General features: G+C 38.8%; 1 protein-coding gene, 3 long non-coding RNA genes, 3 other non-coding genes and 1 pseudogene across 7 annotated transcripts; 5 read left to right on the top strand and 3 right to left on the bottom strand.

The window, feature by feature from the left end:
* The first annotated feature begins 104,266 nt into the window (after positions 1-104,266).
* LOC123333576 lies at positions 104,267-114,516 on the top strand. The gene is made up of 2 exons (XR_006550953.1): positions 104,267-104,503; positions 113,788-114,516. It is a non-coding gene; the product is annotated as an uncharacterized LOC123333576 (long non-coding RNA).
* A 63,267-nt stretch (positions 114,517-177,783) lies between these two features.
* On the top strand, positions 177,784-177,855 carry TRNAW-CCA. The gene has a single exon. It is a non-coding gene; the product is annotated as a tRNA-Trp (tRNA).
* A 1,713-nt stretch (positions 177,856-179,568) lies between these two features.
* LOC112585255 lies at positions 179,569-181,342 on the top strand (annotated as a pseudogene).
* A 103,276-nt stretch (positions 181,343-284,618) lies between these two features.
* Positions 284,619-484,234, bottom strand: LOC112585116. The gene is made up of 9 exons (XR_003109513.3): positions 484,050-484,234; positions 482,880-482,970; positions 417,548-417,630; positions 340,000-340,064; positions 302,978-303,038; positions 293,065-293,120; positions 292,524-292,603; positions 291,059-291,188; positions 284,619-285,344 (listed from the first exon to the last, which is right to left on the bottom strand). It is a non-coding gene; the product is annotated as an uncharacterized LOC112585116 (long non-coding RNA).
* Positions 360,793-360,865, bottom strand: TRNAS-GGA. The gene has a single exon. It is a non-coding gene; the product is annotated as a tRNA-Ser (tRNA).
* Positions 439,998-440,070, bottom strand: TRNAW-CCA. The gene has a single exon. It is a non-coding gene; the product is annotated as a tRNA-Trp (tRNA).
* On the top strand, positions 484,194-513,868 carry LYPLAL1 (lysophospholipase like 1). Its single transcript, XM_006063750.3, has 5 exons — positions 484,194-484,348; positions 489,187-489,286; positions 503,913-504,082; positions 512,645-512,760; positions 513,545-513,868. The coding sequence occupies exons 1-5, from the start codon at positions 484,255-484,257 to the stop codon at positions 513,761-513,763; spliced, it is 699 nt and encodes a 232-aa protein (XP_006063812.1). The 5' UTR covers positions 484,194-484,254; the 3' UTR covers positions 513,764-513,868.
* A 369-nt stretch (positions 513,869-514,237) lies between these two features.
* On the top strand, positions 514,238-523,852 carry LOC123333722. Its single transcript, XR_006551205.1, has 2 exons — positions 514,238-516,745; positions 520,188-523,852. It is a non-coding gene; the product is annotated as an uncharacterized LOC123333722 (long non-coding RNA).
* Positions 523,853-576,716: the final 52,864 nt, after the last annotated feature.

The following is a 576,716-nucleotide window of genomic DNA, read 5'->3' as shown; positions in this document are numbered from 1 at the left end:
TTTCCTGGATGATTAACTAGATGGAATATTTATCTTCTTAGCACTGGCATGAGAATGATATGTGAACTGAGTCTAAAACACCTAGCAGCTCCTCTAGTTTATTAGTTCTCTAGCTTATTTCTGGCAAAGGTTATGTTTCTTAAATGAAGTATTACGTGTGTGTGTGTGTGTTAGTTGCTCAGTCATGTCTGACTCTTTGCAACCCCATGGACAAGAGCCTTCCAGGCTCCTCTGCCCATGGAATTTTCCAGGCAGGAATACTGGAGTGGGTAGCCATTTCCTCTCCAGGGGTTCTTCCTGACCCAGTGATCAACCTGGGTCTCCTGCAGGTCTCTTGCTGGCTGTTGCTGCTGCTGCTGCTGCGTCGCTTCAGTCGTGTCCAACCCTGTGTGACCCCATAGATGGCAGCCCACCAGGCTCCCCCATCCCTGGGATTCTCCAGGCAAGAACACTAGAGTGGGTTGCCATTTCCTTCTCCAGTGCATGGAAGTGAAAAGTGAAAGTGAAGTCCCTCATTCGTGTCCAACTCTCAGCGACCCCATGGACGGCAGCCTACCAGGCTCCTCCATCCATGGGGATTTTCCAGGCAAGAGTACTGGAGTGGGGTGCCATTGCCTTCTCCGCTTTTGCTGACAGGGAAGCCCAAAGGGTTATATAGATACAAATAGCACTTTTAATTAGGAGAGAGGTAATTGTAGAGATGAATTCTCAACATCCTTATTATTTCAGGATAGTTTGAGAAACAAAAAAATAGACATTAGGAAAGGTCATGTGATAACTGAAAGTTTAATGCAACAGTCCAGAGAAGGTAGCAGTCAGGCTCAGATAAAAACAGGTAGAACTGAGGTACTTGAATAGGTCGTGGAGGAGTTTTGGACATAGGACATTGAATAAACCAAGATGTGGGGAGAGAATTCTGGATGATTTCTTGGGGAACAATGGATAGATAATTTGACTCAAGTAGTGTTTTCAAAGAAAGGAACAGTGGCACATGAGGTTTAGAAATAGTAATGGGGACCAGATAATTCTTGTTATCTAATTCTGGGTGAAAGGTTTGGAACTTTCCTTAGTGGGGAATAGCATAGTTACCAAAAGCTCTTGAATCAAAGATTTACTCATAGAACACATATGGATAAAGTAACTGTCATACTCAAAACTTTGCATTAATTATGCAAAGAAATATCATGTAAGTTTATTTTGGCTACGATGATTCAATTTGTTTGGTTGGTGTAAGGAATGGAAACAGGGATCCCTGTCTGGAAACATATAAGAGGTGAGGTTAGAGATGATTAGGGCTGAGCTAGGATGCTGACAGTGACCAATAAAAAGGGAAGAGTAGGGACTTCCCTGGTGGTCCAGTGGTTAAGAATCCACCTTTCAATGCAGGGGACTTGGGTTCAACCCCTGGTCAGAGAACTAAGATCCCACATGCCAAGGAGTATGTGGCATGTGGCTCTCTCAAGCCACAACTAGAGAGCTCCAAGCACTGCAATGAAGATCCTGCATGACACAGCTAAGATCCCATGCAGTCAAATTAATTAATTAAGTAATTTTACAAGGGAAGAGTAGCTTAGAGGCACCGAAGAGCAAGAAGTGCCAGCACCTGTAGAATGAATGGATGTAGGGGGAGAGAAGGAGGACAAGGAGTGTGGGAGTTTATTTCAAGATGCTCAGTTTGGGTGATTTGAGAATCATGATGCCATGGACAGAAAGAGGGAAGCTGGAAGGAAATGGCTTGGAGAGGGAGATAATGAACTCTTTATGAGGTAGCAGGTGTCTGTTGTAGATGATAATTCAGAATGGAACCACAGAGTTCTCTTTCTATCCCTTCTCTGAGTGTTTTCAATCAGATAAGAAAGAATGACTTATAAATTAATGAGAAAAACAACTTATATATTGTTTGGCTTGCTTGTAAGTTAAAATCAGGATTTGTATTATTACCTAAATGTATTATTTTAAAACAATACATTTATTTTCAAAGCACATTTCATCACCTTCTAAATTTCAGCTAAGTATACTAATTCCAGATGATGATTCGTAAGGTCTAAGAAATGCTACTGCAATATTGATCATCCCTCCCACCCATCGTCATCTCTATTTGTCAGATCTGACCAGTGAGTATGCACTGGGTTTTACACGCATACATGTAATGAAACGATAAAAATCCCTGGAAAGGGATCCTGAGGATCACGTGGGATTTGGAGGGAGCCTTAATGATTATCAAGTGTTGGCCCATACCAGTGGCTTTGTGTTTTGGTTTTGTAAGTTCATGTTTTTTGTTTTGGGTCTAGATGGGTTTCAGTGATAGAATTCCCTTCTAAGCATACCACATTCTATGATTATAGCTTATCCTTCTGTGAGGTTTCCTCTCCTTATTCATGGCCCCTGTCTGGTTCTACTCTGCCAAACTATAGGGTTTTTATTAGCCCCAAATCCCCCAACTGTGATTTCCCCCTCTACACATGCCTGGTGACAGTTATTACTGTCCCAACAGAGAAATAGCCTTGTCAGAGATGCCTCTTTCAAAGCGAGAGAGGAAAGGAAGATAAAGGGAGTAAAAATCTTTACCCCTTTCACAGGCATTTTAACAGTTCTTTAATAGTCTTTTCTTGATGTATGCATAGCATTCAAAAAAGCTATGGCAAATCTAGACAGCATAGTCGAAAGCAAGAGACATCACTTTCCCAACAGTTCTGTATAGTCAAAGCTATGGTTTTTCCAGTAGTCAAGAACAGATGTGAGAGTTGGACCATAAAGAAGGCTGAGCATGGAAGAATTGATGCTTTTGAATTGTGGTGCTGGAGAAGACGCTTGAGAGTCCCTTTGACCGCATGGGGATCAAACCAATCAATCCTAAAGGAAATCAACCCTGAATATTCATTGAAAGGACTGATGCTGAAGCTGAAGCTCCAATAGGCCACCTGATGTGGAGAGCTGACTCACTGGAAAAGACCCTCATGCTGGGAAACATGGGCAGGAAGAGAAGGGGGCAACAGAAGATGAGATGGTTGAATAGCATCACCAACACAATGAACATGAATTTGAGCGAACTCCTGGAGATAGTAAACGACAGGGAAGCCTGGCATGCCACAGACCATGGGGTTGCAAAGAGTCAGACATGACTTAGTGACTGAACAATAACAACAATATTTTGAGAAGGAAGAAAATATTTCTTGTTTGTGAAAAAACCACAAACAGCAAAATATATTTGCATCCTGTTATCTTGCCTCTTTAGCTTCTCTAAGAGGTCAGGGTATAAGTAACTCAATAACATTAGTGTGGGGAGTGCATTGAGTTTGTTATAAGTGGCAACAGGTGGAAACATGCTATAGAATTGAACTGGGTATAACCATGCCCCTTAAATTTCTAATAAAAATTCCATATGTACATTTGATCTCTTTAAATGTGGTGGAATTTTTGCATGTCTCTGAGACAGCCTGAGAGAAAGATAAATTATGTATTTTATGATTTTTTTTTAAAAGATAAAATTTAGTCTTAATTTGATTTAGAATGAGGGATAAGATGGGGAAAATACTGTTTTTCAGCTTCATGGTCATATGATTTAGAAATGCCATGCCATGTGGATCTAAAAGCTTTACCAAAATGATTATTTCACTTTTTTCACATTGGTTAACTTGGGCTGAATGGCTTTTTTGTTGGTTTCTGCCTCCCCTCTCTTTCCCTGGGATTCTAGGGCCAAATGTAAAAAGAAAACTAAGTTCCGAATTAGGATATAAAAGGGAAAAAATGCAGATAGGTTTCTGGCACCCGCTGCCTTGGAAAGTCAAGCCAGGGAGTGCTTTGCATTTTGTTCAGAATATTTGGAAGTGGACCTAAATTTCAGAGATGCCTACCTCTGGGAACCAAAGCACCAGGCAAAGGAATCTGCCAATACTTGGGAACGACTCTGCCTGGAGCCAACAATGTTTTTCCTGTGAAATGGTGAGGGTTGCTCAGAGTTGCCCACCCACATCGCCAACTCCCACGCACAGCACTGCAAACTTATTTCTGAGACCCGAACAGAATCAAAACTGGGCAGGGCCCTTTTCTTTGGCAGAGTTGAAAACACATGATGAGGTGCTTTCTGGTTTTTGGAAGCAGCGAGGCTTGGTGATTTACAGCTGATCTAAGACTGGGACCAGGCTCATCTTTTGGATGGAGGGCATAAACTGTGTGTCCTGTCTGCAAGCAGAAGGCCTGACAGCGGAGGGTGAGGGCTGAAGACAGCGGGCAAAAAGAGTGTTGTCTTGGTTGCTTGGCTTGTATCAAATCGGCACTGGGATCCCGAGAGCAATTTGTCTTCCGGTGCCTTGGTTTCCCAGTGCATAAAGTCCTTGGTGTCTCTGAGACATGCCTGGGAAATAAAGCATGGCTTCAATTTCACCTCCGTTTGTTGTTTCTCTTTGCTTCCTGTTTGCTCTTTTCCTCTGCATCCTAGTTTGGCTTTAGAGGTTTATTTTTAGGAGGGAAACAAGGAACCACATGAAACAAAAGGATGAGGAAAGGTGTGGTGCCAAGTTTCGAACCCACTCAACCTTGTGGGTTTGGAGTTTTTCAAGCAACCTCCTGCCTCTTGAGCTTTCAGTTTGTTTATTCTTGGCAAAAATGCAGCTTCCTGTTTTTAAGAAAAACAGCTTATAAAAATGCTTGAAAAGTCTTCTTGGACATCAAAACACCCTTCCCAAATAATATCGTGATGATTTATCATGTAAATGAGTCAAAACAATGTGAGCAACATTTCCTATAAAGTATGTGTGGGTTTTAAAAATTAAGGGGATAGTGCTTAGCTAAACATACTTGGGTTATAGAAGATCAAAAGCATTGGAAAACCAGCTTGAGATGTTTGCTAAGTCTAAAATGAGGCCAATCCAACCACTCTCAGCTGAAATGCAAGCAAACAATTTATTATTAAAAGAGCTCATGGATGTGATTACTCTTCAGTCTCTGGGTTTGTGACTCTTGCAACCAAAATAATCCCCAGGAAGTGATTGTACTAATGTTCTTGGGTAAGCCTGGGACCAGAGCTCCCGTCCTTATATATGAAGGTGAGGCAGGACTCAGGATCCAGCAGCTCAGCCTCTAGGCCCACTCATTCTCAGGTTCAAGGGCTCATCTTGGAGACATGATATTCTCATCACTGCTAATTTGAAGTGAGTTGTTTTTGTCGGACAAGAATGTATTTGTCAGCTCTCAGACTCCTAATTCAAATCTCTACGTCTACTTCTAGATTCAGAAGCTGAGAAAGCTAATATTCTACTGGATGGATGATGACTCTGATATGTAATTTCTCCCATTTGGGATTCTGCATGTCCATGGATATACTGGGAAGTACCCTACATCCACATTATCTCCAAGAACATAGTGACAAGTGCAGAGGTTAACAGATTTAGGTTTTGAGCCAATCCACAGATTTGATTAAACATCTGCTATAGATCATTATTATAATAGGTAAAATTCTGAATAAAAACATGAAGGAGTCTTCTGACCTTGAAGAAGCTGGAATCTATCTGAGGGAATTCTGTGACAGTAACAATAAGAGACTGTGTGATAGAACCTCATGGAGAATATCTAGAAAAATCTAGAATTTTTCAGATGGGAGAGAAATTTCTCTCTTGAGAATAATCACAATTCTTTTGGAATATATGGCATTGAAAATAGGAAGGAGGGGTGAAGTTTAAGCATTTAAATGGAATAAATTATAGTCAAAGTCATAAAGAAGTGAAGCACATGGCAAGTTATTGAAAAGGTTTGAAAAAGCTGGACTAAAGGTCAGTAAAATGATTTCCAACTATGTTCCTCTGAATAACGTATGATCCTGGAGGAAGGAAGTTATATGATTTAATTTATTTGGGAAGTTTGTGTCAAAACTAACATCCAAAAAAATTGCAGGATTTTGGGGTCATGTTTAACAGACTTCTCTCCAAGAGAAGGCATAAAAATGCAATCCATTGGACAGAGATATGTAGCAAAAAGACAGTATTAATAGATTGGCAGATTAGAAAAATCTGGTAGTTGTAGGAGTTATTGTAGATTTCACGAGCTTTAATATGTAATTTGACATTATTTGTTCTTAAGCAGAGTGCCTGGCACAGACACAATAAATTTTTGTTTTTGTTATAGTTGCGTTACTTGGATGAGGAGTTTGACAAAGACATCCATGATATCTTTGTAGACAAAGTAAATACACACCATTTGAATGATCTAAACAATGAAGGGGCTTTGTAATGAGTTGAAGGGCTAGGTTTAGAGAATACTCACAACAGATGCTGTGAACTCAAAAGGGAACCTTTAATCTTGTGCCAAGGGCTTTAATCATCATCTTTAACCTAGTCAACATATTAATTGATGACTTTTAAAAACTTTTTATTTTATATTGGAGTACAGTTGATTAACAACTTTGTGATAATTTCAGGTGTACAACAGTGATTCAGTTATACATATACATGTATCTATCCTTTTTCAAGTTCTTTTCCCATTTAAATTATTACATAATATTGAACAGAGTTCCATGTTTTATACAGTAGGTTCCTGTTGATTATCCATTTAAAATATAACAGTATATACGTGTCCATCCCAAACTCCCTAACTATCCTTTCTCCCCTGTAACCATAAGTTCTTTTTCTAAGTCTATGAGTCTGCTTCTGTTTCATAAGTAAGTTCATTTGTAACATTTCTTTTTAGATTTTGCTTATAAGTGACAGCATGGTATTTCTCTTTGTCATTTTGACTTCCTTCACTCAGTATGACAATCTCTAGGACCATCCATATTGCTGCAAATGACATTATTTCATTCTTTTTTAGCGGCTGAGTAATATTCCATTGTATAAGTGTGCCACATCTTCTTTATCCATTCCTCTGTCGATGCCCATCTGTTGCTTCCATATCCTGGCTGTTATAAAGAGTGCTGCACAGAACATTGAAGTGCAAGTATCTTTTAAAATTATGTTTTTTTTTTTCTGGATATATAAGTTCAGGAGTGGGATTACAGGGTCATATGGTAGCTCTCATCTTAGTTTTTTAAGGAAACTCCATACTGTTTTCCATATTGGCTGAACCAATTTACAGCCAATAGTGTTAATTGATAAGAATGTAAAAAAGTGTGTTAATCAAATTTGCAGATCATGGGAAGCTGGGAAAGTGAGTTGTATTGGTTCACAGGATCTTAATACAATAGTCTCAACAGACTGAATAATGGTCTAAAAACATATAGAAAGGAAAAAATATAGTCATATTTGAACCTTCAAATCAACCCACATAGAAATAAGCAAGAGGGGCTTTGCCAGGAATAAAGTAGAAAAAGACTTAAGGGGTTTGTAGAAGACTATAAGCTAAATATCTGGAAACAAGAAAAGGTGGTTCATGGAAAGTGTAATGTAATTTCAGGTTGTATCAATAGATATATGGCATATAAATTTAGGGAGAGGGGAATCCTATTTGATCTGCACAGGTCATATCACACATTGTAACATTTAGTGCATGCAATATTTGTAAGCGATGAAGACTAATTAGAGCTAACTGAAGGTCTATGACCCAAATGGGGTGTAGACTTTAATAAAAATGACCCACCCACAAATAATAGGGGCACTGGGAATTTTTAGTCTGGTGAAGAGAAGATTTAAGAGAGGGTAAGGCTAAGATCATGGCATCTGGTCCCATCACTTCATGGCAAATAGATGGAGAAACAATGGAAACAGTGACAAACTTTTTTTTCTTGGGCTCCAAAATCACTGCAGATGGTGACTGCAGCCATGAAATTAAAAGATACTTGCTCCTTGTAAGAAAAGCTATGACAAACCTAGACAGCATATTAAAAAACAGAGACATTACTTTGCCAACAAAGGTCTGTCTAGTCAAAGCTATGGTTTTTCCAGTAGTCATGTATGGATGTGAGAGTTGGATCATAAAGAAAGCTGAGCACTGAAGAATTGATGCTTTTGAATTGTGGTGTTGCAGAAGACTCTTGGGGGTCCCTTGGACTGCAAGAAGATCCAACTAGTCAATCCTAAGGGAAATCAGTCCTGAATATTCATTGGAAGGACTGATGCTGAAGCTGAAGCTCCCCTACTTTGGCCACCTGATGTGAAGAACTGACTCATTAGAAAAGACCCTGATGCTGGCAAAGATTGAAGGTGGGAGAAGGGGACGACAGAGGATGAGATGGTTGGATGAACATGAGTTTGAGCAAGCTCCAGGAATTGGTGATGGACAGGGAAGCCTGGTGTGCTTCAGTCCATGGGGTTGCAAAGAGTTGGACACAACTGAGTGACTAAAGTGAACTGAAGGCAAAGTGTATTCAGTTATTTGCTGGTCTTGCATTTGAAAGAGTTTTGGTTTCTGTAAAACCATATGGTAGAATTAGGGCCAATAGTTCTATGACATTTTTTTCATCAATGTGTGCATGTGTGTGCATGCCAAGTTGACATGCTTCAGTCATGTCAGACACTTTGTGACCCTATGAACTGTAGCCTGTCATGGATCCATGAGATTCTCCAGGCAAGAATACTGGAGTGGGTTACCATGCCCTCTTCCAGGGGATCTTCCCAAACTGGGGATCTTCCCAAACTAGGGATCAAACCCTGGTTTGATCTTATGTCTTCTGTCTCTTGCATTGGCAGGTGGATTCTTTACCAATAGTGTTACCTGCAATGCCAATTCTGGGTCAGTATGCTAAGCAAGGAAGCAAACACAAACAAAAGGAGCTCTTGCCCCTACAGAGACCACAATCCATTGGAAGACAGAAGCACAGACAGCTACACCCCAGCACCATGTCTGGGACCCTATCAATTAACTTTGCCTAATGGTGATTTTTTGGACCAATATTATACATCACATAATTTAAACATCTAAAAGTCCAGCATTTTGTACCTCTTGTCCAGTAGTTTTCTCTTCCCCAGAGGCAACCACTGTCACTTCTTGTAACCGAGTGTTGTATTATTTATCTCCACGTCTCTAAGTGGCATGGTTGTATCGTGACTTCTTGAGTTTTCAGTCGCAGGCTTTATCTGTTGACTTTCCCTTACGGAAAACGAGGATTTAGCTTTCTCCTTCCATCGCACATGGCCACCCTTACAGCCTCCTCCGTTCTCTTAATATAAGCATGTTGTGTTTTTGGTTAAAGCCAATATTCTGTTATCAAGGCTATGAAACTATTCATGGCTGTGTCTGTGGAAAATATGGTCCCTCTTCCTTTCCTACATCACTTTTTATTTTTCCTAGAATTCATATTTTTTCTTATTGTTAAATTTACTTCATTTTATATGTAGCTGCCACTAATTCAACCCCAAACACTTCATCATGTGTCTAAAGCTTTACTTAAGACATTCAGGGCCATTTGATTGCCATTTATGTTCATCTTCCAGAATTTCTCACAAAGCCTTCTCGGGTACTCACACTGGCCTGGTTGTTCTGTTCCTGCATCTCCATCCTGCAATCTCCCTGCACAACTACCCAGTAAAGAAACCAGTGAGTTCCTTTCGGCTTTCTCCTCTGTTGGGTCTCCTTAATGCCAGGATCACATGTCTTCTCTTGGTTAATCTTTTTTGAATAAGCCCATGTTCTAGTCATTTTCTATGTGTGAGAGACTGAGAAGATTTGACAATATTTTTATTTTATCCTCATGTTTGATTGATAGTTTATCAGGGTCTAGACATGTAGACTGAAAATCATTTTCCTTCGGAATGTTGAAGGCATTACTTTATTGCCCTTTACCTTTCAGGGTTCCTGAGAAGTCAAAATGTTATTCTGATTCCTGATTCTTTGCCCAGAATTTTTTTTTGTTGTTGTTGTTGAAAACTTTTAAGATTTTTCTCTTTGCTGAAATTTCATAATCTTTTTCCTTCAAATGGGTCTATTTTTGTTTATCTCACTGGACAGTTGGTAGGCTTTTACAATCTTTTCCTTTCATTTGGGGAACTTTTCTTGAGTAATTTTATTGATATTTCCCTCCTCTTTATTTCTTTATTCTTTCTGGAACCATTGCTTTTTGAATTTGGAACCACTTGACCCTGTTATATTTACATTTTTATCTTTTATTTATAACTTCTTTCCTTTAGTATTTTAAATCTCTGATTCTTATTACACAGTTGCATTTATCTTTTATTTCCTTGATAATATTTAATAAAAACTTGAAATATGGGTGTTTTCTTAGCAAACCATTGTCTCAGCTAAGTTGCTTTTGTGTGATGGGATGAGGGAGTTTCTTCTATTTGGAGGTTTTTCTCAAAGCTCTCATAATTTTTATACGTAGGAGTAGGGCACCCATGAGTTGATTTGCTGTTCTGAGTGTATGAATGGGGACTGTTAACTGTCAGCTTCGCTGTAGAGTGCTTTGGCTGGGTGCTTTTTAGTGGAGTATCTCTGCTGTAAGTACCTTTATATCCCTCTTTTTGGCAAAGAAGTATTTCCCATGGAAGATTTGTTTTTCAATATCCAGCCTGGGAGTCAGTGTTCTGAGAGCCAAGTGGACACAGAGAGTAGAGGATATTCACTTTCAGTGTGCTTGGGATTACTTCTTTCAGTAAGAAATCTGCATCATCCATCCTGCCTGCTGCTACTTAAGGTCCTAAGTTTTATGTTTTCTAGACATAAGGGGAATGACAGTCTAGCATAGTGATCTAGGGAACTGGTGACGGGCCTAGTTCTTAAAAAATACTTCCCCCTTTTTTTAGTCTACTCCCTTCACTCCTACTTCTCAAGGTACTTGATGAGGTCACATTTTGAGCCTTTAGGGGTTACACAGTATAAATCTGGGTTTGTTTTCAGTTTCCCCTACTGCTGGCTTAGTACTTCTACTCCTTGGGTGTCTAAGTCATTTACTTAGCTAGAAATCAGATGTTCACCCATCTGCTTTCTAGCTGCCAAAATTATTTTTTCCCTCTTGTGAGTGATCTGGGATGTTTGCAGAAAACAAAACAAAACAAAACAATACTGTTGAAGATACTTTCTGACAATAAGTCAGATTTTTCCAAATAGTGGAAACAGGAAGGAAGAATGACACAAACAACAAAAGAGATGTGAAAATGTCCCTGGACAATTCAGAAGATAATGAATGAGCCTAGGACGCTGGGTAGTTTGGGAGTAGGAGGAGGCAGGAATCAGGAAGACTGGAAATGAAGAGTAAAGGTGCGTTGTGATTGTGCAGAGATGAGGGGACAGTAGAGAAGTCTAAGGTGATTCTGCAGCTTCTAGACTGGAAAAAGCGGGTAGCCAGCAATTAAGGAAACCTTAGAGAGCCATTTTTGGGCCACACACTATTGGCCATATGTATCCCACCATGCACTAGGTTCCCTCAAGTAGCTGTTAAGCCCTTAGGTGCAGCTGTTAAGCCCTTGGGTGGACAGTGGTAGGAAAGATTCCAGATTGCTTGGCCTGTGAAAAATGCCAACAATTTTCCAGTATATGTATGGGCCTCTTGATCTTAGCTGAGTTTTGAAAAGCACAGGAAAACCAGGGAAGAGAGGCAAAGGAGAAACAGAGGCTGAGAAAAAAAGAGACATGAAGAAAAAAGCACACGGTGATGACATCAATGCTGTGCTATAAAACTGAACCTTAAATCTGTAAGATTCATTTCTGTTCTATCTCAATAGGGAGAAATGTGCTGAGCTCTCGGGGTCATTGACTAACATGTCTGCCAGATGGATCCTGGGTTTGGCTTCTGGGCCAGAGCATTCCATCTCAGGCTTTAAGATACCACAATGTATTATTAAACCTGTTTGTAACACAATGTGCAAGATGACATCATATCCCTGGGTGTGTGTGACCTCACCAAAAATGTGTGCCCTGCTGTGTAGGAAAAGTGGAACTCCGGGATACAGACAGTTAGGTAGAAGTTACTGTGGAGACTTACAAAGAGCTGCCCTTCCCCCAGTCTGGTTCTCTTTTCTCTCAAATCCAAAACGTTCTTTAAAATAGGAAGAGCAAACATTTTATGTAATCCTACATCAAAAAAGATGTAATAAAAAATATTGAGAAAAAAATGCATCTGAAATGAATGAAAAACAGAGATAGCCTCAGGAGATGGTGATTTTTAGCCTGGGATCTCAGTCATGGTCATTCAGGAAATAAAAACCACTGAATATTTACAACGGTAGGACCTTCACATAGGGAACTGGTTATACTGGAGATAGAAGAGGTAAGAAGTCTGGAGACAGTGAGACCATTCTGATTGGTAAAGGCAAAAAGATGCCACCCCCTATGAGCTGGATGCAGGGACTATGTGGAGCCAGTTAGGTGGGCAGAGGAGATGCAGCTGCTGCCAGAGATGCTACAGGAGGCAGAGGAAGAGGTACCTTGGCCTCCCTTCCCTTCCCTGCAGCCTCCAATCTCTCATCAGTGTTTCTTTCTCAAAGGCTGAGTCCAGGGGGAGATTGGTTGACTTAGGAGCCTGTTCAATCCCCTGGCAAGCAAAGCAGAGCAGAGGAGCATGAAGAATAGATCTAAAAACAAAGAGATCCAGAATGAGCACACATGGGAAGACAAATGCTGCCTTCAAAGGAAGATGATCACTGTCTGCAAAATCATCACAGATCTGTGCACAGTGAAGAGATGAACATCCATCAGATTCAACACCAGAGGTGGAAGAATTAGGAGCTGAGTTGAAATGAACATCACAGAGGGCAACCACCTCGACCTCCTTCATAGCCAGAACTTTGGATTGGATGTCAGCCATAAGCCTACCTAGTAGGACTTGATGTCTTTTAATTATCATTCACTGATAAAATTAAGCATGCACAACAGTAATAGAAAACATGATTTTGGTAGGAAAAGTTAAAATGTGTGTTTTATAGGTGTGGTTTTGGTCACTGATGTTGTTATTGCTAATAACACTGATATCCAATACACACTCATTTATTTATAACTCAGAAACTCACTGCTGGGTGATCACATTGTTTTCCCAGGTCAATCCTGTTCTGGAACATTCCTACTTCAAGATTGAAGTAATTTCTCCAAAAGTTATATTCAACAGTTGACTGTTGACGCCATGTTCTATTATTAACTAACATGCAATTAGTTCATTAAAAAATACCTCAGCTGAATAGTGTGTAACTTAATACAATCTACCCAAGTGGAGAAATCCACAGTTTCTCACAAATGGGAGCAAAATTACAGTGCAGGGAAACTGGAAACGAGAAGATGCCAGCTGGCAGGACACTAAGTGTTTCAGATTACTGTGTGTTTATGACCTCTGTGTTCTAGAAAAAAAAAATTAATTAGATTATGCTATTTGAGAATCTTGGAATGTCGTGGCTCCATGCCAGGCTTATCAGAACCATACATCTGAAGTTTAATGAAGCTGTTTTAAATTTCACCTGTATTTCTAAGCTTTGAAAAAGCAATAAATGTAGGAACTAATAAATAACGGTGAAAGAATGCTGAGATTCTCTCACATGGCATCATTCAGTGTAAAATTATGGGCTGTTCCAAAGTACGATACACTTGTTTGCTTGAAAATGAACGTGGTATGAAGCAGGGCTCTTGCTTTAAGAATATTTGGAAAATAAACATGTGCAACGTGGGAACTCTAACTGTTGAAACTTTGCAAGTTGTTTTGGAAAATACGAATTATTTGTTAACAGTGTACCTGTATCTCAGGCTGGGGTCAAGATGGAGAACACCATTAGAACTACAGCACAGGGCAAGGGAAGCAAAGGAAAATTCACTTCTCATTCACCTTGATTCGGGAGTCCTCCTGACTGACCTTCCAGCTGGTAATCATATGAGTAGGCCTCATCTTTTTATTATTTACTTTTTAATGATGTATATTTGATTTATGGGCTTCCCTGGTGGCTCAGACGGTAGGGAATCTGCCTGCGATGTGGAAGGCCCAGGTTCGATCCCTGGGTCAGAAAGATCTTCTGGAGAAGGGAATGGCAACCCACTCCAGTATTCTTGCCTGGAGAATTCCATGAACAGAGGAGCCTTGCGGGCTACAGTCCATAGGATCACAAAGAGTCAGACACGACTGAGCGACTAACACACACACATAGTTAATTTACAATGTTGTGTTAGTTTCAGGTGTACAGCGAAGTGTACATATACTGATTTAGTTATATTTCTATTAACATCTAATGGAAAAATCTGAATGAACTTTTTGGCCAATCCAATATATGCATTCTTTTTTCAGATTCTCTAGATATTGAGTACAGTTATCTGTGCTATACAGAGGGTCCTTGTTCATTATCTATTTTGTGTATAACAGTGTGTATCTGTTAATCCCAAACTTTTAATTTGTTTACTTGTTAATTGTGGTTAAATATACATAACATAAAATTGACCACTTTAACCATTTTTAACTGTACAGTTCAACTGCATTTAATACTTTCACATGATTATGTAATCCTCACCACCATCCATCTCCAGAACTTGGCTTAAAGTTCTTTCATTGACTGATTTCTCTAGGGCTCTTTGGTCACTTTAGTCAAGGGTTGAAAATGTGCAGTTCAGTACATCTATGCCTGCAGGTGTGTGAGCCAGAGGGTCCTGTCCCACAGTCCCTCCACTGAAGTGCCCAAGGAGTGCCACTGTGGCATCAGATGAGTTGTGACTGAAGAAAACTACTGTTCACTCAGACTTAATAGAAGGAGAATATTGGCTCCTTTTCAAACAAGCAGGATAAACCAGAAACTAGTATCACTTTAATGAAGCTATTTCATTAAATAATTAATGATTAATGAATATTCAAAAATTCTTATTGAACACCTACTCGTGTTAGATGTTGTTTTAGGTTGTGAGGGATTCACAGTGACCAAAGATTAAGACCTCACTCCTACAGACCTTCTATTCCAGTCAGAGAGGCTGTAGATACACAGATAAAGGTGGAACACACAGGTGAAAAGTGTGGATAGGAAAATAAAAGCAAGTTTGGTTTCCTTTTTCCTATTTATTCCCACATAATATTCCAGAGACAAAAAAGAATAATGAGACTTCAGAGAAGAGAAGGTCACAACACAGAAGAGGTGACCCATATGTCCATTGCTGAAATATTCAGGAAGAAGAAGACTGAGAAGAGTCTGGTCACAAGTCAGTGCCCTTTGAAACGGTTTCTGTACGGTCGGGAAATACCTGGCAGAAAATTAAAGTTCAGTAAGTAAATTGTTTTATGTGGTGGTGGTTTAGTCACTAACTCATGCCTGACTCTTTGTAATCCAATGGACTATAGTCCACCAGGCTCCTCTGTCCATGAGATTTCCCAGGCAAGAATACTGGAGCAGGTTGCCATTTCCTTCTCTAGGGGCTCTTCCTAACGCAGGGATCAAACCCACGTCTCCTGCATTGCAGGCAGTCTACTGCATTGCAGGTGGATTCTTTACCCGCTGAGCCACCAGGGAAGCCCATTTTATCTGTATAACATCAATTCACATATTTGACTGATTTCACCACTGGATTAAGCTCATTGAGTCTTTCAACAGGTATTAACGAATTGCCTAATTTGTGTCTGTCCTGGGGATACACATATAGTGAACAAAACAGAAAAAGCACCTGCTCTCTTGGAGCTTTACACTCTGAAGGAGATAGATTTTGAACATTGCAGTATATATGGTACATTCCAAATAGTTTACGACTGCTGTGAAGAAAGGAAAGTCAAGTACCACAGAATGGAGTCTTTACCCTGAATACAGAGTGTGCCTGGCATCTACAAGGAACAGAAAAGCTCTATGTGACTAGAGCAAGACAGCAAGATGGTGAGGACAGAGGACATGGTCTAAGGAATCAGGGATCAGATCTCGTAGAGCCCTGTTGTTACCATTGTTCAGTTGCTAAGTGGTGTCCAGCTCTTTGTGACCCCGTGGAGTACAACCTGCCAGGCTCCTCTGTCCTCCACTATCTCCTGGAGTTTGCGCAGATTAATGTCCACTGAATCAGTGATGCTATCCAACCATCTCATGCTCTGCTACCCCCTTCTCCTTTTGCGTGCACACACAGTATACACACACACACACACACACACATATGCATGCTTGGTCGCTTCAGTCGTGTCTGATTCTGTATGACCTTATAGACTATAGCCTGTCAGGTTCCTCTGTCCATGGGATTCTCCTGGAGAAAGAGAGGGGAAAAAGAGAGAAAGAGAGAGTGCTTTTGTGATTGTGGAGCTGTCTAGACAAGCCCCAAATCCCAGGGAGGGCAGGCAGGCTGTCAGGATGGGCAGGGTGGAAACTCTAGGCAGGAACTAATGCTTCAGTTCACAGGTGGAATTTCTTCTTCCTGAGGGAAACCTCAGTTCTGTTCTTAAGACCTTGTAATGGATTGGATGAGATCCACCCATATTACCCAGGAATCTCCCTGATGCAAAGTCAACTGTTTGTAGGTGGTAATCATATCTATCACACACCTTCAGGGTAACACTAAGATGAGTATTTTGATTGAGGAACTGGGTACCAGAGTACCAGAGCGTAACCAGGTTGCCACATGAGTGATCATCACAGATGACTGATCAATTTTTATCCAGTTACAAGCTGACTGGCTTTGTATAGACTATGACAACTCCTTCCTCTACCCTCGGCTTTTTCAACGGGCTCTTTTGAATTATGCAGACAGCCTGAGAGTTGCATTTCCTGTCTGATAGGATAGAATCAGGTTCCACATGACAAAATATTAATTAGGAGGACTGCTCTTGTTTGGGAACTCACTAGCACTGGGAGCTTGGCTTCTGCAGCTAAATGTTTCAGTGCCAACCGGGTTCAGCCCCAAACAGAAACCACCTAGATCTTGTGTCCAATGCCCAGCCACCATCCCAATCATCAATTCTATTTTTTTTTTAATTCTATTTTTTTTTAATTGGAGGATAATTGCTTTACAATGTTGTGTTAGTTTCTGCTGTACAACAGTGTGAATCGGTTATAAATATACCTATATCCTCTCCATCTTGAGCCTCCATCACACTCCCACCCCCTAGGTCTTACCCCTCTAGGCCATCATAGAGCACAGAGCTGAGCTCCCAGTGACACACAGCACCTGGTGTACATATACAAGGGCTTCCAGGTGGCGCTAGCAGTAAAGAACTTGCCTGCCGATGCAGGAGATGTAAGAGTCACAGGTTTAATCCCTAGGTCAGGAAGATCCTCTGGAGGAGGGCACAGCATCTCACTCCAGATTCTTGCTTGGAGAATCCCATGAACAGAGCAGCCTGGCAGGCTGCAGTCCATAGGGTGGCAGAGAGCCGGACATGACTGAAGTGACTTTAACACACACACAGTGCACACATAATCATCCACTCTTTAATATAAGAAGGTACTGCTGCTGTCCATGTTCAATATTCAAATACCTCTTTTGAGAACAAAACAGTGCCTGTGTGACTTTGTGTGGGTCGTGGGTAAATTCTAGGCCTGAGGAATAACAACCCTCCAGTTCATCCCATTGACCCCAATGAACTCCACTCAATAAATATTTGCAGAATGACTGAAGGCCAAAGCAGGCCTTGAGTTTATGCAACTTGGTGACATTTCTACCACGAAAAATGTGCTACTACAAACTTTATCTTGGAAAACTCCTGATAGGTGGTAAAGTTGTTCTGAACCTAGGAAGCTGCCGTTGGCCAAATTATGTGCTCTTGGAGAGAAACATTTCCTGTGTATTAAAAAAAAAAAAAAAAAAGACCCCAGCATGACTAATATGGTAAGAATGTTCTCACCTTCTCCAGGAGAAGAAAGGAGTCAGGTAGAGCTTTGCAACAATCCCTGGTCGCAAACCTCAGTAGACACCCGGTCATTAGCTAACCACACGCATGTGGCACTCAAAATGGAACATCCCGGGCTCTGAAACCACAGGCATCTATCTGCTGGATTAAAGGAAGCAGTTTCACAGGCCTGGACAGAAAAAGGATGTGGTGAATTTTCAAATGCTTCTGATTTATAGGCAAGAAGGTGCAAGGTTATGGTACACAGAGAAATGAACCGTTACATTTCTCGTCACCACCCCCTTCCAGAAGCCCCTGCTGCTGTGGTTTCTAGGAAGATACCAAGAGTGTCTCTATGACAATCATCAGGCCTGGTCCTGTTCCCATGGTCCAGTCACACATCCTTGCAGTGATTCTTTGGGAATAGCCTGAAACCTCTGCCTTTGGTGACCGGCCAAGCCAGGGTGTGATATTTTTTTCCTGTTTAATTAAAAAGAAAGAAAAAAATAAAGCTTACCCATTTGCTTTCACCAGCTATCTGAAAGTTCAAAAGGTAAAGAACATTTCCCTCTGCAAATAAGCTGTGGAATGTATTTGGAAGTTGAGTTTTCATCAGCAGTCGCTGTTTTTGATCCACTTATTCCACTGCCAAGGAAGGTGAAATAGGCAGTGTTTTCCTGAAAAAAAAAGAGCAACATTTTATTTATAATTTGACATCAATGGGAGGGGCTCCAGGAATTTCGGGTCATCTTTCAGACCTTAATAGAGGCCAGGAACACCCTCAGATGGGAGGGACTTGTTATGTCCTCTTGGCACAGGAAGAGTTCAGGTTTCCCTTAACAGGAAATAATAAAATGAATCGAGGCTCACTTTGAGGCTTCTGATGATGGGTTATGATGGCACTTTATAAACTAACCTGTCCTTAGTGAAAGGTTCTTTTCATAAAATTATATCCTTAATTTATTACAATGCAAGACTGAATGTCATATTTACTGCATTGGGCTGCCCACAAGGTCCCACAAAAGACCAGGGCTCCTGTCCATGAAATTTTGTAGGCTAAACCCCCAAAGGATTCCCTTTCATGCTGACCCAAGGGCGGACGTGAGTTTATGGAGGAAATGATATTTGAATGGGGGCTTGAGGCAGATGATCTGAACGATAGAAAAGGACTTAGCCTAAGCACGTGATGACCATCTGATCTCATCTTCTCACTTGCTGGGCTTATTTTTCAGTTACTGAAGGAAATTAGCTTAAATTCCTCCCCTCCATACTGTGGAGAGTTGCACCCTTCTCAGTCTGTATCCCAGGTCTTTTGGGGTTTACTTTCTCATGATCACTTTCCTACATTTTCTTGCTTCACTGAATTCTCAATCTCTTCTCTGCGTCTCATTTGATTCTCCAGATATTTTTCTCTTTCTTCCCTACATCACTACTACCCTTAACTTCTCAAAATATCACTGATATAAGGCAGCTCCATATCTAGATTTTAAGATAACCAAGAAGAAGCACAGCCCGGGCCACAGCTGGTAGCATTTTAAATTCTGTATCAGATATTCCTCACCCAATTTCTGTGGTCCCATTAGATAGGAGATATCTAACTAGCCATTCTATGTGGGGTGCCCCTTATCATTAATCTGGGGCCACGGCTAGAGGAAGGCAAAGCTAATATAGAAAGAGATCCCCTGATATTATGATGTGAAGAACCAAGAACTCTTTTTTACATAGCAGTGTGAAGTTAGATTTCCAGAATTGCCTTTGGTCCTGCTCCACATGATCATTCACGTATCTGGTAGGGAACGAGATGTTTCTTCCTTGTCCTCCAGGCCTGTATTCACGTGGCTAAGGCTGCCACATGCTCATAGTTGCAGCCACAGGAAAGGGGAAGTGAATAGGAGAGAAGGTCCACTTCCTATGGCTCTCAACCAGGACTGGCACTGGCTACTTCCATCAGTGCCGTGGGTGAGAGTTCAGCCTTCAGGCCAAAATAGTTGCTGGGAGCTAGTACAGTTACTAACTACCCAGGTAACCACGCACCCAGCCCCATCTCTTTTACTATGAAAGGAGGTGAGAACCATTAGGTGAAAAATGAGCAGTCTCTGCTACACCCTCCTTCTACTTTTCCCCGTACACCCATCTTTCCTTCTCTACTTCTCAGCAGTCAACATTTAGATTTCTGCCACATTTTTAAGGAAAAACAATGAATGATGCAAACAGTTGGAAAGATAAACTGTGGTCTTGGATTGGAAGAATCACTATTGTTAAAATAACTACACTATAGATTCAATGCAATCCCTATCAAAAACCAATGAACTAGGACAAAAAAGTTTATATGCAAATGCAAAAGCCTCTGAATAGCTAAAGTAACCTTGAGGTTAAAAACAAACAAACAAACAGAGCTGGAGGAATCAATTCCTCCCAGAAAAGACTAAGTGGCTTCCACTTCCATCACTAAAACAACCTGCTAAGCTCTCTGCACCAGAGAATCCGATGTATCTCAGATAAATGCTCCCTGTTTCTGTATTGCATCCACCCAGCAGTTATTTCACTGTGTGCACATGTGTGAGCCCACTCACGTGCAAGCACATGAATAGGGATTTCTTTTTTCTGGTACATGAAGGATTGAGGGTAGGGCGGGTAAAATGGGACATATTCTCAGAGAAGGAAACACTGAAGCTAAGTAGAGGGAAGAGGAGGGCATGATCACTTCCGGGTAATGGATGATCAAGTTTTCTTGGCTCATAGGTTATAGGAAAGGGGGTAAGGGTCTTAGCAGGGAAGCCTTCCAGTGTCAAATAAATAGAGGCCAAATGCAAACCAGCACCATCTAAAATAGGATGGTTACATAAGAGGTCATGGCTCCATCCAAGTCTCCAAAATGTGTCATCAAGTCTTCACCTCTATCTCTGAGCCAATTGGTCTCTGTCTTCCTATACAGGCTCTCTTCAGAAGGACCTCAATATCTCTAGGCCATGTATTATCTGGAAAATGTTTAAGTTGATGTTTCTAGCAAGTGGCTAAGGCAAAATAAAGGTGCAATTCCAGAGTCAGGTCATCCTGTGCAGAATCTACCAGGTAAAGGATAGAGGGCTGGTTCCGGTGCTCCTGGATTCTCCTGACAGAATGAAGATTTTTAAAGTGACAACAGTACACAGTGGGGGAAGGTTCTGAAAGTGAGAGGGGAAGGATTCTTTTTTAATTTCTCTGGAGACAGCTGCTCTCCATAACCTTTTTCATGCTGTGACCTCCTCATGTGGGCCAACTTTTACATGTCAAGCTTACTGAAGTGGTCTGTCCGTGGACCACTCTAAATGAGGACACATAAATAATGGATGTCTGAGTCATAGCTGACCATGACAACAGGCTAGAGGAGCTGTCCTGGGGTCAGCCAAACAACCCAGAGCTTGTTGAGACAAGAGATGCTTGAGTGTTTCTGATAGACTAGAGGTTGACCAGTTGAGAGGCAAGTCAATGTGGGCTCAGCCTGAGTATTGCCCAATAAGGCCACCAAAAGGCATAGAGGGAACCTTAGTAACATGAAACTGGAAGTGAATGGTGTGTTTTGGGGGCACTGCAGAAGGACTCACAGGAAATCTATTCTAATGGGTTGGAGGAGTTGCAGGAACTAGGTCTCCAGTAATGGGCATTTCCAGAGAACCCCTACAAGAGGTAGGGATAGTGTTATACACTTGCCACCCAGACAGCATGAAGCCAGCTTAGGAGAGGATCATTTTAAGTAAGAGTTTTTCTCACTCTTTAACATCCCTCCTTCTCCCATAACTCTGATTTCAAAAGGATCAGAAATTTAAGAGGTGGACAGATGGGATGAACTGGGAGATTGGGATTGACATATATACACTATTGATACTGTGTATAAAATAGATAATTAATAACATACAGTATAGCACAGATTACTCAATGCACTGTAGTGACATAAATGGGAAGGAAATCTGAATAAGAGAGGATATACATACATATATATATATATATATATATATATACATATAGCTGATTCACTTTGCTGTACAGCAGAAACTAGACCAACCTTGTAAAAGCAACTATACTCCAGTAAAATTTTTAAAAGGGAAATACGTATGTGGTAGAGAAATAGAATCAACCATGTCATTCTTATTCACCCCAGCTGCCTCCCAGCCTGAGGCAGCTCTAAGTCAGGGGATGGGAGAATCTGACTTAAATCAGTTAAAAATCTTCATTAAAATCTTGGATACCAGGTTGCAATTTCTAAAGTGTTTGTGACTTAAATTGTATTTGTGACTTAAATGGACTCTAGTATCTAACTATGAATAAAAAGAAATGGCCTATAAGAATTTTTATCTTGGTCAAATAAAATGTTAAATGGATAGTAGAAAACAACAAAAATTTCATTTGCTTGCATTATAAATTCTGTTTGTTCAATGTTTATATCTCCCTACACATCATGATCAGGGGGGAGGGGGGGGGGATTCTCACTCTTCCAGAAACCATAAAATTCCCTAAAAAGACTCCTAGTGTTCTTTCTTAAGTCAATGCCTGCACCCCACCCCAACCAAACCTGAGACAAAAGAGTCATATGGTTATGAACAGTCTCATCTGGGCCACATCTGTGAAAGCAAGGGGCAGAGTCTAAAAGGAGAGGATGCTGGCAGGCATAGACACCCATTATGACAAGAAGTGATGGTATAGGGATTCTGAAAGCTTACAAGAGGAGTCATTCCAGTGAAAAAGAAAGCCTGTGGTTAAAGCAGAAGCTCAAATTCCATTGCATAGACTGGGGTACAGTATGTTGGGAACATTCCATTTGGAATGCCAGATCTAAAATGTTAGAAACCTAGCGACAGGAAACAGTGCCTGCTAGGACCTTCACTGTGACCCCTGTCATTCCCATGCCCTCCATGGCAACACTCAAGCCCTTGTCGCTAGCCTGGTCATGGGGGTTGTGCTGTCCTCCCTGATACACCTATGAGTCAGGTGCTGAGTTGAAGCCACAGTGGGTCCTTAGATAGGCAGCAGGTAGGGGTAAGGTCCATAATATTCTAAATAGTATTTTAGGAAAAAAAAAGAAATGGAAGCAGTTATATGACATTTAAAAAGCTCACTCTGGATAACAGTATGGAGGCTTCTCAAAAAATACAACACCACACATGCGTATCAAGTTGCTTCAGTTGTGTCCAAGTCTTTAAGACCCTATAGACTGTAGCCCACCAGGCTCCTCTGTCTAGGCAAGACCCATGTCTCTTATGTCTCCTGCATTGGCAGGAAAGTTCTTTACTGCTAGCACCACCTGGGAAGCCCAGAGCTACCATATGACCCAATTATTCCACTTCTGGGGGTATAACCAAGCCACTAATTTGAAAAGATAAAAGCACCCCATGTTCATAGCTGCATTATTTACAATTGGCAAGATATGGAAGCAACCTAAATGTCCATTCACAGATGAAGGGATAACGAAGATGTGGTACATGTATATATATATATATATGGATATGTGTATGTATGTATGTATGTATATATATATATGTATATGGTGAAAGATAAGCTACAAGGATGCTACAAAGGTGTAATTATAGCCAATATTTTTTAAATAACTAAATGGAGTATAACCTTTAAAATCAGTACAAAAGTAAAAATTATAAAATAAAAAAATAAAAGGCAGCTCACTCTTCATAAACCATGAAGTTACAGGTTCTTTCACTTATTCAAAACATATTTAGGTATTTTTTACATGCTGATTATATGACAAGCACAGTGTTTGAATCTGAGAACATAAAACTACTTAGGAAAATGTTGACAAGTTGTCTCCCTCACCAGAATTAAGTTCCACCAGAGCAGGGGTCTTTGTCCTGTTCACTCCCTGAGTCTCCAGTGTCTGAAAAAATATCTTATATGCAGAGTAGGAGCTCCATAAATATTTTTTGGATGGATAAAGTCGTATAATCACTGCCTTCAGGAAGCTTAAAGTCCAGTGGAGGAGAAAGTCAGGCAAGCACAAGATAGTAAAGTTCAATGACACAGGAAATCATAAAACTGTCTAACAGCAGAGGGTGGGGGTGAGTGAGAAGGGAATAAGGCTTCCAAGGGATGATGCAACATGGGACAGTAAAGAATAAACAGAGCATGGCCCCTTCAGGCTGTTGTTTCCCTTCTCCTTGAGGGTTTCTCCTGTTTTGTCTCTTCTTTTGATGGGAAGGAACAATGGCAAAGAGTGAGAACTCCGGACTGCCTCCTTCCTGGGTGTGGTCCTTTCTGAAGCTACGCCAGGGCAATGACTTTACAGGATGTCAGCACGAAGGCTGTGGGACTCTGGCTCTGTGGGATTTTGGCAGAACCTACCCCAGCGCTAAGGTCGGACCCGGGGAAAGATGTGGTAATGGCTGTAAAGGCACGTGGGCTCAAAGGCAAAGCCGGCGAGGGGCAGAACTCTTCCTACAAACTGCACTTGCAAAGAAGTGCCGGGGAGCTTTTCTTGTGTGTGGCCAGTTCAGTGGGGTTAAGATATGATTAAGCCTAAACGTGTAAACAGCAAATTCCCAAGTTAATGATGATGTAACCTTCTGTTAGGGTTAGGCTGGATTAGCGCTGACTGTGTTGCCTCATGTTGGAATCCGGTCCAAAATGTTGATTCCTTTTATAAATCCTGTAGTCATCCTCAGGAATAACAGGAGCCATCAAAGAGAAGCCTTTCTACGGTTTCTAGAGTTTCAGTGAGACATTCCTTAGCATCACCTGGGAAAACCCCAAGCAACACGGGCTGGCTCTTAGGGCCTGGGGAAAATGGCACAGGACTGGAGAGGAGGACCGGAGTGTGGTACCCTGGGCAGGAACACGGACAGTGCAGGCCTGCGTGAGGCATGCTCTAAATCACATCCTGACAGAGCCATCGAAAGGCAGTTCCACATAAAGGAAAAATAACACCCCCCTTGGTTGAAATCACATCCAACTGCGGCTGGGGCCCAGTGTGCAATCCTTCATCTTTTCTGGTATTCATTCAGCTGCTATCGCCGCCCCCGGGACAGATTCTTCCTCCAGGGCAACAAATGCTCAATTCATCAGGGAACAGAAGCACTGCTCCTGTGCGGTTGCTCCAGGATCTTCAAAAGCTTTGAGTAGAAATAGAAGCCAAAGACAGATTATTTTCAGAAATGGACATATTTTCACTCTAGTTTAAGCCTGTTGATGATCCTTATCGCTTCCTTCCACATGAAGAGTGTCCCTGCTCTGTACTACCTTCTCCGGTGATTTTAACGTGAGCCTGTAAGGAGCCCCAGAAGGTGGGCTACTCGACTCTGTTCCAACCACAGCCTTTCTGAAGGCAGTTAAGTGCGAAAGCAAATGTTTCATCTAGGTTAGGATCTAAAATAATGAAGCTCATTTTTGTTTTCTTTCTCTCTGTTTTTAGCTCCCAGAAAGAAAAATGCTTGGGGAAGTCATAACCATAATAGTTATCACTATATTAATATGCAACCTCTAGATGTCTAAGGATGATAACAGGCATGGCAGTCCTCCTAAGGCCCTGAAAATGAAAGTCTTAGTCAGTTACAAAGTCTGACTCTTTGTAACCCCATGGACCGTAGCCCTCCAGGATCCTTTCCATGGACTTCTCAAGGCAAGAATACTGGAGTGGATAGCCATTCCCTTCTCCAGGGGACCTTCCCCACCCAGCGATTGAACTTGGGTCTCCTGCATTATAGGCAGACTCTTTACCATCTGAGCCATAAGGGAAGCCTAAAGCCCTAGACACAGTTATATCTCAAATCCGGATTAATGAAAAAATGAAACACAGTTCTTCAAGCTTGAATCTGAGTCAGTTTTTATTAATAACACTTTGGAATTGAATGAAAAGCTGGTAAACCATCCCATATTAATAAGTGAACTGTTTTCCTATTTTGTAAAATCAGACAGTAGACTCTAAACACCTGAGTTCAATACAAGAAAGATTTCAGAATGAAATGCTTATTGTTGTCAACACCATTCCCAGACTCATCTGGGAAATTCCCACCCACATAACTTCTCCCGTGACCCTGTTCTCGTGGCTAACGTGTCTCTCAGCTTCCCCGAGCCATCAGCTCCCTGGCCTGCGGTCAAAAGAATAATGGAAAAAACAGGGGTCTGAAGAATGGAACTCGAGTCACCCTCTCCCCCTTGCTGATTACCTGGTGACAGGTTAGTTGGCCCTGTCAACCTCAGTGACTTCATGAGAATAATAATATTTTGCCTGTCTGAAGGCAGGAGGTTAGACAAGATGAATGATGTATCTCAACTTGATGCATATACTTTATCTATTTTACCTTAAAATACTGCCTTGAATCAACCAAATGATTATGCTCTGAACACAGAACTTACATACACACACACAAAGGTTAGAACTCATGCAATTTTGCTTACACCCACTTATTTTCATTTGAGTAACTTGATATTTTCTCAGTTGATGGTGAGGCTTCTTTTATCATCAGATGGTTCCTTGAGGTTTCATCCAGCTGAAAGGATCACAGTTCTATTTTTTTTTTTTCCAGAGGAATTTATAATAAATGTGAAAACAAATGGGCTTTGTATGGTTAGGCCACTCAAAATGGCTGTTTTCTTGTTCTTTGTACATTCTCTGTGGGACCAGTGCCTGCTTCATCTGCACTCCACTCACATGATAGATCTTCCCATATACTAGTCCCCACCCCAGCTAGGGACTATTCTTCTCAAAGAGGCAGGGAAGGGATTGCCCCTCTGCTGGTTTCCCTGGTAACTGATAAGCCAACCTGAGTCAATTTCCCCTGTAACTGGTAACCTCTCTCTGCCCCCAAGGGCTAAGATTGCCCCACATCTTGCCCACTGTCTGCTGCCTACGGATGGTGGGGTGTTGCTCCAGGATCCTGCTTCAGATGTGTAAGCTCCCTCATCCACTAAACCAGGGGTCCCCAACCTCTAGGATCTAATCCCTGATGATCTGAGCTGGAGCTGACATAATAATAATAGAAATAAAGTGCATAATCAACATAATGTGTTTGAATCATTTCAAAACCATTCCCCAGCCCTGCCGAGGTCCATGGAAAAAATTGTCTTCCTTGAAAGCAGTTTCTAGTGCTAAAAATGATGGGGGCCACTGCATTAAACTGTTGATGTCTCTGTCTCTGACTCCTGGCTCTTTCTTGGCTCTTGAACCTTGGCAAATATAGGCCTCTTAGGCCTGTGGGGTGCAGTCCAACAGGCCAAAAGTCAGGTTGGTCACTAAAATGTCTCTGGAGGTCACCCCCTCTTTTTTAGTTTTTATAGCACTTCTTGCCTTGATGAATATTTTGTTGTTGTTTAGTTGCTTAATCAAGTCAAACTCTGCAATCCCATGGACTGCAGCATGCCAGGCTTCCCTGTTCTTCATTATCTCCCAGAGTTTGCTCAAACTCATGTCCATTGGTAATGTTATCTAATTATCTCATTCTCTGTCATGCCCTTTTCCTCCTGCCCTCAATATTTCCCAGCATCAGGGTCTTTTTTAATGAGCCAGTTCTTTGCATCAGTTCAGTTCAGTCACTCAGTGAAGTCCAACTACTTGCAACCCCATGAACCACAGCACGCCAGGCCTCCCTGTCCATCACCAACTTCCGGAGTCCACCCAAACCCACGTCCATTGTGTTGGTGATGCCATCCAACCATCTCATCCTCTGTCGTCCCCTTCTCCTCCTGCCCTCAATCTTTCCCAGAATCAGGATCTTTTCCAGTGAGTCAGCTCTCTGCATCAGGTGGCCAAAGTATTGGAGTTTCAGCTTCAACATCAGTCTCTCCAATGAACACCCAGGACTGATTTCCTTTAGGATGAACCGGTTGGATCTCCTTGCAGTCCAAAGGATTCTCAAGAGTCTTCTCCAACACCACAGTTCAAAAGCATCAATTCTTTGGCGGTCAGCTTTCTTCACAGTCTAACTCTCACATCCATACATGACCACAGGAAAAACCATAGCCTTGACTAGATGGACCTTTGTTGGCAAAGTAATGTCTCTGCTTTTTAATATGCTGTCTAGGTTGGTCACAACTTTCCTTCCAAAGGGTAAGCGTCTTTTAATTTCATGGCTGCAATCACCATCTGCAGTGATTTTGGAGCCCAAAAAAATAAAGTCTGACACTGTTTCCACTGTTTCCCCATCTATCTGCCATGAAGTGTTGGGACCGGATACCATGATCTTCATTTTCTGAATGTTGAGCTTTAAGCCAACTTTTCACTCTCCTCTTTCACTTTCATCAAGAGGCTTTTTAGTTGCTCTTCACTTTCTGCCATAAGGGTGGTGTCATCTGCATATCTGAGGTTATTGATATTTCTCCTGGCAATCTTGATTCCAGCTTCTGCTTCTTCCAGCCCAGAATTTCTCATGATGTACTCTGCATAGAAGTTAAATAAGCAGGGTGACAATATACAGCCTTGACGTACTCCTTTTCCTATTTGAAACCAGTCTGTTGTTCCATGTCCAGTTCTAACTGTTGCTTCCTGACCTGCATATAGGTTTCTCAAGAGGCAGGTCAGGTGGTCTGGGATTCCCATCTCTTTCAGAATTTTCCACAGTTTATTGTGATCCACACAGTCAAAGGCTTTGGCATAGTCAATAAAGCAGAAATAGATGTTTTTCTGGAACTCTTTTGCTTTTTTGATGATCCAGCAGATGTTGGCAATTTGATCTCTGGTTTCTCTGCCTTTTCTAAAACCAGCTTGAACATCTGGAAGTTTACAGTTCACATATTGCTGAAGGCTGGCTTGGAGAATTTTGAGCATTACTTTACTAGTGTGTGAGATGAGTGCAATTGTGCGGTAGTTTGAGCATTCTTTGGCATTGCCTTTCTTTGGGATTGGAATGAAAACTGACCTTTTCCAGTCCTGTGGCCACTGCTGAGTTTTCCATATTTGCTAGCATATTGAGTGCAGCACTTTCACAGCATCGTCTTTCAGGATTTCAAATAGCTCAACTGGAATCTTTGCATCAGGTGGTCAAATATTGGAGCTTCAGCTTCAGCATCAATCCTTTCAATGAATATAGGGTTGATTTCCTGGTTTGATCTCCCAGTTATCCAAGGGGCTCTCAAGAGTCCCTCTCTTCCAGCACCACAGTTAGAAAGCATCAGTTCTTCAGTGCTCTGCCTTCTTTATGGTCCAACTCTCACATCCATACATGACTACTGGAAAAATCATAACTTTAACTACAGGGACCTTTGTTGGCAAAGTGACATCTCTGCTTTTTAATATGCTGTCTAGGTTTGTCATAACTTTCCTTCCAAGAAGCAAGCGTCTTTTAATTTTATGGCTGCAAATGATTACAATAGCTCTCTTATCAATCTAACTGTTTGGGGACCACCTCCCTTCCATTCATTTTATGCTTCTATTGTGTATTTTTCTAGACATGAAACTAACAAGCCACCTGTGCTCCACCCTGCTTCACATTCCTGAGTGAAAGCAGCTCTGATTTGACTTTCTCATCTCACTTCCTGTCATTCCCCAGCATGAGATGTCTCACTGGCCATCCCACCGTATCCCACATGCTTTCTCTCCGCCAAGTCACCTGTGCTACTACGTCTCTGTAGGATTCCCTTCTGTTTTCATTTTCTTTTGTGGTCAAGGCTTAAAACAATACTCTATGGCTTTGTGGTTAAAGCAACACCCCCAAGATTAATTCATGAAGGCCAAAAGTCCAGGCGCAGCGTGGCTAGGTTCTCTGCTCAGTGCCGACAAGGGCTGAGATCAAGGGCATCCTCTGCTGAAGGCTGGACTCGGGGAATATCTGCTTTCAAGCTTTTTCAGGCTGTTGGTAGAATTAATTTCCTTGTAGCTGAAGGACCTGGTTCCCCTAGCCTTGCTGCTGTTGTCTAGGGGCTGTCTGTTGGTCCCAGAGGCTGCTGTCATGTCCTGGCCTGATGGCCCCCTTCACAGACTTCCAAACTCTCTGACTTCAGAAAGAACCCAGTTCTTTCTCAGACAAAGAAAGACCAATACTGTATATCACTTATATGTGGGATCTAAAAAAAAAAATACAACAAACTACTGAATATACCAAAAAGGAAGCAGATTCACAGATACAAGGAACAAACTAGTGGTTACTGGTGGGGGAGGGAAGGAGAGAGGGGCAACATAGGAGTAAGGGAGAAAGAGGTACAATCTATTAAATACAAAATAAGCTACAATAATATATACTATAGACTTCCTTGTAGCTCAAATGGTAAAGAATCTGCCTGTGAGGCAGGAGACCAGGGTTCGATCCCTGGGTTGGGAAGTTCCTCTGGAGAAGGGGATGGCAATCCACTCCAGTATTCTGGCCTGGAGAATTAAATTTCATGGACAGAGAAGCCTGGTGGGCTACAGTCTGTGGGGTGGCAAAGAGTCAGACATGACTGAGCAACTAACGCATTCACAGTCACATATATTGTACAATACAGGGAATATAGCCATTGTTTTATAATAACCATAAATAGAGTATAACTTTTCAAAATTGTGAATCACTATATTGTACACCTATAAGTTACATAATATCATACAGCAACTATACTTTAATTAAAAGAAAAAACTTACCTGATTAGGTCAGACCCACTCTGATTAAAAAGCCTCTTGATGAAAGTGAAAGTGGAGAGTGAAAAGTTGGCTTAAAGCTCAACATTCAGAAAACTAAGATCATGGCATCTGGTCCCATCACTTCATGGGAAATAGATGGTGAAACAGTGGAAACAGTGTCAGACTTTATTTTTCTGGGCTCCAAAATCACTTCAGATGGTGATTGCAGCCATGAAATTAAAAGACACTTACTCTTTTGAAGGAAAATTATGACCAACCTAGACAGCATATTAAAAGCAGAGACATTACTTTGCCAACAAAGGTCCATCTAGTCAAGGTTATGGTTTTTCCTGTGGTCATGTATGGATGTGAGAATTGGACTGTGAAGAAAGCTGACCGTCAAAGAATTGATGCTTTTTAACTGTGATGCTGGAGAAGACTCTTGCGAGTTCCTTGGACTGCAAGGAGATCCAACTAGTCCATAAAGGAGACCAGTCCTGGGTGTTCATTGGAAGGACTGATGCTGAGGCTGAAACTCCAATACTTTGGCCACCTCATGCAAAGAGTTGACTCATTGGAAAAGACCCTGATGCTGGGAGGGATTGGGGGCAGGAGGAGAAGGGGATGACAGAGGATGAGATGGCTGGATGGCATCACCGACTCGATGGACATGAGTTTGGGTGAACTCCAGGAGCTGGTGATGAACAGGGAGACCTGGCGTACTGCTATTCATGGGGTGGCAAAGAGTCGGACACAACTGAGCCAGTGAACTTAACCCTGATTAATCTCCTTTTGCACCATACACTGATAGGGAATTTGATTACACCTGCAAAATCCCTTTTGCCATATACAGTTATACAATCATAAGAGTAATACCTTATTCTAGTAACAATTTCTACCCATACTTAATTGGAGGGAATTACACAAAACAAAGATTATGCGGATCATCTTCAAAGTCTACTGCATTGTCCTGTGTTTTACTCCTAGGCAAACTATTTATCATCTAGGAGCTAGTTTAAATGCATTTCTCCTGTGTTAAGAAATTCTGACATCCTAAGGCTAATGTGCTGGCCCCTTACTCACTGTGAGTCCTTATTTCTCCCCGTACTGTTGTATTTATCACCTCATACTATACCTAGCTGTATATGTATCTATCTGGATGAAGATTAAGAAATAGAGATGCTGTGGAATTCTCAGCTTCATATTGTACACTGTAAAGTCCACATTTCCAATAGTGTGTTCTTTGTATCAAACCCTTTTCTAGTTTTAATTTTATATTGGAGTACAGTTGATTAACAATACTGTGTTAGTTTCAGATGTATAGCAAAATGATTCAATTATACATGTGTCTATTCTTTTTCACGGAGAAGGCAACGGCAACCCACTCCAGTACTCTTGCCTGGAAAATCCCATGGATGGAGGAGCCTGGTAGGCTGCAGTCCATGGGGTGGCTAAGAGTCAGGCACGACTGAGCAATTTCACTTTCACTTTTCACTTTCATGCATTGGAGAAGGAAATGGCAACCCACTCCAGTATTCTTGCCTGGAGAATCCCGGGGACAGAGGAGCCTAGTGGGCTGCCGTCTATGGGGTCGCACAGAGTTGGACACGACTGAAGCGACTTAGCAGCAGCAGCAGCAGCATTCTTTTTCAAATCCCAAACTCGCAATCTATCCCTCTGCCTCATCTTGCCCCCTGATAACCATGTTTGTTCCCTAAGTCTGTGAATCTGTTTCTATTTTGAAAGTGAGTTCTTTGTGTAAGATTCTGTGTATAAGCAATATCATATTTGTCTTTCTCTGCCTGATTTACTACATTTAGTATGATAATCACTAGGTTCATCCATGTTGTTGCAAATGGCATTATTTCGTTATTTTTAATGGCTGAGTAATATTCCATTGCGTATATGTACCACATCTTTATCTGTTCACCTGTTGATGGACATTTAGGTTGCTTCCATGTTCTGGCTCTTTTAAACATTGTTTGTACCACTTGAAAGGGTGGTGTGTCAGGTTGTCTAGTAGGAAGCATTTTTTCCAGGTGAGGGTAGAGGCTTCATGCCAGGTGATTCTTGAATCCTCTTCACCTTGCACTCTAGCTTGCACATTCAATAACTCAGGCCCTTCATTCCAATAGTACAGACACAAGGATTCAAATGTAAGATTAGAACTGCAATTCACACCCATGACACATTCATACTTGCTCATAAAAGACTAGATATAACAATAGTCTTAGTTAATTGGATACAAACTTGCTAAAAAGAGGTTACGTTTAAAAAATGAACTAAAATAATTAAGCAAGAGCACCTTGGTATTCATATAAGAACTTCAGAATGGCCATTAGTTACAAAACATTCCTTTTTCCCCTGGAAATTTTATTTCATAAAGGAAATAGACAGAATTCACATTTAATGTGTTTTATTCTTCCACCTGGGAGCCAGTTCGGGTCTCATCCAGTCTTTCTGGGACTAGTGAATCTAGTTTTTTTTTTTTTTTTGGTATTATTTTCCCTAGGGGCACATAGCAGAGATGAAAACCACACAAGATTATTGGATGGAGCACAGACATCAATGTGTATTCAAGATTTGGAGGAAACAACTGCTTTTTACCTATTTAGCAATGCAAAATATATCCTCTCTGTCAATTTTCTGGAAAGAAAACTGGAGTTTGAGTAATTTTATACTATAGGCTGAATTTCAGGATTCTTCATTTCTAAAAGAATGAACATGGGAAATTATCCAGAACCACAGCTCTTTGCTATGAGTCTCTGAAAAGAGCTGGAACTTACCCCCCATATATTCTTTCATGGAGGACAACCCTACTCAGTAACTATTATGAGTTCAGATTTTCCCAGATAACAGTCAGGAGAAAGAATAAAGAATAACTTCTTACTTTTAACCATGTTTGCAGAGAATTGGGTTCGAAATTCTGCCCATGGAATGCTGGCAATAAAGGCACCCGTTAGGATAATATTTAATGAAGCATCTTGACGTGGCACCAAGCTTCCATTGATGGAATTAAGAAATATCTGCCAGTGTTCCGGGGAAGATGATTCCCACACTTCCCCTCCAAAATGTTTTCAAATATGCAGGAGAAAAAGAAAAAAAAAAAAGATGAATCAAGCAGAATACCTCGTGGACAATTTTTCTAAGCTGGGATGAATTATGTTAGCTTCTGTTCCCTGATCATTCCCTTCCCTGAGAAATGTATGGATATTTCCATTGCCCTAATCAGCAGAGACAGTTTCAAAATTGATCTGGAAAATCGGCAGTTGACCCCATGATCCTGCACTTTGTCGACACATTCGATCACATCTGGTCTTGAACTGTAAAATTGTTGGCCTCTTCCCCAGCATACTCCTCTGACAGCTGCAGGCATTTTGTCCGCAGAATAGCTTCTCTCCCAGAGACTTAGGAAACCGGGACAACACAGCTTTCATTGCTAGATCCTCTAACCACAAAGAGAATTTCAATAAGTTTCTACGGAAAGGCCCTTTGGCTTAAGAGTTTCAAAAAGAAGAAGTATTAGGAAGGCGCACAGGCAATGGCATGTAATTGGGTGTAGGCCATCTTGATTTAAATTCTGTCTCTATCTTTGACCCTCAGTTACCCCCAAAGGAGTAAGAGATTCACATTCTGTCCTCTGAAAAAGATAATATTGTAGGGATTGGATTAAGGTGCCATGATTTTGAAAACATTTTTTAAAAATTATGTAAGTTGCACTATTTAACTCAGCAGCATTGTAAAGCAACTCTTCTCCAATAAAAATTAATTTAAAAGTAAAAATAAAAAGCTCAGCAGCATTGTACTGTCCCTCTAGTCAAGAACAACTTGGTATTTTATAATAAAAGATATATATAGTCACTAAGTTTACAAGAATTTGCTCATCATCTCCCCTGTGTCAAATTCATTTCTAAAAATATGTGCTATGCTTATATGTGGAATCTAAAATATGACACAAATGAACTTATCTATGAAACAGAAACAGACCCACAGACAAGAGAACAGACTTGTGGTTGCCAAGGGGAGATGGTTGGGGGTGGGAAGGATTAGAGTTTGGGATAAGCAGATGCAAATGATTGTATATAGGACTGATAAACAACAAGATCCTACTATATAGCACAGGGAATTATATTTAACATTCTGTGATAAACCATAATCAGAAAGAATATGAAAAAGTATATGTATATATATACATATATATGTGTGTGTGTATATATATATATAACTGAATCAGTTTGCTCTATACTGGAAACTAACACAACATTATAAAGAAACTATACTCCAATAAAAATTTTAAAAAAGAGAATGCATATATGACAAACCCACAGCAAACATCCTCAATGGTGAAAAATTGAAAGCATTTCCCCTAAAGTCAGGAACAAGACAAGGGTGCCCGCTCTCACCACTACTATTCAACATAGTTTTGGAAGTTTTGGCCACAGCAATCAGAACAGAAAAAGAAATAAAAGGAATCCAAATTGGAAAAGAAGAAGTAAAACTCTCACTGTTTGCAGATGACATGACCCTCTACATAGAAAACCCTAAAGAATCCACCAGAAAATTACTAGAGCTAATCAATGAATATAGTAAAGTTGCAGGATATAAAATCAACACACAGAAATCCCTTGCATTCCTATACACTAATAATGAGAAAATAGAAATAGAAATTAAGGAAACAATTCCATTCACCATTGCAATGGAAAGAATAAAATACTTAGGAATATATCTACCTAAAGAAACTAAAGACCTATATATAGAAAACTATAAAACACTGGTGAAAGAAATCAAAGAGGACACTAATAGATGGAGAAATATACCATGTTCATGGATCAGGAGAATCAATATAGTGAAAATGAGTATACTACCCAAAGCAATCTATAGATTCAATGCAATCCCTATCAAGCTACCAACGATATTTTTCACAGAGCTAGAACAAATAATTTCACAATTTGTGTGGAAATACAAAAAACCTCGAATAGCCAAAGCAATCTTGAGAAAGAAGAATGGAACTGGAGGAATCAACCTGCCTGACTTCAGGCTCTATTACAAAGCCACAGTCATCAAGACAGTATGGTACTGGCACAAAGACAGAAATATAGATCAATGGAACAAAATAGAAAGCCCAGAGATAAACCCACGCACCTATGGACACCTCATCTTTGACAAAGGTGGCAAGAATATACAATGGTGAAAAGACAATCTCTTTAACAAGTGGTGCTGGGAAAACTGGTCAACCACTTGTAAAAGAATGAAACTAGAACGCTTTCTAACACCATACACAAAAATAAACTCAAAATGGATTAAAGATCTAAAAGTAAGACCAGAAACTATAAAACTCCTAGAGGAGAACATAGGCAAAACACTCTCTGACATACATCACAGCAGGATCCTCTATGACCCACCCCTCAGAATATTGGAAATAAAAGCAAAAATAAACAAATGGAACCTAATTAAAATTAAAAGCATCTGTACAACAAAAGAAACTATAAGCAAGGTGAAAAGACAGTCTTCAGAATGGGAGAAAATAATAGCAAATGAAGCCACTGACAAACAACTAATCTCAAAAATATACAAGCAACTCCTGCAGCTCAATTCCAGAAAAATAAATGACCCAATCAAAAAATGGGCCAAAGAACTAAATAGACATTTCTCCAAAGAAGACATACAGATGGCTAACAAACACATGAGAAGATGCTCAACATCACTCATTATCAGAGAAATGCAAATCAAAACCACTATGAGGTACCATTTCACACCAGTCAGAATGGCTGTGATCCAAAAGTCTACAAGCAATAAATGCTGGAGAGGGTGTGGAGAAAAGGGAACCCTCTTACACTGTTGGTGGGAATGCAAACTAGTACAGCCACTATGGAGAACAGTATGGAGATTCCTTAAAAAACTGGAAATAGAACTGCTTACGACTCAGCAATCCCACTGCTGGGCACACACACCAAGGAAACCAGAATTGAAAGAGACACTTGTACCCCACTGTTCATCACAGCACTGTTTATAATAGCCAGGACATGGAGCAACCTAGATATCCATCAGCAGATGAATGGATAAGAAAGCTGTAGTACATATACACAATGGAGTATTACTCAGCCATTAAAAAGAATACATTTGAATCAGTTTTAATGAGGTGGATGAAACTGGAGCCTATTATACAGAGTGAAGTAAGCGAGAAAGAAAAACACCAATACAGTGTACTAATGTATATATATGGAATTTAGAAAGATGGTAACAATAACCCTGTATATGAGACAGCAAAAGAGACACTGATGTATGGAACAGTCTTTTGGACTCTGTGGGAGAGGGAGAGGGTGGGATGATTTGGGAGAATGGCATTAAAACATGTACAATATCATAAGAAACGAATTGCCAGTCCAGGTTTGATGCAGGACACAGGAAGCTTGGGGCTGGTGCACTGGGATGACCCAGAGGGATGGTATGGGGAGGGAGGTGGGAGGGGGGTTCAGGATGGGGAACACGTGTACACCCGTGGCCGATGCATGTTGATGTATGGCAAAACCAATACAATATTGTAAAGTTAAAATAATAACAATAATAATATTTTAAAAAATAAAAATAAAATAAAAAAGAGAATGCATTAGAAGAAGGTAAGGCTAGAAGGAGACCACTTAGGAGTTGGTTGCAAAATTAAAGTGAGAAATGATGAATGCCTGAACTAAAATTATGGTGGGGGTGGTCAGTGAAGAGAAGTCAACAGCTTAGGGAGAAAAGGGGGACTGTTTTGATTTGGCAGGATGGTAAGTGCAAGTTGGCAAGTGTGGGAATGAATGACCAGCAAGGGTTCTTTTTTTTTTTTAAGAAGGAAGAAGTGCAAGTTTGCAGAGGGAAGATAGTAAGTTTATTTTAGATCATTTTGAAGTGTCTATTTTATATCCAGAAAATGGGTACTTATACCTGAGTAGGGCTAATATTGTTTTGGCAACTGTATATGGAAGCATGGCCAAGTTTTATACTGTTCAGTTTATTAAGGAATTCTTAACTAACGTAGATATATGGTATCCTTCCCAACCACTGAGCAAAGAACAGGAAGAAAGAGAACAGGGAGAACAGACAAGGACTCTATTTTTTATAGTAAACCAGAGTTCATAATCATAGCAGGATCCAATGATGCCCATAGGACTCTCCCATAGTACCTCTATTGGCAACCTCTTGTCTGATTTTTAGCACAGGACCTAAGAAGGGAGGCTGATCATGTGGCTATTTATTTTCTTACTGAAAGTGTACTTACTTCTCACTTTGTGACAAGGGAAAGGCAACACAGTTTTGCTTAGCCTCACAAAATAAATTGAATTTAGAAGTCTGCATTTATCTAGTGCCAATTCAAAGCATCAGGAGGTTCTGTGAAGTAGAGAACTTCTCCAGCATCTGGAGTTCTGTTTCCCTTCCCAGGAGGGATTATGTGTAACCTATCACTTTTCCTTCCCATGCAGAGGTTCCCTTCTCCTAGACCAGCTCTGTGTATAACCAATGAAGCAGAAGGCGGGTTATTACACCTGATGACTCAGACAAGGAAGCATTGACAAGTGAGAGGCAGCCACTTGATCATTCATCATGTGAGCTGAGCAATCCCCTCACCCTTAAGCTGAACCCCTGCTGCCCAATACAACTCAAAGTTATCCAATCACATGTGTCTTTGAAAACAGCCTGAGGTTCTCTGGTTTGAACTAATCCTTGAGCCAAAGATCCAGGCCGTTTGCAGAGATCTTGGCAATAGGAACCTCAGCTGTCAACAAGCAGAAACACTGAGTTAACATGAGCACATTCAGTGAAGTTAGGGGCAAGTCCATTTTCTAAATCCTACATCAAGAGGTCTGACATACTTGATGGTGCTTTGGACTGAATCTGGCTCGCTCAAGGATAAATCTCCCCAAAGAGTAAAACATCTTTGTTTTCGACTCCATTGATGAGAAATTCAGAAAGGAGAGTGACAGAAGTTTACTTTTGTATTATCTAAGAAAAAATACAAAATACAAACTATTTTGCTAAAAATAGTAATGCAAAAATAGTAATGTAAAATACTAAAAATAGTAATGTAAAAATAGTATTTTTGCTAAAAATAGTAATGTAAAAAAAAAATTGGGACTTACAATTAGAAGACAGGGGTGCACATTCTACCATCTGCTCCTAAGACAGGACACTTTGATGAAGTCAGTAGTTTACTGACTTCATTGTCTTCCTTGTTTCCTCCTTCCAAGCTCTTTCCAAGTTACCTAGGCCCTTATTATTTCCTTGCCTCCAGGAATCTTACAGGACAGAAAACAGGAGCTACACAAAGTCAGTGGTAATTTTTGTAAAACCTTAAAGTGACTGAAGAAAGGTCAGTCACAAATTCTAAATTGCTAAAGTTTTGCTTTAATTTTCCTAACTGTCTTATTCCCCTGCACTTCCCAATAAACCAGCGCTGAGCACAGAGAGAAAGCACATTGATATATGTTGGTAAATGTGAGAAAGTCCTACGAACATGATGACAAATGATGTTGGCAGAAATCTAACTTCTTTCTCTAAAAGAAACAAAATAATAGATTTGGTAAATAATAATCATGTAGCTTTGAGACTATTAACTTTGAAGATTTCTGAGCATCACAGAATGTCCAATGTTAGTACTATGTATACGGTAGCTAGTTCTTGATAGCTGTGAACCTGTGACTGGACACTGTAACACTGAGCATTGATCACTTCATGAATGGCTTTCTGAAGGACATAAATCTAGAGCCTGGGGAAGCAGAACTCTTGATGCAGAAAACCCCGCATGTCCATGGCCATGCTTGCTAGCAGAAATCAACCAAAACAGCAAGAGTCTCACTTCTGCATACCAAATTTTATGTCACTGCAACTCATTTGGTGGAAGTCAGTATATTACTTCTAGTTTGTTAGCTTCTATAGTACAGGAAGACTAAAAAGGGGTGGAAATGGATGGTAACCATCACCATAGTACTCAACTGTTCCCTAGATGTCTATTTCAGACACCACAATATATCTCAACTTATTATCTTTCTTTTCAAATATGCTTTTCCTCCTGGGTTCTCAATGACACTAATTCTGTTTGGTTTTCAAGTCTAAAACCTGTTTTTCATTTCCACTCTCTCTTTCCATATCACCAAGTATGACATAAAATCTTCCTCACCCTTTCTCACATGTGCCCCTTCTGTTTTGATTTCCTGTCCTCATTATTTTTCTCCTGGATTATTACAATAATTTCTTTTATCTTAATGTACTTTCCCCTCATGGATCATCCACCCTCTGTTCATAGAAATCTCTCTCAATGCAAATGTTACCATTTACATTTCCACCATTCAAAACTTTGCACTGGTTCCAAATTTCCAGCAAGGCAACATTTCCCTCTCTCAGCTGGTACCTGAATCCTTTTCCAAATTTATTTGTGATACATGCTGTTTGTCATATGTTGCAGTCAATTCTTCTGGATTAATTGAGATTCCTTGAAAATGTCTTCCATCAATTCATCCACTTTTTAAGTATCTGTTAAAATTCACTATTTATTGAAAAAATAATGTTTAGTGTTATGAAAAATATGCTTGATAACTGTCCATAGGAGTTTACAGTTATAGTTTAAGCATAACTGTAATAAATATTGTAGCAACTGTATAGATTGCTACATAGGGTGTGACAAATAATTTCCCTATACAAGGGAGGTGGATGTGATAGTCAGAGAAATTGTCCTTGTATTGCATTGATCTCAGTCTTGAGGGATAAGTAACACCAACTACACAAAGACACAGGAAAAGAAGAAATAGAAAGCACTTCCAGATCAAAGAGTAATTATACTCACAGGTAAAGAAGCCAGAAAAAGCAAGATGTTTCAGGGGTCAGGGCGTTGAAGACTGTATTTGTGGGGCTCTCCAGAAAAACAGAACAAATAGGAAGTAATGTGGAGGGACTTATTTCAAGGAATTAGTGCAAGTTTAAAATGCACAGGGTGGATCGATTGGAGACCCCAAGAAAAGCTGATGCTGAAGTACAAATTCAAAGTCTGTTGACCTGAAGAATCAACATTGTATCTCAAATCTAAAGGTTATAAAACTGGAGACTGTAGGAAGAGCTGAGCCAACAATGCAATTGAAGTCTGAATGCAGTCTGCTGGCTGAGTTTCTTCTTGCTTAGGGAAGGTTAGTCTTTTTCCAGTAAGTCTTCAACTGATTAGATGTGGCCCACCCACATTATGGAGGGCAATCTATTAATACTGTATTCAATGTGTACCAATTTGGATGTAAATCTTAGTGAAATAAGCCCAATACATATGGATGAAAGCTACATGATACATCGTATGTGGAGACTCTAAAGTACTTAAATGCATAAGGGCAGAAAATAGAATGATGGATATTAGGGACTGGCAGAGGGGAAACCAGAATTAGTCAAAGGATATTAAGTTTTGGTAAACAAGATAAATAAGTCCTAGAGACCTACTGTATAGCATAGCTTCTATAGTTACCAATTCTTCATTATATAGTTAAAATTTTGCTTAGGGTAAATCCTATATTAAGTATTCTTGTCACACAAAAATTAATAGAGTACAGGAGGACACTTTTGGAGGTTATGGATATGTTATGGCATAGATTGTGATGATAGTTTTATATATATACCTGTCTCCAAACTCATCAGGTTCTATACATTAAATATGTATAGCTTTTTATGTGTCAATCATGTCATAATAAAGTGGTTTAAAAATATAAATCTCATTCAAAACATTCCTCATGGAAACATCCAAAATAATGTTTGACCAAATATCTAGACACTAATGGACCACCTTAAAATAAAAAATTATTAAAAGACACTTACTCCTTGGAAGGAAAGTTATGACCAAACTAGACAGCATATTAAAAAGCAGAGACATTACTTTGTCAACAAAGGTCTGTCTAGTCAAGGCTATGGTTTTTCCAGTGGTCATGTATGGATGTGAAAGTTGGACTATAAAAAAGATGAGTGCCGAAGAACTGATGCTTTTGAACTGTGGTGTTGGAGAAGACTCTTGAGAGTCCCTTGGACTGCAAGGAGATTCAACCAGTCCATCCTAAAGGAAATCGGTCCTGAATATTCATTGGAAGGACTGATGTTGACGCTGAAACTCCAATACTTTGGCCACCTGATGTGAAGAGCTGACTCATTTGAAAAGACTCTGATGCTGGGAGAGATTGGGGGCAGGAGGAGAAGGGGACAACAGAGGATGAGATGGTTGGATGGCATCACTGACTCGATGGACATGGGTTTAGGTGCACTCCAGGAGTTGGTGATGGACAGGGAGACCTGGCGTGCTGCAGTTCATGGGGTCGCAAAGAGTCAGACACGACTGAGAGACTGAACTGAACTGAATGGGCAACTCAAATTAACATAAAGTTTCCCATCTTAGGATAAAGCTGAATTCAAGGTTAAAAGGACTGTATTCTGAATGCCATGCTTGGGAATTTGAACTTCCATTTGGAGATCAGATGGAATCATTAAAGAGTTGTAAGCAGAAAGTCACTTAAGCAGATCCATGTTTAGGAAAAATATGTTGGGAGAGTAGAAACAGAATGGAGTGATGACAAGAAGTAGGGGTGTAGTTGTAGAGAAGGAAAAGAGAGGAATTGGGAACTGGTGAATTAAACACAGGAACCTCCTATAGTCACATATGTAAAGAATCATAATCTTCCTTTACCTCTGTTGTCCCCAGCCTGTAATGTATTTTCACCCATTGTCTGCTTTGAAAAAAAGTCCCTATTTTTCTGTCAAAACCCACTTGCTGTAAGAAGAATTTGAAAAAGGTTTCAAAGAATCCCACCTCATATAACCCCCTCCCCTTGAGTGCTGTGTATCTGATGGAATGTAATTCCTATGATTAGATAATGGAATATTATTCCTTAGAATACATTAGATCATATGGCTGAGATGAAGCAGTTTTTACAGATATAACTGAAGTCCTTCATCAGCTGACTGCTAATGGAAAGTTAATGGAAGGGGAGATTTTCTTGGCTGAGGCTAATCTAATTAGGTGAGCTCTTTAATAAAAGGTCTAAATGCCAGAGATGGGGAGAAGGAATAGCAAATGTTCTTCAGTTGGCCTTGAAGAAACAAATGACCATGTTGTGGAGGGTATCACATGGCAAGGAGTAGCAGGTGACTCTGGTAGACAAGAGCCTCAATCTTTCACTACAAGGAACAGAACTCTGCCAACAAAGCCTCAGATAAGATTTCAGGTCTAGCCAACACCTTGGCATTAGTCTTCTGAAACCCTGAACAGAGGATGCAATTGGGCCATCCCTGGATTTCTTGACCTACAGAAAATAGCTTCTTAAGCTAGGAATGTAAGTAAGCTTCCTTCTGTTTGGTGGCACTATATAGAGACGTTTCCTCTTTCAAATGAGATGAGATAGGTGGTGATATGAGAAGTGTTTGAGCAGAGTCTGGAAGAATGTGAGTCATTGGATTTCATCTGAACAACAGATAACTGTCTCCATCATTTGAACTAGAAAATGAAAGGTGTAAGCTCTGACTGCCAAAAGTCATCATCTGGGGTCTGGAACTTTTTCCAGCTCCTTGAGTTATCCTTCAAAAGTACTTGAGCTCTGTGAAGGCAGGTGAAGATGAATACACTCAGTATGCTGACTGTAAAGTCAGATGAGGGTGAAAAGTTGAAGATGTTGCCCCATGAACTCACATGAATTCTAATTAGTGATCATGGTAATAAAAACATTGTTTCTGGTACTGAGGGAAAAAAAGAATTGGGTCATAAATGAGTTAAATGCAAAAAATAATTATTCAGACTTTATCATCTCTACAGTGCACCACCCTGCCTATTGGACCACAGGTATGAAGGGAGAGAAAAAATAAGGTGTTGTACTCAGTGGCAAGATATTTGAGAAAATGAATCCAGACACATTTACACGTTCCATTAAGCTGGTGTTTTAACTTTTCTAGAAACTCCAGGAGAGCAGGGCTTGGTTTATATGTCTTACCCTGTGTTCCCAGGGCCAAGCACAATGCTTGGCACATAATAGGCACTCAATAAATATTTGATGGCTGAGTGACTTTCTGGGGAAACACATCCTAAAGCTGAAAATAATAGCAAACTCTTAACCAAATGAAATCACTGAAATCTACAGCTGGCAAACCTCTTCTCCCTCCCTTTTTCCGGGAGATTAATTGCAGTACTTAACATTTGTAAAGCATTTCTGACACATCAAAATGGCCAGAGGGGAATTTGTACTGAAAATCTAATTCATTATTATTAATAAATTGCCTTGTGGTCCCAACTGTCCTCTAGTGATTTGAAGATGGGAGAGAAAGGGAAAGTCACTTTCAATGTTTTTCTCAATGTCTTAATTTGGAAAAACACAGAAGTTTTTTCAGTGGTTCATTCTGAGGTCCGGGCAAAGGTTCAAGCCCATTCCTGAGTTATCTCAACTGATTCATCCTCCCCCGTCCAAAGCCAACAATTGCGAAGGTTTGCAGCATACCCTGCCCTAACTGTACTTAGTGCTGAGAGGTTTTTAATCTTTTTCTTCTTGGTCTCCTTATCTTCTGGTGCTTCTCTGTCTCATCCCCTTTTCCAGAGGCTCCCAACATAATCAGCATCTCCTGCAGCTGATGACAGACACAAGAAGCAGATGGACTAAAAGGTTAATGGAAGGGGAGTGGTAAGTCCAGATACAGAAAAAGAAAAGGCAACTGGAAGTTTAGCTGGGTTACATGCAAGCACAGATAACTAGAAACGGCTTCCAAGAGCTCAGAAACAGGGCTGGAAAAAGGCTTTCTACAGGTCAGCGGGGCATTCTCTCCACCCAAAGAAAACTTACCATCTCAGCAAATTAAAAAAATTATACTAAAAAAAAAAATCTTCCAAAGTGCTATTGGGTCTTTCTTTCTGTCAATGTAATTCTAGTAGTTTGTCGGCTTCTTCAGTTAGAATATTTTAAGTTGTGATGGTCATTTATTAGTGTAATGTTTCCTGCCCAGGATCCATTCTTCATTTTGGAGAGTGATTTCTCTGCTTTTGAGTGCATTCTTGGTGAGACTGTCAATCAGAGTACCCAGGGCCAAGTATGTGATCTATGGTGACCCAACTGGACTCTTTCTCTTAGGGGCTGGATGATGGAGTGAAACTAGGTTTCGATTTATAAAATGATTGGAGCTATCTCAACCCAATGGTGGTACTCAGAGAAGGCCAGCAAGAGTTTTTGCTATGTAGAAAGAACCTCAGAATATTCAGTAAAGTTCTCTGTGGTGTAGAGTAAGTTGTTGATTATAACTTAAATGGGAAAAGCATCTGAAAAAGAATGGTTATATGTGTATGTTTAACTGAACCACTTGGCTGTACATCTGAAACCAACACAATATTGTGAATCCATTATACTCCAATGTAAAATAAAAATTAAATTAGAAAAGAAGAGTTGGAAGGAAAGAAGGAAGAAAGAAAGTAAGAAAGAATGGAGGAAGGATGGGAAGAAAGAAAGAAAGAGAGAGAAAGAATCTGAGTTGCCCTGGTTTCTTTCTGAGTTTGATTTTGTGATTATCTCTCCAAGTATGTGCTCACTACTTATCCTTCCAACAAATTTTCTTTCACTTAAAGGTTGTATGGAGTTATTCCCTGTTGCTTACCACCACAGATCCCTAACAGATAGTCATGTATCCAGTTTATTCTTGTTATGTGATATTCTTGCAAGGAAATCTGCCATGACTGATTACATGGGCATAGAATGTTATGATGGACCAAACTCTGTTTATTTGTGCAGTCCTGTATCATCACAAAACTCTCAAGGTGGAATGATTACAGCAATTTAAACACCCCCATTCTACACATGTATTATTTATGGTTCTTCTTAGTAAATTGAGCTTATATAGGTTTGTAATTTCCATGCACTTCTCCATTTTACAGGCTTACTTCTGAAAGAAAGTAGAGTGCAAATGTTTTCATTGAGACATAGGTTCTAGTTGCAATGGACTTGGATTTTTATGCCTAGGTCTATAATTTATCAGTTGTCACCCTCCACCCCCAGAATCAGTGAAATTAAATTAAATGAATTAAAAGATGCTTGCTTCTTGGAAAGAAACCTATGATCAACCCAGATATCACATTAAAAAGCAGAGACATCATTTTGCTGTTAAAGATCCATCTAGTCAAAGCTATGGCTTTTCTAATAGTCATGTATGGATGTGAGAGTTGGACCATAAAGAAGACTGAGCATCAAAGAATTGATGCTTTTGAACTGTGGTGTTGGAGGAGACTCTTGAGAGTCCCTTGGACCGCAAGGAGATAAAACCAGTCAATCCTAAAGGAAATTAGACTTAAATATTCATTGGAAGGACGGTTGCTAAAGCTGAAGTTCCAATACTTTGGCCACCTGATGCAAAGAGCTGACTTTTTGGAAAAGGCCCTGATGTTGGGAAGGATTGAAGACAAAAGGAGAAGAGGGCAGTAGAGTATGAGATGGTTAGATAGCATCACTGAATCAATGGACATGAATTTGAGCAAACTGGGAGATAGTGAAGGACAGGAGAGCCTAGCATTGCTGCAGTCCATGGGGTCTCAAAGAGTTGGACATGACTTAGTGACTGAACAATAATAGAGTCAGTGCCTGAGGCAATTGTGGAACTTACTGTATCCTTGGAAAATGGCATGAAAAACTTAATGGGTAAAAAATTAGCATATTGAATATTTTGAGAGAAATCTTTGTTACCTGTGATGTCCTAGGAAGATTTTGTGATCAAGGTACGTCTGGATTTGGAATTAAAGTGATGGATAGCATTAAAAAAAAAAAAAGTAGGAAGGCTTTCCAGGCATGAATGGAGTGAGTGAACACATTTAGGTAGAAAAATAAAAAGCAAATCTGGAAGAAAGTGTATAGTACAGGTAGCATAAAGAGCCAACGTGGAATAGTTTTTAAAGAAAAAATACAGAAAAGTATGTTTAGGTTGTATCGTCTTGAAAGTCAGGCTAAGGAGTTTGGATTTTATTAACAAGGTTCTAAGTTTCAGAGTACTAAAGTGAAGGGGTAGAGTGATACTTAGAAAGGTCAATCTAGGGTGGGATACAGAAGAGGTAAGCTTAGAGAAACCAAAATTAGAGATAGTTGGGAACTGTTTATAAAGGGTAAGGTTTGGAGGAAAAATATTATAAACCCAGGGTATTATTTATGATTGTCCTCTGTTTTGTTACCAAAGTCCTTCCACCAGTTGGTTTTCTGATGGCTCTCCCACTTCTTGAAGCAAAGGATGGAACAGTTCAATTAATAAAGGATTGTGATACCTTAATATCTAAATATTCAAGGTTTTACTTTACAGTAAGTCCCCATGTCCAAACCTTAAAGTTGCAAACTTCCGGAGATGCAAGTGTGGGTCTGCACGTCCCATCACATAAGTCAGATCACATCTGGCTACTGTCATGTGCGTGCAGCTTCTAAAGTGGTTGTGCTTCTGTGTACTTTGGGTACAGTATGTATAGGTTGAGGCTTCCCTGGTGGTTTAGAGGGTAAAGAATCTGCCTGCAATGCAGGAGACCTGGGTTCAATCCCTGGGTTGGGAAGGTACACTGAAGAAGGGAATGTCTACCCACTCCACTATTCTTGCCTGGAGAATTCCATGGACAGAGGAGCCTGGAAGGCTGCAGTCCATAGACTCACACAGAGTCGGACACTACTGAAGCAGCTTAGCATGCACACACACACTATACAGAGTACAGTGGTACATCTTTATTTCAAGCTCAGAATATCCAGAAATAAGCATAAAAACAGCGGTATATAGCTGATTGTGTTAGTTAGGTACCTAGGCTAACTTTGTTGGACTTATGAACAAATTGGACTGATGAAGATGCTCTCAGGACAGAACTCGTTCGTATGTAGGGGATTTGGTGTAACTTTTATTGTTTGATCTATACTGAGTCAAGATAGACCCCAGGTGCGACAGTGAACCTAAGCTAGCCCAGACGACACAACCCTGCCCTTCTTCATTGCTGTACTTTCAACATTTGAAAGGAAAGTCAGTAAAGTTATTAACTCTTTTTGGGTACTCTCTTAGCTTTTATTGGCCAGATGTCAGAAATTTACACCAATGAAGAGGAAAATAAATCTTGTCTTGCATGTAAGGCTCAGTCAACCAGTAGTACTGACCTGAGAACTGGACCAACAAGAATTCTAAGGGCGTGTCTGGGCTCAGTGAAAAAGCATCACGTCTAAGACCAATGTTGACCATAGGTGAGGACATGTGGCCGCTCTGACTTAGGGACTCTGTTAGGCTGGTCTTACACTAAATAAAGCATTATTTTTTCACAATGGAAATAGTAGGTCCCCCCAAAGCCCTGGTGTCCCCAACTATCCATTCAAACATTCCTGGGAGAACTAAAAGTTGAACCAATTCATCAAAAGCTAGGACAACTTAGACTTTCTCTCTTATGTGGATGACATGGGAGGTTAAGATCCCTGGGTCTGAGGAGGAAAAAGGATTAAATTGGGAATTAAAATGGAGTTGGACTTGCTTTGCAAACCAGTTTTTAATATGATTATCTTTTCTAGATCCAAATGTGGAGACACTATTTGACAAGGTATTTTTTAACTCAAAAATTAATTTACAATAACAATTTTTAAAATGATAGTGATGAAGTCCCACTTAGTGAGTAAAATAATTGAATAATATGCAGTTGAGACTACCCATGAAAATCAAACACATGTTTAACAAATGACAAACAAGTTTTGTTTGACACTATAAGAGATTTTGATTATTATCTGATGTGGATTTCTGAGGCATGTAATGATTTTCCTGCCCATTGTTTGTTATTTTGATGGATAGCCTGATTCATACTTTAGAATTCTAAGATCAGCAAGGAAAACCTATAGTTTAAGTGAAACTACATGTGGCCAGATGTAAGTACTCAGTGATACAAAAGGTTTAACTTTATCAAAAGCCAATATTATAAATCTTTCTAAAACAGACTGATTGGAACTGGAGATTTATATCATGAAAAGTACAAATTGTTACAAAAAGAACATTTTCATTTTTGAAGGTTAAGTTACATTCAAATGATTATTTGTTTGATACAGGACTTGGAATGAATCAGAGATAGGAGAAGGACATGCTGAACATTGAAATCGATCAGAAATGAGGAAAAAATGATCTTTACAAAGATAAAATAATTCTTTGTAAACTCAGGTTCAAGTTACAAATATTTGAGTAATACAGAACATGTGTCTGTTCTAATAGTTCAACCACAGTCTAATAATTCAACCACAAATCACAGGTATTGTCATTGTAGCAATATGGTTCTTAGAAGGCTACTCCATAAAGCAGCACTGAATTTTTTTGGAGACTTTCATCACAATAGCTTGCATTAATACAATACCTCACAAAATTAGTTATCATCATTATCATTATCAAGAAACTCCATTTATTCTTAGTTTTACAGGAGCCTATATACCTTAATGCCTTGTTTAGTTAATGCAAGCATGTTTTTAAAAATAAATCAGTCCGCAGTGAATAAGGGGAGAAATGCTGTAACATCCAAACCAAGATCAGTCCAGCAGATCATTCAGAGAAATGCTTCTTTTAAGATGATGTATACCATTCAGTCATGTTAAAGGCAGTCCAAAATGTTATTTTCCTAGGGTACAGTGGTTGGGCCACTTGGTTTTGTTATTTGACACCCTCTTGGCCTGGGTTCCGTATCCCCCACCCTCTTCCCACTCCTCGCTCTGCCCAGCTGGTGTCTGGGTGTGGGGCGGAGGAGAGAGGATTGCACAACACACAGCAAGAAAGGGACAGGCTTGGCAGCAGGGCCCCCAGAGATCCAGTCCAGCTGCTGTAAAAGGAATCTCATGGCATGTCCCCACCCTGCCCCTGACGAAATCACAAGTGATGCTGGAAAAGCTACAAGACCAACTTGCTGATGTGTGCAGATGTGGTAAACACAGGCAGCACCGCCTGCGGCATCCAGGGGAAACCTGGAGTTCTTAGGACCACCTCTGCCTCTACGGTGTTTCTGTGACCACGGGCAAGGTACAGAATCCCCTCTGCCCATTCTTAAATCAGAAATCGACACAAAAATAACACTTTCCATTCCTAGAGGACATGGTGAGGACACTCCAGGAATACGAAGGGAGTACCAAATGTCATAAATGTCATTGAACATTGTCATAAAGGAAAAAAACAACAACAACAAGAAGAGTTATGCATATTTCATTTGGTATATTTTAAATTCCAGGAAGCTTTATTTATTTTTTATTGGGGTACAATTGCTTTACAGTGTTGTGTTAGTTTCTGCTGCACAGCGAAGCGAATCAGCAATACTATACATATAGCCCCTCCCTCCCACCATCCCCCACCCCACCCCTCTAGGTCGTCACAGAGCGCTGAGCTAAGCTCTCTGTGCTACACGGCAAGTTCCCACTAGCTATTTGTTTAGCACATGGTAGTATATTTATGTCAATCCCAATCTCCCAATTCATCTAACCCCATTCCTTTCCCCCTTCACGTCCACACATCTGTTCCCTACATCCGTGTTTCCAATAGGGTCATCTGTACCATTGTTCTAGATTCCACATATATGTTAACATATGATATTTGTTTTTCTCTTTCTCTTATTTCACTCTGTATGACAGTCCTTAGGTTCATCCACGTGTCTACAAATAAACCAATTTTGTTCCTTCTAATGGCTGTGTAATATTCCACTGTGTACACAAACCACATCTTCTTTATCCAAAATACTAAAAGTAGAGCTACCATATGATCCAGCAAACCACTACTAGGCATATACGTGGAGAAAACCGTAATTCAAAAAGACCCATGCACCCCAATGATCGTTCCAGGAAACCTTAAAAATAAAGTGTAATAGGATGAATGTGGTATTAGAAATGTGACACTGTAAAATAAGAAATTCTGTCAGTTACTACTGAGGCACTTAATTAAATAATCCTTCAGTGTGTGTATCTGGTGGATTTCAAAGCACAGGCTCAGGTATCTCTGATTTGATCAATTGCAACCATGGGAGGTGAGCAAGGAAGCCAGTGATATTGCCACCTTGTAAATAAAAATACTGAGGCTCAGGGAGTCTTGGCAATGTAGAACAACCAAACAATACCAGGTTTAGAGTTAAAAGTATTTAAGGTGTTATGAGAAAAGTTAGGTTTCCCTCTTGGTTCACTGGTGAAGAATCCACCTACCAATGTAGGAGATGCTGGTTTAATCTCTGGGTTGGGAAGATCCCCTGGAAAAGAAAATGGTAACCCACTCGAGTATTCTTCCCTGCAAAATTCCATGGACAGAAGGACCACCTGGCAGGCTATAGCTCATGGGGTCGCAGAGAGTCAGGCATGACTTAGTGATGGAAAAACAACAACAAAGGAAAGTTGTATCAAGGATAGATCTGTGTCCTGAGGAATATTCTTGAAGATGCTATCTGGCATTTCATTCTAAGACATGGATCTGTAAGTCGGAATAAGGAGGCTCACTTTAGAACTGGTCAATTGTTCCTTCAGTTCAGTTCAGTTCAGTCACTCAGTCATGTCCGACTCTTTGCAATACCATGAACCGCAGCATGCCAGGCCTGCCTGTCCATCACCAACTCCCAGAGTCCACCCAAACCCATGTCCATTGAGTCGGTGATGCCATCCAGCCATCTCATCCTCTGTTGTCCTACTCATCCTACTTCTCCTCCTGCCCCTAATCTTTCCCAGCATCAGGGTCTTTTCAAATGAGTCAGCTCTTCATGTCAGGTGGCCAAAGTATTGGAGTTTCAGCTTCAGCATCAGTTCCTCCAATGAACACCCAGGACTGATCTCCTTCAGAATGGACTGGTTGGATCTCCTTGCAGTCCAAGGGACTCTCAAGAGTCTTCTCCAACACCACAGTTCAAAAGCATCAAGCCTTCGGCACTCAGCTTTCTTTATAGTCCAACTCTCACACCCATACATGACTACTGGAAAAACCATAGCCTTGACTAGATAGACCTTTGTTGGCAAAGTAATGTCTCTGCTTTTCAATTGTTCCTTACAGCACGTATTAGATTGCCAGGTTGAAATATATGTCTATAAAAATGGACCTTTTAAGGATATTTACTCAAGAAGAACTCACAGAAACAAGAACCACAAGGCCAATGGTAGTGCTTTATGTAAATAAGACACTAAGTATCTCTGCTAGGATGAGATGAAAATGAAGGCATGCCCCACAGAAAAGAAGGCAGGAACGTTCTTCTATTGAAGGCATTCTCTTCCATTGACTTAACTCCCACCCCTCCCCCAACCTTCTACTTTGAAATAATTTTCGGATGTACAGAGAAGTTGAAAGAAAAGTGTGTGGTAGCTTGTATCCTAACCTGTTTGTGAACTATTAGTAAATTTATTGTAGATAGTATAACATTTCACTTCTAAACATGTCAGTTTGTGTCTCTAAAACCCAAGACACTTTCCTATAATATATAATTTCAGTACCTTCATCACATCTAAGAAAAGTAACCATATTTCCTTAATATCATTCAATATCCTCCATATTCAAAAATTTCAGATTGTAAACCAAATCTTGTTACAGCATTTTTTTTTTCTGAAATACAATCCAATCCAACTGTACACATTAAATTTGATTATGTATCTTTAGCTCCTCTATATTAGAACAGTCCTCCTACCTTTTTGTTTTAACTTTGACTTTTAGAAGAGACAAAACTGATTTTCTTGTAGAATGTCCTACTTTCTAGACTTGTCTTCTTATTTCTTTGTGGGGTAGTTTAACTTGTGACTCTCCCTTTTGTTTCCATTAACTGGATGTGAAGTCCAAGGGCTTGTTTATATTTCAGTTAAACATTTTCAGCAAAAATAATCCACAGATGATGCTATGCCCTTTTTATTGCACAATGCCAAGGGGTCTTATTAGTGATGCTAAACTTGATCATATGATCCAAAGGGACCATGATACATTTCTACAGTAAAAATGCATTTTTCCCTTTGGATTGGCAACTGTGGGAAATTAGATTTTTTAAAATTTGCATTGGTGTATAGTGGCTTTACAACGTTGTGTTAGTTTCTGCTGTACAGCAAAGTGAATCATTTATACATATACATATATCCCCCCAAATTTTTAGATTTCCTTCCCATTTGGGTCACCACAGAGCACTGAGCAAAGTTCCCTGTGCTATACAGTAGGTTTTAATTAATTATCTATTTTATACATAATAGTGGATATATGTCAATCCCAATCTCCCAATTAATCCCACCCCCTCCTTCTCCCTTGGTATCCATACGCTTTCCTGTATATTTGTGTCTTTATTTCTGCTTTGCAAATAAATTCATCTGTACCATTTTTCTAGATTCCACATGTAAGTAATATTGTATGATATTTGTTTTCTTTCTGACTTCCTTCTCTCTGTATGACAGTCTCTAGGTTTATCCACACCTCTGCAGATGGCACTATTTTGCTCATTTTTATGGCTGAGTATTATTCTACTATATAATATGTATGTACCATGTGGTCTTTATCCATTCCTTGCTGATGGACATTTAGGTTGCTTCCGTTTCCTGGCTATTGTAGATAGTGCTATAGTGAACACTGGGGTGCATGGACCTTTTAAAATTATGATTCTTTCCATGTATATGCCCGGAATGGGATTGCTGGGTCATATGGTAGTTCTATTTTTAGTTTCTTGAGGAACCTCCATACCATTCTTCATAGTGTCTCTACCAATTTACGTTCCCACCAACAGTGTAGGGGGGTTCCCTTTTCTCCACATCCTCTCCAGCATTTATTGTTTGTATTTTCTGATGATGGCCATTCTGACCACTGTGAAGTAATACCTCATTGTAGTTTTGATTTGCATTTCTCTAATAATTAGTGATGTTGAGGATCTTTTTATGTGTTTGTTGAACATCTGTATGTCTTCTTTGGAGAAATGTCTATTTAAGTCTTTTGCCCAACTTTTCACTTGATTTTTTTTTTTTTGTATTGAACTGCATGAACTGTTCAAATACTTTGAAAATTAGTCCCCTGGTGTGCTGAGATTCATGGGGTCGCAAAGAGTTGGACACGACTGAGCGACTGATCTGATCTGATCTGAATGATATTTGACATTGTGAGATCATTTTGTCCCCTAACAACATTCAATCTGTTAGTTTTAGTAGTCTTTCTTGATCCTTGCACAATGGTGATTTTCTAATTTTGTCATTCCACTTGCAATTCAAAATTCACATTCTTTGTAAAGAAGCATCTTCTTTAAGATTCATTTTATAAAAAAGAAAATGACAGAATAAATGCTTTATTGTTTCCTTTAACTTTTGACTTTCAAGAAGGGGTAAAAATAAACTGAATCACTTTGCTGTACACCTGAAACGAACACAATATTGTTAATCAACTATACTCCAATATGGAATAAAAAATTTTTTAAAAAGAAGGGGTATAATAGTACAGTAAGAACATATTTTCATAATTTGCAATTAGATCAAAAAGGCAATATCACTGTGAGTAATGTTTAGACATATTTCATTAGAGATGCATAAAAGCCAGCCAGAGGAGGGTAATTATCTACAGTATACTTGCTTTAGAGGCCTTTGGATCTAGACAATTAAATAGTTTATATTCTATTTGGGAAGATGGAAGGGTGAAATCTAACATTATGCTTAAGAATAGAGAGATTAAAACTGTTTAGACACTGTAGACAAATTTGGCCAAAAGTCACCACGAGGTAAGCCCAATTGTACCAGATGGTGAGAATGTCTCCCATAGCTGGGTACTGGCGAAGAGACAGAAGTAGAATCTGATCTTAGTGACACAAAATGAAGCCACTTGAGATCTCTTTTACTCTCCACTGGACTCCATCCTCCCTATCTCCTTTGTTACTATTGAAGTCATTTTCATTCACGAAAACAACAGTATGAAGGTTCTCAAAGAATGAAATAATTATGGATTTAATCTTCCTCCTTTTAATTTATTTACTTTTACTGTAACATAAAAGGCATCTATTTCAACGCAGCCCACAATCCAGTGAGACATTTCCCAGGCTAGGGCAAAGTCATCAAAACTTCTGTGGTGCCTTAGAAGATAATCAGGATTGTTCTTGCCTTTTCTGCCCGTCTTCCTCTCCATTGCCTCCTCCCCTGAAGATTTGTACTCAAAGCATTGAGAGCTCATAAAACCTACTGAACGTTCTGTCTTCCGTTGGAAGGTGCCAGGCATTGATTTTGTTCAAAACACTGTAGGTGGTGGCTACTTATTCCACATTCTTTGTCAATCACTGGAATGGAAAAGTGTGTGAGAAAAGAAGCACCCAGGAGACCACAGTGGAGGGTGGGCAGGAGGTGGTGGAGCTGGGTCCTTGACTGTATGGTCTGTCCCATTACAAAAAGGCAGCCAGAACTGTGGTTTTCAAATTTACAGTTTTTTAAAAAATCCACTCCTACTGTAGACTGAGTGCCATAACCTTCTCTCCTTCCCTGTCTCATTTTGTTTTTTCATTTTTTTCCCCAAAGAAATGGCCAGTTGAAAATATCACACTCTGTTGGACCCAAAGAGTCCAATCAAACTTAACTTCCATGGATGTGGGAACGAGGCAATGGAGGGGCAGTGCAGGAGGATGAAGGTGGGCAGTCTGACCAAGGAGAGACCACCTCAAAGTTTCACTGTGGCAACATCACTCTGGAGAACAAGCAGCAAATGAGAGCCAGCACAAATGTTAATGTAACAGGATAAGTGGGGGAAAGCAGCCCTTGGCAAGAGAACTAAGCCTGTTCATTTTTATAATATAAGAGAGAGCAGGCGAGGGAGATTGTGGGCTCGCTCACCAGGTGCGTTTTGCAAGCTTTCCCAGTTCCCATTTCATTAGTTCCTCTCATATTATTGTAAGAGGCTTCAAAGCTATATGGAACGAGGCTTGCCATTCTGTTGAACTCATTTTGACTTCTATTTGCATTTCATGGTTTGCCTCCTAAAATAAAAAAAAAAAATTTTATCAGTGGAAAATGAGAAGCATATAGGGAATATATGTATACATACAACTGACTTACTTCATTGTACAGCAGAAACTAACAAGACATTTTAAACCAATTATTGTTGGTGTCTAGTCGCTCAGTCCTGTCAGACTCTTTTGTGACCTCATGGCCTGTAATCCGCCATATTCCTTTGTCCATGGGACTTTCAAGGCAAGAATACTAGAGTTGGGTGCCATTTCCTTCTCTAGGGGTTCTTCCCGACCCAGGGATCGAACCTGCATCTCCTACATTGCAAGTGGATTTGTTACCACTGAGCCACCAGGGAAACTAAATCAATAATACTAAACCAATCTAAACCAATAATACTAAAAAAAAAAAAAATAGCATCTTAGAAATTAGTGACCTTCAGTTGACAGGGGCTAGGTCTGAAAGCAGAGTTCTGGAGATATATTTGTGAATGTCTTCGTGCTTGCATGCTTAATGGCCAAGGATAATGGTACTGAATTTGTTGCATCAGTGTGATGTCATAGCTTTTATTTCCTATTGTTTTAAAAATTAAAGTTTCTTGGCATGATGTTGAGAAGCATGACACAGCTTCTTTTCATATCAATGTAGTGAGATAATTTTTTGCTTTTTGTTTTTTTAAATTTTTGGACTTTGTCCTAAAGAATGTGGTTTCTCTACAACATTTTTTGATACTCGCACCTTTGAACTTCACCCCATCCACAAAATGTGCCCCCCAACTCTCAACTTTGCCCAAATCATGAATTAAACTTTCTGCCTTCTTTTCCTCAGAGAAGACATGACATGAAATGGAGAAGAGTCAATTCATGGCTTTTGATCTTCAAAAGAAATTTTCAAGTTCATGGGAGAAAAAGTATAATGTGAAAGATCTAAAAGTTTGGAATTGAGGGATATCTAAAGCTTTTACTCAAGGGTAATTGGGTGCAGAATGATCATATTTTAAAAATCAGCCCTTTTTTGGATCTTAGTATATATAATGCTTCCATGAGGAAAAGAAAGCATGCAAGAGATCAATAATAGAGTTAAAAGTTGAGATGGGTCCCTGTGAAGTACCCTTGTGTCCCGGTTTTCCCTAATCTCCAACAATTCCCTGATAGCTTAGTTGGTAAAGAATCCACGTGCAATATGAGAGACCTGGGTTCAATCCCTGGGTTGGGAAGATCCCCTGGAGAAGGGGAAAGCTACCCACTCCAGTATTCTGGCCTGGAGAATTCCATGGACTGTATAGGCCTTAGGGTCGCAAAGAGATGGACACGACTGAGCGACTTTCACTTTCACTTTACAGCAGTTCCCAGTTGGACGAAATGAGAAATGTGTGACTCTTCAGGTAAAGCCCAGAGATGTCCAGACTCTAGCATCTCCCTTGTACAAATGGTTTTGGAACAGCAGACATATGTGGTGGTTCTGGACAAGGAAGACAGATGGCATGATATAGTTCCTTTCAATAAAGTATGGCCTAAACAGGAAGGAATGTTTTCAACAGGCTCCACACGAGTGCAGAATCAGCAGAGACAGTCAAGGTCAAAGATCTTGCAGTGAATTCTAGAAACCCACGACTGAAGTTAGATGGAGACTGATTGTATCAGCAATGTGTGAAGACTGATGATTTGTAGGAATGTTGTGTATCTTGATAAGAATTCCACAGTCATCTGTGGGATTTAAAAGTCAATTAGATAGCAAAGAATAAAGAGCATTCTCAACACTAAAATTCCAAGAGCTCTAAAAAGGATGGCACATTAAGCACACGCACACACACACACACACACACACAGGTTAGAATGAGAAACTAGTAAGTAAACACAGCCATCCATTCCATCCTTACCCTCACCTACCCTGTCTTCATTTTCAGAACACGTGGCTTCTATGCCAAGCACTTATACAACTGGTATTTATATGTTCTTATAGTACCCAGTCCAAAGGAGGCTTTGCTGCTTGAAAACTGAGGTATAAAAACTTATATCTGGGTTTACCAGAGATAGATCAATAAGAAGGCAATAAAAACATTCTTCTGGAAGACACAAATTGCAGGACCGAACAGGTGATGGTTTGATGCAAAGTAACTCTTTGAATTTGGGAGAACACACAGTCTTCTAAGAAAAAGTCCCTGGGAATTAATTTTCATCCTGAATGTTAATTCAAAATTGAACAAAGTATACGCCTATATCCATAAATCAGATTATCTTCCCTTGTCAATCTGTAAAACATGGAACTGGCTTTCTCGACTATTAGTGTGTGACCACAGGGGGAAACTTATTTAATATTAACCTCAGACACATATAGTTTTAAATGTAAACCTACTGCCAAAGGAGAGGGAGAAAACTATGCATTCTAAGGAAAAATAGAAAGGTTTTTGTTTTTTTAAAAAATCATCTTGTATATCAGACTACCTGACTCATCACTTGATTTTAATAGTATATAATAATTCTGTATGAGCGTCCCTGGGGCTCTCCTGGTGTCTCAGTGGTAAAGAAACTGCCTGCCAATGCAGGAACTGAGGGTTTGATCCTTGGGTTGGAAAGATCCCCTGGAAAAAGCAATGGCTGCCCACCCCAGTATTCTTCCTGAGAAGTCCCATGGACAGAGGAGCCTGGTGGGTTACAGTCCATGGAGTCACAAAAGAGTCAGACATGTCTCAGCAACCAAACAACAATAATAATGTTGTATATTATTCAATTCTCTGAGGGTTTAGGGTGGTATAGTGTGAGTAACAAAATATTATTTTTCTAGTTGCATTATAAACCAGGAACAGAAAATGAGATTAGATGATAAGATAATTTTAGAATAGATTTTAGAGTGGTTTGTAAAACCCCAGAAGGCATTTACAAGCAAGGCCATGTAATTCATTTAAAAAGGTATTAATAAATCACTGAGATGGTGACATAAATACTAACACTGAATAAACATTAGATACACAGCCTTCTGGGGTGATTGAAAAATCATTATTCCTGGAAGAGAATTGAACAAGTAATACCTCAAGACTTTCAGACTCCCATATTTCCCAGGACTAGGATCTAGTCTTTGATGTGTTAGAACAGCCTTAATGTGCAGAAGCCAATGACTTGGTGAACCTGTGAAATCTTCCTGTCATCAAATCTGTGATTGATAAGATAATACAAAATATTCTGAAAGTATTTGCCATATTTGCTGTTTTACCATCAGTGAAACTTTTGGTTGATCTTTTCACTAAACGGATGTTAGTAAGTTTAAAATAATGGAGATGTTAATGTTTTTACTCTCTATCTTCAGAGAACCTCTTTTGATCTTAACTCTAAAACTACCTTGTTCTTTGTAGAAACATATGATCTAGTAAAAATTTCAAAAAATAATATTCAAAAACAAGCTGACTTGGGAGAGTGAAATGCTTGTCCAACAACAATTTATGTTGCCTTTTTTTTTTCTTTTCTATAGATATGTTGCTATAAATGAGAAAGTTCAAATTGGTTGGAATTTGTTACTAAGAGTGTCAAATCTTGTGTGTCTAACTTCTGTGATCAAAATTCCCTGGGGAGATTTTTAAAAACTCAGATCCTGGACCTTGATCCAGACCTCTAATCAGAATCTCTAGAGGGCTCAAGGCTCAATAATCTGCATTTTTCAAAAGATTGCCAGATGGTTTTGCATATACTGAATTTATTTTAAAAAAATCTAATAAAAGTCGAGTTGGAAAAATGTTTAATCAGTCTCAGATCACATTTTAAATGAAACATGGAAGTGATAAAATTTTCTTTAATGTTTCAAATCACCTTATAAACACTGGGGAAAGATAGGATCACAGGTATTTGCATAATGCAGAGTGGTCTCTGAACTCTATCTATTGTGAAAGAGTTTTACAATTTGCACCCCAATCTTGAGAATAATCTTGTCCCCTCTAATTTGTCAGTCTTTGTGCTTTCTTTCTTTCTTTTTTTTTAAATCTGTTTTTCTTACTGATTTACCTTGATGGAATCTTTCCAAAGTATAAATTTAAATTTTTCAAAGGTTTACAATCCTAACTTATATTTTACTGGTTTATGTAATATTGGTAGAGATGTGGATGGACCTAGAGTCTGTCATACAGATGACAGACTGTCACAAAGAGAAAAACAAATATTGTATCAGTCAGTTCACTCACTCATACGTGTCTGACTTTTTGTGACACCATGGACTGCAGCACGCCAGACTTCCCTGTCCATCACCAACTCCCGGAGCTTACTCAAACTCATGTCCATCATGTCGGTGATGCCATCCAACCATCTCATCCTCTGTCATCCCCTTCTCCTCCCGCCTTCAATCTTTCCCAACATCAGGGTCTTTTCCAATGAGTCAGTTCTTTCCATCAGGTGGCCATAGTACTGTAGTTTCAGCTTCAGCATCAGTCCTTCCAATGAATATTCAGGACTGATCTCCTTTAGGATGGACTGATTGGATCCCTTTGTAGTCCAAGGGATTCTCAAGAGTCTTCTCCAACACCACAGTTCAAAAGCATCAAGCCTTCGGCACTCAGCTTTCTTTATAGTCCAACTCTCACATCCATACACGACTACTGGAAAAACTATAGCTTTGACTAGATGGACTTTTGTTGGCAAACTAATGTCTCTGCTTTGTAATATCCTGTCTAGGTTGGTCATAGCTTTGCTTCCAAGGAGCAAACGTCTTTTAATTTCATGGCTGCAGTCACCATCTGCAGCAATTTTGGAGCCCCCCAAAATAAAGTCTGTCACTGTTCCAATTGTTTCCCCATCTATTTGCATGAAGTGATGGGACCAGATACCATGATCTTAGTTTTCAGAATGTTGAATTTTAAGCCGACTTTTTCAGTCTCTTCTTTCACTTTCATCAAGAGGTTCTTTAGTTCCTCTTTGCTTTCTGCCATAAGGGTGGTGTCATCTGCATATCTGAGGTTATTGATATTTCTCCCAGCAATATTGATTCCAGCTTGTGCTTCATCCAGCCTGGCATTTTGCATGATGTATTTTGCATGTAAGTTAAATAAGCAGGGTGACAATATACAGCCTTGATGTATTCCTTTCCCGATTTGGAGCCATTCTGTTGTTCCATGTCCAGTTCTAAGTGTTTCTTCTTGACTTGCATGCAGATTTATCAGGAGGCAGGTCAAGTGGTCTGGTATTCCCATTTCTTTAAGAATTTTCCACAGTTTATTGTGATCAACACAGTCAAAGGCTTTGGTGTAGTCAATAAAGCAGAAGTAGATGTTTTTCTGGAACTCTTGCTTTTTCTATGATCCAACGGATGTTGGCAATTTGATCTCTGCTTCCTCTGCCTTTTTTAAATCGAGATTTTTTTTGTGGATTTTCTAAATCCACAAAGAGAAAAGTAAATATTATATATTAAGGCGTATATTTAAAATCTAGGAAAATAGACAGGTGAACCTATTTCTAAAGCAAGAATAGAGATGCAAATAGAAAGAAAGGTTGTGTGGACATGGAGGGGAAGGGAAGAGTGGGATGAACTGGGAGATTAGAATTGACATGCACACAGCTAGTGGGACACTGCTGTACAATACAGGGAGCTCAGCTTGCTGCTATGTGATGACCTAGAGGGGTGGGACGGGGATGGAGTGGGCAAGAGGCTTGAGAGGGAGGGCTTATATGTATGCATATAGCTGATTCACTTCATTGTACAGCAGAAGAAACACAATACTGTCAAGGAACTATATCCCAATTAGAAAAGAAAAGAAAACAAATTAAAATACATAAATACCTTAAAATCACAATGGGCATAAATGATTTTAGGAAAAAAATGAATCTGACCTTTGACAACTAAATTGACAGTAGTGGAAATGTGTGAGAAATTGGCTTTCTGGTGATGGGCATTCAGTTTACTAGTAAGTGTAGTTTGTAGACAGAATCCTTAGAGAATTAAACTGATTCATCTGATCATTTACAATCCTATAGTATTATGAGATCCAGTGAATACATGAGCATACCATGGTCCTGAGAGTAAACATTAGTACACATATTCTCCGTGTGACAGAGACAATTAACCAGGTCACTCTAAGAGCAAGATAATGCTCCTTTCCAATGCTCCCTGCATATGTGCCTCCTTCACTTTATTGTTTTCTCTAGTACATTGGAATAAGATTGGAATAAGATACTTCAAGCCTCTTGGGATTGGAGGCATCTTGCAGTCCTTCTAGCTAACATGCCTCCTCCTGTGGGTTCTACAGCACCTAAAATATTCACCTTTACTCAGTTCTTCTGGTTCTGTGACTGAGGGCCTCAAATGAAATGCAAAATACATTAGCTAAGAGGGTAGGAATACTATATCTTCAAATACAGAATGCTTGACCAATCAGCTAGGAGAACGCAGAGTTCTATGAGAAAAAGAACTTGCAGGCATATTTTGGTCACATTCAGTAGGCATGGAAGCACAGATGGTTGAAACCCTGGGTTCAGAGACATAAAGAGGGATCCAGGGGCCCAAGGAAAGGGATGAGAAAGGAAGGGAATGGAACAAAATCACTTTTATGCATTCCATGCTGAAAGTAGGGCCTGATTTTTGGAGCCTCAACAACACCTACTGTCTAAGGCTCTTGAACTTCTGCCTTTAATTGGTCAACCTAAAAGAATGTCTCTTGGCATTCATTTGCACAAAACCCCTATTGGCTGTAGAATTAGTCTAATCCTTTTGAACTGATGGAAAGTCTTCAGCATTATCTAATGCCATCTTTATTTTTAGCATCACCCTTCCTCAAATTCTCACCATTTCAGAATACAACAGGAGCTTGTAGGCCTTTGCATGGAGCTGTGAATATCTCCACTCAGAGACTTTTCCTGCAGAACTTGGCCCATCTGTTGCTTTGTCTCTTCGGTTGCTTAGAAATGAGTAAATGAATTGATAAGAGCTCTGGGCCACCAGCACAAATGATGCATGCTCCATGAGAATGAAATTATAGAACATCTACTCAGATTCTAGATCTATTGGGAACAAAATCAAAGCACCATGGTCTCACCTGGCAGCTATGACAGGCAGCCATTTAAAGGGGACAACTTCCCTTTTTAAGTTTTGGGCCCTGGGGCAGTTACCTTTTCCCCATTAGCAAATGTATTCTCTGCTGCAACTCTGCTTGTCTTTAACGCATTTCAAGAACTTTAACCTTGTACCACAAGACTTTGCATCTAGAATATACATGTGAATTTTCCCATCTATCTTTTGTGGGTTGCAATGCTTTAAGCCCTCTATGGAAGGGCTGTTCTGTTCACTGTCTCTTCAGTCACTTGCATCTTACTCAAGGGTATCAACAGTGCTACCCCTGTAGCAATGGTAAGTCAAAAACTGTGCTGGACAAAGTAGGCCTTTTCTAAGTTGAATGCTTCATGCATGAGAACAATTATAAGCTTTTCATTAGAATAGCAAATGGTGCCAGAGTATTTTTAAGACAAGTTATTGAATGTATAACAAAACAAGTTTCTGTATTTTTCCTAGGAAAAGCTGAATAATTTTTCTATAGCCAAAAAGCTATAAGGGGGACAAAGTTTTTAAACCCACTCATATTCATTTATCTTTTCTTTCATCAACAGAATTATAAACTCACAAGGAGTCTCAGTCCCTCTGAGTAAGGTTGGTGGAGGCTGGAGAAAGGAGACTCCAAATCAAAGAGAGGACAGTTTCTTTTATTTTTAATTAATTTATTTTTTAATTGAAGGATAATTGCTTTACAGAGTTTTGTTGGCTTCTGCCAAACATCAACAAAGAGAGGCCAATTTCAATCTGCAATTTCTCCAAGATTTGATTATTTTTCACTATAATTTTCCAGACAATGTCTAAATGAGTCAAATTCAAATCAATAAGCAAAAATCTCTGTAAGGCTGCCACATAGGAGCCCATGAGGTGAAGGCGATGGTTTTGTTTCTTTACTTATAAAATCATTATTTTGTACTTATTCATGTGATAGTTGCTGGTGGAAAGTGATCACAACTGGCAGAGAGTTTTGTATTTGCAGGGGGTGTGGCATGGCCCTGGCCAACACACAGGAGAGCAGAATTTCATATCCCAGGTCTTATTCCTCCTCCCAGGCACCAGAGCAGGAAAAGACTAGTCTCCAGACATGCCAAGAAGCCCAGACCAATGCTTTGAGAAAAGCAGAGGCCATGCAGAAACTTCAGAATTTGTCTCAAGTCCTATAGACTAACCAAATAGTTCATAGACTTCCAGGAGTCTTCAATAGAACTTGTAACTTCTACCAAAGAGCTGTTACCCATGTAACTAACTGAAGTCAGAAGTTTTTCTGGAAATCTTTTTTTTTTTCTTGAATGCCCAGAACTTAAACTTAGGACATTCCAAGATATTAAACTGTTCTTACTCAAATTTAGCATTAGGTTGAAGAAGGAGAAGAGCATGTACGTTCCTAGGTTTTGCTCTGTGCTAGTCACCATTAATCCTCAGAATCAACCCAATGAGGAAAACCTTTGTATTATTCCCAATCGACAGATGGGATCACAGAGGTTAAGCAAATTGCTTAAGGTTACACTGTGGATAAGTGACAGAAATGGGCTAATAGGAAAGCTAATAATTCAAAATTATATTATTTACGAGATTTCTTACAACTAAGATTTCCAACAACAGAGGGTGGGGTTGTTAGATGATAAACTGAGGCCTATTAAAATTTTTAAGAGTTTATTTGAACAAAAATAAAATCCAGTGAGCAGTGCCAAACTAATGGTAATTAGGAGTACTCAGCCTACAGGAGCTGGGGGAGGGTTTGGGGGGGGGAACCTACAAAGAAGGTACAAAAGCAAAGAAAGGAAATTACTTGATCTGTCTAGCTGCAATAAAGCCTAGCTATCTGTTTGTGATTGGTTGTCTTGTCCTTAACTTTTTGGCTTCTGTATCTCAAGGCAGTTTATAGGCATAGATTCTGGTTTGCCTATGTAGGTTACCAGGATATTGGTGATGCTGAAGCCTAATGGCCTACTTGTTTAATTAATGTAACTGGGTACATAAATTATGGCTCATCTATGCAACTGAAAACCATATAGCTAGCCATCAAGTAACATAGAAGTGTTCTAGTTAATATGGAGAGATAAAAAGAAGTTTCAAAGCCATAGAACAGTGTGCATCCATCTTTGTTAAAAAGACACATAAAATAATGTAATATATATATTATTAGTTATTATTACTTGTATGGTCAGTCATGTCTGACCCTTTGTGAACCCATGGACTATAGCCCACCAGGCTCCTCTGTTAACGGAACATTTTACCGAAGCATACTAGAGTGGGTTGCCATTTCCTCGTCTAGGGGATCTTTCTGAACCAGGATCAAACCTGCATCTCCTGTGACTCCTGCAGGCAGATTCTTTACCAGTGAGCCACCTAATATCTACCTATCTACCTATCTATATAAACATATGATCAATTTATAAATATTAATAAAATATAAAAGTGCATATACCAAAACTGTTAACAGTGGTTCTTTGTGAAGATAGGAGAATGGATACTTTTTCTGTTTGTTTGAATGTATTCCCCATTTATTACAATTATCACAAATTATTTAACTGCAAAAGTTATATAAAGCAAACATACAAAGGATGTCTTGAAAAATAAGTAGGTTTGTAATAAAAATGGAGGTTGTTTGTGTTAAAATGGGAGTAAACTTGGAGTTTATATTACAGAATTGCAGACTAATGACCTTGAGGGAAAATGCCCATGGGAAACCCAGGAGAAAGGCCCAGAAGTTGGGTGATACCCCAGCTATGACTGAGTTTCACAGACTTGCTGGACCCTGGTATCCCATGTAGGCATTCACTTTCCTAGACATCATATCTCAAAAGAGATGGAAACAATCATTCTAAATTTAACTGATTGGAAAACAGGAAGAAACTTGGACAAGTCCATTGTATAAAGAACTGTAATCTATGAAAAGCACAAAAGCCCATTTTATTATGGAATGCTCACAGTGGAATTTTTTCAGGGCACAAAAGTATCCTTGTCACTGACCCTTTACAATACACTGGAAAAAGTTTTTAATTTTCTCAACATAAAAAAACCAAAAAAACAGAATCAGTGCTTTTTGTCTTGATAGTTAAAGAGAGAAAAACTAATTAGAAGACCTGAGAGAGAGATTTATATGTGTAGTATATGAAGAGGTTGTTATATTGTTTGGCTACAATGGTGATGTGGTCTTTGACTTTATAAGGAATATTGGATATCCATAGGTTTGAAAAAATCCTCAAGTGAGAGAAGAAAGATGAATGAGGGTTCTAGACTGAGTTTGAATGTAATCTCAGTTCCATGTACAAACACCTTCCTAAAAAATGCTCCTCCCTTTTAGATTTCCAGACATGGCACCATCCTGCTCTGATTCATTTTTGCCTGTTTTATTTTCTCTTTTTGCTTCATCCCCAACGTATCAGAATTCCCCAAGGCCCTCTCCTCAGTCCCCTAATTCCTTTATCTCCTGTGAATTATATTTTACCCACTCTTGGCCTTCTCACATGCACAGGTATTCGTCAAATAGATGTTGTTAGTCCTGAGGCAGTCAAGGAATGCTTCCTGGAGGGGGAAGGTTTTTAGAGAGGATGGATTTCAGTTGGGAGGACATGGACAGAGAAAAGGGAATCTTAGATAAGAGGTACAGTGTTAACTGAAGCACAGAAGGAAAGAAATTCCAGCATGTGAAGGGGACTGATAGTTTGACAGAAAACTCATTCATTCACTCTTGGTAACATCACATTTTCAGAGAAGGCAATGGCACCCCACTCCAGTACTCTTGCCTGGAGAATCCCAGGGATGGGGAAGCCTGGTGGGTTGCCGCCTATGGGGTCGCACAGAGTAGGACATGACTGAAGTGACTTAGCAGCAGCAGCAGCACATTTTATTATTTATATTTAAAAATTTTTAATTTTTTATAGTACAGTTCAGTTCAGTTCAGTCGCTCAATCATGTCTGACTCTTTGCGACCCCATGGACTGTAGCATGCCAGGCCTCCCTGTCCATCACCAACTCCTGGAGTTTACCCAAACTCATGTCCATTGAGTCGGTGATGCCATCCAACCATCTCATCCTCTGCCATCCCCTTCTCCTCCTGCCTTTGATCTTTCCCAGCATCAGGGTCTTTTCCAGTGAGTCAGTTCTTCACATCAGGTGGCCAAAATATTGGAGTTTCAGCTTCATTATCAGTGCTTCCAATGAATATTCAGGACTGTTTTCCTTTAGGATTATCTGATTTGATCTCCTTGCAGTCCAAGGGACTCTCAAGAATCTTCTCCAACACCACAGTTCAAAAGCATCAATTCTTCATTGCTCAGCTTTCTTTATAGTCCAACTCTCACGTCCATACATGACTACTGAAAAAAACCATAGCTTTGACTGGATGGACCTTTGTCAGCAACTTAATCAACTCTACTCCGATATAAAGTAAAAATTGAAAAAGAGTTTTGCACAAGGTTTTCTAGGCAATGGGAATGTCATTAATGCTGGTTATGTGAATGAATGAGTGGACTTGGCTATCCTTTGTAGCTCTGGTACTTTGTCTCTAGATCCAAGGATGACAGAAGATGTACTTATGGGACAATTACTGCAAGTGATACCCAGCATCCCAGGTGACAGAGCAGATACTTGAAAAAGTCCACTAGGATTAGTAAAGAAAAAGAAAGACTGATGGCAAATTTGCCTGTTGAATGAATTTATAAACAGAATATACCTAGAAAACTCTCATTATTTCTGTGTCTGGGCATTGCACACCATCCCCCACATTGACACTGAATAAATCTGTGAATGAAAAAAACTGAATGACTCTGAAACAACAACAACCCTGGAGGTAGCAATGTCCCAGTGATACATCATATATTGCCTTATATATAATCCTTACTCAGCTTGTTTTAACCCATAATTGAACCACTAGGTTGGTTACATATTTCCCTTATTGTGTGGTTTTAGAACAAAATAATGAGCCAATTCATTGGAAAAGACCCTGATGCTTGGGAAAGACTGAAGGCAAAAGGAGGAGAGGGCAGCAAAGGATGAAATGAGATGGCTAGATAGCATCACTGACTCAATGGACATGAACTTGAGCAAACTCCGGGAGATAGTGAAGGACAGGGAAGTCTGGAATGCTGCAGTCCATGAAGTCACAAAGAGTTATGCATGACTTAGCGACTGAACAACAAGAACATAATACTCAAAGTGGAAGTGGAATTGTTACTCACTCAGTCATGTCCAACTCTGCAACCCCATGGACTATAACCTGCCAAGCTCCTCTCTTCATGGGATTCTCCAGGCAAGATGCTAGAATGGGTTGTCATTCCCTTCTCCAGGTGTTCTTCCTGACCCAGGGATTGAACCCCAGTCTCCTGCACTGCAGGCAGATTCTTTATGGTCTGAGCCACTAGGGAAGCCCGTCGTTTTGACTTAATGCAGCATTCTATACAAAACCAGGCTGAAATAGATATCTCATAGATGCCTTTTGACAGTTTCTATAATGCATAATCCAATCTGCATAAAGAACTTTCAGTTTCATAGGGAAAAAAAAATTAACCTTGGAATCTCACACTTGGGAACTTATTTTAAGGACATAGTTGGCGGGGAGGCAGGAAGGGAGAGGAGGAGGGAGAATGGATGGGAGGAGGGAGAGAAATTTCTTGAATAAAGATGTGCTCTAAGGAAGTTAAATATTTTCAAAAAATATACTTTTTAAAAGCTAGTATATCCTGAGTTCTTCTTAAGTGCCAAGCACTGTTTTCAATGCTTTATAAGCATTAGCTCATTTAGTCTTCCCCAATAACCCCATGACGTCAGTATTATTACTACCACTTTACAGATGAGGTAACTGGGGCACGTAAAGTTAATGCAACATGCCCAGGGTCATGCAGCTGGGAAAGGTTCAACAATGGTTAAGCACAGTATGTTACATCAACTCAATGGAACTGTTTTTAATGACCATTATAAAGACTAAAGAAACAAGAAATTCTTATAAGTTTAGTGAAAAATTCAACTATGATACTATATACTCATAAGTTGTAACATTTAAAAATGGTAGACCTAAACTGTATGAGTCTAGGAAGGAGAGAAAAAAAAGGATTGATACATTAGAATAATGGATTTGATGCTTAGTTCTTTTAGTCTGAGTTATTTTTAATGTAATTTTGTGTGATTTTTTAAAAAGTAATTACATATAGATAGGATAAATGTAAATATCGGTTAGCATATTCTGTGGGAGGCTTCTTGGGCTTCTGTAAGTTCTTAAAATTGATATTTTAGCATTCTAGATCTATCTCTTCTTTTTTTTTATTGGAATATAATTGATTTGCAATGTTGCGTTAGTTTCTGCTGTACAACAATGTGAATCAGTTATAAGTATACATATATGCCCTCAATCTAGAACCGTCTCCCCCCTCCTGTCCCATTCCTCTAGCTCATCACAGAGCACCAAGCTGAGCTCCCTGTGTTACACAGCAGCTTCCCACTAGCTATCTATTCTACACATGGTCATGTATGTATGGCAATGTTACTCTCTCAGTTCATCCCACACTCTCCTTCTGCACCCTCAGGTCTATCTTTTCTTAATCACTATGTTTATCCACTATGCACTCTTCTAGATATCTATTCCTCCTTACAAAATGGAAAAAGTGATTGAGAAGACAAAGGTTTCATCCCAAATTACATTTTTATTTTTCTAATGTCTCTGAAAAATTGCTTTGTTTACTATTTTGCTTATTTACTAAGAAATACAAGAACTTAGGCTATTACCTAAGGAACCAGATTGAGGTAGCTAGCCAGTGTAAGTCTTTGTCTAAAATGGACAGAAATACTACTTTTATCAGCCACTTCATTTTGCTCTGTAGATGCATTGTTTATTATGAAAGGAGGCCAGAGAAGCAACTTAGCTGTTGAAGCTTCAGTGTATGCCTGTTGACAAGTGATATATAAAATATTTGACATTCTTTGGGACAGAGATAATCATGGCTTTTGTTCCCCACAAACACAAAGGAAAAAAGTTTAAAGGGAAAAGTATCAACAAACAATAGTACAGAAATAGATTTTATATGATACCCGAAGGAAAATCTCCACTTACTTGTATTATAACGAGGCATAGTCCAAAATAACAGAAAAGCAGCATCCATAAATTGAAATGGGCAAAGACTCTGAAAAGGATAACCGCCATTTCGTAAGAGCCTTTAAAATAATTGAAGGGAACCGGGGTGCAAAAACAAACACTACACCCATGGCTGCAAATCTCTGGTTCTGCAGGAGAGTCGACCACATCTGTTTCCGCACACATCTGGACCTCTCCTACCTACCCCTCCACCCTCAGACTGACACACGCAAAAGCCATGGGAATAACCTACCAGCTAATAGGAGGCTTTCCTACTTACATGTCGTATGAAATCATAAATCCTACATTATTTCAGATGAGCAGTGAAAATGGAAACCTTTAAAGTTTGTACTTTCCACAGGAAATCTCAATCCTCTCTGAACAGATGATTTTGATTTTGGAGTACACAGTGGGCCTTTAACTTCTTCAGCTTCAGGGAGATGTTGAATTCCAAGACTCCCTCACTATCCTAAAGAAACAGCAATAAAATGTGTTTCGGGATTCAATTCCTTCAGCTTCAGAGGCTGAGATGGAGGAACTAGTTTAGGGGAAATGAGACATGACCCAACCCTTCACCTAAACAAAAATGACTCCATGGTGAACTTTTCACAAAGTTTATAATGCTGCGCAATAGAAACTTTCTTACAAAGACATCTTGATTTTACCTTATACATTATTCTATTCCATTGGTGGCTTGAAGTAGAAGATCTGAATTGAAATTGAAAGAATGGTTGAATTCTCTGCCTCTTTCTCATACTGGTCAACTGCCTTGGAAGACCAACCAGGAGCCATCACTGAAGTCATGACCGCTGAAATGTTGACCCAAACTGTTCATGAGCATTAATTCAGTTAAATATGAATCATCAGATATGTTGAAGCCTTTATCTCAATAGAGCCAATGTTCTGACTCCAGCTGGTAAATAAACAATGTTTTTACTGTGATTCCACATTTCGAAGGTTGGCTACTAGTTCTAACACCAAGTCATCTTAAAATTTCTTTTAATCTATAAAGTAAATCTTCAAGCCATTGGAATTGATCACATATGATCATAGAAAAAAGTGTTGCTATCAAAGTAAAGAAATAAAAACCTTCATAGATTATGCCTCTAAAGTTTTTCAAGGTGTATTATCATTGCATTCTGGTCTGTGAGCAAGAATCTGAATTATAAGACAAGAGATTTGTGCTATTGTTGGGGGTTGTAGAAGGGAGAAAAAGTTACTGGCTCTTAGGGGTGAAGTTACACATTCAACCCTTCCACTGAGGCAAAGACCACAGACCTGCCAGCTACTTAGGAGCTATTATCATACAGGAGCAAGCACATTTGGAGGCAGTGAGACTGGGAGTCAGTTTCCAAAGATATTCGTAGGAATCTGGACAAGCTGCTTAATTTTTGAACCAATTTTATTTTAACTCATAGATGTGTCAGATATCAACCTCCTTCTTTTAGAAAATGCCTGCATGTACTAAATACTCAGTTATAGAGTTTGTTGGCTCTATCAGATCCTGGTGGCCTAAGTCAGCCAGCTAGTGACAGTAGCAAGCCACCACTCCCCAACAGTTGTGTGTGTTTTAAGGAGAATGTCTGTGCTTCATTCAAGAAAGACCTTACTTCCCGGAGTTGTTTTTAAAGGTCTATCTTACATATCCTTTGGCAATAAAAAATTCAAAGCGTGTTCAGAAATGGTGGAGATAAGAAGAAAAATGGAGCCAGGGAGTAGAAGGCAGACACTCTTCAGGAAGTGATGGACTCACTGACAATGGGAATCTGTTTGTGGGTTACAATTAGAGAGGAAAGGATGATTGAGTGCCCACAAAGGGGAGACAGAAAAGGAGAGTCAGGAGGTTAGGGGTGATTCTTTGTAGGCGTCAGGAGAGGTAGGGATGTATTATAGCTTTAGTAGTCTGAGCAGAAACTATCTCATTATGAGGGGAGGAGGGTGTGGGAGATGAGTGATTCATTTAAAGTAAAAGAAGATAGTGTTTGATGTAGGGAGGACCAGGGAGACAAAGATGTAATACTGAGTATCTAAATCAAAGAGACCATATTACAGAAATCTCTAGAATCTGTCATACAGAGTGAAATAAGTCAGAAAGAGAAAAACAAAGACATGTATGTGGAATTTAGAAAAATGGTACAGATGAAACTATTTGCAGGGCAGGAATACAGATGTGGATGTAGAAAATGGACATGTGGACACAGAGCGGGAAGGGAAAGGTAGAGTGAATTGAGAGATTGGGATTGACATATACACACTACCATGTGTAAAATAGATGGCTAGTGGGAGCCTGCTATACAGCACAGGGAGCTCAGCTCTGTGCTCCGTGGTGACCTAGAGGGATGGGATGGAGGAGGGAGAGGTCAAGAGGGAGAGGATATATATATATATACATATAGCTGATTCACTTCACTGCACAGCAGAAACGAACACAGCATTGTAAAGCAATTATACTCCAATTAAAAAAAAAAAGAAATCCCCAGTAAAACTTCTCTTCCTTTCGTTTTAGAAAACAGAATGAGCTCACAGAGATGGTTCTAGAAAAAGAGAATAACAAAAAAAGGCAAAGGTATCGCTGAACCCAACCTATAAATTCTACACTGTTTTTTTAAAATTAACATATCTATCCAATGTCTGGGACCAATCTGATGCTTTCAGTAATCCTTATGTCAGATGACCTGATTACGAATTTGACAAAAAAGTAAATTTTAATAAAGCTGCATAGTAGTTACAATGCTGTTCAATAAATTATTCTCTGAGCTTTTCTAAAAGTTTGAGCTTTTTCAGATGTTTTTAAATATAAAGAAGAAAAGCAATGGTAAGTCTAAAAGACACACATGTTCTTGCAAGTTCAGACAATCCCACTGGGGGAGTGTTTAAGTAATTGATTTTGAGTAACTTTGGCCTGAAAGTGAAATCTTGCTGCTTTCCCAAGCAATCTGGGGACTGAATGGGAATGCAGATGGTGTGATGGAAAATTTTAAAGACTTCACCCAAAATGTTCTATTCTTTTATTTCACCTTGTTGACTTGAACAAAATAAATCTCCGTGCCTGTAATTCCAAGAAGCATCTGTTTCTTGTGGTTATACAAGGTCTAAAAATGTAGAGCATATGTTTGAGTTGCACCAAGAAATATGCCCACAGTGAACTCAGGTAAACCACAGACATACCTACTTCTGAGGGCTTACGCCTGCATATCTGCCTGTAACGGGCTGAGAAGAAACCACGTTCAGGCCAGATGTCATTAGTGTTGCAATTTCTACTCTATTGGGTTTGGTTATGTAGTCCTCTCTTGTTTTCATGAAGGAATGAGGAAGGAAGGACTCCTGGTTGGCTCTCAGTCAACACTACTTTCTCAACCTCTAACCAAGATTTTTACTGCATTTCAAGTAACTGTTTTGCTGCTTTGCGGACAGTATAGAGCAGTTTGTTTACTGTAACTCATATCTTCTTTTCCCTAACAAGTGACTTTTTGGTTCCCCCATTTCTGCACCTCATAAGGGATGACTCATAGCCTCCACTGGCCGAATCATTAAAAAGTTGTAATCAAAACCATATTATTGCAATGTGAGTCTACTGGGTTATTTAACTTTCTCAGCTTTATATATCCAGTTGGATGTAATCATTACCTAAGTAACCTACTCTCTGCACACGTAGGGCTAACTGTGCATTTACTCTGCGTGACTGTAGTCGCCTTCATTATGCTAGTTATATTGGGTTGGCCAAAAATTTTTTTGAGTTTTTTTGTACGATGTTACAGAAAAACCCAAACAAACTGGTCAGTACAACATTTTTTACATCCAGAAAGAACACATATTTCCTTTCAATACCTATGTTATAAAAGCCTGTTTTCTTTCTTTTTTTTTTTTTCAGAGTAAGTTCTTATCTCTCCAAAACTATTAAATGACGTGTTCAGAGAAAACACTGGAAATGTATTCTACTATAATCTTTTGGAATGTCAGATCAATAGAGTCTTCAATTCAATCCAGTTGAAATATAGTTTGCATACCTTACATCTCAAGTTACTGAGTTTTTAACAGTAGCCAACCTTCGAAATGTGGAATCACAGTAAAAACATTGTTTATTTAATCTTTCCTGGGAAGATTTAACAATTTAAGTGGATTTTTAGAAATTTTTAAAATATATTGATCCTTAATCTAAGAATTGATGCTTTTGACCTGTGGTGTTGGAGAAGACTCTTGAGAGTCCCTTGGACTGCAAGGAGATCCAACCAGTCCATTCTAAAGGAGATCAGCCCTGGGATTTCTTTGGAAAGAATGATGCTAAAGCTGAAACTCCAGTACTTTGGCCACCTCATGTGAAGAGTTGACTCATTGGAAAAGATTCTGATGCTGGGAGGGATTGGGGGCAGGAGGAGAAGGGGACGACAGAGGATGAGATGGCTGGATGGCATCACCGACTCGATGAATGTGAGTGTGAGTGAATTCCGGGAGTTGGTGATGGACAGAGAGTCCTGGTGTGCTGCAATTCATGGGGTCACAAAGAATTGGACACGACTGAGTGACTGAACTGAACTGAATCTATTTAATGAACCATTTCTGAGAGAGATTCAAGGGAGAGGTGGGCATGTAGTTCTTTTTTTATCTACTTTGCACTCCCAAATGAAGATATGCCAGCCTTCTATTCCCATCAGAACTGAAATTTTCCCAAGCATGGAAGCTGATGTCTTCACTTGTGCCATTTTATGGAAAGAAAAGAAAAAGGGCTTAGGAGAAATTTTTTTCTATTGCTGTTGTTAAAAAAAAAAAAAGAAAAATCACAAATTTAGTAGTTTAAAACAATACAAACTTAGGGTCTCATGCTGTAGGTCAAAAGTCTGAGTGGCCTGACTGATTTCTCTGCTCAAGTTCTCCCAAAGCCAAAATCAAGATACCAGCTGGCCAGTCCCTTACTAGGAGGTTCTGGGAAGAATCCACTTCCAAGATCATGCATACTGTTTGCAGAATTCAGTTCCAGGCAGTTGTAGGACTGAAGTGCCTATTTCCTACTGGACTGTCAGGCAGGGGTCATTCTAGAAAACAGCCATGCTCCTTGGTTTATGGCCTTTTTCTTCTGTCTTCAAGGTCAGCAACAGCGGATGGAGACCTCTTCATATCCAGTCTCTGTGACCTTCCCAGAGCCCTGTCTGTCCTCCCTTTCCCGAGGCTGTATCTCTCTGACCCTAGCAGGAGAAAGGTCTGTGTCTGCAAGGCTCATGTTGAAGAGGGTTAACAGGTAGGAAAGCCAGAGGTCCCCAAGCAGCAGGAGGAAATAAACCGCAAGCGGCAGACATTTTTCTTCCCCTCTCTACACAATATTAAGAGGCTTCTTTTAATTCTGTGCTGAAGACACCTGGTTCTACCTGAATTTTTCTCAAACCTTGGGCTAACAAATGCCATTTTTCTTGTAGAAATGTTTTTCTTAAGCTATGTTAATGAAACTATGTATCAGCTTTGAAATCTGCCTTTCTTCAAAATGGTTCTGCCTAAGACTAACTTTTTTTTTTTCTTATCTCAAACTCAGGGCTGATAATGGCTCAACAAACCAATATTCATGTCAATTGTTTTATGACTGGGGATGACATACCTTGGTGTACCATTCTATCTCAAAACAGCATATTGTGGGAGAGGGGCCTGGTGAAACCCCCTCAGCCTTGAGGTGTTCTCCTTATTTGATTAACAGTTTGCTAACAGACATAAAACACCTTGCTAAAAACTAGCAAGGGGGCATTTTTTCTGCTTTCCCCTTCTGATGTCTATGTCAGAAGCTTTCCCTATCTCTTTACTTTAATAAAACTCTGTTACACAAAAACTCTGAGTGGTCAAGCCTGGTCTCTGGCCCCGGATCGAAATCCTCTCTTCCAGAGGTCACAAGTCCAGCACAGCACATGGCTTGCAGCCACAACCTTTCAGTGTGATTGCTTACTTCCACCTGGATAATATGGGATTATCTCCCTATTTTAAGCCCATACTCTTAAATAGACAAAGTCCCTTTGGCTATGGAAGATACCATGTTTCCAGATTCTAGGTTTTAGGGTGTAGACATTTGGAAGGCAGTGTCATTCTGCCTAATACATTGGGAAATGTTTTCTCTTTCTGAGTAGTTTTGGCCCCAGGATAGAAGAACCTGAGAAGATTTTCTTCTGCTACTTTAGCTGCCAAGAAAAAATACCATATAGGTAATTTGGTGACTCTAAGGTTCCTAGGGAAATTCTCATGATGACATTTTAAGACACAGAAGCTCACTTGTGATTTTTTTGAAATCAAAATAGTTTTCATAATGCTTTCTCTTAATAATACCCTTTCTTAAAATACTGTGTTAAAATGTACCAGACTTATTTTTTGAGGTGTTAGGAGGCATTTGAATCAGGTGTGTGAAACCTTAGTAAATAACATTTATTCTTTGTGTATGGAGGGGTATTTTTTGATTCGAGGAAATTCATTTGTAGGCACCACATTTGAGACTGGAAGATGGTGGTACATGTGTCTGAAGCTGAGATCTGAGAGCTTTTGGATGGGCTTTGAAGATGATGGGAAGAAAACAGAAACACTGGTCAATTCTCCCTTAGCTCTTATCAAGCGTCAAGTTATGAGCATGGCTGAGGTGAAGGATACGGCTGAGCGAAACTGCCCAGTGTCCTCCCATGGATGCGCTCAGGGTGGAGATAGAGATCAGCAGTCCTGAGGATCTGGCACTGGCCTGTTTCGAAGAGGAGTCTGGAACGAGGAGCTACTTGGCTTTTTCTTTCCTTTTTTTCCCCATAATATTATTTATATATTTTTGGCTGTGCTGGGTCTTTGTTGCTTCACGGGCTTCTTCTCTAGTTGGGAGCAGGAGTTACTCTCTGGCTTTGGTGTGCAGGCTTCTTATTGAGGTGGCTTCTCTTGTTACGGAGCACAGGCTCCAGGGTGCATGGGCCTGAGTATCTGCAGCACGTGGCCTCAGTAGTCGCAGCTCCCGGACTCTAGAGCTCAGTCTCAGCAATGGTGGTGCTCGGGCCTAATTGCTCTGTGGCCTGTGGGCTCTTCCCAGATTAGGGATTGAACCTGTGTCTCCTGCACTGGCAGGCAGATTCTTATCCACTGTGCCACCAGGAAAGCCCTATTTGGCCTTTTCTTTTAGCAATATCAAACTGACTTTTACTGAACCTTAGAAACAATGGCAGGCAATGGGAATAGTGATGGAAATGTATTCCCTTCACACATTATGATATTCTACCACCGTCTTCTATTTGTCAGGCTTCAGGCTCACTCCTTCTAGTAGCTGGGCTCCAATACGAACTCTCTGGCCTTTATCTTCCCCCATGGTGTCCCTCTCTCCACTAGACTCATGTTCAGTGCCCACATCTTGACCTTCTTATTGTTTGTACTTAGGTAACTGCCTTTACCTGCTCCTGTACTGCAGGACCTCAGACTTTTCCATCTGTCTTCACTATGGGCTTCCCATGGGTGTGGCCTATGAGAAATCCCATTAGAGAACAGAAGTAATGATACCATTATACATGCATTGTTAGCAAACATCATGGAACTTTGTTTAGTTTAAAAATTCTTCTGATGAGGTTATGAGAAAGGTAATTGTAATTTCTTCATGAAGAAATCGAAATTCAGAGACAATCAATGTCTTTTTCAAAGTCACATACACATCAAATAGAACTGGTATAATTTGACCCCAGAAATGTCAGTGGTATAAGATTGCCTGGCATCCTTTCATATCAGTGATGTTCAAGAAAACTCCAAGCTTTAGGTAAAGAAAGCATTGCATTCATGAAAGTCCCTGCCTCATGCATAACTGACTTTTTTTGGACTTGGAAGCAGCCAAGATCTTTCTCAGCAGGTAAATAGACAAATAAACTGTGGTCCATCCAGACCATGGAATATTATTCCATACTAAAAGAAACGAGCTCTCAAGCCATGAAAATACCTGTAGGAACCACAAATGCATATTACTAAGTGAAAAAAGCCCATCTGAAAAGATTATATCTGTGTAATTCCAACTATATGACATTTTAGGAAAGGCAAAACTATAAATAGTAAAATAATCTGTGAATGTCAAGCGTTGTGGAGTGGGAGGGAAAAATAGAGAGCACCAAGACATTTTAGGGCAGTGAAAATACTCAGTATGGTCGCATAATGAAAGATAGATATATGATAGATAGATATGTCATATAGATAGATATGTCATTATACACTTGCCCAAATGCATGAAATTTACAACACCAAGAGTAAACCCTGGGACTTTCCTGGTGGTCCAGTGGTTAAGAATCTGACTGCCAATGCAGGGGACACAGGTTTGATCCCTGATTTGGGAAGATCCCACATGCCGCGGAGCAACCAAGCCCATTCACCACATCTACTGAACCTGTACTTTATTTTTTTTTATTTTTTTTTTAATTTTATTTTATTTTTAAACTTTACATAACTGTATTCGTTTTGCCAAATATCAAAATGAATCCGCCACAGGTATACATGTGTTCCCCATCCTGAACGCTCTCCCCTCCTCCCTCCCCACCCATTCCATCCCTCTGGGGAACCTGTACTTTAGAGCCTGAAAGCCACAACTGCTGAAGCCTGCACTCCTAGGGCTTATGCTCCACAAGAAACCACTGCAATAAGAAACCTGCACAGCACGACAGAGACTAGCCCCACTCGCTGCAACGAGAAAACCTGTGCATCAATAAAGACCCAGTACAACCAAGAAAAACAAAGATGGCAGAGGAGCAAAAGAATAATCTCTCTTCATCTCAAAATTTAAAAAAAAAAAAAAAAAAGAGTGAATGTAAAGTAAACTATGGGCATAACTGACGTTTTGTCCAGAATATGACCTGTGTGTGTATGGGTGCTAAGTCGCTTCAGTTGTGGATCACTGACTCTTTGCAACCCAGTGGACTATAGCCAGCCAGGCTCCTCTGTCCTTGGGATTCTCCAGACAAGAATACTGGAATGGGTTGCCATTTCCTTCTCCAGGGGATCTACCCAACCCAGGGATTGAACCCATGTCTCCTGTGTCTCCTGCATCACAGGCAGTTTCTTTACCACCAGCACCACCTACCTACACATTAGTTCCTTAGACTTGGGTCTCTGAGGCATTTTCTAAGATTCTGAGTTCTTAGTCCCCATAAATGTTAAGATACTACTTCCAGTTGAGTTCTATTCCTGGACACCTTTGGAACACCGGGGGTTAATCCGCTCCTTGGCCTACACACCTTCCTGTAGGGCAGTAAGCCTCTGTCCCGTCCCCCAGTAAGTCCCTCCACCCGCCAGGAGGGAGACTCAGTGATCCTACCGTACTACGGAGATTAACTGGGAGCTAAATGCAGGCAAGTAGCCAAACCAGAGTGATAAGCATCCTGGTTTTGATGGAACACTTAGAAACCATTTCAACTTTTCCAGACCTAATACAGTTAAAAGATGTGGGAGTGGGAGGTCTTCTTGTGGGTTATACAAACAGCTTCACTCCAGCAGCTCCTTTTAAGCTAAGATTAGAGAGAGCTGCACTAATTGGGGGAAGGGTCCCTATCCAACTTACTTTCAAAGAAGCTGTCTTTGCCCTTAAACTTGCTGGTTTCCATTGGTTTTGTTTTGGTGCTTACACAAGCTGGCTTATTTTTGCCCATCTATTAGAAAAGACACCCATTTCTCAAAGAAAGCCTATGTGGGCACAGTCTGTCCTGGCTTGATGCACCATCTTTGGCTGCTTTGTCAGGATACCATCTTACATTTGTCTTTCTGTTTACATGGGGGCTGTGATAAAAAGTGAGGCTGACAGAGTCCAGCTTATTTCTGCAGGTTCAGATGCTGAGCAGGAAACATTTTTGGAGAGGTCATCAAGACATGAGTTTTCTAAGAAAGTTATACTGATTGTGTATTTTTTAAAGAATTATTAGCTTTGGTTTCTATTGCTGTGGTTGGAATGAGCCTTAGCAAATGATGTCTGAGGTACAAGGCTCCTCAAAATCTGTCAAGGAGAACGGGAAGAGGGCGGGAGACTCAAGCCCCCAAGTTCCACTCATTACTTTGAGGAAAGCTATGAAATTCTTCACACACAGGCAAAATCCAGGGATGGCTGTGATCAAAGCAACACTAACAGTGCTTGTTATCCCCAGATTTCTATAGTGCCTAGACGATTCACTTTGATGTATGCAGAAACTAACACAACATTGTAAAGCAGCTAATCTTCAATAAGAAAACCAAACAAACCAAAAAAAGCATTGAAATGCTCCTATAGCTGGTCAACACTGTCTCTGATGGGGCATCTAAGTGTCTTCCCTGAGCACCCTGCATTCTTCCACTACTCAGTCATTACCCATCACTAGTCTCAACTATTTAAAATGTTGTCACTGGAGAATGGCAAGGCCTTTCAAGGTCTTTGGTGGATATGGGCAGGGATTGGAGAAGTAGCATTGAAAATTACTTCATCTAAACAAAGGAAAAGCCTTGAGCTGGGCTACACAGAGGACCATAGAGTGCCTTCCCAATGGCCCAAGAGGACACTCCCATGACAATTAATAGGTGTGTACTTATTGAGTTAAAAACAGAATTTAAAGGGAGCAGGGCATGTCCACAAGATGTTTTAAACCTGTGCCCTTTACATCACTCTGAAATGGTTACAGAATTCTGAGTCCTTATATTTTACTAATACTTAGGAAGGCCTAGTAGGTGGATAAAGCAGGTTTCAAAGAAAATTCCATGAAAAAATGTAACCAGGTGCCCCAATATTAGGCCAGCAATTCACATGAGGGTGCATGAAGTCAGGTGCCTGGATCAAATGTCAGAATGACTGCCTGAAGTTATTCTCTTGAGTGGAAAGAGCAACTTCTTGGAATGAGGCAGACTTTGGTTGGAATTCTGTTTCTCTCCATCACTAGTTCCAGGACTTTTGTCAAATTACAAAACTTGTCTGAGTCTCTGTCTCATGATGTACACAAGAGAATAATATATAGCTTGTAGGATTGTTTTAACAAGGCTGGGTTTTGGCTTTTGCTTTCTGTTTAAAACAGAAGAATCATCAGAGAATTGGGCCTTGCAACATCCTGGTCCTTCTACATCACACAGGAGAAGTGACAATAGCAAACCTAACTGCCCCAAGAATAACTGGTTCCTGTATCACAGTCTTGTCCATTTTTTAATCCATCCCACGTGGGTCAGATCACTCCATCATTCCCACTTTCTTCTTGGCACCTACATGTTTGGCATCACAGTTAGCTAGCTGTTCTACTTGATGAGATATATTTTTAGTGCTTCTTCAATCTTTCATGTGTTTGAGATCTCTTGCCTTTATGTTGGGAATTACCTAGGGCTGGGAGATGAGGCTTCCATAGAACTCTGGTTGCCCTTGGTCATCAGTGTTGGTGATCGACAAAGTGACCTATGTGCACTAGTCTGAATGTTTGTGTCCCTCCTAAATTCATATGTTGAAATACTAAGCACCAACATGATAGTATTGGAGTTAGGGGCCCAGGAGATGCCTAGGTCAAGAGGGTGGAGCCTATATGAAGGCAACTAGTGCCCTTAAAGAGGCTCCAGAGAGATCACTTGTCCCTTCCACCATGTGAGGATACAGGGAAAAGTTAGGAGTCTACCATGACTCAACCTTCACTAGAACTCAACTTTACTGGCACCCTGATCTTGAACTTCCAGTCTCCAGAAGTGTGAGAAATAAATTTCTGTTGTTTATAAACTACTCAGTTCAGTTGCTCAGACGTGTCCAACTCTTTGCGACCCCATGGACTGCAGCACACCAGGCTTCCCTGTCCATCACCAATTCCCAGAGTTTACTCAAACTCATGGCCTTTGAGTTGGTAATGCCATCCATCCATCTCATCCTCTGTCGTCCCCTTTTCCTCCTGCCTTCAATCTTTCCCAGCATCAGGGTCTTTTCAAATGAATCAGTTCTTCACATCAGGTGGCCAAAGTATTGGAGTTTCAGCTTCAGCATCAGTCCTTCTAATGAATATTCAGGACTGATTTCCTTTAGGATGGACTGGTTGGATCTTCTCACAGTCAAAGGGACTCTCAAGAGTCTTCTCCAACACCACAGTTCAAAAGCATCAATTCTTTGGCACTCAGTCTTCTTTATGGGCCAACTCTCACATCCATACATGACTACTGGAAAAACCATAGCTTTGACTAGACAGACCTTTGTTGGCAAAGTAATGTCTCTGCTTTTTAATATGCTGTCTGTGTTGGTCATAGCTTTGCTTCCAAGGAGCAAGCGTCTTTTAACTTCATGGCTACAGTCACCATCTGCAGTGATTTTGGAGCCCCCCAAAATAAAATCTGTCACTGTTTCCATTGTTTCCCCATCTATTTGCCATGAAGTGATGGGACCAGATGCCATGATTGTAGTTTTCTGAGATCTTAGTTTCGGAGATAAACTACTCAGTCTATGGTATTTCCATTACAGCATCCCAAAGGGACCAAGGCACCATAGATTCTGTCCAGCCTAGAATCAGCTCACCATCCTCTCGCCAGAGAGCACCAGGCTAAATACTAATATTGATCAGAGCTGCCATTCTTGGAACACCACCCAGAATCAGAAAGAAAGTGTTAGTCACTAAGTCATGTCCGACTTTTCCAACCCCATCAACTTTAGTCTGCCAGGCTCCTGTGTCCATGGGATTCTTCAGGCAAGAACACTGGAGTGGGTAGCCATTCCCTGCTCCAGGGGATCTTCCCGACCTAGGGATCAAACCTGGGTCTCCTGCATTGCAGGTGGATTCTTTACCATTTGAGCCACAAGGGAAGAACTGAGATCTGTTGCTTCATTTACTCTCATGTCACACCCAACAGCAGAAGATGTTATTGTCTTCACTTCATAGGTAAGAAACCTAAGCTTTGAGAGACATGTCACTCATCTAAGGATAGATGACAGAGGTTTGGGCCCTGTTTCTCTTGTCTCTAAACACCAGGCTCATTTGAATGTTCATCTTGGGACCCATAGAACCCCTGACATGTCCTTGTTCTCAAGCTGTGCTAATGGCACCTTGTCAATGGGCTAAAGCTCCGATGGATGATATTGCAGCCCATTGTTAGGGCAACGCATAATCCCTCACAGCCTGATCCTGATCACCTTGTTACCCAGAGTATTGCAAATAGTATCTTTTGCAATAGATACCCTTGAGAAGGGTAGAGATTAATGCACAGAGATTATATGTCTAATGACACCCAGTGGGAGTGGCTGGGAGATGCAAAGCAATCAGGTGCTTCCAGGAAAACTTCACATCACACTACAAGTTATCAAATGATGGCTTTGTGTAAGAGTAGAATCTCTCTTTTTTTTTTTTTAAGATTTTTTTTAATATGGGCCAGTTTTAAAGTTTTAATTGAATTTGTTACAATATTGCTTTGTCTGAAGTTTTGGTTTTGTTGGAATGATCTTAGCTTCCCAACAAGAGATCAAACCCGTACCCCTTGCATTGGAAGGTGAAGTCTTAATCCCTGGACCACCAGGAAAGTCCCTGTAAGGGTGGAATCTAACTGAGACCTAAGAGTAACAGATTTTTGTAGCTGAACTTTAAATTTCCCAACCAGTGTCCTGTGTGAGTCAGGCCTAGATTGAATACAGACACAGAGGGCAGTGAGGCAGGAAAAACAGACAAGGATTGGCCATGCTCTATTCTCGCTATGGATCAATGAAATGTCTGACCCTCAAGCAATGTGGTCTGAGGGAGGAGGCAAGCTGTGTCCCAGTCCTGGCCAAGTCATTCTTTAGATGGAAGATCTTGACAGCATCACTTATACAATCTGAGTCTCAGGTTTACTCATCTGTAAAATGAGGCTAATAATAGCCACCACTCCCTGAGTTATTGTGAGTATTAAACGAGTTTCTATTTACAGAGCACGGTACATACCCTGCATGGCTTCACCTACCCTTTATTCACATTCAGAGGCAAAAAAGGACTGATCACATGCTCTGTAGAAAATGAATTGGAACCAAACTCAAGACAATTGGTATGATTTTTTTAAATGTGCAAACAGACAAATACACACTCACAGAGCATATGACAGGATAGGGAACTGAGAATCTGAATGAGATTTTAATCCAAGGATAACAAGCTCCGTGTGAGTGTGGATACAAAAAATGTGACAAAGCTAAGTGGTTTACTTGGGAAAGTCACTTAGGGCTTCAATGTCCCCACTATATGATAATTTTGCCTTGGGCCACGGAGATCTGTACACATACCTGTGCAAGTTTCGTCACTCAATCGTGTCCTACTCTGGACCATAGCCTGCCAGGCTCCTCTGTCCATGGGATTCTCCAGGCAAGATTACTGGAGTGGGTTGCCGTTTCTTCCTCCAGGGTATTCTTCCTGACCGAGGGATTGAATCTGTGTCTCCTGCATTAGTGGGTGGGTTCTTTACCTGCTGAGCCATCAGGGAAAACCATACATGTATCTTAAGGATGGAATTTTCCCTGGCAATGTTGGAAAAAGACTTACAAATAAACTTGTTTCTCTATTGCAGGCTGCAGCCTTCTCTGTTCATTAAAGCAAGAGTGGTGAGCTTTAAATCTGTATGTATACTCCAGTCATTTTTCAGGAATAAGCAGTGAGGAGTTTGGAGCCAAATCTGGCAAGCCCACCAGACGTAGATTCTACTCTTCTCCCCCCATTATAGGATTCTGCTTGAGTTAATAATTTACATAACAGAAGAGAAAAACTAAAACTTAGCCAAAAACAACCCCCCCACCCCCCAACCGCCCCCAAGTCCACCCCCACCTCTGCTTCCATAAAGCTGATATAGCAACTGGGATTAAAATGTAACCTGAACCAAGAGGGTTTTTGCAAATAAGCTGAAAGCTGCCATTTAAGGTTTTTCAATGGCACCAACTGGATTAGATCTGCTCTGGAGACAGGCGTCTTTTGACAATCCCTGGGAACTGTGTCTGCTTACTGGAAGGCAGAGCTGATGCATGCAAAGTCAATTAAAAAGCTAAATGCGTAAAAGACAGTGGCTTGACACGATTCATGCTAGACATTTTCCAAACAACCCAGGCTTTATGTATCAGGGTTTTGATGCAGTGAAGTGGCAGCTCCAGTAGTGATTTGAAACTGGAGTCTGAAAATCAAGGAAGAAAAACAACCAAATTAATGCCTGACGGTAGAGGATGAGAAATTCTATACCTGCTATAGATATTTATTTCTATGAATAATAATTCAATCTTATGCAGGACTTCTTTTTTTTTTCAATGACGTCCTTTATATGGACATTTGAGTGGGAGTGTGTGCATGTGTGTGATGTTAAAATGTTAGGTTCTTACAATCTTACAACTTGGGTCACTTCTCACAAGATGCATTTCTTTCTCACAAATGCCAGGTAAGTAATTCCTTTGTTATGGAGGAGGAGGTTGAGCTGGTTTCTATCCATGACACTGATGAGTTTTGTTTTTGAGGATCTAATGTCTGCCTGTAGTGCCTACAGACTCAAGCCCCCAGACCACTGTCCCCCAGTATTACACACATTTAGAGATTCCTCATGTGCGTGCATGCTAAGTCACTTCATTGGTGACTGACTCTTTGAGACACTATGGACTGTAACCTGGCAGGCTGCTCTGTCCCTGGGATTCTCCAGGTAAGAATACTGGAGTGAGTTGCCATGCCCTCCACCAGGGGATCTTCCCAACCCAGGGACTGAACCCGCATCTCTTATGTCTCCTGCATTGGCAGGCAGATTCTTTACCGCTGCTGCTGCTCCTAAGTCGCTTCAGTCGTGTCCGACTCTGTGCAACCCCATAGACGGCAGCCCACCAGGGTCCCCCGTCCCTGGGATTCTCCAGGCAAGAACACTGGAGTAGGTGGCCATTTCCTTCTCCAATTCATGAAAGTGAAAAGTGAAAGTGAAGTCGCTCAGTTGTGTCCAACTCTTCACGACCCCATGGACTGCAGCCTACCAGGCTCCTCCATCCATGGGATTTACCAGGCGAGAGTACTGGAGTGGGGTGCCATTGGCCACCTAAAGCTCATTCAGAAGAAACTGTAACAAACTGCCCTTAACTGTTTTATGGAAAGAAGAAAATCTAGAATAAGCCAATTATTTACTGAGTGCTTTTTAAATATCACAGGGGTAGCCCACTTCTAGTTCTTTTACACATCTATTTCACAAATATCCTAGGGATAAACCATTACGTCTGTGTGACTAAGCTTTCAGTTCAGTTCAGTTTAGTCACTCAGTCATGTCTGACTCTTTGCAACCCCGTGAATCGCAGCATGCCAGGCCTCCCTGTCCATCACCATCCCCCAGAGTTCACTCAAACTCACGTCCATCGTGTTGGTAATGCCATCAAGCCATCTCATCCTCTGTTGCCCCCTTTTCCTCCTGCCCTCAATCCCTCCCAGCATCAGAGTCTTTTCCAATGAGTCAACCCTTCCAATGAGGTGGCCAAAGTACTGGAGTTTCAGCTTTAGCATCATTCCTTTCAAAGAACGCCCAGGGCTCATTTCCTTTAGAATGGACTATGAGCTTACCATAATCTTAATTAGTTATTTTGCTTTCAAAGGATAACTTGGCAAAGTAGTTAACATATTCAATTAATTTTAATTTGTAATCTTCTACTTCTTCAGATCAGATCAGATCAGATCAGTAGCTCAGTTGTGTCCGACTCTTTGCGACCCCATGAATCGCAGCACGCCAGGCCTCCCTGTCCATCACTAACTCCCGGAGTTCACTCAGACTCACGTCCATTGAGTCAGTGATGCTATCCAGGCATCTCATCCTCTGTTGTCCCCTTCTCCTCTTGCCCCCAATCTCTCCCAGTATCAGAATCTTTTCCAATGAGTGAACTCTTCACATGAGGTGGCCAAAGTACCAGAGTTTCAGCTTTAGCATCATTCCTTCCAAAGAAATCCCAGGGCTGATCTCCTTCAGAATGGACTGGTTGGATCTCCTTGCAGTCCAAGGGACTCTCAAGAGTCTTCTCCAACACCACAGTTCAAAAGCATCAATTCTTCGGCGCTCAGCCTTCTTCACAGTCCAATTCTCACATCCATACATGACCACTGGAAAAACCATAGCCTTCACTAGACAGACCTTTGTTGGCAAAGTAATGTCTCTGCTTTTGAATATGCTATCTAGGTTGGTCATAACTTTCCTTCCAAGGAGTAAGCATCTTTTAATTTCATGGCTGCAGTCACCATCTGCAGTGATTTTGGAGCCCAAAAAAATTAAGTCTGACACTGTTTCCACTATTTCCCCATCTATTTCCCATGAAGTGATGAGACCAGAGGCCATGATCTTAGTTTTCTGAATGTTGAGCTTTAAGCCAACATTTTCACTCTCCTCTTTCACTTTCATCAAGAGGCTTTTGAGTTCCTCTTCACTTTCTGCCATAAGGATGGTGTCATCTGCATATCTGAGGTTATTGATATTTCTCCTGGCAATCTTGATTCCAGCTTGTGTTTCTTCCAGTCCAACGTTTCTCATGATGTACTCTGCATATAAGTTAAATAAGCAGGGTGACAATATACAGCCTTGATGTACTCCTTTTCCTATTTGGAACCAGTCTGTTGTTCCATGTCCATTTCTAACTGTTGCTTCCTGACCTGCATACACATTTCTCAAGAGGCAGATCAGGTGGTCTGGTATTCCCATCTCTTTCAGAATTTTCCACAGTTTATTGTGATCCACACAGTCAAAGGCTTTGGCATAGTCAATAAAGCAGAAATAGATGTTTTTCTGGAACTCTCTTGCTTTTTCCATGATCCAGCGGATGTTGGCAATTTGATTTCTGGTTCCTCTGCCTTTTCTAAAACCAGCTTGAACACCAGGAAGTTCACGGTTCACATATTGCTGAAGGCTGGCTTGGAGAATTTTGAGCATTACTTTACTAGTGTGTGAGATGAGTGCAATTGTGCAGTAGTTTGAGCATTCTTTGGCATTACCTTTCTTTGGGATTGAAATGAAAACTGACTTTTTCCAGTCCTGTGGCCACTGCTGAGTTTTCCAAATTTGCTGGCATATTGAGTGCAGCACTTTCACAGCATCATCTTTCAGGATTTGGAATAGCTCAACTGGACTTGCATCACCTCCACTAGCTTTGTTCGTAGTGATGCTTTCTAAGGCCCACTTGACTTCACATTCCAGGATGTCTGGCTCTAGGTCAGTGATCACAGCATCGTGATCATCTGGGTCTTGAAGATCTTTCTTGTGCAGTTCTTCTGTGTATTCTTGCCATCTCTTCTTAATATCTTCTGCTTCTGTTAGGTCCATACCATTTCTGTCCTTTATCAAGCTCATCTTTGCATGAAATGTTCCTTTGGTATCTCTGATTTTTTGAAGAGATCTCTAGTCTTTCCCATTCTGTTGTTTCCCTCTATTTCTTTGCATCGATAGCTGAAGAAGGCTTTCTTATCTCTTCTTGCTATTCTTTGGAAATCTGCATTCAGATGTTTATATCTTTCCTTTTCTCCTTTGCTTTTCGCTTCTCTTCTTTTCACAGCTATTTGTAAGGCCTCCCCAGGCAGCCATTTTGCTTTTTTGCATTTCTTTTCCATGGGGATGGTCTTGATCCCTGTCTCCTGTACAATGTCACGGACCTCATTCCATAGATCATCAGGCACTCTATCTATCAGATCTAGGCCCTTAAATCTATTTCTCACTTCCACTGTATAATCATAAAGGATTTGATTTAGGTCATACCTGAATAGTCTAGTGGTTTTCCCTACTTTCTTCAATTTAAGTCTGAATTTGGCAATAATGAGTTCATGATCTGAGCCACAGTCAGCTCCTGGTCTTGTTTTTGCTGACTCTATAGAGCTTCTCCATCTTTGGCTGCAAAGAATATAATCAATCTGATTTCTTTTTTTTTTTTTTTTAATCAATCTGATTTCGGTGTTGACCATCTGTGATGTCCATGTATAGAGTCTTCTCTTGTGTTGTTGGAAGAGGGTGTTTGTTATGACCAGTGCATTTTCTTGGTAAAACTCTATTAGTCTTTGCTCTACTTCATTCCGTATTCCAAGGCCAAATTTGCCTGTTACTCCAGGTGTTTCTTGAGTTCCTACTTTTGCATTCCAGTCCCCTATAATAAAAAGGACATCTTTTTTGGGTGTTAGTTCTAAAAGGTCTTGTAGGTCTTCATAGAACCGTTCAACTTCAGCTTCTTCACCATTACTGGTTGGGGCATAGACTTGGATTACTCTCATATTGAATGGTTTGCCTTGGAAACAAACAGATCATTCTGTCGTTTTTGAGATTGCATCCAAGTACTGCATTTCGGACTTTTTTGTTGACCATGATGGCCACTCCATTTCTTCTGAGGGATTCCTGCCCGCAGTAGTAGATATAATGGTCATCTGAGTTAAATTCATGCATTCCAGTCCATTTCAGTTCGCTGATTCCTAGAATGTCGACATTCACTCTTGCCATCTCCTGTTTGACCACTTCCAATTTGCCTTGATTCATGGACCTGACATTCTAGGTTCCTATGCAATATTGCTCTTTACAGCATCAGACCTTGCTTCTATCACCAGTCACATCCACAGCTGGGTATTGTTTTTGCTTTGGCTCCATTCCTTCATTCTTTTTGGAGTTATTTTTCCACTGTTCTCCAGTAGCATACTGGGCACCTACTGACCTGGGTAGTTTCTCTTTCAGTATCCTATCATTTTGCCTTTTCATACTGTTCATGGGGTTCTCAAGGCAAGAATACTGAAGTGGTTTGCCATTCCCTTCTCCAGTGGACCACATTCTGTCAGATCTCTCCACCATGACCCGCCCATCTTGGGTTGCCCCACGGGCATGGCTTAGTTTCATTGAGTTAGACAAGGCTGTGGTCCTAGTGTGATTAGATTGACTAGTTTTCTGTGAGTATGGTTTCAGTGTGTTTGCCCTCTGATGCCCTCTTGCAATACCTACCATCTTACTTGGGTTTCTCTTACCTTGGGCGTGGGGTATCTCTTCACGGCTGCTCCAGCAAAGTGCAGCCATTGCTCCTTACCTTGGATGAGAGGTATCTCCTCACCGCCACCCTTCCTGACCTTCAAAGTGGGATAGCCCCTCTAGGCCCTCCTGCGCCTGCGCAGCCACGGCTCCTTGGATGTGGGGTTGGTCCTCCTGGCCACCGCCCCTGACCTCGGATGCGGGGTAACTCCTCTTGTTGCAGCCCCTGACCTCGGACGCTGGGTATCTCCTCTCGGCCGCACCCCTTGACCTCAGACGCAGGGTAGCTCCTCTCAGCTGTTCCTGCGCTGTCGCAGTCTGGTATTCTCGGCCGCTGCCCCTGACCTCGGACATGGGGTAACTCCTCTTGGCTGCCGCCCTTCGGGCATTGGGTACTGCCGGCTTCTGCCCCTGGCCTCAGACGTGGGGTGGCTCCTCTCGGCCACCTGCGCTTAGCGCGCTTCTTAAAGTACTGCATATCCCATCTTAAGTAGATTATGGAGTATGCTTCTTATAAAATCTGGTTCTCAATACTAAACTAAAACCTTTTAAATTATGACATTACCTGAAACAGTCCAATAAATCTCTGGCTGATGTTTTATGATATTCCTGGCCAGCTGTGATTTTCTGCAAATTTGTTCTCTTCTCTCAGAGCTTACAGCTCACTTTTGTACCTCTTAGCCTAGAACGATACAAAAAGCTTGGGAATAAGATGATTCTCTATTCAGTTCCATTTTTCCTGAGTTAGAGTCAGTCCACATTTTCCAGTTAGTCTTTTTCCTATCACTCAACGTGGTTAACAAATCTGAGACTACACAGCCATGTGAAACTATAGTATTCTGAAAGCTTTTCAGAACTCCTTCAGCAGAACTGACTTCATATGATACCACTGATTGAACTTGTGTCATATACTCATGTCTTAACCAATGTCTGATAGGAAGAATGAGATCATCATGATTGGCTTAGATTGAGGTATTATTACAGGGGAGGTGGACATTTGATCAGACTCAAAGTTCTTTCAACAGGGAGGAAGGGGCCAGATGCGTGCTATATAAGTGATCAACAGTGTCTGCTACAGATTTCTTCTGACTCAGGTCTGACCAATCAAAATTTAATATTTAGGGATATGTACAAATTCCTTCAGGGACTTCCCTGGTGGCTTGTGGCTAAAACTACAAGTTCCCAATGCAGGGGGCTTGGGTTCGATCCTTGGTCAGGGAACTAGATCCCACATACCACAACTAAAGATCCCACATGCCACAGATAAGACCTGGTGCCATCAGATAAATAAATAAAATAAATTTTAAAACAACTGTCATGATGAATGGATAAAGAAGCCATGGTGCATGTATTTACAATTTTAAAAATAATTTTATTTTTTAATTTTTTTGTGATACAATTTTGTGGTTAAATTATGGTACAATTTTAAAAAGAATAAAAAAAGAATAAATTCCTTCAGAGGCTGGAGATGTCATAAAAATGTGCTCAGATTTCTGGGACATTCAGTGGCCATTCTACCCCATTAGACAAGATCTGTAAAGAGCTAAGTTCTAGAGCTACTTTCATCAACTTGTCTCTGGGATGCCTCAGGCCAGATAATACTACTGGTTCCCCCTCAATGAGCACAGAATACGTATTCAGGCAGAGTTTTAAGCACTTTATGAATCTCAACTCACTTAATCTTCATGCTGCTCTATCATGTATTTTCATGCTGCGCAGCTCTTGTGCTGAGTTGACTTTCTGAACTTGTACAGTGAGAGGATGAATGGAGACAGAAACCACGTCCTGATGCCATTACTTGAGCTCTAAATTTCTCATGCCTCAGTGAGCACTTAGACTTCCCCAGGACATGTGGAAATAAATACTCTCTCATTTGGAGAGATTTTGGTCGATCTTCATGCCACTTACAACTGCAAAAGACCTAAATGACACAGAAAGTATGACCCTAAGCCTTACAACTAGGAAAACTGAGGCCGACAAAGTTTAATTCAGTTGCTCCAAATAACACAGCTAATTTGTCAGATGGGAACACAAGTTCCAGCCTTCTGGTCAAATGTCTTTTCCCTTTAAAAGTGATAACTGATATTTAACAATGATAACTTCCTTTGGGCCACATATGTAGACACACTATTAATTATTGAGACTAACAGGGATACAAAACTTGCCTGTGGTTGAATCAGACCCATCTCTGTGACTGGAGAGTCTAAGAGCTTCCCCAGGACTCTCCTGCTGCTTCTTCTTCGTTTTTTTTAAATTAATTAATTTATTTTAATTGGAGGCTAATTACTTTACAATATTGTGGTTGTTTTTGCCATACATTGATATGAATCAGCCACCAGTGTACATGTGTCTCCCATCCCGAACCCCCCTCCCATGTCCCTCCCCATCCCATCCCTCTGGGTTGTCCCAGTGCACCAGTTTTGACTGCCCTGTTTCATGCATTGAACTTGGACTGGTGATCTGTTTCACATATGGCAATATACATGTTTCAGTGCTATTGTCTCAAATCATCCCACCCTCGCCTTCTCCCACAGAGTCCAAAAGTCTATTCTTTATATCTGTGTCTCTTGCTATTTCGCATATAGGGTCATAATTACCATCTTTCTAAATTCCATATATGGAGAAGGCAATGGCAACACACTCCAGTACTCTTGCCTGGAAAATCCCATGGGCAGAGGAGCCTGGTAGGCTGTAGTCCACGGGGTCGTGAAGAGCTGGACACAACTGAAGTGACTTAGCAGCAGCAGCAGCAAATTCCATATATATGCATTAATATACTGTACGGGTGTTTTTCCTTCTTACTTCGCTCCTTATAATAGGCTCCAGTTTCATCCATCTCATTAGAACTGATTCAAATGCATTCTTTTTAATAGCTGAGCAATATTCCATTGTGTGTATGTACCACAGCTTTCTTACCATTCACCTGCCAATGGACATCTAGGTTGCTTCCATGTCCCAGCTATTGTAAACAGTGCTGTGATTAAATTGGGGTACATGTGTCTCTTTCAATTCTGGTTTCCTCAGTTAGTATGCCCAGCAGTGGGATTGCTGGGTCATATGGCAGATCTATTTTCAGTTTTTTAAGGAATCTCCATGTTGTTCTCCATAGTGGCTGTACTAGTTTGCATTTCCACCAACAGTGTAAGATGGTTTTCTTTTCTGAACACCCTCTCCAGCATTTATTGTTTGTAGACTTTTTGATAGCAGCCATTCTGACCAGCATGAGATGTTACCTCATTGTGGTTTTGATTTGCATTTCTCTGATAATGAATTATGTTGAGCATCTTTTCATGTGTTTGTTAGCCATCTGTATGTCTTCTTTGGAGAAATGTCTATTTACTTCTTTGGCCCATTTTTTTTTTTTTTAATTGGGTCATTTACTTTTCTGGTATTGAGCTGCATGAGCTGTTTGTATATTTTTGAGATTAATTCTTTGTCAGTTGCTTCATTTGCTATTATTTTCTCCCACTCTGAAGGCTGTCTTTTCACCTTCATAGTTTCCTTCATTGTGCAAAAGCTTTTAAGTTTAATTAGGTTCCATTTGTTTATTTTTGCTTTTATTTCCATTACTCTGGGAGGTTTGTCATAGAGGATTTTGCTGTGATTTATGTCAGAGTGTTATGCCTATGTTTTTCTCTAGGAGTTTTATAGTTTCTGATCTTACATTTAGATCTTTAATCCATTTGAGTTTACTTTTGTGTATGGTGTTACCAAGTTACCATACTGTCTTGATAACTGTAGCTTTGAGGTATAGTCTGAAGTCAGGCAGGTTGATTCCTCCAGTTCCATTCTTCTTTCTCAAGATTGCTTTGGCTATTCAAGGTTTTTTGTATTTCCATACTAATTGTGAAATTATTTGTTCTAGTTCTGTGAAAAATGCAATGGCACCCCACTCCAGTACTCTTGCCTGGAAAATCCCATGGACGGAGGAGCCCGGTAGGCTGCAATCCATGGGGTCGCTATGAGTCAGATGCGACTGAGCGACTTCACTTTCACTTTTCACTTTCATGCATTGGAGAAGGAAATGGCAACCCACTCCAGTGTTCTTGCCTGGAGAATCCCAGGGATGGGGGGCCCTAATGGGCTGCCGTCTATGGGGTCGCACAGAGTTGGACACGACTGAAGCAACTTAGCAGCAGCAGCAGGGATTGCATTGAATCTATAGATTGCTTTGGATAGTATACTCATTTTCAGTATATTGATTCTTCCGATCCATGAACATGGTATATTTCTCCATCTAAGTGTGCCATCTTTGATTTCCTACATCAGTGTTTTATAGTTTTCTATATATAGGTATTTTGTTTCTTTAGGAAGATTTATTCCTAAGTATTTTATTCTTTTTGTCGCAATGGTGAATGGAATTGTTTCCTTAATTTCTCTTTCTGTTTTCTCATTGTTAGCATATAGGAATGCAAGGGATTTCGGTATATTAATTTTATATCCTGCAACTTTACTACATTCACTGATTAGCTCTAGTAATTTTCAGGTGGTGTCTTTAGGGTGTTTTATGTAGACAATCATGTTATCTGCAAACAGTGAGAATTTTACTTCTTTTCTAATCTGGATTTCTTTTATTTCTTTTTCTTCTCTGATTGCTGTGGCTAAAACTTCCAAAACTATGTTGAATAGTAGTGGTGAGAGTAGGCACCCTTGTCTTGTTCCTGACTTTAGCGGAAATGCTTTCAGTTTTTCACCATTGAGGATAAAGTTTGCTGTGGGTTTATCATATATGGCTTTTATTATGTTGAGTATGTTCCTTCTATGCCTGCTTTCTGGAGAGTTTTTATCATAAATGTGCTCTGCATCTATTGAGATAATCATATGGTTTTTATCCTTCAATTTGTTAATGTGGTATATCACACTGATTGATTTCTGAATATTAAAGAATCCTTGCATCCTTGGGATAAAGCCCACTTGGTCATGATGTATGATCTTTTTAATATGTTGTTGGATTCTGTTTGCTAGAATTTTGTTGAGGATTTTTGCATCTATATTCATCAGTGATATTGCCTATAGTTTTCTTTTTTGGTGGCATCTCTGTCTGGTTTTGGTATTAGGGTGATAGTGGCCTCATAGAATGAGTTTGGGAGTTTACCTTCCTCTGCAATTTCCTGGAAGAGTTTGAGTAGGATAGGTGTTAGCTCTTCTCTAAATTTTTGGTAGAATTCACCTGTGAAGCTGTCTGGTCCTGGGCTTTTGTTTGTTAGAAGATTTTTGATTACAGTTTCTATTTCCATGCTTGTGATGAGTCTGTTAAGATTTTCTATTTCTTCCTGTTTCAGTTTTTGGAAGGTTATACTTTCCTAAGAATTCATCCATTTCTTCCAAGTTGTCCATTTTATTGGCATATAGTTGCTTATAGAAGTCTCTTATGATCCTTTGTATTTCTGTGTTGTCTTTTGATTTCTCCATTTTAATTTATAATTTTATTGATTTGATTCTTCTCCTTTTTTTCCTTGATGAGTCTGGCTAACAGTTTGTCTATTTTATTTATCTTCTCAAAGAACCAGCTTTTAGTTTTGTTGATTTTTTGCTATAGTCTCCTTTGTTTCTTTTTCATTTATTTCTGCCCTAATTTTTATGATTTCTTTCCTTCTACTAACCCTGAGGTTTTTCATTTCTTCTTTTTCTAGTTGCTTTAGGTGTAAAGTTAGGTTATTTATTTGATTTTTCTCTTGTTTCTTGAGGTAAGCTTGTAATGCTAGGAACCTTCCCCTTAGCACTGCTTTTACTGAATCCAATAGGTTTTGGGTTGTCGTGTTTTCATTTTCATTTGTTTCTATGCATATTTTGATTTCCTTTTTGATTTCTTCCATGATTTGTTGGTTATTCAGAAGTATGTTATTTAGCCTTCATATGTTTGTATTTTTAATAGCCTTTTTCATGTAGTTGACATCTAATCTTACGGCATTGTGATCAGAAAAGATGCTTGAAATGATTTCAAAAAAATTTTTTTTTTAATTTACCATGGCTAGATTTATGGCCCAGGATGTGATCTATCCTGAAGAATCTTCTGTGTGCACTTGATAAAAAGGTGAAATTCATTATTTTGGGGTGAAATGTCCTATAGATATCAATTAGGTCTAACTGGTCCATTGTATCATTTAAAGTTTGTGTTTCCTTGCTAATTTACTGTTTGGTTGATCTATCCATAGGTGCGAGTTGGGTATTAAAGTCTCCCACTATTATTGTGTTACTGTTAATTTCCCCATTTCTACTTGTTAGCATTTGTCTTACGTATTGAGGTGCTCCTATGTTGGGTGCATATATATTCATAATTGTTATATCATCTTCTTGGCTTGATCCTTCTTTGTCTCATTTCACAGCCTTTATTTCAAAGTCTATTTATGTGATACAAGTATTGCTACTCCTGCTTTCTTTTGGTCTCCATTTGCATGAAATATCTTTTTCCATCCCTTCACTTTCAGTCAGTATGTGTCCTTTGGTTTGAGGTGGGTCTCGTGTAGACAACATACATAAGGGTCTTGTTTTTGTATCCATTCAGCCAGTCTTAGGCTTTTGGTTGGGGAATTCAACCCATTTACATTTAAGGTAATTACTGATAAGTTCAATCACATTGCCATTTACTTTGTTGTTTGGGGTTCAAGTTTATAAACCTTTTCTGTGTTTCCTGTCTAGAGAAGATCCTTTAGATTTGTTGAAGAGCTGGTTTGGTGGCACTGAATTCTCTCAACTTTTGCTTGTCTGTAAAGCTTTTGATTTCTCCTTTATATCTGAATGAGATCCTTGCTGGGTATAGTAATCCCAGCAAGGGATTACAACCCGTAGGTTTTTCTCATTCATCATTTTAAGTATGTTCTGCCATTCCTTCTAGCCTGAAGAATTTCTGTTGAAAGATCAGCTGTTATCCTTATGGGGATCCCCTTGTGTGTTATTTGTTGCTTTTCCCTTGCTGCTTTTAATATTTCCTCTTTGTATTTGATCTTCATTAGTTTGATTAATATGTGTCTTGGTGTGTTTTGCCTTGGGTTTATCCTGTTTGGGACTCTCTGGGTTTCTTGGACTTGGGTGGCTATTTCCTTCCCCATTTTAGGGAAGTTTTCAACTATTATCTCCTCAAGTATTTTTTCATGGCCTTTCTTTTTGTCTTCTTCTTCTAGGACTCCTATGATTCAAATGTTGGGGCATTTAACATTGCCCCAGAGGTCTCTGAGGTTGTCCTCTTTTCTTTTAATTCTTTTTTCTTTTTTCCTCTCTGCTTCATTTATTTCCACCATTCTATCTTCCACCTCACTTATCCTATCTTCTGCCTCAGTTACTCTACTGTTGGTTCCCTCCAGAGTGCTTTTGATCTTAGTTATTGCATTATTCATTGATTGACTCTTCATTTCTTCAAGGTCCTTGTTAAACTTTTCTTGCATCTTCTCAATCCTTGTCTCTAATCTATTTATCTGTAACTCCATTTTGTTTTCAAGATTTTGGATCATCTTTATTATCATTATTCTTAATTCTTTTTCATGTAGACTCCCTATCTCCTCCTCTTTTGCTTGGTTTGGTGGGCATTTATCATGTTCCCTCACCTGCTGAATACTTCTCTGCCTTTTCATTTTGTTTAGATTGCTGTGTTTGGGGTGCCCTTTCTGTAGGCTGCAAGTTTGTGGTTCCTCCTTACTGTGGAGCCTGCTCCCTGTGAGTGAGGTTGGACTAGTGGCTTGTCAAGGTTTCCTGTTACAGAAGCTTGCTTTTGTCTTCTGGTGGGTGAAGCTGGATCTCTTCTCTCTGAAGTGCAATGAAGTGTCCACTAGTGAGTTTTGGGGTATCCATGGATTTGGTATGGCTTTGGGCATCCTGTCTTTTAATGCTCAGGGTTGTGTTCCTGCTTTGCTGGAGAATTAGCATGGTATGTCTTGTTCTGGAACTTGTTGGCTCTTGGGTGGAGCTTGGTTTCAGTGTATGGAGGCTTTTGGATGAACTCTTGTCTATTAATGTTCCCTGGAATTAGGAGTTCTCTGATGTTCTTAAGTTTTGGAGTTAAGCCTCCTGCCTCTGGCTTTCTGTCTTATTCTTACAATAACCTCAAGACTTTTCCACCCATACAGCAGATGATAAAACATCTAGGTTAATGGTGAAACAATTCTCCACAGTGAGGGACACCCAGAGAAGTTCACAGAGTTACATGGAGAATAGAAGAGGGAAGGGGGAGATAGAGGTGACCAGGAGGAGAAGATGGAGAGTCAAAAGGGGGGAGAGAAATCTAGCCAGTAATCAGTTCCCTAAGTGCTCTCCACAGTCTGGAACACCCAGAGAGATTCATAGAGTTACATAGAGAAGAGAAGAGGGAGGAGGGAGATAGAGGTGACCAGGAGGAGAAGAGGGAGGAGTCAAAAGGGGAAAGACCAATCTAGCCAGTAATCAGTTCCCTAAGTGTTCTCCACAGCCCAGAACACCCAGAGAGATTCACAGAGTTAAGTAGAGAAGAGAAGGGGGAGGGAGGAGATAGAGGTTACCTGGGGGAGAAAAGGGAGAGTCAAAAGAGTAGAGAGCAATCAAACCACTAATCACACCTCTTAGTGAAAATGGATACAGAAAGGTATTTAGATTCTTAAAGGCATAAAATTGATAATACCAAAAAGCAAAGATTAAAAATCTAGAGTAGAGGTTGCTGCTACTGCCACTAAGTCGCTTCAGTTGTGTCCGACTCTATGCGACCCCATAGATGGCAGCCCACCAGGCTCCCCCATCCCTGGGATTCTCCAGGCAAGAACATGGAGTGGTTGCCATTTCCTTCTCCAATGCATAAAAGTGAAAAGTGAAAGTGAAGTCGCTCAGTCGTCTCTGACTCTTAGCGACCCCATGGACTGCAGCCCACCAGACTCCTCCATCCATGGGATTTTCCAGGCAAGAGTACTGGAGTGGGGTGCCATTGCTTTCTCTGAGAGTAGAGTTTAGACTCTCAAAAATACAATATTAAAAATACAAAACAAAATCAATCACAAAAATTATTAAAAATATATATGAAATTTGCTTTAAAAATGGTATCTTTTTTTGCAAGTAATAGGTTATAAAAGTGAAAATTAAAGGAGTAATGAACTTAAATTTAAAAAATTAAAAAGTGATAATAGTAAAAATATATCTAGGAATTTCTCTGGAGCTGTTGTAGGCAGTGTGGGATCAGTTCAGTTTCAGATAGTTCCTTGTTTCAGCTTTTACTTGTTCTCAAGGTCTATGCTGCTGCTGCTAAGTCGTTTCAGTCGTGTCCGACTCTGTGCGACCCCATAGATGGCAGCCCACCATACTTCCCCATCCCTGGGATTCTCAAGGTCTATAGGCCCCCTCCAATGCTTAGTCAATGTTAACTACAGGGTTTTAACCTGTTGCACCTGTCACTTCCAGAGTGGTTCCCTCTTGTTTATTTTGGCTTCCTCTTTTTGCAAGTCGCTTTGGTGTCTAATTATTGCCCTGACACAAGGGGCAAAGGTGGTCACTTATTTAGGCTCATTTGTTCAGTTGTTTTGTGGGGAGGGAGGAAAACTGCAAACAAATATCATTGGCATGTGTGGGGAGTTCTTGCAGTGTATGGATCACAGTGGGTTTGCCCCAGCTCACACTGGCGTGTGCTTTCTGGGTCTACACTGCTCAGGCTCCAGGGTGCTCTGCAGGGCATGATCCAAAGCGGGCCCTGGGTTTCATGCACTTCCCAGGTCTAAGTCACTCAGGTTCAGGTTCTCTGGTACTCCACAAGGGCACAGACTTGGTTGGGCACGCGTTTTGTGCCCTTTCCAGGTCCGAGCACCTCAGGCAACCAGGTGCTTGGCAAGAGGACTGTCCCAGGTGGACCGTGTGTCTTAATCACCTCCCTGGTTTGGCCGCTCAGCTTCCCAGGTGCACCGGGAGAGCACTGTCTCAGGTGTGCCATGTATCTCCTCTGGGGAGCTGATCTCTGGCTGCAACCCTCCTGGCAGATGTCAACCATCCAGGGTCCCAGGAAGACGTGGTGAGCAATGGAGAGTCTGCTCACAGTTTGGTGGAGGATGCTGGTCTCTTGGGCCGAGATTGGTGCAGCTTCTTGCCTTCTGGCGCAGGCCTGCCTCTCTGCCTCTGGTGGGGGAGGTGGGGGGAGGGGCCTGTATGCAGCTAGCTATCTCTCATGTGGTATTCGCTCAATCCTTTGTTCTGTGAGTGGCCAGGCTGTGAGTTAGAGCCTTTCGCAGGAAAGTTCTCATTTTTTTTCTCTCTGCTGATCCTACAGTTTGGGGTGCTATCTCAGATTGGGTTAGCTCCCTCAGATTGTCCTCAGGGCATTCAGGCCCAGTCCTCACCCTAAGGACCGTTGATGCTGCCTACACCTCCCTGTCCAGCCCCCGCTCACTGGTGGCGGATGTGAGCGTCTGGGCTACTTCTCCACTGGCAGTTGCAGTTAGACACCTATTCTGTGGGGTTTTTTTTTTCCCTCCCAGTTATGGTGCCCTCTGAGATTCCAAAACTCCCCACAGACCCACCTGTGAGAGGGTTTCCTACTGTTTCCTTCTCCTCCTTCATGACTCCCTGCCCAGGATGGGTCTCCATCCCTAACTCTTCTGTCTCTCTTTTTGTCTTTTATAGTTTGTCCTACCTCCTTTTGAAGAGAATGGGCTGCCTTTCTGGGTGCTTGGTGCCCTCCACCAGCATTCAGAAGTTGTTTTGTGGGAGTTGCTCAGCATCCAAATGATCCTTTGGTGAATTTGTGGGTGATAAAGTGCTCTCCCTGTCCTATTCTTCTGCCATCTTGGAACCGCCCCTTCCTGCTTCTGAACATACCTCACCGCCCACTACCGGGTCCTTACAATTTGGGCATAAAGCAATGACCTTGACATTGATTTCACGGACTTGTCTGGAGAAGCATCCAGCCCTCTTTGGTCCTTTATTTTTCATTTAGTAGATAGGCTTTACATTCTAATCTAAATTTTAAAAAAATTTATTATAATTCCTCTAAAGAGTGCAAAGTTGCAGTCCATTGATGGATGTCTGATATTAATGTGGCCCTTCCTACCAGATTTTATTTAACTTTGATTCCTATTTTGCAAGAAACCAAATGCTTGAGAAGAGAGCTGACAGTACTCTTAGAATACAAGTGCTTCAGCCTTTGTTTTCCCAATTAACACCATCTTGATTTTAAATTGTTACATTAAATACTAAGACCTTTGTTTCTTTCCCTTGAATAAAGTGAATAATATGTTGGTCTTATCTACCTCAGCGTTGTTTTAAGGCTGTTTGAAAGCCCCACAATGAGTTAATATAAGAGATTATATTTTACTGGAAATTAGTTTTCTCTTTCAATTTTTGCATTGGCATATAAAGAGATAAATGCCTTATGGTTGTTTATGTGATGTGTGTGAGTTGGGAAGTAGAGACATGACATAAAAGAAAAAGAAAAATATCTTAATTTTTCCTAGTTTAATGAATTGCTAGAGCTCAGGCTTAGCATGTAACCGTATTCATGCCAAATTGGTACAAAGACAGTAAACATAATCATTTGACATTTCTCATTGGCACCAATTGGATTAAAGCAACTTGTCCAACCCTAGATTTTTTTTTTCCCAGAAGTGGGGTGTACCTCTTTCAAAAAAAACATACAAATATAGAACATTACTAAATGGGATGGAAGAAACAAATTGGGAGGTAATCAAAATGTCATTGATTGGCAATCCTGGAAGCTGTAGCTTTCTCTTCATTCACAAAAAGAAAACCAGTACCAGCAGACAAGAGCCCTTTTACAGTGTCCTTGCCACATATGGTATCCTGGTATGGTGTCTTATTGGTAGGGCCCCAACTGTGGAAATAATAGTAACATCAGCACAGTCTAGGGGCTCATAGTCAGACATGAGAATCTTTTTAATAGTATCATCATTGTTTTGCTCAATGTCATCATATTTGTCACCAGCCCATTCATTACCCATCATCATCCCTGATATTTCCAGAGTAGTCTTTTGTAGTTTATGAAGTGCTTTCTTATGAAATGTTTACAACAAACTTGCATGCTGAGTTATGTTATTTTCCCTGGTTTCATGCAAAGAGGCAAGAATTTCTAGTTAAAGGACCTTAGCTCAAGCTCTGGCTCAGCTCAGTTCAGTACCTGTGAATTAACCACATTTGTAACAGGACCCATGCTCAGTGCTGGGACTTCTCTGACCTGAAAAGCAGCTCTCATTCCTAGGAGAGTCCGTGACCTGCCTCTCCTTCTCCTCATGCTGCTGACGGTTTTTGTGGTTAAACAGATGGTTTTTACCCTTGGGTCCCAGGACCTCAGGTATTCAGAAAGGTAGAAGTAGGGTGATTCAAGTTATTGTCATTATTTCAAAATTATAAGCTTTTACCCTGAAAATTGAACCTTAACTCTGGGAAAGACTGCCCAGCCTAACTCACATATGGAAAAGATTGCAGAGGCTAACTCACATGTGAAATTGACTTTACCAAAGTCTGGTTTTGCAGGGAGACTGTCTATTGGGCCAGAATAAAGAGCACTTCATGTATCATGGGGCATGCATTTGAAGCTTCCTTTCATATGCCTGTCGGACCTTTTGCTGTGGTTCCATCCAGCTCATTACATCCTTAGTGCTAAGATTCCCCAGGCAGCACTTCCCTGAATGGCCACATCATGGTGGTGTCATGAGTCTGCTTTCTGCACACCAGCTACATCATTCTCAATTTTGTTTTCAATTCCAACACAAATGTGTTTGCAGAGCTAAATCCTAGCTCTTTGCAGCCTGCCAGGGATTTCTATTTAGGGAAGATGAGAGGCTTCTGTAAACTGAGGAGTTAGTGACAAAATTTCCTGGGAAGTTCACAAATATCCATTCTACACTTTCTCTTTAAGTGAGTAGTATTTTATTTGCAGAAGTCTAATAGTGTGATTGATGGGCTTCCCAGGAGAACTAGTGGTAAAGAATATGCCTGCCAATGCAGGAGACATAAGAAAACGTGGGCTCAGTCCCTGGGTTGGGAAGATCCCCTGGAGGAGAGCATGGCAACCCGTTTCAATATTCTTGCCTGGAGAATCCCGTGGAAGAGGAGCCTGGTGGGCTACAGTCTGTAGGATCGCTCAGAGTTGGACACGACTAAAGAGAATTAACACGCACAAGTGTGATTGGTGAAGTATGGGGGTGGGCATAGGATTCCACCAGGTTAAAATGGCAGGACCAAGTCAAGTACAACAGTGACTCTGTGTGGAAAAAGGCCCCCTAGCTCTACCGCAAACTAGGCAAGCTCCAGCCATAGAATGCATGTGGGTTTCCACACTGAGTCTTAGCTCAGTCACAGATATGAAGGATCCAGCTCCTGTGGAGCCAATTCCTTGCTTTTTGGAGTAAAAAATATATTTTAGCCACAATTAAGTAAATTCCTTATCGACTCTCAGTGGTTCACATAACTTGTAATAAAATGCACCAGGGGAAAAGGAGATTCACCCCAAGGGTGGCCTCATTCTGCCAATCCCAGGAAACTTAGAGAAGTTAATATAAGGCGACGACAACAAAGCTGGCTCACAAAGGACCCCACAAGAAGCTTTCTTCCCTCTTCACTGTCTAGGCTGGTGGCCGCGGGAGTAATCTCAGTGGCTGGACATCGCTGCTGCCTAAAGGTCTCTGAGTTCAGTACCTGATTCCTCATCTGTCACTCTAATGCTCACTGCTGAGAAAGATGCCAAAAAAATTATACAAGAGGGCTGCCTGTGTCCCCAGGGCCTTTTGCAGTCTGATGACTAGTCTGATTACTAGACCTTCACCTTACATTGTCATAAACTGATGGCAACCCACTCCAGTGTTCTTGCCTGGAGAATTCCATGGACAGAGGAGCCTAGCAGGCTACAGTCCATGGGGTCGCAAAGAGTCAGACCTGACTGAGCAACTAATACACATATGTACACAGTTGGACTAAATTATAAACAATTATCCAGAGGTCTAATGAATTCCTGTGTCACTCTCTTGTATAAGACCAGGAAAAAAGAAAACTTGTTCTCATCAACATGTAGGATGCTTTTGCTTCTGTTTCTTTAAAATATTAGACAAATCCAAAATTTCATGAAAAATAAATAATAGTATGCAAGGGAAATAGTATCCATAGTAACTTTTATTAATGACTTTTAAGATCTACTCCCTGAGCAGCTTTCGAATATAAAATATGGTATTACTAATCACGGTAACCATGCTGCTTCACATTACATTGCCATGGTTTACTTCATAACTGAGAGTTTGTACTTTTGACCACATCCACCCATTTTACCCCACCTCACCCCCTATCTCTAGCAACCACCAATGTGTGTTCTCTGTACCTATGAGTTCAGGTTTCTTGTTCTTTTTTCTTCCTTCCTTCCTCCCTTCCTCTCTTCTTTGCTTTCTTTCTTCCTGATTCCATATGAAAGTGAGATAATACAGTATTTTTCTCTGACATTTCATTTAGCATGATGCCCTCAAGTTTTAGTAGACATGAAAACAACCTATGTGTCCACCCGTATTGTCACATGTGGCAAGATTTCCTTCTTGTTTTATGGCTGGATGATATTTCATTGTATATTTCAATGTGTGTATACACACACACATACACACACATTTTCTCTATCCATTCACCTATCAATGGACACTTAAGTTGCTTCCATTTCTTGGCTATGGTAAATAATGCTGCAGTGAACATGGAGGTGCCTACCTATATCTTTTTTTGAGTTTGTGCCTTCATTTAATTTGGATCAATATCAAGAAGTGAAATTGCAGGATCAAATAGTAGTTCTATTTTTAGTTTTTTTGAGAAACCTACATCCTGGGTATTTTCTGATAATCAATTTTGCATATGTTGATGAAGTTCAATTTGCTAATTATTTGTCCTAGAAATCTTTGCCTAGTCAAGTTTTCAAAGATACTCTTCTATATTTTTTTCTAGAAGCTTCTAGAGATATTTAAATAACTAATCCTCCAAACTCAAGCTCAGAATGCAGGCTCTTCTACAGGCTGAGAGGCCAAGTGAAGTCTTGATGCACAAGGAGAATGTGGAGGGTTTAGTAGCTTTGCAGGTCTTCAGGACTAGAGTCTCATCATTCCCAGCATGGCCAGTCAGTGAGAGGAGTTTCAAGGTTCTAATTTTGGTGTTATTTTTGGAGATGACTTGGGTTTCTGTAGTCTTGGCTTCCTTGAGAATCAGAGTCATGCTTTGTAGCAAAGGCTGCCAAGTTAAACTTTTCTCTGGGTGAGAAAGCACGTGTTTACCCACGTGCAAACCTGAGCTTTAGTGTCTTGCTGTAATTGCATCTGTAAAACCTCTTCCTCAAATACTACTCTTTGCCTCCGTGGAAAAACAGCATCTTTAGCAAAAAAAAGGACAAGTGGGCAAAGGTTTCCCCCACACCACCAGAAGGGTAACATTTAAAAATGGAAATGGCTTGTGTAACCTACTTTTCTTTGCTTTTAAAATAACAGCTCCTAGATTTGCATTTGTTTTTAATTCTTGGCCCCCTGACCCCTGCTCCTGTTTGACTTGATAAATTCCATCTCTCCTTCCACAGGCAACTATTTAATCCTGAGCTTTTTGTAACTGCTTCATCAAAATGGTTTTAGGTAAGTTACCAGTTCTTCAGACAGGGAACTTTGTATTTGGAAAAAGAAAAGTATCTCCTAGTAATACTTCACCACATGGATTTCCAAGTTTAAATTATATTTTTTGCTGTCTAATATTAATTTGTTGTTGTTGTCACTAAGTCCTCCCCAACTCTTTGTAACCCCATGGATTGCATCATGCCAGACTTCTCTGTCCTCCACTTTTTTCTGGAGCTTGTTCAAATTCATGTCCATTTAGTCGGTGATGCTATCTAACCATCTCATCCTCTAATACTAACTACTATCCATAATGAGGCAGTATGGAGAATATAACACACAACAAAGGCTCTAACCACTTAAATGCACGTGTGTACACGTGTGTGTGTGTGTGTGTGTGCGTGCGTGCGCGTGTGTGTGTGAGCTCAGTCATGTCCGACTCTTTGTGACCCCATGGACTATAGGCCACCAAGCTCCTCTGTCCATGGGATTATCCCAGGCAAGAATACTGGAGTCGGTTGCCATTCCTTTCTCCAGGGGACCTTCCAGACCCAGGGATGGATCAAACCTTCATCTCTTGCATCTCCTGAATTGGCAGACAGATTATTTACCACTGCACCACCATGTGGATGCATGCACAAATCTTACAAGAATATAGAGAAAAGTCATGGTTTGAAAACAAAGTGATTTATACATTGAGAATGACTGCTGGAAATACAAGAAGAGACATTGTTATGTTATTTGCATTAGAGAGAAAAAAAGAGCACCACAGAAAGATTCAGGATCCCTGACAATGTGCTTGTGGTTACATGACAAACAGATAGAAATCAATATGCATGCACCACACAAACACTAATTAAACATGTCTTGCATTATTTTTCAACATATGAGCTTTTATTCATCCTATTTTTTCTCGATTACCAAAGTATACATAATTATTGTAACAGTTCAAGCAATATAGAAATGTATAAATTATAAAAATTAATGGCTCTTTTCCCCAGTAGTTCCATACCCAAGGAAATCAATGTCAAGAGTCTAGTACGTATCACTTTATTCCAACATACAAAAACATGTACAGACAGAATTTGTTTTGCTTTTTCTTTAAAACAGAAATTGAATACTATGCATGTATTACCCTGACATTTACTTTTGTCACTTATTAATGTATCAAAGACATTTTCTAGGTATTTGTGTATATGTACATTGTATAATATTTATTTATTTTTTCTACTTACATATCATGCTCAGTTGCTCCAATTGTGTTTGATACTAATTCCTTGTCAGTTGCTTCATTCTCGGTCTAAGATCAAGGGCCTGGCAGGGTTGGTGTCTAGTAAGACCTCTCAGCATATCCTCACCTAGCCTATCCTCTGTGCACTCACATTCCCAGTGTCTCTTCCTCCTCATATAAGGACACTAATCCTATTGGATTAGGACCCCACACTTATGACCTTATTTAACTGTAATTATCTTCTTAAACTCCCTGCATCCAAATACAGTCACATTGGGAGTTAGGGCTTCAACCTATGAATCTTGGAGAACACAATTCAGTCCATAATACTCACCGTTTCCTCTACTGGTTGGAACATCTAGTTTGTTTTTTGATCAATTTGACTACCATTTTCAAAATCTTACTTTTTATAAAAATGGTTCCCATTTATCATACAAATATATAACACAAAAAATACAATGAATAGAAGGGACATACGATGAACTAAATACTTCTGTGCCCAAATAATCACTGGTAATCTCTGGTAAACGTCATCCTAGACAGATACATGCAAATAAACAAAAGGACAGGTGGGTGGGTAAGTAGGTAGATAATTGGATGGATAGATAAAAAAATAGATAAGTAGATCTACAAGAAAGCACACACATGCTATTTTCATTGAAAATGCTAAATTTGCTATAACTCAAACTTAATTTAAAAAAGAAACATGAAAATATAAAATTCAATGAAATTTGGAATGTTGTTTCTTCACATCAGGAATAAGAGTTTCTAAAAGATTACTCAGATTTTTTAAACTGCTTGAGAAAGGTTAAAAGATTATGGCCATTATGTTTACGTATTTCAACCTTACATGATATTTGTTAATCTCTTATGAATGAAAAAAAAGAGAAAATTCTTGCTCTCAGATACCATATTTTCCGTAGTAAAACTTAAATAAAAATTGATATCCAATTCTGAATCTATACTTCCCACATTAACTTAGGTCCAATTTAAAAAGCTCACTAGCAATATTTTTGTTAGGGCTTCTCCAATCCTGAATTCCTTATGTTGATTAACCTTTGAGAGCAGGAATTTATCTTCAAGTATGTTTATCAAGGCATGCTCAGCATTCACTGAGTTCCTGCATGTCTGAGAATCTCTCTCTTTTGAAGAAAATTTGACTTGATGTAAAATTACTGGGGCACATTTTCTTTCCTTTATAAATTTGCAAGTATTGCTCCCATATCTGTTGGCATAAAGACTGGTGAACATTATTCTTTTCTTCTGCATAACCAGTTTTATCTACCCTATTAGTCACATACTTATTTCTATGTTTACTCTTAAAATTTAAAACTATTCAGGGGAAAACAGGAAAAACATTCTCTGACATAAACCACAGCAAGATCTTTCTGACCCACCTCCTAGGGTAATGAAAATATAAATAAAAATAAACAAATGAGACCCAATTAAGTTAAAAGCTTTTGCACAGCAAAGGAAACCATAAACAAGATGAAAAGACAACCCTCAGAATGCGAGAAAATATTTGCAAATGAAGCAACTGACAAAGGATTAATCTCTAAAATATACAAGCAGCTCAATATAAAAAAGCAAACAACCCAATCAAAAAAATGAGTGGAAGACTTAAATGACATTTCTCCAAAGACATACAGATGCCCAACAAACACATGAAAAGATTCTCAGCATCAGTCATTATGAAAAAAATGCAAATCAAAATTACAATGAGATACTACCTCACACCAGTCAGAGTGGCTATCATCAAAAATTCTACAAACAATAAATTCTGGAGAGGATGTAGAAAAAGGGACCCTTCCTACACTGTTGGTGGGAATGTAAATTGACACAATCACTATGGAGAACAGTACAGAGGTTCCCTAAGAAACTAGGAATAAAATTGCCATATGAGCCAGCAATCCTTCTTCTGGGCATATACCCTGAGAAAACTATAATTCAAAAAGCTACATGTACCTCAACTTTCACTGCAGCGCTATTTACAATACCCAAAGCAACCTAAAGGTACATCAACAGATGAATGGATAAAGAAGATGTGGTATGTAAACACAATGGAATATTACTTAGCCATAAAAAGAAGTGGAATTGGGTCAGTTTTACCAATGTGGATGAATCTACAGTCTGTTATACAGAGTGAAGTTAGAAAGAGGAAAGCAGCTATTGTATATTAATGCATATAAATGGAATCTAAACAATGATACTGATGAGCCTATTTGCTGGGCAGGAAGAGAGATGCAGAGGCAGACAATGGACTTGAGGATGTGCGAGTGGGGAGGAGAGGGTGGGTGGGACAAACAGAGAGTAGCACTGACATATATATACCATGTGCCAAACAGACGGCTAGCGGGAAGCTGGTGTGCAGCACAGGGAGCTCACCTCGGTGCTCAGTGATGACCTGGAGAGGTGACATGGGGGGAATGCTAGGCAGACTCATGAGAGAGGGTATTCTTGTACTGAGAGCTGATTCACATAGCTGTACTATAGCAGAAACTAACACAACATTGTAAAGCAATTATACCCCTGTTAAAAAATAAATTAAAAAAAATTTGATTACTCCACCAGCAAGTACAGAAATGTTAAGCAATATTCATTTTTCTCAGATAACACTCCCTCCATAGTTAACCATCAACTTTTTAATGGTTAATCCCTCCATATTTTTTTCTAAACTACATACATGTATGTAATATTTATGCCCCTCTTCTTATCTCTCTTTTAGAATGTTAGCATATGCTCTCTCTATGTTCTCCAACCTTTATTACTAAAAATTTAATAAAGTACCCTGGAGCTCACTCTGTAGTAGTATGAAGAGATAGTCTTTATTCTTATAGAAAAAAAAAGCAGTTTAATGAAATATCATGGACATACAGTAAAACCACATATATTTAAAATGTTCACATTTTCTAGATATTTGTATATATGGAATCATACAATGTGTACCTTCCCACCTCAGACTCTTTCACTCAGAATACTTATTTGTAGAGTCGTCATGTAGCTTTAGCATCAATAATTGACTTATATTTATTGTTGAGTAGTATTCGGCTTTCTGGATACACCATAAGCTGTTTATAAATGCACCTTTTGAGGGACATTTGGGTTGTTTTCTGGTTTGTCTGTTACAAATAAGCATTTGTGTATAAGTCTTTGTATGAATATACAGTTTCATTTGTCTTCCCTAGTGGCTCAGATGGTAAAGAGTCTGCCTGCAATGCGGGAGACCTGGGTTTGATCCCTCTAGATCCCTTGGAGAAGGAAATGGCTACCCACTCCAGTATTCTTGCCTGGAAAATCCCATGGACAGAGGAGCCTCGCAGGCCCCAATCCATGGGGTTGCAAAGAGTCAGACACAACTGAGCACTAACACACTCACATACCAGTTTAAATTCTCACCAGCAATGTGTGAAGAATCCAGTTTCTTCACACTGTCACCAACATGTGGTGTGTGAGGGCAGTTTTTCCAATTTTAGCCTTTCTAGATAGTAGTAGTAATGATTACTCATTATGGTTTTAATTTGCATTTCCATAATGACTAATGCTGTTGAGCATATTTTCATGGGCTTATTTGCCATCCATATATCCTCTTTTGGGAGGGGTCTGTTCAAGTTGTTTGCCCATTTGAAAAATTAAGCTTTTGATTTTCTTATTGAGTTTTCAGAGTTCATCGTATCTTCTAGATACAAGTCCTTTATCAGATGTATGCTTTGCAAATGTCTTCTCTGTCAATTATCTCTTCATTTTTATAAAAGTGTCCTTCAAAGAGCAGAAGCTTTAAATTTTGATCAAGACCAATTATCATTTTTTTAAATTTAACGAATTTTACTTTAGCTGTCATGTCTAAAAAATATGCTGTATCCCAAGATCACGAAGAGGTTTTTTTTTATGTTTTTATCCAGAAGTTTTACAAATTTAGGCTTTACATTGAGATCTAATTTATCCATTTTGAGTTAGATTTTATGTCTGGTGTATGGTGTGAATGGAAGGTTTTTTTTGCCCAAGTATATATATCTAAGATTTATTATCAAGCTTGATTTTTTTAGAAGACCATATGTTCTTCTCTTAATTGCCTTTGTCAAATATCTGTTGTCCATATATATTTGGATTTATTGCAAGAGTCTATTCTGGGCCTTTGAACTCATCCTCTATTGCTCTATCTCAACACCTAGGCCACACTCTCTTGATTACAGCAGCCTTATAAAAATCTTGAAATCAGGCAGTGTTCCTCCTCTATCTATTCTTTGCCCCAACACTATTTTGGCTCTTCTAGGTCTTTGCATTTTAATGTGGATTTTATAATGATCTAATTAATTTCTACCAAAGGAAAACTCCTGCTGATCATTTGATGGGACTTTTATTGAATCTAAAGACTTTCACTCACTCACTCAAAGACTATGTGGGGAGAATTGTTATCTTAATATTAAGTCTTCTGACTCATCATCAAGGTAGAAAACTGTTTAATTTTTTTCCCCTGATCTTCGATTTCCAATTGTTTGTTTCTAGTATATGCAAACACATTGATCTTACATTTAGAAAACTTAGTATACTAATTCATTAGTTCTAATTGCTTTTTTGTAGTTTACATCAGAGTGTCTATATACATGAGCATGTTGTTTGTGAATAAACATGTTTACTTCTTTCTTTTTGGCAATAGAAATACCTTTAATATTCTACTTATCAGGTAAAGTAGTTTTTTGTAGATTCCATCAGACATACATAGACAATAGAGTAGTCTGCAATAAAAGACAGTTTTACGTCTTCCTTTACTTGTCTTTCATTCCTGGCAGTAATTTCTGAGAAATCACCAAGATAATCTAATTTCTACATCTTTAAATTTTTCTGTAAATAGGTATCTTGTTAGAGTTGCTCAGAAGGTTATGTAGATATTCTGTTTTCTTATCAAAATGTAAAGCTGCGTGAGTAGGGAATATATTTTTTTCTTTCATTTAGGATCCAGGGAAGTTTTCTGGTGGAAAGAAATGCTCCTTGCACAGAAAATGATCAACCAGTCTAACCACTGCGTGTAGCATACCAACAAGCGGATGAACTTGCAGGCTGAAAAGCTAAATATAAACTACATATTTTGCTCATATTGCAGACAATTTTCTAAACACAGTTCTTGGTGGAAGCATCTATCCTATTATTTGTTTGATAAAGCTAACAAAATTATAAACATGGAGAAACAATATGTTTTGTCCCATCTTGTTTTTTTGTTGTATGTACAAGGTTCTAGAAAATAATGAAAGCAGCAGCTATAATTCAAACTTTCCATCTTCTGGGCTATTCTCTGTAGTGATGAACAGCAAAAACTCTGATAATATGCTTGAGTTTAGCATCTCAAGTCTTTTACTAAATAGAATTGATACCGAGGGCAAGTTAAACTCTGTGTGTCTCAGTTTTCTCATCTGTAAAATCAGAATGATAAGAGCACCGCTTTCACATTTAAATTGAGAAATGATTCTGGCAAAAGGATTATAGAAGGAAAAATTAATTATAAAAATTAAACGGTATATGTTTCTAATTTGAAGACTTAGTAATATCCTATAGTGAGGATTAACTTAATCCTCTGTGATTTTATAGATTTTTTTTTCTATTTTTCTATGGACAGGGAGGCCTGGCATGCTGTGATTCGTGGGGTCACAAAGAGTCTGACATGACTGAGCGACTAAACTGAACTGAATGGACTATACATCTTTTTTTAAAAATGTAGAGTTGATTTCTTTATTTTATTTTATTCATTTAGTTGGCTATGTGGGTCTTAGTTGTAGCACATAGGATCTTTCCCTCACTGCAGTACATGGACTTCTCTCTAGTTGTAGCCTGCAGCCCTGATGGCTTGTGGGATCTTATTAATAGTTCCTCAACCAGAGACCAAACCCATATTCCCTCCATTGGAAGGCGGATTCTTAACCACTGGACCACCAGGGAAGTCTTACCAATTTCAAATTTTTGAATGAGATAATATTGCCATAAAGGAAGACATCACATTTTAAAGTGAAGTCACTCAGTCGTGTCTGACTCTTTGCAATCCCATGGACTGTAGCCTACCAGGCTCCTCTGTCCATGGGATTTTCCAGGTAAGAATACTGGAGTGGGGTGCCATTTCCTTCTCCATCACATGTTAAGGCAATCTTAAAATATATGCAAGTCAGAGATATTTTATTTTTCAAAAGCTTATTTCTAAGCTGTGTGTTTAGAAATTGGACACATACCAACTATCAAAATATTAAAGATAGCTTAATCCATTCAATAAGTCTATATAAGATATAGATAATGGCATACATTTACCATAATAGTTGTCCTTTTTAAACAACCACAAAATATGTCAATACTTCTATGAGAAAATTCATCTTGAACACTAACTTAAATGATCCCTTTACATTGAACAAATGTGTATGAAGCTCCAACTTTGTTTCAGAAATGGTTTTAGATGATTTGTTTATATGTTCTAATTTAATCTTCATAATAACTGTGTAACATGTAAGTGGGATATTATTACCCTTATTTTACATATGAGAAAATGGAAGTTCAGAAAATTTAAGTAACTTTCCCACAGTTACTCAGATTATAGCAAAGCCAAGATTCAAACCAAAACCCCAATTTTTTTCCATGATACTTTGTGGTTTCTTTTTTTTGAAAACACACATACACACAGCCCTGGCAGCTGGACAAAGAACTTCTTTTTGCTTCAGACCCATGAATTTCTATAGAATCACATATATTCTTCAAGTTGCACCCCTTAATATGATTAATTGTGTTTTATGAGCCCATCTCTCCCAGTAGAGCAGGAGCACCTTTAAAGTAAATTCTATGTTTTGGTCATCTTCACGAACTCCATGGCAAACATTGCCAGTCACATATAGGTGTTTTTCTGTTTTGATTTTTTTTTTTTTTTGGAGTACTATTGAGAACAATATTGTGCTAGTTTCTGCTTTACAATGACAGGTACTATAGGTGTATATATATATCATATATATATATGTATATATATACATATATATATATGTGTATATATATATATATATGTATATGTATATATATGTATCATATATATATATATATATCCTCTCTCTCTTGAGCCTTCCTCCCACCACCCCCCATTCCACCCATCTAGGTCATCACAGAGCACCAAGCTGAGCTCTCTCTGCTACACATAGATGTTTTATAAAGGTCTATTATACACTGAAGAATTGATGCTTTTGAAGTGTGGTGTTGGAGAAGGCTCTTCAGAGTCTGTTGGACTGCAAGGAGATCCAACCAGTCCATTCTGAAGGAGATCAGCCCTGGGATTTCTTTGGAAGGAATGATGCTAAAGCTGAAACTCCACTATTTGGCCACCTCATACGAAGAGTTGACTCATTGGAAAAGACTCTGATGCTGGGAGAGATTGGGGACAGGTGGAGAAGGGGACGACAGAGGATGAGATGGCTGGATGGCATCACTGACTCGATGGACGTGAGTCTGAGTGAACTCCAGGAGTTGGTGATGGACAGGGAGGCCTGGCGTGCTTCGATTCATGGGGTCGCAAAGAGTCGGACACGACTGAACGACTGAACTGAACTGACTGATTATATTCAACTCTTATTTTTGTTCTTTCCTTGATAGAGTTTTTTAAAAGTATATCTCCTCTGTTCCTCTTCCCTCTCTACTTTCACTTTTTGAAATCTAGTAGGGAAAGATAAAGATCTATATTTGTTTTAGGGGGAGGCTTTTAGTGTGTGAAGAATAAAGGAAGATTGAGCTTAAGTTTCAAAGAAATGCATTGGAGAAATGGGCCAGAAAGATCAGAGAGGTTACCTGAGAAACCAGTCTCCAGGCTGAGTGATGAGAAGAATGAGCACATGTGCATGTTCCCTCTATTTCTTTCCATTTTTTTCACTTCTACCAATGTTGTTATTGAAAACCACATCCTAGTGAACCAATCAAGAATGTGTGTGTGTGTGTGAGATTGGAGACAAGTCTATAAAACAAGAGTAAATGAAATAGAGAAAAAAAAAAACCTGAAGTTGGATCATCTAATAAAGCTTGTGGCAGGAGTTGTTCCCAGAAATCTTTTTTTTTTTTTTTTTTTTTGCAGGTACCATCATGATGAAGAAACGACATGAAGGGCCAACATCTGGTTCATTAGTATGGACAGTAATACTAAGATTCAGAAGGAACTTGAGAGTTGATTACACCAAGAAGGCTTAGACAGGTTGGGATGTGGGGGCCATGAAGGAAGATGCTCCCTGGTTGATCCTGATAGCCAGGCCAGTATAGGATCCCCAGTCCCCACTCTCTTAGTAGTTCTTAAATATGTTACTTTGTAAAGAAATGGAGGAATTGTCAACATAGTAGCCAAGAGCTCAATTTCAGAGATGAGAACATGTATTGAATGGAGAGAAAAGGCAAGATGATACACTTGAGCATCCAGAGAGTCAAGAAAAAAAGGCAGAAGCAGCAGGCATGGCTCACTCGGTTACCCTACTGCTTTCTGATGATATGCCCACTTCCCTGGTATAGTTCCAGGTAGCTCTTCTACCAGAATTAAGGTTTGAAAAGTGAAAGTGTTAATTGCTTAATCATGTCCAGTGCTTTGTGACGCTATGCACTGTAACCTGTCAGGCTCCTCTATCCATGGACTTCTCCAAGCAAGAATACTGGAATGGGTAGCCATTCCCTTCTCCAGAGGATATTCCCAGCCCAGGAATGGAACCCAAGTCTCCTGCAATGCAGGCAGATTCTCTACCATCTGAGCTACCAATTGGTCCTAATTAACCTAGATACTCTACAAGCATTAAACAAATAAATTCAGTTTTAAATTCAACAGTTACAATGGTATTAACATCACTTCATGGGAAATAGATGGGGAAACAGTGGAAACAGTGTCAGACTTTATTTTTCTGGGCTCCAAAATCACTGCAGATGGTGACTGCAGCCATGAAATTAAAAGATGCTTACTCCTTGGAAGAAAAGTTATGACAAACCTAGATAGCATATTGAAAAACAGAGACATTACTTTGGCAACAAAGGTCCGTCTAGTCAAGGCTATAGTTTTTCCTGTGGTCATGTATGGATGTGAGAGTTGGACTGTGAAGAAAGCTGAGTGCCGAAGAATTGATGCTTTTAAACTGTGGTGCTGGAGAAGACTTTTGAGAGTCCCTTGGACTGCAAGGAGATCAACCAGTCCATTCTGAAGGAGATCAGCCCTGGGATTTCTTTGGAAGGAATGATACTAACGCTGAAACTCCAGTACTTTGGCCACCTCATGCAAAGAGTTGACTCATTGGAAAAGACTCTGATGCTTGGAGGGATTGGGGGCAGGAGAAGAAGGGGATGACAGAGGATGAGATGGCTGGATGGCATCACTGACTTGATGGACGTGAGTCTGAGTGAACTCTGGGAGTTGGTGATGGACAGGGAGGCCTGGCGTGCTGCGATTCATGGGGTCGCAAAGAGTTGGACAAGACTGAGCAACTGAACTGAAATGAACTGAACTCTGCACTTTTTTTTAACAGCCTGATAGATAGCCATATACATTAACACAATGTGATATACTTAAGAATAAACACCAAAGAGTATCTTTTATTTTAAGGGTAATTTGACTCTAAACATACACCACTGGAAGTCTAAATAAGTCCCTTCCTAGATAATTTCTTATACAAACACAAAAATTCAAAATAGTTGTGGGTGTACGGGTATGATTATTACTTTTATCAAATCTATGGATGTGCTTTTTAATGCTGATATATCTCACTCTCCTAAGAAATGAATTTTATTTATAGAGTGGGGGAATATGCTCTCTTGGGAAAATATAGGCATATAAATCATTAAAGAAAATAGTGAACTTTCTAAAAACCCAATCACTTATTCAAAGGACATAGCAAAATTAGAATACACAGTAATTGCTTTTATAGCTGAGGGAGTAATATCCAAGGTGTAAATAATAATTTTATGGGTCAGGCATCCACATAAATGACAAGTCCTTATACTTCATCTGCCCTCCACAGCTGCACTTGCCTTTAGGTTAATAAGCTGCTTTCTGAACTGCTCAAGTTTTCCTCCTAGAGTCATATGTAAGTTGTGATTTTCTATAAAGAAAATCTGTCTTCAACCTGAATGATGTTTAAGACTTAAGGACAGAACAACTAGCTTGATTCAAAATGCATGGCAACCTAAATGTTCTTTGATGGATGAATGGATAAAGAAGATGTGGTACATGTAGAGAATGGAATACTACTCAGCCATAAAAAAGAATGAAATAATGCCATTTGCAATGACATGGAGAGACCTATAGATTATAATACTAAGCAAAATAAGTCAGAAAGAGAAAGGCAAATACCATATAATATCACTTATATGTGGAATCTAAAAAAAAATGATACAAATGAACTTACTTACAAAACAGAAATAGAGTCAAAAATGCAGAAAACAAACATATAGTCACCAAGGGGGGAAGGGGGAGAGAGAAATTAGGAAATTGGGATTGACATATAAACACTACTCTATATATAAAAGAGATAATTAATAATGACCTTCTGTATATCACAGGGAACTCTACTCAATATGCTGTAATGACCTATATGTAAAAAGAGTGGATATATGTATGTGTATAACTGATCTACTTTGCTGTACAGCAAAAATGAACATAACATTGTAAATCGACTCTACTCAAATAAAAATTAATTTTATAAAAAGCATAGCCATAACCTAAAACATAAAGATTCATGAGTCCATACTGGTATAAATGATTGAAAAAAATAAATAGGACACATAGAAAAATCCCTTATGCAAAATAATTACAAATAATTTATATAGATACTTGGCTATCAAGGACTCAGATCATAAATATCTACTATTTAATTGTGGGCTGCACACAGTGACTTCCTCCCAAAGAAGACAGTATGAGAAGAAGGGGGAAATAACTTTACTCGAAGAAATCTGACAAACACCACCTCAGCCAGGTGCTCAAGCGACATCAAGTGTTAAGTCATGTTGATAGGATGTGTTCTTGATATGAAGTGATGAAACTGGAGCTTTTCCTTTCCAGTCTTAACCCCTGTCTAATCATGAGAAAAATATCAGACAAGTCCCAGTTGGGGACGTTCTAAAAAACCCCTGGCCAGCACTCCTCCAAACTGTCAAGTTCATCAAAAACAAGTCAGACAAACTATCACAACTAAGAGGAGCCTAAGGAGACATGACAACTAAAAGAAATGAGGTGCCCTGGATGGGACCCTGAAACAGCAAGAGGACACTGGGCAGCAATGAAGGGATTCCGAATCAAATACGGACTTTGCTTAAGAATAATGGGTCACTCACAATTCATTAGCTGTGACAAATGGGCCATGGTAATGTTGCTGTTGTTGTTGTTGTTCGGTCACTCAGTCGTGTCCGATTCTTTGTGACCCCATGGACTGCAGCACGCCAGGCATCCCTGTCCTTCACCATCTTCTGAAGCTTGCTCAAACTCATGTCCATTGAGACAGTGATGCCATCCAACCATCTCATCCTCTGTCTGTCATCCCCTTCTCTCCCTGCATTCAGCCTTCAAAAGGCCCAGCAAAAGGGCCTTTTCTAATGAGTCAGCTCTTTGCATCAGGTGGCCAAAGTATTGGAGTTTCAGCTTCAGCATCAGTCCTTCCAATGAATATTCAGGACTGATTTCCTTTAGGAAGGACTATTTTGATCTCCTTGCAGTCCATGGGACTCTCAAGAGTCTTCTGCAACACCACAGTTCAAAAGCATCAATTCTTCGGCACTCAGCTTTGTTCACAGTCCAACTCTCACAGCCATATATGACTACTGGAAAAACCATGGTCTTGACTAGATGGACCTTTGTTGGCAAAGTAATGTCTCTGCTTTTTAATATGCTATCTAGGTTTGTCATAGCTTTTCTTTCAAGGAGCAAGCATCTTTTAATTTCACGGCTGCAGTGACTTTGGAGCCCAGGAAAATAAAGTCTGTCACTGTTTCCATTGTCTCCCCATCTATTTGCCATGAAGTGATGGGACTGGATCCCATGATCTTAGTTTTTTGAATGTTTAGTTTTAAGGCAACATTTTCACTCTCCTCTTTCACTTTCATCAAGAGCTGCCTTAGTTCCTCTTCGCTTTCTCCCATAAGGATGGTGTCATCTGCATATCTGAGGTTATTGCTATTTCTCCCGGCCATCTTGATTTCAACTTGGGCTTCATCCAGCCCAGCATTTTGCATAATGTACTCTGCATATAAGTTAAATAAGCAGGGTGACAATATACAGCCTTGATGTACTCCTCTCCCAATTTGGAACCAGTCCATTGTTCCATGTCTGATTCTAACTGTTGCTTCTTGACCTGCACACAGGTTTCTCAGGAGACAGGTAAGGTGGTCTGGTATTCCCATCCTTTTAAGAATTGTCCACAGTTCTGATCCACACAAAGGCTTTAGTATAGTCAATGAAGCAGAAGTAGATGTTTTTCTGGAATTCTCTTGCTTTTTCTATGATCCAATGGATGTTGGCAATTTGATCTCTGGTTCCTCTGCCTTTTCTAAATCCAGGTTGAACATCTGGAAGTTCTTGCCTCATTTACTGCTGAAGCCTAGCTTGGAGAATGCTAATCTTAGATTCTAATAATAAGTGAACCTGGTGTGTGGGCTCTACGAGAACTCTTGATATTTTCATTATTTTCTATAAATCTAAAACAATTTTAAAATTAAAAAGTTAATTTAAAATATGCAGAGAATGATTAGGCAAAAATGCACAGTAACAGAATATAAATGATCCTATGAAATAATAGAAGATATATTGGCACAGTGGTAAAGAATCTGCCTGTCAATGCAGGTGATGCAGGAGACGTGAATTCAATCACTGGACCGAAAGATCCCTTGCAGGAAGAAATGGCAACCCACTCCAGTATGCTTGCCTGGGAAATCCCATGGACAGAGGAGCCTAGTGGGCTACAGTCCATGTGGTCATAAAGCATCAGACACAACTGAGCATGCACGCAGAGACCCTGGTTCCTGGCACAGAACTCCTAAAATGTGTGTAATCTGTAAAGTGATGAGAACACTAGGAGCAACTTTGGTTTTAATATCTGGTCTTTGACCTAATATCTGTCTGACACAGAGTTCTTAAATCCTTTGGGATTTTCTGGATGATGAGAGTGTCTTTTGTTCTAATGGGGTGATCCATGGTATGAATCTGGATGTGGCTTAGCCACCAGAAAGACCAAGCCATTATATTAGAAGCTTGGAACTTTCAACCCTGAACCCCAGGGCTGAGAAGAGGGCCTGGAAATGGAATTCATGATCGCTCATGGCTGCATGAGGAAGCCTCCAGCAAATGCTCACAAGCATGGAACGTTCCAGGTTGGTGAACATGTGGAGGTGCTGGGAGGGTGGTGTACTTGGAGTGGGTGTAGAACTCCTCACCCTTCCTATATACCTTGCCCTGTGAATCTGATTCATCTGGCTGTTCATCTGTATCCTTTATCAAATCTTTTTTTTTTAGTTAATTTTTATTTGGAGTATAGTTGCTTTACAATGTGTTAGTTTCTGCTGTACAGCAAAATTACAATGTGCACATATGCACATATCCCCTTCCTTTTGGATTTCCTTCCCATTTAGGTCACTGCAAAGCACTGAGTAGAGTTCCCTGTGCTATACAGTTGGTTCTCATTAGTTATCTATTTTATACATAGTAGTGTATATATGCCAATCCTCATCTCCCAATTCCTCCCACACCTCCCCCCTTTCCCTCTTGGTGTTCGTACATTTGTTCTTTACATCCGTGTCTGGAGACTGCCATACAGAATAAAGTAAGTCAGAAGGGGAAAATCAAATGTAGTATATTAACACATACATGTGGAATCTGGATAGAAAGACGTGAAGGAGAGACAGAAAAAGGAAAGTTTAAGTCTATTCTGCATCCATTTCTGATCTTTGATGCTGGCTCTCCATCATTTCTAGCATTGAAATAAAGGCCAGGTAGGTAGTGGCCTGATAATGCAGTATTCCCAAGTACTTATGATCCAATATTCCAGTCTAGTAATTGCCTCCTAAATGCAAAGATGGAGAATTTACATTTTGCTTTCTCCCTCAAGAAAGCTATAGGTATATTTTGTGAGCAAGTAAACATCAGAGATGGCTTCTTATTCTTATCTATATTTTACAGTCACCTTCGGTCTCCTCTTCGCACACAGCGATGGTATCATATTGCTGAATGAATGAAAGGATAGTTTTATCTGGATGCCGTGAAACCACTAGTTTTGTTACCTTGATAGATACACAATTTCCTCTTTGTGTACTTTTAATTTTTTTCACAAACAATATAATCTTCCAGATTATTAAAAAATTTCTCTAAAATCTTACATTCTGCCGTCGAGACAGTCTCTCCTCCCATGTGTCTTATTTTTTTTTATAAAAATAAACAGTAATTGAATACATAGGTGCCCAGCTCTTTATTCCCAAATGTTCACATCTCCTATTCACTTCTTAACCTCTACTGATTTAGATTCCATTCCTTGAACCATTCCTTGGTTCAAGTCTCAATTTTTTAAAGAATTTCTTCTCCCTCTTTCATGTTGATTAATGTTCTTTCTTCAATTCTTTCTCCTTCAGCTTTTTTGTTATTTATTTAATTAAATGAAAATTCATGGCACTAACTCTTAAAAAATCAAAATTTTGTAATATTTTATCAAAGTTATATTTACACATAGGTTAAGAAAAGAAAAATAGTTTTATAAGTCTCATATTGTAAAACAGTGTTTTTCTCTGTCCCTCCAGATCCTGTAAATTGACTGCTCATCAGAAGCAATCATTTATATTAAGTTTAGATGTCTCCTTTGGCATTTTTCTTTATCTTTCCAAAGTATTTGCAAAGTAGGGCTTCCCTTGTGGCTCAACTGGTAAAGAATCTGCCTGCAATGCAGGAGACCTGGGTTCCATCCCTGGGTTGGGAAGATCCCCTGGAGAGGGGAAGAGCTACCCATTCCACTATTTCAAGGGGCGTCCCTGATGGGTTTCCTTGAAGGGCTTCCCTGTGGGGCTTCCCTGATAGCTCAGTTGGTAAAGAATCCACCTGCAATGCAGGAGCCCCTGGTTTGATTCCTGGGGGGTTAGGGAGAGATCCCCTGGAGAAGGGCTAGTCTACCCACTCCAATATTCCTAGGCTTCCTTGTGGCTCAGCTGGTAAAGAATCCACCTGCAATGCAGGAGACCTGGGTTCCATCTCTGGGTTGGGAAGATCCCCCGCAGAAGGGAAAGGCCACCCACTCCAGTATTCGGGCCTGGAGAATTCCATGGACTGTATAGCCCATGGGGTCTCAAAGATTCAGACACAATGGAGTGACTTTCACTTCACTTTCCAAAGTATACAATATTTGTTTATATGGCCATTTAATTTATTTAAACTTTTTGCTATCATCTGTTGGATATCCATGGTGAAAAATGAGACATTATTCTCTTATCCCATGCACACTCATATTCCCTCACTTATCTTCCTAACAATTACACATTTTACTGACAATTTACAAAACAATGACACATTTTATTATATAAATACTTGTGTTTACATTGAGTACCTAAATATTATTTACAACTAATTCAAGAGATTTATTCTAATTATATACACTTAGCAATGTATCTTTTTTTTTAATTAATAATTGACTCTCTTTGTGGCTTGCTTACTCTGCCATGTTCTACTCACTAATTTAATACCAAACTTCCTGCCAGAAATTTAAATCTTCTGGTTTGTTTTCTAGGCTGCCTGGGAAGGCAAGTGTTAACAGCCAGTCTAAAACTTTCATTTCCCCCCTCAGGGCCACCTGAAGCAAGCCTGACCTTTGTCAGAAGACCTTGAAATAATGCCTGAACTATAAATGTAGCAAAAAGATATATGAGTGTTCTTCAAGAACCACCATATTATCAATCTAGGAATGCTTTCACAGGATACACCTAACATTCTTACTGTAAATAAATCTGCAATTCATTGATTAATGGGATACAGCTGCATGGAGGAATGAAAATTAATGTAATCATGTAATCAAAATATGACTTTGTGATAAACAAGGTTTATAAACTGAGAGACCCTAAAACTTGGCAGCTTGCCTGTGTCCACAGGGTCCTTGTTACTCTAAAACCAAAATGGAAAGGGAGTACAGGAATTTGAGTCTCAAAAATTTGGGATTCCCAGATATTGATATGATAAACCCTGTAAGTCCCTTCTTGGTGTTCCTTGCCAATCATTACTAATTCTTGTTGCTAGGTAGCGTTGCCTTTCCTCTGAGTTTGATCAGCCATTCAGAGTCTCTTTGATCCACACTGCTATACAGCCATTACCCTGTTAATTCTGTAAATGGGAATTCTCCTCATCTTTCCGCTGTACTGAATTCCAGCTTCCTGATTCTTCTTGCTACTTAGTCTGCTTACTCTCTCCTTGTAGAAATAGATTTCTTGGGCTTGAGTCCTACTATTTTCACTTGATAGGTGTTTGATCTTGGGGATATTTCTCAGTTTCTCTAGTCTCAAATTCCCTCCTCTATAAAATGAGGATAATAATATTTTCTATCAGACATGTTATGATAAATAAATGAAACATATATAAAGCATAGAGAAAACTGTATGGAAAAATTGACCTGCACAAGACTGGTTATTACTTATTATTATTATTGATGGAGCATATCCTTTAGTAGTTTCTTGTAACTACTTTGTATGCTGGAGGGAATTTTTAAAACCATCATACTGAAAACTTCATTCTTACATCCTACTTGACATGATGGTTTAGAGGAGTAGGGAATTTCAAGCTGAAAAACATTTTCCCTCAGGTTTTGGAAGGTGTTTCTCCATGGTTTCTAAAGTTTGTTGTTTTTGAGAAGACTAAACCCATCCTGATCCTAAAATTCTTAATAAAGACTTTAAAAAATTTTTCTCTAGATACATTAAAGTTTATTTGTGTATAGTGCTGATTAATTTTGCAATGGCATGTGCCTTACTGTGAATTCTTTTCTTTGGTCTTTTGAGACTTTGGTCAGATATTTTTAAATCTAGAACTTCAGGGACTTCTCTGGTTGTCCAGCATTTGAGAATCCATGCTTGCTTTGCAGGCAGCATGGGTTCGATTCCTGGTCTGGGAACTAAGATCCTGCCTACGGCAAGGTATGGCCAAAATACATATATACATAAATAAGTAAATCTAGTCATGTTCTTCAGTTTTAGAAAATTTTCTTGACTTATTCTTGCTTAGTTTTTGAATATTTCTTAAATTTGAGTTAGTCATACCCTGGCTTTCTAAACTGAGCTCATTTTCTTCTGTCTTTCATATTTTTCATCTGCCGTTTTCCCTTCTTAGAGTTCTTTTAGTTTAATTTATATCTCTTTTTTTTTTTTACAATTTTTATTTATCCTAATATATTTTTATTTTCCAAGGGCTCCTTTTTAATTCTCCAAATGTTCCTTTTTCTTGCAACCTGTTCTTGCTTCACAGTTGCACAAAAACTCTATGCTTGTATGCGTGTGTGTGCGTGTGTGCGTGTGTGTGTGTGTACTTAGTCACTCAGTTGTGTTGAACTCGTTATGACCCTTTGGACTGTAGCCTCTTAGGCTCCGCTATCCAGGGGATTTTTCAGGCAAGAATACCGGAGATCCTTCTCCAGGGGATCTTCCAGATCCAGGAAGTAAACCTGCGTCTCCTGTGTCTTCTGCACTGCAGGTGGACTCTTTACCCGCTGAGCCATCATATGTACATTTGTGTATATATAAAATAATCTAAATAATAGAAAAATATAATATGTTTATAAACATAGATACATATAGTTTTTCAGGTTAAATGTTTTCTCAAATGTTTAATAATCTTTGACCATCCATTACATTTAAGAATTGGGTGCTAAAAAAAAACAGTTGGAACTTGGAGTAATGAGCCAGTGGTGAAGATCATGGAAACTCTGGGAAGAGTGTGACTACAGTAGTTGGAAGAGAAAATGCAGGAGCTTCTCAGATGTTGTTAATGCTTTATTATTTTTTAACCTGAGTGATGGTTGGCTTAGTTTTTCCTTTGTTGTTACTGCAAACTCATGACTTGAGGGTTTTTTTTAATCTGTATTATATTTCAATATTAAAAAACAAGACAAACCAAAAAAACCTTCTACTGTTTCTGGGTTTTGAACCCACACTTTTCCCAGACTTCCTTGATTACATTCACAATATTAGCTCCAGATTCCAGTCCTTTGGCCTTGACCTCTCCAGAATTTCTAATTTGATATTTCAACTTCCCTCGGCAGGGTTCCACATAAGTGAACCAGGGGAGCTTCAAGTTCATCTTGACCAAAATAGAACCTATTATTTTACTTTTCCACTGCAAAAGATTAACAGACATTTGACTTTTTCAACTCCCACATTACTCCCCACTTTAATCCATTACCAAATCCTATTAATTTTGCCTTCATGATTTCTGGAAACTTTGACTTCTTTCTTTCCATTTCTATCATTCTGCCTCAGATCTGGGCAATCAAAATGGCCTCCTAAAGTTCCAGACTATTCTAAAAATATCTATCATGTTTTGATTACTTTGCCATTATGGGTAGAATCAAATTCAAACTTAACTTGACAAATTGAGATCCTTTGGGATTTCACCCTAGTATAATTTTCTCATCCTATATTTTATGATACTTCTCTTAACTGACCCACAAGCTAGTTGCCACCACAGAATGTCTGTCTCCACTGTATTGGGTATAACATTTAATCTCTGTTTCCCTAGTTGACTTCCATTTTTCCTTCAGAGTGTACCTCGGTTGTCTTAGTCAGATGTTTTTGTTTGTGTGTTCCTGTGCTGTGCTTTGTTTTGGTTTTTTGTTGACACAGGTTCTCCTAGAGATGGCTATTTCCCTTCCTTGAGAATACCTATCTCTCTGTATCTTTTTAATACTCTAATTACTCTGTCAAGGGTGAGGACTGAAGAGACTGTGGTTACTGTTAAGTTATGATAACATTCTTCTAGCAGTATTTCTTTCTTTAGAGAAATAAGTTTCAATGAACAATGAGGAGATATCTTACACTTCAGATTTATAAGTATCAGGGTTTAAAAAAGAGTGATTGAAGAGTAGGCAGGTAATTAGTAAATGCTGTGATTATAAATCCCCAGCTGGTCATAGCCTTTCTAAGTCATGTGAGAAACTCAGCATCTAAATCATATGGCAATGAAGTTACCATGAATGATCTTCTGACATCAAATCAAAAATACTCGTACCTGAGTGGGATGAAAATTTCTGAAAGAATAATCAAAATAAGACTAGAAAATACCATACCACAAACTTGGTGTCATGATGCCTTTACAATTCTTTATAAATATAAACCATTTAAGGTTCTTTAATAAAAGTTCAGAAAAGGCTGAATAGCATGCAATTTTCTTTGGCAAAAAAACAAAAACAAAAAAAGCCCACTTTAAACACAGTGAAAAGGTTTGTATGGGTTCAGAAGGGGTGACAAGGACACTGTTTTCTGCTATCATTGGCTTGCTATCAACTTTTGTGTCCAAAACAAATGAATCTGTATGGAAGTAGTTAAAAGACTAAAGTGAACTAGTCCAATTCTTTTTAAGATATTATTGCTACACTATCCTCCTCCATTTGAAATCTATGTTGGGAGATAGAGACCACTTCAACTCAATGAGTCACTTCTACTTCCTAGCCAGAACAATTAAACTTCTTTTATAAAACATGACCTGAAGCTTGCTCTTCACCAACATCATCCCACCTCAAAAACTCCCAGGGGTCCTCTCTGACATTTAACAGCTCGCAAATTCAATTTCTTAGCTCATGAGGCCAATTTCATGTTTTTTTACAAATGAATATTAGGTTATTGAATGAATATTAAGAAATTTTCTTCTTCAACATTTTAGGTAATATATAAAATGTGTTGTCAGTTTGACTGCCAGCCTGAATAACATTACAAACGCCTCTTTATCATGATGGAGATAGCATTTGTAAGTCAACTGCATGGAGAATGAGAAAAATCCTCCATCCTCCATGCCTCTATCTACACCTATTGACCCCCAAGGAAAGAAAGGAAAAAGGGAAGAAAGATATACCCCAGTAAGTAAGCTGTAAGTAAGTAATAAGTAAGCTGTAAGTAATACAGTAAATACAGCTGTATTGTCAGTCTAGCCAGTATTCCTGCACTATCCTACCAGTTGCTGAAATAGGTAATGCATTTTGCAAATTTGTTGCTTCTTTACTGTTAGCAGCTGGACAGCTTTTTCCCTCCTTCTCTCAGTTGTACTTGATCCTCTGCCATATTTGCCTATAATCCCCTAACAGAATTAGTTCATTTTTACTCCAGTTTTGCAGATTAGATCATCTAGGTTATGTTCTTTGGTGCGTTGGTGTTGAGTGTTGAATACATCTTAATTTTTCATTCATGAAGCATTCTCAACCATAACAGCTATTGAGTGAGTTTGATCTTCTTTTGCATCATGTGTTTGACCTTTTTCAACATCGTGTGTTTGGCCTTCATACCAGAAGGGACCCCCAGATTTTCATTTATTCATTTGTTGTTATCTATAGCAGGTGGTTGAAGCTGAAACTCCAATACTTTGGCCACCTGATGTGAAGAGCTGACTTATTTGAAAAGACCCTGATGCTGGGAAAGATTGAGGGTGGGAGGAGAAGGGGACGACAGAGGATGAGATGGTTGGATGACATCACTGACTCAATGGACATGGGTTCAGGTGGACTCCAGGAGTTGGTGATGGACAGGGAGACCTGGTGTGCTGTGGTTCACGGGGTCACAAGGAGTCTGACACGACTGAGCGACTGAACTGAACTGAACTGAACTGATAGCAGGTGGATTTACATGGAAAAGGAGAGGGGGTTTTAGATTACCTTCTTTTATTGCTCAATTGTTTCTGAAGCCCATTCTATTCCTGGAATGTATAAATGACATTACTGTAATGAAGGTTCCATTCCCATCCAGTTTAATATAACAAAGTCCTCTGCCACTTCATTTGATGAGAGCTTTTCCCCTCTTTAAGACAACTCACTTTTGTTTACACTTTATTCAAGTGCATTTTATATTTCCTATTCAGGACTCAAAACTCAATTTTAAAGACAACTAAATTTAGTCAGGACTTTACTGATTGGTAAACAATATTCAGTTGGTAAAGAATCCACCTGTGATGCAGGAGACCCTGGTTTGATTCCTCGGTTGGGAAGATCCCCTGGAGAAGGAATAGCCTACCCACTCCAGTATTCTGGTCTGGAGGATTGCATGGACTGTATAGGGGTCGCAAAGTGGGGTACCATGGGGTAGCAAAGAGTTGGACATGACTGAACAACTTTCACTTTCTTTCAAATTTAATCAAAGACATTAACCATAAGTTCATGAAAACATTGCAGCTTCCTAGCCCCAACCCTTAGCAATGTACACAGGGTTTATGCAGTCTAATTGCAAATTTAGTTACCACTCTTTAACCCCTCTTATCTCAATTTTAGATCTCAGAGTAAATAAAAGTCTAGTGTTATCCTGTTTTTGAGTTTTTTCTTTTAGATACTTGAAGCATTACCACTAGAGTTCTATCACTATTTCTTTTTCTTTTTTTTATCACTATTTCTATCTGTGTACTATTTGTCTTTATATCTTTATCTCCATCTGTGTCCATAACTGCATCACCATTTATTTACCTACCTGCAGTATGAATGTATAAGACTTTCTGGTTTACTAGCTACCTGGAAGGGACAGGGCAAAAAATTGGAGCAGGACTCAGATTCTTCCCTCAACAAAGGTTGAGAGTAAAAGGTTGTTTAAAAAACACACATTTCAATCAAATGGAGTAAGAGTGGGAATAAACAAAGGGATATGAGTACCAATAAGAAAGACTGATTAGCTCTGCTTATGAACTGGGAAAGGTTTCAGAGTGGGCAAAACTTCCTGACTAATGAGTAGGAGTTTACAAAAGAGAAATGGGGTGGTGGTATTAGAGGAAGAACCTAATGTGCAAAGGCCCACTTAGTTAAATGTTTGGTGAGGAGTTAAATGCTTCGGCAAGGGAGCTGGGGTGGCTGGAATTTGGGCTGTGTGGAATGGAATGGCACCAGCCCAGGCTACAGGATGGAAAAGACCTATGAGCTCATAGTCCCTTTTCTCCATCTCTTCCTTCTCTATCTCAAAGCCAAAGTGTCCATGGTGTTCTCATCCATGGCTGGCCCAGGAAAATGGATTTAATCTCTTTGAACTAAAAGAAAGGAGGTCAAGAATGGAGACAGGCTAGAAGCCAGGTCACAACCTTTCTTCTCAATAGCCAAAAACACTGGTTTTACATGTGAAGGCCTGTGTGCTTTTTAAATTTGAGTTACTCAACGTTTAGGTAATGTGCTATTTTTAATCTGTTTGCTAAAGTCTGCCATTCCTCATCCTTAACTCCATTTCTCTAGATCTAAAAAAGGATAAAATGTCATTTGATGTACCTTCATGAAATTGCACTTGACTTATTATTTGAAATTCAGTTCTGGCATTAGGATGAGTGATGAAAAACAAATTATTTATTGAGTCTTTCCTCTTTCCCCCTGAACACAGTCAAAACATTTTTCCCTCCCCAAGACCAACCAAACAAGCTCTATTATACCTCAACTAGGGGACAATTTAATTTCTTATTCCATTTTGCCCAAGCATGACTACATGCCTTTTAATTATAAAAGGTATTCCATTGCAGTGATGGCAGTGGAAATTACATAATTGTAATCCCAGATAATAGTCACTAGATTTCTTATTTAGGAAAACTTTAAAAATTGTGCTTCAAGAGATACCAAGAGTTTAGCTCATGTTATCAAGAGTCCTAGGAAATTTAAAGAGCCAAATACATTTCTTCTCCATTTGTAAATATGAAGTTAATTATTAAAAAGGTATTGTGCTTTGTGAGATATAAAAATTAATGCTAAGTTACCCTTAAGAATTAAGTGAAGAGCCACAGTTAGATTTAAAAAGTATGACAATAGTGTTGCCAGAATAATATAGTAATATGCATTGAAATAAAAAGTCCAATAGGAAAACTGGCTATTTGTTTCATTTTTGAAACTTTTATAATGGTAGACCAGTTGAAATGTGGAAAACCAGATCAAAATATACTAATGAGTCTTGAGTGTATAGCATTAAATAAAATTCATATTATAAAGCATATTTTGCCATATATGATAATATGTGTTGCAGAAAATTAGAAATATGAAGCAGAAAATAGTTCTTTAAATATAACTTTTAAAGTGTTCTCACTCATATTCTAATATGACATGATTCTGAATTTATTTTTCACATCAAGTTAAAGTTACAAATCTCAAAAGTATTTTTCATGATATATAAAATGCAGATGATACCACCCTTATGGCAGAAAGTGGAGAGGAAATAAAAAGCCTCTTGATGAAGGTGAAAGAAGAGAGTGAAAAAGTTGGCTTAAAGCTCAACATTCAGAAAACGAAGATCATGGCATCCGGTCCCATCACTTCATGGGAAATAGATGGGGAAACAGTGGAAACAGTATCAGACTTTATTTTTTTGGGCTCCAAAATCACTGCAGATGGTGACTGCAGCCATGAAATTAAAAGACTCTTACTCCTTGGAAGGAAAGTTATGACCAACCTAGATAGCATATTCAAAAGCAGAGACATTACTATGCCAACAAAGGTCAGTCTAGTCAAGGCTATGGTTTTTCCTGTGGTCATGTATTGATGTGAGAGTTGGACTGTGAAGAGAGCTGAGCACCGAAGAATTGATGGTTTTGAACTGTGATGTTGGAGAAGACTCTTGAGAGTCCCTTGGACTGCAAGGAGATCCAACCAGTCCATTCTAAAGGAGATCAGCCCTGAGATTTCTTTGGAAGGAATGATGCTGAAGCTGAAACTCCAATACTTTGGCCACCTCATGTGAAGAGTTGACTCATTGGAAAAGACTCTGATGCTGGGAGGGATTGGGGGCAGGAGGGGAAGGAGACGACAGAGGATGAGATGGCTGGATGGCATCACTGACTCGATGGACGTGAGTCTGAGTGAACTCTGGGAGTTGGTGATGGACAGGGAGGCCTGGAGAGCTGCGATTCATGGGGTTGCAAAGAGTAGGACATGACTGAGCGACTGAACTGAACTGATGGAGGTTGCAAAGAGTCAGACATGACTGAAGCAACTGACAGCAGCAACATTTAAAAACATTGTAACATACACAGTGTGATTCATCATTCAGTTCAGTTCAGTTCAGTCGCTCAGTCCTCAGTCGTGTCTGACTCTGCGACCCCATGAACTGCAGCACGCCAGGCCTCCCTGTCCATCACCAACTCCCGGAGTTCACTCAAACTCAGGTCCATTGAGTCGGTGATGCCATCCAGCCATCTCATCCTCCATCTCATCCTCATTATTAGTGCCCATAATACTGTACTAAGGAATGATGTTTTGCTTATCCTGTGTTCATTTTCTGTTAGAGATTTTATGTAATTATATATAGAGAGAAATTAATTTTATAAAGAGAAAAAGAGGAAAAAAATGAAACATAATAAACATAGATTCATTCATTGTTAGCCCCTCACAGGGTGAGGTTTAATAAACACACACATACATGTGTGTGTATGTGTAATAATTTATAATTTATATAACAATCATTTACTGAGTTACTACTTTGTGCCAGGCACTTTGTTAATTGTATACAATCATACATTCAATATTTATTTTCTTGGGCTCCAAAATCACTGCAGACAGTGACTTCAGCCATGAAATTAAAAGACACTTGCTCCTTGAAAGAAAAGCTATGACAAATCCAGACAGCATTTAAAAAAGCAGAGACATTACTTTGCCAACAAAGGTCCATCTAGTCAAAGCTATGGTTTTTCCAGTAGTTATGTATGGATGTAAAAGTTGGGCCATAAAGAAAGCTGAGCACCAAAGAATTGATGCTTTTGAACTCTGGTGTTGGAGAAGACTCTTGAGTCCCTTGGACTGCAAGGAAATCAAACCAGTCAATCTGAATGGAAATCAACGCTGAATATTCATTGGAAGGACAGATGCTGAAGCTGAAACTCCAATACTTTGGCCACCTGATGTGAAGAATTGACTCATTGGAAAAGATCTTGATGCTGGGAAAGATAGAAGGCAGGAGTAGAAGGGGACGGCAGAGGACGAGATGGTTGGATGGCATCATTGACTCAATGGGCATGAGTTTGAACAAACTCCAGGAGTTGTTAATGGACAGGAAAGCCTGGTGTGCTGCAGTCTATGAGGCTGCAAAGAGTCAGACACAACTGAGTGAATGAACAACAATATTTAATTGAATACATCCAATATAAGCTTTAAAACAGCACCAGGAGATAGGGAACATTAACTCTGCTTCACAAAGAGAAGAGAAAATGAGCCACAGAAAGTTTTAAGTAATCGGCTGAAGTTCAAAGCAGGAAACCTTGAATCTAAATGTGTCTGTTAAGGCTTATTTGTGCCCAAACTCTTAATCACTGCTGTGTATTACCTTGCTGCCATTGAGGGTTGGGCACTTAATCCTTAGTTGACACACATAGTAGTTTTCAATTTTTTAATTTTAAAATAAAAATAGGCAGTATTAAGTGGGTTACAGGAAGTAGAAACCAGTGTAGTAAGAAACAGGAAAAGTCAAATTAATGGCTTGCTGCTGCTAAGTCGCTTCAGTTGTGTCCGACTCTGTGCAACCCCATAGATGGCACCCACCAGGCTTCCCCATCCCTGGGATTCTCCAGGCAAGAGCACTGGAGTGGGTTGCCATTTCCTTCTCCAATGCATGAAAGTAAAGAGTGAAAGTGAAGTGTTCAGTCGTGTCCGACTCTTATTGACCCCATGAACTGCAGCCTACCAGGCTCCTCTGTCCATGGATTTTCCAGGCAAGAGTACTGGAGTGAGGTGCCATTGCCTTCTCTGAATTAATGGCTTAAAATATAGTAATTTTCTATTCTTAATTATTTCCTCAGATAAAGAGAAAATAATATATGGTCTTCATTGCATGTTCTAGGAAATTGCGAATCTAAAAGTTGTCTTTACCTTTATGTACCTAATCAAAGTCACTCTTGTTATCAATTTAATTAATTTAAAACAAATTTCATTTACCCTGCATGATTTGGGGAAGGAAATCAGTAATAATTGCTATCTATTCTCTATTCTATATGGTTTCATTTTAATTCTAGGATCATTACTATTAGTTGTGAACTTCTGAGTCATAATATCATTTTTGAAAAAGAAGAGATGGTGAACTATAGAGATGTAAAGCTCTTCAAAACGTAATATAAAGATGAGGTGTTTCAGCTGGTTAGCCATCTGTTTCATACATCCAGACTGAAAAACAGTAACTATTTTGTTGAAAACCTTAAGTGGGTTACATATTTCCCCATCTTCAGAAGGATAATATTTTGAACATAATTGAATGCTTTTTTGATTTGGAGCCACAGTAATAATATTGTGATGATGTCATCAGAAATGGGACTATTTTGCTTTATCTGATAGTCCTAGATTTTTATACTTTTAACATTTTAATGTTTCCTTTTCACTGCATTTCTCTATTCCTGTCATGCCATGGCCATGAACACTGTCTTGCTGTCATTGAGTATGAGATGAACTGTCCCACCCCCCTTCCAAAAGCCCGATAACCTATTCTATCTACATATGCATCAACAGATTATTAGAAAAGAAAGGAACTAACCCTCAGTAAGTACCCCAGAGGTGCTGTATACCATGATGTATAACATATATTATTCAATAGAAGCCTAATTACCTACCTAGGAAGTAGGGGTTCATTTCAGTTCAGTTCAGTCACTCAGTGTCGGACTCATTGCGACCCCATGAATTGCAGCACGCCAGGCCTCCCTGTCCATCAGCAACTCCTAGAGTTCACTCAAACTCATGTCCATCGAGTCCATGATGCCATCCAGCCATCTCATTCTCTGTCATCCCCTTCTCCTCCTGCCCCCAATCCCTCCCAGCATCAGAGTCTTTTCCAATGAGTCAACTCTTCACATGAGGTGGCCAAAGTACTGGAGTTTAAGCTTCAACATCAGTTCCTCCAATGAACACCCAGGACTGATCTGCTTCAGGATGGACTGGTTGGATCTCCTTGCAGTCCAAGGGACTCTCAAGAGTCTTCTCCAACACCACGGTTCAAAAGCATCAATTTTTCGGCTCTCAGCTTTCTTCACAGTCCAACTCTCACATCCATACATGACCACAGGAAACACCATAGCCTTGACTAGACAGACCTTTGTTGGCAAAGCAATGTCTCTGCTTTATAATATGCTGTCTAGGTTCATCATAGCTTTTCTTCCAAGGAGCAAGCATCTTTTAATTTCATGGCTGCAGTCACCATCTGCAGTGATTTTGGAACCTCAAAAGATAAGGTCTCTCACTGTTTCCATTGTTTCCCCATCTATTTGGCATGAAGTGGTGGGAATGGATGTCATAAACTTATCTCAACATATTTATTGAATATCAACTAGGTGCTATACATTTTTGCTAAGTGCTACATAGCGGATGATCCAGCAGATGGATCATTGAAAAAAGCAAGAGTTCCAGAAAAACATCTACATTTGCTTTATTGACTACACCAAAGCTTTTGACCATGTGGATCACAACAAACTGTGGAAAATTCTTAAAGAGATGAGAATACCAGACCACCTGACCTGCTACCTGAGAAATCTGTATGCAGGTCAAGAAGCAACAGTTAGAAATGGACATGGAACAACAGACTGGTTCCAAATCGGGAAGGGAGTACGTCAAGGATGTATATTGTCACCCTGCTTATTTAAATTATATGCAAAGTACATCATGTGAAATGCTGGGCTGGATGAAGCACAAGCTGGAATCAAGATTTCCAGGAGAAATATCAATAACCTCAGATACTCAGATGGGGCTCCCCTCGTGGCTCAGTCAGTAAAGACTCTGCCTGCAATGCGGGAGACCCGGGTTTGATTCCTGGGTCTGGAAGATCCCCTGGAGAAGGAAATGGCAACCCACTCCAGTATTCTTGCCTGGAGAATCCCATGGACGGAGGAGCCTGGCAGGCTACAGTCTGTGGAGTCACAAGAGTCGAACATGACTTAGCAACTACACCACCACCACAGATACACATATGGCACTATCTTTATGGCAGAAAGTGAAGAAGAACTAAAGAGCCTCTTGATGAAGGTGAAAGAGGACAGTGAAAACGTTGGCTTAAAACTCAACAGTCAGAAAACTATGATCATGGCATCTGGTCTCATCACTTCATGGCAAATAGAAACAATGGAAATGGTAAGAGACTTTATCTTTTGGGGCTCCAAAATCACTGCAGATGGTGACTGAAACCATGAAATTAAAAAACGCTTGCTCCTTGAAAGAAAAGCTTTGACCAACCTAGACAGCATATTAAAAAGCAGAGACATTACTTTGCCAACAAAGGTCCGTCTAGTCAAAGTTATGGTTTTTCCAGTAGTCATGTATGGATGTGAGAGTTGGGCTATAAAGAAAGCTGAGCGCTGAGGAATTAATGCTTTTGAACTATGGTTTGTTGAAGACTCTTGAGAGTCTCTTGGACTGCAAGGAGATCCAGCCAGTCCATCCTGAAGGAAATCAGTCCTGAATATTCATTGGAAGGACTGATGCTGAAGCTTAAACTCCAGTACTTTGGCCACCTGATGCAAAGAACTGACTCATTTGAAAAGACCCTGATGCTGGAAAAGATTGAAGGTGGAAGGAGAAGGGGATGACAGAGGATGAGATGGTTGGATGGCATCACCAACACGATGGACATGAGTATGAGTAGGCTCTGGGTGTTGGTGATGGACAGGGAAGCCTGGCATGCCGCAGTCCATGGGGTCACAAAGAGTCGGACACGACTTAGCGACTGAACTGAACTGAACATAGAAGATAATTAACCTTGTTTTTTATTCTGAACTAACCAAGTGAAAAATGCTGTGCAGAAATTCATGCTAGAGAACTCCAAAGGTGAATATGGTAGAGAAAGCTTAGATTATAGAAGTTGACAAATCTGGGCTCAAAAATCTGCTCTATCATTGACCCCTGAGGAAGCTGACTAAACTTTAGGCCTTGTTAGACCTTCTTTAGGCCCTGTTACAATTCAGGTAACAGGGACCTGTTTTTTGGTCAACTTTTTACTCAACTTTGGAGAGTTGAGTAAAGTATCTAAAAGCTAGGCACTTTAGCCAGGCCTGATATGTAGTGTCATTCAAACAATGTAACAATTCCATAATGATGAAGCAGATCATTTTGATGGGAAGAGATTAAGAAAGGCATCTTATGCAGAAGATGGGATTTGAGTTTGGTCTCTAGGTGAAGAACCCATTTTAGTGTCAGCTGCCTGGTATATATTAATATTCTGCTTGCTTTATTTATTTTTAATTCCATGATTAGTTTTAAGTAATTTAAGATTATTTAAGAGGTTGAAAGTAAGTTCATTCCAATTCCAAACGTCCAGGGACTTCCCTGGTTGTCCAATGGCTAATGAGTTCACGCTCCTGACACAGGGGGCTCAGGTTCAATCCTTGGTCAAGGAACTAGATCCTAGATGCAACTAAGAGTTCCCATGCTGCAGCTAAGACCAGAAGCAGCCAAATTTATAAATAAAAATATATATTTTTAATTCTTAAAAAGCAAAACAACAACAACAAATAATTCAAAACATTCAGATCCAAAAATTCAAAGTGGACTTCAAATAAAAAAACAAAATGTCAAGTAAATTGGATATGAGTAGAGTCAAATGGGAGAAGGCAATGGGACCCCACTCCAGTACTCTTGCCTGGAAAGTCCCATGGACAGAGGAGCCTGGTGGGCTGCAGTCCATGGGGTCGCGGAGAGTCGGACACGACTGAGCGACTTCGCTTTCACTTTTCACTTTCATGCATTGGAGAAGGAAATGGCAACCCACTCTAGTGTTCTTGCCTGGAGAATCCCAGGGACAGGGGAGCCTGGTGGGCTGCCGTCTCTGGGGTTGCACAGAGTCGGACATGACTGAAGCAACTTAGCAGCAGCAGCAACAGCAGAGTCAAATGAGATCCTTGTAGTCCTAAATGTATTTAGGAGGCCTTAGTTCCTACCTGGGGGAGCTCCTTGCTCATCTCACTGGGAACAACACGTCTGCCCAGCTCTCTCTGGCTGTGTTAAGAGCACTTGGCCCTGGTCAGACCACAGCTCTGCACTCTGGGGCAGAGAGACAGCAGGACAGGAGTTACAGGATTTCTGTGATTGATTTCTCCATAGTCTTTTTTTTTTTGCTTAAAAGGAGAAAAAAAGTGTTCTAAGAGAGACACAGGCTCGACAAGTTGAATTTGGGATTTATTCCCGGTATTACTTGGATTTTCAAGAATTTTTGGAAATCTTGCCTTTCGGCCACAGCACTCCTCAGCAGTATGCACTATTTGCCAAATTCATTTCAAGCTCTTGAATTCACAGTTAAAAGAGAAATAAAAAAGTCTTTCATTTGTTCCTAAGCTGTTTCTTTTGCTTGTAAAACCAATCATAATGTCTACCCAATAAAAAAAGAAATGCATGAAAGTTAGAACTCCAGAAAAGTTAACTGTTGAAGCCTAAAATTCCCCCAGGCAAAGCCAGAAGTCATTTCACCGAGTTTTCTCTTTGAACTTGGGAGGGCACAAGCAACAGGAGAAAATTCTCCTTTATCCTTCTTTAGACTTCTCCTCTTTAAGAAAAAGTGTGACTAAGCTTGGGATTGGAATGGCCACCTTTTAAGGCCTGAGCTGCAGAAAACTGGTAGCAACCTTCTATTACTTTCTAGCACCAGGAAAAGGCTTTGAGCCTAGTGTGCTGTGATGCTCTGTAATGCGGCCCAGTCAGGGTGGTGGCTTGGTACCCACTGTGACTGGGGGTGTGCTCTGGGTCCCCTTCAACCCCCTCTCCTTTCCCACAATCACCACCTCTCAGGATGGCTCATACATACAGTCCTACATGGCAGGCTGGCCAGCTATGAGTCTGCAACCACAGATCCTAAAAGTGTTATAAAATGAGCTTCTTTCTCTTCCTAAATGCCCAGAGCAAGGCTGACAGACACACTGAGAAGCACAATCCTAACAAAAATAAAGTGAAACACAAAAGCCAAACCTGAAAACTGCACCATCCTTTCGTTTCAGACCTACTAAGACCAGCACGGGCCATTTGGGATCCTGTTTTGCAGAAAATTTGAACACCAATCAAGGGTTTTGTTTCTTTGGGTTTAAAAACTTTTCATCACTTTTTCCTTCTAGCATGAAAATACAACACTAACTACTTTACCAGGAGAAGCAAAAGTGTTGGAAAAATAATTCCGCCCCTGCCAGTGCCTGCTATTGAGATCAGTGCCCGTTCCAATTTGTTCCTGACTCTCCAAATATATATTTTTTTCTCACTGGGAATTTTCTCCTTATGTGAATACTAAGGCAGAGCATCTGTGACAGAAACAAATCAGGAGATAAATGAACCGTACACGTGGAAGCTCTGTTCTTGAGGACTGCTTTCCTTCCCTACTTTCTAGTACCCTGTTTCATTGGGGTGAGGCATTTCACTGGTAGGGGCAGTGCACTTGTGGGGAGCCACTCTGGAAGGGTCTGGTAGCTCAGGGTTGGCTCTTCCCTATGCCCTCCTTCAGATGGGGCCCAGCCCATACGCTTGGTTTTATCATGAAATAACACACATGAAACACATTCCTTTTATCTTCAAAACACACCTTTAAGTCTTCATTCCTTAATCCTGCTTGTGGACTGGGTCGCTGTTATTACTGCTCCAACCTCCCCTGCACCCCACCACGTAACTCTTTTTACTACCCATCCTTCACTTGTCTCACCTCTTCTTTTACTGAAACTGAGGCATCAACTTGCATAAAGAAAAAACCAAAACACAACAAAAACTAAGAGTCAAAAGGAAAATGCTCTTATTACTGTCAGGTTCTTCTTGACTTTCTGTGTTGTGGGGGTCACTGGGGGCCCTCAGCTTCTTTGAATGTGATGCTCACAGTACAGCAGAGGCATCAGAATGGAAATAGTCTCCTGGAATGAGGAGGATGTATTTCTCCAGATAAGAATTTGGTGAAATATTTAAGGGAAGGACTGCGACATAAGGGGGATGGATGTCATATAACAGCAGAATGCCTCCAAGTCCAGACCTTGGCGCTTTTCAGGATTGACTCAAGTGTGTCCCTGGGAAAGTTACTTAACCACTCCAAGTTTCCTTGTGTGCAAAATAGGTATAATAAACCCCGTTACTTCATGGGTTTGTTGAGAAGATTTAGTGAGATCAAAGATGTAGAATGCTGGGAACTTCCTGGCAGTCCAGTGGTTGACTTCGCCTTCCAATGCAAGGGTTGTGGATTCAATAACTGGTCAGGGAATTAAGATCCCACATGCCTTGTGGCCAAAGAAAACAAAACATAAAACAGAAGCAATATTGTAACAAATTCAAAAAGATGGTCCACATTTAAAAAAAAAAAAAAAAGGATGTAGAATGCTTAGCACCATGCCTGGCATATAGAAAGATTCCAACAGACATGAGAGCTGAGGTTGGACGATGTTGGTGCCTTTTTGCAAGATAACCCTGGGATTCTTGAAGATCTGTTCACACTTGAACCCCAAGGCGGTGGGATAGAGCATGCATTTCACAGAAATTGATTTAATATCATTCCTTCACGTGTAGCAGGTCTACCTCCATGAAGAAATATGGCTTCTTTGAACTCTATCCCTCCCAAGGGTTATCTGGGGACTGAATGAGTAATATAACTGAATTGTTCAGCTGATAGTAGGCTCTAGTAAATGTGACTTTCTACCTTATACTTTTTATTCTTATATGCAGGGATAGTTTAGAAAAATCCATGACTGAAGAAGTTCTTTTCTGTATTTGCTTCATGTCATCTTTTTAAAAAATAAAAACCCTTTTAATAAACCAGAGCATCAATGACAGAAATCAATCATTTGATCAGAAACAGTGATGCATAAGCACTCCGGTCAATGGGATTTTCAAGGTGGGGAGGACAAGACTTACACAATCACATTATTGTGAGAACTGAATGGAATAATATATGGCAGATGCATAGAACAGTGCTTGATACACAGTAAATCATAAGTGCTATTACTTTTAATTTTATGATTAAACTGTAATATTAAAAATTTAAAAACCATTTTCATCACTTTTTCAACCATAATATTCTTCTATAATGTATTTTAGTACTTATTATAGTTTCTGATACATAATTATGTGATTTCTCTGTCTACACTTGTTTTACCATGTATGCTATGACAATTTTATGTGTTACCTTAGCTAGGCTACAGCACCCAGACGTTTGGCCAAACACTAGTCTGGATGTTGATGTGAAGGTACTTTTTAGATGTGATTAACATTTACCATCAACTGACTTTAAGTAAAGCAGATTACCCCCCACAATGGGTGAGTATCATCCAATGCATTAAAGACCCTAAGAGCAAAAACTGAGGTTTCCCAGAGTAGAAGAAATTCTGCCTCAAGACCGTAGCATCGCTCACCACTGGAGTTTCCAGCTTGCTTGCCTGCTGTTTGAATTTTGGACTCAAGACTGAGACACTATTACCTGAACTTCCAGCTTGCCAGACAGCTAATACATAGCAGATCCTATTGCCATGTGAGCCAGCTTTTTAAAATCTCTCTCTGTATTTCTACAACTATCTCTCTCTTATTGGTTCTGCTTCTCTGGAGAACTCTGACATGCACACACACACACACACTGTTTCCTTATTTTCTCAATTACAGCAGGGTTGTCAGACTATGGTCCATCTGCCAAATCCTTTTTGACAGCTATATTTGTACATAAGGTTTTATAGGAACAGAACTATGTCTGTTCATTTATGCATTGTCTGTGAATGGTTTTGTACTATAATTGAATAGGAGAATTAAGTAGTTGGAACAGGTAATAATGACCCACAAAGCTCTGTACCTTTACAGAAAAAGTTAACGGGCATCCAAATTAGACAATAAAAGAGTAAATGACATCAGGGGTATGTTATCTTTTTTGTAAGGAAAACTTTGTAGGCCTTAGGTATTGCTAAGTTGCTTCCAGAACAACTAAGAAAGTTATGAGGTCTTATTTCTAGAGAAAAAATTATGAAAATGTTGATTTCTCTAAATGCTGATCAAGATGTTTACCTGTTTGTGGACAAGTCAGCTAAACAAAATATTCTATTGAATAAGTAATCCTATTATTTTTCTTGTCATATATCTCCCTCAGAAAACCACAACAATATCTTGTACCATTAAGAATGTAATTTCCATTTAACCTTGTATTGTTTTCATTCTAGGAAATAATCTTAGGGCAATAAACCTAATCTTAATATTTCTGATCAATATGGTAGGCTGAGTTGATCTAAGAATTCTCTCTCAAATTTTGAGTAAATTCATACAAAAATGCTGTATAAAACATAACAAAATCATGTATATCTTTAAGCTTTAAAGCCAGAAGGAAAATTATCCAGATTTTATACACAAAAAACTTTAAAATCAGAGCATTGAATGGGAGTTAAAACTGAATGACTCTCAGGATCTCAAAACCTATGATGAATTTTAATGCCCACTTGTAGGAAAGTGCAGCATTACATCTGTGGAACTTATGCTCCTTGAAGAACTAGAACTGAGTCTTCCTCCCTAAGGCTGAGGGTATGGAATATCTCCACAGAAAAACTCTAGGAGGTATTTGAGAAGTCACCACCTACCTTTGATTATGGGCTGGAAAAGAATTACCCCCAAAGAAGTCAGAATTTTAACTTTAAAATGGGCATATGTCTCATATCCTCCTAATCCAATGAGGATGGACATGGCCTGATCTGAGAAATTAACCTAAATATTCTTTATAACAGAGAAAATCTGTAGGTTTCGGGTAGAAGTAAATCTTCTCAAATACTTTTTTTCAGTGATTATTTCATAAGGATTGAGATATAAAAGTGAAAGCACTGGAATTCTAATTGCAAATCCTCTTAGGAAAGATTTTTCTCCTTCAAGGTGGTCCAATTCAAATGTCATTCTATGACTTTCTGTCATAAAAACCATCTCCCCACTCCCAGTTTTCTTCACCTACATAAGCTTTTGCTCTCACAATCCTCTGTTCATCCCTTTTGACTAGAATTTTTAATGGACACGCAAAGGATTTTGTACTCTTTCATCTCTCTTCTATAAATGCACTGTTTGAGGTCAGGAATCATGTCTTATTTACATTTGTGTCCTCTGTAGGGAACTTTAAAATATCTCTTGAAAGTAACAGTAACAATCATTTCCACTAACCTTTGTAAAGGATACAAGGAAGTAAGCAACGTTGACACTGATTATTTTATGAATAGCAAAGTTTAATGAAGAACACTTAAGGTGTTTGGGTATCTAGCAAAAGAAATTAGGTAACAACCGGTGTCTGAAAACTATGTTTGATTAATGACAGAAAAAATTAGGATAGACTGTAAGTTCTGCAGGAGTTCAGAAAATCAGTTTAGCTAGCTCACAATGGGGAAGTGTTAGAAGGTAAGGTCAGAAAGTTTGGATGATTGAGTGGGGCCAGATTACGAATAATTCAGGAATTTGGACTTTAATCTGTAGCTAGTGGATGGGAAACCATGAATGCTTTCTGTGCAGCGGAGTTAACACAATCAAAGATCTGGTTTAGGATTATTAATCAGGCAGCAATGTGTAGGATGAATCAGATATGGGAAAGCACCCCAAGGCAAAGAATAGCTTGAAGGACTAATGCAATAATTTAGGAATGAATGATAATAGCTTAGACTGCGCAGTGGGGATGCAAAAAAAGGGGGGTGAGGAGAATTTTAGCAAGGACCACAAACGTTTTTTATAAAAAAGACGAACTGGTTTAATTATTATGGGAAATCATGATAAAATATGCAAATTCTTCACAGGGCAGGAATACTATCAGAGATCAAACATATTAAGAAACGTATGGGAGATGATGAAATTATAATTTTCCTTAACACTCCACATTCTTTAATAAGTGACAAAATAGATGTGCACACAGACCAAGTCAACATTTTTCATAGATATCCATGTAACATCCATGTAACATGATATACTTAATAATTCTTAGCCATCTTTTGTAAAATAATTATTTTTGTAGGATAGGGTTCTGAAAATGGGGAAATATGGAGATCACATACGGTTCCATTTGATAAATTCTAGGTTATAAGAAGTTCACATATTGCGAAGCAAAGATTTAGAAGCTCTAAACAGAGCAATGAAATTGATTTGTGATGTGATTGTCATTGATGCCAGATTAGCAACTGCCATAGTTAGGCAGAACTATCATATCATTTTGAAAGAATGCAAAAATCCTGAGTCTGTGTAAGAAACATGACATTCACTCTGTAGAAGAAACTTGGGCTTAGCCAAATTGATGTGGTTTAAGTCAACATTTAACTTAGCTAGTTTCTTTCTTCTTTTAGTTCATTGCAAAGCTTTATCTGTATCAAATACTGTTCTCTTTTCTTCTTTATCAGTTGGGCAATCCACGAATACCATTCTTAGCCTTGAGTAAGTTCCCAGTCATATATGGAAGCCAGAGTTCAAAAGCTTTGGTACATTATCATGAAATTCTGTTTTTCTTCCCCTGATATAGTATAACAATTTAAAACCTTTCTGCTCTAATCATTGTCATCATAAATTAAGAGATCATAATCAGTCTAGAGTATCAGGTCATCTACCGGGGTAAGTTCCTGGCATGACACACTCCTTAGTTAGAGTGAGAGCTATGATGAGTCAGCCCATAGTTAGTCTCCTCCTGGGATATGTGGTGAAGAGAGGCCCAGGTAAAGCACAGATGTTGAAGTCAAACGAGCTGAAGTCCCAATCCAGTGTAGATCATCTATGAGTCGTGTACTATATGCATTTGCTAGAGCCGTCATACCAAAGCACTATAATTTGAGTGGCTTAAACAGGAGAAATTTATTTTCTCATAGTCCCAGAGATTAGAGGTACAAGGACGGGGTGGTCAGAGATGGTTTCCCTAAGGCCTTTCTCCTTGGCTTGTAGATGGTTATCTTCCTGTGTCTTCACAAGGTGTCCCTCTGTAGCCACCTATGTTCAACTTTCTGTAACAACGATCCCAGTCATATTGGGTCACTCTCACACCTTCATTTTAATTTGATAATCATTTTAAAGATCTATCTCCATATGCAGTCACATGCTGATGTCCTAAGAGTTAAAATTTCAACACATGAATTTAGAATAACACAATTCATCAAGGGAATTCCTGAAAAACCATCTATTTCTGCTTTATCTACTACATTAAAGACTTTGACTGTGTAGATCACAACAAACTGTGGAAAATTCTTAAACAGATGAGAATACCAGACCACCTTACTTGCCTCCTGAGAAACCTGTATGCAGGTCAAGAAGTAACAATTAGAACAAGACAAGGAACAATGGACTGGTTGAAAATTGGGAAAGGAGTAGGTCAAGCTTGTATGTTGTAACCCTGTTTATTCAACTTAAATACAGAGTATATCATATGAAATGTCAAACTGGATGAATCACAAACTGGAATCAAGATTGCTGGTAGAAATATCAATAACCTCAGGTGTGCAGATGATGCCACCCTAATGGCAGAAAGTAAAGAACTAAAGAGCCTCTAGAAGAGAGTGAAAGAGGAGAGTGAAAAAGCTGGCTTAAAATTCAACAGTAAAAAAACTAAGATCATGACATCTAGTCCCATCACCTCATAGCAAATAGAAGAGGTAAAAGTGGAAACACAAGTAAATTTTATTTTCTTGGGCTCCAAAATCACTGTGATGGTGACAGCAGCCGTGAAATTAAAAGACACTTGCTCCTTGGAAGAAAAGCTATGACAAGCCTAGACAGTGTCTTAAAAAGCAGAAACACCACTTTGTTATCAAAGGTCCATTTAGTCAAAACTATGATTTTTCCAGTAGTCATGTATGGAGATGAGAGTTGGACTATAAGGAAGGTTCAGCGCCGAAGAATTGATGTTTTCGAACTGTGTTGATTAAGAGGACTCTTCAGAGTCCCTTGGACATCAAGGAGTTCAAACCAGTCAATCCTAAAGGAAATCAGTCCTGAATATTCATTGGAAGGACTGATGCTGAAGCTGGAGCTCCAATACTTTGGCCACCTGATGCAAAGAACTGACTCATTGTAAAGACCCTGATGCTGGGAAAGATTGAAGGCAAAAGGAAAAGGGGATGGTAGAAGATGAGATGGTTAGATAGCATCACCGACTCAATGGACATGAGTTTGAGCAAACTCCAGGAGATGGTGAAGGGCAGGGCAGCCTGATGTGTTGCAGTCCATGGGGCCGCAGATAGTCTAACATGACGCAGTGACTGAACAGAACAGAACAGTTCGGCTCATTGCATATACCTTCAGGCAAATCACTTAGCTATTCATGTCCTGTTTATTTGGAATAAATTTTTTGGATGTAGTCAAGTCTGAAAAACTCCAGATACTGACTGTGAGGTGAAGACCATGCCTGACATACTCAAAACAGAGATCACTGTTCCAGTATATGCACATTCAGAGCAATAAATATGCTATGCTTTTCACCTTTAAGGCTAAATTATATTGTTGTTTTAATCATGCTGGCTTATTTGACATATTGATATTCAGGTATATGATTTTTTTTTAAAATCTGTGTTTCTCAGAGGCACTGCAAAATCTAGCTTATTGTGAATAATGGGATTTTTTATCTAGGCTGAATTATAAGGATGTGAGATTTATTTAGAATTCATGTACTTGGAAGTTGTTGCATACCAAGATGGTACTGTGTTACCTTTGTTCCTGTATAATGATATTTAGTGGTTATTTCATTCCTTCATTACTCTCAACTTCCACATCAAAAATATCACTAGATCATTTACCATCAACTCGCTAAATATCCTGGTATCTTTTCCTCTCCATCTTAATTGCACCCAGCATAGTAAGTCCCCAGCAATTTTTTGGTGGCTGGAGTTTGGAGTCTGGACTGTTGCAAGAGCCTTCTCAATGGTTTTTTGAGGGTTTTTTTCCTCTACCTAGTCTTGCTCTGTAAAACTTCTAAGCACTACTGCCAAACTAATCTTTAAAACTGCAGATGAGACTACATCTCCAATGTATTTGTAATCTATCAATTGTTTGGTATTATACATAGCAGTTTAGCAGAAATTTTTCTTAGTCTGGAACAAAAATTGAAGATATAAAGATCAATATGTGAAGCATTAAAAATGCTATCAGAAGCTGTTTCATAACTAACATAGGCATGGCTGCTCTGTCATTCTGTTTTTGTTGTCTGTGTGAGTGTTCTGAATTATCTTTTTACTGATGAGAAAAATGAGGCTCAGAAAGGATAATTAATGTACTTAAGGCCAAAAAAGATCTTCACAACCAAGATAATCACGATGGTATGATCACTCACCTAGAGCCAGACATCCTGGAATGTGAAGTCAAGTGGTCCTTAGAAAGCATCACTATGAACAAAGCTAGTGGAGGTGATGGAATTCCAGTGGAGCTATTTCAAATCCTGAAAGATGATGCTGTGAAAGTGCTGCACTCAATATGCCAGCAAATTTGGAAAACTCAGCAGTGGCCACAGGATTGGAAAAGGTCAGTTTTCATTCCAATCCCAAAGAAAGGCAATGCCAAAGAATGCTCAAACTACTGCACAATAGCACTCATCTCACACGTTAGTAAAGTAATGCTCAAAATTCTCCAAGCCAGGCTTCATCAATACGTGAACTGTGAACTTCCAGATGGTCAAGCTGGTTTTAGAAAAGGCAGACGAACCAGAGATCAAATTGCCAACATCTGCTGGATCATGGAAAAAGCAAGAGAGTTCCAGAAATACATCTATTTCTGCTTAATTGACTATGCCAAAGCCTTTGACTGTGTGGATCACAATAAACTGTGGAAAATTCTGAAAGAGGTGGGAATACCAGACCACCTGACCTGCCTCCTGAGAAATCTATATGCAGGTCAGGAAACAACAGTTAGAACTGGACATGGAACAACAGACTGGTTCCAAATAGGAAAAGGAATACATCAAGGCTGTATATTGTCACCCTGCTGATTTCTTATATGCAGAATACATCATGAGAAACGCTGGGCTGGAAGAAGCACAAGCTGGAATCAAGATTGCCAGGAGAAATATCAATCACCTCAGATATGCAGATGACACCACCCTTATGGCAGTAAGTGAAGAGGAACTCAAAAGCCTCTTGATGAAAGTGAAAGAGGAGAGTGAAAAAGTTGGCTTAAAGCTCAACATTCAGAAAACTAAGATCATGGCCTCTGGTCCCACCACTTCATGGCAAATAGATGGGGAAACAGTGGAAACACTGTCAGACTATTTATTTGGGCTCCAAAATCACTGCAGACAGTGACTGAAGCCATGAAATTAAAAGATGCTTACTCCTTGGAAGGAAAGTTATGACCAACCTAGACAGCATATTGTAAAGCAGAGACATTACTTTGTGAACAGATGTCCATCTAGTCAAGGCTATGGTTTTTCCAGTACTCATGTGTGGATGTGAGAGTTGGACTGTGAAGAAAACTGAGCGCCGAAGAATTGATGCTTTTGAGCTGTGGTTTTGGAGAAGACTCTTGAGAGTCCCTTGGACTGCAAGGAGATCCAACCAGTCCATTCTGAAGGAGATCAGCCCTGGGATTTCTTTGGAAGGAATGATTCTAAAGCTGAAACTCCAGTACTTTGGCCACCTCATGCGAAGTGTTGACTCATTGGAAAAGACTCTGATGCTGGGAGGGATTGGGGGCAGGAGGAGAAGGGGACGGCAGAGAATGAGATGGCTGGATGGCATCACTGACTCGATGGACGTGAGTTTCAGTGAACTCCAGGAGTTGGTGATGGACAGGGAGGCCTGGCGTCCTGCGATTCATGGGGTCGCAGAGTCGGACACGACTGAGTGACTGAACTGAAATGAACTGAAGGTCACATAACTAAGTGGATATGTTGCAGGAAGGGGGACCCCTTCCAGGGCCCAAAACTGGGCTCTTGTCTAACACTCAGAAATGAATTTTCTGAGGAGATACAGAGATTTTATTGGGAAAGGACACCTGGGTGGAGAGCAGTAGGGTAAGGGAACCCAGGAGAACTGCTCTGCCCCATGGCTCATAGTCTCAGGTTTTATGGTGATGGGATTAGTTTCCGGGTGGCTTTGGCCAATCATTCTAATTCAGAATGATTGGTGGCGCACCATCGCTTGGCCAAGATGGATGCTAGTGAGAAGGATTCTGGGAAGTGGACGGACACATGGTGTCTCCTTTTGACCTTTCCTGAACTCTTCTGGTTGGTGGTGGCTTATTAGTTCCGTATTCCTTATCAGGATCTCCTGTCATAAAACAACTCATGCAAATGGTTGCTATGGTGCCTGGCCAGGGTGGGCGGTTTCAATCAATGTGCTTCCCCTAACAGATGCACCAGGATTTGAACCAAGTTCCCCTAACTCCCCTGAATGACACTGAATGGGGATTAAAGCCAGGAAAGGTGACATGATAAATTCATAATCTTCTTTATTTGAAGGACAGTGGATTTATAATATCATGTTAGTTTCAGGTGTACAGCACAGTGAATCAGTTTTATATATATATATATACACACACACATATATATAGATATATTCCTTTTCATATTCTTTTCCCTTATGGCTTGTTATAAAATATTGAATAGAGTTCCCTATGCTATACAGTAGGTCCTTGTTAGTTATCTATTTTACATAGTAGTATATATACATTAATCCTAATCTATCACACACACCCCCCCACCTTTCCTCTTTGATAACCATAAATTTAAGTCTGTGAGTCTATTTCTGTTTTGTAAATAAATTCATCTGTATCATTTTTAGACTTAGATTCCACATATGAGCCATATCATCTGATATTTGTCTTCCTCTGTTCGGCTTACTGCCATTCTGTCCCATTATCTCAGAGTAGTCTAGGCCAGCACTGGCCCAGAAAGTCAAGTCCAAGATCCTTGTCAGGACCTTCATCAGCAGTGATTGAGATTCGTCCAGCCAGGCTGTGCCTGCCCTCCAACGGTTTGGAAATCTCTGGCGTTCCCCTTGTTCCCTGTTGGAATTTCCTTCCTCTCCTTGTTCCTGGAAACATTCCATGAGCAGATAACTGTCTTCCTGTCTTGCCACAGCATTTCAGCGGTACCTTTCACACCACGGATCACAGCAAGCTCTAACGATATGCTTGCTTGTCAGTCTCCCTCCTTGCCTAGGACTTCCTCCGTAGTGTTTGCTCCACCCTTATGTCTCTAGTGCATTCAACAATGCTGAAGCGATAACCACTTCAGATGAAAAACTCAGTGAGGAAGTCAGAGATACTTTCTGTACCTAAATATTTTTCATTTTCACCCTGTTTATGGAGAGCTCCTTTTATTAAAAAAAAAAAAAAAATTCAGGATTTTTTTGATGTGGACCATTTTTAAAGTCTTTGTTGATTTTTTTTTTTTTTTTTTTTTTTTACCACATTGCTTCTATTTTATGTTTTGTGTTTTTGGCCATGGGGCATGTGGCATCTTAGCTCCCTCCCTGATCAGGGATCAAACCTGCACTCCCTACATTGGAAGGCAAAGTCTTAACCACTTGACTGCCAGCTGTGTCCCTCTGGATAGCTTGTTGAAGGAAACAGAATAAAGAAATCAAAGGAAAAAAAGAAAAAGAATTGAAAGAGAGAAAACAAGAAACAAGCTTGGCAATGGAGTAAGGAGGAGGGATGAAGGGAGAGGGGCACTCCCTGGAAGCCTATCCCAAGCTTCACCCACTTGCCCGCCACCAGGACTGCACCTCAAAAAGGTGATGCAGGCATCTCAATTCCACTCACAAAGAGAGTGCTGAATTACTCTGTTCCTCATGTCTTGTTCTATTTCAGAAAGCACCCAGCTCCAGTTCTCTTCCTTTTTGCCTTTCTATATTTGTCGTGATTCTGAACCTAATCGAGCTCAGTCACTGAGCCCCATTACCTGCTATGGCAGCTCAGCCATCAGTCCAGAGATGCCTTTGCTAGAAACTCCAAGAAAGAAGATGGGAAGGAGGGAGTGAGGGAGAGAAATGAGAAGTGGATTACGTGAAGGGAAAGGTTGTATAAAGTCAAGGAAGAAGGGGAAAAGAGCAAGGGAAAAATGAAAAAGAAGGAGAGATGAAAAAAGGAGAGGAGGAAGAAAAAGGCAAGGAAGAGGGAAAAGGGAATTAAACCATTTCATGGGGTGGATTGCTGGTCCTCTTCTGCAAATTATAGTATTTCATGTTCTCCTATTTCTATTTGGATTATTCGCCTGAATCTCATTCAGCATAAAAGCTGAAAAACTATTCCTTAAATGTCCCATAAGAATGGCTTTGATTCTGTACTTTTTGGAGATATCACAACATTGTGACTCAAATGAACTTGACTAAAATTGTTCCAAACAAGAATTATTATTACAAAGCTCTTGGCTGTGAAAATGACAAAGTGAATTTAGTCCAAAGAAGGATTTGCTGGGAAAACCACACCCTTCTAATGCCTCTGAATTGAAGGGACACAGAAACTATGACGATAAGATAGGCCACACAACTTTTCATAGAACATGGTGGCCCAAAAGCTAAGCAAATAACAGTCTGGAACAGCCAATCACATTTGTTTTGCTCATATGCAAAAAAAGAAAACAAAAAAAGATTTTAAGCACATTTTGCCAGTTCTTCAGCCCTGGGTCAGAGTATTGAGATAATCACATGGTAAATAAAGTTCATATTTTCTGGGTACAATTCTGAAAAGGATGTCAGAAGAAATTTTTCTTAATGATCCAGACAAACATTTAGCTTCCTCAATACATCTCCCACTTAATAAAGTTATTATCCCCTCACTGCTGCATTTCACGTAGAACTGACTGAGCAGGTCTTTACTTATAAGGAGAATGGTCTAACCTTAACATTCCAATAAATCCATTTTTTTTCCTATTCTATACATTTTCTATATATATTTTTTCTATTCTAAAGACATCCAAAGATGTCTCTTTCAGGCTTACAGACATAGAAAGCAAATGTATGATTACTAAAGGGGAAGGGGGAGGGGAGGGATAAATTAGGAGTTATGGATAAGCATATGCAAATTATATAAATTAGATAAGCAATAAGGTCCTACTGTATGGCATAGGGAACTCTACTCAATATTCTGTAATAACCTATATGAGAAAAGAATCTGAAAAAGAATGAATACATGTATATGTGTAGCTGAATCAGGGCTTTCCTGCTGGCTCAGCGGTAAAGAACTTGCCTGCAGTGCAGGAGACCCAGGCTGGATTCCTGGACTGGGAAGACCCCCTGGAGGAGGGCATGGTAACCCACTCTAGTACTCTTGCCTAGAGAATCCCATGGACAGAGGAGCCTGGAGACTGCAGTCCTCAGGGTCGCACAGAGTGGGACACAACCAAAGCAACTAAACGACAGCAGCAGCATAGCTGAATAATCTTGCTGCACACTTGAGACTAACACAACATTGTAAATCAATGATACTTCAAAAAAAAAAAGAAAGAAAAAAAGACAGAGATGGTTCTTTAATGTTTCAGCAAATGTGTATTAAGCACAAACCATGTAATAAATCCTATGCTAGGAAGCAGGGAGACAATCCTCTCAGAGATAATTAGAATAAAGTTAAAGCATTGTTATCATTCCTTTTATTCCAATAGGGAATCTGTCATTTTAAGAATCTAAGTTAATCAGGATCAATTTTGCATGTAAGGTTGGACAAACACTCTTGAATGTTTAGAAAAATATTCCTTTTTTTTTTAATTGGAGGAAAATTGCTTACCAATGTTGCATTGGTTTCTGCCATACAACAATGCAAATCAGCCATAATTATACATACAATCACTTCTCTTGAGCCTCCCTCCCCTCCCTGCATCTCAGCCTTCTAGGGCATCAGAGCACAAGGCTGAGCTCCCAGTGTTATACTGCAACTTCTCACCAGCAATAGAAAAACATTCTTTTTAGCCTCCTGCCAAAGTCAAACCCATGACCACCCAGTTGAAATGGACTTCCTATCTTCAGTTCTGGCAAACATTCTGGATACAACTTGATAACCATTTGAGGAGTCTACAGGTTTGCTACAGGAAGTACAAGATACTTCCAGTCACAGGTAAACAGGCTTTGAGTACAGCTTGTTCTTTGCCTATTATTACAAGAGTTCTCTTAACTGAGCTCTATTTACAAACTCATCAGATTAGTGATCTTTCTCCACCCTCTTTGTAAATCATGAAGACGGATAGCCATAGTTCACAGCTCTTGGCTCTTCTGCAACATTTCTGTTTGTGCCTTTGCGTTGTATCTCACAAGTCAGTTATGCTAGCTCCCAACTATGTTTGTGCCAAATGCACTTGTTCCTGTAACTAAGTAGGGTGTAAAGCAATAAAATATGAGCCTGGACAGCCGTGGAATACTTGGAAGAGGAGGGTCACTACAAATACTTCTGTTAAATTAGGTGTGGGCAAAATGATTGTAAAAGATAGGGATAAATTATAAACATCTAGAAGGATTCTGGATTGATAATACTTTGCACATCTCCATACTTTAAAGGAACCAAAACTGAGAAATCATAAATGATGCAATATGGGTGTGAGTCTATGAGGAGGACTAGCTGCTGCTGCTGCTGCTACTAAGTTGCTTCAGTCATGTCCGACTCTGTGCGACCCCATAGATGGCAGCCCACTAGGCTCCTCTGTCCCTGGGATTCTCCAGGCAAGAATACTGGAGTGGGTTTCCATTTCCTTCATGAGGAGGACTATGGGGAGATTTAAATCTGTTGACCATGAATAACAAAAAGGCATGGGTCTACAAGAAAAAGACTGGAGAATTAATGTGCCTTTATTAAATAAAAAAAAAAAAGTTGTAGGTAAGTATGCATCATTTTTATGATTGCCTTTAAAAGCCTTCTTCAGACAACCAGCCAACTACTGATTCAATTACTTCCACAGTAAAACATGGGAATGACTGAAGTAAGTCTATGGTACATGCAGCAAAAGTCACACTGGATTCTACTCTGATCTCCGGCACTTTGAACAAGACACTCACTCTTAAAATTTCTATTTCTTGTTTGCAAAATGAGAAAATACCTGTCTTCTTACTTCACAGGGTTTTTGTGAGAATCAAACGAAGTAATAAATGGAAATATTTTATAAATTTTAAAATGCTAAAAAATAAGGCAAATAGATCTAATATTAATGGTAGGGGAAATGTCTTATACAACATCGTGTTCTGCAAAAACGCATAGAAAGTTAAAACAATGTCTTTAATAAAGAAAGTAATAAATGAATGGCCCTGTGCTTCTGTCACAATGCTGCACATGGAAGCATAACCTTTATGCCATGGTATCATGTTGGCTTGATGGGCATTTTCAAATCTGTCCTCATTCTGACCATTTAGGGCAATGTCTACAGATGAAATCTGTACCAGCCCTCTTGTATAGGTTTATGTGGTACTTGATAGGTGTTTATTGAACAGTTCTTATTGTCTGACTCAATTAATGAATAAGTGAATGAAATGGAAGGTTTAGACCCTTTTCATGAGTCTTTATTTTTTTCACAGCTTACTCTGTCAAAGCAACAGGAACTGGTGGTTGTTCAGTTAACATAGTAGGCATTCAAATTGTTTACTGAATAAATAAATAAATGTGTAAATGCAATGTATGAACATGGAAATAAATCTCTTTTTTCCAGCTTTCTTGAGGTATTCTTGACATATAACATTGTCTAAATTAAAGATGTACAATGCACTGGTTTGATACACATATACTGCAATATGATTACCACCATAGCATTAGCTAACACTATCACATCACATAATCGCCATTTCCTTTTTTTTTTTTTTTTTTGCAGTGAGAACATTTCAGATCTACTCTGTTAGCAACTTTCAAGTATATAATAGAGTACCATTAACCATAATCACAGTGCTAAGGATTAGATCCCTGGAACTTAATCTAGAACTAAATCTAGAGCCCTAGAACTTAACTGAAAGTTTTTACTCTAACCAGAATCTCCCCGTTTCCACCTACACTCACTCCACCACAGGAAATCATCATTTTACTCTTTATGGGTTTGGCTTCTGTAGATTCTATAAACCTATATGCAGGTCAGGAAGCAACAGTTAGAACTGGACATGGAACAACAGACTGGTTCCAAATAGGAAAAGGAGTAAGGAGTATGTCAAGGCTGTATATTGTCACCCCGCTTATATAACTTAAATGCAGAGTACATCATGAGAAACGCTGGGCTGAAAGAAGAACAAGCTGGAATCAAGATTACTGGGAGAAATATCAACAACCTCAGATATGCATATGACACCACCCTTATGGCAGAAAGTGAAGAGGAACTAAAAAGCCTCTTGATGAAAGTGAAACAGGAGAGTGAAAAAGTTGGCTTAAAGCTCAACATTCAGAAAAGGAAGATCATGGCATCTGGTGCCATCATTTTATGGGAAATAGATGGGGAAACAGTGGAAAGAGTGTCAGACTTTATTTTTTGGGGCTCCAAAATCACTGCAGATGGTGACTGCAGCCATGAAATTAAAAGACACTTACTCCTTGGAAGGAAAGTTATGACCAACCTAGATAGCATATTCAAAAGCAGAGACATTACTTTGTCAACAAAGTCCGTCTAGTCAAGGCTATGGTTTTTCTAGTGGTCATGTATGGATGCGAGAGTTGGACTGTGAAGAAAGCTGAGCACTGAAGAATTGATGCTTTTGAACTGTGGTGTTGGACAAGACTCTTGTGAGTCCCTTGGACTGCAAGGAGATCCAACCAGTCCATTCTAAAGGAGATCAGCCCTGGGATTTCTTTGGAAGGAATGATGCTGAAGCTGAAACTCCAATACTTTGACCACCTCATGGGAAGAGTTGACTCATTGGAAAAGACTCTGATGCTGGGAGGGATTGGGGGCAGGAGGAGAAGGGGACGACAGAGGATGAGATGGCTGGATGGCATCACTGACTTGATGGACATGAGTCTCAGTGAACTCCGGGAGTTGGTGATGGACAGGGAGGCCTGGCGTGCTGCGATTCATGGGGTCGCAAAGAGTCGGACACGACTGAGCGACTGAACTGAACTGAACTGAAGTGATATACAGTATTTGTATTTCTCTGATGTAGTTCACAGCATAATGCCCTCAGGGCAACCCATGTTTTGGAAAATTGGTAAGATTTTATTCATTCTCATGGTTGAATAATATTCCTATATATATATATATATGAATCTTTTCTATTCATTCATCTGTTGATGGACACTTAAGCTGTTTTCATATCTTGGTTATTATGAATAATGCTGTAATGATCATGAGAGTGTAGATATGTCTCTGGCATCATGTTCTTCTTTCCTTTGAATATATACTTAGAAGTGGGATTGCTAGATCATATGGTAACTATTTTTTTCTTTTTTGAGGAACCTCCATACTGTTTTTTATAGTGACTGCACCAATTTACATCTTTACCAAAATGCACAAGCATTCCCTTTTCTCTGCATTCTTACTGACATTTGTAATCTTTTGCCTTTTTGATGACAGCCATTCTAACAGGTGCTATCTCACTGTGGTTTTTATTTTCATTATCCTCATCATTAGTGATGTTGAGCACTTTTTTTCATGTGCCTATTGGTCATCTTTCTGTCTTCTCTGGAAAACTATTTGGTTCCTCCATCCATTTTTTAATTGGATTGTTTGCAGTTTTATTATTGTTGTCAATGTTGTTATTGGGTTGTATGGATTCTTTATACATTTTTATATTAATTCTTTGTCAGATAAATATTTGCAAATATTTTCTCCCATTCTGTAGACTGCCTTTTCATTTCATTGATGATTTTCTTTGCTGTGGAGAAGCTTTTTGAATTTGACATAGTCCCACTTATTTATTTTTGCTTTTGTTGCTTGTGCTTTGGTTTCACAATCAAACTTTTATTGCCAAGATCAATATAAAGGAGCTGTTCCTCTATCTTTATTACCAGGAGTTTCACAATTCCAGGTTTTCATTTAAGTCATTAGTCTATTTAAATTTTTCCAAGTGGTATAATAATCATTGCATGTTAATTATTCAATTTTACAACACCATTTATTAAACAGATTATTCTTTCTCCTTTGAATATTCTTGCCTTCTTTGTTAAATATTAGTTGACCATATATATGAGAGCTTATTTCTGGGCTCTTGATTCTGTTTCATTGGTTTATGTGTCTGTTTTTATGCTGGTACCATACTGTCCCAAAGAAAGGCAATGCCAAAGAATGCTCAAACTACCACACAATTGCACTCATCACACACACTAGTAAAGTAATGCTCAAAATTCTCCAAGCCAGGCTTCAGCAATATGTGAACCGTGAACTTCTAGATGTTCAAGCTCGTTTTAGAAAAGGCAGAGGAAGCAGAGATCAAATTGCCAACATCTTCTGGATCATGGAAAAAGCAAGAGAGTTCCAGAAAAACATCTATTTCTGTTTTATTGACTATGCCAAAGCCTTTGACTGTGTGGATCACAAGAAACTGTGGAAAATTCTGAAAGATATGGGAATACCAGACCACCTGACCTGCCTCTTGAAAAACCTGTATGCAGTTCAGAAAGCAACAGTTAGAACTGGACATGGAACAACAGACTGGTCCCAAATAGGAAAAGGAGTATGTCAAGGCTGTATATTGTCACCCTGCTTATTTAACTTCTATGCAGAGTACATCATGAGAAATGCTGGGCTGGAAGAAGCACAAGCTGGAGTCAAGATTGCCGGGAGAAATATCAACAACCTCAGATATGCAGATGACACCACCCTTAGGGCAGAAAAGTGAAGAGGAACTCAAAAGCCTCTTGATGAAAGTGAAAGTGGAGAGTGAAAAAGTTGGCTTAAAGCTCAACATTCAGAAGACAAAGATCATGGCATCCGGTCCCATCACCTCATGGGAAATAGATGGGGAAACAGTGAAAATAGTGTCAGACTTTATTTTTGGGGCTCCAAAATCACTGCAGATGGTGATTGCAGCCATGAAATTAAAAGACGCTTATTCCTTGGAAGAAAAGTTATGACCAACCTAGATAGCATGTTGAAAAACAGAGACATTACTTTGTCAACAAAGGTCCGTCTAGTCAAGGCTATGGTTTTTCCAGTGGTCGTGTATGGATGTGAGAGTTGGACTGTGAAGAAAGCTGAGCACCAAAGAATTGATGCTTTTGAACTGTGGTGTTGGAGAAGACTCTTGTGAGTCCCTTGGACTGCAAGGAGATCCAACCCGTCCATTCTGAAGGAGATTAGCCCTGGGATTTCTTTGGAAGGAATGTTGCTAAAGCTGAAACTCCAGTATTTCGGCCACCTCATGGGAAGAGTTGACTCATTGGAAAAGACTCTGATGCTGGGAGGGATTGGCGGCAAGAGGAGAAGGGGACGACAGAGGATGAGATGGCTGGATGGCATCACTGACTCGATGGACATGAGTCTGAGTGAACTCCAGGAGTTGGTGATGGACAGGGAGGCCTGGTGTGTTGCGATTCATGGGGTCGCAAAGAGTCAGATACGACTGAGCGACTGAAGTGAACTGAACCATACTGTTTGGATTACTATAGCTTTGTAGTATATTTTGAAACCAGGAAGTAAGTGGCCTCTGACTTTTTTTCTTCTTTTCAAGGTTTATTTGGCCATTCAAGGTCTTTTGTGATTTTATATACATATTAGGATTCTTATTTTCTATTTCTGTGAAGAATGCCATTGGAATTTTGATAAAGATTGCACTGAACCTATAGATAGATTTGAGTAGTATGGATATTTTAGCAATATTAATTAGTCTAATCCATAAACATGGGTTGGTCATAACTTTCCTTCCAAGGAGTAAGCGTCTTTTAATTTCATGGCTGCAGTCACCATCTGTAGTGATTTTGGAGCCCAGAAAAATAAAGACTGACACTGTTTCCCCTGTTTTCCCATTTATTTCCCATGAAGTGATGGGACTGGATGCCATGATCTTCATTTTCTGAATGTTGAGCTTTAAGCCAACTTTTTAACTCTCCTGTTTCAGTTTCATCAAGAGGCTTTTTAATTCCTTTTACTTTTCTGCCATAAGGCTGGTGTCATCTGCATATCTGAGGTTATTGAATTTCTCCCAGCAATCTTGATTCCAGCTTGTGTTTCTTCCTTTCCAGTGTTTCTCAACATGTACTCTGCATATAAGTTAAGAAGGAAAGTTATGACCCACCTAGATAGCATATTGAAAAGCAGAGACATTACTTTGCCAACAAAGGTCCGTCTAGTCAAGGCTATGGTTTTTCCTGTGGTCATGTATGGATGTGAGAGTTGGACTGTGAAGAAGGCTGAGCGCTGAAGAATTGATGCTTTTGAACTGTGGTGTTGGAGAAGACTCTTGAGAGTCCCTTGGACTGCAAGGAGAACCAATCAGTCCATCTTGAAGGAGATCAGCCCTGGGATTTCTTTGGAAGGAATGATGCTAAAGCTGAAACTCCAGTATTTTGGCCACCTCATGTGAAGAGTTGACTCATTGGAAAAGACTCTGATGCTGGGAGGGATTGGGGGCAGGAGGAGAAGGGGACGACAGAGGATGAGATGGCTGGATGGCATCACTGACTCGATGGACGTGAGTCTCAGTGAACTCCGGGAGTTGGTGATGGATAGGGAGGCCTGGTGTGCTGCGATTCATGGGGTCACAAAGAGTCGGACACGACTGAGTGACTGATCTGATCTGATAAACATGGGTGATCTTTCCATTTGTCATCTGGTCCTATCACTTAATGGCAAATAGATGGGGAAACAGTGGAAACAGTGACAAACTATTTTGGGGGGCTCCAAAATCACTACAGATGGTGACTGCAGCCATGAAATTAAAAGACGCTTGCTTCTTGGATGAAAAGCTATGACCAACCTAGCATACTAAAAAGCAGAGACAATACTTTGCCAACAAAGGTCTGTCTAGTCAAAGCTATGGTTTTTCCAGTAGTCATGTATGGATGTGAGAGTTGGACTATAAAGAAAACTGAGCGCTAAAGAACTTATGCTTTTGAACTGTGGTGTTGGAGAGGACTCTTGAGAGTCCCTTGGACTGCAAGGAAATCCAACCAGTCAATCCTAAAGGAAATCAGTTCTGAATATTCATTGGAAGGACTGATGCTGAAGCTGAAACTCCAATACTTTGGCAATCTGATGCAAAGAACTGACTCATTGGAAAAGACCCTAATGCTGGGAAATATAGAAGCAGGAGGAGAAGGAGACGACAGTGGATGAGATTCTTAGATGGCATCACTGACTGGATGGACATGAATTTGAGCAAGCTCCAGGATTTTTGATGAACAGGGAACCCTGGCGTGCTGTAGTCCATGGGGTCCCAAAGAGTCAGACATGACAGACCGACTAAACTGACTGCTTGTATTTGACATCTAGTAGCTGATTTCTTCTTAACTCTCTCTTAAGAACACTAATTTCTCATTTGCTTCCCACTCTGATGAACAGTAACATTTCCCAATGACCCCTATGAATATCCAAGTCTTCACCCTGTGCACTGCCAGCCCTCACCTGCAGTGAGGCATGTTTCATCATGGAATAAAGCAAAATAGCTAACAAGCTATTTTGCTTTCCAACTTGTTTTGCTAACATTTTGAAGATGTATGCAAACAACAATGTGCAACACAGTATATAAAGCTCATTAATGAGGCAAAACAGTACACCCAGTGTGGAACTAAAGTAAACTGTTAGCTCATCCAAATTATAGAAATGCCTAGTTTTATTTATATTTGATAAATTGCATATTTGTCAGTCAGTCAGTTCAGTCACTCAGTCATGTCCGACTTATTGCAACACCATGGACTGCAGCATACCAGGCCTCTCTGTCCATCACCAACCACAGAGCCTACTCAGTGAAGCCATCCAACCATCTTATCCTCTGTTGTCCCCTTCTCCTCCTGCCCCCAATCCCTCCCAGCGTCAGGGTCTTTTCAAATGAATCAGCTCTTTGCATCAGGTGGCCAAAGTATTGGAGCTTCAGCCTCAGCATCAGTCCTTCCAATGAATATTCAGGACTGATTTCCTTTAGGATGGACTGGTTAGATCTTCTTGCAGTCCAAGGGACTCTCAAGAGTCTTCTCCAACACCACAGTTCAAAAGCATCAAGTCTTCAGCACTCAGCTTTCATTATAGTCCAATTCTCACATCCATACATGACCACTGGAAAAACCATAGCCCTAACTAGATGGACCTTTGTTGGCAAAGTAATGTCCCTGCTTTTTAATATGCTGTCTAGGTTGGCCATAGCTTTTCTTCCAAGGAGTAAGCATCTTTTAATTTCATGGCTGCAGTCACCATCTGCAGTGATTTTGTAACCCCCAAAAATAAAGTCTCTCACTGTTTCCACTGTTTCCCCATCTATTTGCCATGAAGTGATGGGACCCAGTTCCATGATCTTAGTTTTCTCAATGCCAAGTTTTAAGCCACCTTTTTCTTTCTTTCTTTCTTTCTTTCTTTTTTTTTTTTTTTACAACAAAGCAGTTTGTTTGTGATCAGTGTTTGAGACTCTACCACCTTTTTCACTCTCCTCTTTCACTTTCATCAAGAGGCTCTTTAGTTCTTCTCCACTTTCTGCCACAAGGGTGCTGTCATCTACATATCTGAGGTTACTGATATTTCTCCTGGCAATCTTGACTCCAGTGTGTACTTCATCCAGCCCAGCATTCCTCATTATGTACTCTGCATAGAAGTTAAATAAGCAGAGTGACAATATACAGCCTTGACGTACTCCTTTCCCGATTTGGAACCAGTCTGTTGTTCCATGTCCAGTTCTAACTGTCACTTCCTGACCTGCATACAGATTTTTCAGAATGCAGGTCAAGTGGTCTGGTATTCCCATCTCTTTAAGAATTTTCCACAGTTTGTTGTGATCCACATAGTCAAAAGTCTTTGGCGTAGTCAATAAAGCAGAAGTAGATGATTTTCAGGAACTCTCTTGCTTTTTTAATGATCCAAAGCATGTTGGCAATTACATACAAATTTGGACACCTTCACTTATAGGTATTACTTTGCTTTTATATACATTTTCATTTATTTTATTTTATTTTTTGACTGCAGTGTGCGACATGTGGAAACCTTCTGAACTAGGGATCAAACCTGCTCCCCCTGCAGAGGAAGCATGGAGTCTTAACCACTGGACCATCAGTGAAGTCCTACTTTGCGTTTAAAATGGAATAAACAGCAGGTTTCCAAATGAAAAAAAAAAATTCTGATAAATTTCTTGCTCAGGACTTGAATTTTGATAAAGTAGGAAAGTCAGAAAATTATTGCAAAGATGACTTTTATATCCCCCAATAATGTAATTCTTCAGTACTGGAAATTATTTTCTTTTTACTTGCTATGATCTTTTCCAGTCTCTCTCACAAATTACTTTCCATTGACTTTCTGAGCCAGTCTCATATGAAACCTCTAGGGAAGGTTCAGTTGTAATATATAAAGCAGCAGTTTTGGTTCATTATTGGAATTTTCCTTCCTAAAATACAGAATTCTAATAATAGAGGCACCCTAGGTATCACATGTCACTATGTTCATGAGAAAATTGGTAATGGTGACATTTAGTTAATTCACACAAACATTATTAAAAATACACACAAGTTAAAGTAATGAGGTATAGATTATTCCTATTAACTGCCTTTCCATGAGTAAGATGGTTCTTGTATTTCTGCCACTTTCATTCATTATTGAACATTTCATTCAACAATTAATGTTAGAGATATAAATTAGAGTTAGATACAACACTGCCCCTGCTCCACAATCTTGATGCATTTGCAGAGAAAGGCTTAAAAGGGATAATTTCAGCAGCTAAGTGTCATAACAAGTATGCACAAGTCCAGTGATGAAACTAAAATGCTGTTCAGTCGCTAAGTCATGTCTGACTCTTTGAAGCCCCGTGGACTGCAGCACACCAGGCTCACTTGTCCTTTGCTATCTCCCATAGTTTGCTCACACTCATGTCCATTGAGTTGGTGATGCTATCTAACCATCTCCTCCTCTGCTGCCTGCTTCTCCTTTTGCCTTCGATCTTTCCAAGCATCAGGGTCTTTTCCAGTTCTTCACATTAGGTGGCCAAAGGATTGGAGCTTCAGCTTCAGCATCAGCATCAGTCCTTCCAGTGAATATTCAGGGTTTTAGAAAATTAGGATTTAGGAAACTAAAATAAGCCCAAGTAATTGATTGGGAAGGTTTGAGAGGGGAATGTTTCAGGGAGGAGGAGATCCTTGAATTTAATAACCAACTAATTCTCTTCAAAAGTCTGATAAAATTTTTCAAATTTGCAATGGAATCTTCCAATTCTTCTCCCTAATACAAAACAGAATTCAATAGGAGACATGCTGTATAATTTCAAGTAATAATTTCTCTTAAGTACAGGGTTGGAAAATGGCATTTCATTGACACTTCACTTTATAAACAAGAATTTAAGTTACTGTTATGGAAGAGTAGGTAAATCTTTAAAAAGAAAATAAAAGCGTGTATCCCAAAGCTCCAATAAGTATTTGCTTTGGATCATTCCCTATGAGTCATGGCTTTATTTTGCAAAAGGATGACAATTTTTTGTAGGTGTCTGATGGTTAGGAGGGTATAACTCTGCCAGAAGTTTTTCCTAAACTGCTCATGTTCAGGAAAAAGGAAAGAATCAGAGCAAAACTGTTCTGATCCCCATCTGTACTTCTCATCACAGAGAATGAAGTTACCGAAAGTCTTGGTTAAAAGACTCATTTATCCCTCTCACCCTCAGCCCCACCCCTGATTTTAGGACTCTAGTTGGTCTAGTTGTTGTTGTCATTTCCCATGTTGAACAGAAAAATGAACACTTGCTGCCACAAGTGAGGTAAGAAGAAGAATTAATCCATCAATGAGAAGATAATTGTTGATCAAAACTTGTGTGAGATACAACAGAGGATATTCAAAATGCATGAGAAAAGGTATCTCTTTGTATGGTGACAGACAGCAACTAGACTTGTCATGGTGACATTTTGAAAGGTATAGAAATAAATTACTATGTTGTGTTCCAAGAACTAACAGGATGCTGTAGGTTAATTGTAATTCATAAACAAACAAACTCATTAATTAAAAAAAAAAAAGATCAGATGTGTAGTTACCAGAGGAGAGGGCGTTGGATGAAGTTACAAACTTACAGTTATAAGATAAATAAGGAATAGGGGTATAATGTACAACACAATAAAGATAACTAACACTGCTATATGTTTATGTGATAAATGAAAGTTATGGGGAGAGTAAATCCTCACAAGGAAAATTTTTCTTTTCTATTTCTTCAGTGTTGCAATTATATGAGATGATGTTCACTAGACCATTTCACTGGACCTTCACTAGACCATTTCATGATGTATTAAGATAAATCTTTATGTTGTATACCTTAAACTTACCCATGCTCAGTCACTTCAGATGTGTCTGACTCATTGTGACCCCATAGACTGTGGCCCGCCACATGAGATTTTCTGTCCATAAGATTTTCCTGGCAAGAACACTGGAGTGGGTTGCCAGGTCCTCCTTCAGGGATATTCCCCACCCAGGGACTTAATTTCCATTTCCTTTTTGCAGGTGGATTCTTTACCAGTGAGCCAGGGGGGAAGCCCTACATGGTGCTGTATGTCAATCATATCTCAATAAAACTGGGGGGTGGAAATATCCACTCTCAGTGAAGCATTGTTTCATGTTAAGAGGATATGGTTGGATGGCATCACCAACTCAATGGACATGAGTTTGAGCAAGCTCCGGGAGATGGTAAAGGACAGGGAAGCCTGGCTTGCTGCAGTCCACAGGGTTGCAAAGAGTTGGACATGACTGAGCAACTGAACAATGAACAACAACAAAAAGCAGCCTTATGGTAACTCTTTTAAAGGCTTGTATTTCAGTCTAGTAATTGTCAGTCTGTCCTCTTTATTCCTGGGACTGTCCTGCACCCTTGTGAAGTGAGGAATTCATTTATTCAAATTAATTGAAAAAATGAAAAAGAATGAAAAAATGGAAAAGAAAAATTAATTTTGAAGGACATTACATATTACAGGGGCTTCCCAAGTGGCTCTAGTGGTAAGGAATCCACCTAACAATTAGGCAATCCTATAGAACTGGACATGGAACAACAGACTGGTTCCAAATAGGAAAAGGAGTACATCAAGTCTGTATATTGTCACCCTGCTTATTTAACTTCTATGCAGAGTACATCATGAGAAATGCTGGGCTGGAAGAAGCATAAGCTGGAATCAAGATTACCAGGAGAAATATCAATAACCTCAGATATGCAGATGACACCACCCTTATGGCAGAAAGTGAAGAGCAACTAAAAAGCCTCCTGATGAAAGTGAAAGAGGAGAATGAAAAAGTTGGCTTAAAGCTCAACATTCAGAAAACTAAGATCATGGCATCTGGTCCCATCACTTCATGGGAAATAGATGGGAAAACAGTGGAAACAGTGTCAGACTTTATTTTTTTGGGCTCCAAAATCACTGCAGATGGTGACTGCAGCCATGAAATTAAAAGACGCTTACTCCTTGGAAGGAAAGTTATGATCAACCTAGATAGCATATTCAAATGCAGAGATATTACTTTGCCAACAAAGGTCCGTCTAGTCAAGGCTATGGTTTTTCCAGTGGTCATGTATGGATGTGAGAGTTGGACTGTGAAGAAAGCTGAGTGCCAAAGAATTGATGCTTTTGAACTGTGGTGTTGGAGAAGACTCCTGAGAGTCCCTTGGACTGCAAGAAGATCCAACCAGTCCATTCTGAAGGAGATCAGTCCTGGGTGTTCATTGAAAGGACTGATGCTGAAGCTGAAACTCCAATACTTTGGCCACCTCACGCAAAGAGTTGACTCATTGGAAAAGACTCTGATGCTGGGATGGATTGGGGGCAAGAGGAGAAGGGGACGACAGAGGATGAGATGGCTGGATGGCATCTCTGACTCAATGGACGTGAGTCTGAGTGAACTCCGGGAGTTGGTGATGGACAGGGAGGCCTGGTGTGCTGCAATTCAGGGGGTCGCAAAGAGTCGGACATGACTGAGTGACTGAACTGAACTAAACTGAACTGATAGAGGAGATGCAGGCATAGGGTGCAAAGAGTAGAACAGGACTGAAGTTACTTAACACACATGCGCATATTAGAAGAATAAGGAAAAACAAGAACACTTAACAAATCTAGACATACATGATAAGAGACAGACGAAGAAAAGACAGAGGTTTCAGGGTGAAGTGGTGTCATTGTCAGACACTATTTGAAAGAATAAAGACGTAATCTAAGAGATGACATTTTACTCACAATTTTGACAGGTGACTACATTGAAATATCAAGAGTTGTGTTCATATTATCTCTTGTTTTCCAATCAAAAGCCCCAAATGCCATCATTTGAAATCTCTGCATTTAATCAAGTCACAATTATTTGTGTCAAGGAAAGGAATAACTCAAAACTAATTTACTTTAGAATTGAAACAAAATATGTAGTCTTACTTGAAGTCTGTTTGTCCTTCTCCTTTTGGTTTGTTTAGGCTAATGGTAAAATAAACTTCTATTCTCTGAGCACAGAGAGAGCAGATACATGACTTGGCACTGGATGGGGGAATGGGAAGCCACCCTGGGATACAAAATGGCAAACGCCCCTCAATCACTTTCATGTTGTTGTGGCCAAACAGCCTCAGAACATCTGGGATTTCCTCATTTTAATTCCAAGTTGTCATATTTTCACACATTCTTGCTTTTTAGTTCTTGGGCTGAGGTATTATTTTCTAATTTGATTTGTGTCCTCTTGCAAAACTGTCAAGAATTCCCATCAAATAGGGACCTTAGATTTTCCCACATCAACTGTCTCTTATCATGGCAGCTGGTGTAGAAGGAGGAAAAGAAAGACTAAAGAGAAGTACAGAGAATTTCTGAGTTGAAAAACAACAACATCAACAACAAACTAAATTGTTAAAGAAAATCTCCTCAAATGTTTTCTTTCATTTCAAAGGGATCTGTAATTTGAAAGTGAGGGACATGGTAGCAAGACAACTTCCAGACCACTTTAAACCTCCCTAGAATTTCAAACTGCCCTGCCCAACTTTCACACTTTGGTCTCTCTCCTCCTCTTGAGGTTTTCCTTCAGCACTTCATTTTCTAATGTACAATATACTTACCTATTTTATCTTAATTATGCTTTGTCTTCACCACTTGAAGACCCCACTGAATATTCATTCACCACTAGAATGACTATTTCCACACTTCTGCACAGTGCAGGAAATCTGAGGAAGAACACTGGTATTAACTTGGTGAAAGGATGAACAGACACTGTAGTAAATATGTTTTAAGACTTGTTTACCCTGGAGTCACTTGTCTCCACTCTAGGGTCCTAAAAACTCTGGAAATTTCTCATTCCCCTCCCCAAAGATTGGATTATATTCCAGAGTGAAGGACTTTCTCTCTCTGAAGGGAGGATGGGATCTTGTGCTAGCCACATTATTTAAGCTTTGAGTCTCATAATTTCCAAGCTCCTCTTCTATGGAACAATCCTGATGAATGTTCAAGTGAACATCTGTCCTCATCGTGTTGTCCTGTGGGGGACTGGAAAACTAATGCTAAAATGCTCTGCGGGTAATAACAATCTGTCTTCTGATCCAAAGATTTTGGTTTCCTATCAGAATACCCCTGTCTATATCTAGCTAGCTATCATCAATCTATCTATCTATCATCTGTCTGTCTAAACTTAACAGACAAATGGACAGGAGGGAAGAAAGGAAGGAAAGGAAAAAGATTGGTTGAATATTAACGTGTCAGAAATTCCTTATACTCCTACATTGGATGGAAAACTCTACAGATAATAATGGAGGTCTATCCAACTTTTAGATATAAATTATTCCATAGTTCCTCAGATCACTCATGGTAATTTTAAGTGATGTTTTCAGTTCAATGCCAACAAATGAGCCAAATAAAATTCAATTTCTGATAAGAGTCAGAAAACTAAAGAGCATTCAAATGTTTGTTTTCAAAGTATTTACTAGAAAATGTGTGAATTGCTAAAAATAAAGAATGATTAATCATTTATACCTGACAGAAGTCTTAGTGAAAAATTGTTCAAGAAAAGGAATGGTAGTTTGAGGTAAATTAGTAGAGATAATAACAAAGAACTCCTTTCTGAGATAACACATAATTCCATAAAGATGATCCCTTAAAATAATTGGAAAGGGAAGAATCATTTGGTCTAAGTTTTCTTTGGGACACGCTCAAAATATAGTGAATTCCCCTCTGAACAGAAGAAATAGCAAAATCGATTAAACCAAAGATTCCAGAAACTTTTAACTTGCTATTTTGCTGACATTCTGAGTCTTAAGAAAGCTTTAGTCAAATGAGCAACTTGTCAATTTGTCTATAGGCATTTCAAGGGTTTTGTTTTTTCTTTTTCCCCAAGTTCATTTAGGGTATAAAGTGATTCATGAAAAACTTCAAAAGGATTGATTAATGCAGTTTAGTTTCTGTAGTTTCTGTTAAAATATCAGAAAGCTCTTTACTCCCCTCAAGTTTTATGGTGATTCACTAAAAAAATCTCTCATTGGCAGAAACACATGTTAGCTACATTTATACATTCAAGAGGAACACCATAGAGACCAAAATATTATGTTACTAAGTTAATGATATGCATATCTCATAGAATTTTCTGTAATCGATATCTGTGACCAAGTTGGCAACAGATCAAACAGTTCCCCAGACAAAATCCCTGGAAGGCCCCTCCTCTGAGCTCTTCACCCACTGACCATTGCAGAGCTTATTATATGGTTCACCTTCAGACAATGATTCACTGCCAGTGTATGATTACACTACAGCTGCTGCATTGGGGATTTCTATCTTGGTGCTCAATGTGAATTACATATAATATTTACCCATATGGTAACAAAAGCACTATGTTCCATATATTGCATACATTAGCTATATAAATATTCTTTTAGAAACATGCACAGATATCTAGTGACTTAAGCAAAAATTGTGTACCCCAACTTTGAGAGAAGATGGTACAAGGAGATTATAAAAAATGCTCAATGTCATTTTCTATATTTATCTGTCATGTCATTGAATGGTTTCAAAGCAGTTTCATTGGCATTTCATCTGATCTTCAGAACTACAAGGTGACCCACCTTCTGATTTTTAGGTCTGTCATGTGAGACTGGTTTACCCTCATTCTAAATGATCCTAGAAGGCAGAACCAAACCAACAGAAGAAATCTGTAGGGAGTCAATAAGGGAGCCTTTTCTGCTTATTAGATCTCTATGGGTACAATAGCTTGCTTTGCTGTTAATGTGTTTCTCAATGAAAATATCTAACACTGTGACCCAAAGAAGTCAAGTAGCCACTGAGTAGCCAGATGAGATGACCTTTCAAATAGCTTTTAATGTTGGTTGTTGTTCACCTGCTCAGTTGTGTCTGACTCTTTGCGACCCCATGGACTGCAGCATGCCAGGGTTCCCTGTCCTTCACCATCTCCTGGAGTTTGCTCAAACTCACGTCCACTGAGTTGATGATGCCACCTACCCAAATCATCCTTTTGTTTCCCCCTTCTCCTCCTGCCCTCAATGTTGGGATCTTGGGTAAATGCTCTAGGATTCCTTTAGTTAAGGATAGGTAGTAGCTTGCTGTCCTTCAGATCCTAAAGGGAATCTACCATCCCTTTCTTCCTTGTCTATATTCTTCAGTGCTACTGGACACATGCCCAGTTAAAACGAAGAACAGTTCAGCCATGGGCTGCAGCTGCTGTGTGGCTAATGGAAAAGGCAGCCAGAATCCTCACTCTCTCTCTCTGCTCCATGCCAAAGGCTTGCCTGATTTGAACAAAAATCCAGTCAAGCTGCCTGCTTGGCACTATGCGACACATCTGGGGGCCTCACAAGATTTCTAACTGAAGTGAGGGTCTGATTTCAAGCTATGTATTAATATTAATATCAATATTAAATGCTCTCTTATCCACTGGGTTGTACCATAAGCCAGTGAAAGCCGGGAGCATGAAATGCTTGGGATCTTGGAGCAGCAAAGGATCTCAGAGAAGATCTTCTGCTATATTTTTCAAAACATATTCCATGGAAACATTGCCTTGTGAAAGCCTCCTAGGGAAGAAAATGATATGATATCAAAGAAATTAAGTAAATATTGTACATTTGGATCTTCCTAGAAGATTCACAGTGCACATTAATTTATTAAATGTTCTGAGAAGTCTTATTGCAAAGAAACTTCAGTAAGTGCAGAACTGACCAACGCCATTTTCCCCCTTGCATTATGGTCACTAACATTCCATAGATAATACCCTGGGATACAACGAATATTTTAGTATCAAGCCTTTCTTCTTACATATGAAGAAACTTAGGTCCAGAGATATAAAGTGATATGTCCCAGGCTGAACAAACTGACAGTTATGATGAGACTAAGGATTCCCTGCTCCTAATTGTATGTTCTTTTTCCTGAAAGATTGTCCATGATCACATTCTGGACTTTCATACTTCATTTTATCATGCCTAGGTCTGGTGCTCATCTTTAGACTGATCAGCTCTGGCTATAGGAAAAGTCTGGGAAAAGCCTTTAGATAAATATCAGTTCAGTTCAGTTCATTTCAGTCGTTTAGTCATGTCCGACTCTTTGCGACCCCATGAATCACAGCATGCCAGGCCTCCCTGTCCATCACCAACCCCCGGAGTTCACTCAGACTCACGTCCATCGAGTCAGTGATGCCATCCAGCCATCTCATCCTCTGCCGTCCCCTTCTCCTCCTGCCCCCAATCCCTCCCAGCATCAGAGTCTTTTCCAATGAGTCAACTCTTCGCATGAGGTGGCCAAAGTACTGGAGTTTCAACTTCAACATCATTCCTTCCAAAGAACACCCAGGGCTGATCTCCTTTAGAATGGACTGGCTGGATCTCCTTGAAGTCCAAGGGACTCTCAAGAGTCTTCTCCAACACCACAGTTCAAAAGCATCAATTCTTTGGCACTCAGCTTTCTTCACAGTCCAACTCTCACATCCATACATGACCACAGGAAAAACCATAGCCTTGACTAGATGGACCTTTGTTGGCAAAGTAATGTCTCTGCTTTTCAATATGCTATCTAGGTTGGTCATAACTTTTCTTCCAAGGAGTAAGCAAGCTTCACCAAACTACAGGAGCCAAGAAGGAGTCATACTATTAAAAACAAAAACAAGAACAATAATATGTCAGATTGAGGAAAGATGTTCTGCCAGATTTGGAATTAGTCACAACTAAAGAGTTATTCATCATTCTATGACTTCTCTAACACATGTATTTCCTCATTTTCACACAAAATTCCTAATGAACTTTTTGCTTAACCTACTTTACCTGTTCCATGAACCTCAAGTCCACTCAACCCCACTCTACCAACTGTGAAGTAGACAATTAGAAATTACATCCTGTTAATGTTCCACCCTTATGGCAGAAAGTGAAGAGGAACTAAAAAGCCTCTTGATGAGAGTGAAAGAGGAGAGTGAAAAAGTTGGCTTATAGCTCAACATTCAGAATACGAAGATCATGGCATCTGGTCCCATCACTTCATGGCAAATAGATGGGGAAACAGTGGAAACAGTGTCAGACTTTATTTGGGCTCCAAAATCACTGCAGATGGTGATTGCAGCCATGAAATTAAAAGACGCTTACTCCTTGGAAGAAAAGTTATGACCAACCTAGACAGCATATTGAAAAGCAGAGACATTACTTTGTCAACAAAGATCTGTTTAGTCAAGGCTATGGTTTTTCTAGTGGTCATGTATGGATGTGAGAATTGGACTGTGAAGAAAGCTGAGTGCCGAAGAATTGATGCTTTTGAACTGTGGTGTTGGAGAAGACTCTTGAGAGTCCGTTGGACTGCAAGGAGATCCAACCAGTCCATTCTAAAGGAGATCAGTCCTGGGTGTTCATTGGAAGGACTGATGCTGAGGCTGAAACTCCAATACTTTGGCCACCTCATGCAAAGAGTTGACTCATTGGAAAAGACCCTGATGCTGGGAGGGATTGGGGGCAGGAGGAGAAGGGGATGACAGAGGATAAGATGGCTGGATGGCATCACTGACTTGAAGGACATGAATTTAAGTAAACTCCAGGAGTTGGTGATGGACAGAGAGGCCTGGCGTGCTGCAATTCACGGGGTCGCAAAGAGTCGGACACTACTGAGCAACTGAACGGAACTGACTGAATGTTTAAGAAGTGACATGATCATCAGTTCAGAAATTCAAGATTCCTTCTCTAGAGGGCTCCTTCAGGCTCAAACAAGGCTCTTGAGGTACAAAAAATATATAGATTTAACATTCTCCCCTAATATAACTCAAGGTTGCAGAGGGTGGGGTGGGGAGGGGAAGACAGCAGTAGTGAAAATTCCCATTTAAAGAATTAGAGAGGGGAACACACACCTTGGACACTTATAGATGGTGGTAACAAGATGGACATTGGATGTGTGACTAACTTCTTTGATAACTGACTAAGCCTCATAATTGGTCAATATGGACCCCAAGATCAGAGTCCTGGAAATATTTTCACTGTTTTTCAGGATCATCCATGAAAGAGGCATTGTAGAATCCCCAGGCTGTCCCAACTGAGTTGCTCAATTCTCTTGGTGGTGATTTTGGTGACTGTGAATTACTTAAGATGTTGAGAAATGTGATCACCTTTTTTCAGTCTTGAGGATATTTTTCATCAAATAATTGCCCTAAGACTATTTAAGTGGCTGCTGCTCAATACCATTATTGTAGACACTCCTTGCTAATTAATAATATAGAAAACTGTGTAGTCTAATGTAGACTGAACTACAAACTTAAGACATTGTCCATCTTTCTACCTTCTATTTAAAGTTATCAGCCTTGGAGCATAAACAAAACACAGTAGGGCTGACTTGGGCATCTAGATATTTTTTTTACATAAATGAATTTTAGATCAGAGCTATCTTATAAAATTTCCTCCAGTGATGGAAATGCTGTTATTTCATGCCATCCATTATGGTAAACATTAGGCATCAGGGTCTTTTCCAATGAGTCAACTCTTCGCATGAGGTGGCCAAAGTACTGGAGTTTCAGCTTTAGCATCATTCTTTCCAAAGAACACCCAGGACTGATCTCTTTTAGGATGGACTGGTTGGATCTCCTTGCAGTCCAAGGGACTCTCAAGAGTCTTCTCCAACACCACAGTTCAAAAGCATCAATTCTTCGGCGCTCAGCTTTCTTCACAGTTCAACTCTCACATCCATACATGACTTCTGGAAAAACCATAGCCTTGACTAGATGGACCTTTGTTGGCAAAGTAATATCTATGCTTTTGAATATGCTATCTAGGTTTGTCATAACTTTCCTTTCAAGGAGTAAGCATCTTTTAATGTCATGGCTGCAATCACCATGTGCAGTGATTTTGGAGCCCAGAAAAATGCTGGGAGGGATTGGGGGCAGGAGGAGAAGGGGACGACAGAGGATGAGATGGGTGGATGACATCACCAACTCAATGGACATGAGTCTGAGTGAACTCCGGGAGTTGGTGATGGACAGGGAGGCCTGGCATGCTGCAATTCATGGAGTCGCAAGAGTCAGAAACGACTGAGTGACTGAACTGAACTGAACTGAGGCATACATAGCCACTGAGTACTTGCTAAGTGGCTTGAGCCAAAGAAGAACTACATTTTTCATTTTATTTAATTTTAATTAATTTAAATTTATCTGGCCACATGTGGTTAGTGGCTGCCCTACTGGACTGCACAGCTCAAGAATGATGGAATGCTAAGGTTAATTTCCATCCAGAACTGCTTAATATAGCAATTATCAAAGGGTGCTTTGTGAGATAAGAGGAGTAAGAGACTATGAAACTGGTGTTCTCTGATTCATCTCTTTTTCTGCATATTCATATTTCAAACCACAACCCTGTGTTATCTTTAGTATCAGAAGTAGAGTTTATTAAAAAACACTATACTAATATCACAACTCAGAAAGACCAATGACAATTTGATCTTAAGCAGTTTAAGATATTCCCTATAACAAAGTTATATACTTACTCCATTATTTCCAATTCTATTTTTTTAGCAAAGTAACCTTGAACAGGAACTTGCCCTCTTGAAATGCATCTATGGAGGCCATCAGAAATATTCAGCAATTTCTGCTCATTTAATAAGTTACTTTTGTTGTTGCTCAGCCCCTAAGTCATGTCCTTTCTAATTGTGGTACTGCAGAAGACTCTTGAGAGTCTCTTGGATGGTAAGAGATCAAACCAGTCAATCCTAAAGAAAATAGACCCTGAATATTCATTGGAAGGACTGATGCTGAAGCTGAAGCTCCAATACTTTGGCCATCTGATGGGAAGAACTGACTCATTGGAAAAGACTCTGATGCTGGGAAAGATTGAGGGCAGGAGGAAAAGAGGGTGACAGAGGATGAGATGGTTGGATGCATCACTGACTCAATGGGCATAAGTTTGAGCAAACTCCTGGAGCTAGTGAAGGACAGGAAAGCCTGGTGTGCTGCAGTCTATGGAACAACAAGAAGTCATGTCCGACTCTTTGCAACCCCATAAACTGTAGCCCACCAGCCTCCTCTGTCCATTTGATTTCCCAGGCAAGAATACTGGAGTGGTTTGCCTTTCCTTCTCCAGGGAATCTTCCCAACCCAGGGATTGAACCTGCATCTCCTGAATTGGCACACAGATTCTTTACCACTCAGCCACCTGGAAAGCCCAATAATTTACTACAAAATTATTAAAACTTCAGCCTCAAAGAGCATACGATCTGATCTCAAGAGAAAAACCATTTATCGTTACCCAAAATTAATAGTTTGTCATTCTGTTTTTCATTCATTTTTGGAATGGGGAAATGGAAGCTCACTGCTTCCAGCCCTCATGAGTTAGTTCCATATTTTCTTCAAGGTTCTATTAAAAAAAAAAAAAAGAAACACTTGCAGGTTTAAGTACTAGTGTGCTTTTGGTTGCAAGTGACAGAAACCCATTTAAGATACAAAAATCAAGAAAGCATGTATATAGGAAAGCCTCACAGAAGGCAAGACAGGAATACTCAATCACATTTACAAATAAGAGCTATCTTCCAGACACGCAGTGACACCTGGTAAAAAGCCTGGCATCTTATAAACCCCATGCTGAACACAGAGATATAAACTGCTTTTCTTCTGTGGATAAATTTGCAGGAAGATTCCTAAAATCTTTGTTTTGTTTTTTATATAGACTGTATGTATTTTATTTTTTCTTAGTAGCTTCCAATCAAGAGTTTAAAATTCAGTTTTGATCCATATTTGTAGTTTACCAGGAGCTCTCAAGGACTGAACTTACTCTGTCACACTTTGTTCTCACTTGAGACTCACTTTATCTCATGAATCACATGCTTTGGATTCTTTGCTGTGGTTTCCTCCTCCATCCAATTACTTCTAGCTTCACTTTGTAAGACAAAAATTGCTCTTTCTGCCTGCTTTATACTCCTTCTTTTTGCCTTTTTACTTACATATGTTTTCCATTTCTGTTAGTATTCCCTGAAGATGCCCAGAACCAAAGGGACTGAAATAGCAAACAACATGTCAACAGCAGCCCCCAAACTTTGAGCACTTAGTACAACTTGGAAAATGAGGGAGAGTAAGAACAACATGAAGGTTAATGGGATTTAGTTTCTGCTACTGGGGACTGTCTGACAAAGACTCACAGCACAAGTGCTAAAACACATCAGCGAAATTTCATAAAATCTGAAGGCACTCTGTGGCAATTAGAACAACAAAGCTGACAGTTCTGTTCTTGGAGAACCATTTGCCTTCAAAAGAAATTGGTTTACAATAATGGATGGGCATGAAACCAGGTTATCTGAAGAATGATTGAAGATATAGGAGACTTCAGCCTAGCATCAGAAAATTGCACAACATAAGGGTCAAAATATTACATAACCAAAAGTCACTTCATCTAATCTTCTATACAATGTTTAAATTTCCTAACAACTACTTGCCCAACTAATGCTTAAAATGAGGAGTAGTTTCCTCATTCCTTAAATAAGCAAAGCAGCTTGTTGAATAGATATGTTTTGAAATAAGTTTTTACTGAGTTTTCACAAACATGCAAACATTTTACAAATTGTAAATGGATAGCTCAATGAATGTTCACAATGTGAACTTGCTCTCCTTTTTCTGTTCCTGAGGGTCATCTGTCTACTTGATTTATTTTAAAAAAATATTGCAGCATAACTGACATATTATATTAGTTTCAGGTATATGATATGATTCAATACTTGTGTACATTGTGAAATTATCACCACAACATCTAGTTACCATCCATCACCTCACAGATTTACAATTTTATTTTCTTGTGATGAGAATTGTTTAGATGTACTCTCTTAGCCACTTTCAAATTCACCATATAGTATTATTTACTATAGTTACCATTTTGTACATTATATCTGCATGACATTTATTTTGTATCTGGAAGTTTGTACTTTTTTATTGAAATAGAGCTGATTTACAATGTTGTGTTAGGTTCAGGTGTACAAAACATCTTGGAAGTTTTGTGAGCATGGGTGCCTATCCCATAAGTTCACTAAATTATGAAACATTAGCAAGATAACTACTGATATTAAAAGTTTGAGGACCAGTTGCCTAACAAAGGAGAATTCACTACTGGAAATGCTGCCCTAAGGGACCACTCAGTAGATGGTCAGCTGATCTTCCCTGGCAATATTGCGAATAGAGCCTGAACCAACCAAAATTTCTACGGTGAGTAGAGAGCTCACGCTTACATAGTACATAACCCACAGTGCCCTGAGTTCTTGCTTATCTTGTCAGCCACCAGAAATGTAGATGGGCTTCCTGTGGTGGGAATAAGATGGGCAGGTTCCCTGTAGTCAGACAACAGGTGCAGCAGGAGAGTAGATAGTGAGAGCTCATGTCTTAGATTCCTTCCCTCCTCAATCATCTAGTTTTTTCATAACTAGATTCTTTCCTTTATTTCCTTCCAATCAGCGGGACCACTTCTATGTGCATCTATGTCATAGAAATACAACATAAGTATCATTCTCACTGAATCCAGGAGTCCCCAAACTCTGGAATTACACATTTACCTAGTGTTCAATAGTCAAAAAAGATAAATTCCTTTTACAGGAAAATTATTTAAAAAAATTTTTAAAGGGCCTGATGTAGTAACTCAAATGCTCTGAACACCAAATTTTACAGAGCATGGAACAGTGAATCAGACAGGTAGATATTTGTTGAGATCAAATCTTTAAAATGGTGACTGGCCTAAATCTCTCCCCATTTTGTGATTACTCTCTAAAAATAAGGTTGCTGCAGGGAACTCTACTTAATACTCTGTAATAACCTATATGGGAAAAGAATCTTAAAAAGAGTAGATACATGTATATGTATAACTGATTCACTTTGACAGCAAAACTAACACAATGTTGCAAATTAACTGTATGCCAATGAAAATTAATTAAAAATAAAATAAAATTAAAAATAAAATGGTGACCAGCTTGCTAGTTACAGGTGGTTTGTTCTAGTCAACATCAGAACAGGACATGTCAACCAACAACACAGGGAGAGACCTATGACTGTTTGAGCTATACACACCACACCACACTTACTACACTATCCAGTGTGACTACAATGTACACAGAGCATAGAACCCTCCCTCCCTCTCTTCCTTTCATCCTTTCCTCTTTCCTCTCTTCTTTCTATAACTATTTATTGGGTTAACTATGTGGCAGGCACTTGGGCAGGACACAGAAGTGAAACAGCATGTTTCAGGTGATTTTTGAAATTTAAAATCTTATACGGTAAATGTGAATTCGTGAAGGGAAAGCTCTTGTGGGAATAGACCTTGCAGACCAGCCTGGGTAGCAAGGTGAAATTAGCTTACGTGGAAGGGAGGAATAGGAAAAAGTCTCACCCTTGGTTCAATGCTAATTCACCACAGCTTCCCACACACAGCCATTATTATGAAACAATTTACTGAAAACATAAAACAACACATCATAAATGTCTACATTTTTGTGCCATGAGGATACCATATCTTTGTGACATCTTGTTTGCTGGAATATTTAGGTGAGTTACAAATGTATCAGCACATTGTCCTATGTTAACAAAGCGTCTAAGAATACACATGTTTATACATTGCTCAAGGGCAAGGATATTTTAACATAAACTCCTCCTTCACCTCATTTAGCCTAGTAACCTCCAAATATATGCTGAAAACATGCAAGTCAAATGATACCCTGGTGCTGTCAACTAAATTGAAGAAGAATTTAAAATGAAACTGATCTCTTCTACCCTGTGAAATTTAGAGCTTAGGTATTTTTCTCATTTCCAGGCACCAGGATTCCAGAGTTCTTTCTAGAACATTAGGGACACATTATCAAGTTTACCAAAATAAGAAACACTTTTTTTTTTTTTTTCATATAGGAGAATATATATCTTCGGTTTTAATCTCAAGTACAGTCAATAAAATCATATGCTAATTACATTTTAAGAAGAATGATTCCAAGAAACGGATCAAATGGTCTCCACCTTTGTTCTTGTGGCATATTTCACGGTAGAGATGTGTTATCTTAGCCCCTGACTCTGCCCATGTTACTTTACTTAGCACCCGCATTTCTGGGAAAGTCCAGCCAGCTCTACTTGTGTGGCATGGGAGAGACGAACATTCTTAAGTAGAATGAATTATGCAACTGAACGGATCAGTGATAACTGTGGTTTAAACTAAATTGAAGAGCAGCCAAAAATTAAACTGACCAAATTTAGTTCCATCTCAGCCTTACTTGAACTTATTTAAGATGTCCCTGACTGTTTAACTCTCTGCCTTATAGAATAAAAATTAAAACTTTCTCTACTAGCACTGGGAACTATATTTAATATCCTGTAATAAACCAGAATGGAAAAGAATACAAAAAAGATATGTGTGTGTGTGTGTGTGTGTATCTGAGTCACTTTGCTGTAGAGCAGAAATTAACACAACATTGTAAACCAACTATAATTCAACAAAATTAAAAAAAAATTCTATAATAATAAGCAGAAAAGACCCAGAAAAAACAAAAACACTCTCCTAGATAGAATTCAATGAATTACTATTTACTGACAATGACTCTTCCTTCTAACTAGATTTTGATGCAGATTTGACATTTAAAGTCTTAAAGGTGCTTTAGGGTTTATATAAATATTAGTCCCTGACTCTGCCCTTGTTACTTTACTTAGCACCCCCATTTCTGGGAAAGTCCAGCCAGCTCTGCTTGTATGTTATCATGGAGGCAAAATTTTGCAAAATTATACTCAAGTTCATCACAACAACAGAATACAAACACACAAAAAAACATCTGGAAAAGAAGATAAAAAAGAAAGCATGGGTGGTCACTTTCCTAATCTATACTCTCCCTAATAAATCAGAGTTTGCTTCTATACAAAAATAATACATCATCTCTCACATCTTGAAAGTTGCTAGAACTATTTCGTGGAAAAATGACCTAATGCCTAAACCATCTCAATCAATCCTAGAGCTTCCTAAAAACACCCAATGAATGACACCTGTTTGGAAAACATTCGTTTGCTCCCTGGTACCATGCTGGCTACTTCTTGGCTTCCTATCCAATCTCTGATGTAGCTGGTAGATGACCACAGTCCTCAATTGTTTTTCTGCACATTTTACCATTGTTCCCTTATTTGTTTCTTTTGAATCTGATTTCTGCTATTATCTTTTGGATCTTTGGTTGAAATTCTTAGAAAAATCCTCCTGGAAAGCTATTCTTTTCACTCTCTTATTGGTGCCTTGGAGAGCAAAGCCAATAAGAGGCTAAGAATGAAACTAGAACAAATCATTTTATCTTTGAGTTGTGTGGCTACAATCAAAACCTCATTTGCGATTCATAATCATGCAATATTTTACTTTCCCTTGTCAAATTCAGAACATTCTCAAAACATTTGCACTGTCTGGCTTCATTCATTACTGGTGGTAATAGCGGAGTGGGGTAGAATGGAAAAGGGGTTGAGGAAATTGAAACTCTTATCCCCCTCGAAAAAGTGAATTGTTTTGGAAGCAACAATTGAATTCAGTCAAAATACGTAAATCTAGTGGGCCTTAAAATAATCTGCATTTTTTTTCAAAAAAGAGAAAGAGAACTGATAACCACCCATAAGAAATAACTGCCTGGGGACTTCCCTGGTGGTCCAGTGGTAAGACTCCACGCTCCCAATGCAGTGGGTCCAGGTTCAATCCCTGGTCAGGGAACCAGATCCTGCATGCCACAATTAAGACCTGGCATAGCCAAATACAATTTTTTAAAAGAAATAACTACCTAGCTCTCTCTAGACATAGCCAATCCTTCCTAGATATAATATGTCCCACTTGGTGAATTACATTTGCAGAAAATGCAGATGTAATAACTATATCAGAGTTTTTTCTAATTTTCCATACAGTGCTGGAAAATTCATATAATTTTATGCACTTGTGCTGTTGGGTCATGTGTGTGTGTGTGTGTGTGTGTGTCCTTTGAAAGTTGCTCAGTTGTGTCTGTCTCTTGGTGAGCCCATAGACTGTAGCCCACCAGGCTCTTCTGTCCGTGGTGCATCCTAGGCAAGAATACTGGAATGGGTAGCCATTTCTTTCTTCAGAGGATCTTCCCAACCCAGGGATCGAACCCAGATCTTCTGCATTTATGGCAGATTCTTTACTGGTGAGGGATCAAATGGCTGCCTTGATCCCATGTGTATGCAGAAGCCATGGGGAAAGTACTTCTTCCTAGGAGAATATATTGCATTTGAAAAACTGCACAAATGAAAACATCATAAAACTTCTGGGAAGCTCACTGAATGTGTGTTTGTATTCCTGGACACCCACGAACCCCTGTGCACATGGATATGAATTAACTGCCCTTTGCAGACAACAGTAACTGCTGGCTCTTTTGTGAAGAGGATGATGTGTCTTCCATTTTGGACACACATGGAAAATTTTCTTAAATTGCTTTCTGTTTCTCTCGTTAAATGTGGGAATATACCTAAAAACCACAGCAAAACTATTCTTCATGTGTGGTCTGAAACATTTATCCCCTTTTTCCTAGAGAAGTAAGGAAATTCTATATTTAGTCTTTTGTGGTAGAAGGTAATAAATGACTTTGAGATCTGAAAATTACTAGAAGGTTTATTCTATTAATAAACTAATAATCTTGGTGTTTAAGTTTTGCATGCTTAGGAACTTTTAATTAGCAATTTGGTCTTTGTACATTTAAAAAGCTAAAGCTAGACGCATGTTAACATATTATTTTATACTTTACCATTTATGAAACTGGACTCAAAGGCTCAAGACTTTTCTTTTTATTGGAAGGAAAATAAAGTCCTTCCTCTGACAAAATATACTTTTTTCTTTTTTTTAGAGCATAAAGCAATGGGAATAATGGAGAAAACTTAAAACGGAAGTTCAAGAGATTACAAATAAATGCTGAGTGAAAGATACTTAGTGGCTATTCCATTCACACAAACCATCATCCTGAGATTTAGCAAAAATTGTATGGCTACTCAGGATCGAATATTGTTCACTACTGGCTGGGCTTCCTCACTAACTCTTAGCCTCCTCCCTTGGCTCTCATCATAAATGCTTGATGCTCTGGTCATATCAAACTAAAGAAGCTCCTCTGTCCAACAAGAGAGGCTCCCATTGTCCTTAAGTCCAAAGAGAATAACATTGCTTTAGGCTCTTCTGTGAGGAACATCAACACTTCAAAGCTTTTAAATCCGCTGTACTTTCCTCCGTGCTGACGTATCATCTACTGTGTAACTTTTACTAAAATGGAGTTTTTGTCTATTTTGGAAATCATTAGGTAGATCATTTCTTCTCTGTTGATTTATCCAAAGCTTGTATACAACTTCTCATGTTCATTCTGTACCTAAGAGCAATAGTTTATGGTTCCAAAGGGTACTGAAATTGGTAGCAATCCCAAGGTATTGGATGCTGGACAAACTGACCAATGGACTTGCTCTTGTCCATCAACCAGTGGCCCCAGGCTGAGAGAATGCCTTCCCTTCAAAATTTTCTCAAGGAACAGACTGCAGTATTCTCTAACAGGAGATAAAATAACTCAGATATGCATGCAATTGTTCAATATGATTGATGGGCCAAGTCCACTGGGTTTATACTAGAGTGGGTAGCCTATCCCTTCTCTAGGGGAGCTTCCCAACTGAGGAATCAAACTGGAGGCTCCTGCATTGCAAGTGGATTCTTTACCAGCTGAGCCACAAGGGAAGCCCAAGAATACTGAAGTGGGTAACCTATCCCTTCTCCAGGGGATTTTCCCAACTCAGGAATTGAACGGGGGTCTCCTACATTGCAGGTGGATTCTTTACCAGTTGAGCTACCAGGGAAGCTTCATCACCATGGTGTTGTCTTTTCCATTATCTGCTCAGGAGCAGACCCTTCTCTGGAGTAGAGGGGTAGAGTAGGGAACAGAAGATGGCTAAGTGAGCAAATAGCTTTCCCTTTGGGGCCTGGGGACAGGAGAAAGTTTGGGAATACCCATATGTGAAGCATACTGTACTAAGTATAAACTAAGTATAGGCTCTCTACATGTATACATTTTTATTACAATAAAGCCAAGTTAAAGTTGAAAGCTTTATTTAGATACTAAAAAGCAACAAAATTCAAATTTACCACATGGATTTAATCTGAACATTAAAATTCTTTTGTTAAATCTAAGTTGACATATCACATCTGCTTAGTAAGTGACAGCTTCTAGTTTGTGAGATATACACAAGCACACACGTACACACACATATAATATACATATATATACACACACACACACACATATATATACATATCATACACTCAGTTATGTCTAACTCTTTGCAACCCTATGGACTGTAGAACACCAGGCTCCTCTATCCATGGGATTTTCCAAGCAAGAATACTGGAGTGGGGGTGCTATTTCCTCCCCAAGGGAATCTTCCCAACCCAGGGACTGAACCCTAGTCTCTTGCATTTCCTGCACTGGCAGACAGATTCTTTACCAGAAGCACCACCTGGGAAAACCTACACACACTCACGCATGCGCACACACACACAGACACACACACACACACACATATATATATATATATATATATATATATATATATATAATTAACCATGCTAGGAGGGAAAAGAAAGAGTAATAGATTGATGGCCAGGTCCAAATTGATATAACCTACCCTTCTGGTTTTTTTATGAATGTTATCAGCACTGACAAAACCAGAGAGAATTTCTCTGTGATCCATGCCACCAAAATCTCTGCTATTCATTGTATTATGTCCGAGAAGCCACATACAAGTTGTGCAGAGTGGGCACTAAAAGGACGATCCATGATGCTTACACGACCAGCTATCTGGATCCTTTCATCAAAGCAAGTAACAGACACCATTCAGATTGATGCAGAGACTGGTTAGAACACCAGTTTCATCCAGGTCCAAAGTTTGGTAACCTGATTTTGGTGATTGATGGTGCTGACCTGGTAATAACTGATATGATCACCAACAGAGAGACATCCTGGCTCTTGAGATGTGGTTGATGTGAAAGATGTCAATGGCAGCCGTTCTGCTAATCTGGCTTCCCGACATTTTTGGTCTTGGCAAATACAACAAACTATGGATTTCTCTTAACCAAGGGAAAGATGGCTATCTCCACTGCTGTAGACAGAAAGAGACTGGTCGCCAGTGATGGGGATGGAGAGCTCCTTGTGGCTAAGTAGAGATATTACAGCACAGAAAACAAATACAGAACCCCTTGAGAAAAGTGGTATCTTGCCATTGGTATGGATTCAAATTCATCCTCTTTGAATTTATGTAACCTTTTGTGATGAAAGCTTCCACCACAGCACTTTCACCAAAGACTTTAAATGCTCAAACTGCCAGCCTTTCCTTCAATTAATATTAGATCTGTGACTTTGATGCTAATCTTCTAGCCAGATACAGGAAACCTGACTTTCAGCCACAATCCTTGTTTGTCTTTGGCAGAAGAATTGTTGATTTCTTAGGTCCAGCCCTTTTTCCAGGCTGTTATTCTTTGTTGCTCAGAATCATACTTTCTGTCAAATGATTCTTTCCATATTCTACAAATATTCCTGATTTTCTCATCATTCCACAATAGGAAAGAAACTTTGCATTTTATTACAAGTTGATCACTAAAGTGATGTTGCCTATAAGCTTAAATTATAGATCATGACCCATCTCTGGAAACCCTTCCCCCCAGGTGGTGAGCATTAAGCTAAAATACTTTTGTTTAGCTCACAGGAAACATCGTGACTAGGTCCACCTATGAATGACTTCAGCAAGGAATAAATTAACCCATCTCCTCTGGAGGCTGACTGGAACCAGGAAATGTCTGACCTTATTTCCTCCTCTTTTAGTATAAAAGAAATCTGAATTCTAACACAGGGAAGATGGTTCTTTGGGACACTGGTCCACCATTTTCTCAGTCTTCTGTCTTTACAAATAAAGTTGCTATTTCTTACCCCAACAACTTGTCATTCAATTTATTGGCCTGTTGTACAGCAGGCAGGACTAGCTTGGACTCTGTAACAGTTTGTAATCACATTTAATTTCATTTCTGTTGTAGTCAGTACTTTTTTTTTTTTCTACTATTTTGTACATATTACTGATTACTATATTCATATAGTTTCTTAATATATTACCTGTACTTATTATTATAGCATTTTTAGCATTTTTACTATATATGCAGACCAGGAGGGAGAAAAACAAAAGTATGGATTTTGGAACACTTAAGCTTTCCTTTTCTTCATCCTTTTCCACCTCTTTTACCAAAATGTCTATCTTCTCCTAAAATGTCACCTCCTTTAGAAATCTTCAAAGACCTTGCTGATGTGAGAGCATTCACGGGCCACAGGAGTTGTACCCCAGAGCTGCTTTACCCCTAGCTTCTTCCTGAACCACACACTCTTCTTAGGTACCACCCCCAAATTATAGTCAGTTTGTCTTGTATCTTGTACCTGTATGCAGAAGTCTCAGAATGAGGAAGGCAGAGTGACAATCCAAAAAGAGCTTGGACCACTGACATTTCAAAATGGCCTTTTCAGCCCTGGTTTGCTTATTCCCAGACTATAACAGGGGAGAGAAAAAAACTCTAATACACGAGAGTCACGAACTTTAACAAAGCTATCAGTTCAGTTTAGTCACTCAGTCGTGTCCGACTCTTTGCAACCCCATGAATCACTGCACGCCAGGCCTCCCTGTCAATCACCATCTCCCGGAGTTCACTCAAACTCATGTCCATTAAGTTGGTGATGCCATCCAGCCATCTCATCCTCTGTCGTCCCCTTTTCCTCCTGCCCCCAATCCCTCCCAGCATCAGGGTCTTTTCCAATGAGTCAACTCTTCCCATGAGGTGGCCAAAGTACTAGAGTTTCAGCTTTAGCATCATTCCTTCCAAAGAACACCCAGGGCTGATCTCCTTTAGAATGGACTGGGTGGATCTCCTTGCAGTCCAAAGGACTCTCAAGAGTCTTCTCCAACACCACAGTTCAAAAGCATCAATTATTTGGCACTCAGCTTTCTTCACAGCCCAACTCTCACATCCATACATGACCACTGGAAAAACCATAGCCTTGACTAGACAGACCTTTGTTGGAAAGGTAATGTCTCTGCTTTTGAATATGTTATCTAGGTTGGTTATAACTTTCCTTCCAAGGAGTAAGCGTCTTTTAATTTCATGGCTGCAGTCACCATCTGTAGTGATTTTGGAGCCCCCAAAAATAAAGTCTGATACTGTTTCCCCATCTATTTCCCACGAAGTGATGGGGCCAGATGCCATGATCTTTATTTTCTGAATGTTGAGCTTTAAGCCAACTTTTTCACTCTCCTCTTTCACTTTCATCAAGAGGCTTTTTTGTTCCTCTTCACTTTCTGCCATAAGGGTGGTGTCATCTGCATATCTGAGGTTATTGATATTTCTCCCGGCAATCTTGATTCCAGCTTGTGCTTCTTCCAACCCAGCGTTTCTCATGATGTACTCTGCATAGAAGTTAAAAAGCAGGGTGACAATATACAGCCTTGATGTACTCCTTTTCCTATTTGGAACCAGTCTGTTGTTCCATGTCCAGTTCTAACTGTTGCTTCCTGACCTGCATATAGGTTTCTCAAGAGGCAGGTCAGGTGGTCTGCTATTCCCATCTCTTTCAGAATTTTCCTCAGTTTATTGTGATCCACACAGTCAAAGGCTTTGGCATAGTCAATAAAGCAGAAATAGATGTTTTTCTGGAACTCTCTTGCTTTTTCAATGATCCAATGCATGTTGGCAGTTTGATCTCTGGTTCCTCTGCCTTTTCTAAAACCAGCTTGAATATCTGGAAGTTCACGGTTCAGGTACTGCTGAAGCCTGGCTTGAAGAATTTTGAGCATTACTTTACTAGCATGTGAGATGAGTACAATTGTGTGGTAGTTTGAGCATTCTTTGGCATTGCTTTTCTTTGGGATTGGAATGAAAATTGACCTTTTCCAGTCCTGTGGCCACTGCTGAGTTTTCCAAATTTGCTGGCATATTGAGTGCAGCACTTTCACAGCATCATCTTTTAGGATTTGAAATAGCTCCATTGGAATTCCATCACCTCCACTAGCTTTGTTCGTAGTGATGCTTTCTAAGGCCTGCGTGACTTCACATTCCAGGATGTCTGGCTCTAGGTCAGTGATCACATCATCATAATTATCTGGGTCGTGAAGATCTTTTTTGTACAGTTCTTCTGTGTATTCTTGCATCCTCTTCTTAATATCTTCTGCTTCTGTTAGGTCTATTCCATTTCTGTCCTTTATTAGTTACTATTTTTTGGCACTTTGTTATAGCATCTGACACCTATATCATAATCAATACACAAATGGAGTGGGATCTTGAAATATAATAGAGAAGGAAATTGCATCCATTTATGGAAAATAGGGCTATGATTCTTGGACTTCTTAACTAGTGGCCCGAGGTTCATATCTGCTACATGTAATTTAAAATTCTGGTAATTTCTAACATGGAAAAAAGCAAGATACTGCAATAAAGGATATCAGAGGGTAGATATTGTTATCAGAGGAAATCTCTCTAAAGAAGGGATGTTTAAACAGTGATTTAAAAGGTAGGAAGGAACTGGCTGTGTGAGGAGCAAAGAGAAAAAAATCTTCAAAGAAGGTAATCTGCATGGGTGAAGATCTTGGAAGAGATAAACATTTAGATTACTAAGGAAACTGAAAGATTTCCAGATGACTAGACTTTGTAGGGAGTTGGAAAGTGAGATGAGGTTGGTGAGCTAGGCAGGGGCCAGAACATGCAGGATCTTGCAGGTCAAGATTAGGAGTTGAAATTTATTTTTGGTACAATGGTTAAGCTACTGAAGGGTTCTAAATAAGAGCGTGATATGGTTTAAGTTTTGTCCTAAAAAGATGAGTTTGGTTGCTGCGTAGTGAGTGGATTGAAGAGAAGAAAAATGTTAGAGTGGAAGCAGCAGGAGCAGTTATAGAATCCTGATGAGAAATAATAAGAACTTTATGTAAGATCATGGAGGTGATATAGAACAGTGGAGAGAAATGGTCAGATCTGATGCGTTTTGAGATACACTTCCAGAAGTTAGGTAAGACTTGCTGAAGTTTTGGATTTGGGGAATAAAGAAGAAAGAAAACAAGTGTTGCATTTTGAATATATTAGGGACGAGATGATTGTCAGCTGTTTTTATGAGTCATCTTAGGCTTCTGTAGAAAACAATCCCCCCAATCTGTGGTTTATCAAAATTAAAGTTTATTTCTCACTCATGCAACAGACCACCATGGGTCTTCCAGGCCACATAGGTCTTCTGGGAAATTCTTCCCTAGGTGGTGGCTTGGGGATCTTTTCATCTTGTGACACTGCCTTCCTCTAGGTCCTTAGGGTGTTGTCCATTCAGCCTGCTAGTGAATAGAATAGGGCAAGCAGAGGGATATGTCTAAGAGAAATATACATACAGGCCTTTTCAAGCAATGGCATCATATCTACCATATTGCATTGACCAACATCAATTACATGACCTAATCTAATTGCAAGAGATGCTGCAAAATCTAGTCTAGCCATGTGCCCAGGAGGGAGGGAAAAAGGTAGAACAGCCTTGACATAATATTCAGTGGGGATGTCAAATAGTCTCTGGGATATAAAGTTTGGAGCTGTTTTCTTTACTGAATTAGACGGAAAAGATAAACAAATGTCATCAAGTCCCAAGTCTAATGATCTAACTTAGGCATTTCAGAGGATGCACAGATGAACACCTCTTTCTTACTACCCATAATGGCTGTGTAAAGTAATTGAAAAAAAAAAAAAAAGATATAAACCTCTGAAAAAGTTGTCAGTGAAAACATTGGAAGATTGTCAGAGAGCAGCAAGTATTACTAAATAAAAGATGTAGACAAGGTATATCACATAGTCAGGAAAGGGAAATTTATCACAGGCTAGAGTGATACAGGGAATTTTCCTAAATGAGGAAGAATTTGATCATGAGGAATATTAAGAATTGTCCAGGGGGATAAAAAAGACACAAGGAAATGAATCAGTAAAAATAAAATCTTTTCACTATTTAAAATAATTGAATTTTTATAATAATTGGCATTCTTTTTGAAACAACAGATTGAAATAAGTCAAATAACTAGCGATCAGCTACTAAATAACTTTATTCAAAAATATGTTTATATGCCTTCATTTAATTTTTCTCTTTCCAAATAGGCTTAGGAGTACATCCTCAACTGCTAAACCAAACATGGGCTCATTGACATTCTCAGTTTGAATCTATTACTCACTGTCCTCGATCTCAGTCCCCTGCTGTACACAGTGGATGAGATCTTAGGGCTCCCAGGGCATCCAGGTCAGGTTGCTAAGGAGAATTTCTACATAATGTATTACATACATTGACATGATTGTGGTGAGGATCAGGAGAGAGCCTGAGCAACCAGAAGTTGAAACAGAGTCAAGGAAGTAGAAGCAGGGAATGGTTTGTCTTTTCAGAGGCAGACAACTTTTTTCAATTTCTCTATCTCTAATTGCCTACAATTAGGGTCAGACTCTCAGATCAAGCAGTCAAGCTTAGAAGATGAAGCCAGGTCTGAAGACAAGCACCATGATTCACCTCTTGGAGACTGCCCTTGGCTACATGTGAAATAGATGGATGATGATGGCAATGACGTTAATAATAATAATAATTTGCACTTACTTAGTAGCTTCAATGCTACATTTTCAAAGATGTTATAAACATTAATTATTTAAGCCCTACCGTGGCCCCTAGGGTAGCTATTACCTGTATTGTGCAAATAATTAACTAAAGCAAAGTTAAGTGGGAAGCCTGAAGTTATACGGAATCAAAGCTAGGGAAACAGAGATGGATTTCTAGCAGCAAAGTTGGCTCTTGGCTGTTGTTTCCTTGGGAAAGGAAGTGAACAGTTTGTAGAGCTCATTACAGGGGGAAAAGAGCCGAGATCTGAGGTTCAGAGGTGTCCATGGGGGCTCTGTCAGAATTCCTCAGAAAGTCAGTAATCCAATACGGATGTGGACCTGAAGCACGGATGCTCCTGAACCTCTCCAGGATTGCCTTTCCAGGGTGTGAGTGTCTGCGCAAGCGCCTCACAGCGATGATCCGATTACACGCCTGGCTTTACCAGAATGCTGGAGAATTATATGTGGCAACGAAGATATTTACTTTGATTCCACAACATGTAACACAATGCCTGGCATATCATGCATATGATGTAATAAACATGTTTTGAGTAAATAAATGCTTATATGAAAATTATTTTTGCAAACTTAGCCTGAGGTACATAAAAGACACTGTAAAGTAAAATTCCAAAAAGCAATGAAATTAACTGACTGAATTGAAAGGAAAGGAACCCTGATGTAGAAACCTATAGCCTTAATACTGATAGTAAACCCTGAGCTTGAAAGACATGCCCGAATTTGCTCTGACAATTGACCCTCTGTCATCTTCAATTGGCTTCCCTGGTGGCTCAGCTGGTAAAAGAATCTGCCTGCAATGCAGGAGACCTGGGTTTGATCCCTGGGTTGGGAAGATCCCTTGGAGAAGGGAATGGCTACCCACTCCAGTATTCTGGCCTGGAGAATTCCATGGACTCTATAGTCCCTGGGGTCGCAAAGAGTCGGACACAACTGAGCGACTTTCACTTTTGTCTTCAGTTGGGCTTCCCTTATAGCTCAGTCGGTAAGAACCTGCCTGCAATGCAGGAGGCCCGGGTTCTATCCTTGGGTGGGGAAGATCTCCTGGAGAAGAAAATGGCAACCCACTCCAGAATTCTTGCCTGGAGAATCCCATGGACAGAAGAGCCTGGCAGGCTACAGTCCATGGGGTCACAAGAGTCAGATAAGACTTAGCAACTAAACCACCACCACCATCTTCAGTTTATTCATCTGCAAAAAGTAAGCAATACTATCAGCCTCAGAGAATTGTGACAAGGGCCAGATGACATAGTATACGAAGATCTCCAGTCTCTAGACCACTCTAAGTCCACAATAAATATTTAGGTTCTTTCCTCCTTTCAGTAAGCAGAAGTAAGGTTAAGTCCCCTACATGATATAACATCCAAGCTGTAGACTTTCAAAGATGAGACCATGTGTCCGCATGTCCAACCACATAAGTTGGTTCACATGCGTGGTATACATTGTCCTGTTTGTGCATCCTCTAAAAGTGGTTGTGCTTTTGTAAGCTTTACTGTATGATACTGTACAGGGTACAGTAGCACATTATTTCCAGCCCAGGATGTCTGGAAGCAAAGGTAAAAGCAGCAGCGATGTAACTGGTAGAGTGTAGCCAACTGTTAGCTGGGTACCTAGGCTAACTTTGTGGACTTACAAATTGGACTTACAAACATGCTCTCAGAATGGAACTTGTTCATATGTAGGGATTGTTGTTGTTCAACCACTAAGTCATGTCCGACCCTTTGCAAACCCCATGGACTGCAGCACGCCAGGCCTTCTTGTCACTTACTATCTCCCAGAGTTTGCCAGGGAGGACTTACTGTAGGGGACTTACTGTGTTACTAAGCCTTCACAGTTGAAAACATTAGGTAATTTTCTTACCTCTAGGTAGAAAAAACTATTTTCACAGGGAAAATCCTTTATCAGCAGGGCAATAAGAAGGATATACTAAAATATTTCACTCCTCAATGCTATATGAGAAAGTAAAGACTGAATCACAAGAAGAATTCTATTAAGTGCCACACTATAAGGAACATCTATGTAAATGAGAAATTTGGGAATTAGCTAATTTGCCTGATACTGTCCCCATTAATTTAAGGACCTCATTTATCTGGTATGTGTGTGCGTGTGTGCTCAGTCACTTCAGTCATGTCCTTCTCTTTGCGACCCTAAGGACCATACCCCACCAGGATCCTCTGTCCATGGGATTCTCCAGGAAAGAATACTGAAGTGGGTTGCCATGCCCTCCTCCAGGGGAACTTCCTGACCCAGAGATTGAACCCGTGTCTCCTGCATTGCAGGATGGTTCTTCATCCACTGAGCCACCTGGGAAGCCCCACACCTATCTAATATAAATAGTGATTATGCTAACTCAATTAAATGCAAGATTACAAAATCAATTTCTTCTAATCCTGTAGACTCAATGTTTTAGGACTTGACAACAAAATAAAAAGAAATGCATTGGAGGAAGGGGTGGGGTAGGAAGGAGCAGGGGAAAGGGGAGAAGCAAGGTCACGGTCAGTGATGGGTGTAAGGGTAGGTGGTCAGGGAGTGCAGAAATGGAAGATGAAGGAATAAAAGAATAAGAGGAAAATACACGTGTACAAACACACACACTCACATTCCTCTCTTCAATCACTTGTTTAATTTGTAGATACCTTTGGCCAGATTTAAGCCTATAGAAGGTGAGAAGTAGGTTTTATTCATATCCTCTTTTGACTTGCTTCATATGAATAAAGTTAATTTCCTGTGTTATTCCCAACCATCTTGAAGGTTAGCCTATTCAAAATGGAAAATACAGTAGAAGCTTAAAGTTTCTGAAAAATTCCACTTGTGATAATAGCTTTTACCATTAATTTATATTGGGCTGGATGGTCTTAGCTTCCTCTCCTCAGCCTTTATGGGCTTAAACTTAGTGGGGGTTCAGGATAAACAGTGAGGATACCCTGGAAAGCTAAGCTGAGGAATTTAGGAGATAGGTTTATACGCAGGCTGATGGTGCTAGCTCTTCACCAAATAGGAAAACAAAACATAATCGGGATCACACCTTACCTTACTACAAGATAAAGTAATTATCTTTATTAGTTGTTGATTGACACTGAAATTTATCTTTGGGCTTAATGCAAATACAATGTGAGATCAGTTTTGAAAGCTTAGCCCAGCACTATGGATTAGTATGTTTGGCTCTTTTTAATATTTTGGAAAGAAGCAATAAAAATCTAGGTTTAAGTGGTAGACAGACAATTTTATCATCTGTCTTTGGCATTAAGACACATCAACATGGAATTGAGGGAGATGAATGTTAAAACAGAATGATTATATTTTTGATACATCTTTCAATGCAGCAACTATTTTTAAACTGTTTTATTTTTTCTTGCTTGAAATGGAAGTATCCGACTAGTAAGATGACAGATAAAATGTGGACTTGTGCATTGTCAAATATAAATAAGATGATGGTTTGGGCCACAAAACCAAGAAAATGTGGTCTTTTCTTGAAGCCAAATTTGTCCACACGCCCACATACTTCATTAGCTCCTTTGGTTAGCATAATTCAAATTCGGTTTTTAAAATCTTGAATTGAAACTTAACTGAGACTTGTAACTATTCCCATTACCCCTGTGCAATGAAAGGGTATATCTGAAGTTTGCATCAATCAATTCAAAACATTGGCACTAGTCTTCTCATATTTCCCCCCTCTGACCTTTACGTGATTGTATTTATCACTAAGGATCAGGTGCAAGAATCAACCCTTTAAACCCTTTACAAATATACTTTGATGTCACAAATATAAAAAGAACTTAATTTAAAACTTTAAAGTCAATAACAGTCATTTCAGAAAGCATAAGATTTATTTTTAAATAACTATAAAAAAGTGAATTTAAGAAAAATACACGAGAAATAGGATGGGCTCAATAATTACATCTAAACTTTTTGTAATCAGTAAAGGCATCTTTTAAAAATGACCTACCTAGTTCTTTTGTAATGCTGTCCCCATTAACACAGGTATAAAACAATTCTTACTCAAATTCTTACTTAAAAATGACATAATTGTTCATGATTTAAGGCTGTATTAAGGGGACTAAACTCATTCAGCATCGACCAAAGTATCAACATGTTTGAAAACAAATTTGCTAGAAAAAATGTTAAGTCATCTAGATGGTAAGTAAAATAATATCCATAATAGATGTAGTAGTGAGATATTAAGTTTTTGAGAACTTTGTTTTGATGATTTTTGAGAATTTTTTACCTAAATGTTCAAGATTATTACTTTATTAATAGAGTTTATTAATAGATATTGTTAATAGATTATTACTAATAGAGATTAATGCCCCTGAATAATTTCTGTCCTCATCAGGTAATCTGCAACTGTGAAAATTTCCAGTGAGCCATTGGTCTGTGCACACGATGTGTGGGCAAATCTTAAATTGAGTGCCATACATTATTTCAAAGTTGACATGTAGCTGCATTTTGCTGGTGATCTTGCTTTGCAGTTTCTGTTATATGAGAGTTGCAGATATCCTTTATAAAATTGTTCAGAATGCTAACATGTGTCAACTGTGTGAGCCACAGTAAGTATTAAAAACAGTTACTTCTCTGGAATTGGTGCCAAAGGTTGTTTATTGAAGTAGGCTCTCTAGAAAGAAGTTGAACGTTTTGTATAGACTATGTAGGGCACTCTTGTCTAAAGACACCAGGAGGCACTACGTGAATTGTCCAGTTTTCTTCTGATCCTATAAATTTCCAAAACAATGACCTCAACATTTTTTTCTTCCAATTTTCTTTTTTTGTTGTTGTTTTTTCTATGATAACATTTTTTAAATTTAATTCTTATTTTATATTGGAGTATAGTTGATTTATAATGTTATATTAGTTTCAGGTGTACAACCAAGTGATTCAGTTATACATATACATGTATCCATTCTTTTTCAGATTTTTTTCCCATATAGGTTATTACACAATATTGAATAGAGTTCCTGTGAGGTTGGTTCTTGTTGATTATTTATATTATATATAGGAATGTGCATGTGTTAATCTCAAACTCCTAATTTATCCTCCGCCCCAATTCTTCTAATTTTTATGTTGCTGAAGCCTTTGTTTTTTCTGGATTGTTTGATAGCTGATGCTATTCAATGTACATCTAGGGCTTCCCAGGTGACTCAGTGGTAAAGAATCTGCTTGCCAATACAGAAGATGTGGAGTTGATCCATGGATCAGGAAGATCCCCTGGAGAAGGAAACGGCAACCCACTCCAGTATTATTGTCTGGGAACTCCCATGGACAGAGGAGCCTTTGCAATATTTTTAAACTTGCTCTGGATTCTACTAAATGTGACTACATGTGGTTTGAATGCCAAATGTATAAATTTGTTTCAAGAGAAAAACATCTTAGGTGGAATACGGTTAGAGAATAGCAAGAGACCTTTTCTAATGTCCTTGCTAAAATTGATGTGCTGCTGCTGCTGCTAAGTCTCTTCAGGCGTGTCCGACTCTGTGTGACCCCATAGACAGCAGCCCACCAGGCTGCCCCGTCCCTGGGATTCTCCAGGCAAGAACACTGGAGTGGGTTGCCATTTCCTTCTCCAATGCATGAAAATGAAAAGTGAAAGTAAAGTTGCTCAGCCGTGTCCGACTCTTAGCGACCCCATGGACTGCAGCCCACCAGGCTCCTCTGTCCATGCTGGATTCAATTAATTCAGTTTGATGGATCAGTGCAAAAAAAACGGAAGGTCCACAAACGATAAAACAGAATTTGTGTTGCCCACAGCAAGTATAATGAAATTCAGTGTTTCACCTTGGAAAAAATATATAAGAATAATGATGGTTTCACTGATCTGAAACCTTAGTTGATTATATTACTTCTCTTATGAGGGATTTATTCCTAGGTGGGAACATGAACACACAGATCAGAAAGTCAAGATCTAAAAAGACAAGATGACTCAGCATTTCCTGGGGTAACATGCTTGATTTTCAGGGCCTTTGTTAGTGACCTTGTATTTGAAAGATTTTCCTATTACTATACAGTCTCCAAGTTTCCTTCCGGCTTGGAATACTATGATTCCAAATGGGCTATTCGGAAAATAAAGAAATTTGAGTTCTATTAGGGTTTGGAATTTTTTTTTTTTATATGAATGACCAAGTTGACAAAAATAGCTTTTCAGGGAAAAGGAACTAAGCAATCAATAATGAGACAGAGGTCAGAATGATGTTGATACAAACTATTTAACTGTCATAAAAATCTATCTGGAGCCTGTGTTGGGAGCTTGTGATTTCTATGATCATGCCTACTTTTTCCAGCATTTTCTGGAAGAATCAACTTATACTAATTAGCCCCTTGCTGCTCAGGTAGAGGTGGCAAATTGGCATAGCCGCTATGGATTTTCTTCTTGCTGAAATACTATGGAGGAGGGGAATTGGAAATGAGAGAAATGAACCATACTGCCTGTCCAGAAGGCTTGTTATCTGCTGTCCCTGGTCCGCTGGTCCTATGGTTCTTCCATCTCTACCAAGCACCTCAGTCATTACTCAAGGGGCTGGGCAGGGGCCCTTGAAGTGATGTAGGTAAATGATCACACTCTTTTCTTAAGAACTTCTCTATCTTGCCGGTTTTCTTCTTTTTTTGGACTTGAAGAAGTGCTTTTACTGATAGAGTAGCCATATCTCAAAACCAGCACCAAGTAAGATGAAGAGAGATTTCAACTTTATATAAATTGTTCTCTAGTAACATACAGAGAGAGAGAGAAGCCTTGGAAACTTAGCCTTCACAAAGAGTAACTCCAAAGGGAAGTTCCCAAAGGATGTGTCCCAGTTTCCAGATGTCTCTATTTCCTCATCCCTTCATTTTCCTGAAGACCCAGGAAAGCTTCGAGTCTGGCATCAACCCCTCCTCATCCCTTTAGCAAATTCCTAATACATTTTCTCCTCTTGTTCTTTTTTGAATTCTGCCAACCGTAGCACCATGGCTTTTGCCAAAATATTACTGAAAACACTCTTTGGTCTGAACATTGCTTTACTTCTGATGGTGAGGGGAGGATCCTAGTCCTATGGGCAAGAGTGATAGTGAATACTCTGATGCCAGTTCAGTCTCTCCATCATGGAGAGCTGTGGTGTTGTGGCTGTTTTCCTCCCAGTTACCAAAGAAGCAACATGGCCATTTGCTAAGGTGGGTATCACTTTTTTTTTGGTCTCAGTGGTTAGCATTCTAAGCTCATTGGAGAAAAGGATTGCCTAATATGACTTTGACCTTGTACCTTTGCAAAAAAAAAAAAAAAAAAAAGAACCTTGATACTATTGTGCTAATGAATATTTTGGCTCCCTAGATCAGGGTTTCTCCTAGTATTGACATCTGAGGTCAGATATTTCTTTGTTTTGAGGGGCTGTCCTGTATATTATATGAAGTCTAGCAGCATCCCTTGCCTCTACCGACTAGACACCAATAACAGACCTGAGTTGCAATAATCAGAATGTTTCCAGACATTGGGAGAAGTCCACTATGAGGACAAATCTCCCACATTGAGAACTACCATCCTAGACATATCTTACAAGAATCTTCACAATAGTTATAAATGGCTTCCTCTTATCTATGCCAGGTATCAACATTAACTAGGGTTTTTTTGTTCCAAATTGTTCCACATTATCAAAAAAGTGTGGGACACTCGGTGTATTTAACAGATGTAAATGCATCACATTAACAATTAAAAAACCCAAAATCTGATACTGAATTGGTTAAGTAAAGCCTATGCTGCTGCTGCTAAGTCGCTTCAGTCGTGTCTGATTCTGCGCGACCCCATAGACGGCAGCTCACCAGGCTCCGCTGTCCCTGGGATTCTCCAGGCAAGAACACTGGAGTGGGTTGCCATTTCCTTCTCCAATGCATGAAAGTGAAAAGTGAAAGTGAAGTCGCTCAGTCCTGTCCAACTCTTTGCGACCCCATGGACTGCAGCCTACCAGGCTCCTCTGTCCATGGGATTTTCCAGGCAAGAGTACTGGAGTGGGTTGCCAATGCCTTCTCCAAGTAAAGCCTATAAGAGTGCCCTATTGTTACCATCTTTTTTTTTTTTTTTTTTTCTTGAGGACTTCCAAAACTCCAGTTTACTTTAGCCTGATGGGAGGTTAACATTTACTGTACCCCCATGGCAGATTCATGTTGATGTATGGCAAAACCAATACAATATTGTAAAGTAATTAGCCTCCAATTAAAATAAATAAATTTAAGTAAAATAAATAAATAAATTCCCAAATAAACAAACAAACAAAAAAAAACAGCATTTAATTGCTCAGCTGTTAGACATTCTCTTTTAAAGCTTGGGCTTGTTTAGGACTTCCCTGGTGGCTCAGATGATAAAGTGACTGCCTACACTGCGGGAGACCTGGGTTCAACCCCTGGATCAGGAAGATCCCCTGGAGAAGGAAATGGCAACCCACCTCAGGACTCTTGCCTGGAAAATACCATGAACAGAGGAGCCTGGTAGGCTACAGTCCATGGGGTCACAAAGAGTCAGACACGACTGAGTGACTTCATTTTTCTTTTCTTTGTTCAGGTGACTGAGTTGCTCACAGAAAAGATCCAGTGAGGTATCTGTGGCCCTCTCAGCTCTTCCTCTGCCCTGACCCAAACTCTCTGTCTGGTTCATGTTATCAGTCCTGCGGAGCCCAGGAGAAGTGAGTTTCTACCGGTGATATAAAATAGTTACCGAATCATGTGTATAGCGTTCTATGAATGGATATATTGTTGTTGTTTAGTCACTAAGTCATGTCCAGCTCTTTTTTGACCCCATGGACTGCAGCCTGCCAGGCTCCTCTGCCCATGACACTTCCCAGCCAAGAAAGCTGGAGTGAGTTGCCATTTCTTTCGCCAGGGGATCTCCTCAGCCCAGGAATTGAACCTATGTCTCCTGTTTAGCAGGTGGATTCTTTACCATTGAGTCACCTGGGAAGCCCGAATGGATATATACATATTCTTTTAAAAACATATACAGGGATTTATATTTAAAAACTTGGAGAAAGGCAAACTTTAATTGCCTTTGTCCCTTCTGCCCATCTCTGTCGGTTTCTAAGATTAATTTGAATATCATCCACTTAGGTCTTTTCTTGGAAAGTAGGTATTTAAAAAAATTCAGCTTTCAAATTTCCCCTTCAAATTTCATGTAGCTCAATGCCCTCAGGTTTCTCATAGAAGAAAATATTTATTACTTTTTGTTGGTGACCGTCAAGGTGGAGAAAGTGTTTTGGTCCTTTTAAGGGAGAAAAGGCTTCTGGAAAAATGCTAGCAAGTGTTTAAAAGATTATGATCACCCACACATAAAATTAAGGATTCTTAGAAATGCATTATAGTGCTTATTTTTTTTCACCGTAGGGTAAATAAGGAACAGATTTTTCATTTTTCAGTTTTTTAAGTTTTATTGGGGACGTTTTATAAATCACTGCACAGTGAACGTCACCACATGAGTTGTGCTGGACACCTGCCACCACTCAGCTCCATAAAAGCACTAGCTCTCCTTTGAATTCAGAGAACGACTCTTGGCCCATGAGAACATCTGGGGCTCAAAGTTTTGGAAAGAAACCCTTCAGGTCCCTTTAGAAAGGCTCTTTCTGCAGCAGGAACAGGAGTGTACACACACTTAAAAAGTACCCATTAACCAGAGGCCCCAGCTTAGAGCTTCATGTCTCAGAGAGATCAATGCGGGGCTCAAAAAAATCCCACAAGAGGCCTCATGAAATCATTCAGTGGGATTCATGGGATTAGAATATGCTTTGTGTCTCTTTTCTGTTCTCTTTCTCTGTTTTTTTTTTTTTTTTTTTTTTAAGTGCTAACCAGTGTCCAGTAGATTCTGGATCCTGGTATCTGAAACTGGTGATGAGGGAAGGGGGGCTGGGAAAGGCAGGGGCTAAGGATGCTTACAGAGGAGCCAAGGCAAATCTGGTTCTCACATCAAGTGCTGCCTGTGGAGTTTTTACAGTGATTTTAAAGGCACAGAGTGGAGAGATTCACAGGTGAATAGGCTTTTCTAACAGTTGTGTGAGGGGAAGCCATCTCATAAACACAGAATGGCGGCTGTCTAATCTACCAGACAAGGGCCCCCTTCACTGCCTCTCTGTCTACCCACCCAGGGGGCTCTGACTCACCCACATCCAATAATGGAATCTCTTGTTCCCTGGAGGGGCAGGAGACAAAGGAAAAGGTGGGTGGAGGGAGGTGTGCCCAACCACACGCATAAGTATATTTATCTCCTGCAAGAATATTTCCTTTCTGACTCATTCAGGATGTCTTGAGATGAAGAGATACATTATTCATTCAACATAATTACCTGAATGATTTTAATTGCAAATCATTAAGGAGAGATAACCTTGTATTTTCTCAGAAAAGGAAGCACTTAAGAAATCAAATTGCTCCTTTCTCTGATCTCTTGGCTTTATGGACGCAGGTTAGGAGTGTCCTTTGGATGAAGCCGTGGAAGCTCTGAGATAGAAAGTTAAATTCTAGAACCAACAAAATCAGATTTCTTTGGCTCACACGTATTCTTTGTTTTGAGACCAAAGGCCACTGCCAAGCTCCCCAAGCCATTATTTCCGAGAGCCTCATGTGGCTTCAGTTATCAACCCGGGATTCCTCCTAATCTATACTCAACTACTTGTTGAGTCTGATCAGGGCCTTTTGCATCCCTCACTGTCCACTGTCTTTGCTGTCTGATTGTTTTGTGATTCCAAAGCCACCATGCCGTCTCAAGGCAACCTTGTCAATGCTACTGCTGCTGTGCTCTGACTCCTGCCTCAGGAGCTCAGAAAATGCCCAAACTCAGACTCTGGGCTACCTCTCAGGCCCAGATCAAGGTGATTGGATTGGGGTTCAAATCTGGGCCCCACTTCCGTATGTATTGGTTGTACGCGGAAGCTATTTTAATTCATTTTATTTGCAAAACAGAACCAAGCAAAGCCATGAGACTATAATCTACATATGCAAAATATGTATAACTTATAATAAGAGAACTGGATTGACAAAATTGACAATCACTTAACACCCCAATTTTATTTTGCTTTGATCTGATTTTTGTTTCTAGTTGGTATTAACTAAAGTGTGTATTCTCTGTTAATCCATATTAATTAATAACATAATGTTTTGTTTCCAGTCAAATAACATGCCATTTTAATTAAAAATGTATTGCATATAGTTGATTTACAATATTATGTTAGTGGCAGGTGTACAACATAGAGATTCAATATTTTTATAGATTATGTTCCATTTAAAGCTATTATAAAATACTGGCTATATTCCCTGTGCTGTACAATATATCCTTGTAACTTATTTATATTTTGTACTTCTTAATCCTCTCTTATTTTGTCCTTCCTTCTTTACCTCTCCCTTCTGTTAACTGTGTGTTTGTTCTCCATATCTGTGAATCTGATTCTGTTTTGTTATATTCACATTTGTTGCATTTGTTTAGATTCCACATATGACTGATAACATACAATATTAGTCTTTCTCTGACTTATTTCATTAAACATAATACCCTCTGGGTCTACCTATGTTGTTGCAAATGGCAAAATTTCACTCTTTTTTATGGCTGACTACTAGACACTTACTCCTTGGAAGGAAAGTTATGACCAACCTAGACAGCATATTAAAAAGCAGAGACATTACTTTGTCAACAAAGGTCCGTCTAGTCAAAGCTATGGTTTTTCCAGTGGTCATGTATGGATGCGAGATTTGGACTATAAAGAAAGCTGAGCACTGAAGAATTGATGCTTTTGACCTGTGGTGTTGGAGAAGACTCTTGAGAGTCCCTTGGACTGCAAGGAGATCCACCCAGTCCATCCTAAAGGAGATCAGTCCTGAGATCAGGTGTTCATTGGAAGGACTGATGTTGAAGCTCAAACTCCAATACTTTGGCCACCTGATGTGAAGAACTGACTCATTGGAAAAGACCCTGATGCTGGGAAAAATTGAGGGCAGGAGGAGAAGGGGACGACAGAGCATAAGATGGTTGGATGGCATCACCGACTCAATGGACAAGAGTGAATAAACTCTGGGAGTTGGTGATGGACAGGGAGGCCTGGCGTGCTGCGGTTCATGGCATCGCAAAGAGTCAGACACGACTGAGCAACTGAACTGAACTGTTGTATTTAATATGTAAACCATATCTTCTTTATCCATTCACCTGTTAATGGACACTTAAGTTGCTGCCATATCTTGGCAATTGTAAATAATGCTTCTATGAGTATTGGGGTACATATATCTTTTTGAGTTAGTGTTTTTTTTTCCTTTGGAAATATACTTAGCAGTGGAATTTCTGGGTCATATGATGGATCTGTTTTTAGCTTTTTAAGGAATGTCCATACTGTCTTCCATGGTGGCTACACCAATTTACATTTCCACCAATAGTGTATTAGGGTTCCTTTTTCTCCACATCCTAACCAACATTTGTTACTTGTGTTCTTTTGATGATAGCCAGTCTGACAGGTGTTGAGGTGATATCGCATTATGGTTTTGATCTATATTTTTTTGATGATTAGCAATGTTGAGTATCTTGTCAAGTGCCTGTGGGTCATCTGTAAATATTATTTGGAAAAATGTCTATTCGTCTTCTGCACATTTTTAAATTGGGGTTTTCTTATATTGAATTGAATGAGCTGTTTACATATTTTAGATACTAATCTCTTATCAATCATACCATTTACAAATAGTTTCTTCCATTCAGTAGGTTGTCTTTTATTTGGTTAATGGTTTCCTTTGCTATGCAAAACTTTTAATTAGGTTCCATTTATTTTTGCTTTTATTTTCTTTGCCTTAGGAGACAGATCCAAAAAATATTGCTTCAATTTAGTCAAAGAGCATTCTATGATTTCTCCTAGGAGTTTTAGGGTTTCCAATGTTACATTTAGTTCTTTAATCCATTCTCTATTTATTTTTGAATATGCTGTTAGAGACTGTTCTAATTTTATCCTTTAACATGTAGTTGTCCAGTTTTCCCAGCACCACTTGTTGAAGAAACTGTCTTTTTTCTATTGTATAGTCTTGCTTCATTTGTCACAGATTAATTGACCATCAGTGCATAGGCTTATTTCTAGGCTCTCTATTCTGTTCCATTGAGCTATGTATCTGTTTTGGTGACAGTATTATATTATTTTGATTACTGTAGCTTTATAGAAGTCTGAAGTTAGGGCATGTGATATCTCTAGCTTTGTTTTTCATTTTTGTTTCTTTTTTCCCACAAGATTGCTTTGAGGAAAAAAAAGTAATCAGGGTCTTTTGTGGTTCCATATGAATTTAAAGATAATTTGTTTTAGTTCTGTGAAAAATGCCATGGGTATTTTGATAGAGATTGCATTAAATCTGTGGGTTGCTTTGGACATTATGGACATTTTACAGATATTAATTCTTCTAACCCATGAATACAGGAAATCTTTCCATTTTCTTGTATCATCTTCAATTTTGTTCATCAGTGTTTTACAGTCTCAGAGTATAATCTTTCAACTTCTTGGTTAAGTTTATTCTGAGGTATTTTATTCTTTTTGATGGGATTTTAAATGGGATTGTTTTCTTGCTTTCTCTTTCTAATAACTTATTAAGAGTGTATAGGAAAGCAGTGTGTGTGTGTGTGTGTGTATGCATGCTCAGTTGCTCAATCATGTCCAACTCTTTGTGACCCTTTGGACTGTAGCCCACCAGGCTCTTCTGTCCATGGGATTTTTTAGGCAAGAATACTGGAGTGGTTTGCCATTTTCTTCTTCAGGGGATCTTCTCAACCAGGGATCAAACCTATGTCTCCTGCATTGGCAGGCAGATTCTTTACCACTGAGCCATCTGGGGAGCCCAGAAAAGTAAAAGATTTATGTATATTAAACTCGTATTATGCAACTTCAATGAATTCATGTATTAGTTATAATTAGTTTTTTTAGTGGCAACTTTAGAGTTTTCTACATATAGTATCATGTCATCTGTGAATAGTGACAGTCTTACTTCTTCTTTTCTACTCTTATTAGTGGTTAAGTAGGTGAGTTTGAAATTTCTAGTTAACAAACTAGCAATGCATTTTTTTCTTTCAAATTGGCTTATGTGAGTCATCAAAGACCAAGTATTTTCAAAAGTTCATTGGTATTTTGGAATACTGTTTCCAATACATACCTAGAAGTACAGATTTCAGTATTATAGCAAACGTTGGATCATCTGGCATACTATCATGCAGAGAACAACTACTCCTGCCTATCAATCGAATATAAGATGAATGAAATTTAAAATGAAAGTACTTTAACCTTCAGTAATTTCTAATTCAGTAGCTTTAGATCTTTCAGTAACTTCTGAATCATCAGTGAGTAAGTCAGGTTTAACTGAGTTTAGTGTATTTTTAGTGTACTTTGCTACCTTGTGTGCATGTGTTCGAGGTCGCTTCAATCATGTCCAGCTCTTGGTGACCCTAACGACTCTAACCTGCAAGGCTCCCCTGTCCATGGGATTCTCCAGGCAAGAATAGTGGAATGGGTTGCCATGTTTTCATCCAGGGGATCTTCCTGACCCAGGGATCAAACCCTCTTGAATCTCCTGCCTTGGCAGGCAGATTCTTTATCACTAGCACCACCTGAGAAGCCCAGAAATTGATAATTTATGTATATTATACACTATAACCGGAGAAGGCAATGGCACCCCACTCCAGTACTTTTGCCTAGAAAATCCCATGGAAGGAGGAGCCTGGTAGGCTGCAGTCCATGGGGTCGCTAGAGTCGGACACGACTGAGCGAGTTCACTTTCACTTTTCACTTTCATGCATTGGAGAAGGAAATGGCAACCCACTCCAGTGTTCTTGCCTGGAGAATCCCAGGTGCGGGGGAGCCTGTTGGGCTGCCGTCTGTGGGGTCGCACAGAGTCGGACACAACTGAAGCAACTTAGCAGCATACACTATAACTGGGTATTAAATGATCTATTTGAATAACATAGTCACTACTCATAAAACACAACATGGGCTTTTCTGTGGTCTACTTATCTGATCTCAAATGTGTTTTTGAACTGATTATGGGTACACTATGAATAAGAAGATCTCTTTATTGACTCTTGCTTTCTGCTTAGGAGTCAGTTTATGAAATCCAGGCTGTCAGTAACAGTAACCAGAGGTCCCTGGACAAGCAGAAAACTAAAATGCTTGCCTGCCAAAGTGGTTATGGAACAACTTAAGATTGACTTGTTTGGAGTCGTCAATGACAGTTCTGATATTTTTACCTCCTGGGAATAACAACAGCAATAGGAGGCTGCTCTTACCTCCCACTCTCCTGCAACTCTCTCTCTCACATACACACACGCACACACAAACACCCTCAAAAGCCCTCCCAGCCTTGTGGAAATCTGAGAAGAGACTTCAAATTAAGACAGTCATCATACTTCTGTGTTCATCATATTTGGGCCTATTTTAAAAGCCAAAACTTGAGAGCATTATTTATGTCTATAGTGCCATTCACAGAAGGAGAGTGGGAGGATCACCCTGGCCTCTGCTAATAGCTGTGGGCCCTGCATAGAGGGTGGTGGGAGAGACTTTCCATACAATGCTACTACAGGAAGTCAATATGCAATAGGATACATTGGAATTAAACCCTTATAGAGAAACAACCCAACTAACAAATAAAGTAAACTAGTATGAATAAAGATGACTAACATAAAGAATGGTGACAGGGCATCTGTGAGCTGTGTGGCTAGCCTGGCATCAAGACACAAACTTGTCTCCACTTCTTTGCCAGCATTCATTCCTGATGTTCTTGGAAATGTGTGTTTTACTTAATAAGACAGCTCACTATAGGATTGCTTCATAAGGTCAGAACTAAAGATTTTCTGATCTAAAATGTAAGCCCCACAAGAGCAGAGACCTTTGTTTCTTTTATGTGTTGGTATATCTCCAGTGGGTTTCCCTGGTGGCTCAGCAGTGGTAAAGAACCTGCCTGCCAATGCAGGAGATACACGTTCGATCCCTGGATCAGGAAGATCGCTGGAGAAGGGAATAGGAACCCACTCCAGTATTCTTGCCTGGGAAATCCCATGGACAGAGGAGACTGGCAGGCTGCAGTCCATGTGGTTGCAAAGAGTCAGACACAACTTTGTGACTAAACAACAACTCCAAATAACTAACCAAAACTCCAAAACTTCTTTGTAACTTTTAAAGGAAATACCTGAGATAAATTGCCAACACCATGGGCTTTTGTTTTTTATTTTTCAATATGAAAAGAGAGTGGATTATTGATTGTCACTTTTTGTAATCAGGAAATGCTTTGGGGGAAAAAAAATCTGCAAGCTCTTGGTCAGCATGACATCCTGAAAATGAAGCAGTTAACCTCATTTTCCTCTCTTGATTGTTAGTGGAACAAGTTAGACCTTAATCAATGTGCTTGTCAAATGCAACTGTTTTTCATGAAACATTGGGGTTACAAAGTTCTCATTCTCTAAATTAAACCAAGCTGAAATGAAGTTTTTGGGTCAGTGAACACGTGCTTCTTATGGCATGAACACATCATGGCATTCTATTGAGGAAAAGAGGAGTTGTTAAGAAAAGGGATTTGGCCATTTAATATTATGGCTTAAATGTCCTAAAATTTACAATACAGCCAGCTAAAGGACTATTTTGACTTTGTTCCTTTGCCCCTGCTATGGGTATGAAAAGAAAGAATTCTGGAAAAACCTGTACCCTTTCTCCTCTATTAGAAACACTTATTGATTCCAAAGGGAATGTGTGAGGAAGGATCCTGTAGATGCCTCAGTCTTACCCTCTATAGGCTTCTAGTGTTTTCTATGGGGTCAGAGTGCACCAGGTCCAACCAGGTTGTAAGGGAGGGTGCATGTCCTCAACACTTGCTCCCTACATTGTAGCCTGTATTCAGAAGTTTCTTTTAAAACTCTTTGCAAGTGTGGATCTTGCCACCATGACTGTTGAACTGCTGGGTCCTGGGAAAACCTGTTTTATGATTTATGTAAACACAACACCCATAGATATATGGCAGGAAGAACGGTAATGACAAATAAGAATGATCTCAAATGGAAAGGAGGTTATTTCCTTTATTGCAGAAAACCAAGATTTATTTCACTACCACTTGTACCTATGTTACATCAAATGAAATTAGGCTCAACAAATTTTGTCTGCTGCTTCATGATTTAGACAGAAATACATCATGATGTCAATGGTGTCATCCCAGACTGATTGGTGAGGAAAGCTCAGAGACATCACCCTAAGATCTGAAACACTTTTACACTCTAGTCTGAAAATCTTCAGACTGTCTCAGCACAGTATCAGTTCAGTTCAGTTCAGTTTAGTCGCTCAGTCATGTCCGACTCTTTGCAACCCCATGAATCGCAGCACGCCAGGCCTCCCTATCCATCACCAACTCCCGGAGTTCACTCAGACTCACGTCCATCAAGTCGGTGATGCCATCCAGCCATCTCATCCCCTGTCATCCCCTTTTCCTCCTGCCCCCAATCCCTCCCAGCATCAGAGTCTTTTCCAATGAGTCAACTCTTTGCATGAGGTGGCCAAAGTACTGGAGTTTCAGCTTTAGCATCAGTCCTTCCAAAGAACACCCAGGGCTGATCTCCTTTAGAATGGACTGGTTGGATCTCCTTGCAGTCCAAGGGACTCTCAAGTGTCTTCTCCAACACCACAGTTCAAAAGCATCAATTCTTCGGTGCTCAGCTTTCTTCACAGTCCAACTCTCACATCCATACATGACCACTGGAAAAACCATTATAGAGATTGCTTAAAAAAAAAAAAAACTAAACATGGAGTTACCATATGACCCTGCAATCCCACTCCTGGGCATAACCAGAAGAAAACATTATCTAAGGAATACATGAACCCTAATATTCAATGCAGCTCTGTTTACAATAGCCAATACATGGAAGTTACCTAAATATCCATCAACAGATGGGCGGATAAAGAAGATGTGGTATATATATATATATATATATATATATATATATATATATACATATATATGAATATTACTCAGCCATTAAAAAGAATGAAATAATGCCATTTGCAGCAACATGGATGGAGCTGGAGTGTGTCACACTGAGTGAAGTCAGAGAAGGAGAAATATCGTATGATGCCCCTTACATGTGGAATCTAAAAATAAATGATACTTACAAAACAGAAGCAGACTCACAGACCTAGAGAAAGAGCTTATGGTTGCCAGGTGGAAGGATGGGAGCAAGGGATGGTTAGAGAGTTGGGATGGACATGTATACATTGCTAGATTTAAAATGAATAACCAAAAAGGCCCTACTGTACAGCACAGGGAACTCTGCTTAATATCACGTGGCAGTCTGGATGGAAGGGGAGTTGGGGAGAACGGATACATGTGTATGTATGGCTGAGTCCCTGTGCTATTCAACCTGAAACTAACAGCTCTACTCCTATACAAAATAAAAAGTTTAGAATAAAAAAAAAATCTCCAGTATTTCTGAAAATGCACTATGAAGCCCAAAAAATAATTTTAGAAAGAACTGGAAAATTTGGTCCACAGTCAGAACGGCTCTGCAAAGGTTGTTAACCCATTTGACTTTTTAAGTTAACGGAAGATGTCGGGTATGTATTACGTATGTGTTACTGTATAAATATAAGCCTACACCACACAAACATCAGGGCCTGAAGCATCCTGGCTCCTAGGGTGGCTTCATGTGAACTGGCAACTCTAAGCCAGAACTGCTTTTCTCTTTGAAGGTGATACTGCTCAGGACTAAAACCACTGCATAAACAAACTGACGGTTTGAAAAGAAACACCCCAGTTTTCATTCCATTTGGAGCTAAGTTTAGATCCTAATTCATCTTGCAACAGAATTAAATTTTTTAAAAAGATGTTTCTGATTTAAGCATTAGTGTTTCTGTATACAACAGAGGCAGCCCAACCTGTGTCAAGTTCAAGTACTTTCTTCTACAGCAGAGAATGAAAGCTGTCACTTACCCTATACAAAAACAAAGTCCAGGAAGGTTGAAGAGTTCTGGTGGGGAGGGTCCTTTGGCTATCTTCTTTTCTATCACAGTTAAATGCAGAGGTGTTGGAGGTTTGAGGGATTATCTCCAACTCCTATCCAAGCAAACAGCCCCCAATTAGAAGACATCCCTTCATCCTTGTTGACATGTTTCTTAGATGCCCAACAATGAAAGTATTCAAAACTCAAACAAATGTTTCGTATGCAGGCTGCTTCTCAAACTTCAAAGCACACCGAGACTGCCTAGTCTTATTTAGTAGAGATTCTGACTTGTAGATCTGGAACAGAGTCTGAGATCCTATGTTTCTAAGAAACTCTTGGGCAGTGCTGCTGGTTCTCAAGCCATACTTTGAGATGCAAAGATCCAGCACATCAATTTTACATTGGCTGCCTTGAATTGACATCAAAAAAGGAGATTTTGAGTCTAAATCCTGGCTCTGGGGGAAAGAGTGACACCATCTATGAGGGAACTTTGGTGGTGGTGGCCACAATAATGGAAGTGTTTTACTCCTCCTAGGCAAGCAAAACAAAATCCCACCACTCCATTTTTGGGGATAGCAAGTCCTAGAATTTATGTATTCCTTTACTTCCAAAAGAACTAAGAATTCCTTCATACTGATGAGATAATAAGGTGGTATAATTATGCAGAATTTTTTACAGATGGAGGAAGTTCCAATGGAGAGGTTAAGTATGGTAGGGAAGGTCAAGTAGAAAATCAAGAATACATCTTAGCTTTTCTGTCTTCTAAAATATTTCTATGATTACATTAGCCTGCAGCTCATTTTGGATATCAAATATATGTGAAATTGAAGCAGAAAATAAGTTGAGTTACATTCTTTAAAATCTTATATAAAAATTCATACTTTGTTGCAAAAGATAAATTAGGGAGAAATGATTCACATTTAAAAAGCAATGTTCATAGTAATTTCAGTAAATATATTTTAGAATAAATTAGTCTTGTGAAATCATATGCATATTTTTATGGAGCATATTATTCCATGTATATCCATTGGGGAATACCTAATAATAATGTTGCTGAAAACTGGATAGATATGTTATTGGAATGAAGGGAGCACTGGAATGGAACTTGATTTGTGTTCCTGCACTACCATTATATAATTGCATGAACTTGGGCAAGATATTCTGTGTGTGTGTGTGTGTGTGTGTGTGTGCGCGCACACATGTGTACCTGCATGCATGCACATCCATGCATGTGAAGAATAATATTATTTTTGCTGTATATATTACTGGGTTATAATGAGAATAAAATAAGATGATACAAAAGACTCTATAAACTGAAAATACCTATACAAATATTGTCATTATTTTGCAATTACAATCTTCTCATACATTCACCCATGTACTATAGCATAAAATATTTAACAATTTGTTTTGTGTGATTTGGTGGTGGGAGCGCTTAAGATCATTAACACAGTAGTACTGTCAGTTTCTGGGATTGTTGACAATCGGTCATTAATTTCACAATGTGTGTGTGTTTATGTGTGTATGTGAAAGAGAGAGAAAGAGAGAGAGTAAGCAGAAGAGAATGAAAGAGACACAGAGAGAGGCATTACTGAGATATATTCTTTTGACAAAAATGAAGTTCATGGTGCTATCCAATGCTTGTTAATCGATAAAAACCAAAGCGGAAACAAGAGGAAATAAAAGCCAGTTAGCCACTAGGTTGAGAAAAAAAGAAACAGAGAAAATAAATAGGCAATTGTCATCAATATGACCAGTCAAACTGGAAATACTATTAGAAAGCCAACAATTAGTGGAAAAATTCCTAGTGTTTTAACTACTAAACATCACAAGTTGACAAGCAAATTAAAAATACCAATGTTACACCTCAGAAATTAATTTCTAAAGTTAATCCAAATGCATCTCAAGAGTATCATTAAATTGAATCAACTGACCTATAGTTTTGTTTTTTGTTCACTTTATTTTTTGTTGGAATATAATTGCTTTACAATGTTGTGTTTGTTTCTGCTGGAAAATGGATAGTTAGCAGGAAGCTCCTGTGTAGCACAGGGAGCTCAGTTCAGTGCTTTGTGATCTACAGATTTTTAACAAAATAATAAATTCATTGATCTATAGATTTAAAGGACTTCCCAGTGGCTCAGCTGTAAAGAATCCACCTGCAATGCAGGAGCTGCAGGAGGCATGAGTTTGACCCCTGGGTCAGGAAGAGCCCCTGGAGAAGGAAATGGTATCTCATTCCAGTATTCTTGCCTGGGAAATCCCATAGACAGAGGAGCCTGGTGGGTTCCAGTCCATAGGATTGCAAAAGAGTCGGACATGACTGAAGAGACTTAGCTCACACATACATAGATGTTAAAAAATAGTTGCAAACTACTTCCCATTGCCATGACTGTGGTAAGGACTACAAAGCAGTTTTTCACACAAATTATGAATTCAGGAATTTATGAATCCCTGAAAGTCTTCTCCCTTCAACCACTATCGTGTGTGGGTTCAGAATTACCCTGGAGCCTGGTGAGTTACAGTTCCTGGGGGCCACAAAGAGATGGACACTACTGAGTGACTGAACACAGTGTGTGCACACCACACACACACACTCACACACAATCACTTCCAAATTATCACTGCACCTGAAACCGAATCTGCGAACTTTCAAAGTAGGCTAAACTTATTGTCAGTTGTCAGCTTCTCCTTGTAAAACATCTTTCTGTCTCTCCACACATCCCAGGTGTTAAATCTACTGTACTTAAACTTCTCCTGGTTCTCAGAACAAAATGCAAATACTACCCCAAAGTGTCAGATATCTCACAGAATTTTGAGTAGTCACTTTTCCCACGAGTATCTGTGCTTTAGTAAGAAGAAACTGAACCCCCCACAAACAGAACTTACACAGCTTCCCGTGTTTGTTTTTCTGGCACAGGGCAGGAGGCGAATAGTGCTGATGCCCAAAGGCTGATCTGAAAGCAGGGCTAAAGCACTGAGGTTTGAGAAAGACTCAGTCTTCTTCCCCCAAATTAATTCTCTCTGGAGGTCCAAATTTTTCCCATATTTTTTTTTTGTCTCTATATCTGAAATTCTATCCAGTACAGATATATCGATGTTAACAAGTATGCTTGTCTAAAGGCAAACTTTACAACAAAAGTTGTGTCCCATTCACTTAGCATGTGCTGTTATAACTGGATGTTTTCCTCCTTATTTTGACTACCCCAAAATGTATGATGAATTTTAAATAAGGAGTTTGGGGCCTGGAGATATAGGGTAAAGCTAAGGAGGCTGGATATAAAGGGATACACAATCACAGCAAGTCTCAGAAACTAATAGGCAAGATGGATACAGATGTCTGGACCTAAGTAGGTATAGACTAGGGGTCGATATCTCCAGCATAAAGGTGCATCCATAAATCTAATGTCAGAGCAGTGTTAGATGTCAGAATTAGGTGAGAACACATGAATGAGTCCTGTTTCAAGAGTGCATTCATAAGTCCATTTTGTTTGTAAGTTCATCAAAGTTAGCCTAGGTACGCAATTAACACAGTCGACTGTATAGTACTATACTGTAATAGGTTTATAATACTTTTCACACACACACAAACACAACAAATCAAAACTTTTAATCTTACAGTACAGTACCTTGAAAAGTCCAATAGTACAATACAATAGCTGGCATACAGGGGCTGGCATCAATTGAAGAGGCAGGAAGAGTTACTGACTGGAGGACAGAGTGGAGGTGGGGGATGGTAGAGCTGCAGGATCATCAGCAATAGGAGACAGAGGGCAAGCTGCAGTTTCACTCACTCGTGATGTTGATGGCACAGGTTCTGGTCCCTTGCTGGATTCAGTTCTACCTACCCTCTTGAAAAGGATCCAGTGGTGTCTGGGAAGGAGCTCTTTTTATCTCACGATAGATGACACAGCAGCACAGTAGCATCCTGAACAGCAGCTGAAACCTGCATGCCCCATTCCACGTTTCGGTCCTGTGCCTAAAAAAACTAACACTGCCTCCTCAAAGAGATAAAATCCCCTTGCTAGTTCCTACTCTGTGAGCCTCCTCAGCTTTTCAGTTACTTCTTCTTCCCTTCTGTCTCTTTGTCCTTTCTCTGGGCATGTTCACATCTTTGAATCTTCACAAGTTGAAAGTTTGTACGTGGATGACTTACCCCACAGGTAAGATTCACGGCAGTAAGAAGTGTCTGGTGGATACTATGTTGAAATTCTCTATGTGTTAGCATTTTGTGAAAGACAAAGTCAACTTAAGATTATAGTAAGTGGTAACTGCCATTCTGGAAGTTTGGACATTATAAATTTAGAGATCAGGCAACAGAGAATTGAAACCTAGATAGAGAGTTTAGGCCATATGAGCAAAAAAAATAAAAAATTTTTAAAAAGCTTCAAGAAAGAAAGCCCCTTATCTGAGTAAATATTCTCTATTACCTATAATTTGCCTTAACTATTTTCACAGCCAAACAGAAGCTTTCCAGAGCTGTCCCACGGCTGGGATCCCATGGCAAAGCCAAGGGCATACCTAGAGTTCTCTCCAGTAAAACTTGTCATGGTTCCAGTTCACTGAGTCACAAGTGGAAAGAATCAAGTCAGAAATTCTTTTTTTTAAATACATCTTTTTTTCTGATATGGATCATTTTTAACATCTTTATTGAATTTGTTACAGTATTGCTTCTGTTTTATGTTTCAGTTATTAGCCCTGAGGCATATGGGATCTTAGCTCTCTGACCAGGGATTGAACCCATACCCCCTGTATTGTAAGGCAAAGTCTTAACCACTGGACCGCCCAGGAAGTCCCATGGTCAGAAATTCTGATATACGTAGGGGAAACATGTAAATTTCTGGTGGAGATAATATCTATCAACTTATCTGGGGGAAAATGCTACCCAGTTTTTCAGTTGTTCTTAGAGGAGAAACAATCAACATGGATTTAACTGTTTAAGTAAGAATCAATCACTAGAGCTTTGATTTAATAAAGAGAAGGGTGGTGTGGTGGTTTAGTTGCTAAGTCATGTCTGACTCTTGTGAGCCTATGGACTGTAGCCCACCAGGCTCCTCTGTCCATGGGATTTTCTGGGCAAGAATACTGGAGTGGGTTGCCATTCCCTTCTCCAGGGGATCTTCCCAATGGGATTCTCTTTTCAACTGCCTCTGCCGTTAGTAACTAGCAACACCAATAACTTGAAGTATTTCCAAAGTTAATGACTTTATACGAATTAAGTTATAGCTTTGAGCCTGCCTGTTTCTTTTTAGGCAAAACCCAAAGGAAAATAGTGTTTGAAACATCCCAAACTCTTCTTTGACATTCTTCATGATCTTGGTTAAATCACTGAACAGTTTTAGATTCCAACCTTCCTTCCTAGAGAAACGATCCTCAGCTCTCTCTTTGTGTAAACTCTAGTGGTTTTTAAGAAGCCATCTCAGTTGTTTTAGTTTGAAAATATGGTACTAATGAGTGAAAGGCCACAATGTTAATCTCTGGGTGGGCTCTTTTACTTTGCTCAGTTACATGACCACACACTTTATCTTAACCAAGGACTTGGACCTAATAAAATATCAATTTGATTCAAGTTTATTTCAGAAACTATTCTGAAGCTCTAGCTTAATTCTGGTTCAGTGGCTTTCAAAAATATAGGGTTGGTTTCTGCTCAGAAGTTCTCAGTGGATTTTAAAACAAAACAAAACAAAAATGTTGGCATTACTTCTCCATGAGGATGCTCAGCTCAGCTTGGGGTTCATTTAAGCAGAAGTTCATTCCAGCTTTGCGTATAAATTGAGTTTATAGTTGGAAATGGTTCAGTTCTCAGCTTCTAATCTTCAATCAGAGATCTTCCAAATAATCACTTCCAGAGGAACAAGGTAGGTGAGACTGAAAAGATGTCAATGCTTTTCTTTAACCTGTGCTGTAAAGATAAATCCTACTGGAAGTGGAAAAATCACATCATGTTATACAATCAGGACTCCTGAGGATTTGGTCATAAAAGTTCAGTCGCAGTGTTTCCCACAGTATCTTTAAATGGTTTCAGTGGGAATATGCCTTCCTCTCGCTTAGCATAAAAACTTGAGCAGCCTCATGGTTTCCTGGTCACTCTTAGGAAATAAGAAAAAGGTAAAAACACAATCTTCATTTGGTAGTTAGTTGCATCTAGTGACAATCCCTGTAATAATCAAAACTTCAAATTTGATTTAAATCTAAGTGTTCTACCCCGCCCCACCCCAGCTGATCCTGCTGTGGCAAGCTCCTTGTGCAGAAGAGGTCTGTCCCTTCCCCTCACTCCCTGATTCTCTTCATCCTGCGTTTGTCCCCTTCTGTGCAGAAGTGGAGAATATAGGTTAGATGTTACTAACAGGGACTGTATAAGACAGTCACCCACTCTTAGCACCTGGTACATTTTGAAAGCTGACTTTCTCACAGAAATTTTTATGAGCTTTAGAGATCAAGGACCTCTTCTGTTTTGGTGCATTTCTCTGAGTTTCTCATACATAATCTGAGTGGCAAAACTCACAAAATACTGTGATAGAGTAATATAGGCATAAACAAATACAACTGAATGCATCCATGTGTACTGAGGTAGAGACATGGAGTGAAAAAAAGGGGATAATCTGACAAAGGCTTTGGAGATAATCAGCCTTGAACAGCATTTTAGTTGCTAGAGGATGAGAAAGGTCATTCCAGGCAATGAGAACAGCATTAAATAGCCCGAGAGGGAAAGAGATATGACAGATATGTGAGGATGGTTGAGTGACTTTCCTAATGAGGGTAAATCAATGTCTAGCAGGAAATTGGAACCTAAGAGGTAATATTCATTATGAATAATGAGAAGATTTTAACTTATTCAAGAAGGAATTGTAAACCCCCATAAGGATTTAAGAAAGAAAATAATTTGATGATTAAAATATTGAAGAAGATAATTTTGAAAATGGGGGAGGAGGGGATCAGAGAAGAGGGTGTTACGTGCAACACAGCTGAAGAACCAGGTCTGGTAAAATTAGAATAGTCTTGTGAAATCTAGATGGTCTCACATTTTCCACCTTAAAGAGATAAACAACATTTCCCTCTGTATTTTTTTCATAATTTTTTATTTCTTCCTGTTCTCCCATATTCTGTGAATAGACCCTTTCCTAGTAATTGCTGAAGTCAAAAAGGGTGAGGTATTTGACAGTTTCAATGTATAGATAGTCACATTATTTTTTCAAACAGTGTATGAGCAAAATGTGACTTTATAGCAAAAAAAGTCACATTTGAGTAATACAATCTTTAAAGTCCCAGTAGGAAGTATTCATTCGTATTCTATAGAAATGAAGAGAGCATTTCTTTTCACCTTGAGCGATGGCCCCACTTCCCCTCTTGTGAAGAGTGTGATGAGCACGAACATGTGGATGTTTCATGGAGGCTTTAAAAGCACTGCACGTAGCCCCTGCTCTCCAACTGTGGTTTACGTGAGTCCCTCCATCCTGCGAGGTGTGACTTTCAATTGTCCAAATGGACCAACTCAAGTGCAGACAGAACGAGTGTCTTTCCCAAGTCACACACAAATAAAACACTGGAAATGCAGGGATTCAAATCCAGATCATCTGACTTGACGTTCCAGGCTCTTTTTCTCGACACCAAACAGTTGGCATAAACAACTATTCATGTGTTAGTCATTAATCTCATGCTGTCTGCTTCATTTTATTAAATCATTACCCCGCGTCCTGGGGACACTGTGTGACTACACCATTAAGGCAAATTTGTTAATACGGACATGCCATGTTAAGTCATGAGGAGGCTAACTCAATTACCCTTCGTTTGATTGATTTTTGGTGGGCATACAGTGGACTTTTCCTTGTGGTTAGCCTCATGACATGCTGGAAACATTAGCATGTGCTATATTAACTGTCTAAAAAGGGCTGTAGTCTTTTAAATGCCTATTAAGTATGAAAATATTAAGCTACATTAATATTAATAGTTTAATTTTATAGTCTCAATCAGGACAACTGCTAAATAGCTCCTTGAAGGACTTGGGAACTTGGGAAAGAAAGATACAAGTAGACAAGGAAACATAATAGGTAGGATATAGGATAGGCCACTGAAAGTTTTGCTTATGGTTTTAGCAATTCAAAGTAAACCAAGATAAGACAACATTCTATTAAGAAGTGCCACTTATCTGATTTTTCTCCTTCTAGGTATCAGAATCTTGATAAGGTGTATTTAAGGAGAATGAAACTAATGGATTAAATACTATCTATTCTTTACCTTGTGATCATATAAATATTATAAATCAGTTACTGATCATGAAGAGCATATACATTTTATGAGGCACCATTACATACAATTCTAGTGACATAAAAATTCACTTACATTTGACTCTAAACTAAACTTACATTTGACTCAGCTAAAACTTAATTTCTGCAATTTTCTCTAACTCTAATCTTCTTCAGGGATCTCCATCCTATCGTCAATAGGGAAAAATAACTGCTATCCAGTCTCATAAAAATGCTCTATCAATAATTTAATTTCAATTACCAATATTTTAATTTAATTTCATCTGAAACATGTTCTCTTCCATCCTCTGCTCCTCTTGGGGGATGATGTTTGGTATCAGTGGGGAAGCTTCACAGCGCCCTGTACTCTGGCTGTGGAAAAAGATAGGAAGACCACAGATTTCAGATTCTCTCACTTTCTGAATGGGGGCTTCCAGGTGGCTCAGTAGCAAAGAATCTGCCCATCAGTGCTGAGCCACAGGAGACGTGGGTTTGATCCCTGGGTAGGGAAGATTCTCCAGAGGAGGAAATGGCAACCCACTCCAGTATTCTTGCCTGGAAAATCCCTTGGACAGAGGAGCCTGGCAGGCTATACAGTCCATGGGGTCGTAGAGTCGGACACAATGAGTGACTGAGGAGGACGATGATAACTTCCTGAGTGACACGGCTATATTCTGGTAGGTTCTCTGGGCCGGTGATGGCTGAAGTAAAACTGATCCTGCTCAACATGTTGGTACCCATCCCAGCAGGCTGTGGTCCCAGCCACTGAGTCCCCAGCACAAGCTGGTCTCTTTTATCCAGCCCTAGGCTCCTGCTTGTCCTTTGTGCCTCTCAGCACTCTGCTCTCCTTCACTGGAGCAAACGGGAATTTCTAAATTTCTTACATGGTCCACATTCCATGAGGAGCCAGGATACTGTGTGGGGCTCTCTATATAGGTCTATATAGATGGTATCTATATAGATACCATCATCTACTAGTTGTGCTATTTTTCCCATGGTGAGGAGATACCTCCACAGCTTGAAACCTTCACTTATTTTACCCTCCTCTCTGTTCTTGATTTCCTCTTTATTGATTTCATTATAGCTATGGGCTTCCCTGGTGGCTCAGCAGTAAAGAACCCACCTGCAATGCAGGAGCCACAGGATACTTGGGTTCCATCCCTGGGTAGGGAAGAACACCTGAAGGAGAGCACGGGAACCCATTCCAGTATTCTTACCCTGAGAATCCCTTGGACAGAGGAGCCTGGCGGGTTACAGTACATAGGGTGGTAAAGAGTCTGACATGACTGAGCGACTTAGCACTCACTCACCATGGCCACCGGAGACGGCAATGGCATCCCACTCCAGTACTCTTGCCTGGAGAATCCCATGGACGGAGGAGCCTGGTAGGCGCCAGTCCATGAGGTCTCTAAGAGTCGGACACGACTGAGCGACTTCACTTTCACTTTTCATTTTCATGCATTGGAGAAGGAAATGGCAACCCACTCCAGTGTCCTTGCCTGGAGAATCCCAGGGACAGGGGAGCCTGGTGGGCGGCCGTCTACGGGGTCGCACAGAGTCGGACACGACTGAAGCAACTTAGCAGCAGCAGCAGCAGCAGCACCATGGCCACACTTGAGAAAGAGAAAGAAAAAGCAAAGGTGTAAGAATGCTTCACATACTACTTTTAACTCCTGTCTTCCCACAAATCACTTGGGTAGGAAGAGTTGGGCTTTTCACTTTTTCTCTTTGGCACAGATTTCTGTAACATAAAATATTCTGATTAAATCAGCCAGGCTTTTGATATAAAAGAATCAAAAGACATTTAAGAATCTTCTCTCCTCCCAAGACATCCGGCAGGCCAAAGGTCAGCACGATACCCAAAGGCTAGTGACGATGCAGTCTTTGTTATAGGTGGCAAAGGCTGTGAGGTAACGTGGTTTTATAGGGAAATGAAATACGTTGATTTAAACCCCCCTAAATCTCATCAAACCTCAAACTATAAACACTTTAATGTGAGGTTTTCATAGAAACTTCTAGATTCTTCTCATCAAAGTTCTTGTGAAATTACTGGGTCACACAATTCAGATGATTGCCATCTTCTGTTCTGGTGTGTCCTTCTGTTCTCTTAATTCTGATGATATTTTCCTGTGTTTCATGTAGTTTTTGCTGCCAGTCTGCACCAATCTAAAATCTCTGCCTTTCCCCCTTATCTCCCTTTTTAATCTTTCGGTGTTTTTCTTTCCTCACTAATTTTCATTCAAATGATATTTTATTTCTATTTATGAAAATGATTCATGCCACTCATGGGATATTCTTCAGTACAGAATGATACAAAATAAACAAAAATATTCCAACTGCTAATGTACAGTCTCCTTGTAAGCTGTGTTCTCTTCACCCAGCAAGTAAAATCTAAACTGTTTTAAATCTTTTTAGTGAGAGGCACAAGCCAAATGCAAATGGCTCCCACACACTGGGAAGCAACACAGGTTTCTGACATTTCCTAGAAAACAGCGTTAAAGCATCAGCAGCTCACTAAATGTTCCTGTTAATCCATTTCATGCTCTCTGGTACACAAGTGAAATCTTGCAAGACGGATTATAATACTGAGAACTAGAAACAATTTTATTAAAATATTCTTATCAAACAAACACACATTCATATGTTTTAGCAAAAAATTATTCTCCCAACCTTGCACTGATTTATTTCTTCACAGATCTGATGTACTTATGTGTATTGTTTTATATATATAGTTCTTCAAATCCCTAGGCAAACAACTCTCACAGAGGTACTGAAAATTGAAGAGGGGCTTCTCTGGTGGCTCAGTGGTTAAGAATCCACCTGCCAATGCAGGAGATGCGGGTTCAATCCCTGATACAGGAAGATTCCACGTGCCACAGAGCAACAAAACCCATGTACCACAACTATTAACTATTGAGCCTGTGCTCTAGAGCCTGGGAGCTGCAACTTCTGAAGCTTGCATGCCCTGGAACCTTGCACCACAACGAAGAGTAGCCCCTACTTGCCTCAACTAGAGAAACGCCTGTGCAGCCATGAAGACAGCACAGCCAAAAATGAATGAATAAATAGTTAAATAGAATTATATACATATATTACAAAATTGAAAATAAGATGAGAGTTAAAGAAAACAAACAGAAAAAGTAAAGAGGCATCAAAGTGAACACTAAGTTGACATAGAGCTGATGACTGCAGGAAGCAGCCCCCTCTACCCCTTCCTTGGAGAAGAAGCCCGGTGGAGCTGTATTCATACCTCTGAGCAGGGCGTGCTGCCCAGCTGATACTGATGTGTCTAAAGAGGCATAATGAGGCTGATTCTGTGAGTGCCGAAAATGCTGCAAACTAGAATCAGTTCCTGCAACTTGAATGGGCTGCTGATTTCAGTATGAAGAAACATTGCTAGAATAACACTGATTAGGAAAAGGAAGCAAAATCAGAAGCAGGAAGTAAACTAGAAGCTACGTCCTCTCTTCCTTCTCCAGTCTTAGATGCTTTGTCCAGCACCCCTAACAGCAGAGCCTACCAGGGAGCAGCCGGTAAAGTAGAAATGTGGTTTACAGAGCTCCAGCTTTTGCCTCAAAGAATGAGTATAGGAGAGAGGGTTGAAACGGAGAGACAATAAATAGCTTAATAATTGTCTCAATCAGCTAGGCTATGAATTTCTACAGAGCAAGAACAATCTTACATGTATAAGGAATGGATAATCTCCAGTATAGGATGTATAATAATATTAATGGAGACAGAGAGCATTTAATTCTTAAAAGATTAATGTTAAATATCCATTTTATTTTCATACCAAGCTTATACATTTATTTTGTTCCAAGATTTGCTAAAAAATTATCACTGTTGATTTATTCATTCATTAATATATCATTCATCTAATTCTAAAAATTTAGCAATATTATACAATAGGCTGTGCTCTGAAGGACTGTAAACTAAGTGATAGCCTAAGAAAAGTACAGTTATTAAAGAAAGCTTTGCTATGCAAAGCCATATAATACACTGGAAGTCTAATATAAACAGTGTTAGGGTTTGTCATTTTTTTTTTTTCTGATGCAGTATTCAACTGTATCCCTCCTGTTCAACCTCCACTCCCTACAAAGAGGTAAATGGGTAAAATTTACTGAATAGTCAATGAAACGTCATGTGAAAGATGTGGCTAGGAAATTATTCCTAATCTAAGACCAATATTTCATTCAATAGGAACAAGATATATAACTCTGACAACTTATTTAACTTTCTAGAATCTCAAATAAGGAGGCCATGAAATTAAAAGACACTTACTCCTTGGAAGGAAAGTTATGGCCAACCTAGATAGCATATTCAAAAGCAGAGACATTACTTTGCCAACAAAGGTCTGTCTAGTCAAGGCTATGGTTTTTCCTGTGGTCATGTATGGATGTGAGAGTTGGACTGTGAAGAAGGCTGAGTGCTGAAGAATTGATGCTTTTGAACTGTGGTGTTGGAGAAGACTCTTGAGAGTCCCTTGGACTGCAAGGAGATCCAACCAGTCCATTCTAAAGGAGATCAGTCCTGGCTGTTCTTTGGAAGGAATGATGCTAAAGCTGAAACTCCAGTACTTTGGTCACCTCATGCGAAGAATTGACTCATTGGAAAAGACTCTGATGCTGGGAGGGATTGGGGGCAGGTGGAGAAGGGGACGACAGAGGATGAGATGGATGGATGGCATCACCGACTTGATGGACGTGAGTTTGAGTGAACTCCGGGAGTTGATGATGGACAGGGAGGCCTGGCGTGCTGCGATTCATGGGGTCACAAAAAGTTAGACACGACTGAGCAACAGAACAGAACTGAACTGAATAATCTCTTCTATTCATTTTCCTTCTGAAGCCATATTCTTAATCAGTTCAACAGTGGAATGAGGACAGTATATAATCACATCATCAAAGGGTTAACACACCTTTATTTCCTTCACAGCCCTGCATATGCAATATAGGAAAATGAGAAACAATCATCTTCTGGTAAATGAAGTAGCTTTTTTGACACCTGCATCTTCTGATCTTTTCACAATTCACATAGCATACACCAACGTTGAGTCAACAAAAATGAGCATGCTAACTTAGTGCAGGGGCTTGTCCACATATTGCTGATTTTCAGACCATCAAGTTCATTCCCATCTCAACATTTCTGAACCTGTTGTTATGCCTGAAATGTTCATTTCCACACTTATCTCTTTTCAATCGTTACCTTTCAGAAAGACCTTTCAGTTGCACTCTACCTAAATCCCATCACTACCTCTCTCTGCCTGCTCTTCTTGCTTTATTCTTCTCCAGAAACTTAGCACTTAATATCTGAAGCTAGATTCAGTTATTTGTGTTTCCTTGTTCATTGGGCATTGCTCCACTGGAAAGTGTGCTTACACAACAATAGGAATTTTATCTGTTCATGGTACTTCTGAATTAGCAGAGGAGTGAGTGACACAAAGTAGGTGTTTAATATTATATGCGTTATGTCTTTTCCTCATTCTTTTATATTAATTCTTGTGTTACTTAAGCAATTTTGATTGAATTAGTATATATGCTTGGAACTATTCTAGAAAGTAACAATAAAATGATTATGATTTAGCCTCCTAAGAATTTATAATCTAGACACTAGACATATCAATTTGTCATTAGAATAGCTTCCATTTCATACTCCAAAAGAGTCAAAAATAAGATCTCAATGGGTATAGAGGTGTCCTAGAACTCTACTAGTTACAAGAGACAGACATCAAACTCAAACTTGCTGAAGCAAAAAGGGGAGTTTATTTGGTGATATAACTGAAAAGCTCACTCTACCAAGTGGATATGAATGCCCAACTGGTGTCATCAACAGTATTTATTCTATTCTGGTCATTGCCTTTCTGTGTGCATTCTTTAGAAGTTTTTCCCCAAGAGGTAGCAAAGAGACCACCAGGTTTTCTGAACTTATGTTCTATTGGCAACAACAGAGTGTTTTTTCCTCCCAACAATTCCAGGAAGACACTCATTGGCAGAACTTAAATCATAAGTTAAGCCTATCCCTGAAGCCATTATATTAGCAGAATTGGTCAAGTTCAGGTTTTGTGTTTCACCATTGGCATGGTTTCATGGTCTGAGACTTGGCAAGCATCAATTCCATGGGAAATCAATGTTGTTTTTTGTTTTTTTTTTTTTTTACTAAATAAAGATGCTCTAAGGGACACAGAGCACAGATCTCCACTACACACTCTGTATTTACACCACAAGCTCTATATATTATGTACCACTTTTCCTTCAATTTATTAGTAGCATCTCAGAGTAGGCATTAAAGAGAGAGCAACGCCGCCTATGTGGCAGAAAAGGAAAGGAAGATTATTCTGTCCATTATGATTTATAGAAGAGTATAAAATTCTATAAAGCAGTTTGCATGAGGAATAGAGCATGGTTATCCAGCTAGTAAAAACAATTAGGGTAAAAAAGATGATGAATTTAGTAAAGAAGAATGAGATTGCTAATGTAGATACAAGGAAGTAATCAACTATTGCAGAAACATGGAGGCAAGGCATTTTCTGATGGGATGGACAAATTTAATGTGTTGATATGATGCTGAGTTCTGTCCCATTTATGTTGCTACTCCACCTCCCTAAATTATACCCTTTTTACCATTCAAGACAATACCAATAGCCAGACACATCACACATTAATAATATTAAAAGTGAAAATAAACTGCTAATAGCTAAAGTATGTACTACTAGAAATACTTTACATGTATCAAACCATTTAATCCTCACAACAACATCAGAAGCAGATACTATTATGGCCCCATTTTATCCGTAAGAAGGCTAAAACCAGAAAGGTTAAGTAACTTGCCCAAGATTCCACAACACTAAGTGCAAGAACTGGAATTTAAACCCACATCACCATTACCAAGAAACAGCTTACATCTGCATCATGAGGAAAATATCTCTGATGTTTCCAGTCACGTTTATTACTTCATTCTCTACCTCATGTTATACTTATTGCATAACACAATTAACATTTTACAATGTGTTATCCTTAACCTGCAAAGTTATACTGAATTTTCCTTTAGTGAAGTGGGATTCAAACACAGATTTCCCACGTCTGAGAAAGCCTTCCAAAAGCTGCTTCTCTCTAAATTATGAAGGACTTTTCCTTTTTACTCTTCATAGAATTTTTAAAAAATAAAGAATGACTAAAGGAGAAGACATTTTCATCTATATTGACGGTAGTAAAGCTTTTCAGTGAACACTTATGACCTTTCAGAACTGATGAATATCTTGAGGGTGTAGCCTGAAACATATATAGTTCAATCTATGGAGGTGACTTTATTCAAAGGTTGAATTCTGACTCTGAGCAGGGGTTTACAAAATATAGCCAGACCAAATCAAACACAGATGAAAAACAAACCTGACATTCCCTCAAAGTATATATAATGGTGATGATGATAATGATATCCTCTACTTAAAACCACGATAAAAATCATACCTTCTGACTCTTGCAATGTTTTGTAAAGAAAGAAAAGTGTCTTAATAGTTTGCTTGACAGGTTTGAGGCTGCAGTCAGAGATTTGCTTCTTAAGATGGTGAGTTTTACATGCCAGGATCTGTCACCCAAAGGTAACAAAGAAATGTGGTTGAACACCAATTTACACATATCTGTCAACACACCATAGCCTTGGAAGAAATAACTCATGTATAATTGACTATGTTTTGCCCTCTAAGAAGTCTATGAAATAAAAGGGGAAAAAGGCAAAACAAACTTGGCTCAATCTAATTGCTCCAATTCTCAAACAGTTCAAGTTTAATACATACATGAACTTTTCTTTGTAGAATAAATTGCTAAAGATTTCATCAATTTTTCAGGGTTTCTAGAACCACTATCCTGACTACTTGGAAACACAGAAAATCTGCCTTTACTCATCGTTAGGAATTAAAAATGAAAAATTTAAATCACCAAAATCACAGTATATTAAATATGATTTCTGTGCCTATTGGAGACTTTATTTAGAAGTGTGTTTTTATCACTAAAAATATTGATTGTGTTTAATTAGATCTCATCTGTCTATTTTTGCTTTTGTTTCCATTACTGCAAGAAACAAATCCCCAAAAAAATATTGCTACAATTTCTGTCAGAGAATTCCACCTATGTTTTCCTCCAGGGGTTTAACCGTACCTGGTCTTACCTTTAGTTATTTAATCCATTTTGAATGTATTTTTATCCGTGCTATTAGAAAATGTTCTTATCTCAATCTTTTACATGTAGCTGTCAAGTTTACCACTTTGTGGAGACTGTCTTTTCTCTACTGTGTATTCTTGTCTCCTTTGTCATAGATTGCTGCTGCTGCTGCTAAGTCGCTTCAGTCGTGTCCGACTCTGTGTGACCCCATAGACGGCAGCCCACCAGGCTCCCCCGTCCCTGGGATTCTCCAGGCAAGAACACTGGAGTGGGTTGCCATTTTCTTCTCCATAAATTCTTGGGTTTCTTGCTGAGCCCTCCATTCTGTTTCACTGATCTATGAATTCTTCGAAGACCTGTTCTTAAAATGAAGAATCCAAGACTTTTCTCTACCATATATTGTTCATTAGAATTAGACCTCTAATCTTTGGGACCTGACTGCCAGAGCCTCCAGACAATTACACTTTCAGTATATCTCCATCCTGATGCCAGAATTATATTTCTAAAACCAGATCCTCAGCACTTTAACATCAAAATTTCAATGACTTCCCTTTGTCTCTAAGACGAAATTTAACATTTTAAAAGACTTTGAACATGCCTCAAGTTTCAGATTACAGCTCCATTTCCTGACACTGTCAGACATGCACTTAATAAGCCAGTAAACCTAACAATTTTCTGGCCTCTGAAGCTACTATGTTCTTTGGTAGCAAATTTCCTTGGCATATGGCATTTTCTCTGGCTGATATGCTATTAATAATTATGATAATAATAATTAGAGTGACAAACATTAACTGATCATTTTTCTTCCCAGTACTAACTGCTAAGCAGTTCATATAGATCATCTCCTTTGATTTCATATTCCCTATGAATATCCCTGCTTCACACATATGAGAAGAGTCCTGCAGAGAATAAGTGAATAAATGGTTGGAAGGTGTTTTTTTCATATAAATGAACAAAATAATGTGTCATTTAGAGAGTATGCTTAAAAATCAGAAGCCAAAGAACAAGATTTTAAAGTATTACTAAGGGCATATGCTTTTTTGGTCTTGGAGCAGTTATGGGACTTGACTTCTGTTATTTTTCCAGCTGTAAAATTAAATAATCCTACTATGGATCTTTGACTTGGACTCCCTGATACCCGAGGGCGCACCAGGTGGCTCTAGGGGTAAAGAATCTGCCTGTCAATGCAGGAGACACAAGAGATGTGAGTTTGATCCCTGGGCCAGGAAGATCCCCTGGAGTAGTAAATGGCAACTCATCCCGGTATTCTTGCCTGCACCTCTTCCATGGACAGAGGAACCTGGCAGGCTACAGTCCATGAGACTGCAGAAGAGTTGGACACGAAGGAGTGACTAAGCACATCTGCACACACCCTGATACCCACTTACTAGGTAAAACTGGCTGGCTACTGAGGCAATGAGTTTACAGCAGATTTCAGGTACAAGTGTGAGGCAAAGACATGCAAAATAATGCATGTGTCTATTTCACTCTACAAATCCAACCATTCCACACTGAAGTGAGTGAGGGTAGAGAGAGGTTAAGTGTATTATTAATACGTTAGCAAAGATTCCACCATATAGAGAATGGACTTATCGTTATTGGGAAGAAGAGTAAGGGGAAGCAATAGATTGGGAGTTTGGGACTGACATGTATACAATGCTATATTTAAAATAAATAGCCAACAAGGGCCTGCTCCATAGCACAGAGAACTCTGCTCAATATTCTGTAATAACCACAATGGGGAAATAATTTGAAAAAGAATAGATACATGTATAACTGAAATATCTTGCTGTACAAGTGAAACTGACACAACATTGTTAATCAACTGCGAACGTGAAAAGTGAAAGTGTTAGTCACTCAGCTGTGTCTGACTCTTTGCGACCTCATGGACAGTAGCCTGTCAGGCTCCTCTGTCAGCCATTCCCTTCTCCAGGGGATCTCCCTGACCCAGGTATCAAATCCAGGTCTCTTGCATTACAGGCAGATTCTTTACCATCAGAGCCACCAGGGAAGCCCCTAATCAACTACACTCCAACAATATAAAATAAAAATTTTAAAAACAAATAAAGTTGCTATTTTTGCTTGGAAAACATTTTTTAAAAAGATTACACCATATAGAAGGAGTGGGAAAAACTACTCCTCCTAAGCCTTTTTAGCTCCTGAAATGCAGGTTTCTTTTCCAGCACTTATAAATGCCATCTAGCCATATGTAGCAGATGCTGCGGAGAAGAAAAGAAATACACTTTTAATCAATTGCATGGGGCTGGGAAAATTTTTCCCATGACCTCTTGAGGTATTCTATGGGAATCCATTAGAATTTTTCTGTTTGCTATAAGAAAACCCTATGGTAATCTGAAACTTTCATGTGACCATATTTAGTGAAAGAAGATACCTTCTGTGAAAGAGATCCCTGAGGTACAGACATTGCATTAGAATTGTCAAACAACAGTGACGATAACATTGGGCAGTTGGCTCCAAGTTTTCCTCTTCAAAATGGAAGAAGATCAAATGATGTAAGTTGGGCAAAGTGATCTCTTCAGACTCTCTAACTACATTAAAAAAGTCTATCTGGAAGATTTGTTTTTCCTGAAAGCCCAGAAATCAATCACTCATTAGCACAGAACTGCCTTATTGTCTTCCTATTAATCTGTTTAAGCATTAAACACTGGTTGTTTTGTTGAAATTTCTTATTGACTTATTTTTCAGTGAATGGGATCTTCTTAGTAAGTCCTGGTTCTACAGGAAATTGTATGAAGTGAAATTCCTCAAAGAGAGTCAAATCATGTCATTGTTATCGCATACAGTGATACCATTATTAGGCATTTGAAATTAAACATTAAACTTAAGAAATCTGTTTTATTTTCTTCTCAACACAGAAATCCCTGTATTCCAAACAGAATTTGGCATATAATAGATGCTAGTGGAAAAGAGTGAAAGACTAATTAGAATAATTAAGAGTTAAACATGCAATCTAAAATCCACTAATTTCTCTACTCTAACCCAGTAGAAAATATTGAAGTTTGTATTTATAACTGTAATGGTCAAGTGTTCACACAGCAAACAAGTATAATTTTTATGGGGACCATAATTTAACTTGTTTAAATGCTACTTACTACATGCTTCTCATGAAACATTTATCTTAATCAAAATGAGAATACTATCCACAACAGCTAAATGTTAACAAGAATAAACAAGAAAACCAAGTTCATCCAGTATAAGGTATTAAAAAAAAATTCCACATAGCCGTGTCATAAAAAATCACTGCCCTAACTTTCAAATTTTTTTCTTTAATGTGACTAAAAACAATAAATTCAGACTTAGAACATCATTCACTCTACTGCTATATAAGATTTGAATAATCCCCATAAAAAAAAAATGTGTTCATGTGAATTATCTGTTTCAGATTCTTGTATTTCTTTCTATACAGTAAAAAAAAATTATATGTAAATATTATAGTGGCAGTCTATCTTGGTTTAAAGGTCAAAGTGTAACTGTTTTATAAGGCACCCTATTATATGTTGTAGGATTCCCTGGTGGCTCAGATGGTAAAGTGTCTGCCTGCAATGCAGGAGACCTGGGTTCGACCCCTGGGTCAGGAAGATCCTATGGAGAAGGAAATGGCAACCCACTCCAGTGCTCTTGCCTAGAAAATTCCGTGGATGGAGGAGCCTGGTGGGCTACAGTCCATGGGGTCGCAAAGAGTCGGATGAGACTGAGTGACTTCACATTCACATTATATGTTGTAATAGTCAAAAAAAATTATTAAGTATCTACCGTATCAAAGGAGTTAGGCATTGGAGTACAGTGGTGAAAACAAAATATGGCCTGTGTCCTGATGTGGATTTCATTTGTTTTTACACGATATTATAATCAGGTACACAGATGTCTGCAAGTGTTGTTAAATGTGACATAGTGATCATGTGAAGAGCTGAAGACTATCCCTCTTTCTAAATACCCAGATAAAACACATAATAATTGTTTTCACACTGACTTTCTCAAAGTCTACTCCCTCACTAGAGTTCATATTTTTTTCACATGATGTTTTGGCTAAAAAAGAATTCTGCAAAACTAAAATGAAACATAAAAGAAAATAAATTAGGCAGCAATGTCATATTTTTAATTAAGGTATAAGAAACTTAGTTGTACCCGTAGATGATGGTAAAGATCTAGTGTTTAGCTCAACCACTGAGCACCATCACCTTCTCTTATGGATCTTGGTTTCCTCTGTCATTTGAAACTATACCCTAGTAGGCAGAACATGAGATTTCTGGCCACTGAGAACTGGGTGCAAGTTCTAACTTATTCACTTTCTAGGTGTGAAGTGAAGTAAAATCATTCAGTCATTTCCAACTCTTTGCTACCCTATGGACTGTAGCCTGCCAGGCTCTTCTGTCCATGGAGTTCTCCAGACAAGAATACTGGAGTGGGTTGCCATTCCCTTCTCCACGGGATCTTTCCAACCCAAGGATTAAACCCAGGTCTCCCACACTGCAGGCAGATTCTTTAATGTCTGAGCCACCAGGGATATGAGATCATGGTTAAATTGCTTTACTCTGAAATTTAGCTCTCTGCTATGTAAAAGTAAGGCCAATTATATAACCATAATAGATTATGATAAAAAGAGATCAAAATAACTTATTTTAAAACACTTCATAAAATATATGGTATTATATTAGCGGATCCATATTTTTATCTGAATGTGAATCTAAAGCATATGACAGAGACAAGTTTCACTTATTTTACTTAACAGATGTGTTGGTTATCTATTGCTATGCAACAAATAAGCTTAAAATATAGGAATTAAAGAGTAGCTTAGCTGGATGGATGTGGTTCAGGGTCTTTCAAAAGGATTCAGTCAAGAAATTGGCCAGGGTCAAGGCATATGAAGAGCCCACCTCCAAGATAGCTCACTCACATGACTGGAATGCAACACTGGCTGTTAGCAGGAGGCCTCAACTTCTTGTCACAAGGACCTCAATACAGGGCTGTTTGTGAGTCCTCAAAACACGGCAGCTTGCTTCCTCCAAAACTGGCTATTCAGAGACTGGAAGGCAGAAACCATAATGGAATGACTCATGACCTTCCTTTGGAAGTCATTCTCCATTAAACTCCTCTATATTATTTTGGTTACTCAGATCAGTATGTTTCAATGTGGCATGGAACTAATCAAGGGAATAAACAGGAGGAGAAACACCATTGGAGGCCATCTTGGAGGATAATCGTCACAGTAAACTTCAGGGATTCCATGGCAAATGTCTCAATATCAGGAGAACAGCAGGTACTATTAGGTATTGCCATCGTATGGACACTTCTAAGGTCTTCAAGGACAGCTTTGTGGTCACTTAGGGAATTTTTAGGTGAGGGTTCCTGAGACTCATGAAGAACACTGTAATTAAATTTTACTGCTTCCAGAGATGCATATTTCCACAAGATGCAAACATTTCTTCCTGAGCTAGCTTTCTTTCATCAACAGGTACTCACCATATTTCCAAGTTTGGTCTCAATGCTCAGTGGACCTGGCTCAATAATTTCTTATCAGTTTGCAGAACCTTGACCTATGGTTCCAAGAAGCTTTATCTGCTCATTTAGAGCAACTCAAATGCTCCCTAAATGCACCACATCTTTGTAACCAGCAGCAGTTGGCAGGCCAGCCAATGTGTCTTTATTGACCTTAAGGGATTATATAAATGAAAAATCTGGATTCTACTCTCAGAAATCAGGTTAATACAGAATTACTGAGGGTCTCCTCCAAGCAAGGTCACAAGAATGAGAAACAGTGAATTAGCCACAAACTCTGAGAGCTAGTAGCCACATCCAAGGTCAGGGGCAGCAGCCAAGAGGAGCTACCCCACGTCCGAGGCCAGGGGCGGTGGCTGGGAGGAGCAACCCCACGTACAAGGAACAGTGGCTGCATGGGCGCAGGAGGGCCTAGAGGAGCTATTCCACATTGAAGGTCAGGAGGGCCGGGGGTGAGGAGATACCCCTCATCCAAGGTAAGGAGCAGTGGCTGCACTTTGCTGGAGCAGCCGTGAAGAGATACCCCACGTCCAAGGTAAGAGAAACCCAAGTAAGACAGTAGGTGTTGCAAGAGGGCATCAGAGGGCAGACACACTGAAACCATACTCACAGAAACTAGTCAATCTAATCACACTAGGACCACAGCCTTGTCTAACTCAGTGAAACTAAGCCATGCCTGTGGAGCCACCCAAGATGGGTGTGTCGTGGTGGAGAGGTCTGACAGAATGTGGTCCACTGGAGAAGGGAATGGCAAACCACTTCAGTATTCTTGCCTTGAGAACCCCATGAACAGTATGAAAAGGCAAAATGATAGGATTCTGAAAGAGGAACTCCCCAGCTCAGTAGGTGCCCAATATGCTACTGGACATCAGTGGAAAAATAACTCCAGAAAGAATGAAGGGATGGAGCCAAAGCAAAAACAATACCCAGCTGTGGATGTGACTGGTGATAGAAGCAAGGTCCGATGCTGTAAAGAGCAATATTGCATAGGAACCTGGAATGTCAGGTCCACGAATCAAGGCAAATTGTAAGTGGTCAAATAGGAGATGGCAAGAGTGAACGTCAACATTCTAGGAATCAGCAAACTGAAATGGACTGGAATGGGTGAATTTAACTCAGATGACCATTATATCTACTACTGCAGGCAGGAATCCCTTAGAAGAAATGGAGTAGCCATCATGGTCAACAAAAGAGTCCAAAATGCAGTACTTGGATGCAATCTCAAAAACGACAGAATGATCTCTGTTTGTTTCCAAGGCAAATCATTAAATATCACAGTAATCCAAGTCTATGCCCCAACTAGTAACGCTGAAGAAGCTGAAGTTGAACAGTTCTATGAAGACCTACAAGATCTTTTAGAACTAACACCCAAAAAAGTGTCCTTTTCATTATAGGGGACTGCAATGCAAAAGTAGGAAGTCAAGAAACACCTGGAGTAACAGGCAAATTTGGCCTTGGAATACGGAATGAAGCAGGGTAAAGACTAATAGAGTTTTGCCAAGAAAATGCACTGGTCATAGCAAACACCCTCTTCCAACAACACAAGAGAAGACTCTACATATGGACATCACCAGATGGTCAACACCAAAATCAGATTGATTATATTCTTTGCAGCCAAAGATGGAAAAGCTCTATACACTCAGCAAAAACAAGACCAGGAGCTGACTGTGGCTCAGATCATGAACTCCTTATTGCCAAATTCAGACTGAAATTGAAGAAAGTAGGGAAAACCACTAGACCATTCAGGTATGACCTAAATCAAATCCCTTATGATTATACAGTGGAAGTGAGAAATATATTTAAGGGACTAGATCTGATAGAGTGCCTGATGAACTATGGACGGAGGTTCGTGACATTGTACAGGAGACAGGGATCAAGACCATCCCCATGGAAAAGAAATGCAAAAAAGCAAAGTGGCTGTCTGAGGAGGCCTTACAAATAGCTGTGAAAAGAAGAGAAGAGAAAAGCAAAGGAGAAAATGAAAGATATAAGCATCTGAATGCAGAGTTCCAAAGAATACCAAGAAGAGATAAGAAAGCCTTCCTCAGCTATCAGTGCAAAGAAATAGAGGAAAACAACAGAATGGGCAAGATTAGAGATCTCTTCAAGAAAATTAGAGATACCAAGGGAACATTTCATGCAAAGATGGGCTTGATAAAGGACAGAAATGGTATGGACCTAAGAGAAGCAGAAGATAATAAGAAGAGGTGGCAAGAATACACAGAAGAACTGTGCAAAATAGATCTTCATGACCAAGATAATCACGATGGTGTGATCACTCACCTAGAGCCAAACATCCTGGAATGTGAAGTCAAGTGGGCCTTAGAGGGCATCACTATGAACAAAGCTAGAGGAGGTGATGGCATTCTAGTTGAGCTATTTCAAATCCTGAAAGATGATGCTGTGAAAGTGCTGCACTCAATATGCCAGCAAATTTGGAAAACTCAGCAGTGGCCACAGGACTGGAAAAGGTCAATTTTCATTCCAATCCCAAAGAAAGGCAATGCCAAAGAAGGCTCAAACTACCACACAATTGCACTCATCTCACACGCTAGTAAAGTAATGCTCAAAATTCTCCAAGCCAGACTTCAGCAATACGAGACCATGAACTTCCTGATGTTCAAACTAGTTTTAGAAAAGGCAGAGGAACCATCCAGTTGCCAACATCTGCTGGATCATCGAAAAAGCAAGAGAGTTCCAGAAATACATCTATTTCTGCTTTATTGACTATGCCAAAGCCTTTGACTTTGTGGATCACAATAAACTGTGGAAAATTCTGAAAGAGATGGGAATACCAGACCATCTGACCTTCCTGTTGAGAAACCTGTATGCAGGTCAGGAAGCAACAGTTAGAACTGGACATGGAACAACAGACTGGTTCCAAATAGGAAAAGGAGTACGTCAAGGCTGTATATTGTCACCCTGCTTATTCAACTTCTATGCAGAGTACATCATGAGAACTGCTGGGCTGGAAGAAGCACAAGCTGGAATCAAGATTGCTGGGAGAAATATCAATAACCTCAGATATGCAGATGATACCACCCTTATGGCAGAAAGTGAAGTGGAACGAAAAAGCTTCTTGATGAAAATGAAAGTGGAGAATGAAAAAGTTGGCTTAAAGCTCAACATTCAGAAAACTAATATCATGGCATCTGGCCCCATCACTTCATGGGAAATAGATGGGGAAACAGTGTCAGACTTTATTTTGGGGGGCTCCAAAATCACTGCAGATGGTGACTGCAGCCATGAAATTAAAAGACACTTACTCCTTGGAAGAAAAGTTATGACCAACCTAGATAGCATATTGAAAAGCAGAGACATTACTTTGCCAACAAAGGTCCATCTAGTCAAGGCTATGGTTTTTCCATTGGTCATGTATGGATGTGAGAGTTGGACTATAAAGAAAGCTGAGTGCCAAAGAATTGATGCTTTTGAACTGTGGTGTTGGAGAAGTCTCTTGAGAGTCCCTTGGACTGCAAGGAGATCCAACCAGTCCATTCTGAAGGAGATCAGCCCTGGGATTTCTTTGGAAGGAATGATGGTAAGGCTGAAACTCCAGTACTATGGCCACCTCATGGGAAGAGTTGACTCATTGGAAAAGACTCTGATGCTGGGAGGGATTGGGGGCAGGAGAAGGGGACGACAGAGGATGAGATGGCTAGATGACATCACTGACTCAATGGACATGAGTCTGAGTAAACTCCGGGAGTCGGTGATGGACAGGGAGGCCTGGCGTGCTGTGATTCATGGGGTTGCAAAGAGTCGGACACGACTGAGGGACTGAACTGAACTGAACTGAATCTAGTTGAAGAGACAGATGATTTCAATATCATATGGCTATGTTCATTACAAAGTGGGGAACAGGATGCTAAGGAGGCACCAGTGAAGTACATGTAGTCCTCCAAAAAGACTTTCTATATGAGATAGTGTCTGAGACAAATCATGAGATTTAGGTTGTCTAGACGTACTCTTGCCTGGAAAATCCCATGTATGGAGGAGCCTGGTAGGCTGCAGTCCGTGGGGTCTTAAGAGTCAGACACGACTGAGTGACTTCACTTTCACTTTTCACTTTCATGCATTGGAGAGGGAAATGGCAACCCATTCCAGTGTTCTTGCTTGGAGAATCCCAGGGACCAGGAATCCTGGTGGGCTGCCATCTATGGGGTCACGCAGAGTCGGACACAACTGAAGTGACTTAGCAGCAGCAGCAGCAGACGTTATCTAGATGTCTAGGTAAAGGAATGTAGTCAGGCAAAGGAAACAAAATGAGGGGCAGTATGAGAGAATATGATCTGTCCAGGGAATTATAAACAGGTTAATGTTACTAGGAATCTTGGGTCTGGTTCCCTGGGAAACAGACTCTGAGACAGAGGTTTGTAAGCAGGAGGTTCATTGAGCTCTGCTCTGGAATATTACCTGGAAGAGAGTGAGGGGATGCTCAGTTGAAAAGCAGTGATGCCACAGAGAACTTGGCCAATCTTAAGGGAACTCTACAGCTGGGATGGTCCTTGAGAGTCATCCCAAATTGATTCAAATGGTCCAGGCCTTTCTGCCACTGCATCTGCCAGTCAGTGGATATGGACTGCCTCAGGACAGGAAAGGCAGCACTCTATGACTGAGGGATTCCTAGAGAAGAATATATCTGATTCATCAGCTGCCAGCACTCCAAACAGTTGGAAAACTGCATGTTCAGTCTTTAGGGGTAGCTTCTACAGCCTCCAGTGCATCTACTAGAAGAGGGTAAAAGATAAACTGGGTATGTCAGGAAAAATGGGAGGGATAGCCAGGATCCAGGTCCAAAAAGCCTTGGAGGCCATTCTAGAATGATGAAGGCCAAGTAGGAGAGTGAGCACCATGGATTGTGAACAGTTTGGAAGGACTGCTGTACTGAATGGAGATTTCACCCATATGCCCAGAAGTTTCTTCCAAAACAGAACTCTGATATCATCTCATGTGTATGCGTGGCTACTGGGGCTTCCTTGGTGACTCAGTAGTAAAGAATCCACCTGCCAATGCAGGAGACATGGGTTCTATCCCTGGGTCAAGAGAATCCCCTGGGGAAGGAAATGGCAGTCTACTCGTATATACTTGCCCGGGAAATCCCATGGACAGAGGAAGCTGGGGGGCTATAGTCCATGGGGTTGCAAAAGAGTCAGACACGACTTAAGAGACTGAACAACAACAACATGGGCTGCATCAGCTGAACATGAGTTTTGAGCTGATTTCTCAGTGGCAGAGGTGGGCTTAAACCATCTTTCTCCTAATAGTCCCTTTTTTTCCCCAACAGTTCCCTCACATTGTAAGTTCATTTCCATGAAATGCATAAGGAAGCTGGCCCATACAGAAACCCAAACCATCCCAGGCTACCCCAGCACTGTACTGAAGCCACTTTCCATGTGGTCACACACAACCACCTTTGGTGTTTTCACTTTCCAATTAATGGTTTGGGTGGTCCCTGAAGACAGAGCCTCATGATTCTGTTACTTTGCTACCTGTAGGTGTTGGTGATATTCTGGTGCAGTGATCTGTAAACTTTTTATAGATCTTTTTGGCAGACCAATGAAAGGTATGGTCCCCTTCCTAGGAAAATTCATGCCCATATATACACATATAATTTTTCATATAATTCCAAAACTCAACCAGAGACTTCCTTCTGGGATTAACATACCGTAGTTCTAGAACCATTTGACTGGCAGGGCTTTGACTTGGAAATTAAGCAGACGACATATCCACTGAATCCTCAGACTGTAAAGGAAACCAGGGGCCCACCCAAACACTCAACACTGTCTCCAGCATAAACTTAAATTTCCAGGGAAATGGTCAAGGTCAAGTTACAAGTGGGTCACTGTTCCTAAAGGAAGAATGACCAGAGTTCACTCCCACCAGAGTTATCCGTACAACTTTTGCATTTTTTAAAAAACCAGTGAGCACGTAAGTGGGAATAATTGTACACACTATTTTGATTTATGGCTCCTAGAATTGATACTCTGCATTTTTCTTTCCAGGATATTGATAACTAGCCAGACCCAATTCCCTTGAACCAGATTGATTTTCATTGCCTTCGTTCACTTTTTCTTCTCTGCTTTGATGTTCTAAATGCTAAATCACAGGTATGCGTGTGCACACATAAGTGGCTTCTAGACAGGAGGCTTTAATGACCACTGTGTGCCCAGATAAGTTGGCCTCATGATCAAAATCAGACATTTAAAAAGTTATTTCCGACCTGAGGCCATGTGCTTGCGGTCCACGCCTCCTCATCAGCACAGAGCCACGGTTTGCAAAAGATCCTATTTCTTTGATTTTATTTTGTGGTTTCAAAGGTAGGAAAGAATTCCACCTAGTTTGAAATTCCAGCTCACTGCAGGTAAAGAATGTTACTGTGTGTGCCTTGGTCCACGAGAGCCAAGGATAATATAAGGAACCAGCCCAAGACATTAAAATGTCTGCACCACTCATGGCTATTGTGTCTGGGTTGGGTCTCATTAGGGAGCAGCCCCGGTTGATGGATCTTTGTGTGTGGGCCTTATGTGCCAAGTGAGAACCCTCTAGCTAGTGAGGGGGCTGGCACCACCAGAGGGTTTGGGTACAATCGCTGAATCTGAAATCAGGTTCTGAAACTGAGTTCTAAACTTAATGGAACAGCTGTCTCCCTTTATTCTCAGTTCTTGAAACACCAGAGAGAAGAAAGGCTTGGGTGGGGCAGGTGGATAGGGAATAGAAGCTAAAAAAAACATTTCCTTTATGCCTGTGAATCGTGAATCTCTTGATGTTGGTTCTGAGTCCCAGAGTCTTAGAGGTTTATAAGGAGCAGGTTGGGATCCACTAGCTGATTAGCGAGCGAGTCACAAGAATCCTTGTGCATACATAACAAAACAAAACATAACATAAATAGATTAGAAAAGCATCAGAATGAATCACAAGTAATAAGAGTAAGAATGAGTAAGAGCAAGAATCTCCAGGGGAATTCCAGGGATCGAACCCAGGTTCAATCCAGGGATCGAACCCAGGTCTCCCACATTGCAGGCGGATTCTTTACCCTCTGAGCCACCAGGGATATGTTGTGTTTAATTATAATGTAGTTTACTTTTTATCATAAAGTGTTGGCCAAGAAAATTTGAAAGCCATCTCTTTAGGTACTCAATTACAAGAGGAAATGTCTTTCTCAGAACCTTATGGTCCTTTCTGGTGTAAACAGGAGAACAGATCACTCATTCTGCACTCATGTGGGTTCTTTTTAAGGAAGTTATTCCTAAATTAAATAAATCCAAATGAACATCCTTACCCCCTCCTCCTTCTTTCCCTGAGACCACCTCTGTTCATTAAAATCCGGTCTCCACACCAGAAGCCCCCGCCTGTCTGCTCCAACAATCCCTCCCTCCTTCTTCCTCCCTTTTCTTCCTTCCCTCCTTCCTTCCTCTGTTGGAAAACAGGAATGAATATTTCAGGCAGGAAGGTATAGTAGCCAAGGCAAACTGTGGTTAGAAGCAGAAATTGTAGCAAACAAGCAATTAAGGTCGATACAATGCCCACCCCCACCCCAACACCTCCCACTAGCATCCCCATCCTGGGGCGGGTCCACATCACCTCACACCTCAGTTATTGCCATGGCTCCCAGCTTGCTCCCCAACCTCAGTCCTCCACACACGACTCCATCCCACCCACATATGCCAAATTAATGCCTTGAAAACAGTGTTTTCACCATGTAATTTTCCTTCTCAAAGTCATTTAAGGCTCCCATCACCTCCAGGTCAGGTCTGAATTCTGCAGCATGATATTCTGGACTCCCCGCAGTTTGTTTCAACCTGTCTGGATAAACTGACCTTTGGATGCTTCTTAACTTGAAGCCAACTCCTTCTCCCTACCCAGTCTCATGATGAGTTGCCCCACTTCTCTTCACCCCGTTTTCCTATCTCAAATTACATAGATTTCTCCTCAATCTGAACATGTGCAAAATGATCTGTATCATTTGAGTTCTTTCCCATATAATCTCATCATTGTTTTTGATGGTTTCACACTAAGGTATCTGATCTCGATTTACTCAAAAGCAAGTTAGTCAAGGGCAACATCTCTTTCCATGTCTCACTTGCCTATCAAGATGCTACATGCTGCTGCTGCTGCTGCTAAGTCGCTTCAGTCGTGTCCGACTCTGCGCGACCCCATAGACGGAAGCCCACCAGGCTCCCCCGTCCCTGGGATTCTCCAGGCAAGAACACTGGAGTGGGTTGCCATTTCCTTCTCCAATGCATGAAAGTGAAAAGTGAAAGTGAAGTTGCTCAGTCGCATCAGACTCTTAGCAACCCCATGAACTGCAGCCTACCAGGCTTCGCCATCCATGGGATTTTCCAGGCAAGAGAACTAGAGTGGGGTGCCATTGCCTTCTCCGATGCTACATGATACCAACATATTAAAACAATAGTAACATTTAGTGAGCATTGCCAAAAACTGATGAGATGGAAGAAAGAGCAGTTAAGAGGAAGAGCTGTAAGAAAAACTAAGAGCTGTCTACCTCTTTGGAGAGACAAGAGCCATCTGCTTCCTTGGAGAAACAGCATATGTTTTCACCTACTGTCTTTCAGTCCAAGAACTTATAAGAATATTGGTTCTTAAATATTTTCAAGGCTGCAGTCTCACTCAAGAATCAGATAAAAGCTATAGAATGTCTCTTCAACAAAAACAAACAAACAAACTTGTATTGCACACTAAATGTTTGCATTCAGTTTCTAGGGTATTGACTTCTAAGGCCCATCTTTTGAGTCTACAGTGTCCATGGACCCAGGTTAGTAATTCTCAGAATGAGTACACATGGTATGACATTTGAATCAAAGCTTTCTGTGATATCTTCCAAAATCAACACCCTTTATACAAGCAAAGGCTTCCCTGGTGGCTCAGACCATAAAGAATCTGCCTGTAAAATGCAGAAGACCTGGATGCAATCCCTGGGTAGGGAAGATACCCTGGAGAAGGGAATGACTACCCACTCCAGTATTCTTGCCTGGAGAATTCCATGGACAGAGGAGTCTGGTGGGCTACAGTCCATGAGGTTGCAAAGAGAAGACAGGATGGAGTGACTAACTATACAAGCAAACTTTTACAGTATTATCCTAGAAATTGGAGACTTGATACAATGTGAATGGGAGATCTGGCTCTGTGTGTGTGTGGGTGGGTGTCTTTATAGCCTATCTATAAATGAAATAAGCAAGTTTTCTTTAGTTTCAGTCTTATTCCTATTTTAAAAATGCCAACCCTTAGTAAGGGGATAGAGTACTTCATTATTATTTCTATTTGATCAATGAGGAAGCTAGCTTAGAAAGGTTATTTGATTTACCTAAGATCACACTGTCCTTTATTGTGCCCATCTTTGCAGGAAATGCTCCCTTGGTATCTCTATTCTTAAACAGATCTCTAGTCTTTCCCATTCTATTGTGTTCCTCGATTTCTTTGCATTGATCACAGAGGAAGGCTTTCTTATCTCTCCTTGCTATTCTTTGGAACTGTATATTTAAATGGGTATATTGCTCCTTTTCTCTCCTGCTTACTTAACTTATACGCAGAGTACATCATGCAAAATGCCAGGCTGAATGAAGCACAAGCTGGAATCAAGAGTGCTGGGAGAATTATCAATAACCTCAGATATGCAGATGACACCACCCTTATGGCAGAAAGTGAAGAAGAACTAAAGAGCCTCTTGATGAAAGTGAAAGAGGAGAGTGAAAAAGTTGGCTTAAAGCTCAACATTCAAAAAGCTAAGATCATGGCAGTTGGTCCCATCACTTCATGGTAAATAGATGGGGAAACAGTGGAAACAGTGTCAGACTTTATTTTTTGGGGCTCCAAAATAACTGCAGATGGTGACTGCAGCCATGAAATTAAAAGATGCTTGCTCCTTGGAAGGAAAGTTATGACCAACCTAGACAGCATATTAAAAAACAGAGACATTACTTTGCCAACAAAGGACCATCTAGTCAAAGCTATGGTTTTTCCAGTAGTCATGTATGGATGTGAGAGTTGGACTATAAAGAAAGCTGAGTGCCAAAGAATTGATGCTTTTGAACTGTGGTGTTAGAGAAGACTCTTGAGAGTCCCTTGGACTGCAAGGAGATCCAACCAGTCCATCCTAAAGAACATCAGTCCTGAATATTCATTGGAAGGACTGATGCTGAAACTCCAATGCTTTGGCCACCTGATGCAAAGAGCTGACTCATTTGAAAAGACCCTGATGCTGGGAAAGATTGAGGGCAGGAGGAGAAGGGGCTGACAGAGGATGAAATGGTTGGATGGCATCACTAACTCAATGGACATGAGTTTGAGTAAACTCCGGGAGTTGGTGATGGACAGGGAAGCCTGGCATGCTGTGGTCCATGGGGTCGCAAAGAGTCAGACATGACTAAGCAACTGAACTGAAGCTCACACTCAGTTGTGTCCAGGCAAGATTCCTGGGATTGGCTTCCTAGGTGGCACTAATGATAATGAATCCACTTGCCAATACAGGAGACACACGAGACAGGGGTTTGACCTCTGGGTTAGAAAGATCCCTTAGAAAAGGGAATGGCAACCCACTCCAGCATTCTTGCCTGGAGAATCCCATAGACAGAGAAGCCTGGTGGGCGACAGTCCATGGGGTCACAAATAGTCAGACACGAGTGAGTGTGCAAGACCATACTATGAAGATCACACAACTAACTCAGTTCTCTGCCTCTTCTCTGGGCCCTACTGATGAATGAACACCACCAAGGGTAGATTATTGAACCAGAACAAAGCTGAAAGCAAAGAAATTGGAATTTGATGTTAAAAACCATTAACAATTAGTAGTTTCAGTGGTGCCTTAACAAGGATTCCAGATGCCTGGCCTTCATGCTTTCACCTGCAGGCGATGGCTGTCAATTTCTGCAGCCCATACAGGAGACCAAAGTGCTTTTTGAGAATGTGTAACGGCTGTTATGATATCTGTCTGTGGTAAGTGAGTCCATAAATGTCAATGTGCTTTTCAACATAAACTGGGTTTCCAGGTCAAAAATCACCTGGCTTATTCCACGTTAGCTTTCTGGTGTAATAAGTGTATTTAAACACCAGAAAAAATGAATATCAGCAGTGGTTTATTTATAGCTCACTTCTGGCCTTTCAAAGTCCCTGTTTCCAGAACTCCTTACATTTTCTGCCCCATGAATTCTTAATGAGTTCCAGTTGAAAGTGCTACAGTTCCACATTCAGGCTATTAAAAAAAAAGGAGAAAAAGAGAGAGAGAGAGAAAAAAAAAAAGGGACCTGAAAAGTATGTTTCCCTTAACTACCAGGACTTGTAGCTGATATAGCCTACCCTTTTTCCTCCTTCTTGGCAAATGTTGGCAAATATGCTAGCAGTTGGACAGGCCAACTATGTTTTTAAATCCTTTTAATCCTCTTTATAGTAACAGAAACATTTGAGGCTGATCTTTGAAGACTCTGTAGAGCACAGAACACCTGCAGCTCACTGCTTCGTGCTAACAAACACCCCGTGTGAGCCTGACACAGGCAGGCAGGCTCAGCGCCGGCCCCCAGAATCCTCCTAGAGTAATGAGGGTCTCTCTTCCCCTCTGACCTTGCCTTCTCCAGGCTTAAACCTGCTCTGGTAAATGGCACCCTTGCCCTCTGACCCTCCCCAAATGGCTCAATGAATCACATAAGGGCTCATAAAAATGATTTGCCAATATGTCAGGAAGCAGAAAAAACGAAGTCAGTTCTAGTTTGGAAATTGCTCAAATCACTAACAAACTCTCTTCTATCAGGTTGCTAGAAAAGTTGATTATCCCGGATTAAAGCCAATGTTGATGACAGTCTCACAACCAAGTAGGAAAAAAAGGACATTATTCTCTTCCCTCTTTATGTCTTCCCTCAAAGAACGAAGCAGGTGAACCAGAGTTGTTCACAACCTCTCTGATAGCAGTTGAAAGCTCTTCATACTTTGTGAGATGTTTCTCTCTCTTAGAGCAGGGATGATATTTGTTCCCCACCACTTATATCTATGTTCCTTTACTATCAATATCAGAGTGGGGAAAAAAAATCTATTCCACCTGAAACAAACTATACATTGTTGTTGTTTTTGTTGCTCAGTTGCTAAATTCATGTCTGACTCTTTGCAACCCCATTGTCTGTAGCCCGCCAGACTCCTCTATCTCCCAGAGTTTTCTCAAATTCTTGTCCATTGAGTAGGTGATGCTATGTAACCATCTTATCCTCTGCTGCCCCTTCTCCTTTTGCCTTCAGTCTTTCCCAGCATCAGGGTCTTTTCCAATGGAAAGACCTATACATTTCAAAAATTATACTATGTATTATTATAACTATACATTAAAAATTCACATTTATTAAAAACATACATGTATGAATGAACATTGTTTAGTAAAGAGACTCACTATAATATATTTTAGATGGAAAAAAAAAAACTCTACTGTCTTAAATGCATTAGATGAAAAGAGATATCTGCAGTGTTTTTAGAAAAATACCCAGTATGTAAGAAACTTCTTAACTTTGTATACTGCTAGGTTTATCTACTCATCTGTTGGAAACAAAAAGACACACACAATACTGAGACCAATAGGGAAACCCAAGCATATATAGTGTCTTGAGTCATCTGAAAAACAAAGCAAAAAAAGTACATTCTTCTTAGATTCTTATCAACCTAGTTATGGTGTTTGAATATAGTCAATTGCCTCTAGTCTGGTCAGGTCTCTGGGGCCCAATCCAAACTCAGGCATGAACTCTAAAGGTTTATCCTATCTACTTTTCAAACTCAGCAAAAATGTTGCCTCTGCCTGAAGTTTATCCTTCACTCCCTCTCCCAACTAAAAACAGGTCTCTCTTCGGTTTGATTTGCTGTCAAGTCTCGCACAGACAGTCATAAGCCGTCACCTGGCACATCTGCTCTTGTTCACTGACATTGGGCTTGGGGTCAGGGGGAAGGGGGACAAGAAGGGGCAAGAGGAGGGGGAGGAGGGAAGGAGGAGGTAGGGAGAGAATGGGAAGAAGAGGAAATCTTGGCTAGAAATAAGAGGACATATTCAGATTCACTGAATAGAATAGTAGGAAAAAATGTCTGGGCACCAAATGCAAGGCTTCAGCTTTGATCTATTAATGGTAAGACTAAGAACATATGTAATGGACTCAGGGCTAGCATATGATGATGAAATAGTCTACCTAGGTCGATCCAGAAATATCTGTTAGATGGATATAGGGATAACACTATTTTTCACTGCTTGGAAACCCCACCCAAGAATATAAGCATTGTGAAAAAAGAAAGACATTTGATATGATGATAGCAAGCATTTGCTATAGTAATATAGACACTATTTTCATCAAAGTAGTCTGTAAGCTGTTCGTCAGAAGGAGGACACAGATTATGTACTCTTAATACAGACCACATGCAAGTAGAAATGGAGAACTGCAAATAGCTACACAGATTCTTGCCACTTCATCCTGATAAGCACCTGAAACCTCTTTGATTTTTGCCTTGAAGGACTTTTTACCTATCAGATGGTAAAAATAGTCAAGAATGATACATTCCAGAATGACTTCAGTTTGTAACAAATGGTACCAGTGGTGAAAATGCCTTTTAAAATTACATTCAGAATAAAAGAAAACATTAAGGAGCCTTAATATAAGGGGTAGATAAACATACTATTAAGAGATAAGAAAAGGCAGAATTATTTAATTCCACTTTTTCTCCATATTCTCTACTTAGGAGAAAAGTCTTCAAATTAAAAAGGCATTCATATCATTGTGGTTAAAAGACTTGGATGAAAAAAGAATATTCTCTACCACATGTTCTTTTGCCAGTGCAGAACAGACAGATCAATCAACAAAAGATAGATTATTCTAAAAAACAAAAACTGTCATACCGAGAGAATTAAGTCAAGAAGAAAACAAATACCTTATATTAATGCATATGTATGGAATCTAGAAAAATGCTACAGATGAGCCTATCTGCAAAGTAGAAATGGAAACACAGATGGAGAGAACAAATGTATGGACACAAAGAGGGGAAAGGAGAGGTGGGATGAATTGGGAGATTGGGAAGGATATCTACACAATTTTGATATTATATATAAAATAGATAACTAATGAGAACCTACTGTATGGCACAAGGAACTCTACACAGTGCTGTGGTGACGTAAATGTGAATGAAACCCAGAAAAGAGGGGAAATATGTATACATATGGCTGACTCACTTTGCTGTACAGTAGAAACTAACACAACATTATAAAATAACTATACTCCAATAAAAAATTTTATATATATATATATATATATAGTAATGGCACCCCACTCCAGTTGTTGCCTGGAAAATCCCATGGACGGAGGAGACTGGTGGGCTGCAGTCCATGGGGTCGCACAGAGTCAGACATGACTGAAGCGACTTAGCAGCAGCAGAATATATGATAAAGAAGCTATCACACACAAATGTGAAAGAACAGATTATTAAGTTAGGGATGGGATGGTGATTTTTCTATACACACACACACACACACACTGGGAGGATAAGCAAGGGCATCTTATTGGGCATGGAGGCTGCTTTGATTTAATTGTGTAGAGGGGCTCTCAGCAGTAGAGGTCACACCTCAAAGGTGGTTGCATTAAGTACAAGAGAGCCAGGGTATTTATACTCCAGTGTATTCAATGGTCATCAGTTAAGGGCTGCCCCTTGTCTGCTTGCTTGCTAAGTTGCTTCAGTTGCGTCCAACTCTTTGTGACCCCAAGGACTGTAGCCTTCCAGGCTCCTCTGTGCATGGGACTCTCCAGGCAAGGATACTGGAGTGGGTTGCCATGCCTCTAGGAAAACATTAATTCCCAGAAAATCTTGCCATGAGCACAGGGAACATGGGCTCTGAGAGCCTAAGATAGTCCTCCAGCAAAGAGATGGTTGCCAGCTGAGAGAGGAAAAGCTCACCTGTGACCGGTGTGTAGGAAAAGGAAAGGGGATTTGAGGGGATTCCAGGGGAGTGCCAACAGCTGATTTTCCACTCCCTTGAGGGAGAGCATTACTCACACATGTAGGGACCCTGTTTTTTTCCGAGTTCTGACCAGCCAGTTGAAGACATACATAGAAAGGCCTCCCTGGTGGTTCAGATGGTAAATAATCTGCCTGCAATGCAGGAGACCTGGGTTCAATCCCTGGGTTGGGAAGATACCCTGGAGAAGGGAATGGCAACCCACTCTAGTATTCTTGCCTGGAGAATTCCATGGACAGTGGAGTCTAGTGGGCTACAGTCCATGGAGTCACCAAGAGTCAAACATGACTGTGAAAGCAGACATCAAATCTGTGAGTGACTCAGAAATACGAGAGAAATAGCTAATAACTTAGATCAAGACTGGAGAAAATCTTGAATGATAGGTGCAAACTAACAATGAAATTTGAAGAAGATAAAAATAAAGCCCTTCCACTTAGCTTCAAAAATCATCTGGATAAGGTGCAACACGAGGGAGAGATGGATTGCAGCAATGTATTTGGAAAAGACAAAGGCCTTAGAGTTGACTACAAGTTCAGGATAAGTCAAGTGTGCCAAACTGGACAACACAGTGGATTTTGCACAGAGAGACAGTGGAAGAACTGAGGCTGCTTAATCCAGAGGAGAAATTGAGTGTGAAAGGAGGATTGTATTTACTCTGTGCTCTAGAGGAGAACTAAGAATGAGGGGAAACATCATAGGAATGCAGATTCTGGCTCACGATAAAGAACTTTCTTATCATTAGAGCTAGAAGACATGTCTTAGAAGGGTGTGAACTCCCAGTTGCTTGAAGTTGTCTGAACTGAGGCTGAATGAAATTCTGCATAGATAGTATTGTGGGGATTGTTATACTGCGTGAGGGAAAGAAGGAATTTACCCTTCCAACTTAATTATACTATAGGTCTATGAATTTAGTTGGTTCATTTTCAATGAAATGGTTAATAGAAACACCATGGGGCCTGGAAACCCTCTTGATGGATATATAAGTTTCTGAATTATGGAAATTGGCAATACTTATTGAGCATCATTCAAAATTCCAGCTCAATTGTGAGTGTTTGGAAGGTAATGAGAAAGATTTGCTATCCTGGACACACCTATGCTTATGACCAAGCAAAGGAAGCCAAGGAGAGAAAAAGACTTGGAAAATCTCCTTACAGAGAAAGAGGGGAAACTTGGACGAGTACAAGGAAAGGAAACACAATGACCCAAAAGGAGAGACATTGTGCATCTACTCACCTTTGCTTACCCCTATTTCCTGCTCACTGTTGTTTTGGATGTGTTTAATTTCTTCTCCTCTGGGCCCAATCAACGGCTGACCACATCTGTTCGATTGGAAGTATATGTCATCTTGGTTTTGGAATATAGGCAAGTATGCACTTAGTTTTTCTGCAAGCCAGAAGGTTGCTCAACATAGAAGGATTCTGCCGGTGGAGAGCCAGAAAATAGGGAACAACGGTATCGAGACAGGGAGCTGAACAAGAGGGAAACTTAGATTGCCCTCATCTCACATGCCTGTGAGCACTTCCTGGAATCTTTTCAACAGGGGGACATCTCATCCATAAAGCAGAACCTCACATAAATTACAAAGATGTGTTATACTTTATGAAACCTCTTTCTTCTAAGATCTCCAAGTACTTCACCTAATTAACAATCTAATTTTTATGAATTTCCTAGGGGGAGACTGCCACTGGGGCTTCCCAGGTTGTGCAGTGGTAAAGAATCCACCAGCCAAAGCAGGAGACACAAGAGATGTGGGTTCAATCCCTGGGTCAGGAAGATCCCCTGGAGAAGGAAATGGCAACCCACTCCAGTGTTCTTGCCTGGAAAATTCCATGGACAGAGGAGCCTGGCAGCCTATAGTCAATGAGGGTCACAGAGTCAGACATGACTGAGCACAGCACAGCACAGATGGGGAGACTGAAAACACTGCTACTATTTTTACTTTATGAATGAAGAGATTTAGAGGTTAATACTTAAATTATTAATGGAAGAATCTAGAGAGGAGATTGCAAATCTCTTGAAATCCAATTCAAAAGCAACGTAATATACCACAGAGACTTTCCTGAACACAGGTTTGTAGAACTGATGACCTCAATTAACAAATGTTGCGATCTTGGGTAATAACTTAATTACCTGGAGAGATTTGTGAATAACAGTAGAATTACATAATGCCTGTTGGATCTGGCAGGGGAAACTTTAAAACTTGCTACAATATAAACTTCAAATGTTCTAGCCTTTTAGAAAACTGGACAGATTATTACCTTCTTTGGGTTTAAGTTTCTCACCCTACTAAGCATTCAGGTCCAGGGTATTTACAAACACTATTGTTTGAGGCACATGACTATTTTAATATTTAAACACACACTCATGCACAGAGAGGAATTGATTGTTGGAAGGAAAAAATCTAATCATTTTATCTTCATGATTTTTTTCCAAGAGCAATCTGGGGAATTTTGAGGCTAAATATTTTTTTTCATGATTAAGATATTGCTTGTATATTTGTTTCTGTTTTCACTTCAGATTCAGTGGCAAGATAAACAAGCAAATGATTTACATTTAGAACATTCTTGTGCCAGAAGAGTGGAGATATACTTTCAGGGTGAAATCAATGGATGCGAGAAGTACACATGTCAAATGTTTGCTTCTTGTTTCCATGGTTACTTGTGGATATGGTACTTTGGGGCAAAGCAGATTGAAAGATAAAATAATTTTTTCAGGTTGATATAATGTAGTGGGCAAGATGCTTGCTCCTTGGAAGAAAAGCTATGACAAAACTAGATAGTGTATTAAAAACCAGACATCACTCTGCTGACAAAGGTCCATATGGTCAAAGCTATGGTTTTTCCAGTAGTCAGGTATGGATGTGAGAACTGGACCATAAAGAAGACTGAGCACTGGATAATTGATGCTTTCAAACTGTGGGGCTGAAGACGACTATTGAGAGTCCCTTGGACAGCATGGAGATCAAACCAGTCAATCGTAAAGGGAATCAGTCCTGAATATTTCATTGGAAGGACTGATGCTGAAGTTGATACTCCAATGCTCCACTTTGGCCACCTGATGCAAAGAGCCAACTTACTGGAAAAGACTCTGATGCTGGGAAAGACTGAGGGCAAGAGAAGGGGGCGACAGAAGATGAGATGGTTGGATGGCATCACTGACTTAATGGGCACGAGTTTGAGCAAACTCTGGGAGATAGTGAAGGACAGGGAAACCTGGTGTGCAGCAGTCCATGGGGTCACAGAGTTGGAAATGACTTACCAAGTGAATAACAACAAACGAGTTCACCAACTCTCTGCAAGGGTAAGAAAAATAGGAATAAGTTAATGTTCAAGACATTTTAAAACTATTTTATTAGGTAAGGATAAGCAAAAATGCCTGAAATCCAATGTTCATTTGTTCTTTTACTGTCTTCCATGTGGAAGAGAGTGAGGAATATTCTGTATGAAAAAGCACAGACTCTGAAATAAACTGTTTATGAACTCAGACAAAATCTGAAGCCAAACTACGAAAATAAAATTAATTCACCACAATGAAAAACAGTGGGGTTCCCAGGTGGTGCAAGTGGTAAAGAATCTGCGTGCCAATACAGGAGACGGAAGAGATAGATGCCTATTCAACCCCTGGATTGAAAAAATCCCCAGGAGTAGGAAATGGCAACTTATTCCATTATTCTTGCCTGGAAAATTCCATGAATATAGGATTCTGGTGGGCTACAGTCCATAGGTTTGCAAAGAGTCAGACATGACTGAGCATACATGCACAGACAATAAAAACTCCTAAAATTTTACTTTACCTCTTTAGAAGCTTTGGATTGTTGTGGTCATTTGCATTTAATATTATTGCTAGGAGCTTGTTTCGTGACTATAAAAACTCTTTGCTTTTTAGTTGTTACAAATACTATGTACACATAAGCAGTAAAAAAAAAAAAAAATTGCAAACTAAAGAACTTATGAATCCAAGGCTGAGAAATCCTAGATCTATAAAACTGGACTGAAAGAGGAACAATTAATTCCTATTCAAAGTTCAGATGGAAAACATGTAAATACATGCAGTCAGTTAGTTGCTAATTAGAGAATTTGCTGAGTGTTGACTATGCATTGGATACTGTCTCTAACTGTAGTTCTTAAACTGCAGAGCTAATTAGAAATCACCTGAAGAAGCTGTCATACATTCAGATTCCCAAGTCCTATCCTTAAAAATTCTTATTAGTAGGTCTGGGATGAGGCCTGTACATCTGCATGTTAATAAAACACCCTATATTATTGTGAAACAGACATCTTTTGACCAAATTCGTAGAGTCACGAGGGAGATCGAAAGCACAGTCTTTGAGACATAGTGTTACTATTAGTATTGGACTCAAACTTGGTTCCTTCTATTTTGAAGTGGATAACAAAATGACTGCTACCTTCTACAATTGTTATGAGGTTGTATACGTAAGGACCAGATACATAGTTGATGCTCAATTAACAATTATTTTGTTCCTCTCTTACTAGATCTGTAGCTCTATTGAGAATTAAATGAGGCAGCATGTGTAATTCTTGTCTTTAAGGTACTCCTAATATGTTTAGTGGAATAAATCATTTGCCCCAAAGACATGAGGATCTTTTTTTCACTTATTTCAATTAGATTGGATTAATCTCATTCAAAAGACAATGGATTCATATTTCATATTCAGAATGAAATACCTTTAGGGCACTGTCAATAAATTGAATCTCTAAAACTTCCAGATATTAGTCAAAGAAGCTGTCCCCTTTCTGTTCTTTGTTGATACAGAGTAGTCACAGAGAGGTAGAAAGTGGCAACTCTATGCATATCTTTCACAAAGAAAACCAGGAGGCTATATTATTGAAGATTTGGTCTAATTTTTCAATGTCATTGAAGTATAATTTTCCTAGAAAAAAGTCAGACCCATTTTAAAGTCTACAGTTTGAATGTTGACAAATGTATACATTCAAATAATCAACAATCTAACTAGGATACAGCACATTCCCAGTATCCTATAAATTCCACCCTTGTCTGTTTGAAGCTTTCTACTCATCAGAGGGAAGCACTGCTCTGATCTCTATCACTAGTCACCATGGATTAATGTTGCCTATTTTAGACTTGGTTTTTTGCTCAATATAATGTTGGTGAAATTCATCCTTATTTTTGCAGGTATCAGCAGTTCATACATTTTTATTACTAGATAGCATTCTGCTATGTAACTATATTGCAAGTTGTTTATTCATTAACTTGCAGGTGGATATTTGGGTTACCTTTATTTTGAAACTTTTATGAATAAAAATGCTATGAATATTCATGTACAAGTCTTTTTACATATGTATGTATTCATCTCTCTTGGAGTAAATTACTGGATTATATGGGTATATATGCATTCGAAATCAACTAAGAATTGGTTCTTTGAAAAGGTAAACAAAATCAACAAATCCTTAGCTACACCAAACAAGGAAAAAAAGAGAAAGAATCCAAATCAACAAAATTATACATGAAAAAGAAGACATTTCAATGGTTACCACAGAAACTGAAGTATCCTAAGAGGCACAACTATATACCAATGAACAGGACAACCTAGAAGAAAAAACATACAACTTAACAAAACTGAATCAGGAAGAAATAGAAAATCTGATTAGATCAACTACTACAAGGAGATTGAATCAGTAATCCAAAATCTCTCAACAACAAAAAGCCCAGGACCAGAGAGCTTCAACAGTAAATTTTAATAAACATTTAAAAAATTAATACCAATTCTTCTCAAACTCTTTGAAAAACTGAAAAAGAGGGAACATTCCCAAAGTCATTTTATTTTCTTTTATTATTTTTTCTTTTTTACACTGAAGTATAGTTGAGTGGGAGATCCCCTGGTGGCTCAGATGGTAAAGCGCCTGCCTGCAATGCGGGAGACCCAGGTTCGATCCCTGGGTCAGGAAGATCCACTGGAGAAGGAAATGGCAACCCACTCCAGTACTCATGCCTGGAAAATTCCATGGATGGAGAAGCCTGGTGGGCTACAGTCCATGGGGTCACAAAGAGTTGGACACAACTGAGCGACTTCACTTTCACAGTTGATTTACAAGGTTGTTCCAGTCCCAGATACACAGAAAAATGACTCAACTACACACATACACACACACACACAATTTTCAGATTCTTTTCCCTTATTGGTTATTACAAAATGTTAAGTATAGTTCCCTGTGTGCTATTCAGTAGGTCCTTGTTGGTTATCTATTTTATATATAGTAGTGTCCAAACTCATTTTATATGACCAGCATTATCCTGATACCTAAAACAGAAAAGAACACTACTGGGAAAGAGAACTACAGGTCAATATCCCTGCTGAAAATAGATGCAAAATTCTCAATAAAGTACTAGAAAACCAAATTCAACAGCATATGAAGAGAATTTATTCCTGGTATGCAAGGTTTAGGCTGGTTTTAGAAAAGGCAGAGGAACCAGAGATCAAATTGCCAACATCCACTGGATCATGGAAAAAGCAAGAGAGTTCCAGAAAAACATCTATTTCTGCTTTATTGACTATGCCAAAGCCTTTGACTGTGTGGATCACAATAAACTGTGGAAAATTCTGAAAGAGATGGGAATACCAGACCACCTGATCTGCCTCTTGAGAAATTTGTATGCAAGTCAGGAAGCAACAGTTAGAACTGGACATGGAACAACAGACTGGCTCCAAATAGGAAAAGGAGCACGTCAAGGCTGTATATTGTCACCCTGTTTATTTAACTTCTATGCAGAGTACATCATGAGAAACGCTGGACTGGAAGAAACACAAGCTGGAATCAAGATTGCCGTGAGAAATATCAATAACCTCAGATATGCAGATGACACCATCCTTATGGCAGAAAGTGAAGAGGAACTCAAAAGCCTCTTGATGAAGGTGAAAGAGGAGAGTGAAAAAGTTGGCTTAAAGCTCAACATTCAGAAAATGAAGATCATGGCATCCGGTCCCATCACTTCATGGGAAATAGATGGGGAAACAGTGTCAGACTTTATTTTTCTGGGCTCCAAAATCACTGCAGATGGTGATTGCAGCCATGAAATTAAAAGACGCTTACTCCTTGGAAGGAAAGTTATGACCAATCTAGATAGCATATTCAAAAGCAGAGACATTACTTTGCCAACAAAGGTCCGTCTAGTCAAGGCTATGGTTTTTCCTGTGGTCATGTATGGATGTGAGAGTTGGACTGTGAAGAAGGCTGAGTGCCGAAGAATTGATGCTTTTGAACTGTGGTGTTGGACAAGACTCTTGAGAGTCCCTTGGACTGCAAGGAGATCCAACCAGTCCATTCTGAAGGAGATCAGCCCTGGGATTTCTTCGGAAGGAATGATACTAAAGCTGAAACTCCAGTACTTTGGCCACCTCATGGGAAGAGTTGACTCATTGGAAAAGACTCTGATGCTGGGAGGGATTGGGGGCAAGAGGAGAAGGGGATGACAGAGGATGAGATGGCTGGATGGCATCACTGACTCGATGGACATGAGTCTGAGTGAACGCCCAGAGTTGGTGATGGACAGGGAGGCCTGGCGTGCTGCGATTCATGGGGTCGCAAAGAGTCGGACGTGACTGAGCGACTGATCTGATCTGATGCAAGGATCATTCAACATACACAATCTATCAATGTGATACATCACATTAATAAAATGAAGGGAAATAATCATGATCATTTCAACAGACACAAAAAAAGTGTTTGATAAATTTAACATCTATCCATGATAAAAACTCTTAACAAATTAGTCATAGAATAAATATATTTCAACATAAAAAAGCCATTTTTGACAAGCCCATGGCTATCATATTCAGTGATGAATGGTGGAAGCTTTTCCTATAAAATCAGGAACAAGACAAGGGTGCCCACTTTCACCAGTCCTATTCAAAGTACTAGAAGTCCTAGTTAGAGCAGTCAGACAAGAAAAAGAAATAAAAAGTATCAGAATTGGAAAGAGAGAAGTGAGAGTATCTCTATTTGGAGATGACAAGATTTTATATACAGGAAATCTGAAAGACTCAACCAAAAATTATTAGATCTAATCAATCAATTAAATGAAGTTGCAGGATACTAAATTAAAATACAAAAATTAGTAGTGTTTCTACACATTAATGACAGATTTTCTAAAAGATAGTAAAGAAACCAATCAAAAACAATAAAATACTTAGGAACAAATTTAACTAAGGGGGTGAAAGATCTTTAAATCTACAAGACATTGTTGAAAGAAATCAAAGAAGACACAAATAAATGGAAAGGTATCCTCTACTCATGAACTGGAAGAATTAATATTATTAAAATGTCAATACACCAAAAGCCATCTATAAATTCAACACAATCTGTATCAACATTCCAGCAGTACTTTTTACAGATTTAGAAAAAATACTCCTAAAATTTATATGGAACCATAAACAACCCTGATACTGGGAAAGACTGAGGGCAGGAGGAGAAGGGGATGACAGAGGATGAGATGGTGGCATGGCGTCACTGACTCAATGGATAGAAGTTTGAACAAATTCTGGGAGATAGTGAAGGACAGGGAAGCCTGGCAAAAGAGGGTTCAATCCATGGGTTGAGAAGATCCCCTGGAGGAAGAAATGGCAACCCACTCAAAGTATCCTTGCCTGGAAAATCCCAGGGACAGAGGAGGGTGAAAAAGCTGGCTTAAAATTCAACATTCAAAAAATTAAGATCATGGCATCCAGGCACATTACTTCACAGCACATAGATGAGGAAACAATGGAAACAGTGACAGACTTTCTTTTCTTAGGCTCAAAAATCACTGCAGATGGTGACTGCAGCCATGAAATTAAAAGATGCTTTCTCCTTGAAAAAAAAGCTATGACAAGCATAGTGAAAGAAAGTGAAAGTGAAGTCACTCAGTCGTGTCTGACTCTTTGCCACCCCGTGGACTGTAGCCCACCAGGCTCCTCCGTCCATGGAGTTCTCCAGGCAAGAATACTGGCGTGGGTTGCCATTTCCTTCTCCAGGGGATCTTCCCAATCCAGGGATTGAACCCAGTTCTCCCGCATTGCAGGCAGACGCTTTAACCTCTGAGCCACCAGGGAAGTCAGACAAACCTAGACGACATATTAAAATACAGAGATATTACTTTGCTGACAAAGGTCTGTCTAGTCAAAGCTATGCTTTTTCAAGTAGTCATGTATGGATGTGAGAGTTGAACTATAAAGAAAGCTGAGTGCTGAAGAATTGATGCTTTTGAACTGTGTGTTGGAGAAGACTCTTGAGAGTCCCTTGGACTGCAGGGAGATCCAACCAGTCCATTCTAAAGGAGATCAGTCCTGAATATTCATTGGAAGGACTGAGGCTGAAGCGGAAGCTCCAATACTTTGGCTACCTGATGCAAAGAACTGATTCATTTGAAAAGACCCTGATGCTGGGAAAGAGGGAAGGTGGGAGGAGAAGGGGATGACAGAGGATGAAATGGTTGGATGGCATCACTGACTTGATGGACATGAGTTTGAGTAAGCTTTAGGAGTTGGTGATGGACAGAGAAGCCTGGCGTGCTGCAGTCCATGGGGTCGCAGAATTGAACATGACTGAGTGACTGAACTAAACTGATAAAAGAATCCACATAGTCAAAGAAATTCTGAGGAAGATGAACAAATCAGGAGACAACACATTTCCTGATTTCAAGCTATACTCTATAGTTATAATCATCAAAGCAGTACAATTCCAGCATAAAAAGACACAAATAGACCAACACAATAGAATCAAGACCTCAAAAATAAGCCTATGCATGTACAATAAACTAATATTTGACAAGGTAGTCAAGACTATTCACTAGAACAATCTTTTCAATAAATGGTACTGAGACAATTGGATATTTACATGCAAAAGAATAAAATTGGACCCACATGGTAACTCTACTCACAATAATTTCCTCAAAGTAGATTAAAGACTTAAATGTAAGATCAGAAACCATAAAACTCATGAAGAAAACACATGAACAAAGATTCTTGACATGGATCTTGGTAATGCTTTTGTGAATATGACATCTAAAACATAAGCAAAAATTAAAAACAAACAAGTGGGACATATCAAACTAAAAAATAAAAAAACTTTTGCACAGCAAAAAAAATCATCAACAAAGTGAAAAGACAACCTACAGAATGGGCAAAAATCTTTGCAAACCATATGTCTAATTAGGGGTTAATATCCAAAACATAAAGAAATTACACAACTAAATAGCAGGAAAACAACCCATTTAAAAATGGGCAAAAGACATGAATAGACATTCTCCAAAAAAGATACATGAAAGATCAACAGATGCATGAAAAGATGCTCAACATCACTATTCTTTCAGATCAGATCAGATAAGATCAAATCAGTCACTCAGTCGTGTCCGACTCTTTGCAACCCCATGAATCGCAGCACGCCAGGCCTCCCTGTCCATCACCAGCTCCCGGAGTTCACTCAGACTCACGTCCATCAAGTCAGTGATGCCATCCAGCCATCTCATCCTCTGTCGTCCCCTTCTCCTCTTGCCCCCAATCCCTCCCAGCATCAGAATCTTTTCCAGTGAGTCAACTCTTCGCATGAAGTGGCCAAAGTACTGGAGTTTCAGCTTTAGCATCATTCCTTCCAAAGAAATCCCAGGGCTGATCTCCTTCAGAATGGACTGGTTGGATCTCCTTGCAGTCCAAGGGACTCTCAAGAGTCTTCTCCAACACCACCAGTTCAAAAGCATCAATTCTTTGGCGCTCAGCTTTCTTCACAGTCCAACTCTCACATCCATACATGACCACAGGAAAAACTATAGCCTTGACTAGATGGACCATTGTTGGCAAAGTAATGTCTCTGCTTTTCAATATACTATCTAGGTTGGTCATAACTTTCCTTCCAAGGAGTAAGCGTTTTTAATTTCGTGGCTGCAGTCACCATCTGCAGTGATTTTGGAGCCCAGAAAAATAAAGTCTGACACTGTTTCCACTGTTTCCCCATCTATTTGCCATGAAGTGATGGGACTAGATGCCATGATCTTCGTTTTCTGAATGTTGAGATTTAAGCCAACTTTTTCACTCTCTACTTTCACTTTCATTAAGAGGCTTTTTAGTTCCTCTTCACTTTCTGCCATAAGGGTGGTGTCATCTGCATACTGAGGTTATTGATATTTCTCACGGCAATCTTGATTCCAGCTTGTGTTTCTTCCAGTCCAGTGTTTCTCATGATGTACTCTGCTGCCGGGGTCCAGCCCCAGCTGATCCAGGGTATTCGAAGGAGAGACGGCATAGGCGAGGGTCAGGAAACAACTGCTTAATTAAACGTTAATTAAGGATATAAAGAATAATAAGATGAGGATAGCTCAGTAGGAAAATTCAGTGGAGAAAAGAGGCTGAGTAGCTTGGTTTACGCGGGGGACCAATAAAACTTCAAGACAAGAAGCTTGCACCACTTACGTAGGCCGCAGGCGTCCTTCCGTTCTCCCGGAGGAGAGGAGACACTGAGGCCTCCCCGGTCGGATCTTAGAAGCCCAGGCAAAATTAGTAAGCATGGTGGGTTCCATGCTCCAGATGGAGACTCAACCAGAGTGAGAGAGAGAGAGACATGGGGAGACCAGTATTTCGAGAAACTGATCCCCATTCTTTATTTTCCATGGTCTACTTTTATACACTGAGATGTTATGCAAAAGTCACGCGGGGTCAGCAGTCCTGACTTTTATCAAAGTCAGGTGCTTCATACAAATGTATACAGAGGTCTTAGGGGTGTTACATCATCTTCTGGCCAGGGGGCCTGCTGACAATTTACGACCCTCTCCTTGTGACAGCGGTCAGTCAACCAGGACACTTATTTCACCAGGGGTGATTATTCTTAAAACAGACGCCACCCAAATAAAGTTACATTCCTATAGGGTGAAGGTGTAGTGGGTTTTAGTTAAGGAAAGAATTTACTTAGCCTAAGGTCTAACGTGATTTATATCAAAGGTTAATACTTATTTCTTCTATATATTCATTAATGTGTATAAGGGCAGGGGATGTGGAGACTTAGCAGTAAACATCAGCTCAACAAATGAAAAACCCTTCACCAATACAATTTCTAATCAGCCCATTATACTTATACTAATAATTTTCTAACTTTTCTAAAGAACCTGTTTTTAGAAGGTTTAAAGCATCTCGTGCCTCTCACAGTTGGGAGGCTGTGAGCAATCACATGTGGCCGGACAAGCCTGTCAGGCAGGCTAGAGAACCTTCAGAGGAGTTTGTAGGTTAAAACACTCCTATCACGCCCAGGAATTATTATTTGGAGCTCTAAGTTAACTCCTTCTCCGAAAGAGGTGGTGGGGGACAGCCCCCCGTAAAGCCAGAGGTGTAGGTGAGAGCACAAAGTAGTAAAGTAGGCAGGCTCTGGTTATGGGGGTAGATACTTGAGGATTTCCAGGGGGACTCCTGAGGCTCGATCCCGCCTTTGCGTATGTCAAGCCTCCTTGCTCATGACCTTTGCCATGGGCGGAGTGCCTCACGCCGGCCCCCAACACTCTGCATATAAGTTAAATAAACAGGGTGACAATATACAGCCTTGACGTACTCCTTTTCCTATTTGGAACCAGTCTGTTGTTCCATGTCCAGTTCTAATTGTTGCTTCCTGACCTGCATACAAATTTCTCAAGAGGCAGATCAGGTGGTCTGGTATTCCCATCTCTTTCAGAATTTTCCACAGTTTATTGTGATCCACACAGTCAAAGGCTTTGGCATAGTCCATAAAGCAGAAATAGATGTTTTTATGGAACTCTCTTGCTTTTTCCATGACCCAGCGGATGTTGGCAATTTGATCTCTGGTTCCTCTGCCTTTTCTAATACCGGCTTGAACATCAGGAAGTTCATGGTTCACATATTGCTGAAGCCTGGCTTGGAGAATTTTGGTCATTACTTTACTAGTGTGCGAGATGAATGCAATTGTGTGGTAGTTTGAGCATTATTTGGCATTGCCTTTCTTTGGAATTGGAATGAAAACTGACCTTTTCCAGTCCTGTGGCCACTGCCGAGTTTTCCAAATTTGCTGGCATATTGAGTGCAGCACTTTCACAGCATCATCTTTCAGGATTTGGAATAGCTCAACTGGAATTCTATCACCTCCTCTAGCTTTGTTCATAGTGATGCTTTCTAAGCCCCACTTGACTTCACATTCCAGGATGTCTGGCTCTAGGTCAGTGATCACATCATCATGATTATCTGGGTCATGAAGATCTTTTTTCTACAGTTCTTCTGTGTATTCTTGTCATCTCTTCTTAATATCTTCTGCTTCTGTTAGGTAAATGCAAAGTAAAACCACAATGTCAGGTCACCGCATGTCTGTTAGGATGGTCATTATTAAAAAATATAAAGATTGTAAGTGCTGGCATGGATGTGAAGAAAAGGAAAACGCTGTGCACTGTTGGTGGGATTGTAAACTGGCCCAGTAGCAAAGGAAAACAGTACGGAGGATCCTCAAAAGTTAAAAACGTTATCTCGTTATCTACCATATAACCCACCAATTTCACTGCTCTTTCAGTATTTTTCCAAAAGTAACAAAAACACTAACTTGAAAAGATATCTGCACTTTCATGATTATAGTAACATTAGTTACATTAGCCAAGATGGGGAAACATCTTAAACATCTATCAATAGATAAACAGATAAAAAAGGGGGGAGATACATATATGTACATACATGTATATTTATATATGTGTCTATACCTATATTGGAGTAGGAAATGGCAACCCACTCCATTATTCTTGCCTGGAAAATCCCAGAGACAGAAGAGCATGGAGGGCTACAGTCCATGGGTCACAAAGAGTTGCACGCAATTAAGTGCTTAGACCACCACCTATACCTATATATACACACAAAATTTATATATATATATGTAAAAATGGATAAAATGGATATACACATATGTATATATCACAACTTTATTTACATTTATAAATATAAATATATATGGAGTTTCTTATTTTTTTAATGGTTAAATAATATCCCATTTTATATACACACATATACTATTTGTGGCAACATGGATGGGTCTTGAAGGCATTATGCGAAGTGAAATAAGTCAGACCAAGAAACACAAATATTTTTATGATCTCATTTATATGTGGAGTGTAAAAAAAAAATTATAGAAAAAGAGGTCAGACTTATGGTTACCAAAGGCACAGGGTGGGGAATGGGTAATTGGAGGAAAGTGGTCAAAAGGTACAAATTTCCAGTTATAAAAGAAATACTAGAGATGTACTACACGTTTATTTTCTTGGGCTCCAAAATCACTACAGATGGTGACTGCAGCCATGAAACTTAAAGATGCTTGCTCCTTGGAAGAAAATCTATGACCAACCTAGACAGCATATTAAAAAGCAGAGACATTACTTTGCTGACAAAGGTCCATCTAGTCAAAGTTACGGTTTTTCCTGTAGTCATGTATGGATGTGAGAGTTGGACTATAAAGAAAGCTGAACACCAAAGAACTGATGTTTTTGAACTGTGGTTGGAGAAGACTCTTGAGAGTCCTTTGGACTGTAAGAAGATCAAACCAGTCAATCATAAAGGAAATCAGTCCTGAATGTTCATTGAAAGGACTGAGGCTGAAGGTGAAGCTCCAGTACTTTGGCCACCTGATGTGAAGAACTGACTCACTAGAAAAGACCCTGATGCTGGGAAAGATTGAAGGCAGGAGGAGAAGGGAATGACAGAGGATGAGGTGGTTGGATGGTATCACTGACTTGATGGACATGAGTCTGAGCAAGTTCTGGGAGATGGTGATGAACAGGGAAGCCTAGTGAGATGCAGTCCATGAGGTTTGCCGAGTTGAACACAACCGAGCGACTGAACAACAACATGTACTACACAGTGACTGTAGCTAACACTGCTGTTTGATATACTGGGTAGTTTTTAGGAGAGTACAAGCATACCTTGCTTCATTGCACTTCACCTTATTAAGCTTCATAGATACTGATTCTTTTTTTTTTTTTATTACAATTTGAAGGTGTGTGGCAAACCTGCATTTGAGCCAATCTATTGACTTCATTTTTCCAATAGTATTTGTTCACTTCATGTCCCTTTGTCACACTTTGGGAATAATTTTTGCAATATTCCAAACTTTTTCATTATTATTTTGTTATAGTGATCTGTGAATAATGATCTTTGATGCTACTACTATGATTTACTGAAGGTTCAGATGATGGTTAGCATTTTTTAGCAATCAGTTCAGTTCAGTTCAGTCGCTCAGTCGTGTCCAACTCTGCGACCCCATGAATCACAGCACGCCAGGCCTCCCTGTCCATCACCAAGTCCCGGAGTTCACTCAGACTCATGTCCATCGAGTCAGTGATGCCATCCAGCCATCTCATCCTCTGTCGTCCCCTTCCCCTCCTGCCCCCAATCCCTCCCAGCATCAGAATCTTTTCCAGTGAGTCAACTCTTCACATGAGGTGGCCAAAGTACTGGAGTTTCAGTTTGAGCATCATTCCTTCCAAAGAAATCCCAGGGCTGATCTCCTTCAGAATGGACTGGTTGGATCTCCTTGCAGTCCAAGGGACTCTCAAGAGTCTTCTCCAACACCACAGTTCAAAAGCATCAATTGTTCAGTGCTCAGCCTTCTTCACAGTCCAACTCTCATATCCATACACGACCACTGGAAAAACCATAGCCTTGACTAGATGGACCATGTTGGCCAAGTAATGTCTCTGCTTTTCAATATGCTATCTAGGTTGGTCATAACCTTTCTTCCAAGGAGTAAGCGTCTTTTTTTAGCAATACAATATATTTAATTTAAGGTATGCACTTGTTTTTTTAGACGATGCTATTGTACAGTTAATAGACTATGGTATAAATATAACTTTTACATGCACTGGGAAATAAAATAAATTATGTAATTTGCTTTGTTGCAATATGTGATGTGGGTGTATACCTGCACAACTACACAATTCCACTAGTTCTATGTTGATAGGGTTTACAAGCAATGACAGAGCATCAGTAATGAGCATATCCAGCACCAAATTTTAGCTTTAAATGCCAATACAAAAACTTCTAAAAATATTAAGAAAGAATAAGAAAGGTAGGGTATAAATTTAACTAGAATAATCAGTTTACAGTCTATATAAAATATAATCATAATAGTCTGAATTGAATAGAATTCCTTATTTATAATAACACACACAAAACACTTAGAATGAGCAAAACAAGAAATGTTAAAAACTATGTAATAAAAACTTTAAAACCATTAATTGAAAGCCATACCAGGGTCTTGGATAGGAAATTTCAACATAAACAAGATGCAAACTCCTTGAGTTTTATTTTTAAATATTATAAGACCACAACTAATTTTTTTACAGTTAGTCAAGATCTTTCAAAAATTAGAGAGCACACAAAAAGGAGTAGTCAAAGTCAAGAATGGAGTTCTTGTTTATTTTTCCCCAAGAACAGCATGAATTACTGTTCTTGCAAATAACCACATTCAATAATATCCTTCACTTTACCTTAAATTCATTAGAGTGAGCTTTACTTTTGAAAGCCCACAGCGGGACTCTAAGGAAAAAAAAATTTTTTTTTTAATGGTTTGGGAAAAAGAAGGGAAATAATATATATTGTTGTATTTATTGATTTGTTATATGTCTATGAACTTAGTGGTGATATGTGCTGAAGTAGAGGTAGAAGTAAATTTGATTAAATTAAAGTAGCTGTATAAGTAAGCCAGAGACTGAAAGCAAGGGGAGAGGAATTCTATTAGTTCACTGATTGATTATGAGTTGCCTACAGAGGCAATTTAAGGATTGGATATCTACATGTGGGACTTTGAGTCACCAAAGGGAACTTGGTGATGCCCAAGGACTGTGTTGGAAATAGAAATTTCCAAGTGGCCAAAAAAGGAAATGGAAATGTAGCAAGAGCCTTTACTCTCCCCTGACCTGAAGTCAGCCAAATTCCATATTTCACTATTCTTTTCCGCCAGCATTTTCTCATTGTACTATCATGCTTCCTTCTGCAAGCACCAAGTGTGGTTTAGTGAAAAAGTAGAACATTTTAGTGAGAGAATAATCAAAGAATATGAGATGGTTAGATAGCATCACCGACTCAATGGATATGAATTTGAGCAAACTCTGTGAGATAGTGAAGGACACGGGAAGCCTGGCATGTTGCATTCCATGGGGTCGCAAAGAGTCTGACACAACTTAGCAACTGAGCAACAACAGAATCATTAATAACTCAATTCACTTTAACAGTGGAGAATGTACTGAACTATTTTTAGGTGCTTGACAGTAGACTGCAGTCTAATTTATTGGAGACCACAATAGCTAAAAGTCATTTATGATTTTGAAAACATGTTTTCTAAATCAAAAATATAATTTGTCTTTCCTTATTGTTTTTTAGACACAAAGAAAATTTCGTCATAAAGTAGAGACCCTGAAGATTTATTTAAGGAGAAAACTGGAGATTTTCAGTACATCAGGACTGATTTTAGCCAAATGATTCCATTTGTATCTAATGTCAGCTTTATTTACAAGTCATAAGCCAAGGATATCAAAGAGAAGTCCTTGTTTTGTCCTCTCTGCGTTTTGCTCATCTCTCCAGTCAAGGGATCCTGGACTACTATTCAGCACTGGGCAGGATGCCAGAGTTCAGAGGTTGGCCAGGAAGGATGGGAACCCTCCTTAGATCAAGAGCTCCCAGTAACAAGCAAATGAAAACAAAGGAAGATGAAAGAAGGGTGGAGGCTGGATGTGAGCGGCTGACTTTCTGAGTTTCTATTTTAAATCCCTTGCATGGACTCTCTAGGGCGGATGCCATTTCTACACTATTATGAAGGTCACCAGAAATGAGATTTGGCAACTGGGTTCTCTTTCCACCTCAGCAAGTCCGACACTGAAGCTTAACCAAAAAAAGCACTTTAGCTCTTATTGTGAAAACATTATCTAAAGGTGTAGCCTTACATTGCACTTTGCCAGCAAACACAGAAAAATGAGCACATTAAAAACCTTAGATTGTTCAAGAATAGTAAGCACTCTGTTGCAGAAAATATTTATCATATTAAAACCATTGTTATAGAATGTTAAGTCTTTTCTCTCTTGACTTTACTGAAATTATCTTCTTCATTCCTATGGTTTATCTTCTTTGACATTTTCTGTCTTCTTGCTGTTTTCAGATGCTAGGTCCATGAATCCCCTGAAGGACATAATTCTGTTTCCTTCCTCTATCTGCCCTTCTGTAGATATATCAGTGAATCTCAGTTCCCATTTCTAGTTAATAGTTCCCCAACTTACATTCTGATCATGACTCCTCCTCTGAGATTCAAACTAGTATCTCCAATTAGCCAATATTTCAGCTTACTTTCCCTGTCTACCTAGATGAATTTGTTCAAAATACCTTAGATGAAACATTCGGGTAACAGTCCTTGCATAAAAAACATGTATGTGTAGCTACAGATGTCTTATATTGGCTTTTATAATCATAACCTAAGTGTCTGCATCCTGAATGCCCCCAAATATTCAGACATCTGGGATTCTTTAATTATTAGAAGGGGGGAAAAGGCTGAAAGCCTCAACCCATTTAACATCCGTCTTGATCTCTCCAGGAATTTTTGAAGAAGAGAGAACAGGTGGGAGAAAATGGGAGCTTGTATTTCTACTAGTCACCTCTCTAGTCATCTTGTGCTCCAATTTCCTGCTTTGGTTAAATTCTGAGTCTTAAGGGCTGCTTTTTCCTTCGTGCTGCACAGGTGCCAATGACTCCCAGATCTGATCTCTCCCTTGAGTGCTGGAATAAATTTCCTAAATGCCTTTTCAACACTCAACTTGGATATCTGATAAGCATCTCACACTTCAAGTACACAAAACTGGACTCGCCCCCCTCCACACACCTGTTTATGTAATTTTCCCCATCTCAGAAAATGGCAGGACCATTCACCTAATTCCGTGAGCTAAAAATCCAAGAGTCATCCTTGATTGTTCTCTTTCCCACATACCCAGCAATCAGTCTGCTCTATTTTTAAAGCACATCCTGAATCCATGGGTTTCTCATTCCCTCTGATATTTTCACATTCTCTCACCTGGACAGCAGCAATAGCCTTTTTATTTATTGTTTTAGTGTTTTAAGGCTTGCCACTCCACATTGCCAGCTCTTCACAAAATTCACCATTCTAATCTATTCACAGAAGTTACCCTCCAAAACATAAGAACAAATTGTTGTTGTTTAGTCACTAAGTCATGTCTGATTCTTTGCTACTCCATGGACTGTAGTCTGCCAGGCTCTTCTGCCCATGGGAGTGAGTTGCCATTTCCTTCTCCAGGGGATCTTCTTGGCCCGGGGATTGAACCAGTGTCTCCTGCTTGGCAGGCAGATCCTTTACCACTGCACCACTTGGGAAGCCCAGGAACAAATTATCCCTCCAGAATTCGTAACTATCCAGTGGCACCTCCTCCAAACACTTTAGCTTAAAGTCCTCTGTGATCTTGCAGACACCTAATTCTCCATCTTCGCCTCCAATCACATTCTTCATTGTTTCTAAAAGTTCCAGCCACTGGTGCTTTCTTATTCTTCCTTTAACACAACAAGCTCTTTGCATTTCAGGGCATTTGTACTTGGTATTTTTCTACATGGAATGCTCTTTCACTATTTTTTACTTTTTATGACTTAGTTTAGATTTCTTCAACCTGACATGACTATTTGTGATTAATTTTAATCCATACTGTGTGTTTTTAGTGTTGAATTGCTCTAAGCTAGACTGTACACTCCTCATCCATGTTCTATTTATTCCCTTAGCCTTTAATTTCTTTCTTTATAGCATTTATGATAACTATAAATTCTATTACATATTTACTTGTTTTACCTTTTCATTGTCTGCTCCCCCATCACTCCATCAAATATAAGTTCCACGAGGGTGGCTTTGGGACTGGCACCCAACAGCCACCCTGTACACGTTTATAGACTGAACATATGGGAATCATCACTCAACTTTTTTAAACTTCACGTTTCTCATTTGTAAAATACAAAGAGTAAAAAGGTTGAGGGAAGTATACCCCTGAATACATGATATTCCCTTTTCTATTTGTCTGTCGAGCAATTCAGTTCTCTTTCCATCTGATGCATCTTGGCTACACCCTGGGTACCATCGCCATTCATATAAAAGATCCTATCAGTGTATCTTAAACTAAAGACAGTTTATATGTTAAAGGAATTTTGATTCCCTTAAACAATTTTTTATTTATGTACATATTCTTTCTACATTTGTATGTATTTAGGTGTGATTACCTATGTATGCTATATATGTATGTACTCTATATTATATTTTACGGAACAACTAAAGTTTGGTGGATATTGTTCCCTTGCATATTATTTACTACAAATATTCCTCCAGTATGATTAGGAGTGGCAATAACAGTACTAATTGAAGTCTTTGCTTTTGTACTATAAATAAAAGGCAGTTGTGAGCTTATACACTGCTCATTGTTTCATGCTTCAGATTAATTTGAGAAATATCAAGCTGTGTAATTCAGCATCAGCAACTTTCTTAGTGTCTCTCAGCATAAGGATGTTACATTTTTTCCTCTTAGACTCCCTCATCTTATTTATTTTTCCAGAAGAAATGGCAAGAGATAGCCTGGAAAAAGCCAAGTAGGTTCAACAGGACTTCACCAAATACTTTGGTAGCTTATCCCAAACCATATTATTTTGCATATTTACCAACTATGTAATATTTGAGTTGTTTTTTTTTTTTTAATCTTTTCCATTGCTATTTTCAGGCTTCCCTGGTGGCTCAGTGGTAAAGAACCTGCCTGTCAATGCAGGAGACACGAGTTCAACCCCTGGGTCGGAAGATCCCCCGGAGGAGGAAATGACAACCCATTTAAGTATTATTGCCTGGAAAATCCCATGAGCAGAGGAGTCTGGCAGGCTACAGTCGATGGAGTTGCAAAAAGTCGGACATGACTGAGCACGCGCGCGTGCACACACACACACACACACACACGTTATTTCCACTTTGTAATTTTTTTAGCCTGAATCAAGACTGTCTGACTAATTGCCCTTGAAAATCCCCTGATAATTAATTTTTTACAAGTCAATTATTTTACCAATTAGGATGGGAACACTCCTGTTCTTTGAATAGATCATTTCCTTTCACTGGTTACTGTTTCTCCTTTGCAACTAATGTTTTAGGAAATCGTTTTCCATGACTCTGGTTATTTATTATTTCCTATGAGTGAGTGGCGTATCCCGTGATCACTTGCCTAATTAGGAATAGAGAGTAGCCTTCATCAAAACAAATGTCACAACTTGCAGTTTCAGACAAAAGAATAATCTGATAAATTGCAAGGATCAGGGAGGGGATCCAACCAGACTCAACATGGAAGAACTGTTATCCAACAGCCATCTAAGCATGATAATAATAATTTTGGTGATGACAATAACAACAGTTTAATAACTATATAGAGATGCCTATGTTTATGTTTTATTCCAAACACTGTCCCCACTCCACACTGGATGATATTAAGGCTAAGACGAAGGCAGATATCTAGTAATAGAAACCATAGAAGGAGGAACACAGAGCTTCCTTTCCTAGCACATCTCACCTGACTGTGAGACCACTTCATTACTTTGGATACTCTCAGTACCTCTAAAAAGTTTTTGTGTTATTTTTAAATTATTAATACCATCTTCCAACGCTTAGGTTAAAACCTTTGTGGACATTAGCGCATTAATCATCACCAACATCCTTCAGGAATTAGAAGAAAACTCATTTTGCAGCTGAGAAAACAGAGGCTGAAATCAAGTTACTGGTTCAAAGTCACCCATGTAGTTAAGAGGCAGAGCTATTTTGCATCTGATTCCAAAGTCCAACCTCTTAAATTCTCGGCAACAGAGCTCAACTTGCCCCCACTCCACTCTACTACTCAGTGGCACATGGAGTGCTTGGTGGACAGTGGTGAAAGCCCTGGGCCCAAAGTTACCAGAACTGGTTCTAAGCCTGGCCTGCCACTTGCCCGTTATGGGCACCTTGCCTACCTTTCCTTGTGTAAAATGGGTTTTGATAACATTAGCCTTACCTTCCTTATCAGCACCAATTTCAATAGCACATGGGAGATGCTTGGCCAGCTGCAACACACTGTTTAAGTATGTGGCATTGTGTTACTTTGGAAGCATTATTTTTAGATTTTTAAAAACTGAAGTATAGTTAATTTACAATGTCATGTTAGTGTCAAGTACCGCAAAGTGATTAAGTTACACATATATACATATTCCTTTTCAGATTCTTTTCCATTATAGGTTATCAGAAGATAACAAATATGGTTCCCTGTGCTATCCAGTAGGTCCTTGTTTATCTTTAGGAAGCATTCATAAGTCACATTTTAATGCAGATTTTCTTTGTCTGAAAATGGATAGTAAGCTCCCCATGGTTAGATAGCATCACTGACTCAATGGATATGAATTTGAGCAAACTATAGTGGAGAACAGAGGAGCCTGGCGTGCTATAGTCCATGGGGTCACAAAAAGTCAGCTATGAATTAGCAACTGAACAACAGGTGTAGAAATTCGTCTATCATTTCTTGTGGCTCTTTGCTCCCAGAATTCACATTATGCTCAATAGAAAAGCCCCTCATACCCCACTCCACTCAGGTTCTCGTATTTATTTTACCTGATTATCACACAATCTGTCCCTTGAAGAGAAAAGGCAGAGGGGAATTACAGAAAGCCCAAGACTGCTGGGTGCTGCTGCTGAGTGCTAGAATGTGCAGTGAGGTGCATGTATATACTGAGGAGGCATGGATTGAAGAAGGAGAAAGCTCAAACAGACCCAACTTGTGCAGCTCTGGTTTATGTCTCTTAAAATAAAACTATTACCAGACTTCCATTCCTTAACATAATTTCCATCCCTCTCTTTCTATTAGTCAATTTGCTTGGTCAGCTTTCCTGAAATGTCTAACAATTTTTTCCTCTATGTATTTATCTATTTCACCTTTTACATGTTCTGCATTGATTATCACTTTTTCTCATGACTTCCCCATAGTGATCTGTTCCATAAGTATGTGTGGAATACTTGGGCACCTGGATATTTTTCGGATCTTCTTCTCAGCTTCACTCCAGTTAGAAGCTAAGTGAAACATTACCCCAAAATTTCCTTGTAGTAAAAATAGCACCAGTGTCCTGGTGTGCCTCAAGATCCTTTCATTTTTTTTTTTTTCCTATTAGAGAAAAATGCAGTTCCAATGTCTTTCTCTCATAGATATATATGTATAATTTTCTATTTAAATAAGCATATATATACATGCATGCTTAGTCACTCAGTCGTATCTGACTCTTTACAACCCATTGAACTATAGCCTGCCAGGCTGTTCTGTCCATGGGATTTTTCAGGCAAGAATACTGGCGTGAGTTGCCATTTCCTCCTCTGAAGTATCTTCCTGACTCAGGAATCAAACCCAGGTTCCTGTGTCTCCTGCCTTGGCAGGTGGGTTCTTCACCTGCTGAGTCATCGAGAAAACCCACACATATATAAGATTAATCTTTGTGTCATCAGCGAGACTACTCTCCATATGCAACTCACAGAGTGATATTGAAGAAAGATCTTATCCAGCACAACACAGGACATGGTTTCTTTCTCTCTGAAGTGCTAATCTTAGGGTTCTCTGTTAATTTCCCAGAACCACCATAACAAAGTCCCCTTCATTACATGCTTTAAACAACAGAAATGTATTTTCTCCCAGTTCTGAAGATCAGAAATCCAAAATCAAGGTGTCAGCAGGCCCACACTCTCCCCAGAGGCTCTGGGGGTCCATCCCACACCTTCACTTAAGTTCTGGTGATGGCAGCCATCCTTGGCCTGTAGCTGCACAGCTCAGTCTCTGCTGCTCTGGTCACAGGGCCATCTCCTTGTGTCTCCACGGTGTCTTCCCTTGGTCCATGCCTGTCACTGTGACCCTCTTCCTTTTCTTATACTGATACGAATCCTATTGGATTAAGGCCCTAATCTATTCCAATATGACCACAATTAAACACATTATATCTGCAAATATTCCATCTCTGAGTAAGGTTACAATCTGAGGTTCTGGGAAAGATAGGAACTGGGGGCTACCCTGCAACCCAGTACAGATTCCCTCTGAGGCAGCAGCCAGAAATCAAAACCTGCTATTTCTTTGTTGTTTTGAAGGGATATTTGCAAATGACTAAGTTAACCTGAGAGGACTTCCCTAGTGGCTGAGTGGTAAAGAATCTACCTGCCAATGCAGGAGCCTAGGGTTCAATCCCTGGGTTGGGAAGACCCCCTGGAGAAGGGAATGGCAACCCACTCTAGTATTCTTGTCTAGAAAATCCCATGGGCAGAAGAACCTGGCAGGCTACAGTCCATGGGGTTGCAAAGTCAGACATGACTCGGGGCCTAAACAAAGATAAGAAGTTAACCTGCAGAGGCTTCAGGAGCAGGTTCTGATAGAAAGAACGTGATCAGGGCTGACCCTTTTGGCCACACATCAGAACTCTTTTTGCATGTGACTTCTACCTAAGACTTCTTTAGTCAGGTATACAGTGTTGATATATAATACCTGAGGTCCATCGACACAGAGCTTTATACTTACATTCACAATCCCCCATCCTTGAGTCTATAATCTACAAAGAACTGAAACTGAGTTTTTGTTTGTTTGCTTTTTTTTTTTCTATATTGAATAACTGACTACTGATTCTCTTCTGGCAGCAAAACCTGGCTTGAATGGACATAGGCCACCTTATAATGTGAAGATATTTACATATTTCACTGGAAAAAAAATATTGTTTTATATGAAGGGGTACTATCCAGACACCCCCTTAATACTGGGAGTTTTATGTTTTATAGTGTAGACACTCACCATTCCTTTTTTAAATTCTGAAAAAAATCCTAAATATGAATTCCCAAAGGATTTTGGAAAAGAAAATACAGGCCTATTTTTTCAATTATTTTTAATCCTATCAAGTAGAAAAGCTGCCACCATTGCTTTGAGTTCTTCTAGTTCAGTGGTTCTTAGACCTACCTGAATAGTGCAGTCACCTGGAGAACTTTATAAAATCCTAAGCCCTAGGCTTAAACACAGACGAATTTAATCAGACTCACTGAGGGCGGGACCTAGGCATCATCGTTTCTGAATCTCCCTAGCCAATCTCAATGTCTACTCAAGTTTAAGAATAACTGTCTGGTCCTAACCTGGTCCTTCCCACAGTCCTTTGCTGTTGAGCCCATCAGAAGTCCATCGCAGCCACCTCTTTTGACCAGACCTTGATAACATCCCCTACCAAGAGGCACAGACATTGAGAACAACAACCAGAATTAGTAAAAACAAAAGGAGTTCACAGGTTATGGTTGAATTGTGGCCCCCTTTCCAAAACATATGTCTTAACCTTGAGGACCTTACATGAAAATATGGTTATTGTCAGCACAGCTTAGAAGAAGTCCTACTAGAATGTTGTTGTTCAGTCGCCAAGTCATGTCCAACTCTTTGTGACCCCATGGGCTGCATACTAGAATAAAAGTGAAGTCGCTCAGTCGTGTCCCGACTCTGCGACCCTATGGACTGCAGCCTCCCAGGCTCCTCCGTCCATGGGATTTTCCAGGCAAGAGTACTGGAGTGGGGTGCCATTGCCTTCTCCAGGGGATCTTCCCCACTCAGGGATTGAACCTGGGTCTCCCGCATTGCAGGCAGACGCTTTACCCTCTAAACCAACAAGGAAGCCCCATACTAGAATAGGGTGGGGCTTTAAGCCAGTATGACTAGCATTCTTGTAGGAAGATTAGAAGAAAGACACACAGAGAGGAGAAGGCCATGTGAAGATCCAGAGACACACAGGGACCAGATAGTCATGTAACAATAGAGGCAGCTACTGGAGTGATGCAGCTAAAAGATGCCAAGGATTTCTAGCAGACACTAGAAGCTAAAAAGAGGCAAGCAAGGATTCTACAGATTCAGAGGGAGCTTGCCTGGCTAATACTCTGATTTCAAATGTCTGGATTCCAGAACTATGAGAAGAAATTTCTATTGCTTTAAACCACCCAGTTTGTGATACTCTGTAATGCATCCTGTGTGTGGGAATGAAGCACAGGCCGGTGTTTGGAACATCCCCAGAGCTCTCGAGCCCCACCATAAACAGCTAGTCATGGATGTCAAAGCACTGAACTAGAGATGAATTGAAGGGGACAGCTGGCCTACCGTGAGAAATGGAAATAGTCATACATAACTAACATTTATTGAAGGCCTCATACCTTCCGGGCACACATGACCTACACTAGTTCATTTAATCTCAAAAAAAACACCCCACTATTTTGATCATCATATTAGAAAAGAGAAAGCTCAGGTTCCCACAGAGGAAATAACTTGCCCAATGTGCTCCAGTAATGAGAGGAAGAACGAGGACTTGAATCCAGTTGTACCTGACCCTAGCGCAGCGCCTGCTCTTCGCGTCAGCTCAGGAGAAGAGCCTTGGTGAGTCCAGAGATCTCATCAAGGCAACTTGAAGAATCAGAGGCTTTGTTCAGCCCGCTGCACTGCAAGAGTGGGAGCCCTGGCTCTGCTGTGACAAACACAGGAGTTTGGCATCCGGCTCTTGCAGCTGCCAAAAAGAATTAAACCCAGTGAGTGAAAGCACAGGAAAGGCAACAACAAAAATGCCAGCACCAGCAGCAGCAGGAGGGAGGACCCAATTACTACTGGTTGAAGTGTGAGGAAAATTAAAGTTGGTGATGGTTCAAGGTTCTGTTGAAATTCCAAAGCAGTGGGCTTGCATAACCATGAAACATGGAAATTAAAGTATTACTGATGTTCACACTGTTTATTTCAGGACTTCATTTTCCGTCTCGCTTTGTCTCAACAAGTCTCAATTCAGTCACGTGCTAACCACCACAAAGAAAGGAAAAAAAGATGGAGATGTGTGTTGTAACGTGTGTGTGTGTGCGTCTCTGTGTGTGTGTGTGTGTGTCTCTGTGTGTGTGCATGTATATTAAACATGTAAATAAATTAGAAAGAGGGAAAACGACAAAGAAGCATAATCGACTTTGTTTGCTGCCGGCTCTCCCATGCATATGAAGTGAATTGCAACCATGATAAGGTCCCCACAACTTTAAAACATTCTTCGAGCAAAAGTTTTCTGAATTCACCGACCAAAGCATTGATAATTTCTGAATCCTTGACAATAACAGCCCCTAGATACACCGAGCATTTCCTACATCCCAGACACACTTAATCCCCATGTGAGCCTTCCAAAGAAAGCACAGTTATCACCATTTTGGAGAGGCAGAAATTGAGCTTACAGAACTGGAATAACTGGCACCAACCAGGTAATAAAGCTACTAAGGGGAAGAAAGACGATTTGAAACCAAGGCTGTCTGCTCTGAAAGCTAGATCTCCAAGGCACCATGGCATTTTTCTCCCACTGTACTTCTGCCCTCTAGCTGACAGTATCCACTCTGCACTGTTCAATGTTTCTCCCTCACGTGGCACAGCCTATAGTTCTATAAGTGCTCTGTGTGTGTGTGTGTCAGTGACTAACTGCACAGCTTTCTTTTCCTCAGACTAAAGATCTGAAGTTATCGCATCAGCTACCCAGGCTTACCTTCCCACTCATTTCATGACAATTGCCTTCTTCAGAGTGTTTGTACTTGAGGCAAACAATAGTTTTTTCCATAGCTTTTTTTTATAAATTGGAATACAGTTGCTTTACCACATTGCGTTAGTTTCTGATGTCCAGCAAAGTGAATCGGCTATGCACATACATATATCCCCTCTTTTGTTTTTTTTGGATTTCCTTCCCATTTAGGTCACCACTGAGCATTGAGTAGAGTTTTCTGTGCTCTACAGTAGGTTTTCATTAGTTATCTATTGTATACATAATATCGAGTGTATATATGTCAATTTCAGAGCAGAGCAATTTCAACTAAGGCTCTTATTCAATTTTCCTAACATAGTACTCACCAGCCGATTTGTAGTTTGAAAATATTTTATATTATATCTGCATACCAAAATTTGATTCCATTTGATTCCCTTAAACAAAAGAGCATGGCAAAGATCACTGTTGCTGACTCTGTCCTTCCCAATTACAGAGCAACGCAGCACAACACAGTATGCCCCTGGGAGTATAGCAAAGAGTAGATTTTTTTTTAATCCCTCATCCTTTCAGAATATGGATAAAAGACTAAAATATCAAATCCAGCAAAAGAAATACACTTTAAGTACTATAATCATCTTTTTAAAGTTCAGGAATTTCATAAAGATTTACAAAAATGAAAAAAGTAAGATCACGAATGGGAAAATGTAATATACAAATTTCCAAGTTCAGTCTGAACAAACACTCTTTGGAGAGAATTTTGCCTCACTGATCATGATACTTTCTGATCACGTGACAAAGATGGTTACAGAAAAAGAGTTCCGGGTCACAAACAGTGCTAAAAGTTCACTGCCTCCTGTTTCATATTCTTCATTCCTCAAAATAATCAGCTATATTTTCCCACCTCTTGAAGGGTGGTGAAGTCATATGGTATATTCTAGCCAATAAAAGTGAATAGAAGTGAAGAGCCCCTTCCAGGATGAGGCTGCAAGGAAGAAATTCAATTCTCTATTGTGCTCCCTCAGTGATCAAAGAGGTCGCATAGGAGATAGGTGTGTGCTGTGTTGCTTCAGTCATGTCCCACTCTTTAGGACCCCATGGACTGTAGTCCACCAGACTCCTCTGTCCATGGGATTCTCCGGGCAAGAATACAGGAGTGGGATGCCATACTGTCCTCCCAGGGATGGAACCCACATCTACGTCTCCTGCCTTGGCAGACGGATTCTTTACTAGCACCACCTTGGAAGCCACATACCAAGACGCTGTAGACAAAATCTCCTGCGCTGTTGAGTTTGGGAAATGTTTCCCTGTGGAGTCACTATGACCTGTAGCACATTTTATATGAGTGAGGAATATAATTCAACAGGAAAACCATTTGGGCCTGGTGTTTTCTTTGTGGAAAGGGTTTCAGTAAGGGGCTTTGTTTCTTTAATAAGCAGTGAAGTGAAGTGAAAGTTCCTCAGTCGTGTCCGACTCTTTGTGACCCCATGGACTATACAGTCCATGGAATTCTCCATGCCAAAATACTGGAGTGGGTAGCCTTTCCCTTCTTCAGCGGATCTTCCCAACTCAGGAATCGAACTGGGGTCTCCTGCATTGCAGGTGGATTTTTTACCAACTGAGCTATCATGGAAGCCCTTAATAAGTAGAGTGATATCTTGAAATTAAAGTATTATTGGTGCTCACAATGTGTATTTCAGGATGCCATTCGCCATCTCAGTTAGTTACAACAAATCTTGATTCAACCATGCACTTAACACCTTATTTATATAAGAACTTTGCCCATTTTTCTATATTTTTATTTCCTTTTATTTCATTGACTATATTACTCTTGTATTATTTCCTTCTTTCTACCTCTTTTGGATATTTTTTCTAGCTCCCTACAGTGCAGAGGTTGTAAAGACTTCTTGGGTCACTGATATTAGACCCTTCTTTTCCAATAGAAGTTTCTAGTGTTCATATATACTTGAAAAAAAGTACATTCTCTAGCTGTTGGCTGGATTGCTTTGTAACAATTAGGTCAAGATGGTTGATGGCATTATTTATTGAATCTTCCATATCTTTAATATCTTTTTTTCTTAAATTTTTTTATTGACTGCTTAGAAAAGGGTATTAAGAATCCTTCACTATAATGGTGGATTTTATGTTTTTATCTCTCCCTTTGTTTCTGTCAATTTTTGTTTCATGCATTTTTAAGTTCTGTTATTAGGTGCATATATATGTTTCCTGATAACTATCATTACAAAATATCCCTGTATCTTTGGGAATCTTTTGTCCTGACATATTCATTGTTTGATATTGATTGTCACACTAGCCTTCTTATCTGCTTTCAACTTATTTATGTTTTATATTTAAAGCACATATTTTATAGATTGGACATAACTGGGTCTTTCAAAAAATCTAACATGATAATGCCTTTTCACTGGAGTGCATAGGGCATCTACACTATATATCAGCTCTGAGATACTTGGATTTAGGTCTACCATTTTAGTATATGTTTTCTGGTTGTTCCCTCAATTTCTGTTCCTCAGTTCCTCCTTTTCTGTCTTCTAGATTAACTGAATATTTTTAGAATTCAATTATAATTTATCTATTGGATTTTTATCAATATGTCTTATATTAATCTTTTGTTGTTGAGATTAAAACATAAATCTTTGACCTTTTAGAGTCTACTTATTGTTAATATTTCATTACTTGCCCCAAAACATAAGAGGCTTGCAAATACATATGGCCATTTACCTCTTTTTTTGTCCTTTATGCTAAATTTGTCACATATATTACCTCTATGTAAATAGCAAACTTTCATAATAAATTATTATAATTTTTACTTTAAAATTATATGTATCTTTTTAATTAGGAGGAAAATATCTTTTCAATGTGATGTTGCATCTATGATATCCAGGGCTCTTCATTTGTTCCTGAAGACCTGAGTTCCCATCTGGTATCATTTTTTTTTTTTTCATCTTGAAGAACTGCCTTTACCACTTTTTATAGTGAAGGTTTGCTGACAACAAATTCTCCTACTTTCTTTTTATCTGAAAATGTTTTTTGATTTCATTCTTTTTCTTTCAGCTTTTTTGAGGCATAATTCATTCTTCAAGAATATTTTTACTCAATATAAAGTTCTGCATTGAGAGTGTTTTCCTATTTAGTCTTTGAAATATTGTTCCACTCTTTCCTGGCCTTCTGTGTGACTTATGAGAAGTCACAAATTGTTTTAATCAAATTGTTGTTCACCTGAAGGTCAGTGTCTTTTTCTCTCTGCCTGCTTTCAAGATTTTCTCTTTATCTCTGCTTTCAGCAGTTTGACTATGATATACATAGTTGATTTTCTTTGCATTATCTTTCTCATGCACAGAACTTTTTCAAACTAAAATTGTTTTTTTTAATTTTTATTAATTTTGGTAATTGAAGCAATTTCTCAAAATTTTTACTCTATTACCTATCTCCTATTTATGAGGCTACAGTTACATATATATTAGGCCTTTTGAATTGCTTCACTGGGCCCGAAGACGTTACTCATTCTTATTAAAAAAAAAAAAAGACTGTTTCTTCCTCTGTTTTTTACGTTGGATAATTTCAATTCATCCATTTCTAAGTTTACTATCTTTGTGTTCTGTCATTTCCAACTTGCTGTGAATCCACTCAGTGATTTTTCTTTATTCCAGATATTTTATTTTTCAGTGCTAGAAGCTACATTGGTTTTTTTATAGTTTCTGTTTCTGTTTGGATTTCATAACTTTTCAGTAATTAGGAACATAGTTTTGTTTATACTTTAGCATAGTTTTAATACTTGCTTTAAAATCCTCATCTACTAATTTCAAACAATCCCACCCTACCCCACCCCGGATAATATATTCTTTTGTGTGTGTGTGTGTGTGTGTGTGTGTGGATACTCTGGATTATGTTATTTCCTTCAAGAAGTATTAACCATTATATAGCAGATAGTTAAATTAGCTGAAACTCCAACAACAAATTCTCTCTCCTCTGTACTTGATAGCAGCAGACTCCCACTTCATTCTTCCAGCCTTTGCTATGTTGTTTGGAATCTTGAATTGGTTCTTGAAGCCAGAAGCCTGACGGTTTTCTAGTTGAGTTTCAGCCCTATGGGCTTCCCCAGTGGCTCAGGTGGTAAAGAATCTGCCCACCATGCAGGAGACACGGCTTTAATCCCTGGATCAGGAAGCCTGGAGAACTGAATGGCTACTCACGCCAGTATTCTTGCCTGGAGAATTCTTTGGACAGAGGAGTGTTTACACTGGGGACTGCTATCAGCCTAAGAGTATTTAAACATTTGGAAATTCACCCTGTGTTCTTCCCTTCTTATAAGTGTTGATACTGCTCCAATATTTTCCTGGTTTGGCCATTTGCACAAGTTTTCAAGGGATTAGTTTTTAAAATTTTTCCCACTGTTTACAAGTATTACCTGATGTCGGGTTAGTTCAATAAGAGTTACTTGACTATTATGAGAAGTAACACCCTCCCATGAGTGAGGATTAAGCTTTGTGTTACTCAGTGGATTAGGAAGTTTCTTGTACTATAGCATGATTTAGGCTATCTTAACTAGTACAAGGTACCAGCTGCAGTATTTTTGTTTTTATTTTTTAATAATTCAGTTTGGTTTGGAAGCAGAGCTTCTTGAGTTTTTATATAAGGTATTCACAGGCATAATATTTTTATTGGCTTTCATAAGTTTGCTGGGACATCAATATTGCAAGATAAAATTTGTTAGTCGTGGTACTTTTCAGAAAAGTAACCCCTAAAAGTATAATAGATTATTCATTCATCACTGATTTTCTTCATATTAGCACCCTACATCCTACCCACTAAGAACCCCCTGAGATATCCCATTTTATTTTCCTCACAGTTCAAATTACTCTAAATATTTTGTATTTCACCATTTTAAAACTTAAAACTTTTAACCAAACCAGCTAATTCTTTGTGTCAGTATTTTGTTTCATTATAAAATGATACTGGGCTTATTTCCCCATTTATAATATATGTCCAGGAGCCTGAATTGATAAAACTACTTTTATTTCAAACAATCCATTAGAATTATGAAAAGTGAAAGTTGCTAGGTCGTGTCCGACTCTTTGCGACCCCATGAACTGTACTGTCCATGGAATTCTCCAGGCCAGAACACAGGAGTGGGTAGTCTTTCCCTTCTCCACGGGAATCTTCCCAACCCAGGGACTGAACTCAGGTCTCCCACATTGCAGGCAGATTCTTTAACAGCCGAGCCACAAGGGAAGCAGTCATTAAATAGCTCTTGCTTTGAACTTTTATTTAACACCCACTGATAAAATATCGAAAACTTACTATTTAAAAATCCATCATTTTACTCTAATCACTGATAGGCGAGGGTAGGGCTACCTGTGTTCATGTATTCACTGGTTAGTAAATAAAACACACAATGTCTAGGAAATAATATAATATTGTCCAATGTCACATATTGGGATTGTATACTTTAACTTATAAAAAATATTCTCAAGACAAGTTGGAGATTTAGGTAATTTCCCAGATTCTCTTACACATTCAAGAATGTCATGTCTCTATTCTTAAATATCTTTCTGTTATTTAAGATAAACTGAGAAGTTTTCCCCCCATTTATCCCCTCTCTCTTCTTTCATTTACTTTGTCTTTTTGTTTCTTACCCCTGTGGTCTCACTTTTTCTCTGCTAGTTGTCAGTTCCACTTCCAAGGGCTTTCCGCTGCAGTGGTACAGGTTATTATAGTTTCTTTTTTAAAGGAAAGAGAAGAGAAAAGAAACCCATTCTTCCCTCAGAATGTGGGAGGTCAGTGAGAACATTTTTTCACACCATCAAGATTAATTATTCTACGAGCATTATATGAGAAACTCTGCACCCTTCTCATATTCTCACCTGGTACATGTTCCAACCTGCCGGAAGAAAGAAGAAAATAAAACAGCGTGACTCCTACACCAGGTGTTGCAACAGGTACAGTGGAGCAGTGGTGAATGGTGAATGAAAACTCGGTCTATTGGGAAATCAGGCACATACACAAATAATTCTAACATAATGAGGAACAGATCAGAGTAGCAGGATTAACAACATCATCAAATACTGGGAAAGGAGTACATCTCTGCTACTTTGCCTGGAGGGTTTCAGGAAAGTTTTTAACACAGAGATGTGACATTTGAACTGATCTGAACTGAATCACACCTCTAGCCCTTATTATGACAATTCTTTCTGCCAGAAACCTCCTTTCCCAACTCCTTCTTTTTGCATGACTGACAACTATTCTTCAGGTATTTGCCAAAATGTTACCTACTTATGTGCATCTTCATGATCGCATTTTCCATGATGATAAACTCTACCACTCTCTATCACAGCCCCCTCTTGATCTTCGTCCTACAGTTAATACCCTTCTTTACTGATGATGTATTTAATCATTTTTTTGTATTCATTCATTTATCATGTGCTTTGCCAAGCTGAATGCAGGCACCACAAGGGCAAAGAATCTGCATCTTAGTCACTATTATATTCCTAGTGCCTAGCCTCATGTCTATCACATTGCAGGTGCTGAATAAATATATAGTGATTATATATTTAATTATATAATATATATAATTACATATCATATATATACATACATACATTGATTTTAATATAGTTACTTGTATGTATGTCTGTCATTTCCATTAGATTCTGAACCTCTAAAGAGAATCCAGTTGTAATCAGTTTGCAATTTATTTTTTGTATGGCCATTCCTCCTGCCCTCTCATAACATGGTAGGAGCTCAACAAGTTCTTTGTGCATAAATAAATACACACATTGTTCCTTATCCACTACTTTTGTTGGAAGAAAGTCTTGAAAAAGCATCCTAGGTTGGAATTTTTTTTATCAGAAAGTTTTAGGAAAAAAATAAGTTGTACTACTCCAATTTAAGCAAAAACAGTTCTGCCATCTCACAAAAAGAAAAACAAAGACAACTTTTGAGACCACTTTCTATATTTGATTGGAAATAAAATAGTGACAAGATGAAATATTCAAGAATGTGACCACTAAATAGAACCCTGTTGAAATGTTTTGACTTTTATCCTTGGACATATCTTGGTAGGTTAGCAGTTTACAAAGTGACCAGAGATGACATTTCCTCCCTGCCAATGTTGGGTGCATTCCCTTTGTCTGAAATGTGGCAAATACCTTGAATTTAAGCTTTGATGTCCCAGTCTTCAGATGACTTTTCAAGGCCCTTCAAGTGACAAATCTACCTGCTTGAAGATGATTCAGAGCCAACAGAAGTGTAAAGTTTTAAGATTAAGGTCCGCCTGATTTTAAAACTTACACTTAGTCATCATAAAACTTTTTTTTTTTAGTTCTATCCGCTAGTGGGACTTTATAAAGCTTTGTACCTATTTCCATAAATACATATGGAATCCAGAAAAATGATACTTATGAACCTGTTTGCAGGGCAGCAATGGAGACTCATACATAGAGAACAAACTTATGGACACGGGTGTGGAGGGAGGAAGGAAAGGGTGAGATGAACAGAGAGAGTAACATAGAAACATGTACACTATCATATGAAAAATAGATAGCCAATGGGAATTTGCTATATGACTCAGGGAACTCAAATGGGGGCCCTATAACAACCTCCAGGGATGCAATGGGGTGGGAGGCAGGTTCAAGAGGAGGGAACAGATGTGTGCTATGGCTGATTCATGTTGATGTATGGCAGAAACCAATACAATAGTATAAAGCAGTTATCCTTCCATTAAAAATAAAACTTTTTAAATAAATAAATAAATTTATATATTAACTTGGCAAAAAAACCCCGAATCTGCTATAAAGATCAATTGAATGATAATTAAACATTTTGCCAAAGCTTTTGCTGTTGAGTGAACTTAAAATGAACAAATATTGAGTACCTACTATGTATACAGCCAGAATCAAATAGACATCACTGGTTCCGTCATTGCATGCAGTCTAGTGGGAGATGCTGACATCATAGCAGGCAATTACATTTCCACATGATGAGGCTAGACTAGGACATACATATTAACTTGTGACAGCTCTTAGGAGGGCCACTTAATCCACATGCAACCAGGAAGAACACTCCCTATCTGCATGTCAAATGCTATAAAAGATATTTTGATCCCAGCTTAATTTTTCCAGAATAATCTGTATCATCTTCACAATAGCTTTTTTTTAAACATTGCCGTCACACTCTTATTTACAAATTTTATCCTTAGAAGAGAGCTTCCCTGGTGGCTCAGTTAGTAAAGAATCCACTTGCAATGCAGGACACACCGGTTTGATCCCTGGGTCAGCAAGATTCCCTGGAGAATGAAAAGGTAACACACTCTAGTATTCTATCCTGGAGAATTCCATGGATCCTGGAGTCTGGTGGGCTACAGTCCATAAGGTCAAAAGAGTAAGAGCAGTTCAGTACAGTTCAGTTGCTCAGTCATGCCCGACTCTTTGTGACCCCATGGACTGCATCACGCCAGGCTTCCCTGTCCATCACCTACCCCCAGAGCTTATTAAAATTCAGGTCCATCGAGTCGGTGATGCCATTCAGCCATCTCATCCTCTGACGTCCCCTTCTCCTCCTGCCCCCAATCCCTCCCAGCATTAGAGTCTTTTACAATGAGTCAACTCTTCACATCAGGTGGCCAAAGTATTGGAGTTTCAGCTTCAACATCAGTCCTTCCAATGAATACCCAGGACTGATCTCCTTTAGGATGGACTGGTTGGACCTCCTTGCAGTCCAAGGGACTCTCAAGAGTCTTCTCCAACACCACAGTTCAGAAGTATCAGTTCTTCGGCACTCAGCTTTCTTCACCATCCAGCTCTCACATCCATACATGACCACTGGAAAAACCATAGCCTTGACTAGACGGACCTTTGTCGGCAAAGTAATGTCTCTGCTTTTAAATATGCTATCTAGGTTGGTCATAACTTTCCTTCCAAGGAGTAAGCGTCTTTTAATTTCATGGCTGCAGTCACCATCTGCAGTCATTTTGAAGCCCCCAAAAATAAAGTTTGACACTGTTTCCACATCTATTTCCCATGAAGTGATGGGACCGGATGCCATGATCTTCATTTTCTGAATGTTGAGCTTTAGGCCAACTTTTTCACTCTCCACTTTCAGTTTCATCAAGAGGCTTTTGAGTTCCTCTTCACTTTCTGCCATAAGGGTGGTGTCATCTGCATATCTGAGGTTATTGATATTTCTCCTGGCAATCTTGATTCCAACTGTGCTTCTTTCAGCCCAGCATTTCTCATGATGTACTCTGCATATAAGTTAAATAAGCAGGGTGACAATATACACCCTCCACCTACTCCTTTTCCTATTTGGAACCAGTCTGTTGTTCCATGTCCAGTTCTAACTGTTGCTTCCTGACCTGCATATACGTTTCTCAAGAGGCAGGTCAGGTGGGTCTGTTATCCCCATCTCTTTCAGAATTTTCCATAGTTTATTGTGATCCACACAGTCAAAGGCTTTAGCTTAGTCAATAAAGCAGAAATAAATGTTTTTCTGGAACTCTCTTGCTTTTCCCATGATCCAGAGGATGTTGGCAATTTGATCTCTGGTTCCTCTGCCTTTTCTAAAACCAGCTTGAACATCTGGAAGTTCACAGTTCATATATTGCTGAAGCCTGGCTTGGAGAATTTTGAGCATTACTTTACTAGCATGTGAGATGAGTGCAATTGTGATGTAGTTTGAGCATTCTTTGGCATTGCCTTTCTTTGGGATTGGAATGAAAACTGACCTTTTCCAGTTCTGTGGCCACTGCTGAGTTTTCCAAATTTGCTGGCATATTGAGTGCAGCACTTTCACAGCATCATCTTTCAGAATTTGAAAGAGCTAAACTGGAATTCCATCACCTCCACTAGCTTTGTTTGTAGTGATGTTTTCTAAGGCCCACTTGACTTCACATTCCAGGATGTCTGGCTCTAGGTCAGTGATCACACCATTGTGATTATCTGGGTCATGAAGATCTTTTTTGTATAGTTCTCCTGTGTATTCTTGCCACCTCTTCTTAATATCTTCTGCTTCTGTTAGGTCCATACCATTTCTGTCCTTTATCGAGCCCATCTTTGCATGAAATGTTCCCTTGGTATCTCTAATTTTCTTGAAGCGATCTCTAGTCTTTTCTATTCTGTTGTTTTCCTCTATTTCTTTGAATTGATCGCTGAGGAAGGCTTTCTTATCTCTTCTTGCTATTCTTTGGAACTCTGAATTCAGATGCTTATATCTTCCCTTTTCTCCTTTGCTTTTCACTTCTCTTCTTTTTGCAGCTATTTGTAAGGCCTCCTCAGACAGCCATTTTGCTTTTTTGCATTTCTTTTCCATGGGGATGGTCTTGATCCCTGTCTCCTGTACAATGTCATGAACCTCCGTCTATAGTTCATCAAGCACTCTATCAGATCTAGTCCCTTAAATCTATTTCTCACTTCCACTGTATAATCATAAGGGATTTGATTTAGGTCATACCTGAATGGTCTAGTGGTTTTCCCTACTTTCTTCAATTTAAGTCTGAATTTGGCAATAAGGAGTTCATGATCTGAGCCACAGTCAGCTCCCGGTCTTGTTTTTGCTGACTGTATAGAGCTTCTCCATCTTTGGCTGAAAAGAACATAATCAATCTGATTTTGGTGTTGACCATCTGGTGATGTCCATGTGTAGAGTCTTCTCTTGTGTTGTTGGAAGAGGGTGTTTGCTATGACCTGTGCGTTCTCTTGGCAAAACTCTATTGGTGCTTGCCCTGCTTCATTCTGTACTCCAAGGCCATATTTTCCTGTTACTCCAGGTGTTTCTTGACTTCCTACTTTTGCATTCCAGTCTCCTATAATGAAAAGGACATCTTTTTTGGGTGTTAGTTCTAAAAGGTCTTGTAGGTCTTCATAGAACCCTTCAGCTTCAGCTTATTCAGTGTTACTGGTTGGGGCATAGGCTTGGATCACCGTGATATTGAATGGTTTGTCTTGGATACAAACAGAGATCATTCTGTGGTTTATGAGATTGCATCCAAGTACTGCATTTCGGACTCTTTTGTTGACCATGATGGCTACTCCATTTCTTCTAAGGGATTCCTGCCCACAGTAGTAGATATAATGGTCATGAGTTAAATTCACCCATTCCAGTCCATTTTAGTTTGCTGATTCCTAGAATGTCGATGTTCACTCTTGCCATTTCCTGTTTGACCACTTCCAATTTGCCTTGATTCATGGACCTGACATTCCAGGTTCCTATGCAAAATTGCTCTTTACAGCATCGGACCTTGCTTCTATCACCAGTCACATCTACAGCTGGGTATTGTTTTTGCTTTGGCTCCATCCCTTCATTCTTTCTGGAGTTATTTCTCCACTGATCTCCAGTGGATATGAGTACCTACTGACCCAGGGAGTTCCTCTTTCAGTATCCTATCATTTTGCCTTTTCATGCTGTTCATGGGGCTCTCAAGGCAAGAATACTGAAGTGGTTTGCCATTCCCTTCTCCAGTGGACCACATTCTGTCAGACCTCTCCACCATGACCTGTCTCGTGGGTGGCCCCACACAGGCATGGCTTAGTTTTTTTGAGTTAGACAAGGCTGTGGTCCTAATGTGATTAGATTGACTAGTTTCTGTGAGTATGGTTTCAGTGTGTTTGCCCTCTGATGCCTTCTTGCAACACCTACCGTCTTACTTGGTTTTCTCTTACCTTGGACGTGGGGTATCTCTTCACAGCTGCTCCAGCAAAGTGCAGCCACTGCTCCTTACCTTGGACGAGGGGTATCTCCTCATGGCCACCCCTCCTGACCTTGAACATGGAGTAGCTCCTCTTGGCTGGCCCTTCTGCACTCACGCAGCCACCGCTGCTTGGACTTGGGGTTGCTCCTCTCAGTTTAGAATACTCAGAATACCCTTAGAATACTCAGTCTTAATTGATACTCAGTCTACCCTGTCTAAATTAAACTAGTGCTCACATAACAAAGCCAGCTCTGAACTCTACATTATGAGAGCTCCCTGCTGTTAAAAAAACACATGTTAAGTCTAGCTTTGTCACTCAATAACCAATCTTCAGTGTATGAGAAACAAGACTGATAGGCTTTATATCGTCAGAGTATTTATTATAGAAAATGTGTGGTGAATTAAACTTTTGAATTGGTGGGGTCGGAATTTATGAGATGAACTAAACTTGCTATAGAAAAACAATTAAATTTTGCAAAGCACAGGTAAGTTACAGGAGAAAAGCTGAATTCACAGTCACATCAGGATAATACAAGTTCTAATGTGGCCTGTCTGGAGAAGTTCCAGGGAAGAAATCTCATGGAGATACTAGTCACTGGAGACAGTATCAGTTCAGTTCAGTCACTCAGTCGTGTCTGACTCTTCCCGACCCCATGAATTGCAGCATGCCAGGCCTCCCTGTCCATCACCAACTCCCGGAGTTCACCCAAACTTATGTGCATGGAGTCAGTGATGCCATCCAGCCATCTCATCCTCTGTCATCCCCTTCTCCTCCTGCCCCCAATCCCTCCCAGCATCAGGATCTTTTCCAATGAGTCAGCTCTTCACATGAGGTGGCCAAAGTATGGGAGTTTCAGCCTCAGCATCAGTCCTTCCAATGAACACCCAGGACTGGTCTCCTTTAGGATGGTATAGTTAGATTGAAAAATTGTATCTCCCCTACTCACATGACCCAGTACTGAGCACTCACCTTCTCCCAGCAACCAGGGCAATTATAATTTATTGAATGTATTGGCTTAGATGTTTTTCTTTACTATTAGGCTGAGAGTTTCTTGAGAGTTGGGATCAAGTCTTTGAATCCTAAAACCTAACATAGTAGCAACATAACTGTGGTACATAACGCAGGTTCAAACAGCACTGTCAAATTATTAATTCATTGGTTGAAGAATTAAATATAAGTGCTGAACACTATGCAAGTTAGATAGCTCCCTGATGACAGCTATCTCTGTGGTCAGTTTGTTTTGTTCGCGCTTGATTCCAGAGCACTTAAGACTCTCAGTATGTTTTTTTGTTGAATGGCTGAGTCTCTCATGTCTTTGTAATGTAGATATGTCTCTAAAGACAAAATTTTGTCAACAGAGTGAGTATCCTGCAGATATCTAAAAGATACTTAGAGTTGTAGGAAGTACCCATGCTGCTGCTGCTGCTGCTAAGTCACTTCAGTCGTGTCCAACTCTGTGCGACCCCATAGACGGCAGCCCAACAGGCTCCCCTGTCCCTGGGATTCTCCAGGCAAGAACACTGGAGTGGGTTGCCATTTCCTTCTCCAATGCATGAAAGGGAAAAGTGAAAGTGAAGTCGCTCAGTCCTGTCCAACTCTTCGTGACCCCATGGACTGCAGCCTACCAGGCTCCTCTGTCCATGGGGTTTTCCAGGCAAGAGTACTGGAGTGGGGTGCCATTGCCTTCTCCAAGGAAGTACCCATAGAGGTTCCTTAATTCAACTTCTCATGTCTTGGTTAAAGGAAAAGGGACACTTCCCTTACCTGGATATTTTCTTTGCTTGTCCACTCTGGTGGTAAGACGTGAACTTCAGTAATGAGAAGTGGGAATTATATTTTGTATGAGCAGAAGATTAAGGAATAGGGTTTTCCAGCCTCCAACTGAGAAACACAATTTACTTATTTAGGATGGAATTTTATTTGCACATCAAGATCTATCCAGCCAGGATTAGAGCCATGTGAGAAAGAAAAAAAAAAACCAAAACCCAACCATCACAACACTGGCAAAAAAACACATTTTCACAGGTTAGCAATAAAGCAAAACATTTTTCATTTTTGCCTCAAATTTTTGGCACAACCAAGGGACAATTTTCTCAAACAGAATGGAAGAGCACAGAGGAGAATGGCAATATGTAAGTGGACTATTCATAAACACTGGAAAAGGATGAACATTCTAGATGCTGGTCAGAGGTGTGATTTTTTTGAGAAGTCTCTAGCAGGGTGTCTTGCTTGCTTTCCGTGTCTGTTTCTTTCTTTCCTTTTTACAGAAAGGCATATTTTCCTATCCATTAAGATTTATAGTTTTCTGCCAACTACTTCACTGGAATAAGTTTTCCCTTTAACAATGCACATACTAGACTGTAATGTACCCATAAAAATTTCTTCTCAGATAGTGCTTACAAAATGCATTTCTTTAGGACTCAAGACAAATAGAAATACAGTATGTGCCATTTAGAACCAAGTATGGCTCTCACTTACTAGGAGAATGTGTTGGAACCACCATTGTTTTATCAGAAGATCAAATTCAAGAAATGAAACATCTCCAGGTTGGGACAAACACATAAACTAACAGTTTTTGAGAAAAATTAGGACTGTCACTGAATCCTCTGGCTCATCGGATCTTCTGTATGGCTTACCCATTAGCTGGACTGCAAGAAATGCATCTTCATTTTCCCATCACTGCCAGACCCATGAACTTGGTGGCATTGACCATAGCACTCTAAAAAAATCAAGGTTTAAAAAAGAGATTTAAAAACAGAGAAAATTTTTTAATCATGCTTTCATAACTTTTGGTGAACAGTTGGTTTAAATTTCCAAATAACTCTTTTCAAAAGGATAGTATCAAAACACATGCAAAAAATAAAAGACTAAATAAAGCACAATAAATTATTTCACTGCTAAGGTATTAGATTTCAAAGAGAGAAAAGAGTACACATAAGGATATTAGAGTGGACGCTATTGGATCTTTGGGAATTGCTGTCAGATATTGATGAAAACAGAAAGACTGTAGGAGATCAGATAAAAGAGAGAAATGATTACATTTGGAAGAACAATGTGGACTACGTGGCCAACAGAGATTTCAAATGTAAGCTAATAGCAGCCCACGAAAGAACAAAGTTGGAGCCAGTCCCACATCTTTAACCACATTTACAATCATTCAGCATCTGTAAAAATTTTTACATAGCATTTTTGCTCATTTCGAAATTTGCAAAATACATATTTAATAGGTTTAGCATGTCAGTCAGTCATTTCGTCCACGGGCAGTGAAAAGGATTTGTGTTTTTTAAAAAATGAGCTGGGTTTTGATGCCTCTGCCCTTTCAGCTCTGCCCCAGCCAGCTGTAATCACAGCTGATTCACAGCCCAGAGATGCTGTAAACAATGTGTTCTGTACATTTCAGCATCCACGCTGCTGCAAAAAGCCATCATCTTATACTTTCATCTTCTTTCTCCCAAATTTCACAGCCCAGCAACCTGGAACAGAGAGACCATTTTCAAATTGCTTATTGTCCTCCTTACTTTACCAAATACCACCAAAGAGAAAAAATAAAAAAATAAAAGATACATATTTTCACAAAACATATTTTCCTATCTGATAGGAATAGTAACTGCTACATTTGAAATGATCAGAGATGACTCAAACTGAAACATAATTTGAAAAAATAATAATTGAAAAGCCAGCTGGGACAGTAACTGGGAAATTGAGCTAGGTCTGCCAGTTCTGCAAGAGCAGGGTTGTCAAATACACCTGGACTGAAAGTCCCTTTTGTGATGATTTCATTATATTAAGACAACCTGAAGTAGTCACAGCATGAATGGCTGTCTGTTTCATTTCAATTATATAGATGTTATTTTACTACAAGACTCAAGCTTTTCAAAGTGTCCCTGAAACTTTTCAAAGGATAGAAATGGATTCCATCCTTTCTTCCTATCTCTGGTCATCTTTATTTACACTTAGTCAACAATTGAAAAGAAAAAATAAAAAACAGTCGATATCAAAGACATGCTAGAAAGGCATCCTGAATTAATTAGTAGCATAGATCCTATTCTTCCTATTGCTTAGGATCTATTACAACAGATATTTGCTTCCAGATGGGGCATCAATACTTCAATTATGGGGTATGAGAACCTCAATTAATAAGTGACTGGATTAGAGAACTTTCCTATCTTTGTGGGCAACAGAAAAGAAATACAAACAGAAATTTGTAGGTGAAAATCTCTCAACAGTACCCAAATTTTGTTATCACTTATAAACCCTAAACTAATTTGATATCAAAACTTCCTTTGGTGTTGCATAAACAGAGATTTGGAAAGCTGCTCCACTCAGTTCATTTCATCTGCCATCTGTAACAACTTCATACTGACTCCATATTTATGTGATTTTATACCCAGAAGTTCATAACAGAATACTATGACTTGCAGCTGAATTACAAAAAGAATTATGCAGATACAGTATAACAGAGCATTTCTTTCATGGAGATCATTTAGGAAGGGGACTTATTTTCATAATCTGCTTTTCAATTTCACTGGAAGAAGAAGGCATAGCTCAAGGTAGTACAAAATTATTAGAGAACTTAACATCTGTTGGTACTTTTCAGTAATATCTTTAAGATAGATTTTTGAATTTGTTTCAATCTTGATTAGAGTTGACACAATGAACAAAAAAAATATTTCTACACAATGGCAAATCCTAACTTAAAATAATATTGTTTCAGTTTGTGGGGGAATATTTTTCAAGGAAATCCTTTCACTTTGTATTTTGAAAGAAAAGAAAAAGTACTGATTGGAATTAGTGTCTTCCTTGTAAGCAGTTACATTTTCATCTGAGATGATTTAGGTGGCATGGTGGTAAAGATATGAGCAAAATAACCATTTGGTGAAAATGTCTTGCAATTCTATAATGAATCAATGCACAGCTTTTTGGGTGTTTTTCTTCCCAGGGTCTCTCATCACATTCTAGTTTCTAGATTACAATCTAGTATTGTGGTAGTAAAGTGCTCTGGAGTGAGACATCTTGGGCCTGAGATCTCAACCAACTCCTTATAACTGTGTATTGAGCAAGTTACTCAACTTTCCTTATCTATAATATAGTGGCCTTATTTCTTCCATTGTAAAATTGTTGTGAAATTGAGACAATGTGTAAAAAATGGTTCATTCACTGCTAAGTATGTAGTAATTGCACTATATTTAATATTAAATTGGCAAAATTTTTAAACTAAAGAGTGATTATCTGCTGCTTAGCAATCTGGCTGAGGAAAACTACAAGCCTTGTAAACCATCAAGGACCCCCACCGCCAGGACAAACCCTCAGCCTTTCAGAATGTGGTTACTGCTCATGACCCCAACCTACATAGAGTCAAAATGTTATTACTATTTTATCAAGTAAGTTCAAACTTCTCTCCTCTTAAATCCACACCCCCCTCATTGGTCTAAGTGCTCCATGCCTTAATGGGCAGGACAACTTTCTCTCAATGTTTTATTTCATTTTCAATCTACTCTAATGACCACTCCTCAAGTCCAAGTGTATTATCCTGGAACTATTATTGTTGCAAATCAAATTCCCAAGAAAAACAGTATCAGTAGATTTCTTTTCACTTAATGTATTATCAGACAATACGAAACATAGATCTAACAAAACACATCTCCTCAATCTGTGAAGAAATGCCCTTAAGTTGAACCACAAATTTGGTTTCATATCACTAACTCTTCTAAGAAAAAGAAACAAAATAAGAACAGACTGCCCTTGCTGATTATATTTAAAGAACTTCCCTCATGAGATAGAGAGGTGTTTGATTCTTAAGAGGTTTTTCAGATGGGTATTCTTTAGTTGGTTTCTTATTATTAAATTGTCTGTTTTTATTCGTTTTAAGGGGGTAACAGATGAAACTATTCAGCTGTCAAAAGCTCATATATAAGTTATCTATTGCTGTATAAAAAACTACCTCAAAACTTAATGACTTATAGGACTGACCATTTTATTTGCTTATTACTCTATGTGTTAGCCATTTGGGCTGGGCTCAACTGGGAGGCTCTTCTGCTTCGGTTACCTATGGTCACTTACGAAACTGCAGTCAACCAGTAATGAAACTGGAGTGTCATGGGCTAACTTGGCCTCACAGAAATCTCTGGAAATTATCAGTAACAGTTGACTGGGACACATGTCTCCAGCAGGAGAGCCTGAGATGGTGGCTAGGTTCCAGAGTACAAGTACAGAAGCTACAAGACCACCTGAGAATTAGATTCACATGCCATCATTTCTACTTCATTCTGTTGGTCAAGGCATCATGTGGCTAAGCCCAGAGACATGTATACACAGAGAGGAATTATAGCATCCACACTGCCAATATTCTGCCATGCCCCATAAACCTTTGTAAGAATCAATTAATCCATGCTTAATTTCTACTCATCTTCCTGATTCACTTAGATGACTTTTTTCCTTACTATGCACTGTGTGCCAGATGCTAGTGATACAGAAGGAGCTATATACGTGTGCGTGTGTGTGTATCCGTGTGTGTGTGTGTGTGTGTGTGTGTACAGCTCTTGCTCTAAATGATTTTGTCTCTGCCAGAGAGTAAAGTTTAGTACATTTCCTGGATGTGAAGTGGCTCAGTGACCATGTGACGCAATTACTTGTGTTCAGCTGAACTGCTGAACCCGACCAGGCACTGCAGAGATGTATGCTATTCATCACAAAATGGACTGGGCAAGAAAGTTTACATGTGCGTTTACAAATTCAACCTCATTACTTCATGACAGTAAATGAATAGAAGCAAGCAAATCAAATACTCTTTTTTTTTTTTTTTTTGCTAAGACTAAATTAATTACATTGTCATCACACTTGCATGACAAAACAGGTTTTGATCCCCTCTGAAGCAGATTAGGGTGGTAGTTAAGAATTTGGTTATGCAAAAGAAAACAGAAAAAAAAATAAATATATATATTCTTTTTTCATATGTAAGTGAAGTCTCCACATTCTCACCAAAAATAGAAGCTATACTATAATCTATCTCATACAATTATATGTGGAACAGAGAAGAGAAAGCACAAAGTGTATAAAATTCTTCATTACATATATAACAGTATTATTATTTTATAACTTGTGAAGAACAAGGACCCTCATTTAGAACTGTTTGCTGAAAGATTCAGAATCTGAACTTACTTAAGTGTCAACGGTTTCTCTTCTTTACCCCTTACCTTTCAAGGATCTTGGAAAACCAAACAAAAAATAATAGAAGAAGGTTTAAATGTAGTATACTGGTTTGAACTGGGATCAACTGTCTTTTCCTGAAACAATTTTTTTTAATTGGATGGAACATAAAAAAAAAATGTGTGTGTGTGTATTTACTACTGATGGTAGCAAATGACTTCTGATTTTCCTTTTTTTCTGACAGAAAAAAATCTTTGCTTTCTTGTAATACATTTTATTTTTCTAATCTCTTACTCCACAAGATATATTGAGTATGGAATAATAGAAAAAAAGAATACCCACTTGACATACTCTACATTCATTCCAGGGCCAAGAACTGCCAATTCAGAAACAAGGACTAAAATTCATGACATTAAGAGGGAAGGTCAGATTTCAGTGTTTTCAGTAAAGATATGCCAGGAACCTGATATTTAGGGCCAAATTCCAATTTTAAAAATTAGCTTTTATCTACCCAAAGTTGTGATGCTATACCAATTAAGGAATAAAATATCCCTCTGCACTCTGGACGCCACCAACCCGATGCTAGAAGATTCTTGCAGCTGACAATGCCTGACTCTAAAGTTGCAACTGCTGGACTTCAGTTGGTTATGTCATCACTTGAGCATTATTTAAATACGTTTCTCCTTTTAATTCAATTTCCTGTTTTGTTTTCTCAAAACCATAAATTGTCTCTTAAGAAAGTTTACAAAATGCATATTGTTTTCCCCTGAGACCTGTGCTATTCCTGAACTGGGTACTGCCTGCCTGCCAAATGACTTTTTTTTTTTTTTTTTAAGTTTTCCCTTTATTGGTTTTGCATAATGGTTGCAACAATTTTCAAGTAATGAAAAAAGAATGAAGAATGTATGTCCTTTCCAGCAGAGAGCCACAATGTTAATGCTAAAACAAAGCAAAACAAAACAAAACTCCACCCTCCAAGTGGGCTTGGACACCCAGCCACCCTCTTCCCAGTGCCCTTATTTGGATTTTAAGATGTTTCTTACCATTTTTCCTCTTGTTCAAAATAAACTACTTATGCCCAAAGAAAATCTGCCATGTAGGACATTTATGGTAACGTTCTTGTGGTTTGGGTTGGACCCTAGATCCGCTACCAACTAGTGTAGAACCCTTGGGGGATGTGACCTAACTTCTCTGAACCTATACTGTGTCAATTGTAAACAAAGAATAATGGAGCTTACTTCACTGGATTGTTTTGAAGATGAAAGATGCGACTGTGAGCGTGCCCAACGCAGTGTAAATTGAAGCTGAATGTGAATCAGTTGTCTGTTTTATGGGTGAAATGACCATTTTCTGCCCTCAAGGCACACTGGGTAGATGGAGAAGGAGAAGGACATGGGGAGAGAGACTGTGATGAAAAGCAAGCCCACTGGAGAGACGCACTGACCTGATGGGGAGGGACCAGATCCCGTCCTGCTGGATGCCAGAAACAGATAACAGATCTGCATAAAATGGGGTTTTAACCCAGTTTTGCATCCACAATAGCACGTAATACACACTAATGATTGCTGAATTTTTTTTATAGCCCAAAACAAGTATTACCATACACAGGAACCTATAATGGAAGTCCATAAGCCATAGCTTGTGACCAAATCTGGCTCACTGTCTATTATTGTAAATAAAGTTTTATTGGGATGGAGCCACACATCTTTAAGTATTGTTTATGTGGCTTTTATGCTACAATGGAGAGTTAAGCCTTCACTGCAGAGACCTTTCATGGCCCACAAAGCCAAAAATAGTTACCATCTGGCCCTGGTCCTGTATAGAAATTTTACCAAACCCTGGCCTATGGAATTGAGTTACCTATTCACTTCTGCCTGACTAGTGAGAGAGCTCTTGGAGAACGTCTAATTCACATACCATGTGGTTTTTTGAAGATTATATTTTGATGTAGAAGCTTCATTTTCTCAAGGAAATTATTTACTCAATGCTTTTTTAAAGGAGAACCTAATTTTATTAAAAACAAACAAAAAACAAAGAGTACCTATGATGTGCTGAGACATGTCATTAGCAATAGTAGGCATCTTGATGCAGGAAGGGTACCATAATGCAGAGGATGAACTAACGGCCCTGGGGTGGACCCCTCCATGCTGACTCTCAGCATAAAGCCAAAGCTAAGGTAAACACAAAAAGAAAAATGAATACCACTGAATTTATTTTATTTTATTTTCATTCCCAGCCTTCCTCTGGATCTGGTGCATGCATGTGTGCTAAGTCGCTTCAGTTGTGTCCGACTCTTTGTGACCCTATGGATTGTGGCCTTCCAGGCTCCTCTGTCCATGGGATTCTCCAGGCAAGAATACTGGAGTGTGTTGCCATGCCCTCCTCAGGGGGATCTTCCTAACACAAAGATTGCACCCATGTTTCTTACGTCTCCTGTATTGGCAGGTGGGTTCTTTAACACTAGCACCAACTGGGAAGCCCGTCTACCTTGGACTCACGTGAAATATCACCACGTGGAGACACTGGACAACCATGTGACAAAAGACACAGGTTCATGGAAACCTGACTTGTAGATCAGAGGCCCAGTTACAGTAGTCATGCCACACCAGGGCTGACATTTCTACCTTGGCAGAAATTGTGTACATGTGGCCCCTCATTCTCCAAGGTCACATTCTGGGTGCTAGAACACGATGTGCAACTGTGTTTGGCTGGCCTAAGGAGGAGATAAAACAATTGATAATTGACTTGAGGTCATATCCTCTCTAAATGGCAGCTGCTTATACTGTATTTACTGTACAAGAAAGGCCAAGTTGGCATGGCTTTTTGACTCTCTCTGCAAAATCCATTTGGATCCATTTATTTTACTACTATCAACCTGGGGGACAAAGGAAAATTCAGCCCTAGGAATGTAGAAACCACTGTACTTAAAATGATATCCTTTGCTTATTCATTTTAAGTAGAAGGCCACACAGACACAGAAAAGCAGCAGGCTCATGAATTGAGATTTAAGGTCCATTCTGGCAAAAGGGTCCTCCCTGATGCTCAATCCTAGAGGCAGTACTCCTCAGTCTTGAATAATTTCCAAACCTTCCAGGCCCAGGAGAGTTTTGCATGTTGAAAGACTGCAGGACGGGACCCCATAACATTCCCCAGAAAGTTCAGGCTGAAACTGCATTCAGGCCAAATCTGTATGGTGCATTGCTCTGTAATTGTTGGGTTTCTTCCAGAAGGTTTTCAACACATGGGACTCCAATGAAGTTCAGCATGTGGAAAGGGTTGAAGCCTGAAGCCTGTGTGTTTGTAATGGAAACAGAGCAGTGACCCTGTGATCCAGGTCCGTATCTGTGCCCCCATAAATTGTGTTTCTCTAAACAGAGCAGCAGAAATGCCCATGATGGGTGGGGGCAGAGAGAGTCTGTAAAAGGCTCCCTCAGGTAGGGAGGTGGCAGAGCCTCCTAATAAGAAAACAATGAGTTTAAGAAGATCTTTACAGTTTGCAAAAGTACCTTCACATTTAAGATTCTCAGAACAAGCCTCTGATGTGGGTAAGGCAAGCATTGCTTTCCTCCTTTTATACATGAAGCATCTGAAACAGAAAAGTCAAAGGTCTTTCTCAAGGTTCATAGAGAGCCAGTCAGAATCAGAGCTAATGTCCTTTGATACCTAGTTCAATATTCTTTCTAATGAATTATTCTCTGATTTTTGCTTCCATGTGACTGTCTAACACTATCATAGGTATTCAAACACAATACCTGTCCATGAAATAAATCTTATGCAAACACTCTCAAAGACTTGAGCAACCTGAGGCAAGAGTGAAGGACAAGAAACATTTGCCAATCATAATGATTATATTAATAAATGCCTTGAGAACATAAAGCTTCTTTTATGAAATATAATCTAGTATAACTAGAAGTTTGGAATGGTCCCTTCAATCTTGAATGGGCATGATTTCATTGTCATTGATGAGTAGGAAACAGAGCTGAGTCAGGCACCACCAGCCAGTAATTCTGTAATAGATATCAACCAAGGTTCAGATAACTGAGTTACCTTAAAGCAGGGGTCTCCAACTTCCAAAATCCAATGCCTGATGATCCGAGGTGGAACTGATGTAATAATAATAAAAATAATGTGCACAATAAATGTAATCCACTTGAATGATCCCAAATCCCTCCCTCCACCCAGTCCATGGCAAAACTGTCTTCTACAAAAATCAGTCCCAGGTACCAGAAAGATTGGGGGTTGCTGCCTTAGAGGACACACAGATGTCCATGAAGACAGCAATGAGAAGAATACGCTTAAGACCAAAAGTGAGGCCCATGGGAAAGCCCTCTCCATCAGAGGAACAGACATGGCTTTCTTCTTATATACACACCCACTGAGTCCTACCATGATTAAGTAAAAAAGCCCTTGAGCTTGCTCCCCATGACTTAGTGCATCAAACATGCAGTGCATTCCACTATCTGATACTCCTCAAGGTGTTCAGGTAGCCTGGACTCCACTGTTCTCCTTTGTGTTTGTCCCACCTGACTCCACGTTCCCTCTATCCCATCAACAATCCAAAGATATGGAAGAGGAAATCAGAGGGATGCAAAGTGCTTTGGAATATATGGTACTGAAAAACAAAGTCTAGCCAAATCACAAGTCAAAAAAATACAGTAGCAATTAGGTATCAAGGAAATTCATGCTAAAAAAAAGGGAGTTCAGCAGCCAGACCCTGAATTTAGGTTAGCTGGGTCTTTTCTACCAGTCTGTGCATTCTCTCCACAGATACTTGCATAATCACAGTGCTCCATGCATCTCCCTTAGAGAGTGAGAATATGAACATTTTTATTTCTTTTCTTTTTGCACCTTTTAATATGAATAAAGCTGGAACTCACATAGCACTAATTAAAAATAAATGTAGACTTTTTCAGTCTCCCAACATAGAAGAATATCAAACATTGGTTTGACAGAGGTAAAATAAAACAGAAGTTATACGACATTAGCCAGAAACTTCTTTTTCAAAAACAAAAATTATGTGTTTTTGGAAATGAGGACTAAGTGGCATAGCTTGTTTTGTAACTTCAGTACTTGTGATAGGTTTGTTCATATTTTCTTTTTCTTCCTGGTTCAGTCTTAGAAGACTGTATCTTTCTAACAATTTGCCCATTTCTTCTAAGTTGTTCATTTTATTGTAGCAATCTCTTATGATCCTTTGTACTTCTTTGGTGTCAACTTCTCTTTTTTCAGTTCTAGTTTTATTGATTTGAGTCCTCTTCCTTCTTTTCTTGATGAGTTTGGCTAAAGGTTTAACAATTTTGTTTGTCTTCTCAAAGAACTAGCTTTCAGTTTCATTGATCTTTGTTATTGTTTTCTTCATGTCTATTTCATTTATTTCTGCTCTTACCTTTGTGACTTCTTTCCTTATACTAACTTTGGGTTTTATTTGTTCCTTTCTCTAGTTGCTTTAGGTATAAAGTTAAGTTGGTTATTTGAGATTTTTCTTATTTCCTAAGGTAATGCTGCTGCTGCTAAGTCACTTCAGTCTTAACTTCCGTCTTAGAACTCTTTTCATTGCACCCCCTAGGTCTTAGATTGTCATCTTTTTATTGTCATTTGTCTCTAGGTAATTTTTTATTTCCTCTTGGATTTCTTCAGTGAGCCATTGGTTGTTTAGTTAGCTTGTTTTTTTAATGATGCAATCATTTGTTCAAAGTATCATCATTCTATGTAAGAAGACAGATGGATGGCCAACAGGCATGTGAAAAGATGCTCAACATCACTAATTTTTAGAGAAAAGGAAATCAAAAATAAAATATGGTGTCACTTCACTCCAGTCAGAGTAGCCATCATCAAAAAAGTCTACAAATAATAAATGCTGGAGAGGATGTAGAGAAAAGGAACCCCTCCTACACTGATGTTAAAAATATAAATTGGTACAGTCACTATGGAGAACAGTATGGAAGTTCCTCATAAAAACTAAAAATACAGTTACCATATGATCTAGCAATCCCACTCCTAGACATATATCTGGAAAAGATGAAGACCCCAATTCAAAAAGATGCACACACCCCAATGTTAATAGCAGCACTATTTACAATATCCAAGACACGGAAGCAATGTACGTGTCCATTGACAGAATGAATAAAGAAGATACAATATATTGAAAAATAAAAACCATATGATTATCTCAATAGATGCAGAGAAAGCCTTTGACAAAATTCAACATCCATTTATGATAAAAACTCTCCAGAAAGCAAGAATAGAAGGAACATACCTCAACATAATAAAAGCTATATATGACAAACCCACAGCAAACATTATCCTCAATGATGAAAAATTGAAAGCATTTCCTCTAAAGTCAGGAACAAGACAAGGGTGCCCACTTTCACCATTACTATTCAACATAGTTTTGGAAGTTTTGACCACAGCAATCAGAGCAGAAAAAGAAATAAAAGGAATCCAAATTGGAAAAGAAGAAGTAAAACTCTCACTATTTGCAGATGACATGATCCTCTACATAGAAAACCATAAAGACACCACCAGAAAATTACTAGAACTAATCAATGACTATAGTAAAGTTGCAGGATATAAAATCAACACCCAGAAATCCCTTGCATTCCTATACACTAATAATGAGAAAACAGAAAGAGAAATTAAGGAAACAATTCCATTCACCATTGCAACGGAAAGAATAAAATACTTAGGAATATATCTACCTAAAGAAACTAAAGACCTGTATATAGAAAACTATAAAACACTGGTGAAAGAAATCAAAGAGGACACTAATAGATGGAGAAATATACCATGTTCATGGATTGGAAGAATCAATATAGTGAAAATGAGTATACTACCCAAAGCAATTTATAGATTCAATGCAATCCCTATCAAGCTACCAACGGTATTCTTCACAGAGCTAGAACAAATAATTTCACAATTTGTATGGAAATACAAAAAACCTTGAATAGCCAAAGCTATCTTGAGAAAGAAGAATGGAACTGGAGGAATCAACCTACCTGACTTCAGGCTCTACTACAAAGCCACAGTTATCAAGACAGTATGGTACTGGCACAAAGACAGAAATATAGATCAATGGAACAAAATAGAAAGCCCAGAGATAAATCCATGCACATATGGACACCTTATCTTTGACAAAGGAGGCAAGAATATACAATGGATTAAAGACAATCTCTTTAACAAGTGGTGCTGGGAAAACTGGTCAACCACTTGTAAAAGAATGAAACTAGAACACTTTCTAACACCATACACAAAAAGAAACTCAAAATGGATTAAAGATCTCAGTGTAAGACCAGAAACTATAAAACTCCTAGAGGAGAACATAGGCAAAACACTCTCCGACATACATCACAGCAGGATCCTCTATGACCCACCTCCCAGAATATTGGAAATAAAAGCAAAAATAAACAAATGGGACCTAATTAAACTTAAAAGCTTCTGCACATCAAAGTAAACTATTAGCAAGGTGAAAAGGCAGCCTTCAGAATGGGAGAAAATAATAGCAAATGAAGCAACTGACAAACAACTAATCTCAAAAATATACAAGCAACTCCTACAGCTCAACTCCAGGAAAATAAATGACCCAATCAAAAAATGGGCCAAAGAACTAAATATACATTTCTCCAAAGAAGACATCCAGATGACTAACAAACACATGAAAAGATGCTCAACATCACTCATTATCAGAGAAATGCAAATCAAAACCACTATGAGGTACCATTTCACATCAGTCAGAATGGCTGTGATCCAAAAGTCTACAAGCAATAAATGCTGGAGAGGGTGTGGAGAAAAGGGAACCCTCTTACACTGTTGGTGGGAATGCAAACTAGTACAGCCACTATGGAGAACAGTGTGGAGATTCCTTAAAAAACTGGAAATAGAACTGCCTTATGATCCAGCAGTCCCACTACTGGGCATACACACTGAGGAAACCAGAAGGGAAAGAAGACACGTGTACCCCAGTGTTCATCGCAGCACTGTTTATAATAGCCAGGACATGGAAGCAACCTAGATGCCCATCAGCAGATGAATAGATAAGAAAGCTATGGTACATATACACAATGGAGTATTACTCAGCCTTAAAAAGAATACATTTGAATCAGTTCTAATGAGGTGGATGAAACTGGAACCTATTATACAGAGTGAAGTAAGCCAGAAAGAAAAACACCAATACAGTATACTAACACATATATATGGAATTTAGAAAGATGGTAACAATAACCCTGTGTACGAGGCAACAAAAGAGACACTGATGTATAGCTCAGTCTTATGGACTCTGTGGGAGAGGGAGAAGGTGGGGAGATTTGGGAGAATGGCATTGAAACATGTATAATATCATGTATGAAACGAGTTGCCAGTCCAGGTTCGATGCACGATACCGGATGCTTGGGGCTGGTGCACTGGGATGACCCAGAGGGAGGGTATGGGGAGGGAGGAGGGAGGAGGGTTCAGGATGGGGAGCACGGGTATACCTGTGGCGGATTCATTTCGATGTTTGGCAAAACTAATACAATTATGTAAAGTTTAAAAATAAAATAAAATTTAAAAAAAAGATACAATATATATACACAATGGAATATTATTCATCCATGAAAAAGAATGAAATAAGATAATTTGCAACAACATGGATGGACCTTGAGGTTAACATACTAAGTGAAGTAAGTCAGGCAAAGAAAGACAAAGATCATGATATCACTTATGTATGGAATCTAAAAAAAGAGATACAAATGAACTTATTTATAAAACAAAAACAGATTCACAGACATAGAAAACAATCTTATGGTTACCAAAGGGAAATTAGGGGGAGGGATAAATCAGGAGTTTGACATTAACAGATACACATAACTATATATACGATAGATAGACAAGGATCTACAGTACAGCACAGGGAACTGTATTCAAAATCTTGTAATAGCATACAATGGAAAAGAAACTGAAAAATAAGTGATATATATCACTTTGATGTGTATCTGAAACTAACACAACAGTGTAAATCAACTATAGTTCAGTACAAAAAAGTTTTTGATCAGAGCCACGGTTCATCCAACTCAATAAATTAGCATGACGGCCTTATGATGAATCCGGTGGTTGCCCACTATGTTGCCACTTTTCAACTTCATGTTCTTTACATAAGTAAGAGGCCTCAAGATCCCTGGTGCTCTGTACAACTGTTTAGGGTGTGCCCTGCATAAGAGAGCCTGTCCGGCAGGCTTAGATCTCACTCCTGCACTCAAGGAATTCACCTGGCATCCATCTCTAAGGGGGGAAATTTTTTAAAAAATTAGATCAAAGGTACTGGTTGAGCTAGCCTGGAGCTTGGCCATCAGTAATCTCAGCTTTGATTAAAAATAAAATCAGGAAAGTTTATAAAACATGTCAAGAATCATATCACCAAAAGTCTCCCTTTGAGAATAGGGTAATAAGTGACACTGTAAGAGAATCAGAGGGAAAGAGGCTTTATTCAATGATTTAGCATGAAGAATTTATGAGCATTACCATTTTTCATCAAAAGTGGCATTAAATTACTATCACCTGCTGTGCAAGAACAGTAGCTTTAGTTTGTGATAGCACCGAAAGTTATTACTGAATCAATATCTGTACACTTCCTCCTTCCCAACTTCTCCCTCCTTCTCTTTCCTAGCATTTCTGTCTCTCTGCTTACATTGTCCATTTTTTCTTGCATGCTGTCTACTGTATCTATTAGTGCTCTTAACCTATTAATCATCTTTATTTTAAATTCCCCATTTCATAATTCCAGCATCCTGTCATGTCTGGTTCTTATGCTTGCTCTGCCTTCTCAAACTGTGTTTTCTGCCTTTTGATATGCCTTGCAATTTTTTCTTGATATTCAGATATCATGTAAAAGACAAAAGGGACTACTATAAATAGGCCTTAGTAACATGGTGGTGAGATGGGAATGGAAGTGTTCTATAGGTCTTAATTAGGTCTCAGACTTTTAGTGAGCTGTGCCTTTGGGCTGTGAACTTCACAAGTTTCTTGCATTTTTTCTTTCCTCCCTTACTTGAGGCAGGATGGGTAGAGCTGGATAGAGTTGTGTTAGTTCCCTGCCCCCAGGTCAGTTCAGTTCAGTCACTCAGTCCTGTTTGACTCTTTGTGACCCCATGGACTGCAGCACGCCAGGCTTCCCTATCTATCACCAACTCCCTGAGCCTACTCAAACTCATGTCCATCATGTCAGTGATGCCATCCAACCATCTCATCCTCTATTGTCCACTTCTCCTCCTGCCTTCAATCTTTCCCAGCATCAGGGTCTTTTCCAATGAGTCAGCTCTTAGCTCAGGTGGCCAAAGTACGGGAGTTTCAGCTTCAACATCAGTCCTTCCAATGAATAGTCAGGACTGATCTCCTTTAGGATGGACTGGTTGGATCTGCTTGCAGTCCAAGGGACTCTCAAGAGTCTTCTCCAATACCACAATTCAAAAGCATCAATTCTTCGGCACTCAGCTTTCTTTATAGTCCAACTCTCACATCCACACATGACTACTGGAAAAAGCATACCTTTGACTAGATGGACCTTTGTTGGCAAAGCAATGTCTCTGCTTTTTAATATACTGTCTAGGTCAGTTAAGTTCTGATAATAATGCCCCAGGAGGGTAGCCTCTAGTTAACTGGTTTCCCCTGATGGCGGAAGAACTGAGTCCTCTAGTGTATTTCAAAATGGTCTTCTTCCAGCTCCTCCTGCAGGAAGTTCTAGGAGATTTTTCCCTAGTATTTACTGTGGGAATCTGGTGGAGCTCCTGGAGGTAAATATCACAGTGTTGTGGGAGCCCTCCTGTGACTGGATCCCCTGGAGTTGTTAATTCAGAATTTTCCAGTGAGCCTGCAGTAATCCATCAATTGCATTTAGGTTTTTAACTCCTGCAGTGGTTTCTACGTTGTGAGTTTTCACTCTGGGAAGCGTAGACTCCATGCATAGACTTTACTGTCTCTCCAAGTAGTCTGCCGTGTGTCTACCCTTCTCTTGTGAATACAAGAAGGGCTGTTGTTTTGTCACTGTCTTCAGCTTTTTCCTTTTAGGACAAAATAGCAACTCCCAAGCATCTAATGTGAAAAACCAGAAACTGGAAGTCTCTGTCCACTTTCTAAAAGGAAAGGATTCTGGATTTCTATGTCACCTTTCATGCTCTTTGTCATACTGAAATCTGGATAGCAGGCTATTTCTCCAGATAATCCATGAGAGGCAGTTCAGTTCAGTTCAGTCACTCAGTCATGTCCAACTCTTTGCAACCCCATGAACTGCAGCACTCCAGGCCTCCCTTTCTATTACCAACTCCCGGAGTTTACCCAAACTCATGTCCATTGTGTTGGTGATGCCATACAAACATCTCATCCTCTGTCATCCTCTTCTCCTCCTGCCCTCAATCTTTCCCAGCATCAGGGTCTTTTCCAATAAGTCAGCTCTTCACATCAGGTGGCCAAAGTATTGGAGTTTCAGCTTCAGCTGAATATTCAGTGAATATTCAGGACTGCATTTCCTTTAGAATGGACTCGTTGGATCTCCTTGCAGTCTAAGGGACTCTCAAGAGTCTTCTCCAACACCACAGTTCAAAAGCATCAATTCTTTGGCACTCAGCTTTCTCTATAGTCCAACTCTCACATCCATATATGACTACTGGAAAAACCATAGCCTTGACTAGATGGAGGCAGAGTGGAAATTTTACTCCCCAACCCCTCGGCTCAGAGGAGTAGAGAAAGGAAAATTGTGAGATAGTGAGTGGCATGGATTATTTCGATGAGAACAACTGGAGTATATATTTTTAGCTACCACACTGCAATATGGAATTTTGGGGGGAAGGGGAAGCTATTCAGACAATATTTTCAGGAAGCATTCCTTGTGTCATTTAGAGTAAAACCCCTACCTCACATTCTTTCAGAAAAACTGTAGGAAAAAGTCAACATTATTTCTCAAGGCTTCTTTTTTTTTTTTTGCACCATTGTACAGGTTTATTTTGCCAAGCCCACAGAGACATACAAGAGTAGTGCTTTCCCTGGCGGACCAGTTTCCAACTGTCCCCTCTATGAAATGATCTATGCAAAGAGGAAATCAAGTGGGGACCCAGTGATATTTATTAGTTATTCCTCTTTTGAATTTAGGATGGTGCTAGTGAGAAAGAACCTGCCTGCCAAAATGCAGGAGACTTAAGAGATGTGGGTTCAATCCCTGGGTCAGGAAGATCCCCTGGAGGAGGGCATGACAGCCCACTCCAGTGTTCTTGCATGGAGAATCCCGTAGACAGAGAAGCCAGGTGGGTACAGTCCATAGAGTCACAAAGAATTAGACATGACTGAAGCAACTTAGCATGCATGTATGCAAATAGACATTCCTCTATTGGGTCCTAATCAATGTAACATTTGCAGATTAAGAAGCTTGGAAATATAAAAATTCCAAATATAAAAATAATGCACAAATTACATTATTTGAGGTAATAATTTAATAATTATTGAAATAGCTCTTGAAATAATATTTTGTTGAATTCGATGAGTTACATTAATTTTAAAGTTTAACATTAAAAAAAGTAAGAACTGACATCTAGTAGAGAAGAGCTTTCTAAGCATAAAGCAAAAATCATAAAGGAAAACAATGTATTTGAGGAAAAAAGTTAAAATTCTCTCTACACTAAAAACACTAGATATAACATACTAGGGGAGTAATATTTATAAAATATATGGTAGACAACTATCCTTAGTAACTATCCTTAATTATAAAAAATAATACTTCTTTTACATCAACAGGAAAAAGAGGAGTTCTTAATTGAAAAAATACACAAAGGACACAAAGAGGCAAATTACAAAGGAAAAATAAACAAATGAGTCTATGTTCAACTTAACCAGCATCACACAATGAGTTCCATTTTCAGCTATCAAATTGGCAAAGGTTAAAACCAAAATGAATTCCCTGTGATGGTAAGATTATGGGAAAGCATGTGCTCTTACAGGCTGCCAGTTCAACAGGACTTCTGTGTAGCAGATACAGAAGTGAATAAGAAAGTCAGATTCAGCCCCTGTGGAACTCTAGGTCTATGGGGAAAACACTGTAAACAGAGATAGGCATTAAACAGTCAAAGCATTTAAGACCTTAAGTGTAGCTTCAGAGTAGATACACATATATTATCCCACTGCTCCCCTAACCCTGTGGTTTGGGCACAGACTAGCAAGGCTGGAATCCAATCATTTAGGGGTGCATGTGATGTATAAGGTATAGCTCAGTGTAAAGAAGCAATGTTATACAGCACAGCATCTCTCTATGACATCCCCAGGGGTGGGGAGGGGGCAAGGCCAGAGAATGGAACACTTTTCCTGCTAATCAACATTAAAAATGAACAAAGAAACAAACAAGCATAAAACTATTTCCTCTTCTTAGAAGAAAAGGAAACTGTAAATATTTATAATTGAATATAAAGGTTGACCTGACACATTGAATGTTTTAATTCTGGCATCCCAAGCCAATTCTTACCCTTAAAAATGGCTTTCCTCCCACCCCTGTTATTAGCAATTCCCTTGTCTTGTACATAAGGGAATTTTCCTGTGAGGGGCTCCAAGCACTTTCAGAAATGCTTGAATAGCAATTAAATGGTTTCCAGGCCTTGGGGGTCTTTATTTCTAACTCAGTTCAATAGTATATCCTGGGATGTTTATTGCACTCTGGAAAGTAACTCTGTCAAAGGCAAAGGGATAGAAGATCCCTGTCCTGTGTTCCATCTTCTTCAGAAATGGTATCATGAAGGAGCTGTCAGCTCTGGGAACTGTCAAACTTGATTTCTGCCATCTGCAAAACTGAGGTGGGAAGATTTTTACAGTCATTCTTTCTGATCAGTAAGGAAGTTCTGTAAGAACTTAAAATTATTATAGCCCTTCTGTTTTCTCTTCAGCTCTGAATACAAAGTACACAAGTGTCTAGAAATTAAAGTAGAATCTTTAGGGTTTCTTCCTTCAAGGTACTTACCAGGAGTTGGGTAAAACTGTAAATAGTCAACAAGGATGGGTATATTAGCAGATATAGTCTTCTAGAAGGAAAACAAAAATGACAATATGTGTAAATATCTTTAAACTGCCTACGTATTGACCCACTAGCCCTAATCCTGGAATTTATCCTAAGATGACAATTAAAGAGAGGCTCAAAGTTTCATGTGCAAACATGATCCTCTCAGTATCGTTTAAGATAGTAATATTTAAACAAAAATACAACAGCCTGCAAACTATTTAATAAAAGATTACTATGAAATAATGTTTTTCTTATCTAAGACTTCTCTGATACAGAAAAATGTTCTAAGGGTATTTTAAATCAAAATTAGTCTGTAAAACAGTATGTTTACTAAATCCAAGTATTTTTACAGTGTGAATAAAAATGAAAATAACCAAAACTATATGAATTAAAATGTTAATAACAATTCTCCCTGAGTGCTAAAAATATGGATGTTCTGGCTTATATTTTGAAATTTTATATATTTTATAAATGTTTATAAACAGGAATAATTGGGAAAAACATGATTATTTCAAGCATTACTTTTCTGGATTTATACACACCATTTTATTTCTCAAAATGGTGAAACATATAAATGATTAGGATTTTCCTTTTTATGATCATGAGTTATCAGGAAATAATTGTAAAACTTAACTCTTTCAAAAAAAAAATGCCTTTACTTCTTACTAGAAAATTGCAACCTGACTTTAACAGTTTCTGTTATTTTCATTTAGGGAAGATAAAAGACTAAAATTACACCCCAGACTATATGAAAAGACCCACATTTTAGTGTTTAAGTAAGTTACTCCCATGTGTGGTTTTGTGATGCCCCAACCTGTTATTTCCAATGAATATTTCTGATATTATTTCATATTTCTCAAAGAATTATCAAAATCTGTGAACCATCTTTTACCTCACCCACTCTTTAATCTTTCTTATGTAACCTGATGAAAGTTCTCCTTTCTGCCTCTTTTTAAAATTGAATGGTTATCTTGGGCAATTTTTAAAACATTTAAACTACACTTTAAATTTTAAGTTATTTTTAATTGCAAAAGCAGTTTCTGATCAGTGTGGGAAAGTTAGAAAATACAGGTAAACCAAAAGAGGAAAAAATCATAATCCAATAGTCCAGACAAGATCACTCTAAATCCCATGGTATGTTTTCTCAGGCCTGGCCTTTTCACATGCATAGATTTCCCCACACATGTAACAGAAACACACATTTTTTTTTTATGAAAATAGGATTAAATTGTATATACATTTTGTTGTTCAGTCTTCTCACCTAATAATATATGGTGAACATTGTCCCAAATCAATAAAAATGCATCTATAATATTATTTTGAAGTATAAAACATACTCAATTGTATAATGTTTCTCATTCAATTAATCCTGTAATAATAAAAGTTTAAATTGTTTCCAATAGTTACCATCATGAAAAGCATTGCAATGGACACCTTTGTTGTTTAAATTAAAATAAGCCATCTGGATTAAGCTATAGCAATTTTATAAATGTTGGAGTTATAGTCCTGATGTTACAAAATTACCAAAGACTATTAACATTTCTTTCCTTTATATGTGATATACATTTTAAACCAGAGTTTCTTAAATTTAAGAAATGTGTGAATCTCTTTTAAAGGAAAATATTTTTGAAGAATCTAATTTTAATTTAATTTTAATTTAAATGTTTTAATCAAGTGCTTTTTTAAGACACACACACAAAAAAGACATACAAACATAAAATAGGTATAAACTACGAACAGAATGGTAATCTAATCAAACAAATTTTCTAAAGATAAAATTTTAGGACTAATACAATTCGAATGAATGACAATTTATTACACCAAATAATGCTGCTTTTGCTGAAATTAAATACCATTGTGCAGGTTACCCTCTATTAAGCACACCTGGAAGACTGTGGGTATCCTGGGATGGTTCTGTTCTCCCTGTACTTTCTCAACTTAAATAGATTATCTTAACATCACTTAGCCTTTGTTTGCTAGTGACCATCATTTGATTGCTGGTTGCCACTCATTTCCCTCACCTCCACTAACTCAACAATAAAATAGCCCTGTGTAGCTTAAGGACCATGAAAATCCTAGACATAAACACAAATACAGACACTAAATTCACAAGGAGATTAGACAATGTAGACACTGAATTCACAAAGAGGTCAGATAATCCCGGATATAGTATTTTTTAGGATGGCACTCATATGAAAAAGTAAAACATTTATTATTATTTTTTTAATAGCTGCTTCTGCTAAGTCACTTCAGTCATTTCTGACTCTGTGTGACCCCATAGACGGCAGCCCAACAGGCTTCCCTGTCCCTGGGATTCTCCAGGCAAGAACACTGCAGTGGGTTGCCATTTCCTTCTCCAATGCGTGAAAGTGAAGTCGTTCAGTCATGTCTGACTCGTAGCAAAAATTCCCCAAATCCCAAGAATACTCTAGGGACAAAAGAGAAGAAACGGGTATCACTGAGTCAAAGCAGGTTTCCTCCATCTTCTTAGGTGGAGGAACGTTTGATTTTTGTCAAGGAGAAGGGACAGATCTAGACCACCAGGGAGGCTTAGGGAAAGAGTTGGACATGACTCAGAGACTGAACTGAACTGTAAACCTGAATGGGGGAGGCATAACATACATGAGGCCTTCCCTGGTGGCTCTGATGGGAAAGAATCTGCACGCAATGCAGGCAACATGGGTTCAATCCCTGGGTTGGGACTGGCTACTCACTCCAGTATTCTTGCTTGGACAAGTCTATGGAGAGAGGAGCCTGGTGGGCCCCAATCCGTGGGGTCACAAAGAGACGGACACAACTGAGCAACTAACACTTTCACTTTCAACATACATTTAGGCTCCTTCATGGGCTTGACTACATTCTGGAGGCAGAGTATCCAGGTGTTTACCTGAACAACAGGGTTTGGAGACAATCAGAATGAAGATATAATGAAGATTCTGGGTCTTTCGATTTTGTAGTCTAGAGTACAACCCTCTTAGCCCAGTTCTCTGAAACTACAAAAATACTAGCATTACCTTTCAGGTTTGCAGTGAGAATCAAATGGAATTTTAAGTGTAAAGAAACTGTCATATAGTATAAAGTCCAAACTCTTTGTTGTGCCCTTTGAATCACTGTCTCTCTGATACCATCTCCTCCCATTGTTTTCGTAATTTATGCTGGAACTTATTCAACTCTTTGAATAGTTGAAACTCCTTTCTGTCTCAAGAACTTTACAAGGACTGCTCCCTTCCACCAGAATTCAAAGGACGTACTCTTCAGTATCTCACCAGTCTCTGCACAGACATCACTCTTGCCTCAAATAGTCCCCTTCTCTCACTGAATGAGTCCTTTGCATCTAAACTTTGCTTTATTTTTTCCCATAGAAGTTATTATTCCCTGAAATTATATTATGTATCTGCCTATTTGTCTGTCTCCCTGTTGGTTGCATATAAATATATTGACAATAGAAACTTTGTTTTGTTTCTACCTTATTCCCAGCCACAACTGTGTTTTCTGGAAGAGAGTATTCAACATTTTTTTACTACCTATGAAGTAAGACTTGGCATCTTTTAGGAAACTGGGAACTACTGTTTTGGTCTATAGAGCCAGAAAATATCAATCTTCCATACAATTATAAGTTAAATTAAAGTCAACTACTAAACTCCTCTCATATGCTTAGTTCTGTGATAAGAGCCTTGAAGAATGAAGAATGAAACATATGTCAAGGAGCTCAAGCATGGAACATTGGAGATATAGGCATATAAGACTGATATCACTATATGGAAGATCCAAGGATTTTTCACTTAAAGTATACTAATAAAATGAATATAAATAACAGGTAGAAAGAATAAAATTATAAAACAACAAAACACAACCATAATGACAGTTTGATGTTTTACTTTTTGTAGGTACTTAAGTCTGTAAGAATAAGATAGCTTTACAAAATGATGCCCCAATTCAGTGACTTAAGTCAATAATAGTTTAATGAGGGATTCTATTTCATACAGTCATTCAAGGACAAAGTTTCATTACATCTTGAGGCTCTGTCTTCTATACTATTGCATTCTTCTCCATTTAGCCAATGAGTGAGAAAAAATAAAAAGCAAAGACTGCGTGATTTACATGAACTAGGCTTAGAACTGTTATGTATTACTTCAGCTCAAATTCTATTGCTGGAACCCAGTCATGTGTCCAAAGTAAAGGCTAGGCCTGGGAGTAGTCTAGCTGTGTGACTAAAAAGAGAATTAACATAGATCTGGTGAGCAGTATAATCTGTACCACAACATTAAATAATAGCTGTCATTCTATTTAATAATATTGTTTAACTGATAGCTTTAAATCTGGAGATACACTTTGCCTGAGAGAGGTTCCTGTCATAGCAGGAATGAATGTATCAAATCATCAGATTATTTCCATAATAAGCTAAACAACATGCAACGAAATTGCTTCAGTTTAATCTTGACTCGGGCCTAACAATGGAAGGCATTACCACGCTGTACACTTTTTTTACTGATTCATTTTTGTGATCGGTTCAGCCATCTGTGATGCTGGAGAACAAATTATTATTATAACTTCTGCAGTGACAGTCCCTTATGGCTGGTGACAGTCTTACAGGTTGACCTATGAGGTGGCACTCGTGGTAAAGAGCCCAGCTGCCAATGCAGGAGACATAAGAGAGGTGGGTTAGATCCCTGGGTTGGGAAGATCCCGTGGAGTAGGAAACGACAGCCCACTCCAGTATTCTTGCCTGAAGAATTCCATGGACAGAGGAGCCTGGCGAGCTACAGTCCATAGGGTTGCAAAGAGTCAGACACGACTGAAGCGACTTAGCATGAATCACCTAGCACTCCTCTTGCCTGTGCATACATTTTTTCACTCATAACAGGGTTCAGATGGACTCTATTTCTAGGAAAATTGTTCCAAATGTTCACGTGCAATTTATTTTCCAAACCTTTGTATATCTCATGATATTTTCTATTGCTTTCACATATGAGGACTAATTGGCGATGAATGAAATGCAAATTTCTGCCTTAAAAATTGTCAGTATGGCAGAAAAGTGAGAAGTTAGTTTGTTTTTCATGTTATCTTACATTTTCCCCAAATAGCATGCAAATTCTTGTTTTCATTAGTTTTGCCAAGAATGCACTGAGGCCTTTGAATTTCATAAATAAACAATTTTTAGCTCCACAAAATTTTCTTTAACTATGTTATTTCTTCTGTTCCAATTATTTTGATTCTTGTCCTGGAAAGCCCATAACCCTCACATTAGAAGCCTGCTATTCTCTTTTCATTACTTTCATCTAGTTTTCCTTTTCCTTTGTATTCTTAGAAAGCTTCTTAGGTTAATTGGATCCCTATTTTCATGGAATGATGGAAAATGAAGACATGAAGATATTACACTGAAAGTATAACTTGATGTGAATTATGATAGAACTCTACATAGTATTTGTTGAACCAGAACTGCAAGTGTGTTTCATTCTTCTGGAAATGTAAGTCTGGGAAGACTTCTGAGAGGAGGCACACGTGCAGAGACCTGGAAGGATGAATACATTTTCATCAGGTGAACAAAGCAGCCAAGGTCATTTCAAGCAGAAGAAAGAACATATTTAAGGGCATCATGTGTCATTGCATAATGTAATGTCTCTAGGGGCCCTGGAGAGGTTCACTGGGATGAAAGCATGCAGTCTGTGGAGGGGGCAGTGGGGAAGGAAGCAAGAATGTGGCATGAGGTGAGAGTGTGATATGTGGTGTGATGAGAATGGAGACAGGCAATGGGTGAAAGCAATCAAGGGGAGAAGGAAGACTCTAGCATTCTAGCTCAGAAGACTGGGTGTATCTTTTCTACGTTAATTAAGAGAAATAAAGATAGAGGATCATGTTTTCTGGAAGATAGCTGATTCAATTTAAAAATACTGAATGCATAAGACATGGGGGTCACAAATGTCAGTGTGAACCTAGAACTATGAGCATTGAACTGAGAAGAGAGACAAGGGCAGGGGATGGAAAGCTAAAGCTGGTATGCAGTTGTTATATCTCTGTTTAAGATTATCCACAGGAAGTACTTAAGGTCTTCCCAGGTAGCTCGGTGATAAATGAGGAGGTAAATACATTCCTCCAATGCAGGAGATGCACGTTTGATCCCTGGGTTGGGAAGATTCCCTGGAGGAGGGCAAGGCAACCTGCTCTAGTATTCTCGCCAGGAAAATCTCACGAACAGAGGAGACTGGTGGGCTACAGTCCATGAAGTCACAGAGTTGGACATGACTGAGTGACTGAGCAGAGCAGAGCAGCAAGGACTTAAAGTCAGAAAGGAACCAATGTTGTACAACTCAGGAAAATCTCTAATTCACAGAAGTCAGTAACAAGAGAATGTCATGAAGGAGAAAGTGGTCAATGGCATGGGTGCCTCAGAGTGATCGAGCAAGAGGAAGAATGGAAAACATCATTTTCCCAACTTGCAATCAGAGACAATTGAGACCAGGATGAGAGCAGCTAGAGCATCAACAAATTCTGATCTCTGCAAAAGGCAGAATGCTTTAAGCAGAGCAGTGAGGGGGAGATGAGGAAAAGAAGGCAATGAAGCTCTTCCCTAGTAATAAGGAACAACTGTGACAACCTTCCTGATATATCATGTCACACTCCAAACATTTACCAGTTTTCCTGCAGCAGAGTGTTTGCATAACACTTCCACTTTCTGCTGATGAACCACAGTGCTTCCCACAAGGGAATGAAGCTGCCAATTTCCCCAGATCCATCTATACATACAAACTCCTGCCTGGATACCATGTTATACATAGAATTATAATTACAGTAGAGAAGCACAGTGGTGTGGTTCAAATGAAGTGCCTAAAGTTTTAGAAATATGCCAATAGAGACTATTTACAAACCACTTTGTATATGAATAGACTAATACTGTAGCAGGCTCAGAATCCCCTAGGATCTCAGCTCCCATAGACCATTCTGTTGCTCTCATTCTGTTCCATATTCTACTTTTCACTTTCATCTGTTTGTCCTTCTTCAGTCCTCTGACTTAACTCTGGTATGTTTGTTCCAGCACTCAACAAGGAGCTCAGAGTCCTTTAAGAGCTTCCTATTCACCAGAGATGCAGAGGTTCCAATCTGAATCAAGCTACATACTTTTCCCCCAACCTCCTCTTCCCATTAGCTATCCATCCTCCAGTAGAGCCCATAGAAATTTTTCATGCTTGCTGTTTTAAAGGATGTGCATGTCTGCCAAGACGCTTCAGTCATGTCCAACTCTGTGCGACCCAATGGACCATAGCCCGCTAGGCTCCTCTGTCCATAAGATTCCCCAGGCAAGAATACTGGAGTTGGTTGCCATGTCCTCCTCCAGGAGGTCTTCCCCACCCAGGAATCGAAGCGACACCTCGTACATCTACTGCATTGACCAACAGGTTGCTTAGGACTAGCGCCACCTGGGAAGCCCCTTTTAAGAACTTACTCTATTAATTTTAGTTGTCAAGGCATCACAGCCTCAAGTATAAAAATGATCTCCTCTTACCCTGTGCTTCTGCCTTCCACCCCCCAGGAATTATAACCTATGGCTCAGGTAAACTGCTCTGTTGATGAAAGATGAAACATATTTATCCCCACCAATCTTATCCATTTACTTATTATATATCTTTTAAATCTTAACTACAATGTAATATTGTTCATAGAGAAAGTTGGAAAATTCCAAAAAAACATAATGAAGAAACAATTCTTCAGTAATTCTACAAAGCAGAAAAAATATAAAATGGTGTAGAGCTTTCAAATTTGGCTTTTGATCTGCAAATAGGCCTTGACCCTCCTGGCCCCTGTCTTCTACTCTGCACATCTGCCGCAGCTCCGGGCCCCTGGCTGCTTTGACGGCATCTGCCACAGTCACCAGTTGTCTCGTGTGTGTGGGATCCTGGCCACACACATGCAGATGGAAGCCATCATTCTGGACAAGACTCTGAGGAAGGAATGGCTCCCGGCCCATTCCGGGCCCCTGTTGTTCTCTCAGATAGCTGGAGCCATACTGCTGTGCCTCGTCTTCAACCTCAACAATGTAATTTATTTCTCAGCTGCTCTGTATCTGATTCCTGAGCCAGAACTACATAAAAAGGAACATGATTCAGACCATAAGCTTTTCATGCCAAATGTCAACATTAAGCTACAGCATCTTAACCACCCTAAGCCAATGGCATGGTACCAGTTTTAACAATGGCCTAAAATATTTATAATGGTTGCTGTCTTGGCATTTTTGAGTGGGTTCATGTCAATAAGGTATTTAACTGGGGTCATTATGCATTGGTCCCATATGTGTGATTTTAAAAGGAGAACATGGGTTCAAGTAAGTAGTCCTCATTTAATTTATTTAAAGTGAATTCTCCAGTTCTGTTTAAACAGTTGGATTAGGCATACCACCCTTATAGCTTTACTATTAAATAGTTGACTTAAGCCTTATTGGGGCTTCCCAGGTAGCTCAGTGGTAAAGAATCTGCTGCCAATGCAGGAGATGAAGGAGACACAGGTTCAGTCCTTGAATCTGAAAGATCCCCTGGAGGAGAAAATGGCAACCCACTCCAGTTTTCTTGCCTGGAAAATCCCATGGACAGAGGAGCCTGGTGGGCTACAGTCCACGGGGTCACAAAGAGTCAGACATGACTAAGCGACTGAGCACACATGCTTCAAATATTACACACAGAGAAAAATACACATATACACAGATGAATTCTACCAAACATCTAAAGAATAGTTAATATCTATCTTTAAGCTATTCCAAAAAATTGCAGAGGAAAGAACACTTCCAAACTCATTATCTGAGATCAGTATCACATTGATACCAACACCAGACAAAGATATCACACAAAAAAGAAAATTACAGGCCAGTATCACTGATGAGTACAGATGTGAAAATCCACAACAAAATACTGGCAAAATGAATCCAACAATACATTAAAAGGACCATAAATCATGATCAAGTGGGATTTATCCCAGGGATTTTTCAATATCTGAAAACTGGATATATTTTTGGATTATAAAATTGGATATATTTTTGTATCGTATAATTGATATACTTTTAGATTATATAATTGGACATATTTTTGGATTATATAGTCAGATATAAAATTTTGGATATATTTTTCAATGTATCCAAAAATGTCCAAAAAAATTTTGAGATTTTTCAATATCTGAAAATCAGTCAATATAATAGACCACATTAACAAATTGAAGAATAAAAGCCATATGATCATCTCGATATTGAGAAAGGTTTTAATAAAATTCCAATATCCACTTTTAGTCAGCTTTTTGAAATTTAAAAGAATATGCATGGATCAAAAAAAAAAAAAGAATATGCATGGATCAAGCACCAACTACATGAAAAGTTATACATTGAAAACAAAACTTTTTCTTCTGTCCCAAATCCCCAGTCCTGTTTCCCAGAGGCAATCACTTTTGCAGTTTGTTCTTTACCCTTCCAAAACATATTCACTTTCAAATAAGCTTAATATCTGTTATACTATACATGCAAAATTTTCCTGCCTTTTCACTTAGCTCTTAAATATTTTCAGAAAAAATGGCTTTTTAGATTACTTTTATTCATAGTATATTATATATTTATTCACCCAATAAATATTTATTATCTATTATGAACAGGCACTTTTTTGCTTTTGTGATATGGTACTGAACAAGACAGAAAAAATTCCTGTCTCTAACAGAAATCTATAATTGCACATTTTACATTTTTTTCCAACTTTCCACACTGTAACCATGAATCTTTGGGTGTTTATCATTATTTTCTTGGGATATATTCCTAGAAATGCTTTTATTATATAAACGGTATAAACATATTTAAACTTTTTTACAATAATGCCAAAATACCTCCCAAAAGGCTTGTAAAATTTATATTATACACCACAAATGTACAATCACGACTACTTCAATATTCCCTGACAAACAGGATCTCTTTCAGTTAAGACAAAATTCACCTTAAACAAAGACAGGAAAATAAAAGTACACAAGTTATTTCAGATATGTAACCAAACCACAAACAAGCAAACAAAAATCTCTTAGTTTTCAGCCTAGGTACATTTGATTTCAATGTGAGAAATTTAAACCTACTCATCATTAGAAACAATCTCAATCATTATTTGTAAAGATTATCCCTAAAAATTTCAGATACTCCTTCAAAACAGACTTCATTAAAAAATAATACAAATAAAATAATAGTGAGAAGAAGGGAACAGACTACCTTGGCCAAAATTAAGTCATTCTCATATTTTGGGAAAACTGGAAGCCTGGCTGCCTCCTACAAGTAGTGATTCATTAATACTAATTGGTGCTTTTTTCCAGGCAAGGGAGAAAACTGTTTCAGATCCTAATCACTCCTCATTATAGGAACAGCAGGCTGTATTTAATCTGCAGCTCAACTTTTCAGTTACAGAATCAGTTGACCTATAATTAAAAGACATTTACGTCTTAGGGAGAAAGAAAAACAATTCCTAATGACAAACAGATAGCAGCGATTTAAAACCCTGCCTGCCTTGCCTGCCTCTGCCCACCTCTGCGATCCTGCTGTCAACTTGAGTCAATTTTGTCCAGGGGAAATGGAAAAACAATTCCTTCTCCACTGTAAAATTAAAGTCTAAGAATGAGCGTGTGGCATTCAGAATGACATGGATAGCCAAATATGTTGTACTGGAATTATACTTTTTATATTTAATGTGCTTTTTTCTCTTAAATATAAAAGTAATGGGCTTCCCTGGTGGCTCACACAGTAGAATCTGCCTGAAATGCAAGAGACCTGGGTTCGATCCCTGGATAGGGAAGATCCTCTGGAGAGGGAAATGGCTGCCCAGTTCCCCTCTTGTCCAATTGGTATATATATATATGTTCACTCTTTTTAGATTCTTTTCCCACATAGGCCATTACAGTGTTTTGAGTAGAGTTCCTTGTGTGATATAGTAGTGTTTATGTATCAATCTCAATCTCCCAGTTTATCCTTCCCCTCCCTTACTCTCTGGGCTTCCCTGGTAGCTCAGCTGGTAAAGAATCCACCTGCAATGCAGGAGACCCCGGTTTGATCCCTAGGATGGGAAGATGCCCTGAAGAAGGGAACAGCTACCCTTTCCAGTATTCTAGCTTGGAGAATTCCATGGACAGAGGACGCTGGCAGGCTACAGTCCATGGGTCTGCAAAGAGTAGGACACAACTGAGCGACTTTCACTTTGCCTTACTCTCTGGCAACTAAAAGTTTGTTTTCTACATCTGTGATTCTATTTCTGTTTTGTAAATAAATTCATTTGTACCATTTTTTTTTTTAGATTCCACACATAAGCAATATCATACGAAATTTTTCTTTCTCTGTCTGACTTACTTGACTTAGTATGACAATCTTTCAGTCCATCCATGTTTCTGCAAATGGCATTACTTTGTTCTTTTTTGTGACTGAGTAATATTACCTTATATGTATATATGTACCACTCCTTTATCCATTCCTCTGTTGATGAAAATTCAGGTTGCTTCCATGTCCTGGCAAATAGTGCTGTAATGGACACTGTAGGGCAAGTATCAAAAAATCTCACTTTAAATACCTCTATGATATCTTCTTATGTGTTACTATTGCTGTTCAGTGGCTCAGTTCCCTTCAGTTCAGCCACTCAGTCGTGTCCAGCTAGTTGTGACTGCATGGACTGCAGCAGGCCAAGCTTCCCTGTCCTTCACCATCTCCCAGAGTTTGTTCAAACTCATGTTCATGAAGTCAGTGATGCCATCCAACCATCTCATCCTCTGTCATCCCCTTCTCCTCCTGCCTTCAATCTTTCCCAGCATCAGGGTCTTTTCTAAGGAGTCAGTTCTTCACATCAGGTGGCCAAAGTATTAGAACTTCAGCTTTAGCATCAGTTCTTCCAATGAATATTCAGGATTGATTTCCTTTAGGATTGACTAGCTTGATCTCCTTGCAGTCCAAGGGACTCTCGAGAGTCTTCTCCAACACCACAGTTCAAAAGCATCAGTTCTTTGGCGCTCACGCTTCTTTATGGTCCAACTCTCACATTAAACATGACACTGGAAAAATGACGGCTTTGACTAGATGGACCTTGGTCAGCAAAATAATGTCTCTACTTTTTAATACGCTGTCTAGGTTTGTCCTAGCTTTTCTGCCAAGGATTAAGCATCTTTTAATGTCATGGCTACAGTCAGCATCTGCAGTGATTTTGGAGCCCCCCAAAATAAAATCTCTCACTGTTTCTATTGTTTCCCTATCTATTTGCCATGAAGTGATGGGAATGGATCCCATGATCTTAGTTTTCTGAATGTTGAGTTTTAAGCCAACTTTTTCACTCTCCCCCTTCACTTTCATCAAGAGGCTCTTTAGTTCTTTGCTTTCTGCCGTAAGAGTGGTGTCATCTCCATAGCTGAGATTATTGATATAACTCCCAGCAATCTTGTTTCCAGCTTGTGCTTCATCCAGCCTGGCATTTTGCATGATGTACTCTGCATATAAGTTAAATAAACAGGGTGACAATATACAGCCTTGGTGTACTCCTTTCTCAATTTTTAACCAATCCATTGTTCTATGTCTGGTTTTAACTGTTGCTTCTTGATCCGCATACAGGTTTCACAGGAGGCAGGTAAGGTGGTCTGGTATTCCCATCTCTTTAAGAATTTTCCCCAGTTTGTTGTGATCACACAGTCAAAGGCTTTAGCATAGTCAATGAAGCAGAAGTAGATATTTTTCTGGAATTCTCTTGCTTTTTCTATGATCCAAAATATATTGGCAATTTGATCTCTGGTTCCTCTGCCTTTTCTAAATCTAGCTTCATTTCTTATATGGGTGTACTATATTGAAAATTTTTTTTATTATTATTATTGGGCATAGATAGTTTCTAGTTTTTCATTATAAATAGTACTATTGTGAACTCTATTTTTTTATCTCATTATTTCTAAGGAGATGTTTAGATTTTGAAATACTGAGGCAAAAGGACTGAACGTCTATAAAGCTTGTTGACGCATAGACCCCACGTGGCTCTTAACAGCTATAGGGTGCCCTCCTCCCAGTGGTGCAGTAATCTCTGGTTACCCACACACTTGCCAACACTGGGTACTTTCATATTTTTTTTTATTGTGGAAAAAAATGAATCTAACATTAATTCAACTGAAAATACTTTTATTAAAGAAGCTGAACATTTTAAATCATGTTACAGTCCATTTTGTCACTTATTTAATGACTCTTCCACTCATTTTTTTTGGTCCATTTTTTTGGGGGGTATTAAGTTTTACCTTTATTGATTGATAAATGAAATTTGTTTATCAAGCATGTTTCCAGTTTTTATTGAACATTATGAATATCTATTTCAGTGCTTTTTGGTCTTTAAACTTTGATTTTGGTCTTTCTGAGGTACTGAGTTTTACATTTTCAAGGAGTTAAAATTTTTCTATTTTTCCCTCATGTTTGTATGTGTGTGCTTAGTTGTTCAGTTGTATCCAACTCTTTGCAACCCCATCGACTATAGCCTGCCAGGTTCCTCTGTCCATGGGATTTTCCAGCAAAAATACTGAAGCGGGCTGCCATTTCCTCCTCCAGGGGATTGTCTTGACCCAGAGATGGAAACTACCTCTCTCTTGGGCTCCTGTATTGGCAGGTGTGCCAACCTGGGAATCCCCTAGTTTCTTCATACTTTTTTTTTTCCTTTACCACTACGCCATCTGGGAAGCCCCTAGTTTTATTCATATTTTTCATGTTTAACATTTAGATGGTCTTTTTCATCAAACTTTTTAAACTGCTGGTTAAAAATCATCAATACAATAAATCAGTACCATGCTGATTTGTATCTCATGTAACAAGTATGACAACAAAGAAATTCTTTTTAATACACACAAGAAAGGAAATGTACTTTTTTGGTTAATCGTGGATACTTGCCAAGACTAACCCCAAATTTATCTGATCAGGTTAGTACCTTCATGATACGTACCAGTATGGCAGCCAATTTGAGTAAACTAGACCAATTACCAAAAGTGGATTTCTTTGTAGAATTTCTCTTTTGAGAATTTTTATAATAAAAACAGCTAGGAACTTCCCTGGTGGTCCAGTGGCTAAGACTGTGTTACAGGGGGCTTGGGTTCCATCCCCGGTCAGGAAACCCTCACATGCTGCAACTAAGATTCTGCAAGCCACAACGAAGATCGAAGATCCTGCGTGTTGCAACTAAGACCCAGCACAACCAAATAAATAAATATAAAAAAGAAAAGAAAGCTAGTGACAAGTTTTTCTAATAATGCTAGGGATGAAGTTGATAAACATATGACTTGGATCATGAGTGAAAGAATGGTCTAGATTAAAAACAAAAGTCCACTTGTGCATATCACAGAATCACAGTATGTTTCTGGAATGAATGTCCACTGTGAAGCACTCTGAGGCTTAGCAAGAGCTCCGTGGTCAAAAAGACTGACTGACTGACTTGCAAAGTCTGTCCTGGGGGTATGAGGTAAGAAAGCCAGATGTGTGTAAAATGGACACCCCCTTTATTGGTTCCTCTGAGGGTCCATTCTATTTCTATAGCTTTATAAAGAAATTTGTTCTATTTTGTTTTCTAATGAACACATGCTTTAATAAATCCTAGCCAAAAAACAAACAAAAGTTTCTCATTGAAGTACAGTTCTCTCCTACCAGCCCTGGAGTACTCGAAATGTGCTTTTTAGAAAGGAGTACACTTCCCTAAAGCATCCTTCTGCATTATTTTCAGGTCTTATTAAAAATAGGGACTCTTAAAGTGTTAACCTCTGTCAAACTGGCACATGGAGTTTCTCAATTGACTTCAGCGTTGTGAGATTATAGGTTATAGGTCAAAATGATGCCATGTTAGTCTAGGGCACATGGACTTAAAAAAGCAGTTATGAACACATCCTTGGGTGAAAAGGAACCTGAAAGAAAGAGATTAGTGTTGGAAGGAGCCTTGAAATCATCAAGTCCATTATCCAGATGCTGAGGCCAACTTTATAATACTTCCACTAAGTAATGAGCTTACTGAGGCTTAAACACCACTGATTGCTGGGAGCTCTCCTGCTGTCAGAGAACTTGCATTTACTGAGCACCTGCCAATTTTCAGGTATTACACTAGACTCTTTACACAGTGACCTTGCAAAAGTGATTTTTTTTTTCTATTTACAGCTGGGAAAATCAGTGCAGACGAGTCAGGATTTTAAAACAGATATATGACTTTTTTCTATGATGTCATAATTCCTAGCCTTACCAAGAACACCAAACTTGAAAAGTTATGAAAGAAAGAATAGACCCTATTTAAGTACTTTATTTAATAAGTCAAAATCAATTCCACTATTCTGAAGAAACTAAAGGGTAAATGGATAGTGTTTCATAAAATGTATCAAATTCCCCACTGCCACCCCTCCCCACCCAAGCTCAGGGTGAGCCTCTATTTCATTCTTCAATATACGAATCTGATCTGTTTCTATTAGTGCCAAATTGAAGTCTTAATTGTCTTACTTTAAAGGCTAAACTAGACTAATTGAACTCTACTGATTGCCCATATAAAAGCAGCTAAAAGATTTGAAAAACATTTGGAACTTTTAAAGAAATGAAGTATTTTAAACTCCAATTCTATGCTTTTAATTAGGTCACATGGAAAACTATACAGACACAGAAAAAATCAGTTTCTTACTGTTTCTTCACAAACTAGAATTTACATCTCTTTCATCCCTGGTTGGCTGACAAATTCATTTTCTTGGGTTGGCCAAAAAGTTCATTCTGGTTTTACAAAACCTGAATGAACTTTTAAACCAACCTAATATAACTTGGCCACATGATTTGTACCTCTAACTCTTGTTTTCTGAAATATTACAATTTGACTCACAGCTCTATATCAATACAAGCACAAGCAAAATGAGCAGTAAGGCATGTAATTATAGTTTCAGTTTACACATGAAACTGCTTATTTGTAGTTAATAGATTATGATATCCTACAAGTGATTTAGGGCAGGATTGCCAAGGTCACAACCTAATCAAACCTTGTTGGTTTCACATTTTGAAGTAAACATTAGTTCTTGGGCTTATATATAGGTGTTGTTCTCTTCTACTATTGGCAGAATAGAACTTTCTGTTTCTAAGAAAATCAGTAATAAAAATCTTCTTGGACATTTAAATTGTTTTGCAAAACATCTTGATGAGTTAAGTATAAATGAAAAAGAAACATAAGGCTTACATTTCCCTTAAACACACCAGGGATTATAAATAAAGGGAGAATGTTCATGGAAACAAGTTTGGGAATATGCTCAAACTTTGAAAAATAGTTCGGGACATTGGATGAGCCCAAGTGCAGCTGGGTCTTTGCTCATCCATGGCTCTTTTTTTAAAAGGTAATGAATTATAAATAAAAACATATATTAATAATTCACATAAGGGATGATAGCAATGGAAGAGAAAAATCCCTCTGCATTAGTCATCCAGCTGGAAAAGTTCTCCAAGACAGACTTGAAAAAATAAAACATGAGAAGACTGCAAAGTTTTCTCTCTCACATAACATAGTTGCTTTTCCTACAAAACAACAGAATTACAAAATCCAGATGATCAAAATGTTGAGGATTAACGGAGCATCAGGTATGACTGTCAAATGGAATTGGTTCCTATCCTCAAGTGGTTCTAGCTGAGCACTGGATCTTTTCCCATTGAAATATGTGAGAGATCACACACACACACACACACACACACATTGTACTAGATTTTACAACCTTTAGGGAACATGCAATTAGAAAATCTCCAAATATACCTGTGTCAATAAAAGAGCAATGAAGAGAACTGATGTTTGGACCTTATCCCAAATATTCTCCTACTTTTGTCAATGCAAAATTCATACTTTGAGGTAACTAGAGACTAGGTACATCACAGTGAAAGCTCTGGTCATAAGATCACATTGGTATTTCTTAAATCAAGGTTTCAGGTCTGTGGATTGCACAGCTTTAGAGTAACCTGCACTTTGGGGAGATCCTGAAGGGAATGTAATGAATTAGCACTACCAGATAACATATGCAAAGGCAAGTTCAAGTTTTCTTCCATAAATAAAGCATAGCCTTACTAACTGACACAATAATTTATTCACTCTTGCGTTCACTAATTTAATACATAATGATTGTACAAATACTACTAGTACTATTGGTGTGTATGTGAGCTCAGTTGTGAACCGATGGACTGTAGCCCACCAGGCTCCTGTTAAAACACAGTTTCCTGCAAGTTAGGAGTGTTTTCTGTTATTTGTAATGAGCCCCACTCTACCACACTAGAGTTTACAACCGAAGAGGTAATGCAGCAGTGGGCTCTTAGTTTCTACGGAGGGGCTGGTTGCCTAGAAATGATACCAAGCATCTGATTGAATGGCATCATCGACTCAAAGGACAGAAGTTTGAGCAAACTCAGAGAGACAGTGAAGGACAGGGAAGCCTGGCATGCTGCAGTCCATGGAGTTGCAAAGAGCCAGACATGACTGAGTGACTGAACAACAATCTGATTGGAAAGCCAAAACTTTCAGCCTCACTCTCTGATCTCTGGTGAGGGGAAAGGGGCTAGAGACTGCATTTAATCATGTGGCTGGTGATTTAATCAAGCAAGTAATGAATGTCCATATAAAACTCTGAAAACAAAGAGGTTCTTGGAGTTTCTGGGGTGTAGGCACATCAGTGTGCTGGGAGGGTGGCGTGCTTGGAGAGGGCAGGGAGGTTCTGTACACAGCTCCATCTTCCATTTGACTGTATTCTTTACAATGTAATTATAACTGTATGTATAGTGCTTTCAGTGAATTCTGTGACTGGTTCTAGAAAAACATCAAACCTAAAGATGGGTCATGAGATCCTCTGAATTTGAAGAAAAGACAGTTGGTCAGAATTATACGTAGACTGAGGACCTGGGACTTGTACCTGGCATTTCAAATGGGGACAGTATCATGAGACTAAGCTCCTTAGCCTGTGGGTTCTAACTCCAGTTGGTTATATATAATATATTATTATGCTAGAATCGAACTAATTTGTTGGACACCAAATTGGTGTCATAAAATTGCTGTTGGAATATACCCCAAGAACCTCCAGTTTAGGTGAGGAGAGAGACACATTGCTAGATGAAGTGAATTTTTTGTTTTGAAAATGTGCCAAAACTGTCCTCAGTTGAGGAAGAAATTTTAAATAATCTCAATTATGAGAGATGAACAAGGAGGAGTACAGAAGCATAAGCCCCAGAAGGTTTCACAGGGAAATTCCATCTAAACTTTAAAGAATAGAAAAATCTCCATTCTATTTAAAACTAATGCAGAGGATAGAGAAAAATGAAATAAAGACTTCTAAATTTATTTTATAAAATTAGTAAAGAGATTCCCTGGTGGCTCAGTGGTAGAGGCCTGCATGCCAGTGCAAGAGACATGGGTTCAGTCCCTGGTCTGAGAAGATCCCACATGCCGTGGAGCAACTAAGCCCAGGCACTACAACTCCTGAGCCAGTGCCCTCGAGCCCAGGAGCCACAACTGCTGAAGCCCACCTCCCCTAGGGTCTGTGCTCTGCGACAAGAGAAGCCACCACAACGAGAAACCCACGCATCACAGCTAGAGAGTAGTGCCTGCTCGCTACAACTAGAGAAAGGCCTGTACAGCAACCAAGACCCAGAACAGCCAAAAATAAATAAATCATAATACAGAATTTTTAAAAATTAATAGGGCATTGATTTTAACAATTAATAGGGCATTGATTCTAAAAATATGTCAAAGATTGCACTGAAAAAGAAAACTACAAACCAATCTCATGTGTGTGACTATCCATGTAAAAATCTTAAAATATTAGCAAACTGTAACAAGCAGCACATCAAAAATAACACAGCACATTCAAGAAGTGATCACTTCAGGAAAGCAGGGATGATCTGAAATAAGGAAATCCATTAATGTAATATGGTATATTCCTAGATATAAAGATCATATCTTAAATGGAGAAGAGGTATTTGACAAAATTCCATACTCCTTCATATTAAAAAACATTCACTGTGTATATGTACCACAGCTTTCTTATTCATTCATCTGCTGATGGACATCTAGGTTGCTTCCATGTCCTGGCTATTATAAACAGTGCTGCGATGAACATTGGGGTACACGTGTCTCTTTCAATTCTGGTTTCCTCAGTGTGTATGTCATTAAAAAGAATACTCAGCCATTAAAAAGAATACATTTGAATCAGTTCTAATGAGGTGGATGAAACTGGAGCCTATTATACAGAGTGAAGTAAGCCAGAAAGAAAAACACCAATACAGTATACTAACGCATATATATGGAATTTAGAAAGATGGTAACAATAACCCTGTATATGAGACAGCAAAAGAGACATTGATGTATAGAACAGTCTTTTGGACTCTGTGGGAAAGGGAGAGGGTGGGATGATTTGGGAGAATGGCATTGAAATATGTATAATATCATATATGAAACAAGTCGCCAGTCCAGGTTCGATGTATGATACTGGATGCTTGGGGCTGGTGCACTGGGAAGACCCAGAGGGATGGTATGGGGAGGGAGGAGGGAGGAGGGTTCAGGATGGGGAAATACATGTATGCCTGTGGTGGGTCATTTCGATATATGGCAGAATCAATACAATATTGTAAAGTTTAAAAATAAAATAAAAATTTAAAAAAATGAGTATGAAAGTGAAAAAAAAATTCAAATATTCCTATATATCAATGCAAAATGTATAATGATTATTCTTCCCATTGCTCTGCCAGATCCACAGGAGGATCTTTCTCAGAACCTCAATATACCCCACAACCATGAGGAATTTGACAATCTCAAAATTACTATTTCAGGGTTCCTACCAGTTAATAACTCCAGTGGCTTCTGATCCAAACAAGCAGAGCTCAATTGTAACTCTTCAGGTTCCCCTGTCTCTCCAGATTTCAGGGTGATTATTTGCCCAGGAACCTCAGTTTTCTCACAGGTCTAAAAAACGCCATTGATCTTCAGTTTGTGCAGATTTTCTTGCTGTAAGAATGGGAGTGATGACTTCTGAACTCTTTATATGTTAGAACTGAAAACCAGAAGTCAGATTCAATTTTTATACGATGGGCTTCCCTGTTGGCTCAGATGGTAAAGAATCTGCCTGCAATGTGGGAGACTCGTGTTTGATCCCTGGCTTGGGAAGATCCCTTGGAGTACACACGAATAAATTCAAAATGAAACAGAGACTTGTGTATAAAAATAAAACCAAGATTTTAAAAACAAGTGACAGGTAAATTCCTTTATAACTTTGGAGTAGGAATAAATTTTCCTAATGATGAATGAAAATCTAGAAACAATAAGGATAAAGTATATACATTTAATTATAATTTTATATGCAGAATAACATAAAAATGATAAAATGAGCAAAATATTTAAAACTATATCATAGTCAGAGGGTTCATATTCATAACATATAAGAAACTTCTGAAAATAGAAAAGGAAAAATTCTCACTGCCCTGTGGAATAAATTAGCTAGAAAAGCAGACTGTTCAGAGAAGGAAAAAAGAAATTAAAATGGCTCTTAATAATAGGAAAAAGTGACTTTCTAATATGAAAAGATAAAGATGACTTCATAATAAGACTTCATTCATAATAAGAGAATGCATATTAAAACTACCTTGTGCTACCATTTCTTATCAGATTGGTAACAAAATATAAAAGTATGACAACATACTCTGTGAGGCTGTCAGAAAACAGGAACTTTCATACACTGCTGGGATAAATGTTAAATGATACATTCCCAGTGGAAGGCAATATGGCATATCTAGCAAAATTATGAATATATTTATCAGTTAATTCATAAGTCCATGTTTTATGATCTTCCTTATATACAGTGGCAAAACTATAATATATGTATGAATAAAGATATTTATTGTAGGATGTTTTATAGTAAAAATAGAATGAAAACAATTCAAATATTCTTCTATATGGGGCAGATTAGAATAAACTATGGTACACAATGGAGTACAGCCTTAAATATGGATGTGATATCTCTACATATCATTATTGAATTATTTCAAAGAAGTATTGTCGAATGAAAAAAAAGGAAGGTGGAAAAATGCATGTATTGTGTCCTCTTTGTTAGAAATGGAGAAATTGAAAACAAATTTATATGGTAAGATAATGATTACAAGAGGAAGGAAATGTAGTGGAGAGTATGGGGATAGATATATTTCTTTTAATATAATTTTTTGTTGTAGAATGGGAAACACTAGAGATCGCACAATTGCACTCATCTCACACGCTACTAAAGACATGCTCCAAAATTCTCCAAGCCAGGCTTCAGCAATATATGAACCTTGAACTTCCAGATGTTCAAGCTGGTTTTAGAAAAGGCAAGGAACCAGAGATCAAATTGCCAACATCATCTGGATCACCGAAAAAGCAAGAGACTTCCAGAAAAACATCTCTTTCTGCTTTATTGATTATGCCAAAGCCTTTGACTGTGTGGATCGCAATAAACTGGACAATTCTGAAAGAGATGGGAATACCAGACCACCTGACCTGTCTCTTGAGAAACCTGTATGCAGGTCAGGAAGCAACAGTTAGAACTGGACAGGGAACAACAGACTGGTTCCAAATAGGAAAAGGATTATGTCAAGGCTATATATTGTCACTCTGCTTATTTAACTTAAATGCAGAGTACATCATGAGAAACGCTGGGCTGGAGGAAGCACAAGCTGGAATCAAGACTGCAGGCAGAAATATCAATAACCTCAGATATGCAGATGACACCACCCTTCTGGCAGAAAGTGAAGAGGAACTAAAAAGCCTCTTGATGAAAATGAAAGAGGACAGTGAAAAAGTTGGCTTAAAGTTCAACATTCAGAAAACTAGGATCATAGCATCCAGTCCCATCACTTCATGGGAAATAGATGGGGAAACAGTGGAAATGGTGGCTGACTTTATTTTGGGGGACTCCAAAATCACTGCAGATGGTGATTGCAGCCATGAAATTAAAAAACACTTACTCCTTGGAAGGAAAGTTATAACCAACCTAGACAGCATGTTAAAAAGCAGAGACATTACTTTGCCAACAAAAGTCTGTCTAGTCAAGGCTATGGTTTTTCCAGTGGTCATGTATGGATGTGAGAGTTGGACTGTAAAGAAAGCTGAGCACAGAAGAATTGATGGTTTTGAACTGTGGTGTTGGAGAAGACTCTTGAGAGTCCCTTGGACTGCAAGGAGATCCAACCAGTCCATCTTAAAGGAGATCTGTTCTGGGTATTCATTGCAAGAACTGATGTTGAAGCTGAAACTTCAATACGTCGGCCATGTGATGTGAAGTGCTGACTCATTTGAAAAGACCCTGACACTGGGAAAGATTGAGGGCAGGAGGAGAAGGGGATGACAGAGGATGAGATGGTTGGATGGCATCACCAACTCAATGGACATGAGTTTGGGTGGACTCTGGGAGTTAGTGATGGACAGGGAGGCCTGGCATGCTGTGGTTCATGGGGTCGCAAAGAGTCGGACATGACTGAGTGACTGAAGTGAACTGAACTGATGTTAGGTTTAATTTTGGATTCAGGTAAACATTTTATATAATTATGAAACATTTAATTAAGAAGAAAGATCCAAGCATCACTATGGGTGGTTACTTGGCCCTGCTATTTTTTGTTGTTGTTGTTTTCCCAGCTATGCACCCTGCTCTTCTGGCCTGAGTCCTGAGTTAGGCAAGGCTATCTTGTGTCAGTCCTTTAGAGAGCCCCTAGACTGGTGAAAATGGACCTACACCATCATTTTCAAATAAGGTCAGCAGTGCTCCCTCCAAAACCAGGGACTAGGGTCCCACTCTGGCAATACCAGCTGCCACGCCAGGAGAGCGATGCAGCCAAAAGCCAGTAATAATGACACAAAGCTTTCTACCATTTTCAGATTCCTTCTGCCTTTATTCAGCATTCACTGGGTGCTTATAAACCTCTGACTGTTTTCCAGAAGTCTAACTAAGTTGCTTTGACAGCTTCTGCTTGTTTTTTGATCTGTCTGTGGGGGGATGAGAACATGGACCAGCATACTCTGCCATATTACTGAAATCACTCTAAAACTGTATTTGTATAGAGATTTCTTTTCAGCAGATTGTGAGCTACTGGAAGGCAGGAACTTGGTTGTTTGGGGTTTTTTTGCTTTGTTTTGTTTTTTGTATTTTGCCTCAGCGGGCTGTAATCTTGCTAAATGTGTTTACTGGTTCTTGTATTTCTTAATTAAAATCCTAATTAAGTTACTTAGGATTGTCTATATACACAGGCATACTGTCTACAAGTAAAAAAGATTTTGAATTCTTTACTTCCAATTTTTTATGCTTTTAAAAGTATTTTTCTTGTCTTAGTGCACTAAGACCTCCAATACATGCTGAATGCTGCTGCTAAGTCACTTCAGTCGTGTCCAACTCTGTGTGACCCCATAGATGGCAGCCCACCAGGCTCCCCCATCCCTGGGATTCTCCAGGTGAGAACACTGGAGCGGGATGCCATTTCCTTCTCCAATGCATGAAAGCGAGAAGTGAAAGGGAAGTCCTTCAGTCATGTCCGACTCTTCGCGACCCGATGGACTGCAGCCCACCAGGCTCCTCCATCCATGGGATTTTCCAGGCAAGAGTACTGGAGTGGGGTGCTGTCGCCTTCTCCACATGCTGAATAGATGACCCTAAAAAGTAAGCTGCATTTTCCTCAATTTCTTAAAACTAGGCCAGTTTTTGTATAGATGCCCTTTTTTCATAGATTGAGGAAACTCCTTTCTATTCTTAGTTTGATAAGAGTAGTTTTATCTTGACAATGTTTAATAAGAAACAAATATTTTTGCTGCATTTATTGAAAGGATATAGTTTCTCATTTATTTCATTGGCGTGGTGAAATACATACTCAGTTCAGTTCAGTTGCTCTCGTGTCCGACTCTTTGTGACTCCATGAATTGCAGCACATCAGGCCTCCCTGTCCATCACCAACTCCTGGAGTTCACTCAAACTCATGTCCATCGAGTCGGTGATGTCATCCAGCCATCTCATCCTCTGTCGTCCCCTTTTCCTCCTGCCCCCAATCCCTCCCAGCATCAGTGTCTTTTCCAATGAGTCAACTCTTCGCATGAGGTGGCCAAAGTATTGGAGTTTCAGCTTTAGCATCAGTCCTTCCAAAGAACACCCAGGACTCATCTCCTTCAGAATGGACTGGTTGGATCTCCTTGCAGTCCAAGGGACTCTCAAGAGTCTTATCCAACACCACAGTTCAAAAGCATCAATTCTTCGATGCTCAGCTTTCTTCACAGTCCAACTCTCACATCCATACATGACCACTGGAAAAACCATAGCCTTGACTAGATGAATCTTTGTTGGCAAAGTAATGTCTCTGCTTTTCAATATGCTATCTAGGTTGGTCATAACTTTCCTTCCAAGGGGTAAGCGTCTTTTAATTTTATGGCTGCAATCACTGTCTGCAGTGATTTTGGAGCCCCCAAAAATAAAGTCTGACACTGTTTCCACTATTTCCCCATCTATTTCCCATGAAGTGATGGGACCGGATGCCATGATCTGAGTTTTCTGAATGTTGAGCTTTAAGCCAACTTTTTCACTCTCCTCTTTCATTTTCATCAAGAGGCTTTTGAGTTCCTCTTCACTTTCTGCCATAAGGGTGGTGTCATCTGCATATCTGAGGTTATTGATATTTCTCCCGGCAATCTTGATTTCAGCTTGTGCTTCTTCCAGCCCAGCGTTTCTCATGATGTACTCTGCATAGAAGTTAAATAAGCAGGGTGACAATATACAGCCCTGACATACTCCTTCTCCTATTTGGAACCAGTCTGTTGCTCCATGTTCAGTTCTAACTGTTGCTTCCTGACCTGCATATAGGTTCCTCAAAAGGCAGGTCAGATGGTCTTGTATGCCCATCTCTTTCAGAATTTTCCTCAGTTTATTGTGGTCCACAGTCAAAGGCTTTGGCATAGTCATTAAAGCAGAAATAGATGTTTTTCTGGAACTCTCTTGCTTTTTTCGATGATCCAGCAGATGTTGGCAATTTGATCTCTGGTTCCTCTGCCTTTTCTAAAACCAGCTTGAACATCTGGAAGTTCATGGTTCACGTATTGCTGAAGGCTGGCTTGGAGAATTTTGAATCAATATGCCTCTTTTATTTGGGGATCACAGTTATGCTGGCCTCAAGAGTTGGGACGTGTTCTTTATTTTCAGAAATAGTTTGTTATGGGTTGAAGTGTTAGTTGCTCAGTTGTGCCTAATTCTTTGAGACCCCATGGACTTCAGCCAGCCAGGTTCCTCTGTCCATGGGTCCTCCCAGGCAAAAACACTGGAGTGGGTAGCCATCAATTCTCCAGGGGATCTTCCTCAGCAAGAGACAGAACCTAGGTCTCCTGCACTGCAGGCAGATTCTTTACCATCTGAGCCACCAGGGAAGCCAAAATACATGTTGAAGTCATAATCCCTAATACCTGTGACCATGACCTTTTGGAAATTGGCCATTTGCAGATATTTGGAAATTGGCCATTTGCAGATATAATTAAGCTACATCTACTGTGGACATTAGGGTGAGCCTTAATTTAATATGACTGATGTATTTTTTTAAGAAAACGAAAAGAGACACAGGTAGTGACACATAGGGAGAATGCCATGTACAACAGAGGTAGAATGGAGTGATGCTTCTACTGGCCGAGGAACGCCCAGGGTTACTGGCAACACCAGAGGCTGAGAGAAAGGCATAAACAGATTTCCCCAAGAGTCTGCAGGAACACAGTCCTGCTGATACTTTAATTTCAGACATTTAGCCTCCAGAGCTGTGGAAGAATAAATTTTTGTTGTTTTTAACCATTGTGTGGTAATATTTGTTCCCAATAGCACTAGGAAACTAACGGAGGTTTTATTTAAACTGACATTATTTTTTTCCTTAATTATGTAAAACAATTCACTGGTAAAATAATCTGGGCCTGAACTTTTCTCTGTAGGAAAGTTTTAAACTACAAATTTAAATTTTAAAACAGATACACAGGTATTCTTCTATTCATTAACCAGTGAGTTTTAGTACTATGTCTATTTTTCTAGGTTGCTGAATTTATTGGTCTAAAATTATTTATAATGTTTCATTATTCTTTTAATATTTGTAGGCTCTGTGGTGTGTTTCCTTCATTATTAGTAGTAGTAATATGTGTTTTCTATTTATATTTCCTTGATCAGAGTTTCTAAAGGTTTACTAAATTTATTTTTGCAAAGAACATATTTTTGGCTTTCTTTCTCAACTGTTTATTTTCTATTTTACTGATACCTTTTCTTATCTTTCTATTTCCTTCTTTCAACTTACTCTGAGTTTAATCTGCTCCTCCTTTTCTAGCATAAGTTGGAAGTTTATCTCATTGATTTTGAAGCCTTTTTTCTTTTCAAACAAACATACTTACACCTATAAATTTCCTTCTAATTATTGTTTTTGTGATATTTTGCAAATGTAGGCAAAATATCATTCAGTTCAAAATATTCTTTCAACATCCTTAACTCACTGTTTAGTGGTCAAGGTAAAACTTTGAGCGAATTCACTTGTAGATCATTGGCTCCCTCACCTTTATGAATTCCTCTTCACAGAGATCTTCTTCCTCAGTTCTCATATATTCTGGAAGCTCCGAATTCCAATCTCTGACTGGTTAGCCAGCAAGAATGTCACTTTCTTGTTGGTCTCTATCCGTCATATATAGCACAGGCTAGGAGTGTGCTCATTGAGAAAGTGGTCAAACGTGGATCTCATCCTGAATGACTTCTTTCCTTCGTGTTTCTGCTTTCTTTAGTCATTCTTCCATTCCCTCCAAAGAATTATTTTTTATTTATTTCATTTTGTTTAGTCCAGAGTCTAAGATTTTTGTTATGAAGACTGGTTTGATATAATCTCTTATACCAGAAACTGGAGATTCTTTTCTGATCTTATTTTTATAGTGCCTTCTATAATGTTTGGTACATATAAGGTGTTAATAAATGAACAAGTAAATGAAGAGAGCAATACATACAAATTTTCAGAGGAATTTGTACATGAAATAGGATACAAGTTTTCTATATTTAAGCATTTATTTTTATGTTGAAGTACGAAATGTATACTTTTTCTTAGAATATAGAATGGGTCATCTTCCCTTTGTCATAGACATTACCCTCTCAGGTTAAATAGTATGGCACCAACTCAAATTATTTTGGTTGCTTTTGTTTTGGTTTAGATACTTCTGTTCTTTGAAAACCAAAGAAAATGGCTAGATGTTTATTATGCATTTGAAGAGTATGACAATTTCAAGTGGAATTAATTTGAGCTTTAAATTGTACTGTTTATCATTAATCTACAAATTGATGTAAAGTGATAAAAGTCAGTCTGCTTCATTAAGACAATGATAGTCATATAGAATATATTCATGTAAAGTTTTAAGTCATTTTTGGCTGCAATTCATATCACCTAAAAGAAAGGTTAATGTTCTACTATGTTTAAATAATTCCAGAGAGACAACTTTTTGAACAAATTGAAAACTATACAGCCATAACCAAAAACAACATTAAAATTTTCTGATTGTAATCGTGGCCTATATAAAACATATCAATCTTTGCTTTTCCAGTTTAAGTAGAACATGAATGACTCATATGTTTAATCCAGGACTTACTATTGCTTCTTTTATGTAGTAAATATGAAAGATTGCTGCCATGGAGTGTTGTTAATAATAGTAAACACAGATTAAGCGCTTAACTATATTTTATTTGAAACATAATATATTTAACTCTTGAGGATTGTATTGACTTACTACAAGAGTTATATTAAATGGAAAAAATAAATATTAATATAACTTATACGTTACTATATCCATTTGACAGCTATTTTTGGCTTTGACCACTTTTGAGCATATGCAAACACTCATTGAACCATGTTATATTGAGAACTTGGGGAGAGAAACTGATGAACCCATTTATACAAACTCTGCTATAGTTTCTTGTTTTAAAATGTTTCTCAAAATATAATGGACTGTGGTGAAAGATATAATTTCTTTCAAAAAGGATTTCATCAGTTTGTAAAATATAGGATGTCAGCAGCAATCTCAATTTCTAAATGATGTATCATTTAATTTACATTTCAATTATCTCTTTGTGGAATAGTTACAACCTATAAATAATTGTTAGAAGAGGGAATGCTTCTTATTTCTTTAAATAAAAAGAAAAATTTGTTCCTTTTACTGCAGCTACAGAAATATTTATTAGTATTGGAAGTTAATTGTTCTGATGTATATTTTCTTTTTATTTCTGTTCACTCACTCACTGATAGTTTAGTCAACCCAAAATACTTGCTGTTTATCTTTTCCATTTTGAAAATTTCTTCCTCTTGCTTGGTGAGAGGAAGAGAGAAAGATGGAAAATTAAGTGCCTGGAAATAACTGGTAAAGAGAGTACTATGTTAGGGAACTTCTTTGGGACATTGAAAACTTTCTAATATAGAGTTGACCTGCAATCTTTGATTTGTATAAGAGAGAATGGAATGGATGTTTCTGATGTCTGAATGGAAAAAAAAAAAAACAAAAAAACAAATTATAATTGATAAGCTGGTGGTACTAAAACAAACATGAAATAAAAACTGGAAGGCTTTTCAAAATGCTAATAAATCCTTCTTGTATACATCTGCAATTCTATTTGGATTATCCATTAATTTTTATTTTCCCCATTTTTTTTTGTTTTGATTTTTTTGGCTTCTGATTCCGTTTTTCTTTTTAGCTTCTTTCATGCAAGGATATATCTGTCAACACATTTGTTGAACATGACAGAAAGGAAAACAGACTTTGGTGACCACAGGACAAGAAATTCAGATTTTGCAAAAATAGCTTAGAAGAATATCTGAACGAATGGACTACAGCCTTCAACAACCAACTAAGACAGCAAACCCTAGGGAGAGGGGAGAATCTGATTACAGTTACCACAGTATAACATTTAAATGTCCAGATTCAAACAACAACCAAACATTGACAAAGCATACAAATAAACAGAAAGTATACTGCATTCAAATGAACAAAATAAATGAATAGAAACCATCCCTGAGGACACCAAGATATCAAAGTAACTAGCCAAGTAGTTTAATTGTTATAAACATGCTCATCGGGCTAATGGAAGTCATGAGGAAAGAACTAACAGAAGTAAGGAAAATGATGTTTGACAAAAGAGTGAATATAAGAAAGTACAGAAAAGTGTAGAAAGGAGCTAGACACAAATTCTGGAGTTAAGATATATAATACTTGAAATAAAAAAACCAAATTCACTAGAGGAATTTAAAATAAGATTTGAACTGGCAGAAGGAAGAATCAGCAAACTTGAGTAAAAAGCAATTGAAATTATTGAGTAGGTACAGTAGAAAAAATATGAATAAAAGTGAATTCAGCCTAAGAGATTTGTAGGATACTGTCAAGCAAGCCATCATACATTTTATGAGTCTCAGAAGAAGAAGAAAAAGAAAATTGTAGAAAGAATGCTTGAATAAATAATTGCTAAAAATTTCTAAAACCTGATAAAAGACATAATTCTATAAATATAAGAAAGCAAATGAACTCCAAGTTGAATGAAAAGAAAGATGCCCCCTCTGAGACACATTATAATCAAACTCTTAAAAGCTAGAGAATCTTGGAAGAAAGAAGAGAGAAGTGACTCATCATTTATGAGGGGCTTTCAATAAAATTAACACTCATTTTCTCATCAGGAACCACAGAGGTACAAAGGCAGCAGGATGTCATATTTAAAGTGCTGAGAGGGAAAAAAAAAATTTTCAACCAAGATTGTAACAAAATTGTCCTTCAAAAAATGACAGCGATTAATCCCTTGTCACTGCATCATTTCCAAATTTTTTTTTTCTCATTCTGTAGGTTGTCTTTTCATTTTGCTTGTAGTTTCCTTTGCTATGCAAAAGCTTTTAAGTTTAATTAGGTCGCATTTGCTCATTTCTGGTTTTATTTTCATTACTCTAAGAGACAGATCCAGAAAGATAGTACTATAATTTATGTCATGGTATTCTGCCTATGTTTTCCTCTAGGGATTTTATAGTAGCAGTCTTATATTTAAGTATTTAATTCATTTTGAGTTTATTTTTGTGTAAGGTATTAGAGACTGTCCTAATTTATTTTACATGTAGCTGTCCAGTTTTCCCAGCACCTCTTATTGAACAGACTGTCTTTAATCTCCAAAATATACAACAATCTCATACAGCTCAATATTAAAAAAAAATCAAAACATGGGCAAAAGATCTAAATAGACATTTCTTCAAAACAGACATACAGATGGCCAAAAGGCACATGAAAAAATGTTTAACATTGCTAATTATTAGAGAAATATAAATCAAAACTATAATTAGTATCACCTCACACCAGTCAGAATGGCCATTATAAAAAAAATTACAAATAATAAATGTTGGAGTAGGTGTGGAGAATAAAGAGCCCTCCTACACTGTTGGGAAGGAGGGTGCAGCCACTAGGAAAAACAGTATGGAATGTTCTAAAAAAAGAACTAAAAATAGGCAACCATATGATCCTGCAATCTCACTCCCGGGCATATATCCAGAGAAAACAATAATTCAAAAAGATGCATGAACCCCAATGTTCATAGTAGCACTATTTACAATAGCCAAGACATGGAAGCAAACTAAATGTCAAAAAACAGTTGAATGGCTAAAGAAGATGTGGTATGTATGTTGTTGTTGTTCAGTCGCCGAATCGTGTCTAACTCTTTGCGACCCCATGGACTGCAGCAGCCAGGCCTCCCTGTCCCTCACCAACTTCCGGAGTTTGCCCAAGTTCATGTTTATTTCATCAGTGACGCCGCCCAGCCATTTCATCCTCTGATGCCCTCTTTTCCTTTGCTCTCAGTCTTTCCCAGCACCAGGGATTTTTCCAATGAGTCATCTCTTCATATCAGATGACCAAAATACTGGAGCTTCAGCTTCAGCATCAGTCCTTCCAGTGAATAGTCAGGGTTGATCTCCCTTAAGATAGACTGGTTTGATTTCCTTGCTGTCCAAGGGACTTTCAGGAGTCTTCTCCAGCACCACAGTTGGAAAGCATCAATTCTTTGGCGTTCTGCCTTCTTTATAGTCCAGCTTTCACAGCCATACGTGACCATTGATATGCAGATGAGACCACTCTAATGGCAGAAAGCGAAGAGGAACTAAAGAGCCTCTTGATGAGGGTGAAGGAGGAGAGTGAAAGAGCTGACTTAAGACTAAATATTAAAAAAAAAAAGAACAACTCAAGATCATGGCATCCGGCCCCATTACTGCATGGCAAATAGAAGGGGAAAAGGTATAAGCAGTGACAGATTTCCTCTTCTTGAGCTCCAAAATCACTGTGGATGGTGACTGCACCCATGAAATCAGATGGCAATTGCTTCTTGGCAGGAAAGTGGTAACAAACCTAGACAGAGTGTAGAAAAGCAGAGACATTACTCTGCGGACAAAAGTCTGCATAGTCAAGATTACGGTCTTCCAGGTAGTATGTATACAATGGGATGTTACTCACCCATTAGAAAGAATGAAATAACACCATTTGCAGCCACATGGAACCTGGAGATTATCATACTAAGTGAAGCAAGCCAGACAGAAAAAGAGAAATATCATATGATACTGCTTATATGTGGAATCTTAAAAAATTAGACAAATGAAATTATATACAAAACAGAAACTGACCCACAGAAACAGAAAACAAATTTATGGTTATCAAAGTGGAAAGGAGGGGAAAGGTGGTGGAAATTAGGAGTTTGGAATTAACAAATATATACTACTATACATAAAATATATAACCAACAAAGACCTACTGTATAGCATAGGGAACTACACCCAATATTTTGGAGTAATCTATAACAGAAAAGAATCTGAAAGCAGTATATACATACACACACAGACACACACACATATAACTAAATCACTATGTTATATACCTGAAACTAAGACAATACTATAGGTTAACTATATTTCAATTTAAAAATGATAGTGAAGTTAACAAATTTCTAAATAAACAAAGGCTGAGTCAGTTTGTTATTACTAGACTTCTCATAAAAGAAATTATTCCGCCATTAAAAAGAATACATTTGAATCAGTTCTAATGAGGTGGATGAAACTGGAGCCTATTATACAGAGTGAAGTAAGCCAGAAAGAAAAACACCAATACAGTATACTAACACATATATATGGAATTTAGAAAGATGGTAACAATAACCCTGTATACAAGACAGCAAAAGAGACACTGATGTATAGAACAGTCTTTTGGACTCTGTGGGAGAGGGAGAGGGTGGCATGATTTGGGAGAATGGCATTGAAATATGTATAATATCATATATGAAACGAGTCGCCAGTCCAGGTTCGATGTACGATACTGGATGCTTGGGGCTGGTGCACTGGGACGACCCAGAGGGATGGTATGGGGAGGGAGGAGGGAGGAGGGTTCAGGATGGGGAACACATGTATACCTGTGGCAGATTCATTTTGATATATGGCAAAACCAATACAATATTGTAAAGTTAAAAAAAAAAAAAAAAGAAATCCTACAAAGAATCTTTTCAGTTCAAATAAAAGCACCAGACAGTATGAAGACATATGAAGAAATAAATATCCCCAGTAAAGTTAAAAAAAAAATGGGTAAATATAGTAGCTAGTATTGTTGTACTTCTGGTTTATAATTTCACTTTCTGTTTCCTATATAATTTAAAAGATGCACACAGAATAAATAATTATAAATTTATGTTTTGGGGAACATGTATATAAAGGTGTAATTTATGAAAACAACAAAAAAGGAGGACCACAGGTTTTCTAAGCTATTGAAGTTAAATTGATATAAATTTGAATTAGATTGTTATAATTTTAGAATTTTAAATGTAATCTCATGGAAAACAGAAAGAAAAAAATGTAGCAAATACACAAAAGAAAACAGAAGTGAATCAAAACATTTCATTACAACAAAAAACAAACACAAAAGGAATCAATAATGGAGGAAATAAGAAACAAACAAAAAAATACCAAGCATATATAGAAAATAGCAAAATGGAAGAAATAAGTTCATCCTTAATCAGTAAATACTTTAAATGTAAATGAATTAAAATATCCAATCAAAAGACAGAGACTGGCAGAATGAATAAAACAAAAATAAACATGATCCAATTGTCTTATGTCTATAAGAGACTTGCTATAGATCCAAGACAACAAATAGGTTGAAAATGAAAGGATAAAAATGCATTTTATGCAATATCACCCAAAGAGGGCTGAGTAACTATATTAATGTGCTAATGTGGTTAGTTGATCAGTTGTGTCCAACTCTTTGTGACCTCGTGGACTGTATCTCTCAAGACTCTTCTGTCCATAGGATTCTCCAAGCAAGAATACTGGGGTGGGTAGCCATTTTCTTCTCCAAGGGATCTTCCCAACCCAAGGATTGAACCTGGGTCTCCTGCACTGGAGGCAGATTCTTTACCATCTGAGCCAAGAGGGAAGCCCCCAACTATATTAATACTTCCACGCATTTCTCTTACTCAACCTGACTATATCTGCAATGTTTGTTCAAATGGAATAAGACCTATTAAGTGAACACCCCCAGAATTTTCTACTGTCTCTGTCTTTATTTACTTTCTTTTCCTCATTGATCTTCGCCCACCAAATATAACATTTCATGAATGGAACTTTCTTTTTCTGCCTTTCAAGACCTAATTCAAAGCTCAGTTCTATTGAAATGTTCCTGCAAATTCCAGGAAAATACCTCTCAATGCTCTCTTCTAATACTGGCTTATACTTTGACTATAGTACTGACTGAATTCTATCCAGGTTCTAAATTTGAATGTTTAACATGTTCTGGTTTTCACTTTTTAAATTTATTTTTGGCCCATGGTTCACAGCTTGCAGGATCTTGGTTGTCCAATCAGATACTGAACCTGAGCACTGAGTCTTAACCACTGGACCACCAAGGAATTCCCTGTTCTGCCTTTTTATTTTGGATCTTCCACTTAACTGTGCAAGCTTAGGCGAGTAGGTGAATATACTTATATTTCAATGTCTTTATTTATAAAAGAGTATCTAATTCAGAGCATTGACGTGGGGGTACTACATGCCTACTCTAGAGTCTTCTTCTATATTAAGTTAGCTCTGCCAAAAAATGTCTTATACAGATGATTGCATGCCAGTAGGTAGATCTAGAAGAATTTGGAACTGTCATTGCTTTAGATTCAAATTATGATGCCTACAGAGAGAAAGTTTGGGCACCTACCAATGTAGGAATAGCTACTCTAACCACAGTCGAGTTTTTCACTTGAGCCTAGAGCCCTGACGTGAGTTCTAGTCTGTGGTCCAAAACTCTTACTGCTGTAAAGGGATACAAAAGGCTAGGATGTTTTCTGGTCACAAAGATTTGAGAGGTCAGATATCTTTCTGGCCAACTTTAATAGGATTAGTGCTCCCACTTCTTAATTTTAAATTGAGTAGGAAGGCATAGAGATTTCCTACACAAAGATTTCCTATAAACTCCTTTTGCTGTTGTTCAGTCACTCAGTCATGTCTGACTCTGCAACCACATGGAATGCAACATGCCAGACTTCCCTTTCATCATTTCCCAGAGCTTGTTCAAACTTAGTGATGCCATCCAACCATCTTGTCCTCTGTCATCTTGTTCTCCTCCTGCCTTCAATCTTTCCCAGCATCAGGGTCTTTTCTAATGAGTCAGTTCTTCACATCAGGTGGCTGAAGTATTGGAGCTTCAGCTTCAATGTCAGTCCTTCTAATGAATATTCAGGATTGATTTCCTTTAAGATTGACCAGTTTGATCTCCTTGCAGTCCAAGGGACTCTCAAGAGTCTTCTCCAACACCACAGTTCAAAAGCATCAATTCTTTGCCATTCAGCCTTCTTTACGGTCCAACTATCACAATCCATACATGACTACTGGAAAAACCATAGCTTAGACTAGACGGACCTTCGTTGGCAAAATGATGCTGCTGGTTTTTAATATGCTGTCTAGGTTTGTCATAGCCTTTCTTCCAAGAACAAGCCTCTTTTAATTTCATGGCTGCAGTCACCATCTGCAGTGATTTTGGAGCCCAAGAAAATCAAGTCTGACATGTTTCCACTGTTTCCCCATCTATTTGCCATGAAGTGATGGGATTGGATGCCATGATCTTCTTTTTTTGAATGTTGAGTTTTAAGCCAGCTTTTTCACTCTCCTCTTTCACTTTTCATCAAGAGGCTCTTCAGTTCCTCTTCACTTTCTCCCATAAGTGTGGTGTCATCTGCATATTTGAGGTTGTTGATATTTCTTCCAGCAATCTTGATTCCAGCTTGTGCTTCCTCCAGCCCGGCATTTCATATGATGTACTCTGCATATAAGTTAAATAAGCAGAGTGACAATATACAGCCTTGATGCACTCCTTCCCAATTTGGAAGCAGTCTGCTGTTCCATGTCCAGTTTTAACTGTTGCTTCTTGATCTACAACAGTTAAAGACACACAAGGCACACAATTTGAATATAATATGCCTGTGTGTGTGTGTGCGCTTCATTGTTCAGTTGTATATGACTGTCTGTAACTCTATGGACTGCAGCCAGCCAGGCTCCTTCTGTCCATGAGGTTCTCCAGGCAGGAATACTGTAGTGGTTTCCCATGCCCTCCTCCAGGGAATCCTCCCAAACCAGGGATCGAAGTCAGCTCTCCCACATTACAGGCAACTTCTTTGCCGTTTGAGCCACCAGGGAAGCATAATATGCCTAGGCATTGTATTTTTGGCGTTCATTCTGCTTGGTGTTCTCTGAGCTTCCCATATCTTCAGTTTGATCTGTGACACTAATTTGGGGATATTCTCAGTTATTATTACTCCAAGTATTTTTTTCCCTCTATTTTGCTATTGATAGTCCCTCTATGTGTATGATACATGTTTTGGAGCTGTTCCAAATTTCTTAGATATTATGTTCCACTTTTTCTCTTTGTTTTTCAGTTTTGGAAGTTTCCATTGACATATGTTCAGAGATTCCACATTTGTGTCTTGTCTACTAAGGGGATCATTGAAAGTATTCTTATTCTGCCTGATGTTTTGTATCTGCAGCACTTCTTTTTCATTCTTTCTTAAAATTTCTATTTTATATTACTTATCCTTGCATGTTGTTTATTTTTTCTATTAGAGCCCTTTTAGCATATTAATCATAGTTATTTTATATTTCTGGTCTAATACTGCCAACTGATACTGCCATATCTAAGTCTATTTCTGGTATTTGCTCTCTCTATAATTAGGTCTCAGTTTTAGTAAGCCTATGCCCCTGGATTGTGAACTTCACCCTTCCTTAGGTGGGACAGAATGCCTGGAATAGGTTGGAACTGAGTATTTCTCATCTCCACATATGGAAGGCTAAAGGGAACTGGAGTTGAATATTTTGCTTACCTAAGGTTGGTTAGGCTCCGGAAAAAAAAAAAAAAAAAAAAATCCAGTATGTTAGACTCTGGTAAAATAATTTCTCTTGAACTCAGGCCTTGTGAAGAAGAACTAAACGCTCTGGAGCAATTCCAAATAACAACTTTTCCCTTCCCCTGCTGTTGTCTACAGTGATTTGTTTATTATAGTTTAGATTTTCCAGCAGTGATTCGTGGAAGAATTTTTGTTTCAGTCAGTCAGGATTCTCTGTGTTCTCCTGTCTGTCTCTCCAAGTTTTAGGACAGCAGTTTGCCCTGTGACCCCACTCCTCTAAGTGATCTAAGAAGAACTGATGACTTTTAAGTTTGCTTACTTTTTCATTGTTGTTAGGGTGAAATGGTGACTTCCAAGCTCCTTACATGTCAGACTGGAAATCAGAAGTAGTAATCCTTCATATAAGATGTTTCCCAGCACAGAGAAATTCTTTATTTGGTATATATTTTCTAAATTAATCTTCTTTCTATGCTCCCTGCCTTTTTCTTATTTTAAAAAATACAATACTAACATATATTCATATTTGAATTTTTGCTCTCTTCAAAATTATTTTACTTATGGAACTTTAGCCTCATTCCCACCTTAATGCTCAGGATGTGATATGCTCAAATTCATGTCTTCACAATTGTTCTCTGACAGGTGAGTCCTAAGAGAGAGGAAGTAGAGAGAAAGTACTCTGATTAGCTGAAAATATGGTACCTCAAAAAAAAAAAAAAATGCTGCCCAGTTTTCTGTTTAGTGTAGACTTTAGGCCCTCTGTCAAAAAATTATGCAAAATAAAGAACAAAATACAGAATATCATTCAAGAGCCTCATAAGAACATACATGAAGATTATTTATTAGAAGAAAGAAGAAACTCTTTTTTTTAAAATGGTTTTAAAATAACGGTAATCTTATTGACCATTATTAATAGAATTCAAGAAAAAAAAAATACCTTGAAAGAGGAGAAGAAATTCCATCAGGAGAAAATAAGATGCCAGCAGGAAGATTTTTAGAGAGGGAAAATTGTCCCCTTTAATGCTTGGCAACTAAAACTGTTCCTAGCAGAAGTGCATGAAAGAAGTATTCTGCCAAGCAAACATTTCTCTCAGATCCTAGAAGTAAATTGATGCTCAGTCCAGGTGTTTGAGGTTGAGGAATTTTCATATTTTTCTCTGCCTGCATAAGTATTTTAATGGGAATTTGGGGGAGGCAGAGTTAGGGACTTCTAGCTAGTTGCCTGTATCCATAAACTTTCTCTTTTAGTCCTAAACAGTATTTTCAGGCAGAAACAAATGTTTTTATCCAGTGAAGAACATGGATAAGGATCCAGAAGTTTCAGGGTCAGTGGTATTTGGGCTCTAGCTTCCTCCTTCGCACCGTTACCGTCTACCGAGGACAGACTGAGGTACTGAATCTGTTAGGCCAGATTCTAACAACTTGGATAATTAAGAATTATTAAGTTATTTATTTATTTAAGTTCATTAATACATTAAGGTTTAAGATGTATTTTTCTCTCTAGATTAGTGGGAAAGGTTCTGAGGAGAAGGAGTTTTGGGCCAAGTACATTGGGTCTTAGATCCTGTATCTGGAAACTATAACAGCAGTGCCCTTGCCAGGCCTATTGTCAAGGGTACTGTGAACACCACTGATACACAAATAACTGGGGGAAAAAAGTGAAACACAAAGTATCTTTCTCTGGAATCTTGAATATGATGCTAAAATCAAATTATAAGAAGATACTCAGCCTATGAATTCTAAATTCCAAATTATGCAGTCTGGTAAACACACCAAAAATACATGGGATGTCAGGAAACATTTTTCTTCTCATAAATCTAAGTAATACAAATATTCAAAATCTGATCACTGAATGAAAAAATGCATGCTGAGTAAACTCTGTATTCTCATCAATAAAAAAATAAATAAATAAATCCAAAGGAAGTAAACAAACAACATATTTTTCTCTAGTATGGATTGTATTTTCCCATTGCTTAAATAATAAGTGACCATTTCTGGATCCGTTTTTGTGACTTTTTTTTTTTTTGACAGTAGAATTATAATTTTAATTTTTCTCTCGATATACTTTCCAAAAATTTTTTTTATTTTATTTTTTAACTTTACAATATTTATTGGTTTTGCCATATATCAAAATGAATCCACCACAGGTATACATGTGTTCCCCATCCTGAACCCTCCTCCCTCCTCTCTCCCCATACCATCCCTCTGGTCGTCCCAGTGCACCAGCCCCAAGCATCCAGTATCGTGCATCGAACCTAGACTGGCGACTCATTTCATATATGATACTATACATGTTTCAATGCTATTTAATGTGACTTTAATTATTACAAGACACACTGTGAGAAAAGAAGTGTAACACAAGGATTATCAAACCAAAGCAGATAGCTTGAAAACCTACCTCTTGTGTAATTGCCTTGGATGGAAAACAAATGTCAATATCAGTAAAAATGATATATGAAATCTATAAATAAAGTGTATAATTCTCACATCTTCATTTCACAACTCATTTCTCTGATTTGGGTAACACTATTTTGGTCTCTTTCCATTTTGAATTTCTTATACTTATGTCCATGCTTTGACTCTAAACAAATATTTTTAAAGATATAAGTAAATTCAATTTTTCTTGTTGCCCTCAAAGAAATTAAGTGGTAACAATTCACAACACACATTCTCAAAAATCATTCCTTTATTAATTTTTCTGACGTTTTCAGAAAACAGACTTTGCTATTAGAAATATTACCTATTATCAAAGTGGAACTCTGTTTCAAGCATTTATTTCCACAACCACTTATTTTCCCATTGTTTATTTAATAATCAAGCTAAACCTTCAGGCAAGGAGATACCAATTACTTCTAATTTAAGATTTTAAGGCTATAAGATGAGATCTTCTCAAGGTAACATAACACTTCACTGACAAAATACAACTCAGTTTTGAGTGTACATCAGTGCCTTGTTCATATGTAATCATTATATCTAAACTTAGGATGAGTTCGACATTCAACCATATAACTATAGTCCCCATCTTTTCTTTTTTTTCTGATATTCTCCTTTAGAATTTGGTCAGAACATATAGACTATATCCCACAGTTTTCTCTTGAATGGGATTCTTCAATGGAAAGACATTTATCTTGGTTTCATTTTTAAAGTAAGACATTAAAATCTTTCATGTGGCAGAGTATGTTTAAGTCTTAACTGATTTTTCCTATGCACCAGGATTTTCTTTTATAACCTAAGTTTTTAATTTTATGTAAGTTTTTAATTTTATTTTTGCTTTGTTCCTATTTGGATGTGTTTGTGTGTTTTCTTTTAACCCTAATAGGGAAAAGAAAAAGAGGTATGAGGCTAAAATGCATGTTTATGAAGCCTTAGTTTATAAGAATGTAGAGAAGGGGATTATTCACAGGGAGATCATAGGCACCCATCTTTTGTAAAGAGGACTGTAGGTTTTCATACTTTTTAAACTAAAGAATACATTTAATGTTACCTCTTTAGGAAGTGATGGGGACATGATTAAGGTCTCAGGTGTCCTAAATGTCCATTGACAGATGAATGGATAAACGAGGTGTGGTGTATATATATATGTGTGTGTGTGTGTGTGTGTGTGTGTATATATATATATATATATATATATATATATGTATGTATGTATGGAATGGAATGGGGCTTCCCTGGTGGCTAAGTGGTAAAGAATCTGCCTACAATTTCTCTTCAAGAAAATTAGAGATACCAAGGGAACATTTCATGAAAAGATGGGCTCAATAAAGAACAGAAATGGTAGGGACATAATAGAAGCAGAAGATATTAAGAAGAGGTGGCAAGAATATGTAGAAGAACTGTACAAAAAAAGATCTTCACAACCTAGATAATTACAATGCTGTGATCACTCACCTAGAGCCAGACATCCTGGAATGTGAAGTCAAGTAGGCCTTAGGAAGCATCACTACGAACAAAGCTAGTGGAGGTGATGGAATTCCAGTTGAGCTATTTCAAATCCTGAAAGATGATGCTGTGAAAGTGCTGCACTCAATATGCCAGCAAATTTGGAAAACTTAGCAGTGGCCACAGGACTGGAAAAAGTCAGTTTTCATTCCAATCCCAAAGAAAGGCAATGCCAAAGAATGCTCCAACTACCACACAATTGCACTCATCTCACATGCTACTAAAGAAATGCTCAAAATTCTCCAAGCCAGGCTTCAGCAATATGTGAACCGTGAACTTCCTGATGTTCAAGCTGGTTTTAGAAAAGGCAGAGGAACCAGAGATCAAATTGCCAACATCCGCTGGATCATTGAAAAAGCAAGAGAGTTCCAGAAAAACATCTATTTCTGCCTTATGGACTATGCCAAAGCCTTTGACTGTGTGGATGACAATAAACTGAGGAAAATTCTGAAAGAGATGGGCATACCAGACCACCTGACCTTCCTCTTGAGAAACCTGTATGCAGGTCAGGAAGCAACAGTTAGAACTGGACATGGAACAACAGACTGGTTCCAAATAGGAAAAGGGGTCGTCAAGGCTGTATATTGTCACCCTGCTTATTTAACTTCTATGCAGAGTACATCATGAGAAACGCTGGGCTGGAAGAAACACAAGCTGGAATAAAGATTGCTGGGAGAAATATCAATAACCTCAGATATGCAGATGACACCACCCTTATGGCAGAAAATGAAGAAGAACTAAAGAGCCTCTTGATGAAGGTGAAAGAGGAGAGTGAAAAAGTTGGTTTAAAGCTCAACATTCAGAAAATGAAGATCATGGCATCTAGTCCCATCACTTCATGGGAAATAGATGGGGAAACAGTGGAAACGGTGACTGACTTTATTTTTCTGGGCTCCAAAATCACTGCAGATGGTGACTGCAGCCATGAAATTAAAAGATGCTTACTCCTTGGAAGGAAAGTTATGACCAACGTAGATAGCATATTGAAAAGCAGAGACATTACTTTGCCAACAAAGGTCTGCCTAGTCAAGGCTATGGTTTTTTCAGTGGTCATGTATGGATGTGAGAGATGGACTATAAAGAAAGCTCAGTGCCGAAGAATTGATGGTTTTGAACTGTGGTGTTGGAGAAGACTCTTGCGAGTGAGTCCCTTGGACTGCAAGGAGATCCAACCAGTCCATCCTAAAGGAGATCAGTCCTGGGTATTCACTGGAAGGATTTATGTTGAAGCTGAAACTCCAATACTTTGGCCACCTGATGTGAAGAGCTGACTCATTTGAAAAGACCCTGATGCTGGGAAAGATTGAAGGCAAAGAGGAGAAGGGGACGACAGAGGATGAGATGGTTGGATGGCATCACGAACTCGGACATGGGTTTGGGTGGACTCCGGGAGTTGGTGATGGACAGGGAAGTCTGGTGTGTTGCAGTTTATGGGGTTGCAAAGAGTCGGACACGACTGAGCGACTTTACTGAACTGAACTGAACAATGCAGGAGACATGGGTTCAGCCTTTGGGTCGGGAAGATCCAATGGAGAAGGAAACAGAGACCACACCAGTATTCTAGCCTGGTGAACCCCATGGAGCGAGGAGCCTAGCAGATTACTGTCCACGGGGTCACAAAATAGTCGGACATTATTTAGCAACTAGACAACAACAGTCCAATGGCATACTACTCAGCCATAAAAAGAATGATATAATACCATTTGCACCAACATGGATGTTAGTAGAGAGTATCATATGAAGTGAGATCAGAGAGATAAAGACAAATACCATATAGTATCACTTCTGTATGGAGTCTAAAATATGACACAAATGAACTTATCTATGAAAGAGAAACAGACTCACATACACAGAAAACAAATTTGTGGTTGCCAGGGGGGAGGGGAAGTGGAGGGATGGATTGAGATTTTGGGATTAGCAGATGCAAACTTATATATAGAATGGAAAAACAACAAAGTCCTACAATATAGCACAGGGAATTATATTCAGTATCCTGTGATAAACCATAATGGAAAAGAATATGAAAAAGAATCGTTTTTCTTTACACCAGAAACTAATGCATTGTAAATCAACTATACTTCAATAAAACACATTTTTTTTTTTTAAGTCTTGGTTGTCAAAATAGTTTAGAGTTAGGCTACCAATTACTTTGCTATGCTACTACCAGTTTGGATGAAAAGGTTGAAGGCTACTGATGATTTTTTTTTTAATGAAACAAGCCCAATGATATGTTTGCCTCTTTGTCTGAGTTCAGATGTTTCAGGGTGTAAACCAGTTTCCTTCCTGGTTATGAGGTAAATATTTTCCTAAGTCTCTCCAAGCCTTTCTCATTGGAAATAAGGATCCCTAGACAGGAGTAAGTGTTAAGGTCAAAGCAATGGGGTAATGATGAAACAAAAGCATAACTCCAGAGTTCAGAACATCAGAGACCTGTACAGGGACAAATAACACATATCAACAATGAAGCTATTAGGAATCTAATGTTGCCTGGATCTGTAAAATTATTGCAGTGACATCTATCTCAATGAAAAGGAAAATAAAACACCAAGCACTGAGTGGGAAAGCTGAAAAAATAAAATAAGCAGGTCTTCTGATTTGCTTACTTTATATTGTATCAAACCCACCCAGAAAACGACTACTGTGACTAATAGAACCTGAAGACTTGGAGTGGGGAGGGGGTGTGCAAAAAAAAGTGACAAATGAACATTTTCTGCAAGAGTAATCTATGGCAATTGAAGGAGGATATACAAGCAACATTTTTAAAAGTTCATAAATATAATAGGAACATATAGGGATCATACCTGGTGGTCTAGTGGCCAAGATTCTGTGCTTCCAATGCAGGGGACATGGGTTCCATCCCTGGTCAGGGAACTACAATCCCACATACTGCATAGCACAGCACCCAGCCACTCCCCAAAAAGGAACATATAAAGAATCTGGTGATCCTCTTACAGTGTTGAATATTTAAATAAATACACTTATTCATCATTTATTTGATGACAAAACAAGGTACTGTACAAAAAGAATTGAATGAAACTTCAATTTTCTACCTAAATCAGAAATTACACAGATAAACTATGAGAGAGCGTGAAGATATACAATTATTTTGAGAAAATATAAACAAAATAATATTGAACATTAAAATGGCTAGTTCTTCTATTGTAACATCTCTTGGTTCAAAATCTGCCTATCGGCTCTTCTTCATAGTAATAAGGAACTGAAACCTCCATGTATTTAAAAAAATAAATCTCTCTCTTGGTTTACAACTATTTCATTTCCAACCCACAAAAAAATTTTTTAGTGTTTGTGCCCAAATTAGAATAATCTTTATTATTTTTTCTATGATCTTATCATGCTAAAAAGATATGCAGCGATCTTAGTGAAAAGATACTATACCTAAACAAAACCAGAATTCACTAATAGCCATGCAATTTAATTTCATTTCCTCCCCGTACACCAAAAGTTATAGCTATAAAATTAAAAAACTTCTCTCACTGAATAAGTTTTCTTCCTAGTCACTGTTTACTTTGCACATAACCCGGAAAAGATTGTTGGCTGCAATTCTTGCAGTGTTACTAAAATATTTCTTTAACGTCCCAAGCTAATATAGTGTATATGAACAGATGACTAAGACAGAATCTGAATTCTCATATTGTTCTTTATCACATGCATACAGGGATTCAAAATTTGGCAGGTTTTAGTAAACAATATAACTGTGTATGAGTTTTGGTTCTCTTTACTCCACCATTCACAATTTCCCCCTTGTTTCACATTTAATTAAATTTCCTAATTCAAGTTCATGTTTGTTCCAAACCATAGAATTCCAGTTATAATTCATGTATTTTGGTAAGAAAATAGAACACATGATCTATAAGCACATTTTCCATCAATTATGTTTGTCAACAGCTATTGAATAATACTTAAGCATTCATTTATCTGAATTTGAAAATCTAACTCATTAGTACTGAAACTTAAAAACCGAAGTTCTAAGTAATTCATTTTCTGTCTCAGTTTAAACCTTTAAAAAGTTCCAAAATATTTCTGAAGTAAAAGAAAAACTTAGAAAATTCACATGGAAATTAGTTACTGAAGGTTTTTAATCATGTGAAGGTGCTATGTTTAAGGGAATAAGAAGTTTTGAATAAGTATCTAAATTTTTGCTTCTGAGCTCAAAGTAAATCTTGCAATAATTTTTCATCACCAGCTTTCAACCTAAAGCAAACCCAGAGAACTGTAACATAAATAGCTTCAAGGATTACCTTTGGTTATCAGGAATTATTTCTTAGGATAATTCTAAATAAATTTTCAATATTTGTGCCTGATGTGCAACCTATAAATGTAGATCTATTTCAGTTCAGTTCAGTTGCTCAGTCGTGTCCAACTCTTTGTGACCCCATGAATCACAGCACACCAGGCCTCCCTGTCCATCACCAACTCCCAGAGTTTACTTAAACTTATGTCTATCGAGTCGGTGATGCCATCCAGCCATCTCATCCTCTGTTGTCCCCTTCTCCTCCTGCCCCCAATCCCTCCCAGCATCAGGGTCTTTTCCAATGAGTCAACTCTTCGCATGAGGTGGCCAAAGTACTGGAGTTTCAGCTTTAGCATCAGTCCTTCCAAAGAACACCCAGGACTGATCTCCTTTAGGATGGACTGGTTGGATCTCCTTGCAGTCCAAGGGACTCTCAAGAGTCTTCTCCAACACCACAGCTCAAAAGCATCAATTCTTTGGTGCTCAGCTTTCTTCACTTTGCAATTTAAAAGTACACAGAAAAATAAGCAAATAAAAATGTTAGTTATTAATTACATATTTTTTAAAAAGCTAAGCAGAAAAGAGAGTACACAAAGAATGCTAAATAATGTAGCCATGAAACACAAATACATGCCTCGTTTTTTTCATTTTCAAGATGCTTTCTCAGTTCAGTGGGCACTTTTTGTTTCCCTCTGTCTTTCATCAATAGCCATAAAATGTTAACAATATTTTTGTCACCAAAATTACAATCTAAGAGAATAGGGAGATGTATTTCCTCCTGAGAAGAGCATTCCCCTGGGTAGCCCCTGGTCCTAGAAGGATCCATGGAGCAGACGTGAAGCTAAGCCCACATCCTGCGGCAGGGCTGCCCAAGTCAGACTGTGGATTCTTAATTGAGAGATAAACATTCAATTTCATAATGATTGAAATTTGATTGTCCTTTTTTATGTAGCATTATAAGGTGGCAGAGTGGTAAAGAATCCACCTGCCAATGCAGGAGATACAGGAAATGTAGTTTTGATCCTGGGGTCGGGAAGATCCCCTGGAGGAGGAAATGGCAACCCACTCCAGTATTCTTGCCTGGAACATTCCATAGATAGAAGAGCCTACCAACTACAGTTCAAAGGGCCACAGAGAGTTGGACTTGACTGAGTTACTAAGAGCACACACACACTGTAGCAGAACCTGATAAAAAACAGTTAACTAAATCATCTATTCCCTTGATTCTTAAACTTATTCATCAAGAAAACACAGTAGATAATGATTAAATAATTTAAAAATTGAGAAAAAAAATATATACATATATGTATATGTGTGTGTATATATATATATAGTACAAAACTAAATGGCCAAAGGATTAACTAAAAGATGTGAAAGTGTTTATTTCTGGAGAAAAAAAAATGGGGCAAGGATGGTGGGTTTAGGCCACTGCTTTTACTTTTAGCAAACCTAATAGAACTATTTTATCTTTTACACGATATGAGTATATGACCAATAAAAACTATAAAAATAAACAAATTAATGCTTAAAAAAAGAAGCAACAGGCCCAAAATGGAGCCACTTTTGCTAAACCACAGGTCAGGAAACCAAGACTTAAAACCTAATCTAATTTCAACTTCAGGCTCTCCCAGGAGGTAAAATTTAGCAAATTAACCTGGAATTACCTGACCAGTATTAGTGAGGTAATCCACCCAGTAGATCCTTCTGTCTCCCACAGGAAGGTGACCTTGCCTTAAACAATTATTCTTTGCTAGAACTTCCTTTTCCCACCTCCTTCTGCCTATAACAACTTCCATTTTCTATAGCTCCTTAGAGTTCCTTTCTGTTAGATGAGATGTTGCCCAATTCATGAATCACTGAATAAAACCAACTGAATCTTTAAATTTACTTTGTTTTTTAACAGACTTGATGGCAGCAGTGAGACTGAAGAGGACTTCCAATGGCGTCAGGGACAACAAAAACACACGTGTTACCTGCAAACCTGTTGGAGTTCTCTTTCTTGCCATTTCCAACAGCCATGGATAAGTTCCTCCAGGTTCTGAGCTATAATCTCTTTTCATCAAACTCCTCATCTATCTTTTGAGTCAGTTCCCCATTTGACTGGAATCCATAGTTCCACATTGAGAACCACTGATTGGTCAGACCATATTCCCCCATTTGATTGGAAACCCCAACTCTTAGTTCTGTCCCCAGATTCCACATTGGAAATGCCACGCGAGTGTATGTTCCTGGTTCTTTGTCTCATCACAACAAAGATTTGGAGCGACGGACATTAAAGCCCTCAGCGTGTCACAGCTCTTGGGTCTTGGACAAACCGTGTTATAGCTCTTAGGCAAATCAGTGTAACAGCTCTATTTCATTTAGAAGATAGCAGGAGGGAGAGAGAGAGAGAGAGAGAGAGAGAGAGCGCGCGCGTGCACACACACGCAGGAGAGAGAGAGTCTATGAGAAGGCGCTTTGGCTCTTCCTTTTTATGTTTTTTCTTCCACCTGGGCCTGCCCTATGCAAATTGGGCTTAGCCAGGAGTGCTGTTTGTTCTGCCTGAAGTCTTCACTCTGGTCCTCGGACCTTCCTTTGATCTTCCTTGTCTTTTAGCCACCACCATTTTGGACTCCTTTTCCCTATTGTACCTACCTAACAGAAACTTCTGGGTTTAGTCTGCAGTTTCCCTGTTTTTTTGGAATCCTTCCTAGATTTCACACTAGGAACTACTGTTAGCAGCTGTCTGCCCATCTGTTTGGAATCAGTCCACAGTCCCCATTCTTTAGGGTCTGCTTGTTTTGTTTTTTTCCCCCCAAATCTCAGTGGCACATTGGGAATTGGTGGTGGTGCACCCAGAGCCTTCTCTTAGCCAAGTCAAAGTAACATCTCTGGTTACTGCTATATATTACGGTGTACATGTTTGTTTGTCTTGGTCTGTGTAGATAGAAGCTACATTAATGGGAATCAAAAAGCCACAAAAAAAGTCAGTGAGCACTGATTGAGCATTTAAAAGCTATTAGGATACTTTCCACCTAATCCAAAGAGTCCCCTGTTAGGATAAGTTGGTTACAGAACAAGTTAGATAGACACATGTCACCCACCAACCTCAAGAAAATTACCATGTAATGAGATATATTGGGAAATTAAAATTTCCCAGCCCAGTGGTACAACTCTTCTAGGTTTTAATTTGGCACCAAGAAATCCAAAGACTTAGCTAAAAAATTAACAGATAATAATTTTAATAGTTTTAGTTTTAAATAATTAAGAAATTAATAACAATTTTAATTTTTAATCATTTTAAGCTCCAAAGAGTCAAGCAAGGCACCTCCAATATATATGCCTATTTTACATCTAAGAATAATGGTTCCAGAAGTTATACGTGTCTTGTTGCTATTCAGTCGCTCAGTCATGTCTCACTGTATATGACCCCATGGACTGCAGCACACCAGGCTTCCCTGTCCTTTACTATCTCTCAAAGTTTGTTCAAATTCATGTCTCTTGAGTCAGTGATGCCCTCCAACCATCTCACCCTCTGTTGCTCCCTTCTCCTCCTACCCTCAATTTTTTCCAGCATCAGGATCTTTTCCTAAGAGTTGACTCTTTGCATCAGGTGGCCAAAGTGTTGGAGCTTCAGCTTCAGCATCAGTCCTTTCAATGAATATTCAGGGTTGATTTCATTTAGGATTGACTGGTTTGCTCTCCTTGCAGTCCAAGGGACTCTGGAGAGTATTCTCCAACACCACAGTTCCAAAGCATCAATTCTTAAGCAAGCACTCAGCCTTCTTTATAGCCTAACTCTAGCATTTGTGCATAACTACTGGAAAAACCAGGCGGCAAGTGCTGTCTCTGCTTTTTAGTGCAATATCTAGGTTTGTCATAGCTTTTCTTCCAAGGAGCAAGCATCTTTTAAATTCATGGCTGCAGTAACCAATGCAGTGATTTTGGAGCCCAAGAAAAGAAAATGTTACTGCTTCCTCCACTTTTTCGCCTTCTATTTGCCATGAAGTTTTTTCATGTGGAGTTTTAAGCCAGCTTTTTTACTGTCCTCTTTCACCCTCATCAAGACGTTCTTTCGTACAAGAATGTAAACAAAAGTCCACCAAATCAGTGGACTTACAGGACTCTCCAGATCACCCTCAAAGGTGGGAACCCATATGGGTTTCTGCCAGAGTTGGTAGGACTCTGAGGGAGTTTTCATTTTCCCCTTAGTCAGCTAAAGGGAAACTGAAAATTCTAAATAATGAAATCTTTCCTAATTCTGGTAGATATCAGAGCTACACTCTCTACTTTAAACTTCACTTAAAACTTACAGATGGGAACCTGGGAAAACTGGCAAAAGCTGGCTAGTGATGAGAATTCTCAATATAGTCAGCTCTCCTGGATCTCAGTCCCTAGTTCTCAACAGAAAGAGGAAAATAAATGTCCTTTGTACCCTCTTTGGACATACTTCTTGAGGCTAAGGGATGATTTAAGACTGTTGGAAATGTGTACTGTTTGTCCCAGCTGAAAACTGACCAGGTATTTAAAAGACTTTTTCTGTTTTTCAGTAGTTGGTCAAATTAAAGATTGATACTCAGAGTCTAACAGAAAAATTTTTCGGCCTTCTTCCTCAAGCTAAAATAAAACTATGTACCCATAGGGAAAGAAAATCTTTCTAAAGCCTTTGTGGAAGGATTTACTAAAACATTCCAAAGACAAGCAGCTCTAAACCCACAGAACATAGAAACCTTCTGATTTCCATTTTAGTTGGAAATCTCCCTGATATAAAAAAGCAAATTAAAGATAATGTGACTGGAAGAGTGGAACAAGCTATGATGTCATTTAAGTTGCAAACCAATTATTTGAGGAATTAAAAGCAATTGTCCCTATAGTCGTGTCCAAAGAGTCGGACACGACTGAGCGACTATCTGATCTGATCTGTCCCTATAGTACAAATCTTTGCAAAACCAGAAATGCAGTTCTAGAAACAATCAGAATCCACCTACCTTTTTAAACAATTATCCTCACCTATTCATTCCCTGCTGTCTGCCTGCAGTGCTGGAAACCCGGGGTTGATCCCTAGGCTGGGAAGATCCCCTGGAGAAGGAAATGGCAACCCACTCCAGTATTTTTGCCTGGAAATGTCCATGGACAGAGGAACCTGGCAGCCTACAGTCCATGGGGTCCCAAAGAGTTGGACAGGACCCAACAACTTCACTTTCTTTCTTTCTTCTTCTATTCATCTTAAAAGGCTTACAGGTATTGTAAAAATTCTAGCCATAGGAAACAAAAGTCCTTCTTAGAGGAACTAGCATTCTTTCCCTGTGCCTTTGAGATGTAAATGTTCTTCTTGATCTCTGCATGAACTCTTATTTAGGTCATCCTTTAAAATACAAACTTCAGGGAGGTAATTCTTATCAGAAGGAAAAACAAAAGGAGGAAAGGTTATTTTAAAACCTAGACAAAATGAAAACAATCTTAAAGTGTCTTCTTTGTAAGTATTAATAAAAAAAAACTTTAGCCAGTTGAGGTTGAGTGGGTAATCTTAAATTATACGTCAAAAATGTAATTTGGATCGAACTTCTCTTATAACTAGTGAGTTTTGTATTATTACACCTGATTCGTGACTGCAATTTTCAAAAAAAGCCTTACGGATTCTGTGTCTATAAGTTTATGTATGTCCATGTAGATGTGTGATATTTTCTACCTGTGAATGGTATTACTAAAAATTAATTTGTAAAAGAGCTCTATTTTATTGGCTTAAAGAAGATTAAGTTCTTCTATGAATGAAGGATTCTTAAAACTTCCAGAAACATAATAGAAATGAATCCAAATGCTTTTCAAATTTACATGATCTGGAAACTTATTTGGGATTAAAGCTAGTCATGGGGGTTTAATTAAAACAGGCATGTTGTTAGAGTTTTCAGCATTAAATATAATATTTTATTCTACCTAGATTTAGGAAAGGTCAAACAAGTTCATGTTATCTCTTACAAAATTTGTCAGCAAGAAAAATAGTTTAAAATGATAGCTAATTTTGTCTAATATCTCATTAAGTTTTTATCGCTAGTCTATGTGTAATCATTGGAAGCAGTGAATTAAATAGCTGAAAGAGGAACAAAATTTAGAAGCAACTTTTCAAGGATGTAGAGACTTTAGAAAATGTTTACTTAAAATTAATTTCTAAAATATTTTGGTAACTTGAAAACTTAGGTTCCTCTGAGTTGTTTAATGATGGAAATTCAAAATCTAGATCATTTCTAAATAAGATAAAATAGTAAAAGACTAAAACATTAATTACTGAACTTTTATCCACTTTTGGCTTCCTTTTGAATCAGGAATCTGAGTTTTTGTTCACAGGGCCAAAGAATAAAGTTCAAGAACATACAAACACTCGTGGTAGCAAGAGAACAGGATTTATTAAAGAGAAAGAAAGTACAAAGCTCTCAGCATAGACACTGAGAAGGGGTAAAGAGTTCCCCAACGGCAGGACTTTTTATATCTTTAATCTGTGCATTTTTGGTGGGCTCTTGTCCTTAAAATACTTAATTTTAACCGATCAGTTCTCAAGATGCTTAACATTTGTATGGCTTCTCTCCATCTTCAGATCACCTTTTTCATATCCCCTGGCCATTTCACAATGTACCAGATGTATGGTCTTAAGATTAACGATCACCAGTTATTTTTCCCTCAGGCATATGAAACAGAAGTTAATTACTGCCCTTCCCTGGATCTGAGTGCTGATAATTTATCAGACCAAGGACACATTCCAGGAATGTGGGACAAAGGGTATAGCTTTAGGCTAATGGAACAAGATGTTTATTGAAAACAAGACCAAGGTCTCAGAGTCCTACACTGACTGCCTAGCAATTTCTCCCTCACTTTCACAGATAAACCAATTACACTGGGATCAATTAGTAAATGTACTTTGTGCCACACTAAAAAATTTAGTATGAAAAAGCATGGGAACACAAAGCAAGGGTATCCAAAGTAAAACTACCTGTGTGGTTGACAGACTCTTTAAGTTTTACTGGCCTCCATGGCTGTCACCTTTCAGCCCAGAGCCACAGACTCAAATGGGAATTACCAAGAGGTATTCTGACAAAGGTCCGTATACTCAAAGCTGTAGTTTTCCCAGTAGTCATGTACAGATATGAGAGTTGGACAATAAGAAGGTTGAGTGCCCAAGAACCTATGTTTCCAAATTGTGGTGCTGGAGAAGACTCTTGAGAGTCCCTTGGACTGCAAGTAGATCAAACCAGTCCATCCTAAAGGAAATCAATACTGAATATTCATTGGAAGGACTGATGCTGAAGCTGAAGCTTCAATACTCTGACCACCTAACGTGAAGAGTTGACTCATTGGAAAAGATCCTGATGCTGGGAAAGATTGAAGGCAAAAGGAGAAGAGGGCAGCAGAGGATGTGATGGTTGGATAGCATCACCAACTCAATGGACATGAATTTGAGCAAATTCTGGGAGATAATGAAGGACACAGAAGCCTAGCATGCTGCAGCCCATAGGGTGGCAAAGAGTCGGACACGACTTAGCAATTGAACAATAACAACAATTCATGATTCAAAATTTGTTTCCTCTGGAACATCCCTAATCCCCTGACTAGGAGTAAATGTAAATGAAGCTATGATGGGACCCTCTCCTTAATTCTGGAAAGTATTGCAGAATCTGCTGCTAAAGCAACAACTGCCCAATACAAATCCTCATACTCTCTGGCCAAAGTAGTTCCTGATCATAGGATGGTCTTTGATTATCATTTAGCTGAGCCAGGAGGTATCTGTGCTGTGGCCAACACCACCTGCTACACCTGGATTAGCACTTCTGGGGAAGTTAAAACTCAGTTAGCTATGTAAGATCCCTGAGAAAGACATGTGGCCTAAAAAGATGACTCCTTCAGTGGAGCCTTTCTTTGATCTATCTGATTTTGATTGGTTAGGATTTGGGGGACAATGGATCTGAAGTGCCCTCGAAATATTGGGAATTATAATAATCGTAGTTTTCTCCCTATACTCGGTATTCTCTTGAAAGCTTTAAATGCATGATCACAGCTGCTAACCACCAAGTAAATAATCTAAGACTGGAAGACCAAAAGTGAAACAGAGAATGACCAACTTAAAACACATGAATCTAAATTTGTGGCCTGTGAATACCACAGAAATTCAGCAAAAAAAATCATCACTTATGAATATCAAGCAGAGGATCCAGGAAAGCTGTGAGAATTACCAAGCAATATTTGGGAGTTAGCACTCTTTAAATGTTGATCACATCTCTTATTTTTGAGTCTATCAAAAGTCTATTAAAGTCTATCAAAACTGGGGAAACTATTAAAAGAAAAAAAAGGAGAGAGAGAGAAAAGAAAGAAAGAAAAACACCAGGCCCAAAATGGAGTTACTTGCGCTAAACCTCAGTGAGCAAACAAAGACTTAATACCTAGTCTAACTGTGATTTCAACCTCTCCCCAAAGTATGACCTTTAACCAGTCAGGAACTATCTGGTCAGTACTAGTGAGGTAAACTGTCCAAAAGACCTCTCCTGACCCCCACAGGAAGGTGACCTTGCCTGAAACAATCCACTCTCTGCCAGAAACTTCCTTTTCCCCTCCCTCTTCAGCCTACAAAAGCTTTCCACTTGGTACAGCTCCTTGGAGCTCTGTTCTATCTGCCAGACTGGATGCTACCCTATTCATGAATAATCAAATAAAGCCAATTAGACCTTCAAATTCACTCAGTATTGTTTTTTTAAACACAAAGAAAACAGTAAGATATACACACATGATATTAGTAATTACCATAACTAAAAATAAAACAAAATATCACCTGAGAATTTTCCAGAATTAAAAAATGGTTTGAGTCCTCATATTGAAAATCCAAACATCAAGGAGGTAGTTTTTGTTCTCTAAACTGTTTCAAATGTTTTCTAAATGACTTCCCTCATTCAAGTGATCCATACTGATCTCCTTAAATCACATAGACCACTTAATTTTCTATATCCTCGTATTTTCTTAACATCTTTTAGCTTATCAAAACCTTGGATCAAACTCTTCTCCATTATGTTATTTTGACCTCTTCATTTCTCCTTTTCATTTTCTTTGTAGTTTTCTGAGAGCTTTGCATCATTGTATGCAACAGACCACATCACAGAAAGAACAACTGAATAAAGTAGAATTACTGAAAAGTAGTGATGGGAACATGTGATGGATATTTCTCATAAATATCATCAATAACAACTAACTTTGGTTATTGATTATTACTGCACTATCTAGCTGTGAAACAGAACTTTCAAGAATATTTTGAATACATCAGGAGAAATATGAAGTTCAGGCCTTCAGTTCACCCTAAAGTTTTCTTCATTTACATTAGCAACATTCTCTAATCCTTAATCCTCAGACATGTATGCTCAGTAAAATCACAGAATCATGTATTGATTAAATTCAGCTGTATAATTACCCAAAGCACAGTTCTAACAGCATCCTGTTATCAGTCAAAAATATTTTAAAACCTTAACACTAAAGGTTACAAATTGATTATTTATAATATCCTAAATCCCTTTATTGCATCTGTACAAGTCCCACAATTTTTTAGCCCTCACTTCCTAACAAGCACTTTCAAAAAATCCTAGAAACACATTAATTATAGAAGAATCCTCAACCTTGTTTTCTTCGATGATTTACATAAGCTCCTTTTTGCAATCCTCTTGTTTGCCAGGCCTTTCCTTAAACTTTCCTATGACACCCTTTTTCCCTAAGATCATTTGAAATGGAACTTTCACTGGAACAGGGAGGAAGTGGAGCCTTAGCCCTTCCCTGACCTCTTGGGGACAGACTGCACTGTACTGAAGGCTCTTCTCTTTCATTAGAACCTAATGATGCCATTGCCTATAATCCTAATTGCTTAGTTTGTCTGTAACAAAGTTTTCTGAGATGTTTGCCTTTGGTAAGCCAAGATAAAAAGCTTCTTAGAGACAAGTACAGAAAACAGACAAATCCTGTTTTAGGGGACTTCTCTTCTAGGTTTGGGTTTCTGCCAGAGGTCCCTTCCTTTTGTAACATAATCCAATCCAAGATAGAAGAGTGTTTCCCACAGCCTGATGCCCTATGATCAATGTAGGCTTGCATATTTCATAAATTTAGAACCAAGGTTTTAGTTGTAGGTGTCCCTTATAAAAGTGCCTTTTTAAGAAAACTGGATCTGTTGACTTACTGAACATTACAGAGATTTTATGAGGTATGATGATGAATTAGCTATAAAAGCAGAAGGATTCACAGGTTCTAATTCCTGTTAAATGCATATCAGTTTAAAAAAGAGGAGATAACTGTGCTGTACAACATGTATTCAAATTTTGCCAAATCTAGATGTTTGAAAACTGGTTTAAGGTGTTAGCCAAACCAAAAATGCAGTTATAGTCACCCAATTCTGACTTATGCCATGTATTTAAGCCCATTTCCCATTGGGCTGCTTCCCAGAATGAGCACTCTCTGTTGACTGCCTTAAAATATAGACCAAGTTCAGCAAAACATTACATAAACAAAGGGAATTATTCTGTTTCTCTGCATCAGACTGAAATGCAACCCAATTATGATTTATTGTCCATATGAGTAGCCTTGATTTTTAGTGTAGGTCAAAAACAAGTGTCTTTTAAGAAAACAAACTTATGGATACCAAAGGGGATGCGGGGCGGGGAGGTGGGAGGAGATATACTGGGAGTTTGGGATTAATAGATACACACTGCTGCTAAGTCACTTCAGTTGTGTCCGACTCTGTGCAACCCCATAGACGGCAGCCCACCAGGCTCCCCCATCCCTGGGATTCTCCAGTGGGTTGCCATTTCCTTCTCCAATGCATGAAAGTGAAAAGTGAAAGTGAAGTCGCTCAGTCGTGTCTGACTCTTAGCGACCCCATGGACTGCAGTCCACCAGGCTCTTCCACCCATGGGATTTTCCAGGCACGAGTACTGGAGTGGGGTGCCATTGCCTTCTCCGAGATACACACTACTACATACAAAATAAATAAACAACAATGATTGACTGTATAGTAGAGGGAACTATATTTAATATCTTATAATACCTTAAAATGTAAAATAATCCGAAAAGGAATATATGTGTGTGTGTGTGTGACGGCTCCAGTGGAAAAGAACTCACCTGCCAATGCAGGAGACATAAAAGAGACATGAAGTTTGATCCCTGGATTGGGAAAATCCCCTGGAGCAGGAAATGGCAACCCACTCCAGTATTCTTGCCTGGAGAATCCCATGGACAGAGGAGCCTGGTGGGCTACAGTTCATAGTGTCGCACAGAGTTGGACGCGACTGAAGGAACTTAGCATCCATATACACACACATATATCTGAATCACTTTGCTATACACCAAAACTATCATATGTTGTAAATTAACTATACTTCAACTTAAAAATGGTTAAAAATATCTTTTAGGTATGTAAATTGTGAGCCATTATTTTGTATTATAAACAAAACACTCATTGATCTGCAGCTGGGAGAGACTTATTCTTAATGTTGTCTTAATACTTCTGATATTCTTTTCAAATTTCACTGGAATATTACTATAAAACTAAGATGTAAATACATAAACATGTTAATCCATTAAACACTGGGCAAAAACAGATTACATGATTAGTTAACCTCACCTCTAACCAATATAATGATAGCACAAAAATCTATGTATTTTCTCCATTTCCTCTTTATTATATACAGAAAATATGAAAGGTCAGTAATTAAATATGTGGTGTGAATACCATTAGGGTTAGTGTTCTCAAATGATTTAGTCTTTAGGAGATGAACTGTTGTACACTGTATTCAGTTTGGTTAAAAAACCACCCCCAAAGTTCAGATAAGTATCTGAATTTTATCCAAACTATCCAAACTTCCTTTAGTTTGTGATTCAACTCTGAAAATCTCATGAGAACAGATGCTCTGGTAGCTTGCTTTTACTTCCTGCTTCATTGTGAGAACCAGGTTTCCACAGAAATTCTTACACGCATAAGAAGTCTAAATGCATGATGCTCATTAGAGACATTTTCTCCCATGTAATTTAAGATTTGTTATTGCTTCTATCCAATTGAAATTCCAGTTCTTTTCTTTCTTATTATCTCCATGATGTTCTGAACATTCTGACCACTATTTTTAACTTGAAACTCTTTCTCCTTAATCCTCCATGGCATTAATTTCTCTTGATGCTCCATCTGTCTTTCTGGTCTTCCTTCAATTTTTACTCTGACCTTTGCATAATCTAAATCCCCTTCATTGTTTGGGATTTCCTAGGTTCTTAGTTCATAGAATTAATATATAGTAAGTACTTCCTATGTGCCTAACACTGGTGTAGGCACCCTGTTTATAGTAATAAAAAAAGCAGGAGCAAGCAGAAGCCTGCTCTCATGGATTGCTACTTTTAGAGAGGGTAAATCGTAGGTAAAAACAAGAAGAAATAAAATATTTAATAGACTAGATACTGTTAAGTTCTATCAGGGGAAATAAAGAAGAGTCATAGAGGAAAGTTCCAGGAGGGTGTCCAGTAGAAATAGGGTTGTCAAGGCATCTCACTGAGATACCATATGAACAAAGACCTGTAGGAGGTGAGGGTGGGGTCACGGGCTATCTGGAAGAAGGCCACTCCAGGCAAAGGGAACAGTGTCTGGAAAAGAGCTTGGAGATTGGTGTATGTCTGATGTGCCTCTTGTCTTCCTTTTCTTCTTACTCTATTCATTGTCTATTCCCATGGGCTGAGTTATCAGCAAAAATGCCTATAACACTCCCTCAAATCTGTATCTTTACATTGAGTGCCAGACTCTAACTTCCTGCCAGACACCTGATGTCTTAGGAATATTTCAAACTCAAACCTAATATGCTTTTCCACGCTCTTGAAACTCAAACTGCCTTTGGCCTTTCTTTTATTATCACACAAATACCCACACAAAGATCAAGTAAGAAACCTAGGAATCCTTTCATGTTTCTCCTTTTCCCCCTATTTTCCACATCAAACTTGCTTTTCCATTTAACACTATTTATTAAGAAATTGCTTTGTGTTAGCCTTTGTGAAATATGCTGTGATGAAAAGATTAATCACTATGTTGAAAGTGAAGTCGCTTGGTCGTGTCTGACTCTTTGCGACCCCATGGACTGTAGCCTACCAGGCTCCTCACTTCATGGGATTCTCCAGGCAAGAGTACTGGAGTGGGTTGCCATTTCCTTCTCCAGGGGATCTTCCTGACCCAGGGATCGAACCTGGGTCTCCCGCATTCCAGGCAGACACTTTAACCTCTGAGCCACCAGGAAAGCCCCCAATGTTGAGTATCTACTAAATGTTTTTTTTCCCCTCTATATTTGTCTACATCTCCATGGCAACAGCTTAAGCTTGTCATCAGGTTATAGTAACACTCTCCCAACTGGTGTCCTGTCTCAACGTGCTCACATTTTCAGTCCTGGGATTTTTGCTCCCAAAGGTATCCTTTAAAGATAAAAATTATAAACAAAGACAATAAAGAAAGGAAATTCTTGTATTTTGACATTTAGGAAACAATTCTATTTTAACTTTAAAAAAATGCCCCCCCCTTCTTTTTTCTGGGAAAATCTGCAAAATACAATAGATGCTGCTGTGAACAAGACAGAAGGAGCATTTTGGCAGCATGTTGTCACACAGTAAATGGTCAAGAAGTGTTCCTCATTATTACTTAAGTACTGACAACTCCTTATCATGCTTATGAATATCAGAGTAGCTGGACAGATAGCTCCAATAATGATAACTGCACAGACACTTGCCTATCATTGGGATGAATTATATGTTTTCAAATATCCATGAACAAATAATTTCACCTGTGCCCACCTAAATCCTTGCTTCTTCAAAATAAACAGATTAGACTCAATTGCAACTATATACACTTCGAATCCTTATTTTCAACAAAGGTCAGTGGAGAAGCACTACTATAATAATACTGGTCTCAGAGGAAGAGATAGATTCTCTACCTGGTAGCAGATAACACTCTACATTTCCTAATCCAGGATAATGATAAATCTTGCCAGTTTTTACCTTTAGATGAAGAAGGATATGACCTAAAGTTTGGTGTAAATTAGCCTGTAGAAAATGAAAAACTCCTCCAGATGGTTTTACTACACTAGAGAATGTTCCAGAAGGTTGCACAATACAAAATCATGGTAAGGATAAAGAAATAATAGGAAAAGAAAAGGACAGACTAAAAGTGAAAGCAAGAGGAGTACAGCAACTGATTAAGTACTATGGAAACTAGGAAATCATACATGATGACTCCATTGAGAACGTAAAGACCAGAGCAATAGATAGATAAATGGACATCAACCTTAAAATAAAGTACTCTCAACCCCAATATCACACTCACTTATCAAAGACTTGCTAAGAAAAAAGAAAGTCGCTGAATGTTTAGGAAAACCCTGGGGAATTTTAAATCCCATTTCTCTTTCTAGCGTTATTAAGGAATTTATTGAAGATTCATTGTAGTCATAAAAATATTCAGATTTTTTGTAATTTTCTATTTAAGATAAAGAAATTACAAATTCCAAATTTTATATATCTACCCATACCCTCTTCCCTAAACTCCATCTCCACTCTGATGTGTACTAAGTATGTAAAAATTAATGTATCAAAAATAACTCCCAGTTTCCCTTGCCACTATACCACTCCTAGAAATCTGCTCCTTTCCCTGATTCCTCCATCTCAGTGAATGGCACCGTTGAGCACCAATTTTCTCAGGCAAACAATCTAGGAGTCATCCTTGATCACTCTCCTTCCCTCACTTTCATTTGCAGAGCCAGAGAAAACCCCCTTAGCTCCATCTGTAAATGTATACTGAATTTGAATTCATATCCTTCTCCCCTGTCATCATAATAGTCATATCTGTGTTCATCTTTTCCCTTGACTATTACAATTTCCTAACTTGCCTCCTGTTGCTTCTGTCTCCCTGTAGTCTATCCTTCACATACCAGAGAAATTTTTTCATAAAAAAAAAATAATTCTGATAATAAGAATTTTCTCCTTAAAGTTTCCCTATCAGAATAAATCCCAAATCCCTTATCATTGTCTACAGAGTCCTACACGATATGGTCCCTTCCTATTTCTCTGCCTTTGCGTTGACTCAACTGTAATTCCATCACCTCCACTAGCTTTGTTCACAGTGATGCTTCCTAGGCCCACTTGACTTCGCATTCCAGGATGTCTGGCTTTAGGTGAGTGATCACACCATCATGATTATCTGGGTCATGAAGTTATTTTTTCGTATAGTTCTCTGTATTCTTGCCACCTCTTAATATTTTCTGCTTCTGTTGGCTCCAAGAAGAGAAGCAAAAAGCAAAGGAGAAAAGGAAAGATATAAGCATCTGAATGCAGAGTTCCAAAGAATAGCAAGAAGAGATAAGAAAGCCTTCCTCAGTGATCAATGCAAAGAAATAGAGGAAAACAACAGAATGGGAAAGACTAGAGATCTCTTCAAGAAAATTAGAGATACCAAGGGAACATTTCATGCAAAGATGGGCTTGATGAAGCACAGAAATGGTATGGACCTAACAGAAGCAGAAGATATTAAGAAGAGGTGGCAAGAATATGTAGAAGAACTGTACAAAAAAGATCTTCACGACCCAGATAATCACAATGCTGTGATCACTCACCTAGAGCCAGACATCCTGGAATGTGAAGTCAAGTGGGCCTTAGAAAGCATCACTACGAACAAAGCTAGTGGAGGTGATAGAATTCCAGTTGAGCTATTTCAAATCCTGAAAGATGATGCTGTGAAAGTGCTGCACTCAATATGCCAGCAATTTTGGAAAACTCAGCAGTGGCCACAGGACTGGAAAAGGTCAGTTTTCATTCCAATCCCAAAGAAAGGCAATGCCAAAGAATGCTCAAACTACCGCACAATTGCACTCATCTCACACACTAGTAAAGTAATGCTCAAAATTCTCCAAGCCAGGCTTCAGCAATATGTGAACCGTGAACTTCCTGATGTTCAAGCCGGTTTTAGAAAAGGCAGAGGAACCAGAGATCAAATTGCCAACATCTGCTGGATCATGGAAAAAGCAAGAGAGTTCCAGAAAAACATCTATTTCTGCTTTATTGACTATGCCAAAGCCTTTGACTGTGTGGATCACAAGAAACTGTGGAAAATTCTGAAAGAGATGGGAATACCAGACCACCTGACCAGCCTCTTGAGAAATTTGTATGCAGATCAGGAAGCAACAGTTAGAACTGGACATGGAACAACAGACTGGTTCCAAATAGGACAAGGAGTATGTCAAGGCTGTATAATATCACCCTGTTTATTTAGTTTATATGCAGAGTACATCATGAGAAACGCTGGGCTGGAAGAAACACAAGCTGGAATCAAGATTGCCGGGAGAAATCTCAATAACCTCAGATATGCAGATGACACCACCCTTATGGCAGAAAGTGAAGAGGAACTAAAAAGCCTCTTGATGAAGGTGAAAGTGGAGAGTGAAAAAGTTGGCTTAAAGCTCAACATTCAGAAAATGAAGATCATGGCATCCGGTCCCATCACTTCATGGGAAATAGATGGGGAAACAGTGGAAATGGTGGCTGACTTTATTTTTCTGGGCTCCAAAATCACTGTAGATAGTGACTGCAGCCATGATATTAAAAGACGCTTACTCCTTGGAAGGAAAGTTATGACCAACCTAGACAGCATATTCAAAAGCAGAGACATTACTTTGCCAACAAAGGTCCATGTAGTCAAGGCTATGGTTTTTCCTGTGGTCATGTATGGATGTGAGAGTTGGACTGTGAAGAAAGCTAAGTGCCGAAGAATTGATGCTTTTGAACTGTGGTGTTGGAGAAGACTCTTGAGAGTCCCTTGGACTGCAAGGAGATCCAACCAGTCCATTCTGAAGGAGATCAGCCCTGGGATTTCTTTGGAAGGAATGATGCTAAAGCTGAAACTCCAGTACTTTGCCACCTCATGCGAAGAGTTGACTCATTGGAAAAGACTCTGATGCTGGGAGGGATTGGGGGCAGGAGGATAAGGGGACGACAGAGGATGAGATGGCTGGAGGGCATCACTGACTCAATGGACGTGAGTCTGGGTGAACTCCGGGAGTTGGTGATGGACAGGGAGGCCTGGTGTGCTGCGATTCATGGGGTCACAAAGAGTCAGACACGACTGAGTGACTGAACTGAACTAAACTGAACTGTTGGTCCATACCATTTCTGTCCTTTACTGAGCCCATCTTTGCATGAAATGTTCCCTTGGTATCTCTAATTTTCTTGAAGAGATCTCTAGTTTTTCCCATTCTACCCTTTTCCTCTGTTTCTTTGCACTGATCACTGAGGAAGGGTTTCCTATCTCTCCTTGTTATTCTTTGGAACTCTGTATTCAAATGGGTATATCTTTCCCTTTCTCCTTTGCTTTTGGCTTCTGTTCTTTTCACAGCTGTTTGTAAGGTCTCCTCAGACAGCCATTTTGCTTTTTTGCATTTCTTTTTCTTGGGGATGGTCTTGATCCCTGTCTCCTGTACCATGTTACGAACCTCCATCCATAGTTCTTCAGGCACTCTGTCTATCAAAGCTAGTTCCTTAAATCTATTTCTCACTTTCACTGTATATTCATAAGGGATTTGATTTAGGTCATACCTGAATGATCTAGTGGTTTTCCCTACTTTCTTCAATTTAAGTCTGAATTTGGCAGTAAGGAGTTCATGATCTGAGCCACAGTCAGCTCCTGGTCTTGCTTTTGCTGACTGTATAGAGCTTCTTATCTTTGGCTGCAAAGAATATAATCAATCTGATTTCGGTGTTGACCATCTGGTGATGTTCATCAGATGGAAAATGGTCAGTTTTCATTCCAATCCCTAAAAAAGGCAATGCCAAAGAATGCTCAAACTACCACACAATTGCACACATCTCACATGCTAGTAAAGTAATGCTCAACATTCTCCAAGCCAGGCTTGGAATATATGAAGGGTGAACTACCAGATGTTCAAGCTGGTTTCAGAAAAGGCAGAGGAATCAGAGATCAAATTGCCAATATCCACTGGATCATTGTAAAAGCAAGAGAGTTCCAGAAAAGCATCTATTTCTGCTTTTTTGATGATGCCAAAGCCATTGACAGTGTGGATCACAATAAACTGTGGAAAATTCTGAAAGAGATGGGAATACCAGACCACCTGATCTGTCTCTTGAGCAACCTGTATGCAGGTCAGGAAGCAACAGTTAGAACTGGACATGGAACAACAGACTGGTTCCAAATAGGAAAAGTTGTACATAAGGCTGTAGATTGTCATTCTGCTTATTTAACTTATACGCAGAGTACATCATGAGAAATGCTGGGCTGGAGGAAGCACAAGCTGGAATCAAGAATGTAGGCAGAAATATCAATAACCTCAGATATGCAGATGACACCACCCTTATGGCAGAAAGTGAAGAGGAACTAAAAAGCCTCTTGATGAAAGTGAAAGAGGAGAGTGAAAAAGTTGGCTTAAAGCTCAACATTCAGAAAACGAAGATCATGGCATCTGGTCCCATCACTTCATGGGAAATAAATGGAGAAACAGTGGAAACAGTGGCAGGCTTTATTTACTTGGTATCCAAAATCACTGCGGATGATGACTGCAGCCATGAAATTAAAAGACACTTACTCCTTGGAAGGAAAATTATGACCAACCTAGACAGAATATTGAAAAGCGGAGACATTACTTTGCCAACAAAGGTCCGTCTAGTCAAGGTTATGGTTTTTCCTGTAGTCACATGTGGATGTGAGAGTTGGACTTTAAAGAAAGCTGAGTGCCGAAGAATTTATGCTTTTGAACTGTGGTGTTGGAGAAGACTCTTGAGAGTCCCTTGGGCAGCAAGGAGATTCAACCAGTCAATCCTAAAGGAAATCAGTCCTGAATATTCATTGGAAGGACTGATGTTGAAGCTGAAACTCCAATACTTTGGCCATCTGATGCGAAGCATTGACTCATTTGAAAAGACCCTGATGCTGGGAAAGATTGAGGGCAGGAGGAGAAGGGGATGACTGAGGATGAGATGGTTGGATGGCATCACTGACTCAATGAATATGAGTTTAAGTAAACTCTGGGAGTTGGTGATGGACAGGGAGGCCTGGCATGCCGCAGTCCATGGGGTCGCAAAAAGTTGGACATGACTGATGAGCTGAACTGTACTGTGTTCACTCACTACTCTGTATTATTCTACTACGTTTAATGTTAGAAATGGGTAGGAATGTTTTTAGCTGCAAGTTTATAGAATGTCTGACAAACATTGGCTTAAACCATAAGGACATTAATAATTTACTTACCCCAAATCCCATAAATAGGTAAACTCATAATTCGCCCATAAAACAATGTGATCAGGAATCCAGGTTAATTTAAGTTTCTATTCTACCATGCTTAGCATGTTGGATTATGGGCCTTAGCCTTATTGCCTCATGGTTACAGTGTGGCTGCTGTCATGCCATCCTTCACATCTGCATTCTAGGTAGGAAGAAAAGGGAAGGGAGAGAAGCTGTAGCTATCTTTTTATTTGGAAAGGAATAACTTTCCCTTTGCTCAGTCATGTCCAACTTTTTGCAACCCCACAGACCATACCCCACCAGGCTCTTCTGTCCATGAGATTTTCCCAGCAAGAATATAGTCTGTGGGTTGCCATTTCTTCTCCAGGGGATCTTCCCAACCCAGGGATTGAATCTGCATCTCCTCCATTGCAGGCAGATTCTCTACTGCTGAGCCACTGGGGAAGTTTTCCCAGTTTTACAGAAAATAGACTTTTCTGTAAGTCTCATTGCTTCAAAATAGGCTAATGAATGAACCTTGTAATAAGAGGTGTAGGGAAAGCTATTATCTAACTTTCAAACACCATATTGGTAAGAGGCAGGTGAGAAAAAAATTGTCTACTAGATGAGTCAAATAATATTATCTGCCACACTGGCCTTTCTATTCCATAAATAAACTAAGCTAGTGCTGCTGCTGTTGCTGCTGCTAAGTCGCTTCAGTCGTGTCCGACTCTGTGCGACCCCATAGACAGCAGCCCACCAGGCTCCCCTGTCCCTGGGATTCTCCAGGCAAGATCACTGGAACGGGTTGCCATTTCCTTCTCCCTTAAGGCCTTTGCATAAGCTATCCCCACTGTCAGGAATGCTTTTCCCATATAACTTTTCATGTCTTCCTTCTTTTGGTCATCCAAGTCTTACTTCAAATGTCAACCCCTCAAAGAAACTCTCTCTGATTACCCTGTCTACAACAGTCCTCCCCAAACCTAAATTACTCTTTATCCCATTACACTATTAAAGCACTTAGAATGAAGAGGATGCTAGAATAGAAGAGCAACTACTTCCCTACACTCCAAAGATGCAGAAGTAAAAAAAGAAAATTGCACATTAGCTGAGAAACAAACAAAGAAACAAACATGAAAAAGTAAAATCGAGTTAGTTTCCCTTTTACCAAATATCCACACTGCCATATCCATGATCCTCCTACCCCTCCACCCCTACTTCATGTTATCCACTTTCTAGTCCAGAACTAGAAGTAACTGGCCACTCCAGGTGTGCTGAGCAGATGACACGGAGATTGCCTGAAAAGGAGGTGCTCTGTGCTGACCCACTGCCAGAGAGGAGTTGTTTCAAAAGGACAGCTTGCTTCTGGCATTAAATGCTAAAATTAAGACTTGACTTTTCAGCCTCCAAAGCCTAAATGTCTGGCATCAAAAGTAGAAATCTAGTATTTTCAATGCTCATATGTCCAAAAGCTGGAGAGCTGGAAAAAGCTAGCAGTCCCAAATTGGTGTCCACTTTGGAATATTTGGCCCAGGAAAATGTATATCCTCATGCTGCAGGAAGTTGGTTTGCAAAAGAAGGCTGAATTGGGGCCAAAAAGCAAGCACCATTTGCCAGAGTGTACATGAAATATGATAGTTTGCTGCACAACATTTCTTTTTGAAAGTTATTTGCAGCTGCCATGACACATCTTTTAAGCTGTAATAGACAGAACTGTTATTTAGAAATTCCAGTGGAGGGAAACAAATCTCAGTTCTTTACATTTAAACGTGATGTAGTGAGATACTAAGGGATAAATGTAAACATTATGGATTGGACAAAGCAAGGCATGTGATGCAGTGCTCAAATCAGTGCAAAGACTGAACCAGTCCAGAGCAAGAGCAGAAATGTTCATCTTCATAGAAAAGCTGTATTTACCATTATCCTACTTAAGCTTTATGATGCTGCACTGAGAGAAAATACATTGTCTTAGAAAGTTTAGAGTCAAAGAAATATGACGATGGAGCTCCACTGCTTTTTAAAAGAGTTTTAATTCTTCAGAAATAGTAGAAAACTCAATCACACTTTTTATTCCTTTCCATAAAAGAAGCATGCTTATAGAAACTCATGTGAAATTTACTGGTTAACAAAAAGCATTCAGTGTTTGATTTGAAAAGTTAGAAACTATATGTCAGCAACACTGGAGTATTAAAATAGATTAAAATTTGGCAAGCAGATAGGAAACAGAGGATGTCTGTAGAAATTAGTTTAAAACAAAAAGAAAAAGATAAGGAGAGAAATGCAGAAGACAAAGGGAAGAGATTTTTAATATTATTTTTCAGTTTATTCTATTGAAGAATAACTGAGAGTATCAAGAGGCAACTTCTAATGAAATTTCTATTTTCCACTGCTGCTAAGTCACTTCAGTCGTGTCCGACTCTGTGTGACCCCATAGACGGCAGCCACCAGGCTCCCCCATCCCTGGGATTCTCCAGGCATGAACACTGGAGCGGGTTGCCATTTCCTTCTCCAATGCAGGAAAGTGAAAAGTGAAAGTGAAGTTGCTCAGTCGTGTCCGACTCTTCGCGACCCCATGGACTGCAGCCCACCAGGCTCCTCCATCCATGGGATTTTTCAGGCAAGAGTACTGGAGTGGGGTGCCATTGCCTTCTCCGTTCTATTCTCTAGTGACATCTAGTAATTTAAGGTGTAAAGCACAGATGTAAATATCTAAGGAAATGGTTCATTCTAAAAAAAAAAAAAAAAAAGGTTTTGAGTTCCTTGTTGAATGTGTAACTGTAACTAATGGTAGAAAGAGCTTTAATATCCTTCATTCCCTATCTGGTCACCATCCATACACACCTGCCCACTGATCTGTTGCTATTTCTATGAGATGTTGTTAATTGCAGAAATGTTATAAAGAAACATACCTGGGCTGATCTTTTTTTTTTTTCTTTAGTGGCTTTATATTGATCTTCACCTTAAAACACAAAAGCAAAGTTCCTAGGTCTGGAGCCTAACTTCCCAAAGTGGTTCTATCACTTATTCACCATGTGACCTGAGACTAGTCATTTACCAACTTTTGCCACAGTTTCCCCACTTGTACAATAGAGGTAATAATAATAATGTCTACCATAAAAGCACAGGTGAGTACTGCATGAGATAATGCAAGTATAGTGCTTAGAATGGTTTCCGGAGTTTAGTACGTCCTCAGTAACTCAGACCCATTATATGATTATCATATGCCATGTAGCTGATTGGGGAACAAATATTAACAAACAAACTTTGACTGAATCTGTTTCTCCTGTACCCATGTAAGAAAGTACATTATCCAGCTCTCCAATTCCAGTCTCTGATTGCACCAGAGACATTTAGTCTTTACCAAATAGTCCATACAACAGACCAGAGGTAGTCCTTACATTTATTTGCCGGTCACCCTTGCTGTTCACTGAGACCACTTTCCAGGTGGCACTAGTCGTGAGAAACCTGCCTGCCAATGCAGTAAGAGCTCCGTGGGTTCGATTCCTGGGTTGGGAAGATCCCCTGGAGCAGGGCGTGGCAATCCACTGAAGTATTCTTGCCTGGAGAATCCCACAGACAGAGGGGCCTGGCCGGCTGTAGTCCATAGGGTCGCACAGAGTCGGACACGACTGAAATGACTGAGCACTTGGCTGTTCATTGAGACCATATAGTAAGGATCCGGCCCCAGTGCATGGGAGGATGTGGTGGATATCTCTTCCAGGCCGATCCAGCTCTCTCTCCCACAGAAACAGCTCAAGATCACGAAATCTGTATGGTGAAGCTGCCAGATGAAGGACAGCATCCCAACACACCTCAGAATTTTCATGAATGAGAAAGAAACCATTGTGGATTAAGCCACCAAGAATATAGTTTGTTGCTGTAAAGTTGCCTAGTGTTATACTGACTGCCACAGAGATCAAAATCATGCATAGTTCCTAGTAAAGGGCTTACAAAAACAAGACATTATTATTCTACTCTCTTCATAATGACCAGAGAAATCTGCTTTCTCAATTAAAGAAGATTCAATACCTCTTTCTCTTCTACATTTCTCACTGGTTCAGTGGCCAATCTGATAGAAAATACTTTTATTTTATATCCTACTAGTGTTCTTTATTTCCAATCTGAGAGGCATATTTACTATGGCCTCAACTCTCTAAACTGATTTTTGGAGCTAAACATTTAAATAGAAATACAATTAGTGAATTTCTGCTGACTCCATTCACGGGAGGGTGTAGAACACATCAGAGCCATTTGAAGTACCAGCCACAGTTCACATAAAAAGGTGATGCCAGAGTGTGGCACTTGTACCTTTCAGGGACTCAATATTCCCTCTTAATGTAGCCTCACTGCTTAACATTTATCTAAGGGTTTCTTCCTTTTATAATCACTAGGCATGATATTACTCTATTTCATGTTTATTTAGGTCACTAGTGGATTTATGCTTGGTGAAAAGATGGATGCAATGTGATGAAGCTCAATTGTTAAAACTTCATTTGAGAAGTTATGGTTTTCTTTGTCTTCAGATTTCTAAAAAGTGGTAATAAAAAACAAGTAAAAATCTATCAAAAAAAAGGATCTCTCTTGGCATACCCAAAAGGCTTAGTGCGTACTTAAAAACAAAAACAAAACACAACAGTAGACTGGGAAATGAGAAATCAAGGACTAAAGCTATAATGATGACTGGAAGTTTGATTTGTATGTCCTGAGGTTTTTAAGGGCAGACATTGATAAATCAGGGGTTTGCCTTAGGGACCATGACAGTCCTGTAATCTAAAGTACAGGAACTCGTTTAGGGAAAGAAAATACATAAAAGAAATTATCCTGAAAGTCACATAAACTGTTCAAGACTAAATTTTTGAAAATGAGTTTCTGTTGCCAGGTCTGTTTTTATAACATTATTCAATTGAAAGTTTTAAGAGGCATATTTGCAAAGTTCTAATAGGACCTGGGCAGCTAAGAACTCTGGCTTCTGATATTTCAGTGAAAAGCCCAAGGTACGGTCATGATTATTCATATAAAATGTGGATTTATAAACAGAAATAAAAAGGACAAAATATTATTAAAAGCAATGCATTCTGAGTGATTAAAAAAAAAAACACTGCTCTATCCTGTCTCTTTACACATTCATACTACTTAATAAATAAAGGAAAATGAATCATTAGAAACGTTTCAGCCTTTTCTACCTGAATAAAAATAGTCTTCTTATAATATGTGCAAATAACTCCTTGCTTGTTGTCTATTTTTAGCTTAAATATGCTTTGATTACATACCAATGAGAAAATATGTTAACAAAATGAAGTGAAGGAATTGAGTGGTTGTGCAGATAACTTTGTTTTTGTAACTGTTTTCACCTAAGATATTAAAATGATTTAATCTAAAATATTTTTAAAAACACTCCTGTAAAATGAATTGTAGATCTAAATTCAGCAGTTACCTAGACAGGAGATATCTGTGTGGTGAGCTACCACAAAACATAGGAAAAAGGAATTTTTATTGCTGATATAAATTATCTAGTTTTCCTGCTGACATAGCTTCTTTTCATTTTACCTCTGAGGATACAAGTTACAGGAAATTATGGCTCTTTGGGGATATTCTAAACACTGTGACTTTCTCATGAGGTATACTTTTTCATAAGTTCTCTGTTTAGTTATTTCTTATTCTCAGTAATCCCCTGAACACTAGTCTATACCAGGACATTCTAGGAAACATCAGTAAATCATTTCATATTTGATTTGTCTTCTACATGTGAATCTGGGTAAGAAAATTATCCTGAAGCTTGTTTGGGTACTATGATGCCCAATTTAATGTATCAAATTGTCTGGGCCACGGGATGTCCAGTGTTTAGTCAAACATCATTTTGAATGTTTCTGTGAGGGTGTTTTTTGAGGCAATTAATACTTAAATCAGTGGACTTTGCTTAAAGCAGATTGCCTTCCATAATGTAGGTGGACCTCATCCAGTCAAAGACTTCACTAGAACAAAAACATTGGTCTTCCCTGAGCAAGAGAGAAATCTACAGCATACTGCTCTCAGATTGGAACTGTAGCATCAGCTCTCGAGTCTCCAGCCTTCCACCAATCCTGTAGATTTTGAACTTGAACTTGACAGCCTCCATAATTATGTTAGTCAATTTTTTATAAATTTTTTTGCATTTAATTTATATACATATTAAGCTATATATAATATACTTAGATATAGATATAATCCCTATTGGTTCCATTTCTCTGGGAAATCCCAACTGAAACAGTACTAAGAACAGAAGTACATAAAGGTTATCCTCATCCAACTCTTGAGGGGAATATGTTAGCAGGACAATTGAGATCAGTTCAAATCATGGCCAGCAGCTTCCCATGGCATGACTATATTTTTTATAAGAAAAGTTATATAATCAAAACCATTTACAATTTTTTGAATTTCATGTTTTCACCAGGTCACTTGGATTATTCTCTTCTCTAGCCATGGGGAACACTTTCTTGTTCTGCTTTAATCTCAACTACCTCGAAAAATGATAAGGAAAGAGATCTCTGTTCTAAATATCTAATAAACCATCAGAGTATAAATTTCGAGAAGACCAATCTAACTCTGTTCAGCTCTGTTGGAAGTAGATCAGATCAGATCAGTCTCTAAGCCATGTCTGACTCTGCAAACCCATGAATCACAGCACTCCAGGCCTCCGTGTCCATCACCAACTCCCAGAGTTCACTCAAACTCATGTCCATCGAGTCAGTGATGCCATCCAGCCATCTCATCCTCTGTCGTCCCCTTCTCCTCCTGCCCCCAATCCCTCCCAGCATCAGTCTTTTCCAATGAGTCAACTCTTCGTATGAGGTGGCCAAAGTACTGGAGTTTCAGCTTTAGCATCATTCCTTCCAAAGAAATCCCAGGGCTGATCTCCTTCAGAATGGACTGGTTGGATCTCCTTGCAGTCCAAGGGACTCTCAAGAGTCTTCTCCAACACCACAGTTCAAAAGCATTAATTCTTCGGCACTCAGCCTTCTTCACAGTCCAACTCTCACATCCATACATGACCACAGGAAAAACCATAGCCTTGTCTAGACGAACCTTTGTTGGCAAGGTAATGTCTCTGCTTTTGAATATGCTATCTAGGTTGGTCATAACTTTCCTTCCCAAGAGTAAGCGTCTTTTAATTTCATGGCTGCAGTCACCATCTGTAGTGATTTTGGAGCCCCAAAAAATAAAGTCTGACACTGTTTCCACTGTTTCCACTCTTTCCCCATCTATTTCCCATGAAGTGATGGGACCAAATGCCATGATCTTCATTTTCTGAATGTTGAGCTTTAAGCCAACTTTTTCACTCTCCACTTTCACTTTCATCAAGAGGCTTTTGAGTTCCTCTTCACTTTCTGCCATAAGGGTGGTGTCATCTGCATATCTGAGGTTATTGATATTTCTCCCAGCAATCTTGATTCCAGCTTGTGTTTCTTCCAGTCCAGCGTTTCTCATGAGGTACTCTGCATAGAAGTTAAATAAACAGGGTGACAATATACAGCCTTGACAAAGTCCTTTTCCTATTTGGAACCAGTCTGTTGTTCCATGTCCAGTTCTAACTGTTGCTTCCTGACCTGCATACTGATTTCTCAAGAGGCAGATCAGGTGGTCTGGTATTCCCATCTCCTTCAGAATTTTCCACAGTTTATTGTGATCCACACAGTCAAAGGCTTTGGCATAGTCAATAAAGCAGAAATAGATGCTTTTCTGGAACTCTCTTGCTTTTTCCAAGATCCAGCTGATGTTGGCAATTTGATCTCTGGTTCCTCTGCCTTTTCTAAAACCAGCTTGAACATCAGGAAGTTCACGGTTCACATATTGCTGAAGCCTGGCTTGGAGAATTTTGATCATCACTTTACTAGCGTGTGAGATGAGTGCAATTGTGCAGTAGTTTGAGCATTCTTTGGCATTGCCTTTCTTTGGGATTGGAATGAAAACTGACCTTTTCCAGTCCTGTGGCCACTGCTGAGTTTTCTAAATTTGCTGGCATATTGAGTGCAGCACTTTCACAGCATCATCCTTCAGGATTTGGAATAGCTCAAGTAAGCTGCACCCTAATCATCTGAGAGTTAATTCCTCTTTTTTAAATTGAAGTATAGTTTGTTTACAATGTGGTGTTGGTTTCTGATGCAAAGTGATTCGGTTACATATATATGATGTGTGTGTGTGTGTGTGTGTATATGCATAATTTTCAAATTCTTTTCCATTATAGTTTATTATAAGACACTGAATACAGTTAGTTCCCTGTGCTATGCAGTAGAACTTTGTTGTTTATATATTTTGTATGTGTGCTGTGCTTGGTTACTCAGTCGTGTCCAACTCTTTGCAACCCCATGGACTGTAACCCGCCAGGTTCCTCTGTCCGTGGGGATTCTCCAGGCAAAAATACTGGAGTGGGTTGCCATGCTCTCCTCCAGGGGATCTTCCCAATGCAGGGATTGAACCCAGGTCTCCCACATTGCAGGTGGATTCTTTACTATCTGAATCACAAGAGAAGCCCATTTCGTGTATAGTAGTTTATACCTGCTAATCCCAAACTGCCAATTTATCCCTCCCTCACCTTTGGTAACCATAAGTTTGTTTTGTATGTCTGTGAGTCTGATTGTGTTTTGTAAATAAACACATTTATACCATTTTTTTAGATTCCACATATAAGCCATATCATATGATATTTCTTTTCTGTATGACTTACTTCACTTCGTATAATCATCTCTAGGTCCCTGCATGCAAATGACATTATTCCATTCTTTTTATAGCTTAGAGAGTTGATTCTTAATAAGTGCTCCTGAGGACACAAAATTGAGAGCACAAAACAGATCAACTAACTGTTCATTGTCACAACACACATTTTTCCTTCCATGAACTTCATTAATTTATAAAAGGCAGAGGATATAGGAGACAAAGTTAGAGTGCGAGGCTCTGTAATACTATTTGAAGGAACAATGTAAAAATACTTGGAAAATCAAGGAATCATGACAGGCACTTGTAATCTTGTAAAGCTTCAGAATGTCAACCAAAGGTATATTCCAAAGGTAGAATCCAAACAAAAAAAATCTTTAGGATATTAGACAGGATGAATGGGGAGGCAGAATATGCTAGAAATGGGAGTAAAAGTTTGGAGTGAAAAGGTGTATTTTTTTCATTCAACAGACATTTATTGAACACAGACTGTGTGTCAAGCGCTGTGTTATTTGCTAACGTACACCAGTTTTGACCTCGGATTGAAAGACCTGATACTAGGCAAACATAGATGCAGTTTTTCTCTTCATTTGCTACAAATTCTCCAGTCACCACTAGCACTCAATGTTTAAAAGAACATATTTAACTCAGACTCTAGAATGAGGTATGTGTTTTAAAACTATTCCCCTCATCTAAATGCTTGTTTTTAAAGTAACTTAAGTCAAAGAAAAGATTTGAAAAGAATGATAAGTTTGTAGAGGAAGGAAAAAGAAGACAGAGAAACAGGAGAAATAGAAAGAACAAAACGGAGTAGAGAAAAACAATTAAGAGAACATATTTAAATCTCCTCATTCTCCTTAAACACATCCAGCACATATTTAGCCAGTCTACCCAAATAGGGCAAGAGACACAGAGAAGGGTATCCCAAATTCAATATGAAAGACTCAAGTGAAAATTGTTCTTTATTTTTAGTGTGTGTGTGTGTGCACATATGCATGCACATACACATATATTTATAGCAATTAAATTCTGATTTTATTTGCAAGTACTAAGATTTAACTTTACACTAAAATATCTAGATAAACAACAAAGATGGGGTAATAATAAAATTCAAATTGCTTTTAAATTTAAAGTTTTCTTCTAAAGAACTTTTATATCAAGGAGAAAACCAAAACACAACTGAAAATATTTAGAAAATGACAACAATAACAAACCAAAGACTATAAGATAAAGCAATGTTTTACTAAAATGAAAACTGATAGCCTTAAATATGTTTATTTCTCAGCAAGAAAATAAAATTAAATTAATAATTTAAATGAGAAGTTAGAAAAACTACAAAGTGGGCATAAGGGAACAATACAAGGAACTTCATATACAAAAACAGAAAAAAATTAACTGTAAACAGAAACAGTAAAGATAAATCTAAATGCTAGTGCTTTTAAAAGTTATTTACAAATCACATCAGGAAGAAAATCTAATTAAAAAGTCATCAAAGTACATTCACAAGCATATGAAAGGTAAGTTTTATCTCAATAATTAAAGAAGTACATATTAAAACAATAAATTTTTGCAATGAAAAATTTTAATAAATTATATCCACTATTGATATATGTGTGGTTTTTTACAACACTTTAGGTAATCAGGCAGCAGCTATTAACATCTTATTCCTGCATATGTTTTGGCCTAGAAGTCTTACTTCTAAGAGTTTATCCTACAGAATAATGATGTACGTGTGCACAAAGATACAGATCCAAGAATGCTCATCAAAATGTTTCTAATAATCACAAATGGGAAATAACTTAAATATTTATTAATATGAGGATAAAATTATAGTGCATTCCTACAATGGACTATTACAATCTTTGAAAAGAATGAAGTTGGTGTATATGATTAAATAGAACATGTAAGAGAATTCAAGATACACTGTTAATTTTTCTTTTATAGTAAGTTTAGTATACTATAGAAATAGTAATCCAAATTTTAAATAATAACTTTCGAATACAAAAATATTCATAGATATAAAGAAAAAAGTTAGAGATATTTTTACCAAACTTAATAAGGATATTTCCAAAGGGCAACATTACTAGAGTTTTATACTTTATATTATTTATATTTCTGGACATTAAATTTTGCATAGCATTTTTAAAATGGTAAAAGAAAAAAGAAAATGAGTAGAACAAAACAATTTTTGTAAAACTTCTTTGTATAAAAATAATCAGTTACCCTAATTATCTTAACTATACAGTCAAATGAAAATACGTGTTCGGCAATACCTGGACTGATCATTGTGATCAATCTAAACAAAAACTTAGATTTTTGTTTTATTTTGACTATGTGTTTAGTAGTGAGATACTTAAACCAGACTAGGCCATGCATTCTGAAAGGGAGATGCTTTCTGAGATTGTAGATGGTCATGTTTATAAGCAATGAAAACTATGCTTTAATTCATTAGTAATTAAGGAAGCACATATGGAAACAATATTTTTTAAACCATTAGAAATTTTAATAAATAATATGCACTACTGATAGAAGTGTGTACCACTCCACAATAAATCATGAAGTGATTCTTATTTAGGGCACTATAAAGACAAGTAAATGGAATCATCCATTGATTTGAAACCATATTATGAAAATTTTAGTAGATGATATATTTGCAAAAGGAATGGTACATAGCTCTAATTACAAAGCAATTATAAAGTACTGATGGCAGAAAAGGCCACTTGCCTAATGTCCATTCTCCCCTTTCTTCCTCATTAAGAATATTCAAGTCTTTTTCTAGGACATAAATATTCCTCAGTTGAGTCTTCATTTGCAACCCTGTTTGTAGCCAATAGTGGTGAATAGGGTTTCTGGGAACGATTGAGGGCAGGAGGAGAAGGGGATGACAGAGGATGAGATGGTTGGATGGCATCACTGACTCAATGGACATGACTTTGGGTAATCTCTGGAAGTTGGTGACAGACAGGGAGGCCTGCCGTGCTGTGGTTCCTGGGGTTACAAAGAGTTGGACACGACTGAGTGACTGAACTGAACTGAATAGGGTTTCATGCAAAACTTACTAGCAAATGTCTGTGAATACCAATGTTTCCTCATTAACTGAAATAAAAAACTCAGCAGTGGCCACAGGACTGGAAAAGGTCAGTTTTCATTCCAATCCCAAACAAAGGCAATGCCAAAGAATGTTCAAACTACTGCACAATTGAACTCATCTCATATACTAGCGAAGTAATGCTCAAAATTCTCCAAGCCAAGCTTCAACAGTACATGAACCGTGAACTTCCAGATATTCAAGCTGGACTTAGAAAAGGCAGAAGAACCAGCATCAAACTGGCAATGATGGACCATCGAAAAAGCAAGAGAGTTCCAGAAAAACATATATTTCTGCTTTATTGATGATGCCAAAGCATTTGACTGTGTGGATCACAATAAACTGTGGAAAATTTTTAAAGAGATGAGAGTACCAGACCACCTGACCTACCTCCTGATAAATCTCCATGCAGGTCATGAAGCAACAGTTAGAACTGGACATGGAACAACAGACTAGTTCCAAATCAGGAAAGGAGTACATATATTGTATAAGGCTGTATATTGCCACACTACTTATTTAACTTATATGTAGAGTACATCATGCGAAATGCTGGGCTAGATGAAGCACAACCTGGAATTAAGATTGCTGGGAGAAATATTAATAACTTCAGATATGCAGATGACACCACCCTTATGGCAGAAAGTGAAGAAGAACTAAAGAGCCTCTTGATGAAAGTGAAAGAGGACAGTGAAAAAGTTGGCTTAAAACACAACATTCAGAAAACTAAGTCATGGCACCTGGTCCTATCACTTCATGGCAAATAGATGGGGGAACAATGGAAACAGTGACAGACTTTATTTACTTGGGCTCCAAAATCACAGCAGACGGTAACTGCAGCCATGAAATTAAAAGATGCTTGTTCCTTGGAAGAAAAGCTATGACCAACCTAGACAACACATTAAAAACCAAAAACATTATTTTACGAACAAAGGTCCATCTAGTCAAAGCTATGGTTTTTCCAGTAGTCATGTATGGATGTGAGAGTTGGACTATAAAGAAAGCTGAGTGTCAAAAGATTGAAGCTTTTTAACTGTGGTGTTGAAAAAGACTCTTGAGAGTCCCTTGGACTGCAAAGAGATCCAACCAGTCAATTCAATCAGTCAACTGAACTGAAATCAGTCCTGAATATTCATTGGAAGGACAGATGCTGAAGCTGAAACTCCAATACTTAGGCCAACTGATACGAAGAACTGACACTGGATGCTGGGAAAGATTGAAGGTGGGAGGAGGAGGAGATGACAGAGGATGAGATGGTGGGATGGAATCACTGCCGCAATGGACATGAGCTTGAGTAAGCTTTGGGAATTGGTGATGGACAGGTAAGCCCGGAGTGCTGCAGTCCATGGGGTCGCAAAGAGTCAGACATGACTGAACTGAGCTGAATGTGCTTACTAATGTTTAATACAAAGGATCATAAGAGCTTATTACAAACAACTATATGCCAATAAAATGGAAAACCTTAAAAAATGGACTGATTCCTAGAAATGTACAGTCTCCAAGACTGAGCCAGAAAGAAAGAGAAAATATGAAGAGACAATTTATCAGTAATGAAACTGAATCAGTAATAAAAAAGATTCCCAACCAACAGAATTCCAGGACCAGATAACCTCACAGGTGAATGCTACTAAACATTTAGAGAAAAGTTAACACCTATTCTTCTCAAACTGTTCCAAAAAAATTTCAGAGGAAGGAATACTTCCAAACTCATTCTAGGAGGCCGGCATCACCCTGATACCACAATCAGACAAAGATTTCACACAAAAAAATAAAATTACAGTCCAATATCAATAACGACTATAGATGCAAAAATCCTCAACAAAGTATTAGCAAATGGATCCAACAATACATTAAAAGAATCATCCATCATGATTTATCCCAGGGATGCAAGATGGTTCAATTTATGCAAATCAATCATTGTGACACACCACACTCACAAACTGAAGAATAAAATCTGTAAATTTAATTTCTAATAATAGTTGTGTTTAAAAGCCAGCTACCAACCTAAAAATTCGCTCTCATAAACTAGCATGAGCTAACTCCAGTACACCACTGTTTAAACCTTCATCTTATAATTGCTAAGAGTCCAATTTGAGTTATATTCTCATATTATTCACATCATCCTTTAATATGTTTCTGCACTACACACAACACATCTCATGTGAACCAACATTGTTGAAATCTATTAAACACTGGAGAAATCTATGAAACATTTAAAGAAGAATTAACACCACTCTCAAATTCTTCCAAAATATAGGAAGGAAGAGAATGCTCCCAAAATCATTTTATGAAGTCACATTGTCCTGATACCAAAGCTCGACAAAGACACTATAAGAAAAGAAAATCACAAACAATATCATTGATGAGCATAGATTCAAGAATTCTTAATAAAATATTACCAAATTGAATTCAATAGTACATTAAAATGCTCATACACCATTACTAGGAGGGATTTACCTGGGGGATGCAAGGATGGGTCAACTTATGAAAGTAAATCAGTATGATACACCACATTATAGAACAAAGGAAAAAATCACATAATCATCTCAACAGATACAGACAAAGCATTTGACAATATTCAATATCGTTTCATATAAAATCACTGAATAAACTAGAAATAGAAGAAAATGATCTCAACAAAATAAAGGACACATATAAAAACCCAAAGCTAACACATTCAATGATGAAAAGGTGAAAGCTTTTCTTCTATGATTAGGAACAAGAGTGCCCCCTCTCACCTCATCTATTCAACATAGTACGGGAAGCCTTAGAGAAATTAGGCAAGAAATAAAAAGTACCCAAATTGGAAAGGGAAAAGTACAATTATTTGTACTTTTTTAATGCATAATATGTATACATACTTTTTTATAAAAGTACATATATACTTTTTTATGTATAAGATGACATGATCTTATACATAAAAATCCCTAAAGATTGCAAATGCAAAAATCTGTTAGAACCAGTAGTCAAACTCAGTAAAGTTGTAACAAAATCAACATTTCTATACACTAATAATGAACAATCTAACAAGGAAATTAAGAAAACAGTCCCATTTACAATAGCATAAAAAAGAAGAAAATACTTGCGAAGGTGAAGGGCATGTTCAATAAAAAATACAAATCATTGCTGAAAGAAATTAAAGACAGAAATAAATGAGAAGACATCCTATGTCCATGTATTAGAAGACTTATTATTAAAATGCTCATACTTCCCAAAGTGTTCTATAGAATTAATACATATAGAACACAATCCAAATATTCACATGGAAACACAAAACCCCCTCATGAGTCAAAACTATCTCAGGAAAGAAGAACAAAGCTGAAGGCTTCACACTTGCTGACTCATAAAACATTACAAAGCTGCAGTAACCAAAACAGTATCTGCTGCTGCTATCACGTTTCAGCTGCTAAGTCATGTCTGACTCTTTGCAACCCCATGGACTGTATGCCGTCAGGCTCCTCTATCCATGGGATTTTCCAGGCAAGAATACTGGAGTGGGTTGCCATTTCCTCCTCCAGGGAATCTTCCTGACCAAGCTATCACACCCAGGTCTTCTGTTTGGCAGACAGATTCTTTACCATTGAGCCATCTGGGAAGCCCAACCAAAATAGTATAGTACTTGCATAAAGACAAACATGTAAATCAATGGAACAAAATGGACAGCCCAGAAATAAATTCAAGCATGTATGGTCAAATGGTCTTCAATAGGAAGCCAAGACTATACAATAGGGAAGGATGATCCCTTCACTAAATTATCTTGGAAAAACTATAGCCACATGCGAAAAAATGAAATTGAATTCTTATATACAACAGTCAACTCAAAATGTATTTAAGACTTAAATAGATTATCTAAAACTACTAAACTCCTAGAAGAAAATACAGGGGGAAATCTTTTTAATATTGGTCTTGGCAATAATTTCCTTGATATGACACCAAAAGCATAGGCAAACAAAAAAAAAAATCAAAATAGATGAGCGGGACTATATAAAACTAAAAAGTTTTGTTCACCAAAGGAAATAATCAAGAGTGAAAAGGCAACATACAAAAAGCTAAAAAATATGTGCAAGTCATATAACTGGTAAGCATTTAATACTCAAGTGTATAATGGAACTCTGACAAGTCAGTAACAAAAAATAAAAATAATAACAAAAGTAAATACCCCAATTAAAAACTGGGCAAAGAACCTGAACAGACATTTCTTTAAAGAAGACACACAAATGACCAAAAGGTGTAGGAAAGACCTTCAACATCACAATTTGGCAAAGCAAATAAAAACTATAATGAGATATTACCTTTCACTTATTAGGATGACCATGTGAAAAAAGAAAAGAAACTAACAAGTGTTAGTGAAAATGTGAAGAAATTCTACAGTATAGGTGGGATTGTAAAATGGTGCAGCTACTGTGTAAAACAGTACGGAATGTTTTCAAAAAAAGTAAAAACTAGAACTATCATATGTTTCAGCAATCCTGTTCCTAGATTTTCATCCAGAAAAATTGAAAACAGGATCTTGAAGAGATATTTCTGCTCCCTTGTTCCTTGCAGGATTATTCACAATAGGCAAGATATGGACACAACCTACATATCTGTTAGCAGATGAATGAATAATGATAATGTGGTATCATGTTCTTCATATAAGTACAATGGAATGTTATTTAACAATCAAAAAACAAACAAACAAACAAAGGAAATCTTGCTATTTGTGATAACATTGATGAATCTGAAGGACATTATGCTAAGTGAAATAAGACAGTCACAGCCAGGCAAATATTGCATGATTATATTTATATAAGATATTTAAAGTAGTTAAACTTATTGAGCAGAAAGTGGAATAGTGGTTGCCAAGGCCTGAGTGAGAGAGGGAATTCCTGTAAAATGGGTTTGTTTGAGTCAAGCAACACAAAAAGTTCTAAGAGATCTTCTGTACAAAAGACGTTATATAGCATATCATTAGCATACTATAGCATACAACATATGTTAGCATTATATATAGCAGCATACGCTAGCATTAATAATACTGTACTATACACTTAAAATTTTGTTAATAAGGTATTTTTATGTCATGTTTTATCTTCATAAAAGAGATTATAATCATATAAAGTATGAACTGTGACCACAACAAAATTAAAACTAGAATAACATGAAGTTATCCCCCAAATCTCAAAAATACATGAAAATAAAACAATGTTGTTGGTCAAGGAAGAAATTACAAGGGAAATTAGAAAATAGTTTGAACTGAAGTATAAAAACACAAGTGCATCAAGTCAGGCTCCAATCAGTATCTAGAAATCACAGCAATAGACAAAACTGAACGTTAAGAATCTTTAACTAATAAAAGGCAATGAACTACAGCATATACTAATAGCAAATGCCAGAAACCATCTACTATTTCTACAGCTAAAGAAGAACACATCAGGAAGAAGCTTAGAATTGGGAAGAAATCCCCATTACACAACTAGTATAATTTTAAGATCTTATTGGAGAGAGTATGACTGCTATGGGAAACTGCAACCTGTCTGTGACAGACAAGCTTGCCAGAGGCTTAAGCCAGTAAGAGGAGCCCACTGAGTGTCTGAAAAACTCAACAGAGGGTACAGGCAGGATGGAGCTATTCTATAGAAATTACATGCAAGGGACCATAAAGTGACCATAAAGCAAGTTGAATAGTGAAGGCTGGCCAGAGCTGGTCCAAATAAACAGTCCCTTCACTGGTCGAGAAATGTACGATAGATGCCAGTGGGTCAGACAGCTTCTCTGTAGAAAGTGGCCTCCGTTGGGTGCTGGTAGTCTGGAGCCGTGCCACCAGAAACAGTCCACTAGAGTGCCGAAAAAATTCACTAGTGATTGAGAATTTAAAGCCTCCTTCACAGCACTGGTTGGTATGGGAGGAAACTGTATATCACATCAGAAGGAATGCTCTATTGCTTATGTCATTTAGTCTTCTAGAACCCACTGTTGACTAATGCTAACATCACATTAACTGGCTAATAGAAAATTTTTACAGGATTCATCTTCAGTTTCTCAAAGTAGAACAAAGAAAGGTAAATATGAGGTGAGAAACAACAAATTAGTAATCAGCGTAAAAATTACCAAGTTTCTAGACTACAGAAAAGCAAGGTTTAAAGAGATTTATAGCAAAAACAAAACATATATATTATGAAAGAGATCTCAAATCAGTGACATAATCTTCCACCTTAAAAAGAGGTAAATTAAACCAAAGTGAGAACAAAAAAGGAAAAACTAAAAATAAGCATGGAAATCAATGAAATAGAGAAAGGAAAAACAATGGGAAAAGTTGATGAAACCAAAAACTGGCTCTTTGAAAGGATCAATAAAATTGATTAAATAAACAAACAAACAAAAAAAAACAGCCAGACAGACCACAAAAGAAAAACTCTCTGGAAAAGAGGAAACATCATTCCAGATCCTATAGAAATTAAAAGGCTAATGAGCAAATGCTATATCTATAAACCATGAAAATAAATTCATGCTTTAAAAATTTTGAACCTAGAATTAAAACTCTGGGCTTGAATGCTTTCATTGGTGAATTTTAAAAATGTATATTATTTAAAAAAAATAAAAAATAAAAATAAAAATGTATATTATTTAAGTAGAAAATAGATGCCAAGAATTCTGTACAAAATTCCAGAAAATAGATGAATTTTCTCAACTCTTTCTTTTTACAAGGTAAGCAGTAACCAGATATCAAAAAAATGACAAACACGTTATAAAAAAAGAAAACCAAGAACAAATATTTCTAATGAACACAGTCATACTTGTTAATTTAAAGTTAAATTAACAAATATAAATAAAAATAATAAATTAAGATCACTGGCTTTATCCCAGGAATACAAGGCTAGTTTTACAATTGAATTTTACCTCACTGTTTTTAAGAATAAAAAAAAAATCCATATGATCATATCAATAGATGTAGAGAAAGTATATGACAAATTTCAACACTCATTCATGATAAAACTTTTAGCAAACTAAAAGTAGAAAAACTTCCTCAAGCTAAAAATTTATATTTATAAATATATATATACACATATATATTTACTATAGTTAAATAATACTTATTAATGAAAAACTGAGAGCTTTCCCTTAAAGATCATTCCTATTCCTGATACAGTATCCACTCCTGATAAAAAAACTCTCAGCAAATCAAAAACTGAAAGGAACTTTCTCATTCTAAAGAGAACTTTACAAAAATTCTACTGTTGACATTGTACTTAATTGTAAAACAGTGAATGATCATGAACAAGTCAAGAATGGCTGCCCTCACCAATTCCTTTCAATGCTACATTGATGATTCTAGCCAGAGAAAAAGATATGAGAAAGAAAGAAAAGACATACAGACTGAAAAGGGGAAGTAGAAATTTCTTTATTAACAGACACCACGATCGTGTAAGCTGAAAACTTTTGAGAATATGTGAATTAGCAAGATCATAGGCTATAACTGAAGTAGAAATATATATTTTGTTGTTGTTTAGTTGTTAAGTCATGTCCAACTCTTGCAACCCCATGGAGTTAGCCTGCCAGACCCCTTTGTCCATGGGACTTCCCAGACAAGAATACTTGATTGGGTTGCATTTCCTTCTCCAACTAATATATATGATTTATACTTTAAAATCAAATTATTTACCATACATAAAATATGAATTACAGATAAATTCAACCAAATACATGTAACTTCTTTATACTGAAAACTACAGATAAATGTAGAGACAAATTAAAGAAGGCTTAATAAATGGAGATATATGCCAAGTTTATTGATTGGAAAACATGATACTATTAAGATGTCTCCCCAAACTGATTTTCAAGTTAATTCTCCCAATTGATCAACAGCCTTATTCATTAAAATTTCCAATCACAATAAAAATTCTTGCAGACTTACTTGTTGAAACTGTCATATTGATTTTACATTTATATGGAAATTCAAAGGATCCTAAATATTCAAAATGGTTTAGAAAAAGAACAAATTTAGAGGACTAATACTATCTGATTTCAAGGCTTACTCTATTTCTATAAAGATAGACATATAGATCCATGAGCCAGAATAGAGAGAATATAGACACATACATGGTCAACTGACTTTGAATAAACATGTCAAGGTAATTCAGAAAGGAAAGGATTCAGTTCAGTTCAGTCACTCAGTCGTGTCCAACTGTTTGAGACCCCATGAATCACAGCACGCCAGGTCTTCCTGTCCATCAGCAACTCCCGGAGTCTACCCAAACCCATGTCCATTGAGTCCGTGATGCCATCCAACCATCTTATCCTCTGTCCTCCCCTTCTCCTCCTGCCCTCAATCTTTCCCAGCATCAGGGTCTTTTCAAATGAGTCAGCTCTTCACATCAGGTGGCCAAAGTATTGGAGTTTTAGCCTCAGCATCAGTCCTTCCAATGAACACCCAGGACTGATCTGCTTTAGGATGGACTGGTTGGATCTCCTTGCAGTCCGAGGGACTCTCAAGAGTCTTCTCCAACACCACAGTTCAAAAGCATCAATTCTTCGGCGCTCAGCTTTCTTCACAGTCCAACTCTCACGTCCATACATGACCACTGGAAATCCATAGCCTTGACTAGACGGTCCTTTGTTGAAAAAGTAATGTCTCTGCTTTTTAATATGCTGTCTAGGTTGGTCATAACTTTCCTTCCAAGGAGTAAGTGTCTTTTAATTTCATGGCTGCAATCACCATCTGCAGTGATTTTGGAGCCCAAAAAATAAAGTCAGCCACTGTTTCTACTGTTTCTCCATGTATCTGCCATGAAGTGATGGGGCTGGATGCCATGATCTTAGTATTCTGAATGTTGAGCTTTAAGCCAACTTTTTCACTCTCCTCTTTCACTTTCATCAAGAGGCTCTTTAGTTCTTCTTCACTTTCTTTACTTTCTGACAGCACTTCAGCGTGCTGCCCTCTGCATATCTGAGGTTATTGATATTTCTCCCGGCAATCTTCATTCCAGCTTGTGCTTCTTCCAGCCCAGTGTTTCAAGCAGGGTGACAATATACAGCCTTGACGCACTCCTTTTCCTATTTAGAACCAGTCTGTTGTCCCATGTACGGTTCTAACTGTTGCTTCCTGACCTGCATACAGGTTTCTCAAGAGGCAGGTCAGGTGGTCTGGTATTCCCATCTCCTTCAGAATTTTCCACAGTTTATTGTGATCCACACAAAGGCTTTGGCATAGTCAATAAAGCAGAAATAGATGTTTTTCTGGAAGTCTTTTGCTTTTTCAATGATCCAGCGGATGTTGGCAATTTGATCTCTGGGTCCTCTGCCTTTTCTAAAACCAGATTGAATATCTGGAAGTTCACGGTTCATGTATTACTGAAGCCTGGCTTGGAAAATTTTGAGCCTTACTTTACTAGCATGTGAGATGAGTGCAATTGTGCGGTAGTTTGAGCATTCTTTGGCATTGCCTTTCTTTGGGATTGGAATGAAAACTGACCTTTTCCAGTCCTGTGGCCATTGCTGACTTTTCCAAATTTGCTGGCATATTGAGTGCAGCACTTTCACAACATCATCTTTTAGGATTTGAAATAGCTCAACTGGAATTCCATTATTTGCACTAGCTTTGTTCAAAGTGATGCTTCCTAAGGCCCACTTGACTTCACATTTTCAACAAATGTTACAAAACAATTGATATTCATATGCAAAAAAAAAAATTCCCTTACTTCCCATGGTACAGAAAAATCAACCTCAAACTCATGCTATACCTAAATATATGAGCAACAATTTTCTAGAATAAAGCAAAATTCTTGTGACCTAGGGCTAGAAAAGCTTTCTCAGATAGGAACGAAGAGCACTAATCACAAACAGTGGTAAGCTGAATTTCAAAAAACTTTTAGATAATGGAGTCATTACTTTTTTTTAATGTAGGTTACATACTAAGAGACAATATTTGCAAAATACATATCCAATAAAGGACTTGTATGTAGAATACATAATGAATACTTGCAAGACTATAATAAAAAATAAAGTTATTAGCAAAATGGGCAAAGAATTGAACAAATTTACCAAAAAAGATATGCAAATGGAAAATACAGACCCAAAAAGATACTTAACATCAATAATGATTAGGGAAATGAAAATTAAATGCATAACAACATATTTCTACACATCCACTGAAATGGATAAAATTTAAAAGACTGACAATTATACATGGTGAAGAGGATATGAAGCAACTGGAAACTGCAGGTATTACTAGTGGAAATGCTAACTACTGTACCCACTTTAGAAAGAAATATGACAGTTTCTTAGTTATATGCCCCAGCAGTTTCACTGCTAGATATGAGTTATGAGAAATGAAAATATATCCACAAAATCTTTAACTTGAACACTCAGAAAGCTTTAGTCTTAATACAGCTTCAAGATGGAAACAACAAAAATGTCCATAATACGGTGAACATATCATACATTTTGTTATATCCATATGGGAGATTATTGTGTATGCTCAAATTTCTTTCTTTTAGTTGTGTCCAACTCTTTGCAACCCCCATGGACTATGTAGTCCATGGAATTCTCCAGGCCAGAATTCTGGAGTGGGAAGCCTTTCCCTTCTCCAGGGGGGTCTTCCCAATCCAGGGATCGAACCCAGGTCTCGTGCATTGCAGGCAGATTCTTTACAATCTGACTTACAAGGGAAGCCTTGGGAGATTATTATTCCATACTAAAAATGGTTGAATTATTGATAAATGAATTTCAAGAGCATTATGCTAAGTGAAAGAAATCCAACACTAACAACTTCACAGTAATATACTGCATGATCTGTATGAGTACATTTGTGTGAAATTTAAGAAATGACAGAGAGTAACATAAGAAGATGAATATCTATTGTGGGCTGGGAGTTTGAAGACTGACTCAAAGGATATGAGGGAAAATTGCAGAAGGATGGAAATTTTTATATCCTGATGGTGGTGGTGGTTATATAACTGAATTTGTCAAAACTATTCCAATCATACTTTTATAAAGTTGGTAAATTTTTGTAAGTTTATTATACTTCAATGAAACCTAATTAAATGAAAAAATCAGAGTAAGCCCATAGCTTCAATATCTTCTATTTATTTTTAAATCTCCAAGTGAGAGGAGTCCTCTTGCTTTTCCTCTTCTTGAGTAATGAAGTTTTATGTGTTCTGGAGCTAAGTTTAAATCTTAAAGGGTCTCTGACACTTTCAGAATTCACATTCTACCTTCAGAATCCAGTGGTCTTAGCAAAACAAGAGGAGCTGTTAGGATACAAGGAAATTCAATAAATAATATAGCTATTATATCTAGAATAATGTTACAAATGAATGTTCCTAGAAAATATTATGATTCTGTAGAATAAATGTGTATCATCCTGAATAATGTTTAAAAATAATATCAATTTTTGGTGACATATTTAATAATTGGTCACTGCTTTCCCCAAAAAACATTCAATTTTCAAGTTATTTTCATTCTTTTTCACTCAGGATCCTTGAATATTTATTCTGTCAATTGACTCTGAGAAATCTAATCCTCGCATCTATCTACTGAAGCCTGGGATTTTTCATGCTAGAAAATCCTACACATTACAGATATTTTTACCCATCAGTCTCATTACAATTTATATTTAATCTGTTTTGTGATTGTATAAAATTTCAGATAACATATACTGGTGTTTAGATTTTCTGTGACTTAAAAATAATTTATAATTAAATCACATTTTGGGTTTAAAAAAATGATCAGCAACACACTTAAGCTGCATAGGATTTAGTTTCTTAAATATTGTGTAAAAATAAAAATCACAAATGGAGTTCATAAAAAATCTTTAGAATATATTACATTGAAATTTATATTTCTTTCATTTTGTTTTTCTAATAAAAAAAGAAGAGTAATTTTAAGAGTAACTGAAAATATATACTGAATGAAGACACCTATGAAATCAGGTATTTCCAATCAAAATTGCTACTTCAATAATGGATATTTGTTTTTCATATGTATGTGTTATAATATTATAAATATCTTTGGGCTAAAATTTGCATTTTCATGAAGAAAAATAATGAGTTATAAGGAAGAATAAAATAGATATTATTACTCCATGGGTTTCCTGGCAGTAAAGAATCTGCCTGCATTGCAGGAGACCTGGGTTCACTCCTTGGTTCAGGAAGATCCCTGGAGAAGGGAATGGCAACCCACTCCAGTATTCTTGCCTAGGAAGTCCCATAGACAGAGGGGCCTGGTGGGCTACAGTCCATGGGGTCACAAAGAGTCAGACAGGACTAAGCAACTAACACTATTACTCCTTGGTGTGGTGTTCAATGATGAGCTTATCTCTTTCTCTTAAGGCTCTGATTGCATTTTGAGTATGGAGTTCTGTAGCAAGGGAATATCTGAGGCTCAAACTGTGCACACAGATGTGCACATTGGATCAGTTTTTAAACCTATGTTCAGGGCCTTGTCCTCTTTCCTATTGCCAAACTAGTTTCCTTAAGTGTGGCCTTTTGGGTTGGATGGTGTATGTTCATCACATTTACAAACCCCCACCTGAAAAATATCTTGTTATTAAATTCAGCCTGTTTGCATTACTTTGCCAACAAAGGTATGTCTCGTCAAAGCTACGGTTTTTCCAGTAGTCACATATGGATGTGAGAGTTGGACTATAAAGAAAGCTAAGTGCTGAAGAATTGATGCTTTTGAACTGTGGTGTTGGAGAAGACTCTTGAGAGTCCCTTGGACTGCAAGGAGATCCAACCAGTCCATCCTAAAGGAAATCAGTCCTGAATATTCATTGGAAGAACTGATGCTGAAGCTGAAACTCCAATACTTTGGCCACCTGATGCAAAGAGCTGACTCATTGGAAAAGACCCTAATGCTGGGAATGATTGAAGGCGGGAGGAGAAGGGGACGACAGAGGATGAGATGGTTGGATGGCATCACCGACTCAATGGACATGAGTTTGAGTAATCTCCAGGAGTTGGTGATGGACAGGGAGGCCTGGCAGTCCATAGGGTTGCAAAGAGTTGGACACGACTGAGCAACTGAACTGAACTGTGGCACAAATGCCAGACCTCTCCTGTACCTTGGCCTGGCTTGGTTTGTGGGAGGCCTGAGGTCCTTGGAAGGAAGAGCAGTCACTGTTTGAATGGACCACAACAGACCACAGAGGAAAGGAGCTCAGTAAACAAGCAGAACTGGCCCATTGCAGGAGGAGTGGAATTGTGGAGCAGTCCCAGAGAGGGTGGGGGTGGGAGAACTATTTTGCAGTGGAAACAAAGCCAAATGGACTGACAGAGTTCATTCAGGAGCCAGTGGGAAGGTGTAACTGAAGCGCCAGCAAGTGATGCCTAGGACTGAAGGTGTGGAATTGGGCTGAAGCTGCCCAAAACAACAGTGATGTTTACTTAATTTCTCTTGGAAAGGTAACAGGGTCAAGACTTACACATTCTATAAGAACGATTTTGCCATTTTAAACAAATCAACACTCACAAATCATATCCCTCCCTGCCCCGTGGTTCATCTGCCCCACGTAATCCTTTGGTTACAGAAAGCACTTCAGAACAAAAAATGCAGGCTGGCTGTAAAGCTTCTTTCACCAAGGCCCAGCCTCGGGGCTAAAATGGAGAGTTCTGCCAGCCATCAAACTTAACAGCCTTTAAACATGTGCAACATTTCTCTAAGCAAATTGGTTCCTTAATATGGTAAAATGTGCGGCACCCAAGGGGAAATGCTGGTGATCTCATAGCCCAAAACTGATGGAGTCACAGCACTGTATTCCTGAAAAGCACTCATACTTTCCACTTTGATAAAACCAGAAGCACATAGTAGAGTCAGTAGGTTTTGACATCCATTGTTTATTCTCAGTGAACTTTTCCTCCGATACAGCACAGCACAGTGGTTTAATTCAGGGCTTATGAGATATTTTTTTTTAATATAAACCATTCAAATTTTTTCTATATTAATCAGTGGTTTCTAAAGATCCACAGGGATAAATAAACCCTGCAAGCTGGCAGGGGCTTTTCATGGCACAACCACTGGTAGTTATAAACAGTAAACAAAACATAGTAACCATTTTAAGCACAAGAGATTGCTGTATCACAGGGGGCATAAATCATTAGCTTAATAATTTCAGCAGCAGTGTCTCTAAAGCAAAATTAAGCCAACAGTTCCCCCTGTGGCAATAATGAAGTACTGTCATGTGAAAAGAGAAAAACAACCCAGAGAAGGCACGATTGTGCCTTGGCTATGACTGAAAATCCAAGTTCAACAAATAACTGTAGAACTCTTGTCTCCGTGCCGCTCTTTTGAGAGGTGGGAAGAGGGTTGCCTCCAAACCCCAAGTCCATTCTTGTAGACATTTTGACAAGCACAAGCGTTCACATGGGTTCAAGGCCCCTGTGGCTAGCATGTGCCAGAGTTAGGGCATGAAAGCGATGACATATGACAGTTGAGAGGATGACATATTTCTCTCAGCTGTATAGGCAGACATTATTCACAGATTTCGAGAGAGCCAAAAGAATGAGAGGCCCAGGACAGGAGACATGACAAAGCTCCCCTTCTCGGGGGCTCGCAAGCTAAATGGTCAACAATCTGATAGAAAACATTGCAATTTTCAGTCAGGCCATTGGACCCAGCCACAAGAGTAGAACTGACCTGTCTTTCCCATGAATTGCACCAAGTGCCAAAGTTCATTTAAAAAAAGTGTTAATAGTTTGTTCATTCTGGTTAAGGGTCCTTGACAATAGGATATTTCCAGGCAAAAGCAGTTCAGGGAGACCATCTCGATCTCTCTGCTGTGTTGAGTCAATATTACAGATTCTTCCTTTTTTCACCCTGATTTCTTCATCTCTTTTACGAAATCAATATAGTCTTGTCATTATCCTTATAAAAGAAAGTTCTGATTGGACACGATTTTTTTTCTCCCCTCAATAATACCACTTTTAATGGAGCATATTACCCACTAACAATAGTCCCTATGCTTTCAGAGTACCTATTATGGACAAAACTACCTCTTAAAGCATGTCTTTGGTTTTAAAAGTATATGATTCAATCAAGCAGAAACTGTATTATTTGCACAAAGCTGACTTCCAGCTTGACTACTTTTCCTTTATTGCCTGTCTTCCTTTCTAGAATGTAAGCTTCAAGATATTGCTTTGGATCACTGCTGTATCTGCATGACCTAGAACAGCAGAGTGCCTGGAGCAGAGCAAGAGAGGCACTGAAGAAATGTTAGATGAGAGAGAGAAGAAATGTTAGATCAGAGTGAAAAAAAATGGAGTAAATTTTTTTTTCTCCATTAGACAATGGGGAAGAAAACTAACACTAGAATTACGTAATACTTAAAGTCAAGAATGTCAAGTCGTCCCTTAAGCCCTCCCCTTTCTGGTGACTTGCCTGTAACCCTGTGAGCTCTGAGCACTTATGCACCCCTGGCCCTAACTACTCCAAAGGTCAGTGTTTCTGTTCTACTCAAAAATCCCCTCAAGTGTTTCTGAACCCAGTCTAAAATCCTAGCCCTTCTTCCCAACTGAACTATTTGCTTGAGAGTTTGGCTTGAGAATCTAAGGTCTGACCTGGAAATAAATGCTGATTACTCGTGATCTTGTGGCCAAACCAAAAGGCCAAAGGTCTTTTCCCTTTCTACTACTGTGAATTCAAAATGGTATTTTGGCCAAACAAAACATTTTATTATGCACTATAAGGGGCATGTAAGTCAAAACCTCTGGCCTTAGGAATAAGTTAAACTGGTCATAGAGATCCTTGAAAAAAAAGCTTCTGTGGCTTCATTTCTGATGATATGCTTGTTTTGTCCTACGTTTGATCTTAGAATTCTTTTTTAAATATCACGTTGTGTAGGGCTATGTTGCAGTATTCCTATATTTCTGCTGCCATTATGTATTTAAACTTACTTAAATTTCCTTTTAGGGCTTCCCTGGTGGCTCAGAGGGTAAAGAATCTGCCTGTAAAGTGGGAAATCCCGGTTTGATCCCTGGGTCGGGAAGACCCCTTGGAGAAGGAAATGGCAACCCACTCCAGTATTCTTGCCTGGAGAATTCCATGGACAGAGGAGCCTGGCTCAGAAAGTAGGATTTAAAGAACTAGGTAAAATTAATTTGAAAAATTAATTATGCAAGCATTTCTAACATACAGTTCTGTCACTAGAATCTAACCATTTGAATCCACAAAGGCAACGAGTGGTAACTGTTCCTCATCTTTTCACAAGCTCCCTATTAGTTGAATGTGCAGAGCTCTTTTATGACTTATTTCTACTGAAACCTCTGTTTCAGTATGATTTCAACTGAATAAAAATATCTGGGGGGAGTGTGGGAAGACTGATATTTGCCTTAACCCCACGTACCCTTTAGTGATGGCCCTGATGACAACACACATCTGGATGTTTTGAATCATCCCAGTGATTGATTCGATTTTTCCACTCTTCACCTAGACTTTTGGCATTGCACAGACAGAGCTGTATCATTTTGGGCTTTAGTCTGTAACTTGCTTGCAGCTGCATGCTTTGCACTACACTCTGCTTCACCTTTCTTCTTGGCTACACTTAGCCCGGCCTCTGAGTGTTTCCGCCCCCTCTCCCCTTCCATATGTCATCCCAGCCTAACTGAGCACCAAGCCTCTCCTGCTCCCTGTCCAAGACACACTTCTTTCTTGAATCCTTGAACCCAGTTATAAGTCAGTGGGTGTCGAAGTATTCCTTTATAGCTTTACAGGAGATTGCAATGGGTAAGGCATGATCAGAAATGCCCACTCCCCTAATCTAGCAATCAAAAGTGTTTATCGAGCACTTCCTTTATGTTTAACGTATAGCCAGGTCCTGAATTCTGAGGGCCTAACTTATGAATTTCCGCTCTCTAATCCTACCTCCTCTCCCAGTGTGAGCTGCATGGAACAATTCAATTTCATTTAGCCAAAGCTGACTTCAATGTCTGTTTCTTGAAAGGCATACTGCAAAGATGCCTCAGGGGTTACAAAGATAAATTGCATATATCCACTGACCTCAGACCAATTTCACAATACATAAAAATGGGATTCAGAATTATGAAAAACTTGAAACTGTGGGATTAAAAAAAGGATTGTGCCTAATTTGAACCAATGAGAAATTCAATTTACTTATTTCTTGAAAAACTGCCCAATTTGAAGACTGAGTTAATTGCAAACTGTGTTTCTGTGATTGCCATCACCTATAGCACTAGTGAAAAGAAACACAAGCCCTCCTTTGTCAGTCTTATGAGAACTCTTGGTTACTTGTATTTGAATTTCTGAAAGTGAGCTTTGGTTTTATAACCTAAGCAAACACTGTTATTATCATTTCAAATCTCATTTTTTATAGCCTTTCACAGTGTTATCCAACTTCATTAAGTGGTGCTGCCAGAGCCAGTGCTGAAAACAAACCAAAAATCAATAACGTTGGAATAGAAGTAAGAAGGGATAAACCACTAGAAGGAGAACGATCACCAACATTAATTTTGGAAAACCCCTCAGCAAAATAATAAAGGAAATGTAAAAAACAACTTCAAAGCAAACATACACTAAAATAATTATGAATTTTTATAAGTTCCAAAATGCGTGCTCCCTTTGGGAAAATTTGTTTTGAATTATTTGAGTTGTAAGTTATATAAAGTCTCCAGGAATAACATTTCTCTTATATGAAAAGCAAGTGCCCTGTACTTAAATTTTATTTCCCACTGCTCTCCCTTACAATCCCTACAGTTTAGTTAGCAAAGTCTCTTTATTATTCCACACATCCTCTGCCAAGGAAACCAGTATTATTCCTTTCACTATTTCTTTTATTATTTTTATGATGCTCCTCTTCCTGTTTTAAATATCTTCACTCTTCCTACCCACTAATCCAAATATATGGCCCCGCTTCAAAGGCCCAATCAAACTCCACCTCATCAGCAAAGTTCTACCTGACTTAGGAAAGTCATAGGATTTTATAGTTGGAATGGATCTTAGAGATTATCTAGATCAAATACTTTCCAACTGTGCAAAAGAGAGACATTTAGGAACATTTCAAAAGAGAGTCAGAAATGGAAAGAGCAGTTTAAGTGAGCAGCAGACCCTAGGGCCCTCACCATCTTTCATCCAAAACTGCTTTTATCATATCAATTGTTTCACCTTTCCAAGAAAGAAATTGTATGAACAATAAATTCTGGAGATTTGGGGAGGTAAAACCCATGGTCCAAAATGATAAATAAACCAAGGCTGTCCACTGAATGTCTTATTCTGGTTTACAGTCTAGGACAAACTAGGCTAAAATTCTAGAATCTTTGACCTTCCAGCCTAGCTACACTGATTTACTTTATCTACTACTTTAGTAGTAGAATTTCCTACTAATGACTCGATAGGGCCTTGTGTTATTTACACATTTGTGGTTTGTCTGCCCAATAACACTGAGTGAAGCAAGGTATAATTTTTATTCTTCTATTCTTCTCTTAGAAGAGGTCTAGGTTCAGAAAATACATTTCCTTTCCAGAAGCATAGACATAAATGTCAGGATATTGCAGATGACACCACCCTTATGGCAGAAAGTGAAGAGGAACTAAAAAGCCTCTTGATGAAAGTGAAAGTGGAGAGTGAAAAATTTGGCTTAAAGCTCAACATTCAGAAAACTCAGATCATGGCATCTGGTCCCATCACTTCATGGGAAATAGATGGGGAAACAGTGGAAACAGTGCCAGACTTTATTTTGGGGGGCTCCAAAATCACTGCAGATGGTGACTGCAGCCATGAAATTAAAAGATGCTTACTCCTCAGAAGAAAAGTTATGACCAACCTAGATAGCATATTGAAAAGCAGAGACATTACTTTGCCAACAAAGGTCCATCTAGTCAAGGCTATGGTTTTTCCAGTGGTCATGTATGGATGTGAGAGTTGGACTGTGAAGAAAGCTGAGCATCGAAGAATCGATGCTTTTGAACTGTGGTGTTGGAGAAGACTCTTGAGAGTCCCTTGGACTGCAAGGAGATCCAACCAGTCCATTCTAAAAGAGATCAGTCCTGGGTGTTCTTTGGAAGGACTGATGCTAAAGCTGAAACTCCAGTACTTTGGCCACCTCATGCGAAGAGTTGACTCATTGGAAAAGACTCTGATGCTGGGAGAGATTGCGGGCAGGAGGAGAATGGGATGACAGAGTATGAGATGGCTGGATGGCATCATTGAGTCAATGGACATGAGTCTGGGTGAACTCTGGGAGCTGGTGACGGACAGGGAGGCCTGGTGTGCTGCCATTCATGGGGTCGCAAAGAGTTGGACACGACTGAGCTACTGAACTGAACTGAACTGATTGACTGAAATGCCGTTAACTCCATCCTTTATATAAATTTTTCTATTTCCAAACAATGCATTAGAGTTGGCATAAATGGTGTTAAGTAGAGCCTTTCTTTCATTAAAAAACAATAATGGATATCTCTAGACTCAGATGTTTAACCTCTTGTGTTTATAAATCTAGGCTTAATCAGTTAAACGCCTTGTTCCAAATGCACTATTTTTAACCTTTGAATGTCATATTGTTGACCTTTTACAATTGCAGTATGACATATTAACAAGGAAAACTGACCTCTACTCTTATAATTTTCTTTTTAATTTTTAAATAATTTAAATATTTCCTCTATTCTTGATCCATTGTAAACTCCCTCTTCAGCTTGTCTTTTCTTCTGATAACTCTTGAAAGGATGCTCTGCACATGCTATCTTTGCTTCCTCTGCAGTTCCATCTTCAGGTTCTATACTTGTTCAATCACTAAGTCATGTCTGACTCTTTGTGACCTCATGGACTACGTGCCAGGCTCCTCTGTTCTCCATTATCTCCAAGTCTGCTCAAATTCATGTCCATTGAGTTGGTGATGCTATCTAACCATTTCATCCTCTGTTGCCCCTTTCTTCTTTTGCCTTCAATCTTTCCTCACATTAGGGTCTTTTCTAATATGTTGACTCTTTGCATCAGGTGGCCAAAGTATTGGAGCTTCAGCTTCAGTCCTTCCAATGAATATTCCAGACTGATTTCCTTTAGGGTTTACTGGTTTGATCTCCTTGCAGTGCAAGGTACTCTCAAGAGTCTTCTCCAGCACCACAGTTCAAAAGCATCAATTCTTCAGCTCAGCCAACTCTCACATTCATACACAACTACTGGAAAAACCATACCTTAGACTATATGAACTTTTGTCAGCCAAGTAACATCTCTGCTTTTTAATATGTTGTCTAGGTCTGTCATAGCTTTTCATCCAAGGAGCAAGCATCTTTTAATTTCATGGCTGCAGTCACCATCCACAGTGATTTTGCAGCCCAAGAAAACAAAAGCTGTCATTTTTTCACTTTTCCCCCTTCTATTTGCCATAAAATGATGGGACCAGATGCCATGATCTTAGTTTTTTAAATGTTGCATTTCCGACCAGCTTTTTCACTCTCCTTTTTCACCTTCATCAAGGGACTTTTTAGTTCTATACTGTTTATCTGATAAGTTCTATTGTTACATCTCTCTCCTTTCTCTGTACACTCTATTTCCTTCCCTTGAACATGTTAGACTCCCAAATCTGCTTGTCTAGGAATGCCTTTTCATGACTGCCTTTATATTAGAGCAAGCAGAGCCCTCTCCTGAAATTCAAACTGTAGACACCTGCTCCGCCCTTCATGAGCCGAGCAGCCTGCAGGCCCAACAGGCTGTGCTCATCTGGAGCCTACATCCTTCCATCCAAACCACACTCGGGTACCCAGGATCTCAGAGTTCTTACTTGAATCTCACTGAATCTGTTCTTCTTGAATCTGAGTTATATTAATACTTCTAAAGTGTAAAATGTTTTCTGAGATGCTGGAGGTGGCCAAGGAGTTGGTGATGGTGAGAAGGGGCAATTGCAGGCAACAGAAATGTAGACAGGGCTTAAGCCTGCAAGTTGGGGCTTCCTAGAAGTGCACTTGAGACCTGTTCCAGGGTTGGAAGAAAAAGGGGAAGCTCTTTCTTAGCTAGTCTCCAACACTTTAGTACAGAATTCTAATTCAAACCTGGCCTTCAAGGTTGATATGAAGGCAATTTTGTCATGGTAGGAGGGTAGACTACATTTCATTTAGCAATTCTGACTTGATTTCTAGCTTTTAAATATTTAGCATATGTTATGCGGTCTTCCATGTTTGCTTTTACCTGAGGACACACAAATCTTAGGGAAAGACATGAATGTTTTTTTTATCTAAAGTCAACATGAATTTCTGACTTCATACTGGTCTTTTTTAAAGATGCACATGAAACTTAGAATATCAAAAGCTAAGTCAATATCTTCCTTCTCATCTTATACCTGCCTGTCCATGTTTGTGGATGGCTTCATCACTTTTCTTAGTTAATAGCTTCATCATCCACATAGTCACTAGCTAAAGGTTTTAGAGTCATTTTCAACCTCTCTCTTACCTAACCTTCAGGATTCAATCAGAGATAAGATATATCCCATGTCAAATATCTGACTTCATCATTCTCCAAACCTGTGAGCTAATTCATTTTACTGGGCATTTAACTGCTCTATTTCTGTCCTTCCCTCTTTAATCCACTAATCACATTTCTACCAGAATCAGCATGTTCACTTCATCATCTTGTCCCCCATTCCTGCCCCATTTTCTACAGAAAACAAATCCATTTTCAGTTTTAAGATCTTCACAATCAGACCCCTGCCTACCCTTCCAACCTTACTGACTGCCAACAATCATTCTTGCCTCTTAGCCTTCATATTCTCTATACAGCCATACACATACACATAAAGCATACATACATATGCTTTACAATCTAGTCAATTGGACTACTGACTAATCCCAGATGATTTGCTCATTTATAAATCTGTCATATACATGTATATTTCACATACATGTACATTTACTTAAACGACTCCTTCTGTCTTCACTGCTTCCTTCCTCCTTCAACTTCTGTAAACATCCAATTAATTATTCAATTGCCATTCACTCTATGAAGCTTCTACAACAACTCTACCAAAATGACTCTGTATTTTATGCTCACTTAACATTATTTATACCACAATTACAATGCTTCCATGTTTTGCAAGTTATGAATGGGCACCTTTCTGTCCCTTAAATACAAATTCCATTTATGCAGGGAATAGTCAGCTCTCATTTCTGTATATTCTTCATTCTTTGCATATTATCTTCATGCCTTGCATACTATATCTCCTACACAGTAAGTGCTTTGTAAATATTTGTTTAATTTCTAAGCCAGATTTAAACAGAGATTGGTTTTAACAGAAATACAAAGCACACCATACATCAGATTCAGGGAAGGAGGACTATCAGGATGCCTTTGTTCTATTCCAATCTACTGTGCAACCTTCAAACATTGACTTTGTCACAAGATTCTAAGATTTCGCTCTCCAGAAGGGGTTTCACGTCTCCTCTAAGAGCTGAAGTGCTGTGTCTGCAAAGCTTGTTGGGGAGCTCTGAGGAAAGGTATCATGGAGCTGCAAGCATTATTACAGAGAGGTGCAGTGTTCAATCCAGCGCCAGCCACTGGTGGAGCCCCGGGTTTCCAAAGATGACTTGCACACTTCAACCACAGATTCCCCCAAATCACTTACGACTCTGCACATGAAGCTCCTTGCCTGAAGGCCATCTGGATATGCAGAGTTTTCCATCCCAGATGCCTCTAATTTTTTAATCACCTGCTCTGCCATAAATGTGGTTGCATTTCGTGTTTATAGCATTTCTCCTGGGCAGTTTATGAATCTGTTTCTGGCACTTTCCCTCAAGTCATCTTGGGAATCACAGAATGAAGATAGGCAGTTAAATATTCAGGTCAGGCTGTTTAATTTTCTGCCTAGGGATTTCCATATCCTTTTGGTTGGTAGAACTGTGACAATAAAATGCTGTCATTTTACTTAACCAATATGCAAATGAAAACCACTCGAGTCTATCAAGTATCTAGATAATGGTGACAAACCACGTGACAGTTTCAAAGTGACTTTCACATGTATTATCTAATTTAATTCTCATTAGTCCTATGAGGTATGAGCCCTGTTTCACAGATCAGAAACAATGGTTCACAGATTTTTTTTTTTTAATTACAGAACTGTTTAATTAAATGGTTCAGCTTGGAGTCCTGATGCACTTACTTGCAGGAAAGGAATGGTGATACAAACGTAGAAAAAGGACTTGTGGACACAGCGGTGGAAGGACAGGGTGGGATAAATTGAGAAAGTAACCTTGGCATACATAGGCTGTTGTTGTTTAGTCAGTAAGTTGTGTCCGACTCTTTTGGGACCCCATGACTATAGCCCACCAGGCTCCTCTGTCCATGGGATTTCTCAGGTAATACTGGAGTGGGTTGCCATTTCCTCCTCCAGGGCATCTTCCTGACCCAGGGATTGAACCCACATCTCCTACATTGGCAGGTGGATTCTTTACCACTGAGCCACCTGGGAAAAGCCCACACATACACTGAAAGTGAAAGTCAAAGTCGCTCAGTCGCGTTGTTTGGAACCCCTTGGATTATATAATCCATGGAATTCTCCAGGCCAGAATTCTGGAGTGGGTAGCCTTTCCCTTCTCCAAGTGATCTTCCCAACCCAGGGATCAAACCCAGGTCTCCCACATTGCGGGCAGAGTCTTTATCAGCTGAGCCACAAGCGAAGTCCAAGAATACTGGAGTGGGTAGCCTATCCCCTTTCCAGCAGATCTTCCCGACCCAGGAATCAAACTAGGATCTCCTGAATCGCAGGTGGATTCTTTACCAACTGAGCTATCAGGGAAGCAAGAAATAGATAGCTAGTGGGAAGCTGCTGCATAGCACAGGGAGCTCAGCCAGGTGCTCTGTGAGACCTAACTGGGGTGGGATGGGGGAGGTGGGAGGGAGGTTCCAGAGGGAAGGGACATATATATAATTATGATTGGTTCCACGTGTTGTATGGCAAAGACCTACACAACACTGTAAAGCAAGTTTCCCCAATTAAAAAAAAAAAGTCTACTGAACGTAAATCCCATGAAGTTTAGTACAATGTTACATAAGGAAATAGCCAAATAATTAAAAAACATACCAGCTATCTTACAGATAAAATAATTCTTCATTTGCAGAACTAAACTATTTATAGCACAGTAAATTCTCATTCACATATCACAAACTGTGCTTATGAAAAAGCACAGCTCAATGAGGAAAAAAAAACGTCTACATTACACTATATTAAGGGAGTGCTGCAGTCCATGGGGTTGTAAAGAGTTGGACATGACTGAGCGACTGAACTGAACTGAACTGAAAGGCAGTTTTGTATATTAAGGTATTACACTATATTAAGCACCAAAGAATTGATGCTTTTGAACTGTAGTGTTGGAGAAGACTCTTGAGAGTCCCTTGGATTGCAAGGAGATCCAACTGGTCAATCATTAAGGAAATCAGTCCTGAGTACTAGTTGGAGGACTGATGCTGAAGTTCAAAATACAATACTTTGACCACCCGATGCGAAGAGCTGACTCACTGGAAAAGACCGTGTTGCTGGGAAAGATTGAAAGCCGGAGGAGAAGGGGATGACAGAGCATGAGATGGTTGGATGGTATCACTGACTCGATGGACATGAGTTTGAGCAAGCTCCAGGAGTTGGTGATGGACAGGGAAGCCTGGTGTGCTGCAGTCCATAGGGTCTCAAAGAGTCGGACACTACTGAGCGATTGAACTGGTACTGATGCTAAAGGCAGTTTTATGACTAATCAGCATGGTTTGTATGATAAACTGAAAAGTAGATGAACAATAAGTAAAAGAGATACAATAATTTTTACCAGGCCATTATCTCTTTACAATTACCAAAGTTAACATTATAATTATTCAAACTATTTTATATATTCTATGTAAAAGTTGTCATAGATTTTTATAATGCTAAAGAAAGTTCATTATAGGATATGTTGTGTTCTGTGCCCCACAATATGATGTTTGGTTTTTCTCAGTAATTATTTATACTGTTTCAAATATTGTTTATTATAAGGCATTAAAGAATCTGAACTTTAAATATCAATTTAGCAATATTAAGGCCAGTTTAATTTAAAGACTGGGGTAATTCAATGGTATTGATAGTGGTTAATCTATTTCTGGCATTACCTTCTTGATATGGGGTAATAATCTGGTCTTTTGGTTTCTCTTTTTTGGCCATGTGAGTATCCGCAAGACAGTGTGATCTCATTTTTCCCTGTATGTAATAAACAAAAGGTAGATGTGGAGAATACTCATGGTCTATTTGCATGTCCTGTGCTAAGGTCATTTCTTAGAGTATGTGAGGATCTATTGATGTCAGTTATCTCATCAAATGAAGTTATTTCACCTTCCTTCTACTTCATAAGAATTTACTGTTTAAATTTTTGTTGTTTAGAAATCAATCCTGAATACTGATTGGAAGGACTCATGCTGAAGCTAAAACTCCAATATTTTGGCCACCTAATGTGAAGAATTGACTCACTGACTAAGATCCTGATGCTGGGAAAGATTGAGGGCAGGAGAAGAAGCGGACAACAGAGGATGAGATGGTTGGATGGCATCACTGACTCAATGGACATGATTTTGAGCAAGGTCCAGGGGTTGGTGATGGACAGGGAGGCCTGGTATGCTGCAGTCCGTGGGGCCACAAAGAGACAGACATGACTGAGAGACCGAACTGAACTGATACTTAAAATTAATCAGCCTCTTCTCAGTATACTTTTCTTTCTAATATTAATACCTAAGAATATAAATCAATACATTGCATTAGCAGTATTTTCACAAGTTTTGGTATGTAGTGTTTTCATTGACATTCAGTATTAAATACTGAGTGATTGCCATTATGATTTATTTCACCCATAAATTTATATATTAGATTCATGTTTTCTGATGTTTAAACATGGGGAAGGAAATAAAGCTATATATTTTTATTGATTTCTATTTTAGTGTGATCACTGAACATCATCTACCTAGACAATAACTGGTATTTTGGAGACTTCCCTTGTGTTCCAATAGAGGTTTAGGTTCTATATATTTTAAAAACAAATCAGGAGTTTGGGATTAACATACACACACTACTATATATAATATAGATAAAAAACAAGGGCCTACTGTATAGCACAGGGACCTTTACTCAATATTATGAGATAATCTATATGAGAAAAGCATCTGAAAGAGAAAAAATATATGTATATGTACAACTGAATTACTTTGTTATACACTTGAAACTAACACATCATTATCAATAAACTATCAGATCAGATCAGTCGCTCAGTCGTGTCCGACTCTTTGCGACCCATGAATTGCAGCACGCCAGGCCTCCCTGTCCATCACCAACTCCCGGAGTTCACTGAGACTCACGTCCATCGAGTCAGTGATGCCATCCAGCCATCTCATCCTCTGTCGTCCCCTTTTCCTCCTGCCCCCAATCCCTCCCAGCATCAGAGTCTTTTCCAGAGTCAACTCTTTGCATGAGGTGGCCAAAGTACTGGAGTTTCAGCTTTAGCATCATTCCTTCCAAAGAAACCTCAGGGCTGATCTCCTTCAGAATGGACTGGTTGGATCTCCTGGCAGTCCAAGGGACTCTCAAGAGTCTTCTCCAACACCACAGTTCAAAAGCATTAATTCTTCGGCGCTCAGCCTTCTTCACAGTCCAACTCTCACATCCATACATGACCACAGGAAAAACCACAGCCTTGACTAGATGGACCTTTGTTGGCAAAGTAATGTCTCTGCTTTTGAACATGCTATCTAGGTTGGTCATAACTTTCCTTCCAAGGAGTAAGCATCTTTTAATTTCATGGCTGCAATCACCATCTGTAGTGACTTTGGAGCCCAGAAAAATAAAGTCTGACACTGTTTCCACTGTTTCCCCATCTATTTCCCATGAAGTGATGGGACGGATGCCATGATCTTCGTTTTCTGAATGTGGAGCTTTAAGCCAACTTTTTCACTCTCCACTTTCACTTTCATCAAGAGGCTTTTGAGTTCCTCTTCACTTTCTGCCATAAGGGTGGTGTCATCTGCATATCTGAGGTTATTGAGATTTCTCCCGGCAATCTTGATTCCAGCTTGTGTTTCTTCCAGTTCATACCCCATGAACAGTATGAAATAAACTATAATCCAATACAAATTTTAAAAGTAAAAGCATGGGAATTCTTCTAAAAACTGTGTATTGCCACATTATATGTGGTTCTAAACATGTATATTAGATTGGTCTTGTTAAGTATATTGTTCAAATCTCTTACAACTTTGCTAATTTTTATTTGCCTTATCTATCAGTTTTTGAGAGAGTTAAGTTAAAATCTTCTACTATCATTCCTTTTAATTGCCTTTACTATTATTTATTTATATTTTGAGCCTATTTTCTAGGTTCTGGACATTTAAAATTTTTCTATTTTTTTCTATTTTCTCAGTGAAACACTGCTTTTATCACATATGAAAGCATTTGTAAGAATGTTGTAAGTCTTAAAAACTATCAATCTTGTTTGATAATAATATCACTATACAAGCTTTCTTTTATTAGCATTTAACTAACAGACTTTTCCCCATGCTTTCACCTTTAGCTTTTTTGGGCCATTATGCTTTAAAAATTTCCCTAGAAAATACTTTTTGTTATTTATTTAATATCAGAATTTCTATTTTTTAGAAGACAAGATGATTTGCACATTTTTGTGAATTACTCATATATTTGGATTTATGATGTTTTTTCTTTACTTTTTTGCCCTCTTCTTCCTTCTATTAATTCAGTTCTAGTCACTTTTTTCTTCCTTGTTACTGGTTTATGTTTAATATTCTGTTTCTATCCTTTAGTTTTTGCTCTCAAAAGTTTAACTTACATGCTTAAATTAACAGTCTAAAATTAATCAGTATTAATTCTCCTGTTCCTATAGGGAACAAAATTCCTTTTATAAAATCTATCCCCTAAATATTGCATGTTCACATCTATAATTTCATTACTAATTTTTTTTACAGATTTACTGATATGCTTCACACATCATACAATTGCCCATGTAACAGATACAATTCAAAGTGCTTGTAATATATTTATATACTTACAGAGATCTGCAACCATCACCACAATACACTCTAGAATACATTTGGAATATCTTCCAAAGATATTCTCCATTCCTTAGACAGAAATCCACATGCCCCAACCCTCAGCCCTCAGGTCAGTTCAGTCGTTCAGTCATGTCCGACTCTTTGCGACCCCATGGACTACAGCACGCCAGGCTTCCCTGTCCATCAACAACCCCTGGCGCTTGCACAAACTCATGTCCATTGAGTCGATGATGCCATCCAACCATCATATCCTCTGTCGTCCCCTTCTCCTCCTGCCTTCAATCTTTCCCAGCATCAGGGTCTTTTCTAATGAGTCAGCTCTTCACATAAGGTGGCCAAAGTATTGGAGTTTCAGCTTCAGCATCAGTCTTTCTAATGAATATTCAGGATTGATTTCCTTTAGGATTGACTGGTTTGATCTCCTTGCTGTCCAAGGGACTCTCAAGACTCTTCTCCAACACCACAGTTTAAAAGTATCAATTCTTTGCCACTCAGCTTTCTTTATAATCCGACTCTCACATCCATATATGACTACTGGAAAAACCATAGCTTTGACTAGAAGGACCTTTGTAGGCAAAGTAATGTCTCTGCTTTTTTAATATGCTGTCTAGTTTGGTCATAGCTTTTCATCCAAGGAGCAAGCTTTTTCTTTTAATTTCATGGCTGCAGTCACCATCTGCAGTGATTTTGAAGCCCAGGAAAATAAAGTCTGTCACTGTTTCCATTGTTTCCCCATCTATTTGCCATGAAGTGATGGGACCCTCAGCCTTAGGAAACCACTAATCTAATTTCTATTTCTATAGATTTGCCTACCTTGTACATTTCATATAAATGAAATCCTACAATATGTGATCATCTGCATCTTTCATTTTAACATGACTTTTCAAGATTTTTGCAGGTTGTAGCATGTATTAAAATTTCATTTCTCTTTTTTTTCTGAATAATATTCCATTGTATGGATATACCCTATTTTATTTATCATTCACCAGTTGATGGACACTTAGGTCATTTCTCTTTTGGTTAGCATGAAAAAATGCTATTATGAAGGTTTCTGTACATATTTTTGCACTGACAGAGGTTTTCATTTCTTTTAGGTATAAATCTAGATAGGAGTGGAATTACTCAGTCACATGTACCTGTATGGTTAGCTTTATAAGGAACTGAGACAACTTTCAAAATAGAAAAGCCATTTTACATTCCTGCCAACAGTTTTCATTCTTACCACATCCTCTCTAACATTTAAACTAACTGTCTTTTTGATTGTAACCTTAATATGGGTGTGAAGTAGCCTTTCATTTTTGAGTTTGATTTGCATTTCCCAAACAACTAATGATTTTGAGCATCTTTTCATGTATTAATCACTTGTATATCTTCTTCAAAGAAATCTCTCTTCAGATCCTTTGTCCATTTTTAATTGGGCTATTTTTCTTTCTATAATTGAGTTGTAAGAACTCTGTAAATTCTAGTTACACGTCCTTTGGGAATGAGATGACAACATGGGATGCCTTACCATTTACTTGTTTCTTACTTTAGCAATGTTGAATAGTTTTGCAAATGTCTTTTATAGTTCTTTTGTTAATTTCATTCCTATTTCATGGTTTTTGAGTCTACTGCAAATGAGACTTTTTTATTAATTTCATTTTTGGTTTCTTCATTGCTACTGTATAGAAATATAATTGATTTTTGCATTCTGATCTTGTATCTGATGGGCTTCCCAGGTAGCTCAAGTGGTAAAGAACTCTCTTGCCAATGCAAGAGATGTGGGTTCAATTCCTGGGTCAGGAAGATCCCTTGGAGGAGGAAATGACATCCCACTCCAGTATTCTTGCCTGGGAAATCCCATGGGCAGAGGAGTCCATGGGGTCGCAAAGAGTTGGACACAACTAAACATGCAGACATACCCACGTTTGTATCTGACAGCCTCACTGAACTTTATTAGTGCTAAAAGTATATTTTCTAGACTTGGAGGTGTTTTTTATATACAAGAAAATGTCATCTGCAAATACAAACTTTTTTTCTTCTTCCTTTCCCATCTGGATGCCCCATATGTCCTTTTCTTTCCTACTTTCCATGGGTAGAAACTTCAATACAGTGCAGAATAAACGTGGTGAGAGTGGACATCCCTGTCTTATTCCTAATCTCTGGAGAAAGTTTTCAGAGTCTCAACACTAACAATAATGTCAGTTGTGGGTTTTATGGTTGATACCTTTATTAGGTTGAGGAAATTCATTTCTGGTCCTTTGTTTTTTGACCAGTTTTGTTCTTTTTTTTTTTTTTATCACTAAAAGGTGTTGGATTTTCTCTATTGCTTTTCTAACCTGTTTTTTAAATCCTCTCAAATAAACACTATAATTCTAAGTGTTTTACTGTCAAGCATATTTATATTCACTGACTTGTTTACAAATTTTCAAATGCAGCCACTGCTTTTGTATTACATCCTTTCTCTTTGGGTTTAATCTTGCTGATCCAAATACATAAGATATTTCAACGAAGTTTATGAATGCAAGCCTGCTCATTCTTTGAGAATTTTTTAGGCCTTTTTTCACCTTTCATTCTTAAATAATTGTTTAATTTGATGTAGAGCTGTAGATAGCATATTAAAAAGCAGAGACATTACTTTGCCAACAAAGGTCCATCTAGTCAAGGCTATGGTTTTTCCAGTGGTCATGTATGGATGTGAGAGTTAGACTGTGAAGAAAACTGAGTGCCGAAGAATTGATGCTTTTGAACTGTGGTGTTAGAGAAGACTCTTGAGAGTCCCTTGGACTGCAAGATCGAACCAGTCCATTCTGAAGGAGATCAGCCCTGGATGTTCTTTGGAAGAAATGATGCTAAAGCTGAAACTCCAGTACTTTGGCCACCTCATGTGAAGAGTTGACTCATTGGAAAAGACTCTGATACTGGGAGGGATTGGGGGCAGGAGGATAAGGGGACGACAGAGGATAAGATGGCTGGATGGCATCACCGACTCAATGGACATGAGTCTGAGTGAACTCCGGGAGTTGGTGATGGACAGGGAGGTCTGGCATGCTGCAATTCATAGGGTCGCAAAGAGTTGGACACGACTGAGCAACTAAACTGAACTGAACTGAGAGCTATAGATTAACATTTCATTACCCTCATAATTTTAAAGATATCATTTAAACTAATACAATTTTGTAAAGTTTAAAAATAAAATTAAATTAAAAAAATAAAAATAAAAAAATAAAGATATCAATTCACGGTCTTCTTGTTCCTCTTGTTTCTAAATAGAAGTTGTTATCATTCTTTTTCAGCAACTTTATTTTTCTTTTTACTATTTTCAATATTTTTCTCTTTGAAGTTGGCATACAACACCAAATTCAACTGTGCTATGGCTTTATGTGTGGATCACAATCAACTGTGGAAAATTCTGAAAGAGATGGGAATACCAGACCACCTGATCTGCCTCTTGAGAAATTTGTATGCAGGTCAGGAAGCAACAGTTAGAACTGGACATGGAAAAACAGACTGGTTCCAAATAGGAAAAGGCTGTATATTGTCACCCTGTTTGTTTAACTTATATGCAGAGTACATCATGAGAAATGCTGGACTGGAAGAAACACAAATTGGAATCAAGATTGCTGGGAGAAATATCAATAACCTCAGATATGCAGATGACACCACCCTTATGGCAGAAAGTGAAGAGGAACTCAAAAGCCTCTTGATGAAAGTGAAAGAGGAGAGTGAAAAAGTTGGCCTAGAGCTCAACATTCAGAAAACGAAGATCATGGCATCCGTCCCATCACTTCATGGGAAATAGATGGGGAAACAGTGGAAACAGTGTCAGACTTTATTTTTCTGGGCTCCAAAATCACTACAGATGGTGACTGCAGCCATGAAATTAAAAGACACTTACTCCTTGGAAGGAAAGTTATGACCAACCTAGATAGCATGTTCAAAAGCAGAGACATTACTTTGCCAACAAAGGTCCATCTAGTCAAGGCTGTGGTTTTTCCTGTGGTCATGTATGGATGTGAGAGTTGGACTGTGAAGAAGGCTGAGCACCGAAGAATTGATGCTTTTGAACTGTGGTGTTGGAGAAGACTCTTGAGAGTCCCTTGGACTGCAGGGAGACCCAACCAGTCCATTCTGAAGGAGATCAGCCCTGGGATTTCTTTGGAAGGAATGATGCTAAAGCTGAAACTCCAGTACTTTGGCCACCTCATGCGAAGAGTTGACTCATTGGAAAAGACTCTGATGCTGGGAGGGATTGGGGGCAGGAGGAAAAGGGGACGACAGAGGATGAGATGGCTGGATGGCATCACTGACTCGATGGACGTGAGTCTCAGTGAACTCCAGGAGTTGGTGATGGACAGGGAGGCCTGGTGTGCTGCGATTCATGGGTGGCAAAGAGTCGGACACGACTGATCGACTGATCTGATCTGATCTGATCTGATGGCTTTATGTAGATTTGTTTCACTTGTCCTACTCAGTAAATAATTTGCTTCTGCAATCTCAAAAGTCAAGTCTTCCTTCAATTCTAAATTCTTTGTCTATATTTCTTGAATATTGTCCTTCATCAATTCTATTAATTCTTTCTTCATTTATATTCAACTTTACACATCCATAGAGGGTTTTGTTTTTGTAATGGCTATATTTTTATTTCTAGTAGTTCATTTTGTTCTTTCTCAAAATACTTTATTAATATTTATAACTTATCATTACATTAGATTACTATTTCTTCTTCAACCATTTAATAATTTTATATTTAGCTGAAGAACTATAAACATATTTATTAATTATTATCACTGTTTCTTATTTCAGTTCAGTTCAGTCGCTCAGTCATGTCCGACTCTTTGCAACCCCATGAACCGCAGCACGCCAGGCCTCCCTGTTCTTCACCAACTCCCAGAGTTCACCGATACCCATGTCCATTGAGTTGGTGATGCAATCCAACCATCTCATCCTCTGTCGTCCCCTTCTCCTCCTGCCCTCAATCTTTCTCAGCATCAGGGCCTTTTCAAATGAGTCAGCTCTTCGCATCAGGTGGCCAAAGTATTGGAGTTTCAGCTTCAATATCAGTCCTTCCAATGAACCCAGGACTGATCTCCTTTAGGATGGACTGGTTGGATCTCCTTGCAGTCCAAGGGACTCTCAAGAGGCTTCTCCAACACCACAGTTCAAAAGTATCAGTTCTTTGTACCTTATAGTTATGCTTGTCTCAATTAACTCTCCCTTAAAATTCTTTTTACCCCAAAATTTACATATATATAAACATATTTTCAATATCATCTTCAGTGGGAGATTGCTTGTAGCCTCTGTTAACTCACAGCAAAGATTGTGTCTTTGTAAAAAATAACTTACATAGATAATATACAAATATGTATATATAATATAAATACAGATATATATGTATATATATAATATATACAAACAGGGTACACATAAATAGATTATCCTCAGTGAGTAATTTATTTTTTATTTTGTGTGTCCCATGCATCTGGGGGTACAGAATTATCCTTAGAATAATTTTTTTCTTCCTTCTCTTGTTTCCTTAAGCATCAGTCCCAAAGGATTCTTTTGGTCTCTGACAAATTTTTCTATTTAATTTCAAAACTTGTTATTTCTGCTTCATGTAGTTACTATAAGTTTTGACCACACACTAGCTTTTGATGGAGACTTGGGTCCTCGATTTTTCTCCCATGATATTACCTATAATTCTGTCTAGGACCTGGCCATTCAGCAACATGTCTTTGCACTTGCCTGGGTCTCTCCATGGGGATTTCTCTTCTAATGCCCTATCCTAAAAAGACTCAAGGCTGTACCTGATAGTCCTTTGGGCATCACTCCAAGGGTCATTTTGGATTTGAGTTATATTAATTTCTCATATTTAGAGTTAGGGGTTTCCTTTTCTATGTGTTTGGCTATGTGTTTTCTTAATTAGTTTACATGATACTATATCTAGTGCTGCTTCATGTTTACAGATGAAGAGTGATCACAAAAACAAAATCATGCAAAAATAAATTCCATTTGTGCTTAGTAGAAATTTTGAGTATTAAATGGGAAGAATGGCTTGGAAAACTATTTCACTCTCTGATTTTATATTTTCAAGTACATTTTCTAGAGCTTATAACTTGCTACAGTAGCAAAATATACAGAGATAATGTAGATTTTGCTCAATCTTCTTGCTGTGGTTGTTCAGTCACTAAGTCATGTCTGACTCTTTGTGACCCCATGAACTGCAGCATGCCAGGCCTCCCTGTCCTTCACTATCTCCATGAGTTTGCTCAAACTCATGTCCATTGAGTCGGTGATGTGATCCAACCATCTCATCCTCTGTCGCCCCTTCTCGTCTTTCCTTCAGTCTTTCCCAGCATCAGCGTCTTTTCCAAAGAGTTGACTCTTTCCAGCAGGTGGCTGAAGTCTGGAGTTTTAGCTTTAGCACTAGTCCTTCTAAAGGATATTCACGGTTGACTTCCTTTAGGATTGACTGGTTTGATCTTCTTGCTGTCCAAGTGACTAAGTCCACATTCATGCCTCATTTTTGAACCAATAACTGAAAGTTCAAAATGATTTTTCACATACAAAGTGAAAAATCTGCAAGAGGTATCTAAATAAGGGAAAAAAAGAAAAGACTTTACTTCAATATTATGTCCAAAACTTTGGGTGTTGCTTCTTCAGGCTTCCCTGGTGGCTCAGAGGTTAAAGTGTCTACCTCTAATGCGAGAGACCTGGTTTCGATCCCTGGGTCAGGAAGATCCTCTGGAGAAGGAAATGGCAACTCACTCCAGTATTCTTGCCTGGAGAATCCCATGGACGGGGAGGAGCCTGGTGGGCTACAGTCCACGGGGTCGCAAAGAGTCGGACATGACTGAGCGACTTAACTTTCTAACTTTAACTCTTCAAAGGCAATGGCACCCCACTCCAGTACTCTTGCCTGGAGAATCCCATGGACGGGGAGGAGCCTGGTAGGCGGCAGTCGACGGGGTCTCACAGAGTCGGACACGACTGAGCGACTTCACTTTCACTTTTCACTTTCATGCATTGAAGAAGGAAATGGCAACCCACTCCGGTGTTCTTGCCTGGAGAATCCCAGGGACGGGGAAGCCTGATGAGCTGCTGTCTATGGGGTCGCACAGAGTCGGACACGACTAAGTGACTTACCAGAATGGCTTCCCTGGTAGCTTGGACGGTAAAGCGTCTGCCTACAATGCGGGAGACCCGGGCCCAGTCCCTGGGTCGGGAGATCCCTTGGAGAAGGAAATGGCAACCCACTCCAGTATTCATGTCTGGAAAATCCCATGGACCGAGGAGCTTGGTGGGCTACAGTTCATGGTGTTGCAAAGAGTCGGACACAACTGAGCGACTTCTCTTTACTTCCATATGCACAAAAAGTGCAGACCACAAACAGTAGTTTTTTTAATTGGAGGATAAATGCTTTACAGTGTTGTGTTAGTCTATGCTCTACAACAGTGTAAATCAGCCATAATTATGCATATATCCCCTCCCTCTTGACAGCCTCCCACTCCCCCCTCATCCCACTCCTTTAGGTCATCACAGAGCACAGAACTTAGCTCCCTGTGTTATACAGCAGCTGTCCCGTAGCTATTTTACACATGGTAGCAACTTCACTTTCACTTTTCACTTTCATGCATTGGAGAAGGAAATGGCAACCCACTCCAGTGTTCTTGCCTGGAGAATCCCAGGGATGGGGGAGCCTGGTGGGCTGCCGTCTATGGGGTCTCACAGAGTCGGACACGACTGAAGCAACTTAGCAGCAGCAGCAGTGTATATACGGGCTTCCCTGGCGGATCAGACAGTAAAGAATCTGTCTGCAATGTAGAAGACCCAATTTCGATCCCTGGGTGGGGAAGATTCCCTTGGAGAAAGGAATGGCTACCCACTCCAATATTCTTGCCTGGAGAATCCCGTGGACAAAGGAGCCTGGTGGGCTACAGTTCATGGAATCGCAAAAGAGTTGGACTTGACTAAGTGACTAACACTTATTTACTTAGTGTATATATGTCAGTGTCACTTTCTCAATTCATCCAACCCTCTCCTTCCCCTGTTGTGTCCACAACTCTGTTCTCTATGTCTGTGTCTTCATCCCTTCCCTACAAATAGGTTCACCAGTACTATTTTTCTAGATTCTGTATATATTCATTTATACATGATATTTGTTTTGTCTCTTTCTGACTTACTTCACTCACAAAGAGCATTTTTATGGGCCATAGTCTCTCAAGGGGCTTCGCAGGTGGCCCTAGTCATAAAGAACCCACCTGCCAATGCAGAAGATGTAAGAAACAAAGTTCAGTCCCAGGGTCAGGAAGATCCCCTGGAGGACAGCATGGCAACCCACTTCAGTATTCTTGCCTGGAGAATCGCATGGACAGAGGAGCCTGGTGGGATACAGTCCTTAGCATCGCAAAGAGTGGAACACAACTGAAGTGACTTAGCACACAGCACGTAGTCTCTCAAAATGAATTAACAATTTCACTACTTTACTCTCCACTGCAGCCAGCCAGCATGCCTGTCTTAAAATTTAAATCAGATCATGTCTCTCTCACTGGTTTCCTATCGCATCAAACATAGAACCTAGCCCTCCCTATGAATTTGAAAAGGCCTGAAAATCGAGCCCCTCTTACTACGATCCTAGCTCATGTCACTGTAGCTGTATTAGCCTGCTTATGTTTCCTCAACATGCTATGCAAATCCTATCTCAGAGACTTCACTCCTTCAGTCCCATTACTTTGGACTGAACGGGCCATCCACTCCCTAACTTTCCTTAGTCCTCTGATCAGAAGTTCCTTTCCATGGCAGTCCAACATAAAGTAGAAATCAACACACACACCCATTCCCCAATTCTATTTTTTCCTTTCACAGCACTTGTTAGCATCTGACACAGTATCCATATACTTGGTTATTTGATTATTGTTTGCCCTCTTCCCATAGAATATACAATCCAGAATGACAGATTTGGGTTTTTGGATCCTTTTTCTTTTTCTGGGGCTTTAATCTCCAGGGCCCAGAAAATTGCTTAACACATAAAAAGGTTTAATCTGAGAGTAAATAAAGGAGTACTATAATATACACTTTTGAAAAACAAAAAGAAGCATGCAAACAAAATTTATTAAGACTATTTACTAGATATACACATACATATTTACATTAAAATTTTAATGTGTATTTCAATGTTTATTTCATTTTATATTCAATATATTTATATATAAAATACACACACACACACACACACATGTTCATTATCTGATCCAAAAGGATGGGTTTATGGATTTAACTGATTAGAAAGCCTTAGTTAAAAAATAATGGAGAAAAAGTGGTCTTTTTTGCAATAATTTCTTCAAAGAACTTTTCATCTTCATCTCATACATGTGAGAAACACAAATAACCTCAAAAAAGTCTTATTATCTAAGCCATTGCAAGAACCCTCTCAGAATACAGAAGAGAATATTCTAGGACAATGATCTCAGTGTAACCCCAGGAAGGAGAATCTACAGAAAGCAAGTGTTACTGCTGTGAATACTCGGAGAAACTGTTCCATGCCATCTGTGAGTCGGAATAAGGATTAAAACGAATACTAGGTGTTAAATATTCTTAAGTTTTTATGTAAAGTGATGATGGTTGAGGAAAATAGGCATTCCCATACCTTAATACATCTCTCAGCTATGAGTTATTATTAAGTATTAGGGGACATGCTATTGAAATATTAGCTTTCTGTCAAAACATTAAAACTTAAATAACAATAAATAGCAGCAGATGGAGGGGGAAAATGTAGAAATAAAGTAATGTTTAAATCCCTGATTAGCTAAGAGCTCATCATTTTATTTAGCATTAAATAAAAAATAGTACTTTTAAATAAATGGTAGGTTTTTTCAGATATTTTTTGATGTGCACCATTTTTTAAAGTCTTTATTGAATTTCTTATAGTATTGCTTCTGCTCTGTGTTTTGTTTTTTGGCCACAAGGCAGGTGGAATCTTAGCTCCCCAACCAGAGACCGAAACTGCATACCCTGTGTTGGAAAATGAAGTCTTAACCACCGGACCAACAGGGAAGTCCCAAAGGTTGGTTTTTGAATGAGAAAAAAATTTTAAAATCTGAAAGAAGAGGCATCTTTTGATAATCAACATTCCCCAACTCGGGTGGATTATCAGTGGCATATGATGGAGAAACATGGAACTTGGAGAGGTAGGTCCATCCCTTGCTAGAGCAGAGACTTTAGTGATGAATGTATCATGTAAAGTATCAGATCAACATATCAAGCTGGAACTTGATAAGAAAAATCAGTGGATAACTTCACCTTTCCTTTTTTATTCAGTTAGTTGCATATAAATACATCAGCAATCTTTGCTACTCTTCCCTCACTCCATCAAATTTGGTTGTTGGCACGAGCCAGAGAACAACCAATCCATTATTTAATTTGTCTTCAAAACTGAGTCTAAGTCAGAGTGCAACAATGAACAAGAAATCAGATTGCCTTCAGAGGCCATTTTTAAGGAAAAATAAGTTCTTGCAGCTCCCTCTTTTATATACTTATCTATAGCTTATCTATAGACAAATCCAGGGAGCAATCTCTTCTGTCTCTGAGGGAATAACAGTCAGAATGAGGAATTCTTGGTTTTCATCTCAAAATGCATTTCCCTAGATCACTCCTGTGATATTTCTCACTTTGTTTATACAGATTTATACTTCATGTGCCAAATTTTCATGGCTCTTTATGTCATGTGGCAAACACGAATATTTTTACCAAGATATTTCAACTGGTACAGGGTAGCTGAAATTAGCACTTCTCCCTTGACTTTCTATTGTCATTGTACTCTCAAAAAATGAATCCCTGTTGAAACATAAGAGTTTAATTTGATTTTGGCACCTGGCTACCACTTGTGGAACCCTTGTTGTTCTTCTGATAGAGCTTGAATTGCTATAGCTTGGTCAATGTCTCTATTGATAGGAAGAGAGAAGAATATGAATAACTAACACTTACCTAAATTGCTTCTTGTCAGAATGTCCTCACTGCTTTATTTCACTTAAATTTGAATGGACCACTTAAAGCACTGAAGTATTCTGCTGTGGGAAAAGCCAAGAAATAACTACAAATGCCAGTAATGTGTAATTCGGCAACAAACATATTAAAGATGAGGTTAATATACATCTATTATATATATATGCATTATTGGTAGAGTAAACTTTTTACACCAAGAGTACAGTTTTTTTTCCACTGCAAATTAATAGATTATAAAATCAGTAGGCTTTTCATGAAAGCAATTAAGAAAAATGGAGGCAGAAACAACTTCAATCTTCTAAGCATATTTTGTCTTTAAAATAACTTTCTGTAAAATCACCTAAACTGAAATATAAGTTAACTCTGACTCCATGAGTTCAGTGGAGTCAAATTAAACTTGAAAACATCTTTCATTTCTATAGCTACTTTATTATATTTACACAAGACTACAAAAAATTAATTGGGTGATTTAAGTGAGTCAACTGTCACATATATCATGAGGTCTGCATGTGTGTGTTATGAAGCAATACTGACTGACTATGAGTTCAGTCTTTTGCCAATTTATTTAGCCAAGATTGCTAGAAGTTACTTAATGAGCATGAACACACAAACTCTCAGTAAACCTACAGGAAGAAAAGTGGTCCCTGACCTAAAAGGACCCCTCTGTTAGGCCAGGGAGATGATGAAGGATGTTGTCACTGGTCCCTGTGTGTGATGCTTGTTTATGTTGCCAAGGCACGTGTGGCAAATTTGCAGAGTTGGGGCAGGGGTAGGCTAGGTGGCTAGGAGAAAACCAGTTTTTAAAAAGTTTTTTTTTTTTTTTTTTTAAAGAAATACCATGTATTTCTTAAAAGCCTAGGAGAAGTACTTTTCCCCAATTAAAATTTTAGAATGTGTGAATATTTGCAGAATCTAGTCTCTGACCTCCCAGTACCTTTACCTATTCTTTGGCAATCTGTATTGATTCTTTCAGTTTATAGGCTATTACAGTCAGGGTGAAAAGGCTTAAAAATTATCAGCTGATTACATATAATGGTTAAGAGGAGCTGATCAAGAAGCTGGCTTGCATCCTGGTTCCACCATTAACAAGCTCTGTGGCTTTAGGACATAACATTTAAACTCCTGAAGCCCCTGCTTCTTTATCTGTTAAATGAGGAAAATAAATAATGCATACTGAAGAAAGAGTTGTAAGATTAAGTAAACTAAAAATAGAAATTAATATACTGTCATTCTCTCAGAAGTATTACCTTTTTACATTTGTCAGGGTTTTCAGTTTTAAGTAAGTAGAAACTGACTTTGGCTAAATTAAATAGAAAAGAAAATTATTCAGCAAGATACCAATAACTTAGAAAACCAACTGAAAGAGTAGAAAGCAAGGCTCTGGCAGAAAACCAAGGGAAGATGTTTATACATCATAGTCTGTTTAGGACACAGAAACTGATTCTATTGCTGCTGCTGCTGCTGCTGCTGCTGCTGCTAAGTTGCTTCAGTCGTGTCCGACTCTGTGCGACTCCATAGACGGCAGCCCACCAGGCTCTCCCATCCCTGGGATTCTCCAGGCAAGAATACTGGAGTGGGCTGCCATTTCCTTCTCCAATGCAGGAAAGTGAAAAGTGAGAGTGAAGTCGCTCAGTCGTGTCTGACTCTTAGCAACCCCATGGACTTCGGCCTACCAGGCTCCTCCGTTCATGGGATTCTCCAGACAAGAGTACTGGAGTGGGTTGCCATTGCCTTCCCCAGATTCTATTGCTACTAGACTCTTAATGCCACACCAAAGACCTCTCAACAACTCATGTTGGCTAGGAAAAGTCTCTAACTGATCCTACTCCTGTCTTATTCAAAGCCACAGGCAAGAGAATCTTACTAGTTAAGCCAAAAACATGTATCCATATCTACAGACTAAAAAGTTAATACAGACCCCTTGTGTTTCTAGAGTGGAAGGTGGGCCTGTCTCCCATCTTATAACTCCTTCAGATAGGAATAGAATGGAATATGGGGCACACCAATGGCCTGTAAAACAAGACTCAAAATGTTTCAAGGCATTAATATCAAATGAAATGCATTCTGTGACCTCAATTCCAATTCTATTAAATTAAAACTCAAGAAATAAAAGATATTTTAAAAATCCCAGGTATCTGTAATTTTTGATGTGCATTTAAAAATAATTCATTCAAAACAGAATTCATGAAGAAATTAAGAAATATTTAGAAACGAAAAAGAATGTAAATATCAAAACATGAGATACAATAAAATGGGCATTTTGAGGGAAATTTATAGCCTTAAAATGCTTATTTCAGAAATAAAGTTGAAAAGTAGTGACATAACTGTCCAATTAAGAAAAAAACAATAGGATAAACTAAAATATCGTTACTTGAAATAATAAAGTAGACTTCTGATACTAAGGAAAGAAAACTCTCACACAATTTTTAGAAGTGAAAACATGGATATATACAAAATAATAGGGATTTTAAAAACAAGAAGACAAAATCAACACTGAAAAGCTGATAAATTCAAAATTTTAGATAAAAGAAATTAATTCCTAAAAATTAATACCTTACCAAATGGATTCAAGAAATGAATCTAGAGTCGATAAAGTTCAGCACATATTAAAGTAACTGAATCGAGCTGAAATTCCTCCTACAAAGAAAAGTACCAAATTCAGATGATTTAACTGACTTCTAAGAAGCAGGTCCCTGTACTGTATCACAGTTCCTTTAGAATATAGGAAAATAGGAACTATTTTCCAACTCATTCTATGAGTCCAGAATTTCCCTGGTACCCAAAGCACAGCAAACACAATAGACAAGACAGCTATGATTTTTTTCTCACTCACAAAGAGATTTAAACTTCTGAAAAACAAACAAACAAAAAAAAAAACACAACAAAACTATGAAACTACCAAACTGAATTCAGCAGCATACACAGACAATCACCTGTAACCAAGCTGAGCTTTATTGCAAACTTGCAAAATAGTTTGTATCAGAAATCAATGCATGCCATTCATCAAATAAAAAATTGAAATACAATATATTACATCTTTTATGAAGATATATCTTCTACGTAGAAGATATATCATATCATATCTTCTATGAGCTTGCCTGGTGCCTCATATGGTAAAATATTTTCTTGCAATGCAGGAGACCCAGGTTCGATCCCTGGGTCAGGAAGATCCCCTGGAGAAGCGAATGGCTACCCATTCCAGTAGTCTTGCCTCGAGAATTCCATGGACAGGGGAATCTGGCAGGCTACAGTCAACAGGGTTGCAAAGAGTCAGATATGACTGAACAATTAGCATATTACTTCATGAAGAAAACTTATAAAAGTTATTCATAAAAACCCATATTCGTTATAATGCCTCTTACCAAACAAGAATGGAAAATGACTCCTTCATCTTAGAAAATGTATCTCCCCAAAACAAGAGATGATTCAGTGTGAGAAAGCATTGGGAAAATTTCCTTTTTCCTATATCACAGCTTTTATTCAACATTTTCCTGGAAGTCCTACCAGCACATGATAAAAAAACAAAATTCAAAGAAATGCATACTGATTAACAAGAAAAAAAAACTATCATGACTTTTAAATGATGTAATTGTAATCTTTCAATATCTCAAAGAACCAAAACAAATTATTAGAAATCTTGAGAACTTAGGAAGAGAGCTAAGAAGGAAATTAATAAACAAAAAAATCAATTTTATTTGTACATATTATCAAGAGTTAGGAAGTATAATTTGAAAAGGCGACAGTTTTCATAACAGCAATGAAAACCATACGACACCTGAGGATGATCTAATAAAAGATATTTAAGACCTATATGGAGAAAATGATAGAAATCTATTAAAAACATATTTTAAAGATGTTGGAGAAACACCAGTTTGGGGATAAGAAGATTTAAAACTATAAAAATATTACTTCTTGCCAAATATAGACTGAAGTCAAGTGAAATGTGACAAGCTAAGTCTAAGGTTTATGTGGTAGAATAACCAAGATGTTCTGAAACAAAAGTAGAAAGTAAGCAAATTTCTGCATTAGATATTTAGAAATATTTCTATAAAACTGTGAAGTAGGACACATGGGCAAAGAGAGACAAATCTGACAATAAAGAATATAAAGATGGGACCTCAATATTTATGCAACATTGATATATAAGCGACACATATACAGCAGGTCAACAGAGAAAGGTGGGGCTTTCCAATAAATCTATCACAAATCATTATCCACAAAGAAAAAAAATGAAAAACAACTCTAGGTAGGTGAAAAATTTAATGTAAAAAGCAAAGCATTTGGTTGAAAATATAGGATAATATTTTTATGATTTAGTTAAGACAGCCTTTTAATATACAATACAAATTCACTAATCTTAAAAGTAATATAATAAAATTAACTACATTAAAACAATGAACACATTTATCAAAAGATATCACAGAATAACAAAAAAAGTCACAAACTGAAAGAAAACATTTGCAACACATACTCTTTTCTCAACAAAGAACTGGAATCCAAAACCCATAAAGAACTCCTATAAATTAATAATAAAAATAAAGAACTAGGAAGTCAAAAGAAAAACTGATATGAACATATGTTTCACAGATAAGAAATGGCTAAATACATGTAAGGGTGCTTAACCTCATTAGGGATCAGGGAAATAACTATTGACACCAGAATCAGAAATCTTTGGTGGCTAAGACAGTAAAGAATCTGCCTGCAATGTGAGAGACCTGGGTTCGATCCCTGGGTTGGAAGATCCCCTGGAGGAGGACTTGGCAACCCACTCTAGTATTCTCGCCTGAAGAATTCCCATGAACGGAGGACCCTAGTGGGCTACAGTCTATGCGGTCACGAAGAGTCAGACACAACTGAGCAATTAAGTGCACATGCACACACATATCCAATAAATGTGTACAGATTAGCAAGTGTGATCATACCAAGTGTTGGAGAGTAGTCATATAAAATGCTCTGAGGATTGTAAGTCAGTAACTTGTTTAGCATCATCTTCCAAAGGTGAGCACTGCATACTCCACAACCCAAGGATTCTACTCTTAGATGGATCTCCTGCTCTTAAATACCAGGTGACTGAAAAAGTGTTTATAGAAGCACTCTTTATGATATTAGAAAACTGAAAACAACCTAGTGTCCAAAAGAAAAATAGATATAAAATTACAGGGTAGTCACATATTTGAACATCACACAACAGTGAAAATGGAAGAACCATGTGTGCTCTGTCTCTCAATCATTTTTGACACTTTTAGACCCCATAGACTATAGCCCTCCAGGCTCCTCTGTCCATGAGATTTCCCAGGCAAGAATACTGAAGTGGGCTGCCATTTCCTTCTTCAGATCTTCCCGAGAGGGATTGAACCTATGTCTCCTGCATCTCAGGTGGATTCTCTACCACTGATCAACCTGGGAAGCCTCTGAAAGAACTATTACTGTATGTAATAACATAGATGAATTATAGAAGAATAATACTGGATACAAAAACAAGGCCCAGAACACCACATACAATAGAGGATCACTTGTAAACTGTAAAACAGGCTAATAAAGTATCAGTCAGTTCAGTTCAGTCGCTCAGGTGTGTGCGACTCTTTGCAACCCCATGGGCTGCACCACGCCAGGCCTCCCTGTCCATCACTAACTCCTGGAGTTTACTCAAATTCATCTCCATTGAGTCGGTGATGCCATCCAACCATCTCATCCTCTGTTGTCCCCTTCTCCTCCTGCTTTCAATCTTTTCCAGCATCAGGGTCTTTTCCAATGAGTTAGTGCTTTGCATCAGACGGCCAAAGTATTGGAGTTTCAGCTTCAGCATCAGTCCTTCCAATGAATATTTAGGACTGATTTCCTTTAGGATGGACTAATTGGGTCTCCTTGATGTGCAAGGGACTCTCAAGAGTCTTCTCCAACACCACAGTTCAAAAGCATCAATTCTTCAGTGCTCAGCTTTCTTTATAAGTCCAACTCTCACATCCATTGGCTTCGCTGGTGACTCAGATGGTAAAGCGTCTGCCTGCAATGCGGGAGACTCGGGTTCAATCCCTGGGTCGGGAAGATCCCCTGGAGAAGGAAATGGCAACCCATTCCAGAACTCTTGCCTGGAAAATCACATGGACAGAGGAGCCTGGTAGGTTACAGTCCATGGGGTCGCAAAGAGTTGGACATGAATGAATGACTTCACTTTCCTTTCCTTTCCTCACATCCATACATGACTCCTGGAAAAACCATAGCCTTAACTAGATGTACCTGTGTTGGCAAGGTAATGTCTCTGCTTTTTAATGTGCTGTCTAGGTTGGTCATAACTTTTCTTCTAAGGAGTAAGTGTCTTTTAATTTCATGGCTACAGTCACCATCTGCAGTAATTTTGGAGCCCCCCAAAATGAAGTCTGCCACTGTTTCCACTGTTTATATACATACATGAGTGAAAGAGTAAGTCGCTCAGTCGTGTCCGACTCTTTGTGACTCCATGGACTATATAGTCCATGGAATTTTCCAGGCCAGAATACTGGAATGGGTAGCCTTTCCCTTCTCCAGGGGATTTTCCAACTCAGGAATTCAACCAGGGTCTCCTACACTGCAAGCAGATTCTTTACCAGCTGAGCTACCAGGGAAGCCCATGTGTGTGTGTGTGTGTATTTTAAAAAGATAGTTTAGGCATACATGCTAACACAATAAGACTTTTTAAAATAAAGAATAAACACAAAATTGACAAAGAATGGGGGGAAAAAACAGAAGCTATGAAAGAGACTAGGTTATATTCAAGTTATTATTTCAAAGCCCTTGTCATGATTTCTCCAAGTAAAACGGCATTATCCAGTAAAACTGTTTTATAATCAAGCAGATGGAGCAATTCCTCACCTTTATGTTAACTTCTTTGCCCTTGAAAACAGTACCTTCTTAATACCGGACATTGAAGACCATTAGGTGCTGGGAACAGAAATAAGATCCAGTCCCTATCCCCAGATAGCTCATTCAGGTCCATTCATTCATTCACTCATTCTTCTACCCATCAGATTTTTTTCAAGGGCCTATTATATGCAGGATCAGAAGAGGCACAGGGCTAGATGGTAAACAAACAGTCTCTGCCTTCCTGAGGGTTACATTTAGTTTTCTACTAGGAAAAGCAGTGATGGAAGAATCTGTCTGTAATGCAAGAGACACAGGAGAACTGGGTTCAATTCCTGGGTCACAAAGTTCTCCTGGAGGAGAAAATGACAACCCATTCCAGTATTCTTGCCTGGAAAATTCCATGAACAGAGGACTCCATGCATCCTGGGGGTCTCAAAGAGTCCAAGTGACTAACACAAAGGAGAAGCAAATTCTGAACTATTCATCCAACAATTACTAAATTATGTTTCTTATAAATTGTCATATCAGATAAGTTCAATCGCTGAGGAGACAAAAACACAACCACAATTTAAAGTGTTAAACACTGAGAGTATTAAATATAGGGCATTACAGCAGCAGAGAAGAGTCACCAAACCCAACCTTTGCAAGACTGGGGAGATGGAGTGATTGGCAGGAGGGCAGGCTGGAGTCAGGGAAGAAATTTCACAGAAGCAATGCATTTTAAACAAGTTACTGCAGTGAAGAAGGAAGGGGTCATGGCTTTCATTTTTCTCTCTCCATATAGGCTGCAGGGAGAATTATTTAAAAAATAATTATTTTCTACTCCCAACTATTTTGTTTTCCTGACATATAGGATTGTCCCAATTTTTATGAACCATCCTTCTCCACATGAATTCGGAAGGGTGTGTGGCTAAAAAGTGCCCTGGGCACCACCCTTGCACCATCTGTTTCTAATTAGGTAATTCCGGCTGTCCCTGGGTGAATGACTTAGCATGACTCTGCAGCCTAAGATTTTTTAAAGGAGCCTGATTATTTTATGACACAAACAAGTTATACTAAACAAAGCTAATCCATACTCTGTTGAAGAAAAAATATACTTCCCAGCTATGAACAGTGAGGTTACATGACATAAAGTGCATGTACCGACAGTTGGATTCTAGATTTTTTAATTTATCTTTAAACTAAGAGCATGTACTCTGATAAGTCCAGTCTGAGTTTGTAGTTTTGGAGGGTTCTTCCTGTAGGATGACTTCTTTCAGCAGCCTCCCCTGTTCATTTTTATGAGTTAAATCCAAGTTGCAAATAAATGGATCTGTCATCATTTCTCAGAATGTGTTGTTTTCAACATGACCTGCTGATTTTCCCAAGTGCTCTCTGTTACTGTGGAGTCATGGTAGCATGGCCCATCAACCCCTTTTGCTTGCTTTTTGGCCACTGAACCCCTTGCCTTTCCTTTAACCTCCACCCAAGTATATAGCCTTGCATCACTCTCTTTTCCAGATGTCTCTACTTTTTATTTGATTCAAGTCCAAAGTATTTTAACTTGAATTTCTTGACTTATCCTAAGACTAACAATGCTGCTGGACAAAAGCCCAATCTTGCACAGTGAAATCTAGGTAGCAGCACTCCCTCACGTGCACAGCAACTTCCCCATCATGTTTCTGAAAACAGCCCCTCCAATGTTCTTTCACTCCCCATGGTGTTGTTAAGAAAGTCAAATGAGATCCAGTATGTGAAACTGCTTTGTACACTGTAAAGGCATTTGGACGGATAACTTCCTTATAGCTTTAATCTTTAGTTGATGTAGCTTGGTTAATCTGGTAAACAATAAATTCAATGAATGGCTTATCTTGCTAGATCTGTGCTATGGATTGATATAAATTGTGGCACTTGCTTTATATACTTGTCTCCAGGAGGCTACTGTGAACCTTGATTCTCAACTGAGCTGCACGTTAGAATCCACAGGGAGATTTTAAAAATCCTGATGGCCAGGCCACACATCTCGGAGCAACGCATCAGACATTCTGGAAGTAGGATTCAGGCATCAGGTATGTTTTCTTTTTAAGCATCCCAAGTGATTCCAGTGTGTGGCCAAGCATGAGAGCCATTAGTCTTTGCTCCTTAACATCATATGCAGACCTCGTCACAGCCCTTAGCACACTGCATCAAATCTGCATGTCCTTGTGTCCACCCGCCTTCCTCGACAATAGCTTCCTCCTTTATTTTATTTATTTCACTTCTTTCCATATCTAGAATTTAGCACCATGACTTTTACACACCAAGTGTTCAATAAATGTTAAATTAAATGGAAGACAATTATAAATCAGTCTAGATCCCTTTGGATGATTTTTCCTATTATATTGACCAGGAAAGGGCTCAAAAAGAGGTTAGGGAAAAATGACCGAGTAAAAGCTGAACTTTTGTTTGTCTTAAACATTTTTTAAGCTATTGGTTGTGACTTCTAAAAGATAGTTGGAAAAGCTATTACAATTTCATCTCGGAGAGAAGAACAACATCTTTTTGATATGCAGCATTTAAGAGTGAAAGTTACTGAACTGAAAACCAGGTGGTGAATTTATTAATAAATTTTAACCATTTTAATTAACGAAGATTTATTAGAGTTCTCTAACAGGGATTTTCTCTTGATGTTCTAAAACATTGGTCCAAGTACCTTAGTATACTTAAGAATGAACTTGCCACTTTGTTAAAAGTTCGAAGTCCTCGGCATTAATCTCAGAATATCAGATTTAGGAGGTCTAGGATGGAACAAAACATTTGTTTGGGTTGTTTTGGAGTTCTATGAAGCCCGAAGAATATTTTAATCTCTACACAAAATTTATACTATCTCAGGCTTTAATCAATATGTTAAAGAAGCAGTATCAATCAGAAATTACCATATCAAAAAATAATACACTGCTATCAAAATTCTAATGCTAGAATATCCCTACAGTAAAAGATTTCCAAGATGAGTATTCTAAACCACATTAGGGGCCTTATTTTGTATGAAATTAATTAAAGGCATCATCATGTATCCCCAAATAATATTGTTGGTCATATAAGATTAAATTAATACAGTCAAAAGTAGCTAGCTCAGTCTTCTTTAAAAACGTTTCCCTTCATGGCTATGCTCTTGTTATTATACAACTTGGTTTGCTCCCAGTTGAAACTGTCTGCCGGTGTTGTCAATCCTACAAGAGCAATTATCAGATACACTAATATTCTTAGTTGTGATAACAGAATCCACTCTACTTGCTTGAAGCAGAAAGGGTTTTATTACGAGCTTTGGGTGGCTCACAGAATCATCGGGAGGCCAAGGAAACAGACTTTAGGCGAAGTTCCAGGAATGACTCCCAGAATCACACTCCCAACCGGCCCACCCAGGAAGCTGATGTGTCTGCCAGTGTAAGGAAGCCGGAGATGCAGGAGGCTGCTGTGAACAGCTCTGCCACAGCCCACTCTGAGAAATGGAGGCATCACACTCACTGGCTCTCAGGGCCAGACCAAAATCTTCCCCAGGTGCCTTTGATTTCTAGAAACCAAATCCCACGTTTGTTCCCAGCAGGAAAGGATTCTCCCTTGGAAAGTGGGATTACATTGCAGGGAACTACACTCATGTAGACGTGGCATTCCAAAGTTTTGGGATAGCTGATGCCCCTGTACCAGCTAGGCCATTACAATGATTAACTTTTTGCATCCCAAAACACTCTGAAGTGCTTTTTTGCTTTCTGTTGCCTATCTTGATAAAAATCCCTAGGTGCTCCTCTAAGCATCCTGGCTGCTTCAAATCACTGATTGGAACATTTTAGTTTCACTTGGACTATTTGTCTCACCCGTAGAGATGGGTTTCTTTTTTTAAATTTTTTATTGGGGGTTAATTGCTTTACAATAGTGAGCTGGTTTCTGCCAAACATAAACAAGAAACAAGAACCAGTCACAGGTGTACATATGTCCCCTCCCGCTTGAACCTACCTCCCATCGTCCACCCCACCCCACCCCTCTAGTTTGTCACAGAGCCACTGGGTTGAGCTCCCTGTGGTGGGACAAATTGAGAGAGTAGCATTTTCTGGTTTTATATGGGCAATGAAATGAATTTTGATAGAAATGGTTGAGTCAGAGCCTCCATGTAGATACAGTTTAGGCTGACACTTCACCTTTGAAAGTATACAGATTTTTTTTTCTTATTTTGAGAGTATACTAAAATTTTTAATTCTTGGGAGGAAGGAGAAGAGGCTGGAAATAGAAAGCCAATGTTAAAATTAATAGTGTGTATCTATAACTAAAAGGGGGAAAAAAGATGTCAAAAGTGACAAGATTACCAACATTATCTTATATTAACCAGCATACAAGTATCATCCATAAATAGAAACACAGAAAGAAAGGGGAGGAAGGGGGGACAGAAGGAAGGGAGGGAGGGATGGAGGGAGAAAGAAAGAAAACAAAGAAAAGGCTATTTATATTAGTTTAGAGAAAGCCACCTGACATTTGGGATGGATGCCAATTAAAGAAGTAGGCAAAATCCAGTTGAATCTGAAAATTGTATAAAGCAGCATGAGTTTCCTTTAAACAAAAAGGGAGGCGGCTTGAAATTAATACTGGGCTTAGCTCATTGCCGCTCTCTCGTGTGAATTATCTAGTACAAATACAATGCATGTGAAGAGCTTCTAGGAGTCCATTATCACTTGCTATTGGAATCTCTGCATGTGCACTTAATGAAAACTTTCCAAATCATCTCATGAAACCCAGTTTTCTTACACTTCGCTTCTAGTGAAAACTTTTTTTCCCCTTATTGTACTACTTGGTCAAGACTTTGAAGTAGTCAAAAATCTTTATTCTCAGTAATCTTAGTCTCCCTATCTGGGAGCATAACTAGGCTCTTTGCTCTTACCCAGGGGACGAGGATCTTTATACAGTTACCTACTTTATCCCTCATTCCAAATACATTATCTGATTTAATTCAAGCTAAGAAAAAAAAAAAAGGACTGATAGCTTAAGGTTCAATATCATATCAGGAAAGAAATATCTGAGCCAAGTCTTACATTCAAAAACAACAACAAAAAAGACACTAATGGTAGTCTAGTGTATCACACAGTAAACAGAAGATTTAATAAGGGTTAAAAGAAAGATAGATATGCATATAAGAAATACATCTCTCCATTCACACCTGAAACTGAATGTATCTATAAAGGAATACATATGAATATGATTGCCTTTCCAAAAAGCCCTAAGCCACATTTTTTAAGAACAAATAATTCATAAGGAACCCCCTATTTCCACCCCCACCATCACTAACTCAATTCCAACCATTACTGCATAGCTTATAGTAAGATAGAAAAGCCTCCAGCTAGGACTCCAAGTTTCCAGGCCTTCCATATCACCACCAGAGTCATCTTCCAAAAATAAATATTATGTTTGGTCACCTCTCAAAATTCTTTAAAGATTCCCAGTTACCCAAAGGATAAAGCCCAGATTTCTTATGATGAAATAGCAGACTCTAATTAATGTAGCAACAGTCTATTCAGGCCCTATTAAACCATAGGTCCTAAGGATTTTTCACTGCAAAGATATAGCCCTGCTTGGGTTTAGAACTGAGCCCACACAAGCCAGTTATCCTTTTGGGAGGACTGGACTGTTCGGGTCTGGAACTTGTCCTGCTGCCCTAAGACTGGGGTTCTGCTGTGTTCTCTCCAATAGGTCAGATTCTCTAGTGTATTGGTTCTAACTCAGATAGCACCAACTGAGCCTTGTGAAGACAACAGTAAGGGTAATTTCCTAAATCCTAGCTGTTCCTGCTCCAGGATTACACCAACTTTATTAGTTTGTAACTAAGATATCCATGGTAGTGCATTAGAGAATCAGCAGCTAGACTGTAGGACTATCATTGATGTGGCATACTCCACATCAATGATAGTCCTACAGTCTAGCTGCTGATTCTCTAATGCACTACCATGCTCTTTTGTACATAAGCCCTGACCCGTGTTATACACCCTTCTTAGGCTTTCCTTACCTTTGTCCAATCATCCAACCTCTGCCAACCTTTCAAATGTCACTCCTATGAAGTCTTCATTAAAACCCTAAAACTTGCTCCCACTTGGCACATGCTTTGATTATAGAACTTCTCAGGTTGCGTTGTAATTTTTTTGTTCTCACATATGTTTACCCCAAGAAGACTGAGACCTCCTTAAGGACTAGCTTAGCCCTTAATAGCTCCTTCCTCACTCACAGCTGAGACCATATGTGCCCTATAAAAATGTCCCTGGGGCGCCTCCAACATTTCATGGACTATGTCCAGGATCTACTCCCACTCTTTTGTCCAAATCCCTCATCCTAGTCTAGTACTCACTTGCCTCATATCTAAATGCCTTATTCTTGGTTAAACTGGTGGGTTCTTCCCCTCTGCTTTGCCTCCTAAGGTTGAGACTTTACACTCTTCCTGGCTTTTAGTTTTGGTTCCATCCTTGAAGCTACTTGAGTAACTTGCTCATGCATCCCTACTGCCACAAATACACCAACCAATGTCCAGTGCAGCCTCTAGGGACTCGAACTTAGGTTCTGCCTGTTCAAGTAGAGAGTTTGGGTAAAATAAACTAAGATGTCTGAGGTTTATGAAGCAGTTCCTAACGAAAGAGAACAAAAGATTTTTCTTCACAAGAAGCAATTATTGATTTATGTCTTGAAAAGAGGGTTGGAGAGATACCTGCATGGCAATCCATGACTTCAAGTCAAGCCAAGGGATCTAGAGGTTCCACAGATGAAACCCAAAGTGACAGAAGGTAAAAACAAAGACCATTTCGGCTATTGATTTATTCGATGAAAACAATGACAACAGTAAGAACCAATCATGGAAATACTTTATCACTTGATCCTTCACACCTCTCACCCTATCACACTGACTTTTCTAAGTTCCTCAAGCATATCATGGTTTTCTCATGCTGTTGAGCCACTTATACACACTACCTCAGAGGGCCTTGCTTCTATATCTATTTTTCCTCTCTGGTCATCATTTTCAGCTTTCAGATTTCAGATAAATATCATCTCCTCTTGGAATCCATTTTTGGCTTCATTATTGCACACAGTACTCCTCTCATTAAAAGACATTCCTTTGTTTGCAACTCCCACTAGACTTGAAAACTCAGGACGGAGATTGTGAGTCTAGATATCGCAGGATCTAATGCAAGTTGTACATTTAATTTATGTTCAATAAGTATTCACTGAGTGAATTACTAGATGATAGTCCTTACTATCTATAGATGATATGGCTGGTCACAGGAGGCAAGAAGACAGGTACACAGATGAAGCCAAAAGAGACGAGAGGGACGATGGGAAGGTGGGGGAGGAGAGACAAAGGCCACTGATCTGGTGAAGTCACTAAGCAGAGCCTGATGAGTGACAGAAATCAGGGCCAGAAGAAAGTGCTGATATCAAAAGACACAGCTGAGAGAACACGAGATATTGGTCAACGGGAACACAGTAATAAGGAACCCTGGATCAGGAAATGTTCACAAGTGTTAACTTTAGAGGTATCTTTGGGAAAGCAAAAGTTCACATTAACAAGAACAGAGAGTCAGGACACTTTAATGATCCTATAGGGAGGCAACGGCAACCCACTCCATTACTCTTGCCTGGAAAATCCCATGGACGGAGGAGCCTGGTGGGCTGCAGTCCATGGGGTCGCTAGAAGTCAGACACGACTGAGTGACTTCACTTTCACTTTTCACTTTCATGCATCGGAGAAGGAAATGGCAACCTACTCCAGTGTTCTTGCCTGGAGAATCCCAGGGACAGGGGAGTCTGGTGGGCTGCCGTCTATGGGGTCGCACAGAGTTGGACACGACTGAAGCGACTTAGCAGCAGCAGCAGCAGGGAACCCACAGATGTAATACAGAAAGACTGGAAAATTGCACACATCAGCAGAGTTTGTGTACAGGCATGGGAGGATAAAGGCAAATGTCCAGTTTTAATAACTGTGTCAAAAGATAGTGATTTTGTGTCAAGAGAAAGTTAAGAGGTCCAGTCATTAGTGCTGTACATAGGCAACACCACAGAAACTCATCTTCCTGCTTTTCTTCTTTCCCTTAGTATATGCTGGACACAGAAGTCTGAGTTACCCCTTTAATATGTATATCAGATCCCATTACTTTTCTGCCTAAATGCCTACATTGGCTTCCCATCATCAACAAAGTCCAAAAGCTTATTATGGCCTGCAAGATAATACATGACCTAGCTCCTGCCTGCTTCTCTGACTTTATTTTGTAATATATTTCCTCTTACAATCTCAGGTCCGATCGTCCTTATGCTCCTCCCTTCCTCAAACACATTAAGTTTGTTCCTGACTCAGGGCCTTTTCACATACTGTCTTCTCTAAAATTATTTTCCCTAAAAATATTTGCATGACTTGCTTACTCCCTTCCTTCAAGTCTTTAGAGAAAAGTCCTCTCCTCAGAGACAGCCTTGCTAAACTAAATATTATGCCACTGCCTACTCTTTATCCCCTATAATGCTATAATTTTTATAGTCCTTAACATTTCTTAGCATCACACTGTGTATTTATTTTGTAACCATTCTCCCAGTAGAATGTAAGCTAATGAGAGCACAGATCTTGCCTGTTAAGCTAATTAGTCTAGCTTCAGCACCTAATACATTGCAGGTACTCAGTCAATATTTATTAACCCATGATATAAGTTTTCCTACATCATCCATGGCCAGTTTGATTGTTTTCCTTTTCTTCCATCACGGCAGTTGGTATGGGGTAATCAAAATTTATCAAAAACTCACTTCTCGCTTTAAAAAGATTTCACAGGATAATGGCAGCATCCTAAATCCAAATCTTTGCACAAACTCTCCTCAAAATTCATAAGATCAAAATAAGGAGCACAAAATAAAACCATACACGAATCATGCTTTCCACCATATCAGGAGATGATAAAGACCATGAATTTCAAATCCTTGTAAAAAGAGAAATAAAACTGAATTTCCAACAGGACTCCCACCGGAATGCCCACCTTGGCTGCCAGCCTGTGGATGCAAACATTGGCAGCAGGGAGTTTTAAGAGGCTGTAGAAAAGAAGAGAGGAAGCAGTTGGTAACAAAGGTAAAGCATAGAAAAAAATCATTGCTATAAAAAGAAAGACTATCAGTATGCCCTATACTATAGATCTGGTTTGACAGTTTATAGCAACAGGTATCAGAGAAGGCAATGGCACCCCACTCCAGTACTCTTGCCTGGAAAATCCCATAGATGGAGGAGCCTGGTGGGCTGCAGTCCATGGGGTCGCTAAGAGTCAGACACGACTGAGCGACTTCACTTTCACTTTTCACTTTCATGCATTGGAGAAGGAAATGGCAACCCACTCCAGTGTTCTTGCCTGGAGAATCTCAGGGATGGGGGAGCCTGGTGGGCTGCTGTCTATGGGGTCGCACAGAGTCGGACATGACTGAAGCAACTTAGCAGCAGCAGCAGCAGCAACAGGTATAGGAAGGCTTCTTGAAAGTGAGCAAGGCCCAGAGAAGGCAGTGCCGGAGATGGAGAGCTTGTAGGGGATAAAGAGACAAAGACAGAAGGATACCTTCATACAAGTAGCTGTAAGAGGAAAAGAGGGAAATAGGAGGAATATTACAGAGCTTCCCTGGTGGCTTAAATGATAAAGAATCTACCTGCAATGCAGGAGACCTGGGTTCAATCCCTGGGTTGGGAAGATCCCCTGGAGAAGGAAACAGCAACCCTCTCCAGTATTCTTGCCTGGATAATTCCATAGACAGAGAAGCCTGGTGGGCTACAGTCCATGGGGTCACAAAGAGTTGGACACGACTGAGCTACTAACTTTCAGTTTTCAAGGAGCCTATAGAAACAAAAAAGAATCACAAAACATGCTAATCTCTACCCATTCCTGCCACCAACAATGTCATCCATTAAAGAAATTATGCTTCACTATTCTGAGAGAAAGGTTGCTACTGAACCAGGATGTCAATCTATAACATTGCTATGAGTACAAAAAAAGCAGTCAAATTGCATACAAAGCTACTGTTGGAATAACCTAGAAAATTTGAATCAAATTATTTTCTGGATAAAAATTTCTAAAGCAAGCAACCAAACATGAAGTACTGTATCATATCTTTCCAAAAGAACTCAAATAACCATTTAGAGACTTAAGTCAGAAATATAAAAACTAATGGAAAAATCAACAAAAACATCAGGGAAAATGTAATGTCAGTTGCTTGGTTTCCTAGACGATATTAAGGTAAAAGATAAAATGACTTCAGAAACTGAGAATAAATTGCAAGGTACCAAAGGGATATCTGAATGGAATTTGAAGGAAGATGTAATAAGGAGCACTAAAGAAAAACAAAACAAAAAAAGTACAAGAGATGAAAATAAAACAAAGAAAACATAAAAACAGTCCAGGGAAAAGTGTCTGAAATGGAAAATAGCAACAGAGAGTAACAAATCCATGGACCATACCAGCATTTAAGAATCATAATAATAAAAACAAAAACTTTCTACAAATAAGAGAAAACCGTATCTACTGAAAGTGTTTGTCTCCTACAATGCAACCTACTGTGTTGGCAGGCATCCATCTGGGTCCCCCAGCATTGCCCTGTGGGACTTAAATGTGACTGATGGAAAAATGAAACTCTAGCTTCTGCGTTTACCAGTTAAGACCTTTGTCTCTGACCCAGGAATCTCATGTCTTCTACTAGTATCCAGGAGACAATAGCAAGCTAATAACTTGTTAGCTTAAAAATATGGCAAAATTTAGAGTTATATAATTGTTGACAACCAGAGTCTAAATACTACATAAATTATTTCAAAGCATGGAAAATAAAACTTCTGAATTATTTTCATGAAATAAATGTAATGCCAATAGCTAAACCTAACAATGCAAAAATGAAAATCACAGACCAATATACTTATCAATATCAAAGCAAAAATAATAAATGAACATTTTACTGACTCCAACACCATATTAAGAAAACAATCCACCATAACCAATCTATGGTATTTATATCAGAAGTGTTAAAACCATTCAAAATTAAGAAATAAAGTAATTTAATTTATCAAATTAATAGATCTAAGGAGAATTGTTTTTCTCCATAGATGCCAAAAAAAGCCTCTAATAATATTCAACATCCATTCCTAGTAAAACAGGACTGGTTGGCTATTTCCTTAACATGAAAGAATGTACATGCCTCTTTCCTAAACCCAATATACTGCTTAAAAGGAAAAGCAAAAAAGAAAAAAAAAAAGAAAAAACTAGAAGTATTGCTATCAAGGAGAAGAAAAAGGTAAGGGTACCCACTATTTCTACACTATTTAACAATGGTACTAGAAGTATTAGCTAATGCAATTAGATAAGAGAAAACAGCGAGAGACATAAAAATTGGGGAAAATGATTGAATAATAACATGAGTGTAGCTGGAAAATGGATAATAAAACTAACTAAAACAATAAAAGAATTAGTCACATAACAATATAAAATAAACATGCAGACAGCAAAATTCTTCTTGTACACAGATAACTAGATAAAGGATATAATGGAAAAGTTCCATTTAGAATATTCACATAAAAATGAATGAAATATTCAAAAATGAACTTACAAGTTATATGTAAAACTGACGTGAGGAAAATGATAAAACACTTGTAAAGGACCAAAAACAGACATGAACAAATGGAAGGATCTCCTTTGTTCTTACACAGTACATCTCAGTATCATCAATTGTATCAAGTTCTTCCAAAGTTAATTTATAAATTAAATGTTATCCTAAAATAATATCCCTGGGCTTTTTACTTAAGCTAGGCAAGATGACAATAAAATTCATATGAGAGAAAGAAGCACATAAAAATACCCAGGAAAACATTTAAAAGGAGAAGAGATGAGCAAGAACTAGCCATACCAAACGTTAGAACATACTACAAAGCTTCTTACAGCAGCTGTCCAGTAGAATTTCTGTGATGGTGGAAATCTCCTGCATCTGCACTGTCCAACATCGTAGCCACCAGCTTTGCGTGGGTAAATGAGCACTCAAAAATGTAGCTAGTGCAGCTCAAGAGCTGGATTTTTAATCGTATTTAACTATAGTAAATTTAAAATTAAATGCTACATGTGGCTAATAACTATGAATTAAATAAAATAGCTTTATAATCAGTTGAGTATGGTACTGGTGCATGAATAACAGACCAATCAAGTAGACGATAATGTCTAGAAATAGATTTTCTCCTGCTCTTTTATCGTATATGTATGAAAATTTGTTATGTGGAGGGTACTATGTCCAATCAATGGAGCAAAGATGACCTTTTAAAAAATTGTGCTAGAACAAGTGGATAGTCGTTTAGAAAAAGATAAAACTACATTTAGTCCTCATACCATAATCAAGAATAAACTCCAAATCAGAGATTTAAATGTAATAAATTAAACCATAAATGTTCAAGAAGAAAACAGGGGTGAATTCTTCATTATTAACCTTGGTATAGAGGAAAACTTTATATGACTCAAAGTCCAGATAGAATAAAAGATTGATAAATTTGACCATACATTTTTTAAAATTGTGAATAGGAAAAAAATCTTTAGGAAAATCAAAGACAAATGAAAATAGGAAAAAACTGCAACAAATATCAGAAAAATGCTAATACTATTCATATATAAAATGAAAATTGAGGAAAAAATATTTTATAAATGCCATGGAAAAGGGCAAAGACATAAAAATATGATAAGCCAAAAAGTGGCCCTTAAATGTATGATAGATGTTTCATTTTATTTATAGGAAGAGACACGCACATTAAAACTGAATGAGATAACTTTTCTCAGCTATTGCATTGGCATAACTTCAAAAGCTTATAATACAGTGTCAGTAAGATCCACCCAGAAGTTGCTGATGGGAAGACAATGTCACAACACTTCTGAAGGGGTATGGATTTGGCAATATTTAACAAAACTGTACATGTATTTGTCTTCTGATGCAGTATTCCCACTTCCTGGTATTTTCCCAGAACAATAAGAAGATATATGCAAGAGATTATTCATTGCTTCATTATTTATAATTGCAAAATATTGGAAACAACCTCAAAGTTCAAACATCAGAGACTGGTTAAATATACTGTTACAAGCACACAATGCAGTAACATAGGAATGTATAGCTGCAAAAAGAGAATCCAGGAAACTTCAGTGAAGCAACAGGAGATTAAATCCCAGAACATATGAAGTGAAAAGAGCAAAGCGTAGGAGTAAACATCAGTTTTACATTTCCTAAATCTGATTATTTTAATGTGGCTATATGGGAAATATCTTTGTTCTTAGGAAACACACAAGAGTACTAAAGAGTACAAGGCAATGATAAGTCAACCTACTCACAAGTGGTTGGATGGTATCACCAACTCAGTGGATATTAGTTTGAGTAAACTCCGGGAGATAGTGAAGGACAGGGAAGCCTGCTGCACTCCATGGGGTGGCAAAGGTCAGACAGGAGGTAGCAACTGAATGACTGCAAGTGGTTCAGAAAAAGCAAGGAGAGAGAAAGAGAGGAGGAAAGCAAATGTAACATAATGTTGAAAGTGGTGAATCTGGATAAAGCTAAATAAGAGCTACCAGGCAGAACCAGGACATCTCTTAAGCACTCCCAGAACAATCTGTTAGTTTCCATCTTTGTTCATCATCGATTGCAAGTTGCTGAATTCTCACTCACCTTTGTTTCCCTATCACTTCCAGCAGGATCTGATATAAGGGAAGCTCTCAATTACTGTGTAAATGACTGATAAGTTAGAAAAGAGAGGTCATGTGGATTGGCTTCTCCAGAAAAGGGATCTCAGAGAAGTTTAAAATTAAAAATTTATTTTAAAAATGGCTAAAGCTGGGGGAAAAGGAGGAGCAGAGGGTGAATATGGGCAAGGGGGAACAACTTCCCCCACACAGAAGCAGGAGTGAACTGGGTAGAGTTGGAGACAGAGCTGAGGCCTTGGAATGGAATTAGTATCAAATAAGTTTGGAGAGCTGATGATGAGAATCAGACTACAGAGCCTACCAATAGAGGCAGGAAGTTTGGGGAGGCCTGAGAAATTCCTCTTGGGTTCCCAGGTAACAAACAACCTAATATCCAAAATACACAGCTCCTCCTGTTGGTCTGTTCACACTGGGGAAAAAAATAGGCCAATGGTGAGTACTCCGGCTGTTTCCCTTTTCAGGGCTGGTCCCTGATCAAGCAGGCTTCCCAGCTGTTCAGACCCTCCTTTTGAATTCTCACACAGGAATCCAGACAGATGGCAGCTTGGTTTCACTTTGCATTACACAGCCACAGGAAAATGTTGCCGTTTTCTAGATTCTGTTGTGTTTTTTTTTTTTTTTTTTCAAATCTGCTGCCCTAACCACATTGTTTCATGCTCTGCAAGTTTTGCTTTGATGAGACAATGCGAAAAAAGAAAAGATAATCTTAAATAGGTTTTGGCTTTAAAGGGCAGAAAGTAAGAATTTCAGTTCCTATGATTAACTAGGCACGGCTTACACTCTATGAAGTGCCAAAGCTTAACTTGAAAGATGTTAAATGCTTCAAGCTGTGCAAGCGTGTGTTTCTTCAAATGGGCAGAAGTGAAGATTGTGAACACAGGCAAAGCTTTAATTGAGGGGTGTACACGGTTGCCTCCATTACATACATACGTGTTACCAGGTCTACAAATTATGTATTCATTCATTTTAATTTTCCTGTAAAATTCAACATTAATCCATGTCTATGGATTATGTCTATGGTATATGTCTATGAGAGATTCAAGATATGAGGATATAACTATAAAATACAGACAGTAATCAAATTGACTTCAGATTGGGTAATCATTTAAAACTAAGAGAACAAACTGCTATTCTTTACTCTTGCAGGCCCAGGCAGGGGAGGAAAAAAAAATGAGTTGAAATTCAGAAAAAGATCATTTATACATAGAATCTAAAATGATACAAATGAACATATCTACAAAACAGAAATAGACTCACAGACATAGAGAACAGACTTGTAGTTGCCAAGGAGGGAGGGAAAGGGCGAGAAGGATTGGGAATTTGGGATTAGCAGATGCAGACTAGTATATATGGTATGGATAAACAACAAGATCCTACTGTGTGGTACAGGGAACTACATTCAATATCCTGTGATAAAGCATGATGAAGAATATGAAAAAGAATACATATATATGCACACACATAAAAAACTGAGTCACTTTGCTGTGTAGACGAAATTAACACAACACTGTAAATCAATTGTACTTCAATAAAATTTTTTAAAAAGACACAGCCATTCATTCTTCCATTTGCTGTCTTGCTATTAGATGAAGAAGGTGATTATTTCTCAGCATGTCTAGAAAAATATATCCTCAAAATATCAATAAACACCTCTAAAAATTCCCATATCCTCAGCTATGTACATGCTGAGGCATTTGTAAATCAAGTATATAGTTGCTCATTCAACAAATATTTAGTAAGTACTTCTTCTTCTTCCTCTGAAGTCGCTCAGTCGTGTCTGACTCTTTGCGACCCCATGGACTGTAGCCTACCAGGCTTCTCCATCCATGGGATTCTCCAGGCAAGAATACTGGAGTGGGTTGCCATTTCCTTCTCCAGGGGATCTTCCCAACCCAGGGATTGAACCTGGGTCTCCTGCATTGGAGGCAGACGCTTTAACCTCTGAGCCACCAGGAAGTGTTAACCTAGAAAAAGATGTTAATCCATAAAGACAATGCCTTATCTCATAAGAACTAGCTATCAACAAATTGGATTACTACAGCTAATAGGAAAATTAGTAGTATGGTAAGTACTTAGGAAGTGTCAAATATTTTTCTGTGCACCAGGGATATGGTAGGGAGAACACTGATGAAGACAGAATTTTTGCCCTCCAAAACTTAACATTCTAGTAGCGACAGATAAGACACTGAACAACATAACTAAATAGAAAGTACAATGTACTGCTGATGGTAAAGAAAAATGAAGCACAGGAAGACAGAGTATGTTGAGGAGGTGGCAAATGTAATTAGGGTTTTGGGGGAAGTCTCTCTGAAAATATATTTGAGAAAGGACATAAAGGATGTGAGGGGATGAGCCACGGGGACTGCTGAGGAAAAAAGTCAGGAAAGGGAAGCAGGGAACACCCAGGACCTGCCTCCTGCATCCTCAGAGGGAGGAGGGCAGTGTACCTGGATCAGAAGGTTCAACTTAGAAGTCAGCGAGGAGCCTGATCAGAGCTGTGGCCATTTCAGATAAGGGTGTTGGCTTTTATTCTGAATAAAATGAGGAGCCAAGAAGGACTCTAAGTAAAAGAATGACCACTCAACAAAAAAATCACTCTGGTGGTTGCAAAAAGAACAATCACAGGGAAACAAAAACAGGAGCAGAGAGACCAGTCAGAAGGTTACTGAAATAGCCCACAAAGAAGATGATGCTGTCTACGAAAAAGGAGGTGCAGTGAAGTGGATGTATTTTGAAAGTATACTGATTTTTAAAAAATCAGTTTGCTTTCCTCTTAGATAAAATATTTACACTGAGGCAAGAGCTGTTTTTATGAAGTAACAGAAAAGAAATGATCTAAGCAATGTACTTCAGGAAAAGGATGGGTTTGGATGGGCTAAAGTTAGGAGCAAATGTGGAAATAGGGCAAAATAAAGTCTCATTTAGAAAACCTAAAATGAGGCGTCCTAGAAGGGGAAGGATATGAAGAGGTGGCAGTGCTTCAGAGATAAATTGGCCCCTGTGTAGTTTTTCCTAGAGCCTGTGTGTAAACCATACCTGTTAGGCCACTGGATTTTTCCACTGTCTTTGAATGTCAGCCCAGGTGGCTCAGTGGTAAAGAATCTGCCTGTCACTGCAGGAGACACAGGAGACATGAGTTTGATCCCTGGGTCGGGAATATCCCCTGGTGTAGGAAATGGCAACCCACTCCAGTATTCTTGCCTGGAAAATTCCATGGACAGAGGAGCCTGAAGGGCTACAAGTCCATGGGGTCACAAAGTCAGACACAACTGAGCATGCGCACACACACACACACACACACACGCACACACACACACACACACACACACCCCAACTCAGCCCCAACTTACAGCCTCTGGGCAACCATAACTAGGTTCATAAGAGCTGTAGGTAAATCGGGGAAACAGAGAGAAGTACAGAGAAAAGAAAAAGAAGAGAGAGAAAGGAAGATGTTCAAGAAGAAAAAAAAGGGAGTATAGAAAATACTTTAATAGGTTATAAGCCATTGCCCTGGCCACTGTTCTGCAACACTCATGGTCCCATCAGCAGACCAGATCAAGAGCATGCCAGAAAATGACTGAGCAAGGAGGAAAGATTTCTTTCTAGATGGATCTGATGAACTTTGTGCATGTAGGGTCAGTTCAGGTGGTGCAGTGTGTAAAGGATCCATATGCCAATACCGGAGAAGGAAGAGACACGGGTTTGATCTCTGGGTCGGGGAGATCCCTTGGAGGAGGAAATGGCAACCCACTACAACAGTCTTGCCTGGAGAATTCCATGGACAGAGGAGCCTGGCAGGCTACAGTCCATGCGGTGCAAGAGTCAGACACTAGTGAGCATGCGCACTCACACACACACACATGCATGTAGAGGACAGGATGTCTGGTGTATGTCAAACATAATCACAGATTCTTATTACAATCATTATACGAAGATAAAGATACTTTATATTATCACTAAATCATCTCAGAGTGTTTTAATTGCCTTTGATTGTATGGCTATTTTCAACTCAAGATATAGAAAATAATTGATTATAAATATCAGGACTGGATGAAATACCAACAAAAATTTCATTGGAGTGGATTTATCTGATCAAGTTAGACAGCTCAAATAGAACATTCAACCCTCTGAGTGGATTTTTTGGATCAAGTAATCATACAAAAATGAGTAATCCAGTGTGGCTGTCTGAGTTGATCAAGCAAACCAGGTAATTGCAACATTTCTCCCTTATTTGTGCTGTGTAGATACGGTTCAATTGGAGAAAGGCAGCTTTAAAAAAATTCTAAGGGGATCATGTTGGCCGTGGAGTTTTCCATGTCTTAATTCTCAGCATCTTCTCCTAAAGACTTGTTTGAACAGAAATGTGGTTTGTGACCCAGGATTGAGGACACAGGGTGCTGGACTGTTTATTATTATTTTGTGGGCTCTTTCAGCTTTTTTATCACGGTTCATGTCCCTGTCATGATCCTAACATCAGGTTGCTGGGTCATTACTTTCCTTCCTCCTCTTCCTGTCACACATCTGGAAACTCATCAGCCTTTTTCCTATCCAACCGCTGACCGGGTCTATTTAGAAAGTCAGCACCAAGCAGCAATTGTGAGGAAACACCCTTCTCCCTGATCTTGAATTTCTCCCTTTCCCCGGCCCCAGCACATGCTCTGCTATCCTCCCCAGGGCAGCAATCTGGCTTAACACCAGTCTGCACCACTTGGCCATGCCAAGTGCCACCGAGAACCATGGTGAACCTACACATCTGCATTGCCCTCTTCCGCATTACCAGCTCTTTTCTACTTCATAGGGGGCTTACATCCTAAATCCCATTTCATTGCTCTTCCCCATTATATAAATAGTTGCCTTAAGGTAATAATGATAACAGCCAACACACCAGTGCCTAATAAGTGCCAGGCACTCTTTTAGCCACTGTGAGTGTATAAATAAAGTGGCTAAATACACACACACACACACACACACACACACACACACACATACTGGCTCATTTGCTCTCCATGCAAGCATTGTGCAATAGACACTTATTGGCCACCTTTTATAGACGAAGGAACAGAAATACCATTAAGTAACTCGCCTGGTCTCACACAGTTCACAAGCAGGAACTCAAGGCCAGGCAGTCCCCAGGCTCACAAGGGCCTTCCCCCAACCTGCCTCTCAGCAGAGCCTGCTATAGCAATGTACACGTCTCGTGGACTGCCAACAGTTGAGGGCTTTTCTCTGCTGGTTTTCCTTTAATGATAGACTAGCTCTCATCCACTGCATGAAGGAAATGTGGTGGTTTCCTCTCTTCCCAAGACCAGGAGGGAGGCAAGGGCACACGTACAGCCCCCCATGGAGCTGTGACTACAGAATTAGAACCAGCATTGATACAGCTGAGCCCTTGCTTCCCCTAAGTTCCTCTCTCCCTCTCTTCTCAAAGACTGTGGAAGCATCAGAGGAACTAGAAGAGCAGTTGTAAGTTGTTAAATCCCCATTCTAGTGGCCAAAGAAGTTACCGATTGATGTGTGGTATAGATTCAGAGGTCTAGCTCAAAGGAGGCTCACAAAGCTGCTGGATTCATTCATAGCACTGACTAATATGCCAGGTACTAGACTGGCTGCTCGTGTTCAGCAGGCTTGTATGTTTCATTCCATGACAATCTTTAGTTCTTCTTTCATGCCTCTTATGTTATTGACTCAATAATTCATTTGACTGTCATTAAACATCTATTGGATAGCATCAGGTAAGTTTCTAAGTTGGAAGATATGAAGTTGAAATATAATCTCTAGGCTGCAGTTCTCCATGTCAACTGAGGAATCATTGCATGATGACTCTCACCATACTCAATATCCTTTTCTTATGGTAATGTATGTGTCTTTGTTCATAAAAAAAAAAAGAGTAACTTCCTGAATACCGAAGTTTGAACATTAAGAAGCCCTTTTAATACTAAACTATAGCCAAGGCTTGTATGATTTACCACTTTGGCACTTTCCTCTCTCTGACATTTTGCAGAACTCTCCATTTAAACTTACTGAACTTATTTGACCTGTATGCAGGTCAGAAAGCAACAGTTAGAACTGGACATGGAACAACAGACTGGTTCCAAATACGAAAAGGAATACGTCAAGGCTGTATATTGTCACCCTGCTTATTTAAATCAAATGGCAGACAAGACTAGACCTTGATCTTCAACCAACAAGTGAAATGACACACCCAGAGATGCCATGACAGTTCCAAGGCACTGCCAAAAGACCAAGAAGTGAGTGGTGGCCCAAATTCTGGAAATCCGTGCCCCTTCCCAAAAATAGTTAGGAAGCATCACTACAAACAAAGCTAGTGGAGAACATGGAATTCCAGTTGAACTATTTCAAATCCTGAAAGATGATGCTGTGAAAGTGCTGCACTCAATATGCCAGCAAATTTAGAAAACTCAGCAGTGGCCACAGGACTGGAAAAGGTCAGTTTTCATTCCAATCCCAAAGAAAGGCAATGCCAAAGAATGCTCAAACTACCACACAATTGCACTCATCTCACACACTAGTAAAGTGATGATCAAAATTCTCCAAGCCAGGCTTCAACAACATATGAACCATGAACTTCCAGATGTTCAACCTGGTTTTAGAAAAGGCAGAGGAACCAGAGATCAAATTGCCAACATCCACTGGATCACTGAAAAAGCAAGAGAGTTCCAGAAAAACATCTATTTCTGCTTTCTTGACTATGCCAAAGCCTTTGATTGTGTGGCTCACAATAAACTGTGGAAAATTCTGAAAGAGATGGGAATACCAGACCACCTGACCTGCCTCTTGAGAAATCAGTATGCAGGTCAGGAAGCAACATTTAGAACTGGACATGGAACAACAGACTGGTTCCAGATAGGAAAAGGAGTATATCAAGGCTGTATATTGTCACCCTGCTTATTTAACTTATATGCAGAGTACATCATGAGAAACACTGGGCTGGAAGGAGCACAAGCTGGAATCAAGATTGCAGGCAGAAATATCAATAACCTCAGATATGCAGACACCACCCTTATGGCAGAAAGTGAAGAATAACTCAAAAGCCTCTTGATGAAAGTGAAAGAGGAGAATGAAAAAGTTGGCTTAGAACTCAACATTCAGAAAACTAAGCTCATGGGATCTGGTCCCATCACTTCATGGCAAACTGATGGAGAAACAATGGAAACAGTGAGAGACTTTATTTTAGGGGGGCTCTGAAATCACTGCAGATGGTGATTGCAGCCATGAAATAAAAAGATGTGTACTCCTTGGAAGAAAAGTTATGACCAACCTAGACAGCATATTAAAAAGCAGAGACAATACTTTGTCAACAAAGGTCCATCTAGTCAAGGCTATGGTTTTTCCAGTGGTCATGTATGGATGTGAGAGTTGGACTATAAAGAAAGCTGAGCGCTGAAGAATTGATGCTTTTGAACTGTGGTGTTGGAGAAGACTCTTGAGAGTGCCTTGGACTGCAAGGAGATCCAACCAGTCCATCCTAAAGGAGATCAGTCCTGGGTGTTCATTGGAAGGACTGATGCTAAAGCTGAAACTCCAATACTTTGGCCACCTGATGCAAAGGACTCATTGGAAAAGACCTTGATGCTGGGAAAGATTGAAGGTGAGAGGAGAAGAGGACGACAGAGGATGAGATGGTTGGATGGCATCACCAACTCAATGGACATGAGTTTGAGTGAACTCCAGGAGTTTGTGATGGACAGGGAGGCCTGGAATGCCGCAGTCCATGGGGTCGCAAAGAGTCGGACAGGACTGAGCAACTGAACTGAACTGAACTGAATCCTCTCACTCATTAGCATATGAAATTACCCTGCCTATAAAAACTAACCACAGCACATTTTGAGACCACACTCACCCTCTGGATTGGCCCACATTCTGTCTGTGGAGTGCACTTCTCTCTGAATCTGAATAAATCCATATCTTACCTATCACTTTGTCTTTGATTGAATTCTTTCTGTGATGAGAGATCAAGAACCCAAGCTTCACTAGGCCCTGAAACCAGGCACTGTGGTTTTGGGCTGGGTTCGAGTCCCAGCCATAGGGGTTTCAAGTCCCAAGCAGGATTTTGGCTGGGTTTGAGTCCTAGCCATGTGGGTTCAAGTCCCAAACTGGATTTCAGCTGTGTTTGAGTTTCTGCATGTGGGTTCAAGTCCCAGTCTGAAGTAAACAGTTTCAATTGGCCTCTCAATTCCCTCACAGGAATATAGCTCTTACTTTTAGCATGTATAATTTTTTTTCTTTTTTCATTTTAAAGTATCCCTGGGTAAGAATCAGTTCAGTTCAGTCACTCAGTCGTGTCTGACTCTTTGTGACCCCATGGACTGCAGCACTCCAGGCTTCCCTGTCCAGCACCAACTCCTGGAGCTTACTCAAACTCATGATGAGCCCACATATTTCTGCTCACTAGAAGAAGCATTTCAAAAAGCCATGGTAACAGCTAGACTGAGAAAATGCAAGCTTCAGAGGCCCAATTTTACATTATGTTAAAAAGTATTTGAGGTCAAGAAACCACAAGAAAAGATAAACATAAATATATTTTATCCAACTTTTAGGAAAATATACATAAGATAACTAAGTATGTGTCCAATAGCCAGTTCCAAATATGTTGGGAATATTTAGAGAACTGACTTTTAAAGAAAGACAGAAGACCCCAATCTGGTTTTCTGTGGGTTCCTGGAAAGCCTACTATATGAAGATGAAATACATTTAAGAAACTGTTAAAGATCCAGCATTTGAAAATGTTTCAAGCTAAAACTAAGCAGAGTAAGAATAATACAGGTCACTTCAGTAAAGTGGGGAAAGGGATATAAAATTTTTATATGAAGAAAGCCTTCAAAAAATGTATAGAAAGCTAGTACAAGGGTTTGGAGGTGCCATATGTAAAAATAAGTAGAAGCAAGGCAAAAGATTTTAGCTTTAGCAGTGAGTGAAAGGATTATATGCCAAACCACAGAAAAATATTCCAGTGAAAAATAATGGGCTCTTGAAATAAATTTTCAGAATAAAGGAGTAAAGGTAAAAGCTGTTTTCCTGACAAAATATTAATGAGAAATTAGACACGGGAGAAAAAAATTACATGAATACCAATCCCAGTGATTGTTACTTCCTTGAGAAGGAGGATCAAGAAAAAAGGGAGCTGGCCAGCACTGGGAACCCATTTCCTGGAATAACTGGAGAAATGTTTTAAAGTGAGATGATGGAAATTAAAACAGCAGTGAAAAGGGCAGAAACAGATAAGGGAAAATAGACACCAGGTCTTAATACGATACCCTTATTATTACTAGATCGATAGCATACTGTTCTACTATGTCAACATCTTTTGGAGCAAAGGGGTCATATAAAAGGATCAATAAAACAACCTTTTAAAACAATAAAGTAAACATATTCCACATGTTTTAGAGGAAATGAAGAAAAAATTAGTTTAGATGTAAGCTTGTTTAGGTATCTTATGCCAGGTTAGATTAGTAAAAATTCAAACCAGAAGTAAACACTATTTTTCTAAAGAGAATCTAAAATCAAAGGAGGCGCCCAGGCAGTGTGTACCAAAGATCTGGTAATTTTCTGGTTAATTTGTTTAATGTGGGTAGCTTCCAAGTCCTTTTTTTTTTAAACTTGTACTATTAAAATTATCTTTCTATAGTATTAACTGTGTAATACCAGGTCCCTCTTTGTACTTTCTGAATATAGTACAAGAAGTACAGGTATTTGATTAAGACTTTTCAGCAATATTTATATACCAATAAGTTATGAAATAAACTGTACAAATATATGTATTAAATTCATACAATGATGAATCCAAGAAAATACATACAGATCTACATCCTTTATACATATATTGACTCAGTTATTCCTTACAAAAAGCCTGTAAGTAGGTTTATTATCATCCCCATCTTATAAGTTGAAAACACAAAGGCTCCAAGATTTGAGTGACTTGCCCAAGATCACAGAGCCAGTCACTCTGATTTGACTTTAGGCTACCTGAGGCCATGGTCTCTCAGCCACTATGTTATGTAGCTATCAAATAAACAGTGAGGTACATAGCCTTATGAAGTTGAGCTGTTAAAAGTATGAAAAACATGGTGTGAGAGCAAAGGAAGGCATATCTAACTCTGGTGTGAAGCAGGTTTAGGAAATTCCTTGAAAGGTAAGCAGGAATTCACTTAAATCGTATCGATAAATTGGAGGCCATCTCTTACAGAGACGTAAATATATGATGTGAGAAAACATTCATCTGAGGAAGGGTGAGATAACTAACAGTTAAACATCAGTGGCACACAAAACAGAAGCATGTACAGTCACTAACTCTTATTAATTTCCTTTTGCAACTTCACTGCAAAGCAAGTCTTCATATGCTAAATGTATCTTTCTTAATCTGAAGCCAAAAATGTATTTCCTTATGGAAGTAAAGTAAACTTCCATATTAATGTCAGGAGATAACTAAGCAATTGTTTGGTGCACTGGAGGTAGATTTCATTTCATCAGGATGGCTTAAGTGACTGGCTGATCATTATAAATTCCAAGTATTGTGACTTGACTGAACAAAAGTCACAGCAAACTAGATAAAATATTTGATTCAGTTGTTGATAAAATATTTGATTCGGTTGTTGGCAAGTCTAAACTGTATGGAGACAGAGAATTCAAAAAAATCATTTTTTACACCCTTTTCTGTAGAATCCAACCTTAGAAATATTTCGTCTTCCTACAGAACATAGCTCTCCTTGTTTCTATTAGCATTAACTGGTTCTACAATCCCTGTTTTCAAGTTACTTGAGAAATTTTTTAAATGCCACACTATGGTCTGTTTTCTCACAGACTCTTTAGTGAAATGAATAAGAATACAAATATAGACAATGCTATAATGAAGCAGCTTCATCTATTATAAAGACAGACTATCCTGTTAACAATTAAAACATCTTTCTGTTAGTCCCTCCCATTCTTAAAATCATTGGGGTCTTTTTTATTGTATTCTCAATGAAATATTAATAGGTTTCTTAAAATGCTTTAGAATTTTCTCTGAGTTAATGTTTAACATTTTATTGGATAATTCACATCTTAAATAAACAGAATTAGACAATTTTGCAACTGACCAAATTTCACGTTCACTTCTTACTACTATCCCTATACTCTATTCCTATTTGAATTCCTTCTCATTTTCTTGGAATGAAACTAGACCTTAATTTTGAAACTATGGTTAGGCCACTTCATTCCCATCACTATTTCTACCACACCCCCAATCCTGCTATACCACAACTCTTTTGCTTTCAATGATTCACACAGTTCTTCCTAACTGATAACACCCAGCAGTGCACTTCTGCTGAAAACCAAAGCTCCTTGAAGATTAAGCTCCTGTACTTACTCATACCTACTGCTGAGATCGCCTACTGATGCCAGACAAGCCAGAATCAGAGTTAGTCATGTTTTTTAAAGAGTCCACAGTTCCTGCTGCACAGTTCATTCCTGACAACTGCCCCTAAACATCATTCTTATAAGTCCAGCAAATGACACACTTCGTAGCTAAAAACATACTAATCATGAAAAACACCCTACCTGATTCCCACCACAGTCTGGGAGTTCTGGTACTCCACTCCTCTACTCTTTAGGTCTACTCACAGCAATAAAGTTGCTCCCTAACTTCCTAAGACACACATGCTCCCAGATGCCAGCCATAACATTGAGATTACCCTGACACGTCCATCTCTCCAATGGGATTGAACTCAATCAGAACATCTATTTCAGGGACCCTAACTACCTGTTGCTGCTGCTGCTAAGTTGCTTCAGTCTTGTCCGACTCTGTGCGATCCCATAGATGGCAGCCCACCAGGCTCCCCCATCCCTGGGATTCTCCAGGCAAGAATACTGGAGTGGGTTGCCATTTCCTTCTCCTAGACACTGCCTAATGGCAGGGACCCTAAATTACCATAGCTCCAGAATAAGTTCAGATGGAGGGAGTTGCCTCTATCAAGGACTATTTGTAATGGGGAAGAACAAATCTAACTCTATATTAGATCTGTTCCTTTTGCTTTAATTTTTCTGCTCTGTTGCCTGAGCTTATTCATGCTGGCTCTGTATCTTTTATAAAACAATGTTGCCTATAGCCTGAAATATACAGGATAGTCTATTCTCAGGACTCCGACCTTTAAAAGTCCATTCTATAGAGATGAAAAGTTGCAGAACAAATAACGTTTGTCTTGTTGAAAGTTTATAGGAACATCGTGAACTGACCTACAAGAACAAAGCAAGAACAAAGGATTCCTACACCAAGAAGTTTGCAACAACTTACCACGTCCCTCCTTCACACCCAATCAAAAAATGGGCCAAAGAACTAAATGGACATTTCTCCAAAGAAGACATACAGATGGCTAACAAACACATAAAAGATGCTCAACATCGTATCAGAGAAATGCAAATCAAAACCACAATGAGGTACCATTTCACACCAGTCAGAATGGCTGCAATCCAAAAGTCTACAAGCAATAAATGCTGGAGAGGGTGTGGAGAAAAGGGAACCCTCTTACACTGTTGGTGGGAATGCAAACTAGTACAGCCACTATGGAGAACAGTGTGGAGATTCCTTAAAAAACTGGAAATAGAACTGCCATATGACCCAGCAATCCCACTGCTGGGCATACACACCGAGGAAACCAGAATTGAAAGAGACACGTGTACCCCAATGTTCATTGCAGCACTGTTTATAATAGCCAGGGCATGGAAGCAACCTAGATGTCCATCAGCAGATGAATGGATTATACAGAGTGAAGTAAGCCAGAAAGAAAAACACCAATACAGTATACTAACGCATATATATGGAATTTAGAAAGATGGTAACAATAACCCTGTGTACGAGACAGCAAAAGAGACACTGATGTATAGAACAGTCTTATGGACTCTGAGAGAGAGGGAGAGGGTGGGAAGATTTGGGAGAATGGCATTGAAGCATGTAAAATATCATGTATGAAACAAGTTGCCAGTCCAGGTTCGATGCACGATACTGGATGCTTGGGGCTGGTGCACTGGGACGACCCAGAGGGATGGAATGGGGAGGGAGGAGGGAGGAGGGTTCGGGAGGGGTAACACATGTATACCTGTGGCGGATTCATTTTGATATTTGGCAAAACTAATACAATTATGTAAAGTTTAAAAATAAAATAAAATTTAAAAAAATTAAAAAAATAAAAAAAAAAAAGAAAGCTGTGGTACATATACATGATGGAGTATTACTCAGCCATTAAAAAGAATACATTTGAATCAGTTCTACTGAGGTGGATGAAACTGGAACCTATTATACAGAGTGAAGTAAGCCAGAAAGAAAAACATCAATACAGTATACTAACGCATATATATGGAATTTAGAAAGATGGTAACGATAACCCTGTATGCAAGACAGCAAAAGAGACACAGATGTATAGAACAGTCTTTTGGACTCTGTCGGGGGGTGGGGAATGATTTGGGAGAATGGCATTGAAACATGCATAATATCATATAAGAAACAAATTGCCAGTCCAGGTTCGATGCAGGATACAGGATGCTTGGGGCGGTGCACTGGGATGACCCAGAGGGATGGTACGGGAAGGGAGGTGGGAGGGGGGTTCATGTACACCCATGGCAGATTCATGTTGATGTATGGCAAAACCAATACAAAATTGTAAAGTAATTAGCCTCCAATTAAGATAAAAAAAAGTGCTTGTGGGGTTTTAGAAATGAGTGTGGGGTTTAAAACTGAGTATGGGGTTTTGGGGGCACGAGCCACCTGTTTCCTTGCATAGCCCTGCTTAAATAAACCTTTCTCAGCTACAAACTCTGATGTTTTGGTTTATTTGGCCTCACTGTGTATGGAGCACACAAATTTGTGTTCAGTAACACATTGACTGATAGCTATTGCAAGCCTAAGATGTTGCCTTTTCAAAAAAAAAAAAATGAGGTAAGAGGGAAAATGGTCTCTCCAAGGCATCTGGAAAGTCTGAAAATGATGAACACCATGACAACTGTATTTTTACGTGGAGGTAAGTCCCTCAGCTGCAGCCATGAAATTAAAAGACACTTACTCCTTGGAAGGAAAGTTATGACCAATCTAGACAGCACCTTAAAAAGCAGAGACATTACTTTGTCAACAAAGGTCCATCTAGTCAAGGCTATGGTTTTTCCAGTGGTCATGTATGGATGTGAGAGTTGGACTATAAAGAAAGCTGAGCACTGAAGAATTGATGCTTTTAAACTGTGGTGTTGGAGAAGACTCTTGAGAGTCCCTTGCACTGCAAGGAAATCCAAACAGTCCATCCTAAAGGAGATCAGTCCTGGGTGTTCATTGGTAGGACTGATTTTGAAGCTGCAACTCCAATACTTTGGCCACCTGATGTGAAGAGCTAGCTCATTTGAAAAGACCCTGATGCTAGGGAAGATTGAGGGCAGGAGGAGAAGGGGACGACAGCGGATGAGATGGTTGTATGGCACCACTGACTCAATGGACATGGGTGTGGGTGGACTCTGGGAGTTGGTGATGGACAGGGAGGCCTGGTGTGCTGCAGTTCATGGGGTCACAAAATTGGACGCGACTGCGACTGAACTGAACTGAAGTCCCTCAATAGATACACCTACACAAAATTTAAATAAAAAATATAGCTTGATGAGATTTTTTTTAGAATTATCTTGTATTAATTTCTGATACCTAAAGTGAAGATTTCCTTTTCTTTTTATGGTTTGGATGAAACATGGTTCTGAGTGATTTTACATTAGTATTAGAAAATAGATAAGAAGTTAAGTTGCCCTCTCCTCACCATGTATTCATTTCTGCATAATATGCTTTAGTGGAATTAGAGACTTTCATTTAGGATTACTCTAAAATGCCAGTGACAAAAATAAAATGTAATTGATCCAATCTTCCCTTTCACTCAGATGACTATTACTTAAAAATTCAGACCATCTTTAAGAATTTTATATAAAGGATAATTTCCACTTATGTTTAAAATGAGAAAAGATACCTTTTAGAATATATTAAATTACAAAAATATTAATTATATGAAACTTTGTCACTTCTGCACAAACTTCTTCTGGATAGGACTCTTCCTCACTTTAGAAGAATCACTTTACAAAGAAATCCTACAGTATTGCTTTAGCTGTGTAGTACGAATACCATATACAGCACAGACTAAGTCTTGTATATTCCTTGAAAGCATGATCCATGTCTGATTTATTTACTTTTTAAAATTTTCCTGGTCCCAAAATACCTAGGGCCAGTGCCTTAAACACTACTAAATACTGATGTTGAATTAAAATAGTAAAGGTACTTGAAATGATTTAAGTTCAATATATTATATTACTTTGACTTTACCATTTTACAATGTAGCCTCTTTGCAATTGACCCAAATTCCCCAGAGTTTTCAATATACTTGAATTAGGTCCAACTACCACATCATTAGCTGAGATAAATTTCATTACATGGGATTAATATAAGGAAGTAGATGGGTAAATTCACTGTAAGATATTTATTTACAGATTTATCACATCACATGAAAATGTGAGTTTAAGGCAATTGAGAAAATCCACTATTAAAGAAGAAGAATAAACTGGAACAGACTCACCAGAAAATGTTAAACTATTTTGGTGGATTTTGGTTTTGTCAAATTCTTAAATATGTTTGGCCTAACACATTTCCCTTTAATTCCCTTAATATACCCTGTGGATTTCCACAGAAATGTGAACCGTATGTTTCTGATTCATTTATACTTAACTCATCAACATGTTTAGTAAGAATGATTTGAAGCACAAAGCCTCATGAACAGTTTCTGTGGGCTCTTTCACTTTACTTAGTAAACAATGAGAACCTGAACCCAGAAATCTTGGGGCCTTATTTAATACTCAGATTCCATAAAGAATGAGAGAGTTCTTAACTGGATCAGGCACACTTTGCCTTTGACGGCACCTCGCTCCAAATCTTGCAGCTGGGAGGAATTATTTTGATAGCTGGCTCTATTTTTTGTCACTTTTATTTTAGAGACTATAAGCCTTTGATGGTGCAAAAGTTGTTGGAGTTGGGACCAGCTGACACCCAATCAGCTCTGTTTGTTTACGCAGAATGAGGCTCCAACTGCCAGGGAAGTCTGTTCATCCACAGAGTCTGAAGAGAAGGCTTTCCTCTACCAGTAGTAAATTAAAAGGATCAAGCAGTATAATCTTATAATCTCTCATGACCTAACCACTACAGTTATTACTCTTTGCTTATCTATATAGAGAGAGACAAACTTTTACCTGACTCTACAGGATATGAGTGAACAAGTACAAAATTATCTATTTAATGACTTCATCAAGCTGATAATTCCTTGGTTTTTCTCATCTAATCCCAGTATATTAGATACAGCATGGGGACACATGCATTTCCTTTCTTTACCAACTTGGAAAAACATACACTGAAGGTCTATGTCTGAGTATTTAATGAGAAATATTTCGCTCCTCCATTGGCTAGTATGTCTCTTAGCTGCCATCACATGGGATTTTATTTTTCTCATTAAAATGGCTGACATCTGGGTTTAGGAAATTAGCAACCATACCTCCTGTTCCTCCTCCTCCTTCATGGGCATTCCTCCAACAGCTTGTCAGATCCCAGTTTCCCTGTGGTTTGTGTTTATAAAAACCCTTAAGTCTCTGTAATACATTAGAGATAATCTGCTTATAGTGATATCTACTTTTCCCTCCACCCACCCCTGCTTTGTCCTTCTTCACCAAACCCCTTTTTTCCCTGTTCCATCTAAGGACTCTTTTGGAGACAAAATCTTGGTCTAGAGGCATTCCTTTCTTCTGCTCCTCATTGAAAAACAGAAATAAAAATCCTCTGGCTATGAGATATATGTAATTTCTGTAGAAGAAACTTAAAAACAAAGAATTAGCATACTGAAATAAGAATAATCTGAAGGAAATTCCTAGGGAGAAAAACAGCTCTCTTTCATCAACTTTCTCTGGAATTAGAGAGAGATGAAAGAGATATGTGTGGTATTTGCAGGGGGAAAAAGTGTTCTTTTCAATACAGAGCATAAAATGTACCTCCTGAGTTTCATAAATGAAGATCCTGAGCTTTTCTTTTATCAAATGAAAGAGTGGGAAAAAAATTTATCAAGAAAAAAATACAAAGAAAGAAAATCGTGCACAATGGGTCCTAAGCCACTCATTTAATAAAACATTCCTGGACCAAGGTGCTGTGGAAAATAAGGCACTAGGGATAAAGAGTGTTACCTTTCATTATTAATCATTAAGAACTTTTTATTTCACCATTTACATAAATCATTCTGCCTTCTTAAGATCAAAGTCTGCCTTCTTAAGATCAAAGTCCAAAGTAGGGAAAAGAAGAAATTCCTAGAACTTCTGTATATTTTAATTTTTAACCTCCTTTATTCTGAGAGAGATGGGAATCCCAGACCACCTGACCTGCCTCTTGAGAAACCTATATGCAGGTCAGGAAGCAACAGTTAGAACTGGACATGGAAAAACAGACTGGTTCCAAATAGGAAAAGGAGTACGTCAAGGCTGTATATTGTCACCCTGCTTGTTTAATTTATATGCAGAGTACATCATGAGAAACGCTGGGCTGGAAGAAGCACAAGCTGGAATCAAGATTGTTGGGAGAAATATCAATAACCTCAGATATGCAGGTGACACCACCCTTATGGCAGAAAGTGAAGAGGAACTAAAAAGCCTCTTGATGAAAGTGAAAGAGGAGAGTGAAAAAGTTGGCTTCAAGCTCAACATTCAGAAAACAAAGATCATGGCATCTGGTCCCATCACTTCATGGCAAATAGATGGGGTAACAGTGGAAACAGTGTCAGACTATATTTTGGGGGGCTCCAAAATCACTGCAGATGGTGACTGCAGCCATGAAATTAAAAGACACATACTCCTTGGAAGGAGGGTTATGGCCAACCTAGACAGCATATTCAAAAACAGAAACATCACTTTGCCAACAAAGGTCCGTCTAGTCAAGGCTATGATTTTTCCAGTGGTCATGTATGGATGTGAGAGTTGGACTATGAAGAAAGCTAAGCACCAAAGAATTGATGCTTTTGAACTGTGGTGTTGGAGAAGACTCTTGAGAGTCCCTTGGACTGCAAGGAGGTCCAACCAGTCCATTCTAAAGGAGATCAGTTCTGGGTGTTCAATGGAAGGACTGATATTGAAGCTGAAACTGCAATACTTCGGCCACCTCATCCAAAGAGTTGACTCATTGGAAAAGACCCTGATGCTGGGAGGGATTGAGGGCATGAGGAGAAGGGGACGACAGAGGATGAGATGGCTGGATGGCATCACTGACTTGATGGACATGAGTTTGAGTGAACTCCGGGAGTTGGTGATGGACAGGGAGGCCTGGCGTGCTGTGATTCATGGGGTCGCAAAGAGTCAGACATGACTGAGTGACTGAACTGAATTGAACTGAAATGTTCTTTTAAAAATATAGTGTATAATGTGAATATACTAGTTGAATAGTAAATGTATATATTTCACAGATACACTGATATTAAAAGAAGAGGCTCCAAATGCCCTTTGTTTTGTTTTACTAACAGAGATGCAAAATCAAAAATAGGTTTGGGGGTCTACCAACTTATGAAAATAAATCCTATCTGATAGAGAAAAATATATAGTGTAAGATATCACTTGCATATGGAATCTTAAAAATACAATAAACTAGTGAATATAACAAAAAGAAGCAGAGTCACAGAGAACAAACTCAAGGTTACCAGTGAGGAGAGGAAAGTTCACTTCAGTTCAGTTCAGTCTCTCAGTCGTGTCTAACTCTTTGCGACCCCATGAATCGCAGCATGCCAGGCCTCCCTGTCCATCACCAACTCCCGGAGTTCACTCAGACTCACATCCATCGAGTCGGTGATGCCATCCAGCCATCTCATCCTCTGTCGTCCCCTTCTCCTCCTGCCCCCAATCCCTCCCAGCATCAGAGTCTTTTCCAATGAGTCAACTCTTTGCATGAGGTGGCCAAAGTACTGGAGTTTCAGCTTTAGCATCATTCCTTCCAAAGAAATCCCAGGGCTGATCTCCTTCAGAATGGACTGGTTGGATCTCCTTGCAGTCCAAGGGACTCTCAAGAGTCTTCTCCAACACCACAGTTCAAAAGCATCAATTCTTCGGCACTCAGCTTTCTTCACAGTCCAACTCTCACATCCATACATGACCACTGGAAAAACCATAGCCTTGACTAGACGGAGCTTTGTTGGCAAAGTAATGTCTCTGCTTTTCAATATGCTATCTAGGTTGGTCATAACTTTCCTTCCAAGGAGTAAGTGTCTTTTAATTTTATGGCTGCAATCACTGTCTGCAGTGATTTTGGAGCCTCAAAAAATAGTCTGACACTGTTTCCCCATCTATTTGCCATGAAGTGATGGGACCAGATGCCATGATCTTCGTTTTCTGAATGTTGAGCTTGAAGCCAACTTTTTCACTCTCCTCTTTCACTTTCATCAAGAGGCTTTTTAGTTCCTCTTCACTTTCTGCCATAAGGGTGGTATCATCTGCATATCTGAGGTTATTGGTATTTCTCCCGACAATCTTGATTCCAGCTTGTGCTTCTTCCAGCCCAGCATTTCTCATGATGTACTCTGCATAGAAGTTAAATAAGCAGGGTGACAATATACAGCCTTGACATACTCCTTTTCCTATTTGGAACCAGTCTGTTGTTCCATGTCCAGTTCTAACTGTTGCTTCCTGACCTGCATATAGGTTTCTCAAGAGGCAGGTCAGGTGGTCTGGTATTCCCATCTCTTTCAGAATTTTCCACAGTTTATTGTGATCCACACAGTCAAAGGCTTTGGCATAGTCAATAAAGCAGGAGGAGAGGGAAGGGGGAGGGGCAATTTAGGGGTAGAGGAATAAAACATACAAAGTATTAGGTATAATAAGCTACAAGGATATGTTTTACAACATGGGGAATATAGTGAATATTTTATAATAACTATAAATGCAGTATAATCTATAAAAATTGTGATGCTATATTGTACCCCTTTGGTATTGCCTTTCTTTGGGATCGGAATGAAAACTGACCTTTTCCAGTCCTGTGGCCACTGCTGAGTTTTCCAAATTTGCTGGCATATTGAGTGCAGCACTTTCACAGCATCATCTTTCAGGATTTGGAATAGCTCAACTGGAATTCTATCACCTCCACTAGCTTTGTTCATAGTGATGCTTTCTAAGGCCCACTTGACTTCACATTCCAGGATGTCTGGCTCTAGGTCAGTGATCACACCATCGTGATTATCTGGGTCGTGAAGATCTTTTTTGTACAGTTCTTCTGTGTATTCTTGCCATCTCTTCTTAATATCTTCTGCTTCTTTTAGGTCCATACCATTTCTGTCCTTTATCGAGCTCATCTTTGCATGAAATGTTCCTTTGGTATCTCTGATTTTCTTGAAGAGATCCCTAGTCTTCCCCATTCTGTTGTTTTCCTCTATTTCTTTGCATTGATCGCTGAAGAAGACTTTCTTATCTCTTCTTGCTATTCTTTGGAACTCTGCATTCAGATGTTTATATCTTTCCTTTTCTCCTTTGCTTTTCACTTCTCTTCTTTTCACAGCCATTTGTAAGGCCTCCCCAGACAGCCATTTTGCTTTTTTGCATTTCTTTTCTATGGGAATGGTCTTGATCCCTGTCTCCTGTACAATGTCATGAACCTCATTCCATAGTTCATCAGGCACTCTATCATCAGATCTAGGCCCTTAAATCTATTTCTCACTTCCACTGTATAATCATAAGGGATTTGATTTAGGTCATACCTGAATGGTCTAGTGGTTTTCCCCAGTTTCTTCAATTTCAGTCTGAATTTGGCAATAAGGAGTTCATGGTCTGAGCCACAGTCAGCTCCTGGTCTTGTTTTTGCTGACTGTATAGAGCTTCTCCATCTTTGGCTGCAAAGAATATAATCAATCTGATTTCGGTGTTGACCATCTGGTGATGTCCATGTATAGAGTCTTCTCTTGTGGTCATGTATGGATGTGAGAGTTGGATTGTGAAGAAGGCTGAGCGCCGAAGAATTGATGCTTTTGAACTGTGGTGTTGGAGAAGACTCTTGAGAGTCCCTTGGACTGCAAGGAGATCCAACAAGTCCATTCTGAAGGAGATCAGCCCTGGGATTTCTTTGGAAGGAATGATGCTAAAGCTGAAACTCCAGTACTTTGGCCACCTCATGCGAAGAGTTGACTCATTGGAAAAGACTCTGATGCTGGGAGGGATTGGGGGCAGGAGGAAAAGGGGACGACAGAGGATGAGATGGCTGGATGGCATCACTGACTCGATGGATGTGAGTCTGAGTGAACTCCGGGAGTTGGTGATGGACAGGGAGGCCTGGCGTGCTGCAATTCATGGGGTCGCAAAGAGTCGGACACGACTGAGTGACTGATCTGATCTGATCTGATTGTACACCTGTGACTTTGATAATATTGTACAGCAACTATACTTCAGCCTATCAATCAATCAATCAAATCAAATACCAGGCTGGTAATTCTGGACCTGAGGCACAGTTTCTGACCTGTGACTATTCAGCTTCTTTCCCTTGGATAACTCACGTAGGTCTCTGAATTTCCATTTGAAGGTCCAAAATTAAATTAGCTACTGCCTGTGGTCCATATTGGCAAAATGTCAACTGTACACTGTACACATTAGAACCAGGGACTTGAAATTCTCAGTGACTTGCCACTGAGCAGGTGAATAAGACTGTCATCAAAGAGCTGGGAGTCTAAGAGCAGAAGAAAATTTAAAAGCTTAATAAATTTTCCGATTCTGTTGCAATCTTTATAATGAGGGTAGCAAAACAGTTTGTCTTACTTCCTAGACAGTGACACGTTGGACATGGCAGTGTCTCCTTCTCAGGAGAAGTTTTTGAGTTTAAAGACACAGTTGAATAAAGTGGCTTCAAACTGAGAGCAAATAAAGGCTCAAAGTAAAAACTGAAGAAAGAAAGAAATTAATTAACAATTTAGAGTCAACTTTTGTAAGTATTTGTCTAAACCTTCCATAGTTATATCTTCATATTTCTACCATAGAGAACCTCCTGGGTTGTATGGTTTATTCAAGGCCCATTTTCTTAATATATTATGATTCATAGTCTTAAATTAAGATTCATGGATGTGTCCCTTTGGAGTTTAGAGAGACAGTTTTTATGTTCATCCAACTAACAAGTTCAACCAGCTAATTACACTGCTCAGCTACAAACAATATAGAGTATTTTTATTAATATTTCTTTTCAAAATTAAAATATCTTTACAGGACATAGCTTCCTTAGTATATTTTTGGTTTCTTGAAAAAAACAGAAGTAGTTTTTAACTCATCTTGGATCCCTCAAAGCACCAAGACAATTTTTTTTCACAGAGCAAGTGCTCAAAACATATATCGAATGAATGAAGGTACATGAGAGAGAAAGGTGGTAGTAACTTACCAAAATCAAGAAGAGTTTTCCAAAATGCAATTAGTAGGCTGTTTACATCATTCACTCTTTTGAGACTTTGTTTAAACACAATGTATTGGGCTCCACTTCAAACGTACTGAATCTCCCATATTTTCATAAGCTTACCAAGAGATTCTGGGCGTGAAAAGTTTGAGAACCACTGCCCAAGAGGAATGTCAATTCCTTGACCTTTTCAATTTCTAGTAACTATCAGGGGCATGAAGGATAGTTTCTATTTTGAAATTTCTTGATACCTAATCTTTCCTTTTGCTTCTTAGCTTGTTTTGTTTAGAATCCATTCTGAATCCCAAGACTGCGTATTTGTCATAATTTGACAGTAGGGATCTTATTGTAGAGGTAGGAGGTGGGGGGACCACAACTAATAATGACTACAACGTACTGAGTACTTGAAGAATGCCAGGTTTTCTTTTAAGCATGTTTTATATAGATTTCTTTATTTAATACTCTTATTAGTTCCTATTGATTAGGTATTCTTATTAAGTCCATTTTACAGATAAGAAAACTGATACAACTAAACAAATAAGTAATCTCCCTATGGTCACACAATTAGTAAATGGTAGAGCTTGGGTTCAAACCCAGGCAACGTGGTTCTAAAGTCTGCACACTTAGCCACTAGGCTAAACTGCTTGACAAGAACAAGTGATAAAGAACGAGGTTCTAAGGAGTTCAAAGAAAGAGATGATTGTATTGCCATAAAAAGAAGACTTCTAACTGAGAAAATATGAATGCTGTGTGTCTCTGACTCTCAGTAATTAAAGCCATTGTGAAGATATAATTTGATAGTCTTTTCCTGAACAATAGTAGCTTAGCTACAAGCTTCCCTGGTGGCACAATGGGTAAAGAATTTGCCTACAATGCAGGAAACCTGGGTTGGGAAGATCCCTTGGAGAAGGAAACTGCAATCCACTCCAGCATGCTTGCCTGGGAAATCCCACAGACAGAGGAGCCTGGCAGGCTACAGTCTATGGAGTTGCAAGAGTCGGACATAACTTAGTGACTGAACAACAACAACAGAAGTTTAGCTGCTCTCAAACCCACTACACCCCAGCCACAGATGCCATTCTCGGAGCTGGTGGCTCTGCTTGATCTTAGTATGAGCTGTCACCCAGGAGACTTGCATTCTCAGTGTGGGGGAAGTCTCAGAGTTATAGGGAAGTTTAGATAATGGAGTAGATATCCAAGTGCAACTGAAGATTCCATATAGGGCATAAATAAAAATATAAATTTAAGGGAGCATAAATTAACATATTCTTTGTGGACACACTAGAAAATGGAAGCAAGGGATTTCTTACATGCCTTGATGCCAGCCCAGGATATATGAGACTTCTCAGAATCAAAGGAATATGGAAGTACAGACTCCAGACCAAGTCATTCTCACCAGCCTGAAGTCATTGTCTTAGAGAATCTGGTTTCCTTGGGGTTGGGAAAAGTCACTCCCTTAGGTTTAGAATAATTGTACAGTCAGAGTAGGTGATGACAAGCACTTTACATTTGTGTGTGTTAGTCACTAAGTCATGTCTGACTCTTTGCAACCCCACAGACTGTAGCCTGCTAAGATTCTCTGTCCATGGGTTTCTCCAGGAAAGAAGACTGGAGTGGATTGCCATTCCCTTCTCCAGAGGATCTTCCTGAACCAGGGGTTGAACCCAGATCTCCTGTACTGCAGGCAGATTCTTTACCATGTGAGCTACAGGGAAGCCTACTTTATACTTCAGTCCTTTTGGAAGAGGAAGGATGCGGTCCATTCACTTTCTTTGCAGATTAAGACAAGACAGAGCTAGTTGTGACACCAAGTTGTCATCAACAAGAGGAATATAATGTTAGATATGTCTTTCTGAGACAGCTTCCTAATGCTCTGCTTGTTCCCCAAAAGACATGAGGAACATGATCTTTGTAGTCAGGGGAACAGGTTAGTTTAAAAGGAAGCTAAGACCCAGAACTATCTGTGTTAGTGAGACGGACACACACATCAAGTGTTTATCAAGCACATTCTGAATGCCTGCTACATGCTGGGCATAATGCTAGTCTCTCATGTGAAAATTTCCTGCAGGTCATATGGAAGGGTATGTCATATGGCAGAGTCATGGGAATAAGACAGATCCTAGTCACTAGATCTGGTGAACAAACTCAGGGAAAAAACAAAGTAGATCATTCTTCCGAGGGATCACCTTGAACATTGATTAAAATCCCATGATAAGGTTAAGAAAAGAATAAAAGGATTTTTCTCTCCCTCAGCAAGGTAGGATAACTTTTCAAAGCAAATCCTAAACATAAAATTGACAAAAGTAAAAGATCTCTCAAAAAATATGCAACAAAAGTAGCTTTAAGCCCTTCAAGTGAATTTGTTTGAACTGTTTAACAGCAAAATAAATATGATGGTTGGTCTGGTTCAGGCACCTGTCCAAGTCAGTTGCATTACACTTTCATAGCACCAATACTGAAAAGCCCCCTCCTTGTTGCATCAACAGCAGTGCATGGGGTCATCTCCAGAATGCATGGCAACCAACGTGTTATACAGACACATCTGCTTCTTGAGCTAGACTCTTGTCATTTTCCAGGAAATACAAACTAAGCAAATAAAAAAGGGATTTGCCTGTTACAACTCAAAGCTCTACTACTTGAAATATATTACATGGACTTGAGGGGTGAGAATTTATCTCATGAATAGTCAGGATACTTTGCAAAAGCATGAACATCATTTTCAGGCTCAAATGGCAGAGAAGAGGCTAAAATGCAAGTTTTCTGACTTTTAAACCAGTATATTTTCCATTCCACAGGATGCCTCTCAGTTCAATTTACCGTATCACTGAAGCCTGGAATAGAGTTACTGAATATCCACCAACACTTTTCCCCTCTTTTTAATATTTAAGGTGTGGCCAATAGGTCATATAGATTTGAGTGCACACCTCTGCCATTAACTTGCTGTACTAAACAAGTCACCTAACTTCACACAAGTCCATTTTTCTAGCCTACAACTATATCAACTAAATTGAAGGGGTTTTGAAAGAATTGGAAGAAGATTCTACCAAGCTAGAAGTACCATGTAAGTATGTTTGTATTAATAACAAAAATCTCCCTGAAGTTGAGGATTATATAAACACTTGTTCAATTTAAGTACCTTGCATAGAGTAGTAAGAGTAACTGAACATTATTAAACACTTGCTATGTGTCAGGCACTGTTCTAAATACTTTACTCGTATAAACTGATGGACTCTTTACCACAAGCCTATGAAGGAGTTCTTTTACTTCTCATTCTGCATGTATAATATCTGAGGCTCAGAGAGGTAAATGGGGGAACTGAGATTCCAGGCCCAGAACCTCTATTTGATGACCACTAATGCACAACATGTTCAATATAATGTACAGCACTGGACCAGTGACCAGCAAACCCGCGCTATTCTACTTTAGGGACATCCTAGCCGGAGCCTAGAACCGAACACATGTTTAATAAACACTTGCTGAACTCACTTGAGCAACATGGTCTTTCACAAGTCTGTCTCCTGCTTCAGTCACCTACCTCAGTGACCTATGTGAGTCTCAAAGAGAAAACACATTTCATTCAAGTGTTAAGAGGCTACCTGATGACTCAGCAGGTAAAGAATCTGCCTGCAATGCAGGAAACACAGGAGATGGAGGTTTGATCCCTGGGTCAGGAAGACCCCCTGGAGGAGGCAATAGCAACCCACTCCAGTATTCTTGCCTGAAAAAGTCCATGAACAGAGGAGCCTGGTGGACTACAGTCCAAAGAATCACAAAAAGTTGGACACAATTAATCGACTATACATGCAAGATGCTACTAGCAATATTCATTAAGAAATGATAGCCTTGCCCAGATAGCTAGACTGGGCTGCTCCATTATTTTCTTCTTGGTCTAACCCAGTATGTCATGAATCAGATTTAGACATCAGAGCAGAAGCTGCTGACTATGTGTCCATGTAGGGAAGAGTCAGGAGACGTTGGAAGACTTTCACAAGACCAAGGATGCTGCAGCCCATCCACATTCCATCATGGAACGTGCAAGGCCCAAGGGATGGCTTGACTGCCAGATCACTTCCCGCACTATATCCTGAGGCCTCGCATTTTTGGCCACTCATCCCAGCAGGCCCTCCCCGCTACAGGTGATCTGGCTGACCACTTTTAAGACGTGAAATAATGCAAGCCTGAGACATGACTATTACTACTTATCATGGGTTGAATATTATCCCCCCCAAATTAATGTCTATCCAAAACTTCAGAATATTAGTTTATTTGGAAAAAGGGTCTTACAGATATAACTAGTTAAGGATCTTGAGATAAAATCCTAGATTTTGGAATCCAATGACAGAGGTCCTTATAAAAGAAAGGAAAGGGAGATTCAGACCCAGAGACAAAGAAACAGAAATGAAGGCCATGACTCACCAAGGATGGTAGGAGCTACCAGATGCTGGAAGAATCAGGAAAGAAGGACTCCTTAGAGTCTTAGGAGTGAGGGTGACCCTACTGACACTTCAGTGTCAGACTTCAGGCCTTCAGAACTGTGAGGGGATAAACGTAAGTCTTCTTATGCAATTCAGTTTATGATAATTTCTTAGAATAGCCCTAGAGAACTAATCCACCACTCTTACTGCTTATTCCATAAAGAATTAGAAAAGGGGTTTCAATGGGTTTAGAATTTACTGAACAATCAGATTCTAAATCTAGAACTAAATTAAAAATTTTATAAATTGCACTCTATATGGGGAGAAAATTCTACTAATCACATTCCACATGGAAAAAACAAAGTCATTACCGGGCAACATTTATTTTCACTCTTGATGGTTCAATAATGAGAACAAAATCTAGTTAAGAGTTGAGGGACTTTTTTCCCCTGTGTAGCATACTTCCCTGTAATTATAAAACAGCATGCTATTAAAAGACACAGTCTTTTCTTTTTTTTTAAAAAAAAAAAAAGAACTTAAAGGAAATATATTAGAAAAAATGAATTTCAAAAATACAATAAAATACTGTCATATTTCTGCCATCAAACAACCATTTCCAGAAATATTTTCATTACTCTCAGTTACTACTGATCTATCTAGCCCAGTTTTATACTTATTACATGGTAAAGTTTATTTAAAATATTCATTAATCCATATTTTCCCACAACCTAAATAACTAGGGAACATCAAAGATGATATTTTAAAACATATTTTTAACTGGGCTCATTTATGCATTTTTTACTATTTTGTCCTAGATTATTACCCAAAGTGTAACACAGAAGAGACCCTCAAATTTTAACTTAGTAGGAAAAAAAAAAAAAACCTGTAAAAATTTTATGCTTTTCAATCAAAGGTAGTGCTCCCAGCATGGTGCTCACTATCCGTGTGCAGCTGTGACTGAAAAAACTCAAGGTGTGATTAAACAGTCTTTTTCATATAATCCTCCCTTAAAGGTTTTTTAATTGGAACGTGGCCATCATTAACAGAGCCTGTTCACCAGAAGTCTTTGCTCCAAGTGACGAAAGGAGCCACCCAACTTCTGACTCCTTCATACCAGGCTGATGCCTGCTACTGCCACCTCTCAACAGGGCACTGCTCCATCACACGTCAGTTTTAATAAAGCAAATAACATGATGATAGCTATGTTTATGAGCCTTTGACATCCAGTGGCTTCAGAAGGACCTTATTTTTTCACAGCACAAACAAGAAGCACTGGGGCAGGTCTTCCTGAATGGAAAACTCTCCTATGTACACATGCCCCCCTCTCTGCATCTCCACGCCACCCTCCTTTCCAGTTTCCTGAGATCCCTCAACTGTAGGGCTATTTTCTGGTATCCTGGCCCAGGAACTTGAGGACCACTTGAACTCTTTCTTTCATATGTTCCCTTCCTCTAGTTTGTCACCAAAGCCTTTCACTTCTTGACTGAAGCTACCCCCTTTCATGCCACGGTTCCAGCTTCTGTCTCCGGAGCCTGCTCAAGGACACCCTTGGGCACGCACACCTCCCCTCTGAGATCCCTTCCACAGTCTCTGTCCAGGCATATGTACCTAAAACATTACTCACTTCATGGCATTTCTTTGCTTAATATTTTGTTATGGTTCCCAATTGTCCACTACATCAAAGTGCTAATCCCATAATGGGTTTTCAAACTCTTCTGTAATGTAATTCAATGTATCTCTCAGTCTGGCTTGTTCTTGTAAACTCCAGGACAGCAGTGGGCCTTTCTAGCTGGGGGAAGCGTGATGACCCTTTCAGCCTGCCCCCAGTTCTTGGATTTTAAGCACAGAATGTCCTCCCTGTTCCCCACTGTTGTGTCAAAACAAACAAACAAACAAAAAAAACCCTCTACTCATTCTTAAAGATCCTGCTCAGTCTTACTTCCTCAGGGAGTCTTCTCACACTACTTTACTCCACATAATAATATTCCACCTCTGAAATAGTTAACTCTCAAAGTCCTTAGTTATATGTAACTGCCTGTCCTTCCATCTTTCTCGGTCCCTCATTCTCACTAAACTGGCTCAGAGACCTTGCTGGGATCTGTGGGCTTTATCCTCTCATTACCTTCCCAGTCTACCTGCCTTTTCTCAGCTTGATGCTGTCCCTACTTACCTTATACAGTATGACAGTCTCATCAGTTCAATCGATAGTCCCATCTCCTCTTGACCCTCTGCCTTGCCAACTCCCACACAAGATTAATATGTCATTCCATTTCTTTGGTTTCTTTTCAGTAGCTACAGGTACAAATTTGATGACAATGTATATCAGCTCCTTTAAATTTTCTATATGCATTTATGACTACTTAGTAATTCTCCCCCATTCTTACACAGCTGCCTTTTCCTTTCCTTTACAGATTTTCTTAAGTCCTATTCTTTTCATTCTTAGAAAATGGCCATTATAAGGTACGGTCATGCGCGGTTTCACGATCCCCATGCTCCAACGTGCCTATGCTCCTTTCCAGTCTTCCAGGAAGAGCATTCCTACTCTGTGAGGCTCTTGTTCCCTTCCTCTTCCATCTTTTTTGAATTCTTGTCCAAGCATTGTTCTCCCTCTCCTGGCATCTCTTGTCAACTTGTATAATATGCTCAAACCACCCCCATATTTTCAAATACCCCTTTTTAAAGCTTTGTCTCCTTCTGGATTTGACAAGTAAACTTTTTAAAGACGACACTGGCTGTGCTCACTTTTCCAGTCCAGATTCCCAACCTGAGCGACCTGATGCCTAGCCTCACTGCTTCATGGAAAATGCTCTCCAAAATGTATAAGTGTACATTAGAATACTATTCAACCACTAAAAGGAAGGAAAGCCTGCCATCTGTGACAACAGGGATGGACCTTCAAGACATGATATGAAGTGAAATAAGTCAGACAGACAAAGACAAACACTGTATTATCTCACTTATGAGTGGAATCTAAAAACAAACACACACACAGAAACAGAGATTAGACTTGTGGTTACCAGAGTTATGAGCAGTGAGGGAATTGAGTGACGGTGGTCAAAAAGGTACCAGCTTTGAGTTATGAATAAGTACTGGGGATGTAACATACGACACGATGACTATAGTTAACTCTGCTGTGGAGTATATTTAAAAGTTGCTGGGAAAGTAAATCCTAAAAGTTCTTACCATAAGGGAAAAACATCTTGTATCTATATAAGGTGATGTATGTTAACTAAACTTGTTGTGATAATTATTTTACAATACATGTAAGTCAGGTCATTATGTTGTATACCCTTAACTTATATGGTGCTATAGGTCAACTATATTGCAATAAAACAGAAAAAAAAAAAATGTTCCTGGTCACTCCCTCCTATCTATTAAATCCAATGGCCTCATTTTCATTCTATAGCACCCACAGGTGTTTACCTAAATAACTGTCTCAAAATAATTGTCTTCTTTGCTTTCATGACATTCCTCCCTATTTCCTTCTACCTTCATGATTCCTCCTGAGAATTTTTCACTGATTTCTCTTCCCCCGCCTAGTCTTTTAATATGGGTCTTTAAAAAGTGTTTTTTCCTAGTTTCTCTTCCCTCCTTCTACCAATTTTCTCTAACAGTAATTTCTTCAATTCTCATGGTCTTATCTGATTCCTTGATACTGATGACTCCCAAAGTTTACTTCCACCCTCAGTCTAAGCTTTAGATACGTATTTCCAACAGTCACCAACTTCTGTTGACACCTCAAATAACCTGGGCAAAGGTGGACTCATTGTCTTTACTCTTGGTCCTTCTATGTTTTTTACACTTGTTATTGCTGTGTTTAATTGATCCATTGTGTCCAACTCTCTACAGTCCTGTGAACTGTATGTAGCCCACCAGGCTCCTCTGTCCATGGAATTTTTTAGGCAAGAATACTGGAACAGTTGCCACTTCCTTCTCCAGGGCTTCCCAACCCAGAGATCGAACTAGCATCTCCTGGACTGCAGGCAGATTCTTTACAGCTGAGCCACCAGGGAAGACAAAATGTCAATAGCACTGGTAGGTTGCCAGCTATATTCTGAGCGCTAAAACAAAGATAATTGACAAGTCTATATTCTTAAAGAATTTATGGTTCCTCTCTATAGCTTGGAGTATAAAGCAGGGTGATGAGAAAAAAATACATTTCAATGCCACCTACTTAATAGTTAGAACCTACTACAATCAACTAAAATCCTTCTTGTTTTTACCATTTCAGTGTATGTAATTGTAGATTCAGTAATAACTTGTAGTAGTAACTCTGAGATTAATAACAGTGATGGGGAAATGGTTCCTGGAAATCATCTGCATTTGCAGAATTTGCATTTGTTTGTGAGGAAATAATCCAGTGATGCATTTTATTAAATTAAGAAACATAAAAATGATAATATGACTGCACATGTAACTATAGTCTTTGACTATGTCCTATAAAGTATATTCAAAATCTTTGGGGAATATGGGGAAAGTCACTTTTCAGTGACTTATTCATGTAATTCCACATTTTAAAAACTATAGTCAGAGTTCCCTCATTTGTCCTATTACTTCTTAGTTAGCACATGATTTAGAGTGCCTGAATGGTACTCCTCCCAATAGTAGTCATGCTTTTTAGTTTTCTCAATTAGTATTTATATTTTTGCCTTTATTTACTACTGTAGTATTATCTGAGGCTATATTAGATTACGTATGCTTGACTCCATTGAAGATACTTATTCAACCAAATGATAGAATATTCAGAATGCACTGTGCTAAATACTGTGGGTGAGTAAAGGATATATCAAACTTTAGTCCTACCCTTAGGAGTTTACATTTTGTAGGGAGACAAGAAGTATACGTATCTATAAGGTAAGGTAAATACTAGTAACTTCTTTAAGAAGGTTTCAGATACAATTTTAGCAAGTTTAGAGGAGAGACATTATATTTCTAGCTATGGAAAATCAGGGAAGGTATATATAAAATAGATAATCATAGTTATTTAAATGTAATTGGAAATTCCCAGCTACTGGACCCCAGCAATATCTAGAAGCCTTAGAGGAGGGTCCTGAGTTGCTCTGTCGCCTCCCTTCAGTGAAGTCCAGAGTTTCTCTATGGGGATGGAATGTACCCTGACTGTGCATGCTCTTGGCTTTTTCCTTGCTAACCCTGTTCTGGCTCTGTCAGGTGGGTTCCTAGCCCCTGCATAAAGGGATTTCTGCTCATGATAAATGTGGGTCATCTTGCTTTAATGGTGTCATTCTTGTGACTTTAGACATTCAAGTAGGCTTATGCACTTGGACATGGTAAGCCTGCACTAGATGTTTGCAGATTGAGTGCTGAAGGAAAGGCTGATGAGTTAGAATGAGTGAATGACCAGCAGACAGGAAACAAAATCAACCCAAGAAGATCAGTTGCGTCCTGATTTCAGTATCGAATGTAAATTACCTAAGAGGACTCAGCCTTACTTTCTGAATGCCATTATAGGTGTTTGATAAATGTTTGTTGTACCTGGTGTTCCTCGAAAACCTCAATGTGTGCATTCATATTATAGCATTTACATTGTTAGGGAAAACTCAGTCTCCTTGTAAAAGGGATAATCCTGTTTCACTACTGGATAAATAGATCATTATTCAGTGTTTCCAACCGCTTTCCTAGAAATGACCCCTTTGGGGTTCAAAAATGGAACAAAAGTGATTAGATTTTATAAATGTTATGCCACTTCTTATTACATATAGTATTCATTAAAAAGAAAGTCCCACAAGACCGTTCTGTTTGTCCCACAGGTCTAATACCATAAAATTTCATTCTTACAGCATCTACATTTTGCCATTTGTTTGTCAAAAATGGGGTGGAGGTAAAAGTATTCTTTTTGCCAGTTTATGTGATGCCATAAAGCAGCATTTTTCATTTTTCAACACTTATTAGCTCAGCTCCCCAGCTGTGCAGCACCACGCCCTGGTGTGAAATTGAGAGCGAGAACTCTGACAAGTTTATATTGGCCTAAATTTATAACTTTTCTTTTAGATGGGGGAAGGGTTGTGTGTGTGTGTTTTAAAAAGAACATTATAATTGTGTGATTTTGTATCACAAAACTTCTATTATGTGGAGTAAATAAGCTTATGAGAATGATTTTCAGGGTATCATGTTTGGCTCCCCTAAACAAATATCAACAGCTAGGTAAATAGAGAAAAAGTGAGGTAGGAAGTTAGTTAACTAGTTAATGAACTGATTGACCCATTTAATCTGGGTGTTTTATATCCTGCAAAATATATATATAACCTAGTGCCTTGCATGACAAATATGCTAGAAATTGTGAGCCAGTAGAGAAAAATGTAAGTTCAAACTGTACTTAAATAGTTGAATTTTACTGTGATTATTCCTATAATCACTTCAAAACTATATTTTCCTTGTTTTTTGGAGAGAAATTTCAAAAGGAACAACTTTAAATTGATTTCACAGGTTTGGTATGGTCAGCAGAAAATTGGTTAAAACAATTACTGTAGCATGATGTAGCACATTAAAATGAAATGATTGACGACAAGCTAAAAATTTTAAGATAAACAAACTTAATCCTTGGCTTTTTTTTTTCCTGCTCTCACACACACCCTAACACGTGACGAACAAGGAGGAGATTCTTAAAGCATTTTTAAGATCCATCTTGAGTGAGACAGTACAAGTAAACTCAGATAAAGCTTTTTATATTTATGTTGTGTGAAAGGCTTAAAAATCAACACAAAATCAAGCTTTCAGTCTTCTATGAAATAATACTTTACACTGAGAGGTAGAGTAGAAGAGCCTTTACAAATCCTATACAAGGCTTGAAAAATATGATCATATTCTCCCAGCTATGATTGGTGGTGGCTGGAGTGGGGAGATCCATGCGTTAAGACTTGGATAATGCTCAAGCTGGCACTGATAGTGAATAAGAATGTTTATGTGCAGTCAATCAGAAGCAACTTTAATTGGCTTCATAGCTTAGTTTGCACATGTTTAATGCAAAATAACAATAGGAAATCTTCTAAAATAATTTTAAAAATCCAGGGCCTTCTTCAATGTAGTGAGTCCTTTTAATCCTAAGCCTAATTTTATTCCAGGTGGAAAGCCAGCACACTGGACATTTCAGTTTCAGCAAGCACTTATAAAAGTGACATTAACTTTTATGCCAAGTGAAAAGATTATTGTATGGAAATAAATGAGGCATCTTTAAGAGAACTCACTGAAACCCAAATTCCATCATTTAACACGGCTTCCTTGAAGTACAGGGAAACTGCAACAGCAGGCAGATGGGTCTAGGATGCGACCAGTTACATGGAGAAACCTGTTTTAGAGCAGAGGGAACTGCATCTGGAAAGAGGAAGAAATGGTTTTACATATGTCACTTGGAACTTTGAACAAAAGAAGAAAATAAGAACAACCTCTCAAGTAAAAACCATGTGGCCAAAAGTTATACACTGGTCATCCCAACCAGCCTTTATACACAGACCACATTTTAACTTGGGAAGACACAAAGGACAAGCTAACTTTTAGAAACATCTCAGATCAGAGTTGATTCTTCTTTCTAAATAGAGGAGTGACATGGTCATGTATGTAACAAGGTAGCTCTGGCAACACAGAAATAACTTAAAGGACACTGCTTGGGTAAATTGAAAGAGGCTATAGGGAGAGACTCATTAGGTCCTTTTTAATAGACTAGGGAGAGACAAAGACTACCTGAATTTAGGTAGTGATTTTCAGGATGGAGGTGAGGGCAGATTGGGAAATCATAATGGGTCAGGACTGGGTTACCCACTGGAATTGGAGATGAGGTATAGGATGTAATCTAAAAAATGACTGCCTGCCGGTGTTCTGGTGAAGTTATTCCCAGGTGGTGCTAGTGATAAAGAATCCACCTGCCCATGCAGAACACGCAAGAAACACAGGTTCAATCTCTGGGTTGCGAAGATCCCCTGGAGAAGGTAATGGCAACCCACCCAAGTATTCCTGCCTGGGAAATCTCATGGACAGTGGAGCCTGGCAGGCTACAGTCCATGGGGTCACAAGAGTAAGACAAAACAGCAACTAAACCATTACCACCTAACTTGGCTAAAGTTTTGGAAGAGAAGATTATATATATATACACATATACATATATATATGTCATTATATATTATAATATATAATAATATATATGTATGTGTGTATATATATATATTTAAAAGACTCTGACTTCATTTTGAGAAGTGGTGAATACTAGATAATTTTAAATTAATGAGACACATGGATATGTGAGTAATCCCTGATTTTGTATCACTTAGTATGAGATTTTTTCCCTCTACTTGAGTTCAAATGACAGCCATCACAATGCAACTTCACTGGACTAGGCACAAAATAACCAAAAGGGTTAAATAAGCTTAAGTGAATCAACAGCAAAACAGCCAGGCCAGACAAAAACCTTCTTAGGGATAAAATAAAGCACTTTTTTTCAAACAATGTAGGAGGTAGTCAAGACAGCTGAGCAGAGCAGCCTGGGCTGTAGCCATGTGGCATGTGGTGACATCTTTTGAGGACTGGATTTAGTCAACCACAGGTTAAGAAAGAAAATAATTATAAACAATGACAGCCTTAGAGAACAACAGCCATAGCCACAAATTAAAGTTCTCTCTTCAAAGGACTTCATTTTAAGGTTCAGATCCCTAAATTATTGGCATGATTAGCATAACCCTTGAACATAAAGAGAAACATTTTTTCTAACTTGCGACATGGACCACTATAGAAAAGGGGTGAAAAATACTTGTTTCTTTACAGGACTTGTGTGTCTTTTCTTTCTTCTTTAGATCATGTGAATCTTTGAAATGAAATCCCTAGAGAGGCTTCTTCAATTGATCCTATTGAAAATGCCTTGGAGATCAATGGGACGCAGTTAAGAAATGGCTGCCATTAGGTACAAAGAGTCTGGCTGATGTTTCAATACCACACTCCCTGGTTTTCTTCTTTTCCTTACTCAGAAATGAACAAGCCCCTGAATGATGTGATGAGGGAAGCTTGGTGCTTTGCACAATGTACAGCTTATAAGAAAAACTGCATGTACCTCGTGTTTATGACCAGGGCCATGGGTCAAAATGAAAAATCACGACCTGTGTGAACTGAAGTAATCAAGACATTTCATTTGCAGTATGTTTTTATGTTTTCTGGAAGTTTGTTTTAAGACAAGGAATATATTTATTGATAGTTCAGTCTTTTCTCTGGTCTAACGAATCGCTTAAAGACAATGATGAGATTTGAGTCTGTGTGTGTGTGTGTTGAAGGAAACTCGGAATTTACTTTCTCTAGCTCCATTCTACCAAGTTTTCCCTGAATAAGCAACAAATTGGTGGTAGGTATTACCCCAAGTGGTTTCCAGATGTTAACCATGTGACTGAGCAGAAATGTTCTCTGACTAGAGAGGTAAGTGATGGGAATTGTTAGTATATGTGATGATTTTCATAACCATGAAGCACACTTTTTTGTCTATCAACTCCACCTGCATGATGTAAAAAACTTACATAAATGGGATACTTTTCGTGGAGAAGAGGAAGATTTAAATCTATATAGCATATGTGAATCTTTTTTAAAAACAGGAAATAAACTAACAATGAAAGCTGGTTATTCCTTATCTTTTAAACTTTTTTAGATTTAAAATTTTATGTTTGTGCTCTATAGAAAGGGATATACATTCTTACAGTCTATGTTATGACAAGCCTTTTTGATGTCTTACATCGTCTAGTTAAAATTTGCTGCTAAATTGTTTTCAGCTAACGTTGAACACTGATGTGCTTTATATTTTTTTGTTAAGAAAAATAAATAATTCACACTTTTGCAAGTGGAAGGTATGTACTTTTTTTTGGCTTTCATGAAATTATATTATTATTAAAAGCAAGTGCCAGCTAACTTTATGGGTGGCATTTCTCACAGAGAAGGAAGACATGAATCAATATTTTTATTAGAGTCAACCCACTTGTGTTCATAAACAAAATATTATTAATATTTTTCCATTTAGACTTCCATGCTAGTAAGAAGAATATACAAATTGTTAGAAGAAAGAAATAAACTACCCGGATAAACAGTTTTTCAAAGACCATCACTGTTGCAAATTGAAGCAAGAAGTTGTGATTTTTGCCAGTGAAAGTTCCAAAAGCTAGTGTTTAGTGTTTTTAAAAATGGAAATTATTAAGTAGATTGCTTATTTCTCTCTTGTGCTTTTCCTAATGACACAGCTGTAGTGAATGATATTTGTGAACATCCTTTGTCTATTACACATTCTATAATAATTGCGCAAATATAAAGTAATGGGGAGAATGGGAGAAAAACTTAAACAACAGTTCTATCTCCACATGTGCGGATGCGTGTGCACATGCCCACACACACACACACAAATACACAACTGCAGCCTGCCTTCAAGTGAGAGAATCATTGCACAGGTTTTAGCACAGTGGCAACATTAAATGGAAGCTCTTTATTTTTTGACTTAAAAATTACAGCCATTTATTAAGTCAGAAGTCTAGGCACAGCATGGCTCAGCTAGCTCTTTGCTCTATGATTCAAAAATCAAGGTTTTCTCAAGGTTCTGAGGATAAACCTGCTTTGAAGCTCATTCAGGCTGTGGGGCAGAGTTCAGTTCCACGTGGTTTTAAGACTGAGTTTCCCAGTTTCTTGTCAGCTATTTTCACATTCTGGCGGCTGCCTGCATTCTCTGGCTTACAGTCCCCTGCCTCCAGCTTGAAAGCCAGCAACGGGGAGTCAAGTCATTCTTAAGGTTTGCATCATCCCTTCTGCATCATCCATCCACCGGGTCTTTTGCCTTCCTCGTCTGCTTTCGAAGGCTCCGGTGATCACACAGCAACCAGGCTAGACAAGATCTTTATTTTCATTGATATTTTAGGGCCATGGTGGGGGAGTGGGAAGTGGGAGACAGGAAAGTAAACGGTCGAATGTGCAAATGCGGGGTTTGTGGTGGCCGTGCGTATCAGAGGAGCAGGTAGGTGGGGGCATTTGGGCTCCATAAGGATCAGACAAAGGAAGAGAAGATAGATTTGACATTTGAAGAATGAATGAGGAGGGGAGAGATATCCCTGGCTGAGAGATTAGAAGGGGAAAAGGGAAAGGGGCCCAGCGTGGGCACAGCACATCAGGAGAACTCTTGCTGTTCAATACGATGAAAAGAGTAGGACAGACTGGTTGTCTCCAGGAATAAACAGGGAAATAAATAGAGGGTGTTCCTGAAGAGTGTTTTGAAAACTTCTTTTGTAAAAGCAAACTTTATATTAGATGCAAAAGCACCTTTGAAAGAAAGAATTGTGAGGAATCTTTTTACTATCGAGGCACTGGGAAGAGAAAGATGGAAAAAACCCAATGTGTCTTCCAAAATGTCAAAGAAATAGACACTCATTGAAATACAAATTATACCATATTTAATTTGTCTGATATATATAGACGTGAAGATGTATATCATGCTTTCTTAAAATGAAGCATTCCCATAAAAATGACCTCATTTCCTTGTTCTTGCTATGCTCAGATATGCAAGTATCATCTTCCAGAAAAAGAGTTTTCTAAATAGGGTAACTTGATCTCAAGAGTTTACAGGATAGTCCTTTGGATTGCAGAAAGAAGATATTAAAATTGTTTATATCTTATTTTTATCCCAAACTTTCAGATTTCTACTTTTATTTATGTTGCATATGCATATACTGAATTACTAAATAATATATTATATAACATACATAAATATAAGAGATATGCTAAAATCTTTTTAGTGATAGAGTACATATAATGAAAAAATTCTGGAGACAATCTCTATAGAAGTTAACCATGTTTCTCCTACCAATGAAGCTGGATGATATGGTAGCTAGCGCAAGGTGGACAGTGCTAAGGTTTAGCTGAGGATTTAAGCAGAGGCTTCTCATAAGCCCTGCTTGTTGGGAACAGGATGGATATTGTCAACATTAATCTCATAATTAAACACAGAAGAGTATGGAGCACCTGAGGTCCACACTTTTCTAGGGAGTCGTTTGGTGGATTCAGAAAACCCCCAAAGTGCACTAGGGTGTGTTTGTCTCCCTTTCACTTGAGGTGGCCCATAACTTTAAGCTGAATCACAATCTCTTAAAGGAGACCATGACCATCCCCTCTCCAACATGACCATCAATTTAACAGCCTTGTCACAGGACAACGTCCTATCTTCACAGGCTGGTTGACCTGTACACTCCAATCACATATGCCACATTTTAAGCAACCACCATTCCTGGATTATGGCTCATTCTTTTCCTTGTCCTTATGACCTAGTTCTTCTTTTCACTCAGGTTCATATCTTAGGTTTGCTTTATTCCCACTACAGAATTTCTTGACAAGGCATTTTGTAATTTTTCAAAACATTCTGCTTTCCAAGTGAAGCTGACCGGTCTTAATATTGTGATCCTGGCTTTGGCCTTGTCTGGTTGTCCACATTTCTGGCTCTTCCTGGCTACCGCCAACATGACCAACGTCAGGTATATTTCTACTGGGTTGTCGAGTTTTACCCCTCCTTCATACTTTTTCTTCAAAATATAACTCAATTAAAAGTATAATTCAATTCCAACAAGTAATATTTAGGATTCCATTCTAGGCATCTCAGGAAGATGAGTAATATAGGTCTTGCAAGTAAAATGGGTCTTGCACCTAAGGAAATTATGGTTTAGTAGGTATAAGGGCTGAGAGGAAAAGTATTTAAATTTAGGTTTTGTACCTCAAACCAAATGCACCTTTCACCACACAACACTGACAATTTGGTCTAAATTAGTTGAAATTGTGTGTGGGTTTGTAGATTTTCAACACTGTTTAATAAAAATGTATCTTTTCACATATATTCTTATATTCTCTTAAACTCTGTGAAAGCAAATGAAACAAAATGCATACAAATGAAAATACGTAATGAGTGCCAAATTAACTTTCTGAATAATTACTGCCTTAAACTCCTGTTTCGTCCCTTGCATCTATTTACCTAAATAATGACAGTAGCACATAACACAAAATTTACCTTCTTAACCATTTTTAAGCGTACAGTTCAGAAGTGCTAAGTACAGTCACACTGCTGTGAGATAAATCTTCAGAGCTTTCTCATCTTTTAAATGTGAAATTCTATACACATTAAGGGTTCCCACGTGGCGCTACTGGTAAAGAAGCTGCCTGCCAATGCAGGAGACATAAGAACTGCAAGTTCCATCCCTGGGTTGGGAAGATCCCCTGGAGAAGGAAACGGCACCCCACACCAATAAGCTTGCCTGGAGAATTCCATGGTCAGAGAAGCCTGGCAGGCTATGTCCGTGGGGTCACAAAGAGTCGGACATGACCGAAGCGACTTAGCACAGCACAGCACGCTTAAACAGCAATGCTTCTTTTCTCACTTGCCCTGGCCCCTGGTAACCATCATTATAATCTCTGTTTCTATGAATTTGGCCACTCTAGGTACTTCATACGTGAAATCACAGAGTACGTGTCCCCTCGTACTGGCTTATTTCACTCACCGTAATGTCCTCAAGGTTCTCTCATGTTATAGCATGTAACAGGATTTCTTTCCTTTTTAAGGCTGAAAAATATTCTATTGTACTATATACATTACTTTGTCTTCACTCATCTCTTGATGGACATTTGGGCTGCTTCCATTTCTTGACCATTTTGAATGCTGCTGCTGCTGCTGCTAAGTCGCTTCAGTTGTGTTCAACTCTGTGCGACCCCATAGACGGCAGGCCACCAGGCTCCTCTGTCCAGGGAATTCTCCAGGCAAGAACACTGGAGTGGGTTGCCATTTCCTTCTCCAATGCATGAAAGAGAAAAGTGAAAGTGAAGTCGCTCAGTCGTGTCCAACTCTTAGCGACCACATGGATTGCAGCCTACCAGGCTCCTCCGTCCATGGGATTTTCCAGGCAAGAGTACTGGAGTGGGGTGCCATTGCCTTCTCCATGACCATTTTGAATATTACTACTATAAACATAGGAGTACAACTATCTCTCCAAGACCCTGCTTTCAGTTATTTTTAATATATCTACTTGTATCCATTTTTAACTTATACAAAGAAAAATTTTCCCTTAAAGGCTCACATTTTGCCAGCGTTTTGTTAAAAAATTCTCTGAAAGTATAATTAGACAAAGGAATGGTATTTGCCTTTAGAATATGAATTGAAGAGGATTCTACAGTTTCTGTATATTCTAATAAAATATAGATATGACAATAGAAAATCCATTGTCATACTTTTACATAAATATTTTCCATTGATCAGTGATAGAGATAGATAACTAGAAGTTCACTTCAGAATACATTGCACTTACTTTATAAATTGCAAAGATGGATTGGTATGATCTGATTGTTTTTTTAAAAGATCCTTTAAACCCTTTTTCCTGGTTTTTAGAAACCATCAGGAAGAAAGTAGAGACTAAAGGTACTAAAATCAGCCACACAAGGAAGAAGGAAAATTATATTTGCTGATATTTCTGATATTACTAAACAAAAGTGTGTGCAGTATAATAAAGAGTTTTGAGCCATAATATTAAAAGAATAATTAAATTAATTTATAGAAGTGGCATGTGTCACAAATTTAAATTCCTTCATGATCGTAGAATCACAGAACTTGAGAGTTTACCAAGCCCTACTCCTTGATTTCATAGTTGGAAAAACTGGTCCAAAGAGACTAAATGGCCTGTATAATGTTATATAGCTTGTTACTCCTGAAGTTGGAATATCACTTCAATACTCTGCTCATTGCATGCTATTATGATTACATCTATATTTCATCTGTTCTTAAATGAATGTGGCAGGATATAAACATTCAGACTGTATTAATAGGGAAATTGCTCTTTTTATTTTCCTTTTTTTTTTTTTTCCTGAAAAAATGTACATGTATGGCATGCATCATCTTCCCCCCAGCCCATGGGACAGTCTGAAGACTGAGCCTTCCCTGCCCTCAAGGGAGTAGGATCTGGTTAGGTGTTGCTAATAACTCTTTCTCTGAAACTGAAGAGCCATCAGGATCTGTCATGCAAGAGTAAAGAATGGATGGGAGAGTCCACAGACATTATGAAGATCAATAGAGGGATTCCCAAGAGGAGTATAAGGACTTAGAGGAAGTTGACTAGGAGGTGTCTCCAGAAAGTAGCCTAGAAATATAGAAACTCATCACAGAAAGTGCTCAAAAGGGAGATGATCCCTTTCCTAAAGAAGAGTCATATGGCAATGCAGAGAACACCATTCCAGTGTCCAGTCACATAGACTGACACCTAGCCTATGGTTGAGGCAGAAACTTCCACTGTCCTCGCCCAAGGCCTAGACACTGCTTTGATGTGAATCACTCTGTCAATAATACAGCAGGAGTGATAAGTGCCCATACTTCAGGACTGTATTTAGTCCACATTTGAGTAAGGCATGTATCATCCCCACCATGCTGCCTCAGCCTAGCAGACAATGCCCCTGCTGACCTCCTGGTCTGCAAAGACCCCATGTATGTATGCCATGTATATCTAGCAGGAATAGTGGGGTAAAGTAGGAGGACTCCTCACATCTGTATCCAGAAGCACTGAACTGAAAAAATTTAAGGTCCCTAGAATTGAGAAGATAACTATACTAAAGTTTATAATCTCATATAGCCATTCATTTCTAAAAAGTTCAATTTTATTGTTTAATAAGAATTCAGGACCTTTAAGTGTTTTCTAGTTTTTCTTTCATAAAACATAAGGAGAAAGTATAAAGGAATTTACTTTGCTAACTTACAAAATTTACAAAGTTACCTAATGCTGAGACATTCTGTCCACTATGTATCAGTTATATATGTGTGTGTGCCTGCATGTGTTTCTCTGTCCCTTGGAATAATGCAACAGATAAAAACCAATCAATGGAGAGGGTAAGATTTGATGCTCTAGAATGATGAAAGCAAATATAAAAACTGTCTTGTCTTCATGACTAAAGTGATTCCATTTAACTGTCATCATTTGAAACTACCAAATACACTACTCTAAATGGCTAATATTTCAATTTTTTTTTAAACTAATAAATATGTTCTTAAGGATTTCTAAATATATAGCAGCAAACTAAATTCCAACACTACCATTTATATCTTTAGATCCAAATGGGGCTTAAAACCCTGCAAAAAGGGAGGGTTGGTTATTGTTTTTTTGTTTTTACTTTGTTTTTGCTTTTATTTACCTGTTCTGAGTTTAAACAATGAAGTTACCAAAAGGGTATCAGCAAAAGGCATATAGATTAGCTGAGAGGAAATGAGTAACAACAACAACAAAAAGAAGAGATACGCAAAGAGTAAAAGAGTGTATGAACAAAAATCTCCCAAGGATAACTCTTCCCCCAAATTCAAAAGGGCAAAAGATCCACCATAAAAAGAAGCAAACAACCATCCTGAAACTTAATTACATTTCAAAGTAATGGATGAAAAGACCATGAAAGTTACAAAACAAAGTTACATGAAAGGAACAAAACATTTTTTTTTCAATAGTTGCCTACCAGATGGCATTTTTAAATACAGTAATCTAAAACCTTCTGTTTGTTCTATAAATAAAGATGAAAGGAATAGCAACAATAGCTAAGCATTGAAATCACTGGAAACAAAGGGGTATTTTGATTAGGTCTGGAAAAATCTGGCTTATTCCAATAATGATCCTAAATCTGGGAAGGCTCAAGTTTTAGGTGAAACTCAGAATCCCAGCATTCAGGTACCTGCTTAAACTAATGCTCCTTCAAGATGAACTGATGCTCAGTCAAGGTATATGAGCAAATCAGGAATTAAAACCAGGACATTTGGGGATATCTGAAGAAACACAGGAACTCCTAATCGATTAAGACTCTGAAGAGCTATTGTTAAAATCCCAGAAGCACTTTTTTTTTTTTTTTCTAAAATATAATAGTTGGAACATACTCTAATTTTTGTGAACTCATGTATAAAATGTATGTAACAGTTAAAGTCCTGGACTTTGGAGTCAGGTCGGGAAGATCTTCTGGAGGAAATGGCAACCCACTCCGGTATTCTTGCCTGGAGAATCCCATGGACAGAGGAGCCTGCTGGGCTACAGTCCATGGGGTCGCAAAGAGTTGGACACGACTGAGAGATTTCACTATCTATCTAGAACCAATATATGAATCCAGGCTCTACAAATGACTAGCAGTATGACCTTGAGCCAAGTTCTTTAGCCCTCTGAGCCTCACTGGCCAAAACAGATAGTAATAGTACTCAGTTTTGTTACCAACCAGGTTTTGTGGGCTCCTTAATCAATAGGAACTGATAAGAGGCTGGACAAAAAATTCAGACAAGACTTTATTGGAGTCCCTGCTGCAGCAGAGGGGAGGAAGAACAAGCAACAGGTTTCCTTACTCCCTTGCTTACCTGGGGGAAGGGGGAGGGTCGGTGGTGGTGAACTAGCTCTTTATATATGGAGAGGGTAGGGGTGTGCCCAGGGGTTGGGCTGGAGGCGTGGCTTAACTGGTTTGCCTCCTGCTTTGATAGTGCTATGTACAGGAAGCATATGCAGTCCCCTGCTTTAGCTCCTAGCTCTTCATAAGTGGCAGTTGGTCTTTCGGTATCTTGTTTTCCATAATTTTCCCCAACTGCACATGCACACAGTTATTTTTAGTCCCTTATAGTTTCTTTGTATTAATATTTTGCTGCTGGAGGAGGTATCTATCCAGGTGCAAACACTGCAGCAAAGGGTCCCAGGCCCCAGGTTCCAGCTTGTCTCAGTTTTACAGGAATTTACTTATTGTCGTAAGTGCTTCACACTTAGTAAGTCCCAATGAATTTCAGGAGTTTATTACTATTATTAGCAACAATAATCATCATAATTATGTTTCTGATTTTTCTTGTCATTTCAAAAGCATAGGGGTAGGGCACAGCAAAGTTTTTCAGGCAGTAAATGGAGTTCTAAGAGTAGAACTCAAAGCCTTACCTGGCATATATCCAGTGGTCTCTTCTATAACACCACCCTTTTCTCACCTGGCTCTTGAAAGTTATTCAGAATTCAAGTGGGGAAAGCAGTTCTAGAGACAGAAGCAATTTCTGAGAATTGGCTATCAGAGCTCTGTCCATCCCAGCCTGTCCTCCTTAATTACTTTGTTCTCAGTATTCTCTGCTGAAGATCTAGAGACTTGAGAAATGACTCAGCTTCTTTTTGATCTGCTTAACTAATGGCATTTAGGGCCATTCCCATGGACAGCATTGGTATAACACTGTGATAGCTTAGAGCTTATCTTGGCATCTGATCCATGAAGACAAGCAGTTTAGTCAACTGAGAGTAACAAAATTACCTTGAGCAAATAAAAGTGCCAGTTGCTTAAATATGGTGCAGTCTACAATGAATGGAAGGCTAGTGTTTAAGGGCACTTAAAAGTTCTACAGTTTCTTGTTGAATTTTACAGGAGGCAGGAGCCACCTGCAGGGGCTGCATATGCGCCTACTCAGTCATGTTTGACTGTGTGGGTCCTGGACCGTAGGCCGCCAGGATCCTCTGTCCATGGGATTTCCCAGGCAAGAATACTGGAGTGGGTTGCCATTTCCTACTTCAGGGGATCTTCCCGACACAGGGATTGAACCTATGTCTCTTGAGTCTCCTGCTTTGCAGGCAGATTCCTTACCCCTGGCACCTCCTGGGAAGCCCCTACTGGGGCTGTAGCCATCAGTATTAAAAGATCTCTACTGTTAGGCCTTGATATAGAAAGCTTTTAAGCTTTTTTTTTTTGGGTATTTTAAAAACTGTAATAAAATCTACACAACAAAATATTTACCATTTTTAAGTGATAAGTTTCAGTGTCATTAAATACAATACATTCACCATGTAGTATAACCATCACCACTATTTCCAGAAATTTTTCATCATTCCAAACAAAAACTCTGTACCCATTAAACAATATCTTCTCATTCCCTGCTCCCCTGAGCCCTTGGTAACCACTACTCTACTCGTCTTGATGAATCTGGCTATTTCAGATACTCACATAGGGCTTCCCAGGTGGCCCAGTGGTAAATCATAACACCTATATGTCTCCAAATGAAAAAGCAACCTTGAGTTTTAGGACTGCAGTTGAAAAATCCTACAGCAAATAAGTATATCCATTAGCCTTACCAAAGGAGTCACCTGTATGACACCAGTCTTAGCAAATCCAAACCCTCAGTACAGCCTAACTGGCCTCAGAATTCACCCAGAGGCAGTTCTGTGCAACCCCGCTGCGCAAGCGCGTCTCCAGGCGCGCCCCTTGCGCGCCTACGTGCGCGTGCCCGCAGGACGGCGTAGGGGCGGGGCCCGCGCAGCTCTGGTCCAGGCGGCAGTCATGGCGGCCCCGTCGGGCTCAGCACGCCTGCGACGCTGCATGGTTTCGCCGGCTGGGAGGCACAGCGCCTCGCTGATCTTTCTGCATGGCTCAGGTGGATTACAGTTTTCCGTCCAGGTTACTGCAGCATGGGGAATGCCCCCTTCTTCGGTTCCCCCAGTGTTGCCCTCGTGGAGGCACGCGTGACTTTGCCTCCTTGCTAACCCGCGCGGATGTGGACCCAGGGGCTGGTAACCTGTCCACAGCTGTATCCGCTTGTCTTCCTTTTTCTTGTCTTGCGGCCACTGCCCCGCGGTCCTCGCTTCTGGCCTTTGTGCCCCGTCATTTGGCCAGCCGTCTGTTCAGATTCTCCATTGCAGCCCTTGGCCACACACATCCTTACCTGTCACCCCCGCCCCTTCCCTTCCCCCAAGTTTAAACAGAGCAAGTTAGATACGTTTTCTCCTAGATACAGATACATTATCTAGTACTTTTCAGTCAGCTATTAGTGATTTGAGTTTTAGCCGCAGTGGATTAGTACTCCCTTCTGTGAGGCACTGTGCCACTGCTTAAATGCACCCCCCCCGCCCCCATTTCGCCTTCCCCTTCCTTCCTTCTCCTCTTTACCCCTCTTGTCATTCAGTCCCCAAAATAAAGCGGAGCCCCAGGGGCAGGTTCTCCTTCCACTGCCTGCCTTTCATAAAGGTACTCAAATTCTGTATAGCGTTTCTTACTCTCACCGGTAGTTACTCCTGTCTTCCCCGCTTCCCTTCTTTCTCTTTCTCAAGAGATTGAAACTCTTGTTTGAATTTTTGCATCCCTAGTGCGGCTTCGGGTAAGTTTTTGGGGAATGTTTTTTAAAGAAATGAAACGCAGCCTGTGTCCTCAGGGGGCCCCACCGAAAGGTAAAAACAATTCATTTAGTTTGACTCAGCAGTGGGAGAGCCCAAGATGGCATGATTTACTGCCAAGTGAATTTTAAGGGGGGAAAAAAATGGTTAGGCGTTATCAAAACTTTTGGAAGATGAAGAGCTTGTTAGGTTTGACAGAGGAATGGTCTTTGAGCCAAGACTTGTGTAGGCTTAAAGAGGACAGTGATTGGAGGTGGAGGGGATTGCAAAGGTACGGGATGGAAACCTGGAAATACTCTCATTTTAAAAATGAGTCTTGGTAGATTGAATAGTTTGCCCAAGGTTACTTGGCTATTACTATCAGTGGTGGTAGAATTGGAATTTGAACCCAGATCTCTGAGTCCAAAATCAGTGCTCTGGAGAAGTAAAGTGAAAAAATTGTGATCTAGTGTATATCATTTTGGAAATAGAGAAGAAAAGGGCCAAAGATATTTAAAGGAAAACACTTGGCTGATGAAATATACTTAGAAGATGAGAGGCCTAAGATGACAGCGATGCCTATATAACTCAGAGACTAATACTATGTGGGGCTGCAAGGGTGTTTATAAACACCCAGAAATTCCCCAGTGCTACAGTCCTTTTAACAAATAAATTATTTCACAATATCTTTAGGAAAAACTCTTGAGACTTTTCTTTGTTTCCACCTGGACCACTGTGCTTAATGTTACTTTCCTTACTCCTTTCAGGTTCAAATTACTGACATTTTTAAATTTGTGACTGTATGTATCTGAAACCCAGACTTATACCTGCAATTTTTTTTTCCCCTTTGTTCTTTCAACAAAGAGTTTATCCAAAGAATCCTGCCACTTATGCAAGTATAATGCAATTCCTATGTATTTGGTGCTCCAAGTTACTGGGAATATGATTTTACATTAGACAATGATAAATGTGGTTGTGTTACAGTGTATGCTTGACTTCTGTTTGATACAAATGTGGCAAACCAGTTTTAACAATTTCTATACTCTTAGAATCAGGTGCTGGCTTTTTAAGGATTGGCCTTTGTGAATGGATGGATCCATGCTCTTTTGTAGCATTTAGTTTTGCTTTTCAAGGTAGAAAAGTGTTTAGAGGCAGATTTTTTTTTTTAATCTTAAAAACTTGAGGTTCTCTTATACGATATGACAACCATAGAACATCATGTGGGAATGTGTTATATATAGCCAACTTAATTTGAGCATTTCCAGTTACTACAATACCAATACCTTCTTTTAAGATGATGAAAGCATGATAACTTAATTAGCTTTATTCACTTCTCAGGTTAGATTAATTCGCACTGTTATATGCTTCACCTAATTTAATGTCTGTAGGCCCAAACCCTATATGACTTGCTTTCTCCCCGTATAGTAAGTCTTAGTGAATTGACTGAGTTGGCTCTTACTGAAGTCACCAGTAACCTCTGTGTTGCTAAATATAATGGGGATTTTTCAAGTCATCCTTTTATTTAAACTGTCAGCAGCATTCAGCTTTCTTCTTGAAACCCTCCTGGTTCTTTCTGCTGCTGTTTGCTCTTTGTGGCTTATTTTGCACGTTCATTTTCCTCTCCCTGGCCATTGATGTTGACTTCCTCAAAATTCAGTCCTCGCTCCTCTTCTGTTATTCCCTCTACATTTTTCTCCCCAGGCTAAATTCCATGCAAGCCCACAGATTCTATTTTTATCTCCATTCATGTGAAACAAATATGCGTCTTCATTTTAGATCTCCTTTGAGCTCTAGACCTGTTTATCCAATTGCCTAATAGTCATGCATGCATGAGTTCATTCACTGAAGAAATACCTATTATGTGGTCACTGTGCAAAGCACTGTTCCTGACTCTGGGCATACAACAATGAACAAAACAACAGAAACCCTTGCTCTCAAGGGCCTTTCATTCTACTGGAAGAAGTATTAATGGTAAACAATAGTACATTCTTCGGAAAGAAAGAAACCAAGATTAGGAGAATAAAATGTATGATGGGATTACAGTTTAAGTAAGGTGATCAGAGTAGATTTCACCGTATAGAAGATATTTTAGCTGCTAGACTTCAGTGAATCATGTGAATATTGGGTTAGACTGTACAGACAAGGGAAAGACCAGGAACAGTCAAGGAATGGCAGTAAGGCTAGGATGCCTAGAGTGATAGGAGCAGGAAAAGATACCTGAGGAGGATTCTGGCGGCAGATAGAGTGGGGCAGTGATCAGCAGACTTATGTAAAGGGTCAGGTAGTAACCATTTTAAGTTTTGTAGGTTGCACAAATTCTCCTTCACATATTTTTCTTTTTCTCTTCTGTTTTCTCCATTTTCTTTCTTTCTTTTTTTTTTTTTTAAAATTCTTTAAAAAGCCTTAGCTCTCAGCCCTTAGGGACCTGGGTTTTGTCCTCCAGCTGGCTGTAGTTTGCTCAGCCCTTGGTACCTCATACTCGGCATCTACAGACCTGCTGCTTCCTGTGTTTCCTCTCTGGCCAAACACTTTTGCTGTCCCCCTCCAAACCTGTCACGATTGACCCCTCGTAACTAATCTGTTTCCAGTTTCTGTTAATTTCACCGACTTCCCTGGTGGCTCAGTGGTAAAATCCACCTGCCAGTGCAGGAGATGTTAATTCCATCTCCTTATTATGTCTAGTATCTATTTACTCCATAGTCTAAGCAACTGTCATCTGAACAGCAGCCACCTGACTGATCCTTCCACATGTCTGTCCTCCTTCAGGCCTGTCTTCACACAGCTTGCAGAATAAGGATTCCAGAATAATCCTTAGAAGTGTGCCTCCTTTCTGCGAAAAATTACCTTCTTGGCTTCTCCATGTTCTCACTGCTCTTCCTCTCATTTTCTGCCTTTCAGTTCTTCGATGCCATACTGCTCCTCCTTGTACAGGGTTTCAGCATCTGCCTTATGCTGTCTGAGCTGCTTTTCCTTCTGCACTTAACTCTTCACCATCCCATAGATCTCAGTTCCAACCATTCCACAACTATCTACTGGATGCCTAGTTTGTATCAGTCCTGTTCTAGGCATCAGATGAACAAATAACTCACAGGCTAAACACAAAATGAACCTTTCCTTGTGGAGCTTATAGTCTAGTGAAGTTATCTCTGAATCTTGTTGGGGGTAATTCTGAATATAAGAAATCCTTGAAGCACCAAGTGTTTTTCTTTTGCAGTGGTTACATTTTCAGCCACTTTCTTTCACATTTCTGTATATGGTTATTTGACTGATGTCTGTTTCTCACAATAAACTATACACTCTATGAGCACAGGAACTCTTTTTTTCCCCATCACCTTTCTGTCACTGCCCCTCTAGCAGTAAGCATAGTGTCTCACACATTAATAGGTATTCAGTAGATACTTTTTAAATTGCTGTCTTAATGAATTGATAGATTACAATCTAAGAGTTGTTAACTTGAGATTTTTCTCTTTAAGACTACACAAAATGAACCTATAGTTTAATTTTTTTATGGAAATACATGTATATCCATTCTTGCATGAGGCTTGGTTATTTTTCATCCATGGGATGTACAATCATTATTTTAGATTATGTAAACATATTATCAAAATTAAATTTTCATTTCTTCAAGTTCAAAAATAAAAGTATGCTGAATACGTCTTTTGAAGAAATTTATTGTTTTAACGAAGAAAATTGTTTTAGACTGTTCCAATTACAAAAGTTTATAAGCACTTTAGGAATTTACTATTTTTAAGAATAAAATAAGAAATGACAGTGTTTAAAATCAGATATGTAATTTTTTTTTGAAAAATCAATTTATTTATTCCTATTATATCCTGTAAACAGACAGGGAAACTTAAAAACTCAAGCTTAAAGAGGGCTTTAAAGTGATCAATGGGTGGAGTCAGGAGTAAAATAATCAGAATTATTTCTAACTATTGATGCTTGGTCAGTTAGTCCACATTGATAAATTGGTTTCTGTACAGTTTATTTATGAAGAGTTTTTTTATTTCTTGTTCCAGCTTATGTGACCTGAAAGTTATAGACTGCTTTTAAATACACTGTTCTGTCAAAACACTGTGCTGGCAAAATGTTTTAACTTAATCTCGATTTTGTGATTCATCAGGTGATTCTGGACAAGGATTGAGAACGTGGATCAAGCAAGTTTTAAACCAAGATTTAACATTCCAGCACATAAAAGTTATCTATCCAACAGCTCCTCCCAGGTATGCAGTCATTTAAATCATTACTCAGTATAACTCTGTGGCATTATACACACATACACACACACACACACACACACACACACAGCAGCTGGATGTTTTTTCAGCTTAATTCTGTATTTATAATATTTTAAATTGAGGTCCTCTTTTTCCAGAACAATTTTTTAATTCATTCTTTATCTTAAATTAAAATGTAATTGGTGTCCTATATTTTATCTACAATTCCACCTACTTGTTACCCCCAGGGTTTGACTCAATTAATTTGGGATGTGGCCACAACAGAAAGACTTTTTTTATATTTTAAAAGCTTCATTCTAGTATGAGTTTTAGTACACAGCCAAAAGTGAGATGGGATAGTCTAGCCATCATGAAAGCCTCATCCAGGACATTTGTGAAAATGTAAGACATGCAGTCAATTCAGTGTAGATACATAGAGCAGGTACTGGGAGAAACTGAAAATTAGGGGGAATGGGAAGGTGGTGATGTTGAGACAGGAAACCTAAAAGAAGATTGTCCATGCAGTGATTTATTATGCAGTGTTTTATATGAGGCATTTTTAATTTAGCACACTGGCAGGATGTTTATGAAGTAGCATCAATTAGAAGGACTTTACAGAATTTGATATAGTTAAGGATACTGTTCTAGGAATGTGTAACTATGGATATTTATATCAGTACAGATATTTTCACTGTGTAATGACTTAACTGCTGACATGAGTTTTTTAAAAGTATGTTTTGTTGCGGTAAATGATGTAAGAACTGTAGTTCCTAAGAGTTTTCAGTTGTTCATTCTAGGACCTGACCAGTAATAGGATTAATCTAGAGTGAGCATGAGGTCAGTGACTTGCTGTCTGTAAAGCATCATGGACCACTTTTCACCAACAAGTCCCAAATTGAGGAAGCCTATAGTGCCACTAAGTTTGTAGTTTTTAGTTTGGATTCCACACCTTAGAAGGCTGTTTGACCGTATGTTATTAGAAGAATCTGACGTTTATAGTGTACTCTGCTGTTTCAAGGTCTCTGACTGATACTTCAAACAGTCTACTCTGTTTAGGCAGGGAGTTTGGGCACAAATTTATTGACCTTGCTTTTGTAGCATAATATGGCTTCATTTGGTAACACAAAGTAGCTGCTGCTTTACATCTATTGTAACACTTTTCTTGCGCTGCCCATAGAAAGTCCTGTGTCATCTCCTTTGTTTACTATCTTTTCAAATAGCATCAGGAGGCAGTGGTAGATGGATGCCTTTCTTAACTCTCTTTTTTAATGTAATTTGTACTTGGTGAAAGTTAATTTTAGTAAACTTTAAAACTGCAGCTAATTTTCATGCTTTGACATTTTCCTTCACACTTTCTGACATTGTCCAAATTTTATAGTATTTATTTACTCTCCTGTTTTGCCTTCCATCACCTGCAAACCTGTAAGTTTTTCTCTACTGTAGTATTTTGTTGACTAAGTTATTCTTACCAGAGTATGCTGAAAATATGATCTGGCTTTTTAAATCTTTCCATTGATGCCACCTAATTGGTATGCGGGGTTAAATGACCTGTTCACCACAGTTTTGTCCTAGAATGGATCTAGTCTCCCACCTTTGAAATGATGCTTCCTGTTATGTAACTTCACCCAAGCTAGATATTTATGGAAATGAGTAAGAATGAAATGTTGAAGCAGGTTTAGCTGTGTTGGCTCTGGTTCGGAATGCCAAACATATTTCCACAGAGGTTAGAGCAGTTTACACTGTTACCAGCAAAGCTTGACAGTCCCATTCATTTCACATCCACATAAACAATTTCCACTGTCAGGCTTTTTAACTTTAGCCAGTCTAGTAGCTGTGTAGTAGTATCTTCTGCTTTTCATTTGTAGTTCTCTAATGCTAATGCTACTGAGTATTATTTCTTATATTTATTGAGCATTTGTATATCCTCAAAAGAAACATCCACTCATATTGTTTGCCCATGTTTTTGTTTGTCTTTTATTTATTAATTTATTAAAGGTTTTATTTTTTTTAAACACAGATTCAAACATCTTGTCCTTGTCTGGTTTGCGTTTTTACTCTCTTAAGACCAGAAGTCCTAGTATGTTTTTTACAAGTAAAATTTACAGTGAAATGCAAATGCCTTAAGCATATAGGTCGATCAGTTTTTATGAATATATGCTCTTGTTTAATTGCTTCAATTACAAGAACGTTTCCATCACCCCAGCAAGTTTTCTTGTGCCTCCTTCCAATCCGTTCCTAGTGCGCATAGGTTACCATTGTTCCAGTTTCTATCACTGTAGGATAGTTTTGCCAGTTGTTGAATTTCAACTAAATGGGATAATTTAACCTTCTGTGTCTGTCTTCTTTCACTCAACATAGTGTTTATGTGCCTATCAGTAGTTCATTTAAAAATTTTTGAGTAGATGTTATGTGTGAATATACCATACATTTATTTATGCATTCTACTGTTGATAGACATTTGGATTATTTCCAGTTTTTAAAAACAATGATTATCATTGCTATAAGCTCTTTTGTGTAACATTTTGTGAACATATTTTAATGACTTCTTATCTAGAGTGTTCTGTTTCATTGGTCTGTTTATCTAGTTTTAATGCCAATGCAAAACTGTTTTGATTACTACAGCTTTATAGCAAATGTTGAAATCAGGTGATATTAAGTTCATTTTCAGCATTCTTTCATTCTAGGTTCTTTGCATTTATATGTAAATTTTAGAATCCACTTACCAATTTTACAGAAAACCTGTTTGGATTTTTATTAGAATTGCATGTAATCCATAGCAGGTTTATTTACAGGAAATTAACATGGTATGTCACCATTTTAGATCTTTGTTCATTTCTATCAGCAGTGATATAGAATTTTCAGTAGAGAGATCTTTTGCTAAGTTTAGTCACAAATATTTCATGTTTTCTTATTGTATTGTAAATAGAATTTTTAGAAAGTTTAGACTTCTAATTTGATTGTTACAAGTACATAGAAACACCTTTTAAATTTTCTCTTATTAAAGTATAGTTGATTTACAGTGCTGTAACAGTCTCTGCTGTACAGCATGGTGACTCAGTTATATACATAAATACATTCTTTTTCTATAATTTTTTCCATTCTGGTTTATCACATGATACTGAATACAGTTCTGTGTACTCTACATAAGAAACACATTTTTGGATCTTACTCTTATATCTTGCTGCCTTCCTAAATTCACTTATTTCTAGTAGTTATCTAGTAGATTCTTTATGTTTTTTGTGTAAACAATAATACTGTCTGTAAATAAAGGCAGTGTTCCTTTTTCCTTCCCAATCTTCCTTTTACTTTATTGTCTTGCTTTATTGTGCTTATTTGAACGTCTGATAAAGTGTTTAATAGAATCAAGGAATGCCTTCTTGTATAATCTTAGAAGGGAAGAATTCAGTATTTCACCGTTAAGTATGATGTTGTTACAGGTTTTTTTCTGCACACCTTTTATTAAGGAAATTTATTTCTTTGCCTAATTAGCTGAGTTTTTTTTCTTAATTGGTTAAATCATTTTTCTGTATTTTTTGAGATAATCATGGTTTTTATCTTTCGTTATATTGGTGGACATTCAAATGTTAAACCAACCTTTCATTCCTGGCTTAAACCCCACTTGGTTATAATGTATTATTTGTTTTATGTATAGCTGAATTTGATTTGCTAGGATTTTGTTGAGAAATTTTAATCTGCATTCATGAGGGCTGTTGATCTGTAGTTTTCTCTTATAAAGTTTTTTTTATCTAGATTATACTGTCTCTTTTTATTTTATTTATTTTTTGGCCATGCCGTATAACTTGCAGGATCTTAGTTTCCCAACCAGAGATTGAACCCAGGCTCTCAACAGTGAAAGCACTGAGTCCTAACCGCTGGACAACCAGGGAATTCCCTGCTGCTGCTGCTGCTGCTAAGTCGCTTCAGTCGTGTCCGACTCTGTGCGACCCCATAGACGGCAGCCCACCAGGCTCCCCTGTCCCTGGGATTCTCCAGGCAAGAACACTGGAGTGAGTTGCCATTTCCTCCTCCAATGCATGAAAGTTTTCCCTAGATCCCTTAAAATGTGTTAGAAAATGTTACCTTCCGTTTTCTGAGTTTGTATTATTTTTTTCCTTCAGTGTTCAGTAAAATTCACTAGTGAAATTATTTGGACATGAAGTTTTCTTCTGTGAAGGTTTTGATAATAAATTCAGTTTCTTTCATATAATGAGAATATTCAGATTTTCTGTTTCTTTCTGTATCAGTTTTGATCGTTTGTGTTTCTCATAGAGTTTGTATCTTTTATCTAATTTACCAGATTTATTGATATAAAGTTGTTCATGATATTCTTTTCTAATGCCTTTAGGATTTGTGCTGATATTTTTTTATTTCATTACCAATATCAATAATTTATATCTTTTTTCTTGCTTTATCTTCTCGAAGCATTATCAATTTTGTTAATCTTTTCATAGAGACAGTTTTGGCTTGGTTATTTTGTGCTCTTTTTCTGTTATTTATATTTGCTTTTACATTTGTTGTTTTCTTCCATTTATATTAAAGCTCTAAATTTCTCACTAATCTCTGCCTTAGGTAATTCCCACTAATTTTCTCTTTTGTATTTTTAATATATTGAAATCTTTTCTAAGCTCTCATGAAAGCAAAAGTGTTACTTGCTCAATAGTGTCTGACTCTTTGCAACCCCATGGTCTGTAGCCCCTCAGGTTCCTCTGTCCATGGAACTCTCTAGGCAAGAATACTAGAGTGGGGTGCCATTTCCTTCTCTGGAAGAGTACTGGAGTCAGTTGCCATGCCCTCCTCCAGGGGGATCTTAAAGCACCCCAGCAACAGTTTTAGTGTGGTCATCCATCCGTGGGGTAGAAATTCAGAAAAGACACAGTGCTAATGTCTTGATTCTGTTCTGTGATAACTGGGGCCTCTGCTGGGAAAACTTGAAGTCTGGGCATGACTAAAATCATCTGAAGATTCACTCGTATCTGGCACTTAATACTCGATAATAGCTGGGATCTTCCTTTGATCTTTTGGTCTTGTTACCATAACAACTACATGAGTTTTTACTATCTGATGTCTTGGACATCTGGCCGCATGGAAGCTGATGTCCAAGAGCAGATACACTAAGGAGAACCAGAAGGAAGCTGTATTGCCTTTGAAGACCTAGTCTTAGAAGTTGCATAGTGCTATTTCCTCTCTAGTCAGAGGACCACTCAGAGTCAAGGAGAGAGACATTGACTCTACCTCTTGATGGGAGTATCTGAGTCACATTGTAAGGAGAGCATGTGGAATGAAAGATACTTTTCTGGGCAGATATGGAAAACAAGAGTTCTGCAAGCTTCTTTAACCCATAAATTATTTAGAAATATCTTGTTAATGTCCCAATATTTGGGGTCTTTCTAGGTGTTTTATTGCTATTGATTCCTAATTTCGTTTCTGTTGCTGCCAGTATTCTGGCAGCAGTTTGATTCTTTTGATACTCACTGGCTTGTATTATGGTTGTGCATGTGGTCTCTCTTGGTGACTCTTATTGTGTATAGAGTTCTATAGATGTCAGTAGTTCAAGGTGATTATACTAAATTTTATACTTTTATTTTAAATTTTTATGTTTTCTTAGTGATTCCAAGTCATTTTATTACTTACCACAGAATGGGTGGTATTATGTCCAACTGTGATTTTACATTGTCCTCTTCCTCCCTGTCCTTCTGCCAGTTTTTCTCTCATGGTTTTTAAGCTGTTTGAGGTACATTCCCAGGCAGGTCTACTGTCTTCCTCATTAAAAGCTATCTTATATCTTTTATCTTATAAAATGCTCATTTTTAAATCTCTGGTAATTCCTTGAACTGTACTTTGTTTAATAATCATATAGGATTTATCAGCTTTTCTGTGTTTACTGTTTGTATAGCATATCTTTTTCTAATTTTTTTTACTTTTAACATCTATGCCATTATTTTTAAGATGTATTTCTTATATATAACATAATTTGGACTTTGTTTTTTCCTTAGTCTAGCAGTTTCTGTCTTTTAAGTGATTTATTTACACCATTTGTATTTATTGTAAATATTGCTATGTTTGCATTTAAATTTATTGATTTTTATTTCTCTTTTTCCCTTTTCCATCTTTTTTTGGATTTAAGAAAATTAATACTTTATTATTATTTATTGTTTGTGTTTTCTGATTGTTCTAAAGACTGTGTAGCATATATATCACATCTTTTACCTACTTAGAGTTAATTTTTTACCACTTTACACAAAATGTAGATGCCTTATAACCATATAGATTCCTTTATCTTCCCCTCCTTAATGTTATACATGCTGCTTGTTGTATGTGTTTTATCAACATACATTGAAAACTCTATCAAACAAGGTTGTAATTTTTGCTTCTAACAGTCATACATGCTTTAAAGAACTTAAGAGAACAGTAGTCTATTTTGCTTATACCCAGTTGTGGCCTATTACAGCAAATCAGTATGTTTTGATTAAACTGTGACTTGTCACTTTGGCTATAAGGTACTCCTTTTCTCAGCCCTATTTAATAGATGTTTTTAATCAGCTGAGTTAGGGCGTATTCAGTAAAAGTCAGCATTTACCTGCTGTGTTAATTTAAATGGAAAATGTTGCTTCATTGTTTTATTATGTTAATTTAGACTATATTTAATTGAAGTGCTCAATAAAGATTTTTATTTCTGTGACATACTTTAGCTGTATTTGTAATTAGAGGTTCTGTTGGTTTGAGTTTACTAGTACAATTTCCATTTTAAAAATAATAATTTTTAATAAGCAATTAATAATTTATATGATACAGTTTCCTAGTGTTTTGAAAAATTCTAAAAGTAGTAAGATTCAGTCAGTAGTGCCTCTACTATTTTTCCACGTGAAGTGCATGTTTATATTTTTCAGTAAACTTATATTCTGAAACAAGGTTAGGCACTTTTGATTTAGGTTTAGTAGTAATAGGTTCATCTTTACTCCATCACTTAGGATTCATACCTGAAGCATGATATTAGGAGATCTGTCTCCTGATAACAGTGGATCTGTACTGCACATACACTTCACTGGCAAGGAACTGTCCTAAAAGAATGCTATTTTGAAGAAGTAGTTTACTTCTTTGTAAGTATTTTAAGTATGTATTAGTATGTTATTAAGTATCTATTAGTATGTTATTGGGCTTCCCTCATAGCTCAGTTGGTAAAGAATCTGCCTGCAATGCAGGACACCTGGGTTCGATTCCTGGGTTGGGAAGATCCCCTGGAGAAGGAAATGGCAACCCATTCCAGTATTCTTGCCTGGAGAATCCCATGGACAGAGAGGAGCCTGGCAGGCCTCAGTCCATGGGATCGTAAGAGTTAGACACGTGTTCTAAGTATGTTATTCCTTAGAAATACATCCTTTTAAAAAAACAAAAGAAAAATTTGACCTTTTTCTAGAAATCACAGAGTGGATTTTTACAAGAATTAAAGTCAAAAGATATTCAGAGCAAAGCTAAATAATTTTAGGTATCCTTATTATTTCTGACAAAAATTATTCCCAAATCACAAATGCTTATTGACATGCATCATTCAACAAATACTTGTTCTTGGCACTGGGGGTAATCACTGTGGAAAAGGGCATTCCAGGGAGAGGAAATGTCAGGTGCTAAGTCCTTGGATCAGTAGCGAGGCGGTTCTGAAGAAAACCGAGGGGAGTGTGACTGGAACCTAGGGAATCCCAGGGGAGGAGCAGTGAAATGAGAGAGGAAGCCTGGAACCTAGTGACGGCATCTGAAAGGTTGTGAATGACCTTTTGATTTTATGACTTTCAGGGAACAAAACTTGGTGACAAGCTGAATGGCAGCTTCTTTTCTTTTCATAGACCTTGAACATTTATTCCTGCTTAATATTTTACCAGTGTGTAATGGTTTGATTGATTGATTGATTGAGAAGCCACACATTCTTTGCCAAATATACTTATTTATGGTAATAATGTCTCAGCTGTCTTATGCCAGCTAATGAAGTGATTTATTTGAGGAAGAAGGCGAATGAGTATAACATATGTGCCAGTTTGTTTAGCTGCTTTAAAAAAACAATCTTACTTTCATGCTTTACTGAAAGGCTATTCTACCATCTTAGGAGAATTATGCATTCTTGATTGTTTTCTTAACAAAAAGATCGAAATTATTCTTTGACTCATCACATTTTCCCTGTTATCTTCCTTTGGACAGAATTAGTTTTGTTAGAGAACTGAGAAAACAAAAAGCTGCTAAATTGGTAAAACTTATATTCTATGGAGCATCTATCTCTAATTAAGTAAGGCACTGTCAAAGACAAAAAGTTAAGTAAGTGTCATTTTTTTATATTAATGGCTGAGTTCCCAGAATGATTCATATTTTAGCCTATGATATCATCCTTTTTTAAGTGCTTAGACAGACAAGTAAACACTTAAGAGAAATAGAATAAAATGAAAAGGGAAGTAGAAATAAGTCACAAGAGTACCAGTCTAATTCAGGCTTTAGCCTGAGTGTTGTATATTGTTTTCATTCAGAAGATCATTGTGGTTTTAGTGGCAATTTCATTGGTTTGGGATTTAATTTTGTCTCACAGTGGCATTAATGCTGTATGGAAAGCACCTGCTTTCACTTTCTGAGTCCTGTTAAGAAAGTTAATCCTGAGAGGGGGTTCTGGGAGGAGGGGTGGATGGAATGCTTTCTCCCCTTCTGATTCCAATTTATCTCCCTGTCTTGAGCCAAGCAGCTTCTGAAGTCAGAAGGCCCACAGGAATGAGGGAGAATTTAGGCTCTGTAGGAGTACCCATACAGAGCTTAGGCAGGATTTTATCTCACCCACTGAGAGCCCAGGGGATGATGCAGGAGAAGCCTTAGGTAAGGCCCAGAGAGTGGCAGATCCTGGAAAGAGTGCCGTCTGCAAAAATCTTCATTCCTCCCAGATTCATGTCATAAAATGTTAATTCCCAAGCAATAATACAATATTAGTTTAAATCCCACAAAGGACTTTTAAGGGGGAGTATTTGAAATTATTTTAAAATTTACTAAATATTGAATTAATATTTCTTAGAGAGAGAAAGAAGATTAGATACTTAAGAATAGGCAGGACAAGTCTGAGAGACACAGGGTGGTGATGGTTGGGAGAGGGGGACCACCTGACTCAACCTCAGAACTTACTCTAAAACCACTGTGATGTAGTCAGTGTGATCCTAACACAGGAGTAGATCAATAAATCAGTGGAACGAAATAGAGCCTTTGTCGACCAGGATTCTTCCAGTGAGATACAAAACAGAGAAAATGACTTGTCATTTTTTTTGATTTTTGCCAGGGATAGAACTAGTACTATTCTAGATGCTTTGGAGAGAAGTCCATTCATTATATGTAGTAAATGTATTAGGCATTATGGTTTAGTTCTCTTACAGAACCTACGGCGAGAGATACTAGATTCTTCAGAACTATAATATGGCAGAGGTAAATCCTCGTAAAGGTGAACTTCAGCTTTATGAGAAAAGGTGTTTTTGTTTTTGTAGCACTGCAGGCACAATTCGCACATAGGGGAGAAAATGAATTTCAACCCTTAGGTCACACCATGCAGAAAATAAATCCCAGAAAAATTCAAAGCTTAGATGTAAAAATGAAAGCAAAAATCGTAGAAGATAATCTTGGATTCTACATGTAATAATGTATGAATTGCGAATAAAATAAATTAGAATACCCCAAAGTTTAGTTTAAATTAGTTTAAGTTAAAATTATACCTCTCAGAGTACATCAAATGTAAAGTCTTGATTTGGCTTAAAAAAAGATACTTTATATACATATGTCAGTATGCAGAAATCTATTTGGAAAAAATACTTGAAATACAAATGAACAGTATTTAGGTGACTAATATACAGATACACTTTGAAACTAGTGAGAAAAAAATCAAAATTCCAATAGGAAAAAAATAGCCAGTGATATGAATAAGTAATTCCTTCACGTAGAGTTCTGAAAAGGCAGCACTAATCTTTAGTGGCTGTGTTGGAAGTGAATGGGATTTGCTTGCAAGTGGACAGGATGGAATTTTCTAAAGTAAAGAAAATATTCTGTATCACTATGGAAATTCTTTGTCAAAAGTCTTTGAACTGTGTATTTAAAAGGTGTACATTTATATATGTAAATTATATCTCAGTAAAGTTGATTTTAAAGCTGTAGTTACTACCTTTCAGTGGTAATGTTTTAAAGTATGTTACTATCATAATTAGAGCTGTTGGGCCAAAAGATGTTCTCTGACTTTTCTTGTAGAAAGGTGAATTTTTATAGCCTTCATGGAAGCAACTCTGAAACCTCTATTAAGATAAAATGATCAGATTATACCTTTCAGTCCAGTAGGCCTATTCCACAAACTCTGTTCCATAGAATAAAAGTCTAAGTACATAAAAACATGTATGCAAATATGTTTAATGCAGAAGTGTCCTTAGTGGCTAAAACTTAGGTACCAAATAAATGCCCATTTGTAAGCAAATGGCCAATTAAATTATGGAGCATCTCAATTACAAGATACTATATAGTCTAGTCAAGGCTATGGTTTTTCCTGTGGTCATGTATGGATGTGAGAGTTGGACTGTGAGGAAGGCTGAGCACCGAAGAATTGATCCTTTTGAACTGTGGTGTTGGAGAAGACTCTTGAGAGTCCCTTGGACTGCAAGGAGATCCAACCAGTCCATTCTGAAGGAGATCAGCCCTGGGATTTCTTTGGAAGGAATGATGCTAAAGCTGAAACTCCAGTACTTTGGCCACCTCATGCGAAGAATTGACTTATTGGAAAGACTGATGCTGGGAGAGATTGGGAGCAGGAGGAGAAGGGGACGACAGAGGATGAGATGGCTGGATAGCATCACTGACTCGATGGACGTGAGTGGGAGTTGGTGATGGACAGGGAGGCCTGGCGTGCTTCGATTCATGGGGTCGCAAAGAGTTGGACACAACTGAGCGACTGAACTGAACTGAACTGATACAGCTATTTAAAAAGATGGGTAAGAACTACATCACATGAAAGGGTTTCTATGAGGTATTGTTAAAGGAGAAAAGTATAATGCACATAAGAAAACCAAATAGGCTTATTTCATTTTTGAAAAGCATATGGTGCCATTAAAAAATATAATGTAAAGAAACATCTTTTAATGTATGTACAGGAAAAACACTGAGGGATATATTCGAGAAGGTTGACATCGTTTACCTAGAGTGAAGGGCAAGATATGTGAGGGGGTAGGAGAGGAGAAGAAGAATGGAGAGATAAGCAAAAACAAACAAAAAAAAAAGTAAGACAGTCAACATCGAAGTAGTCCGCATGCAGACAAAGTATCCCATATTTGCAACATTTCACATATGTGCATAAACTAGGCCTCTGTGGCTCAGTGGATGAAGAATCCACCTGCAGTGCCGGAGACGCAGGAGCTGCGGGTTTGATCCCTGGAAAGGAAGTGGCAACCCACTCCTGTGTTCTTGCCTGAAAAATCCCATGGACAGAAGAGCCTGGTGGGCTATAGTCCATGGGGCTGCAAAGAGTTGGACACCACTTAAGCAACTGAGCACAGCACAGCATAAACTAGGAGAGAATGTTAGGGTTTTATGTACTGGCATATAGATATTGGTAATATACATTCAAATTTTAGAAAGTGTGTTACAGAGTAAAGTTTATAACACAGTTATATTTTAGTAAATGAAAGAATCTCTTCAGATGAGTTCTTGTTAAATCTGAGTCAGAGCAACTTTCTTGTTTATAGACTTCTTTGGCTTTCTCTGAGAAAGTTTCCAGAATATTTCTCTTGACTTTTAGGTTCCTCGAGTGGATATCCATTTATTTTGGAGAGTTAAGACTAAAACAGAGCAACAGTTGTATAGTTCTCCTGTTTTCCTTCTACACGTTGATAGTATTAACTGGATGTTTCCCACAGTCAGATCTGCATAGACTGCAGAGTTCTTTTGCTACCGTGGATGACAGAATGAAAATTGAGTAGCTCTAGCTCCTTGGGTTTGCAGGGATTCCACTTGGTTTTTCATTAAAGAATATGCAAGGAAGCACAATCAGATCTCAGCTGGTATCTTTTAGCCCTCCATTTTTTTGTTCTGGCTGTACATTTTATGCTTTTATTTCACTGACTCTGGAGGGTGAGAATATATAGCTGATTTGAGATGGGGCTAACCCTTATGGCAGAAAGTGAAGAGGAACTAAAAAGCCTCCTGATGAAAGTGAAAGAGGAGAGTGAAAAAGTTGGCTTAAAGCTCAACATTCAGAAAACTAAGATCATGGCATCTGGTCCCATCAACTTCATGGGAAATAGATGAAGAAACAGTGGAAACAGTGTCAGACTTTATTTTTGGGGGCTCCAAAATCACTGCAGATGGTGACTACAGCCATGAAATTAAAAGATGCTTACTCCTTGGGAGGAAAGTTATGACCAACCTAGACAGTATATTCAAAAGCAGAGACGTTACTTGCCAACAAAGGTCCATCTAGTCAAAGCTATGGTTTTTCCAGTGGTCATGTATGGATGTGAGAGTTGGACTGTGAAGAAAGTTGAGCACCGAAGAATTGATGCTTTTGAACTATGGTGTTGGAGAAGACTCTTGAGAGTCCCTTGGACTGCAAGGAGATCCAACCAGTCCATCCTAAAGGAAATCAGTCCTGGGTGTTCATTGGAAGGACTGATGCTGAGGCTGAAACTCCAATACTTTGGCCACCTGATGTAAAGAGGTGACTCATTGGAAAAGACCCTGATGCTGGGAGGGATTGGGGCCAGGAGGAGAAGGAGACGACAGAGGATGAAATGGCTGGGTGGCATCACCGACTCAATGGACATGAGTTTGGGTAAACTCCGGGAGTTGGTGATGAACAGGGAGGCCTTGTGTGCTGCGATTCTTGGGGTCACAAAGAGTTGGACACGACTGAGCTACTGAACTGAACTGAACTGAAAGCAATAGAAGTGTTGATCTGGAAGAAACCCTGCATCTTTGGTCAGCATTGCTTTAGGTTTCTTTCAAATTGTAGTGTATACTTCTGTCACTGAATTTTCTGTGGCCTTTCTTAGCACATAAAACCCACTTTTCACTGTCTCATAAATAGAAAGCAAGATTTGCTAAGTGAAGAGCTGTATCTTTTGTTGAACTCTCCTGTTCCTCATCTTTGAGAAACCATTGGTTCTCCATGTGTGTCTCATGGAGACATATATATGTGGAGACATATATATATGGAGATATATATATATATATCTCCCCATAAACCTCTCTGTTTTCTACAGGAGACTGGAAGAGTGTTTCAGTTCCCTTCATTTATCTTTACCAACATAGGACTTGTCACCAGACCCCTTAACCCCTTTGTAATTGATTAAAACAGAGTATTTGGAATACCTTGGGATACACACGCATGTACGTGCACACACATACATACACAAACACACACACACACGTATACTTAAAAGAATCCAAAGCAAGATTCACTAATACTGTGGCCATCCTACCTGATATTTAAGTGTAAAGCATCTTATAAGATCAATCTTGTTCAACAAGACACCCAGCTCAGGGAATCTTATCACATAGAGTGTTTTGTAAGTCCAACAAAGCACTCAATTTGAGAACCAAACTGAGTGTTGCAGACAGTGCTGGGATATCTGTATGAAGAGCACTTCCAATGAATATTTGTATCCCATTAAATTCTTTCATTTTAAGGTTCCTGGGAAGATTTAAAAATAAAATAGCTCCAGAAGACCCCTATTCTAAAGATAATCTGCCTGGATGTAATCAGATCAGATCAGATCAGATCAGTTGCTCAGTTGTGTCCGACTCTTTGTGACCCCATGAATCGCAGCACGCCAGGCCTCCCTGTCCATCACCAACTCCTGGAGTTCACTCAGACTTACGTCCATCGAGTCAGTGATGCCATCCAGCCATCTCATCCTCTGTCGTCCCCTTCTCCTCCTCCCCTCAATCCCTCCCAGCATCAGAGTCTTTTCCAATGAGTCAACTCTTCGCATGAGGTGGCCAAAGTACTGGAGTTTCAGCTTTAGCATCATTCCTTCCAAAGAAATCCCAGGGCTGATCTCCTTCAGAATGGACTGGTTGGATCTCCTTGCAGTCCAAGGGACTCTCAAGTCTTCTCCAATACCACAGTTCATCAAGAAACCTTTAAATTATTAACTCAGCCTTCAAACTTCTGTGCTACAAGCTAACCATTGTTTAAAAGCATTTAGGTGAATCATATTTTCTGCTCTTGAGGCCTGACTTTTTGCATGGACAGCCATTATTTATTTAGCTGTGAATGCTTAAATATTGATCCTTACACTTTTAAAGTATATCAAGGCAGAAGTTTAAAGAAATAGTAGACCTGATTAATCATTTAAATTGAGTGGAAAAAATAGCATGCACACACAATATACCAAATATAATTATCCTTTTTTCACTGGGACTTTCTGGAGTGTATGAAACTCAAAAGATGGAGAAACTATGATGAACTGGCATTAATAAATGTTAATAGAACCAATGTAAGTATAGGAGAGTTAAGATACGCATGGGAATGTCTTTAATATGAATTCTTTAACTTCTAAAACATTAAAGAAATTGTAATTCAAAGCACTAATATTTTAGAAACTAAAAATGTTTTAATTTTTTTTTCTTTTTTGGTTTTAAACAGGCCATATACTCCTTTGAAAGGAGGAATCTCCAATGTATGGTTTGACAGACTTAAAATATCAAATGACTGCCCAGAGCACCTTGAATCAATTGATGTAATGTGTCAGGTGCTTACAGATTTGATTGATGATGAAGTAAAAACTGGCATCAAGAAGAACAGAATATTAGTAGGTAAGATTTTTAGATGTTGGCAATTTAAATATTTTGATTCACTTTTTAAATTTTGTACTTTGAATTTTACTTGGAACATTATTTGGGAGCATTTTATATATCATATGAGACCTATTCATAGTTTCCCAGATAGTGCAGTGGTTAAACAGAATCTACCTGCCATTGCAGAAGATGCAAGAGATACGGGTTTCATTCCTGGGTCGGGAAGGTTCCCTGAAGGAGGAAATGGCAACCCACTCCAGTATTCTTGCCTAGGAAATTCCATGGACAGAGGAGCCTGGCGGGCTATAGTTGGTGGGCTTGCAAGAGTCAGCATGACTTAATGACTAAACCACCACATCATGTTGTAAATAAGTTTAGAATGCACTTTGAAATCCTGTATAGACAGGATCTGGGCAAATTAATAAACTGCCTCTGTTTATTGAAGTACTAAGCTATTCTTTGAGTTAAGAAGCAATATGATATAATGGATGGAATCCATTCTTTTCTGTCTTGGCTTCAGTATTCACTTTTGTTAGTTAAAAGCAACTGGCCCTCTGGCCCAGTAACATCACCTTGCTGGGCCTTTGTTTCCTCATCGGTGTTTAACTGTTTCTGTGTTTAGCACCATGTCACAGAGATGGATATAGAACATTATAGGAGTACTGCGAAGAACCTAGTAAAGGGGTACCAGCTCAGTCTAGGGCATCATGAAACAGTTACAAGATAGAACTCAAGATACATGAGTGTATAACAGCTTCTGTCATTCGATCATTTAGCAAACATTTCTAAGTACTGTGTGTCAGGCATTAAGTCGAATGCTCAAAGAGACACAGGTAAATACAACAGGATCTGTGTGCCCCAGTTGCTTACAACCGAAAAGAGCCCATGAGGTGCTGGTAATAACTGTCCTGCCAACTAGCCTTGAAAAGTGCCCTAAAGCTACATAACTGGCCGCTCTTCAAAGGGAATGATCATGTATATTTATTTTTATTTCTCAGCACCCACTGCAATGCCTGGCACAGAACTGAACATTTATTATAATCAGTGGCATGATCTGATCAGTAAACTGATGATTTAAGTAATTGGAATTTAGATGAAGAAGTCATAAGTATTTGGAGCTATTAGGGAACAATTTAAGAAAAAAGTGTCAAAGATATATGAGATTTTAAGATGTGCAAATAAATAAAATTTTAACTATTGTAGTATGGATGTCTAGATACAGAGAGTGATATGAATGGTAAATAGAAGTAGAAAAAGTAGTGCTTGTTGTTGTCTGACTGGATGTTAGATAATTTTAACAGAAAGTTTGTTGTGTGACTGGAAAATGCCTGTTGATCTCATAGTGTGACTAACAGCTGGAAGAGCATGATGGCATAGAGACAAAAATAGTTCAAATCTGAAGCCCACCATTGCCTAGCAGGTTCATCACTTAATAACCTGCACTGATTTTCTGCCGCCTCATCTGTAAAGTGGGAATAATGATACAGTATCTGTTTTACTGGGAGACTGAGTGAGTGAATGAAGTTGCTCAGTGGTGTCTGACTCTTTGCGACCTATGGATGTAGCCTGCCAGGCTCCTCCATCCATGAGATTTCCAGGCAAGAATACTGGAGTGGGGTGCCATTTGCTTCTCCAGGAGATCTTCCCAACCCAGGAATCGAACCCGGGTCTCCCACATTGCAGGCAGACTCCTTACCATCTGAGCCACCAGGGAAGTCCCTTACTGGAAGATGATGTCTGTCAAATACTTGGCTCATTTTACAATCTCAATAAATTCTGAGTCCCCTTTTATCCTTTATTCTATAGATAGTTGAGGAGCAATGGCTTAAGTATGTCTTTGAGTCGTATAGTTAATTAAAACTGTGCTTTAGGAAAATTAATCCACAGAAGGGGTAAGGGAGGAGATAGGAAGAACCAGTTCCTGAATTTATGTTTATAGGATAGTAAGATACTGAAGTAATGAGATGACAGTGTGAATAAGTAGAAAATACACTTAGTACTCTTAATGTGGGTGTGTTAAAGAATGTATCCCATTGAATTGTAACTATTGATACTTATCTGCTTGTCCTTTCCCCCATCCCTATTCCTTGCCCTTCCCCATATCCATCAGTTATTTCGTCTTACTCATTTTTGAAAAGAGACTATGTATGGATTGTTATAGGGTCAGAGAGTTGATAAGAATTTTGAATCTAGGTTTACTTCATTTTAAAGCCCATGATTCTTCTGTTTAACTGAACATTTGTATGAATATTTATAAAGCTCTTAATACATGCTGTCAAATTCCTTTCACGAAAACACTGTACCTGTTGATGCTTCTCCCACCTCTATTAGAATATCCATCTTATTATAACCTTGCTGAATGATACTGTCTTGAAAAATCTTTGCTAAAAATAAGTAAAAAGTGGCAATTAATTTACACTTAATTTATTTTCCTTTTAATTCTGTTTGTTATGTTCTGACATGAGACAGCTGTTTTTAGTTATCTGGTTTTTCCAAATAACTTCTCAGATTAAGAAGTTATTCTTCTAGAATTTGAGTAAATATTCAAATAGATTTTCTACTGACTTTTCCATAATGTTTTTTAAATTTGTAATTCTTTGATTCATCTAGAATTTATTTTAGTTTCTTTCTACTGTATCATGAAAGGTTTTAATTATTTTCTGAAGTTCCAAGAAAACTTTGTTAAAAGATGATCTTATTTATTAAGCAGTTAGTAATATGACCGATATTTTATCATAGCTCCATTGAATTTTTAACAACAAATTTCATTTTAGAAGAGTTATAAACTACTAAAGTATAAAATTTGAAATTTATTACAAAATATATATGTAATAGAAAATTTATATGCACTTATATGAATATAAAATAATTGAGAAAGAGAAAAAATTTTTTAGAATTTGTGAGGTGAGTCTATCAAGCGCTATAAAGCCTCTCCATAGCTTGAGATATGAAAGAGACAGAGAAGTGTGGATCCAAGGTTGTTGGTCTTTGTTACCTGTACTGTTAGTTATTTAACCATTCAATGAAAATAAATCTTTGAGGCATTTCTATAGAGTTAAACATGTGTGTCAAAATATATGTAATTCTTAACCTTCTTTATTAAAACAAAACACCTGTTATACTGCCTCCTTTTCATATGCTGGATTCTTCACATGGGTTGGCTGTTGATGCTTAGAGAAATGGCATTCTAGTCCTATCAGGTTTTCTCTTGTAGTTATTATTATTTTTCTTTTTGTCTTATTGATCTGACTGAACTCTCAATTCATTTCAAAATGTGGTACATGAGGCAATATTGTTATGTATTTGAATGTTTGTACATGCATTTCCCAAGTTATAAATATCATAATTGCAAACACACTAATGCAGCTGACAGCAGTTTAACATGGTTAAGAACTTGGGCTGTGCACTCAAACTGCAAGTTTCTAATCCTAGATCCAGTGCCTGTTTTTGTGGTTATGTGAGTGTCCTTAATCTCTGGGCTTGGGTGATCATAATAGTACTTACAGAGTTGTGATAATTCAGTTTATCAGTTCCTGTGAAGTACTTAGAAACATGCCTGGGGTGTGGTGACGGTGCTGTGGTTGGCCCCTCTCCCCCACCTGCCCTGCTGTCTCCCACGCAGCAGGAAGGCTGTGCTGGCCCGCTGCTGCCCCTGGGGGACTCGCAGGCAGCGCCGTGTCCCTTCCCTACCAGCTGTTTTCTTTTTCCCTAATGGTATACATGCTTATTTTCATTGCTCATAGACTGTTTAAGATTTAAATGCTATTTTTAACATTTTATCTAGGAGGTATTCAATGAGAAGTCAAAGAAAAGTGCATTTGAGATGCTGAGTCATTTTTATTAAAACAATGCATTTGAGACATAGGAAACACATGTATGAACAACACAGTGAGGTTAGGTTATTTTTTTTAATGAATTCTAAGAGAAAAACCTTGAAAATTAAAGGATTAAAGAGGAAAACATGGAAATAATAAGTACAAAATTATTGCCCTTATTAATTTTGTTTAGTATGTGATAAAACTTCAGATTTAATATCATACACTGTGTCCTCATGGAACCCTTGTCTCTGAGGTTGTGGTTTTAACCAGTATAGTTTTGTAAACAAAACTGTTCTCTATATTTGAATAAGTGGCAGCCCATTCTTTTTTTCTGGTTTTATTTTGATTAGTGATATTTTATTATATTAAATTTAGTTTAAAAACAATGTTTTTATGGTATATGATATGCCCCTTTTCCAGTAGTTTACACAGCTTAGTCAGGTCAAAAATGATGCTTCTCATACTAAATTTAATTTCCAAATTATTCATAGAACTTTTAAGTGCTGGAGAACCAAAAAAAAAAGAATCAAAAACTTTACATTATAATGAGGGAGATAACAAAAGTAAAGTGCTTTATACAATCCAAGTATTACTGTAAAAGTATTTACAAGGTATATAGTGTGAACAGTGAGGCATGAACACAAAAACTTTGAGGGGGGAGCTGAGAACTGCTTCTTAGAAGAGAGAATTTCCAACCGAGTTTTAAAGAATGAATGAGAATATGGCTGGTAAACAAGAAGGGAAACACATTCATGAAGGAAAACAAGGAACACGTTAGAATGTCTCAGGAACTACTAGTCCGGTGTACACTTCAACTGCTAGGATTATTGAGTTGCATACAGAGAATGACTCAGTGGGATGAGCCTTTGAAGAGGAACACACTGACAGCAGTGTGGAGGCTGAAGGCCAGGGGGAGAGGCCGCAGGTCCAGGAGGATGAGAGACCAACACCGTGTTTCAAGACTTTGCAAACACAAGGCTGTAAGGTTACACTGGAGGACCCTGCACTCAACTGCAGGGTTAGCTGAGAAAAGAAATTCTTTGTTTGCTTATTTTCGTCAGTGGGAATATATTTCTTTCTTAATGGAAAGAATAAACTCTGGTTCGATAGGAGGATCTGGGCCAGATCTTTAAATGTGTTCCTTGGAGACAACTCATGAATCCTCACCCTGCACATTAAGAATATCAGATACAAGAAACTGTATTTTTATATATTTGTACCACACATAATTCTTCAGAGTGTGTGGTAAAAATTAGGGGAAACACAAGCAGTAATTAGTGACTTTTAAATTACTTTCTGAATTTGGCATCATAGTTGTTCCTGGATTCAGGAAACCTGGATTCAGATCCTGCATTCTGAGAAAATTATTAAAATACAGTTCAACACTAAAAAGTATTTAAATTATACACATTTTCATGTAGTATCTTTCTTGATCCTTCTAATAGGTAAGATATAAAATGATTACTCACCCTTCAGATAAGAAGAAAGTAAAATTCAAAGAAAGTAAAATTCCTGGCTAAAATGGAGTTGGGACTAGAACCCAGATCTATTGACTTAGTCAGAAACTTTGTCCCATAATGAGATTCCTTTTTTAGCCACTAGGTGGTGATAATTTGTTGTTAAGAGAAAATTGACATAATTTAGGTTTAAATTTAATCCAGGATGTATAGAATCTGACAAATGATAATGACCAGATTATAAGAATTTTTATAATATGAGCGTATTAGCAGAATGAAGCATGGATAATCATATGCTTCTGGAATTACACCTAAATATTTTACATGGATGCTGTAAAAGCCCATCATGAGGAAAGTAGTTAAGGCAATAATGGTTAGTTAATACAATTGAATGTTATGTAACTGATATATACTGTATATACACATTTAGAAGGCACTTGGTATATTTAGTATGTGCTCAATGAATAAAAAAAATAATTATAGAATTTCATAACTGTTTAAAGACATTCAAATCAGTATTATAAGAAAGTAAGGTATAAAATTTACATATAGAGTGAGTTTAACTGCTAAAATAAAATTTTAAAACATGTCAGAATTATATATGAGTAATGATATTTTGGGTAACCCATTTTCTTTATTTTGGTGTGATGGAAATACTTTATTCAGTGGACATATATTAGCATATTAATTTAAAAAAAGATTTAAAATTAAAATGAAGGGATGGTTGCAGTTACCAAGATGAAACCTAGCTCTACAATTTCCAGGCTCACTTTCCTGACATTATATATGTTTCTCCTGATGATCTTAGAGGTAAAACTGGAAAGTGATAGCATCTTTCTACCTTCTTTCAACATATATATGTCTTGAATGACTTCCCTGGTGGCTCGGACGGTAAAGCATCTGCCTACAATGTGGGAGACCCAGGTTCAATCCCTGGGTTGGAAGATCTAGAGAAGGAAATGGCAACCCATTCCAGTATTCTTACCTGGAAAATCCTTACTTATGTTTCTTCAACAACAATCATCAGAACTTTTAAGACTTGGGATTGCTGTTTTAATAGCTTTCCACATAAGATGATAAATATTCTATTTATCCTATAAACTTTATATAAGAGAAAATATACAAATATGATTGGCATAATTTATATGTTCCCAAATTTTTGAAACTTTATCACAGTTCAGTCTGAAGAATAATTACATATAAATCAAATGGGAAAATTGTTGAAATTTGAATGTAGGGTGGATTTTATTGCATTTTAAAAATCCTGGTCAACTGATAATAAACTTGAATTGTAAGTTCCCCATCCCCTTGCCCCCAACTTTGTTTTCAGATAGGTTAGCTTGGTTTTCCCAGTGTAGTTTTTATATATTGTTACTGTTTTATTTCATTTAAAGAGTTCATAAAAGTTAGGTTTATTATTTTTTAACATGTTTTATTCAGCCTGTTAATCTTAAATGTATGTTGAAATGTTAACTCTTGACATTTTAATACTTTGCCAGCAACTATAAATATACATTATAAGTACTACCTACAATGAGTTTACTATTTTGTATTTACTCATTGAACAGTATATTTTATATTGCATTTTAGACACTTGGAAAATGAATTCAAATAACTAGTCCTTTGTGTTAAATTTTCTTCTATCAGAAGAAAAAAATGCACAAAGTCCCTTTTCACACTGGTGTCCACAATGTTAAAGGTGACTGTATTGTCAGAGATCACTGGTGAGGAATTGCAGACTACCTCACAAGATTATAAATGGATAAGGGACTTAGATTGAATCTTAAAATAATACATTTTCAGTGAGTACATTTTTTTTCATTATAAATTATGAGAATTGAACTTGAGGTTAAATGTCTTTGGATGCCTTTGTTGATAATGACATTTCATATGTGAGAAAGTGTTTTCTTTTTAGTTTTTGTTATTGCTGTTAGATTGGACCCATCAAGGAACTCTGAAATCACATAAAGTGATTAGTTAATAAAAATGAAGTGATGGGCTGGGTGCATTTAAGGTGTAAAATTTTCTCAGTAGGTGTTCTTTTATAATAATTTTTAAATATATTTTTGCTTACCAACCTATTTTGTCTTTGTATGACTTTTTTAAGATCTTTACCACTTTAGATTTAAATATCAAATTTAATTATCTTAGGTACATTATTTTCTTAATGAAACAGTTTCATTTTTGCTCAATTTATGAATTTTGAAGCTTTTTTCCTAATCATTGGTATGCAGCTTAGGTTATCTAGAACGTCATTGTCCAATAGCATAGCCCCTAGCCATATGTGAGTATTTAAACTCCAAATTTAACTAGGTAAAATTAAATTAACATTTAGTTCCTCAGTCACACTAGTCACATTCAATATTTTGCTTAGGTACATTTGGCAAAAGTATTATTTACGCTCTTGAATTTCTCCAAAAATAAAAACTGTGTTCCTGCAGGCTTGCTGTCTATAACATGCGATTTCTTTTAAATCATGAGATGTCTTTTTAATTCTCAGTCAAGCTAGGGAATATCACACTACATCTCTAAGTTGGGCCACTCTCTCTGCTGTGTCATGTCATGTCCCCATCTCCACATTTTGTGATGTATCTCTTTTCTCCTCGTACAGAAGGATCCATGTATTTTAATTTGTATTATCTCCAGTGACTAGTGTCACTCCATCGACAGTGATTGGCTCATAAAAGACAATAAAATGTTGTTAAGTGAATAAGTTTTTTCCAAGCTTTTTTAAAAGTACATATAAGTATATATGTTTTAATTGTACCATCACAAGTTAGTTCCCAAAATAATATGATAATACAAAGATATTTTAACTAGCTCACCAAATTTTTGATCATCCTTCCTAATTCAAAGATCACTAAGCATCTGTTATATGAAAAACTCTAGCTTATAGTTTGGCAACTAAGACAAAAAAGTCCATGTTATTAGTTGTAGTGTGAGTACTCCTATAAGTATAAACAAAATGTAAGTACACATTAGACGTTTAAGTGAATAACACTTGTGTTATGACTCATATGTTTTGAATTATGATAAATATTTTTACTTGATGACCAAGATTTATTTCTTTGTGCAATTCTAGTTCCTTTTATAACAAATTATTTTACTAGTGATGACGTAGATGGAATAGTGTTATTTACTCATGGCAGGTCTTTTTCGGTAAGATCTAAAGTAGACTAAATTTTTCTTGTGCATTGTATCTCTTTTAGGTCTCCAGATATTTATGGAAGATTGGCATAGCTATATCTTGTGCCAAATTAGCATTATTATGATTTTACTGATAAGTGAATTTTTGCTTCTTGTAGGAGGATTTTCTATGGGAGGGTGCATGGCAATGCATTTAGCATATAGAAATCATCAAGATGTGGCAGGAGTATTTGCTCTGTCTAGTTTTCTGAATAAAGCATCTGCTGTTTACCAGGTAAGTTTCAGATTTTAAAAGCAAAACAGAAGAAAAAAAAGAAGACATTCACACATTGAAACTAAAACGACATTGATAATTACACAGTAACGGTTGCTTCACAGAGCATTCCTGGGAATTCATGGGCAAATGAGCTATATTGATTAATCCCAGCTGGTCATTCTCGTTTAGGAAATGCCTTGTACAAAGAATATTGTTAATCAAAGTCTCAAAGGGGAAAGGATAAAAAATATGTATATAATATATATGCATCCTGTATACATGTTAAAAACGTAGATGATTATAGCTGGGTTTGCTAATTATGACTTAATCAAACCAAAGGATAAGTTACATGGCTGACACATGTTTTGCAGCATTATTACTAATTTATGAATGGAATATAATAGTGATACAGCCTCATTACCAGGAGTAGAACCAGCAGGTACAGAAACGAGAACAAGAATGCCAATTTTCCCTTGTGTTCCTCCCTCTCTCCACTCTATGTGAAAAGGGTTGTCTTCCCAAGACACAAGGTTTCTTCACGAAATGCTTTGACTGTTTTTGAAACAGCCCTCTTCGGAGTAAGTGCAGGTCCCACACAACTGCAGTTCCTGTCGTGCTATCAACCAGCTAAGCTCCTGAGCTTAGTCCATCAGTATATACCTCGGACATCACCGCCACTACTGCTTTTTCCCCTGAAGCTTTGGTTAAATTGACATTTTTCTGCCCTCCCTGACTTCCAAGAATATATACTGTTCTTAAATGAATTTCTTAAACTTCTCCATGTTTATATCCTCTTCTCTAGGCTCTTCAGAAAAGTGACGGTGTTCTTCCTGAATTATTTCAGTGTCATGGTACTGCAGATGAGTTAGTTCTTCATTCTTGGGGTGAAGAGACAAATTCCATGTTAAAATCTCTAGGAGTGAGCACAAAGTTTCATAGTTTCCCAGGTGTTTACCATGAGTTAAGCAAAGCGGAACTAGAGAAACTAAAGTCATGGATTCTTACAAAGCTACCGGACTAAATTAAGATTGATGTGTTAATATACAAGTAATGTCTTTATGAAAAGTGTTTTTTACTGTCTAGTTCTGATTTGATGAATAATTATTAAAATATTAAGAAATATCAAGTTTACTGACTTCCTTGTTTTTGACATACTGAGCACCATAGATAGTAGTGTGATCTTATTAATGGTCAACATTAATTTAGTCAAACATCTGTGTATTATTTGTCAAATTCTTTGTAAATATTTGTAGGCCTTGTAAGTAATTGAATATTGAAATTTTACAATAATTAAACTAGCTTAACAGCAATGAGAAATCATGAAAAGATTTTAGCATGATATTTTCATTATCGTTTTCTTTAAATTGCCTTTTTAAAAATATGTTTATGTATGTATTCACATTAATTTTATTTTTGAAAGAATAACATTAGTGCGTGTGTGCTCAGTCGATCAGTTGTGTCCAGCTCTTTGTCATGCTTATGGGATTCTCCAGGCAAGAATACTGAAGCGAGTTGCCATTTTCTTCCTCCAGGGGATCTTCCCAACCCAGGGATTGAACCCATAGCTCCTGCATTGGCAGGCAGATTTTTTTACCACTGAGCCAACAGGGAAGCCCAAATAACATTGTACCCCATGTTTACAAAGTGGTTTCCCATTATCTCACCTGATCATCACTAGAGCTTGATGAAATAAACAGAACCAGTTGTTACTGGTATTTGATAATAGTGATAGAAGGAATACAGACTTTCCCAAAGCCTCAGGAGTGAAGACTAAAATCCAGGCTGTCTGGTCCCAGCAGAGCTCCCGTTCTATGAACCCAGACTGCTGCTCTGCTCCAATCCTAGGGTTCCAGTTGCTCTCCAGATCCTAGTCAGTCCTCAGTATGGCCAGTCTTTTTTTAAAAATTTTGTCCATTCTAGTGGGTGTATAGTATAACACTTTGTGTTTCTAATTTGCTTTTTCTTAAAGCAATTTTTATATGCTCATTTGCAATCTATATAAATTCTTTGACAATATCTTTGTTCAAATATTTCATGTGTGTTTTATTAGGCTGTTTTTCTTATTGCATTGTAAGAGCTGTTTATATATGCTGGGTAAAAAGCCTTTGTTAGATAGATGTTTTACCAATATTTTCTTAATCCATGGCTTGCCTTATTTTCTTTAGAGTGTAATTCAAAGAGCAGAAGTTTTTAATTTAATGAAGTCCAGTTTATTCATTTTTTTAAATTTATACTCTGCTTTTGAAGTCATATTTAAGCAATCTTAAGAAAGCCAAGGTTATTAAAATTTTCTCATATTTTCTTCAACTAAAACACTCCTTTAGTGCTATAAATCTTCCAAGTTTTATATTAGAAGCATCCCACAATTTTTATATTTTATCTTTTCACTTTCATTCAGTTCAAATCTTTCTAAATTCCCTTTTGATTTCTTCTTTAACCTTTGGGTTGTTCAAAATTGTGTTATTTTGTTTCAATATACTGGGAATTTTCTAAAGATCTTTGCTGTTCATTTCTAATGTATGGTTAAGAAAGTATTCTTTTTTTTTTTTTTTTAAAAAAAGAAAGTATTCTTTATATGAATTGAAACCTTTTAAACTTATTGTGACTTTAAAAAATGTTTTGTGTACCCCTGAAAACCGCACATGCTGCTCATATTAGGTGGCATGTGCTATACATATCAGTCAGGTCAAGTTGGTTGATATTTTTGTTCAAATATACTGTATCCTTACCTATTTTCTGCCTCTTTATTTTATAAATTATTGAGAGAGGAGGATTGAAAGTTCCAACTGTAACTGAATTTGTTTCACTTGGCAGTTGCTTCAGGTTTTGCTTTATGTTTTTTGAGACTGTGTTATTAAATGCATAAACGTGAGACGATTATGTTCCTCTGATGAATTGGCCTCTTTTTCTTTATGAAATGATAGTCTTTATCCCTGATAGATTTTTTTGAGGGAGAGGGGGCTCTGAAATATTCATTGTGTGATATTGTTATAGCCCCTCTCGCTTCCTTTAGACCCTAGCTGATACTGGATTGTGAGGTTGTACACACTGACTAGTGGGAACTCAGACTTTTCCCAGCCCTCTCTGCGCCCCAGTGATTGTTCCTTTTAGGTGGCTCTTACTTTTCCTACACATATCTGATGGTGAACACTCTGCTAAAGATTTGAGAGGGCCTTCTGCAGAGCCCTGGCAGTCTTGGAACTCTCTAATACTCTGTCCTGTAACTCTAAGCCTCTCTATCTTCTGGACTCCCTCAGCTCCCTCTGAGTCTCCTCTCCACACTGTGGCCTAAAAAACTCTTCACATTAATCTGGGCACTTAATCCTTCCTAAAAGATGACTGTTCTGTAGTACCAGTGCCCAGTATCTGAAAATACAAATGTGGCCCCGCTTCTTAGTTGTTTCAGGTCAAAAACTAAACCTGGTCCCTCTTACTCCATCTTGGCTATCTTAGTTATAAGCAGAAGTCCCTTATTCTCCTTATATTTGAAGCTATAAACTGTAAATTTGAAGAGGGAGGGATCGAGGAAGAAACGGAAGGAGAGAGGAAGACTGAGACTTAGAAGTCCAAAATTCCCTCAGAGAAGACTCTGCAGTGTTTTAATTATCTTAAGCCTTTAATGAACTTCAACTTCTTGAAATTTTAAATGGTCTGCCTTGAATATACATGGTATCACTCATGTTCTCATGTTGAAAGCCCTTATGGCTGCAGTTTGCCCTAAGAGTAACATATGTACCTGTCATAGATAAGGGTGTCAGGCTTATATATGTTGAGTATATACATACCAAATACAGTATAAAAGAAAGGAATGTAGGTTTTTTTTTTGGTGAATGTTTGTCCTAGAACTTAATTATGTGCATGTGTACTAAGTCGCTTCAGTTGTGTTGACTCTTTGCAACCCTATGAACTATAGCCCGCCAGATTCCTCTGTCCAAGGGATTCTCCAGGCAAGAATACTGGAGTGGGTTGCTGTGCCCTCCTCCAGAGGATCTTCCCAACTCAGGTATTGAACCCACGTATCTTTACGTCTCCTGTGTTGGCAGGCGGGTTCTTTACCTCCTGTACCACCTGGGAAACCCTTAATAATTATATATTCTGGAATAAATCTCAGCCTCTGCCACAGTATACTCCTTTGTAAAAGTGTTTGAGGATCAAGTTTTATAGCGTATGTAAAAACCTTTAAAAAAGTTACAGAAAGAAGGTATTGCTAGACTTGTTTTACCAGAGGCAGAGGGATGTGTGCATGTAATGGTTATAAATCTGTCTTCACAGTTTGATCTACACGTAGAAGATATATCTAAATATTTTATATAGATAGTCTTCCATCCAATTCTATTCCCCTACCCATTAGGCTGATAGGATATTCAGCCTTAGTTATCTTTTACTGTTTTACCTCATTCCAAATTATGCCAGTCTGGGGCCCCTTGCATAGAGCAGTATCTTCAGGAGAGTCCCTCCAATGTCCAGTGCTCACCCACCTTGAGATAACTATTACCCATATGGTGGTCTCTTAAAGCCAAGTGGTCTCTTAAAACCACTCAGCCATTTTCTCCTGTTCTGTTGCTTCACCCACATAAACATTCCCTAAGGCAAGAGAGTTGAAATAGTCTTGATACTTTCTTACCTGGGAGAGGAAGAATGGCAGCAAGAGGAAAGCATAGATCAGTATCACAGTAAATTATATGTGTTTATCTGTTGGAGAGATTGGAATTCTGCAAAAGAGGAGAGAGAAAGCTAGTATGTAAGTGAAGGAAGACATTCACTTTTTACTCTCTATTTCTAATGTTTGAATTTTTATAATGGGCTTTATTGGTTTTTCAATGCTTAAAGTGAAGTGAAATGTTTATTAATGGCATTTTTTCTCAACTAAAGACTGAACAGGAAGGCTCGCCATCAGTGGTTAGAAAGTTAAATATTTTCTTTATAGGAAGTTAATTACTTCAGTTAAAATATGGCAAAATGTACTAAGAACAAAATATGAAGCATGAAGCATACCAGCAATTTGGCTGTTGACAGTTTATGGTACTTTGATATGTAAAATAAAATATCCAGATATTACTCAGCCAGAATTTGCCTAAACCATAAGTCTTTATCATATAAAAGGAATTTCTTGATACACAATAAGAGAACAGAATTACCAAAGCCATCCAACCATTTCAAGAAAACTCAGTTTATATAATACACAAAGACAGCTGCTTCACAAAACTTTGTATATAATTTTAACATGAGAAAACTAGAATTATATTTACAGAGAACAAATGTACTGTTATGTATATTTTGATTCTACTTCATAATTTACCCGTTAGAAATAGTTTCTATGGGTGTACACGTGTATAGTCTTCTGAAGGGAAGTGTAGCCTCAGCATATTCCTACACTGAGGATGAGATGCACACCCCCACATGTGTTATCTGTGTCATTTTTGTTAAATTCTGCCACTTAGCTGCAACCAGATCAGCTCAGTGAGTTTCATACAGCATTGCATTAAGACTACTGTGAACAGGATTCCAAATACCAGGATGAAGTCAACCTGCAGCACTGCTCTCAGCTGTGCATCCCAGGGCTGTGGTCCAATCCAGCCAGACAAATCATGTGACCTAGTAAGGATGTGCCTCAGGAGGCCAGCTGTCCTTACAGTTCTGCATTAACCCTCCTACTCAGACTGAAGCATTCACCCAGGCATTCCAGGAGCAATTGCACAGACTCCACCTTGGCCTGTGAGGCCACAATCTCGGACAGTGTATCCTCCACAACAACTACAGCCATGAATTTAAGTGGACCTGAACACTTCCAGGAAAGAAATAGTATCATTGATCGTTTTAGCTCAAGATAGGCACAAATTTCATACCAGTTTTTCAAAGTGGATGGTTTCCATTTTAAGATCACATCCCTTAGCCTGTATGTAAATAACAAATTCGTTATCATCTCTCTAGTAAGCTCGCCCAAATAATCACGGTAGCTTCATCTTGGAGCAAGCTCCAATCATCCTAGACCTGCATGAGCTATTTGTGGTATTTCCTAACACACTTGAAAGCCTATTATGCCAGGTGAAAGTCACTCTGTTTTCTAGCAATACAAGTTAATACCTACATTACAATTGTTAGGCCTTTCAAATGGGACCTCCATCAGCCAAGGGCACAGATAACAGTGTCTCCAGCATGACCTTCTGGCCAGCTGAGAAGCCTGAGTTCTCAGTTCAGTTTAACAATTGAGTTTAGTCCTTGTTTTTGCAGAAAATGCCCCGAAGGAAGTCACCCGGCCTGTGCCCTTGATCCACACCACCAGGTGTGTGGCATTTGTCCATACCACAAATGAAAAAGGGACAGTTAAGAGAAGGGGTGTAGGAGAGAGAACTCGAAGCCTGGGGTATGCTGACAGGTGTTTTTTGTTAGGGAAGGATTTCTTCAGGAGCTGGGGGCCATCCTTTGCTGTTTTCACAGACTTAGTAAGGTTAAGAAGTTGTTCAGTCACTGAGTCATGTCCAGCTCTTTGTGACCCCATGGACTGCAGCATGCCAGTCCCCTCTCTCCTTCACTGTCTCCCAGAGTTTGCTCAGATTCATGACCATTGAGTCGGTGATGCTATCTAATCATCTAATCCTCTGCTGCCCCTTTCTCCTTTTGCCTTCAGTCTTATCCAGTATCAGGGTCTTTTTCAATGAATTGGCTCTTTGCATCAGGTACCCAAAGTATTGGAGTTTCAACATCAGTCCTTCCAGTGAATATTCAGGGTTGATTTCCTTTAGGATTGACTGGTAAAGAAGACTGGTAAGCAAGTCTTGACTCTTCTGTGAGGTTCAAGAAGGTGGCAGGAGATAGACAGGTGGCAGGCCCAGCAGTCAGTTAAATTTGAGATGCTTGTAACAGTTTGGGAAACCTCACCAGGGTGTTTTTAAGCTTGAGGAAAGCTCCAGGGGCAGTTCTGAAAGACAACAATCAATGTCCCTCTCATTCCCATAAGTTCCTGGAGTTAAACTTGCTCTTTCCTGTTGCTTTCTCTCCATTTATTCATAAGATATATCCTGTTCCAGCAGCTGTAACTTCATCTTTTCGCTAGCTGACCATTACTTGCACCCAGACCTTTCATCCAGGCAGGTTGGGTAGAAGCAGGACAAAGGTATTTTTATAAAACCTATGGAGACCCATCATGCCCCCCTCTTTGGCTCCCCACTACAGAGGGACTTAGCAAACACTGTGCTCAGCCAATTAGTCATATTTATCTAAGATCATGTCATCGAAATAAACCCATATTTGTAAACCAGAGTAATTTGAATTCCCTGTCTGCTTTTACATGCCGCCTCCAGAAGGTTTACCAACCAGACTTACCTGATTGCCAGTAGGGAACAGAGGAAGCATCACACTCAGTGGTCAAGAAGAACTTGAGAATCTCAAAAGAGCTTTATATAATCTCCCAACACTTTTGTTCTGACCCTTTATTCTTTACCCAGGAAACAGCTGAGAGGAGATGGTCCCTTTTTGAGGACAACTGTGTTCCTTGACCAGACTGCCTTACCAAGGTGTGTGGACCAGAAGAAAAGGAAGGAGGCAGAGCCAGACATCTTTTGAGTCAATTTTTGACAAGAAAGAATCCCTGAATTCTCAACAATACCAAATCCCAGTGAACTGCAGGGAGTGTTCAAAGCCTGCCGAATACCTGACTACCAGCCCATTGTTGAATTGTTTTGCAACAAAAGGCACCCCAGTTGCCAGACTGAAAGTCGTCCAGAAATATAAGCCAAAATAAAACAGATTAGTTTCATGACCCACTGAAACGGTAACACATAGGCTAAACAAGTATTAGTAAGCAGTGAGGCACCACAGATAACCCCAAGAAGAGGTCAAAGGTCAGCTGTAATGAATGTGTCAGGACCAAGTTTGGGCGATGCCCCGGCCATGTGGTTGCCTCTGCTGTCAGACAACTAGGTCAGCTTTAGTCAGGACTCAGAAGTTTGGCGTGCAAGGGTAGCCTGTGGATCAAAAACATAAGTTCTTTTACTTTGTGTCCAACATAATGGTTAATGTGTCACCTGTCTAGTCTAATGATGGTTCAAGTAAGCAACGCTGACAGTCTGGCAGTGCAGGCTCAACCAGGAGCTTGATTCCAGTCAGTTTCAGCAGCAAATGGGTCCCCCTACATGCATGACTCAGACAGTTCAATCAGCAGGCACTATTTGTTTCCTAGGTTAGCAGTGCCAAAGGGGTTTGTCTTGAATCTTCCAGTCTGTGGTTTTTCCAAGTGACAGTCCAAATAATCAGGCCATGGCCACAACCCAAGAATCAGTAAAAATATAATGAGATTTATCAAGTGTCATATTTGCCAAAGCTATAATAATGACCTTGAGTTTCTTGAGCAGAATGACCCTGTCCACTTTGAATTCTGAATACGCTGGCCCTGAGCCTGACCGTTTGCAGCTGCCCAGTGGACATCACCACATGTCAGCTTAGCCAAACCATCAGTGAAGCAGGCCCAGACATTATGGGGAACCTCTGTGAATCAAGGGTGCCGTTGAGCCAGCAACATTGCTACAGGTGGGGAGTGGAATAGCTGCCATTTTTTCATGTAGTGCCAAGATGCTTCTGGGGCCAGGCTGGCTGCATGTTCGAAGGTACCATTTCCATTACTGGATCCTTTTCACTTTGTTAGTCACTGAGTCTGTCGATCTATCCCAAAATGGAAATACCAGGACAGAGAATCACAGTTCCTCCAGGGGTCAGGCACTCAGTTTCAATAAGAGCTCAATAGTAAGCTGACAGTTGCTTTCAGAAGAGAGAAAACTGGTAGTTGTGTCTAGGAGGCAATGAATCTCAACCCTAAAGGGCACCTCCAAGTGGAGGCCACCTCCCTTTGCTGGAAGCTCCTGTTAGCAGCATCATCAGTCACAGAGACTTGTAGCTCAAAGGGATCATTGAAAATGTAGGGCCCTAGAAGTATCAGCACCTCTCTACATGCAGCTCTTCCCAAACAGGAAGAACCCCTTTTGGATCTTATTGGCATTTACAATATAAGCATGTAAAACATAATTACCAGTTACACATTCAGCAGTGGAAGCCAGATAATAATACATTGAATACATTCAATAATACATTGAATCAACACAGAGGACTCCACTCTGTGGGTCATATTAACTTCCCTTTGTTACTGTGAACTCTGTCCAAACCCCAGCAGTTGAATTTGGCCATACACTCACTAATGGGACCCAGTTGGATGGTAACGTAGTTGCCAGTATCCACTAGAGCCACAAAAGTTTGAATTGCTTCTCTTCCAGACATTCCCTAACCTATTTGATAGATTGTGACTTCTCATCCCTTTTGGGAACACAGCAATGTTACCTAGCCCCTAACCGTCTTGCTCCTTAAACCAGCTGAGTGAAAGGAGACAAGAGGGTCACAGGGGTGTGATGAGGGAGACTGACTCCACGCAGTAGCAGTCAAGAAGTCACGTTTCAGTTTTGGGAGGCGTGCAATAATTTATTTAGATTGTTGGAGTCTGTTTCTCGGTCTTTAGGGGATCAACCTCATCAGCATTGTCAACCAAGTGTAAGCCAATAGAAGCCTGAATAGCAGTCAATGACCTATCTGTGGTTTCCAATGGGAAATTGTCTCAGAGAAATTTTCCCAGCGGGCCAAAGCTCCCTGAAAGCAGGCAGGGCCCACTGCAAAAAAGTAAAACAAAGCTCCAAGGCCTTTTACTCCTTTCTTCAAATAGATCTAAGTTTGGCATAAGAGATTGCAAGAGGGTCTGAGCCATAAGCCAGCCCAGCTGTCCTCTTCCTCCCTAGGGAGCATCCGTGCAGGCTCCTCCCCATCTACCAGATGAACCAGAGAACATTCTAAAGACTTGCCTGAAATCTCCTCAAAGGAACTGTGAATTTCACTCCATTTATATTCAAGGCAGGTACTTGTCTCTGTAACTGTTATCTGAAAGAGAAAAGACCCTTCTGCTCGTACAGAATGAATGTTAGTATCAGTTATTCTAAAGGGGTGGGCCCACGACTGTGATTGACCAAGGTCCTTCCACTGGAGGAGAATTAGCTATGAACAGGGTACCAATTGGATAGTTGTCTGGATCCCATTCGTTAGCCCACAACGGCCTCCCTGATTGTAACTGAACACAAGTGTGTATGCCCGATGCACAGTGAGGCCAAACTAAATGAAAACTCAAGAGTCTGGAGCAGAGAAAGGTTTATTGCAGAGCCATGCAAGGAGACAGGTGGCTCGTGGCCAAAGAACTCCAAACTCTTTGAAGGGTTTCAGCAAAACACTTTTAAAGGCAAGGTGAGGGAGGGGTGTGGTTAGTTGTGGCAAACTTCTTGGTGTAGGAATCCTCTGTTCTTGCAGCTGCCCATGTATGTCAGGTCAGTATGTTCCTATAAATCTCCAACAAGACAACTGTTACTCTCTGCTCTGCAACTTTTTTATCTCTGTAAACAGAGGTCAGAGCCCTGAGAATAGACTATTCTCTACAGTTCAGGGTATAGGCAACAGTGGTGCTGAGCCAGCATGACTCGGCACAGGAAGAGGACTAGATCCAATATGGAGTCAGGTCTGTTCCTCTCTATTATATAATTTCTCCTTGTTCAGAGCAACTAGAAGACCATTTGACCATACAATTTGTTCAGTGTGTTTGCTGCCATTTCCCTTGGACTTCCCTCAGATTCTGCTCACCACCCTGCAAAGCTTCGTTCTTTCCTTTCTAGAAAATGAGTGACATTTGATTTGAAATATTGGGTGCATATTTTACTAAAATGTAAAATATTTTAAAATACACTTTCTTTGTGCTTATATACATTACCTTTGTGATATGATTTCGACCTTTTAGTCCTGGATTGGTTGCAAAAGCCATATGTGATTTTTATATTGGGAATAGAATTAATGGGTCTATGATGAATAGTGGACATCCTGTTTTGAAGAAATCATATTTTGGGCAAAATGCCCATAAGAGACATGTTTTTGCCAATAGTTTAGTTCAGAGCCTCTGGGATCTTTCATTCCTTTTTTTTAAGAAATGATGAGAAAGTTTGATGCTTTTTTATTCTATTTTGAATTCACTTTAGAGCTGATTTCAAAACAGCTTGTTATTTCAGTTTTTGTTATTATAAAAAATTCATACTTATTTGTTTGTTTTATTTTGGCATTTCACCTCCTACTCTTAAGGCCATAGTATTATTTTAACTAAAAATTCACTCTGTTTTCATTTTCTGTTTCTTTCTTCCCACTTCGATTTTTTTCTAGTCAGTTGATGGTTTGTCCAATAGAAATTATAGAAACATTTGACATATTAGTTACTTGACATATTAATTTTGGCCACTTCTGGTATGCTTTCTTTTGCCAATGAAATTATTTAAAAATTGGGTGCGGGTGTTTCTGAGCAACAGAAGTCTTTCCCTTGGGCATTAAATATTAAGCCATTTTCTCTATGGCTTTCTCTATCATATAGCAAGAGAGAAGTTTTAAAACCTAAGTTCACAGCATGCAATTGGTAGAAACAAATAAATGGTTCTCTTTAAAAATTTCACTTCAACAGCAATAAATCTCTAGTTAAATTTCAAACCAGAATTTTTAAATGGCAAATGAAAAAATATACTGATTTCAAATAGTAGCTAAAATTCTTTTTTTTTTTTTAACATTTCTTAATTATTCTGTAAAACATCAAGTGAGTTTTAAGGCAGCCACTTAACATTGTCTTGGTTCTGCCATAGACTCAAAGAGTTTTTACTGTACTGGAGGGAATTCAGAGATGATGGTTTTACACATACTGAAACTGAGATCCGGAGACAGTCAGTGATGTACACATAGTCCTGAATAAGCAGGACCGAAACTTTCATTATGCCACATTATATCCAGAAGGTATAGCTAAATATTCACATAAATTTCAAACATTTTAGGTTCAGAGTCATTTCCCTTCCTTTGTAGACATTTCCTATTCAGGCTCCTTTTGGCCCCATTTCTACCATTTTGCTAAATGAATGTAGTGGTCTCTGCCTCAGTGTAATAGCAGACCCAGCCTTATTTTTAAGTACTGGCACAGATTTAAGACTTGGTAATGACTTCTATCTTTACATCAGAGCCATTTCTATCAGAGTTCTAATTTCTGAATCCCATAACTGACTCCAGTCTTCATCTTATTTGATATCTTCATAGAACGTGACACTTTGATTAACCCCTGATTCTGGTGACTCAAGTCTTCCAGCCTGAAGACTGTATTCTCTCTCTGGGTGATCTTCTCCTTTTATGGCTTTGAAAAGCTGGCTCCATAGCTACAGCTCTGGTCCCAGGCTCTCATTGTCACTCCACATCTGTGTTTTACACTTCCTGCTGGAGTTTCCCACTGGTTGTCAGACAGCCAAGATACATCTTGTATTTTCAAAACATTGCAAAATTTTCACACTTTCCAAATGCGATTTGAATTAAAAAAAAAAAAATCTCTCCAAGTTTCTGTTCCCTCACCTGTAAATGGATTTGTTAGATTATATGTAAAGAGCCCAGCACAGCAAGGGGAAAATAATTACTTTATTGTCTACTCCAGATCCTACTTCTGTTGTGATCTGCTTTCTATGACCTTCCTTCTGCATAATAATATCTTTGTGTCATCCCTACCCTTCCTCCTCTCTCATCTTTTCATCAAGTCAGTTAACAAAGCCTTCTGATGTTATATCAATGAGAGATGTTTCCGTTTTGGCCTCTAAACCAACCTCATCACCTCTGCCTTAGTTCTGGTGATCAGTCTGCCTCTGGTCTCTTTTGCCTGTTCATTCTCCCGCATGCTGTCAGAGTTAATGGCCACCTCTTCTACCTAACAACCCCGCTGTTTGGGCAGGCTTCCCACTGTCTTTAGAGAAAAATTAAAGTTTTTTTTTTATCTAAGCAGTAAATACCTTTACAACATCAGATCAGATCAGTCCTTCAGTCGTGTTCAACTCTTTGCGACCCCATGAATGACAGCACGCCAGGCCTCCCTGTCCATCACCAACTCCCGGAGTTCACTCAGACTCACGCCCATCGAGTCAGTGATGCCATCCAGCCATCTCATCCTCTGTCGTCCCCTTCTCCTCCTGCCCCCAGTCCCTCCCAGCATCAGAGTCTTTTCCAATGAGTCAACTCTTCGCATGAGGTGGCCAAAGTACTGGAGTTTCAGCTTTAGCATCATTCCTTCCAAAGAAATCCCAGGGCTGATCTCCTTCAGAATGGACTGGTTGGATCACCTTGCAGTCCAAGGGACTCTCAAGAGTCTTCTCCAACACCACAGTTCAAAGGCATCAATTCTTCGGCGCTCAGCCTTCTTCACAGTCCAACTCTCACATCCATACATGACCACAGGAAAAACCATAGCCTTGACTAGATGAACCTTTGTTGGCAAAGTAATGTCTCTGCTTTTGAATATGCTATCTAGATTGGTCATAACTTTCCTTCCAAGGAGTAAGCATCTTTTAATTTCATGGCTGCAGTCACCATCTACAGTGATTTTGGAGCCCAGAAAAATAAAGTCTGACACTGTTTCCACTGTTTCCCCATTTATTTCCCATGAAGTGGTGGGACCGGATGCCATGATCTTCGTTTTCTGAATGTTGAGCTTTAAGCCAACTTTTTCACTCTCCGCTTTCACTTTTATCAAGAGGCTTTTGAGTTCCTCTTCACTTTCTGCCATAAGGGTGGTGTCATCTGCATATCTGAGGTTATTGATATTTCTCCCGGCAATCTTGATTCCAACTTGTGTTTCTTCCACTCCAGCGTTTCTCATGATGTACTCTGCATATAAGTTAAATAAACAGGGTATAGCAAGAAGAGATTAGAAAGCCTTCTTCAGTGATCAATGCAAAGAAATAGAGGAAAACAACAGAATGGGAAAGACTAGGGATCTCTTCAAGAAAATCAGAGATACCAAGGGAACATTTCATGCAAAGATGGGCTCAATAAAGGACAGAAATGCTATGGACCTAACAGAAGCAGAAGATATTAAGAAGAGATGGCAAGAATACACAGAAGAACTGTACAAAAAAGATCTTCATGACCCAGATAATCACAATGATGTGATCACTGACCTAGAGCCAGACATCCTGGAATGTGAAGTCAAGTGGGCCTTAGAAAGCATCACTACGAACAAAGGTAGTGGAGGTGATGGAATTCCAGTTGAGCTATTCCAAATCCTGAAAGATGATGCTGTGAAAGTGCTGCACTCAATATGCCAGCACATTTGGAAAACTCAGCAGTGGGCACAGGACTGGAAAAGGTCAGTTTTCATTCCAATCCCAAAGAAAGGCAATGCCAAAGAATGCTCAAACTACCCCACAATTGCACTCATCTCACACGCTAGTAAAGTAATGCTCAAAATTCTCCAAGCCAGGCTTCAGCAATATGTGAACTGTGAACTTCCTGATGTTCAAGCTGGTTTTAGAAAAGGCAGAGGAACCAGAGATCAAATTGCCAACATCCACTAGGTCATGGAAAAAGCAAGAGAGTTCCAGAAAAACATCTATTTCTGCTTTATTGACTATGCCGAAGCCTTTGACTGTGTGGATCACAGTAAACTGTGGAAAATTCTTCAAGAGATAGGAATACCAGACCACCTGATCTGCCTCATAAGAAATCTGTATGCAGGTCAGGAAGCAACAGTTAGAACTGGACATGGAACAACAGACTGGTTCCAAATAGGAAAAGGAGTTCATCAAGGCTGTATATTGTCACCCTGTTCATTTAACTTTACAATATAGTACCTAGCTACTATTTCAGTGTTATCTCCTGCCCTTCCTTTCTCCCAAGTCACAGGGCATGTGAATACACACAGACACAGACACACACTCACACACGATATTTCTGCCACACCAAAATTCCTTAAACACACCAAACATTTTCACAACTTTGGTTCAGTTCAGTTGCTCAGTTGTGTTCTACTCTTTGTGACCCCGTGGACTGCAGCATGCCAGGCCTCCCTGTCCATCACCAATACCCGGAGTTTACTCAAACTCAGGTGCATTGAGTCGGTGACGCCATCCAACCATCTCATCTTGTCATTCCCTTCTCCTCCCGCCTTCAATCTTTCCCAGCATCAGGGTCTTTTCAAATAAGTCAGTTCTTCACATCAGGTGGCCAGAGTATTGGAGCTTCGGCTTCAGCATCAGTCCTTCCAATGAATATTCAGGACTGATTTTCTTTAGGATGGACTGGTTGGATCTCCTTGCAGTCCAAAGGACTTTTAAGAGTCTTCTCCAACACCACAGTTCAACTTTACCTTTACCTATTACCTTTAGCACAGCTTTACCTTTAGCATACTCTTACCTCCACTTGGAGTACTCTCTCCTCCTCCTTCAACTGACAGACTCTTAACACTTAAGACACAGATTCTGAGTGGCCCAATCCTTGCCCACTTGTCTTTGACAGAAGAATGTGTTGTGTTCTCCATATTTCTGTATTTATTTGTTGTATGTTGGTCCCACCAACTGTGAATTTTGAACTCAAAGGCAAGGGGTATTTTTTTTTTCTTCTTCTTCAGTACTTCCCTGGTGGCTCAGACAGTAAGGAATCTGCCTACAATGCAGTAGACCTAAGTTCAATCCCTAGGTCAGGAAGAGCCCTTGGAGAAGGAAATGGCAACCCATTCCAGTATTCTTGCCTGGGAAATCCCATGGACAAAGGAGCCTGGAGGGCTGCAGTCCATGGGGTCACAATGAGTCAGACACAACCGAGTGACTTTCACACCTAGTAAAGTGACTGGCAATAGAAAAAGAACAGACAACAGAAAAGCAATATAAATGGCTGATAACATAATTACCATTTCCTGCTGGCTTCTTTAACTGTTAGATTCCTTTGGATGTCCTTTTCCATTTATTTATAAGAACTTAGTGGGAATTCCCTGGCAGTCCTATGGTTAAGACTCCCTACTCTCACTGCCGAGAACCTAGGTTTGATTCCTCATCCAGAACTAAGACCTCATAAGGTGCACAGTGTAGCCAAAAAGACTAAGGATTCAGGGATATGGTCCTTTCTTTAACATTAGTTTCTCATGAGGTTAGATTTAATGTTTAGGAAGACAACATTTTACAGTCAAAATGTTGGTAAATATATACTACTTGCATTCTCCTCTCCACCCCACCCCAGCAGACATGGACCATTAGGTGAGGCATTTTTCCCTGAGAAGCCAGGTAGCTTCTTCCCCCTTCTGGACACAGCACTCTGAGGAGCCACTATATCCTGAATCATGTTGGCAGCTGATATGGAGCTGATATGGAGTTAAAAAATACAGGGTGAACTGAATACAGGTTGAACTGAAATCCTGGTCCAGCTTCGTGGCTAACAATTCCAAAATGCATGTGATATATTTTGTGTGGTGTCTTGCATGACATAGATATTCAATAGGTATCCTTGTTTTAGTGACTATTCATTACCAAACTATTTCCCCTTCATTTTATCTATTCAAGCATCAAGTAGGCAATTTCCAAACTACTTTGGATGGTTGATATAAGAAAAAAAAAACACATACGGAATTGAGTTAACTAGGAAAAACATTTAAGTAATAAATAAGGAAGAGTTTTGTTCAGTTAAAATTTTGTATACAAAGAAGTAGTTAACTTGGGAAACTAATTTAGTGTCTTCTGATTGAGTTATAACAATTAGGAAGGTAGGACAGATCAGCGTATATTAAATTTATATAAAAAACAGTTGCAAGTACCATGCAAATAACTTTTTTCCTGAACTATTTGAGAGTAAGCTGCCAACAAGATGCCCCATCATTTCCAATACTTTGGTGTATATTTTCTATAAACAAGAACATTCTGCAGATCCATAATAATCAAGAATTTCATATAACCATAATAATTGAGAAGTTCAAAATAATACATTACTTCTATTTAATTCTCATTAGATTAGATACCCATTCAAGTTTCATCAAGTGTTCAATTATATCCTTTATAGTGAAAAAAAAAAAAATCCACACCAGATAACTCATTACATTTAGTCACTATGTCGGTTTAATTGTCTTTGTCCTGGAGCAGTTCCTATGACTTCCTTGACTTCTGTCACTTTGATACTCTTGAAGCTTTTGGTTGGTCTTGGTCTTCAGCCCTGTTCCTGGCTGGTTTAGTTGCCAAGTCTGACTCTGGCTACCCCATGGACTGTAGCCCGCCAGTCTCTTCTGTCCATGGGATTTCATAGAACAGAGTGGGTTGCCATAGGCCAGTTATTCTTGTAAATTGAGTTATTCTGATGTTTCCTCACAATTACATTTGGGCTAATTACTCTTATGCAGAAATATACAGTTGTCAATGTTTACTCCTCATTGTATCTTATCAAATGGCTCATGGCTTCAATATAGCCCATATTTAGATATGTTTATTTTGATCATTTTATCAGTAGGGTGACTTAAGTATTATTCACTATAAGGTTCAGTTCAGTTCAGTTCAGTCACTCAGTCATGTCTGACTCTTTGTGACCCCATGAATCGCAGCACGCCAGGCCTCCCTGTCCATCACCAACTCCCAGAGTTCACTCAAACTCACGCCCATCGAGTCAGTGATGCCATCCAGCCATCTCATCCTCTGTCGTCCCCTTCTCCTCCTGCCCCCAGTCCCTCCCAGCATCAGAGTCTTTTCCAATGAGTCAACTCTTCGCATGAGGTGGCCAAAGTACTGGAGTTTCAGCTTTCGCATCAGTCCTTCCAAAGAACACCCAGGACTGATCTCCTTTAGAATGGACTGGTTGGATCTCCTTGCAGTCCAAGGGACTCTCAAGAGTCTTCTCCAACACCACAGTTCAAAAGCATCCATTCTTTGGCACTCAGCTTTCTTCACAGTCCAACACTTTTGTACATTTTGCAATTAATAAGTATTTTGTGGAAGAGGTAATATGAAACCATGACAAGGTATTATTCTTCATCAAAGTTTTAATTTGTTTATTTGCTTATATCAAAATCAAATCATGGCTTCCTATATTATTCAGTGGGTTGTAATATGATGCTGTCATTTCCTTTGGATATTGAAAATTTTCCCAGAATTGGCCAGTGAGTGCCTTTTTGAGTTGGCTTCAATGTTCTTTTCACAAGTGCCTTTCCTTCTTTGAACATTGTGTTATTTTACAGCTCACAAAAGACGTATCAGGCACATCCTGTATTTTTCTTGCCCAAGCCACCAAATCAATTATTTCTCCGAAGACTCCTGGTTCTGATTTAGTGTAACATAAAATCCAGAAACCAAGAAGATCTGAACACTGAGTAGACTCATTCTTTAGGATATTTGTTTTCAGGACCTAGTGGAAAGAACTGGGGATGAATTTATGTATATACATACACACATTAATAACTGTACTTAGGTATATGTATATATACTTATGTATGAGAGTCCCTTGGATTGCAAGGAGATCCAACCAGTCCATTCTGAAGGAGATCAGCCCTGGGATTTCTTAGGAAGGAATGATGCTAAAGCTAAAACTCCAGTACTTTGGCCACCTCATGCGAAGAGTTGACTCATTGGAAAAGACTCTGATGCTGGGAGAGACTGGGGGCAGGAGGAGAAGGGGACGACAGAGGATGAGATGGCTGGATGGCATCACTGACTCGATGGACGTGAGTCTCAGTGAACTCCGGGAGTTGGTGATGGACAGGGAGGCCTGGCGTGCTGCGATTCATGGGGTTGCAAAGAGTCGGACATGACTGAGCAACTGACCTGATCTGATCTGATATTCTATATTATCTATATATACATATAAGTATTGTACAATATATTAATACATACATTTGCATATATTTACATTATATAAATACATATATTACATATATGCATATATGGGATGAGTTCATACATGTAGCTCTAATTCCAATAAAAGTGATTATTCTACTCCTGAGTTGTTTTAGAGCCAAATTTTACCATCTCCCAATTGTGAATTTTATAGAAATTTTGAAAGCTGATAGCTTGACATTGGTCATGGTTGGAGTCTTTACACCATGGAAGCTGTCAAACACTCCCCTCTATGTGTCTGATCTGTAATTTGCAACTGAAACACCCATCTTGCTTCTGAACACCAGACCAAAATTTCCTTGCCAGATATCTATCTGCTCATTGACTTCATCTTGTGAGCATCAACTCCAGGGTTAGAAGTCTAATCATTCTTTCCCCCCAGTTCTGCTTCTACTCCCGATGTTCACCTTATAGCTAAGAAGATAGCTTTATCCCAGCCCCATAAACAAGAAACAATAAAATCATTTTCATTCACTTCTCAATCTAAACCTTCTTAAATCGAGTCCTCAAGTTCTGTGGAGTCCATCTCTGAAACATTTCTTATATGTCCCTCTTTATTAACCCCTGTCACCATAAGGACAGCCTTATTTTTGGTCTTTGCTTTTTTTCTTTCATGGTCAACTGAATTCATAAACTTGTTACCTTGAATGAGAGATAATGTATGATAATGGAATACCTTTTGACTTTTTTCTGAAATGTGTTAAAGTTCAGAATTATCAGTACAGAGTGACTTTGGCTGCAGAAAGCCTGATCAACTGTGACTCAAACAGTTAAAACAGTTATAAATCTCACAAAGAAAAGTTGGGAAAGCGCTCGCTGGTTTGGTATAGCTGTCCAATGCTGTCATTAAGGATCTGGCCTTCTCTATTTGTTCACTCTGTCATGCCTAGCATGTTGGCCTTTTTCCTGACCCTTGTCACCCTATAGTCACAAAATGACTGCCAAAGAACAAGACAGTTTATCCTCACACCACAGCAATATGTGCAAGAAGAAAGAGAAGGAACAGAACAAGAAAGACTTCATCACTTGTTTACAATCAACGTAATCTCTCCCGGAAATCTCCCAACAGTCTCCTCCTTCCATAGGAGTTTTCAGAACTATGCTACGTGGCCCCAGCTCCCTTAGAAATAAAGTCATACTTAGTCAAAGTTCTCTGACTTTGTTAACAATATATATACTTTTAATCAGAAGTTTACAGCAACTCTTTCTGTTGGGTAAATATGTAGAGAAAACCACATCTGTTCTTTCTAAACTTGTTGACACCCTTATGCAGGGGTCCAATTCCACCAAGATGACAAAATATGTATTTATTAGTTCAAAGAGCATTCAATGGATATTATTGTAAATGCTAGGATATGGTGGTTAACATTACAGACAAAAATTCCTGCCCTGAAGGAGCTTGCATTCTAGTGACCAATCTGTGCTTCATTAGAGGAAATCTGAACCCAGATGATATTAGATCAGAAGATTTCTCAGAATTTCCTTTTCTTACTTCCTATCACTCAGCTTTACTCTTTCAAAACCAGGAGTAAGCTCTGACCTAAATTTGTATATTTGACCCTGACCTAAATTATATTTTTCCTGGCTAATATTTCTTAGTTTGTGAAGTGAATTTGGGCTTCTTCCTACTTTTAAGTACTAACATTTGCAATGCTATTTTTGCATCTTTTTCTTCCTTTTGGTCATTTAGGGTGTTGAGAATTGTGTAGTCTTGCCCTTTGAACAGCCACCCTTCCTTAAATTTAGTATGTCCCACTGGGGACGAAACTTATACTTTAAATGGAAACTTTTGCTATACTATATGGCTTTGGAAAATCGCCACAGGAATGTTTTTTGATTGTGTAGGACTTGGCAATGAAAATAATTGGTTAAAGAAGGACATTAAAAAATAATCCTTGGATTTTGACACCTTGGAGAAGAAAAGAGGGAATGTTATTATATCACTCTTTCTCTCTGATATGCTTTTCTTACAAAAGAACAGTGTATATTTAACTAAATAATAACTTACTGCTTGATGTCTATTTTAAGAGGACATTTTATCAGTTTAGATGCTTTGGAACAGCATGTAATAGAAAACACTGACCCTGTCTTTGTTCATTTGGGCTGTTATAACAAAACACCACAGGCTGGGTGGCTTATAAAGAACAGAAATTTATTTCTCATGGTTCTAAAGCCCAGAAGTCCAAGATCAAGGGGCCATCCTGGTTGCCTTTTGGTGGAGGTCCTCTTCTGGGTTGTGATGACTTTTCACTATGTCCTCATGACAGAAAGGTCAAGGGAGCTCTCTAGGGCCTTTTATAAGGTCATCATTCCCATTCATGAAGGTTCCTCCCTCATGACCTAATCACCCCCAAAGGTCCGGCCTCTTAATAGCATCACATAGGGCATTAAGAGTTTGTTTGCGGCTGGGGGTGGGGTTAGTGCAAACATTTATCTGATGTATATAGACTTTTTAGAAAAGATGATTTAAAATTTTCTTTCACTGGCTGCGTGGAGTCTTAGTTGCAGCACATGGGATCTTTGCTAAGTCTTTCGTTAAGGTGCAAGAACTCTTAAGTTGCAGTGCTCTGGCTTAGTTGCCCTGCAGCATGTGGGATTTTAGTTCCCCATCCAGGGGTTGAACACAAGTTCCCTGCATTTCAAGGTGGATTCTTAACCACTGGACCGCCAGGGAAGGCCCCAAACAGACTTATAAACTGAGTAAATAAATACGTGTGTTATCTCCCATAATAAGAAGCCCAGAGGTTTGCAGTGGCTCCTCTACCACACAGCTACGCTGCTAGGGACTCAGGCTCATTCCAACCCATGGCCCTAGCACCCTAAAAGGGCTGACTGTGCTCTATGGCCAACTCCACTCTGACTGAGGGATGGCCTCAGAAGTGCCAGGAATTCCATTCAGATGCAACATCATCAAGTGAAAGAAGAAAAACCATCTTTTTTTCTTGAGTGAGAAACCTTCCTAAAGGTCCTCCCCTCTCCCCACACCGGAAGGCTCTCTTTTCATGTGTTACTGACTAGATTTGGGTCATGTCCCCATTTCTAAATCAGTTGCTGGCAAGAGAAGAGAAGTGGGGTTGTCAGGATTTGCTTAAATCAAGGTCCATTTCATAGAGCTGTGGATAGGAGCACTTTCTCATGATACGCTGTATGGAAAGCAGATATCTAAACTCAGTTGGATTCTGCTAGGAAAGAAGAAGCTGGAAGGAGAGGAAATGGATGCTGAAGAAGCAACCACTAAATAACTGCCAAGTAGGTTCTTAAGGGCTTCCCTGGTGGCTCAGCAGTAAAGAATCCACCTGCATTGAAGCAGCTGCAGGAAACGTGTGTTCCGTCCCTGGATCAGGAAGATCCCATGAAGGAGGGCATGGCAATCTACTCCAGTATTCTTGCCTAGAGAATCTCATGGACAGAGAAGCCTGGCGGGCTACAGTTTATGGGGCCACAAAGAGTTGAACTTGACTGAACATGCACCCACAGGTAGATTTTTGCTATTTGCCCAGCTTAGCAATGTCAATCCATTGGTCAAAATAAAATTAGTTTAGCTAGGATTTTATTGTCCTGACTAGATGTTTTCAATAGTGTCTAAAAGCAACATACGAGTGAAATATGTATGAAGTTAATCTCATATCATTAAAAAATCTTAGGTGCAATTGTAATTAAAGTTTAGCAGACAACCTCTAATCCCCAAATGTAATACTCTGTCTCCATCTGTGTCTCTTTTCACCTTATTCTATTACATCTGTTGATTTTTAATGCCTGAAGTGTTATCTAAATGTTCAGCTGACATCCACATTTGTTCAATTTAAATCCCCCCTAATTGGTGCAAAGAAGCTTTCTAGAGTGCTGGTGGGAAGTTGTTTTCACTCAGGTAGCTCTAGAGGAAATGCTTAATTCTGTGGGCAAACTGTGCCAAGGCAAGTCTCGGTCCAATCTTCATGGCAGAGTCATAGAATCCCACTTGGCCACCCACCCAAACAGACATTGTTCTGATTCAGATGTCACTTTAGAGGTTCTTTAAAAAAATTTACTTGTCAAAATTTACTTACATAAATCCCTGAAAATGGCTCATAAAACTACTAACAATGACAGCTAACTTGTAGAAAGGCATTTTAAAAGAAATATAATTCTACTTTTAAATTAGCCCCTCTTGCCAGTATATTGAAATGCTTGGAATTTTAAGTAAATCATCCTAAAGTTCCCTTAACAATTTTGTACAGATGGAGGGCCACGTGGGTGAATATCTTGCATGCATGGGGATGAGATCCAGATGACAAGAATGTAGAAAGGGTTGTTTAATACATTTTAGGGGAGAACACTGAAAACATCAAACAGTGTGATTATAAGCAATGGAAATAACTGTCCTAATGCTATCTGGAACAATGCAAGAATATGAAGCTATCAAAACCTGTGGCATCTTCATTCAGTGTTTCCCTGATCTAAAAATATTTGTGTTTTCTTTCAAGAAGAGGTTAAGCTTGAATATATAAGTATATTCAGACAAACATGTATGTTAATACACATAAAATTTTATGCAATGCATTACATATATTACATACGTCATATACATGTATGCTTGTATGTATTCATATGTATGTAGGGTTTTTTAGAGGATGTATGGCACTGGTAATTGGTGGAAAATGTTCATTATCAAACTTCGTTTTCTTATTTTCTTAACGCCACCAAAGTGAGAAAATATAAAATTAAAAAGGATCTTCATTTTTAAAACAGATGGGAAAAACACTCTCTGGGGAAGTACAGCCAGACTGATGTTTTGTCTGCATCAACTTCTCTGCAGACTATCTGGCATTCCTTGACAAGCTTGGCACACTCCCCTTACTTGTTGAACATCAATATCTATGGGCAACTGCATATATATTCTCATAAGGGTAAAGGCTATGTCAAACAATCACCAATAAATATGTGTATGTAATTATTTCTATGTGCTGTATACCAGCTGCCTTATTTTCACTAAATACTAAGCTGTCTCAGAAATGCAGATTCTTTTGATGCCCCATGCATAGAGAATACTTAGTATAGACTTTTCATGGCACTGTAGAATTCGTCCATATACATAATTGAAATTCTATATGTCTCTACCACAGTTATTTTCATAAAACTGGCTGTCAGCTTTCAGGAGATAAGTTTTCTCCTGAAATTCTAAATCTTCATTTCTTCTATGATGATACCTTTTTATTCAGAAATGAAGCTTTCCCTTTTAGATATATCACCTAAAATCTGTGTGAGGTTTTTAAGGAAATATTTATTACATTGATTTGGAATAGAGTGGTATTTTTTACTTCAGATGAGTTAGCTCTTCACTAACTTAATAGGAATGCCCAAGCTCAGATAGCCTGATTACAATTCATTTACACATACACACACACTTAAAAAAAAAAGTATAGCATGAAGTTGAACTTTTATCTTATGTCATATACAAAAATTAACTCAAAATGGATCCAAGAGCTGAACTATAAAATTCTTAGATGGAAACATGGAGGAAGGCTTCATGACATTTCATGTGGCAGTGATTTTTTGAATATGACACCAAAGGCAGAGGGAAAAATTTAGAAAACTGGACTGTATCAAAATTAAAATCTGTACACTAAAGGACATAATCAACAGACTGAAAATGCAATGTATAGAATGGGAGAAATTATTTGCAAATTATATATCTGATAAGGGGTTAATATTCAGATTATATATAAAGAGCAACAACTTAACAACAATAATAAAAAGATTTAATAATGGATAAAGGACTTACTTAAGTAGACATTTCTCCAGGGAAGATATAGAAATGTCCAACACAAGCATATGAAAGATGCTCAACGTTGCCAGTCATTAGGAAAATGCAAATCAAAACCAAAATGAGAGATCACCTCACACCCATTAGAATGGCTACTATCACAGACACACACACAAAAGGGAGGCAAGTGTTGGGAAGGCTGTGAAGAAACTGGAAGCTTTGTGTACTCTTGGTGTAAATGTAAAATGGTGCAGCTGCTATGGAAAACAGTATGACAGTTCCTCTGAAAATTAAAAATAGAATTGCTTTATGGTCCAGCAATTTCCCTTCTGGGTATATGGCCAAGAGAACTGAAAGCAGAGTCTCAAAGAGGTATTTGTGTATTCATGTTCATAGCAGCATTATTCACAATAGCCAAAAAGGTGAAGCAATCAGTTGTCCACTGATGGATGAATAAAATATGGTATGTATATGTACAATGGAATATTATTCAGCATTGGAAAGGAAGGAAATTCTAACACATGCTATAATGTTAATGACCCTTGAAGACATTATACTAAGGAAACATCAGTCACAAAGCAGTGAATACTGTAGGATTCCTCTTAAGTGAAGGATCTAGGGCAGCCAAACTCCTAGAAACAGAAAACAGGATGGTGGCTTAACCAAGAACGAGAGAGAGGGGATGGAGGAGCTATTGTTTAAAGGACATATATTTTCACTTTTGCAAGATGAAGAGGTTTGGGGAATAGGTTTCACAACAATGTGAATATAGTTAACTCTGAAGTAATGAAGTCGCTCAGTCGTGTCCGACTCTTTGCGACCCCATGGATTGTAGTCTAACAGGCTCCTCAATTCATGGGATTTTCCAGGCAAGAATACTGGAGTGGGTTGCCATTTCCTTCTCCAGGGGATCTTCCCAGCCTGGGGATTGAACCCCGGTCTCCCGCACTGTAGGCAGACACTTTACCATCTGAGCCACCAGAGGAAGTCCAGTAGTTACCTCTACTGAACTATAAAATGGCACCCCACTCCAGTGTTCTTGCCTGGAGAATCCCAGAGACACAGGAGCCTGGTGGGCTGCCATCTATGGGGTCGCACAGAGTCGGACGTGACTGAAGCGACTTAGTAGCAGCAGCAGCAACTGAACTATAAAAATAGTTAAGATGGTAGTCATTCTGTTATTTTATCATCATCTAAAAAAAAATACACAGAATAACAAAACGCAATCAGATATAACAATGCAAAATGCTTTCCAAGCCAGTGATAACCTCTGCCTATAATCACTGCCATATAGAAAGGGGACAAGCTGTGCTACACATTTTGAAGACGAGATACGACATATTTGTGGGGAAAGACTGTCGCACCTAAGGTTAGTCAAACTAGAGTTTAACCATGTTAAGTATTATGTTGGGCCAAGATCGTTAAGTGTTCTGGTCCTGAGTTCTCTTATATGTATATGACAAATATAACAAGCTTTATATGATTTTTTGAAGATCAGTTGATATATGTGTGTTTGTTCCAGTCTGGAACAAAGAAAATACTAATATATTGTTGTTTTACTATCATTATCACTGTTCTTCAAATAGAAATGCTTTTGCTTCAAGTCAAAATTATTTTGAACTTTGGAAAATAGCTAACATGCCAGAGCTTATATTTAATAGATAGAATTTTAAGCCTAAGTTATTAAACTGATAAATTACTAATGAGTCTCAAATGGTCTAAAGTATTAGATAACTTCTTTAAATAAATTCTTTCTCTATAATCAAATCAATAAGACTTGTAGAATTCAAAGTGTAAAGAGTTTCACATTTAGTTATGCACAAAGAATTAACTAAAGATTATTGGAAATGTTATGTTTAAAACTAAAGCGTATTTTAAATTATAAAAATGATAATGATAATCTACACATTGAACAAGAAAAAAAAGTTGCTCCCATGTAGGCAAATGTTCATAACTCCACGGGTTTTCTTTCCTCCCTACTGCTGTAAAACAACTGGGAACAGTAGTCATCCTCTTCCTGTAGAATTCTCACTAATTTTTGGAATATCTTTCATTTAGTTCTTTTATAAAACATAGTATTTAATTACTGCTGATGTGGTATTTTTATCACTTAGAAATATTTATTGGTCCTACACAGTGGAGTCCCTAAGACAAGTTATATCTGCAAACAGATAATGGGTAATGTACATGCATCCTCTAGGTTGGAAGTAGGATAAGGGTTATATCTTTCCTTTAAATGTCAAAGATTGCTCATTTCTTTATCCTTCTAACTGATGAAAATAAGAATGTGAAAAAGATCAAAATCACTCAAAATGATTTAAAAGCCATACTTTTTAAAAATATAACTTTTTCCACACTGGCTTTCTATGTAGTTCTTATTTCATGTGAGATCTCTCCTCTGTGTACATCATAATTCACTTTGACCAAGATGCCTTAAGCAAAAAAAAAAAAAAAAGATTAATTTAATTAACATGTTATTTGGCTTTCAATGCTGAACATATGGTTTTAGACGGCTGACAAGAAGACAAGACACTTTACAGAGGTGAAACAGCCACACCTTTAAATCACAGAGTAGCTGGCGTACTTGCTCACGGCCACATCTGTAAGCAAAAAGGTAAACATCTGAACCATAAAGGTGACATTCTTGAAACAGAAAACTTCTTTCACAGAGAACATACACTTTCTAAGGTTAATACTGAGGCATCTTTGATTACTACCAGACCATGTTGCAGGAGAAAGTGAGGTTGTCAAGCCAAGCCTTTGTTTACAGAGCATAATCTAATTACCTAAGGATCAGGGTGGGAAAATAGGCCAGAAACTGACTTGACATCAATGCTCTTTTAGTATTTCAGACAATCTCTTTTACATTCAGCCTTGAAGTGTGTGACTTGACCAAAAATGTTTTTGCAGAGTAGCACAGAAATCAAGCTTGCCCCTTCTATGAAGTATGTGTACACATACAGAGTGTATTCAAAAATAAAATTGCTACTTCCTACATGGTTTTCTAAGACATATTCATTATGTATGTGAGTCTCTGAATTCTAGCATAGTCTTGGCATCAGGAAGACTTCTCAAAGCCAGTATGAAGATTAAGTACATCGTGCTTGTTTTATATGAATTGTATACAAATTGCCATCATTTCATAAAGTTCTTGTCTACCTTGGGCACACTTGTGTAGGGAGCCAAGAGAATAGGTTGACATTGTGAAGTTCCATTTTCAGGGAAAAGACCAAGGACATGGCTTTAAGATTTGGCATATGTTCAGAGTTCCAACAATATTGTTTTCATTATAGTTAGCTTAAATAAGTATTAGTGGTCTTTCTATCAAAGACATTAGTCCTCATGTGAATGGCCTATAAATAAAATTGTTATACAGTGGAATAATAGGAGCATGTAATAAAATGTGATTTCCAGCCAAACAAACATATGGACATTAAAAATTAAAAAAAAGAAAATGTGCACGATATGAGTCCCATGTGGGATGATTGAAGTCATCCACTAACATGTCTGGATTCTATCCATTTAGGAGCATAAGATCCTTTCAGGCAGGGGACGGCCTTACTGTCTGGGGGTGTTACAAGTGAGAAGATGCGGTTTCCTGTGGGGAACAAAAAGGGTGGAACCAAGTTTTAAGCAGTTACCACAATTTTGTTTAACACATTTTATTGGATAATGGCATATTAAGATTCATGGAATAGAGAGTATTAGCAATTAGAGTATTCAGTTATCTCAAAGTAATGGTGCCTCTATTATGTATGAAGTTATCGTACAAAAACCTTCATGGTTTTAGTTGTCGGCATCAGACTTCATGTTAATTTCATACATTCACTTATAGTTTCATTCATTCATCTAAAACCTATATCAACCACCCATCAGTAAAAGTCTGCTAATAAACAAAAATGTATCACTTTATGTATCTCTATTAAAACAGTCCATTCTTTCATATAATCCTAGTAAAGATCCTTTTTTCTGTACCCAGAGCATCTCTAATCCTCTGTGAAAGTGTAAAGTACTAAAATAATGAACTTTATTTCAGTCAAATAATCCATTCGAACTTTTTATGAATTTTCAGGTCAGTTAAATGCCAGTTGAATGTAAGAGAAAAAAATTTTAAATTTTAACACCTTACGACTGTATGGGTTCAGAGAAAATGCCAAGAAGAAACTAAAGCTGTTAACTAAGTACTTTGATAATCAAGGAAATTAAAGGCTAGAACAACATAAAAAGTCAGATCAGCACAAACGAATATGCACACTTGTTGAAAATCCCCTACTACATACTGAGGTTGAGAAATCTTTGAGTAAACTATTGCACTAACTCAATCATCAGCAGAATAAAATATGGATTCCATATACTTCAAATTTCATTGTTTAAATGTTTTCTACTTTTTTTTCAGTACAACAGAAAATTATCTCTTTTTTTCAGGTAACATTATTCGCTGGATCATATTGACCAAACTGGGCTTCCCTGGTGGCTCAGACAGTAAAGAGTCCACCTGCAAAGCAGGAGACCAGGGTTCAATCCCTGGGTTGGAAAGATCCCCCCTGGAGAAGGAAATGGCAATCCACTCCAGTATTCTTGCCTGGAGAATTCCACGGACAGAGGAGCCTGGCAGGCTACAGTCCATGGGGTCGCAAAGAGTCAGACATGACTAAGCGACTAAAATTTTCATTTTTCACTTTCACATTGACTAAACAATGGCCCTTAACAAAGGTTCAGAACCTCTGTGTGGGAGGATTAAAGTGGTATGGAGAAGTTTCCAATGGTTAACAAAGATTTTGTCAACACATTTTATTGGGTAATATGATATTAAGCTTCATGACAGAGGCAGTATTAGTAATGACAACATGTGGCATTATGTCAGAGCAGCAATGATGCCTTCATTTTGAATAAAGAGTTATATCAGTTATCTTACTGCTGGGTCCAGTTTGATCATACTTTCTACTATTCTTATCTCTGTTTTCTCTCTTCTGTCCGGTTTTCATCTGTTCTTTTCTTCAGTTTTCAGTTTAGACTTCTCTTTCTCCAGGAAGCTTTCTGGGAGCATCAAGGCTGAGTTGGACCTCCCCTGGTTTTTCTCATGACTCCCAATATTATGGCTCTTGTGTTTCCCCTATATTGTAACTCCTTGTATAATAGTCTGCCCACCTGCTTGGCCACTCCCTTCCCAGTGTATGCTCTACTAGGGCAGAACTGTCTTATTTACCACCTTATCCTCAGCATCTGTGCTTCCCTTGTGGCTTGGTGGTAAAGAATCTCCCTGAGAGGCAAGAAATGGCCACCCAATCTAGTACTGTTGCCTGGAGAATTCCATGGACAGAGGAGCCTGGTGTGCTACAGTCCACAAGGTTGCAAAGAGTCGGATACCACTGAGCAACTACGTATGTGTGCGTGCCCCAGCATCTAGCAGAGTCCCTGGCAAATAACAATTGTCCTACGTATATGTATTGAATAAATGAAATAATGAGTGAATGAAAAATCAATGAATAAATAGATGAATAATAATTTGAAGACCTGGCTCGTGAACTTGCCATTAACCGTATGGTTTTGGGCAGAGCACTCACATCTCTGTCTTAGTTTCCACAAGGTCAGAATGAGAGATGTAGGTGGGGGCAAGATGACTTCTAAAAACTTTATGGATCTCAGTGTATACGGTTCTATGATGAACCCTTCATAATAATCATTTCGTCAGAGTACCATTTCATTTGCCTGAGGAAAACCCAAAAATACTTCATAAGCCATGCTAAGGAAGAATTGCTTCCATGAACAAATTGTAACTAATAACCTAAATACAGAGCGTTTGTTTAGCCTTTGAGAAAGTCTTGAATTGTCGCAGACTTTGTACATACCATCTGTTGTATAGTGTTCAGACTATCATAGAAAATCAAATGGGAGACCATAAAGTAAAATAAGGCCTTATTTTACCTATATCAGCACAAAGAACAATATAAACCTTATATTCTTTAAATTTTTCATTTAGCCATTTAAACAATAAGCTTAATATAAAATAAGACAAAGTATGAAAATAAACATATAATCTTGTTACCACTATTTAGATAAATGTTTTGACCATTTTCTATATGAATTCAACCAGAAACTAACCAGAGAAGAGAAAGAAGAGAAGAATATGGTAGACGTTATCTTGGGTAGAGTGAATGACCTGGAGAAGATGTTCAAATCTCTGTAGATGATATACTGACAAGGATTGTCCCAGAAAATCTGTACATCAAGACAAATTTCTTTAATGATCTTTTTTATTTTTCTGTCTTAACTTCTATGACCTTGGCCCAGCCAAAGAGACTGTCAGATAACAGTAGCTAGGAGAAGGAAATAGCAACTCACTCCAGTGTTCTTGCCTGGAGAATCCCGGGATGGGAGCCTGGTGGGCTGCCGTCTATGGGGTCTCACAGAGTCGGACACGACTGAAGCGACTTAGCAGCAGCAGCAGCAGCACTCATTCAGAGTTTGCTATATGTAGGCACTGTAATAGTTTCACAGGTTAGGAGTTAACAGATTAGGTAAAAATGTTTACAGATTAAGTAATTAGAAAATAAATGGGAGTACTGAGATTTGAAATGGGCTATATGAATGAAGACCAAGCACGTTGTTACTATGTGTTGTCTCTGCAACCTGCTTGGTCTGCTGATATTTCCAGCATAGAACCTACTTCCTGGCACAAAGTAAGTGCTCAGTTAATGTTTGCTGAATTAATGTAAAAGATTGAATAGATAGGCTTCCAGAAGTAGCTGGGGAGATCAGAAATGTGAAGCTAACTTGGGGAGTCAGTCACGATGGCAGTGGAATTCCCTTTATTAAAGGAGCATTAGGGCTTCCCTGGAGGTCCAATGGTTAAGACTCTGTGCTTTAAACCAGGGGGCATGGGTGTGATCCATGGTCAGGGAAGTTCCACATGCCCTGAGGTGTGTCAAAAAGAAAAAAAGAAAGAAAGAAAAGAAAAGCACTATTTTGGGATACAGAGAAAGAATTTTGTCACAGAAATATATGTGTGATTCACAATATGTGGTGGGTGTGTGTTTACTTGTGTTAGCATATATAATACTTTTAAAATGATAAGGTCTAAACTTAAAAGTGAGATTTAGGTATTATATTCCAATTTATAGCCATACTATAATGTGACAGAATACAAACTCCTGACAAGGAAGGATTGTAATGGAAATCTTGGCAGTTCCTCAAGCATGCCTCTAGAATGCATCATAATATGTTAACTCTTCATATTTAGGCCTGGAATGAAGTTAAGTTACAGCATTTTATCTACAGGCATTTAATCCAGTCTTTATAATTGAGTCTGTTTATTTGCTCACTTTGAATTGACCACTGGAATTTTCCCTACTTGTCAGACACTGATCGATGGATTTGAAAATAACCCATTAACGGGGACAGAAAAAGGACCACAACATTTCCACTATTATTAGATATTTGTCAAACAATGACTCCAAATGGGAAAAGACAATTGATGTAGTCTGAAATATGGAGGTCCTAGTTAAAAAACATATAGAAAAATAAAAACTAGATTCTGTAGCATACAGCACTGACAGCTGTATGTGTGGTTTTCGTGATGCAGTTGTGAAAGAATCACTGCTGGAAGACATTTACACACACATGTATATCTTATAACGTCTTTCTGGACCTGAACATCAGCAACGTGAGTAAATGAATGAATTGTACTTTGGAAATAGACTAAAAAATAGAACTTCATTTCATTCATTCATTCATTTCAACTCAGATGTTTAGAGAGAGCGCATCTTCAATATCACAGTACAGTTGCAGAATTACAGGGTAAAAGTGAAGTGAAGTGGCTCAGTCATGTCCAACCCTTTGCAACCCCATGGACTGTAGCCTACCATGCTTCTCCGTCCATGGGATTTTCCAGGCAAGACTACTGGAGTGGGTCACCATTTCCTTCTCCAAGGGATCTTCCCGACCCAGGGATCGAACCTGGGTCTCCCGCATTGTAGGCAGATGCTTTATCGTCTGAGCCACAGGGTAAAAAGGGTAAAAAGGACAGATCAAGTTACAACTCGGAAGCATTTGAAGACACCCGGTAGAGAAAATCAGCATCTCAGGGTATTTTAGACTGCTCAACTTCTGGAGTCGTAAAGGAACTTCAGCCATTCAGAGCCACAGTTGTTGAAGGAATCACAGCTCTACTGATGCATGGAGTAGAGAATGACAAATTTGGGGAGGATGGTTTTCAAATTTTGATGACTGGGTACTCACATTTTACTGCATTTTAACTCAGAACGAGGGAATTCTTACCTTAATTATTCACTGAATTTGACAATGATTTTAATTAAATTGGAGGCATCTCTATGGTGAATCATTACTTATAACTGGAGTTTCTGGATTGTGCCTTTGTTCTGGTAAGCTGTGTAGAGCTACCTGCGTCAGTGTGAAACCGGAAAAAGAATAAGGAGAGAATTTGGGTCCTAGGATAGAACCAGGCTTAGAGCTGATTTGATTAGTATAAAGTTTGACCCATTTCAGCACCTTATCATGACAGAATCTAAACTGCACACTCTGAACTGAGGTGGATAAACAAAAGAGGAATTAGGGCTTGATGAGGTTAGAAACTGAACTACCATGAGGGACTCTCCTCTGTGTGTGCACAGCAGGGAGTTCCAGGCAGCTGGGGGTGAGGGCGAGCAGCAAGCCATATCCCTGGTTTATTTTAGGTTTAATGGGTAAGAAGGGAAGCTGCTGAAGAATGTTAATAGAACACTGTTTTTCGCCCTGCATCCTTATTCTTTAGGCTCCCCAGGTAGTGCAGTGGTAAAGAATCAACCTGCTGTTGCAGGAGATGCAAGAAACTAGAGCTTGATCCCTGGGTCGGGAAGATCCTGGAGGAGGGAAAGGCAACCCACTCCAGTATTCTTGCCTGGGAGATCCCATGGACAGAGGAGCCTGACGGGCTCATGGGGTGGCAAAGAGTTAGACACAACTGATCACCAGCACCCCTTTCTCTAAAGAACTTCCACTAAAGTAGCAGGCCTAGCTGCTTGCCTCATCTTTTACTTATCTTTAAGAGGGAATTGGCAGATAGAGCCTGTGGTCCCTACTCTCAATTGAGTAGAACTATCCAAAGGCTGCAATGAGAGGTGAATGAGAGGCAGGAATCCTATTCTCTAGGTCCAAATGTTCCTGTAGGCTGGCCCAAGGTTCAGACCTGAAATGAATAAGGAAGACCCTTTCATCAATTGACCTAAAGTCATGTTACCCAACTGTCTTTGTCAGCAATACAGCTGACCTTTTCATCTCCATCTGGGTCTGATTTCTCAAATGTATCTGAACATGAAAAGGGAGGCAAAGGCTATTATGTACTGCTTCCTGAACATCAGCACATCTCCCCACGCATCCTGCGTTGTTGCCCCAGTTTGGAGGGATCTTTCTTTAGATGCTACCTCGTTCATACTGTTTGCTCACAAGATTACTGAAGCTAAAGCTTGGGGAGAGATCTGATCAACTGTTAATTACTTATTCTCCATTTCTATTTCTTTGATGAAGTAATCTAAGGAAAGAATCAGTAGGTTAGGCAAGGCTTTGTGTGATCCAAAGATTTGAAAGGTGTGAGCTGGAGGTACAATATAACTTTGCTAAAGTGACAAGAACAAGAGTCTCCTGAAGAGAGAGCTTTTTACACCAATGCCTCCTGTGTTGTTGCTGCAGCTTGGATTGCCAAACACTAGAACTCCCTCCCTTTATGACAAACAAATGCCTAGCTTATGAGTAGACTTAATTTTCATTTTCCATAAAAATAAAGGATTAGTGTTTAGGGTTAATAGAAAATCCAAAAACTTAAGTTTATTTATTTTTTTTATGATCTAATAAACTTTATTTTTTTAAAATGACTATTTTTCCATTTAGGTCTATCGTGACCTGAATGTCAGCACAGGAAATCATTTTTTCTAAACCTGTGTATTAAATGAGACATATTAAAAAAAACACCCAATATTATGTCAGGTATGAAAGTTATTATTCAATGATTATTTTTGCTAATATTGGTAATGGCTTGTTAAGGAAAAGCAGATTTTTGAGATGTCACATGATAATCAGTGAATATTTTTATTAAAATACAGTTACTGTACATTATATAAGTGATAGTTGTATGATATGGACTTCCCTGGTGGCTAGTGGTAAAGAATCTGCCTGCAATGCAGGAGACCTGAATTAGATCCCTGGATTGAGAAGATCTCCTGGAGGAGGGCATGGCAACCCACTCTAGTACCCTTGCCTAGAGAATCCCATGGACAGAGGAGCCTGGCAGGCTGCAGTCCATAGGGTCACACAGAGTCGAACACAACCGAAGTGACAAAGCAGCAGTAGCAGCAGGTGTAAGATATAGTGATTCAGAGTTTTTAAAGATTATATTCCATTTATGTTGTTTTAGTTGCTAAGTCATGTCTGCCTCTTTGTGACCCCACGGACAGTAGCCTGGCAGGCTCCTGTGTCCATGAGTTTCCCAGAAAGAAAACTGGAGTGTGTTGCCATTTCCTTCTCCAGGGGATCTTCCCAACTCAGGGATTGGACCTGGGTCTCCTGCACTGACAGGCAGATTCTTTACTACTGAGCCACCTGGACAGCCCATATTCTTTTTATAGTTACTATAAAATAGTGGCTATATTCCCCTGTTGTACAACATATCCTTGGAGCTTATTTTATACCTAATGGTGCCAGTGACAAATCAGCACTTGCCATCCACCTCTGTAGGGATTAAATCATGTGCTGCTGCAGCTGCTGACCTTCAACATGCCCTGAAAGAAGCTCAGGATGGAGATCAAGAATGATGCATCCTATATTCTGGGAAAAACGGGCAGTGCAGGTTTTCAAATTGTTAGATATTTTCAGAAGAAGACTTTATGAGCCCAATTTTTGTATCTCTTCACATCTCAAAAAGCACTAAAATCCTTCATGGACATCTGCTCCTCATGACTGGCAGAAAGCTTCATGAGATTAGCAGAGACCTCCGCAAAAAATATGTGCTAGATTTCATGTACTCCCCCTTCACCAAAATCGCATGTATATTGACCAACCATCTCCTTGGAGTAGCTTCCCAGAGCTATCTGAAATGCTGCCCTCATTTGCCCCCAATAAAACTTAACTCACATTGTGCTTCTTTTTCAGTGGACAATTGTGTGTGCCCCTTACTGCCCTATATTGCTCTGCCCTCTTCCCTCTCTCCACTGGTAACTTCTAGTTTGTTCTCTGTATCTGTGAATCTGCTTCTTTTTTGTTATATTCACTGGTTTGTTGTACTTCTTAGATTCTACCTATAAGTGATATCTTACAGTATCTGTCTTCTTCTGTCTGGGTGGTTAGTATTAATTCCTTTTAGTTCAGGCTTTGCCCCTGAAGAATGAGGAATAGATTCCAAACTAAAGAAGTTTTGGTTTATTTTTACATAGAAAAGTGAATGTAAAAATCTTATAAAGAAACATCTGTCAAGTGAAATTCGTAAGTCTCTTTACTAGGGCAAGTTCTCATTTGTGCTCTGTTATTTATGGTGCAGGTTTAAGATCATGATGGGTGGCCCAGCTGTTCCTCCCGTGCATTAGGAATGTCAGGCACTGCCTGCTTCTTAAATCCAAAAGCAATAGCCCTCTCCCTTACGATCCAGTTCAGAAGATGTTGTTAGAGTCAGTTGGACCAAAAGTTGAGTACGGCCATAAACCAAAGCTAGGCTTTGCTTCTTCCAGTTTGCATGCTTTCTATGGTTTATAACATGATTGGTCACCAGGAAAACTCAATATAACCAGCTCATGGCATCTGGGTTAAAATGTATGCAAAAATATAAACACTGGCAGGAACCTCAGCTGAGGAAAGGCACCATGTTTATTCAAGAATAGGGCATGATAGTAATCCAGCTCCTGGCATATGATTGATTTCTTAAGGCCAAAAATCAAATGACCCACGTTAGAAGTCTTTTATGAAAGCCTCAGGCATGTAGTGCTTATTTGATTTTTAGGAGAAATCACAAGAAATGTTAGTGAGTCTAGGGGGAAAGGGTTGAGAGGGTTAAAAAAACTTGTTAACATGAAATCAATTTCAGAGATTTTTTTAATCTTTGAAAAAGTGATATTACTGGACCAAATGATAGTCTGTCTGTAAAGAAACCACTCTACCACTTCTCAAAGTATTTCTTAATATGCATCTAAAGTTTCATTGTTAAAGAGTCAAATTTTCCAAATCAGAGAAAAGTATTACTTCATGGTTCCCAAGTTTCCAATCACTTAACATATGAAACATTGAAGTTTAAGAGTCAAATGCTCCAAGCGAAAAGCATCTGTTTGATGTCGGCGAGGTCTCTGACAAATTCAGTGCTAAAAGACTCTTTGAGCTGCTCTTTGAAAATATATCACTTTATAATAAATCTCTGGGTTCTGACACACTCAGTGATGAGGTTTGCTTTATAGACTTAGGCAGGAGGATCTGTTTCCCACACCTGGCTCTGCGTGAGATGAGAGTGGCAGGTTTAAAATCAAAATGAACATAAAGGTTTGGGTTTAGGTGCTGACCTAAGTACCTTTTCTTTACGTTCAGAATGTACGTTCTCAGAAGAAGACATTGAACTGTAAAAGCTGCAAGGAACTAAGTCTGCAGAAATATTAATTATGAACAGCTGCTGAGGCTGTGTCATCATGGCTCATGGATTTTGAGATGGTTGGTACCATTATTTCAGCCACTATAGGGACTGGTTGATTTGTACAGACAATTCATTCCATGTAGAATGTTCTCTTTTGCAGTTGCTTCAGAGCATGAATGCTTTAGTAAAAATGGATATCTTTCTTGACATGTAGGAGTGTGGGTTGCCATTTCCTTCTCCAGGGGATCTTCCCGACCCAGGGATCGAACCCAGGTCTCCTGTATTGCAGGCAGATGCTTTACCGTCTGAGCCACCAGGGAAGGCCCATGATAAATTAGACACCTAAAATTTGTTGTTGTTTAGTTGCTAAAGTCGTGTCTGACTCTTTTGTGACCCCATGGACTGTAGCCCCACCAGGCTCCTCTGTCCGTGGGATTTCCCAGGCAAAAATACTGGAATGGGCTGCTATTTCCTTCTCCAGGGGATCTTCCTGACCCAGGGATTGAACCCATGTCTCCTGCGTTGCAAGTGAATTCTTTAGCGCTGAGCCACCAGGAAAGTCCCCATCTAAAAGTAGCACACGTCTTTTAAAAAGTTGCATTATATGCTCACTCTACCACCTTTATATACCACAGATAAACATAAAGGAAATGAATCCCACCATCTGGAAATAACCACTTTTGGCATACATTGATTTCTCTTATACACGCAGATTCACAAAGACACAAAAATGTGTATTGGTACATGTATGTCTTTAAATAAATAGCATGGAGTCCTTCACATATTGCTCAAGGTAGTGGGTTTTTTTTTTTTTTCACATAGTATATTAAAACCATTATTCAATCAATCAACCTCTCTTTTTTTTTTTCCTGCTTTTCTCAATGTTTATTTTTTTTAATTTAATTTTATTTTTAAACCTGAAACACTGTATTAGTTTTGCCAAACATCAAAACGAATCTCTTTCTCTCCCACTTTCTGTGATGTATGTGTTTATATTCATTTAAATGATTACATAATGTTCCATTATATAGACGGGTACCATCTCTTTATATAAGAAAGGCCAGACCTGTCTTCTGTGCAGGGCTTTCAGCAACTAAAATATAAACTACAATAGAAATTAACACAGTATTATAAATCAACTACACTTTACTAAAATAAATTATTTTTAAAAACCTAATAAGTCAGCAACTCATGACACAGTGCATGAGCCAGACTGGGCTAGAAGCTGATGCTGGACACTTTACTTTTGAATGTTAAATAGAAACAATTAAAATTTAAAAATGAAACCATCACCCAGTCAAATGACTGGATGATTACCAACACTTTTGTAGACACTCCAGCTTCTCACCTAGTTCATTTGCTTGCCCTCCCACGAGAAGAAACCACTATGATGTTTCTGGGTTTCTGTCTATCTTGTCTTCCTTTTTAAGAACAAACTACAAGGAATTCCCTGGCAGTGCACCGGTTAGGACTCTTCACTTCCACTGCAGAGGGCACAGTTCGGTTTCTGGTTGGGGATCCTGCATGTCACTGGGAGTGGCCAAAAATTAAAAAAACAGAAAAGCCAAACTACATATACACATTCACACACACACCTATGCACATGTGGGTACAGTATGTGGTCTAGTTTCTCTGCTATTTGGCCTTTATAAAAATAGGATCATCTTGTTTGTGGCTTTCTTTATCACTTAGTTTTATGAATGTTTCTAGGATTCATCCATATTATTGAATATAATTCATTCCTTGGGTAATATTCTACAGTGTTAAAATATCCCTGTTTAACCATTCTAATGATGATGGGCATTTGTGTTAGGAATATGTATGTGTGTGTGTTGCTGTTAGAAATACCACTGACATGAATATTCTTGTGTGTGTGTCCTGTCACCGGAGCAAAAGTATCCAGGAGTGAAAACACTGGATCATAGATTATGCTAATATTTAGCCACACAATAAAATGTCAAATTATTTTCCAAAGTGGATTATGCCAATTGTGCTCTCACCCAGAGTACACAAAAGTGCATGAAAGTACTAATTGTTCCATATACCTATACTGGATCTTTTCTAGTTTTTACCTTTCAGCTACTCTTGTCGGAGCTGAGAGGCATGGTGCTGTGTTTAAATCAGCATTCCTCCCATGGCCGGTGGAGGTGAGCACCTAGTCATGTGTTGACTAGACATCTGGATTTTTTCTTTTGTAAAGTGTATGCTCATACCTTTTGTTCATTTTCCACTGGCTTTTTTCTTTGTTTCATTTAACTGCAGGAATTTTAAATAGCACATTCTGAGTTTGTTGTTGTTGAATTAGTGAGTGGCTGATACTTTCTTCCATTCTCTGTCCTGCCATTTCACTCTCTGTGTGCTGCCTTTTAAGGCTTCCCTGGTGACTCAGTAAAGAATCTGCCTGCAATGCAGGAGACGTGGGTTTGATCCCTGGGTGGGGAAAATCTCTGGAGAAGGGAATGGCTACCCATTCCAGTATTCTTGCCTGGAGAATTCCATGGATAGAGGAGCCTGGTGGGCTACAGTCAAAGGGGTCGCAAGTCTTTTGAAGAGTAGAAACTCTTTGACTTTAAGTTAGTACAATTTTTAAATTTTCCCTTTTATGGCCAACATCTTTTGTGTAGTATCAATTGCGTTTAAGAAACATTTTTGCCTACTCAAAAGTCATAAATATATTTTCCTATATTTCTAGAAATATACCATAGTTAGATCTGTGTTTTATTTAAAATTGATTTTTTGTATGGTATGATAGGATTCGAGATTCACTTTTTTTCCATACAGGTATTCATTTGACATAACACCATCAAGTGAAGTAACGCTTCTTTCCTACCACACTGCTCTGTTATCTTTGTTATCCTCTGATGATCATACATGTGTGTTTCTGTTTCTTTCCCTCTGTTCCACTGGCCTCTTCTTACATCAGTGCCTCAAAATACTTTTTTAAAGCTTTTTTTTTTTTTTTTTTTTTGGTGTGTGTGTGTGTGTGTAGACCATTTTAAAAGTCTTTATTGAATTTGTTACGGTATTACTTTTGTTTTATGGTTTGGTTTTTTGGCTGTGAGCCATGTGGGATCCTAGCTTCCAGACCAGGGATTGAACCCATACCTCCTGCATTGGAAGGCAAAGTCTTAACCACTGGACCACCAAAGAAGTCCTGCCTCAAAGTGTTAATTATTATCATTTTATAATAGGACTTGAGGCCTGGTAGCATAAGTCTTCCAACTTCTTATTTATTAAAGAAGAACCTGACTATTACAGGCCCTCTGGATTTCCTTATACATTTTAGAATCAGGTTGTCAATATACACACAAAAAAAGGCTAACATTTTGATTGAAATTTTATTGAAACTATAAATCAATTTGGGAAGAAATGATATTATAATGACTTTTACTATTCATGAACATGTCACATATTATTTCATTTATTTAGGATTATTTTCGTTTCTCTCAATAATGTTTTTGGTTTGTTTAATTGTTTTTGGTTTTTAATGTAGAGGTAGTATACTTCTTTTATTACGTTTATTATATATGCTGTTTTTTGATGCTGTTGTAAATGTTTTAAATTCACTTTTCTATTTGATAACTCAGATCATAAGGAATCTGCCTGCAATGTGGGAGACCCGGATTCAACCTCTGGGTGAGGAAGATTCTCTGGAAAAGGAAATGGCAACCTCTTCCAGTATTCTTGCCTAGGAAATCCCATGGACAGAGGAGCCTGATGCGCTACAGTCCATGGGGTCACAAAGAGGCAGACACAACTGAATGACTAACATTTTCACTTCTATTTGTTAATTCTACTGTATATCATTCGCTTTTATCAAGCTGGGATACAGCAAACTTGCTAAATTCACTTATTAATTCTAACAGTTTGGCTATAAATCATTTGGGTTTTCTATGTTTAAAATAATTTTGTTGTTGTTCAGTCATTCCTGACTCTTTATGACCCCATCAACTGCAGCACACCAGGCCTCCCTGTCTTTAACCATCTCTCAGAGCTTGCTCAAACTCATGTCCACTGAGTTCGTGATGCCATCCAAACATCTCACCTTCTGTCATCCCCTTCTCCTCCTGCCTTCAATCTTTCCCAACATCAGGGTCTTTTCCAATGAGTCAGCTCTTCGCATCAGGTGGCCAAAGTATCAGAGCTTCAGCTTCAGCATCAGTCCTTCCAATTAATATTCAAGATTGATTTCCTTTAGGACTGACTGGTTTGATCTCCTTGCAGTCCAAGGGACTCTCAAGAGTCTTCTCCAACACCACAGTTTGAAAGCATCAATTCTTTGGCACTCAGCCTTCGTAAGGTCCAACTCTCACATCCATACATAACTGCTGCTGCTGCTGCTAAGTCGCTTCAGTCGTGTCTGACTCTGTGCAATCCCATAGATAGCAGCCCACCAGGCTCCTCTGTCCATGGGATTCTCCAGGCAAGAACACTGGAGTGGGTTGCCATTTCCTCCTCCAATTCATGAAAGTGAAAAGGCAAAGTGAAGTTGCTCAGTCGTGTCCGACTCCTAGCGACCCCATGGACTGCAGCCCACCAGGCTCCTCCGTCCATGGGATTTTCCAGGCAAGAGTACTGGAGTGGGGTGCCATTGCCTTCTCCACCATACATAACTACTAGAACTAAAATGATTTTAGCTCCAAAAGAGTGCAGTTGTGTTTCTTCCTAATCCTCACACCTTCCATTTCTTTTTCTTGCCTGTTGTATAGAGTAGGACCTCTATCCCAAAGCTGAGTAAAAGTAACAAGAGTAGACAACATTGTTTCCATTCTCATTATCAGGAATCTTTCAACAAATCACAGCTAAATATAATATAGATATTTTGTAGATAACTTTCATCAGATTAAGGAAGCTTCCTTCTATTCTTAGATTTTGACTGTTTATCATGAATGGATATTGAATTTTATTTTTCTTTAACTATAAAGATGATAAAAATACAAGAAAACCACATGATTTTCTCCCCTTTTCTCTTCACATGATTTTCTCCCCTTTTCTCTTCACATGATATTATAGATCATATTGATTGAGTGTTGAATTTTGAACCCCACTTCATCATGATTCCTTTTATGTATCGTTAGATTTGGTTCATTATTATTTTGCTTAGAATTTTTTCATCTATCTTCCTAAGATAAATTTGCCTGTAATTTTCCTTTTTGTAATGTTCTTATCAGGTTTTTCTATCAAAGTTTAATTGCATCATAAAATAAGTTAGGAAGTGTTCCTTTATTCCTAGTCTCAAGAGTTTTTATAATATTGGTTTTATTGCTTCCTTAAATGTTTGGGAGAATTCAGAAGTGAAGCCATCTGGACTTAGAGTTTTATTTTGGGGGAGGTTAGTTAATAATTGATTTAATTCCTTAATAGGAAAAGAACTATTTTTATTTTCCAATTATTCTTAAATTAGTATTCTTAAATTAGTTTTTCCATAAATGTATACATTTTATTTAAAATTATTAATGATTTTAAATTATTTAAAATTTTCAGATTTATTGTCTTATAATCATTTATAATTATCTCTTATTATAATGTGGATATCTGTATAAAACATAGTGATGGCTCCTTTTGCCAGAGGCTAATTTGAGCCCCTCCCTTCTCTCGCCCCACTTTCCCTTTCTCTATTTTAATTAACAGCCTTATCAGTCCTGCTGATTTTCCTTGTAAAATAACCAACTTTTGGCTTTGTTGATAACTTCTGATCACACATTTATTTTCATATCATTAATTTTTGTTTCTCTAACATTTATTATTTTCCATTCTCTTCTTTGGATTTAATTTGCTGTAATTTGTCTCTTTGTTTAAGACAGATGTTCAGTTGTTGACTTGAGCCTTTCTTCCTTTAAGGGTATGTATTTAAGACTACATGCTTCACTCTATACAAGAGTTTAGGCACATTCTATAAGTTGTTATATTTTAATCACCATTTAATTACAATTGTTTTTCAGTTTTCGTTGTGGTTATTTTTGATCCATGAGTTAGGCAAAATTATATTATTTTCCAAACATAAAGGAATTTTTACCTATCTTTTCTTTTTTTTTTCCCCTAAATTCCATAATAGGGAATATACTGAATGATTTAAGCTTTTTTTTAAATTTTATTTTTATTTTATTTTATTTTTAAACCTGAAACACTGTATTAGTTTTGCCAAACATCAAAACGAATCCGCCACCTGATTGAGACATGTCTTGTCTAGCATACTGTTGATTTTAGTAAATGTTTTATGAGTACTTTAAAAAATGTTTATTTTGTTATTAGTCTAGTTTGTCCATTAGATCAAGTTTCTTAATTTTGCTTTTTCAGATGCTCTGTACCTTTGCTGATTTTTAATTTAATATGCTTGTTCTATTTTATCTTTTTAAAAGATTATATTAAAGCATTTAAAGATGAACTATTTTTAAAATTCCATTTTCTTTCTATTAGCTTATAAATTATATATTATTTTGCTATTCTTTTAATGATTCCTCTAGAAAATGCAGTATATATCCTTGACTTATTGCAACTTGTGTATTAATACTTTTGCCATTTCCCAGAAAATGGAAAAACTTTAGGGCACATTACATTTACCCCTCTGACACCATTTTTGCTATTTTAAAAAATGTATTTCCATTCTATATACATTTTAAGTGCTACAAGGTATTATTATTATCATTTTTAATAAGTCAGTATTTATTAAGATTTAAATTTTACCTTTTTAATTGCTCTTTATCTTTTCCTGAATTTTCAGGTGTAAATCAGAAAAAGTTTTCTTCTAACTAAATACCTCTTTAAAATGTTTGCTTTCAAATTAATCAACTGATGACGATTTCTTTAATTTTCTCTTTTTTGGGGGGGGAGGGAAGTATGGCAAATAGTTTGAAAATACCTTTATTTTTCTTTATGTTTAAGAGTACACAAACTGCATATAGAATTCTAGACTGTCAATTCTAGAATTCTAGGGTTATTTTCTTTTAGCACTTTGAAGATATAATCCCATTATCAACTTTTATATTTCATTATTTCTGTTGAGAAGTCAATGTTTAATTTTATTGTTGCTTCTTTAAGAATAATGTGTACTTTCTCCTTTAAGTTCTGTTGGATTTTTCTTACTTGGTTTTCAACCGTTTTGATATGATGTCATTAGATATGAATTCCTCCCATCCACAAGGTAGTGCTTCTTGAACTTGTGTTTTGATGTCTTTCTCAGTTCTCCTCTCCTCAACTCTTATTTCTGTCCCATTTTCTCACTTTTTTCTTCTGGAACTCCATTTTTACGTAGGTTAATCTTTTTCACTGTATGTCATACATCTTACCCTCTTTTCTGTCTTATTATTACTTTTGTCTCTAAGATTCAGTGTAGGTATTTCCTACTGGCCATCTTCCAGCTTACCAACACTTCTTCAGCCGCATTGATTCTTCTGTTAAACCCATTTATCAAATTCTCAATTTAGGGTATTTATCTTTTCCACTTTTGGAATTTAAATTTTGTACACACACACACATTTGGGCTTACTATGTGGCACTAGTGGTAAGAACCTGCCTGCCAATGCAGGAGACATAAGAGATGCAGGTGTGATCCTTGGGTTGGGAAGATCCCCTGGAGGAGGGCATGGCAACCCACTCCAGTATTCTTGCCTGGAGAACCCTGTGGACAGAGGAGCCTGACGGCCTACAGTCACAGAGCGTAGGACATGACTGACGTGACTGAGCTCAGCCCATAGCAGTTCTCTTCTCGTTTTCTTGATCCTGTAATTACAACTAGTTTAACAATGATATCTGAAAACTCTAGTTTGTTTTTTTTTTTTCTTGTGCCTCTGTCTCTATGTTCTATCTTTTCTCTTGATTTTCATTTGTTTGGTGTTGTCTCTTGGAATATGTTATATTTCAAGGAAAAACTTGAGAGATAATTTGAAGTTTTGGAAGATATATTTCTGCACAGGGTTAATTTTATTCTAATGGGCAGTTAGACTAAAAGATTAAGTTCAGTTCAGTCACTCAGTCGTGTCCGACTCTTTGAGACCCCATGAATCACAGCATACCAGGCCTCCCTGTCCATCACCAACTCCCAGAGTTCACCCAAACTCATGTCCATCAAGTTGGTGATGCCATCCAGCCATCTCATCCTCTGTTGTCCCCTTCTCCTCGTGCCCCCAATCCCTCCCAGCATCAGAGTCTTTTCCAATGAGTCAACTCTTCGCATGAGGTGGCCAAAGTATTGGAGTTTCAGCTTTAGCGTCAGTCCTTCCAAAGAACACCCAGGACTGATCTCCTTTAGAATGGACTGGTTAAATCTCCTTGCAGTCCAAGGGACTCTCAAGAGTCTTCTCCAACACCACCGTTCAAAAGCATCAATTCTTCAGCACTCAGCTTTCTTCACAGTCCAACTCTTACATCCATACATGACCACTGGAAAAACCATAGCCTTGACTAGACGGGCCTTTGTTGGCAAAGTAATGTCTCTGCTTTTCAATATGCTATCTAGGTTGGTCATAACTTTCCTTCCACAGAGTAAGCGTCTTTTAATTTCATGGCTGCAGTCACCATCTGCAGTGATTTTGGAGCCCCCAAAAATAAAGTCTGACACTGTTTCCCCATCTATTTCCCAAGAAGTGGTGGAACCAGATGCCATGATCTTCGTTTTCTGAATGTTGAGCTTTAAGCCAACTTTTTCAGTCTCCTCTTTCAGTTTCATTAAGAGGCTTTTTAGTTTCTCTTCACTTTCTGCCATAAGGGTGGTATCATCTGCATATCTGAGGTTATTGATATTTCTCCTGGCAATCTTGATTCCAGCTTGTGTTTCTTCCAGCCCAGCATTTCTCATGATGTACTCTGCATAGAAGTTAAATAAGCAGGGTGACAATATACAGCCTTGACGAACTCCTTTTCCTATTTGGAACCAGTCTGTTGTTTCATGTCCAGTTCTAACTGTTGCTTCCTGACCTGCATATAGGTTTCTCAAGAGGCAGGTCAGGTGGTCTGGTATTCCCATCTCTTTCAGAATTTTCCACAGTTTCTTGTGATCCACACAGTCAAAGGTTTTGGCATAGTCAATAAAGCAGAAAGACGTTTTTCTGGAACTCTCTTGCTTTTTCGATGATCCAGCAGATGTTGGCCATTTGATCTCTGGTTCCTCTGCCTTTTCTAAAACCAGCTTGAACATCTGGAAGTTCATGCTTCACGTATTGCTGAAGCCTGGCTTGGAGAATTTTGAGCATTACCTTACTACCACGGTAGTGTGAGATGAGTGTAATTGTGCAGTAGTTTGAGCATTCTTTGGCATTGCCTTTCTTTGGGACTGGAATGAAAACTGACCTTTTCCAGTCCTGTGGCCACTGCTGAGTTTTCCAAATGTGCTGGCATATTGAGTGCAGCACTTTCACAGCATCATCTTTTTGGATTTGAAAGAGCTCAACTGGAATTCCATCACCTCCACTAGCTTTGTTCGTAGTGATGCTTTCTAAGGCCCACTTGACTTCACATTCCAGGATGTCTGGCTCTAGGTGAGTGATAGCACCATCATTATTATTATCTTGGTCATGAAGATCTTTTTTGTATAGTTCTCCCATGTATTCTTGCCACATCTTCTTAATATCCTCTGCTTCTGTTAGGTCCATACCATTTCTGTCCTTTATCGAGCCCATCTTTGCATGAAATGTTCCCTTGATATCTCTAATTTTCTTGAAGAGATCTCTAGTCTTTCCCTTTCTGTTGTTTTCCTCTATTTCTTTGCATTGATCGCTGAAGAAGGCTTTCTTATCTCTTCTTGCTATTCTTTGGAACTCTGAATTCAGATGCTTATATCTTTCCTTTTCTCCTTTGCTTTTCACTTCTCTTCTTTTTGCAGCTATTCGTAAGGCCTCCTCAGATAGCCATTTTGCTTTTTTGCATTTATTTTCCATGCGGATGATCTTGATCCCTGTCTCCTGTTCAATGTCAGGAACCTCAGTCCATAGTTCATCAGGCACTCTATCTATCAGATCTAGGCCCTTAAATCTATTGCTCACTTCCACTGTATAATCATAAGGGATTTGATTTAGGTCATACCTGAATGGTCTAGTGGTTTTCCCTACTTTCTTCAATTTAAGTCTGAATTTGGCAATAAGGAGTTCATGATCTGAGCCACAGTCAGCTCCTGGTCTTGTTTTTGCTGAGTGTATAGAGCTTTTCCATCTTTGGCTGCAAAGAATATAATCAATCTGATTTCGGTGTTGACCATCTGGTGATGTCCATGTGTGGAGTCTTCTCTTGTGTTGTTGGAAGAGGGTGTTTGCTATGACTAGTGTGTTCTCTTGGCAAAACTCTATTAGGCTTTGCCCTGCTTCATTCCATATTCCAAGGCCAAATTTGCCTGTTACCCCAGGTGTTTCTTGACTTCCTACTTTTGCATTCCAGTCTCCTATAATGAAAAGGACATCTTTTTTGGGTGTTAGTTCTAAAAGGTCTTGGAGGTCTTCATAGAACTATTCAACTTCAGCTTCTTCAGCATTACAGGTTGGGGCATAGACTTGGATTACTGTGATATTGAATGGTTTGTCTTGGAAACGAACAGAGATCATTCTGTCGTTTTTGAGATTGCATTCAAGTACTGCATTTCAGACTCTTTTGTTGACCATGATGGCTACTCCATTTCTTCTGAGGGATTCCTGCCCACAGTAGTAGATATAATGGTCATCTGAGTTAAATTCACCTATTCCAGTCCACTTTAGTTTGCTGTTTCCTAGAATGTCGACATTCACTCTTGCCATCTCCTGTTTGACCACTTCCAATTTGCCTTGATTCATGGACCTGATATTCCAGGTTCCTATGCAATATTGCTCTTTACAGCATCAGACCTTGCTTCTATCACCAGTCACATCCACAACTGGGTATTGTTTTTGCTTTGGCTCCATCCCTTCATTCTTTCTGGAGTTATTTCTCCACTGATCTCCAGTAGCATACTGGGCACCTACTGACCTGGAGAGTTTCTCTTTCAGTATCCTGTCATTTTACCTTTTCATACTGTTCATGGGGTTCTCAAGGCAAGAATACTGAAGTGGTTTGCCGTTCCCTTCTCCAGTGGACCACATTCTGTCAGACATCTCCACCATGACTCTCCCATCTTGGGTGGCCCTACAGGGCATGGCTTAGTTTCATTGAGTTAGACAAGGCTGTGGTCCATGTGATTAGATTGACTAGTTTTCTGTGATTATGGTTTGTGTGTGTGCCCTCTGATGCCTCTACCAAGATGCCTCTGCGTCTTACTTGGGTTTCTCTTACCTTGGGCATGGGGTATCTCTTCATGGCTGCTCCAGCAAAGCGCAGCCACTGCTCCTTACCTTGGATGAGGGGTATCTCCCCACAGCTGCCCCTTCTGACCTTGAACGTAGAGGAAAAGATTATCATACTTAAATCATATGTTCAGGATATTTAATTATGTCAAATAATAAATATTAAAGTTTTCAGTCTCTCTGAGGCTTTATCTACATACAGTTGAATCCTAACTCTAGTGCGGATCCCTTAAAACCTATCTCCACGGTAGTTTCTAAACTAAAAGTTTTATTCCTAAACCTAGTGAGATTGAAAACAGCTTTGTTCACCTTAGTGGTTTTCATTCATGTCTTTCAAATTAGCAACTCTCTTGAGGAGACATGTGGAGATAAATGTTGCACTCACTTCTCTGTCCCTCCCGTCTATATTGTGTCTTGGCTCCTCAAGCTCATCTTCCTTGGTAGTTCTCCAGTGTTTTAGAACTAACATTAAATTAATCCAGTGTTTCTAGTTGTTCTCAGATAGATGGCTGTGCTGCCATAACTATTAATACATTTTAAAATATGAATGAATTAATGAAATACTTCAAAACATAGACCATAATATAAAAAATATTGTAAGATTTAATATGAAAAATTTGGAGAACAGAAAGCCTAGGGTGAGAATTTGTTTCAGAGGAATCAATAAAACCCATGGTAGAGGGAAAACAACTTAACATGGGAAATTCATAAAGGAAAAAATGGTTTCTCTATGGTGAAGAAAGAGCTGACTCGAAGATTAGACACTCTCATTGTGTTCCAGGGTGGGATGAGACAAGGCATATCTTGTCCTATATGGAACAGAATTTCTGAACTCAAAGGCTATAAAGAAAAAGCTTCCAATCTTCCAAGTGAAAGGAACTTACTAGCCATCAAAGAATACAAATTAAAACCACAAAGAGATGCCACATTCTTTGATCATAAACATTAAGATAATATAAAAGTGATTGTTTTTCCTCTGCAAATTATTGATCATTAAGATTGCAAGCCCTACAACTTGAAAATTAAGAAACATCCCCTTCAAATTCCTTGGATCACAAAGAAAAGATTTTTTTAAAAAAGACTATAAAACAATATGGAAAGCAATGAAAAGGAGAACACATTATATCAGAATCTATGCAGCACAATAATAACTATTCAGAGGAAAAGGAATTGCTTTAAAAGCCTTCCTTATTAGAGGAAAAAAAAAGATGAAAAATTAAGAAGCTAGTTATCATCAACCCCCACCATATCATAATAAGTAAGGCTCAAAATATTAAATAGCATTTTTACACAATTATTTAAATAACCTGCATGAACCTATACATCAGTTACAGTCCAGCCATAAAATCTAGGTTCGTCATCATTCTGTTTATGATTTGTCGCTACTCAGTAGTGATTATCTCAGTTCAGTTCAGTTCAGTCGCTCAGTCGTATCCAACTCTTTGCGACCCCATGAACTGCAGCACTCCAGGAAAATATGCTAAGAAATTACTATGGTATGTGTGTGTGTTCAGTCTTATCTGACTCTTTGCGACCCCATAGACTGTAGCCCACCAGGCTCCTCTGTCCATGGAATTTTCTAGGCAAGAATACTGGAGCAGGTTGCCATTTTGTACTTCGGAAGATCTTCCCAACCCAGGGATTGAACCTATCTTTCTTGCATCTCCTGCATTAGCAGGCGGATTCTTCACCACAGTGCCACCTGGAATACAAACAACTAACTCAGGAAGAAAAAAACAAGGGTAGTGCTGGGGGCATGGTAGCAGGACCATTTCTGAGATTTAAGTTAGAGTAAATTTTAACACTCTTTAAAATTTATAAGGGCACTGATTTAATTAACCAAGCTAGTTATCATATATTCCAATTTTTAAGTGTAAATGATGGTTTATGTATTATATCATACATATACTTTATAGTTTGTTTCATTGAGTTGTCTTTAATATTTTACTTTTCTTTTAATCACTGCTCTCTACATATCCCCAGAGCCAGAATCTTTCAAGAGCCAGCTTATAACCAGGTCTCCATCACACGTTATTAATGAAAGGGTCAACTCTAACAGAAGAACATTTCTTATTGGCTATTGAAGAGAAATTGGATTTTCAGACAACCAGTTGGGTGGATAAAGATTTAAATGCATCACCATGTTTTATTTCTAAGTACATGTGACAGAGTTTCTGACCAATTGAAAATGAGTCTTTTCTTGAAAAGTTCTCTAAAAGTAGCTAGAAAATTTTTTGGTTAGTTCTTTTTATTTAACTTAGATTTGCATTGCAAAGACAAATATTAAGTATATTTACCAACTTCAGTAAAGTCAGTTTATAGACTCTTCATAGTAGAATTCATCCTCACTTGCTAGGTTTATACCTATGGCTTCAGGCTGACTCCACTGTATTTGGGTCTGTCTCCATTGTTATATGAGTGACTTCACTTTCACTTTTCACTTTCATGCACTGGAGAAAGAAATGGCAACCCACTCCAGTATTCTTGCCTGGAGAATCCCAGGAACAGAGGAGCCTGGTGGGCTGCCATCTATGGGGTTGCAGAGAGTCAGACATGACTGAAGCGACTTAGCAGCAGCAGCCATAGTTATATTAGATATAAATGTTTGATTGGGTTGGGGTATGGGTAGTCTGGAGTAGTGTGGGTGGGATTCTGAACTGTCCTGGGGTTTTAGAAGTTCTTTTCTCCTATTCAGTTTTTTAAAGATCAGGGTGTGAATCACTTCAATACCTCCCACTGTTTAGCTTTGCGTTTTACAATGCCTATGTGAGCTCCAGGAGGGAGCATGTTTATTGTGCATGCCATTCAATTTAACTTCTACTAGAGCAAATGATTACAGAGCAAAAAAACTGGAAAATAAGTCCCTGATGTAAAACTGGTCATGGGGCCAAAACAGTAGTGCCAATTATGATTTCAGTGCCTTACCCCTGTTACTTTTCCAGCAGCATTTTCAAAAATATATAATTTATTGTTGGCTTGGGCAGGCATATTAAATAATACTTTTTCTTAAGCAGCCAGTTGTCTTTGTATTTAAAGTTAATATTGAAAATAATATAGCAGACTCACTTTTGCTAATTTTATGTGTTTTGTTCTTAAATAAAGAGTGTTAATGGCAATAAGTTAGGCAAAAAGTGCCTAGCAGGTTGTCTCAGCATGGGTGTGGCCCTGGGGTATACACAGCACTTTCTATGATTTTCTAGTTAATGTTCCTTTCCTAATTAAATGGATTAAACACAGCAAGCCAATCATTCAAACAATAGAGGCTTATTACACTCTTCTTATGCTGAAGTTTGGGATCCAGGTCTCAGGAAAGCCTGGAAATGAAGAACATGATACCTCTTGTTATATCCAGGAGTTTTTGAAGAGATAAATCATAAACCAATAAAAGATAAGTTTTAGTAAAATAGAGAAATAATTGACAATTGTAAAATAAGAAAAAAATATTTTTTTTTGCAAGGCAGTGCCTGATCATCAAATAAGCTGCATTTGCAAGTAGTAGGATAAAATGGAAAGTGTGTAGAAGATATTTCTGTGAAAACGGTCTCTATTATTGGCTGTGTCAAAGAATCAAATTAAATTTATGGGTGAATTACTTAATGCTGGAAAATACTACGCCAGTTACTCTTTGAAAATAAACTTCAAAGTTGCAGAAAAACTATTTTTTCTGAAGTTACCTATTAGCGTTCATAAACCTTGGCAATTCTTCATAAACCAGTGCATGAATTCTTTTTTTGTATTTCCCAAACTTGGAGAGGAATCTTCTGAGGTGACACAGTCTCAGTCAAGAGAACACAGGATCATTTCAAACACAGATATTTAAGACCCCAGCAAGATACCATTTACTTACTGATATCAAATGTACCCATCTCATAAACTTAGGACATTTTCCAAAGAGCTAATGACATAGACGTTCTGGCCAAAGTCAATAACAACAACAAAATAACCTGCCAGCCTGAGTCAACTCTTATCTACTTAAGTACAGAGAATAAATAGTTCAAGCTTGGATGAAGCCCCAGCAAGTATAGCCTTTGCCAAACTGAGAAGGCTGAAAAGTGGACAGGATATGCGCCTGTTTATTTGTTAAAAGTAACTATGCTGGAGGCAACTAGGAAATTAACATCCCTTAAATGCTTCTCATTAAAGTCTACCTTCTTTTCTTGTGGTATGTTGTTTATGAAGTATCCTTTAGAGGGCCTCTCATCCATTCATTCAATTATTCATTCACTAAATATTTGCTTCTAGTTTCAGATCAGATCAGTCGCTCAGTCGTGTCCAACTCTTTGTGACCCCATGAATCCCAGCACGCCAGGCCTCCCTGTCCATCACCAACTCCCGGAGTTCACTCAGACTCACGCCCATCGAGTCAGAGATGCCATCCAGCCATCTCATCCTCTGTCGTCTCCTTCTCCTCCTGCCCCCAGTCCCTCCCAGCATCAGAGTCTTTTCCAATGAGTCAACTCTTCGCATGAGGTGGCCAAAGTACTGGAGTTTCAGCTTTAGCATCATTCCTTCCAAAGAAATCCCAGGGCTGATCTCCTTCAGAATGGACTGGTTGGATCTCCTTGCAGTCCAAGGGACTCTCAAGAGTCTTCTCCAACACCACATGTCAAAAGCATCAATTCTTCAGCGCTCAGCCTTCTTCACAGTCCAACTCTCACATCCATACATGACCACAGGAAAAACCATAGCCTTGACTAGACGAACCTTTGTTGGCAAAGTAATGTCTCTGCTTTTGAATATGCTATCTAGGTTGGTCATAACTTTCCTTCCAAGGAGTAAGCGTCTTTTAATTTCATGGCTGCAGTCACCTTTACAGATGAGGAAACAGACTCCTAGAGAATAAGCTTTACCAAGTCAATTGTCTAAGATCACCCAGTCAGTTAATAAAATTGTAAAGAAGAGATTTGAAGCTAGATGAATATGACTCCAACTCATGTTCTTTCCGCCATTCAAGGTCTCTGAAACATGGGCTCCATCAGAATCATTTGGATCCCTTTATGTGGGTGTGTGTATGTTTGTGTGTGTGTGTATAATGTGTGTGTGATTATATGTGTGTGTGTGTGTTTTAGTCACTCAGTCATGTTGGACTCTTTGAGCCTGCCAAGCTCCTCTGTCCATGGTATTTTCCAGGCAAGAATACTGGAGTGGGTAGCCATTTCATTTGGGTCCCCATGTATATTTCTGAATCCCATTCTGGATTACTTAAACAGAATTTTTTTGGTGGGGCTCGGGAATCTGTTTTAACAAGTGTTCCATCTGATGTTTGATATGTACCCAGGTTTAAGAACACCTAAAACACAGCATGCTAGTTTTCCAATTCCTAATACAGTAACTGATCCAAAGCACTTAATAAATATTCATCTGACAAATATTTACTGAGCACCCACTATGTCACCATGTCTATGGCATTGTTACAGGCATGACAGTTGCAAAAATTCCAGCTCTCATGAAGCTTGCATTCTAGTGTGAGAATGGAGGCAGGTCACAGAAGACAGCAAAAACAAGATACATAAGCAAATGACATGTGTTAGGAGATGATAGGTGCTAAGGAAAATAATAGTGTAAAGAGATCAGCAGGGGTAGGTATTAAATAGGGTGGTCAGGGTTGATTTTCATGTCAAGGCAACATTTAAAGGAAGTGACAGATGAGCCATGTGCATCTCTGTGAAGAATAACCAGGCAGGTGGAACAGCCCTCAGGCAAGTATGTGCCTGGGGCATCCAAGAAATACCAAAGAGAGGGACTTCCCTGGTGGTCCAGTGGTTAAGACTCTGTGCTGCCAATGCAGGGAGCCCAGGTTTGATCCCTGGTTAACTTGATCCCACATGCTGCCGCTAAACATTATGCATGCCACAACTAAGACCCACTGCAGCCAAATAAGTGAATAAATAAAAATAAATATTTAAAAAATACCAAGGAGACCAGAGGAAAGGAGTAAGAGAGAGGAGAAAAAGTTGAAGTCCAAGAGGCAAAGAGGGGAAGGACCAGGTGAACCCATCTTGAGTCATACAGGCTATTGTGAGTGCCTTTACTCTAAACGAAATGGAAAACAACTGTCAAGTTTTGAGGAGGGGGGAAAGTTATATGAACTGATAAATAAAAAACAAAGAATTCAGTTTGCAAAGGCCTGGAAAAATCTGAAAAGTTCTGTAGTCCAGATTCCATTGAAAAGGTAGGCTTTTTATTTTTATTTTTTTATTATCCCAGAAAAACAGTTACAATTTCACAAGCAAGGAGGCTCCACTATTCTTTTATTCTGCTTTTATTTCATTTACTGAAGTATAGTTGGCTTGCAGTGTTGTGTTAGTTTCAGGTACACAGCCAAGTGATTTAGTACACACACACACACACACACACACACACACACATAGACAAGGGCTGCCCCAGTGGCTCTGCTGTAAAGAATCTGCCTAAAATGCAAGAGACAGACAGTTTCGATCCCTGGGTCAGAAAGATCCCCTGGAGGAAGAAATGGCAACACACTCCAGTATTCTTGCTGGTAAAATCTCATGGACAGAGGAGCCCGTGGGGTCACAAAGAGTCAGACTGGGCGACTGGACAACTGAGCACACACACATATGAATACACATACAGATGTATGTATTCCTCTTCAGGTTCTTTTCCTTTGTAAGTTATTACTAAATATTGAGTATAGTTCCCTGTGAGGTTTCATTATTCTTTAGTCACCTAGCCACTTCATTCAACCATTCATTAATGACAGATTTATTAAATCCATAGGCTACCCTGGGTGAGGTGCTATGGTGAGTGTAGAGGGCTTTATTGGATTTATGCTCATGGGCCTCAGTAGCAGTGTATGTGGTCCAAGCTGCCTGTGAAGCAATTGTTTATTCCCAACCTAATTACTTCCATTGCAATTAAACCCCTTTTCCTTTGGCTGATTGTCAGTAGGTGATGTAATCAGTCTAAATGGTCACCAGTTTGGCATCTGTGACAAGCTTTGGCTGGTAGTCTTTCCTAAAGTTTTATAGGGAAGAAAAAGTGTTGTATGCACAGGTTTGTCTTAATGGGAAGACAAGATTACTGGCAGAGAAGACAGAATATCAGAAATTGAAAGGCAAAGGCAAAAGAAGCTGAGAAATTTCTCTTGTTTCCTGGAGTTGAAAGCAGAAGAGATGGGAAAGGTGCTGGTCATGTCTTTTGGGAATTAGAAATGAAGCATCAGTCAAACTAGTCACTTTCAAGTATGTAGTATATATCTTAAACTTGTCTTTATCACCATTGAATGGGAAAATGCTTTGGAGGAATAGCAAAACACGGAATGAAAACATGCCAAAGAAAAAAATCTGAACCTGGTGACTAATTCTTTTCAAATAATTCAGCTTGCAGACTTCACAGGTAGTGGAAATAGCGTGGTAATGCACAAACACAGCTTTCTTACTCAGAAGGGGGAAACAGACAGGAATTTTATCTGATTAATATCTTAACTCTACTTTAATACAAGGACATTTTAATGGCCACGTTTAAAAGTTCTTTCTTAGTGTTTTACCTCCAGGCCAATTCTATGCTATGCTAACTTTCTGGCATTATTATTTGTTTCATAAATATGTCAGCCCAAGGGATGATCAGAGTACATCATATCTCCCTCATTCAATTTTTTATTCCTAAAGATTTAAGCTGATAAATAGAATTTTTACTTTTTATAAGGCATCTTAATTATAAATTTACCATAAATCATAATTATAAACATATCATACTATGAAGAAACAGAAAATCTCTGATAAGAGAAGCCATCATTTTCTAGATATGTTCTTGCCATTTTATTTTTAAGAAAAAAGGAAAAACAGAGATGTAACTAAAAATAATAAAGCTAAAGTGGCAAAGGTATACATGATTTTTTTTTAAATGGCCTAAGATTCCTGTCTCATAATGTTAGGTTGCGGGTTTAAGTCCAATAAATCATAAATCTCAAGCTTAGATATTGCTAATGGAACACAAGAGCTAAATTTAGACCTCCCTCAAGTCACCAGCATGGTCCACATGGAGGAACAGCAGCAGAGAACTAAACTCCACACTTTGCTTAGCTAGAGATGGTGAGCAGTTGCACAATAGGGAAAACCAAGCAAAAAGGCAAATTGTCACCCTATCTTGATATACTTGGAATTACTCTTTGTTCATGCATCATACACTTTTAAATGACATTGTATAAAGATTGTGTTGACTTTTCAAAAAACAGTGGGACCTTGAGGACTTTTCTCTTGAGAACTAATGTGTGCTAGTCCCCATAGCACGAGTGGGGTTGAATTTAGGTTCACTGATTCATGCTTGTTCAAGTGTTTCTTTTCTGAAGACATTTTTCCTTAGGCATTTTCTATATTCCTAACTAGGAAGCCAGCTCCATGAGAGTAAAAGATTAATCTTTCTCATTGACTTTCTGACTATGCATTAAAAAGCAGTTGAAAAATATTGTCAATTAAGAGACCATACAGGTAATTTAGGAATAAGGAATTGATTAGCCAATGTTTGTCTTTAACACATTATAAAACTGTAATTCTAGGCCCTTTCTTTCCTTACTAGACTCATGTTAAGATGATACTGGCCTGATCTGACCATTTGTCCCTGGGTAGTCATGGATGGCCACCTGCCAAGAAATGATGCTCTCTGCCACAAGTTAACCAATGATAAGGCTTTAAAATCTCTTGAAAAGAGAATGATTCTCATGTCAAGAATGAGGTTGAACTTCAGATGTGGAGGAATGAATAAACAAACAAACCCTCTCTCCCTAAAACAACTCTAAAAGTGAAGCAAAGTTGACAAAAACAATCACTAAATCTCCCAAAGCAGTCTGTGAAAACCAGCAGCTTTACTGGTGGAGGGGCTGACTTGGATTTAGAGTAAAAGAAGGAAAACCCATACCCAGCAGCAAATGAGAAAAGCCTGCGCTCTTCTGATCTGAGGTTGAAGCCCTTGTTGGGATGTGTGTAGAAGATTAGAGGACGAGACAGGAGATTCTGGAAATTACATAGCCTTGGAGGACCTTGATAAGCATTCCACACATCCCTGACTTGAAGCCCATGTACTTAAGAAGTGGAGACCTGAGAGGGCTCTACAGAAAGTAAGAACTTGGCAGACTTGAAAACTGCCCATATTTGGAATGCATTCCCTGAACCAAACACTGATCCACTAACAGAGAGTAAAAGCCTTACAGACTAGATGTGTTTGAGCACAGTTTGTGAACAGCCACTGACTGACCACAAAACTGTGAGATACCAGGGTTACTTCTAGGAAACCAGTCTGAAAATAGAATTGAACATTAAAAAATATGAGCAGAAACAGACCACAACCCCCACATGACAGGAATGATAGTTTCTGCTGGGTAAATCCATGCTAGTTAAGAAAATGTTCATTTAATTTAAAAGGAAGTAAAAATTAAAAACCCAACAAGAAAAAATGTAGTCATGTATGGATGTGAGAGTTGGATCATAAAGAAAGTTGAGCACTGAGGAATTGATGCTTTTGAACTGTGATGTGGAGAAGATTCTTGAGAGTCTCTTCGACTGCAAAGAGATCCAACCAATCAATCATAATGGAAATCAGTCCTGAATATTCATTGGAAGGACTGATGCTGAAGCTCCAATACATTGGCCACCTGAGGGGAAGACTGACTCATTGGAAAGGACCCTGATGCTGGGAAAGATTGAAGGCAGGAGGAGACAGGGACAACAGAAGATGAGATGGTTGGATGGCATCACCGACATGAGTTTGAGCAAGATCCGGGAGTTGGTGATGGACAGAGAAGCCTGGCATCCTGCAGGCCATGGGGTCGCAAACAGTTGGACACGACTGAGCAACTGAACTGAAGGAAAAAAACCCTCAGAGGAAAAATTGAACTAGAGTTGTTGTAACATATTATTTTAAATGTCCAATTTCCAAATAAAAAATTATGAGACATGCAAATAAAGCAGAAAATATGACCCATACTCAGAGTAGGAAAAAAGCAGTCAAAAAAACAAACAAACTGAGAAGTCCTACAAGTTAAATGTACCAGACAAAGACTTCAAAACATCTATTATCAGTATTAAAGAACCCATGGAGAATATACTGACAATGATTGAATATATAGGGAACATTGATAAAGAAATCAGATCTACTAAAAATACCAGTTGAAAATTCTAGAGTTGAAAAACACAGTATCTAAAAGGAAATATTCAGTAGATGAGTTCCACAGCAGATTTGAGATCAATTAAAAAAGAATTAGTGAATTAGTGATGAACTAATACAGTTTGTCCAGTCTAAACACGATGGAGAAAAAATGGAAGTTTAACAATGCCTCAGAGATCTCAGGGCCACCACCAAGCATATCATCCTGTGCGTAACAAGGAGTCTCAGTAGGAGAAGAAAGAAAGGGACACAACAAATGCTTGAAGAAATAATAACTGAAAATGCCCCCAAGCTTTATAAAAACAAATTTATTAATACATCTTAGAAACTCATCTTCTACTTCTGCTTTAGTGACTACATCAAAGCCTTTGACTGTGTGAATCACAACAAACTGTGTAACATTCTTAAAGAGACAGGAATACCAGACCCCCTGACCTGTCTCCTGAGAAATCTGTTTGCAGGTCAAGAAGCAACAGTTAGACCCAGACATGGAACAACAGACTGGTTTCAAATCAGGAAAGGAGTACATCAAGGCTGTATATTGTCACCCTGCTTATTTAGCTTATATGCAGAGTATACATCATGAGAAATTCTGGGCTGGATGAAGCACAAGCTGGAATCAAGATTGCTGGGAGAAATACCAATAACCTCAAATGTATAGATGACACCACACTTAACAGTGGAAAGCAAAGAACTAAAGAGCCTCTTGATGAAAGTGAAAGAGGAGAGTGAAAAAGTTAGCTTAAAACTCAACATTCAGAAAACTAAGATTATGGGATCCAGTCCCATCACTTCATGGCACATAGATGGGGAAACAATGGAAACAGTGACTTTATTTTTGGGGGGGTGGAGGGGGGGCTCCAAAATCACTGCAGATGGTGACTGCAGCCATGAAATTAAAAGATGCTTGCTCCTTGGAAGAAAAGTTATGACCAACCTTGACAGCATATTAAAAAGCAGAGCCCATCTAGTCAAAGCTTTCGTTTTTCCAGTAGTCATGTATGGATGTGAGAGTTGGACTATAAAGAAAGTTGAGTGCTGAAGAATTGATGCTTTTGAACTGTGGTGTTGGAGACGACTCTTGAGAGTCCCTTGGACTGCAAGAAGATCTAACCAATCCATCCTAAAGGAAATCAGTCCTGAATATTCATTGGAAGAACTGATGCTGAAGCTGAAACTCTGATACTTTGGCCATCTGATGCAAAGAACTACTCATTGGAGAAGACCCTGATGTTAAAAAAGATTGAAGGCAGGAGGAGAAGGGGACGATAGAGGATGAGATGGTTGGATGGCATCACTGACTCGATGGACATGAGTTTGAGTAAGCTTTGGAGTTGGTGATGGACAGGGAGGCCTGGTGTGGTGCAGTCCATGGGGTTACAAAGAGACAGGACTGAGTAACTGAACTGAACTAAAGAAACTCGTTGAATCCCAAATAAGGTAAACATAAAGAAATCCTCATTTACATATACTATGGTCAATATGTTGAAAGTCAAAGAAAAAGAGAACATCTTCAAACCATCAAGAGAAAAACAACTCTAGTATCAGGAACTTAGATCCCTAGCAAATGCATTATTGATCAAGAAGATTCAACTGGATGTGACACCTTGAAATTGTTTACCCAGATTCCCAGACCTCCCACTAAGTGAAGGTTTGGGAGTCCTAGCTTTCATTCCAGTGCTTTGGTGCATATCTTTGAGTAAGTCAATTTATGTCCTTAGATATATTTGAAAAATGGGTTAATGATAAAAGCCATATCCAACTTGATCTAGTAATCTGATCAATACCAACAATACTGATTACCTTAGTAATGTTCTGTTGTTCAGTAGCTCAGTTGTGTCTGACTCTTTGGGACCTCATGCTCTACAGCACACCAAGTTTCCCTGACTTTCACTATCACTCGGAGCTTGCTCAAACTCATGTCCACTGAGCCAGTGATGCCATCCAACCATCTCATCCTCTATTGTCTCCTTCTTCTCCTGCATTTTCTCTTTCCCAGCATCAGGGTCTTTTCCAGTGAGTTGATTCTTCTTATCAGGTGACCAAAGCATTGGAGCTTCAGCTTCAGCATCAGTCCTTCCAGTGGATATTCAGGACTGATTTCCTTTAGGATTGACTGGCTTGATCTTCAGTCCAAGGGATTCTCAAGAGTCTTATCCAATACCACAGTTTAAAAGCATCAATTCTTCAGCACTCAGCCTCCTTTATGGTCCAACTCTCACAGCCATACTTGGCTACTGGAAAAACCATAGCTTTGACTAGATGAATGTTGTAAGCAAAGTAATGTCTCTGTTCTTTAATATGCTGTCTAGATTTGTCATAGTTTTTCTTCCAAGGAACAAGTGTCATTTAATTTCATAGCTTTAGTCACTGTTTGAAGTTATTTTGGAGCCCAAGAAAGTAAAGTCTTTCACTGTTTCCATTGTTTCTCCATCTATTTGCCATGAAGTAATGGGACCAGATGCCATGATCTTAGATTTTTGAATGTTGAGTTTTAAGCCAGCTTTTTCACTCTCCTCCTTCACATTCATCAGGAGGCTCTTTAGTTCCTCTTCACTTTCTGCCATAAGGGTGATATCATCTGCATGTCTGAGGATATTGATATTTCTTCCAGCAATCTTGATTCCAGCTTGTGATTCTTCCAGCCCAGCAATTCTCACGATGTACTCTGCATAGAAGTTAAGTAAGCAGGGTGACAATATATAGCCTAGATGTAGTACTTGCCCAAATTGGAACCAGTCCATCATTCCATGTCCAGTTATAATTGTAGCTTCTTGACCTGCATTCAGGTTTCTCAGGAGGCAGGTAAGGTGGTCTGGAATTCCCATCTCTTTAAGAATTTTCCACAGTTTGTTGTGATACACACAAAGGCTTTAGTGTTGTCAATGAAGCAGATGTTTTTCTGGAATTCTCTAGCTTTTACTATGATCCAACAGATGTTGGCAATTTGATCTCTGGTTCCTCTGCCTTTTCTAAATCCAGCTTGTACATCTGGAAGTTCTTGGTTCACATACTTTGAAGCCTAGCTTGGAAGACTTTGAGCATGACCTTGTTAGCATGTGAGATGAGTACAATTGTGCAGTAGTTTGAACATTCTTTGACATTGCCCATCTTTGGGATTGGAATGAAAACCAACCTTTTCCAGTCATGTGGCTACTGCTAAGTTTTCCAAATTTGATGACATATTGAGTGTAGCACTTAAATAGCATCATCTTTAAAGATTTGAAATTGCTTATCTGGAGTTCCATCACCTCTACTAGTTTTGTTTGTAGTGATGCTTCCTAAGGCCCACTTGACTTCACACTCTAGGATGTCTGGCTCTAGGTGAGTGATCACAGCATCATGGTTATCTGGTTCATTAAGCTCTTTTTTGTATAGTTCTTCTGTGTATTATTGCCACCTCTTCTTAATACCTTTCGCTTCTGTTTGGTATCTCTAATTTTCTTGAAGAGACCTCTAGTCTTTCCCATTGTATTGTTTTCCTCTATTCCTTTACATTGTTCACTTAGCAAGGCTTTTTTTTTTTTTTTTTAATCTCTCCTTACTATTCTTTGGGACTCTGCATTCAGATGGGTATACCTTTCCTTTTCTCCTTTGCCTTTCACTTCTCTTCTTTTCTCAGCTATTTGTAAGGCCTCCTCAACCTTTTTGCCTTTTTACATTTCTTTTTCTTGGGGATGGTTTTGATCATTGCCTCCTGTACAATCTTAGTAATATTCTAAGGAGTGAAAATTCTACCAAGAGCTGTATTAGAATCCTAGGAAGGATGCCTGGGTAACTATTGGTATCCCATTCTCCCACAAATGACAATAATAGTTAAAAATAAATTCTGGATGATCTAAATAGGTGAGAAGAATATAGCTACACCTTTCCCTATGTTGCTAGAGTTTACCCTGACAATTGAAAGTCAAAGTGAAGTCGCTCAGTCGTGTCCGACTCTTTGCAACCCACGGACTGTAGCCCACCAAGCTCCTCTGTCCATGGGATTCTCCAGGCAAGAATACTGGAGTGGGTTGCCATTTCCTTCTCCAATTGAAAACCTACATCTAAATGGGTGAATAGATTATGAGAGCAAACTGTATAGCTCGTTTCAAATAAAAAGAGAAAGTTGGTGATTAACAAAATGCTCAAGGTCATGTCTTTACCTCCTTATGCAATGTTAAGCAAACAAAGAGCAAAGTTCTCTGATTTTTAATACCATGTGTTCAGATTATTTAGTGTATTTTGCTCTCCACATGAGCTCACTTTCCGGATAATTGAAAAGTTAAGTAATTGCCTAGAAAAGGTAAACATTTGTTAAAGTCCATAAGAGGCTTAACTTATTTGATACAACTGCAATAAAATAGTAGTTTGCATCAACATAAAATCCCTCTTGTATCTATCATATGATGTCATGTGGAACTGCCAACGCACACTTTTTGATGTAAGACTTTTTCAATATGCTTCATTCATAATCAGAACCCACGCTGTGATATCATTTTTTCCCTTAAACTCTGAATAAATAAATAAAAGTCTGTTGACTTTGATTTATTTGTGTTTTTCTTAGGCACCTGATGACGACAGTTTAGGAAGATTCAATTTACTGGTGTGATAGATTCAAATGACTTAATGATTGAGGAGGTGGGACATTTGCAATTCTAAACTAACAAACCTAATTCTTTTAGTACTTATGCTCTTACTTGGGGCTCATGGTGTGCCTTTGAACATGCATTCCAAAGTATTGCTCCCTTGTATGTTCTTTCTTCTCAAAGAGAATTGTTTCTCTGTAAGCAAGAGCAGTGCATTCTCCAGCTCCCCACCACTGACCCCCCTGCTACTTTCAGTCCTTTATGAATGTGTTCTGAAAACAGCATGCCCAAATGCATATAGGAAGACAAGCATACAGGTTACCTGGGAGACCAGCAGCTGAACTAATCCACTGGAGAGTGAAGTACGTGAAGAGACCCAAAAATCATAAAACAGAAAATGTGGTTCTCATCTATTACCTGAGGAAAACTTAAAGCACAAAAGACTTGGTTTTGTACTTTTTGAGACCCAGGTGAAATTAATCAGCATGTTTCAGGAGGTGAGTTCTATTTCCTGTGTCACTTTTCAGGATTTCATAACCTTCCAGAGGAGACAAAAGGATGGATTTTTCCCAGCATTATCATGTGAGATAATCCATGCTGCTGCTGGTGCTAAGTCACTTCAGTCATGTCCAACTCTGTGCAACCCCATAGAGGGCAGCCCACCAGGCTCCCCCGTCCCTGGGATTCTCCAGGCAAGAACACTGGAGTGGGTTGCCATGTCCTTCTCCAATCAATAAGGACTCTCTAAAAGTTCTCACACCCTCCTCCTATACCAGGCTTTAAAAAAATGATTTTAATTATTATGAGTTTTATATACTATTCTATAAAGGGTAACTCTCCTTTCATTGGTGTAGTCCCATCAATAAGTTATTTTTCCTAAATCATTCCTATTGCCCCCTTAGTCTCATGAAAAGCTTCCATAAATCTAAAGGCAAATATTGGGATTTTCAAAAATAATTTTCAGTATTATTTCTCTATTTGGACTCC

Source organism: Bubalus bubalis, chromosome 5 (assembly GCF_019923935.1).
Source record: "Bubalus bubalis isolate 160015118507 breed Murrah chromosome 5, NDDB_SH_1, whole genome shotgun sequence".
NCBI classification, from domain to species: Eukaryota; Metazoa; Chordata; class Mammalia; order Artiodactyla; family Bovidae; genus Bubalus; species Bubalus bubalis.
The sequence above is the reverse complement of the archived record's forward strand: the minus strand, read 5'-3'. Positions and strand labels throughout refer to the sequence as shown.

Bases quoted from the DNA above. Each gene is read 5' to 3' on its own strand.
- LYPLAL1 (XM_006063750.3), top strand. From the start codon at position 484,255: ATGGCGGCCCCGTCGGGCTCAGCACGCCTGCGACGCTGCATGGTTTCG. The intron at 504,083-512,644 runs GTAAGATTTTTA...TGCTTCTTGTAG, and splicing joins GAAGAACAGAATATTAGTAG to GAGGATTTTCTATGGGAGGG. The intron at 512,761-513,544 runs GTAAGTTTCAGA...CCTCTTCTCTAG, and splicing joins AAGCATCTGCTGTTTACCAG to GCTCTTCAGAAAAGTGACGG.